General features: G+C 38.3%; 3 protein-coding genes across 4 annotated transcripts; 2 read left to right on the top strand and 1 right to left on the bottom strand.

The window, feature by feature from the left end:
* Nucleotides 1-157960: 157960 nt before the first annotated feature.
* Nucleotides 157961-396329, top strand: SPAG17 (sperm associated antigen 17). The gene is made up of 49 exons (XM_030824766.1): nucleotides 157961-158118; nucleotides 191799-191939; nucleotides 192539-192625; nucleotides 227693-227824; nucleotides 247328-247514; nucleotides 249448-249642; nucleotides 251382-251563; nucleotides 256220-256381; nucleotides 257535-257607; nucleotides 257819-257931; nucleotides 262578-262715; nucleotides 262802-262915; nucleotides 263514-263664; nucleotides 267930-268157; nucleotides 268253-268471; nucleotides 274937-274998; nucleotides 275575-275688; nucleotides 282623-282777; nucleotides 291528-291706; nucleotides 293330-293421; nucleotides 305371-305607; nucleotides 306566-306677; nucleotides 308597-308749; nucleotides 311140-311253; nucleotides 316236-316411; nucleotides 319682-319802; nucleotides 322605-322783; nucleotides 324547-324706; nucleotides 331776-331993; nucleotides 335769-335913; nucleotides 339948-340102; nucleotides 342550-342738; nucleotides 351417-351562; nucleotides 351660-351790; nucleotides 353564-353688; nucleotides 355437-355619; nucleotides 356532-356645; nucleotides 359262-359307; nucleotides 362018-362117; nucleotides 362341-362388; nucleotides 365439-365538; nucleotides 366309-366411; nucleotides 368815-368946; nucleotides 376669-376805; nucleotides 378181-378365; nucleotides 380107-380167; nucleotides 383436-383580; nucleotides 386248-386387; nucleotides 396141-396329. The coding sequence occupies exons 1-48, from the start codon at nucleotides 158032-158034 to the stop codon at nucleotides 386385-386387; spliced, it is 6666 nt and encodes a 2221-aa protein (XP_030680626.1). The 5' UTR covers nucleotides 157961-158031; the 3' UTR covers nucleotides 396141-396329.
* On the bottom strand, nucleotides 390165-420393 carry WDR3 (WD repeat domain 3). Of its 2 annotated transcripts, none has more exons than XM_003268054.3 (27): nucleotides 420345-420393; nucleotides 416636-416838; nucleotides 415442-415651; nucleotides 413211-413329; nucleotides 411541-411619; nucleotides 410521-410616; nucleotides 409181-409294; nucleotides 408898-408999; nucleotides 408283-408380; nucleotides 407594-407701; nucleotides 406512-406742; nucleotides 403972-404065; nucleotides 401653-401754; nucleotides 400317-400402; nucleotides 400022-400157; nucleotides 399263-399319; nucleotides 398096-398196; nucleotides 397769-397880; nucleotides 397515-397649; nucleotides 397182-397232; nucleotides 396640-396705; nucleotides 396091-396183; nucleotides 395574-395621; nucleotides 394845-394888; nucleotides 393008-393136; nucleotides 391221-391314; nucleotides 390165-390926 (listed from the first exon to the last, which is right to left on the bottom strand). In XM_003268054.3, the coding sequence occupies exons 2-27, from the start codon at nucleotides 416804-416806 to the stop codon at nucleotides 390771-390773; spliced, it is 2832 nt and encodes a 943-aa protein (XP_003268102.2). In that variant the 5' UTR covers nucleotides 416807-416838; nucleotides 420345-420393; the 3' UTR covers nucleotides 390165-390770. The 2 variants fall into 2 exon arrangements, with proteins under 2 accessions (XP_003268102.2, XP_030680628.1); XM_030824768.1 differs by lacking the exon at nucleotides 420345-420393 and adding an exon at nucleotides 420012-420091.
* A 54-nt stretch (nucleotides 420394-420447) lies between these two features.
* Nucleotides 420448-483711, top strand: GDAP2 (ganglioside induced differentiation associated protein 2). Its single transcript, XM_003268052.3, has 14 exons — nucleotides 420448-420679; nucleotides 429726-429963; nucleotides 431421-431560; nucleotides 437784-437937; nucleotides 438386-438474; nucleotides 443818-443894; nucleotides 451142-451301; nucleotides 453371-453527; nucleotides 464422-464498; nucleotides 465546-465622; nucleotides 468602-468741; nucleotides 470450-470504; nucleotides 474176-474319; nucleotides 481987-483711. The coding sequence occupies exons 2-14, from the start codon at nucleotides 429788-429790 to the stop codon at nucleotides 482032-482034; spliced, it is 1494 nt and encodes a 497-aa protein (XP_003268100.1). The 5' UTR covers nucleotides 420448-420679; nucleotides 429726-429787; the 3' UTR covers nucleotides 482035-483711.
* Nucleotides 483712-576716: the final 93005 nt, after the last annotated feature.

Below are 576716 nucleotides of genomic sequence, written 5' to 3' on the forward strand. Positions count from 1 at the left end.
ATGACAGATGTGTCATGAGAAAGAGAAGTAAACCTTTGTTGTTTTAAGTCATTGGGATTTTGGAGTTGTTACTGCAGCACAATCTAGCTTGTTCTTAATATACCTACCTATTTTGCAGATGTGAATCTAGAATAGATAAGAAAAAGAGGCAGAACTTCTGGGTTGGGTTCTTCTTGAAGTCTTAAGTGTACTTTCAGGCAAGAACACATGGTGGTCTGCTCACCCTCTTTGGCTCAGCAGTGAACTCAGAGAATTGTTGGCTATAAGAACGACAAAGTGGAAGGAGTGAGTTAGCAGGACTTATTGTTTCCTGGTGTCATTGTTTTGGTCTGATATCAAATAGCTACATGTGTGGGAGAGAAAGAAAGGACAGTACGTTGGATAGTACTAAACGTTGGATCCCACTAAATATGTTTTATTATGAGAAAAGCACTATCATCAATAGCATCAAAAACACTTGCTGAGGATTATGTAAAAGACAACAAAAGGATTTCAATTGTTTTGTGAAAAATGATTAATACTAAATGTTTAACTTTTATTTTAGGCTTGACGGTACACGTACAGGTGTGTTACATAGGTAAACTCATGTCGTGGGGGTTTGTTGTACAGATTATTTCATCACTCTGGTATCTTGCTTCTTGGAGATTCTTCTGTATGCATTTCTCCCTTATGTTTCTTTAGGATAAGGACAGAAATGAAATTACTAGATTATAAATTTTATAGATTTTGTATTTATGATATATGTAAACACATATATGTACTATGTGTTGCTAAATATATTGTATTTATACATGCATATGTGTACATACATTACATACATAAAATACAGATATTGCCTTCAGAATTGTACCAATTTATATTCTTACTATCAATGATCAAGAGTGACCATCTCCCAAATCCTAGAAAATTCAAAAAAATGTAAATCATTAAATCGTTTTGTAAACTTTGACCACATTATAGATGGGAAAACTTTTATTTTCTGTGCATTTCCCTGATCACTGTGAGGCTGAATATTGGATGTAGCGAGAAGTAAAAGGTGCCCTAGATGTAGGCCAGAGGTAACCTTGTGAGAAATAACCTCAGGAAAATTCAGCTTTCCTCACTGGTGAAGTTTGTAGGGATGCAATGGTCTGGTGCATGCTGAGACATCCTCTCTAAGGTAAAGTACAAATTACTACACCTTGCAGCTTCCACTACTAAAAAAGAGGCACAGGGTTTGGTGGTCCTCTTTCAACTTTGAAGGTAGCACATATCATAATTGGGAATAATGTTTTAGCCCATTTAGCAAGTGACTCAGAAGCATGTTAGTTTTGATTAGGGCCCAGAACAAGAAAGGGATCCATAGTGGGTTCCCTACAGCTTTGGCCATGTGACCCAGCAAGGCCAATAATACTGGAGGTATTGAAGGTGGTTAAGGTACTAGACATAGATGCTATGTGGAGCCTCCAGCAATTACTAGGGGATATTCAGGACAGGATTTTAGAATTCTAAAACAAATCCACATATTGTTCAACAGATAATTATCTGGCACTTGATTGACAGCTACAGGCTCTACTACAGACTGAGAGCCTGATCATTAAATAGCAGGTGACTATGTGACCAGAACATTTGACCATGACCTAGCTCTCTTTAGATCCACCAAGTTGTATGGTCAAGAGAGAGCAGCAGCAAGTTATCGTACAATGAAAATAGTACATCTAGTATTGAGCTTGAGAGGGTTGAGAAAGTACAAGTAAATTGCATGAACAAATAGTTTAAGACTTCCAAGACTTTATAAACTCCTCTCCCTCAACTGTGGTCTCATGGTAGTGGTGAGGCAGGCCTCTACAATCAGTAAAAAAAAAAAAGGTGGGGGGGCGGAATCTCAGGCCTGGCTCACAAGGCAGGTGGCATTATACCAGAAACGGACTGCTGCCACACTATAGCTGCACTCAGGGGAGTCTCTCAAAAACAGTGGTGAAGGGAAATTCCCCAGTGAGCAAAACTACAAGCTCTACACGTGGTTCAATTTGCATGGAAGAAGAAGTTGCCTGAAGTACAGCTATTTATGAATTCCTGAGCTGTGACAAGGGGCTTCAGTGGTTGGTTCAGAGTCTGGAAGGAGCAAGACTGAAAAATATGAGAAAAAGAATTTCAGGGAAAGAGTCATATGGTTGATGTGGTTGGGCTTATGGAAGAGGGCACAAGAAGTGCTGGATAGTAGTTTCCTGGGATATTAACCATAAATTTTGGAGGTTTGGAGAGAAAGAGGTTAAAGGGTGACTATCTACTCTCAGCAGCCTCTCTCACCAATAAGGCTTTTGGCACAGACCTGAACTTCCTTGTTAACTCAGGATTGACTGATTCAGAGGGGATGGGGCAGGCATCCTCTCAAAGCAATACTGGAGAGAGGCAAGAATAGATTGGATCTATTTCCTCAGTGCTCTGTTTTTGACCCTTTTCCCAAGGCTTCAGCCCCCAGAGCAATATCGCCAAGGATGTCTAACAATTTTTAAGTTAGTTTCTAATATCTATCTTCCTTTTGCCTTCTATAATTTCTATAGGGTTGATTTAGGGGCAATACGTAGAGCCTTTTCTAGTTCGCTGTCTTCCTGAATCACTGTTTTTAGCTCCTTCGATAATGAGATTGGGGTGAAACAAAGTGCATAGAAAAAAAAAATTAGAGCATGTTCAGAAAACAAAGGAAGCTGGGAGGGCTATGGGGGAAAAAGAATGCTGAAAGAAGAGAGGAAATATATACATAGTTCCTGGACTTTTCATATAGTTCTGGTTCAAGTTCAAGTCAGTGCCTGCTTTCATTGGAACAAATTAGGTCCAGTTTCCTGAACTCAGTCTTTATGGTCCTATGGATGACAAGTAATCACCGGATCATTTCTTCCACAACTGCTGGGACCTTACTTAATCTGGAAATCCTAGGCTAGATTCAGAAATGTGTGAAACAGTGGAGGAGGGGAGATTCCCTGCAGAATTTCAAGGTCTGAGATTTCCCAGAAGGCAGAGAATATGCCATTTTTATTATTCCCATGACTTGAAGCTGATATTTTCAGGTATTTTTTTGATATGTAGAGTCCTGGCTATTGTAATAAAATTAGATATTTCAAATATTTTGCTTTTCTTTTTATCCTTCCCTATATGTAGTCAAGGGAGGCTCACACCAGGCAAGTGTTTTGATTTCATTGTCAGTGTATAGGATTTCATTGTTGTCATTGCTGTGTTTATCACATTCCTTCTGGATATGGGCCATTAGCAGTCCACCAAAAAAATATAAATTCTGAAATGCAATGTACTTCAATGGGCTAGCTATCTTAGAAGCCTCTATCCCAATCCCAAAACACATGGGAAGCCTCTCCCATCTGGCCAGAACTAGCAGCTGAAATTTACCCCTAGGGCTTCAAAATCCTGTCAATCACAGCATCCTGCTGTGAACACCATGCAGCCATTCCTCTCACACAGACTCTCATGCCAGCAGAACAAGTAACCACATGGGCTCTGGTCCACACAGCTAAAGCCCATGACATTCCAGGAGATAGCAATGAATCAGTACACGTCACCACTACAGCATCACTGCTCTGCCCAGAGTCCTTCATCCCAGAGGGTCCCCAAATATTTTGCAAGCTGATACTTTGTCCAAGCTGTGCATAAGCCTCTTGCTTCATCCACCCCTGGAATCCATGCACAGCACCTCGGTGGTGGAATGCAGCAGCTGTTCTGCAGCCGCACCACAATCCCATGGATCTCAGTTTGGGACAGGAAACCGAGAGGAATACCATATCCAATTGAAAGGACAGGGAGGAATTTTAGGAGGTAAAATTCACTGAGCCAAACTTGGAGGCTGGCCAGGACACCTGGTTCACACCCTTCCTCTCCCCAGAAATCATGGGTCCTTGTGACCACCAACAGCCTGACTCTAAGCTCCACTGGCCCCTAGGCACCAAGCAATGTCCTCCTAAGACTAACTTTAAACTCTAAATAACATGAAGGAATAACAATAAAACACTATAGAAACTAAGGGCGTCTCACCTCACACCTGCTAAGCTTAGCTAATGTCACCTTAGGAGGAACGGAAACATCACTGAGGTTACAATGAAAGTGTGGAAAAAATGGCCAGGGTGGCTAGTCTTACTTCCTTTGTGACATAAGAGGGACATTCAAATCTGGGGAAGCATCTGATACTTGGAATTGAGGGTATGGGTCAAAGCCAGAAAGGTGGTACCCCACATGATGTCATCTTTGAAGACTCTGTTTAAGTGAAATATAAGTAATTCACTGAACGAATGATTTTTCCCAAAAGCAATGGGATCAGTCTTTATGGGTGGTCTGTTTGAAGACACACTCAATTAGACAACAATAAAAGCACTGTAACTAGTTCTAATCCTGCTACTGTAATAATATAATAATAATTACAACAATAATAATAAATGTTATTGAATACTCTTACCAGGCACTTCACATGAATTCTCATTTAGTCCTCCCAATATAAAATACACATTATCACTAACCCCATTTTAAACATAAAGAAACTGAAGCACAAAGAAGTTAAGTGACCTGTCCAGGATTACACAAAGAATAAGTGCCGCACCAGCACGTGACCCCAGACAGTCCAGCCACTACGCATGCAGTCACTCACTACACCCCTCCCCTCACCACCCTATAACTGATACAAAAAGAGCCAGGTGACATCACAGGAGTCATTACACCTTGTGGTCCTAGAGAGGCACCACATACAGAATAAAAAAATTAAGACCAATTTTAATTTGGAACAAACAGTCCCACTTATTCCTTCCATAAATATTTATTGAATGTCCACAAAGTACTGATGCTGTGCTAGAATTAATGGTGAATAGGATAGAAATGGTTCCAGGTTTCTTGGCTCTTGCAAGTTAGTGGACATCCAAAACACCCCCCTCAATTTTCAGCAACTTCTTTCTGAAAGCTTTTACAGCAAAAGTACCAAAATATCTAAAAAGCAATTTCTGGAGTGGAATTTTAAACTCTGTTTTGAATTGTCTACTTATTCACTTGAGAAAGATGAATTATTTATATCTCAGTTGATGCTCTTTATAACCTGCCTATATATGATATTTTAAAGAGCATCTTTGAGGAAAAGAACAAGTAACATATGAGAAAGTACTTGAAGAGAATTTACTGAGTGGGGTGGAAACATTATGATTTATATAGAATGCACATATTGACTTGGATTTTTTTTTACCTCTTTCAAATGGAACTTGCCTTTTGTGATGGATAATTTTATTTGTCAACTTGGCTAGACCATTGTACCCAGATATTTAGCCAGCATTATTCTAGATGTTTCAGTTTCTGTGAAAGCATTTTTTAGATGAGGTTTACATTGAACTCAGTAGACTTTGAGCAAAGCAGATTACCCTCCATAATGTGGATGGGTCTCATCTGATCAGTTGCATGCCTTAATAGAAAAAGACTGACCTCCCCTGAGGAAAAGGAATCTTTTCAGCAGACTGCCTTTAGACTCTTACTGCAAGATCATCTCTTCCCTGGATCTCCAACCTGCTGGGTTTTCAGATTTTCGACTTGCCAGCCTCCAAAATCACAGGAGTCAATTCCTTAAAATCTCTCTCTCTCTCTCCCCGTCTCTCTCTCTCTCCCCTCCACCACCCCCATTCAGCCCGCTGGTTCTGTTGGTCTGAAGAAGTCTGTCAGTCTGTCTAATACATCTTTCAAAGCCACTAACTGTTCCCCTCCCTTCCATCTCTCCCCTAAAAAGATTTTATGTGGAAATTTCAGGCATTGGAGAAGGCTGACCAAGAACACATCTTCAATTAGGAGACCTTACCAAATGACTCTTTGATTCAATTTAGTCTACTGCAGAATTTTTTCAGGTCAGCCTAGAAGTTCTCTGAGACTGAACAGAAGACAAAAGGAAGGGTAAGAAACAACTGAGGAACCAGAAGTTTAAGCAAAAAAAGTTTACCAAAAGTTTAAATGAGATATAAGTAATTCACTGATTTTTTTCTCAAAAGCAATGAGATCAGTCTTTATGGGTGATCTGTTTGAAGATACACTCAATTAGACAACAATAAAAGCACTGTAACTACTTCTAATATTGTTATTACTATAATAATAATAAAATAATTATAATAATAACAATAAACATTATTGAATACTCTACCAGACACTTCACATGAATTCTCACTTTATCCTCCCAATAACTATAAAATACGTGTTAACATTAGCCCCATTTTACACATAAAGAAAGGCGTGTAAAGAAAGGTTAATAATTGCAAGTCCAATTCCAAGGCAGCAAGAGTATCAAAGATAGGTCAAAATATGAGGAAGAGCTGGAAGGTTGGAACTGGAGTGTCAGGGGAACAGGCCAGATATCCACCCAGGATGCTAACTTTAAAGGCACCATGAGGTGAAGAAGCCTACAAGAATTGTCAAGTCCAGGTCAATGGCTGGCATTGCCGAGTGAAGTGGGAAGGCCCTAGTTTCTTGGTGCACAAAGACAAGACCATCTACTGGCACCTTGCTCCTATTATTTCTAGTCAGAGGATTCTATACCCCAGGGTTCCACTGAGTCATAACTAGCACTAGCATTTTAGTAGCTTGTGTGAATAATTGACTTTAAGAAAATAAGAATAAAAGCAAGATCATTTAAGAGCAGCTACAGTCATAGGCAAGAAGTGATGACTTGGAATTGGGCAAGTGTTTGAAATGGTGACAAGTAGATGGATTCAGGAAAGTAAAGCAGTCAGATTTGCTTTTGGATGAGAAATGGATTGTGAGGGGTGAAGTGGTATTAAGTAGGACTTCTGGTTTTGGTGACTGAGTACATAAATGTTGATGCCATTTATTGAGATGAGAGCATTGGGAGAGAAACGGGTTTGAGATAAAAAACCATGGATGCTATTTTGAAGACATCATGTTTGAAATGCCTATTAGAAGTAAAAATATCAAGTAGCAAACATATATTTGTCTGAGCTCAGGGAGGAGGTCAAGGCTAGAGTCTGAAGTTAGGAGTCCTTAGTTACAGTTGTCACTCAACATCATGGGGTTCTGCATGATGACTTAAGATAGTTCTTCTCAACCCTAGCTACATATTAAAATCCCCTGACAAGGTTTGAAGAACTAATATTGTGCTGGGGCCCATCCAAGGTCAAGAAATCAGCATTTTGATCTAAGGCATTGTTTTCATTATTTTTTGTTTGTTTAAGTTCTCCCCATGATTCTAGTAGGCAACCAGGGTTAAGAACCACTGAATAAGTATTGAAAAGAAAGGACATAGGTCCAAATATGTTTGGAGCAAAGAAGGAACCTATGTTAGAATAAGGGTAGAAGTTCTCAAGGAAAAAAATTGAAATTTTTCTTGTGATTGCTCAAAGACATAAACAAAAACTCGGAGAATATTTCAAAAATTGAATATTTTAGATTTGGAAAGTGCTTTCTTCCCAGGCTATCCTGCCAACTCCCCTATCTTCCCATGTTCATTACATGTTTCTCTCCAAGCTCTGTCCTCCACCACCTCCCATTCTTACTCCACTCCACAGACAGTCCCTGGCAAGGGCATCCACACTGTTTCAACTATGAAAGGCTGCTGGCTCTTTTCCAGATCTGAATCTCTAGGCCAGATTCTTCCTCCAGATCTCTGAAATCACATCTTCATCTGTGACAAGACTTTGCTGGCTGGCTGTCCTCTAGGCCCTCACACTTGGTAGATTGTATCTTTTTTTCTGAAAACCTCCTTTCCTCTCCTATGGCTCTGGAATCCAGATAGCCACCCAAGCCAGAAACCTTGGAATTGCGTTAGATCTCTCCCTCTCCCTTACCTGCCATGTCTAATCAATCCAAATGTGATGCTTTTCTTCCCTTAACTCTTCATCTTTTCTATTCCCTTTGTTTCACCCTTGAGTTCAGGTTCTCATCATTTCTCTCTTGCTTATCAATCTTGCTCTAGCCCTGTGCCCCTCTACTCCATCCTTGACAAGAATATCCCAAAATAAAAATCTGATGCCTTGATCAAAAATTTTCAGTCACATCTCAGTGTCTAAGAGACTACATCTAAATACCCAATAGCTTAAAAATTACATCAAAACTCCTTTATATAGCACCATTTTCCTGCTGTCTGGCCTCTGGCTGACTCTTATTTTTCCTGGTTTTATATCATTCCACCACCTACTTCAGACACACATTTTCAGTGTCAGACATAGTGAATTACTTGTGGTCCTCTGGCAATATCCTCTGCCCCTGCCACACCTCTGAAGCTTAGAAAGTAGTTTCCTCTGCCAGAATGGACCTTTCTACGTCTAGTCAGGCTCCATTCAGTCTTCATGATCAGCCCTGTGTGAAGCCTTCTGGGTTCCTGCAAGGCCTCCTTTTAACTTGCTATCACATATTTTATGGAGCTCTATCAAAATAATTACCATATATGTTGTATATTATTTCTTCTTTAAGAAGCTCTCCAAATTACATAAGCTTAAAACCTCACAAAACTGGGATCAATCCCTGGCAGCATCCATATTCTTTTCATCTTTGTACCCAAATCAGCTAGCATTGTATCTTGCACATGTTTAATACATGTTTGTTGGATGTTAAATAGTCAGTCTAAATATTTTATTTTATTGAAAGAGAGAATTCAGTGTAACCTAGTAAAATCATGGGATTTGGAACTAGAGAAATTTGAATTGGGGTGAAGGCTCTGTCACTTCCTAGCTATACAATTTTGAAAAGTTTTATTTGCCTTAATTGTACATAGGGCTAAAAATAGTACTTAACTCATAGAAATACTCTTAACAATACTCTTGGTATTTTGATTGAGACAACTTTAAAAGACTCAATAAATGTTAGAATTTATTTATATTGGAAAAGGATAACCAAATAACTAAATATTTTATATCAAATGTTTAGACTTATAGAATGGCCTTAAGGATTATAATATAATATTTCTAACTAAAAATAACAAATGCTTTTTTTCTGCTTGACTATATAGCAGGACTATGACTTTCTCTGTGTTTTCTCAGGATTAATACCAAAAGTAAAACTTTGCATACCATAAAAAATTAATAAGTACTCACTGATGATTTTGGTAAGGTTAGAAAATAATAGAAAACTGTGGATAAAAACCCCAATATATATAGGTTTATTCCACTATCAACCAATTCATAACTCCATGTCTTAAATGGATGATTGCATTTAGTAGCAGTTAGTATTTGTTCTGTCATAATTAACTGGACTTTTTACGTTCTACCACAACTAGTATTGGAGTGACATATTAATTCAAATAAATTGTTTTCTCTAAACCTAGCAGCTTAGCTTGCCTAATATGTGTGCAACTGTTTATTGGCTACCCAAGAGTCTAAAGACATCAAACTGCATGGAGTAACTGAGCAGACCAGAACCTCTAGCCATTGCTGGTTAAGGGTTACAAGTGTGCTCACATATTGATCCCTTCAGGCCTGCAGTTTAATCTAGGGTACCTTAAATTACCATTTTTTATATGTGCCTTGATATTAACAAGAGTTAAGAGGCACTTGTGTAGATGAAGGCCTAGTTTATCATGGGTTAATGGCTACGTTTTACATTTCTGTCTCATCCTCTTTCGCCCCTTAGAGTACCTGTATCCAGGCTGTGTGTCAGTGGTTGGTTTCATGAGTATCTTACTGTATTAGTCCATTCTCATGCTGCTAATAAAGACATACCTGAGACTCGGTAATTTATAAAGAAAAAGAGATTTAGTGGTCTCACAGTTCCACATGGATGGGGAGACCTCACAATCATGGTGGAAGGCAGAGGAGGAACAAAGGCAGGTCTTACATGGTGGCAGGAAAGAGAGAGTGTGCAGGGGAACTCCCCTTTATAAAACCATCAGATCTCGTGAGACTTATTCACTATCACGAGAACAGCATGGGAAAAACTCAACCCCATTGTTTAATTACCTCCCACCATCTCCCTTCTACAGCACGTGGGGATTATGGGAGCTACAATTCAAGATGAGATTTGGGTGGAGACACAGCCAAACTGTATCACTGACCTTCTTAGCTTCTGAACTAACCCTATTCTTCTGTATGTGGTGAACTCTGTCTAATGCATTCCAACTTTGAACTTCTAGATCCATTCTTGGCTGTCAAACCAGTTTCTCTTGAACACTGCATTTTGAAATATTGAGTTCTTGATAACCCCACCTCTAGTTAAATATTAACATTTACACAATTCAGACATTTAACATCTATATTTGTCTTGCAAGAATACAACTTGGGTCATGGTCAGTCCTTGAGAAAGAATCCAAGAAACGTCTTATTTATTCATTAATCATATCAGAAACCAGGACAAGGAATAATTTATTTTTAAAACTCACTCCATGTGCATTATTTTCATACATTCTCCACGTGTCCAGTAATTTATTCCACAAGCATATTTTTTACTACTGTCACATGTCAGGCACTGTGCAAGGCTTTTAGTGTATAAAAATGAATAACATTTAGTTCTTGCCCCCGAGAAGCATTTAAATTTTAAATAATCTTAGAATTATTGAAGATATAGGCATGTATACAAATAACCATATTGAAATGGGAAAATAGATACCTGAGTAACTAGTGCTAATTGTTTTCTTTAAGATTTTCATAAGCTAAGTGTGCATTTTTTAAAATGAGGTCACTGCTTCCATGTTCATTTCTATTTTCTACCTGTGATAATGCCAGCTGGGACAAAGGGGAACAGTGGAAGCATCCAGACTGGTCATATCCCTGGTAAAATCATCTCATCAACCCTACTGTCCCAATGGAAAGATTGTGCCATTCTCCAAAATCTTTGTATGATGGGTGTTTTCTTATCTTAGATCTTAATTGCTATCTCATTTGACATTCACTTCCCTCTCTCCCTTCCCTAACTCCAGCTTACTGAGTCAAACAGCTCTTGCTTTCATGCTTGATGTGCCCCATCATAGTACTTACCATGTAGAATTCAAGACCTATAGCCATGGATCAGGCAGAGGAGCAGGGTGGGAGTTTCTTTTAGAATTGGTTCCAAAGGTAGGATTTCTCACTTTTGCACCTGAAACTTTCATGCATTCATTTATTAAATGACCTGGATAAGTTATTCTTAGTACATCAATCCAGTTTTAACTCACTTTCAAATGACATCTCCAAAATTTCAAAGGCGCAGGAAGTCACATGGGTCTGCTGAGATAATTCACAATTTAAAATAAATGAAAAGATTGCACAAAGCCATGCTGCAAGTTTTGGGGGTTGTATCTAAACTAGGCATAGCAAGCTAGCACAAAATTATTGAAACATAATCCCTATTCCTTTGCGACAAATGCCAGTTTCTCTTCTGCAAAAGAAAAGTCAGCTGTCAAGTGCCCTAGCAGCATGAACATTCTTACTTCAGACAATTCTGGCAAAACAATACAAGTCAAAAAGGTGGAACTGATTTTAGACCATATTAACCGTATCAATGGAATTTTCTGCTCTTTGGAAAACATCATACCAAAAATATTTTAGATCCATCATCCAAGGGTGTAGGACACCCTAGTGTGTGGTGACTGTGATTCCATGGCCAGGTGTGTCTTGAAAATTTACGAGTTAGAAAAAAATAGAAAAGATGCAGAAGAGAAAACTCTACTCTTAAATGGTGGAAACAAATTCATTTTTTAAATCGAATCTCCACTCAGAATTCACAGACCAGGTTGACTAGGAAATCTGGTGAAATAAATCAGTCCACCAGTTTGCATGGTCAGACAAAAGAGAAAGGATGCTATTGCTCACACAGCAATGCCCACAGAACTCCAACTGGAGCCCACACGAAATCATCCAGTCAGGCAAATCTTGGCACAGTTACTATGTACAGTATTAGTCATTTATTTAACATTTAAAGAGATCCCACAAACTTCTATTCAGTGTTCTCAAGAGGAATCTGCATGAAGAAAACAGAATAAACAGGTAGAAAGCAGACAGTTTGATGCAGCAGGAAAAATGCTAGAATAAAGTTAGGGAGCAATACAGAAGAAACATACAAAGAAAAGGGCAACTAACTCTAGAGGCCCATGGAAAACCTTCAAGGAAAAACAAACATGAGTTTTCTAGGCAGATAAAAGAGCATGAAAAGCTTTGATATATGTGATGGTTAATACGGACTGTCAATTTGATTGGATTGAAGGATGCAAGATATTGATCCTGGGTGTGTCTGTGAGCGTGTTACCAAAGGAGACTAACAGTTGAGTCAGTGGGCTGGGAAAGGCAGACCCACCCTTAATCTGAGTGGACACCATCTATTTAGCTGCCAGAGTGGCTAGAATATAAAGCAGGCAGAAAAAAATGCAAAAAGACTGAACTGGCCTAGCCTCCCAGCCTATATCCTTCTCCTGTGCTGGATGCTTCCTGCCCTCAAACATCAGACTCCATATTCTTCAGTTTTGGGATTCAGACTGTGTCTCCTTGCTCCTCTGCTTGCAGATGGCCTATTGTGGGACCTTGTGCTCATGTGAGTTAATACTTAATAAACTCCCATATATATACATATATATCATATATATACCATATATATCATAGTTTATTAAGTGCTTATATATAGTATATTATATATATATATCTCCTATATAATATCTCCTATATATATATAATATACTATATATATACATATATATGTATATATCTCCTATTAGTTCTGTTTCTCTAGAAAACTCTGACTAATACAGTGTAAATTTCTACTTGCCTGTGGCATAGCAATGTTGGGAGATTCAACAGGAGATATTTAAATTGTAAGAAATCATTCACAGTCATCCATTTTTTACCTACAATAACTTAGATTCTGAGAATAAAGGCTCTAGTAAGCATGATATTGAATTTGGACTTTATCCTGTGGGAAATAGGGAGGAACCCAAGGTGTTTAAGTCAGAGTGACGTGTGGATTTTTAAAATAAGGTAACTCTGGAGGAAATACAGAGCAGGAACTACAGTAGGAAGAAGCCGATGCCAGGAAAATTGGTGTGGAAGCTGTACAAACAGTCCAGGCATGAAGTAGCCACAGCCTGAACAAAGGAGAGAAACAGGAACAAAGGCAGAGAGAGAGAGAGAGAGAGACAGAGACAGAGACAGAGAGAGAGTGAGTAGGGCCCATGTAAGAGTCCCTTCTTCGGCTCTGTTCTGTTTTACAGAAACTAACTTTCTTCTTTGGTCTCCATTGCTGACTAGCTTCCATATAAGTTTGACTTAGGAAAGGTGCTGGAGGAAAACAGGAGAGTGAGAGGATGGAGCAAGCCAGGGTTGTTCCATTGTCCTTCTAGCCTTAGGAGTGATAGTGGCTTCCTGCTTTTGCTAATATCCCTTTTTGTTTCTTAGTTCTTCCATAACCTACTTAAGTCAATTTCTTGAATAGTAATTACTTCTCCTCTGTTAGATACACCTGGTGGGGTGGTTATTTTCTTGACTGGACAATAGGAAAGTTAAGAGCATCAATGCAAAGTAGAATGTACGAAAATTAATGACCTTGGATATGGAGGTGAAGAAGAGGATGACGGTGAGAACAACTCAGATTTCAAAGAAATATGGGTAAGAAAAATAATAGAAGCAAATACTTACTGAAAGTTAGAGTGTTCCAGGAACCATTCTAAATGTTTTACATACAGTAACTCATTTAATTATCGCAACATCTATATGAGGTAGAAACTTAATATTATACAGTTTTACAGGTCAGAAAAACTAAGCCTAGAGAGTTTAAGTAACGTAACCACAGTCACAAATTAGTAAATGACAGCCTAGTGGTCAGTAACCTAGACTGAGGATGGAGAAGGATCAGACAATGAGCTCAGATCTGGACTTGTGGTGTACAAGGTTCTTTCTGAAATCCAGATGTTCTGTAGTTGGAAATATAGTCCATACCTTAAGAGACAGATTAAGGCTAGAGATATGGAGGTGTGACTCACTGTTATATAACTAAGTGTTGAAACTATAGAATGTCAGGTGGAAAAAGACCAAAAAAAAAGATTTAATACTTTGGCAGTGAATATTATTACATAAATGAGGCAGATGAATTGACCCATTCTCTCTAATGCAGAGGCTATGGACAAGATGACCACCAATAACATGCTTCACAAATTACCATGCTATGCTTTTATGATATAATCCCCAAATTTCCCTGTTGCATCACTAACTTGTCACCACTTAATAAATTAGATTGTGAGTTTCTTGGCAGCACTGACTGTATATATTTCAAACAGTCAATCAAACAACAAGTATTTACTGAGCTCTTGGTATTAGGTCCTGTAGGGGATTTAAGAGAAGCCCAAGATATTCTCTGTTCCCCAAAGTACTTAACACAGGCTGTCGAATATTCGGTACCTCTACTCTGTGACTTCACTTGCACTACATGCTGGGGCTCAGTACATACTCAGAGAATAAGTTTTTAATTCAAGACAAGAAGGTAGTGAAATTCTTACTCATTTTTAAAGCCTTTTTAAACAATAATTTAGGGCACTTTGAAGATGTCTATAATTTCCCATATCATCTTAAGGAACTTCTTTGTTGCTAAAGAATGTAAGTCACAAGATGAGATCATTCCTTTAACATTTATTGAACATTCCGTGCATTAAGACAATGGAATAAATCCTGAGGATACAAAATGCAGCAAAACTTAGTTTCTGCCCTACTGAGATCCCCTCAGAATGACACAGAATAAAAGCAATGATTGTAAAGCAATATATAATGTGCTACAATGGGGCTATTCACTGGCTGCTGCCAGAAGCTGCTTAAAAATGCACCTAACTCAGCCTGGAACTGGGTATCAGGACATGCTTACAAGATAAGGTGGGGCTAGAACTGATTCTTGGCAGACAAATCAGAGTGAACTGGAGAAGAGGGTGAGGACATTATAGAGGTAAGCATCCTCAACTGCATGGAGGTGTCAGAGCACATGACACATTCACAGGGGCCGTGTGTAAGTCAGAACAGCTGGAAAGAAAGGGCTGCGTTAGGATGTCACATAAGGGTGAGTCTGCAAAGTTACAGAGAGGTCAGAACTGAAGGGCCTTGTTAGTCATATGGAGAAGTTTAATTATATCCCCAGAGCAGTGAGAGGAACCACTGAAGGATTTTAATTAGGGGAATGAAACTATTATATTTACTTCTAGGTAAAATCATTTCACTGTTGATGGGTAAGGTATTTGCTACTGGTTGTGTGGGGTCGAGGGGAGTGGAATGTGGGACTGCTAGAGCATTTCGGAGGCAAGTTACCGAAATCCTGGTGAGAAATTACGAGGGTAATGTCTTTCTCAAGTCAGCCAAGAATCCTGTTCACAATGACCTTTGGTTTGGATGTGCAAACAGGAGGAATTTATTTTCCCTATCTTTCTTTTTTAATGATTATTATTTAATGTAGGTTATAACCCTTCCTGGAACCATTTGCTAAGACCCCCAGAAAGAGGCAGCCATTAAAATTAAGCTGAGTGAGACGGAAAGTGGGGCTGTAAAACCTCCACCACAGCCACCTGGAAACAGCAAACGTTAGGCTTGTGAGTCCTGGCAGGCTTCACGGGAAGGAATCATGAACTTTCAGTTAAAACAGAAGAGACCATGAACTGGATTCTTTTGACTTGAAGTTTTCTTTCTTGTCTTTTTATTTTGAAGTTTTAACCTTAAAGTGAGAGGAGTTACGAGACTATGGAAAGGGTCAACATTTGTCCTTCCTAATTCTGGGACAGATTGTATTCAGTAAAAGCGATTAGGAGTTGGGAAGAAATCTTCGAAGTCAATAATGTTAAAGTACGATTTTTGAAAAGGTAAAATCATGAATCTCAGGCAAACATGTTATGAACAAATGTCAAACATTTTATTTAACTTATTAATTGATGAGGGAACCAGTAAGATCTAAACACTGGTGCTAGGCTCATTTGAGAAACTGAGTGTGCAGAGGCTATTTAATAGACTGATGGGCTAGATACAAAACTGGTTAATGTGCAACAGGTCCATAAGCCTTTAGGTTATATGTTCTACCAGACAGGGGTTATCTACATCCTATTGAACAAAAATTTTTATGGTAACATTTCCTGCAAAAGAGTTGTAAGATCAGCTGGGTGCAGTGGCTCACGCCTGTAGTCCCAGCACTTTGGGAGGCCGAGGTGGGTGGACCATGAGGTCAGGAGTTTGAGACCAGCCTGGCCAATATGGTGAAACCCTGTCTCTACTAAAAATACAAAAATTAGCTGGGGGTGGTGGTGCTCACCTGTAATCACAGCTGCTTAGGAGGCTGCGGCAAAAGAATCACTTGAACCCGGGAAGCAGAGGTTGCAGTGAGCCAAGATTGTGCCACTGCACTCTAGCACTCTAGCCTGGGCGACAGAGCGATACTCCGTCTCAAAAAAAGAAAAAAAAAAAGAGTTGTAAAATAGAAAATCAGTAGAAAGTCACACCTAGCACTGCCCTGAAAAACACCCTGTAATTAGAGGCCTGTTTACAATTGTTGGACAATTTTACTGACAACAGACAGAGCTTTTGGTAAGAGTGGCACTTCACATCTAGCATGCAGAAAACCCAAAATTTTACCAACAAAGTCTTATTTTGGCACGAAAATATCATGCTGCGCTGATAGAAAAATTGATTAAACATATGAACTGACAAATCAAAAAGAAGAAACTGTTCACTGAAACAAGTAGTTTAAGACACTGAAACTGTTCACTCTCATAAGGAGTTTAAGAAAACCTTGTAAAAACAGTATCAATTTCCCCTTGCAAGTTAATAAAAACAAGCTTAGATGATGCTCTCCACCATTAACAAGACTGTGGGGTAAACAAACACTTCCACAATCAGCATATAAGAATATACACAGAGAGCAGCTTTCTGGACCTGGGGCTCATATTCCAGTCCTTCAGGCCCTTGTCCATTGTGTGTTTTACTATACAGACTTGCACAAGAGTAGAAAAATGGCAGGGATAGAACCCAAAGAACCTCCATCTACCCTAGAACCTGTAGCTTATGCTAGGACCACCATTGTGTTACTTCCAAGTCTAGTAGGGCAGAGAGGTCCCCAAAACATTCATATTCTGCTTCTAATTTAAAATATCATCCAGTCATACCACTCTGGGGAAACCACTGTTGAAAAAGACATAGAAGGGGGAAGTTTGCCATGTCTTGAAATCAGGAGGCTAGTGCCATTGCCTGGGTGCCCTTCATTCTTTGTTCTGTGACCTTTTGCCTTATTGTAGCCTCCTCCCCAATTCTGTCTCCCTTCTGTCCTCACCCTACCACACACACACACACACACACACACGTGCACACATGCACACACACACACATCACAGATCTGGTAAACTCATTCACACAGTGCTTCTTGATTTGTGTTATTACTTGCAAGGGTATTTCCATTTCAAAGGAAAATTTATATTTATCTCATATTTGGATGATATGTAACCCAGATCTCTGTTGATAGAATTCAAACCTTCTGTGGATAGAGAAGTAGAAAAAAAAATCAGACTGACGAAGGAGGTAAATTTCTGGAAACCAAGCACCTAAGTGATGTACTTCCACAAATACAGGGCACAGTGAAGAAATGCAAAGTTGTCTTCTTGTCTTTGGGAGTCTTTGCTCATAGGTACTGACAGATAATAATGTTTTCCTGACCAAATTGTGAAAAAAGTTATTGTCTCAGGAAAACACCATCCTTTAAGTGTAATGACCTAGAAATGAGCTTACTATTTTCCAATTATCATGTTGAGTATGGAGGATACCCAGTTGAATCCTTTGAACTTAGAATTCTAAGAAATTTAGAAATATTATAAGTAAACTAAAAATAATAATAATAAACATTAAAAGCAAACACTTATTAAGTGCTTACTATGTTCTGAATATTCTAAATAATTTTACATAAATTTCTAACACATTCCCAGCCTGGACCAAAGAACAACACTATGACACATATCTTATGACTATTTTCATTTTACAGAAAAGGAAACTAAAACACAGGGAACTTGCTCAAGTCACACAGCTGGTAAATGTCAACACAGTTTATCATTAAGAATAGGAATATATGTCTAGTTATATATAACATATATATAATATATATACACATACCCACACACACACACTCACACACAGTATATTTGAGCTACCAACACAGACATTCTGGAATTTTCTCTGGGATCTAAACTCAGAGGTCTCCTGGGTTCAGTATCATAGGTAGGAGGCATTAGGCTAAGGACTGGAAAAACAGTGATATAACAGAAAGCCCTGGACCCAAATGTTATTACTGTCACTGACAAGAACATGGCACTTCATTACAAAGCCCCACTGCCTTCCACCATACATTATGCCTTAGGCAACACACAGCCCAGATAGCACAACACAGCCTGGCAAAGCAGAGATGAGCCTGGAGGCTGAAAAGCGCTGGTAGGATGAGGAATTGCATGATCAAGGAGTGGGCCAAGAAAAAGAGCTGAGGTAATGAGTTTTATCCAACAGGTGGAGGGAGGTGTTGAAGTCTGGGTGGTGCAAAGAAATCCACAGAGAATAATGCTACACTAATGGTTACAGATAGACTCATAATTCAGACAGAAGCATTTCTCTTTCATTTGTCTTCTTCTCACTCAAATGGTTGGTGCAAATAATATTGCCATAGCTTTGTGTACTTTGTCTTCTCCTTGCCAACAACTGCAGCTTGGGGTGAGTACTTCTGGCTTCAGTGACAGTGCCCAGTGACTCTTTGCAAGAGCATGCATGGCATCACATCTGAGCTGCCTCCGCACCTCCAGAGCTCCTGGCATAGCTGAAGAGTGCAAATATCAACAGTCTACCCCCAGGCTCTCCAGAGGCAGCATCTGAAAACTGTGATCTGGCGGTTGGCAGGCCTCCCATGAGCATCCCAGGAGATTCCCCAGCTGTAAACCATGACCCTCTGACAAGTCGGATGACTGCCAGACTGTCTGGGAGTGGGGAGAAACAGATACCACTTACTCTTTCAAACTGGAAAGGGGGAAAGTCTGATTCATTGGTAGATAGGGTTTGCAAAGAGAGGACTGGTTATGGTGGTTGATGCTTTCTGGTGTTCTGTATTGTAAATGGATCTGTTTCTAGAATTAGGAATCACTTTAAGCAACGCAAGCACACGCGTGCATACACACACAAACACACAAATGTGGATTTCTACTGATTCCAAAGTCCAGAACTGTGGAAGAACAATTTGTACAAGGAGAGCATTGAAACTTGCTTCTCTTCCAGGAAGGAAGGAAGGAAAGCAGGAAGGAAGGAAGCAGGTAGGCAGGTAGGCGGGGAAATGGAAGGAAAAAAAGAAAGAAAAGAAACAATCTTTTCAGGAGCAGCTTGCTGCAAATTTTCAAGAAAACAGCTAGCTTAGCCTGTGAATGTTTTAATTCTTAAAAGTTTTGACAATGGAGGGAAAAGTAAAAGGAAGAGACAGAGAAATGTGGTAATTCTATGAATGTGTTTTAATTCCAATCAGGTTAAAAGAGATAGCATTACTTTCAGTATCTTTTAAAAATGCAGTTTAATTCCTATGATGATATTGTGCTTCTGTTTGCCTTATCCACCAAGCACTAAATGAAGTGAGAGATAATTAAGATACCAGAGAGAGTGTCTTGTTGAAGAACAACAACAAACTTCTGATCTGGATAGTAGAGTGGACCAAAGAAAGAGATTTTACATTCTTTATAAATCATCAAAAAAGAGCATCATCCATCCTAAATGATTTGGACATTTATTTGAATCATATTTTTCTCTCCAGATACACTCCAAGGTTTTTATTCTGCAATTACAAGTCTCCCATTTTCTGATTGTTTGTTTCTTCTCTGTAGCAAAACTCTGTACCTTCTAGTTTTTTTCTCTTGTCCACATCAAAACTGTTACTCTAAGTAGCGGAATAACCTCACATTTCACAACTACCATTTTACCCCTTACATAATTATATTCCTGAAGTTTTTATCCTCTGCATTTCCTGTGAACTTGCCAGAAAGGAGAAAGAAGTACGGGCTTTCTCTAGGCTTAGTATCCTATGAATTCACCTTTTTTTAAACAAAAAGAGAGGTGGGCATGGTGGCATGTGCCTATAGTTCCAGCTACTCAGGAGGCTGACGTGGGAGGATCTCTTGAGCCCAGGGGCTTGAAACCAGCCAAGGTATTGTTTCTTAAAAACAAGCAAAAAAAACAACATAAGAAACAACAAAGTGGCCACAGTGTTGTTTTGTTTTTCTACTGTTTGCTTCCCCTAAAGGAAGAGACCTTGGATTAAGCATGTAATACAAAGTCTGAAGCTATTCTGTAGTATACTTAAGAAATGCATCTAATGATAATGGTGAAGACTCCTAGATTATCAAATTAATAAAATTTAACACCACATTTCTTATCTACTAACATTAGCATTTAACCTCATGTTCAAAAATTAAATTTTTATAGTAAATGCCCTGTTTTACAGAGTTATTATAGAGCAAAGTGTTCTTAACCATGCTAGAAATATATTGCCTTACACAATTATGAATCACTAATTTTCAGGAAATTGCAATATAAGAAAATAATCTTAATATCACAACTGTATTAAAGTTTTTAATTTTTATTATTGTTATTGCAAAGGTAATTTGGAATCTTGTGGATCTCAAAGTGATTATTATGAGTTTTAGTTACCATCTGTGTGGCTAGTAGAGCACCATTTCATTAGTCAGAAGACCAGAGTTCTAGACCTATCTTGGCCAACAAGCAATATGATCTAAGTAAATCACTCCTCTGGGCCTTCCTTTCCTAAGCTGTAAAACAAGATTAGTAAGCTAGATAATCCTTAGGGCCACTGTGGCTCTAACAGTCTACATCTATGTTATCACATACCAGGAGAAGTTATGGTTTAATCTATTTCTAGCTAATACAATGCCATATTACCTATATTTTACTTGAATTCCAAAGATCATAACACATGTAATCACTTGAAAAATTAATCATTAACAACAGTGGTAAAAAAAAACTAGGTATTTGAAAGGCAGAATATTTTTTGAATCAAAGACTATGTCTACACAGTATCCAGACTTTGGTTTCGAAAAAAACAAATTAATACATTCTGTCCAATATCAACTATCTATTTTCCCAGTTGCAAATTGGATTCATGGGAATACACAGAAAACTGGGTTACAAGCATGCTATTGAGAGAAGCTGTTATGATCACTCATGGAGAGGTAGATCAGTTATGATGCTGAGCAAAAGACTGAAGCATGTTAAACCTGAAGAGGACCCTAGAGAGAAGCCCAGTCTTACCTTCAACAGATTCAATGACTAAAGTCTAAAAAGGTACAGTTTTATTTTATTTAATATTTAAATAATAAGCACCATTCTAGAGCTTTACAAATAGTGAATCATTCTTATATCCAACCTGTACAACAGATACTACTATTATCTCCATTGTACAGAAAGTTCAAGAAACTTGTCCAAGGTCACATAGCTAGTAAGTGGCCTAGCCGGGATTTGAACCCTGTACTAGAGATTAGCTTATAATCATGGGTACTACATTTTGATAGAGAGAAAATAAAGAGTCTGCAGTAAGCTTCCAACATCCTTCAATACAAAGAGGCTATGAAAATGCCATAGCCTTTTGGTGGCCATGACCTTTACCAGGGAGTGAAAAGCATATCAGCTGACTGACTGTGTGAATTGACTGTTATTAACCAAAACACAGAGTGGATAAGTAAAATGGGTACCATTATCTTCGAAACATTATGTATAAAAGAGAGTAACTAATTGAGATTATTGAAAAGATAAGTTTTGAAACAGGAAAAAAATAATGAGTCAGAAAGAATGGTTCTAGCAGGTTGGAAAGGGCAGTACAGACATTGCAGACATTGATATAATGTATCATAGAAACAGACTTTTTTTATTATTATACTTTAAGTTCTAGGGTACAGGTGCACAAAGTGCAGGTTTGTTACATATGTATCCATGTGCCATGCTGGTGTGCTGCACCCATTTACTTGTCATTTACATTAGGTATATCTCCTAATGCTATCCCTCCCCCCTCCCCCCACCCCACGACAGGCCCCAGTGTGTGATGTTCCCCTTCCTGTGTCCAAGTGTTCTCATTGTTCAATTCCCACTTATGAGTGAGAATATGCAGTGTTTGGTTTTCTGTCCTTGCAATAGTTTGCCGAGAATGATGGTTTCCAGCTTCATCCTTGTCCCTACAAAGGACGTGAACTCATCATTTGTTATGGCTGCATAGTATTCCATGGTATATATGTGCCACATTTTCTTAATCCAGTCTATCATTGATGGACATTTGAGTTGGTTCCAAGTCTTTGCTATTGTGAATGGTGTCACAATAAACATATGTGTGCATGTGTCTTTATAGCAGCATGATTTATAATCCTTTGAGTATATACCCAGTAATGGGATGGCTGGGTCAAATGGCATTTCTAGTTCTAGATCCCTGAGGAATCACCACACTGTCTTCCACAATGATAGAACTAGTTTACAGTCCCAGCAACAGTGTAAAAGTGTTCCTACTTCTCCACATCCTCTCCAGCACCTGTTGTTTCCTGACTTTTTAATGAGTGCCATTCTAACTGGTGTGAGATGGTATCTCATTGTGGTTTTGATTTACATTTCTCTGATGGCCAGTGATGATGAGTATTTTTTCATGTGTCTGTTGCCTGCATAAATGTCTTCTTTTGAGAAGTGTCTGTTCATATCCTCTGCCCACTTTTTGATGGGGTTGTTTGTTTTTTTCTTGTAAGTTGGTTTGAGTTCTTTGTAGATTCTGGATATTAGCCCTTTGTCAGATGAATAGATTGCAAAAATTTTCTCCCATTCTGTAGGTTGCCTGTTCACTCTGATGGTAGTTTCTTTTGCTGTGCAGAAGCTCTTTAGTTTAATTAGATCCCATTTCTCAATTTTGGCTTCTGTTGCCATTGCTTTTGGTGTTTTAGTCATGAAGTCCTTGCCCATGCCTATGTCCTGAATGGTATGGCCTAGGTTTTCTTCTAGGGTTTTTATGGTTTTATGTCTAACATTTAAGTCTTTAATCCATCTCGAATTAGTTTTTGTATAAAGTGTGAGGAAGGGATCCAGTTTCAGCTTTCTACATATGGCTAGCCAGTTTTCCCAGCACCATTTGTTAAATAGGGAATCCTTTCCCCATTTCTTGTTTTTATCAGGTTTGTCAAAGATCAGATGGTTGTAGATGTGTGGTATTATTTCTGAGGGCTCTGTTCTGTTCCATTGGTCTATATCTCTGTTTTGGTGTACCATGCTGTTTTGGTTACTGTAGCCTTGTAGTAGAGTTTGAAGTCAGGTAGCTTGATGTCTCCAGCTTTGTTCTTTTTGCCTAGGATGGACTTGGCAATGTGTGCTCTTTTTTGGTTCCATATGAACTTTAAAATAGTTTTTTCCAATTCTGTGAAGAAAGTCATTGGTAGCTTGATGGGGATGGCATTGAATCTATACATTACTTTGGGCAGTATGGCCATTTTCATGATATTGATTCTTCCTATCCATGATCATGGAATGTTCTTCCATTTGTTTGTGTCCTCTTTTATTTCTTTGAGCAGTGGTTTGTAGTTCTGCTTGAAGGTGTCCTTCACATCCCTTGTAAGTTGTATTCCTAGGTATTTTATTCTCTTTGAAGCAATTATGAATGGGAGTTCACTCATGATTTTGATCTCTGTTTGTCAAAACAGACTATTTTTTAATCGCAGACTTGGTCTGTACAAAAGCAGCACAGAGGGCCTGGCGCAGTGGCTTATACCTGTAATCCCAGCACTTTGGGAGGCCAAGGCAGGCAGATCACGAGTTCAGGAGATCGAGGCCATCCTGGCTAACACAGTGAAACCCCATCTCTACTAAAAATACAAAAAACTAGCCAGGCATACTGGCGGGCACCTGTAGTCCCAGCTACTCGGGAGGCTGAGGCAGGAGAATGGCATGAACCTGGGAGGCCAAACTTGCAGTGAGCCAAGATCACGCCACTGCACGCCAGCCTGGGCAACACAGCGAGACTCTGTCTTAAAAAAAAAAAAGAAAGAAAGAAAAAAGAAAAAAAAAAGAGCAACACAGAAAATAAAGGCAAAAGTGGCATAAGTTTACATTGGAAAGAGCATTGGATGAAAAAAGCACCACAGGGTAACTTCCAGCTCTGCCTCTTCTTGTAATGGTGGGTCCTTATACAAGTCACCTGAGCCCTCTGGACCTGTGTCTTCACAGCTGTATATTCTGAAGACAATGGTATTTATACTACTTCCATCAGAAGTTATTCTGAAGCTTTAGTCCTCATCTGCGAATTGGATCAGAAATAATTTACAAAATGTCTAGCACATTGACAGTTATTTGATCAATAAATTGTATGCAAATATGAGATAATGACAATCTTAAAATGGATGTTTTTCCCCAAGCTAAAACAGCTTCAAAATACCTAAAGATGTTGGATCATAGTAAAACAGCTATTACCTTCAGCCAGATTTACAGGATATTCTACCTTACCTAGCCTTTTCCTGACCTTTAAGGAGGGATAAAGCACAGGTGTAACTGCCAAGCTTCCATCTTTCCCATACCTACCTTCCTGTCTTCAGAATACTTCAGTGTTGCCTGGGCTATTATTGCTACCAGGAGTGGCCAAGTTTCCATGCTGCTCTGCTGCCTTGAAGAGCCAACTCATCCTTGATATTTCATTGCTCTAGGTTCTGGGCGGAGTCATGGTTTCCTTAGCATGGACCACAGCTGGGCTCTTCCCCAGGGTATCCTGAGCACACAAACTGCCCAGCTACATCTCTCCTTCACTCCACTCATTGTTTTACTACCTCTCCCTACATTCACTAGTGGAACTTTTTCCCAAATAATGTTAACAAACATTCCTTTCCTGGTTTTAGTTTGCATGCCACTACATGATAACCCTAATCATGTCAACATGATGTGAAAGGATCCTCTCCAATCACCCAGCCAAAGAAATATCTTCACCAGACCATTCTCTTCTTTCCCAACACTGATAAAGCCATTTGAATGCCAAAGCAAGTTCAAAACAAATAATCATATACTTTCACAGCTATATAATTCAAAGTGATTGCCCAAAGAGTCTGAATATGCGGCATATCAATTTAATTTAATAGCACATTTGTATAGTGTTTTACAATGAAAATAAACAGAATTTTTGAATGTATGATTTCATTCTAATAACATACAAATTAAAAAAAATAAGTATTTTTCACCCATTTTTACCTTTAAGAAATGTAGTGTCCATAAAAATTAAGTGATTTGTCCAGACTTCTCATCAGTCAGTCAGACTGAGATATTTTTAAAAAATCTTCTCCTATGTTGAATGCATAAAAGTTTCTCTCTCCCCAAATACAGCAAGGATAACTAAATACAGAGCCACGCTTGACAAATGAAAATACCGAGGAACCCAAAAGAATGAGAGAATTCCTTGGTTTTATTAAATCAAAGAAGTAAGTGATACTAATTCTGAGAGGCTTACCGGGAAGTTGGAGAGCTACAGTTTTAATGCCCACACAGAAGGAGAGTCCAAGAGGCTGTCCCAGACAAGACAGAGGGAGGAGGTGAGCAGCAAGGAAGTTAAGAATCTGCCTGGAGTTGTAAATGGAAAATGTATGAGAACTAGAAATTCAGTCTCATGTAGTATGAGGATGTGAGGTTCATGTACTCATATGGTTAGAGTTACAACTGGAAAATTAATTTGAAAACTAAAGTGAGTCCAGGGAACTCAAAGGGCTCCTACAGAATACCAAATACAGGAATATTCCTCCAACCCCAGACATAGAAAACTCCAAAAGAAAGTATTTTTTGCTGAAGATGATGTTGCAAGTACATTAATTGCAAATCTTATGATCAAATGAATCAACATTTGGAGTGACAGCACATATTTACTACAAGTGGGAAAATCCGCACACCAAGAACCAGAGATGATAGAATAATCTGAATTAAACTATAAGTGTGTCTAAAATGGTCACAGATATAAAGAAATGAATATAACATAAAATAGAAACAGGATAATTTTTTAAAGAAAGTAAAGGTAGATTTGAAAATTTAGTGAGTAGAATTCTAGAAATAATCATTGATATGAAAAGCTCAATATATGGCTAAAATAACAACTAGATACAACTGAAGATAGAATTAGCAAGTTAAAATGAAAAATGTAAGGGAATCACACAGAAATTCAACAAGAAAAGAATAACAGGATGGAAAATATAAAAGAGAAGTTAAGAGACAAAAAAGAAAGAAATGAAATTTGTTTTGTCCATCTGAATTCCAGAAGGAAAGATGAAAGAGAATAAAGAATGAACTTTGGAAAATACCATGGATATGATTTTCCAGAATTAAAGAAAAATGTGACTTCAATGAAAAAGCACACTTAGTTTGTAGCAGGATAAATAAAATTAAATCTACATTTAGACAGGCTGTAGTGAAAGTACAGAGCATTAAAAATCCGAAAAGCCATCAGAGAGAAGCAACAGGTTACTCTCAAGGGAATGGCAATTAGAATGGCAACGGAATTCTCATCAGCAACAACAGATACAGGTTTAAAGAAAAATAAGTATCTTTAAACGGCTGAGGGAAAATAACTGTCCATCTAGAATTCTATAAGCAGCTGAAACATTGTTAAAGAATGCAAACAAAAATTGCATTTTCAGACATAAAAGGACTGCATTTACTACCCCCAGTTCTTTGCTAAAAGGATTATAAAAGATTATACCTTACCAAAAGGAAATTTTAATCTAAAAGGAAAAAAAGAGTTGGAAAACAAGATGTGCAAGTAGCATAGAAATTGGTAAACAACTTATTAAATCTAAATACTTTGTATCTGTCAAAAAGTGGTAATGACCAAGGGGAATGGATTTAAACAAATGTGAAACTAAAATTTTAGGCCGCAATAATATGAAAGATGTACGCTGTCCTCAATCCTTATATTACTTAGGAATACATAAAGATATTGGTTACCTTTAAACTTTAATTCTGCATGTTAAAATGTAAAGTAATGAATGCACCACAGTGTATATATATGGTCCCTGACTTATGATAGTTTGACTTATGATTTTTCAACTGTACAATGGTGCAAAAGTTATATGCATTTAGTAGAAATGATACTTTAAGTACCTATATAACCATTCAATAAATTACATGAGATATTCAACACTTTTTTATAAAATAGGCTTTGTATTATATGATTTTGCCCAATTGTAGGCTAACATAAGTGTCCCAAGCACATTTAAGGTAGGCTAAGCTAAGCTTTGATGTTTGGTAGGTTGTATTAAATGCCTTTTTGACTTGATATTTTCAGTTTACAAGTCAATCCAATGTAACTCCATCCTAAGCATCTCCATATCCATTCTACTGTTTTTGCTTTTTTTTTTTTTTGAAACAGTATCTCGCTCTGTCACCCAGGCTGGAGTGCAGTGGTGTGGTCATGGCTCAGCTCACTGCAGCCTCAACCTTCCAGCCTCAAGCAATCCTCCCACCTCAGCCCCTTGAGTTGCTGGGACTACTAGGCATGCCACCACATCTGTCTAATTTTTGTATTTTTTTTTTTATGCAGACAGGGCTTCACCATGCTGCCCAGGATGGTCTCCAACTCCTAGGCTGAAGTGATCCACTTGCCTCGGTCTCCCAAAATGCTGAGATTACAGGCATGAGCTGCCACCCCCAGCTCCATTTTACTGTTGATAGACATTTAGGTTGCTTCCACTTTGGACTTACTATGAATAGTATTATATTGCTATAAACGTTTGTGTGCATGTCTTTGGGTGAACATATGACACTCTATGGCAATGGAAATGAATGCAATACAGCAACTCACAACAACATAAGTTAATCTTGGAAGAAGGAATATATACTTAAATAATTCTTTTTTTTTTTTTAATTTGAGACAAGGTTTCTGTCGCCCAGGCTGGAGTGCAGTGGTGCAATCTCAGCTCATTGTAACCTCCACCTTCCAGGCTCAAAGCAATCTATGATTCCACTTTTTTTAAGGTGCTAAAACTAGAAGTCATGATAGTGGTACCTTGGAGAGGAGGAACTGATAGGGAGGGGTACTGGGGACTTTATGGAGTATAAGTAATATTCTATTTTTTGACATGGATGGTGGTTACATGCCTGTATTTATTTTATGATAATTCATATAGCTGTACAAATCTAATGTACATTTTTCTGTATGTGTATTATATACATTTCAAAAGACTTTCTTTTTTAAAGTCTGTATGTGTATTATACACACTTCAAAAGACTTTGAAAGATGATGGTCACAAGTCTGTATTATTTTATGATAATTCATATAGCTGTATAACTCTGATGTACATTTTCCTGTATGTGTATTATACACACTTCAAAAGACTGTTTTTTAATGTGAGATTGTCATCAAAATAATGTAAATAAATTGTATAACTTTAAAACCTAGTAGAGGAAAAAGAAGAAAAAATGTGATTAAACAACAAAAGGTAGAAAAGAGGAAATAACATAGACTTTAAAAAGCAATACTATGGCACAAACAGTTCAAGCTCAAGAACTGCAGAAATGCAAACGGATTACATATCTACCAAGAGACAGAAAGTGGTGAAATTAGTTTTAAGAAACTAGCTAAATGCTGTTTATAAGGGACACAATTAAGATACAAAGAATACTTCAAAATGAAGAATGTTATGAGATATATATTAGTTATCTTTGCTGCTGTTAACAAATTACCACCAATTTCGTGGTTTAAACAAAACAAATGTATTATCTTCCTGGTGTGTAGGTTAGAAGTCCAAAATGGGTCGCACTGAGCTGAAATCAAGTCATTGGTCAGCAAGACTGCCTTCCTTTCTCAAGGCTCCTCACTTTTTCCAGCTTCTAAAGGGCCTCCCACATTCCTTGGCTTGTGATCTCCCTTCCCCATCATCAAAGACAGCAACGTGGGTTAAGTCCTTATCACATCACATAATCCTGAACTTACTTCTGTCATTACGTCTATTTCTCTGACTCTGTTCTTCTGCCTCCCTCTTCTACTTTTAAGGGTCCTTGTGAATACATACCCAGAATAATCTCCCTATTTTAAGGAGAAATCTTGATGCCATCTGCTACCTTGATTTCCCTTTGCCATATGCTATAACATATTCACAGGTCCTGGGGATTAGAATGTGGACATCTTTAGGAACTCATTGTTCTGCCTACCACAGATATATTGGGCAAATAGTTACCAAAGAAAGCTGGTACAGTAGTAGTAATACCTGGCAAAATTGTGTTAGTAAGGAAAGGGAGAAACTACAAAATGATAAAATCTACCAAGAAGATATACAATGTGATTGTCAATAAGAAGTAAAGCCAAAACTTGGACCTAGGTTTGTGTCTACTGGTCCAATGTTCCTACCAACAAAAACCTCTAAATAGCACAGACCAATAAAAACTTCTACTTGAAGCCCACTGTGCAAGTACTGGTAAATTTCTTGCCCAAAATGAAAATAATAATTATAACCTACACCATAGGGCTGTTGTAAAAAATACCTTAGGATTGAGACACACTGCATCTATCATATAAATGTTACATAAAAATAATGTTTCCTGTATCCTTACTAGGGTTGGGCAAATCCAGATGTATATTATACTTTTCACATATTTCAAAATATTTTCAAATGTTTTGGTTGGGGTTCAATGAAAACCTCAAGTACATTTTGCCAAGTGCTTTTTCCATTAATTATTCAATCCATTTGTATTTCAAGGGAAATTCAGTCCACATGTTTCTAATTCATTTAGCACTAACTCATCAAAATATTGTTTTTCTCAGTGCTATTTTCTGTCCAAAGGCTTTTTGAGCCTTCTCTTCCTATTTTTATTTCTTAGAAACAAAAAGATAAAGCTTGCCAAGGGCAAACCCTAGTAAACTACCACAAGGTTTACTAAACACTGCATCTAGAATTCATTGAGTTTGAAGAGACTTCTATCAATCCACCCTGGTCCATGTCACTTCCCTCAGCGACTCCCTGGCTTCCTTGCCTTTTCCTTTCCTTTGACCAAGTTCTGTTTTGCGGATATTGTCCCATTATAGATTTCAGGTTTTCTATCACCCAGCATCCACAGGCCTATAGACACCTTAATCCTCTTCCCAAATCCCTTCCCCTTAATAAAAACCATCCCAGGCTGGGGCCAGTGAAATAATCAATTTGTATTTCTTCCCAAAATATTCGCATGGGATCCATGGCCAGCCTTAAAAATAGATAACACTGTTTTTAAAAAATCTGATCTTTTTATGTGTGTACTTTGTATGTGTGTGTCTGTGTGAGAAAGAGAGAGAAAGAGAGAGAGAGAGAGAGATACCTTATGTGTGATTGATGTCTTAACTGTGCATAAAGGGCGCAGAAGTTGATGGTATCTTCATTCTGAATGCTCCAAAAACAGCACAAGCTGTACTTGTGGTTCCCACATCATTTATGGAGTATTCTTGCCAAAACGGTTTAACCTGAACTGAATCATAAGGAGATTGTGGAACATGCTACAAGATAACTTGTCTGAACTCTCCAAAAATGTCGATGTCGTGAATAACAAAAGCCATCAGGGAATTCTTCTAAATTAAAGGAAACTAAAAAGACAACATAGCTAATTGTAATATGTTATCCTTAATCGAATTCTGTATTTTAGAAAATAGTTATAAAAGGCATTCTTGAGACAATTGGAGAAATTTTAATATGTTACATTTCTTCAGTATAATAATGATACTGTGATTACATAGAAGTGGGTCATTTGCTTAGAAGGTAGAGTTTGAAATATTTAGGGGGGAAGTGTCATGCTGTCTACAACTTTAAAGTTGACTGTTTCACCACATAATGCCAAGTACAATATGCATAAATGTTAGTTATGTTAGTTACAAATAGTTTAGAAAATACATATATGTATACATGTATATACATTTGTATATTTATGAAGAGAGAGTAACTAAGTAAATATGAAAAAAAATGTTAACAGGTGGTAAATCCACATACACCTACTAGCACAAACATACACCCACACCCACAACTATACACACACATATACAAAGGAAATGTGGTTGTAGACGTCTAACAGCAAATTTGTAAAATTCATCTCAAATCAGAAGTCAATTTGCCTTTTAAAAAAATTGAAATATTTAGATTTTCGAGGTTGACTGATTCACCACCTAATGGTTACTTGTAATATGCATAAATGTTAGGGTTTTAAAATTTATTTTGATGATAATATTGCAAATGAATGTTGTTGCTGTATGTGCAAGTAGACATGATGAAACAGGTCATCTCAATGATTAATGGGGTGATGGGCTCCCAAAAGTTAAAGGACCACCTGAAAATATGCGTATATACATTTTTCCTGATAGAGTATACATAAAATTTACAAATGTACAAAGCAAACTAAGAAATGTTCAAACTGCTTTAAGTATCTAAATGGGTATTCTGTTTATTAAGAGAAATTTCAGAAAAACCTCTAATTTGTCATTGCTAATAATGCTTGTGGCACTTTATAGCAAGGAGTTCACAGAAGCTAATGGAAGCCCTTTAGTAAAATTGAAGCCCGTTCACCAGTTACACCCAATAGGTGTCAACATGTGTAGAAACTGCTTCTTGAGAGGCTCAACACATTGGTAAGATATTTAAATGACCACTTTAGGAGCCAGGAAAAAAGGAAAGGGAGATAGTGGGAAAGTTAGTCAGCCAAGAGGTTGAGCTTGTGCCTTTGAAAGATTGCAGCATGCAGCCCCCCAGAGTATGAAAGGAGAACTGACTGTGCCTTCTAATGAGAACACGGTGAACCTTTGCAATGTGACTTTTGTTTTGGAAGGGGATTTGGAACATCACTGGTTTATGTGACACAATGTACACCAGGTGGTCCTAGTTAGGTGAGGGGTTTTATGTAAAAATAATCCTTCTTTGGCTTTATTCAGTACAATAAAACCACTAAGACGTTTTCCCATATGAAGTATTTCTACAGGCACATTCAAAATGTTGATCCCCTTTTTTATGTGCATTTTTCATGACTCCTAAGACGTTTACCAGGTTGGGAAATCTGCAAAAACTGGTCCCTTGACAAAGTCATGGATGCTTTTTACCACAACAGGTTTGTTTTGTTTTCATCTGAGCCCAACGTACTTTCATAACATCTCTGACTATGGGCGTCACAAATAGGATGAAATATTATTATCCTAACCTTGCTACTGAAGGCAAGGGTCTCACAGTGACTCATAAAGGCTATCAAATTCTGAGTTATTATTGCACCTTCATATTGAAGAGAGCAGTCCAGAATTTGCCCATGCTGAACATTTTTGTAGCATAAATTTCTCCTAATGAAACCAGTAATGAACAGTTTTGTTCTACAAATATAAAATAATACAATATGTATTGTTCATATAGGTATATATGTGAATATATCTATGCCACAGTGTTTGAGATTTGGGTCAATCATCTGAGGTCCTGAGCATTTCTGAAGTGTTTATAGAATCTTCACTGAAAGATAAAAGAATAGTCAGGAGGGATTTACTTTTACACGCTGAGTAGAGTGAAAGTGATTCAGACCTAGATTTGAATTTTGAAGCTGTCATTATTATTATGTGACCTTGAGAAAAGTTATTCAGTCTCTTTGAGCTTTATCGGTTTCCCCCTCAGTAAAATGCCAAACACTGTGACCTCATTGTGTTTTTATGAGGACTAAGTGAGACATCTTTTGATTACTCTCATTTAATTAGATTACTCAATTAATTCTTTTCCCAACATCCTTCATAGCAGAGTTCACCTACATATCCTGGCCATTTAAAATAAAAATACATACTCTCTTTTCTATTTCAAGTGCCAATCATCCATATGAGTACATATGGGTATTTTAGGCACAGCAAAAAGAATGAAACTACAGCTTTTGTTCATGTCCTATACCACATTAGTAAAAGTGTCAGGAAACAGTACATATGATTAATGCTGCTGAAATGGGCAGGAAATTATTCAGGTGGATTCAATCAACCCAGCCAAACATATAGGTAGCTTATTAAAATTTAGACAAAAGTCTACAGGCACTTAATACATAACGATGACTCTAGATCTAAATTAAGAGCGCTCCCCACCCCCATACACCCCCAGCCCTTGCAATTCACTTCCTGGAAGCAGCCACTCTTCTTATAACTAGAGTTATTGACCTGCTTTTCAACTTTTTTTTCCTCGCTGAAAGAAAGACACGTGACCTGTCCTAAACCCTAACCCAAACCCGTTGCTGAAACACTGTGCCATTGAGCCGGCCCTTGAGGCTGTCTCTTACCATAGCAAAAGCAACATGAAATTGATGTGCTGCTTATTTTCAACTACACCTTCAGACCTGTGCACTCCTCCATGTGGATGAGAATTTTGAAGAAAAAGAGGCACAGTATAGATTTAATGGAAAAAGATAGTTATCCTGGAAAAAAAAAACATACTTTTCTGGATAAGGGTTCTTGCACTTAGCTCACTGGATGTGCCTTAGATATTTAAAGCAGTCATTTCAGATGCACAAAGTAAAGTGCTTTTCAAAGTTAAAGGTCTTGTGTTTACTATTACTGCAGCAGGAGGCAAGGGCTTTTCCCTTCCTGCTCCTTAGATCACTTCACCTAGTCTTAGGAGAGACAGGCCTCCTCCACTGGCCAGCCCCCAGCCTGAAATTCCCTTAATCATCACAAAAGGTTTCACTCCTTTTAAAATCAGTCAAGAAAGACAGCTTCACATGGCAGTAAAAGTCCAGTTCTATGATTTACCAGAAATAGGACCTTAATAATAATAAAATGACCTGTCTGTATAAAGTGCCTCCCATTCAAAGAACAACAAATACATTTGTGCTGTGTGGGTCATTTGAGAATGCAAGAAGACTAATGATTTTTAACTAGAAAATTAAATACAAAATTAATGGTTACAATGTTAATTGACACATGAGTTGTAGACTCTGAGTAACTGTGAGGGTTAGATATGATCAAGAGCTGTGGAAAATACAATAGATCAGGTTTTAGTTCCAGTTCTTGCATTCACAAACTAGGTGCTCTTGAGAAAGTTATTCAACCTCCCAAGGTCTCCACTTTTCTCATCTGTAAAAGGAGGGTATCAGCTTGGAGCAGCATATACTAAAGTGTGTTCCCGGGAGCATGCATTCTACAAATTTTGCTTCCCTACCCTTACTTCCACCCCCATAAACATAAACAATCTTTTGTGACATCCATTTGTTATACAAACTTATCTTGTAAACATCCAAAAGAGGTATTTATGTTCAACATTTTCTAAAATTATTGTCCTACAAAATCATTTTTTGAACCAGGAAGGCAACAAAGTATTTAGCTGGCAGCATATCTATATCTGTACTAGTGAGGCTTTTTAAATTTGCTTTATTATAGTATTATTTGGTTGCCAGATATACTGAAAACAGAAAATGGGCAGTTTCAGCCTACTGCATTAGTTATTTTCTCCTCAGTTAATAGCAATTTTGATTCCTCCAAGCTGCCACTTGGCTTTGGAAGGTCTTCCTGAGTCATTCACCAATTGTCTCCGTTAAAAATAGTACCCTGTCATGTGGGAGCGATCATGACCAACAGCAAGCATGACCTTATTTAACATTACACACGCAGCCCATGAGCTTCTTTCTCTTAGATATCTTTGAAAAGACCAGCAAAATCTAAAAATTAACCTGGGTAGTGCAGATATAAGCCATTTTCAAGTAAGGCAGGAAAAGGCTTTTCAAAAACAAAAAACACTCCTGACATAAGACCCTAGAAAATGGTGGGGGGCGGGGCAGGGGTAAGGTTGTAGAGGGAATTTTTTCTTGTTAATTTGGTTTTCTTGTTTTGTTTCATTTTGTCCTTAAACACTGAAATAATTTGTATAACAAAAAGCAAATGCCATTCTTTGATGGAATGATATGGTGGTGGTTTCTGAGGGATGAAGGAAGGGGGAGTGTACTCTGCTGGCATGCATCTCTAGATTCTTGCCGAAATTTTACCACTTGCTCATTGTGGCCATGACCCAATCACCTGCCTTAGTGTGTATGTGTGAGTGTGAGTGTATTTTAATTATTTTTAAATTTTAAAGTATAAAAGTACTACAAACTCAACTCACAAACTTCAGGAAAAAGAGGAAAGAATCACTCCTAATACCACTATCTAAACACAGGAATTATGTTTGTGCATGTCCCTCAAGTCTTTTAAAATATGCTTATTATTTACATGATTGTAATTCTAATGCATGTGAAATTTTCCATTTAACATTCCACTTACATTATATCTTATTTCATTTACGTTATGTCATAAGCTTTTTCCTAAGATGGTACCCAAACCTCACAGCTATCATTTTATAAGGGCTATCTAAAATTGCATCAATTTACATTCTTGGCTATTCCTTTATTGTGGGACTTTTCATCTGAATCAAGTTTATAAATTACTATGCAATTAACATATTTGTGCGGTTGCCTTTTGTATATTTTTGGGTAATTTTTAGGACATATTTATAGGCATGAAATCACTGGGTCAAATGAAATGAACTATTTAGGGATCTTGGTATAAAATACAAAATTGCCTTCCAAATTAGTTGGGTTATTTTAATTTTGCCACAGTGTTAATAGCCTTAGTTGTTAACATTTAATTTTTTTTTTTACTAACTTGAAAGTATCTTTGTTTTTACTTGCATTTCTTTGATTATTAACATGGGTATATTAACTCTGAAAAGCAGGTCCTCACCCTATCATTGTAAAAATGGAGTTCCCTGGTAATGCTTGCATTCTCCTTAACAGTATTTTAATAATTTGCAAGTCAGTAAACCCAGTGCTCTGACCCTCAGGCCAAAGTCAGGCCTCAAGTTACAGGGCAATCAATCAAGAGAAGCTCTAAGCTAGGCTTCCAGCCCTGCCCCCTGCCAGAACAGACTAAGAAATTGTTCTTTTCAAAGACTGCCCTGGGTTTGCAGCAAGGCACTATGCAGCTAATATTTTCCTAAAGTTTGATGTTTTTCTCTGCTCTTGTTATGACATTTTAGTTCTATGTACTAAATACTCATGAAAATCTATTTTGGGCCAAATAGTGTGATAGGCCCCGTAGAGTAAAAAATGAATAAGACATAGTCTTCCTCAACAAGATTAAAATCTAGTACAGTGGTTCTCAAATGTGGCTAAAAATAAATAGAATCATCTGGGGGAACTTTCAAAAAAGAACAATTTCCTGCATTCATCTCAGACCTGCCAAATCAGAAGCTTCAGTCTTCTGTATTTCTAACAAGCCACACTGAGGTACAGACAGGCTCAGGATCCAATGACCTAGAGTCTGCTTCTTGGTATTGTTCTCCAGACAGCAATTCTAAAGCAAAAATATAAGAAGGCAATTATCTGTGGGAGGATGTGTGAAGGGAAGAAGGGAAAAATCAGCTTAATCCTGGAGGAATGATTGATCCTAACAGAATAAAGAGCAATTGCACAATGCCTATTAACTGTTTCCTTTGGAAAAGACCCTTTCAAACCAAAGGTAATAATTATTATTCTGCTATAATAGAAAGAGTTGTAGACCTACCTTTTGCCTGGGCAGTTGAAATTATGTCTTTCTTTTCTTTTCTCCATTGATAATCCAGCCTCCTTGCCACTAGAGTAATCCTCCAAAGCTCAGATGGGAATCCCCATTGCCAACCCAATAAACCTTCACCTTCTTAACCTGACAATCTAGGTTCTTCATTAGCTCTTCCCAAACTACCTGTGTTTCTTACAAGGATAAACTCAGTTGTACTATTATTGGATAAGTTTTGCCTAGAGGGCAACCTGTGAGCCCTCCATTTCAGCCCCTCAGTCTAAGTCTCAATTTCTGAAGATATTCAGCACCCTCTCATCCCTCTGCACACCACTGATAAGGCCATCCTTGTCACCTTGAACGCCCTTTTCCCATATCTAGTCCAGCTCATACCTCACCTCCTTCCAAAGCTCTACATCATCCCACCAAGTACCTCTATACAAGCCCCTCCTTTTATTTTATCCACTATTGTTAGCTACCATTTGTTGAGTATTTATTCTGTTATGCACTCTACTAAAAGTTTTACACATACTAGTTCACAAACTTACCATGAATTAGGTATGCCCATTTTTCAGATAAGGGGAAATAAAATCCAGAGACATTAAATGCAGTATATAAGTTTAACCTGCTACTAAATGACAGAGCATAGACTCAAACCCAAATCTAGAAACAAAGCCTACACTATAATAATATTCCCTCTCTGCCATCCCAATCTCCTGGGACCTCCCATTGCTCTTTATTTATTCGAGAATCATCACATCCACCTTATGTTAGAGTTGTTTAAATGAATTGGGCTCCATTTATGCATAGCAGTCTCTCAAGGGCAGGGAACTGAACAGGTGGTTAATGCTTAATATTTTCTAGAATGCTTATGTTTTGCATTTCAGGAAGTTCTTAGTGAATATATGCAAAATGAATATAGTCATACTTCCACCAATAAAATTTTGCTGTGAAATACACTAATTAACTACTTTTCTCTCAAATCCATTATTATTTGTCTTGTTTATTACACTGACTCAGGGATTCTTAATATATTTGTCCTTAAAATACAACAAAGCCAAAAGGCACAGTCTGAGACCAGAGTCAGTTTAAAAGCAGTTATTACTCTTATCCCTCAACACCAGCATTATAAAAGGTCCCACTGGATTAGCACCTAAAATGTCATGCATTTAAATCACTTTAATATTTTTTCAAAGAGGCCTTGGCTATGATACCACATATTTTCTGATTAATAGAAAAAAAAATAAAAACCATATGTGAATAGTATCTACTATGAAATCTGAAATGAAATTTAACAAAATAAATTCTGTTCTCTCTTCCACAATTGAGGGCCCGTATCTCATCTTCCATGGGTCTAATGTGCCATTGAAGGTACAAGATTATAGAATCCCAGGGCATTAGAGTCATCTCATTGTCAAAGTGACCACTTACTGTGTGTTTTCCCAAACACAGTGGTTTGAAATGCTTTTAAATTGGGTAAACTGTGTTTCTGAACCTTAAATGTTACTTTGCCATTATAAGAAAATGTGAAAAAGGGTCTGCTTAAGAAAAAGAGAAAGAGAGAAAGAGAATGAGAGAGAGAGCCAGCTCTCAAAGGCCAAGAGAATGCCATCAAGACAAAGGTTTCTTACAAAGGGAATAGTGTTGAGGCCAAGAATGGGTTAACTCTGAGTCACTCTCCTCCCACCTCTTCTTCTTTCAGCCTGGCAGATACCATACAGCTGTTGAAAACTATCTGTCAACAAAACTATTACTGTCTTTCCTGGGATCAACACTATGTCCTGGACCCTCAAGGTCAGCAGAGCCGCCTTAGGAACAAGGGCAGGCGAAAAGCGGAACGCCCACAAGACCAGTGAAACCCAAGCAATGCTGGCAGGTGGAGGGCCTTCCCCAACTGCTGCAAACTCTAAAGGAAAAGGTAGGGCTCAAAGGGCAGAGGCTACCCAATAAAAGAAAGACATATTTCCCCACCCTAAACACTCTTTTCGGGAACAGCCCAAGTTCTTGGTTACCTTTTCTCCCTTCTCCCTTCTTGCTCCAGCTATTGCTTCCATTTACAGTTAGGAAAAAGAGTTGATGCTAGAAATAAATAACTCGAATAGTATAGTAAAAATATTGGCTAGTGGTTAAAAGGCAGTTACTCTGTGTTCTGTGCCATGTTAAGCCCTTCCTATAAATCATCTTCACGCATACACAAAACCACACACACAGACAAATGACAACAGCAAAAAATAAACCCATTGAGGTAGATTCGGTATTTTTACAGATGAGAAAACCAGTTTAAAGAGGTTAAGTAACTTGCCCGGGGTTTCGGAATTAATAGATTGTGGAGTTCGAATTTGGTTCAATTCGATAAAAGAATTGATCCAAAGTCCATGCATTTAATAAGTATATTTCTGCCTTTCCTTAATTCTCTTCCACTGTGGGAGCAGGGGATGTCCCAGAGAGGGTTTAACAAAGGAAACCCCAATCTCCCAGAATTTCTTGGGTAGCAATTTATGCCACCAGAAAGCTGTGATCCAGAGAGAACTCTCAAAGTCATAACATAACTACTGGTAAGATATAAATCATACAATCTTTCTAAAAGGCAATGTCTCAATAGTCATCAAAAATCCTGAATAATGTGATACCCCTTGACTCAGCAATTTATCTAAATAAAGTGAGGATATTCACAAAAGTTTAGGTAGAGTCATCCATTGATACTGTTTATATTAAAAATTAAGGGGGAAAATCCCACTGTTAAAAATCAAGGTACTGGCCAGGCATGATGTATCACATCTGTAATCCCAGCACTTTGGGAAGCCAAGGCAGTCGCATTGTTTGAGCTCAGGAGTTTGAGACCAGCCTGGGCAACATGGTGAAACCCCATCTCTACAAAACATTCAAAAATTAGCCCGGTGTTGTGGCATGTGACTGTGGTCCCAGCTACTTGGGAGGCTGAGGTAGGAGGATTGCTGGAGCCCAGGAGTTCAAGGCTGCAGTGAGCTTTGATCACACCAGTGCACTCCAGCCTGGCTGACAGAGTGAGACCCTGTCTGAAAAAAAAAAAAGAAAAAAATTAGGGAACTAGTCAAAGAATACATTGAAACGCAATACTGTAAACTCATTAAAAAACAAAGTTCTGGAAGAAAATAGATTGGCATGGAAATACATTTATAATAGATTGTGGTGATTAAAATAATTTATAAACAGCATATAAGTATGATTCTATTTAAATGTGTATGTGTATATATAATGTAGAATATATATATACATATTCTAAACAGCATAAGTATAGTTCTACATTTAAATAGAATCATACTTATATACTGTTTAGAATGTACATGCTACATTATACACTAAGCCAACAACAAATATGGGTGGGTCCAGAATTTATTATTATAGAATCAGAAAATCCCAGTTTTGGAAGATCTCTTTGAAGTGTTTTAGTCCAGGAGTGCCCATCCCAGCATCCGTGACAAATAATACCCAGCATCTGACCAACGGCTTCTACTGTCACAGAACTTATTAACACCTCCTTTGCCCAATTCCAATGAATGTTTATACAGCACATGTGGTTTACAAAATCTGTCTGTGCAGAACAGACCTATGTCAACATGCTTCAGTAGAAAAAGGAGGTGACAAATGTGATCCTAAGAAATGATTAGCTGCTAAGAAGCCATTTTCTTCCATAACTTTCTCTTCACAGGAAAAATGTGGTATAAATCCAACTTAGTAAAGCTAATAAACTAATTTGAGCTTCTCCAGTCACCAGCAATAACAGTTCCAACATTTATAACCACATTTGAATCTGTAACTGTTCTGATAACTGCCTCCAAAAGTCTTTATTTGTTTACATTAGTGATGCTTCTGGAAAATTCTTCCAGTAAAAACCAGGCCCCAACAAGAGAAAAAAAGAGCAAAAATAAGAAGCTTGCGTTATTGAAAACCAAGAGCTGAACTAGTTCTTCAGGGTATGTGAGAATGTTCTTGAATTTTTAAATTTGTGTTCTTGCTTTACATTCAGTGTATATCACCAAGCTCTGCAGCACAGCTCTAGCCAAAGTCCAACAGATTGTTCTGAAACTGGACATCTATGTCATAACAGAATTGTTTAATTTGGAGTGGCAAGGTAGGCATAGAATGAGTGTGTGTTGTGGGAGGGAAGGTGGCATTGGCTCATGTAATTCATTATTCATCCATCTTTTTATGTGCCAGGCATTCATCTAGTCACTAAGAAATAAGGCAGGTGACCAACATTTTCTCACTTCGGGCAGTTTCCAATCTGATATAAGTGCTATGATGGCTAATGAAGGATGGAATGATAACATCCAGGAAAAGAGAAGCAGGTATAGTATTTCAGGAAGAGGAAAATGTATCATCAAAGATCAGTAAACCAAAGTAATCATTGAATAGCCAGAAGAAATTCGGTGTTGCTGTGGAGAGAGAAGGTACCAGGTAAGCAAAGATCAGACCATGAAAATTCTTGCAGGCCCGGGTCGAAGTCTAAATTTATGCTCAGGGTAATGGGAAGTCACTGGTGAAACAGTGTAGCATCGTGGGAGTCCCAATTTTGGAATCAATTCCTGAGTTTGAAAACAATCTCTGCCCTTACTATCATCTTAAACCATATGAAATTGATAATATTAGGCCACTTCTTACAAAAATGGCAATCTTATATAGTTCAAACAAATAAAAAAAAAAAAAAGAAGAATCAATTCCCGTCTATGAAGTATTCAACTGAAGCCTGCTGAGGTCTCATTCATTACAGCAGGGAGTGGGAGAGCCCATCAAAAGTCCAGCCAAAAGGGCCAGGCAGGTCTGCTGACTCCTCTCAGAAAATGACACCTGCCTTTGCTGATGGCTCAGGGAGGCTATGTTTATGCCCGGGGAAGGCACTGATCTCAGCCTTCACTCAGTATCCTCAGAGCCCACCTTCCCTGCAGTGCCTGTGCCTGCTTCTCCTGTCCCTGTTTTGGGTCAGAAAATGTATAATTCTGCAGAGCCTGCTGCTTGTGTCATCCCCCAGCTATCTGATCCTGCTGGAGGAATTCCTGGCAAACAAGGCCCCATGCACACACAGGCCTCTCTTTTTCTTTCTCTTGCTCATTCACTTTTTTTTTTTTTTTTTTTGGCTCAGGAATCTGCCTTCTCTGGTAAGGCAGGGATGAGCTTTCTGAATTGTGTTTATTTGCTGGCGCTCTGGTGTGAAAGCACTCCCCGTCAACTGCATATTAATCTTGTCATCAGTCTGTATTTATTTTCCTCTGCCTCCATCCATTGGCCTAATTTATGACTTTCCCTTCCCTTACTTTGTATTGTCACAATGACAAGGAGAGCTCTGTTGTGGGTGCTTAGGCCTAGGACAGCCACAAGACCTGTCCTAATAAGATGAGAGGCAGAGTAATGCAAAATCCTGCAATTTGTGTTGCTGGGCTAAATTTAGACCAGGCCTTCCCTAGTTGATTGTGTGCCACTGAACCACATTTATTGATGTCCCATAACATGCTACACACTTTGCTTAGTGCTATCAGCAAATAAAGAACTAGGAAATCTGGCCCCATCTTCTAGTGGAGAAGGCATCTGGAACAACACAAACAACACAAGCAGAATGTGTATTTTAATCGCAGAACCACAGATATTAACACCACAGACTTGAGTTGTTTCGACAAAATGGGTCTAAGTTCCAGTTCTAACACTTTCCATGTGTGTGACTATTTTTGTGTCCATTTGTGAATAAACATGTTAATTATCCTTCTCTAAACCTCAGTTTCCCCATCTCCAAAATCAATGAAATAATATCGATGCCATAAAGCAGTTATGAGAATTACATGACAGAATGTAGTCTTAGCTCTTGTTTTAATGTGTTGCAAATACTAAGCACCCAATATATGTGATAATTATTATTTAAAAAGGAGAATGAGAAGAATAAAAAGAGAAAAGGAAGGAATTACTGCTATAATTAGGAAGTAGTTAATGTTGTTTTTGAAGCCCTGCCAATTAACCTTGAGCCTTATGTTAATATGGAGTTTTTTATATAACTAGAACCTTAACAACAAACTGTGTGTTTGAAATCTTGACAAAACCTCAAGTCGGGCAGCGTCATCCTGTCACTGCCCCTGGAATTAGACTGGGGCTCAGACATTTAGTGTGCCTAAATCCTTAAGTGCTGTCTTCAAGGACAATGTATCTTGAGCTGGGACTTCTTTATGACTCGTGGCTACAATGAGTCCTCACAAGCTAAGTCAGATTCCATGTCCGAATCAGTGCTGCTCTTAGTATCAAGGTCAACTCGTGGCTATTTTTCTAGTCATCTTCTGTGACAAAGGTCATAGTCACTGTGATGGTTAATACTGAGTGCCAACTTGATTGGATTGAAGGATACAAAGTATCGATCCTGGGTGTATCTGTGAGGGTGTTGCCAAAGGAGATTAACATTTGAGTCAGTGGACTGGGGAAGACAGACCCACCCTTAATCTGGTGGGCACAATCTAATCAGCTGCCGGGGAATATAAAGCATGCAGAAAACCGTGAAAAGGCCAGACTGACCTAGCCTCCCAGCCTACATCTTTCTCCCATGCTGGATGCTTCCTGCCCTCAAACAGCAGGCTCCAAGTTCTTCAGTTTTGAGACTCAGACTGGCTCTCCTTGCTCCTCAAGCTTGCAGACAGCATATTGTGGGACCTTGTGATCATGTAAGTTAATACTTAATAAACTCATACATATATATAATGAATATATATATAAAGAATATGTGTATATATGTATAAAGAATATATATATATATATGTATTCAGTTCTGTTCCTCTAGGGAACTCAAAGAATATATATATATATATCCTTTCAGTTCTGTTCCTCTAGGGAACTCTGACTAATACAGCCCTGAATTAGACTCAGCCCAACATGCTGTGAGTGCTTAGCTTGGATTGCAGAAAAAGGGGACCCCAGTGAGTTCCAGAAGAAAGCTTCTGCACACAGTGTCTCCCCGATGGGCCCTAAGCCGCTTTCCGAAGACCTGGTGTTCCATTCCTCCCAAGTGGCAATTTCAAACTGAGGTGTATGATTTCTCTGTGGAATTACCCTTTATCTGAATGTTTTTTTGAAATTCTAAGAGACCATAGGAATTTGAAAAGTCTCTGGATTCTGATAGTCCTTAATTTAAAATTTAAAAGCAATCTTGAAACTCACTCTGACACTCATGTACTAGGAGGACAGAGGGAATGAGACAGATGGCTAAACTATGCAAAGCTTGCCTATCTCTCTGGCCTTTCACAGAATATCCCTCTTGCTTTTCTCATGTTCCACCCTGACCTGGCTGATGCTAACTTATCCTTCAGGTCACAGCACAGATGTATTTTGGTCAAGGAAGACTTTGCTGACCCTTCATACCTGCCCACCTGAGTGCACTCCGCTTTCCCCACATCAGTGCATTTATCGCACTACATCTGAATTCCTTGTTTGTTTTCCCCGCCATGCTGTAAACTCAGTGATAGCCAGGACCCTGCTTGTCATTCATAGGCATTATTTGCTGCTGCTCCTTAGTGTGGGGTCTCGCTTTAGATGTATATTTATTGAAGAAAGGAATAAGGTGGGGAAAGGAGGCAGCATTATTGGATACATGGTGATCAGGCCTCAATGACAGCAAAGCATCAACTTCTTCAATTCTGGGCCTGTGATGCTGACACCAGAGTATGGTCCCTACATGTCAGAAAAGCACCAGAATCAAAGGGTCTGAGCATGGACTTCCCTGGACATGATTGAAGTGAGGAACTATTGCAGTTTGTTTGTCTGCATATTGTACTAATTTAGCACTAATCTCAGGTTGCTCCTAACTTGTATGCGAGTTTTTCTGTCATCCTGAGAAGTATCATTCTGATTTCTAGTCGAAATTTTACTCTTGAAAAGTATAATTATTTTTCAGTCCAGTTTCCACTCATGGCTAGGACTCGCTTTTGATAAAGACAATTAAGAGATAAGATATATGATTTTTTGGATGTTGATGGAAAAAAGCATTTGAGAAATAAGCAACACCCAAATTCAAAAGTAAATCGCTGTTCAAAAAAGATCTTTTAGTAACAGATCTGTCTCTCTTTCTCTGTCTCTCTCATATGCACAAAAACAACACACACACACACAGAGTGGCAAATTAGAAGCTGAAAGACTTCACAGGAAAAATAGAGACAGACATGTAGTTCCAAACTTACTAATTTTATGCCCCTAAGCAAGTAATTTGATCATACTGTTTCTCAATCCCATCATCTATAAAATTGGGATAATCATGCCTATCTGGTAAGATTGTTAAGAAGATTAAAAATAATATCTGTAAAGCACCTCACACACAGTAGGCACTCAATAAAAGGCAATGATGATGATGATGATGTCTGACACTCACAGGGAAGGAGTAGAGGGAACACTGAGTACCCTGGCAAAACAAACCCATTACAGCCTACAGGGAAATCCCAGGCTGGGACATGAGGTAAGTGAAAGCTCTGAATTCTTGAGATGGTAATGTGCAAACACCATGGAGACATCTGATTACATGACTTAGCATTGATTTGTGGAACTTGCAGACTGTCCAGAACTCGGGGGCCTTCTCCAGTCCTGGGCATAGCTGGCTGCGAGTGTTGGCAGAAGCCTCTGCACAGTGACACTTCAGAAGGCAAACTGGCCCTGGCTACTTCTTTGTAAGTAGTAATTCAGACATTCCCAAGGGGTTCGCAGCTCCAACCAAATACTTTAGTATACTCCATTTTGTCCATTTGTGTTTATAAAACTGGTGGCTTCCTAGCTGAGGATGTAGCAACACTTTCTCCTTCAAACCCTCAACCCTGTGAGTTGTTGGCCTGCAGAAGTCCTTTCCCACAAAGACAGACAGTCTCTGCCCTTTTCCTCCCCTCAGCTGAGATCCCTAGAGTTCTCAGATACGATCATTCTATGTCTGAGATCTTCTCTCTCAGTTTCTTATGACCTCCAGGAGTAACTCAGGCCCAGCTAATTTTTATCTATCCTACTGCATATTTTACCTGTATTAATATTGACAGAATTGAAATCAGACTATATGTACAAATTTCCATCCTGCTTTTTTCATTTAACATGTTAGTGACCATCTCGCATCTTTTAAAATTTTTGGTACGTGTTATTTTTAGGGCAGCATAATATCTCATCACACGAAGGATCAAAATCTACTCAACGTTCCTCCCCTATTGAATATCTAGGTTGCCACTCCTCCTCCTTTTCTCGCTAATATATTTAACAAAGTTTCTGCAGGGTCATGAAATACATGCAGATGTGTAAGCACCAAACAGGAGAGGATTTCTTAAGGAAGATAATGGAAAGTATTGAGTGCCCTGATTTTACCACCCTGTTATAAGAACTGGGGGTCATTTCATGAAGTAAAAGGACTCAAGTAATTAAAATAATTAAATAAGTCAAGTTAGTGTGAGTCAGTTGGTGTGATTTGCTCTCACCAGGGAAGTTCAAGTCAAGCACTGTACTAGAATTTAAAAACAATGGAGTCATTTAAAGACCATTCCTTGCATTCATCTCAGGTCAACAGAGGATAAAGACCAGAGTAATCAGGGCTGAGGTTTCAGAACATGATGTGATTACGATGGTGTTCACCCTGTCATGTAGAGCCTTCCCAGCTGGCATTGGGTGTTACGAAATTCCCTTCCTCGGGCATGTGGAACCTTCACCACATGAGAGATTGGTGGGGACATCTCTAAGGCCTGACCTGATACTGTGTTCTCTTAAAAGCATCATGGAGTTCAATGATCTCTTTTCCATCAAGAGAAGGAAAGCCTTTCCCAGCTGTGCCCCTGCTAAGGGCCACAAGGGACTTGATGGGGTAAAACACAAGGTCTGGTGTATGGTTTAGAAGAGGTTTGTGCCAAATTCCTTAAAACAAATTTGGAGTGATTCTAGCCCAGAACTCTCCTGCGAGGAGTAAAGGGAGACAATAAAAAAAATCAAGTCTGCTAATCCTACCTAGAACTGTCCAAGACTACTTTGGGCTGGGGACACACATGCTCAGCCTTCAGAGATGCACATGGGTGCATTTTGTTAATCCCCATCACTGCGTGTCAGGGATAACTGATCTATGACTAAAAATAGTGTAAGGACAGCAATACCAACCATTTGGGGCTGAACTGAGGACACAGTGGAAAACTTGACAGCAACACAGTAGAACCTTCCTGGCCCCAGGCCTCAGGCTCAAGGGCAAGAGTCTGGGTTCATCTGCTGGAGAGCGTGATTAACAGGCTCACCTTCCCACAGTGGGATCCAATGGCGATGATCTTCTAACACTACCGGGCACCTTCTGAGTGTAGGGTAAAGTGACAGGAAGTGGGCATGGCATGGTGTAAGACACAGTTCTTCTCTGGAAAAATCCTGCAACTGCGTGACACTTAAGAAGGATACAGAAAATAAAATAAAAACGATTCTGCTTCACTTCACTGATTTCAGCGTGAAACTTTGTCTCCACCACCTACATGAACAGGGAAGGAAATCCAGACTGTAAGAGCAGAGGTCCATGCCCATTCTTGGCCCTGGTACAATTCTTTGGGTGGGAGGGAGGGACCTTGGTCAGAAAGAAGCCTTAAGCTCACATTTGCCAATTTGTTCAGGTTAGTTACATGTACGTAGTGCCAAAATTTACTGGCAATGTTTTCTGTATAATTATAGCATCATTGAATCTCAGTGTTTTTCCACAATATAATTATGACATGTCTATTGATAAAGGTTGGATGTTTTCCCTCCAAGTCTCAAGATGAGATATAATCCCCAGTGTTGGAGGTGAGGCCTGATAGGAGGTGTTTGGATCATGGTGCAGATCCCTCATGAATGGTTTACTGCCATCCCCTTGGTGCTGCCCTTGTGATAGTGAGTGAGTTCTCGAGAGATCTAATTGTTTAAAAGTATGTGGTACCTCCTCTCCCACTCTCTATTGCCCCTGCTTCTGCCGTGTGAGATGCCTGCTCCCTCTTTGCCTTCCACCATGATTGTAAGCTTCCGAGGCCGCCTCAGAAGCTGAGCAGGTGCAAGCACCATGCTTCCTATAAAGCCTGCAGAACCGTGAGCCAATTAAACCTTTTTTCTTTATAAATTACCCAGTCTCGGGTGTTTCTTTATAGTAACACAAGAACATCCTAACACACCTACTATGTGCCAGATATGGTGCAAAGAACATTTTTAAAATTGCCTTAAACACTTGTTACAATGATCTTACCCAAACTGTATTTAATAAAAGAATAGTTCTTAGGAAAACTGCTAGGTATTCTCAAGAAAGAGCCTCATGCCATATTCCCTTAGAGTGGCAATTGGTGACCACAATACAAAGTCACATTGAGACATCCCTTATCCTCCTCAGAGTTCCAGACATAATTGATAGTGACAAAGGCACTCATTTTACTTCTCAGAATATAAAATCCTAAATGCTGTTGAACAAGGCATTCAATGGAGCTTTTACCTCCCTTGATGGTCTCAGGCTGCAGGCCTCATAGAGTTACATAATACCTTACTTAAACAAGTTCAAACTCAATTAAATAAAAAAAGTCATATTTCAATCATCAGTCAAACATTAGGGATTAATTGTAAAAAAGAGTATAGCTCCATTTTTTTTATTTGACTACTGACAGCTTTTAAGCGTCACCCTTACCTTTCCCCTGGTGTCTGTTATCTGGGCAAGCAGAAAAAAAAGCTTGGGTGCTTCCTCCTTTCAGCACTCCTGGGAAGTTCAAACTAGACAAGCCCCTACTTGGATGCAGGGACCCTTCTCTGGGCCCCACCCCATCACCCACCTATTTTACCTATGAGAGTTTACCTACAAAGGCACTTAAAACAGCTCCTAGCACATAGTACAGTAAGTGGTATATAGGCATCAGTCATCGTGATTATTGTGATTGCTGTCGTTGTTGATGGTTTTATTGTTAGAGAAAAGGACCGGCTATCCCCTGACTTGTGGCTTTCACTTCAACTTTGTGCCATTCCTGGAAAGCACACAACATGATTTACTTTTCCAACTTCTGCTTTTCCCTGAAGATTAATCCCTTATATTAGATATGGCTGGTTATTCAATCTTCTAGTGGACAATAAATTCTTAAATCCCTTGGGGGAAAAGGCCTAACTTCATGTCAGCCTCTCTGTGAAGCTTTTCCTAACTTTTCCACTTGGAGTTCATCACAAGCACCTCCTTCAATATGGTCCCATGACTCTGCTCTATCAGAACATTTGCCACTCTGTGCTGGAGTCTTTATGTACTGGTCTCTTGTCCCCACCAACCTGTGAGCTCCTTAGGGAAGGAACTATGCTGGTTTATCTCTGAATGCTTTTCCATTTTTTTCACTGTGGAGAAAAGCAAAGGGAACAAAGCAAAAATGTCACTTTTATGCATGCTGAAATTGAAAGTTTTGAGATCTCTCGCTCTCCTGTGTGTGTGTGTGTGTGTGTGTATTTCCTGATGAAAATATTCATCGAGCAATTAAATCAGGCTGGGGTTTGGAAACAGGTCAGGGCTAGAGATAAGGATTTAAGGGTCGTTTTTAGACATTGCTTTTAGAAATGTTAGGAGTAGAAAAGGTCACCGGTGATGAGATTTTAGAGAGAGAAGAGGAGGAGGAGAGGGTAAGAAAAGAAACCTAAGGAATCTGGAGTTTCCAAATGCTTGCCCCTTATCTCTACAGATAGAGCAAATTGCTCCTTCTGTGCATCTCTAACAGATTCAAGCCCTCTCTAAGCTCTGGGGCCAATTTTGACCTTACGGAAATTTAAGAAACTCTGAATCCTTTCTAACCATTCATTCATCTCTGCAGCTAATCCCAGATATGAACCAGTCCTGGGAAGTGTGTCTCTCTTGCCTTGTTCTCCAGGGTCTCATTATGTATGATAATCTCTCTAGAATCTTAATTCGACTTTGTCTTGGCCATGAGGTGCAAACTAGTCATGATAAGAGTGCAGGGTTGAGATAAGAGTGATTAAATGGGACGGGGTGGACTGGTGATCCAAAACAAAAATAAAATATGAACAGGATGCCAAAGCTTCATACATTAATCAAAAACAAAGGAATGAGTATGGAAAGCAATGGCTAATATTAGTTCCTGAGCTGTCACAACAAAAGGAACAGAGCACATATGTAAGCACGTGTGGGAGCTCCTAAAGTCAAGAGCCAGAAGAATTTGCCAGTATCAATAAAACGTGAGAAACAAGGCACTCATATACCCTGCTAGAGGAAATGGTATCAACCATCTTGGATAGAATTAGGAAATAAATTAGGAGATATATTATATACATATATATATACATATATATATATATATTTTTTTTTTTTTTTTTTTTTGAGACGGGTTCCCGCTCTGTCACCCAGGCTGGAGTGCAGTGGCATGATCTTGGCTCACTGCAGCCTTCACCTCCCGGGCTTATGTGATTCTCCCGCCTCAGCCTCCTGAGTAGCTGGGATTACAGGTACCACCACACCTGGCTGATTTTTGTATTTTTAGTAGAGATGGGGTTTCATCATGTTGGCCAGGCTGGTCTCAAACTCCTGACCTCAAGTAGTCTGCCTGCCTTGGCCTCCCAAAGTGTTGTGTTGGGATTAAAGGAATGAGCCTCTGTGCCCAGCCAGGAAATATATTTCAAAAGCCCTGAAGATGTATATCCTCCTTAATTTTGTTATTCCACATCTAACCACTTAATGCAAGAAAATAATCTTTAGCATGGATGTTAATTTATAGGAATGTTCACAGAAGATAGAATGGAGAAGAAAATGAAGTCAATTGCTAAATTATGTAAGAAGATAGATGGGCCACTAGATATTAAGGAGCTTGGAACATTCCTCCTGAACATATCCTCATACCTTTTTTCCTTGCCTCCTTTAAGTCTGCTCAAATATGTCGCCCTTTCAATGTGGCCTTCCCTAAACTCTCTCACCTCCCATCCCTCCACCCTATTCCTCTTTTCTATTTCGTTTTTCTCTATAGCACTTACAGAACACTTTCTATAGCACTTTCAAACACACTATAGAAACTAACTTATTTTGTCTCTCTGTCTGAATGATAATCTCTACAAGAAAAAGGCTTCTTGGTCTGTTTTGTTCACTGCTGAATTCCCAAAGCCTGTGAAAGTAAGGGCATACAGGGCATTTCCAAGGTTCTTTAGGGGGCAAATGTAGAAAAGAAAAGTCTGCCTTCTGGGAGGCATTTATGAGTACAGGCAGTCTCACAGTTTTGGAGGTGGGGAAGACGGGGAGGGGATGGGGTAAGAAAAGTTTGCCCACCAGTGGCTCTGTAAAAGGGATTGGGCCTTGTTTCTGCCTCAACAGCCAAACACACAAACAATAGCCATGTTTGCAAGGGTTTGGCAGATGAGTGGCTATTACCTGAGTAACCTGAGGTCAGGAGTTCGAACCATCCTAACCAACATGGTGAAACCCCATCTCTACTAAATACAAAGATTTTGCTAGTGTCTCCTGCCACACTTCTCCCCTCAATCTCCAGCTCTTTCACCTATAAGTCCCTCCTCCCAACTCTTTTCAGCTTTTGCTGCTTATTCCTCTATCTCACGGGTTTTGCACAGAACCAAGAGGCAGTCTCTCCACTGGTAAGTTTCCCAAATCATATGCACATGTAAATTATGATTCCAAGGCTAAAGTTTTGCTAAAATCTTGGTAAACAACTACTGGGTTTCTGTAGAACAAATTTCATCAACACGTGAAGGGAAATAATCCCCATGTAGGGGAAGCTTAGTTGGTTGATTACTCAGTCTTGTCTTTTATTCTTCCTATTTGGTTATGGAGGCAAGAATAGCTTGGAGGTAAGTGTTGGCAGCTTTGATAGAAACATAGGTCCATAGGGTCCAATTGCTCTTGGATGCCAAGAAAACTAAGGTGTTAACATCCCAGAAGGATCTAACAGAGCCCTGGTTAATCCATCTCATGCCGGCATCAGGTGAGTGAAATAACCAGACCTTAAACCATGTGTCAGCCATCTCACCAGTAAACTTAGATCAACCATTCAAGCACCCATGGCTTTGTGATTGTTCTTCACAGAATGCCTGTAAAGTAATGTAATTTACACTTCTGGGGTCAATTAAATCAGGCACACCACAACTGCAGTGACAGGTTAAGTTTCCAGGCTAGTGACATCAACGATATAACTCCCAAATTCAGTTTACCTATTGTGCTTCTAAAATATTAAAAGGCACAGAGGAGCCAAGATGGTCAGTTTGATGTGCAAATTGCCTGGACAAAAGTGGAATTTTACAGCTATGGATAATGTCATATTGTGTTTTCCTGTCATCAAAATTGGTCCCAGAGAACAGAACATCAGGATGTGTCAGTACTGTATGTAAGATGACTGCCAGCTGCCTAAAGTTTAAAAAGTAAGATGAAAAATTTTTCTAAGAATAGTGCTTTATACCTTCTTCAGGCTTTCCATCAGGAAAAATCTCAAAACATTTGACTAAGTTATTTATCTTTAATTCTGTTTTTGTACTAGAGTTCATCAAAAAAATGAAATGAACATTTATTAAGTATTTTCCTTGTACCAGTGTGGTGGCTGTTTGACAAATTTAACAGAATGCTAAAATGGAATTTGATGCTGAAAGACTATATTTGTCAGGATTCTCCAGAGCAACAGAACCCATACGATACACACACACACACACACACACGATGTAGTGTAAGGAATTGACTCTTGCAATTATGGAGGCTGAGAAATCCCACAATGTGCTGTCTGCAAGCTACAGACCCAGGAAAGCCAGTGGTGTAGCTTTGAGAACCAGAGGCCCAATAGTGTAAGTCTCAGTCAAGGGCGGGACAATACTGATGTCCTAGCTCAACAGTTGGAAAAAGAACAAATTCTCCTTTCCTCTGACTTTTTGTTTTATTTGGGCCCTCAAAGAATTAAATGATGCCCAGCATATTAAGAAGGGCCATCTGCTTTGCTTAGTCCACCAACTGAAATGCTGATCTCATCCAGAAACGTCCTTATAGACACACCCAGAAATAATGTTGAATCTGGGCATCCTGTCAAGCTGATTCAAAAAGTTAACCATTAGAAATATCAAGAAAAAAACTGATTCCACAAATTTGCACAACTTTCAAAGGAAATGATCAAAATCTCATACAGAACTCACTCATGCACTTGCATGAGGGACATAAAAAGTCAAGAGGCATATATTTGAAGAAAATGTATTTGGAGAGCGCTGTGCTATGTGTCTCCCATCCCACTCCTCCACAGGAGAGATAGGTGAAGGTACCACTTCCTAAGCCCAAATCTGAAGAGAAGGGTTTTTAAGAGACCAATATGAGATCTTAACAGAAGTCCTTGGAACTTAGGGGGATAGATATAATGGTTTGGTGTTTGAGCCACATCTGAGGCATATAAATAAAAAAAAAACTGGCTGAAGCTGAATAGAGGGCTCTAGCATGACAGTCGACTACAATCCTAGAGTCAAGAGGAAAGAATTGTGCATTTTCTGTGAACCAGATGATTGGAGAGGACTGCTTGGAGGGAACATTAGACCTCAATAGCAGGGAAGCTGGAGGTAGACTACTGGATACCTGGATATTATGCAAGAAGGCAAATAGTAATACATGCCAGACAAACTTTAGGTGAGAGAACCCTAGTGATAGCTGAGGGTGGGGTCATCAAAGAATTTCCAAAAGCATCCAGGTAAGGAAGAATCAGGTCCCCAGACTGTCAACTTGGGGCCACATCATCATTCCTAATCCTCTCACCTCTGCCTTCTTCCCTCTGCTCTAACCCTGGGGAAACCAGAAGCATTAGTTGGAGAAGAAGAAGGCTAGCTACATGAGGAAGGAGAAAAGCAGCCAATTGGACCTGCCTTCCGGAACTGACTGCATACTTCCTGCTCAAAGAGGACCTAGAAGCAGGAGGGTAGAAGCATCAAGTTTAAATAAAGTTCTACAATTTTAATTCCTGAATTGAAACTGTATTTGTGATTCTAAAGGATGTAGCATATGTACTACCTAAGAGTGATGAGAGAAGTAATGAGATCTGGAAGGCTGAATAATGGCCTCCCAAAGATGTCCACATCTTAATCCTTGGAACCTGTGAATATGTTACTTGAATGGCAAAAGAGACTTTGTAGATACAATGTAGTCAAGAATTTTGACTTGGAGAAATTATCCTGGATTAACAAGGATGGCCCAATATAATTGCTGGGGTCCTTATGAAAGTTATGTAGGAGGGTAACAGACACAAAAGGCAATGTGATTGCAGAATAAGAGGGACAGCAAGAGGTGGAAAGATGCTATGCTGCTGGATTTGAAGATGGAGGATGGGACCACAAGCCAAGGAATTTATGCAGCCTCTAGACTCTAGAAAAGGGAAAGAAAACAGATTTTCTCCTAGAACCTCCAAAAGGAACACACCCCTGCAGAACTATTTTAGGACTTCTGACCTCCAGAACTATAAGATAATACCTATGTGTTGTTTTAAGCCACCATATGTGTGGTAAGTTTTTAAAGCAGCAATAGTAAACTAATACATAGGATTTGCTCAAGTTTTCATGAAGATGCAAGGGAAAAGCCTCACTGACTAAAATTAAATGAACAGGAGGAAACAAAGGGAAAAAGGCTATTTTGTGATTTTGTATCTCACACATTAGTATTCACAATAACTTTGTGATTAGCTATTACAGTTTCTCATTTTAAAGTGGAGAAACTGAACATCACAAGTTAAGAAACTTGCCTAAGGTGACACAGTAGGCAAGTGAGACCAAAATAGGGAAAGAGCCTGCACTACTGGTGGTGCCCCAGCTGGTACAAGCACTCTCTCATCAACCTGGCTCCAAAGCCTATCCCTTTGTCATTGCACTATGCCATCTATTAGGTGTGTTATATCCCAGTAAACCCATTGTTAAGTTAAAAATATTCTAAGTCAAAACTGCATTTAATATACCTAAACTTCTGAACATCATATCTTAGCCTAGCCTACCTTAAATGTGCTCAAAACATTTATATTAGCCTACAGTTGGGCAAAAGCTTATAACACAAAGAATATTTTATAATACAATGTTAAATATTGCATGTAATTTATTGAATACTGCACTGAAAGTGAAAAACAGAATAGTAATATGGGTCCTCAAGTATAGTTTCTGTGAGTAACGCTTCTGCACCATTGTAAAGTTGAAAAATAGTCAAAGCATTGTTGAGTCTAGCACTGTCTGTTTATGTAATGCGGGTACAAGGAAACTCTGGAGAATGCTGGATACGCTCATGATCTTGATTGTAGTGATGGGTTGCTGGCTGTATACATGATCAAAACATTTCAAATTGAACATTTTAAATGTGTACATCTTATTATATGTCAATTATACCTCAATAAAGCTGAAATAGGAGAAAAAGATATATTCAAAGATATGTTCAACAATAGTCCTTCTGTCTCCTCCTTTCCCTGCCCTATGGTCTCTCCCTCAGCCACCCCATCTCTGGATTGACAGCCCAGTCTGAGCTGTGTACTGGCTCTCTTCCCAGTCTTTTCCCCGTAGGGGATCCCTTTCTTAGTAACTATCTCCCTTCAGCTACAGCAGCAGGGACCTTGCCAGAGACAAATTGAACATTCTTCAGCATGCTGCTATGAATACAAAATGAAAATCTATCATAAAATCTTCACAGAAGATGACGTTGTTTCAAAAGTTGTTACAAGGTACTACAAGCATCATAAATCATTTTGAAAAGACAAGTCAGGCTGGTGAATTAGCATTTCTTTGAATTAGCCATTTGGCAAACTGGTTTTCAGGGAATTGTCTTTTGGTAAATTAACTAGAGCTCCCTGGCATCAATATCCTTCTTTTACTGAGGGAAATAAATGGGCTAAAAAGAGTATTGATCTTACATGAATTACCATAAGAATCTGTATGACCCTCCTAGAAGACAGACTTTGCATTTGCAAAAGAATCAAATATGTTATTATTTGCAAGATTCTCTTGCCTGAAATTTATATTTTATTGATTTATAAGGTTTTTATCTTTAAAATTGTGGCTGGAGAGCCAGGTAAAGTACTAGAAGAATTCATAATTCAATGGAATGGTACTAGAGTTATCACCAGAGCTAACTGGTAAAGGCACCAACATGTATTTAGAATTGTGACTAGAGCTGATCGAGAAGATGAGAAGTGAAAATTCAAATATGCATTAAAGAAATAAATTCATTGAAAACACACTGAATGGTGGTTTTTATAATTCTATCCACCTCAATCGGGTGAAAAACTTTGAACATGCTTGCAGAAGAACTAGAGAGAAGGGTAAATTAAACATAGGGATAAAAGATGTGACATCTATCCCATCTAGGGATACACATTTAGAGTCTTTGTTGACATAGGAACCATAAAGTAGGCCCAACAGGCCATCAGCACCTCTGGCAGCATCATCTTACATGACGTAGTACTACAGAGGTTCTATGTACTGGTCTGCCTAAAAAATAACTGCAACTTGGCCTCATATATTTCCATTCAGTAACTGCAAATCTCCCAAGATGATAAAACATCCGAAAGTGTGTTATTGATCATCTGTGGCACCAACAGAATTATCCTAGATATTTAAAGCCCCATATCTCATATTCTTGTCTTGGATTCTTAACCTCTGCTTGAATGAGACCTCTGCTTGCTTAAGATAGAAAAAACATTCCTCGTCATAATGAAAGTGCCTTTCAATCCTGAGAAAGATTAGAATTTAATATACTAATGATGAAGTAAATCAACACATACTACAGTATTTTTAAATATTTTTAGGAATAATACTATATATGTTTGTTATTTAATGTCTTTAATGTCCAAGAAAGTCTGCCATATTAGTCAAACAAAAATCCAGTTACATGGTAAAGGAGTAGTGCCTTTCATAATAACTGTTCACACTGCTTTAGACAGTTTGCAAAAGGAAGAACAAGTCTTTTTTAACTTTTGATAGAATGGTAGATCAAAGACGGTTTGTGCTATGTTATTGCTTTATTCTTCTGCCAGGAGATTTTTCGGTCTCACACAGCTAACAGCATAGTAAACCTAATTGAAGAAATAGTGATAGATTGGAAAAATGTCATACAATTGTTATTGTCAATGGAACTATCAAGATGAGGCAAATTAAGAATCACAAGCATAATACATTTATTCACACCTTTCAACAGAGTGTTCAAAAGAAATTATAGCATAGCATAATATAGCAGAATCACAGGCTGACCCAGAAAAACAGAGAGCCACTATCATCAACCAATTGAGTTTATAAGCATCTTGTAATATAAACAATGTTTAGAGAAGATGAAATCATAGCCAGTTCAAGTTAAAAAACGGTTCCAACAATGACAACAACAAATAGCCTGCACCTCGTGATTTGTGGGTGGCAATAGTAGATAGTAGAACTTAGCAAAAACAATAATTGCTAAAAGAAAGTAGTTTACTGAAACCTGCTGCAAAGTAATCAACCGAAATGCCCTGAGCATTCAGTGTTTCTTTCATGAATCCTGCGGTAAGGAACCTCCTATTGCTCAATTGCATTGATGATTTTAACATTATGTGCCTGCAAAGAAAACAGGTAGAGAGGAAAAGGCAGAGGTAATTCAGTTATCTTGAAACCCAGTGATACAGCTTCATTGCTACATTTCTAGATCAAAAGAAAAAAAAGTCTCAAGCAATTGAGGAAAGCAGAAAGTGATTGCAAAAGTGTTAGAAATAAATTATAACTAAAATAATCATTTAAGTCTACTTCTGAAAATGTCCAGAAAGAATCTTTAAGTAGTGCACAAAGCTTCCATTTTATTGAAGTAGTGCACAAAGCTTTCCCTCTTATTGAGGGATTTCTTCAATAAGACTGTCATAATCATTGGCCAAATCTTCAAGTTTAGAAGATAAAGAAAAGTTACATTTTTATTTTAGTTACTATTATAGAGATAAAAAAATCTTTGTAACTTGATCCTGCCAAAAAAATAGTTTGCTTCTCCACTGATCTTAGTTAATAGTGGTTATCTCTATGGTGTCACAAATGAGTGGTATTTACCTTGGGAGTAATATAACAACTAACATCTCCAGAAACAAACGGTTTCTACATTATGATGTCAAACTTTTCAATTTAACTAGCAACATTTTTTTCTCGTCGTTTGGAATGTTGATACTTCAATCTTAGAGTAATTTAGACATAGCTATCACATTCATCTTGTGCATATATAAAAGGAAGATATAAAGAAAATACACTGTCACCTATGACTTTCTGAGTCCAACTCATCTAACTCACTTTTTGTCCATATTTTGCCAGACAATATCACCTTCTGTACCATGGAGAATACATATAACGCAGTATTTCTTAAAAGAATGCTCCGTGATGCCCTTCTATTTGGTCAGCAGGGAGTTTCTGACACATTGATGTTTGATGCTTCAAGAACAGTCCTGCTCCACCCATGAAATGATTACATCATTCATCCTTATCTTGTTGCTTTGAATTTTCTATAATCTTTTCTAAGGATTTGGAGACTTCCCCTGCTTCAGTTCAATTTCTTGGAGAATAATAGGCAATCCTTTTGCACATACCTTTCCAACAAATATCACTCTTCTTTCATCTTGTGAGTATGCACGAATGATATTTTAAATAATAAATTATACTTTTTGAAAATGTCTAGTTTATTCTTATTCCAAAGTCACATTTGACTTAGGCCTTGATTTTAGTCAGATATTAATTTTAACTCCTAGCCATTTGGCATTCTGTCAAAATGAATATTTGGTACAACTCTGCCTTTTATGAAACCTCTCTTTTGCCATCTCAGCTTTCATTCTCCCACACTCTTTTTTTAATTTCAAACAGAATATCACTAAGTTGAGATCTTCCCCTCTCTTGTGCTGCTCATAAGACCCAGGGGAGGCAGTCTCCACCCTCAGCTTCAAGGGCGGGCCTAATTGGTCTTAGAAAAATCCGATTCCCCTTGTTAGTGATTGATTCAGAAATTAATACATTACCTAAATCTAGCTAATGAGATGTGAGAAGGGATTTGCTGGAGGTTTGGGGAAATGCTTTTCTTCTGTCTAAAAGAAAGCCAAGGGCCAGGCACAATGGTGCACACCTGTAATGCCAGCACTTTGGGAGGCCAAGGTGGGTGGAACACCTGAGGTTGGGAGTTCGAGACCATCCTAACCAACATGGTGAAACCCCATCTCTACTAAATACCAAAAATTAGCCAGCCGTGGCGGTGTATGCCTGTAATCTCAACTACTTGGGAGGCTGAGGCAGGAGAATCGCTTGAACCTTGGAGGTGGAGTTTGCAGTGAGCCAAGATTGAGCCACTGCACTCCAGCCTGGGCAACAAGAGTGAAACTCTGTCAAAAAAAAAAAAAAAAAAAAAAGCCAAAGGAGGCCTTTCTCCCTCTGCAGCTAGATATAAAAAGGAAAGTAGCCCCAACTGCTACCAGCAGCCATCCCATTGCCATGAGAGAAACATGACTTAAAATGAAACTGACATGGCTAACAGCACAGCAAAAGAGAATGAACAGAACCATTGATGACAACATGAAGTCATTAGATGACCCAACTCCAAAGTCTGTCCTATCTTTGATCTTTCATTTATGTGAGCTAATCTGTTTCCTTAAACATTACACAGGTATTAAGATGCTTGTGGTTGAACCCATTCTAATTGATATAAACTCATTCTTTTTGGTTTATCAGAATGATACTTTAGGCTAAGTCCCTTCATTGATTTCTATACAATAAGGGATCTGAAATTATTAGCAAGGCAAATCAGAAATTTATCTGATGCTTTTTCTGATTTTAGCAAGATCAGATCTAGCAAGACATCTGGATTGCTGAATTCTGCCATCAATATTTTAACTTGGCTCTACCAATTAGATGATCTGATTCAATAAATAGCAAATTAGTCACTTAGGGTGATAGAGATAGGCCTGGTCTAAACATGCTTTGAATTTGAGAAGTTTACTTTATCTTCACCTCAATGAACCATTGTTTGCATTATGCTTCAAGTTGTTGTGACTTTGAGTCTAGTGATGTCTACATGTAGCTTAAATAGTTGTGTGAGGTGATGCTGACTTATCAACTTTCAAATCCAAAAACATTATATCTTTGTTTACAGTACATGCAAAGTCATCTTTTACTTTCTGATTAAATTTGAAGCTAACATATTTTTATGATTGAATGACTTCTTGGTTCTCTAGTTTCTTCTTCGATGATTTTTTTCTCTTTTCTAGCTCTTGCATGGAGCAAATATTTACTGATTTTCTGCTATGTGTCAGATATTCAGATTCAAAGATGAAGAAGATGATAAAGACCCACATCAGCCCTCAAAGCCTTATGGCCCAGAGCAAACCCAGAGATGCCACGAGAAAAGCACAGTGAAAAAGTGTAAGCCAGAGGCTGCAGAGAAGGAGGGGGCAAATTATCTCCCTGCACCCATGTATATATATTTTCTGTAAATCCTTTGACTTCTGCCATAATGTGTTTTTTAATTTGACCAAGAATTTATTTAAATATTGATTATCTTCCCACCCTTGACTGCTCCCTCACCATATCTATTGAACAGAGGACAGTTTCTTCTAGACAGTTTCAAAAATGGCACAAACACTTAATAAAGATTGCATTCCGTGCCTGTCTTGCTCTCTTGGGCCTTCTTCTGGAGCTTTGGGGTGGGGACTGGTAAGAGAGTAGAAAGTGGGCTAAGAACCCTTTGACTATGAATCTTTAATGTTTCTCAGACATAACTCATAGAAATGTACCTCTCTGCTTGGTGGACATGTCACACGCTTTTCCCTTTTTTCTTCTTTAAGATAAAAACTATGAGAAGACCATCCATCCTCTCCATTAATATAGGTAAATCCAGTGTGTAGTTTTCTTCTGCTCTATGTTCAACATTTCAATCACAGAAATAAAGGTACAGCATCTCACTTTCTGCTCTATCTAAAAGAGCATGAAAGTAAGTTACCCTTCCTATAAGTAAAATTTTGTTATTCTGACGATCATCATGGAGAAAAAAAGACTCTTATTTTAATGGGGACTATGTACCCTGACCTAGTAAAGGGCCTAGACTTCAAAATCCTTTGAGTGCTAACGTTAACTCTTTCTTACTTGCCCCTTTAAAGTGAGTCCTGTGCTTTAAAATGCTACTTCATTTGCTGTTATGTGTTCCTGTTCTTACTTGCAAAAATATTTCCTTAGTTGCCTTAACCAGGCATGAGCGGTGTTGGGGAGACAGTAATGTCAGTGTCCACCTCACTCAGTGGGATCCTTTCCTACTTTAGAAAGTCTTGGGATCAAGCATGAGCAAGCTTTGTAGTAGGAAAAAAGGAGCAACCATGGGTTGGAAATTGCCCTGGTGGGTACAGACGACCAGATGAAGAAGGGGCTCTGGATGCTGGAAAGTGCACCAATATAATTACTGACACCCCTGGAACTAAGGTTATCTTCTTAACTGAAAGCAAAGCATGAGTACCTCTAACTGCATACAAGAGGAGAGAAAAAATAATGCAGCTATCATTAATGAATTCCACACTATGTGACAAGCACAGTGCTAGTCTGTTTCACGTATTTATTAATCTTCAAGTGCTCCAAGGGCTCCAAAATGCCTCCTGGCTAGTGACTGGCAGAACTGGGAATCAATCCAGCACCATCTGACGCCAAACTTACCTTTAAATTATCCTTTCTAAAGCACACCTCTCTGTGTGTTTATCCTTTTCCTGAACCTCAGGCAGCCATGTTTATCCAGCCCCTGCAAGTGTAAAATTGATGACATAATCATGTGATGGTGTCTATGGGACTATTACAGGAGGATTAGGCTATTATCAACAAATCAGGGACTAGTATTGTTTTATCAGCATGGGAGTGTTTTCAATTAATTTGTAATTAAATAAAGGAAGCAATTTACTGGGTCTTGGAGGAGTCAGGGCTGTGGAAGGTTTATCTCATCAGTCTCAGCTGTGCATTCCTCCTGCACCGGCTCATTGTTTAGGTCACAGCAGTGATACATGATCTGACCTATAGAAGTAATTCAATAAAACATCAATATTTTTCTTCCTTTAACCCATGGTGCTATGACAACTTGAGAAATCTGCCTTGAATAGCCTCCACCATGAGTCTGTCAAGAGCTATACCTCTAGCCTTATTGCTCTCTCAGCTACTCCTGCCAAAGAACCTGGCCGTGTTAGGAACGACCAAACTCGTTTTGTCTAGGGTAGAAAACAAATAAGCTTCGTGGGTTCAGACTTGTTTTAAATGTCTTTGCACCTAAATTTCCTAGGCAGTTTTAGCCTCTTTACACCCAAGATCTGATGCAATTCCCTCTTAAATCATCTTGCAAAGTAGGCACTATAATCCCCATTGTATTGTATGAGCAAGTTTAGGTTAGTTGATGGCTAAGCCCGGGACAGTACCTAGTTCTGTAGCCCTCTCAGGGCCCAGGGCTTTTCCACCTATCGTGTTTGGTTCAGGCATACACAGACCATGAAAAGTGAAAATATGGCTGGTCCTCCCTAAGAACCAGAGGATATTGTCATCATTTCTTGGTGAACCCTTCTGTTATTTATACTATCTTAATCATTATCTAGTTATTCACAGGACTTGGCACAAATATTTCAGTAAATATATGCAAAATAATAATAATCACTATAATAATAACAATAGTGATGAGAACAACAAATGCAAATCTGACTGTTTGCTAGGTTCTAAGGACAATTCTAACTGCTTTACATATATTAACTCATTAAATCCTCGTAAAAGTTTTATAAGTTAGATGCATATTATTATACCTGCTTTACAGGTAAAGGACATAGTGACAAAGGAGTTAATCAATTTACCTAAGGTTACGCTCTTACTTGTGGTGAAATTGGGTCTCAAAACCAGGAAGATAAGAATTGTCTATGGTAGAGGTCTTCAAAATGAAACATTACTAAAAAGTATTAAAATGTATCATTATATTAACTATTTATGGTAAAGTTATTATATTTATTATTTATCTTTAAAATATCCACTCATAGTTAAAATACTGTTTGTATCGGTATCCTTGCTCAATCCGAATGTCTGGTAGTCACACTTAATATGCAAGAAGCTCTAAGGAAAGAATGCTAATCCCCCACACACACCTGAGTGGAGTGATGTACACCCTCACTGTACTGTCAGCTGACTCTAGTTTACTCGGAATTGGTTTAGTTGCATACACAAATTATAATATCTGCATTGATCTCAATCCATGCTCCTAAGGTGGACAAGTGGCCTTAAAAAAAAAAAAATGACTCCTCCAAGGAAACTTTGGTTTGAAGATAGTTCCCACAATGCAAACATAAGGAAACAAGAAGAAAATGGCAGAGTTGACACTTTTTCACTCCAGAGAGATAGCCACATTACAAAGCACATCTAATCATATCTAATATGCTATGGTTTATTTTTGGCACATATAGATTGCAAGAAATGATTGAATCTTTTTGCACAAGAAGATTCAGAAACAAACATGAATGACATTAATTTAGAAAATATATCATTTAATCTAAGTTAAAGTTCATGCTTCACAGAGTGCTATATAATTGTACTCTGCAAAACTTAACTTATTAAATCATAAGGCCACAGTCTTCTTAAAATAACAACAAACTTTTGAGGGAGATGCTGAGTTTCTTAAGCAGATTGGAACTTTCTGGTTTTCTTTGGTTGCCATTCCCCACAGTGGACAGTAAAAGTTTACAAACTTTTTTTTTTTGCAATTTCCACATTCGTCGTCATCTTTCTTGAGATACAAATTTACCTCTTAATATTTCATTAAACTTGCACTCCCATTTTTAACTTTCTGCTTCTCAAAAGGTTTACTGCAAAAAAAAAAAAAAAAAGAAAGTCTTGTGGAACTATAACATAGTTGGAGACTTACACCACACAAATAAAAGACAAAATCACTATAACAAAGAAACTTCAGACTGTTCTTCCTGTACTCTCTGACAAAGCTATTAGGTTATATTTTGTGCAGTTATTGCAGGGACACCTAACCAATGATTTTCCATGTTTCCACTTACTGTAAATGACTCTCTTTAATTGTCTAGTAGCTTTGAGCATCTCTTAAGTCATGGTATAGTCCATGGCATAACTAGCTGGTACACAAAGTGACTAGCAGCGCCAGTGGCAATGAAAACTTCTTCCCCCACCACCGGACCAAAGGTGACCTTAGCCACATGAGCCACTCATGTCCAAGAGTTCTGTGATTTATCAATAAGCAGCTCAAATGCTATCCTGGGAAAGGTGATTTTGGTTACATTGCACCAAGAAGGGTTAGGAAAAGAGAAACAGATTATTGCTAGCATCCTTCCAATTTTATCATATGTTAAAGTGAGAACTCTGTTTATTAATCAAGCTTCTCACGTACTACTAAATGAGACTAACTGTGGTATAATGTGGGAAGGCTGGGAGTGGTGGCTCACACCTGTAATCTCAGCACTTTGGGAGGCCGAGGCAGGGGGATCACAAGGTCAGAAGTTCGAGACCAGACTGGCCAATATGGTGAAACCCCATTCTACTAAACATACAAAAATTAGCTGGGCATGGGGCTCACTCCTGTAGTCCTAGCTGCTCCAAAGCCTGAGGCAGGAGAATCGCTTGAACCCAGGAGGCAGAGGTTGCAGTGAGCCGAGATCGTGCCACTGAACTCCAGCCTGGGTGACAGAGCAAGACTCTGCCTCGAAAAAAAAAAAAGTAGAGGTCTACCAAACCCACCTTAGCCTACTTTAATAAAATTATAATATGTCATTGAAAAAAAACAAATCTGGAATAAATGCTAAACCTGACAGGATGCCAGAACAACAGATGTCAACTGGGATTGTGCCAGGTAAACCAGGATATATAGTCACATTCTTTTTAAGGTCCCTTTCAAGACTCAGCGACTGCAATCCGATGATAACTAGGAGTCAAAAAACTACTCACCTCGCTGGAATTCTGAGATCAGATGTTGAGTCCCGAAATGACCTGAGTCTTCCCCATTAGTAGTCAACTTCCATCTATTCTTTCAAAACTTATTAGGCACCTGATTAGTAAGAGACACTACACTAGTTTCCTGACCTCAGAGAACTCACAGCACAACAGGGAAACTAGAAAAGAAAGCCAGCCGTTCAAGTTCAGCTCACTGTTTTGCTCCATCTTGGATCTCATCACCATTTTTTGGTTGGTTTGTTTTCTTTACATTTTAAAATTAGGTTCTTTATTATTGAGAAATTCAAATCAAAATCATAATGAGATACCATTTCACACTGGACAGAATGGCTGTTATTAAAAAGTCAAAAAATAACAGATGCTGGTGAGGTTATTGACATATATTAAAAGTTAAGCATAAAAGTATCATATTATGTCACAGATATCACAAATATATTTTCCAGTCTGACTTTGTATAGTCTTTGCTCAAAAAATTTGTTTTTCCTTTTATGTAATTGTTATTCTATTCTTTATATTTTTCCAACTTTTATTTTAGGTTGAGGGAGTACATGTGCAGGTTTGTTACATGGATAGATTTTGTGTTGCAGGGGTTTGGTAGCACAGATTATTTTGTCATACAGGTAGTAAGCATAGCACCCAATAGGTAGTTTTTTTATCCTCACTCTCCTCCCATTCTCCACCCTCAAGTAAGTGCTGGTGTCTATTGTTCCCTTATAGTGTCTATATGTACCCAGTGTTTTGCTCCCATTTGCAAATGGCAGCATGCTGTGTTTGGTTTTTTGTTCCTGTGTTAATTCATTTATGATAATGGCCTCCAGCTGTATCCAAATTGCTGCAAAGGACATGATTTCATTATGTTTTATGGGTGTATAGTATTCTGTTGTGTATATGTACCACATTTTATTTATTCAGTTGATGGGCATCTAGGTTGATTCTATGTCTTTGCTATCGTGAACAGTGCCGTGAAGAATATACATGTGCCTGTGTCTTTACAGCAAAACAATTTTTATTTCTTTGGGTATAAATGGGATTGCCATCAATTTTTGTTTTTGTTGCAATTGCTTTTGGAGTCTTGGTCATGAAACCTTTGCTGTGGCCTATGTCTGGAATGATATTTCCTCGGTTTTCTTCTGGAGTTTTTATAGTCTTAGGCTTTACATTTAAGTCTTTAATCCACTCTGAGTTGATTTTTGTATATGGTGAAACAAAGGGGTCCAGTTTCAATCCTCTGCATATGGTTAGGTAGTTATCCCCGCACCACTGATTGAATAGGGAGTCCTTTCCCTATTGCTTGTTATTGTTGACTTCATCAAAAAATGAGATGGTTGTGGGTGTGCAGCTTCATTTCTGACTTCTCTAACCTGTTACATTGGTCTATGTGTTTGTTTCTGTACTAGTACCATGCTGTTTTGGTTACCGTAGCCTTATATTATAGCTTGAAGTTGGGTAGTGTGATGCCTTTGGCTTTGATCTTTTTGCATGTATTGCTTTGGCCATTCAGGCTCTTTTTTGATTCCATATGAATTTTAGAATACATTTTTCTAATTCTGTGAAATATATTGTTGGTAGTTTGATAAGAATAATACTGAATGTGCAAATCACTTTGGGTAGTATGGCCATTTTAACACTATTGATTCTTCCTATGCATTAGCACAGAATGTTTTTCCACTTGTTTGTGTCATATCTGATTTCTTTCAGCAGTCATCCCCCGTTTTTAATAGGTTGTCCTACCCATACACATTTACCTGGCAGAGTCTTTGTCTGTCTCGTTACCTCTGATGTATGCAGAACCCAGAATAGTACCTGGTGTATGGTTAATTATTCAATAATATCAATTTAAGGAATGAATGAATGGAGTTCTGACAGAGATAAACCCAGGCGACTTGGAACAGGCATCTAACTGAGGTAGGAAGTCAAGGAAGTAATGCGTGAGCTGAACTTAAAGGGCAAGGAGGATTCAACAAGTTAGGAAGGGCAGGAAAGTGCTTTCCAGGCATTGAGGAATAACATGTGTAAATGCCTTGACACAGCAGACAGTGTATGCTTGGGGAACTGCAAGTTATTCTGAATGACTGGGAAATAGGGTGGAGGCATAGTAGGAAATGAAGCTATGGGCAGGACGAGGTAAAGCTTAGGAATCTGGATTGGTCTTAGTAATGAGGAAATAAGCCTACGGTCATAACACCCTGAAGGCGCTCAATATCATCTCATCTCGGAAGTTAAGTAGGGTTGGGACTGGTTAGTACTTGGATGGGAATAATGAGGAAATAAGAGCTGATTTGGGATACCACTCAGAGATGTAAGCTGGTTTTCTGAAGATATGAAGCTCCAATCATACCCCAAGTCTCCCTGGTCGTGCAGAACAATGATGCAATAAATACAGGAATCTAGAGTAAACTTAGCTATCAACTCTTGGAAGGAAAAGGAATAAGATCCATCCCAAGTTTAATGGTAGTGGACCTTTTATGGAAAGACCCACAGCCACATTTGTCTCAGTGCCGCGTGTTACATTTGGGTCAGGAATGGTGGAGGGCCTGCTTTCAGGCACTCAGCCTCTGTCTACAGAGAAGTAAATAGCTGAAGTAATTAAGTGACTAATTAAATTAAAGAGTGATGAAACTGATCTGAATTCTTCAGATTTTCTTTTCTCAGCATGTTCTTTGCCTAATTGCCTTGATTTTCCAGTGAATTGCCACCATTTATGGAAGAAACCTTGACAACTTGAGTACAACTAAGCAACGGGAATTTTTTGCAAGTTTGAGTGAAAGGTGCCTGGGGGAGGAAGAGACAGAGAGAAGGTGAAGAAAGCAGAAACAGGAATGTCTGTTCTTTTGACTGCACCTTTGTCTATACTATCTCAGAAATATCTCCAGCATTTTTTCCTAGTGTTATCTCTTGCTTAGAATAGCATGAGAGTTTCCTTGTTAGAATTTTTCTCTCCAGTGTCTAACCATTGCAATAGGGTTAGTTCTCAAAAAGCACAATCCCACTACTAATTGCATCCAGCTTCATCTCCCACCATCTCTTACTTTCACCCAACTCTCCGTGAGCCAGCCTGACCTAATTAGCATTCTCCAAACATACTCTGCACTTAAACACTTCCATATATTTGCTTTTACCACTCCCTCTCCCTGCAATATCCAAATTTTGCCCACTTCAGAATGTGGTTTAAATTCTTTGAAAGTTTCTCTGATCTTTTAGCTAAAGGGGACCCATTCCTCTTCTCGACTTCCATGGCAGCTTACCTATACTTTTTCTCAGCACTTAACACTTCACTTATATTCAGGCTGTGTATATAACAGGTTTATTTCACTTACCTTTCCTTAAAGTCTGTGCCTTACCCATGTTTGTATTTCTTAGACTTTTCTATCCCAGTGCCTGACTCATGTGGGAAGCCAATAAATGAATGAATGAGCCCAGGTGTCTGGAGACCTCCCTCTACCAAAGAGGTGTTTAAAGCTGATGGCATTTTTTAACAGAGATAGTCAAGCCACAGTGCATCTCTCCCCCAGCTGCTGGCTTATGTGGTACTAAAGTCCCCAGCTGCGCACAGCTGTGCCAGTTGGGGACCATCTGAGCATCTAGCTACATCTGCAAAATGAAAATACCCAGGCAGGGGTGGGGCTTGTCTTACTGATTACTATTTTTGCTTTAAATAGTTGCATCTCTGGGAAGTCTATCCACATTTCTCAGGCTTCTGGGTGGGCTTCTGAGCATTAGTACCACTTGTTAGCTACAGTCTGAAGAAGTGCTTTGGTCTTTTTTTTCTTTGTTCCCTCCGTAAGAGAAATCCTAAGTCTCTGGGCCAGTGAATTTTCTGGATTCTCTGCAGATAGTGGCTGGTGTCATGATGAGCATAGTGAGAACACTGTTATAGCGAAGGATTATTACTTAAACTGTGTCCTATTTTGAAAGAATTTTGTAAAAGTTACAAAAAAGGCATGTAGTACAAAGGGAGGTAAGTGAGACAATTAATGGAAAATAAAAATAAGTGTAGAACACTAAGGTGATTGATTAATATAGGAATGATTGATGTAAAACATGAAGGCCATAGGATCCTGTATATTTGCTGCAGGTAGACTGCAGATCTCACTCCAAGCTTCTTAGAAACCAAAAATAAAATAGGGAAAGAATTATATGATTGTCTATACCTTATCTCATAAACATTGTGATTATTAGAATAACAGTGCCCGTAAGATAAGAACAAATCAAGTGCTCAAGGGGAGCACCTCCTTCCCCGTACCCAAAGAAAATGTTATTTTGTGAAGTCACCTACATGATGCAGAAAACATTGTCCTAAGTAACACAGCATAAAAATGTGAAAAACACCACAGCTGAGTCCCTGGGCCAGACTGAAATCTAATGATAAGGAACTGCTGTAGAGATCAGTGGTTTTCTCCTGCTCCTTACAATTTCAGCCCAACAAACATTTTTAGAGCTGCTACTCAGTGTCAGCCAGGAGTAAAGGTTGCCAAGAGCCAGAGAACAGCAGAATATGCCAAAACCATCTGCATTTCCTCTTTTTTAGGAGGAATGGGTTTGTGGTAATCCAGTAACTCTCTTTCACTCTGATTCCTGGTGCTTCATGGGCCCTCTGACATGAAACCAGGTGATGTCCAGGGGACAAGACAAAGATAACTGTCCCACGTGTGGACAGAATCTGCATCTACCAAGGGTGGGCAGAACGGGGCAGTGTTTTATATAACAATAAAGTTATTATAGCTCTTAGGTTGTTCATGAACTGAGGAAGGGGGGTAATGGTACACAGATGAACCAGGTGCACACATCATTCTTAGAAAGCTCACAGTCTAGTAGGAACAGCAGAGAAATAGCCAAAGACACCAGTGTCATGTAGCTGTCGGAGGGGACCCCTTGGCTACACATGAGCTTTCCCACCACAGGTCTTTCAAACACTCACATGATGCTCCACACCCAAGGATCTCCTTCTTGTTAGCAAATCCCACTTCCCCAGCTCAAGGAGAATAAGAGAACAGAAAGTACAAAAGCTCTAGCAAGACCTTTAAGGCTGCAGTAGAGTGAGTGAGAAAGAATACTAAGAAATGAGGCCAGAGAGATTTCTGAGGCCAGGCCGCAGGGGCCTTGCAGGCAGTTGTAAAGAATTACACTCTGAATGACGTGGGAAGTCATTGGGAGATTTTGAACACAGCAAAAATATCTAGATTGTATTACTAAAGAATGCCTCTGGCTACTGTTTTAAGTATTCACTGTAGGGATGCAAGGGTAGAAGCAGGGAAGATAAGTAGGAGGTGATTTGGGATCATTTAAAGGAGATATGAGAGAGGTTAGAGTGGCAATGGTAAGGTGGAGTGAGAAGGTAGAGCACACAGGACTGGGGAAATGAAAATCACCAAAACTGGGCTTCAAGAAAATTCATCTGACAACAGGGGAAAGAAGAAAGAATGTGTTGATAATGGGAAGAAATTGGAAATCCTGAGAGACAGTATGTCTCAAAACTGGTCCATAAATCACCTATATTCAAATCACCTGCAGAGCTTAATATACAGATTTCTGGGTCTCCACCCAGAGCTACAGAATTAAAATAATGATGCAGGAATCTTGGTGAGGGTCTCACTGGGTATTCTTTTCCATGTCAAAGTTTGGTCACCTTTGAAGTCCTTAAAACTAAAAATCAGCACAGTGTTAATTGATTAAATTTCAAGTTCAAAGATAAAATTTTGTAACAGATGGATATCGAAGCTTTTTTCTTCTTCTTCTTCTCCAAAATAACATTTTTCCTAGTCAGTTTTGGTCACTATAACAAAATGCCACAGACTGGGTCACTTATAAACAATAAAAATTTATTTCTCACTGTTCTGGAGGCTGGGAAGTCCAAGATCAAGGTGTCAGCAGATTCAATGTCTTGTGAAAGTCCATTTCTCATAGATAGCTTCCTTCTCACTGTAACCTCACATGGTAGAAGGGGCTAGAGAGCAATCGGGCCTGTGAAAGAACTAATCCCATTTATGAGAGCTCCACCCTTATGATCTAATCACCTCCTAAAGGCCCTACCTCCTCATAACATCACCTAGTTAGTGGGGGGATGTTATAATTTTAACATGTGAATTTGGAGGAGATATAAACATGTAGTCTGTTGCAACACTACTTAATAGTAATTCTGGAAGTTTGGTATATATACTATGTGCTAGATACAGTCCTATATAATTTACCTAAGTACCAGGGAAAAATTGTGACAACCTCATCCCCACTTCCATCCCTCCTAAGACAAGTGGATGCTAAGAAGAGTCCTTTGCTTGCTGAGTGGAGTCATGGGTATTGAGCTACTGATTAGAGGCTGAGAGGGTGCAACAATGCTCTGCATAAGAAAAAGGGTAGAGAGAAATTCTGGGATGATCTGGGATGGAGCCAGATCCTCAGCAGAGCATGAGAGCCAGGGAAGAAAAGAAGACCTAAAGGCTGCCCCTGAGGAGAGCTGGAGAGGGAGGAAAGATGAAGTGGCAAGGACCCAGAGAGGAGCTCATGGGAATTAGCAGAGATCTTTAAACAGGATTATACAAAGCTTTAGGAACTAATTGTTCCTGTGAAATAAGTGCTCTTCCCCACCACCTCCTATCAAATTCTTATCAATATTACCTGTTAGATCTGTTTGAGGGATGCACTGATGTGCTTGGTTCTGCTGTGAGGTGATACAGGCCAAGAACAGAGGTTGCCCATTTACCTTCAGTTTGCACCCCACCCACTCATTCAAGCTAATCCAACTCCACGGAGGTTGCCAACTTCACCCACATGAGACTGTCCTGCTCACCTCCACGTTCCCGCCCATTGAGCCCCTTGTGGCATTCCCAGAGTCTGTGTGGTAACTTTATTTATTGCCTCAGTGTTTTCCAGGTTGAGAATCTGGAATTAGCATAACCTTTAACCCACAGCAGCTGCTGATTTATCACAAAATCTGTTAGAGTCTCTTCCAGATGTTGATGTTTCTGACATTAAGCCATTTAATTTAAAATTGGCTCAGCTGCAAAATTAGGTTAAAGATTTTTATAGTCACAGTCTAAGGCAGAAATTTTACCCTTTTTATAAACCCAAGGTGCGAGTGGTACAAAGCACAATTCAAAGATGATTAAATTCCGGACCACTCAATGTTACAGTGTATCTGGAACAAGGCTAAAGGGTGGGAGGCAAACGGATTGTTCTTGCCTGGGGAGTCACTACTGAGCTTCAAGGATGGCTGCCAGATCTGTAAAGAGACTGCAGGTGTGTGGTGGCTTCAAGGTAGCTTGGATGAAAAGGGGCAATCCCCCACACAAAGAAGGAGCATATACATTTTTTGTTCTCAACTCTATCCTGAACTCCTGGAATCACTGCTGGTGCTTAATTGCCTGCCAAATTAAACTTTCCATCGTTAGGTTGTCCTGGGTACCTGTCTGAGTCTCTAACCTACTTACTGTCATGTAAAAGTTCCGGAGCCCCCACCCATCCTGGAGCCCCGCCAGGAGAAGGGGAGTGGTAGTGGCTGTGGCTGTGGGGAGCAGTTAAGTGTGTTGGAAGGAGGCCTTACTCAAGTTTCATCAGAGAAGTGGGCATTTGAGGTAAGGATGATGAACATACAGATGAAGAAAAGACCAGGGTGGAAAGCATCTCAATCTGGCCCCCGAGTGCCCCTCTTGCCTTGATATTTCGCTGCCAGCATCCAGGCGGAATCAGAAGCTCAGGGGAGGTGAGCCCAGAGAAGGCAAAAGCCTCTTTGAATTTAGGGCTTTAAGAGAAACATGAGCAAAATGGAACACATTTGAGGACAGAGGTGTCTGGAAGAGAGAACTCTTGGCTGAAATTTCAAGAGAAGTGGTCTGTAAGGGGTAAACTGTGACAAATTTTTAAAAACATCAATATCAATACTTTTTACCAGTGTGAAAAGACAACGTGACTTGTTCTTTGAGTGACAGAAGATTTCAGGGTTCAACAAATGGCAGATACAGAAAGGTGAATTCTTAGGTAAATTACAAAAAAAAACCCCGTCTCTATCTCTGGAACTTCTAGAACTGCCTGGATAACCACTCAACAAATGTACCAGATGGGGAGCAGGCTGAGGCATTGGATGGGGATTTTCTTTAAAGGACCTTAGAGGTTCTTCAAATCTATGATCCTAGACTCAGGTCTACTCTTATAATGTTTCCTACCTTTTATGTGAAACTAAGCCTCTGGTTATCTGGTCATTTGATAAAAAAGTAAAACTCTTCACTCTAGAATATTAAGAATATGCAAAAGGTACCATATGGTTAGTGTTTTGAATCTTTCAGAATGACAATTAGTTCCTAAATGCAAAATATGTGTTTTTCATTTAATTATATTAGGGGACATGTTAGGCAAATTATGCAGACTGAAAGAATTGGATAGTGTGGATATTTTAAAATATTTGCCACAGCTCTTCTGCCAAGGAGGAGTCAGGTTTCTAATTCTTTTCCCTTTGAATGTTTTGCATCTGGATTTATTTATGCTGGGATAAATGCTCACTTCCTGACCCACAATTCCTCCTGGTAACAATGAAGCATCCACCCAGGACAAGCATCTTCACCTCAACTTTGGTCAAACTCATGACTCAAAGGTTCTTTTAATGCGAGGGTTGAATCTACAAGACTCTACCATTCTTATAGACTGCACACAGTCAGACTATGGGAACTATTTTTTTAATTAAAGCAGTGTGATGAAAGTGTTGATTGTAGGGGGAGTCACTCATTATCCAGAAGTATTATCTGCACTGCCAAACATCTGGATTTGGTGAAGAAACATCTAAGTGGTTCAAGTGAATTTTTCTTTTTCATTTGGATGTTTTGGTGTCATGTAGACTCAGCCTCAGTCAAGACTTGGAGGAAAAACCTGGCAGAAAAAAAACAGAATTACTTAATGCTAGCATAACAATCTTAAAAGAAGAAAGATGTTTCGTTTATGATTGCCATGATGCAGGAGACACTGGAAGAAAGCCATTCTTCTAAATAAGTCAGAGAGTAATAACCAGGTCACAGAAAATAATGAACTATAACCCTAGACTTCTTTCTCAATTCTGGCAAATGAGTGGTAAAGTGGTATCAATGGTGCAAAGTAGGATAAACTGTAAATCAGGTTAGCAGATATCTGGAAATCCTGAATGCATAAAGTTTAACCAAAAAAAAAATAGCTACAATCTTGAGCATAAATAAAACACATATGAAAGAAACCACTTACAGCCTTTCTGAAGACTAGCGAGGAATGGACGAAAGTCTCGGGAATTGGGCTAAAAATAAATACTATTAGACCAAGCCGGGAAAGGAGGAAAGTGATTCTGAACATTATCCTTCGTTAAAAAAAAAGAACTCTTTAACTGTTGAGAATGGATAATCCCCACACCCCTGTAGGCCTCTTAGAGGCTCAAGAAAAGGGATAGGACTAGGCATGTGCACTGTGGATGCATTTCCATCAGGATGAGACTCTTAAGGTTAGAAAATTCAATTGGTACTGCAGTTGTGCAGCTTTATCAAAGCAAGGAAATTTATAATATTATTCCCTTTTCATTCCTCCCCCATTCCTTGTCTTTCCATACCATCTGCAGGTTAACACAGCTCTCTGTGTAACCTCTCCACTCATGATCTGGAAGGCCGGGACCTTGGGTGCTGGTTACTCCCATACCCTGCCCTGCCAATTGCACATAACTTCTCGAGGCCTGTTTCTTCATCTTTAAAATGGGGATGTTAAATAATATTACTTTAATCATAGCATCCAGAAACAATAGTCTAGTATCCATAAGAATTAAGAAATTATTAAAGAAGCAACATTTGGAATATTTAAATGCATTTGCAAAGTGATATTTCTGACCAAGTGGCAAGGGCAACTCAGAATCTAAGCACCATCACTGAGGCCCAGCATTGGACTACAAGGTAATAGGTAAGGAGACATGAGGGAACATACTAGACCCAGAGTTCTTTAAAAAATATTAATGGGACGTGTAGATTATACCAAGCTAGAAGAAGCAGACCCCAGTGTGGGCAGGCAGTAAACACACGAATGATATTAAGAGATTATAGAAATATGGGTGGGAAAGAACGAAATGGAATTCAGCTTGGAAAAATGCAAAGTAATGTATTTGGGAGCAAACAACCAGAAACACATGAGTTTGCAGTGTTTTATGGCAACAGAATTAGCTGGAGACAGAATCATCCTGCCAGTCAATGGAAGATGGATGATCTCTGCACCCCTAGAGGAGGCCGCACTTGGAACTCTGAGTTCAAATCTTCCCCTTCAAAAGTAAGAAATGAGAAAGAAAAAATAAAAAAGAGGTCAGGAGAATGCCAAACTAATAATTAGGGAATTAAAGATGGTTGATTTAAGATGAGTTTTTAAATTTCACACAGGATGGGCTGGCAGGTATCAGGCTGTGACAAGAACACAGAGCATTGTAGATCAAGTTTAAAAACTGGTGTCAAATTGGGGAATATTAGAGAAGGGGGTGGTCTTAGAAACCTACTCCACCACCACCCCCACTCCATGTTACAAATGAAGCCAAGACTCAAAGAGTTCAGAAAAGGATGTCATTTATTAAAGTGATTTCTTAAACAATAGAACTGAATAGGAAACCTCAGGGCCTCTTGGTTATTGCACCCCTGGCCCAGTAATCTCTGAATGTGGCATCGCTTTGATGTGTTCTTGCCTTTGAACATGAATTTATTCTGCCCTTGTGCTGGTTCCTATCCCCCAGGGCCCTCTCCTTGGTCCTCTGTTTTCTAAAGATTACCCTCCCAGGTCCCACACCATCACCTATAACATGAACTCCTTCTTCACCACACAGGGAAGGTTCATGCACACAGCCTGGCTGCTGGTGAGGAAGCCCGTTTTAAACACGTCTCTCCTTCAATCAGAATTAGTTTTCCCTCCTGACTGTCCACTTAGGCCTTCTCCATTTCCACTAAAGCAGTGATCACACTGGGTTACAAATCTGTTCATGCTTCCACACCATGACATCTGAGGGGAGGGGCAGTGTCCCAGTCATCTTCACATCTCCAGCATTTAGCTCAAGGCCTGGCATAATAAAATGTCTTCTCATGGATGTTAAATAAATGAAATATTCTGTTTTCTTCCCATCACTCACTTGCAAACCTCTGTTTCAAGACAGATTTTGGGAGGCTATGTGTAGCGGTGGTGTTAAAACGTGACATTATTCACTACTTTCAGACACTTAACACCATCAGAGCAGAAGTCTTTTCCAGAAATCAAAGCTAATCAACCCATCATAATGTATTCACCCTCCCACCAGCACAACTGATTAGGCAATTCCATCATTTTGCTTTCTCGCAAATGTGTTTTATATTTCACAATATATTTCTCCACTAAAGGCAGATTCCATAGTGAAATAAATCGGAAACATTTGGTTAAACAGAAGTAACTTGCTTTTCTTTACTGTCCTGCGTATTATGGATCTCAAAGCTAGGGGTCACCCAATTTGATCTCAGAACCCTTTAATCATCTGTTAATATATTAGCTTCAGGGAGTCATGTTTTGTGGAAAACATTTGAAATATGTTGAGCTTTCTGGGCAGGTGACTATGTCACATGTTCTTGTAGTCGTATAAATAGCCAATGCTTACTGTGTGTCAGACCCTGATGCAATACTTTATGTGTATTAACTCATTTAATTCTCATAACCTTATAGGAACAGCTATTACTCTTACTTTATAGATGAAAAATCTGAGGTATAGGGAGGTGAAGAAATTTGCACACCATCGCAGAGCTAAAAGTGGCAGAAGCAGAATTTGATCCCAAAACTTTGGACTCTAGTGCCCAGTACTTTAAGCTAAAACCCCATTCCCTATAATTGTCATCCCAAGTTGACCCCTGGGTGCTGTGGAATGATTCCCAGCCCTTACGGCATGCAACCGATTTAAATATTTGAAATATTTCTGTGGCCTCTCTTCTCTGAATCTTCAACTACAATCTACAATCATTCCTCAAATGACAAAGTCTGAAATTCTTTTACCTTCTTGAATGATTGGCCTCTGACATATAGAATAGATTCTACGTCCTCAGTAATTTTAGGTCTCAGAAGTAATCCAGCCAGCCTGATGTGGTTTAACTAACACTAAGAACAGTAAATAATTGCTTCTCTCTAGAAACACATTAGGTGAGGGGAGTCTTATTTCTATGTTTGTCTCTTTGGGATATCCAAATTATAATACTGGCTCATGTTTAGCTAAATAGTAACTAAAACCCAAGGTCAGCAAAGCATGCATTTGAAAATATTTCACAAAAATTTTCACTTTTGTAAATGACAAAAACAATTAATGAGCAAAGACTGCCCCCAGTTAAATGTCCCCACTTAGGCAAATCTGCAAGTATCACATAGGCCTCACTCAGGACAATTCCTGTCTCCCATTTGCACAGTTACGACAGTCAGTAACCAGCTGGCAGATGTAACCAGCCCTTTCTGAAGGGAATCATGAGGATACCAGTTATGGCCTGGGAAATGGTTATGTAAGAGGAACTGCTTTTAATGAGGCTCCCACTGACTTAATATTATTAGAAGCAGTGTGGGAGAGAGGATGAAAGAAGGAAATTAATAATTTTTAAAATTATTAATTAAATTATACGGATACAAAGAAACGTGGGTACAGCCCAATGGACACTCAGAAACATAGCTCCCTCTCTTGTTCCACTAGAATCACTTAGTTCAGAAAAGCAGATTGTGAGTGGTCCATCACCTACGTAGAATGGTCAGCCCTCCACTTGAATGGGAATTTCCTCACTTGACAGATGGGGATTGAGTGTCTGTTGGCTAACATTTTTCCTCTAATTACTAATTATACCAGAGAAAGGGGCTTTATGAACAGAGTCCTGGAAATGTGAAATTTGATCAGTAGAGATTTGCAGTAAAGATGGAAGATTGATGTGTGACGTCAGACAGCTGGCCAGGAGGCGCATCGGGCAAGGAAGCTAGCAGCTGCTTATAGCGGATTTGAGAGGGTGGAGGGAGAATCCAGGAAGGGGGGATCAAAACTGGATCTTGGAGAGGAAAGATAAGGAGAACCATGTTAACAATTTTGCTTCCCCCTCTCCCCTTTGTGTCCTTTCAGATAAGAATACATTAATCCTCTGAGTTTGAGGCTATGTCCAGCAGGTGGCAAGGCCTATTCCTGCACAGGAGACAGCTGCTGGGACTGAGGGAAGATGCCAGAAAAAGGGAGCTTCAGGTGGGAATCCGCACAGAGCAATTAACCTTCACCCTGAAACACACCGGACTCCACTCCCACCACTCACAAAGGAGAGCACAACGCTGCAGGCCAAACACTCAAAGCATTTCCTAGGGCAAGGATGCTGAAAGGGTCATCCAGGGACCAGCTGCAGCAGAATCCCATGCTCTTCTGTTTGACAATGTGGGCTCCTGAACTCCAGCCCAGGCCTCCAGAGTCTGAATATCTGTATGTGGAACAGTCGCTGCTGCCAGTCACTTTCTCTTACATCATCCTATGTATTTTCTTCTTCACACCTAAACCATTATCTGAAATGATATCATTCATTTACTTGTTTTCTGCCTTCTCCATGTTAGTGTATGCTCCCAAGGAGCAGGAACCACCTGCTCAGAACAGTATCTAGCACAGAGGAGGAGCTTAATAAATAAATCAATGAATAGGTGAATTGAAGGGAAAGAGGGAGGAAGAGAGAAAGTTCAGAATGGCTTCCCTAATTAGTAACAAAGCTGAGCTGAGCCCAGTTCCTATGCCGTGGGGATCTTCAGGGAGTAGAAATCAGGGCAACAGCCAAGAGAAAAGGAGGTTGCTGCCCATCAGGCGTTAAAAACAACAACATAAAAGACTGAGGATTTTATATGAGTAATGAGCCCTTAATGTTTCCACATGCATCCACACACACCACAGACTCCTGCAGGGAAACATATCACCACAGCCAAACACAAAGACCCCACCGCAGCCAGGCAGTGTTCATGGACCAGCCGCTTGCACCTTTGTCTCCGGAAAGCCTTTAGTGCACACCTGTCATTATTCTGAAGTTGCCCCTAAGGCATCAATATGAGGCAAACATTGACCCCTTTAATTTTATTTCGTTTTTTAAAATATTTTTAATTTTAATTTTTCTTGGTACATAGTATGTATGTATAATTATGAGGTACGTGAGATGTTTTAATATGGGCATGCCATACCCAATAATCACATCACGGAGAATGGAGTATCTATCCCCTCAGCGTTTATCCTTTGTGTTACAAACAATCCAATTACACTCTTTTAGTTCTTTTAAGCCACCCCGAATTTTAGAACAACAGAAATTAAGGCACTAAAAGTAATGATAGTTTGCACAAAGACAGAAAGTGGGGAAAAGTCTAAAACCTGGCTTTCTTGCCTCATAAACCAACTGTCTCTTCCAACTTTACTGCTTCCTGCATTTTCTCTGATGCTTATTCTTGAAACAGCTACATGCTGTTTGAGGCTTATTTTTTGTAACTGGCAAGAAGGAGGGAGGATGTTAGCGTCGTACCATGCTCAGTAACACACATTAAACTTAATCTTCCTGTGACTTTTTTTCCTACTTTTATACAATAAGGTTGGTAATAATGATAATACTATCTAAGGAGATGACTAGAGCACTCACAAACACAAGCTAGTGCTCACAAATACAGTGTATTAAAATGTAGCACCTTTCTTATATATACATATAATGCTTTCTTATAGCCCTATTCTATTAAATCAGTTTTTCAAATCCCCACTCCCTTGTAATAAACATAGCCTTCTCCTGGCTTGAGTCTTCCATAAATGGGAAGCTCAAGGATCAAGGGCTCTAGGATCTGGCAGGGCTCTGAAGAGTCACACAAGCTAAGTCCTCCCCTCCACACTGTCCTGGACAAGGCAACAGAGGTCCAGAAACTTCACATGGCATGGCAAGCGACATGGCCAGTTTCTGTTTTTTGCATCCGGGACTTTCCATAGGAACCCTAGTGTTTGGCATAATAACTTGGAACACTGAGGCAGGACTTGGTGGCATACCTGATATTTGTCCTCTTCATTACTGACTGATTAGACACTAAATCCCTATAACCCCGAGGCTTTAGACATCTTTAGAAACGTCTGCATGTTCTTTTGTCACTACACATATTCCTTCCTTCATCCTTAGGGGAGCTATACCCATGTAGAAGCAGAGTCATGGTGGTTATGAACACAAGGGAGTTATAGGGGACCCTTACTGGGACGGATGTGGAGAGCTGAGTGGCTGAGTTTGTGCTTGCTCCTCCTAAGAAGCTGCGTAAGAAAGACCTCCCTCTTTAATGGGTGGGAGAAGGAAATTTGAAGCCTTGCTCCTGGGAAGGTGACACTCACTCCTCAGACGCTGCACTATCCTCTTCCACAGCAGCTCTGAGAGGCATCATTGTCACAGCTGTGTCAGCCCAGCATCAGCACAAACCAGGAGAGGATAAAGAAGCAGGCCATAAGCAGGCCCTCTCATTTGCCAAGGGAAGAAAACTGACAGGCATTCCCTGGTGCAGGACAAAGGAGGCATCAGAAAGCCACGCGCAGTGGCTCACTCCTGTAATCTCAGCAGTTTTGGAGGCTGAGGCAGGAGGATCACTTACACCCAGGAGTTCGAGACCAGCCTCAGCAAAACCCCATCTCTACAAAAAATAAAAATAAAAAAAAATTAGCCAGGAGTGGTGGCATATGCCTGCAATCCCAGCCCCTCAGGAGGCTAAGGTGAGAAGGATCCCTTGAGCCCAAGTTCAAGGTTGCAGTGAGTCATGATTGTGCCACTGCACTCCAGCCCAGGCAAAAGAGTGAGGCCCTAACTTAAAAAATAAAAAATAAAAAAATAAAAAAGTTATAAGTCTAATGTAGCACCATTTTTCCATTGAGCTGGAGAGCTTTGACAGTCATGGAGCTGGGCTACCAAGTTTGTTGTGTTTTATGTATCTGCTCTCAAAATATTTTTGAGAGCTAAGCAGGATTCAAAATTATTATCTTTTTTTGAGGATAGAACAGCTAGGAGTGTCTTTCCCCCTTCTCCACTCAGGAAATTCCTCTTCATTCCTTACAATTCAGCTCATTGTTAAGGACCTCTGGGATGCATTGTCAAATTCCCCTACACAATCTTCTGAAAGGAATGAGTCTTTTTCCTGTGTGCTCCCACAACACTTGGCATACTCCTCAGTGACAGTACTGTCCAGTGGGGTGCTAATTATTTGCTTTTCAAGGCTATTTCCTCCAACTGTGCTTCTCTCCAGAGCAGGGGTCCCGTTTCCTTTATCTTCATAGGCTCTTCCCCTCCTCACCCACCTACCTTTACCTCCCTACCTCCAAGTCTAGTTTTAAAGCCTGGCACATCAAAGGTACTGAAAGAACAGGAGAAAGAAATAAAAGAAGGAAATTTAAGTAGCTTACCCAAAGTCACACAGAAAGTCAGCATCAGAGTTCTGACATTTACTGCAGCACTCAATTCTAAACTAGGCTGTCATCAGGCTGATTTGATGGTTCACAAAGAGTGATATATTTTTAAGAATGATTTTACTACTAAAGAAATGAAGAACATACAGCCCGGGCCAGTAACTTTTTAAGTATGATTAGATGATGGCTTATGGGCTCCATCTAAGCTTTAAATCAGGATCATTTTCAGGTCTAATGGAAATTACATGGTGGCTTTGGCTTCACAGGGAAGGAACTTGGAGCTAATCAGCCTCGGGAATGCCACCATCTGAGATGCCAGGGCAAAAACAAAGAAATGCCATCGATTAAGAGTCTCTGTCAAGAACGCTCCAAGGCTGCAAGGCTGCTGAGATGAGATGGGACTGGAATCCTAGCCACAAGCTTAATTGCTTTGCAAGAAGCCACAGCTGTTGCTGCAGGGAAGAGCAGGCAAAATCCGGTTTTCTTACTTTCAACTTTCTGCTGACCTTGTCAGAGATTGTTTCTGAACTGCCTGATGCCCATGCCTATCTCGAATGGTATTTCTTCAGTGTCTCGTGTCTTGCCTTTGCTTTTCCTTCTATGCCCAGCACTTCATGTAGTGCCTGAAATATAATACTCACTCAAGAAATACCTGTTTGATTATTTAATTAAGCCACCAGAAGAAGAGTTTTAATACCAAATGACAGTTCCCTGTCACCCAAGAGCGGTACCCCTTTACTTTTTGAACCAAGATTGCTCTTAGTCCTTTCACTAGAATATAGGAACATGAAGAAAGGAGAAATAGCATTAAAAAATTGGAATTTTGTTCAGTCTATGACTCTGCATCAAAATTTTCCAGCCATATTCCATGACCAAATCAACTGTTTTTGAGACTTATTTCTTTTCCTCTTGCAAATGACAAGCAATCCTTGAATAACAAATGACTTGTTCCACATTTGTAAACTCTTCTGGCCTCTGAAATAGCTAAAATGACCTAAGGCCTAACAGAACAGTGGCATGTATGGACTTTACCAGAAGTTGGACCCGTGGGGAGGGTTATTGGCTTAAGTGGTGTTAAGCAGCCTATGATTGGAAAATGAAATGAAATAGAATCCCCTCATAGAATCAAGAATAGATAGGCCTCATCCTAAAATAAACAGGCCAAAGAAGCATGGGTGGCAATGGCCTAATCCTCAAACCTGTTCTTCCCCCTTTATTTCACTTAGGTTTCCAAACATTTGTTTCTGCCTTCTATCTGTAGCCTTAGATCCAAACATGTTTTAAGACTCTCTGCTCTTAACATTAAGCAATCTGCTGAACTCCTTTTAAAACTCAGTACAGTAGGAAAAAGCTCTGGTTCATAATGAAAATTTTTGGTGACTTTGGTTCTTCTTTGTTGTGAAAGGATTTCTACCACTTTATACATTGGAAATTGGGGTCATCTTTTCCTTGTGGATAAAAAAAATACACTTTTTATTATATTGCATAAATAATGTTTTTGCATTCACTTCACCAACAATACAAAAATATTTTCTCTCTCTCCTCTGGAGCAAAGAAAATGATTGGTTTCACCTGGGTCCTCTGAGCGCTGTGGGAACTCCAGTGGTTCCCAATGCTTTCCTGGACATGATACAGTGGAAACTTAAATAAAAGAAATATATTCCTCAGAAATATATTCTCCTATAAGTCTGCTACATAATAAAAATAATAAATAGCTTACATTAATATAGCACTTTATAGTTTACATCATTAATGTTTTAGCAATTGATCCACATCAATGGAGCTAACTATAAATCATATGGTGCAGATAGATTTTATGAATGACAAAATTTATGTTCTGTAAGCTTAAGCTACTTGCTAGAGATACACAACTAAGCTGAACAAAATTAAAATTCACATTTATTTTGGCCGGGCACAGTGGCTCATACCTCTAATCCCAACACTTTGGGAGGCCGAGGCAGGAGGATCACTTGAGACCAGGTGTTCAAGACAGCCTGGGCAACATAGGGAGACCCTGTATCTACAAAAACTTAAAAAATTAGCTAGGTGTGGTGGCATATACCTATGGTCTCAGCTACTTGGGAGGCTGAGGCAAGAGGATCACTTGAGCCCAGGAGGTTGAGGCTGCAGCGAGCTATGATAGTTCCACTGCACTCCAGCCTGGGTGACAGAGCGAGACCTCGTCTCTAACAACAACAACAAAATTTGTAATTCACATTTATTTTGTTATTCTGGGGATTGTTTCCCTGTTATTTTTCCAACTGTAATAAAGAAACTTAAGAGGATTCATGACGAAATAAGCACATGTTGCCATCAGTGTGTTCAAGGTGAGCAGGGAGTGGGAGGAAGAAAAAGGCTGTATTCCTGAGACAATAGCTCAGATGGTGGTATTGTGTCGCATCATCTGGCCTATTGGGGGCAGCAGTGTTTAGAGAGCAAAGTGGATACAGCAGGGCAGGGAAGATACAAAAGGACAGATATTTGCTCCCTGAAATGTTTGATAGTTAGACTTGGCCTCACAAGCAATGGGAAACCGATACTCAAAGCCCGTCTTTCATTGTGTCTCAAGTCTCTGAGCTCAACAATGTCAGGGCTCTGACTTTCTACATCTAGTTTGGGATATTGCTTCAATATTCGTTTACAGCTGCCACCTCCCTCTGACAGAGCATCACGGATGAAATGAAAAATGAAGACTCCAGCCATTTGTGGTTATTAAAGGCTGTGTAGTACCTTTTACAAGAACTGGGTGATTAACATTCACAATCTTGGCCTATTTCCAACACAGAGGAAAGGACTGTGCTTCCTCATTGCCTGCTTGCCCTGCAATTTCCACTGGGTCTATTGCACAGAATCACAGTGGAGGGATGTAGACCCTGGTAGACTGGTCAAGGTAGAGTTGTTGTGAAAAACCCATTCTTACCATGTTTTAATTTAGGACATCTGAGGACCACCTGGATGCAGGAAACCAAATTTACTCCTGCCTTCAAAGGAGGGGAGAATCAAGGCTTTAGGAATAATTTACTTCAATCAATTTCAACTTCACTTCCCTGGGCTGTTTTGTAGAACCAACACCTTTCTCCTCACTGTGAAAGACTCTGACCCTGGACAATAAGCAGATGCATTTTTCAGAACACCTGGCAATACCTACCTATAGAGGAGGCTTCACTCTAGGCTCTGAATGGCAGTTTTAAGGCTAAAATATTACACCCATATTTTACTTTCTTTAAAAATACATCCTCCTAGAATTCCTCTAAATAATAATAAATAGCTTGCCAAACAAACAGCCAGATGACTCTTAGATTATATCTGCAAGTGTAGAGAGAGGGAAAAGAGAAGGAGAAGCAAAAGAGAAATTGTGCCAAGCTTGGGACTCACTCAGATATCATGTGTTTTGAATTTCAAATCTCCTGGTATTTCAGTTTGCATATCCTTGGCAAAAAAAAAAAAATTGAATCACTCTTAGTATGACATATTAAATGCCTTACTGGACATCAAGCATTACTTATTGAGTGACCTGAGTTGAGTGTAAATGAGTCTGAAACAGTGCAAGGTTCAAACTATTCAAGGTTCACAAAGGGAAAACATTATATAGAACATGGGGGTGGGGAACTAAACATATTCCTAGGGATAAAGTAAACCCTTGGCTATAGTTAGTAAAGTGTTAACAGAAAAGCAGATGCAACCCTAACAGATTTGGACTTTGGAAAATAAATGTTCACTGGGAGAGATTTTAATCTGTTTCTTTAATAGAAAGACAATAATAAGAATTGATGGTTATTGGTCATGCAGTTAACTCCCTGGGCTTTTTAATAGCTAATATTTGTGAAATACATACAGAGTGCAAATTTCTCCTCTAATGATAAAGAAAGTTGTCAAGTCTATGTTAATTTTATTGCTATTAATATTATTTTTGAGAAGCAAGCAAATGATGTCGAATTTTCTCAGTAAGTGCTCTGGTTCCTTAGTAATTTTTTCCTTTTCATAAACTTCTGACTAAAATATCTCTTTGTGTCACTTGGCTGAGTTTTCACCAGGACCACAAAATGATGTCCACTTCAATAATTTTATTTTGGCCTTGCTCACTTTTACCTGTGCTACTTCCACCTCTTCCTACCAATGTCTATTTCTTTTTCCAGTTTGCTTTATTGCACATCTATTAAATACAAGCAACTATCTGCAAAATATTCCCCCTCATTATAGGTTCACAGTAAAACAAGCCCACAAAGAACTAAAAAGTAGCGTGGAAAACTTTGAACACCAAGAAGAGGCCTATGAGACATTATTTGATATTTTTCTTTTTCACTGTTGACTAAAAAAATATGTAAGCACCTTTGGTTGTTTCTTCAATGTCATTAGACTTAGCGTGTAAGGGTTTGCTCATAGAGAAGGTCCTGTGTTATTTTTATATTTCAGAATGATGTTTTTATCAAAGTTGGGCAGTGCCTTGGGGGCCATTCTTCCATGCAATGAAGTTCTCGACAGTAATTTTAATGTTCTTAACTACAATAAGATTGCAGGAAAAAAGTAATCATCTGAAATAAATACATCAAAATTCTTTTCATAAACAATTAAAATTTTCTTGTCTTTCATTCCTTCAACAATACACATTTTAAAACTGCAATCATAATGGGTCTCATGAAGACTGAGTAGAGGGAAGGAAGGAGAGAGGCAGAAGGAACAATTTTATACATGAAGTACATGGAAGATCTCTCTTCTAAGAAGACAGCTGAAAAGGAAAAACTTAAAGAAATGGGAGAAAAAGCCACAAAGATAATTAAACAAAGAGCATTTGAGGGAGGGGAAATGGCACCTGCAAAGGCCCTGTGGCAAGAATGTTTGTCACACATTGTAGGAACAGAGGGAGGCCCATGTAACAACAGCTGAGTGGGCGAGGGGAACATAGAAGACTAGAAGGTCAGAGAAGCCTTCAGGGACAGATTACACTGCACCATTAAGTCAGGATAAAGATTTTAGATTTTGAGTGAAATGGAATGCTATGTAAGGATTTGAGGAAGAAAGAAGTCACGCACGGACAAATTTTAAATATATCACGTTGGCTACAGAATTGATCATTAGGGAGCAAGGATCGAAACAGGACGAGCATCTAGAAAGATAGAACAAGTCCAAAGGATAGAGGACAACGACTTTGACCAGAAAAAATGCCATGAAGATGCTGAGGTGCAGCCAGAGTCTAGATACCTATGAAGGAAGGTTTGGGTTGGATGTGAGAAGTGCTTGAAAGAGAAAAGACAAGTATGGCTCCAAGGTTTTGCCCTGAGAAACTGAAGAAACATTTATGATAGGAGGAAAAATACAAAAGAAAAACAAGGGTGGAGGCCAATTCAAAGACCAAGAGTTCTATTTTGGGCAAGACAAATTGAAAATGTTTGTTGATATTTCAACAGAGAAATCTATATATAGTTCAGGGGATACATTTGTGAGTCTTCAGTGAAGAGATGGCTTTTAAAGCCATGACACTAGAATGAGACCACCTGAGAGTGACTGTAGTCAGGGAAGAAATCTAAGGACTGAGCCTCAGAAACCCCAACATAAAAGGAGATGCTGAAAATGAGAAGAAAAAAGCAAAAAAGAAAGAGTAACCAGAGAATAGAGTGACCAGAACCTAAAAAGGAGTTGCAAAAGCCAAGATAAGTATTTCAACAGAAACCAGGTCAAATATACTGACAAGTGAGGAAGATGAGGACTAAGAGGAGCCCACTTAATTTGGCAACGTGAGGTCACTGCTGAACTTGAAAAGGGCTGTTTTGATGCAGGGGTGGGCCTGCAAGCCATACTGGAGTTGGTTCCAAAGAGTCTGAGAGGGGAATAAAAGGAGCAACGAGGAGAGACTACTCAGTTTCCTGTGAAGGGGAGCAGAGCTGGGAGGTCAACATGAGGTCAAGGCAGCACATTTTTCTAATAATGGAGTACAGTATAGCTCATGTGTATGCTAATGTGAATAGTTCAGTAGTGAAGAAAAAATGATGATGTAGGGAAAAGGTGAAGGATTTGAGGAGAGATGCTGTATTATTTTGCTGGGCCTGCCATAACAAAGTGCCATAGACTGGATGTCTGAACAACAGAAATTTATGTAATCACAATTTTGGATGTTGGAAGTTCGAGATCAAAGGGCCAACAGGGTTCATGTCTTCTGAGATCTCTCTGCTTGGCTTGCAGATGTATGTCTCCTTCTGTGAGAAACAAATTCACCTGTCCAAACCCAAAGAATGGACTCAGAGACCCCGAGAGCAGTGAAAGTGAGACTTTTAATTACCATCTTGCAAGATCAGGTGTCTGATGGGCAGGCACACCCAGCACAGTTACAACAAGCAATTTATCCCCTAGTGCACACGTCCCTCCCCCAGTTCCTCATAGGCTGAGTACTATGGAGTTATAATCTTCCCAGATGACACCTATCAGTTGCTGGGTTGGGGCTTTAGGTGTTTTTTTGTTTGTTTGTTTAGGGTTGTCTTGCTGCATTTTGTTGCAGCCACAATGCATTGCAATCCTAGTCAGCTCAGGGGCTCTTTAAGTATTTGGCTTATGACCTAAGTATCTGGGCAGGTTGATAAGAACAGACAAAGTGAGCTATTTTGCAGGCTAGTAAGTTTTCATCTTAGACTAAACATTTTTGGTTCAGATGAGGGCAACTCAGGGGGTTGAGGCAGGGGGGGCCTGACAAGCAGGCATTGGCTATCCAAGCAGGTGCCTAGTATATCCTATTTTTTCTGTAGTTTGCTGATCTAAGCTGATTTAAGGCACTTTGTCTTGGAAATTGACTACTGTATGCATTATTTCCTTCACTTCTGTCTTCACATAGTCTTTTTTCTCTGCATGTCTGTGTCCTAATCTCCTTTTCTTATAAAGACACCAGTCATATTGGATTAGGAGCCACCCCAATGACCTCATTTAACTTTAATTACCTTTTTAAAAACCGTTTCTCCAAATATGATCATATTCTGAGGTACTGGAGGTTAGGACTTTAAGAATATGAGAGTAGATATATGTAGCTTCATAGGTTTGCTAGTGGGAACATGTATCTGAAGACAGTCTGATCAGTAGCTTAGAGGAAAATTGGAAGAGACATTAGAGGTTTCAGGAAAAAGAAATAAAAAGGTAAAATAGTCACCTGGGATGTGGTGAAGTGACTAATGAAAGGAAATGGAGTGGAATTACTGGGCAGCACTAGGGCTCACCGGAAGTTAGTGGTCACAACTTGAAGGTGAGGCCAATCCATAAGGGTGCGTGTGTGTGTGTATTCTTCCTCCAGTTATGTTCAGCTGCTTAGGAATGATATGAAGCAGGAAAAGACTTGGGTGGAAGTAGAGTTGGTTTGGTTGAAGCAGAGTTGGATTTTGCTAGATGAATGTGCTGGAAGGAGGGAGGGACAAGTGAGTCAAGTATATATACAAGGTCATAGTTATACCGATAAATCATGGCATCAAAATCAGGAGGAAAAGAGGTGAAGAAGGATAATCAGCAGTGAAAACAGAGTAGGAGAAACAGAGCACAGCTTCCTGTGGAGCAGAGGAACTGCTGGAGACAGAAAACTAGGGAGACTAGAGAGAATGGGTTAAAACAACAGGGCATGCTAGATGTGAAGAGAAGCGATTGAAATGAGGTCTGGAATAGCTGCAGTTATTGATCATGACAACTCGGCACTATAGAAGAATGAGTGGCTTAGTAAGAGTAGGGGAAATCAGAAACCAGATCATTCAGAGCATGCATTGCCCCTAAGGATTTGAAAATGTCATGAATTCTTAGGTGCATAGTTTTAAAAAGCGGCAAAAATATCCAAGATATAAAGGGGAGTGAGCTATAGATCTGTAGCTGACTCCAACAAGAAAGGGTAGCGTTCAGCAGAGCATGACAGCATGAGCTTGCAGCGGGCTGGGCAGGGAGAGCTGGTAAGAGGAAGAAAGGGAGAATGGTCTGGAGGTGCCAATGAAGACGAGTTAACAAAGAGTAAGGAGGACACCTCAGTCTGCATGGGTGGAAGATAGAAAACAGACACTGCCTGAGAACAATACAAGGAAAGTGTCCTCAGGGAAAGGCCAGATTTTGGTAAAGATAAGAAAGTGAAGGAGTTGAGAACTGGAAGTTTTTTGCTGAAGACAGTGAGTTTCAGAGGGTGCAGTGAATGTGTCTGGGAGGAGAACTTTGTAAACGGGTCAGTTTAGGGGAAGAGGATCTAGTGACAAGGAATGATATGAGAGCCTTGGGCCTCCAGTCTGGTTGAGGTACAGGGATATGGGGAGAGAAGACATAAATACTGGCAGTCCCTAATACTGAGATGGCAAGGGTTGTGTTTGGAGTGGAAGGTGGGCAGAGGGTAGTATGGAGGTTGCTACCTGGCTGCTCCCCTGACACAAATGACAACTAGGGAGAAGGGGGAGGCAGCAGCATGAGTTAGGTGTCAAGTGCCAAGTGCTGGAATGCAAAGATGTTGCTGCACTTAAGAGCCCAGAGAACCTATGGGAGAAGAAGAGGGAGGAGTCAGGGAATTGTTCAGTCCTGATCCCCATGGAATTACTGTACGTTCAACACAGTAACAGTGAGCTGCAGTCCTTCAGAGCATAGATAACAGGTCAAAACAGTGTTGACTCCATCTGTGTGCAGGTATGACTATAGAGTGGTGAGGCTTTTTTAAAATTTTTAATGTTTTATTTCAATAGGTTTTTGGAGAACAGGTAGTATTAGGTTATGTGAATAAGGTCTTTAGTGGTGATTTCTGATATTTTAGTGCACCCAACACCCTAGCAGGGCATACTGCACCCAATGTGTAGTATTTTATCCCTCACCACCCCCCAGGTTTTCTCCCTGAGTCCCCAAAGTCTGGTGCATCATTCTTATGCCTTTGTGTCCTCACAGCTTATCTCTCACATATGAGTGATAACATATGATGCTTGGTCTTCCATTCCTTAGTTACTTCACTTCGAATAATAGTCTCCAATTCCATCCAGGTTGCTGCAAATGCCATTACTTCATTCCTCTTTATGGCTGAGTGCATTCCATGATATATATGTTTGTGTGTGTGTGTGTGTGTATGTATACCATATTTTCTTAATCCACTCATTGATTGATAGGCATTTGGGCTGGTTCCATATTTTGCAATTGCAAATTGTGCTGCTATAAACATGTGTGTGCAAGGTATTTTTTTTTGTATAATGACTCTTTTCCTCTGGGTAGATACCTAGTAGCGAGATTTCTGTATCAAATGGTAGATATACTTTTAGTTCTTAAGGAACCTCCATACTGTTTCCCATAGTGGTTGGTCCTAGTTTACATTCCTACTAGCAGTGTAAAAGTGTTCCCTTTCACCACATTCATGCCAACATCTTTTTTTTTTTTTTTTGGCCATTCTTGCAGGAGTGAAGTGGTATCATATTGTGGTTTTGATTTGCATTTCCCTGATAATTAGTGATGTTCAGCATTTTCCCATATACTTGTTGGCCATTTGTATATCTTCTTTTGAGAATTGTCTATTTGTGTCCTTAGCCAACTTTTTTATGGGTTTTTTCTTCTCAGTTTGAGTTATTTGTAGATTCTGGCTATTAGTCCTTTGTTGGATGTGTAGACTGTGAAGATTTTCTCCCTCTCTGAGGGTTGTCTGTTAATCCTGCTGATTACTTATTCTGCTGTGCAAAAGCTATTTAGTTTAATTCAGTCCCATCCCATCTACTTATCTTTCTTTTTGTTGCATTTGCTTCTGGGTTCTTGGTCACAAAGTCTTTGTCTAAGCCAATGTCTACAAGGCTTTTTCCAATGTTATCATCTAGAATCTTTATGGTTTCAGATCTTAGATTTAAGTCTTTGATCTGTCTTGAGTGGATTTCTGTATAAGGTGAGAGATGAGGATCCAATTTCATTCTTTTACATGTGGCTTGACAATTGTCCCAGCACCACTTGTTGAATAGCATGTTCTTTTCTCATGTATGAGTCCATTCTCATGCTGCTATGAAGAAATATTCAAGACTTGGTAGTTTATAAAGGAAAGAGGCTTAATTGACTCACAGTTCTACATGGCTGGGGTGGCCTTGGGAAACCTACAATCATGGCAGGAGGCACCTCTTCACAGGACAGCAGGAGAGAGAATGAGTGCTAAACAAAGGGGGAAGCCCCTATGAAACCATCAGCACTCATGAGAACTCACTCACTATCATGAGAACAGCATGACAAAAAAAACCACCCACATGATTCAATTATTTCCACCTGGTCCTGCCCTTGACATGTGGGAATTATTACAATTCAAGGTGAGATTTACATGGGGACACAGAGCCAAACCATATCATTCTACCCCGACCTCTCTCAACTGTCACGTCCTCACATTTCAAAACATAATCATGCCCTTCCAACAGTCCCCCAAAATCTTAACTCATTCCAGCATTAACCCAAAAATCCAAGTCCAAAGTGTAATCTGAGACAAGGCAAGTCCCTTCTGGCTATAAACCTGTAAAATCAAAAGCAATTAACTACTTCCTAGATACAATGAGGGCACAGGCATTGGATAAATACACCTGTTTCAAGTGGGAGAAATTGGTCACATGCAAGTCCAAAATCTACTGGTGCAGTCAAGTCTTAAATCTCTGAAATGATCTTCTTTGACTCCATGGCTCACATCCAGGTCACACTGATGCAAGAGGTGGACTCCCATGGCCTTGGGTAGCTCTATCCCTGTGGCTTTACAGGGTACAGCCTCACTCCCAGCTGCTTTCATGGGCCAGTGTTGAGCATCTGCAGCTTTTCCAGGAGCACAGTGCAAACTGTCACTGGATCTACCATTCCTGGGTCTGGAGGATCATGGCCCTCTTATCACAGCTCCACAGTGCCCCAGTGGGGACTCTGTGGGGGGGGTCTGACCCCACATTTTCCTTCCACATTGTCCTAACTGAAGTTGTCCATAAGGGCTCCACTCCCGCAGGAAACTTCTGCTTGGACGTGCACGTGTTTCCATACATCCTCTGAAATCTAGTCAGAGGTTCCCAAACCTCAATTCTTGACTTCTGCATACCCACAGGTCCCACACCACGTGTAATCCACCAAGACTTGGAGCTTGCACCCTCGGAAGCAGCAGGCTGAGCTCTATGTTGACCCCTTTTAGCCACAGCTGGGATGCGTGGCACCAAGTTTTGAGACTGCACAAGGCAGCAAGGCCCTGAGCCCAGCCCATGAAACCATTTTTCCACCTAGGCCTCTGGACCTGTGATGGAAGGGGCTGCCATGAAGATCTCTGACATATCCTGGAGATATTTTCCCCATTGTCTTAGTGAATAACATTTGGCTTCTCATTACTGATGCAAATTTCCACAGCCAGCTTGAATTTCTTCTCAGAAAATGGGTTTTTCTTTTCTATTGCATTGTCAGGCTGCAAATTTTCTGAAATTTTATGCTCTACTTCTGTTTTAAGTTTCAATTCCAAACCATATCTTTATGTGTACATGGAACTGAATGATTTTGAGAGCACTGAAGTCACCTCTTGAATGCTTTGCAGCTTACAAATTTCTGCCAGATACCTTAAATCATCTCTCTAAAGTTCAAAGTTCCACAGACCTCTAGGGCAGGGGCAAAATGCCACCAGTCTCTTTGCTAAAGCATAGCAAGAATCACCTTTATTTCAGTTACCAAAAAGTTTCTCATCTCCATCTGAGACCACCTCAGCCTGGATGTCATTGTCCATATCGCTATGAGCATTTTGGTCAAAGCCATTCAACAAATCTCTAGGAAGTTCCAAACTTTCCCACATCTTTCTCTCTTCTTCTGAGCCCTACAAACTATTCAAACCTCTGCCTATTACCCAGTTCCAAACTTGCTTCCATATTTTCAGGTATCTTTACAGCAGTGCCCAACTGTCTACAGTACCAATTTGCTGTATCAGTTCATTCTCATGCTGCTGTGAAGAAATACCCAAGACTCAGTAATTTATAAAGAAAAGAGCTTTAATTAACTCACAGCTCTGCATGGCCTGGAGGCCTCTAGAAACATACAAACATGGTGGAAGGCACCTCCTCACAGGGCAGCAAGAAAGAGAATGAGTGGCAAGTGAAGGGCGAAGCCCCTTAAAACCATCAGATTCATGAGAACTCACTCATTATTATGAGAACAGTATGGAGGAAACTGCCCCATGATCAATTATCTCCTTCTGGTCAAGCCCTTGACAAGTGGAGATTATTAAAATTCACTGTGAGATTTAGATGAGGAAACAAAGCCAAAACATATCACCCCACGTTATGTGTTTTTTGCTTTGTTGAAAATCAGTTGGCTGTAAGTATTTGGCTTTATTTCTGGGTTCTCCATTCTGTTTCATTGGTCTATGTGTCTATTTTTATACCAGTACCATACTGTTTTGTTGACTATGGCCTTACAGTGTAGTTTGCAGTCAGGTGATGCTTTGTTTGTGAAGGCTGTTTTTGGTTTCATATGAATTTTTGGATTGTTTTTTCTAGTTCTGTGAAGAATGATGATGGTATTTTGATGGGAATTACATTGAATTTGCCAATTTCTTTTGGCAGTATGGTCATTTTTACAATATTGATTCACCCATCCATGAGTTTGGGATGTGTTTCCATTTGTTTGTGTCATCTGTGATTTCTTTTAGCAGTGTTTTTTGTAGTTTTCCTTGTAGAGGTCTTTCACATCCTTGGTTAGGTATATTCCTAAGTTGTTTTTTTTGTTTTTTTGTTTTTGTTTTTTACTTTTTTACTTTTGCAGCTGTTGAGAAAGGGGTTGAGTTCTTGATTTGATTCTCAGCTTGGTCACTGTTAGTGTATAGCAGAGCTACTGATTTGTGTATGTTAATTTTGTATCCTGAAACTTTGCTGAATTCATTTACCTGTTCTAGGAGCTTTTCGAATGAGTCTTTAGGATTTTCTAGGTATACAATCATATCATCAGCAAACAGTGAGAGTTTGATTTCCTCTTTACTGATTTGGAGGCACTTTATTCTTTCTCTTGTCTGATTGCTCTGGCTAGGATTTCCAGTACTATGTTGAATACAAGTGGTGATAGTGGGCATTCTTGTTGTGTTCCAGTTCTCAGCAGGAATGCTTTCAACTTTTCCCCATTCAGTATAATGTTGGCTGTGGATTTGTCATAGATGGCTTTCGTTACCTTAAGGTATTTCTCTTCTATTCTGATTTTGCTAAAGGTTTTAATCATAAAGCGATGGTGCATTCTGTCAAATACTTTTTCTGCGTGTATTGAGATGATAATGGGACTTTTGTTTTTAATTCTGTTTATGTGGTGTATCATATTTATTGACTTACATACATTAAACCATCCCTGTATCCTTGGTATGAAACCTACTTGATCATAGTGGACTACCTTTTTGATATGCTGTTGGATTTGGTTAGCTAGAACTTTGTTGAGAATTTTCACACCTATGTTCATCAAGGATATTGGTCTGTGATTTTCTTTTTTTATTATGTTCTTCCCTGGTTTTGGTATTAGGGTGATACTGGCTTCATAGGATGATTTAGGGAGGATTCCCTCTTTCTCCATCTTTTGAAATAGTGTCAATAGGATTGATAACAATTCTTCTTTGAATGTCTAAAAGAATTCAGCTTTGAATCTGTCTGTTCCTAGAGTTTTTTTGTTGTTGTCAATTTTTTATTGCCATTTCAATCTTGCTGCTTATTATTGGTCTGTTCAGAGATTCTATATCTTCCTGGTTTAATCTAGAAGGGTTGTATATTTCCAGGAATTCATCCATTTCCTCTACATTTTCTAGTTTATGCATGTAAAGGTGTTCATAGTAGACTTGAATAATCTTTTGTATTTCTCTGGTATCAGTTATAGTATCTCCCATTTCGTTTCTAATTGAGCTTATTTGGATCTTCTCTCTTCTTGGTTAAACTCACTAATGGTCCATCAATTTTATTTTTTCAAAGAACCAGCTTTTTTTTTCATTTATCTTTTGTATTTTTTTGTTTCAATTTCATTGAGTTCTGCTCTGATCTTTGTTATTTCTTTTCTTCTGCAGGGTGCGGATTTGAATTTGGATTGTTTCTGTTTCTCCAGTTCCATGATGCGTGACTTTAGATTGTCTATTTTTGCTCTTTCAGGCTTTTTGATGTGAGCATTTAAGGATATGAACTTTTCTGTTAGCGTTGCTTTTGCTGTATCCCAGAGGTTTTGATAGGTTGTGTCACTATTATCATTCAGTTCAAAGAATTTTTTAATTTCCATCTTAATTTCATTGTTAACCCAATGATCATTCAGAAGCAGATTATTTAATTTCCATGCAATTGCATGGTTTTGAGGGTTCCTTTTGGAGTTGATTTTCAATTTTATTCCACTGTGGTCTTAGCGAGTACTTGATATAATTTCAATTTTCTTAAATTTACTGAGACCTGTTTTGTGGCCTATCATATGGTCTATCTTGGAGAATGTTTCATGTGCTGATGAATAGAATGTATGTTCTGCAGTTATTGGGTAGAATGTTCTGTAAATATCTGTTAAGTCCATTTGTTGTGTAGCATAGTTTAAGTCCATTTTTTGTTGTTGTTGTTGTTGTTGACTTTCTGTCTTGACCTGTCTAGTGCCTCAGTGGAGTATTAAAGTCCCACACTATTATTGTGTAGCCATCTATCTTATTTCTTAGGTCTAGTAGTAATTGTTTTATGAATTTAGGAGCTCTGGTGTTAGGTGCATATATATTTATAATTGTGATATTTTCCTTTTGGCCTAGTCCTTTAATCATGATATAATGTCCCACTTTGTCTTTTTTAACTGTTGTTGCTTTAAAGTTTGTCTTGTCTAATGTAAGACTAGCTACTTCTGCTTGCTTTTGGTGTCCATTTGCATGGAATATATTTTTCCACCCCTTTACCTTAACTTTATGTGAGTCCTGTGTGTTAGGTGAGTCTCTTGAAGACAGGAGTAACTTGCTTTGTGAATTCTTATCCATTCTGCTATTCTGTAATTTTTAAGTGAAGCATTGAGGCTATTTACATTCAATGTTAGTATTGAGATGTGAGATACTATTCCATTCATCAAGTTACTTGTGGCCTGAATACCTTCTTTTTTTAATATTGTGATATTGCTATATAGGCACTGTGAGATTTATGCTTTAAGGAGGTTTTATTTTGGTGTATTTCAAGGATTTGTTTCAAGATTTAGAGCTTCTTTTAGCAGTTCTTGTAGTGCTGGCTTGGTAGTGGAGAATTCTCTGAGCATTTGTCTGGAAAAGACTGTATCTTTCCTTCATTATGAAGCTTAGTTTCACTGGGTACAAAATTCTTGGCTGACAATTGTTTTAAGGAGGATGAAGATAGGGCCCCAATCCCTTCTAGCTTGTAGGGTTTCTGCTGAGAAATCTGCGGTTAATCTGATAGGTTTTCCTTTATAGGTTACTTGATGCTTTTGTCTCACAGCTCTTAAGGTTCTTTGTCTTGATATTAGTTAACCTGATGACTATGTGCCTAGGGAATGATCTTTTTGTGCTAAATTTCCCAGGTGCTTTTTGAGCTTCTTCTATTTTGATATCTAGATCCCTAGCAAGGCCAGGGAAGTTTTCCTCAATTAGTCCCTCAAATATGTTTCCAAACTTAGATTTCTCTTCTTCCTTGGAAACACAAATTATTTTTAGGCTTGGATGGTTAACATAGTTTCCATACTTCTTGGAGGCTTTGTTTATTTTTTAAATTCTTTTTTTCTTTGTCCTCAATGGATTGGTTTAATTTGAAAGCCTTGTCTTTGAGCTCTGAGGTTCTTTCTTCTGCTTGTTTGATTCTATTGCTGAGACCTTCCAGTGTATTTTACATTTCTCTGTGTCCTTGATTTCCAGAAGTTGTGATTGTTTTTTGTTCATGCTATCTATTTCACTAAAAATTTTCCTTTCATGAACATTCTTCTGTATCATGGTTTTGACTCCTTTCTTGGACTTTACCTTTGTCTGGCATCTCCTTGATTAGTTTAATAATTGACCTTCTGAATTCTTCTTCTGGAAATTCAGAAATTTTGTCTTGGTTTTGATCCATTGCTGGTGTGCTGGTATGGTCTTTTGGGGGATATTAAAGCACCTCATTTTGTCATATTTCCAGAATTATTTTTCTGGTTCCTTCTCATTTGGGTAGACTATGTCAGAGGAAACATCTGGAATTCAAGGGCTGCTGTTCAGATTATTTTGTCCAATGGAGTGCTCCCTTGATATGTGTTCTCTCCCTTTCCCTAGGAATGGGGCTTCTTCAGAGCTGAACTGTAATGATTATTATTGCTCTTCTAGATCTAGCCACCCAGTGGAGCTAGCAGGCTCTGGGCTGGGTACCGAGGTGTGAGTGTCTGAAAAGAGTCCTGTGATGTGATCCATCTTCAGGTCTTTAAACCACGCATATTGGCATCTGCTCTGGTGGAGGTAGCAGGGGAGTGAAGTGAACTCTATGAGGGTCCTTGGTTGTGTTTTGTTTAGTGTGCTGGTTTTGTGTTGGTTGGCCTCCAGCAAGCAGGTGGCACTTTCAAGAGTACATCAGCTGTCATCATATAGGGAGGATGCAAACTTGCCCTAGAGACACCTGGTTAAGTATTCACATTTCTCAGGTGGTAGGCTGGGCCATAGAGCTCCCAAGAGTTTGACCTTTGTCTTGGCTACCAGGGTCAGTGGAGAAAGACCTCAGGTTGGGGCAGGGATAAGGGTGTCTGAGCTCAGCCTCTCCTTGGGCAGAGCTTGCTGTGGCTGCTGTGGGAGATGGGGGTGTGTTTCCCAGTCCAATGGAGTTCTATTCATTCTCAGGGGGATTATGGCTGCCTCTGATGAGTCATACAGGTCACCAGGGGAGATGAGGGAAGTCAGTAGTCACAGGCCTCACCCCACTCCCACACAGCCTACAGCCCTAAAGCCCAGTCTCACTCCCACCATGACCCTGCAACAGTGTGTACGGAGTTGGTTCCTTCCAGTGGGTTCATGGTCTCATTGGCTTCAAGAATGAAGCCACAGACCTTTGCAGTGAGTGTTACAGCTCTTAAAGGTGGCACGGACCCAAAGAGTGAGCAGCAGCAAGATTTATTGTGAAGAGCAAAAGAACAAAGCTTCCACAGCATGGAAGGGGATGCAAGCAGGTTGCCACTGCTGGCTGGGATGGCCTAATTTTATTCCCTATTTGTCTCCTCCCATGTTCTGATTCTGTCCTATCAGAATGCCCTTTTTACAATCCTCCCTGTGATTTGCCACTTTTAGGATCCTGCTAATTGGTGCGCTTTACAGAGCGCTGATTGGTACATTTTACAGCGTGCTGACTGGTGCATTTTACAGAGTGCTGATTGGTGCATTTTACAATCCTCTTGCTAGCTACTGATTGATGCATTTTTTACAGAGCACTGGTGCATTTTACAATTCTCTTGCTAGCTACAGAGTGCTGATTGGTGCGTTTTTACAGAGAAGTTCTCCAAGTCCCTACTTGACCCAGGAAGTCCAGCTGGCTTCACCTCTCAATCCCCCCTCTAAACAGGACACCCCAACTGTTATTGGGAATTGGGCAATGACTGCTGTAGTTACTTCCTGCTTGATAGGGGCACAGAAAGGGCCCTGCAGTTGTAGTGTCCTCCAGAGGGGATTGGGAGCAAACCAAGTGGCCCCCTGTGTTCTATTTTCCCATTGGAGAAAAAATGGTTTTGTATCTACTACTAGGAACCATTCAAGAGAGTAATTGAAAGAGGAGATGAGAAGGCATTCACTAGTGGTGGGGGCGTGCCTGCAGGGGGTCCAGAGGTCCAGTGGTGAATGGTGATACAGGGAGTATGTTTGCCATTACAAAACACAGGCTGTTTGTTAAGCAGGGAGGAAGTGATGATTTTTGGGGGCCCTGTGAAGCAGATGAGCCATCTGAATGGAGCTGTTTGGGAGACTCGGAAGTTACTATGATCAGCAGGGGCTGGAAGTTTTAGGGTGTAATTACACTGATGGGATAGTAGGTGTCCTAGGGGCAGGCCTGATAACAGGTTGCATTTGATGCATAAAGGGGCTTGGAAAGTTAAGATGGTATTCATGGATACAGGGCAGTGTATGGCTTTTTCATTGCTCATGTAATAGGTGATGTTGGCTAAATGCCAGTCCTCTCGGGGATAATGCCCTATTCTTTGTTCTCCCAGAGGGTCCTTATGGTGGACCAAGGGATTATTCCTTTGGCACACCTCACAGGCTTTGACTACTTGTGGGATGGTCCAGAGGAGATTTGGCCCTGTAAATAGGGATTCGGCCACTTGATGAGTGTTCTCAATATGCATATGAAAAGTTTAGTGGAGGGTTTTAAGTATTTTCCACTGGCTGGCTTTGGGTATGAGTACCTTTCCCTCTTCTGTCATTAACCACCCTGAGGGGAGAAAACTATGCCCCCACGAAAGTCCCCATTCTATTTCGGTCAGGGAGTACTAGGGCTTAATCTCTTAGAGAGGGTTGTTCCATACCAACGATCTTTCCATAGGTGTTTCTAATGGGAGGTTCCTCCTGGCAGCAATTTTGGCCTCAGTGTCTGCCTGACAGTTTCCTTCTGCCTTTTCTCCTTCACCCTTTCAATGGCTTCGACAGTGTAAGACTGACACCTCCTTGGGTTTTCACACTGCGTGCAACAACTCCATGATTTCCTTGTGGTATTTAATAGGGGTTCCCCCAGAGGTTAGGAACTCCCTTTCTTTCCATATTTCAGCTTGGACATGTAGGATTAGATAAGCATACTTGCTATCTGTATGCACATTTTTTTTTGTCCTTTCCCAGTTCTAAGGCTTGGGTAAGCACCACTAGTTCTGCTAACCGTGCACTGTCCCTGTGGGAAGAGGTTTACTTTCAACTACTGTTACATCACTAACTATGGCATAATCTGCCCTTCATATCCCGTTCTCCACAAATGAACTTCCATTGGTATGTAGGTTAAGGTCAGGATTAGCTAAGGGGACTTCTAAGAGATCCTCTCTGGAGGCATAAGTCTGGGCTACAATGTATTGGCAGTCATGCTCGATTCATTCCCCATCTTCCAGGAGAAAAGTGTCAGGGTTGAGGACTGCACATGTGCATATTTGAAGCACCAGTTCCTCAAGGAGTAGTGCCTGGTATCTAAGCAGGCAGTTGTCTGATAGCCATAAACTTCCTTTGGCACCTAGTATGCCATTTACATCATGAGTAGCCCAGATGGTGAGACCCTTTCCTTGTATTATTTTGATAGCCTCCGATACTGAGATGGCCACTGCTGCAACTACCCATAAACAGTGAGGCCAGCCTTTTTCTACTACATCAATTTCCTTACTTAGGTATGCCACTGGTTGTGGGGTTGTCCCATGAGTCTAAGTAAGGACTCCAAGAGGTATTCCTGCTGTCTCTGTGATGTATAAAGAGAAGTTTTGTCCTGTGGGAAGGCTTAAGTCTAGAGCTTGTACTAGGGCCTGCTAAGGTTTTGAAGGCTGTTTCTGCCTCTGGTTCCCATTCTACTAGATAAGTACTTGCCCTCTGGGTCTCCTTGATTATATAGTGGTCTGGCCATCTCACTGTATCTGGGTATCGATAGTTGGCAAAAGTTGGTGATTCCAAGGAACCCCCGCAACTGTTTTAATGTCTTAGGGTGAGGATAAGCCAGTATAGGCTGTATTTGTTCCTTACTGAGGGCCCTGGTTCCTCTGGCTAAGATTAGGCCTAGATATTTGACTTGTTGTAGGCAGAGATGGGCCTTCAATTTAGATGCCTGTACCCTTGATTAGCTAGAAAGTTCAAGAGATCTAGAGTAGCCTGCTGGCATGAGGTTTCCAAACTGGTAGCCAAAAGTAAATCATCCACATACTGAAGGATCAGAGTGTCTGGACTTGAGAATTGGCCTAGGTCTTTCTATTCCTAAACCCTTGAGGCAAGATCATCCATGTGAGTTGGACTGTGTGGTCTGTGGGATCCACAAAGGCAAAGAGAAACTGGGAGTCAAAGTGCAGGGAATGCAGAAGAAGGCATCCTTGAGGTCCAGAACAGTGCACCATTCTGCTTCCCCTGGTATTTGAGAGAGCAGGGTATAGGGGTTGGGTACAACTGGATATAGAGGAATTACTGCCTCATTGATGAGTCTAAGATCTTGCACTAGTCTCCACTGACCATTCGGTTTTTGCACTCCTAGAATTGGGGTGTTGCAGGGACTGCTGCATTTTCTTACTAAGCCTTGAGTTTTTAAATGTCTAGCAATATCCTGTAATCCTTTATGAGCTTCAGGCCTTAAGGGATATTGCCTTTGATAAGGAAAAGTGGCGGGGTCTTTTAGCCTGATTTGGACTGGGTAGGCATTTTTTGCCATTCCAAATTGTCCTTCCAATGCCCAGACTTCAGGGTTGATTCTCTCCTTAAGTAGGGAACAACAAGTGGGTAACTTGTTCCCCATATTCATATAGCTAATAGCTCCTGCTTTGGCTAATATGTCCCTCCAAAATAAGGCTGTTGGACTTTCAGGCATAACAAGAAAGGCACGTGAAAAGAGAAAAGTCTCCCAATTACAACTGAGGAGGTGGGAGAAATACCTGGTTACAGGCTGTTCCAGGATTCCTTGGATGGTAACAGACCTTGTGGACAGCCATCTGAGGCAGGAGATTAACACTGAGAAGGCCACACCAGTGTCCAGGAAAAGTCAATTTCCTGGCCCTCAATAGTTAAATGTACCCCGGGTTCAGTGAGGGCGACAGCATGAGCTGGCCTTTGCCTGGAGCACCCTCAGTCCTATTGTTGAATCATCTGGTTGGGGGCTTCTGGCCCAGAGAAACTTTGTCCTCTGGGGCAGTGTGCTTTCCAATGATTGCCTTGGCATAGTGGACATGGGCGAGGGGGTGGCTCGTTTTTCTTTGGATAATCTTTTTTAAGGTGTCCTTGCAAACCAGACTGATAATAAGCCCTACTGGGTTATTGGCCTGTCCTATTTTCTGTACTCTCTTAACCACCAAGGTTTGTTTGTCTGAGGGCCATGACTAAGGCTGCAACCTTTCTCTTATCACTTTTCCTTTTCGTCCTGTTCCTCTTGGTCCCTATTATAGAACACCGAGATTGCCAGGTTTAATAATGCCTCTAGATTTTGTTCAGGGCCCAGGGCTTGCTTTTGGAGCTTTCTGCTAATATCTGCAGCCTATTGGGTACTAAACTTATCTCTTAGGATCAATTGACCCTTGAGAGAGTCGGGTGACAGGGGAGTATATTTACTTAAGGCCTCCTGTAGCTGCTCAAGGAAGGTGGAAGGATTTTCTTCCTTTCCCTGAGTTATGGTGGACATTATTGAATAATTCATGGGCTTTTTCCTGATTCTCCTTAGTCCTTATAGAATACAGTTAGCAGATGTTTACAACTCCAGTCCCCATGATCTGAGTTGATGTCTCAGTGGGGATCCATACTGGGCATGGCTTGCTGACCAGTAGGGAATTTTTCCCTTTATTCAACTGTCATTCTATCATTTACTTGACTAAGATACCAGGTATCTCCAAACTCTCAGGCTGCAGCTAAAGCTGCATTCTTTTTGTTAAAGGCTTGGGTTTGATTTAACAATAGCATGACATCTCTCCAAGTGAGGTTGAAGGTTTGCCCTAGACCCTGTAGGACATCTATATACCTAGCAGGATGATCTGAAAACTTCCCCAGTCTACCTTGATCTGCTTTAAATCAGAGAGGGAGAAGGGGACATGTACCCGGGTTGGGCCAAATTCCGCCCCCCACCCCTACCCCACAGCTTGAAGGGGATATAACGGATAGCCCAGGGGTTTTGTGGTCCCTTGGAGATTTCTTTGCTCGTTTCCTTCTTGGTGGGGAAGATTAGAGGAGGATTATCATTAATAGGAAGGGGAACTGTAGGGAGGCTAAGATATGGAGGTAAGCTGAGAGGTCCTCCTGTGGGATGTAAATTGCAAGCTTTGCATAGTTGTGGATTATCCTTCAGTGAAAAGAAAGCTTGAACATAAGGTATTTCACTCCATTTGCCTTCCCTCTTACAGAAAAGGTCAAGCTGCAGGATAGTGTTATAATTTATACTTCCCTCAGGTGACCATTTTTCCCCATCAGAGAGAGAATATTGGGGCCAGGCCCTAGTGCAGAAAAAAATAAGCTGCTTCTTTTTCAGGATTTGTGGGTCATTGGTCTCAATGGCTTAGGATGCATTTCAAGGGTTAGCCTGTTGATGCCTGAGTGTTTCCCATCTGAAAGAAAAAAACACCCATGGTTTTTTGTTGTTGTTTTTTTCACTGCCCAAGAACCTGCAACGGTCCCTGGACCCTGCTGTTCAGAATAGTTGCACTCACCCAAGCAGCAGCAGAAACACTAGTTTTCCTCCTAGACCACAAAGAGGACTGAGGAAGGTCAGATTTATTGGCCCTTACCAATGCTTTCTAAAAAACCTGCACCCTTGCCTTTCCTCTTAGACCACAAAGAGGACCGAGAAAAATTGGATTTAGTGGCCCTTACCGATGCATTCTTGAAAACCTGTTAGAGTCCTAAACGTTTTCTCCTGTTAGTATTGGGACCTTACCCTTGTCCTATAAAGATGATATGCCTTAAAATGGAGTGGAGAGCCATACCTGAGGGAGGGAAGGGATCTCCAGGGTGGAAAGAGTGACACATTTTGTCCTCACTTCTCATCATATGAATAGGAAGGTGGTCTACCCCAATTTTGGAGTCTATAATTTCTGAGGCTCCACATATCCTAGCATTGGGAATAGCCTTTGTTAGGCCTGCTAGTCTGAGGAGGGATCCTAAAATTCCAGATAGTCCTCCCACTGACAAGGCTTTGGGCAAAAATTATGTCTTTCTGATTGGTGAGCCTGAGTGCCTAAAGAAGGGAACAGCATCAGGAAATTTATACTAGAAATCATTCTTATAGGAGAAACTAGAAAAGCACCAGAGACAGGGAGTGGCTTTTAGAAGCAGGACTAGCCTCAGAAAAGAGAAGCAGGAGGAAGTTTGTCTGACAGGCTTTAGGACCCAGGAGGCAAGGGTCAGGATAAATAGGATAGATGGACAAATCTTGTTTGAGAGACGTAACTTTGAGAGTTCTGCTCATGGCTGTAGGGCCAATCAACTTTTTGTCAGGACCCCATAGCTGAATGGCTTTCCTCTCAGTCTACCCTCAGCTCAGCCCGGAAGTATAGAAAAAGCAGAAGCTGGTTCCAGGCAAGCCAACGCTCCCAACTCTGAAGAGTTGGGAGTTGTTAGAGAGCCCTTTCCCAGAAAGCCTGACACCCCTGTCTTTAGTCCAGTGGCCATGCTAGTCACTTTAAACTGGCCGACAGGTGCCTGGTGGTTAGCCCCTGTATTCTAAGGAAAAAAAGGACAGAATAGCAAGTGAAAGGGGTCCAATGGTACTCACTGTGTGGCAATATCCTCGACAAGCCCCTAAGATATGTCCAGAGTTGGTTCCTTCCAGTGAGTTTGTGGTCTCGCTGACTTCAAGAATGAAGCCACAGACCTTCATTCTTCGCAGTGAATGTTACAGCTCTTAAAGGTGGCACAGACCCAAAGAGTGAGCAGCAGCAAAATTTATTGTGAAGAGTGAAAGAACAAAGCTTTCACAGCTTGGAAGGAGACCTGAGTGGATTTCCACTGCTGGCTTGGGTGGCCAGCTTTTATTCCCTATTTGTCCCCTCCGTGTTCCATTTCTGTCCTATCAGAGTGCCCTTTTATCAATCATCTCTGTGATTGGCTACTTTTGAGATCCTGCTGATTGGTGCATTTTGCAGAGCGCTGATTGTTGCATTTTACAGAGCACTGATTTGTGCATTTTACATTCCTCTTGCTAGCTACAGAGCACTGATTGGTGCATTTTTACAGAGCACTGATTGGTGCATTTTTATAACCCTCTTGTAAGACAGAAAAGTTCTCCAAGTCCTCACTAGACCCAGGAAGTCAAGCTGGCTTCTCTCAACAGCACTGAGTCTATTGACTGCAGCAGGTGACCAGGGCTGAGAACTTTCCCCAGACCTTGAGCCTCCCTCTTGAGAAAGCAAGCTGACTCAGTTTCTTGGTGTCTCAGGGAGCCTGCAGTGGTTATTTAGTTTCTTAAAAGAGTCTGTGGATTCTCTGGGCTTTCCTGATATATTCCTGTGGTAGGTCTTGGAGCAAAAGTTCATGATGTGAGTCTCCACACGTTGGTTGCTCTGTCCTTCGGAGCATGAACTGCAAGGTAGTACTGCTTCCTATCCTCCATCTTAATCCAGTGGGGATTATTTTTAATGTGGCTTATCAACTTTATTTATTGCCATTCTTTGATGTTCACATAAATATTATGATTGCCTGCCAGGAAATTATACCCAAAATAGGCTTATGGGCACTTAGAATAGTGCAGAGGAAAAAATTATAATTAATAGTACTGAGCTAAATGTAAGCTTCTATCCCTTTCCAACTGTGAGGCATAGATGTCCTAGTTGGGTTTTTTTATTTTTTAAAGATAACATTCAAATGTTTCTTCCTTTCTGCTGAATTACTTGAGTAGAACCACTTCAGCAACTTGTCTGTGCATGTGTGTGTGTGCATGTGTGTGTGTGTACATGTGTGTGTTCATGTGAAACATTCAACTAATGCTCAAGCAGCCCTTACATCTGCTTGGAACTTACAAATGAGAGCTTTCCTCTAGGATGCATCTCTCAGGGAAATAGGTGCAAGAGGAATACTGATATTTTAACCTTTGCATTACCTTAAATTTTCAGCAAAGCACAGTGTTACTTCCTTTTAGTGCTAATTTTGGAGTAGTTACTATTTGTCTTCCTTATATCCTGCTTGATATTTTCCTTCTACAGTTGGGAATTAGGGATTCCAAACACCAGGAGGAGAGGAAAAGCTTCTATTCTCCTCCAAAATTGTACTCGAGAACAGGCCTCTCTGAATGTAGCTAGATTCTGCAAACTTCCCTAGCATCCAACTTCTTCCCTCCAAAAAAAAGGAAAACAATAGTTATTTATTTATTTATTTATTATGTTTATTTATTTGAGACAGGGTCCTGCTCTGTCACCCAGGATGGAGTGCAATGGAGCAATCTCCAGTCACTGCAACCTCCACCTCCCTCTTGGGCTCAGGTGATCATCCCGCCTCAGCCCCCCAAGTAGCTGGGACTACAGGTGCACACCACCACATCTGGCTAATTTTTGTATTTTTTGTGGAGACTGGGTTTTGCCATGTTGCCAAGGCTGGTCTCGAATTCCTGGGCTCAAGGGATCCCTCAACCTTCCAAAGTACTGAGATTATTGGCATAAGCCACCGTGCCCAGCAATGCAGTTACTTAGATGCTTATTTTATGTTCTTGCATATCCTGCTAAAATATAAACTCACTGAGAGCAAAAGACACATATTAGTGTTTCGTAAGCATCCTCCGTTCCTCCACTACCCTCAGAATATGCTTAACAAATACGTTGGGAATTTAATCTGCATTAAAGTGCTGATCTGTCAATAAAGAATCCATCCTCATTCTTATCTCCTTGAAGAAAGGAAGGCAAATCTATACAGCAAAAAATGGATCAAACCAAGGGTCCTCACAAGACTTTGGCTCTTAGAGCTTCTAGAATCAGCTATTGAACAACTATCAACTTAAGTGGATAGCTGACGCATAAACAGTTAAGAGTACTGCAGGTATTCAAATATTCCCAATGCAGGTATTTGAATGATGTTGTTAATTGTCCCAAGTGTGCATTTTTAATAGCATATACTCATGCATATACAAACGCAATGAATGTACATAGTTTTTATTCCCTCAAACCCAGGGAAACAGATTACTGTGAATCTACTACTCTAATCTCTCACCTGTGGTCACTTGGTGGCCACAAACACCTGTTCTTCTCTAGGTCTCACTGAAAATATCTACAAGTGGTGGAACTGAGATTTACAGCTATCAACCTTGACAGTTTAGTCACCAACAAAAGCAGCTCCTCTGTGCCCCACACTCACTCCACCCCAGGCTGAGTCCATCAGAGATGCTGTGTATTTCATGCAAATTTCCATGACAGCAGCTCTATGTGGGCCACGCATAGTTTGCCTGAGCAAGGGACAGAAGGTCTATCCTCTTCCTCCCAACAAGCTGATCCTATTTCTCCTAACAACTGGTATGGGCCTGCCCCCTGGAGGTTTAAGAAAGCCTGTTCCCTTCAAGGCAGGCTAGAGGGTCTAACTAGAGTCATTTCAGATGTTGAAACTGGCAGAGATCATCTGACCACCTAATCCAACCTTTCATAAACGAGGATATCCAAGTTCAAACATAGGGAATCAACATGTGCAGATGCAATACTTTTCAAAGAGCCCACCGAGCAATGTGATCACCAGGAAACTAATTTACTGCAGCTTTTTAAAACTAGGGAAAGTGGCTTTACATTACCTACTTAAGATCCAGATTGTTCAGGGAGATCATTTCTTGATAGCATTTGTTGAACACCTACTATAGATAAGACCATGACCTTCAAATGTGTATATATGCTATGCCTAGAAAAGCCATTATGTTTGGATATCAGTGATTTTCTCTAGCTGGCAGGATAATAATTGATTTCTGTTTTCCCTGAGAGAATCAATAAAGAAAAAGAAAAGGAAAAGAAAGCACACTATTGGAATCCTAGGAGACAGATTCCAGTTCTTCTCAACTGGTGAGTTTGAAACCAACACAAGCATTAAAGAGAAAGGAAAAAAAAAAAGGCATTGGCCTGTAACTGGTGCATATAAGATTCTTGTGCTCCCCTATAGAGGGAAAAAATGATTTAAGATTTGTTATCATTTCTAAGCAACAACATGGTCTTGAACTCATTTTGAAATAGCTACAATTCTATTTTTTTAAGATGTAAGTTGCTGGACTTTATTGCACATTGACTTAAACTGAAAGTTGTCCAAATGCCTTTGAATAAGAGATTTAAAGATGAGGGCCATACCACTTTCAGAGGGAGCCTTTCTTTCTCAGTGGAACTAAGCGGTATTTCCAAAATATCTGGCTGGATCTTAAAAGTCATTCATGACAGGTGATAATTGATTACATATTGAGTTTTGCCAGAAACTCTAATGTCATTGGCATACAGAGACATAGCATTAACACAGTGCGTATGTGCAGAGGACCGGAACACAAATAGAAGGCTTCATAAATTAAATTTAATGTTTCGTAGCTCTTCTTTAACTAAACAAAGTAGGTGTGGAAATTATTTTAAGTTAAAATTTATTTCTGTGCAAAACAAAAATCAGTCTCTAAGTGTATATGGGAAATAAGGAAGCAGAATTTAAGGTCAAGTGTAACACTAATTGAATGTTAAAAGAAAGAAAATATGTTTTAATATTTAAAAGAGTCAAATATTGAAATTTCAAATAATTTCAAACATGGGCTACACATAAAATAATAATAATGACAATTATGACAATGACAATTACACACGCACATACCATTCAACAGAAAAATTGTCAGAGGGTGACTTTTAATTGGATAAATTGATCCATGCAATTCACCTGAAACTTAATATCATCATTTCTATTTTATTGAAAGGTCAAATTTCTCCCGTAATTGAGAAAACTTTCTGCTAATATGCCTAAAAAGAGAAGAATTTGGAGATAGATAAGGTAACTCAGTGAGTTAGAGTAAAACTAAACTCTCACATTTAAGACCACTGCAATTCATTTAAAACATCTTCAGTTGCATTCTACCTTTTAGAGCAGAAGTGACAAACCAACTGACCATGGGTCAAATTAGGCCCAAACTAGCTTATGAAGCCTATACAATAAATTTTGTTTTGTTTTGCTGTTGTAATTTTTGTTGTTCCTTTTTAAGACTTTTTCAACAGCCTTACAAAGACTATACACTTTATCAATTTATCCACAGGCTAACTATTGTCATATCCAGGCAAATTCACATATTTATAATAACTGGTTTCTATGTGCATTTTTGTTTGTTTCTATTTTGTTTTGTTTTGATGTCTGCTCCAGAGCAGTTTATTTCTTAAACTGCCAGCCCCCATTCATTTGAGGCTGTGAAATATATTCAGTGGTTCGGGGATCAGCATTGTTTTCCACAAACTAGAATAGAGTAGAAATTACCAGAGCATCAGAGGTATAAAGGTAAGCCTTATTTTCTTTTTTTTTTTTTATTATTATACTTTAGGTTTTAGGGTACATGTGCACAATGTGCAGGTTTGTTACATATGTATCCATGTGCCATGTTGATTTCCTGCACCCATTAACTCGTCATTTAGCATTAGGTATATCTCCTAATGCTGTCCCTCCCCCCTCCCCCAACCCCACAACAGTCCCCGGAGTGTGATGTTCCCCTTCCTGTGTCCATGAGTTCTCATTGTTCAATTCCCACCTATGAGTGAGAACATGCGGTGTTTGGTTTTTTATCCTTGCGATAGTTTACTGAGAATGATGTTTTCCAGTTTCATCCATGTCCCTACAAAGGACATGAACTCATCATTTTTTATGGCTGCATAGTATTCCATGGTGTATATGTGCCACATTTTCTTAATCCAGTCTATCGTTGTTGGACATTTGGGTTGGTTCCAACTCTTTGCTATTGTGAATAGTGCCGCAGTAAACATACGTGTGCATGTGTCTTTATAGCAGCATGATTTATAGTCCTTTGGGTATATACCCAGTAATGGGATGGCTGGGTCAAATGGTATTTCTAGTTCTAGATCCCTGAGGAATTGCCACACTGACTTCCACAATGGTTGAACTAGTTTACAGTCCCACCAACAGTGTAAAAGTGTTCCTATTTCTCCACATCCTCTCCAGCACCTGTTGTTTCCTGACTTTTTAATGATGGCCATTCTAACTGGTGTGAGATGGTATCTCACTGTGGTTTTGATTTGCATTTCTCTGATGGCCAGTGATGATGAGCATTTTTTCATGTGTTTTTTGGCTGCATAAATGTCTTCTTTTCAGAAGTGTCTGTTCATGTCCTTTGCCCACTTTTTAATGGGGTTGTTTGTTTTTTCTTGTAAATTTGTTTGAGTTCATTGTAGATTCTGGATATTAGCCCCTGTTCACTCTGATGGTAGTTTCTTTTGCTGTGCAGAAGCTCTTTAGTTTAATTAGATCCCATTTCTCAATTCTGGCTTTCGTTGCCATTGCTTTTGGTGTTTTAGACATGAAGTCCTTGCCCACGCCTATGTCCTGAATGGTATTGCCTAGGTTTTCTTGTAGGATTTTAATGGTTTTAGGTCTAACATTTAAGTCTTTAATCCATCTTGAATTAATTTTTGTATAAGGTGTAAGGAAGGGATCCAGTTTCAGCTTTCTACATATGGCTAGCCAGTTTTCCCAGCACTATTTATTAAATAGGGAATCCTTTCCCCATTTCTTGTTTTTGTCAGGTTTGTCAAAGATCAGATAGTTGTAGCTATGCGGCATCATTTCTGAGGGCTCTGTTCTGTTCCATTGATCTATGTCTCTGTTGTGGTACCAGTACCATGCTGTTTTGGTTACTGTAGCCTTGTAGTATAGTTTGAAGTCAGGTAGCGTGATGCCTCCAGCTTTGTTCTTTTGGCTTAGGATTGACTTGGTGATGTGGGCTCTCTTTTGGTTCCATATGAACTTTAAAGTAGTTTTTTCCAATTCCGTGAAGAAAGTCATTGGTAGCTTGATGGGGATGGCATTGAATCTATAAATTACCTTGGGCAGTGTGGCCATTTTCACGATATTGATTCTTCCAACCCATGAGCATGGAATGTTCTTCCATTTGTTTGTATCCTCTTTTATTTCATTGAGCAGTGGTTTGTAGTTCTCGAAGAGGTCCTTCACGTCCCTTGTAAGTTGTATTCCTAGGTATTTTATTCTCTTTGGAGCAATTGTGAATGGGAGTTCACTCATGATTTGGCTCTCTGTTTGTCTGTGATTGGTGTACAAGAATGCTTATGATTTTTGTACATTGATTTTGTATCCTGAGACTTTGCTGAAGTTGCTTATCAGCTTAAGGAGATTTTGGGCTGAGACAATGGGTTTTCTAGATATACAATCATGTCATCTGCAAACAGGGACAATTTGACTTCCTCTTTTACTAATTGAATACCCTTTATTTCCTTCTCCTGCCCGATTGCTCTGGCCAGAACTTCCAGCACTATGTTGAATAGGAGTGGTGAGAGAGGGCATCCCTGTCTTGTGCCAGTTTTCAGAGGGAATGCTTCCAGTTTTTGCCCATTCAGTATGATATTGGCTGTGGGTTTGTCATAGATAGCTCTTATTATTTTGAGATATGTCCCATCAATACCTAATTTATAGAGAGTTTTTAGCATGAAGGTTGTTGAATTTTGTCAAAGGCCTTTTCTGCATCTATTGAGATAATCATGTGGTTTTTGTTTTTGGTTCTGTTTATATGCTGGATTACATTTATTGATTTGCGTATGTTGAACCAGCCTTGCATCCCAGGGATGAAGCCCACTTGATTATGGTGGATAAGCTTTTTGATGTGCTGCTGGATTCGGTTTGCCAGTATTTTATTGAGGATTTTTGCATCAATGTTCATCAAGGATATTGGTCTGAAATTCTCTTTTTTGGTTATGTCTCTGCCAGGCTTTTGTATCAGGACGATGCTGGCTTCATAAAATGAGTTAGGGAGGATTCCCTCTTTTTCTATCAATTGGAATAGTTTCAGAAGGAATGGTACCAGTTCCTCCTTGTACCTCTGGTAGAATTCAGCTGTGAATCCATCAGGTCCTGGACTCTTTTTGGTTGGTAAGCTATTGATTATTGCCACAATTTCAGAAACTGTTATTGGTCTATTCAGAGATTCAACTTCTTCCTGGTTTAGTCTTGGGAGGGTGTATTTGTTGAGGAATTTATCCATTTCTTCTAGATTTTCTAGTTTATTTGCATAGAGGTGTTTGTAGTATTCTCTGATGGTAGATTGTATTTCTGTGGGATCGGTGGTGATATCCCCTTTTTCATTTTTTATTGCATCTGTTTGATTCTTCTCTCTTTTCTTCTTTATTAGTCTTGCTAGTGGTCTATCGATTTTGTTGATCTTCTCAAAAAACCAGCTCCTGGATTCATTAATTTTTTGAAGGATATTTTATGTCTCTATTTCCTACAGTTCTGCTCTGATTTTAGTTATTTCTAGCCTTCTGCTAGCTTTTGAATGTGTTTGCTCTTGCTTTTCTAGTTCTTTTAATTGTGATGTTAGGGTGTCAATTTTGGATCTTTCCTACTTTCTCTTGTGGGCGTTTAGTGCTATAAATTTCCCCCACACACTGCTTTGAATGTGTCCCAGAGATTCTGGTATGTTGTGTCTTTGTTCTCGTTGGTTTCAAAGAACATCTTTATTTCTGCCTTCATTTCATTATGTACCCAATAGTCATTCAGGAGCAGGTTGTTCAGTTTCCATGTAGTAGAGCGGTTTTGAGTGAGTTTCTTAATCCTGAGTTCTAGTTTGATTGCACTGTGGTCTGAGAGACAGTTTGTTATAATTTCTGTTCTTTTACATTTGCTGAGGAGAGCTTTACTTCCAACTATGTGGTCAATTTTGGAATAGGTGTGGTGTGGTGCTGAAAAAAATGTATATTCTGTTGATTTGGGGTGGAGAGTTCTGTAGATGTCTATTAGGTCCACTTTGTACAGAGCTGAGTTCAATTCCTGGATATCCTTGTTAACTTTCTGTCTCTTTGATCTGTCTAATATTGACAGTGGGGTGTTAAAATCTCCCATTATTATTGTGAGGGAGTTTAAGTCCCTTTGTAGGTCACTGAGGACTTGCTTTATGAATCTGGGTGCTCCTGTGTTGGGTGCATATATATTTAGGATAGTTAGCTCTTCTTGTTGAATTGATCCCTTTACCATTATGTAACGGCCTTCTTTGTCTCTTTTGATCTTTGTTGGTTCAAAGTCTATTTTATCAGAGACTAGGATTGCAACCCCTGCCTTTTTTTGTTTTCCATTTGCTTGATAGATCTTCCTCCATCCCTTTATTTTGAGTCTATGTGTGTCTCTGCATGTGAGATGGGTTTCCTGAATACAGCACACTGATGGGTCCTGACTCTTTATCCAGTTTGCCAGTCTGTGTCTTTTAATTGGAGCATTTAGCCCATTTACATTTAACGTTAATATTGTTATGTGTGAATCTGATCCTGTCATTATGTTAGTTGGTTATTTTGCTCGTTAGTTGATGCAGTTTCTTCCTAGCCTTGATGTTCTTTACAATTTGGCATGTTTTTGCAGGGGCTGGTACCGGTTGTTCCTTTCCATGTTTAGTGCTTCCTTCAGGAGCTCTTTTAGGGCAGGCCTGGTGGTGATAAAATCACTTAGCGTTTGCTTGTCTGTAAAGTATTTTATTTCTCCTTCACTTATGAAGCTTAGTTTGGCTGGATATGAAATTCTGGGTTGAAAATTCTTTTCTTTAAGAATGTTGAATATCGGCCCCCACTGTCTTCTGGCTTGTAGAGTTTCTGCCGAGAGATCAGTTGTTAGTCTGATGGGCTTCCCTTTGTGGGTAACCTGACCTTTCTCTCTGGCTGCCCTTAACATTTTTTCCTTCATTTCAACTTTGGTGAATCTGACAATTATGTGTCTTGGAGTTGCTCTTCTCGAGGAGTATCTTTGTGGCGTTCTCTGTGTTTCCTGAATCTGAATGTTGGCCTGCCTTGCTAGATTGGGGAAGTTCTCCTGGATAATATCTTGCAGAGTGTTTTCCAACTTGGTTCCATTCTCCTCATCATTTTCAGGTACACCAATCAGACATAGGTTTCGTCTTTTCACATAGTCCCAAATTTCTTGGAGGCTTTGTTCATTTCTTTTTATTCTTTTTTCTCTAAACTTCCCTTCTCGCTTCATTTCATTCATTTCATCTTCCATCAGCGATACTCTTTCTTCCAGTTGATCGCATCTGCTACTGAGGCTTCTGCAATCTTCGCGTAGTTCTCGAAACTTGGCTTTCAGCTCCATCAGCTCCTTTAAGCCCTTCTCTCCATTGGTTATTCTAGTTATCCTTTTGTCTAATTTTTTTTCAAAGTTTTTAACTTCTTTGCTATTGTTTTGAATTTCCTCCCATAGCTCGGAGTAGTTTGATCATCTGAAGCCTTCTTCTCTCAACTCATCAAAGTCATCCTCCATCCAGCTTTGTTCTGTTGCTGGTGAGGAACTGCATTCCTTTGGAGGAGGAGAGGTGCTCTGCTTTTTAGAGTTTCCAGTTTTTCTGCTCTGTTTTTTCCCCATCTTTGTGGTTTTATCTACTTTTTGTCTTTGATGATGGTGATGTACAGATGGGTTTTTGGTGTGGATGTCCTTTCTGCTTGTTAGTTTTCCTTCTACCAGACAGGACCCTCAGCTGCAGGTCTGTTGGAGTTTACTAGAGGTCCACACCAGACCCTGTTTGGCTGGGTGTCAGCAGCGGTGGCTGCAGAACAGCGGATTTTCATGAGACCACAAATTCAGCTGTCTGATAGTTCCTCTGGAAGTTTTGTCTCAGAGGAGTACCCAGCCGAGTGAAGTGTCAGTCTGTCCCTACTGGGGGGGTGCCTCCCAGTTAGGCTGCTCAGGGGTGAGGGACCCACTTTAGGAGGCAGTCTGTCCATTCTCAGATCTCCAGCTGCGTGCTGGGAGAACCACTACTCTCTTTAAAGCTGTCTGTCAGACAGGGACATTTAAGTCTGTGGAGGTTCCTGCTGAGTTTTTGTTTGTCTGTGCCCTGCCCCCAGAGGTGGAGCCTACAGAGGCAGGCAGGCCTCCTTGAGCTGTGGTGGGCTCCACCCAGTTCAAGCTTCCTGGCTGCTTTGTTTACCTAAGCAAGCCTGGGCAATGGCGGGCGCCCCTCCCCCAGCCTCACTGCCACCTTGCAGCTTTATCTCAGACTGCTGTGCTAGCAGTCAGCGAGACTCCATGGGCATAGGACCCTCCGAGCCAGGTGCAGGACACAATCTCCTAGTGTGCCTTTTTCCAGGCCTGTTGGAAAAGCACAGTATTAGGGTGGGACTGACCCTATATTCCAGGTGCCGTCTGTTACCACTTTCTTTGACTAGGAAAGGGAACTCCCTGACCCCTTGTGCTTCCCGAGTGAGGCAATGCCTCACCCTGCTTCGGCTCGCGCACAATGCGCTTCACCGACTGTCCTGCACCCACTGTTTGGCACTCCCTAGTGAGATGAAACCGGTACCTCAAACAGAAATGTAGAAATCACCCGTCTTCTGTGTCGCTCAGGCTGGGAGCTGTAGACTGGAGCTGTTCCTATTCGGCCATCTTGGCTCCACCCCCCAAGGTAAGCCTTATTTTCAAAAACTGTCACCTTGTGTGTGTGTATGTGTGTGTGTGTGTGTGTGCGTGTATGCATATGCACATAGATTATATATATAAGGGAAGATGCAATTCTTACACTGGGCAATAGTCCACAAAGCCTAGTAAACACCGTTCTAAAGAGTCTTAGAGGGATTAAGATATTCCTTAAGATTATATTCGGATTACGTTTAAAAAAAGAAAAGAAAAGAAAGAAATGCAAACTGAATGCTGACTCAAGTGAGCTCAGAAAGGTCTTAAAAGAGCTTTTTACTGTAAAGTCACTACTATTGCAGGATTTAAAATTTTTAAATCATTGCCATAGATCCAAAAACAGACAAGGAAAATGTTTACCTTTGTGACATATCAGCTCTCACTTAATGATTTATGGTAGCAAAGAAAACACATCTGGAACCTTGGAGACAAAAAAAAAGTCTTCAGATACGTCAAATATTTTAAGGTGGCAAAGGATAGTTGCTTGAGAGTTTGTAATAGTAAAACATTTTATAATAATTTAAAAAACTGATTATACCTTCCACAGATTATACATTCTACAAATTATATTATTCCACAAATATAGTACAGATTATATTCATTCCACAAACATTTATTTTCTACTATTACATAGGCCAAGAATTTTTCAAACTCTTCTGCCTTCAAGGAGCTTACATTTGTAAGGCTTAGGATACATTCTTAAAATATTTAATTGTCTACAAAATCCTTTAGCCTTTTCTCTTCTCCAATTTAAGTTCTACCCACTTTCTCTTTACCTTCCCTATCAATTCTCTCTTGGTCACCATGGCTGAAAGTGAAGAACTACTTCTCTTACTGCCTGCCTAGGCCACCCATTTAGCAGTTATTGCATGAGACTTTGTGGCACTTCTTCTATTGCTTTAATAAATAGCATTTAAATCTTGTTGATAAGCACAAAAATCTCTAAGTATTTGCAGTATTTTCCTTCCCTTCCGTTCTAAGGAGGATTCTTTGTTACACTGCTTGCCTGCTGAGTCCTAATGTGCTGAGCAGAGTAACAAGACGAGATGCAGAAATCAAAAAGGAGACAGAATGCTATAGACTAAGCTACATAAGAAAAAGCATTACTGTATTCTGACAATAAGAAGAAAAATTCCAAAAAGTGGGAGAAAGAAGTTGCAAAAGAGGGAGTGGTGATGAATTAATTAGGAAATCCAGTTTATCCAGAGTTTGGTTGAGATAAGTAAAGGAGTTTTTTGGAAGTTTTCTGAATATTAGGAAATTTCTCCTTTGCTACCTGTTCAAGAGACCTTCAGGGAAGGCTTTTTATTACATTTCAATACTTTTTACAGTCATATTTGTGGGGTTTTTAGCTACTGCACTGTGGCTGTGGGCACTCCAGATTTACTTGGGTTGTAACCATATTACTTAACACTTTTGAGAACTATGCTCAGCCTTCCCAGTTAGTTTGTGAAATTTGAAGAAGGTATTTTAGACTCTTTTTGCTGGCCCATGACACTCAACTTAGAGGATTCACACTTTTTTTCCTCTATGCTGAAGGTTCAGTGCATTTGAAGGTAATTCTCAGCCTACCCAGAGTTCAGGGTTTTGGCCTTTGACATCTGTAAAATCATCTGGAAAAAGACTGATCATACCTACATATTTGTTGCTTAACTTGCCTGTTAAGTATTTCAGAAAAAAGAATCTATAAAGTCAACAAAAATATAACAGAGAAATTACTTACAGCAGCCGGCACACTATCCTTTCCTACCTTGCAATATGTCAAAGAAAATTCATATATTTAGATTTATTATCAATAAATCTTGTTAGTATTCTGTCCCATTCTCTAAACTCAATCTTGAAGACCAACCTCTTATATAACATCAAACAGAATCATTCTTGGAACAAGTCCAATCCTCTGCTCTCTACATTAAAAAATGGCATGTCACATGATCCTTCTAACACTGCAGTCCCATGTAATAGCACAAAACGTGTCAGTCACCACATGTAACCTATGAGTTCAGGAACAATAATCTATCAAGTATGTGCAATGCTATGTGAGAAAATCTCAGAGAGATGCTCTTATCATCATATTTTAGGAAACCACTCTCTAGCAAACAGAACCAAAAACACTCGCTATTTTGTGTCTTAAATCCATCTTCTACTGAAGGACTTTACCAATATAAACATTAACTTATACTTTGTAATCATTTATTGTTATGATAATATTTATTGCTTTTAGGATCTCTTCTTAGATGAATTGACATCTCTAAACAACTAATTCCATTTCTTTAAGTTGTTTATATCGTTCAGGACTAGCCAGTTACCAGGATAATAACGGGCTTTTCTTTGATGTACCTCAATCTGCACATCTGCTTCAACTCCTCCACCAGATGTTCTTATTTATTTATATTCATTGCTTAAATTTTTGAGATAATTCTGCTCTGGGGAAAGACATATTAGTACAATAAACTATATTACACAGGATGTCAAAATAGCTAGTATAATCACCAGAATAATCATAACGATCTCAATCAACCAAAAGTGATATGATTCTAGAATATTCTTAAATGTGTATTTATAATAAATTCCTAAATCCTTTTTTAATTAATACATGAGGTGACAATAATATTGAAGTACCCATTGGCCCAATGCAAACAGCCTTTTAAAATTGTTTCAGCTGCTGCAAATTGTCCACTATAATCAGCCCAATTACATCTATCTGTGACCATTTAGTGCCTATAACTGTATCTGAATCACCTTTAAAATTATTTCCATAGCAAATAATTCCTAGTGTTGGTATATACTGAGCACTTACTCTATGTCAGGCACATGATGTACACATTACAAACATTTCGTTGAATCCTCTTAGCACCCTCTTGGTGCCAGTGCCATTATAACCCCCACTTTACAGATGAGGAAACTGAGGCTCCATGAGGTTACGTATCCAGTAAATGGCAAAGCAGGCATCAGGCCTAGGACCACCTGGCTCTCTCCTAATCTCTGTGTTTCTATTGAATACCACTTCAATATCAAGTAGAATAATTTCATCTATAAACCAGACACGCATTATTTGGTACAACTAATGAGAAAATAAATTCCTTGTAACACCTCCATGCATGAAGTTGCTTTGGTTTAATCGGTGAAATTTGAAGTAGAAGGAGGCCAGTTGAAGGAGTTCCCATGGACCCCTGTTTCTCAAGCTGGGGCACACACACTTGTGGACAAAGTGTATCCTCTTGGGACATACTTTTTCCTCAATGATAGGTAGTTTAAAATAACAATTTTTATTAAAACAAATACAGATATATTATGGAATGAGTCAAAGAATTTCTTGAATTTTTACATTAAAAGTGAGATTTCCAGAAGCTTCCTCTCTTGAGGAGAATTGCCCCAGCTTTCCTAGGAGGTAGTTATTTGCACTCTTCTGCATTCAGGGTATACTGACTGACAGCTGTAGGAGCAGGGGAGCCTTTAAAAAGTCGTAAGTAGGTTCTTGCGGGCATTCCATTCTGGTAAAGACTGACATGAAAGAAACAAGACCAGAGGCAGAGGAAAAGTTAGAAAGTCTGACAAAAGGGCAAAACACAGGTAAAGGACAAAAAGCAACACAGCTCTCTCTCTCTCTCTCACACACACACACACACACACACACACACACACACACACGGCCTGCAAAATGAAGATGTAAAAGATTTAAACGATGCATATCCAAATCTCACCTTACATCCGCCTTGCCCCCACCACCTACGCTGGCTCTTGCTTCCTCACATTAAGCATTGGCCATGTCAGTGTAGGCTTGGCCTGGTTTGCTCGTTCAGCCTGCCTTATAGGCAGAGCCCCTCCAGCAATTATCTCGGCCTAACATTTTCACACCCTGGGCATGTTTGCCGTGGTCTTTTGGCCACAGCCAATTATGTTTCTGGACAAGTCGTCAAGAAGTTTGCGATGTCTGCATAATGGTGCTCTCTATAGTCTAATAGGAACACATGTTTGGAGAAAGAGAGTTTCATAGGGGAAAGAAATGTTTTAATTTTTTCTCCTTTTCAGCTGAGGGTTGTTGTTTCAGGATGTGAGTGACTTCCATTGGTGAGAGAGATTTATTACTCACTTCCTGGAGAAGGCAATTTTCTCTCAAGTGTGAACATTTAGACAGGGGCATCCAAAAGAGTCACTAATTTTTGCCTTTGTAACTTAGAAAGAGAAATTTAAATGTGCCCAATTTCCCCCTCTCCTCAGGAATTAGCAGTGATGTGCTCTCCAAAGCCACAAGACAGACAGGGCCGCTGTGTTCCTTTCCTGTAGTGAGAGTACAGGGTCACCAGCTGCAGCAAACAGTCTCTGCAACCACAAAGTAACACAAATTCTTTAGTGACTCTTATAAATCCATTGCAGCAAAAGCACAATAACATAACTGCTTACACAGAAGAAAGCCTAGGTATGTCTAATACTACTTCCCTCCTTATCCTGTCCTCCAGCATATCCCAATGGTGGCTACAAAGCTTTGTTTTTGTATTTTGATGGTTTTACTGAAGAGTGGCAAGGAGCGTTCAATAGCCACTAAGCATTCTTTCTCACTATACCTTCCCTCCCTGGGAAGTTTCATCCATAGCCATTGCTTTCTTATCACTTACAGACAGATGATTGACAAATCCATGTTCATGTCTATATCCATCTCTCTGTGCTGAGCACCAACCCATACACCAGCCTCCTTAGCAGCCATCTCACCTCAGATATTCAGAATCTTCCAGTCACAGCCTGAGCTCATCGCCATCCTTCCCAACCCTTTTTATTCTGCTGTGTTCCATGTTTCAGTGATCAGCACCACTATCCTCTCATTTCCTCAATCCAGGAACCCTGAGCATCCTATTCCTCTCTCTCTTAACACCCAACTTGTTCAATTGGTCTTTATCCCAGGCAGCTCCAACTCTTAAACACTTCTAGGGGCCATTTGGTTTGCTTCTGTATCCCCACCACTACTCAACTGGTCTTTCTGCCTCCAGCCTCTTTTCCTGTCTAATTCCTTATCCCTGTCTCCACACTGCTACCAGAGGAATCTTCTTTTAAAAAGCAGATCTGGTCATACTACTTCCTTTATAAAGAAAATTCCCTGATGGGTATCCATTAACCTAAGAAGAAAGTTCAAACACCTTAACATATTTTATAAGACACTTCTGACCTGAGGTCCTGTTTACTTCCATCATTCACATCTACAACCTTAACTCTACTTCCAAATCCAGACATTATGAAATTATGTGCAATTTCCTGACGTTATGTCTCTTGTCCCCTAAGCCTTTGCACATACAGTTACAGAACAGTTTCTACCCTCTTGCTTGTGGCTAAACTCAAGCACACTTTCAGATTACGACACACTCAGGGCCTGAGGGAATAAGGTGAGTGCCTGCTTAAATTTTGTACCATAAGTGTCTCTCTTGCCACACCCTAGTTCTAGCCCTACATGTGCTTATCATCTTCTTCTTCCTTGATTTCTATTATTTTCTTTCCCATAAATGAGTTAGGTGCCCCTCCTATGTCCTCCATTTGTACCCACTCTTCACTCCTACTGTATGTAATATTTATTCTGCTGTGTTGTAATTGGATTTTTACTTGTTTGTCTTCCTCATAAGACAGTAAGTTCTTTGAAGTCAGAAACCTCATATTAACCATACTTATCACAGTACTTGATATCTAGTAGACAATGTGTAGTGCATAAATTAGTAAATGAATATACTTTTAGCCCTGTATGTCTGTATAATGGCATACCTGTACAATCAAAAACAGATTGACTTGAGAGAAACCCCATAAATCATTAGGTCAAACCCCTCATTTTACAAATGAAGAAACTGAGGTCAAGAAGGTCAGTTCACGGCTGTTTCTCAGAATTACATACGCTGGAAAGATATATCCTAGTATCTGATTTTTAGCAGATAGCAGTTGCCAGTGTAATGAAACATAAGCTCTTCACCAATGATATTTAATATTCAAGCCAAACAATGTAATATGTCAATCAAAATTATTTCATAACTCCATATGAAATGAAATAAATCAGGTTTTCATAACACATCTTTAAGTGCATATGTAAGCCTCCCTCACTACACACCCACCATATTTCACAGTTGAAACAACAGGGAAAATACCAGAAAGAGTAAGTAAAGGTGCAGCTAGAAAGAAGAATGTTTACTACTTTGTGATACTATGTAGGTAAGAGAGACCTTTCCCCCTACTTTGGGACATGAGGGTACAGATAACATTGGCCAATCTCTGAGTCACTACTCCTCTTTAAAATCTAGAGCCATGATTACTCTAAGAGTGTCGCTAACAGAAAAAGAGGATGAGGGCTGAGGCTTTTCATGTGTATGCAGTCAAAGCATGGAGTTCCTTATATATAGTACTTATTTTTGTATGTGAAAATATTAATGTAAGTATTATATTAAGGAGTTAAATCTTTCATATTTGGAACCCTCAAGCAAAGGCATAAATATCATTTAATGAGTAATGATTTATTAGTCTTTTAATTTTATATCAAACTCCCAACAAATCAAACTTGAATCTATTAGTTTTGTACTTATGAAGGAGGATAGTAATGACAATGTGGAAAGATACATGGAATTTTTTTTAATATAAAAGAATGCTGGAAAAGAGAAGAATGCTGAATTAAGTGCTTTCTACATTTACATGCCAGCAAGTCACAGCTGATAAACTTCCTTATCAGCTAATTCACTTGAAAATCTAAAAGGCACAGAAGTCTGCTAGATGTTGTTGACTAAGGTAAAAGATGTTTTGGCATCTCTATCCTGTGCAAAGATAACAGCTAGAAAAAAATAAACTCAGAAACATGATCAAAGCCAAATACAATAAACCCAAAGTTGGTATCATATTGAATGGGAAAAAAACTGAAAGCCTTCTCCTAAGGTCTGAAATAAAATAAGAATGCTCATTTTCACCACTTTTGTTTAACATAGTACTAGAAGTACTAGCCAGAGCAATTAGACAAGAGAAAGAAACAAAAAAGCATCCAATTTGGAAAGGAAAAAGTAAAATTATCTTTGTTTGCAGATGATATGATCCCATCATATCCTAGAAAAACCTAACAACTCCACCTGAAAACTGTCAAAACTGATAAATGTAGTAAAATTATGAGATGCAAAATACACATACAAAAATCAGTAGCATTTCTTTTTTTTTTTTTTTTTTTTGAGACAGAGTCTTGCTCTGTCACCCAGGCTGGAGTGCAGTGGCACGATCTCGGCTCACTGTAAGCTCTGCCTCCCAGGTTCATGCCATTCTCCTGCCTCAGCCTCCCGAGTAGCTGGGACTAAGGCACACGCCACCACACCTGACTAATTTTTTGTATTTTTAGTAGAGATGGGGTTTCACCACGTTAGCCAGGATAGTCTCGATCTCCTGACCTCGTGATCCACCCTCCTCGGCCTCCCAAAGTGCTGGGATTACAGGCATGAGCCACTGCACCTGGCCAACAATCAGTAGCATTTCTATATGCCAATATTGAACAATCTAAAAAAGAAACCAAGAAAGTAATGCCATTTACAATAGCTACAAATGAAATAAACTACCTAGGAGTAAACTTAACCTAAGAAGTCAAAGACTTCTATAATGAAAACTACAAAACATGGATGAAGGAAATTGAAGAGGACACAGAACAGTGGAATGACTTTCCATGTTCATGGATTGGGAGAATCAATATTGTTAAAATGCCCATACTACCTAAAGCAATCTAAAGATTCAATGCAATCCCTATCAAAATACCTATGACAGTTTTTCACAAAAATTGAAAAAAATAATTCTAAAATGTATGTGGAACCACAACAGACCTAGAATACTCAGAACAAAACTGGAGGCATCACATTACCTACATCTAAATTATACTACAAAGCTATAGCCACCAAAACAGCATGATACTGGTATAAAATCAGACACAGACCAATGGAACAGAAGATAAATTTTACAGTGAATTTATCTTCAATGAAGGCCCCAAAAACATACTTTGGGGAAAGGACAATCTCTTCAATAAATGGTGCTGGGAAAACTGGACAACCACATGCAGAAGAATGAAACTAGATTCCTGTCTCTTACCATATATAAAATATATAAAATAAAAATATATAAAAATAAATTCAAACATATATAAAACATATAAAATAAACATAAACAAACATATATAAAACATATATAAAACTCAAACATATATAAAAATAAACTCAAAATGGATTAAAGACTTAAATCTAAGACCTGAAACTATGAAACTACTATTAGAAAACATTGGGGAATTACTCCAGGACATTAGTTTGGGCAATGATTTCTTGAGTAAGACCTCAACAGCACAGGCAACCAAAGCAAAAATGGATAAATGGGATCATATCAAGCTAAAAGCTTCTGCACAGCAAAGAAAACAACAAAGTGAAGAGACAACCCACAGAATAAGAGAAAATATTTGCTAACAATTCAACTGGCAAATGACTAATAATGAGCTCAAACAACTTAATTTAAACAGAAAAATAATCTGATTTAAAATGGGTAAAAGATCTGAATAGATATTTCTCAAAAGAAGACATGCAAATGGCCAACAGGTGCATGGAAAAATGCTCATCACTAGTCATCAGACAAATGCAAATCAAAACTACGATGAGCTATCATCTCACTCCAGCTAAAATGGCTTTTTTTGAACTAAAGTCTTGCTATGTTGCCCAGGCTGGAGTGCAGTGGTGTGATAACAGCTCACTACAGCCAGAAACTACTGAGCTCAAACGATCCTCCCACTTCAGCCTCCTGAACAGCTAGGACTACAGGAGCATGCTACCATGCCCAGCTAATTAAAAAAAAAAAAATAGGAGTAGTGTCTCACTGTATTTCCCAGGCTGAATTCAGCTCCTAGCCTCGATAATCCTCCTGCCTCAGCATTGAGTATCTGGGAATAAAATGGCTTTTATCCAAAAGACAGGCAATAATAAATACTGGCAAGGAATTAGAGAAAGGAGAACCCTTGTACACTATTGGTGGGATTGTAAATTAGTACAGACACTATGCAGAACAGTATGGAGGTTCCGCAAAAATCTAAAAATAGAACTACTATATGATCCAGCAATCCCACTGCTGGGTATAATCCAAAAGAAAGAAAATCAATACATCAAACAGACATCTGCACTCTCATGTTTATTGAGCACTATTTCAATAGACAATATATGGAATCAACCTAAAGGTCCATCAATGGATGAGTGGATAAAGAAAACGGGGTACATACACATAATGGAATATTATTCAGCCATAAAAAAGAATGAAATCCTGTCATGTGCAACAACATGGATGGAACTAGAGGACATTATGTTAAGTAAATAAGGCACAGAAAGACCGATATTACACATTCTCACTCATACGTGGGAGCTAACAAAAACAATAAATAAACCCTTAGAAAGTAGAACAATGGTTACCAGAGGATGGGAAGGGCAGTGGAGAATAGGGGATACTGTGTGAATGGTAATTGCTATCATCTCACTTCAGCTAAAATGGCATTACATAGAAATACAAAAATATAGTTAAATAGAATGAATAAGATCTAGTGTTCTGTAGCACAAATAGGGTGACTATAGTTAACAATAATATGTTGTATGTTTTCTAAAATAACTAAAAGAGTGGAATTGGAATATTCCTAACACAAAGAAATAAATACTTGTGACGATGGATACCCCAATTACCTTGCTTTGATCATTATACATTATATGCCTATATCAAAACATTACGTATACTCCATAAATATATAGAATTATTATGTGTCAATAATAATTTTTAAAATATAAATTTTAAAAATGAGCTAAAAATTCTGATATTTAGGGTGTTCTGGCAAAGACATTATTTTGACTGCCTATTTCATGATTTGGAGAAAAACATACCTAGTAGGTTATCTCTCTACCAAATTTTTTCTCTGCAGAAATTGTGAAATAATTAAGAAACTTATGGAGTTCTTATTTACTAAGGGTCCTACTGTTTCATTTCCAACTGCCACCTTGACTCTCTCTGTAGAGACTTCAAATCAGTGATGTGCTGTTAAACTTTTTCTTCCTGTATCATAATTTTGCTGAGGCCTGGCTGTTTGGTTTTTATAAATAATTTTTTAATTTTATTTTTAATTGACAAATAATAATTGTATATGTTTAAAGAGTATGATGTGATGTTTTGATATGAGTATTTAACAACTACCTTGCCAGGAAAAACAAAAATGCCATGATTTATAACATTAGACAATTTCTGTGGTGTAAATACTTCTACCATGGCCAACGAGAAGTTATCAAGGTGATGTCATTAAATGTAGAGTTGGAAAAAAATGTGCACAATCCGGGGTAACAAGCCAGTACAAGGCAGCTCCATTCACCACACAACTGCCTCAAACCCCGGGGCTGCCAGATCCTAAAGAGAACCCTTAAGCGTAGCTCTCGCCAGAGCAGGTCTTCAGTCTTCCTTGCTTCGAGCCCAATTATCCCTGTATTAGTCATGACTAATTAGTCACAACTAGGTTATGCTGCATAACGAATTAGCCTTGAAATCTTAGTGATTTAAAATAACAAAGGTTTGTGTCTCATTTGTGATGAATATCCAGCATAGGTCCATGGGAGAAGGATACTCTGCTTATCAAAGTTACTCAGGTTTCCAGGCTGGTGGAGACTTTGCCATCTGGAAAGTGCTGGTGTCAGTGAAGGAGAGCCTGGAGATTCGCACATAGGCTTTTCACCAGTTCAGCTTATGTTTCATTGGTCAGAACTAGGCTCATGGCCCCACCTAAGTGCAAGGGATTTGGCAAATGCGAAAGAGCAGATGGAATGTTTGGTGAGTACCACTGTCTCTATTTCACCCACGATGACTTCAGCAGGCATCAGAACCTCTTGATAATTCAGGACATAACACATTCAGGGGAACCAGTAGGCTTAAAGGAAATAAAGGACCTCACTGTGAATGCCTCAGGAAAATCAGAAGCTCAGCAAGAATCTTCAAACACTCATTTTTTCACTCTTAATGGATATTAATGTGCTAAACCAATCATTCTTCTTTGACTGGAAAGGAAACTTACAGCTCAACAAAAATCCTAGGAAGGCTTTGCCCTGGTCCACTTTGCCATACTTGCAAGATGATGCAAGTCATCATGAATTTGCTTGTCTAAATAATAAAAACTAGCAATTTGAGGTTTTTGAGTCTAAAGCCCAGAGCCCCTTTGCAGGAGGATAGAACATTCCTGGGAGAAAAACTCCTCAGAGTCCCAGTCTCTTTCAGACAGGGAAAGTCTAAGGCTGGAGAGACTGTGGGGTCCCAGAGACTCTTTCCTAAAACCACAGCATTTCATTCCCATTCAACAGATGTGTATTTTGCATCCCCCTTGTGCAGTGTGTGTGTGGGGGGGAGGGTTGTGCTCCAGGAGTGCTCTGTGCATACACTCACTTGTTCTCGCTCCCTTGTGGGCATGTCAGTGCCTCTCCTCTCCCCAGGCTTGCATGGGCCCTCCACATGTTGCTCCTGATCTGCTGGTTTACTGTTCAAGTTCCAGCATGTATTCTTCACAGTGTGATATCCCACCCCAGGGTGTTCTTCTTCATGAAGCAGAGGGTTGAGTTACAAAAGCCTGCAGTTGCAAAAGGCTTCCTCTAGGCCATTTACAGATGGGAGAGCATCAGGTTCTTCAAACTCTTTCAGTTTTTCCTCTTCTCTGGGTTGATCAGACGTGGCAATATTTTAATTATCTCTATTCTGAAAGCAAATAGCTACAAGTCTAGAGCTAAAAAATACACCAAGGCAGGTATGAAAAAAAAATAGTGATTTCAATCTAAGTTCAGCCCTTAATTAATTATGGGCATGTGGACAAGCCTCTAGCATCTCCATTTCCTCATTTACACGTTGAAGGTTGTGTTACAGTGATAGTTTTCACACTTTCAGGAACGGATTTGCATAAGGGAAGAGAAGCAAGTGGGTAGGGCTTCAGGACCCCATTCTGATTTTCAACCCAAGCAGATAACTTTTTTACCATATTAGGCTTTAGAGTACATTTTTGTTTTGTTTTTAAAAATGGTATCATAGCTTCATAAAAGTTGTTCTTAAGAAAATGTATCTAATATTTTTTAAGTTTAAAAACCACTGGACTAATTCAACTGCCTGAGAGAGCTATAAAAAATAATGTGGACTTGTAGCACGTGTGTCCCAGGAGATAAGGCTCTATGGCTTATGTGGCACTCAGCTAAGACATGTCCCTCTCTCACATAAATGGTCATCCAGGCTCCCAGTTCTTCCACACTGTCCAGACTTCTATAATTGCAGGCTTCCAGTCAAGCCTCTTCATGTACACCCTGCCAGCATGTCACAAAGAAGCTCAGACTATGTAAGCAACATGAAGCTTAATGGGTAGTAGGACTTCCCTGAAATTAAGGTAAAAGACCACAGCCTGCACAGAGCGCATGTGGTTTGGAATATTTCCACTGGATATTAAATCATACAAGAATTTTCACTCATCTTCATCTTGGAGGCCACAACATGACTTTTCTCTAATGAATTCTTTATATTGGCAGCTCTTCTGTTTTCCTCCCTTCCTCCCCTGGCTCCTCACTTCCACCTCTACCCTCCTCCCCCCTTGCTGGGAGCAGCCCTCTCTTTTAGTCTCTGTGTGGGAACATATGGTAATACTTTCCCTTGATTTAAGCCTTGAATTTGGTCTACACCTGTGTAGACCTTCAAGTAATGGCTCAGCAGGCATCGCAGGAGGGTCATGCTCCAGAAGTGCTCTGTGCATACACTCACTTGCTCTCGCTCCCTTGTGGGCATGCCAGCACCTCTCTTTCTCTCCCCAGGCTTGCATGGGCCCTCCAGATGTTGCTCCCGATCTGCTGGTTTACTATTCAAGTTCCAGTGATGTATTCTTCACAGCGTGATACCCCACCCTAGTGTGTTGTTCATAAAGCAGAGGATTGACTTACAAAGGCCTGCAATTGCAAAAGGGAAACAAAAAGAGAAGGACTGAGAGAAAGATAAAAAATAATGGAAAGAATTTTTTTTTTTTGAGACAGAGTCTCACTCTGTCTCCCAGGCTGAAGTGCTGAAGTGCAATGGCATGATCTCGACTCACTGCAACCTCAGCCTCCCAGGTTCAAGCCATTCTCCTACCTCAGCCTCCCAAGTAGCTGGGAATATAGGCGCCCGCCACCATGCCCAGCTAATTTTTTTGCATTTTTAGTAGAGACGGAGTGTCACCATGTTGGCCATGCTGTCTCGAACTCCTGAACTCAAATGATCCACCTGCCTGGGCCTCCCAAAGTGCTGGGATTACAGGTGTGAGCCACTGCACCTGGCTGGAAAGAAATAATTTGTACTGGGGGAGTTTATCTACCACAAGCACTGTCCTGACTTAATCTTGTGAGGGCAACATGGTTTGCATCTCATAAGTGAAAAAACAAAGCTCAGAGAAGTCAAATGATATGTTCAAGGTCACAGAGCCAAGGAGTGGCAGAACCAAGATTTAACAAGAGACCTTCTTATTTCAAGCCAAACATTCATTCTTACTTTCTTACTTCCCAAGCAGTAGTTCTTTATTTTTGGAGCTATTCAGCATATAATAACTATAAACTCAGGTAGGGTTTATATGCTCTCATTTTTGCAATAGCACAGCAAGGTGGGTTTTAGTATAGTCAGCTTATAGATTTTACAGAAAAGGAGCTCATACAGGTTACCTGCCCAAGATCACACAGCCAAACACAGAAATGATCATGAAGCTTTCCTCCCCCATATCAGTCACTCTCCAGGATTTTCAGGTATCAACAGACCCCCATCGCATTCAATGCTTTCATACCAGTGAATCCTTACCTCAGCAAACCAGGCCCATCATGATCTGGTTTCTGTCCATCCTTCTTTCTGTTCCCCCATTTATACCAATCTTTCCCACCAGATGAAGCTCCTTGTGGTTCCTCAAACTACCGTATCACCCTAGTACATTATACGTGCTGTTTCCTCTTTCCATCTTTGTCTACCGCTAACTTCTACAATACTCATCCTATGGCCCATTTTGTCAGAAGCCACCCACCATGTGTCTTACCACCCACCATCTCATCACAAAGGCAGACTTCATTACCAGTCCTATTGCTCTTGCAGCACTCTATGAATATCTGTACCAAAGCACTGAAAACACCATTGTGTGATTGTCTGCTGAGTCAGCTATCACCACCACATGGCCCAATCCTCCTTGAAGGTATAGGACACATTTCATTTCACTTTGCATTCCCAAAGCCTACCATAATACCGAAACCAAAGGAGAACTTAGAACCTTTATTAAATGAATAAGCAAATGGGAAGGGAAGGGAAATAAAATAAGAAGGGTAAAAGGGTAGATGTTAAGGACTAAACTCAGGTCTGTCTGATTCTGAACTAGACAAGACTGCTACCATTCCATACCCAACCCAATGCTCCCCACTTTATCAAAGCTGTGACTCTTCTCATTCTCCCTTCTCTTTTTAAATTCTTTTTTTCTTTTCTTTTCTTTTTTTTTTTTTTTTTTTCATTTTGAGACATGGTCTTGCCCTGTCAGGCTGGAGTGCAGTGGCACAATCACAGCTCACTACAGCCTTGAACTCCTGGGTTCAAGCCATCCTCCCACCCCAGCCTGCTGAGTAGTGAAGTTGCAGTTGCACACCACCACACCCAGCTAATTTTGTTTGTTTTTTGTTGTTGTTGTTTTGTAGAGACAAAATCATTGCCCATGTTCTTCTCTTTCCACTCAGGTACCAAGGCCTCCATTCTTCTCTATGGCTGTCAAGACAGCACATGTGGATTTGCTCATCATCAACTAGCTCCCTTCTTGGATTTTCCAGAGTTTTCCATCTGACTTCTCTTTGCATTTTTCTGTTTGAATCCTGCTATCCAAGAGAGTTCATCTAATAAAAACAAAAATAAATTAGATTCTGATAATACTAAAGGACAATATCTTAACAATGTCCTCTCCAAATAAATATTTAGGGTTGAACAGGATTTTTAATTTAGAAAACAACCTAATATAACTTTTGGCACTTCAGATTAATTTATCTGTGGAGTATCTTCCTTGCAAAAAAAAAAGTTCTGTATTTTAATCTTTTAATAACAAACTGCACTTTTAAACCACTTTCACTATATTTTTCATATTATAAAATATTATGTATTTATTGTAGAAGACATACAGGTATAAATATACACAATGAAGAAAATTCTAATAAACCATAATCATACTATTCAGAGATAATCACTCTTATTTTAGTATTATCCCTTTTATGCATATATAATTACAGTCCTGCATCACTTAATGACAGGGATGCATTTGAGAAATGCATCAACTGAGCAATTTTGTTGTTGTGCACACATCACAGAGTGTAGTTACACAAACCTACTTGGTATAGCCTACTACACACCTATACTGTTATGGCATAGCCTATTGCTCCTAGGCTACAAACCTGTGTAGCATGTTACTATACTGAATGCTGTAGGCAATTGTAATACAATGGTAAGTATTTGTGTATCTAAACACGGAGAAGGTGTGAATTGCCCTATGATGTCGAGCTGGCCACATCACTAGGCGATAGAAATTTTTCCACTCCATTATAATCTCATGGAAATGCCACCATACATGCAGCCCACGGTTGACCAAATGTTATGTGTGTATGACTGTATTATAAGAATAGCTAATATCTACTCTAGGAATGCTGTGAGCCAGCACTGTTCTAGGCATGTTATGTGGATTATTTTAGCCGTCAGAACAATCTCATTAGATTGGCAAAATTATTATCTCCACTTAACATATGGAGAAACTGAGGCATAGAGAGGTGGCTTGCCCAAGGCTACATACATATTAAGTGGTAGAGCTGGTACTTGAACAGAGGCAACCTAGCTCCTGAGGATGTGCTTGTAGCCCATAAAATATACTGCCTCCCACACTGATATAAAGTTGAGATCAGACTGTGCAATCTGTTAGTAACTTGCTGATTTGTAGTTAATATACCTTGAAAAGTTTCCATGCAATTTAATATTCTTCTGAAGCATCATGTTAATGAGTGCCTAATCTTTCATCATTTTGATGTGCCATTATTAATTAAACAAGTTTCTATTGTTAAAAGCTTATTTTCCAACCTACTATAAACATACTGTGACCAACAACAGTATAACTAATTTTTTACGTACAACTTAGAATTGAAATTATTGGGTTAAAAGATAGGAACTTGACATCTACCCACCACTCACAGCCTCCAATGTAGCTCAAAAATAAGTAAATAAATAAATAAAATGAAATATCCCAGTAATCGACCACTACAGTTGCTAACTAGCACAGCCTGCACTCTGGGGCTTTTCTGCCAAGTTCTTCCCTATTCTTGGAGCTGGTCATAATAAATGGAGAAAAAAAAAAAAACATCCTAAGCCAGGCATGTGCTGTTGTCAAAGACTGTCCACATACTTCTCCTTGGACCAGTGCCACCACCTGCTGCTGGGGAACATGCCTCTCTCTGCCTTTCTCCTCTGTCAACACCACACCAGAATGAGTTATCATTTGCAGTTCAGCAGTTGGTATCACCAACATAGAGGCCCTTCCCATTTGGAATCCTTACCATTGGAATGACAGCAGGGAAGAGGAGGTGCAAAAAGTTGCTAGAGGAGAGGTGTGAGGGGTATCCCTCCAAGTCAACCTGTCCCATTAACCTACATAGCATATCCATGGAGGACTCAGAGGAGGGAAACAACAAAGGCAACTTTTAAAGAGACACTCCTTGGACAGTGGTGATCCTCATTTAGGACAAGGAGATCATGTAAAATGACCTCAGCGACAAAAAAAAAAAAAATAAGAGATAAACAGCACAGCATGTCTGAGTGTTAATTAAGATGGTGAGGATCTTAACTGGAGAGCCCTTCATGACCTAATTAAAATGAAGAAGAAAAAATATTAGAAAACAACGCATTATGAAAGAACACAGCAAATACTGATGAGGTGACTGGCATCCTGTGAGTTTTCTGTCAAACCACTTTGTCATAAATTTTAGAGCCTCCTCATCTGGGTGCCACACGTGGAATGATGAGTAATGCTCTGACACGTTTATTCAAGCATATTTTATTGAGTCTTTAAAACTAACCAATACTTACCAAGCACTTTATAAAACTCTGTTCATACACACTATCACGTCTTATCCTCCTAACAACTCTTTGGGGAAATTACTATTATTACTTAATTATTATTTATGAGTTACCTGAGACTAACGAAAGTTAAGTAGCTTACCCACAATCTCACAGCTAGAACTGGGATTTGAACATGGGCCTCTTGACTCCAAATCTTCCAACACTTACTATGTGCAAGACTCTGCCTAACAAGGCAGGCATCAAAGACCAGCGAGCCCTTAAAGAGATTGCATGAAAGTCCGTTGTGGGAGGAGACTGCCTTTTCTGTGCTTGGGACCAACACCTGCAGCAATCAACTGAACGAACAGTAAGCCCGGAGTTGTTCTGTGTGCCTGACACTGACCCAGGGACAGTGGAAACAAAAGAGAAAGAGATTGTAACAACTGGAGGATCCTTCCCTTAATCATTAAGATTACCCAATTAAGACATTGAAGCAATTACCGAAAACTGAAGTTGTTAGTGTTGGCTAATTAATGAACGTTTCGTAAAGGAGGCAAGGCTTGATGTAAGAACAAGAGAGAAGGGATCATTTCAATGATGGATCAGCATGAGCAAAGACCTGAAAATAATGACTAGCTGTGATGCTGCACGAGGGATGAGGAAGATGAAGAGCTATGATATGAAGAGCTATTATTCAAAGACAAATTTAACTGGAATACAGTGAATGTGTTAAAGAGAAGAAAAGAGGGATGGGGAGAATGGGACCAAATTATAGAAGGCCTAGAAAGGAAATGAATTCTATCCTTTCAACAAAGATTTGCTAGATTCCTTCCATATGCTAAACCCTGGGGATAAATAAATATGAATAGAGCATGGTATCTTCAGAAGTAAGGAGTAACAAAATGAAACTTTAACTCCAGATAACATATAATCTCATAACCAGTAGACAGAGCAGAAACAAGTAGGCAACAGAAATGTTACAGATCCACCCACAGTGGCAAGGTGATTTTGGGGGTATTCTCTATGGTAGGCTACAGGTAGTATTTTCAGAAAGAATTGAGTATGAAAGAGTTCTGGTATCAGTGAAAGGAACTAGCTTTATTTTTTTAATTTAATTTAATTTTATTTTATTTATTTTATTATACTTTAAGTTTTAGGGTACATGTGCCCAATGTGCAGGTTTGTTACGTATGTATACATGTGCCATGTTGGTGTGCTGCACCCATTAACTCGTCATTTAGCATTAGGTATATCTCCTAATGCTGTCCCTCCCCCCTCCCCAGACCCCACCACAGTCCCCGGAGTGTGATGTTCCCCTCCCTGTGTCCATGTGTTCTCATTGTTCAATTCCCACCTATAAGTGAGAACATGCGGTGTTTGGTTTTTTGTCCTTGTGATAGTTTACTGAGAATGATGATTTCCAGTTTCATCCATGTCCCTACAAAGGACATGAACTCATCATTTTTTATGGCTGCATAGTATTCCATGGTGTATATTGCCACATTTTCTTTTATTATTATTATTATACTTTAAGTTTTAGGGTAGATGTGCACAATGTGCAGGTCTGTTACATATGTATCCATGTGCCATGTTGGTGTGTTGCACCCATTAACTCGTCATTTAGCATTAGGTATGTCTCCTAATGCTGTCCCTCCCCCCTCCCCCCACCCCACAACAGTCCCTGGAGTGTGGTGTTCCCCTTCCTGTGTCCATGTGTTTTCATCGTTCAATTCCCACCTATAAGTGAGAACATGCGGTGTTTGGTTTTTTGTCCTTGAGATAGTTTACTGAGAATGATGGCTTCCAGTTACATCTGTGTCCCTACAAAGGACATGAACTCATCGATTTTTATGGCTGCATAGTATTCCATGGTGTATATTGCCACATTTTCTTAATCCAGTCTATCGTTGTTGGACATTTGAGTTGGTTCCAAGTCTTTGCTATACTGAATAGTGCCACAATAAACATACGTGTGCATGTGTCTTTATAACAGAATGATTTATAGTCCTTTGGGTATATACCCAGTAATGGGATGGCTGGGTCAAATGGTATTTCTAGTTCTAGATCCCTGAGGAATTGCCACACTGACTTCCACAATGGTTGAATTAGTTTATAGTCCCACCAACAGTGTAAAAGTGTTCCTATTTCTCCACGTCCTCTCCAGCGCCTGTTGTTTCCTGACTTTTTAATGATCACCATTCTAACTGGTATGAGATGGTATCTCATTGTGGTTTCGATTTGTATTTCTCTGATGGCCAGAGATGATGAGCATTTATTCATATGTTTTTTGGCTGCATAAATGTCTTCTTTTGAGAAGTGTCTGTTCATGTCCTTCACCCACTTTTTGATGGGGTTGTTTATTTTTTTCTTGTCAATTTGTTGGAGTTCATCGTAGATTCTGGATATTAGCCCTTTGTCAGATGAGTAGGTTGCGAAAATTTTCTCCCATTCTGTAGGTTGCCTGTTCACTCTGATGGTAGTTTCTTTTGCTGTGCAGAACCTCTTTAGTTTAAGTAGATCCCATTTGTCAATTTTGGCTTTTGTTGCCATTGCTTTTGGTGTTTTAGACATGAAGTCTTTGCATATGCCTATGTCCTGAATGGTAACGCCTAGGTTTTCTTCTAGGGTTTTTATGGTTTTAGGTCTAACATGTAAGTCTTTAATCCATCTTGAATTAATTTTTGTATAAGGTGTAAGGAAGGGATCCAGTTTCAGCTTTCTACATATGGCTGGCCAGTTTTCCCAGCATCATTTATTAAATAGCGAATCCTTTCCCCATTGCTTGTTTTTGTCAGGTTTGTCAAAGATCAGATAGTTGTAGATATGCGGCATTATTTCTGAGGGCTCTGTTCTGTTCCATTGATCTATATCTCTGTTTTGATACCAGTACCATGCTGTTTTGGTTACTGTAGCCTTGTAGTATAGTTTGAAGTCAGGTAGCCTGATGCCTCCAGCTTTGTTCTTTTGGCTTAGGATTGAGTTGGTGATGTGGGCTCTTTTTTGGTTCCATATGAACTTTAAAGTAGATTTTTCCAATTCTGTGAAGAAAGTCGTTGGTAGCTTGATGGGGATGGCATTGAATCTATAAATTACCTTGGGCAGTATGGCCATTTTCATGATATTGATTCTTCCAACCCATGAGCATGGAATGTTCTTCCATTTGTTTGTATCCTCTTTTATTTCATTAAGAAGTGGTTTGTAGTTCTCCTTGAAGAGGTCCTTCATGTCCCTTGTAAGTTGGATTCCTAGGTATTTTATTCTCTTTGAAGCAATTGCGAATGGGAGTTCACTCATGATTTGGCTCTCTGTTTGTCTGTTATTGGTGTATAAGAATGCTTGTGATTTTTGTACATTGATTTTGTATCCTGAGACTTTGCTGAAGTTGCTTATCAGCTTAAGGAGATTTTGGGCTGAGACAGTGGGGTTTTCTAGATATACAATCATGTCATCTGCAAACAGGGACAATTTGACTTCCTCTTTTCCTAATTGAATACCCTTTATTTCCTTCTCCTGCCTGATTGCCCTGGCCAGAACTTCCAACACTATGTTGAATAGGAGTGGTGAGAGAGGGCATCCCTGTCTTGTGCCAGTTTTCAAAGGGAATGCTTCCAGTTTTTGCCCATTCAGTATGATATTGGCTGTGGGGTTGTCATAGATAGCTCTTATTATTTTGAGATATGTCCCATCAATACCTAATTTGTTGAGAGTTTTTAGCATGAAGGATTGTTGAATTTTGTCAAAGGCCTTTTCTGCATCTATTGAGATAATCATGTGGTTTTTGTCTTTGGTTCTGTTTATATGCTGGATTACATTTATTGATTTGTGTGTGTTGAACCAGCCTTGCAACAGAGGGATGAAGCCCACTTGATCACGGTCGATAAGCTTTTTGATGTGCTGCTGGATTCGGTTTGCCAGTATTTTATTGAGAATTTTTGCATCAATGTTCCTCAAGGATATTGGTCTAAAATTCTCTTTTTTGGTTGTGTCTCTGCCCGGCTTTGGTATCAGGACGATGCTGGCCTCATAAAATGAGTTAGGGAGGATTCCCCCTTTTTCTATCGACTGGAATAGTTTCAGAAGGAATGGTACGAGTTCCTCCTTGTACCTCTGGTAGAATTCAGCTGTGAATCCATCAGGTCCTCGACTCTGTTTGGTTGGTAAGCTATTGATTATTGCCACAATTTCAGAGCCTGTTATTGGTCTATTCAGAGATTCAACTTCCTCTTGGTTTAGTCTTGGGAGGGTATATGTGTCGAGGAATTTATCCATGTCTTCTAGATTTTCTAGTTTATTTGCATAGAGATATTTGTAGTATTCTCTGATGGTAGTTTGTATTTCTGTGGGATCGGTGGTGATATGCCCTTTATCATTTTTTATTGTGTCTATTTGATTCTTCTCTCTTTTCTTCTTTATTAGTCTTGCTAGCGGTCTATCAATTTTGTTGATCCTTTAAAAAAACCAGCCCCTGGATTCATTAATTTTTTGAAGGGTTTTTTGTGTCTCTATTTCCTTCAGTTCTGCTCTGATTTTAGTTATTTCTTGCCTTCTGCTAGCTTTTGAATGTGTTTGCTCTTGCTTTTCTAGTTCTTTTAATTGTGATGTTAGGGTGTCAATGTTGGATCTTTCCTGCTTTCTCTTGTGGGCATTTAGTGCTATAAATTTCCCTCTACACACTGCTTTGAATGTGTCCCAGAGATTCTGGTATGTTGTGTCTTTGTTCTCATTGGTTTCAAAGAACATCTTTATTTCTGCCTTCATTTCATTATGTATCCAGTAGTCATTCAGGAGCAGGTTGTTCAGTTTCCATGTAGTTGAGCAGTTTTGAGTGAGTTTCTTAATCCTGAGTTCTAGTTTGATTGCACTGTGGTCTGAGAGACAGTTTGTTATAATTTCTTTTCTTTTACATTTGCCAAGGAGAGCTTTACTTCCAACTATGTGGTCAATTTTGGAATAGGTGTGGTGTGGTGCTGAAAAAAATGTATATTCTGTTGATTTGGGGTGAAGAGTTCTGTAGATGTCTATTAGGTCCGCTTGGTGCAGAGCTGAGTTCAATTCCTGGGTATCCTTGTTAACTTTCTGTCTCGTTGATCTGTCTAATGTTGACAGTGGGGTGTTAAAGTCTCCTATTATTATTGTGTGGGAGTCTAAGTCTCTTTGTAGGTTACTCAGGACTTGCTTTATGAATCTGGGTGCTCTTGTATTGGGTGCGTATATATTTAGGAGAGTTAGCTCTTTTTGTTGAATTGATCCCTTTACCATTATGTAATGGCCTTCTTTGTCTCTTTTGATCTTTGTTGGTTTAAAGTCTGTTTTCTCAGAGACTAGGATTGCAACTCCTGCCTTTTTTTGTTTTCCATTTGCTTGGTAGATCTTCCTCCATCCTTTTATCTTGAGCCTGTGTGTGTCTCTGCACATGAGATGGGTTTCCTGAATACAGCACACTGATGGATCTTGATTCTTTATCCAATTTGCCAGTATGTGTCTTTTAATTGGAGCATTTAGTCCATTTACATTTAAAGTTAATATCGTTATGTGTGAATTTGATCCTGTCATTATGATGTTAGCTGGTTATTTTGCTCATTAGTTGATGCAGTTTCTTCCTAGTCTCGATGGTCTTTACAATTTGGCATGATTTTGCAGTGGCTGGTACCAGTTTTTCCTTTCCATGTTTAGTGCTTCCAGGGCAGCCAGAGAGAAAGGTCGGGTTACCCACAAAGGAAAGCCCATCACACTAACAGCGGATCTCTCAGCAGAAACTCTACAAGCCAGAAGAGAGTGGGGGCCAATATTCAACATTCTTAAAGAAAATAATTTTCATAGCAGCATGATTTATAGTCCTTTGGGTATATACCCAGTAATAGGATGGCTGGGTCAAATGGTATTTCTAGTTCTAGATCCCTGAGGAATCACCACACTGACTTCCACAATGGTTGAACTAGTTTACAGTCCCAACAGTGTAAAAGTGTTCCTATTTCTCCACATCATCTCCAGCACCTGTTGTTTCCTGACGTTTTAATGATGGCCATTCTAACTGGTGTGAGATCGTATCTCACTGTGGTTTTGATTTGTATTTCTCTGATGGCCAGTGATGATGAGCATTTATTCATGTGTTTTTTGGCTGCATAAATGTCTTCTTTTGAGAAGTGTCTGTTCATGTCCGCCCACTTTTTGATGGGTTTGTTTGTTTTTTTCTTGCAAATTTGTTTGAGTTCATTGTGGATTCTGGATATTAGCCCTTTGTCAGATGAGTAGGTTGCAAAAATTTTCTCCCATTCTGTAGGTTGCCTGTTCACTCTGATGGTAGTTTCTTTTGCTGTGCAGAAGCTCTTTAGTTTAATTAGATCCCATTTGTCAATTTTGGCTTTTGTTGCCATTGCTTTTGGTGCTTTAGACATGAAGTCCTTGCCCACGTCTATGTCCTGAATGGTATTGCCTAGGTTTTCTTGTAGGATTTTAATGGTTTTAGGTCTAACATTTAAGTCTTTAATCCATCTCGAATTAATTTTTGTGTAAGGTGTAAGGGAGGGATCCAGTTTCAGCTTTCTACATATGGCTAGCCAGTTTTCCCAGCACCATTTATTAAATAGGGAATCCTTTCCCCATTTCTTGTTTTTGTCAGGTTTGTCAAAGATCAGATAGTTGTAGATATGCAGCATCATTTCTGAGGGCTCTGTTCTGTTCCATTGATCTATGTCTCTGTTGTGGTACCAGTACCATGCTGTTTTGGTTACTGTAGCCTTGTAGTATAGTTTGAAGTCAGGTAGCATGATGCCTCCAGCTTTGTTCTTTTGGCTTAGGATTGACTTGGTAATGCGGGTTCTTTTTTGGTTCCAGATGAACTTTAAAGTAGTTTTTTCCAGTTCTGTGAAGAAAGTCATTGGTAGCTTGATGGGGATGGCATTGAATCTATAAATTACCTTGGGCAGTATGGCTATAAATCATGCTGCTATAAAGACACATGCACACGTATGTTTATTGTGGCACTATGCACAATAGCAAAGACTTGGAACCAACCCAAATGTCCAACAATGATAGACTGGATTAAGAAAATGTGGCACATATACACCATGGAATACTATGCAGCCATAAAAAATGATGAGTTCGTGTCCTTTGTAGGGACATGGATGAAACTGGAAAACATCATTGTCAGTAAACTATCGCAAGGACAAAAAACTAAACACTGCGTGTTCTCACTCATAGGTGGGAATTGAACAATGAGAACTCATGGACACAGGAAGGGGAATATCACACTCGGGGGACTGTTGTGGGGTGGGGGGGAGGGGGGAGGGACAGCATTAGGAGATATACCTAATGCTAAATTACGTGTTAATGGGTGCAGCAAAACAACATGGCACATGGATACATATGTAACAAACCTGAACATTGTGCACATGTACCCTAAAACTTAAAGTGTAATAATAATAAAAAAAGTTCTAAAAAAAAAAAAAAGAAGTATCCTATTATTCCTAGTGAGATTTTACTAATAACCAGCACTGATTTCTATGAAATGTCATTACGGTATGATTTATCATCAAATTTTAAACTAGGTCAGTTGAAGTACTTACAGTTTTAAAAATAATTTATTAATCACCTATTGTTTTGCAATAGAGGAATAGTTCTGTTCCAATATTCTGGGCTATTATTTCATTTATTTTGGATTCAATTGGAAAGAATATGTAAAACATTTTTACTACATATTTAGAACAGTGATGGGTTTAAATTAGTATTTTCTAAAGTTATATGACCATAACAATAAACCTGTGAAAAAGTAAAAAAAAAAAAGAAAATAATTTTCAACCCAGAATTTCATATCCAGCCAAACTAAGCTTCATCAGTGAAGGAGAAATAAAATACTTTACAGACAAGAAAATGCTGAGAGATTTTGTCACCACCAGGCCTGCCCTAAAAGGAACTAGCTTTTACAGAAAGATTCCAGTATATGACAATATCAAAGAAGGCAGAATAAGGGGCAGGAGAAGCTGGAGGAGAAAGGATTCCAATATGAGAAGAACGTAGGACTGTATTGTTACCTAGATGCTGAACAGGCTAAGAACCCAGGAATGGGGAAGTAAGGTAAAAACCCAAATACTAGAATTAGGGCAAAGGAGCAGCTCTTGGAACCAAGGAACAAGGCAAAAGCCTGGTGACGGGAAGCTGGCTGCAAAGTCAGTCTAGTCCCAGAAGCATGACTGTCCACTGGACATGTGTCCCTGCCCAAATCTCATATTGAAATATAATCCCTGCCGGGCACAGTAGCTCACATCTGTAATTCCAGCAATTTGGGAGGCAGAAGCGGCTGGATCACTTGAGGTCAAGAGTTCGAGACCAGCCTGGGCAATGGCTTAGTAGAAACCTCATCTCTACTAAAAATACAAAAATCCCAGCTACTCGGGAGGCTGAGGCAGGAGAATCACAAGAAAAAGAAAGGAAAGAAAAGAAAGAAACCAGAGTTTGAAGGTTTCTTTCTCTGAATCAGAGAACAGTTTCACCCTATCCTCCCACTGATCAGCTTCTTTATTGTTATAACTTAGAAAGAAAGAAAGAGAAAGAAAAGCCCCCAGTCCCCAAAAGGTGAGTCCTGGTGGGAGCTGAATCATGGGGGAGGATTTCTCATGAGTGGTTTAGTACCATCACCTTGGTACAATTCTCATGATAGTGAGTGACTCCTCATGAGATCAGTTCATTTAAACATGTGTGATATCTCCCCCTTCACTCTCTTGCTCCTGCTCCCACCATCTGAGATGCCTGCCTCCACTTCAACTTCTTCCATGATTGCGAGCTTCCTGAGGCCTCCCCAGAAATAGATGCTAGCATTATGCTTCCTGCACAGCCTGAAGAACCATGAGACAATTAAAACTCTTTTCTCATAAATTACCCAGTCTCAGGTATTTATTTATAGCAGTGCAAGAATGAACTAACACAGCTTGGGTCAGAACTGAGTCTCTAGATGGAGTGTAGGCCTACTGGAAAGCCTAATAGAATTCCAGACCCAGAAGTCAAACCCATCATGGTGCATATTCCTAAAATTTTCCAAGAGGAGCTTCTGTAATCTGTCTTAACACTGGCGACTCAATGTTATATCTGGCCTGTCTTTATTTTAATGCATTCTTGATTCCAATCACACTGTACTCATCGCTGTACCCTACCCACATGCCAACTGACCAGCACACCCCGCCCCCCCTCCCCCCACACACACACATACCACGGTAATTTCCTCTTTGAAATTTTGCTTGGGCCAACTCTTTCACCCATGCAATGTTCTCTATCTTCATTCAAGTCTTTTCTAGCTGTTTTCTGAAACTACCAGAGTTTGAAGGTTTCTTTCTCTGAATCAGAGAACAGTTTCACCTTATGCTCCCACTGATCAGCTTCTTTGTCGTTATAACTTACAGAACATTTTATAAGCCTGAATGTTGCTTCCTCATTTTGGTTACTGTCATTTAGATTTAGTTTCTAGGGCAATTCCTTCTGAATTTCAATTTGGAAAATCTCCCAAGTTGAAATTCAGAAGGAATTGCCCTAGAAACTAAATCTAAATGACAGTAACAAACTGTCACATCCACAACAAAAAAACAAGATAGATCCCAGTGAGAAGCGAGAGATCAGGAGAGGAGATAGAGAAAGGGAGGTTTCTGACTAATATGGGAGATGAAGTAGAAGCATTAGTGGCTAGAATAAAATAAAACAGCCATGGAGATTTTATATGTGTGAGTTAGTGTTTATCAGAGACCCTCAGCACAACCTTATTACAAGTTACTGGTGAAATATATTTATAAGGGCAATGGAGAAGAGGGAGAAGGAGGAGGAGAGGGAGGAGGGAGAGGGGGAGGAGGAAGGAGAGGGGCAGGAGGAGGGAGGGAGAGGAGGAGGGAGAGGGGTAGGAGGAGGAGGAAGGGAAAGGAATAAAGAAGGGGAAATGAAAATGAAAACCTAATATTTACTGAATTTATATGTGCTAAGCACTGTAATAATGTTCCTTTTACCAAGGCTTCCTACAATCTGTTTTTGGCACTATGGGTAAATGGTGTTTTTAATAGTATATGTAAAAATATTTATTGAAGTGAGAATCAGTAATTTGGTCTTCTTTTTGATGAGTGTATCCCTGTGAAAACTTACAAAAAGAGTTTTCTCATTGTGCCTGCCAACCATAATCAGAATCATGATTTTAACCAAAATCATGGTGACAATATGCAATACATGGGGAGGGAGCGACTAACTCAATTTCAGAGCTGCAACATTCTGAATTGGATATTTCAGCTGAACTTAAGTCTTATGAATTTCTGCAAAGCAAAGTTTCAAACTCTATCTCAGCGTGAATCCCAATTAGCAAGAATTAAATTGTGTAAGTCCATGTCTTTTCAGATAAATACCTATCTTAAGGCTCTAATGAAAATGAAAAGAGTAAGTAAAATAAAAAATATATATTCACTTCATGTAAAGCTGGGAACATTCTGAATTTGAACTTAGGGGTTTGGAAAATATCTGTCCTTTCTCCTTTCCTGAGCTGCTAAATAGAATCTAATAACTATTCATATTACAGTTGTGATTTACAAGTATTTCGAAACAGATACTTTTACATCAGCATTTCAATGGACACTGGAAATGCAACTCATTAAGAAAAGTCAGGTATTTCTTGTTTAAGAAAATTTGACAGGAAGTTGAATAGAGTTCTTCAATTATTCCATAATATGCCTGGATATAAATGCAGAGGCAAAAGGCAATTATAAAGGGAATCTGAATCAAGACAAAATTAGATTCCCCTTAGCCAACCAAAGAAAATCCAAAAAGCTCCCAGACATTCCTCCACTAGGTTGCTGCAACTAGTCTTTCTGTTTTGAAAATCTAAGCCCTAGTACCTTCCTCCTCTTGCTTTTTGTACTTTTCTTTTCTGCTCTCTCCTACTTCAAAATGCTCAAGAAATGCAACACAGCGTCATTATACCTCTAGCAGCCCACTCCGTCTCTTTCTAACCACCCTCTTTCATATTTCTTAGTGGATTGTTCATTTCTCAAAGGCAACGTAGGGCCCAATACACCAGAAAAAAAAAGAATAAATCCAGGGCATAGTTCCACTCAGATCTGAATTTTTATATCTATGTTTTTCCCACAGTAAGTGACTTTGTACAGTTTGTTGCTTAGTAATGTGTGACCTTTGACTAAAGGATTTCCTCTGCCCTACATATGTGCTCAGTATCCCTCTCTCATGTGGTAGATAATGTCTTTGATGGCAATGGCATTTATTCCACGCTGAGATTTATTCAATCTCAGTCTCAGAAGATCCTTCTGTTGTATTTTGGCTTATGTGAGTTGTCTAATTTTTGAGAGGGAGGGGATTAGGGTTAAAGACCTTGGGTTCTTCCTAGGAATATTCCTATGGTTGAATTTTTTAGATATTTTACCACCTTATATAGGTTCCCTCCCTTATATCCAAATATTTCTATCATTGGACAGAATTAGTTCATTTTTAGGGTAGAGAAGCAAAGTATAAAAATCAATTTAAGGAAAAATAAATTCATGCAAACAGATTCACATTAAAATATACATACTTTCTTGGGTGTTATAAATACACATAAGGCTGCAAATATTGAAGCAAAATTATCAGACTTTCACCAATTGGTCAAAGGAATTCTTCAATGTGGGGATAATTAATTTAAAAGGAAGCAGTTACAATCTGTTTCATAGTTTTATTGTTTCATTTTTAAAGCTACCTTGTCAAGGATAGACAATTTGAAGAAAGATTATAAAATTTATGTTTCTGACAGCATGATACACTAAATACAATGAACAACCTTCTTCTTCCAAAATACTTTATGATTCTGAATAAAATAATTTTAAAAAATATATAATTGAGCTGACAAGTATAGAAGGGAATTCATCAAAGGCCAAAAGACAAAGTGAAAGCAGGAAACCAGAAAGATAACGAAGCATAAAAGTGACCATGAGCTTCCATTTTGGCAACCCTGAGAAAAGTGGAGGGACTAGAGACAATGGCCATAGCCACTACACATAGGCGATCTATAGCAGACTCCCACACAGAGCTGAGACCCAAAGGAGTATATATACCCTTAGTAAAATGAAAAACTGAAATGCATACATATATACATAAATCCCACTCCACAGACAATGACAGCAAAGAAATTTGCTTGTCCCAGCTCTGGAGCAGAGTGAAAAATAAATTTTTCCTGAAATTTCAAGCCCACCTTCACACAGGTTTGTAGTAAGTGATCCACAAAACTTCAAATCAAGAATTCGCATACACATATTTATGAGAGAAAGACACCTTCAATCCAGGCCTCAAATATTTCATTAATATTAACTTATAGAAAATAATAAAAAAATGCACAAGGAGACATCAGTCCTTGAATAAGAGTAGAAACAAAGAAGATATAATCAAACACACCTAATGCTTCTAATGGTAGAATTATCAATTAAGAATATAGAGTAAGTATGCTTAATATGTCAAAAGAAATAAAAGAGAGCAGTAAGTGGATCAAGGAATAAGATATTCTCTAAACAAAGTACCAGGTAGATTTGGAAAAAGTGAATCATATAGATGTACAAAAGCTGAAATTTTAAAAATAAATAAATAAAATACAACAAAATGTTAAACACCAGATTAGACATAAAGAATTCAAAGAACATCATTTAAAAAAACTATTCATAACACAATTAAATAGAAATCAAAATTAAAGAGATAACTGGGGGAAACTCACCCACGTTTGAAAACAAAATCAAAATGCTAATAATTCATGGGTCAAAAAATAAATTACAATGAAAATTAGAAATTGTAAAGCACTAAATAATAATAAATCCTCTATATATTAATGCTTGTGATATGAAGCTAAAGTAGCAATTAGAGGGAAACATGAGGGCTTACATGATTATATTACCAAATTTAAAAGGCTGAAATTAATGTGCTAAGAGTTCAACTTTATAAATTTGAGAACAGAATATAGAAGACAAAAGCAAGGAAATTAAAAAGGGCAAAACGTAATGAAACAGAAAACAAACATGCAATAGAGAAGATCAAAAAAGCCCAAAGTTGTTATTAGAAAGACTAGTAAAATTGACAAATTTCTAGAACATTTACTCAAGAAAAAAGAAGGAAGGCAAATATAATGACCTTCAGAGTGAAAGAGATATAATGACAGATTTTCAATGAACAGCAAAGAAAAGCATTAAAATCATTAAAGCATTAAAAGCATGAAAATCTTTTCAGTAAACAGAAAAGAAGAGCATTAAGATCAGAGGTACCGTACAGTTTTGCATCAATAGAGATTGTCTTTGTAAGAGAATAACACAGGGCCTCCAATTCCAGATAGCAGTAGGTGATGACAAATCCCATATAATTTACACGTGAGTGGCAATCATAAGATGCCACCCTAAACAAAGCACCTTGGTAATACCCTATGATTCTTTACATAATTCTATACTCAAAAATGAGATGTGAAAGAGCTTTCAAATGTGCAACACAAATGGGAGGTATACTACTGTTATTTAGCATCTAAGCCACTCTTCTGCTGGAGTGTTTTAATGAAAGGTGAAAACCCCACAGGGCAAAGAGCTGACGAAGGAGAAATGAGGGCAGAGAGGAAAACGAATGATCAATAGAAGGTAGTGCAGTCTTGGAATTGGGAGAATGGACTACGGTGGGAAAATGCAGAGAGATATGGAAATAGGCTATTGTGATTGATGTCATTCCTTGGTAGTACCAAAGAACTAAAGTAAAAATGTAACATGTAAACTGGATTCTAAGCTACATGAGAGTAGGGATAGTATCTGCCAGATTCTCTAATCCTCAGTGCTGAGCACAGGGCCTGGCATATAACAGACACTCAACAAAATTTGTTGAATGAATCAATAAGAGAATGAATGAATAGCTAATAAAATATTAGCAGGCCAGAAGGAATCATGTGGTACTGGATTAGAGTGGGAAATAGTGTGAACTCATGTTTACCTTAATATAGACAAAAATAGATAAAGAAGTAATTTTGTGTATATATATGTGTGTATACATGGGTTATTTCTTAAATCAGTCCACTGAGAGGGCCTAGAAACAAAAGATACTCCAGTAGCAATGAGCATGTTCAACCATTCTCCAGGAAAGAGAACAAGGGCTCCTTGGAAAATTGGCTGCTTCTAGGGCAGGGTCCGGTAATATGCAAGAGGAATGAGGCTGAAGCATCTGTAGTGCCAGAAAATAAAGAAAAATATCCAATAAAGGGGTATATTAAGGAGACACAGAGCCAATTAAAAGACCTCCCAAATATCAAAGCTAGGGCAACTGACTGAACAATAAAGTAAATAAATATTATACTACATTGGGAATAAAACCCAAAGGATAAACATTCATGAGTCATTACTGAGGTAAGCAAATGACTGAATAAACAAATTAATGAGGTAGAAAATTTCCCATACAGAAAAATTTCAAGTTATTTATGTATGAATACATACTACCCCCCAAAGGATGTTGGAGTGTAACTTCCCATACCTTAAGTGTGAGCTGCACGTAGTGACTTCCTTCCCAAAAACACAGTAAGGAAAGGTATGGGGAGGGGAGTAACTTTGTAGAGAAAAAGCCTAATAAACTACCTCAGCCAGGACATCAAGGTTAACATCATCAATGATAACTCATGTTAATAGCATGTACCCTTGACATGATGTGGTGAGAATGGCACTTCACATCTTTGGTCTTTTTCTCCAATCTTGTAACTCCAGGCTAAGCATGAGAAACACTTCACAAATTATCATACCACCTCAAAATTGTCAAAGTCATCAACAATAAAGTGAGAAATTGTCAGTCTGCAGGAGCCTAAGGAGACACGACATCTGAATGTAATGTAGTATCCTAGGTGGGCTCCTGGAACAGAAAAAGGACATTGGGTTAAAACTATTCGTTGGCATATTAATATTAGTTCATCGTTGCAACAAATATACCATACTTAATTTAAGATGTTACCAATAGGGGAAACTGGATGCCGATACATGCAAACCCTCTGCACTATCTTTGAAACTTTACTGTAAAACTGCAACTATTCTAAAACAAAACATTTATGTTTAAAATATTAGCTAACATTTATCAAAGGCATAGTATGCGCTATGAACTGTTCTAATCATTGATAGCTACGACTTTCACCTTCACAACAGTCCTACAATGCAAACATAATTATTCCCATTTCATTTTTAAAAACAAAACAAAAAAGTGAAGCAAAGAGGGGTTAAATAATTTGCTCAAGGTCATCAAACAGCCCACAAGGAGTGGTGCAGGGAATTGAACCCAGGAGAAAGAATGTTGTTCTCTTAGCACAAGATGCCCTCTGAAAGTGCCTCTCAGCTCTGTGATTGGATTCTCCAATTTTTAATTAGCCTCCTGTGTTGAAGAAAGAGTATATGACAAGTTGAACAGCTAATATCAGGAGGAGTTTTAGAAACTGTGATAACAAATAGCTTAATAGGGTTTCAAATGACTACCAGACTGAACGGGGAGGGAGAAGAGATTATGGGTATAAATGTGAGTAACTTAAGCTTTATAAAAACAATTTCCATAAAATGAGGAATTTACTTAGTGGGATAAAACTGGCAATGGTTATTACCCAAAAGTATAATAGCGGAAAATAGCCACACTCTAAAGGATTAAGACAGCTGGCTCAGGTGAAGTGCATACAGTTATGCAAAAATAATCATAAAAGTTTTAAAATGTGGATGATTGGCAAATTGTGTAACTTGATTTTGAACAAAAATAGAAGCCTAAAGATTATAACTAACCAGCTTTAAGAAAGAAAGAAAGAGAAAGAAAGAAAGAAAGAAAGAAAGAAAGAAAGAAAGAAAGAAGAAAGAAAAAGAAAGAAAGAAAGAAAGAAAGAAAGAAAGAAAGAAAGAAAGAAAAGAAGAAAGAAAGAAAGAAAGAAAGAAAGAAAGAAAGAAGAAAGAAGAAAGAAAGAAAGAAGAAAGAAAGAAAGAAAGAAAGAAAGAAAGAAAGAAAGAAAGAAAGAAAGAAAGAGAAAAGAAAGAAAGAAAGAACCAACCATGGGAGCATAAAGAAGTTACTGCTATTTACAAAACAAAAAGTAAAGCACAAAAATCAAAGCATAACAGAAAAAGAATGAAGTTTTGTTTTGTTTAATATAGTACAGAGTTGAAATATAAGAAAGAGCCAATAAAGCTGTTATTTGGGTGGGCAGAGTTAGAAACAGTTGGCTCCCATAAAGGAAATGGTAGAAGACCTGAATAGATTCAGAAGTGGAGCAAGACAGAGAAACCAGCCTACACCACCACCTTTAGAAGCATTATTTGCTCTGCTGATAGAATTGTGCATTGGCTGAAATTTTGTTTTTGAATGAGTCTTTTCTTAACGTTTTCCTTTGCTTCCTAGTGTCTGACTTCAAGTGCTTTCTTTTTTCTCATATTCTTTCCTTATATTCATTTTTGTCAACCAAATGGTAAAACCTTTGTTGGACGTTTTCTGAGAATGTGTATTTGAAAGTGGACAGAAATGCAGTATAGGGCCTTTTCCTCAGTATGACGTAATCCTTCCTCCCTTTTCAGACTGATGCATTCACAAAACATGCTTAAAGTAGATTTTAATAAGATGATTTCCTTATTATTACATTTTAAAACTTAAAAGATGCCTGTGTTGTGAAAATTTCTTTATACTGTGCATAGAAGCCAGTGCTCACTGATATCTTTAAAAAATCACAGGCTGGGCACGGTGGCTCACGCCTGTAATCCCAGCACTTTGGGACGCCAAGGCGGTTAGATCACAAGGTCAGGAGATCGAGACCATCCTGGCTAACACGGCGAAACCCTGTCTCTACTAAAAATACAAAAAAATTAGCCAGGTATGGTGGTGGGTGCCTGTAGTCCCAGCTACTTGGGAGGCTGAGGCAGGAGAATGGCGTGAACCCGGGAGGCAGAGCTTGCAGTGTGCTGGGATAGCGCCACTCCAGCCTGGGCAGCAGAGCAAGACTCTGTCTCAAAAAAAAAGGAAAAAAAATTACAAATATGAAAATGTATACAATAAAAACTGTGTATTGTAATATATACGATTTTTGCAGCTTACACGATTTAAGCAAAATTTTTATTTTTATATTTTAGGGATACATAATAGTTGCACATATTTCTAGAGAATGTGATATTTTGATACAAGCATACAATGTGTAACGATCAAATCAGGGTAATTGGGATATCTATTACCTCAAACACTTATCATTTCTTTCTGTTACAAATATTCCAGTTCCAGTCTTCTAGTAATTTTGAAATATAAAATAAATTAACTATAGTTGCCCTATTGTGCTACCAAACACTAGATTTTATTCCATCTAACTGTATTTTTGTACCCATTGACCAACGCCTCTTTATTCCCCACCGGTCCCTACTACCCTAATCAATCTCTGGTAACCATAATTCTACTCTCTATCTCCATGAGATCAATCTTTTAGCTCCCACATTTAAGTGAGAATATATAATATTGATCTTTCTGTGCCTAGCTTATTTTGCTTAATATAATGTCCTCCAGTTCCACCCATGTTGTTTCAAACAAGAGTTAATTCTTTTTTATAGCCAAATAATATTTCATTGTGTATATGTACCCCATTTTCTTTATCCACCAATCCATTGATGGACACAGGTTGATTCCATATGTTGACTATTGTGAATAGTGCTGCAATAAACATGGGCATGAATACATCTCTTTAATATACTGATTTCCTTTCTTTTGGATATATACCCAGCAGTGGGATTGCCAGATCATACAATAGTTCTGAGATTTTTGAGGAACCTCCATACCGTTCTCCATAGTGTCTGTACTACTTTACATTCTCACCAACAGTGTACAGGATTTCATCTTTCTTTACATCCTCACTGGCATCTGCTATTTTTTGTCATTTTGATAAAGCCGTTTTAACCGGGGTGAGATGATGTTTCACTGTGGCTTTGATTTGCATTTCTCTGATGTTTAGTGATGTGCAACGATTTTTCATATACCTGTTGACCATATGTATGCCTTCTTTTGAGAAACATCTATTCAGATCTTTTGCTCACGTTTTAATCCAATTATTTGACGTTTTAATTTGTTTTTGCTATTGAGTAGTTTGTGTTCTTTATATAGTCTACTAACAATCTCTTGTCATCTAATAGTTTGCAAATATTTTCTCTCATTCTGTGGGTTGTCTTTTCACTATTGACTGTTTCATTTGCTGTGCAGAAGCTTCTTAACTTGATAAGATCACATTTATCCATTTTTGCTTCTGTTGCCTGTGCTTTTGAGGTCCTACTCAAGAAATCTTTGCCTAGGCCAATGTTCCAAAGCATTTCTCCAATGTTTTATTCTAGTGGTTGTCCAGTTTTCCCAGCACCATTTATTGAAGAGACTGTCCTTTCTCCAGGGTATGTTTTTTCAGCCTTTGTTGAAAATAAGTTCACTGTAAATACATGGATTTATATCTGGGTTCTCTATTCTGTTTCATTGGTCTGTGTGTTTTTATGCCAGTACCATGTTGTTTTGATTACTATAACTTTGTAGTTTAGTTTGAAGTCAGGTAATGTAATATTAATACCTCTGTCTCTGTTCTTTTTGCTTGGGGTTGCTTTACAGCAATTCAGACTCTTTTGTGGTTTCATATAAATTTTAGGATTTTTTTTCTATTTCTGTGAAGAATGCCACATTAAGAAATCAAACATTGATAGGGATTGCACTGAATCTTTAGGTCACTTTGGGTAGTATGGACATTTTAACAATATTAATTCTTTTGGCCCATAAATCTACCACATATCAAACTATCAGAAATGTAATTTTTTAAAGAAATCACTCTTAAAGATCAGTTTGACCCAAGAACAGTAGGAAAAATTACCTGCATAGGAAATGCATTCAAGTGAATGTAGCTAAAGTAGAGTAGCTAACTACTGCTGACCTTTTCTTCCCTAAGTCCAGCAAGCATTTTTCAGTCTTTCTCACTTGACCTCTCAGTAGCATTTAACACTGCTGGACACTCCCTCATTTTAGAAATGCTCTCATCCTGTCCTTTGGCTCCAGTGACACACCTCTTTGGTCGCATATCTATTTTCTTCCTCACAACCACAGTCTCCTAAAGGTTCAGCTGTAGGTTCTGCACCCCTGTTCACTTGGTGGTCTCTCCAGGCAAACTCAACCTCATATGCTGATGATTCACCCATGTCTATCCCTGCTGTGAGCACCAGGCCCACATACCCAATTGCCTGAGACATCTAGATGTCTCAACGGTACACACACTGAACATGTCTAAAACCAAAATCATAATTTCCTCACCTACCACCCAACCCATCCAGAACCTTCTTTTTCTAGCATTCTCATCCCTCTAAATGGCAACACCAGTCAACTGGGAAATACAATTTTATTTAATCAGATAAACATTTTCTTACCAAGAGATGAATATAGTATAAAATACCAAGAAAGAACATTCTATAGTTATTAGGTAAGCAAATGATCTATGAGCTGGAAATATAGGAGGAAATGAAGTAATTGGGTCCTACGGAATGATAACCCCTTCTCAATAAGTGGGGCACTATGGTATCCTACAGCCTTTGGTTGGGGTTCCCTCCATAACAGGATATTACACAAAAATTGGAATCTAGCAAGGCAAAATTAATTCATGGAACTATGGATTGGCATACATGGTAACACAGAAAAAGGTGAGTAACACAGTTGCATTTAACATTTACAAGATCACAGTCAGAGACAAACTTCCTAGGAAGTCATTTGGAAATCTTCCTAGTGGTATTCTGCATTTTTTGAAGAAGGCTGAGGGTTAGGCTAGAAAAAGGAATGAGAAGTTGAAGACAGATGGGTAAGAAAAGTGATAGACACCACTCTTCACCTAAGCCTCATATACAGTGCTACCAGGTCCTCAAAGCCCCATTACCAATCATCTGTTCTCTCCAAAAGAATGTTCCATGATCTGGCGTAATATTACTTGGTGTAGTCTGTTAGATTGGAGTAGGTTTACCTCAACTGTAGTTTTTGGACCTTGTATACAGCAAAAAGAAAGTTATTATTTAACATAGCACACATTTATAAGTAACAGACATCTGATAAAACATTAAGAAATCAAACATTTAGGTAAGCATTTAGAGAAATAAATTACATGAGTTATGGATTTTGAAATGGTTCCCTAAGGATTCAGGGCAAATCCCTTCACTGAAGATATTAAAATTAGATTCAAAGAAGGACTTGAGAGAACACTAGAGTGAAAACTCCCACACTAATAAATATGAAACAGATGAATTTTAGCTTTGTCTATTTTTACTATGTACAGCTGTTATTTTTCTGATTCATTAAATGTAGATTTGGTATTCTAAACTCTCTCACTACAAATAACATAAAAATTAAATCAACAGCACTTAATTATGGTTCCAGACACTTACAGATATATGACAAGACATTCAAGGCCAAAACTATAAACTCCAAATACTGCTTTTACCATTGACAGAAACTGAGGGTTCTTAGGGAAGTTCTTCTCTGGAAAGTGATCTACTCCCAGGCTCCCCAGAATTCACACGGGATTACAAATTGCAAGCACTGCAGCTGATTTTAATTGCCACAGTGATGCATAGGGAGAGATGTGATATCTGGAGTAACTGGCTTCTAAACAATGAGGGGCTTTAAAGATTAAAGTCAACATTTTAAATAGCACTCAAAAATAAATAGGAAGCTAATGCCAACCATAGAATGCAGGTATAATATTCTCCATATGTTTTGGACCCTGTAGCTGAAAGACACCTAGCCCTCTGTATCCCACACAATAAAAACTCAAAGACAGGGCATTATAGCACTCTATTTTGAAGGTTAGAAATACAAAGATCATGGTGTGAACAAGACATATGTATACCGAGAGGTATTCTTGGATGTAGGATACCAACTGGAGAAATCAGTAGACATCTGTGAGGCTTTCTTAACCCAAGGCAAGCTGGTTGCTGCGGCTAAATGGATTTCGAATACCTGGAATCCTGGCCTAGAAGTGAATTGGTCCACAGTTCCTGCCGTTACCTGACAACAATGGAAGTACTGGATGCATCAATAGTTGGCTAAACCTTTCAAGTATGAAAAGTAATATGGCTGACTTCACACCTGAGTAAGAGTGAATTATAAGATCAAAGCATAATACTTGAAGAAATAACTTATTCAGTAATCATAGCCTAAAGAAATCATGCATCCCTGAAAGTGAACAGTCTTTGGTAAGCTAAACAAATCAAATGCAAACTCATACGGGAAAAACTAAATCAAACAAACCAGGAGTAATCCTGCCAATGTGAAAGAAAATTCTCCAAATAATATAGTTTTGTTTTAGCCAATGACATATGGGAAAATTTATGTAGTAAAGTATATGCTTATAAAGTTTCAACTTATATTTAGTGGGGGAAACAATTTATTATACCAAAAAAGCATAAATGTATGACAGATGGTAATGCTTTTTTTCTGTTCTTGGCAGGGTCCTTTTTTGGCTGAATGACTTTTGCTACTTCAAACTATGAACATTGTCATTCACACCTATTTTCTGAAATTAAACAGACCAATTCTATGATGAAACCCCTTATAAATTGGTTACTGTATAAAATCTTCCCATTTTGTATCATAAATTATCTAGAGTACCACTTTCCCTAGAATAATGGAAAAGGCCAAAACTGGGCAAAAAGCATTCTGTAATAAAACCTTTATTTTAAACTCCTTAAATCAATTTTGGAAAACCTTCTATATTTAAATGTTTTCTGGTAGGACTTTACCAAGGAAACGACTATAAAAGATTATATTAGAAATACACTCTTCCATTCTGAAATATTTATTTTTGCCTTTTAAAATGTTCAATTCCTGTAAATCATTTTCAAAATTATAAATGATGTATATGGATAGCTAGGTGATGGATCTAGTTGGTTTACCTTCTGAAAAATAGGAACATTTTTTCCTAAGATAGGTGATATAAGACTAGTTTGTTGTATTACTTAACTATGCAAACCATTTGTTTAAAGTAAGAAATTTATTTACTAGATAAAGAAGTGAAAGAATGTACTGTATATGCTGATGGAAAGCAAGGTAAAGGGTGAAATCAAGATCTCACTAGATGCAGGGGGTAGTGGGGAGGCAGGGATTAGATCTTCCTGCCTCTCACAGTGGCCAGCATTGTGTATTGCCTCCTTGAAAGTAACAAGGTTGTTCTCTCAGGCAGTTTCAGAAAGGCTGGCTGGTGTTAGATTTACTAACAGGTGATTCTCAGATGAAAATGATAAAAAATGTTAGGGTAGTTACAGTAACCCTGGCTGCTATAGCAAACCCCAGTACTTCAGCAGCTTTAAGAAAAACGTTTAATTCTCACCTACATAATAGTCCCAAGCAAATGCTTTTGGTGGGAGGAGCAGGATGATCTTCAGGGGAAGGGGAGATCTCTGTGTCACAGCAATCATTCAGAGATTCAAGGTTTTCAATGCCACCCCACTATCAAGCAAAAAGGGTATGAACAATGCTGGGAGACATTTTTCAAGGCCAGGCTTGGCTAGAACTCAGTCACATGTTCACATCTAAGAATAAGGAAGGCCAAAAAATGTCTGACTCCCATATTAGGAGAAAATAAAAGGAAATGTCTGATGAACAACTGGATAGTTTCTGTCACAACAAATATTACAAACATCTTATTGCGCCAATATTGTGGTTGGACAGCTGTCACTTGTTAAAAAATGGCTAGTGACACTATCTCTGCAATTTTTAAATAACACTTAATTTTACTTTTTTTCTGCTTATTCCATTTTTTCCCCTTATCTGCAACCTATTTTATTGATCATCTGCTAGTGATCTGGCAAAACTGATTGCAGGTAATGGTTTATTTTGAAGTGTGCATTCACATTCAAAAAGGAAGAATATTAGTAATGTAGCATGACATGCACAAACAGCTAAATTTTTTATAAAATATCCCGGAATGTCAACAAACTTTTTACTACCTTTTAAATAAAAAGGCAGGACTTTTTTTCCCCCAGTTTAAAACTACGAGAACTTGATCAAAATTTAGAGTGATCTAATTAATGATTAGGTAGATTTTTTTTTTTTTTTTTTTTGGTCTGAAAGAGACTCAACTTTATTTTCTAGCCATAATACAAAGAACATTTTCATCTTACAAATGCTGAAAAAATTTTGGTGAGGAACAAAATTTTGGAGAAAATGCTATGAAAATTAATAGCAGCCTCAGTGTTGTTATAGACTCTCAGGAAAATCCTTTTCTGGCAGATCTCTCTCTGGCATTACCATGCATCAGTTAGCTTATTCTCACGACAAAAGAGGGCTTCCATATGTAAATTATTTAGCCTATGGCTAGGCTGCCATAGGATCTATCTATTCCCTCCCAAGAAGATGAACTGTCTTTAATCCAGCAAGAAATAAAAACTCGTATTTTTCTGTAAAGTTTCTGTGAAAGACTGTTTCTAGAAATTGTTTTTCTTTAATACAATGGTCCCTTGGTATCCACAGCGAATTGGTTCCAGGACCCTTCACATTCTCCGATAGAAAAATGTCTGATATTCAAGTTCCTTAATGATGTGTCTGCAGTAGATTCCTGCCGGTGGGTTCATGGTCTCACTGACTTCAAGCATGAAGCCCAGACCTCCACGGTGTTATAGCTCTTAAAGATGGCGTGGACCCTGGCCGGGCGCAGTGGCTCACACCTGTAATCCCAGCACTTTGGGAGGCTGAAGCAAGAGGATCACGAGGTCAGGAGATGGAGACCATCCTGGCTAACACAGTGAAACCCCATCTCTACTAAAAATACAAAAATTAGATGGGCATGGTGGCGGATGCCTGTAGTCCCAGCTAGTCAGGAGGCTGAGGCAGGCGACTGGTGTGAACCCAGTCTGCCTCCACTGGGAGGCAGAGCTGGCAGCGAGCCAAGATCCACCATTGCATTCCAGTCTGGGCGACAGAGTGAGACTCCAACTCAAAAAAAAAAAAAGATGGCACAGACCCAAAGAGTGACTGGTAGCAACGATTTTTGTGAAGAGTGAAACAGCAAAAGCACAGAGCTTCCACAGCATTGAAGGGGACCCAACAGGTGCCCCTGCTGGCTGCTGGTGGACAGCTTTTATTCCCTTATTGTCCCCACCCAGGTTTTGTTTTTGTCCTATCAGAGTGCCCTTTTTTCAATCCTCACTACGATTGGCCACTTTTAGGATCCTGCTGATTGGTGCATTTTACAGAGTGCTGATTGGTGCATTTTACAGAGCGCTGATTGGTGTGTTTTACAGAGCGCTGATTGGTGCATTTTACAATCCTTTTGCTAGCTACAGAGCACTGATTGGTGCGTTTTTACAGAGCACTGATTGGTGCATTTTACAATCCCCTTGTTAGCTACAGAGCACTGATTGGTGCATTTTACAATCCTAGCTACAGAGCGCTGATTGGTGCATTTTACAATCCTGTTGTAGGACAGAAAAGTTCTCCAAGTCCCCACTCAACCCAGGAAGTCCAGCTGGCTTCACCGCTCAATAAAATGGCCTAGTATTTGCATATAACCTACGCACATCCTCTCCTACACTTTAAATCATATCTAGATTATTTATAATATCTAATATTATGTAAATGCTGTAAAATAGTTGTTATGCTGTATTTTTATTTGTATATTTATTTATGTTTTAATATTTTGGATCCACAGTTGGTTAAATCCAGGGATGAAGAACTGTGATGATGGGAGGGCTCACTGTATCTGTATTAAAGAATTAGGGTGGAAAAATAAACTTCCTTTCATGGTCCAACTTATGAATAAAAGTTGAAGCATCTTCATTAAAATTTCCCCCCAAATGAAAAAGGATGCTAGTGGCTGGATATCACTATCCTCTTTCCCTCAATTTATTCCTCAAAGAAATTAAAAGGGTTAGCAATTAAAAGATTTAGAACATCCCCCGTGGAAGGTCACCCATTCATCAGATTGTGCCCAGTGAAATTAAGCTTCTGGCTTGCATCACCTCACTCATCTGGGCCACTGGGATAACTGAAGCATCTCACCTCTAGGCAAAGTGCAGGGCTTTAATGGCTAGTTAAGCCCTGGTCAGTGCAGAATTTTATATGACTAATGAGACAGCAAGGCACCTTTGGTTGCGCTCTGCCCCAGGGTGTCCTCAAATTTGTCTCACTGCAATAAAAAACAAAAGTAAATCTAGCTCCAGAAGAGGGTATCCCTCATTTTGGCAGGCCTAAAACAGTAGTAGACAGCAGTGTAGCCGTTATGCACACTAGATCTGTGACTCAGATAATCCTGTGATCTAATCCTGGCACCATCAATCAAACACTGTGGGAATTGGGATAAGGTGGTTGTGAGAATTAAATGAAATAATCTTGTATATAGCATATAACCAGAGCTCAAGAAACAATGGTTTTTATTACTATCATTATTTTGGGAAACTTGTCCAACCAGGATATTTTAGATATTGATGAGTGCAGGGTGGGAAAAAAGGGGAAAAAAAAGTCTACTTACCAATCAATAAAAGGCAGTTTAAAGGACTGGAGCTGTTTGGGCAGATAAGTACATTAATCCCACCTACAATTAGATAAGGGATCACGTGGAAGGGTGATTGGAGTTGTTTAGTAAGGCCCCAGAGGCGGAGGCTGAACCAGTGCAGAGGGCAGAGGTCAAGGAGAGACAAATTTGGATTCATACAAGGAAGCATTTGGGGCAGATTAGAGCGGTTGGAAAAAAACGGCATGGGCTGCCTCCTGAAGGGGTCAGTATTCCAATCTTGGTTACTCAGGATCGGAAGAAATCTTGGTGGAGGAGTCCTGGATGGGACTCCAGAGATTTTGAGTTTCTAGGCAACGCCTCAGACTGTAGAAGAACGTAGCCCGACCTGCCGAGGCCAGCCTCGTCCTGCCCTCCTCCACTTCTGCAACTTTCCTGCTGAAAAGTCCTAAAATTTGACCGCGGGACTGGAAACCCCGCCCCCAGGCTGCCGCGAGCTCTGAAACTCTGTTGCTGTGGAGACGGAAGCGGTTGACCCAAGGATTCTGAACGGGGTTGGGGGAGGGGAGCCGACGTAGTTCAGGAACTGGGCGTGGCTTCGGTTACTGTGGTAGCGGGGACGCTTAGGCAGGGCCTGAGCCCAGTTTAGAGGCCAATGCTCCTCCCGTCCTTTGCATGGCACCCAAGAAGGAGAAAGGAGGGACTGTGAACACCAGTTCTAAGATATGGGAACCCTCGCTCATAGCTGCACAGTTCAATCAGGTGAGCCTTGAGCCCTTTAAGCCCTCCCTGCCCCGGGCAATGCCAGAGGCCCGGCCTTAAGGCTCGCCCTCTCATCCGTATCTCTCCGTGCCCTGATGGTTCCAGCACCCAGGGTCCCAGGGACAGGAAGTGCTTGATAAACGAATGGAACTTAAGGGAACACCCACCAGGTGAGTCAGTGTGATTTCAAAGGCCGGTGAGAACTGTGTGGTGGGGAAGAGAGGAGGTGTGGCTCTGACACCTCCAGAACCTTTTCAGTGAAGTCGTCCAGATGGCACTCCACAATTGTACTGGAATTCCTTTTATGGACTTTTTGTTTTCTCCTGAAACCTTCTAAAGGATGAGAATCGCATCAAATCATCTGTGGCCTGGCCCATAATAGGGCTTTAATAAATGCTGAGTGAAAACAGACACGGAGTGCCTAGAATTACACTGTATTTAGTACAAGGGAGCCTTGTATAGATAGGAAAAGATGATTTTTTAATGTAATGCCCTGATCCCACTATATTAAAGTTTTGACATATTTTGAAGGTGTAGGAGATCAGAGCAATGAGGGGTTGGCGGCCAGCTTACCCACAGGATGCCACAAAGGCACCAGGCAATCTACAAACCACCTACCACAGGACTTCAAAGTGCATGAGATCCCAGAATTCACTGGCTCCCCACCCAGCTTCAGTGAATGAGGAGCCCAATAGCTCTTGTCACCTGTGGCTGGAAATCCCCTTCTACATTAAGCTGTTTCCCAAGTTAGCATTTGGGAAGAGAAAAGTTGTTTCTGGAAATTCCAGCCCGCCATTGTGAACTACTTTGAAAAATGGGGAAAAAAATTTTTTTTTCATTTTATATATGTCTGTATGGTGCACTAGAGAGTTAGTACTTAAAGGGAAAATGGATCTAAAGTCTTGTGTTGCCCTCATGAGAAATTTTTACCTGTCTTTATTTTCTACTATAACTGTTTTTTTTCCTATTAACAGTAATTCTGTTTGATAAGGAAATTAGTCCTGACGAAGAATTTCGTGAAAGTAGTTATGATACTCCTGATGCTGATGTGATGTCATGGAATTTTGGGTCCTTTCTATAACTTTAGTAATGCCGGATGTCAGCTCAGTAATCCCCAGTTACATTCTCAAATTCTCAAAGATGTTTTTCAAAGCACTTTCTAAAAGCACCCTCTCTTTTGCTTTTATAAGTCAGCGCTAGCCAAAATAATTTTTTCTCCATTTTCTTTGAGATTGTGTAGGCCAAGTTTGGTCTTGGAGTGAACATTTCTGCTTGAATTATAAACTGCTGAACAACGGAGTTTGATGGAGGTGCTGACACTGCATTAGCTTTAGTGTTGCAAATATGAAGCTATAATTTTCCTAGTTGAATGGAAAACCTAAAGGCACTATTTGTCCTTATGGCTTGAAAACCTGAAATAATATTCAGCTTTCTTGATCCTACTCAAACAATATAACTTCAATAAATCTTATGTATTAATAGAAAGAATTTGAACTCAAAGTAATATGTAGTTTTAACTATAAAGAGTGAACTCAATTTTCTTCAGTTTGTTGGAATACACATTTTCTTATTGCAGGGAAAAGACAACTACCCTCCACCTCCTCTCACATTTTTCTCTGCTTGATTTCGTGTCTGATCTAAAAGAATAATTCCCAGATTAACCCAGCAGTTCAATGCCCAGAGGCATGCCCTAACCACCAATGAAACGGACTCTGAATTTAGGTTATAGATGACTGTGGGTGTGTGAATTTTGAGCACACATAGTGTGCTCTATTGTTTTAGTATCCAGAGAGTTTCTTTCCATATACTTGTTACTCATGTCCAAGTATGTGTGGTTGAGTGTGTGTGCTAGTGTGTGTGTTGTATTATGTGTGTGTGTTGGGGATGAGAGAGAAGGAAAGAATTCCTCCAGTCTTCCATAAACCAGTTTTTAGAAGTAACTCATGGGATAACCCAAATCAATAGTATTTTTGAACTCATGTTCATATTGGGTAGGCTTTAAAGAGAATAAACAAGTTCGCAATTTGGTTTTATTGAATTTACCTTGTATCACTGTCTCAGGTTATCCTTTCAGGCTGGAATAATTGTCAATTGTTTCATACATTTTAGTTGGTTTTAAAATATAAAATGATAGCAAATAATACAAAGCATTCTATCACTAAGCACTAAATGATTAAATAGAGACTAGAGGTTAGGAAGATGAATATGGGCTGGGATAGTCAGGAAATGATTTGTAAAATATTTGCCTTCGCCTGGGCTCTAAATAATGGGTGGAATTTGAACAGGTAGAATGAAGGAGCATGATTATTTTAAGTAGGGAGACTAATATGTGCACTAAGTAAATCTGACACATTTAGATTGGGAGAAAAAATGTACGTTAGACCACTTCTGGGTATACATTGCTCCTAAATTAATTCTGTCAAGGAAATGGTCATTTACTATCTTTGCTATCCATACACCAAAATATTTAACTTATTGATATGAGTGAAATTTCACATCTCAAATTATGTAAAAAGAAAATAGGTACATTGGCAATAAGATTATAAAAATATCCTTTTGTGTTAGTATGTATGTGACATAGACATTATATTTATGATCTCTAGCAGCATTAGAAAGTCAAAGATGCCTTGGTATCATAGAGATTAAAATCTTTCCATGCAATGGTCAAGGCAGGCTCTATTGGCCACAGTGATAGGAAGAAGTGTTAACCTTAGCACTCAGTACTATTTAAACAATATTAATTCCCCATCCTTCCCTCTCCTCACCCCCGGAAGCTGCCATTGTACTTTCCGTCTCTCCAAATTTGACTATTTTAGATACTTCATGTAAGTGGAATCATATAGTATTTGTCTTTTTGTGACTCTTATTTTACTTAACATAATGTCTTCAAGGTTCATTCATATTGTAGCATGTCTCAGAATTTCCTTCCTTTTTACATTTTATTTATTCATTCATTCATTGATGGGCACTTGGGTTGCTTTCACCTCTTGGCTGTGGGTGTGCTAAAATCTGTTGGAGTGCTAAAATCTGTTGGAGTCTCTGCTTTAAAATCATTTGGGTATGTGTACAGAAGTAGAATTTCTAGATCATATGATAATTCTGTATTTAATTTTGTTTTGAGACAGGGTCTATGTGGCCCAGGCTGATCTCAAACTCCTGGACTCAAGCAATCCTCCCACCTTGGGCTTTCAAAGTGCTAGGATTACAGCATTAAGCCACTGTGCCTGGATTTAATTTTTTGAGGAACTACCATATCATTTTGCACAGTGGCTACATCATTTTGCATTCCAACCAAAAATGTACAAGGATTTCCATTTCACCACATCTTTGCCAGCACTTTTTTAATTTTTTATTTATTTATTTTTTGGTGAGGTTTGTTTTTGTTCGTGTTTTGGTTTTGATTTTTTAATAATAGCTGTCCTAACAGATATGAGGTGATAGCTCACTGTGGTTTAGATGTTCATTTCTCTAATGATAAGTGATGTTGAGCATCTTTATTCTTTGTCTCTTGTAACAACTTTTGACTTAAAGTCTTTTTTTGTGTGTTATAGTTGCTTAACCTCCTGTGCTCGCTCTTGGTTACTATTAATATTTGCATGGAATATCTTTGTCTGTCCCTTACTTTCAACCTATGCATATCCTTAGAGCTAAAGTGAATCTCTGCAGACAGCATATACTTGAATTCTGAGTAGTTTTGTTTGTTGTTTTTTAATCCATTCTGCCAGTCTCTGTTTTATTATTGTAGGGTTTAATACATTCACATTTAAAGTAATTACTGGTATGAAAAGACTTACTTTTGCCATTTTATTATTTGTTTCCCATATGCCTTACAGATTTTTTGCGTCCTTTGTTACCTCCATTAGTGCCTTTATTTAGCTGATTTTTTTTTGTGACATGTTTAGAATGCCTTCTCATTTTCTTCTGTGTATATTCTATAGATATTTTCTTTGTGGTTACTATGGGAATTACATATATCATAAAATTATAATAGTCTGTCTTAAATTGATACCAACTTAATATCAATTGCTTATATAAATTCACTTTACAGCTTCACCTTCTGCATGACTTATGATGTCACAAATTACATCTTTATATACTATGTACCCATTAGCATAGATTTATAATTAATTTTATACATTTTTCTTTAACTCCTGTAGAAAATAAAGTGGATTTGCAAATCAGATTACAATAATACTTTTAAAAATACATTTGTCCATGCATTTTTTTACCAAAGAAATTTATATTTTTTATAGCTTTCAGTTACTATCTAGCATCCTTCATTTCAACTTGAAGGACTCTCTTTAAAATTTTTTTATCAATTTTATTTTTGTACTCATACATAATAGAGGTACACATTTTAGAGGTACATGTCATAATTTAATACAGTCATATAGTTTGAAAAGATCAAATGACTATAAGGATATTCATCACTTTAAATATTTGTCTTTTCTTTATACTAGAAACATTCCAATTATTCTCTTCTAGCTTTTTCGAAATATATGATAGATTATTGTAAATTATAGTCACTCTACTGATCTATTAAACACTAGGACTTATTTCTTCTATCAAACTCTATATTTGTATCCATTAAGCAAACTCTATGCCCTGGCTTCACTACTTTTCCCAGCCTCTGATAACTGTCATTCTACTCTTTATCTTCATGAGATCTACTTTTTTATTTCCTACATAAGAGGGAGAACATACAATATTCATCTTTCCCTTATTTCACTTAACATAATGAATGCCAGTTCCATCCTTGTTGCTATAAAGGACAAGATTTCATGTTGTATGGCTGAATAGTATTTCATTGTGTGTATATATACTGCATATATACAGTTTTCTTTATTGGTTCATCTGTTGATGGGAACTTAGATTGATTCCATATTTTGGCTATTGTGAATACTGCTGCAATAAGCATGGAAGTGCAAATCTTTCTTTGGTACATTGATATCATTTATTTTGGCTATATACCAAGTAGCGGAACTGCCGGATTATATGGTAGTTCTATCATTAGTTTTTTGAGGAATCTCCATACAGTTGTCTATAGTGTCTGTATTAATTTACACTCTCATCAGCAGTATACAAGAGTTCCCCTTTCTCCACATCCCTGCCAACACTCATTATTCCCTGTCTTTTTGATAAAAGCCATTTTAACTAGGGTGGGATGATATCTCATTGTAGTTTTGATTTGCATTTATCTATGATTAGCGATGTTGAGCATCTTTTCATACACCTTTTGGTCATTTGTACATCTTTTTTGAGAAATGTCTATTTGAATCCTTTGCCTATTTTTAAATCAGATTATTTGGGTTTTTTTTCCTATTTAGTTGTTTGAGCTCCTTAAATACCTGGTTATTAATCCCTCGTCAGATGGATAATTTGCAAATATTTTCTCCCACTGCATGAGTTGTCTTTTCATTTTGTTGATTGTTTTCTTTGCTGTGCAGAGCTTTTTAGCTTGATGTGATCCCACTTCTCTATTTTTGCTTTGGTTGCATATGCTTTTGAGGTCTTACACACAAAAAAATACTTGCCTAGACCAATGTCCTGAAACATTTCTCCAATGTTTTCTTCTAATAATTTCATAGTCTCAGGTATTAGATTTAAGTCTGCAATCCATTTTGATTTGATTTTTGTATATGGAGAGAGACAGGGGTCTAGTTTCATTCTTCTGCATATGGATATCCAGTTTTCCCAGCATTTATTTCCCATTTATTGAAGAGACTGTCCTTTTCTGTTGTAAGCTCTTGGCACTGTTGTTGAAAATGAGTTTACTACAAATTCGTGTATTTATATCTGAGTTCTCTATTCTGTTCCATTGGTCTATGTGTCCATTTTTATGCCAGTCCCATGCAGATTTGTTTACTATATTTTGAAATCAGGTAGTTTGATGCCTCTAGCTTTGCTCTTTTGCTTAAGAATCCTTTGGTTCTCCTGGGTTTTGTGTGGTTCCATATAAATTTTAGGATTTTTTTCTATTTCTGTGAAGACTGTCATTAGTATTTTAATAGGGATTGCATAACTGTAAATTATTTTGGATAGTATAGATATTTTTACAATATTAATTCTTCCAATCCATGAGCATGGGATATCTTTTCTTTTTGGTGTATATCCTCTTCAATCACTTACATCAGTGTTTTCTAGTTTTACTTGTATAGATCTTTCATTTCTTTGATAAAATTGATTCCTAGGCATTTTATCACTACTGCAAATGGGCTTGCTTTATTGATTTTTTTTTTCAGATTGTATGCTGCTGGTGAATATAAGTGCTACTGATTTCTGTATGTTGCTTTTGTATCCTGCAACTTTACTGAATATATCAGTTCTAACAGTCTCTTTGGTGAAGTCATTAGATTTTTCTAAGTATGAAATCATGTCTGTGAACAATGCTAATTTGACATATTTCTTTTCAATTTGGATGTCCTTCATCTCTATCTCTTGCCTAATTGTTCTGGCCAAGATTTCCAGCATTATATTAAATAAAAGTGGTAAAATTCAGCATCCTTTTCATTCTATTCCAGATCTTAGAGGAAAGGCTTTCCATTTCTTCCTGGTCAGTATGATTTTAGCTGAGGGTTTGGCCTTTATCATTTGAGGTATGTTTCTTCTATACCCAGTTTTTTATGGTTTTCATCCTAAAGAGATGTTAAACTTTGTCAAATGCTTTTTCATCATCTATTGAAATGATCATATGTGTTTTGTTCTTGGTTCAATTCATACAATGTATCATGTTTCTTGATTTACCTATGCTAAGCCTTCCTCGCATTCCTGACATAAGTTCCACTTGATAATGGTAAATTATCTTTTTAATATGTTGTTGAATTTGGTTTGCTAGTATTAGGTTGGTGCAAAAGTAATTGCAGTTTTGGCCATTTTAATGATATTTAGCACTTTATCAGTGATACTGACCTGTAGCCTTTTATGTTGTTTCTTTATGTGGTTTTGGTATCAAGGTAATGCTGGCATCACGGAGTAAATTTGGAAGTATTCTCTTTTTCTCAATTTTTTTGAAGAATTTGGGTAGAATTGGTAAGAGTTTCACTTTAAATGTTCAATAGAATTCAGCAATGAAGCTATCATGTCCTGGGGTTTTATTTGATGGGAAATTTTTTATTACAGCTTCAATCTTATTATTCATTATTGGTTTGTTAAAATTTTCTATTTATTCATGGTTCAATCTCAGTAAGTTGTATGTGTTAGGAATTTATCCATTTCTTCTAGGTTTTCCAATTGTTGTTCAGTTGTTCATAATAGTCTCTCATGATTCTTTGCATTTCTGTGGTCTTAGTTGTTATATCTCCTATTTTGTTCCCAAGTTTATTGACCTGGGTCCTCTCTCTTTTTTCTTAGTCTAGCTAAAGATTTGACAGTATGTTTATCTTTTCAAAAAAAATCAACTTGTTTTATTCCATTGATCTGTATTTTTTTAGCTTCATTTTCATTTATTTCTTCTCTGATGTTTGTTATTTTCCTTCCACTAATTTAAGGTTTGATTTGTTCTTGCTTTTCTAGTTCTTTGAGGCACATGACTGACATGGTTTGGATCTGAGTCCCTAACCAAATCTCACCTTGAATTGTAATCCCCATAATCCCCATATGTCAAGAGAGACCAGATGGAGATAATTGAATCATAGGGGTGGTTTTCCCCATGGTGTTCTTGTGATAGTGAGGGAATATCACAAGATCTTATAGTTTTATAAAAGGCTGTTCCCCTGCACTGGCTCATATGCTTTCCCACCTGCTGCCATGTAAGATGTGCCTTTGCTTCTCCTTCATCTTCCACCATGATTGTAAGTTTTCTGAGGCCTCCCCAGCAATAGAGAATTGTGAATCATTAAACCTCTTTTCTTTATAAATTACCCAGCCTTGAGTATTTCTTCATAGTGGTATGAGAATTGACTAGTATAATTATTAAGTTTTTTTATTTGAAGTCTTTCTACTTTATGGATACAAGTGTATTCCAATAAACTTTCCTCTTAATATTTATTTTGCTGTATTCCATAGATTTTAGTATGTTGTTTTTCCATTTTCATTTGTTTCAAGACATTTTTTAATGTTCTTAATTTTTTCATTGACCAATTTATCATTCAGAAGCAAGTTGTTTAATTTCCATGTGTTTTTGTAGTTTTTGAGGTTTCTCTTGTTATTGATTTCCAGTTTTATTCCTTTGTGGTCAGAAAAGATGCTCGATATGATTTCCACTCTTTTTAATTTGTTGAAATTTGTTTTGTGGCCTAAGATATGGTCTGTACTGGAAAGTGTTCTGTGTGCTGCTAAAAAGAATGTATATTCTGCAGTATTTGAGTGAAATGTTGTGTAAATATCAGGTAGGCTTCTTTGGTATAGTGTGTATTTTAACTCCAACTATTTTTGGTGATTTTTTGTCTGGATTATTTGTCCATTACTGACAGTGGGTCCTCTACAATCATTGTATCATAATCTATCTCTCCCTTTACAACTGTTAATGCTTGCTTTATGTACTTGGGAGCTCTGATGTTGGATACATATTTATAATGGCTATATTTTCTTGCTGAATTGACATCTTTATCATTATTTAGTGACCTTCTTTGTCTCTTTGTGCAGTCATGATTTGTAATTTATTTTACCTGATATAAGTATAGCTATTCTTGCTCTGTTTTTGGTTTCAGGTTGCATGAAATACCTCTTCACTTTCAGGGTATGTGTGTCTTTATAGGTGAGGTGGGTTTCTTGTAGGCAGCATAGAGTTGGGTCTTTTCTCTTTATTCATTGAGCCATTACAATTCTCTAATTGAATCAATTTACAGTCAGTGTTATTAAGGACTTACTACTGCCATTTGTTGCTTGTGTTCTCGTTTCATAATTCCTCTTCCTTTCTTCCTTTCTGTCTTCCTTTGTGATTAAGTGATTTTTCTCTGGTAGTATATTTTAATCTGTTTCTTTTTATTTTTACGAATCTATTATAGGTTTTTGCCTTGTGGCTACCATGAGGCTTACAAATTATTTTAAAGAGATGACCACTTAGCTTAGAAAAGTATAAAAACAAACAATTTAAAAAACCTTCACACTTTAACTCACCACCCATTTTGACTTTATGTTGTCTCAATTTGCATATTTTTAATATTGCCTATCTCTTACCAGGTTGCTATAGCTATTATTGTTTTTAATAGATTTGTCTTTTGGGCCTCATAGTCCAATTATTAGCTGATTGCACACCATAATTACAGCATTAGAGTATCCTGGGTTTGTTTGTGCACTTAATTTTACTAGTGGGTTTTATACCTTCAAATATTTTCTTTTTACACATTAGTTTTTTTTTCTTTCACATTAAAGAACTCCCTTTAGCTTTTCTTTTAAGATGAGTCTGGTGATGGTGCATTCTCTTAGCTTTTGTTTATTAGGGAAAGACTTTATTTCTCCTTTGTATTTGAAGTGTAGCTTTGCTGGATAAAATATACTTTGATGGCATTTTTTTTTTCTTTTTTTTGTACTTTGAAAATGTCACCCGAATCCCTCCTGGCCTATATAGTTCCCATTGAGAAGTTTGTTACCAGATGAATTAGAACTCTTAGATCTTATTTGCTTCTTTTTTTTTCTTGCTGCTTTTAGGATCATCTCTTTGTCCTTGACCTTTGAGAGTTTGATTATTCTATGCCTTGGGGTAGTCTTATTTGTGTTGCCTAATGCAATGAACTCCCTCAGCTTTTGGTTTTCTGGGAATGTCTTTATTTCCAGCCAGGCGTGGTGGCTCACGCCTGTGATCCCAGCACTTTGGGAGGCTGAAGTGGGTGAATCACCTGAGGTCAGGGGTTCAAGACCAGCCTGGGCAACATGGTGAAATGCCATTTCTACTAAAAATACAAAATTAGCTGGGCATGGTGGTGTGTGCCTGTAGTCCCAGCTATTTGGGAGGCCGAAGCAGGAGAATTGCTTGAACCTGGGAGGTGGAGGTTGCAGTGAGCCAAGATCGCGCCACTGCACTCCAGCCTGGGCAACAGAGTGAGGCTCTGTCTCAAAATAAATAAATAAATAAATAAATAAATAAATAAGAGTCCCCTTCCACCCAGACCTTCCTATCTATTCACATATCTGCTGCCAAGTGGCTATACAAAGTTTCAGATCTCATTATTTAAAGTGGCTTAAGGTAGCAGAGGCATGGCTACCTGGGAATGTCTTCATTTCTTCTTCATTTTTGAAGCACAGTTATGCTGAATGTAGGACTCTTAGTTGACAGTCTTTTTCTTTCAGCACTTTAAATATATCATCCCAGTGCCTTCTAGCCTGCAGGGTTTCTCCTGAAAAATTTGCTGATAATCTTATTGAGAATCCCTTATACATAATGAGTCACTTTTCCCTTGCTGCCTTCAAAATTCTCTCTGTCTTTAGCTTTTGATAATTTGATTATGTGTCTCTTTGGGTTTATCATACTTGGAGTTTGTTGAGCTTCTTGGATTTCTATATGCATGTCATTCCTCAAATTAGAGATGCTTTTAACCATTACCAATAAAAGTAATCTCTCTACCTCTTTCACTCTCTCTTATCTTTCTGGGATTTCCATATGCATCTACTGGTCTGCCTGGTGGTATCCCTTAAGTCTCTTTTGCTCTATATACTTTTCTTCATACTTTTTTCTTTTTGCTTATCAGTCTATAATTTCAAATGGTCTGTCTTCAGGTTCACTGATTATTTCCTCTGTCTCATCAAGTCTTCTTCTGAATCCCTCTAGTGAAATTTCCAGTTTAGTTATTGTATTTTTCAGCTCATGAATTTCTGTTTGGTTCCTTTTAATAATTTCTTTTTGTTGATATTCTCATTTTGTTCATAGGTCAGTTTCTGGATTCCTTTAATTCTTTAATTGCATTCTCCTTTAGGTGTTTGAACATATCTAAAACAGTTTTCTTTTTTTAATTTTGCCTTGTAAATCCAATGTGTATATTTCTTTAAGGACAGTTTCTGAAGATTTATTTTGTTGATTTCAATGAGGCCATGTGTTCCAATTTCTCTGTATGCCTCACTGAAAATTGGGCATTTGAAAAAATAGCCACTTCCAGGTTTTGAAGATTGGTATAAAAATTTTTCACTAATTAGTGGGATACGTCCTGAGCCTTAGCAACAGCCCAGGATAAAGGCTTAAAATCTTCCCAAGTCTTTTCTGGGCATGCATGCATTCTTCCTGGCTGTGTATGTGTACTTTTTTTTTTTTTTAGACAGGGTCTTGCTCTATCACCCAGGCTGCAGTGCAATTGCACGGTGTTGGCTCACTGCAGCCTTGACCTCCCAGGCTCAAGCAATCTTCCCAAGTCAGCCTCAAGTAGCTGGGACCACAGGTATATGCTACCACACCCAGCTAATTTTTGTATTGCTTTGTAGAAATGGGGTTTATTTTAATAAAAAAAAATGTTCTCCCACATATGACTGCTTTTAAATATGTCTTAATTTCCTAGAGTTTCACAACAGTTTCCTCTCAGGGCGTTAGATGTGTCGTTGTATTCCTCTGCCCATAATCTCGTTCCTCAGGCATCCATGAGTGTGCCATTGCCCTGAAGCTTTCGTGTACCGAAAAGCTTGCCACTGACCACAGCTTCTGCCAGCCTGAGATTTGAGCTGTCCTGCTGTTCCCTGTCTGAACTCCGAGTCAGATCAGACATAAAACAGTCCCTTGGGCTGCCCACTGAAAGCTTAGAACATTGCAAATAAGATATACTCTACTCCTCTGGCTCACAGACAGGAATCAGGAATTGGGCTGCTTTCTCCCATCCATGATACCACCACACCACCTCAGGGAGGACATGAACAAGGGAGAGTAAAAGTGCCACAAAATTTTCTGCTGTATTACATGTTGAATTTTCTTGATTGGTCATTCATTTGTTAGATCTTCGACTGATTTCATAACTCCTATACTGCTACGTTAGTCTTTACATTTTTTTTTTAATGCTGGGCAAAGAGGGACTGGAGCTTTCTAGCCTGCCATCTTGCTGATGTCACTCTGATCTAAGATACTTTTTAATAAATTCTGATTTTTTTTTCATTTTTTCCAAGCCTATCATATGGGAGGTGATGCTGGGAAGAGAGAGATGAGTAAAAGCTTTGTTCGTGGCAATTTATAAAAAATTTCCAGACGTGTTTAAATAGTATAGCCATTCCCTCTAGAAGCTTATGGATTGCACACAAAGCCTATCTCTGAATAATGCAAATGTTCAGAGATGGCTGAGCTATATATTTCAATTAGAACTCTGTGTTATGGTCAGAATTTCTGTGCCAACACAAGAAAAATAAATCACACAATTATTAATGTTAAGTGAAGCATGGTACCAGTAAAGAGAATATCTATAGACCAGACATAAATTTTTTCATTAAAATATGGGCCTTTTGTCCCCATATGTGTTCTTCAGAATACCAGGATTGCCTGGAAGCTTGTTTAGATTCTTTAGACATCTTATAGTAGGGTTTAGATTGGAGTTTTGTCAATTTTAATCATTAAATGCTTTTATATTTGCAGATTATCTGAAGCTGGTATTTTTTTCTTCCTAACATTTAAAGTCACATTTTTACTTTAATCTATACTTGTGAAACCAACTATTGGCATGACAGTTATTCCATTCCCTTACTGTGACACCACAGGAAACATTAAATGCACAGAAAAAAGTTTATGGCAACCCACGCACCTCTTAACCTAGCCAGACCCACTACTCCAGTATTCATTAATTTCATTCTGCAATGATGATTTCAGTTTCCTAATACTCAAGGGACTGAAAACTCCTATTATTATTTGCCTAATTTTTATCAAGAATTTACTTTATGATAAAGCTTTTAATTCTTCTTTAGTATAAATGTCTACATATTTTAAAATATTTGGAAACATCTACTATAATATATTGAGGTCCTGAGACTGCTAGGTCTTGCTTCCAATTTCTGTATTTTCATTCTCAGTGTAGGGTTGCCCTTTTTCAAATAAGAGATAATATTTGCATAATTATTACTTTTACAGGCTGAAAAACACAAAGTGATTCTACACATTATAGTGCTGTCCTTTACAATACTCACTCAGAGATGGAGACCCCCGGGTATCTAGGCTAATTTGATCCTTTTACAAAACTGACAATCTAGGAGTTTCAAGATCGGGTCCAAAGACATGTAGTGATTTCTCACATCAGAAACCAAATCTTATATTTTCTCACTATTCCATTCTTCCTCCTTAACAGTAAGTTGTGAGGATCATTACATTTTACGTGGACCTTGCAATTCAACACAAAATGTTAAATATTTGGTCTCTTATGTCACTCTCTACCATAGTGCTATGAAGTAGATATTATTAGAGTAGAAGAAGTTATTTAATAAATGTCTATTGAAAAATTTTCGATTAGTACTTAAACTTGATATTAAAGTGTCACTTAAAACCAATAAATAAGTGTGAAAAGAGTACTTATTTTACCTGAAACATCAGATTTCATCCTTAGTAAATCTTTTATCCTCTGACTTTCACATTTAGAGGACAGAAAGACCATAGCATTTTCTTGTTTATATTCAACTCTTAGGCTTCTTACTGAGAGCATCTAAATAGAACAGGTAGAGATATTTGAGTTTATAACTCCATACTCTTTTGTGAGACACATAAATTCTTGGTTAGGAAAAAGTTATTTTTCTAGCTCCAAAAAAGTACAGAAAATGGTCCTTCTGATACCTGAAAGCATGCCATATTCCCTGGTTGTGCCAGCCAAAACTCGTCTCATGTAGTGATTTATCACATCAGGAACCAAATCTTATATTTTTTCACTATTCCATTCTTCCTCCTTAACAGTAAGTTGTGACAATCATAACATTTTATGTGGACCTTGCAATTCAACTTATTGTACAACTCATTGACCACGATCTTTCCCCATATTCAGTCTGCCTCTAAGTCCTCTCGATTTTTTCTATAACATCTCACTTCTACCTCTTCCTTTTCATTCTCATGCCTTCATTATAGCCTAGACTCACATCATTTGATCCCTAGGTTTTTAAAAGAGCCCTTTACTTCTACTCATCTTGGAATTACCTATTTGTTTGTCAAACCATTTATCTTTCCTAAACACTGCACACACCATGTTAATTCCCAGTTTAAAAATTGAAAGTGACCATCTGTAATCCCTTTGAACAAAGTCTAATTAGCCTGCCTTCTTCTGCAATTTCTAGTCTAGCTCCAGACTAAAGCCACAAGATATCCCACAGGATAACCAAATTGAATTGTTACAGGCAAGATAGTTCCCTCACTGCTGTATAGGCACATAAAGGATGCAATGAGCTGCTGGAGAAAGTTCCACTCTGGGTAAGACAGACATTGATATTGAATCCTGATTGTCAGCCATGTAACAGGGTAACCTCAAGCATCTTTCTTACCTGCTCTGAGATTTATTCTCCTTTTGTCAGATAGAGACAATAATATCCATGTCAAAAGCTTGCTGTGAATATTAAATGATGTTTATTTCATTTCATAAATATTTCCATAAAACATGGCATCTAATACACCTTCAATAGACGACTTATCTCCCTCTTTTCTGCTCTCTCACTCAGTCTCCTTGCTTGACATGAACTTCTACCTTTCCACTCCTTGCTCATCCATCCAATCTTTGAGGCTCTCTTAAAGCATGTCTTGCAGCAAGCTTTCCTAGCAACCAACCCTAACCCACTGTTTTTCTTCCTTCACCTTGGTTTTAGGATCTCTCTTATAACTTAATACTTAGTTACAGAATGTCTTGAAGTAGTTGCTATGTATTTCACGTTTTTTAGAACACAAGTATTAATAGAACATGAGCTGCTAAAAATCACATCTTACTCTTCTTATATGTCCCCCAAAATAATTAGCATGGTTTTAGGCATGTAGTGTACACCCAAACTCTATACTGAATTAATTCACTGATTTACTTTGAAATATGAAGAAATGTATGTTATGGGAACCAGGACAGTTAGTTGAATTAGATGTTTTACAGAAAACATTTGTATTAAAAAGGCATCACAGCAGATACATAGGATGATTATGATTGTGTCCTGAGAAGAACTATGCAATGACCCATTTCACTTTTCAGAGATATTTCATCTGCCAACCAGAAGGCATTTAAGTTAAAGTTCTTTAGAACATTTAGTTTACAGCCTTTCCTTATTATACTTCTAGTTGAGGAATCACATTTTAATTTTTAATTTTTTTCTATTATTAAACATAGCTTAGTGACAATAGCTGAGTTGTGCTTAACTTAGAAAATAGTAATGGAAGTTCCTAGAGTTTTGAACAAAGCTTCTAATTCTTATAAAGGGCTGGAAAGTGGATTTGAGTTCAAGATAGGTATTATTGAAATGTTAATATCACAGTCCTCTTAAATAAGGAAAGTTATAAAATATATAAATACTAGGATGATCATAAACTGGGTCTAAGTAGGATTTGGGAAGGAAGAGTTCAGTTGAACTGAAGTGCATGAAACCCTTATAAATGTAGTTTATCAAAAAGGAAAATGCATTTTATTGGACAGAACCCTTGAGCAATTTTTGAGAGGCAGCAAAGAGTTTTTCAACTTTTTGATCTTAAACAGCAAGCTATTTCTTATGTTAATGTGTATTTAAGACTTACTGGAAATACTCATAATATGAGCTGAAGACTGATGTCTGGCAGCAAGCAGATTTCTGGAATTGAGTTGGCTTTTATGACTATATTTTCTGAAATATGCTTTCATTGATATTTACAAAACAAATTGCCAGTTCACACAAAGGTTGTTTTAATAAAAGCCAATGAAAACAACTGAGTTGCTAGGAAGAATGTTAAGAGGGAAATGGACTTTTCATAACCTCACATTATAATTTCTCTTTTTGGACAAAACTGTATTATTTGAATGAGTTTGGAACTGAAGGGAATTAGTATGTCAAAATATCCACCTAGATGTTATATGTAATCATTTTTATTGCAAGTGAAAAATATTAAATATAAGTAAAATATAAGTGTTGCCAATATGAGTTTGGCAACATCCTAGGAAAATGTTAGTTAAGAAATGGTGACTATTGACCATGTTTCAGCTCTAGCCATAGAAACCATCAGTAGCTCCCAGTTCCCACAGGATAAAATCCAAGGTGTTCTGCCCAGCTTTCACAGCTCTGCGTAATGTGGCCTTTCTCTGCCTATCTATCTTTATCTTCCTCTACTCCAGTCAAATGGCCCCCAGGTACATGCTGACTATACCCATGCAGTTTCCTGGCCTGAAGATTTCCCTGCCTCCATCTCACTCTTTCTCATTAAAATCCTCCCCTGTATCTTTGAGAAAGAAACTCGGTTCACACCATTATGGCCCTCACTGACATCCCTGCTTTCACTAAACTACTTAAATGATTGTTACCTTTGTTATCTCGTTTAGTGGTTGCCCAAGAATTTAAGTGTCATCTACTGTGTCTATATTCTCTTACAGAATATATGTTCCAGCACTGCTAATGCCTGGGACATAGCAAAAGTTTAGAATTTTGAATTCTCTCCTTGCTGGCTATAGCACCTGATAGTGATAAGCACATAGTGGTCTTTGAAAAATATCTACCGGATTAAATTCACTGATTATTTGTTACTGCCTTAGCCTCATGGCCTGTTTTCTTTTTTGAGCTCCAGAATCAGCCAACTCATTGGTCACGGTAACTGAAGTTGAATATCTCCAAATCTTAGTTACTGCACCTATAAATCAGGAGTGTTAGTCATACCTCTCTTACAGATATTGAAAACATTGCTGAAAAGAATTAAAGGCAACTAGATCGTAGTATCAAAGACCCAAACTCCAATTTTTCCCTTAAAGCCTATTCTTTGCAGAGTAGTCACCTTCTCATTGAATGATGTCACCACTCACCCAGACAGACACTAGGGCCCAAACCTTGCATTCATTCTTTTTTTTTCTCTTTTTATGTACCCATAATCAATTCCTCAATTCATTAATATAAGCCCATTCTTGTATTGCTATAAAGAAATGCCAGAGACTGGATAACTTGTAAAGAAAATAAGCTTAATTGGCTCACAGTTCTGCAGGCTGTAAAGGTAGCAGAGCAGCTTCTGCTTCTGGGGAGGCCTCAGGAAGCTTCCAATCATAACAGAAGGCAAAGGAGGAGCAAGCGTCTTATATGGCAGGAGCAGGGGCAAGAGAGTGAGGGGAGAGATGCCATGCCACACACTTTTAAATGACCACATGTCACGAGAACCCACTCACTATTGTGAGAATAGTACCCAGAGGATGGTACTAAACCATTCATGAAAAATCCACCCCCATGATGCAGTCACTTCCCACCAGGCCCCACCTCCAACACTGGAGATTACAACTGAGCTTGAGATTTGGGTGGGGACATAGAACCAAGCCATATTAATCAGTAAATCCTGGTGGCTCTACCCTTGGAATGTACCTAAAATCTCTACTCCTGTATCTAAAATCTATTCCAGTTAGTCATCATCCTCAAATTATTACTTCTGATGTTTAGCTTTACTTTTATTTTAATTATAATGCAATTCAATTTTTTGTGTGAATAGTTTTTAATACACATAGTATATAAATTTAAGATTAAATATTTAAAATGAAAACCCACAGTAAAGAGACTTCAAAATTTGGTTATTTTTCTTAATGTTTCTTTAAGTATCATAAATAGGTTAGTATTCTGAATTTCAGGAGATTAAAAGAAAAAATCAGTCACAACTGGAGGCATGTTCTGATATTGCACAAAAATCATTATAACATAAGTAAACAATTTGTATTTCTAAAATGAAAAACAACTTGAGTCAACTTAAAAATTGATTAATTTATTATTGCTAATGATATAAATGTTAGATGGAAATGAAGTTCAAAGTTTATGTTGTTAGGAGCTGAACAGCAAAACACTTTTAAAAAATTCAGAGAATTTGTTAAAGCTCATGTTTCTAATAAACAAATTTTGCAATCATTAATGAAAGAAAACTTAACATCATGTATCAGCTTTATGCATTAAAGTATTTGAAATAAAAATTTTATCAGTGTATCAATAAAGTAATTAAAAGACATTTTTGAACATATCATCAGAACTTTTAACATAAAGTGTTATGTAGTTAAACATAGGTGAGCATTGTCAGACATGAAATACTTAGTTGAGCCTCAAAAAGTAATATCTACACAGATGTACCATTGCAATGTATATTTATGGTCCTGACTTTGTCAAAGCATTTGTCTACTGAAATGAGAAAGCAAACTTTTTGGAAAATGTATAATACAGTGAAATTTTAATCACTGTTAATAAAGCTTTAAATATTTTATGTAAAAGTATTTTAATAATATTTAACATGCAAAATGTTAAGATGCTGAAGATGGTAAAAGTTTTTTGTTGATCTGATGAGGCTAGACAAAATAGCACCTGCAATAGCTCAAACAATATCATTGATTACCGAGAAAAATGGTTTCAATGATATGTATTTACACAAAAATTGTGCCAAGGTGGTGACATGCAGAAGGTCTGGAGGTTTAGCCTGCAATTTTAGAAAAAAATTAGACAAAATCACAAGGAAATAAATCTTCCAGCACTGAACCCTGTGCTTTTAAGTTTTACTGTGTAATTTATTTCATATCTTGTATACAAATAGTTAAATAAGATCCATCTACGGATGATTTCCAGGGATCCCCACTGTTAACATTTCTCTGTCCAGAGAAGTGCCCAGTTAACCTTACCTTTGTCTTTAAGCCAGTTTTCTAGCCATGACAAAACATTTCCTATACTTCCATGGTAACTCAATATTTTTCATACAGAAACTTGTGAAATGCTTTCTAAATGTTTGAGTGAATTCTGTTTCCTGGCTTTCCCTTGTCCTTACCCTTCACCATCATTATTCTTTGTGCTGTTCTTAGTGTGTTTTCTGTTAAATATGATTGTAATGTGCCGGTTTGGGTGGATAGACACTGTAACAGTTTCTCCAGCAGCATATATTGAATAGAAATAGAAAGAAAACCTCCACAATTATATAAACACCAAAGAAAAAGCATGTGATCCTAAAAATGTATATGACTTCATGTATGTATATAATATTTGAGTTTTCGTTAAACTAGTTTAAGGTTAGGAATATTAAGTTCAACCACCTCTGTCTTCACATCAAATATTTAGGATGCTGAGTAAAAAGAAAGATTTTGGCCGGGTGCGGTGGCTCACGCCTGTAATCCCAGCACTTTGGGAGGCTGAAGAGGGTGGATCACGAGGTCAGGAGATTGAGACCATCCTGGCTAACATGGTGAAACCCCGTCTCTACGAAAAATACAAAATATTAGCCAGGCGTGGTGGCGGGTGCCTGTAGTCCCAGCTACTCGGGAGGCTGAAGCAGGACAATGGCATGAACCTGGGAGGTGGAGCTTGCAGTGAGCCGAGATCACGCCACTGCAGTCCAGCCTGGGCGACAGAGCGAGACTCCGTCTCAAAAAAAAAGAAAGAAAGAAAGACTTTTTTAAAAATTTACACTTGTTACTGTAACTGTAAAGTCAAAGCATCCCCTAAAAAGCCTATTGTTTAACTTGCCATGCATATCTTATGAATTTGGCACCAACCTAAGAAAATATGTGAAAAATGGTTTATTATAGCCATATTTCAACTGTTGAAGTAGCATCACTGTCTGGGGTAAATACCCAAGGTTCTTTGCCTCATGCTAAGGAAATCAAGGACACAGACACACGTGGAGTGAGGTTAAGAGTGGAAGTTAAATTGGTAAAAGAAAGAGAAAGGAGAACAGCTCTCTCCTGCAAGAGAGAGGGGTGCCCGAGTGGGGCTTCTGGCTCCCTTGCCCAAGAAGTTTCGGCATCACTTGGGAACTTGTAAGAGATGAAAATCCTTAGGCCCCATCCTAGATTTACTGAATCAGAAACCCCAGGAGGACCGTGATCATTTGTGCTTTAACAAGTGTAAAACTGATCCACACTTGCATTCAAGACATGCTCTAAGGCCGTGATCACAGTGCAAGTATTGCATTACTTATGTAATACAGACACTAAGTTTTCATAGGCAGGCAGAGGACACTGTTGGGCTGAGACACTTAGGGAAATAGTCCCAGGTGAGGCAGGACTTTCACCTGGAAGGAGGGCATTCTGAATAAAAGGACCAGGCTGAGCAAGGCAGAGAGCTGAGAAAACACAGGACATGTTTGAAATACCACAGTTAACCACTAACAATAAAGTGTGCTTTACACAATGGTTAATTCCTCAGAACAACCAAAAAAATAATATTCCCATTTATGTGAGGAAATTCAGACTCAAGAATTTACACAGAGCAATTTGCCTGAGAGCAGTAAGAGTTTAGAAAAGTAATGAAGATATGGTGTTAGAAATATGTTAGGAAGAGAATGTAAAGGGCTTTGAATTCCACACTTCAGAGTTTGTGCTCTACATGAAGGAAGACACAGAATGATAAAGTTTATGTCTTAGAGAAATTAATAGATTGGAGATGAGAGTAGCTGGAAGCTTAAACAGACCCTATAGATGGTGTTTCCAATAGTTCAGATTCAAAGTGGTTATAGGTAGAACTAGGAGAATAGTGATGAGGATAAAAAGGAAGAGACAGATTCAAAAAACTCTTAGAAGAAGGCAACTGTGATTGCATATCTGAGAGAATAATGGGGGAGGATTTTAAGTTACGATGACTGGGAGAAATGGCCAACTTCAGACTGACAAATTTAGTAGAATGAACTTAGTTTTTATTGTTTGTGGTAGGGAGGTTTTTTGTTTGATTGTTTTGTTATGTTATTAGGGTTTGGAGAGATATGAAGAGCTCAGTTTTAGACATGCTGATTCTGAGATTACGGCAGAACATTAAAGTAGAAATGTTCATCAGGAAGTCAAAAATATGGACTATATAGCTCAGACTGCAAGGTTGGAGACGTAGACTTGGGAATTGTCAGAGCAGAGGCAATAGCTTGGGAGTAGTTATAATATCTATAGGTAGTATGTGCCAAGAGAACAGAATTCTGTGGGATACCTAAAAGGTCCTTGCTTATGGGACAGAAGAAGAGAAAGAGCCTGATGGTCAGAGAAGGAACAGCCAAAGGAGTAAAGACAGAATGAGAACAGGGTGGTGTCATAAGAGTCAAATTAGAGAGAAGGTCACAAAATGGCAATTCAAGTCTCCCACCTACAAACACCTTGGGAGAATAGGCAAGGCAACCGTATCTGGTAATGAGGACATCATCAGTGATCTTCCAGAATGCAATTTCAATAGGGTGTTTGGCGGTGGTGCTGGTGGTGAGGGAAGAAGTGTAGTGGGAGTGTGGGGATTAAGGACATTATGGCCTTTCAGGATGTGGGAGCTTTCGGTGTAGGTCACATGTTTGGGGGAGTTTGACTATGAAGTAAAAAGGTCATAAGGGAAAATGGTTAGTGGGGAGTCTGGGCTTAGGCGAAGATGGCTATGTATGTGTGAAGTAGGGATAGAGAGGAAAGAGGAGTGGATTGAAAACAAGGTGAGGCGAGAGAGAGATGGGAAAATTGAAGGAACACGGTTAGAGAAGGGGTTATTTGCTCTTTAAAAAAAAAAAAAAAAAGAGAGAAGAAGAAGGAATCAGAATGTCTTTTTCAGCCCAACAAAAAGGAGTAAGTTCTTGGGGCCAGTGAAGGATGTTTTCAGTTGGAAAATGTAAAAAGGAGAGGAAACCGCGGCAGGAAAACATTGCTCTTCTCAGGCAGTGGGAATGAGGTCACCATGTAGACAGACAGTGGACAAGCAGGACATGGACAAAGAATTCCTTCCACTAATTCTTCAGGTGACCTCTGCTTGTGAGGCTTTTCCTAGGACACGGGGAGAGATGGGTTCTAGGTCAATGCATATCACCTTGTATTATAAGTGTTTCTATATCTGTTTCCTCTACCAAACTGTTGGTCTTTTGAGAGCAGACACTTTTTTTCAGTACTTTTTTAAATGCAGAAAAGCACCAAAAGATAATGTGACAAGCACATTTGTACCCTCACAAAAAATTATTTTCTTTTTTGAAATAAACCTGTAAAAATAAAGCTGAAGAACACTTGTCCTCACCCCCATTCTATGTTCCACTTCTTTCTCTTTCTTCTCTGAAGCAAACACTAATATGAATGGAATACATATCCTCTTAGCCTATGTATCTATTTATCTATATTCATGAATAACATATAGTATTATTTATTGTATGATTTCACTAATAGTTAATATTTACTGTGTGAGTGCTTATGTTGCATGTGCTGCCCTAGAAATAAAGGATGTAAACATAAATCAGACAAGAGCAATTAAAAGAAATGAACTAAATCTGTATACCAACATGGATAGACATCAAAACATAATGTTGAAGGAAAAAAAAACAAATTGCAGAATTGGTTAATACAATATGAAACAATTTGGGCTCCATTTTATTCAACTTTTCACCCTTCATTTCTAGGGCAGCACATGCAACGTAGGTACCCACGTAGTAAATATTAATTGTTAGTAAATACATTTGGGCGAATAACATGATAATAGAAATGGACACTTTGTACAGTGCTTTATAGCTCTGAAATACTTTTACATGTAATCTCCTTTCACCTTTTTTGTGTATTTCTCTCCCCAGGCTGATGCTGTTTAAGGGAAGTGATTATGCCTTATGCCTATTCCCAATGCCATGCCCATTTCAATTTTTGTAACCCCTCAGTAAATACTAGCTGAATGAATGAAGGACTTTCTGCTCTAAGTATTATTATTATTTTGCTAAGGTCCAGGTTGTGAGTACTTAAATGTTTTTCCAAGGCCATGTGGTTGGAATCAGGACTAACAATCAAGTTTTCTGATACTAAATCCAGTGCTCTTTTTATTACACCATTGAAAGAGCTATTGTAAGGACTCTATTAGGGAATCAATATGAGAGGAATAATTATAATGAATTACTGCCCTAACGTATCCAATAAATAGACTCCATGTACCTGTGTAATTGGAGAAAATTAAGAACCATAACCAGATCTAGGGCTTGAAATTTATTCTAATCATTGACTGGGGATACTTTGTCACGTGGTCCTTAAAGGGGGTTTATATTATAAAGGAGATATGTGAATTATGAGGGTGTGTAGGATTACACAAGTGAGGGAATGAGTGGGAGGCAGTTTCACTCAAGTAGAACTGCTCTTGCTAAGGTCAGTGGTGACCTTCTAATTGCCTTTGACTACATACACCATTCCTCCCCTGGCTTTAGTGACACCTTCCCCCCAGTTCTCCTTCACCTGTCCTTCTTGTTTGCCTACTAAGAAACCTTTCCCTGGCCGGATGTGGTGGCTCACGCCTGTAATCCCAGCACTTTGGGAGGCCGAGGCAGGCAGATCACAAGGTCAGGAGATCGAGACCATCCTGGCTAACACGGTGAAACCCCGTCTCTACTAAAAATACAAAAAATTAGCTGGGTGGTGGTAGGTGCCTGTAGTCCCAGTTACCCAGGAGGCTGAGGCAGGAGAATGGCGTGAACCCGGGAGGCAGAGCTTGCAGTGAGCCGAGATCCTGCCACTGCACTCCAGCCTGGTCGACAGAGCGAGACTCCGTCTAAAAAAAAGGAAAAAGAAAGAAACCCTTCCCTTTAAAAAAAAAGTGATAATTGCATGAAACTCTAAAGAAAGTTACAAGCATTCTCAGAAGAAAGATCTCAGGAACTACTTCAGACACCTCCACCCTCCACAATTTTATCTTCCCTCCCACTAAGATTGATTGATCTTGATTAATACTTTTACCCTCCACTTGTCTGTTTGGGGTCTGACCTCATTTTCCTTACCCTATGACAGGTCTCCACTGCCTTTTACTTTCCTAAGACAATTGCTGTGTCCTGAGCAGCTGGAGAAATCAAGATTACTGCACAGCACCAGCTCTGGACCCTAACTCCCTCAATAAAACCCAGTCAGGGCCACTGATGTTAAATAGCCTTTACAAGAAATAGTCTCTAGAAATTTATTTCATGATACAAGCATTGTTTGCTCATTTTCACACTCCTATCTTAGTCATTTTGTGTATCCCTTAGTTTGTTACATCATATACATTTAGTCATACTAATGTAATAAATGCTCGTTGAGCTGAACCACTACTCATTTTTGTTGAATTGAGGTAGGGCGCAGATTCCCTGACACTCTTCTTGCTCAAGTTACAGTCTCATAGTTTTTCTAACACACCCCTAGGGAGTTATTGGAGAAATTCCCATCATTCCCTGCTAGCATAATACAAACTCAGCTCCCTAGAAGATCTGGCACTGCTCCCTGGATCCTCTTTCTTTAATTCTTCTTTCTCACCCTATCATTTGAAGACCATATTTGTAGACCTAAAAATCAGAACGCATGGTCAGACACGTCCTACTTTCAGATATTAGGGATATTATGAGATATGTAATTGGGCTGCCAAAATATTCCCATTGCTTGGACATTTTATTGAATTTGGGGAAGAATAAGATAGAGTTAGTGTAACCAGGACAATCTTGTGTTTGTGGAAGTAGCCCTGGATATGCTCCACTCAAGATGGATGTAGAAATTAAATTATATCCATGGCTTTGTAGTAAACAAGCGATAAATGAAGACGCTTGTATTCACTGTAAGAAAATAAGTTGTCCATGAGATTGAATTAACCAAGCAACAGCATGGATGGCTCATGAGAATGAGTATTGGTCAGTTATTTTGTTTCTTCTGGGTAGCCCTAGTGCCAAGACACAGCAAATCCATGAAACATACATAAAGCTTAATGTATAAATGACATTTACAATAGAGGAAGGAAGATAGAAAAACAAAGCAAAAGGGCTACAGCAGAGTAAGTAATGAGCTAACATTAAGTCTTGAAAATATATCTTATTTTTTAATGTGGAAGATAGTGATGCAACATTGAAGGAACTCAAGCAAGGTCAAAGAAGGTCTCGTGCTTGAGGAAGGAGTTGATGAAAGGTTGTAGCTTTTAATATATGATGATGAAAAGAGATCTCCTTTTGGGGGGGTGTGAGTCTCTGATTCCAGTTTTACATTTCTGGAGCAATTAGCAGGACTCCTCTTGGCTTTTCTTGGTCTCCTCTGTTAGAAGAATGTCTCTGATATGTAATATTTGTTTCAAAACCCAAAGAAGCTCGTTTCCTTTTGAGGTTTGCCTTACTTTTTATGTTCTGAAGTTCATTTTGAACCTCAGATTTTGCTCCAAGCCATAAAACTGGTTGGATTGTACTAACATAATGGAGCCGTAATTTTAGCCCACTGTTGGGGGTGGGGAGATAGTTAAGGTGTGTAGTGGCTCTGTGGTTTCTCTGTGGAGTAGAATTCCCTGCAAAGCTTTTCCATGTGGTGTTTTAATAGCTGTCTTAAAACTCTCTGATGCATGGAGCAAAACCGAATTAAGCTCATGTGCTAGATTGGTGGGATGGGCCAAGGACTCTGTGAAAAACGAAAGAAAAACAATCAAACAGCCTAAGCCAGAGGCTACACAGTACAAAGAAGATCCCCAGGACATATCTAAATTCAAAATTCAAAATTACTGCAGCAGTCACCTCTTTTAACCCATTTTTGTAGAACTTTCTACAGGAAATTAGAATATTTCCCTTGCATATATTAATATTTTACATTTACGTGGTGCTCAACAAATTTACAAAATGACCCTAAGTATATTCGTTCTTGGGTCCTGCAATAGTCTTTTGAAAGTTGTATTAATATATTCATAATTTTAAATGAGAAAACTGAGTCACAAAGATAAGCCCAAGGTCATTTGGCCAAGAAACCACAGCGGCAGAATTTGACACTACCCAAACCTCTCTGCATATCTACACCAGAACTTCAATAATTTTAATTAGTGATCACATTTAATATTTATGAAGACAAGGAAAACCAGCCAGACAGTGTATACATGCATAGTAAAGCTGTTTCTAGACTACTGTGTTTTCATCAGTGAATATAAGCCATGTACCGTGTTGTCTAAACATAAAAGGAATGCACTCTTTCTCTAATTCAAATTCTGGGTGATTCAGAGGCATGACTCCTTCCAAAACGCTGAGTGTGGCTGATAAAATGTCACATACTCAGTCAGCCCTCCCATGCTAAGCATGTGTAAAAATTCTCTTTAGTGTGTGGTTTTGGCTGCTAAGTTCAAGAAACATTTATTGAATGCTTCTATATGCCAGGCACATGGGTGAAGCAGGAAGTTGTCTAGGGGTCTGTTCTGGTATAATTCTAGGGGAACCTTTTCCACTGGACGAGTCCACAGCCTTAAATACCGCCATTAGCAGGGCATCTCTTTGAGTTAGTCCAGGAGTCACTGGGATTCTTTTTTGGAAATGCAGATATTAGAAGAAATACTTTAAAATAGTCCTAGCACTAAAGCCTCTGGGTGTGTGTATATGTATATCGATAATCAAATCAACTCTTAAGACTCTGAGCTGAATAGCAGGTAATATCTAGGAGAAGGAGCTAGTAGATTCTGGTAAGGTCTGTAACGGGCCCTGTGAAGCCAGAATATAGCGGAAACCTGTCTTATTGCACTAAGGCTCCCTATCAAAAATAAACTTCAATCTATTTCTTTTGTTTTTATTTTAAGAACTAGCCCTGCATGACATCCATGTTTTAGACCTTGATGCCCAAAATTGATCAGATTAATATTTACAGTTCAACCAGCAAACAACTGATTCATTTTCATATTTTTTAAGCCAAGTAAGCAGATCCACATCTCTAATGAAAAGTAGCCTGAGGCTGCTTTCTTCCCCTAGTCCTCTGTATGGCCACCTCAGAGGTCATCATCTTCATAGTCAGCCAGTGCCTGTCTTCTCATTTGACTCTAATTGATATTTGGTTTGTTTCTATGGTTGGTGATAGGTTCATGTCTCTGGCAGACTTGCACAGGGCACAAAATGACTTGAAGATTTCTCCTGCCACACTCACATTCTCTTCCATGGCTCTGAAAAAATTATTATGCATTCCTTTAGAATTTTAAACATAATATGTTCATGATTCTGGCCCTCTCTTCCAAGGACCCAAAATACTTCAGAAACATATCAGTTAACAAGTTTATTATTATCAAAGAGAAAATTATTGTACAAACTCTTGTTCAAACTTATATTTGCCTTTTTGTGATGCAACCATTGATATTCTGATTGATTTTTTTTCCTTGAGTCTCCCATAATTTCTGCACACATGAAACAGCTTGCATGGACTAACCATGTTTGGTCTAATGACTAACAAGAGCAGAAGCCCCCCAAAATAATATCCTTAAGGATGGCTAGGATTAATGCTAGGTGCTGTGCTGAGAAGGGCCTTCTATAGGTTTTCTCATTCAATCTTCACAACAATCCCAAAAGACAGGTACTGTCATTATCTTCATTTATGCATGAGGCACAGAGAAGTTAAGTAACTTGCCCAGGGACACACAGCTGGTTTACTGAGATTCGAATCTGGGCTCAGTGAATCGAGCCCAGGCTCCTAATTACTGTGCCACAATGACCCATGCTTCTTCAAGGGGCCACCACAGTATGAAGGCATCTAGTCACTTGTTGGCAGGGGGTGCTTAGGGATCTCCCAGGTCATTGGCCCCAGTGTGCAGATGCCTGAGTGGGGAAGTAGAGAAATGGTCAGGAGGAAAGGAGAGCCCTGGAGTGGTTTGCCCCTGCTCCTGTTAGTGGTCTCTACTTGCCTTGTCACCTGCTTTTCATAGAGCCCATTTTGAAGCATAATACTTAAAGCTAGGTCACACCTGAAGCAACATCAGCAGACTCTTAATTATAGATCCACATAGTGCATTGCTGCAGAGTGTGTCTTTGGAATGGGGGTGGGGTTTGTGTGCAATAGAGGGAGTAAATCTGCTTTGCCTTCCTTAATATTTTCTCAGAGACAGCTTTGGTCTTCCCAATGAAAATCATAACTAAGTCAGTCTTAGACATGCAGCTCTTCCTGGGATGGAAGCTGTGATATGCTGGTAAATGTTTAGTAACCTTCTCCAAGTGGACATCTCTGATTTGTAGTGTTTGCCATCGCCTTAGTTTGAATACTCCTACTGTAGCATATTTCAAATTATTAAGGCAATCTCACTGAAGAGAGTTGGGAAGAGCCATGAGCAATCGGCTTCAGCACATCCCTAAACAGAGGTCAAAAGATTAGGGCGAATCAAGCAGTAGTTGCTGCAGGAGGCAGATGTCAGGTTATAGCCCTCTCCCAGATTATGGACCATGACAGCACACACTGTGTGCTGCTTCAGTCTGCCTCCCTTCTCTCCCCGCCCCACCCTGATATTCTTCCACCATAAATCAAACTCATAAGAATTTCTAAGGCACCCTGAAAAGAAAAAAGAAACCACAGAATTTGTAGCCTATAGGTAGTAGGTTGAGAAGGGAAGAGGGAGCAGGCCATCAATATGCCTTCTGATAGGAGATGGGAGAAAGCAGGAAGGAGAGAGAGGGGAGGAATGGTTTTATAGGCAATGCAGGTTTGGATGTGAGTCTTTGGCTTTTTTCTCCTATCTGGAGGAGCATCCTCCTTCCCCTAGCATCTGCTTGCATGTCTAAGTCACTCCTGGGAAATATGTCTAAGCAGAGGAATGGCTTCAAGGCCCAATTCCCAAACCATTGCTACTGACCCCTGGTATGGACCATGTTAGATCAGATATAGTGTATTCTCTTCCTAAAGGACTCCAGGGCCATGGACTGAATACCCTGCAGTTTCCTGACATGCTACATTCCAGCACTTTTTGATTCGAGGGTCAAAACCATCTCAGGATCCAAATGTACTCCCTGTTGCTTTAAAGTATCAGCCAACAGATATTTATGTATAGAGCCCTGCTCCGTTTCCCATTCACTGCCAGGCACCACAAAGTGCAAAAGCATAGAAAACGTCATTTCTGACCTATTGAGTTTACAGTCTAGATGAGAAAACATGACAGCCATATACGTGGTCCAATTCCTAAATAAGGATTACTTTAACAGTATAATCTAATTAAGTGAAATTATAGCACTTATAATAAATTGTGAGAGATATATAATTAGAGTCTATCATAATAACTACTTGTTTAGTAAAGACAATAAAGAGATTAGTGCATAGCACGGTCGTTAATAGTATTCTTGTTTATTATGTAACAACGTATGCCCATTTTTAACATATATTTTCAACCTATTTTACAGTTAGAGTCACACAAATATGATTGTAGCAGCCAGTTCTATGTAATAAAAATATTTCTTCTGCTGGCTAAAAGCCCATACCAACACTCCTTGCTGATGGAGATCCAAGACTTTTTTGAAGGAAAAACCTGGTATGAGAAAGACATTCACAAAACCTTGTCCATTTTGCAGTAAATCTACTTAACAAAAAGGTTATCATCTCAGCAGAGTATTGACATAAAGTACAGGTTTGTATATCTGTACAGTGTTAACTAGCTCTTAATAAAACCAGACATTTTGAATGTTGCATTGATTTTACCTGGGGCATTTGTACGTCTTCTCATAATAAGGGCGCTGACCACTACTGGTTCATAGGGCTTATCAGGCCCTGTTCAATTCTGGGTATAGGACTGTGAGACTCTCATCTCTAGTCCTTCAGGGATGTAGGTGCCCTATCACACTGGCAAAGGCAGCAGAAGAGGGCTTGCCAGTCCTGCCCTTGTCTTTCCTTAAATCAGCAGATTACTGGTGCTAATAGAGGGAAGCAATTACAATCCAATTGTCCAAAAGCTACTTTTCACTTGTTTTTGAAAAGGCTTTTGCAATTGTTTAAGAATATGAAATGCCTAAGTAAAATTTAGAGAATTTGCAATATATGAAAGAAAAACAGTCGTAAATTTACCCTGTGTCTCTGGGACAGTAGGCTTATGTGAGACAGCCAGTTTCTCTGCATTTACATGAATACTTTCCTGCCTTAGGAGACTACTATGTAAGTGTCTGGGTTAAGAAGCCCTCCTGCTAGGCCTCAAATTAGGTGAGACTGGTAAAGTAAATAAAAGGAAATGGATTGTGTCCATACATGACTTCATTCCATCCTTTGGATGGCTTTATCAATCACTAGGAGGGGCGAGACTCAGCAATGATCACGTACAATACATGCCTCCAGGTCATAGACAGCTGACTTGATTTCCTAAGCAGCCGACTTGATTTCCTAAGGTGCTTTCGTTGTGACAGACCCAGACCCTCTTCCTTCACCATTGGATATATCCAGTATAGCTTTTCTGAAATTATTAATATTTTCTTTCTCTCAGCTCTTGCTACTAATTACACCCAAACTTCTTAAACTACCTTAAACTTAAACTTCTTAAGATAGTTTAAGAAGTTTGGGTGTAATTAGTAGCTTCTGGTGAATTGGGTTGCACCCATTATACTTTCATTTGCCCACAATGGTCAACCCTTGTTTTCGCCATACTAAATTTTTTTCTGTCCTGTGAACTTAAATTTAAGGACTTCATTTAACTGCATGTTGGGATAGGATACGGGTAGAGGGGTGTTTTTGATTGTATTTTGCCAAATCTAATCTGTGTCTGATTTTTTTCAAGTTTTTTTTTTCTAAAAATGTCGCCAGTTGGTGGAAGTTTGGAATCTCTGGTTACCCTGAAATACTAAGAGAAACACTCAGAAATTGTATTTGTAGAGAATTGCTTATTTAACTATGCTGTCCAATTAGACATGGGGAAATGACTTGTTCTTCATTAGTTGAATATTGCACATTTGCTAGCATCTCACTGCCCCCTGCTGCAGCTCACAATGAGTGCATCCTTCTCTGTAGGCATTCTCAGTTTGTGTTATTATTGTCTGACTTGCTCAGGTTCTGGCCATGTGATTAGACACTAAACCATAACTCTGACAAAGTTATGAGTCCTTTTTTGCCACATAGATGCAATTTTAAAGCACACATTTAGTGGGCAAGAGAGCATAGATGGGAAACTGGGACAGAGCTAGACTCTTAAGACCCCTTGAAATGGGGAGACGTGGCCTGGAACCCAGCTCTCCTAGAGAGCTCTAAACAAATCTGAACCTGCTCTCGCCTGGGCAGACTGTCTGAGAGTGACTTCAGGGACCCACAAGTTTTGGTCCAGTGCCATGGCTTGGAGGAACAATTTTATGTTAAGATGGCTCCTGGAGCAAAGGAAGGAACAAGAGCTTTGCACTTGAGAGAAAGAAACTTGGGAAATTTCTTTAACCTCTCTGATCCTTTGTAAAATTATCATTTTTAAAAAAGTAATCATATGATGTTTTAAGGATTTAATGCCTAATCTCTTTTTTTCTTTTTTCTTTTTCTTTCTTTCTTTTTTATTTTTTTGAGACAGAGTCTCGCTCTGTCACCCAGGCTGGAGTGCAGTGGTGCGATCTCGGCTCACTGCACTGCCTCCTGGGTTCATGCCATTCTCCTGCCTCAGCCTCCCAAGTAGCTGGGACTACAGGCGCCCTCCACCACGCCCGGCTAATTTTTTGTATTTTTTAGTAGAGATGGGGTTTCACCATGTTAGCCAGAATGGTCTCGATCTTCTGACCTCGTGATCTGCCCGCCTCAGCCTCCCAAAGTGCTGGGATTACAGGCATGAGCCACCATGCCCAGCCTGCCTAATCTATTTTTGAAGGCCTATACACATGTATACATTTGAGATAAATATTTCTCTGATAGTTTTATTATAGTGAAATAGTCTATTAGGTGCAATTTAAGGATTATGGAAAGACATTCTGAGCCCAAAGACTCATTCCCAAAACTGTTCTGAAATGATCACAAAGTTGTAAGCCATGTCTGTGGTCTCCATGAGGTTCTGCCAAAATGACCTTGAACAAGTCATTTAACTTTTTTGGACCTTTGTTTTTCCATCTATAAGATAATAGTGAACCTATCTTGTAGGGTAACTTAGGGATTCAATGAGATAACATATGCCTGACACATGGCAGATTCACAATAATTGTTAGTTCCCTCTTGCCCCTCCTCTCTTCTTTTTTTTCTGGTCTAAAATGGTCAACACCTGCCTTGACACCAAATACTAATAAATAGATGGGTAATGGACTACAATACCCTCTTTCTCAGTTGCCCCCCAAAGAGCAGAAAGACAGCCTTTTCTTGTCACCATTATCTTTCAAATATTGGCAAGGAAACTTGCAGTGGACAGCGGGATAAGGGGGTAAAGGTGGTTATTAAAATCTTCAGTTTTGGAAGGTGTAGCCACCAGGAACTTCAAGGTATTGCCTGTCCCGTAACTGTGTGTACTTTATTGTGAAATGAAAGAGATTTTTTCCCTTTAATGATGACTACAGTTGCAGCTTTGACTGAGGAAGTAGACAAGAGAAAAAAGGCATCTAATTCAGGAAAGGTCATTACACATTATACATATCATATCTACTTTTAAAAGTCAAAATGTTTAAAAAATAAATGGTCAGTCTTCCCCTGGTGAATTTAGAGACAAAAGAATGTTTTCAACTCATTGTAAAAGAGGAAACCACATAAAGTCACGCCTACCTGCATGCATGCATGCACACACACGCTTTGCAAGTAAAATATACATTTTTATGCTTTTACATGTGTTTTTTGTTTCGGTGGTAGCCTTGAGAATTGGATGAGTCTTGTTAGGTCGTTAGTAGACTTCCATGGAACTAAATAAGACGGATTTAAGGACAATTGCTCTTTGATGGTAAGAAAGAATTTATACTAAAGTATTTTCTCCCACCTATACCCTAGTTTTGTCATCAACCTGATTATAAACTGGGCAGAAACCAGAGGAACCACATAAAATGATGCATTTTATTAAATTTGTGTGACCTTTTCAAATCTTAGACACTGTTTTGGTATCCACCAGGAGACCATTTTACTATATTTGAATCAGACCTCTAGAGAGGAGCTAGAGAGTTGCTTAGATATTTCCCTGCCCAACCTCTTTATTTTATGAAGGGGGAAACGAAGCCCCAGAGAGGTCACATGACTAGAGTGCCCTCCCTTATTATTCCCTCTCTTTTCTGATGTCTTTATCGTGTTTGTTTGTTTCATCTCTCCCTAAAATTGTTAGTGTTCAAAAGCAGGAATACTGATTTGCGTGATTAGCTCTTTCCTCAGCACTTCACATTGGGTAATGTGAGGTAATCCAGTGAGCACCGCTCTTAATCTCTCAACAGAAATTACAATTACAATAAACAAAGAGAAAAAAGTACTGCATGTAATTCTTTAGTAACTATTTTTTTTTAATTATCTGATGCGAAATTTCATGTCCAAGTGTAATATTTTTGCCCATTTCTTGGGAGTGGAAAGGACTCACTTGTGAATTAGCAATAAGATTCTTGTGTGACATTAAGAGAAAAAGATGTGGTTCAGTTCTCATTTGGCAGCTCATCCAATATGACCCAACATTTTACAGTTTTTTTTCAGCTGCTTTTATATTCCTACCACTATTTAGAGTCTTGGGATATACCAGGGAACAAAATAAAGTTTCCTGTTTTTTGAGACTACATCTTAATGTATATTTGTGACATAGGAATGAACAATTGCTTTCCAACACCAGATTATTCTTGGACAACATTCTAGTGAAAATGTCATTTTAAAAAATTGTCTTCCTCAAAATAAAAGGACTAGTTTCTCCAGAAAATTGTTTTTTGGTCAAGTTGCATGAAATTTGGCACAATACTGCCGCCTTGCGGCTACTTCAATCAGAAAACCACATACATTACAAGGTCACCTCTGTCTTTCAAGTAAGATTTACAAGAAAATTATTCTGTTTCTCAGTGGAAATATTTGACACAAAATGACCTATTCAGGAATATTTAAAATATAATTCTGTCTGATTTTTAATAGAACGATTGGCAGGCCTCCATTGCTTTTGTGGTTGGGAACCAGATTGAAGATGATCTTCTAATCCAAGCCCTTACCGTGGCTGTCCAGGTCCCTCAGCGTAAACTCTTCAGTATGGTATCGTGGCAAGACATTCTCCAGCAGGTACCTGTCCCTTCCTACCTCAAAGCCACCTGAAGACTTTTTTACTTAAAATAATAGAATAGAATTATAAAATAAACTATCATATTCTTGGGCTGTTTTATAAATTTTGATGGATTATTTTAAGTCACTATTTAGCCAGAATAAATTTGAGTTGTTCAACCTGGAAGAATTTATTTTTGTTTATTAATTTTGTTAATTCAATATTCATTTATTTGACAAAGATTTCTGAGGTCATACCAGGCACCATGCTAGGTTCTGTGACAAAATATTTAATTCAAGTTAAATAATTATAAAAGACTAGACTATTTAAGATTCCAGGGAGGTACATGACTAATTGGAAAATGAAGGCTACAGAGAATCATAGCTGTCAGAGGTCAGAGGATAGCAATAATATAGAAAAGATCTGCCAGATGGCACATACCCATACAATTACTGACAGCTTACAAAGTAATTATAAATATTTTCCCTAATTCATGGGTACTTCTTTCTTGCTAAGTTCCCCAACCCTTCAGATCACCTAGATATTTGAAAGTTACATATATCTAAGTATTCTTCAAATAAGGCTTTTTTCATCATAAGTAAATTTAATTTTCTTACAGATTAATGAAGTAAATACACTCGTTGGATCTGCTTCATCTAAAAAGGCAAAAAAACCTGTAGGCGGTAATGCTCCTTTATTTTATGAGGTAAGTGAAAGTGTTTATAGAAGAGATTTTTGTGTTTTTAGAAAAAAGAATTGAAGTAATAATTTGATAGCCATTTTTAAATTTCATTCTTTGAAAATAAATGCCTGCTCCTCACTGGAGATATTTGTTCCTGATGGTGAACACACACAAAAAAATCTGCCTCCTTTTAAAATTTTAAAATTTCAAAATTTCCCTTTACAAATAAAATTTCCTAGATGGTTTATACCATCACTGCATCTAATTGAAATAATTGAAAAATATAAATCAGAAACTTCTATACACACAAAGTATTGGGTCATACTTTCTCATGATAATTGCTGAGTATGTGACAGCATTAAGGAGAGTCATATGATCAGTATATTACGAAGTGTTAGTTTCTCGAAAAAACAATGTAAAAATGTGCCAGAAAGTCTTTCTTGTATAAGACAGAGGTACAGCTGGAATGATTTTCCATCAGTTTGTGAACTTGGTGCACGGTTTATATCCCACTTTAATCGATATGAAAATAATGATACTCTTCGGATTAATGGTCTGTTCCATTTCCAACAGCTGCTTAGTATAAAGTCTGGCTTGGCTGACCCAGTGGGCTTGTGCAAAGGACGTAGGACTCATTCTCCGTATGAGGGGATTTCCTCTCACCCTGCCTTGTTAATATCTAACTTACAGCTTTCAAGAAACTATAAAAATCCAGTGATTAATTAGAATATCACTTAAAATTTGTCAGGCACTGTTTTATGGCGCAGCCGACCTAAAACATAAAGAGTTTTGAATCTTTCTAAGACGAGCTTGTTTGCACTTTATTTCAGTGATGACTAATAAAGTTTTTATGTGTCTCAGGTCTTGGGTGATTACCTACGGTCTATTTAGTATTGCTTGAGTACTATCTGAACAAGTTTCATTGGATTTATTCACAATAGACAGTGCTGTGAATTTTATAGCATTAACTCTTGCTACACTGCGCTCACCATCATGCCAAAGTTATCTGTGCTTTTGCAGTCAAATAATATACTTTGTCTCTTTTTTATAATGTTCCGAATGTGTGTGCTCCACTTGAAACATTATGTGATACGTGGATTTAAAATACTGGAATTTTTCTTCTGAGTGGCTATAGAAATCCACATCCAATTCACAGGCCTGGGATCAATTAACCCCCCAAAAGATTCTTTCTTCTTCACAGATACTCAGTAAAAATCAGAAATGATAGCAGGCTAGTTTTGATGTCTAGTCTGGACAGGCATTCTGACTTGGATGTGGGATAGCACAAGATTACAAACCCAGAGTTAAGTTAGAAAGCCATTCCTCTCCAATATGTGCTGCGATTCTTGGTTGCATATTCTTCACTCAGGGGAGGTCCATTTCACATCTGGCTCTACCACATTCTTCCAGTGGAGCATTTGGGCAATAAGCCTCCCACACTTGCTCACATACACTCTTCTGAATGGTTCCAGAAGAAAAGAGAAGGTGGGTGGAGTGCCATGGAGACTGAACCTGAGGTGCACCAGACATTCATTAATGCCAGTCGCTGAAGCAAAACTAATAAAGACCATAAAACAAATTCAGGCTCCTTGTCAGCATCAGCCAAGGACGGGTTGCACATCTGGAGAAGAGGGGAATATTTCCCATCTCAGTCCCTTCACACTTAGGACCTGCTCAAGCACTCTGCTACCTGGTACCTCATCCCAAGTGAATTGAAAAGTCACTGGCAACGCCTGCAGAGCTGCATGGTAGTTGTGAGTGGTAGCCATGGAATAGGCCCAGAAAGTCTCTTGGGACTTCTGGACCTTTGAGACATGTGGACAGTGTGCTCATGAATCTGTTTAGAATCTTGCATGGTTGTAGCAACTAGTGAGAGGTGAAGCTGGCTAGGCTTCTGGGTGGATGGGGACTTGGAGAACTTTTCCGTCTAGCTAGAGGATTGTAAATGCACCAATCAGTGCTCTGTGTCTAGCTAGAGGATTGTAAATGCATCAAACAGCATTCTGTAAAAATGGACCAATCAGCACTCTGTAGAATGGACCAATCAGCACTCTGTAAAATGGACCAATCAGTGCTCTGTAAAGTGGACCAATCAGCAGGATGTGAGCAGGGCCAAATAAGGGAATAAAAGCTGGCCACCTATCCTAACACCTCGCAACTGACTGCTGTACCCTTACTGGCTGTGGAAGCTTTGTTTTTTTCACTCTTCATGACAAATCTTGCTATTGATCACTGTTTGGATCTGCACCAACTTTAAGATCTGTAACACCACGAGGTCGGTGGCTTCATTCTTTGAAGTCAGTGAGACCAAGAACCCACTGGAAGGAACCAACTCCGGACACACTAGGACACTTGATAGAGGTAAACTCCTGAGGAGCAAAAGTCTTGCTACATCCCATTTCTCAAAGGAAACTGCACTGTGGGAGAAGAGATAAGAGATAATCTAACAAATTCCTTATGTTACATGGTAACTTATTAGAAACCTGCATTTTGGAGATAAGGAACTCACAATATAACAGCCATGCACTTAAACACCTGTATTTACTTCTGCTTATAGGGTACTCTCGTTAGCCTTAAATCAGAGCCTAGTTATTCTTATTTTAAACACAATTTTAACCAATTGGGCTTTCTGGTTTCCTAGCCTGTGGTTGATTGGAAGCAGCAAACTAAAGTGAGACTTCTCTGTAGTGTACTTCATCCATGAGTAGTAAAATAGTGTCAGAGCCACATTACATATTTCCAATAATGACTCGAAATGTCTGGGCTAGCAAAGACCACATTCCTAAGTGATTTGCTCAAGTTTTCATTTGGATGGCTTGGTGTTGTGTACACACAGCCTCATTATGAGATTGTGTAATTTCCCCTGAAACCTTAGAATTTCATCTAGCCATGGCATTGTATATAGGAGAGTCTTTATTTATAAACCATAGTACTTTGAAAAACTGCTTAGATTTGTGCTAATGTAATTCTGTAGAGACGTAGCTGCAGCTCATTTGTTCATTCACATTCTCTTTTTGGAAACCTTGTTTTGCTCTAGTAGGAACTACTTCAAGAACTCATGTGGGAATGAGAACAGAATATTCTTCTTTGTGTATATTCTCAGGAGTGTTGGCTACTGCTTTATTATTATCATCATCATTATTATTTAATAATGAGGATGAGGATGACCCCATGCACTGGCATATAAGCACCATTTCTCACATGTGAATCCTATTTGGGGATATGGACACATTTGAAAATATACACTTATTGCTTGCATTATATAGTAGCCGGTTTTACCAAATATTAACAAACATACTCGTTAAAGCACTACTGCCAGGCACTATCAGACAATGAAGAGAGAGGAAGGAGTATTAATATTATAAAGACTCTAACCTCAAGAAGCAAAGACTGTAACCTCAAGAAGCTTAAGAACAAGCTAGAGGGAAAAAAAAGAACAAAATATATATGGACGTAAGCCTGGCACATGGTAGGCATTCAATAATAGTTGCTGAATAAGTGAATAACACAATGCAGGAAATAGTGAAGTTCTTGAGAGATAGGTAAAGTGTATAAGAATTCAAAAGAAGATGAGATTATCATTAGCTGGGGTAGTTGGCAGGGAGGGGTAAGACCCAGAGACATTTTTGTGGAAACATTGCCATTTGAAAGGAAAGGACCTGATAATTTTGATCTTTTACATATGTTACATCAGGTAGCCCACATCACAATTCTAAAAGGAAATATAAAATCCCCATTGTACGCACGGGGAAATGGAGGCATAGAGAAGGTAGGAAGTCTGCTCACTAGCAAAATGAAGAATTTGGATTTAACCAAAGGTAAACCTGTAGCACCAAGTTTTTCTACTTTTATCAACAACCAAGTAATCTTTCACTGGTCTACCCCTTGGATGGGTAGATCTTGACTTTCAAATGTGGAAGAGGGCATTCTAAGAAAAGGGAATAGCTCAAGCAAAGCCATAGGAATGGGAGAAGACCGAATTAATGTGTACTAAATTTGTAGTTATATGGTATAATATATGCAAAATAGGAAAGATGAATTCTGTACATATTTTAATTGCAACTTTAAAATCCTAAAGATGGAAATCTATGAGGAAACATTTCAAACACTGGAAAAAGTACATGCTTTAGATTAATGCCTGAACTTAAGTATACTTGCTACCTATGCACAGATAATTTTCTGTGTATGTATGCTTTATGGCTCACATAGAAAATCTGACCTGTTCATTTACAGGTATAGTCAGTCCTGACCAAAATTAAAAAGGAAAATATCAGTAGTCATTCAAAACCAACTGAAATGTTCTCGATGAGAGAGTTCTATGTGTACCATAAATGCAAAGATTCTCCCAGTTGTGACTAAATCTGATACACAGTAAGTGAACTTTATGGGATAAATGTGCAAATTTTAGGTTTGACATTATCACTTTGGTAAATCAGAAAGAAAAAGCTGCTAGTTGATAGGGGTTTACTTATGCAATTTATCTGAAATCAGAACCAACCATCCTAAAAGTTTTTAAATTCCACTTCATGTTTCTTTTCATTTCATGATGGTGATCACCATGCTTACCAACCAGGAAATGAGCCTTCATCCACACAAATGGGCCGTGATTTATGTGCCTGTGACTTATTTATAAAAGACGCATTAGGTCATCACAAAATTTAAAAAAAAAAAATGAAAAGCTTACTGAAACAAAAATTGTCTATAAAGAATAAAAGTTCTTATGCTCTAGTTGATGACTCACTTATTTCAAAACAATTTTCCAAGTTTCTGTACAATAAAGAACTTGAACTATACTAAACATTATGTGATATGGTGCAATTTTATAAATGCAAATAATTATTAATTTTCTTTTTTACTCCTGTCAGTAAAAAAGATTCTCATATTTTTAAGAAAATAATTTTTAAAATTACTTTTTAACAAATATATCTTAAAATATTTCTATGGGCCTTTCTATTGCAACCGGGAGACCATCAAATGTGGAAAGATTTTTCTGATATTAGATTTAAAAATAAGGGACCAAATGCAGTTTGATAAAATGTAGGATGCAAATTAGATCTTCAGATCTAATGCATTTCACCATACTTTAAGCATCAGATTAGTATGCCCAGATGTAATAGTTCCATTTTTTGACTTCTGTTTCCTGGATGTATAGATATTTTTCTCAGGTCTTTTCCAACATATATTTATTAGTAATTGACAAGTGAGAACACAGGCTTAATTATAATCTATTTTGCCACTCTTTTTCAGATTCCTGATATGAAACTCATTTTTTAAACAGTGCCTTGAATTAATAGTCAATTCAATAGAATTGTAAGCCCTTATATTGGGGGTGGCCCTTGTCAGAATGAAAAATGGAAAATTCATGCTTCAGAGATAGGTACAAATAATATGTGAAAACATTTAAGAGGTTTGAAGTTATTAAAATGGCAGCTCTACTGGGAACAGAGAGAGCAGTATGTCATGGAAGAAACGAAAAGGGAGACAGGAAGCATTCTCTGGCCTTTTCAATCCTGCGCTTTAAAACAAAACAAAAAAATTCTGGAAGATTTGGAAGCTAGCCAACCTAATGCCGTTATTTCATAGAGCTTAGGGACACACCAGGAAATTACAGGCCAGTTAGTTTAACTTCACTTGTAGGGAAAGTATTAAAAACTGCTGCAGGAGATCAAGTAAAAGGATGCTTAGAAAAGCACAGCTTGATTAAGGCAAGCCTAGCCAACGTGATTTTCGGAAAGGGAAGGTCATGTCTTAGGAACTTGTTGAAATTCTTTGAAGCTATTATGGCCAGTACAGTCTTCAAAGAATACAGCAAGACTCAGAATCTGCGGATCTTTCCGTTCCACATCAGTCCTTCAGGGATGCCTACAGAACGTGGCCCACATCAGGGCCTCGGCACTCCATGTTTAGAAACCACTATCAAAATAGCAGAAATAACCCCTGATGGAACATTTTTTAAAGCTGGAACCAATTAATACAACCTGATATTTATAAATGTAAAATAATGAGACTTGGAACAAAATTTAGGAGTATCAAGCTGTAACAAAGAAGTGCTACGTTGGGACTATAAAAACAATCTAGGAGTTTTTGTGCCAAAATATGGGTTTTGGAGGCATTTCTTACCCGAAGAAGGAAAGAAGAGGAGAAATAGTAATGCTAGAAACAGTTACAAAGGGCTATGAAGAGTTGCAAATGAATGACTTTTGTCAAGATGGGGAAAAGAGCAGTCAGATGAGTTAACAGCCCTGGGCCCCCACATTTCTGGAGGGCGCCAAAGCAGCCCAGCAGAGAAAGTCAAGTTCAAGCTAGTCACTGAGGGGCAGAAGGTCAGGGCTCCATTGCTTTAGGAATGGGCTCCCAGGGTGTGAGTATGTTTGCCTCCCAGATCAGAAACCTGGAGTTCTATTTTCAAAGAAAAGCAGAACTCAAGGCATTCAAAAAGAATTCAAATCATGCCCCAGCTCTCTTCCACCCTGGGGGACAGGCAGCTGGCCAAGCCCTTGTGGCAAATAGCAGGCCAGGAGAGGGGAGGTAGACACTGGGGAGGTGTGGTGGTGACGCAGTGGAGTCTGGGATCCAGCAGCAGGAAGCCCATGCCACACAAGGACTGGGTTGCTGGCTAGGACCTGCAGGCAGTGGGCAAGGCAGGAATCTCATCAGGAATTCCAGGACAGACCTCAGTGGAGAGCCAGCCACAAGAATAAAGTGAGGTTTAGCTAATGAAGAGAAGTCATCACAGCTTCTCCTCCAGGTCTGGGCTGGGGTGGTTTCTGAAACCTCTTAACACCCTATACTCTACAGACACCAGGATTGGAGGGGTGCTGGGGAAGGAATCAAGAAGACTGTATCGTTCTATTTCTGTATTTAAAACTGTGAAAAATCAGTAATTACATATGGTGATAATAAAAGTTACCACTTATTGAACACATGTATTCCAAGTCTTGTGTGCTGGGTAGTTCATATATATCAACTAACCTAATCTTTTTTTTTGGCTTACGTTTTTCTTTTTATGGGGAACAGGAGCGCGCTATGTTGCCCGGGTAAGTCTCGAACTCCTGGGGCTCGAGCTATCCTCCCACCTCTGCCAGCCCAATTACTGGGATTATAGGTGTAAACCACTGCACCTGGCTAACTTAACCATCTTAACAACCTTTCAGATACTTATGAATGATGAAATTTGAATCAGACTGGTTAGGTAACTTACTGACTCAGAAGTCTGTTTTTTCTACTTGCATCACACACAAGCTGAGAATAAATAGTTTAAATTCTCGAAGTGACTGTTGTGGTTTAATATGTCTTCAATATAAGCTACTGCTAGTTAATTAGAATTAAGCTTTAAATCTCTCAGTAGTTCTATGATATGTTTATTACTTTTCCTTCTACTCAGGCAAAAACAATGAAGGTATATCTGCAGATGATGCAGAGACCAAATAATTTCAGTTGGAGCTTTTAAGCCACTTCAATGAGTGGCTTTTGCCCACATGTTTGGGTCAACAGGGTTTTTTAATTCTTATGGTTAAGGTTTATATGGTTAAGTGACCATGTCTTTTCTTTGGATGATGAAAGAAGGAAAGATGGAAAATAAGAGGGAAGTTAATACATATTCAGCAGAGATCAAAGTGTGGAGAGACCTGTCTAAAATCTCACTAATTAAAACTAATTAGTGAGAGCTAAATTCATCTCCAGAGTACCTACCGCTAGTTTGGTGAGTGACATACCTAGTGGTTAAAAGTATGGAACCAAACCAGACTGCCTGGGATCATGTCCTGGTTCCACTGCTTACTAGCTGTGTAATCTTGCACGAGTTACATATAACCCTGCTGTACCTCCATTTTCTCTTTGTAAAATCCTCGTAAATGATAGTATCTCTCTTATAAAGCTGTAGTAGTGATTACATGGGATAGTAAATATAAAATACTTATTACCTGGCACAGACTTAAGTGTCCATAAAGTTAAGCTATTAGTATTACTATTATTCTTAAAATTTCTATTCTCAGCAATATTCAACATCAGAACATGAAAATACTAGAAACCCATTTATGAGCAGGCTTTAAATTTTTTTTATTATGGTAAAAATATGTAACATAAAATTGCCATTTTAACCATGTCTAAGTGTATAATTCAGTAGTGTTAAACATATTCACTTTGTTATGCAACCAACATTCACAACGTTTCATCTTGCAAAACTGAAGCTCTATATCTATTAAATGACAACTCCTGATTTCTCCTGCACCCCAGCCCCTGATGACCACTGTTCTATTTTCTGTTTCTATGAATTTGATGACTCTGGATACCTCATATAAATGGAATCATATAGTATTTGTTTTGTTGTGCCTGGTTTAGCATAATGTCTTCAAGGTTTATTCATGTTGTACCATGTGTCAGAACTTCCTTCTTTATTAAAGCTGAATAATATTCCGTTGTATGTATATACCACATTTATCTTATCCATTTATCCATTAGTGGACACGTGGGTTGCTTCCACCTCTTAGCTCTGCTATGAACATGGGTGTTCACATTGTGAGGAGGTTTTTCTCTAAGTGGAGTATGATTACTGAAAGTTAAGTGGACATTTAATTAAGCAAGTAAGGGAAGAAAAGAAGTTAATCAGTGGTCAAAGGGTATTTGCACTGTCCCATTATAGTAGTCCTCATGGCCGTGATGGAGACTAATATACATTCTTGTTCTTTGTTATGTCATGTAAGGGGTCAATATGACTGAACACCCTAAGAAACAGCAGTAGTAACCATTTCTAAAATAAATAATTTTAAAAATAAAATTTTATATTTATGTAAAAAGATGATTTTCACACCGCTTAAATCTTCATGTGAACTGGGCAGAACAGCTAAAATTAATCTCCATAGTGCAAATGAAGAAACGGAAGCCCAAAAGCTTAAATGATTTGTTCACAGTCACCAATGGAATCAGTGTCAGTTCTTCTAATAGTCCAGAGCTTGCTCTACACCTAGCAGAAGGCAGTTCTCATTCATTAAAAAGTTCTTGCTCATTTATTTACCACAAGAAAATTGTATATAATGGATAAAAATTTGTTGTATTACGTATACATTTATTTTAATGTGCATTAAAAAATAAAATTAGAGTAACTTGCAACTCCCCCAACACTGTGCTTGGGACAGAGCTACCTTATTTTTTTAAAACTTGATTTACAGTCAGCTTAGAGAAAATGATTAGGTTTATAGTACAGGTGGTACATAGCTTTGGCTAAATCATCAAATGATATTCAATGACTAAGGTTTAGGAAATGTTTCATTTTCATGCATTCCATAAATATTCAAAGGTCTATTATGTACAAAATCTATGATTGGATTGACCTTGGTGAACAAAATAGTTTTAAATGCCTGGCCTCATATAATTTACATTTGAATGAGGTAGATGGGCATTAAACAAAACTCAAACAAGCAAACAAATATATACACAATTTTGAGTTAGGTTCATTGCTTTAAATCAGAGAGAATTATTGAGGAAAACACTGTAGGCTGAGTGTTTGGAGTGAATGAAAGGAAAAGAAGATCCAACTGAAAAGAGCAAGGGAAAATATTTAGGCAGAGGGTGCAAAAACCCTAAGGCAGGAATAAAGAAGGCCCGGGTGCCTGTAGCACTGACAGTGGGAGACAGGAGAAGCCCAAAGAGGCCACATCTGCTGGCTGGTGAGTCCTTGTTAAAAAGGAATTTGCAGTTTTGCTTCATAGGAAATAGAAAGCCATTAAGGCTTTAAAGAGGAGAGTGACACAATTAAGTTCTTTTAAAAAATATTTTCTGGCTGCCAAGTGAAGAATAAATTAAGATGAAGGCAGGCAAACATGGAAATGAGGAGACCAGTTAGGAGGCTACTGGGGGTATCCAGGTGGCAATGGGGAGAGCACACAGATTCAAGGAGAATATTTAGAAGGAAGAATTTGGCAGATCGGTGCCCTTGTGAGATGTGAGGGGTGAAGAAGAAGCTATCAAGAGTGAATCCCATAGTTCTGGCTTGAGAAACTGAATAAAAATATCCTTTTTTTCTTTTTTTGTGTTTTATAGTTTCATTCCTTTTTATTGTAAATTGACATTTATGATTGAATACATTTATGGGGTAAAAAAGTGGTGTTATAATTTATGAATACAATGTGGAATAATTAAATCAAGCTAGTTAACATATCCATTACCTCAAACATTTAACATTTTTTGTGGTAAGAACATTTGAAATTTAACAATTTTGAAATGTACAATTCTCTATTATTAACTATAGTCACTACACCGTGCAAATTCAAAAAAAGAAAAAATGTATTTTTCCTTTTAAACTGAGATTTTCTACCTTTTGACTATTGTCTTAGTCTGTATTCTGTTGCTTATAACAATACCTGAAATTGGGTAATTTATAAAGAAAAGGAATTTATTTTTTATAGTTAAGGAGGCTGAGAAGTCTCAGGTCAAGGGCACCCATCTGGTGGGAGCCTTCTTCCTGGTGCGACTCCACGCGGAGTCCTGAGGTAGCACAGGAAATCACATGGCAAGGGGGTGAATATGCTAATATGACATCTCAGATCCCTCCTCCTCTTTTTATAAAGCTACTAGTTCCCCTCCTGTGATCATCTATTAATCTATTAACCCATTAATCCATGAATGCAAAGCCCTATCCGGTCACTTCTTAAAGGTCCCACCTATCGTACTGCCACAATGGGGATTAAGTTTCAGCATGAGTTTTGGAGGAGACATTCAAACAATAGCAACCATCATCTTTCCATTCCTCCCACCCCCCAGTCTCTGTAACCACCATTCTGCTTTCTGCTTCTATGAGTTTGATTGTTTCAGATTCCACATGTGAGTGCATGCAATATTTGTCTTTATATGCCCAACTCATTTCACTTAGCATAATGTTTTCTGATTCCATCACAAATGAGAGTTTCCTTCTTTTTTAAGGCTGAATAGTATTCCATTGAATGTATATACCATATTTCTTTATCTATCCATCTGCTGATGAATGCTTAGATTGATTCCATACCTTGGCTATTGTGAATAGTACTACAATGAACATGGAGATGCAGACATCTCTTTAACAAGTTGATTTCAAATCTTTTGGGTAAATACCCAGAAGTGAGATTGCTGGATCATATGGTAATTCTATTTATAGTTTTTTGAGGACCCCCCATAGTGTTTTCCATAATGGCTGTCGTAACTTATATTCTTGCCAATAATGTACAAGGGTTCCCTTTTCTCCACATCCTGGCTGACACTTGTTATCTTTCATCTTTTCAAAAAAAAAGTTATCTGACAGGTGTGAGATGATATCACATTATGGTTTTAATTTGCATTTCCCTAATAATTGGCAATGTTGAGCATTGTTCATATATCTGTTGTCTATTTGCATGTCTTCTTTTGAGAAATGTCTATCCACCCCAGGTCTCTTGCCCATTTTTTTAAATTTTTTTCTTGTCCGTTTTTTAATTGACTTTTTTGTTTTCTTGTTATTGAGTTGTCTGGGCCTTTTATATATTTTGGATAGTAACCCGTATCAAATATATGGCTTACAAATATTAAAAATACCTTCTATTACAGAGAAAATTGAAGGAAGTCTAAATTTGGGGGAAGTCTGAAAGTATAGTTTGAGATAGTTTAAGTCATATGTCTGAGGGGTATCTAAGAAGAGATATCAGGAAGAAAGATATTTTTAGTGTATTTTTCATTTTTTGTATCCTTATGTGCCTAACTCAGTGCTGATACATAGTAAGTATTGTAGAAGCGTTTGTTGTCTGAAAGAATTAACTTACTCAGAACTAATAACAAAATACTGTTAAAGACTATAAGAAGTAAATAATGAGCCATTTTAATGGTAGTAATTCAGTAGTAATTGCTGGTGCTTTCATGGGTACCAGCAATTTTGGTCCTTTCCATTTTCCCTTTATTGGTTCCATATTTTCTACGATGGTTTGTATATGTGGGTGGCATCCCAGTGGTTCACAAAGAAATTTGGTTGGTTTCAACTAGTATGTGTGTATATGTGTGGTTTGTGATGTAAATAATTTTTTTTACTATAAATATAGGTCAACATTTTTGAAAAAACACTGCCTTAGAAACCTTGAAACCTATTCTCTTATTACATTTCCTCTCTCAGCCTCTCACTTAATCCTGGGCTAAATGATACAGTGTTCACTCATCCCCAGTCTTTCCTCACCCAGCAGACATTTGCTGGGTTTCTATTATCTGCTGGGTAATGGGCACAAGATTGAGTTAGACATGGTCTCTGCCCTCAAGAGCGCATAGTCACTAATTTTGCAAACAACGTATTTGTTTTCTATTATTTTGTGACATTTTATCATAAGAAGCCAGATATAAAAGCTGTATATTTAAGCCCTGGTTGTAATTGAGTCTGTTCTTCATTGAGCTCTGTGGCTGACCTCACTTATTGTTCACAACTTCCATCCAAAAGGGTCATGGTGCCCAGACAGAGTATATTGGAAAGAAGAAGGAGGGAGAGACAGAACACTTACCCAAATAGTCAAAGATGCAACAAAAATACAGAAGGCCTTGTTTCCTTAGAGGGGGAGAAAGTATAGTCGCAATTGAAATATGGTAACAATTTTCATGCTTCTACATGTTTTTAATGTGACCTCTATTTCTGAAATTCTTTCTCCTCCATCTTCGGCTGCAAGAAAAGGAAGAAGAAATACCAAAGTAAACATGGGTATAGGCTGGGAGGATTGACTATTGTATAGAAATTCATTTATATATTGAAAAGGTACTGTGCATATTATAGGCACTCAATATTAATTTGAATGAATGGATTTCAGATATATTTATACATTAAAATAATTTACTCTTCTATTTCACAAACATGATTGGCCAAAAAAATCACCCTGCAAGTTAATTAAAATATGATTTCTATATTGCTTCAATAAATACTTTAAAAATAATTACAGATTTAGTAGTTTGAAACACAGGAAACAAATCCTACACAAACTCCTACCCAGAAAAACTGAAATTATTCAATAAATGCCTTCCTTTAAAAGTTTATATTTTAACTTCATACATATTTGGATCACAGTGCTCATACCATTTGAAATCTGCAGAACTCTAATGGTGAGCTAGGCCAGCAGGACACCCTGCATAGTACCTGGTACCCATGAAAGCTTATCATTGTCCTCATGAGCCTTTATCAGAAATTCATATGGAAAGACAGATTCTATCTGGGCTTACTCATTCATCAGGCAATCCTTAGTTAGAGATTATCCTCATTATCAAATGAATCACCGAATTATTTTCATTATTTTGAATTATTATTCTTTCATTTATCCCTGGAGTTGCAGAGAAGCCAGAACAGTCTAATCACATGTCACATAGTCACAGGCCACCACTGCCAGACCTACATCTTTTGTGAAGAGCTACTCTTGTTGCATGCTCAAAGATCCATTTTAGGAATATCATTGAGGGAAAAAAAAGATACAGGCTCTATCTGGATTTAATGCAAAGGCCTAATATATTACATTTCATAACTAATGAGATTTTGAGGAATGACAGCAAATTTCTGATTTGCTCTTTCCCCCAGTTAAATGTCTGCTTTGAGTTATGCAGAAAGAATTCTTCTTCCTGCCAACTTGTTTCAATTCCCCATGCAAAAGCATCCACAGAACATTGTCAGGGCTTTCCTATGGAGGTTCATTTCGTGATTCCTCCATCATTAAACACACACACACACACACACACACTTTACCCACTTCTTTAAAACAAGCAAAGGAAAATGCATTGGTGAGGTTTGTATGTGGTGCTTTCCCTTTCTGAAAGCAGAGACAAGTATTAGTCATCAGATGGGGAAAAGAGTTTCTCGGTTTCACCCTGGGCCAGCATCCTGTTTTATGCATGCAGGCCCGCCCTGTGTGTAGGTGGAGCAGGCAGTTGCCGTGTGATGTGATTTAAGAGGTGCTGGAAGTTCTGCCTGTCCAAAAATAGCCCCCACACCCGCCTGTTGAATTCAGGCACAGTGTCGATAAAACCATGGTTTAAATGAAATGAAACTGCATTTTTAGAATGTTAACCCATTATATTCATTATCCTTTCAGTATGCATTTATTTATCAGAGATAAAAGCTGGATCCTGAGGGGATGTACATACGTACGGGGAGAGTGAGGAAGGGGTTAGCAAGGTCTAAGGCTTAGAGTAATGATGCAAGTCACTGGAAGCAATTTCTGCATACCACGAGTGCATTTGTTAAAATTAAACTTCTTCCATATTCATTCAGATGGTCCATCAGTCTTTTTTGAATCAATATTTTCTGGAACATGACATTTTCCCAAACAGACAGTGCTCTTTGCTGGAACCCCTAAAAAGAATTTAAGAATGATAAATAACACACATTTGGAAGATGGTTTTCAGAGTCCAAAATACTTTCACAGTATGTCAGATTTTGATCCCACCAACAACCTTGTGTGGCAGATTTAAGGCTTACTATGCTCATGTAGAAAATGAGGAAAGAGCCTCAAAGAGGTTAAGTGACTTGCCCAGTGCCTGCAGTTACTAATGACAGTGCCTCGCAGTGGAACGCAGTCATTCTGATTCCAAATCCAAAGTTTGCTCTCTTCCTTCAAGCTCTTCAGGACACAATCCCTGCAGTCAAGGAGCTGACAATTAACTTTAACCTGCTTAAAGCTATCTATCTAAACTAAAGAGCGAGACCTGGAAGCTTTCTCTAGTAGTAGTAGTAGTATTAAGAAAGTGTTTCCCATTGTCTTGAAATTTCCAATTGCACTGTGCCAAAGACTGCTCACACATATTTGGCCTCAGAAATTTGGGTGAGGTTTTACTAGTTTACTCATAGCATTCCCCATGCAGAAAACATCTCACATTTAGAATACTGACCACTTTTCACAAACTTGTCAAATACAACAGTAAACCAAGTCAGGGAAAATAAAAATGTGAATGGTCAGAAATTAACAAGATATTCTCCAGAAACACTTAGAACCTAGGGGTAATTTTGAGAGTGGGGTTAGGACCTGATCAGGCATTATGAAGTGACTGCAAAGTCTAGGATTTCTTTATCAAAACAGATCTGCTTTGCTCCATAATTGAACACACCACACCACACACCACACCACACACAGACACACACACACACACACACACACACATTGCTTGAGCTGATAAACCACAGTTTTGTAGTATCTCCAGCTCATTCCTCCTTTGGTTCTGGCACAGTAAGTTCATAGCACTTCCCACGACACCAGACACTTTTTTCTAAACTGGTGAACTAGCACTGCTTGCTTTCCTGGCCTTTCAGCAAGCCTGGTTTGGTGAGAGGAGGGCTGGCTGGATGTCCGCCACCACCTGCTGATCACAGGGGTCCCTTTTATAATACAAAGCACAACCCACACAGCATTTGCAAAGATCTGGGTAATTTGTTTGCTAATTCTTTTATTCAGCACATATTTTATTGGTTGCCTTCCATGTGCCAATCACAAAGTTAATTCCAGCCCTCAAACAGCTTCCAGTCTTGTGAAAAACAGATGGGGAAATGAACAGTTGTATCACATTTTAAAAGGTGCAATGAGTACACTGAGCAATGCTTAAATCTTTCTAAAGTTTTGAGAGTGAGATTTTACGAAAATGGCTTGAAAGCTGAATGATGAAGTCATGTAGGAGGAGAGGAATTCTAGGCAAAGGAATCAGGCCATGCAAAGTCAGGCAGACAGACAGCAAGGTATGACCAAGGAACTCTAGATGGTATCTCTGATGTGTATAAGGAGGGAAATTGGAAGGAGTAGCCAGGAGTTAGTCTGGACAGGTGGCTCAAGGCCAAGTCATAAAGGGCCCTAGTATGCCTTGCTAAGGAGTGTATGGTTTATCCTTTAGGTATGGGGGCCATTGAGGAATTCTGAGCAGGGGAGTAATACGATAGGCAAAGATGTTAGAACCACAGTACGGGAATAATTCCATGAGAAGTTGGAGGGGTGGCGCTGTTAAAAGCAGTTCATTGCTGGATGCATTTAAATTGTACATATATTTTATTAGCTGTTTTATTATTATAGCAATGCATGTTAACTGCAGAAAATTTGGAAAATAGAAGGCATACCTCATATATTAGGTAGGTACTTAAGTAAGGAAAATATTCCACTACTCAGAGATGTATACTTCTTGTTATAAAATAAGAATTATATTATATATGCTCTACATCATATCATTACCACATACTATGATGTTAGCATTTTTCTAAATCCGTATTCAGTGTATGTATAATAAAAAGCATGTTTTTCTATTCACTAATTTATTTAACCACTCCCCCTTTTGCTAAGTTTAGACTGTTTACCAATAGCAATGACCCTGATTGTTTCCTTATGAAAATTTCATAAAGTAGAATTACTGGGTCAAAGCATATAATTCTTTTTAAAGCTCTTGACATATCTTGCCAAAGTGCATTCAAGACAATTTGTATGAATTTATAGTCCTTCTGATAGTTCCAATTTAACCATGCCCTCTTCAACCTTTTATTTTTATTCTAGTCAATTTGATAAGCAAAAATTGTAAGGTTGAACATTTAATCATATTTTGATTGGCTGTGTTTTGTGAATATGGAATTCTTTACAGTGAAATGATTATGTAATTTTGTTTTCAGACTCCTTGAGATAATGGGAGGGACTCTGTATTGTCAAAATTCAGGGTAGGGAATATTTGTTTTAAGTAATTTCATAACAGATATTAGGTGCTGTGAATAATACAAAAAGGATAAGCCATCGTCCGGGCCCTGCACAAGCTCACAGAATCCTTTAGAAGAAGGACATGCAGGCAAAACTTCTAACAAAGGCTCAGCTGCAGGAGGTGCCTCAAGGGAAATATGAACAAGGGCTGTGGCAATGGGAGCAGGGAGAGTGATCCCAGATGAGGAAGTCTGAGGGGGTTGATGCAGGAACCTCTTTGGCATGAGACCATCTAATTTCCAACCTCTTCTTGCCTCCTTGTACCAGTGGCATGCCTCAAAAATCACCTAAAGAGTTTGTTTAAAATGCCAATTCCAGATCTTAGCCACCATGATGGGGATTAGGAGTATCTCCAGGAGAATCCAGGAACATACCTTCTGAAAAAGCACCTAGGTACTTCTGAGCCTGCCCTTGGAGAAGGGCAGCCACACTTATGTCCACTTGCTGCTCACAGTGCCAGAAGGGGATTGCCCTCCTCAGCGATGAACTCTCTCTCCATCTGCACTCTGGGCCCCCTTGTGACCCACCCAGAACTGGACTATGGCACTGCTTATCAATCTCCATTGCCCATCATGCATTCATTCAGTCTTTCCTTCATTTTTGAGCACTTGTGCTGGCCACTGTACTAGTTGCTGGAGGATATCCATGCCTTCAGGATATTCACATTCTCCAATCTGTTGGAGCTCTGCCCAACTCACAGTGGTCTGCAAAGGGTTAGAAAATGTTCATGCTGGCTGGGCATGGTGGCTCATGCCTGTAATCACGGCACTTTGGGAGGCTGAGGTGGGCAGATCACAAGGGCAAGAGATCGAGACCATCCTAGCCAACATAGTGAAACCCTATCTCTACTAAAAATGCAAAAAATAGCTGGGTGTGGTGGCACACGCCTGTAGTCCCAGCTACTCAGGAGGCTGAGGCAGGATAATTGCTTGAACCCGGGAGGCAGAGGTTGCAGTGAGCTGAGATTGCACCACTGCACTCCAGCCTGGCGACAGAGCAAGATTCTATCTAAAAGAAAAGAAAAGAAAAGAAAATGTTCATGCTTTGCCTATTTCCCTGCTTTGCAAGGCAAGGATGGCACTGCCTGCATGCCCAGAGGTACCTAATGTCTTTGTCTTACAGCGTCTGTCTAAATTAGAATACTTCTGCTAAACATGCATGCTTCCAGTACTAGGTGTAGTTTACCATTACACAAAGCTAGAGGGCTAAGGTACATAGTGGAAGCTCTGAAATACACAAAGATTTTGAAGTTTGCCATGGGTTACCAAAATATCTAATAAAGCCTGGGCTTTTGCTCATATGAAGATAAATAAAATGCCTAAATTCATAAAGAGATTATATATCTGATCGTGTCACTCTTGGTTACCTCCCTGCAGTATCAACCTCATCCCCCAGCCCAACCCGGCACCTGCAACCACTTTCCATTTTCCTGAATATGCTACTTTCTCTGGTCTCAGTCCTTCTTCCTGGGTCACTGCCCTCCTGTCGTCACTCTTCCCCAGTCTCATACCACCTGACCTCAGTCATAGCCACCCCCACTGATCCTTCACGCCTCAACTCAGGAGTGACACCTGCAGGGAGCCTTTGCTGACTCTCCCAGTGTGGAGAAGGCACCCTCTGGGGCCACCACAGCATCCTCGCTTACCTCCACTGCTGGGCACAGCATGGAATACTGTCCTGCATGCTCCATGTGCCTTGTAGATGATCTCCCCAACTCCACGAAAAGCTCACTATGGGCAGGGCCAGCTTCTTTTTTCTTTGAATATCCAGCATTGGGAATGTAATGGGTGCTCTGTAAAAGTTTGATAAATTAATGGCAAGGTGAATCCTCAAAATGTGGGCCAAGTTAATCCATAACCAAGAATGGCTCCATCTCAACACTTCATGAAAAGAGGACATCACCAGGTTGCACCACAGGAACAGTCCAGCTATAGAACAAACCTCTGAGTAAGGATGAACAACATCAACAGTGCACCCTTCAGGGGACCGCAGTTACCTCAGATTTGATCCAGGCCAACCAGAAAATCCAAGCATGGGGGACTCACAATAGGAAAAGCTCTAGGTAGTGGTGAAATTTGCAATTAAACAGCTTAAAACATAGTACACAATGGCCATCTGATTTCATTCAAAAATTATCTAATCATCTACTATGCTCCAGGCTTTGAATTTACATCAACGAAAAATGGTAGACAAAAGCCAATATCCTGGCAGGACTTACTTTTTAACTGGGGAGAGGAAATAATGGAAGAGATAAATAAAGTATATATTATGTTAGATGGTAGTAAGAACTACAGAGCAAAAGGGCGGAAAGGGTGAGAAGTAGAAGAGTTACTAATCTGAGTAGCCAGGGGAGCAAAACTGGATGGTGACACTTGAATAAAAATCTGAAGGAGGGGATGGAGCTATGCAGTCATCTGGGGAAGAGCCTCCCGAGCAGGGGAAATTGCAAAAGCAAAGGCTCTGAGGCACATTTGGTGAACATCAAGAAGGGAGTGGAGCTGAAATGGAATGATAGAAAATGAAAGCAACAAGAGATGTGGCCAGACCATGTAGGAACTAATCTGAAGCCACAAAAAGAATTTTGAAAGGAACCTCAACCAGGCAGTATGAGTGCTGGGTTCAGAGTCTAATCCTAAGGAAACAATATCCTAAAGAAGTGTCTAAACTGTGATCTGGCTCACACCTCACAGCTCATTGTGGTTTCAGTCCATGGTAGGAGTCCACTAGAGAAAAGACTAGTCAGTTCCAGAAGTTAGAAAAAGGTACACAAAAGAGAAGCTGACATCACATTGGCTGGAAGAGCAGATTCTAAAAAACATGGTGCTGTATCTAAAGACTAGTACCATTATTTAACCCTGATGTTCTTGGGAAAGAATCTTGGTCTCTGAACTCCATGAAATAATGTTTGTAGTGTGGTGTCTAGCATAGAGTATGCACTCAATAATCCACATTATACTAAAATATTTATCATTAGGTTACTGGATCGTGAATAAGAGATGAATAACCATGTTGGACATGGCCTCCTGGTGGGGGAATTAATGTCTTTGTTGCTTCTGATAAGATTGCCTCAGAAACTGGGGTGAACACGAGGCTCTGGGAAGGTCATCAGTGGATGAACTGGAAGGACTGGGGAAAGTGGGGTTGGGGATGGAGTTAACTAATGCCATTCTACCACAGTCTCGAGATGGCTCCCCTTGAACTTGCTGTCTCAGGGTAGCCAGCTGTCCTGGGTGCCAGGGACTATCCCAGTTTTAGCATTGAAAGTTCAATCCCCGGAAAACCCTACAATTGGTCACCCCAGTGTCAATATGTAAATGACCTTTGCATAATTCTTAAACTCAAAAGTACTTAGGAATCCCTAGAAAGCTTATTAAAATGTCATACTGCTAGGCCCAGATCAATTCAAGAGATTGATTTGATGGTTGTGGGGTAGATCCCAAGTAACCCATATCTTTAACTAGGTTCCCAGGGGTTCTGGGGTAGGTGGCACACAGCATACACTGGAGGAAAACTGTCCTATGGGAGACTATAGAGCATCCATCTGCTCATTAAGGGCTTTCCCAGTAGTCAGCCAGGAGACATATCCTGTATGCCTCCTATAGCTAACTATGGAGTCAAAGAGATTAAGGGAGAGGACAAGGAAATTCAAGGAATAAGCCCTTTTATAAGCAGATTTCATTCAGATTAATACTTAGAAATTAACAACAGCCTAGAACATCATCCAAATCAAGCTGGAGAAACACTACAACTTTTTGATAATTGTGGAGAAACCAAGAACTTAGGGTAAATGAAGACAGGGCTGATACACTGAATACATTCTTTTTCTAGCAGGACATTAGCAGAAATCCCACTCCAGGACTCCAGGCTGTCCTCTGAAAGGGGCAGCTTAGTAAGTCTAAATGGAAGAAGAAGAGGAGGAGGAAGAGGAGGAGGAGGAGGAAGAGGGAAGAAGAAGAAAAGAAGAGGAAGAAGAAGAAGGAAAGAAAAGAGAAAGAAGGAAAGGAAGGAAGGAAGAAAAAGAAAGAGAAAGAAAAAAGAAAGAGAAAGAAAGAAAAAAGAAAGAAAGAAAGAAAGAAAGAAAGAAAGAAAGAAAGAAAAGAAAGAAAAAGAAAGAAGAAAGAGAAAGAAGAGGAAGAGGAAGAAGGTGGAGAAAGAAGAAGGAAGAGAAGGAGGACGGGCAGCGGGAGGAGGAGGAGGAGAAAGAAATTAAGGCAATATAAATGCATAACTGAGAGTTAGCAAGGGACTCAAGGGTGAAACTGACAACATGTGGGCTAACTACATTATTATGAAAGGCCACATAAGAAACCAGGTACAAAACAATGGTTCTCAAATCTAGAATCAGAATCATCTGAGGTCTTGTTAAAAGAAAATACTGCTGGCCCTACCCCTAGAGTTTCAGATTCAGCAGGTCTGCGTTGGAGCCCAAGAGTTACATTTCTAACAAATTGTCAGGTGATACTGATGCTGCTAGTCTGGGAAACACATCTTAGTATTGTCTGGTTAACTTTTAAAATTCTATTAATTAGAAGGCATAAATCTCTCCATATCAATATCAATTTGTTCATCTTCTAAGTTAACAACAACAAAAATTAAAGTTGGCTTAAACAATTAGGAAATGTACTTGCATGCAGACGTAGAAGTCTAGGCAGGCTTCAAGGTCAGCTTAGTTCAGGGGCTCCAGCCCACTTCCCTGCAGTGCTCTTACCTCTTCCTTCATATATGTAGGAGCTTAAGCTTCCCGAAGAAGGTAAAGTGGCTGCAGCAATCTCATGCCTTAAGACTCTTCCCAGAGCTTTGTCATGACCAAGGAAACCAGATCAAGCAGCCCCAGAAAACCATGCCTCATTCTACTGGCCTGAACAAAATCACGTGCACCTCTTGAACCAATCATGGACAAGGGGGGTTAGGATTATTTTCAGTGTGAATGGGCCCACCCATGGAGCTGTGTTTCCCCTGAGTCACATGAGCTGAAAGAGAGGACAATGCCTGAAAAAAAGTCAGATTCTCCTATGAAGTAAGGGGACATGATGGATGAGCAATCAGCAACCTCTAGTCTGAGAAGTGGAACATGGTATCCAAACCAAAGGCTAAATGAACACATCTAGTGCTCCAGTGTTGGGGTGCAGGAAGTTCAGGGACCAGTCATGTTCAGATAGCTAAGCAAGCAGCATGAGTCAGTCAGTAACTAGTAAGGTCTCAATCACTAATCTTAGACTGAAAGCAGAATTTTTAGGAAAATGATTTAATATTTAAAGAGAAGGAAGGTGGAAAATGGAGGTGGCTGCCAGCCTGAGTCATTTCTACAAAGCAGGGAAATACTGAAAGCCTTTCCTCTAAGAACTGGAACAAGACAAGAATGCCCACTCTCACCACTTCTATTCAACGTAGTACTGGAAGTCCTAGCCACAGCAATCAAGTAAAAGAAAGAAATAAAGGGTATCAAAATTGGAAAATGGGAAACCAAGTTGTCCCTCTTTGCAGTCGACATGATTTTATATATAGAAAAACCTAAAGACTTCACAAAAAACTTTTGGAACTAATAAACAAATTTGGTAAAGGTGGGTATAAAATCAACACACAAAAATTAGCTTTTCTATACACCAATAACAAACTAGCTGAAAAATCAAAAAAGCAATCCCATTTACAATAGCTGCACAAAAATAAAGTAAAATGCCTAGGAATCTTTTTTTTTTATTATTTTTGAAATGGAATCTTGCTGTGTCACCAGGCTGGAGTGCAGTGGTGCGGTCTCGGCTCACTGCAACCTCCGCCTCCGGAGTTCAAGCGATTCTCCTGCGTCAGCCTCCCAAGTAGCTTAGACTACAGGCACACGCCACCATGCCCAGCTAATTTTTGTATTTTTGGTAGAGACAGGGTTTCACCATGTTGGCCAGGATTGTCGCAATCTCTTGACCTCGTGATCCGCCCACCTTGGCCTCCCAAAGTGCTAGGATTATAGGCATGAGCCACCATGCCCAGCCACCTAGGAATCAATTTAGCCAAGAAGATGAACTATCATTACAATGGATACTACAAAACACTGTGAAAGGAACTGTAGAAGACACACAAAAAAGAAAAGATATCCTTTGTTCATGGATTGGAAGAATTAATCTTGTCAAAATGACCATACTACCCAAAGCAGTCTACATATTCAATGCAATCTCTACCAAAATACAAACAACATTCTTCAGAATGAGATAGTTTAGATATTTGTCCCTACCCAAATATCCTGTTGAAATATAACCCCCACTGTTGGAGGCAGGGCCTGGTGGGAGGTGTTTGGATCATGGGGTTGGATTCCTCATGAATGGCTTGGGCTATCCCCTTAGAGATAAGTGAGCTCTTGCTCTGAGTTCACATGAGATTGGGTGGTTTAAAAGTGTGTGGCACCTCCCCCAAATCCCATCTTGCTCCTGCTTTCACCATGTGAAGTGTCTACTCCCACACTTGACTGTGAGTTTCCTGAGGCCTCCCTAGAAGCTGAGCAGATGCCAGCACCCTACTTCCTGTACAGCCTACAGAACTGTGAGTCAATTAAACCTCTTCTCTTTATGAATAATCCAGCCTCAAGTATTTCTTTAGAGCAATGCAAGAAAGGCCTAATACACAGAAATAGAAAAAAAAATCCTAAAATTAATATGGAATCACAAAAGACCCCAAATTCTCTAAAGCAATACTAAGCAAAAAGAACAAAGTGGAGGCTTCATACTACCTGACTTCAAAATGTATCCCAAAGCTACTGTCACCAAAATAGCATGGTACTGGTATTAAAAGAGATACACAGACCAATGGAACAGAATAGAGAACCCAGAAATAAATCCATAGTTACAGTCAACTGATTTTTGACAAAAGTGCCAAGAACATATACAATAGGGAAAGGAAACTTCTTCAATAAATGGTGCTGGGAAACGGGATATCCATGTGCAGAAGAATGAAGCTAGACCTCTTTCTCTCACCATACACAAAAACCAACTCAAAATGGATTAAAGACTTAAATGTAAGATCTAAAACTATAAAACTAGTAGAAGAAAACATTGGAGAAATACTTTAGGACATTGATATAAGCAAAGATTTTTATGCGTAACACTTCAAAAGCACAGGCAAAAATAAAGTAAAAATAGATAAATGGGATTACATCAAACATCAAAGAAGCTTCTGCACAACGAAGGAAACAATCAACAGAGTGAAGAGACAACCTATAGAATGGGAGACAATATTTGCAAATTATTCATCTGACAAAGGACTAATATTCAGAATATGTAAGGAACTCAAAAACTTAACAGCAAGAAAATCTAATTAACAAATGGATAAAGGAGGCCGGGTGTGGTGGCTCACACCTGTAATCCCAGCACTTTGGGAGGCTGAGACAGGCGGATCACGAGGTCAGGATATCGAGACCATCCTGGCTAACACGGTGAAACCCTGTCTCTACTAAAAAAAAAAAAAAATACAAAAAAATTAGCTGGGTGTAGTGGTGGGCACCTGTAGTCCCAGCTACTCGGGAGACTGAAGCAGGAGAATGGCATGAACCCAGGAGGCAGAGCTTGCAGTGAGCTGAGATCACACCACTGCACTCCAGCCTGGGCAACAGAGCGAGACTCTGTCTCAAAAAAAAAAAAAAAAAGGATAAAGGATCTGAGTAGACATTTGTCAAAAGGGAACATGTAAATGGCCAACAGCTAGATGAAAAATGTTCAACATCACTAATCAGGGAAATACAAATCAAAACCATAATGAGATATGATTTCACCCATTAGAATGGCTATTATCAAAAAAACAAAAAGTAACAGATGCTGGTGAGGATGCTAAGAAAAAGGAACTCATACACTATTGGTGGGAAAGATTATTAGTACAGCAATTATGAAAAACAGTATGGAGATTTCTCAAAAAAACTAAAAATAGAACTACTATATGATCCACCATTCCCCTATTAGGTATTTATCCAAAGGAAAACAAACCAGTATATCAAAGAAATATCTGTACCCTCCTGTTTACTGCAGCACTATTCACAGTAGCCAAGATATGGAATCAATCTGTGTCTGTCAACAGATGAATGGATAAAGAAAATGTGTTATATATACAAAATAGGATAGCATTCTGCCATAATAAAGAATGAAATCCTGTCATTTACAAAAACATGGATGAGCCTGAACAATCTAATGCTAAGTGAAATAAGTCAGGCACAGACAGACAAATACCACATGTTCTTACTCATATGTGGAGCTAAAAGTGAGCTCATAGATGTAAAGAGTTGAGTTGCAATTATTACAGTCAGGGAAGGGGAGGAAAAAGGGGAAGAAAGGGAGAGGTTGGTTCATGGATACAAAATTACCACTAGATAGGAGGAATAAATTCTAGTGTTCTATAGCACTGTAGGTGAATATAGTTTAATAACTTGTATGTAGTTCAAATAGCTAAAAAAGAAGATTTTGAATTGTTCCTAACACAAAGAAATGATAAGTGTTTGAGATGATAGATATGCTAATTACCCTGATTTGATCATTACACACTCTACACATGTGTAAAAATATGACTTTGTATCCTGTAAATATTTACCATTATTATATGTCAAATATATATATATATATGAATACAATAAAAAATAATACAAATTTTTTAAAAAATTGATATGTGCTCAGGCCAGGAGACGAGCAATAGCTGGAGCTATCAGGACTGAGGGTCCTGAGTCACAGGTCCCCACTAGGTCTCAGGAAAAAAGAAACAGCTCAGCTATTTAGAGTTGAGGCATCAGGTAGGAGCAAAACTAGTAAGGGTAGCAAGAGTATTTAAACATAAAAACCTGGGCTAAAAGGCTCTCAGGCTCTTGCAGCTAAGATGGGGATTGGCCATGGAGACTGGGGAGGGACTAGGACACATCCATGCCCAGGAGAAGAGGGACTGTGACCCAAGATGGGAGTCCAGTAGCTCCAGCTAAGGGGTGAAAAGGCCCACTGTGAAGCCACACAATATGTTGATTAGAAACAGGATTCTGGAACCAGATAGCCTGGGTTCAAATCTCATCTCTACTAATTACCGGCTGTGTGATCACCAAGCCTCAATTTCTGTATCTAATAAAATAGGTGATAGGAATACTCACCTCAAAGTGTAGGTGAAGATTAAATGGATTGGAATACGTGAAGTGCCTGGAACAGTCCTTGTCCAGCACAGGGTGTGTGCTACATAACCATTTGTGTGTTACACAGTCTGAGCACCTACTACTACTTGAAATGCACTCCTAAAACTTTGTAATTGCAGCTATAAACAATCAAAAACATTTATCTTCAAGCCAAACAACGAAAAGCTCTAGAGATGCCATTCTTATGTTTATTTAAGGAGTGAATATACTGTTTGTCTATATATGTATCAGATTCTGTGAGGGGATTTAAAAAGATGAATCTGAAAGGATTTAACCTTCCAAGCTAGTAGAGGAGACAAACCCTGTGCACAAATAATTTCAATACAAGAGACAGCTAAATCCCTTAGGAAACATACAAAAAAAGTGGTAGTGTTGTTCAGAGGGGAAGGTCACTACAACTGCAAGGACCAAGAATGACTTCAGAGGGGTGGGAGCATCTTAGACTAAGGAAAAGATCTTAGTCTAAAAACCAAAACAAAACATTGCCGTGATAGTAGAATCGTTTGTTGCTAATACACACCTAAAGAAAAGCCCTTAACTTTGTATGTCATTCTTCCATATGTTATCACATTCAGCTTCATGTGCCTTTATACATTTTGCAAGTATACAAAAACAAAAACACTCCTTAATAAAAAGGAAGCTTTGCTTTTTCCTTCTTTGAAGAGTAATTCCAGCAAACATTTCTAAAATAGTCCTGTGCTTTTTGACATGCACATATTGGTTGTTCAAAATGTACATCTCCCTTAGGAAATTCATTACATTTTAAATTATACATGTCTGTTAAAGCATAGATCTGTTCTACCTTCCATGTATTTGTTATTGCTGCTTCTGAAACTTCCTTACAGCCCCAAAGAGGTCTTAATCCCTGTCAAATGTTATTATGTTACCAACTTTTATGTAGTCTTGAAAGGGGTTGTTTATTTAGTTTCAGTGACTCCTTGTTAGTGCCAAATATTATTTCATTTCAGCACAGATGTAAGGGGTCCAATGACTGGAATTATTTTACAGCCCTGACATTGTCGAGAGATGGATACCAGTTTAATTATGGACAGCTGAAAATGATCTAGGAGTCACCTGCTACAGATATTTATCATCATTATGAATTTCTCACCAAGCTGTGGTCTGAGCACTTTCATAACGTTCCATTTGCGTTAGACAGACAGTATGATCTATATGGAACCTATATCTTCAGTCACCTTTAAATTTATGTATAGACAGTTTAATATTGCTTGATTATTTTCTTTTCCTCTTCTCAAAGTGAGAAAATGTTTCAGTCATTCCTGTTCTTTTTCTTTTCTTTTTTTCTGTTTTTCTCCATAGCCCCCTCTCACTGCTACCCTTATCCTTTCAGCTGTTTTTCCAATTATGCCTCATTGGAAATTACTCATTACTTAAAGAATGTGAATTGGATAGACTAGACACATACAGGATCAAGTAATGCAATAACTACAATGTAATTGGCCCTAAATAAATGCAGAAAGAATGAAGGAAGGAAGGGAGCAGAGGGAACAGGAAAGGAGGCTGTAAAATTACAGAACACTATTCATGGAATTCCTCCATCTCACATTTGAGAAGAAATTAACAGCATATTTTTTCCTCTACATCCTCCCGTTATACACTGCACCATAACAAAATACATTTTTACACCTTTTCTTTTTGTCTCTGCTTCTCTCTAAACAGATCTCAATTTGTCCTTTTCAGATTGGACAAAGGGTTAAATAAAAGGGGTAGCCAGGTTATGGCCAGCTGATAATAAATTCAGGTCACTGTCTCACTGCCCAGTTGCTCCTCATTCCATTCCATTCTCTGCTCTCACAACTTGGGCTGTGGGATCTTCAAGAATCCCAACTCTGTCCTGGATGTATGAATAACCGTAAGTACTGACTTTAGTGAACATTTATCATGCATATGTCAATCACCATGCAAAGTATTTACATGGGTTATCTCATTTAATTCTGGGTACAGAATTATGAAGTCAGCACTACTCATATTCTCTTTCTGTAGTTCTTTCTGTTCTCAGTTGGGACAATTTTGCCCCCAAGGGAACATTTGGCAATGTCTGCAGATCCCTTTGATTGTCACAGCTCGGTGGAATACAGGGATTCGCTAAATATCCTGCAACGCACAGAAAAACCTCCTATGGTAATTACCTGGCTCAAAATGTCAATAGTTCCACCATTGTAGATGTTAAAAAGGATGAGGTTTAAAAGGGTTAAGTAACTTGCCTGAGGCTCTGCAGCAATATGTGGGAAGACTGGAATGCAAATAGAGCCTGTAATTTTGCATTAAGTTGCACATACGTAGTTATGGCTTCCGCAACTGATTAATCATATCTTGTACCAAAGGAGCTAAAGTTCCCCACTGGCATCTTATGTGAGAACATCTCAATACAAGTGGCCCTTTTCAATCATTTGCAAATTATCTGCTCTTCCATCATTTTCATCAAATATGCAGAATCGGGCCCATCTAAACAGCCTTTCACGCTAAACAGAAAATTCTGTAAACACACACACACACACACACACACACACACACACACACACACACACATTGGGGCAATAGTTTCTCTGACTTTCTAATGATATAAGCAAATATAACAAGATGTAAGATAAAAGCAGAATGCATATCATGCTACCTAAGCAACAAACTTTAAAGATAGAATATATGGCAACATAGCTTACTATGGTGAATAAATTGCATGCATTTAATATGACATATTTAATAATAAACATAGCCCTTTGTATGCTGCAGGAGAATCAGATAGAAATGGTAGTCATCAGTATTCTTTTTAAAATGCCAATAAAAAATACTCATAATCTTTTTCTCTTTTTATCAGTTCTTCAATATGTGCAAATCGGTTTTGACAGTGTTTTTAGATATTGAGTATATTTTAATAATCTGAATAAACCTCAAAGGCAGCTGTGCAAACACACACATTTTGTGCACACATGGGCATGCACTCATGTACACCAGCGATCCCCAACCTTTTTGGCACCAGGGGCTGGTTTTGTGGAAGACAATTTTTTCACAGAGTGGGGAGCAGGATGATTTCATGATGAAACTGTTCCACTTCAGATCATCAGACATTAGATTCTCATAAGGAGCACACAACTAGATCCCTCACACACAGTTCACAATAGGGTCCACTTTCCTATGAGAATCTAATATCACCACTGATCTGACAGGAGGCAGAGCTCGGGCGGTAATGCTCCCTCACCTGCCACTCACCTCCTGCCATGTGGCCCGGTTCCTAACAGGCCGTGGACAGATTAGGAACTGGTCCTAACCAGGAGATGGGACCCCCCGATACGTATCACTAAAGTCACACACCACATGCCCACACACATATACAGGCACACATAGATAGGTCCCAGATCTTTCTTGCCAGAGCAGATTTCTTTCGCCTTTACTCCTCTCCCACAATACAGAGTTGCTGCCTCCCCTTTGTTCGGCACCAGCCCTCCACACACCCTCTCTGATGCTTATCCTCCTCTGACCCTGGCTGCAGGGGAAGTTCCACTTTCCCTTCAGAGCCTTTCCCCTGAATAACCTAGTCCTGGAGTATAACAGCAACTCCAGGCAGGGAAACCCAGGGGTGCTGCTGTCACCCCTGGCCTACAAGCACCACAAATGCCAAAGCTGTGTTTACCCAGAGCCAGACAGGCATTTCAAATTTCCAGATTACCTCTTACCCCTAAATTCTAAACTGCCACACCTGTTACTTATGGCTCGAAATTACTTCATCAGTCACTAGTTCCTTTCATTCTATAATAAATAAAAATCTCAAAATATAGCTAAACCACTGGTAGAAATAAACTTTATTCAGAGTGAGCTACCAAGTTAAATATTTTCTATTTTCATGGCAGGAAGGATTTAGAAAGCAAAAAGGTATCTGGTAGCTAGAAGTGGGAGGGGTGTAACAGAGGGATTTTAAAAGGTAACAGAAAGGAGTCAGAAGCAAATTCTGTATTCTTCCTATTCTTGCCCCATACCAGCCCTGTTTATCTAAATCCAAACAAAGACAAGTTTCTTGTGTGGCCACAAGCAATACCTTAGCTTGCAAGCCATAGATTTTCCTTACTCCTCACCTTTAGCACTGTGTAAATCTGAGTATGCCATTGTTATTCAATACATGTATGTAAGCATCTCCTGCATTAATAAAATTTGCCAAGGATGGTGCTGAAAAGGTATCATTCCTTTCAGTTTGGGCATAAAATAAGAGGGATAGAGTGATGGGATGATTAAATGAATATTATTTTAAATGAAATACTATATTTCACTTTTCCCTATCATATAGACCTTCTCTGACCAAAACAATAGCCACTAGCCACTTGTGGCTATTTACACTTTGATTTTAATTTTAATCAATTAAAAACAAAATTAAAAATTTGTTTTTTTTTAATCTCACTAGCAATATTAAAGTACTCAATAGTCACATGTGGTTTAGTGGCTACCATATTGTACACTACAGATAAAGAATATTTTCATCATCCCAGGAAAACTATTAGCACTAATATCAACAAATAAAAGTTGGAGAATACTCATTGTTTACATGGGAAGTGGGGGAATGGACCCTTTCATACAGTTTTGGTGGGAACAAAAATGCTACTAACAAAAACACACATGCACCTCATAGAAAAGAAGGAAAACTGAAATTGTTTAAATGTCTATCAATGGGGAACTAGTTAAATTAATGAGCAAACACCCACACAGTAGAAGACTATGCTATTTATTAAAAACCATAAACATAAGCAAAACATATCAGCACAGAAATCTGTCCTGGATGTGTTTTTATGTAAAAACACAAACCACAAAGCTCTTAATATGAGTAGTATAATCCCATTTGTGTTTGAATATACATATATGTGTATATACTTTTTACTGTGGCAAAGAACTATTATACTCTTACTTTAAGTAAATTTAATCAATCATATATTAGAGAAATGAGCTACCCAAAAGAATGTGTGCTGAAAGCCTGTTTGCCCAGCCTTGTGCTAGCCTAAATTGAGTCAAGCTCTAGCTTATGAATTCTGTTTCTGTTTGCTGAGGTCTTCATATATCCAAAGCAATCCTAAGTCATTCACCTCCCCAAAATAGGTTAAATATGAAGTCATATTTTGTGAATTTTTACAGTTACTGCAATAAACACCATGGGCCTCCAAGAAAGTCCCTGAAGCCAAAGGATTCTTTTAGTCGGAAACTGGTGGATATTTGGAGCTCCTGGAGGGAAAGTGCTCTCCCAGGCCATCTCTCTTCTACTACCCCTCTTCTCTCTGCTTCACACAACCACAGCTTGCCCTTTCCTCTGCCACCTCACTCCCATAACCTGTTCCAGGCAAGAGAAATCCAGATCCAAATCTTTACACAACCTCAGAATTCACTCGAGATTGAATATGCAGCAGGTTAAGCAATGATTCAAGCTGCTTCATATGACTTCTTGTAAACACACAAGGGAAATCATACAGCAGGCTTCATGGGAGTCCATTCTCTGTCTCTCTCTCTCTATCTCTCTGTCTTATATATGCACATATATGCATATATGTATAAATGTGCATATGTATATATGTATGCACACACACATACATGCATGCATACATTTGGTTTCCGTGAGAGCGCCTAGGGCAATTCTAAGCATTGGGCTTGTGCTTACTAACGTAGGGAGGTTCTAGAGAGAGGAGGAATGCTTAGAAGGAGAGAGGACACTAGTGTCTGTAGGTGGACCTGATCCTCAGGCAAGGAAATAATTTTGCTCATTTGGTATATTTTTGTTGGATCAAATCATTAGATAGTAAATATGATGTAATTCTTTGAGCCAGGTCAGTGATAAAGGAAATATTTTTACTTCTTAGTGTGTACCGAATTACAAGCTCCCTAACAGAAAAAGAGCATCTAGACCCCTTAAATATCTTCACACAATAAAACATAAACATGGCTTCTGCCTCAGCTGCACTCTTTGAAGCTTAATTTCCTCATTCACCAATCATTCCTGGAACCGAGTGACCTTTGGTCATTCAGCGTAGAGCTTCTCTCCGGTCCTGGCAGGCCTCTCTGCCTGGAGAGCTGACCTGAAGAGGTCAGGAGACACAGGCCTTGCCTGGCAACAGTTTTCTCCATTTTAATAAGTCTCATTTGCCCATAAGACTCATGCTTTTTTGAGTTCCTGATTCACGCCAAGCACATTTACTTGGCATTTTGGATTAAAGAGCACTAAGGTTTTAACCCGTACAGGACTGTTTTTCTGACTAGTTTTGGAAGCTTAGATTTTTGCCTAATTACTCCCCAAGCACTGCCAGCTTGCTGCTCACATGTTCTCTTATGTCTCTCATCCCCCCAATACCTATAGCCCTGGCTAGCTTACCCCCCAGTGCACACACATATGCACAGGTATGCACACTTATTTTGACATAGATGATGGGCAAATAATCTTTACAGTGCTAGAATGTTGAATATTTGATTATTCTTTTAATTAATACAACTAAGGCCAGGGAGGAGAAACCTTTGGAGATGTTATGTGAAAAGGTACATTTCCTTTAAATTCTGTCTCTTTAATTTTTTCTTCCCTCAAAAACTTGTCCTTCAAACAGAGATTCCCGAAAGATTTGTTTTTCATCTGAGACCAAACTACTGGCTACATGGCTACTGATTGGGTAGAATTGTTAATTATGGGGCATCAGAAGAAAGAATTTTGAAAGGAAATTAATTTGTAAACATTTTTCTTTTTCCGCCTCTTTTGGGAATGACCCACATACCATGAAAATGTTGTCTCAGATTTTGAGTTCAGCATAGACTTTCATTTTCATTAATTATTCCAATAATTCACAGTATCATTCCCTTTGGGAGATGCACAGAAAGAAAGTGGCATTTAGAGAGTCAAGCCTTTTCAAAGCAACCCTGGGGGAGGCCAAGTATGCCCGGCCTCTGCCATTCCTAGTGGTGCCAGGGGCAGGCTGTGCCTTTATGCAGGATGTGGCACATCGAGTCTGCCTCCATGTGGGCCGCCCCGGGGCAGTTCGGGAGGAGGACACCGCCCAGGGCACTCCTTAAGGCTGCCTGTCCACCACTGCTGTCTCTCTCTGTGTCTGTATGTCATGAGAGCATGTGTGCCTGGCAAACTGGAGAAGCCCCTCATCTCCTGTCTCCCCATGTCAGGGCAGGACCTCACTGTTACTTTGATGCTGTAACGGATTTTTGTTTGAAACTAGCACTCCACAGATAGTTTTAGACAAACCAGTAATAACTATTATGGCCTGCAAAATACTTTTCTCTCAGGATGTTTTGTTATGCTTTGAATACATTTTAATACAGTGAGGTAACATTCACAGACTCCTAGAGAAATCACCTCCAGAGACATCCCATCCATTGCCATGACGCCAGGCAGGCTTCACTCAAACCCCCCAGACACAGGTGAATATCCTGTTTTCACAGGTCATCAGGAAAAGAGACTCCACAACCACTCTGGGGTAACCCTTTTCAGTGTTGACTTCCCTTCAGTGCTGTCATTATCTTTGTATTAGAGGGAAACACTAGCCTGCCATGACCTTCAAAAACCCACATTTGAATGTTTTGAATCAGATGTCACAGAGCCTGTCAGCACAGTATTTAGCTGGCATTGAAAAAATGCAAACCAAATATTGACATCTACTCTTGGGGTTGGACCCAGTCAGACAGCTTTCACTTTACAGTAAACGCCTGACCTCCGCCCCCTTAGGATCCCCTTCCACGTGGGATCTGGTCATCATTAAATGGTGAGGTTCTGCAGGTGTACTGCTATGTCTTTCTGCTCCCAGAAATCACAGCCATCATGTCTCTTTCCCTAAATTGTGTTAGGAGGAGCACAACTGCCATAAAAAGCAAAGCACTGTATTTCCTAGAGTCCTCACAAGGATTTCTGACATGCAAAGATTTCTGACACTTGGTTAGTTCCTTTGGTTTTTAGAAAAGGTAGCTTTAAAGGAATCCTTTCTCTGGCTTTCCCCTTCTGTGATGCAATGCGGGAAACCCCAACGTGGTCTCTATGAGGTTCAGTTACATTTTGGCACATGGTAATCCATAGAGCCTTTTGCAGTTAGAGGAAAATAGGTACCTCCCTTTCTTCCGGCTATTTCCCTTGGCGAAGTAACAAGTCAAAAGGAACTGGACTGGTCAGGAAAGTCCTGACCAAGAGCTCAGACAAGACACAGCTCCATGAGATGCAGTGTGCGCAGTCATTGTCTGAGACCAAGGGCCTGAAATTGACACCATATGTGCCCCAGGAGTGATTACTCCAAGGGGGTAGAAAAGCAACATGTCAGAACATTTTAGTAACACCTAATTCATCCCAAGGTTATAAATAAATATGATGCTTGCTTAAAACAAAAGTCAAAAAATACTTCAACTAGATTACTTCTGTGACAGTGCTTCAGGAAGAGGTGAACTTTATTAGGGAGACAACATGAATAAAGAGAAACACATAACAAGTTTTTATGGTATATTTTACGTGATTTTATTTTTTTTGCAGTAAATAAAGTGGTTATAGGGCTCCAAGGAAAAGGGCCCAGATGTTAGAGCGTTGTGTGAAATTTAGGGGAAACAAGCTGTAAAAAACACAGTCATAAAACAGGCTGTCAGTGCCACACATCTGGACAATACAGCTGTATGTTCCTAGTGGCTGTCGTCACCCAAAGAAAACTCAATAACCTTATTTCACCCCAATTAGGCTGCATACCAACATGATCAACATTAAGTTGCAGGGGGGAGCAACATTCATATGGCGCCTTTGTGTCAAATAGCTTTTATCTTTCATTTGAATTTAGTCACAAAGAAATAAAAGACTGCTAACATAGTCATTTCCACTATTATAAAACCCTATTTAATTTGTAATGTCCTAATAAGTCAAAGTTTGACATGTTGGACTACTGGCTATGCCAAACAACAATAGACTTTGTGTAGCATGAATCACCCTATCAGTCATCCTAAAATGGAGCCCAGCCTATCTTTTCTCTACCCTTTTCCTGGAGTCTGAGTCTAACACCATCGTGGGAAGCACTCTGCCTTACTGGAAAAAGAAGTCGATATTCAGACAATCCAATTTATTTAAAGCAGAAGGTAAATGCCCCTCTCTGTAGCATTGAGGCATTTTTTTCCCTAACTTTTTTTTTTCAGCCAGCAGTGAAGTATCTTTCCAGTATGACAAATAATATAAAATATAAAATTTCCTTTCATATTTTCATCACTGACAGACTGTGCCAAAGGTTATAAAACATCACTTTTTCTAATAATTGTGTTTCTGTATAGGTGTTAATGGCAGCAAAAGCAATTATGGATAGTGGAGAGAAATTAACCTTACCACTGATAGGGAAACTCTTGAAATTTCAACTTCTTCAGATTAAATTTAAGGACCAACAGCGACGGGAAAATGAAAAGAAGGTACTGTACGATCTGGTGGGTTTTCTAAAAAGGGCAAGTGGTGAATGAAATGGAGCCAGGTTTCTCCAGGGGCACTTCCTCTCTTCTTAAGCCTACCATTAAGTGTTACCTGGCAAATTTGGCTGTCACCTCAACTTCTTAGGGAAAGGCTGTCCAAAGATCTGGAGGAATTATGATAAACCCATTAAAAATAGGTTCCCTAAAATATGAAAGTAACAATATTCAAAACATGTGCCCAGGATTGTTTCTATGGCAGTATATTTATATAATAAAGTTGTAGCCAAGAAGAGACCCAAGGAAGAGACAGGGAGTCGGGAAAACTAAATATGAAAAGGACAGCTGGGGGGAACCCTCACAGTTTGGGTCTAACTATTTAAGATCGTTTATATGATACTCTATAGAAGTGCCTTTTAAAATAATAGGCATATCTGCACCTTCATAATAATCTGAATATTTCAGCAGCAATCCATCACTTCTACTCCTATATTGCACATCTGATAATTTCTTCATACCTGGATTTTTCATTTAATTTGCTTATAGAAATCAATCTGTGTGCTTTCCAAAGACTCATATTTACATATGAAAAATATTTTAAAATGCTGTTAGCAAACTGCTACCAGGTTCACATCCATGTGCTATCATTATAACCCAAAATAAGATGTTTTTCTTATTTTCCAAATCATGCTGAATTATGTTTGGAAAGCCCAATGCTTCAGTATGTACATATGTAGTGTTTGTGTGTGCATGTGTATGTATGAAATGGATTTGCATATGAAGTCATTTCTTTATGCCTTAAGTGGAAAAGGCAAAATCAATTCACGGAAGAAAAAAGAGAAAAGTGAAAGTGTTCCAATAGTGCCTTCTTCACCTTTGCAAGACCCCCAAAATCTAGGTTTCCTATTTGAATTGGCCCCCCAACAAGGTAATTGTAGAAAAAAATAATAATACCACCTTCTATTCTCAATATAGGGCTTTATGTTTTTTAGAGATATTTCCCATATAGCATCTTATTAGTGTGGTACATATTGTGCCTAGAAAAATTCTATTCATATTAACACAATTGATAGTACAGTTTTCCATCTAGTGAAACTCTTTCCATTGTGTTGGGGGAGTTGTACCTTAAGAAATACTCAGGGTAATTAAGACTTGGCAGAAGAAAAATTGGAAAATTTGAAACTAGTATAGAAACATCTCTTGCCTGTTTAAATTCCAATGCCATATGGGAATCTGAATTATAAAAAGTAGACTGTAATTCTTGCAAAAATTTCTGCACTTTCTGTTTGCTTTGCCCTTTCCCACAGCAGTTAGAAATAGTGTGCTAAAGTGCGTCAATTTACTCGTTTACCACTTATTATGTCACTAATTGTTTATTACAGGAGTAGACTGTAGATTTCAGTTAACAAATTTTAAGTAAAAACAAATAAAATATCCTAGTAGCTTGGAAAACGTTTTTAAAGCTTGCAACAACATAAAAATATTTTTGCACCATTATTTTACTCAGCGTTTCTTTGAAATGTGAACTGTAATAATACAATTAAGAGGTTCTAAATGTATGGAAATAATCTTTATCTGTTGAAAATTTGAGAGTTCTGGGTAACTGGGGCATGAACCTTAGAGTTTTTATTTTCTTTTAAGTATTAGATACAGTGAGAGAACTTTTGAGCAATTAAGAGCCAATGATTACATAATCTAATATGACATCTCCATTATTTTGGGTTCCCAAAGCACCAGCCCCAAATCTCTGAGTCACAACCATATGAATAAGTGCTAAATAAATTGATGAAAACTCATTGGAATGGAATACAATTGGGAAAATACTCTTGGTAAAGGGGAGATGAAGGCAGTTGTTTGGGGGATGATATCATTGATGTTCATTTCAACAACACTGCCTAAGAGGTCAGTTGAAACAATCAAGGTTAATGCTTGTCAGCCAAGGAGTTTGGCAATAAACAAAACAAGCAGAAAGTATGTAAAGCTGACACCATGCTGTGGATTAGAATATGAAAAAAACAAAAGAGGACTTTACCTAATCTTTTCATCTTTCCTGAACTGACAGTGAGATTCCAAAATTTCTACAAGGTTAGTGACTGACTCCTCAACTTTTTAACATCAACATATCTATGTAGATGGTGTCTTTCAAATGTTAATTAATTGCTTACATCTGTACAACCCAAAGAGTGTTTTGTATCCTCTATGTTTAATTTTTGAAATTGTATTTTTAAGAATCAGTGCTTGAAAAATATCCATAATAAAAATTATAGAAAATCTTGGGTGAAAGTGAGGGCAAAAATAAGTAATATAACTAGGTACCTGTTCTAATGTTTTAATGTATCACTACATATTTGATAGTGTTTTAATCAATCAAAACTTTTGAAAAAAGATAAATAATATAGTTTTAATTGCCAAATACAGTGAAGAAATATCATTATTTTCAACTCCACTACTTTTAATAACGTTTTAATCTGGGCTATGGTTAACATTGCTTTTGCTTTCTGCTTTGCAAGAAAGCTTGCCGGGTAATTCATATTATAAGAAATACGAAGAAAGATATTTCTAAAATGAGCAGTTTTAAAGCCTTCAGCATGTAAATTTCTGGGATACAAATGCCAGCCTCTAATTGCAAATAACTTAAATCTATCTGAAAACATTTATTTATTTGAAAATACCTTGGTGATGAACTCCAAATATAAATATCATGAAGAAAATGTACTGTATTTCCATAAATATATTTTAGTATTTTAGAACTTCTGAATATGACTTTCTCACACAATAATTCTAAATTAGTTCGATTTTATTATATCTTAAAACTTAAATAAAAGTGTTTTGTTTAGAAATATATTTTCTTACATCCTTATCACAACATTTGCTTTTGCATTTTTATTTCTATCTGTTATTAATTTATTAATTCAACAAACATTTACTGAAACAAACATTTACAAAAGCAATGTAATGAACACATATATTCTCATCATGTTCCTTATAATTTTAAGATAAATTGTTTGGTTTCCATTCTGATCCATTTTAATTTAGTCATTATCTGAATATTATATATCTACTCACATTTTTGTTTCTTTTTAACTTCAACTTTTGTATTATATATTAATTATGAACACATTTAACAATTTTGAACCCAAATATTTTCATTATATTGAGAATTCAACTAAAAGAAAACACTTGATAATAAAAAAATGAAAAAAAAGCTACGATACAAAAAGTCATTAACTATTTAAATAATTGGCCAAATAAAATCTAGTCTTAAGTTCCTTTGTATTGAGTTCAGAATGTTTGTACAGGTTTTGGGAGAAGATCCAAATATATTCCAACTGTGCTTTTAATTTATGAATTCAAATAAGTCGTCCATATTTCCTTAGACGTTTTTAGAAAGCATATCTTTTCTATAAAAGAATAGTTCATTCTTTTGCTCGTTCATATGCATAGTACAAATTGCCTTATTTCCTGATGTACTATAATTGAAGAGAAGGAAGATAGGTGGTAAAGAACTAGGGTAACTTTTTGTAACACTGGTAAACTATTCTTAAAACAATTCAAAATTAAAAGTGCCTACATTTGATAATACATCATGATGAAGCAACAAGCAACCCAGAGCCTCCTCCAAAAGAGAGACAAAGAGAAATAGAGTAGTTTTCACAGACACCTTCCAGCTTCCTCCAGTCCAAACTCCGAAACACTGGAAACCAGCCAAGGTAATGCCATTTGTGTGTGTGTGTGTGTGTGTGTGTGTTGTTTTAAAAGAAAAGCCATAGGGACATACCAGGAAATTACAGGCTGCTTAGTTTTGATTCAGTTGTGGTTAAAATCTTCAGAAACTATTTTAAGAAATCAAACAGAGAAAGAGCAGGAACTCAGTTTAGAAGGACTCATGTGGTTTCAGGAAAGGAATGACTTGCCTCACTAACTGGATGGAATTCTTTGAGGGTGGATTATCAAAATGAGGATCCCACTAAAATGGATGTTGAATCTAAGGAGCTTCAAAAGCCAACAATTCAGGAGAATAACAAATGACCCCCCCAGCTGGCTTATCCATAAAATAGAGTAGTCCTTTCCTAATTGGCTTGCTTTTAATTAATGAAAACTTTTTACAGACTTCAAGAAGAATGCAAAGAAACACATCTTTAACATACAGTAGTACTTTAAAATATGGAAGAGCTATGATTACAGCAGCTAATAATTATAGTTAGCTATCATTATTGACTATTTGGCACAGAACTAAGCCCTTTGCACACATTATATCATTTAATCTTTTAAATGAGTTTATGAAGTACAGAGTATTATTCCGAGTTTGCAGATGGGGAAACTGAGGGTATGAAAAGTTAAGGAATTTTCCCAAGGCCAAACAGCTACTCTCAGTGGAAGAGCTGGGATTCAAATCCAGAACTGTCAGACTCCAAAGACCATGCTCTTAACCCCCATACATATCCTTCTTAGTGTGTCTCAGTAATTATGAAATGGCACTCTTGGCTCACAATCACTAGAGTGCCTGCCCAGAGACATTTCCCTGTAGGACCAATGGCTGTGCTCAGTGATCTACTCACAACCATCTGGTTCCATTAATTACATTGCATTTAACATCCTCCGGTTAAATAGGGGGACAGCGGTCAAGGGAAGGAACAAAACTCACCAAGGAGGAATGCCCTGAGCTAACCAGCCACTGATTCCAAAGGAAATCCTGACTTTATTTGCAGTCCTGCGCCCCACCCAGAAATGGCTCAGTCTCTGGGGGAATCTCTTAGAACTGGACATCCAGAGATTATTCCTAATGTCCTTCTGCATGGTAAGGTAGGATAGCATTGGCTGATCTAGTACTAAAGTCTTTCATAGACTACATAGAAAATACAGAGAAAGAAAAGCAAAACATTCGCAATGGGTAACCCTATTGTAATTAATGTTAAGGTTTTGGCATTTTTCTTTCTATTTTTTTCTGGGATTTGCTTCTTTACACAGCTGTAATCATTGTAAAAATGCACCCCTTTTTCAGTTAAGATAAATTATAATTTCTACTCATTATCACAATGTCCACTCTATCATTATTACTGGTTTTGTGATATTTTATTGACTATCATAATTTTCTTAACCATTTCTCTATCATTGAGCATTTAAGTTATTTCAATTCCTTTTCATAATAAACCATGTACTTTGCAGTATAGAATTCTCCATATTTTGGATAATTTTCTTAGCATGGATTTATTGAATTGGATTAATGTTTAAAAATGTTCCCATAACCTTGTATATTCAAAGTGAGCCCTATGGCCATTTAGACCTAGTTCTCCATTTAAAAAAGAAAAAATGGCTCCTGGTCAAATGAGCATGGAAATCACTGTGTATTAGATACAACTCTTGAAGATATTTAAGAACATAATAGCTAATTAAAGATGAAGGAGTTTTGTGAAAACCACTCTATTTAATATTGTTTAACCTACTCTCTCTCAAATTTATGTGATCTTATACCTTTGTTTAGCCTATCTCTTGTCCCCTAGAATAGATTGTTTATGAGATAGGGTGATATCTTGAAAGAGAACTAGAGGAACACTCAGAAAACCCAGTTTCTCATAAACTACATAATAGAGTGAATTAGTTACAAACTCTGTGAGTATGTTTTCTTATCTATATCCTCAACAATACTATTCTGAGGATCTTATTATAAATTTTATATGAAACATAGTTATACATGAATATGTATATGCATTATTATTATTATTATTATTATTTTGAGACAGAGTTTCACTCTGTTGCCCAGGCTGGAGTACAGTGGCACGATCTCGGATCACTGCAACCTCTGCCTCCCAGGTTCAAGTGATTCTCCTGCCTCAGACTCCCGAGTGGCTGGAATTACAGGCACGTGCGCCACCACACCCAGCTAACTTTTTTTTTTTTTTTTTTTTTTTTTTTAGTAAAGATGGGATATCACCATGTTGGCCAAGCTGGTCTCAAACTCCTGACCTCAAGTGATCCACCCACCTCGGCCTCCCAAAGTTCTGGAATTGCAGGTGTGAGCTACCACGCCCAGCCTGCATTAGGCAGGAGAATTGCTTGAATCCGGGAGGCAGAGGTTGCAGTGAGCTGACATCGTGCCACTGCACTCCAGCCTGGCAACAGAACAAGACTCCGTCTCAAAAAAAAAAAAAAAAAAAAAAAGAATAAGATGAAGGATGAAGTATAGCTATTTATCATCAGTTTCACTGACATTTACCATTTACCTTCCTTTCATTGTAAGGAATTAGGAGAATGAATACTTATTAATTATATTTGAATTTTGACATCAAGAAGTCATTTAGAAATAAAATATGATCTAAAATATTTTGAAGCATCCAGTAACTAGGTTGCCCTATTATAGAGAAGGAGAATTTTTTATTTTTCCCTTTAAAAAGTGAGACTAACTTAAGATTAAGTGTTCTAGGTAGGTGTCACTTTATATTCAACTGAATATGTGAAATGCCAACACTTTTTTTGGTTATTGCTGAGACAAGAATCTCGCATCTGCTATGTAACTTAACCAGTTAAGAAATCTCTGTGCCTATCCAAAGCCTTCTCACAGTAGGAGGCATCTAGATGCTTTCTGCACATACTGCATTAAAAAAAAAAAAGTAATCTGTGGCAAACTTGACTCTTCCTTCATATGCTGGGGAACATGTGTTCCCCAAACATGGTGGAGAGAGGGACTTTTTGGATGTGCACCTCCTAAAATTTGTCTTGAATTGACAAGAGTTCCCTCTGAATTTTTAAAGTTGTGAGCGAATGACCATAGTACGGGAACATGCATGCCATGTTATCCAGAAGCAAGAAAGGCCAGAGAAAGAGTTTGTATGAACTAACTTGAGTTTATAACTTACGGGGTCAGCTTTGCTGAATGCACCTGATCTGGTTAACTCCATTCCCACTCCCAGATTTCAAGACATAAACCCATAGGTGAGAAGGGTTTACTCAGAATGTGAGAAAAAGGAAATGAAAGATAGGAAATGATTTTCCTATGATTGGGGCTTGGTACAAAAGGATGTTTCACTTTGAAACCAAGGTAGAATTCTAGGGGCCAGCCAGTCAATCACTCTCCAGAATTAAAGGGACAAAGAGACTGTCCTGGTTCAACTTCAGTATGAAGGATGGGAGGAGTGAGGGATAGACTGAACCCAGGAGAGGAATAAGTAGACCACCATTATGGTCAGCCATGGCAGGAGAGGCATGGGTAGGGTAAAGAACATGTTCAAAGATCCACCAAAGACATCTCGACCTGGATACAGAACCCAGGAAGACCTAGGTACTTCCATTCGCTTTTATTGTCTACATATATTTTCTCTGCACCAGAGAATCTTTTCTTTACCCAGGAAATTCTTTACATAGTAATACATATTCTACCAATTGAAGATATATCACTGTTAAATGGAAAAATGCAGGACACCAAGTTATATAGAGCGAACAATAACAGTTATGTAAAAATGGTGCAGAAAGTTAATTTGAAAGAATGCATTACACATCTTCTTCACTCATCTTCCCCAAGTGGTAGAATTATGGTGGCTTTTGTAAGCTCTTTATATTTTTTTCCAAATTTTTAGTAATAATTTTTATAAGAAAAATTTATTTACAGAAGTAAATCAGGATTTATAAGGGTCCTCTTTAAAAATACCTTTAGCTGGGCATAGTGGCATGCAGCTGTTGTCCCAGCTACTCGGGAGGCTGAGGTAGGAGGATTTCTTGAGCCCAGGAGTTTGAGTCCAGTCTGGGCCACAGAGTGAGACTCATCTATAAAAACTTTAAACATTTTTAATACTTTCGCAAAGGTGGGGGAGGTAACTATTGATAATTTTAATGTTAATGGAAATTAGTTTAAAATATACTGTTCTCCAGTCTCCCAAGTTTGACCTTGCTAGAGGAATGCAAAGGCAAAAGGAATGGGAGAGAAAGGAGAAGTGAGCAGAGAGAGAAAGGGAAGTGAGCAGGACAAATGGCTGAGGTGGGTGGAGTGCTCTGGAGAAAGAAAAGGGCATGGAGCAAGTGTGATTCAGCCCCTGGGAAGACAGAGTAGAGGGGGGCAGACAGGTATGGAGAAATCAGGAGAGCGTCAAAGACTGAGACAAGAGTATCATGGAAATAAAATGAGTTTAGGGTTTGAAGTCAGACCAGCACTCTCTACCACAGTTGTGTGTCTTAGGACAAACTGTATTAATTTATACAATGAGAATAAAATTACCCATCTTACAGGTTGCCTTGTGAGATCAAATTAAAGATGATGATGTCTGGAAACTATACTCTGCTACTAGAATTTACCACTTCCTTTGAATGTTTGGTTGTAGTCCGCCCTCCTTTCTGCAGAATCACAGAATCCCAAGAACCAAATAGAAGAAAGGGCCAGAGAGTTCCTGAGCTTCTAGAACTCCAGTCTTTGCTAAAGTGGCTTCAAAGGGATGAGACTTATGTGGCTGCACAGGCTCTCACCCCCTACCTAGGAGAACCTGGAGAGCAAGAGGGCCTCTTACTGTCTAACCCATGATAGGGAGGGGTATCTGTGAAATGATGAAATGAATGAATGAATGCATAAATGAATTAATGTTTATTCTTCCAGGTAAACTTTAAAATAATTTAACCTAAAATGGTTTCATCTTTTTAGATCAAAAGATCACCCTGAGATTTTATTTAAAATTGCAGTTGTAAAAGTTTCTGGTATGTTTTGATGGCCATGTTGGAACTTCTCTGTAGAAAGGCCAGCTGTCTACCAACATGCTGCACAGGGTGTTGCAAATTAGTAAATTTGCTATGATTCAAAGCTTGGCTGTTAGAAAGCCCTGCATGAGTCTTACCAGTGCTTCCAGGCCAACTGCACTCAGGGGCACTGACTTGTGCCTTACAAACCCATTAAAAGAGAGCATGGGTGACTGGCCTGGCTTTGCCACATATTAGCTTTGAGCTTGAACAACTACTTGCCCTCACTAAGACTCAGTTTTCACCTCCGTAAAATGAAGATGATGCTCTACCTATTGTAGTTATGTGAAGACTTGACAAGATAGAATAGTTCGACTATAGTAAGAATGTAATAAATAGAAATGTAATATTGATAATAAGGATGATAATAATAGTGACAATAACAGCCATGATTAGAATAGCCACTTGCTAATTTACTACAGTAAATATTACTGTCAGTTTTATGGGACAGACCCATCAGCGTTAACTGAAAGTTTTCTCCCTGTAGACAAATTGTACATAGGAAGGCAAACTGTCAGAAAGTTATGTAGTACCTCAAGTCTTAACTAGGGGAGTTAGTTTAAAGGTTTACAGTCCTGATGGCCTGATGCATCCCCCTGACCACATGGCTGTAACTCCCAGGTTACCCAGACCCTCCTATCTGTCTATCAGGAAATCTTTGCCCTGGACAATTTGGAATTAACACTGGTATTCTCTGCCTCTCTGATTTCTCTGATTCTTCTTTTTTTTCTTTTTTTTTTTTTTTTGGTGTTTTTTATTACTGAGTAATGCTCTCCTTCTTTTTTTAATTTTATTATTATTATACTTTAAGTTTTAGGGTACATGTGCACAATGTGCAGGTTTGTTACATATGTATCCATGTGCCATGTTGGTGTGCTGCACCCATTAACTCGTCATTTAGCATTAGGTATATCTCCTAATGCTATCCCTCCCCCCTCCCCCCACCCCACAACAGTCCCCGGAGTGTGATGTTCCCCTTCCTGTGTCCATGTGTTCTCGTCGTTCAGTTCCCACCTATGAGTGAGAACATGCGGTGTTTAGTTTTTTGTCCTTGCCATAGTTTGCTGAGAATGATGATTTCCAGCTTCATCCATGTCCCTACAAAGGACATGAACTCATCATTTTTTATGGCTGCATAGTATTCCATGGTGTATATGTGTCACATTTTCTTAATCCAGTCTATCGTTGTTGGACATTTGGGTTGGTTCCAAGTCTTTGCTATTGTGAATAGTGCTGCAATAAACATACGTGTGCATGGGTCTTTATAGCAGCATGATTTATAGTCCTTTTGGTATATACCCAGTAATGGGATGGCTGGGTCAAATGGTATTTCTAGTTCTAGATCCCTGAGGAATCGCCACACTGACTTCCACAATGGTTGAACTACATTACAGTCCCACCAACAGTGTAAAAGTGTTCCTATTTCTCTGCATCCTCTCCAGCACCTGTTGTTTCCTGACTTTCTAATGATCGCCATTCTAACTGGTGTGAGATTGTATCTCATTGTGGTTTTGATTTGCATTTCTCTGATGGTCAGTGATGATGAGCATTTTTTCATGTGTTTTTTGGCTGCATAAATGTCTTCTTCTGAGAAGTGTCTGTTCATGTCCTTCGCCCACTTTTTGATGGGGTCATTTGTTTTTTTCTTGTAAATTAGTTGGAGTTCATTGTAGATTCTGGATATTAGCCCTCTGTCAGATGAGTAGGTTGCAAAAATTTTCTCCCATTTTGTAGGTTGCCTGTTCACTCTGATGGTAGTTTCTTTTGCTGTGCAGAACCTCTTTAGTTTAATTAGATCCCATTTGTCAATTTTGGCTTTTGTTGCCATTGCTTTTGGTGTTTTAGACATGAAGTCCTTGCCCATGCCTATGTCCTGAATGGTAATGCCTAGGTTTTCTTCTAGGGTTTTTATGGTTTTAGGTCTAACATGTAAGTCTTTAATCCATCTTGAATTAATTTTTGTATAAGGTGTAAGGAAGGGATCCAGTTTCAGCTTTCTACATATGGCTGGTCAGTTTTCCCAACACCATTTATTAAATAGGGAATCCTTTCTCCATTGCTTGTTTTTGTCAGGTTTGTCAAAGATCAGATAGTTGTAGATATGCGGCATTATTACTGAGGGCTCTGTTCTGTTCCATTGATCTATATGTCTGTTTTGGTACCAGTACCATGCTGTTTTGGTTACTGTAGCCTTGTAGTATAGTTTGAAGTCAGGTAGTGTGATGCCTCCAGCTTTGTTCTTTTGGCTTAGGATTGACTTGGTGATGCGGGCTCTTTTTTGGTTCCATATGAACTTTAAAGTAGTTTTTTCCAATTCTGTGAAGAAAGTTATTGGTAGCTTGATGGGGTTGGCATTGAATCTATAAATTACCTTGGGCAGTATGGCCATTTTCACAATGTTGATTCTTCCAACCCATGAGCATGGAATGTTCTTCCATTTGTTTGTATCCTCTTTTATTTCATTGAGCAGTGGTTTGTAGTTCTCCTTGAAGAGGTCCTTCATGTCCCTTGTAAGTTGGATTCCTAGGTATTTTATTCTCTTTGAAGCAATTGTGAATGGGAGTTCACTCACGATTTGGCTCTCTGTCTGTTATTGTTGTATAAGAATGCTTTTGATTTTGTACATTGATTTTGTATCCTGAGACTTTGCTGAAGTTGCTTATCAGCTTAAAGAGATTTTGGGCTGAGACAATGGGGTTTTCTAGATATACGATCATGTCATCTGCAATCAGGGACTATTTGACTTCCTCTTTTCCTAATTGAATACCCTTTATTTCCTTCTCCTGCCTGATTGCCCTGGCCAGAACTTCCAACACTATGTTGAATAAGAGTGGTGAGAGACGGCACCCCTATCTTGTGTCAGTTTTCAAAGGGAATGTTTCCAGTTTTATTGGCTGTGGGTTTTTCATAGATAGCTCTTATTATTTTGAGATACGTCTCATCAATACCTAATTTATTGAGAGCTTTTAGCATGAAGTGTTGTTGAATTTTGTCAAAGGCCTTTTCTGCATCTATTGAGACAGTCATGTGGTTTTTGTCCTTGGTTCTGTTTATATGCTGGATTACATTTATTGATTTGCGTATGTTGAACCAGCCTTGCATCCCAGGGATGAAGCCCACTTGATCATGGTGGATAAGCTTTTTGATGTGCTGCTGGATTCAGTTTGCCAGTATTTTATTGAGGATTTTTGCATCAATATTCATCAAGGATATTGGTCTAAAATTCTGTTTTTTGGTTGTGTCTCTGCCCGGCTTTGGTATGAGGATGATGCTGGCCTCACAAAACGAGTTAGGGAGGATTCCCTCTTTTTCTATTGATTGGAATAGTTTCAGAAGGAATGGTACCAGTTCCTCCTTGTACCTCTGGTAGAATTCAGCTGTGAATCCATCTGGTCCTGGACTCTTTTTGGTTGGTAAGCTATTGATTATTTCCACAATTTCAGAGCCTGTTATTGGTCTATTCAGAGATTCAACTTCTTCTTGGTTTAGTCTTGGGAGGGTGTATGTGTCAAGGAATTTATCCATTTCTTCTAGATTTTCTAGTTTATTTGCATAGAGATATTTGTAATATTCTCTGATGGTAGTTTGTATTTCTGCGGGATTGGTGGTGATATCTCCTTTATCATTTTTTATTGCACCTATTTGATTCTTCTCTCTTTTCTTCTTTATTAGTCTTGCTAGCGGTCTATCAATTTTGTTCATCTTTTCAAAAAGTCAGCTCCTGGATTCATTAATTTTTTGAAGGGTTTTTTGTGTCTCTATTTCCTTCAGTTCTGCTCTGATTTTAGTTATTTCTTGCCTTTTGCTGGCTTTTGAATGTGTTTGCTCTTGCTTTTCTAGTTCTTTTAATTGTGATGTTAGGGTGTTGATTTTGGATCTGCCCTGCTGTCTCTTGTGGGCATTTAGTTCTATAAATTTCCCTCTACACACTGCTTTGAACGTGTCCCAGAGATTCTGGTATGTTGTGTTTTTGTTCGTTATGTACGCAGTAGTCATTCAGGAGCAGGTGTTCAGTTTCCATGTAGTTGAGTGGTTTTGAGTGAGTTTCTTAATCCTGAGTTCTAGTTTGATTGCATTGTGGTCTGAGAGACAGTTTGTTATAATTTCTGTTCTTTTACATTTGCTGAGGAGAGCTTTACTTCCAACTATGTGGTCAATTTTGGAATAGGTGTGGTGTGGTGCTGAAAAAAATGTATATTCTGTTGATTTGGGGTGGAGAGTTCTGTAGATGTCTATTAGATCCACTTGGTGCAGAGCTGAGTTCAATTCCTGGGTATCCTTGTTAACTTTCTGTCTCGTTGATCTTTCTAATGTGGACAGTGGGTTGTTAAAATCTCCCATTATTATTGTGTGGGAGTCTAAGTCTCTTTGTAGGTCACTCAGGACTTGCTTTATGAATCTGGATGCTCCTGTGTTGGGTGCATATATATTTAGGATAGTTAGCTCTTCTTGTTGAATTGATCCCTTTACCATTATGTAATGGCCTTCTTTGTCTCTTTTGATCTTTGTTGGTTTAAAGTCTGTCTTATCAGAGACTAGGATTGCAACCCCTGCCTTTTTTTGTTTTCCATTTGCTTGGTAGATCTTCCTCCATCCTTTTATTTTGAGCCTATGTGTGTCTCTGCACGTGAGATGGGTTTCCTGAATACAGCACACTGATGGGTCTTGACTCTTTATCCAATTTGCCAGTCTGTGTCTTTTAATTGGAGCATTTAGTCCATTTAGATTTAAAGTTAATATCGTTATGTGTGAATTTGATCCTGTCATTATGATGCTAGTTGGTTATTTTGCTTGTTAGTTGACGCAGTTTCTTCCTAGCCTCGACGATCTTTACAATTTGGCATGATTTTGCAGTGGCTGGTACCAGTTGTTCCTTTCCATGTTTAGTGCTTCCTTCAGGAGCTCTTTTAGGGCAGGCCTGGTGGTGACAAAATCTCTCAGCATTTGCTTGTCTGTAAAGGATTTTATTTCTCCTTCACTTATGAAGTTTCATTTGGCTGGATATGAAATTCTGGGTTGAAAATTCTTTTCTTTAAGAATGTTGAATATTGGCCCCCACTCTCTTCTGGCTTATAGAGTTTCTGTGGAGAGATCCGCTGTTAGTCTTATGGGCTTACCTTTGTGGGTAACCCAACCTTTCTCTCTGGCTGTAACTCATAACATTTTTTCCTTCATTTCAACTTTGGTGAATCTGACAATTATGTGTCTTGGAGTTGCTCTTCTCGAGGAGTATCTTTGTGGTGTTCTCTGTATTTCCTGAATCTGAATGTTGGCCTGCCTTGCTAGATTGGGGAAGTTCTCCTGGATAATATCTTGCAGAGTGTTTTCCAACTTGGTTCCATTCTCCCCGTCACTTTCAGGTACACCAATCAGACGTAGATTTGGTCTTTTCACATAGTCCCATATTTATTGGAGGCTTTGTTTGTTTCTTTTTATTCTTTTTTCTCTAAACTTCCCTTCTCGCTTCATTTCATTCATTTCATCTTCCATCACTGATACCCTTTCTTCCAGTCGATCGCATCAGCTCCTGAGGCTTCTGCATTCTTCACATAGTTCTCGAGCCTTGGCTTTCAGCTCCATCAGCTCCTTTAAGCACTTCTCTGTATTGGTTATTCTAGTTATACATTTGTCTAATTTTTTTGAAGTTTTTAACTTCTTTGCCATTGGTTTGAATTTCCTCCTGTAGCTCGGAGTGGTTTGATCATCTGCAGCCTTCTTCTCTCAACTTGTCAAAGTCATTCTCCGTCCAGCTTTGTTCCATTGCTGGTGAGGAGCTGCATTCCTTTGGAGGAGGAGAGGTGCTCTGCTTTTTAGAGTTCCCAGTTTTTCTGCTCTGTTTTTTCCCCATCTTTGTGGTTTTATCTACTTTTGGTCTTTGATGATGGTGATGTACAGATGGGTTTTTGGTGTGGATGTCCTTTCTGCTTGTTAGTTTTCCTTCTAACAGACAGGACCTCAGCTGCAGGTCTGTTGGAGTTTGCTAGAGGTCCACTCCAGACCCTCTTTGCCTGGGTGTGAGCAGCGGTGGCTGCAGAACAGCGGATTTTCGTGAACCATGAATGCTGCTGCCTGATCGTTCCCCTGGAAGTTTTGTCTCAGAGGAGTACCTGGCCGCATGAGGTGTCAGTCTGCCCCTACTGGGGGGGTGCCTCCCAGTTAGGCTGTTCTGGGGTCAGGGACCCACTTGAGAAGGCAGTCTGCCCTTTCTCAGATCTCCAGCTGCGTGCTGGGAGAACCACTACTCTCTTCAAAGCTGTCAGACAGGGACATTTAAGTCTGCAGAGGTTACTGCTGTCTTTTTGTTTGTCTGTGCCCTGCCCCCAGAGGTGGAGCCTACAGAGGCAGGCAGGCCTCCTTGAGCTGTGGTGGGCTCCACCCAGTTCAAGCTTCCCAGCTGCTTTTTTTACCTAAGCATGCCTGGGCAATGGCAGGCACCCCTCCCCCAGCCTCGCTGCCACCTTGCAGTTTGATCTCAGACTGCTGTGCTAGCCATCAGTGAGACTCCGTGGGCATAGGACCCTCCGAGCCAGGTGCGGGATATAATCTCCTGGTGTGCCGTTTTTTAAGCCCGTCGGAAAAGCGCAGTATTAGGGTGGGAGTGACCCGATTTTCCAGGTGCCGTCTGTCACCTCTTTCTTTGACTAGGAAAAGGAACTCCCTGACCCCTTGCACTTCCCAAGTGAGGCAATGCCTCGCCCTGCTTTGGCTCGTGCACGGTGCACTGCACCCACTGTCCTGCGCCCACTGACTGGCACTCCCTAGTGAGACGAACCCAGTACCTCAGATGGAAATGCAGAAATCACCCGTCTTCTGCATTGCTCACACTGGGAGCTGTAGACCGGAGTTGTTCCTATTCGGCCATCCTCTTCTTACTGGACTCTTATTTCTTTAATGATCATTTCCTCCACTCCACCTCAGCCATTGCCTCCCTTGAACCTTGTCATCGCTGAAGCCCTCATCACCTCCAAAGTCTTGAGATCTCGTGTTCTCTAACCTTGGAAATTTCCTATCCTTATCTCTTACTCTTAATCTAATATCCTCCTACATAATTTCTTCAACCACATTATAAATCCCAGTCCATAGATCCCAACACTTTCTATTCATTGTCCTCTTCTGCTATTTGTTTGGCTTAGGTTCCATGATCCAATCAGTATTATCGTTTCTCTGCTCACTCTTGATTCCCCTTGCTTTTCTCTCCTTCCATCACAATCATTTTACAAAACCCCTCCCAGGATGAACTCAGTGATCCATCATTTTCATTTCTATTCCTGAGCAGCTAAACATAAATGGAGGAATTCACACAATTAAACAGACTGATTTCATTTAAAATTAACAATCTCAACATTTTCAATAAGTTCTCACCACTGGCAGAGTCCTACCATATTACCTCAGTAAGCTTGCTCCCCCACTCTCTGACATAAGATAACTCTTACGTCATCTTCCCTATTCAAACCTCCTGCCTCTTTCCTGCCTTTTCTCTGTTGATGACTTTGCCTCATGCTTCACTTGAAAAAATGGAAACATTTTCTCAACACCATCAAGATGTCTGTTTCTGGCACCCAGCCTCTTCCTGTTGTTCTTAGTTATGAAACTAAGAAATTCCCTCTCCTTCTATCAAGGTCCAGTCATTGGCACATTCTTTTGTTCTTATCCCATGTTGACTTCTGGAGAACTTTAGTTTCCTCAGCCCCATATCTTCACTGTCTCCTTCTCTACTGGATCATTCCATCAGCCTGCAAGCATAACATCTCTTGACTTTACATATATGCATACCTTGACCTCATACCCCCTTGCATCCACTCACCCACTGAACAACTCAGAGCTCTGGTTCTGCTTTACAACCAAACTTCCAGAAACAGTTGTCCATAAAGTGGTTTCTCTATTGACACTGCCCTCCTATTTTCCACCTCCACACTCCACCATAATTGCTCTTCTTACTGTTACCTACAACTGCCAATTCTTGGCTTTTTGCCCTTTTTGATTTCTTAGTTCTCTAGCTTCACACTATATATTTTTCCCTACCTTTTTAGCCACTTCGCTATCTCTTTCTGCTGGCATCTCTCCCTGTACCCATTGGTAAGCATTGGAGTCTCTAGCATGATCTCGGACTCAATTCTCATATTTCTCAAGAACCTTCACCCATGGTGATTCATCTCTTCCCATGCAATTAACTACTATTTGTATGTTATGCACACCTGCATCTGTAACTCTAGCCAAATTTCTCTTCTAGGGAGAGAATGTGTGTATTGAACTACGTTTTTGACCTCTCAAGAGGCATCTCAAAGTTGACATAACACTGTTAATATTCTGTCCACCTTAAGTAAAAACCATTTTTCACCCAGTCTTCTCTATCTCTGTAAGTGACACCATCAACCACCCAGTTGCTCAAACTAAAATCCACAGCATTATCTTAATATACCACCTTATTCAGTCTCATATCTAATCTTTCAACCCATGAGGTTTCAATATCCAAGATACATCTCAAATCTATCTATTTTTCTTCACTCTGCCAACACTTTAATCTGAGTCACTATTGGGTTTTATCTGGACTATTGTGAGAGTTTCCTTACTAGTCTTCTGATTTCCAATCTGGCAAAATCATAGAGCTCCTCTACTTAAAACCCTTTAAAATCTTCCCATTGCATTTTAATGAAGACATAAACTTGTTATCTCTACCTCCAAAGCCCTGGATGGCCTGGCCCATGCCCTGCCTCACACACCTCATCATGGGCTACTCTGCACCTCCACTGCTAATTTCCCTGCTGGGCTCATCTCCTTTCAGTTATTGGAACATGCGCAGCCTCTTATGTCTTAGGACCTTCACAAACACACACACACACACACGCGCATGCACACACACACACACACAACATTTTCCCTGCTTCTCATGTGTATGACTCTTGCCTTTGAGGTCTTTGCTCAAATGTCACTTCCACAGAGAGTCCTTCATCACCTACTTATGAAAGTGTTCTCAATTGTGTTTCTATAACTACACTGGGTTTTATTCTTCATAGTAGTCATGAAAATTTATAGTTACATTTTTATCTGTTTGTATTTCTTTTTCTCTTTCTTTCCCCATAGGCTGTGAGCTCAAGGGGCAGAGCTGAGCCCCATTTTGGGCACCAATTTATACCTGGTGCAGAGAGAAATGCTAGGACCATTTCACTCCTCTGTACCTTACCTCTGCTCTCATTGCTGCCTCTACCCAGTGTTGTGAGTGATACCTGCAGCCTTTACTGATGTTTCCCTCTGCTGCTGAGGAAGGCTGGGACAGAAATTGAAGCTCATAAAAATATTCACTGAATGAATGAATGAATAGATGAATACCAGCGTCCCATACATTTTCAGAACTTCCGTTCTCATTGAAATTCTATTGTTAACATTACCACATTTGTGTCACTGGGAATCGACTAAGGGAGATGTGTGTAAAGTCTGGCAAGCTTGACTTTGGCAATGCCCTCTTTTCCTTCCAAACCCCTTTTTCCATCTGGCATGGAGCAGTTTCCCTGGACCTCCACTTCCACTCCAGGGATATATTTTCTTCTTTGCCCCTAGCTCTTCTAAGGAGTTAATTTTACCACTTACATATGCTCTAGCCAGTTGGATTTCTCTTAACTTTCTAGAAATGGGTGAGGCCATTTCATAGTCTGTACCTGCCTCCACCCCAAGCTGTGAGTGACACTTGAAGCCCCTGCTGATGATGTCCCCTTCTGCTGAGGAGCAGGTACAGAGGATGGCAGTTTCATCACCACTAGAGCCATAGGTGCTAGAAGCCATGGGCACCTCTGGGTGCCAAAGCTAAACTGGGCTCTCCGGAGCCCTTAACATCCAGAAGCCACATGGAGTAGGGTAGGGGAAGTGCTCCTCTCCCCTTCTGCGTTACATTCTGTTAGCTAGATGTCAAAGCAACATATCTTCTCAGTACTGCCACAACATTTCAGTGAGTACAACTAATTTGTATTAATAAACACATGAACTGAAAGTGTAATTACATTATGAAGTACTGCACAACATTTTTGGCAACTGTTTGGAAAGAAAGAAAAGCGGGGTGTCGGGGCGGAATTAATGTTTACATGGTACATGCCAATCTAAGCATGGCCCAGAGCATCATGGAAGGAATTCGTGTTGCCAACTGATGTTTTATTCTGACCCCATCTTTGAAGGAATCAAATAGCAACCATTGGTTATGTCTGCACATTCTTCAGTAGGATTATAATAAAAATACTTATTTAATGCTAAGTTCCCCAAAGAATCTTTAATCTTTATTTAAAAATTGATCAATACATTACTTGTACTATGAAATGCTTTATCAAGGAGATTTTAGCAAAACATCTCTTTTCCTTTTTATTTTTAATTCTTGTTTTGTTTTGTTTTTAATAACCAAACCCACCTCTCTCTTAGACTCAGACAGAGGCTCCCCAGGGCTAGACTAGAAGATAAACCTAAATTCCTGACACCATTATATACTCAGAATTATCTTCCCGCCCTGCCTTCAAACCACTGGGGTGGCTTCTTAGGCCACACTTGGCTCTCCTGTAGGACTGATTCTCTTCCAGAAGTGTCTGTGTAACCAGCTTTCTGGCACCCACTCCTCCAGTCCTCATGCATAAATATGCCCTGTCACAACTTAGTCTCAAGCTGGAATCTCCACTATGCTGACTTATATAATGAATACCTAAAAAATAAAGAGTATATAAGTGATTGAATAAGATGAAGAATTAATTCACCTGGCAGTAGAAAAGCCATTGCTTGCTCACTGTTTGATTTGGAGAAAAAAGTGTTCTGTCATTCCAGGTAATAGAAGACAAACTTAAGTTAGAAAAGGATAAAGGGAAAGCAAAATCTCCCAAGGAGAAAAAGGCTCCAAGTGCCAAGCCTGCCAAAGGAAAGGGAAAGGATCAGCCTGAGGCCAACGCACCAGTGAAAAAGACCACCCAGTTAAAGCGGAGAGGAGAAGATGACAATACCAATCGTTACATTGGTCAGTAAGGTGCTGCTGCTGGTGATGCCTTTCATGAGTGAAACACAGTGGTAATAAAATCAGACCAGTTAATTTGGTGACTCACATAGAGTGCATAGTTTCCTGACCCCAATTCCCCCACAATCATTTTGCCCTAGAGACACTAGAATTTTCCTGCCTCACAACCTGTGAGGCAATTGGAGCAGTCATCCCAATAACTAGCTTAGTCTTTCCCAGCCTTTTCTCTCATTAGAAACATAAATCACTTACTCCCATGGCACTCTGAGAGAAAAAGATTTCTATTTGCAATTCATGTGTGTCGGTAAGCAAATTTTTCTTGAGACAGGGTCTTCCTCTGTCACCCAGGCTAGAGTGCAGTGGCACAATCATGACTTATACTACAGCTTCAAAATCCCAGGCTCAAGCCATCCTTTCACCTCAGCCTCCCCAGTAGCTGGGACTATAGGCACATGACCATGCCCAACTTATTTACTTATTAATTTATTTCATAGAGACAGGATCTCTCTATGTTGCCAAGAGTGGCCTTGAACACCTGGCCTCAAGTGACTCTCCCTCCTCAGCCTCCCAAAGTGCTGAGATTACAGGCATGAGCCACTACACCTGGCTCTCTTAAACAAATATTTATTAAGCATGTGTCTTGCTAGGCGCATTTACACAGTGCACATAAAGGCTGAGATAACCAGTTGACTGTGCCACCAAGGAGCTTAACTATCTTGTTGGGCACATACAGGAAATTCAGACATAATTATAAAGCAAAATAAAAAGTGATTATGGTCACGAGTGAAACACAGTGGTAATAAAATCAGATCAGTTAATTTGGTGACTCACATAGAGCACATGGTTTCCTGACCCCAACTCCCCCACAATCATTTTGCCCTAGATAGACACTAGAATTTTTCTTTCATTTTAGTTTCTTAATATAAAAATGATTCATCCTAGGCAGCTGTAAGTAATTCATTCCTGCCTTCCCTTGAATGCAAATGAGCTACTTGTTGTTATCTGCATATTTAAATGAGATAGCAGAGGGCTTTCCCATCCTTTACCAGTTGACTCCCCTCATGCATCTCTGCTCTAAATCCAGTAGACTTGGAAGAAGTGTTATTATGAAGTCCATGGGCAATATCAACATTGATTAGTTTAGTGATAGAAGAAAAGTCATTACTTAAAAATGAAAAGTTGTGCCTCTGTTGCACTATTTATATATTGATCTTAATGGGCTTTTGTGAAATGTAGTGCTTTTTTGTACCATGTGCTATCAGTATTAAAGTATAACAATTATTCTTACCCTGCAGAATGTCACATTCTAAAATAAACTCATGTCTTAATATTAATAAAATAGTATAACCAGGGCCAAATAAAGGAGAAAAATGTTAGGAAAGTGCACACTATGTATTTTAAATTTTTAATGCAATAAATACATAGTTGCTACATAATCCATACTCGGGATTCACACCCATTGACATAAGTGCATACAATACTTTTTAAGGAGCATGTCCATATTCATTATTTCCCTCTCCTGTAAACACCTCTAGTTATAAAATACCACAAAGCTGTAGTTATTTGTAATTCAGGAGTAAAGCCAGATGTTGCTCAAAAGAGATTAGAACCCAAAAAAGTTACAGGCTAAACTCTTAACAAAAACCCAAGCACACATTTTCTATGACCACAAGCTCCATATAGGTTTGTCCTTCTATTACGCCTATGTCGCATTTGCAAAAGTGATTTAATATTTTGTAAAATAGTCACAGCCTTCTTACTGGAAGGACAATAATGAAAAACAGTCAACATGACTGCATTCCAGCCAACTGGATCATTTTTGGCAAGCCAGAGGGATTATAAATGCATGCATGATGTATATAGCCATTGAACTGGCCGAGTGCAACCTGCTCTCTTTTACAATGATGGCTGCTCTTCTTTATGGTATTTTGAACAGACGATGAGCCAGATGATGGTGCCCAACATTACATTATAGTTGTGGGCTTCAACAATCCTCAGCTATTAGCAATTATGGCTGAACTTGGCATTCCTATAACCAGCGTGATTAAAATATCTTCAGAGAATTATGAACCTCTGCAGACACACCTGGCAGCAGTTAACCAGCAGCAGGAAGTTCTTCTTCAGCCAGCAGGTATGCAGTCTGCTACACAACTTGCTGAGTTCTTCAATATTACCCACTGTCCTTAAAGTACAAATATAATTTTCTGTCCAAAACATAGTCTTACAATTCGTACATTATTAAATCTTTTCAAGACTTTGATTTGCTATTTACTCTGCTTGCACCAGCCAGGTGTTGTAAATTTTGCAAATTAAAATCATCCCCTGTATTTATATCCCTGTGTAGCCACAGAAAACAGACTGCAGGTTAGAAGACTTGGTTATCCAACTACCTTTTCTGGAGCATTTGATCTATAAGTTTTACCTAAAGGATGTGCTGGATGAATCACTGTTAATAATCTGTTCTTGCAGAAGTCATAGTCACCACGTAGCCCAAGGGAGGTCACAGCCTTAGATTCTTGCCCTGTTCTGCTATTGGCTTATTATGAGAAATCACTGGGGTGCTATCTTCCTAGCCTTAGACTAGCAAGTTGTGGGATGAAGTTCCAATCATGCTATCATTTAGCCATTTTGAGCCTTGAGGTCTTCATCTAAGAAGATTATCTTAGATGACTTCTGTGGAAGGGGAGCAAAAAGCCACTGTATACTTTAGGAAATAGAACTACAATTTGGTGTAAGATTGTGTTACTGGATGCCCAAGTTTTTTCTGCCATGTGCTGTTGCTTTTATTGTTATTTATTAATAATATCATTTGCACAGTGTTTTGTTTCTTACTCAGCCACATCCTAATTTTTATAACACTACATTTTTAAATTGCTGCTCTATAAAGTTAGAAATAGCTACCCTTGATAATACTAATAGATCTCATATATTGGGCACATGTCTTGGGACTAGGCTCAATGCTAAGGGCATTAAGTACATTGATTCATGTGGTTTTCACAACAAGCCTAGGAAGTATGTTTTATTGTTTCTATTTTACAAAAATGGACTCTCAGTCTAGAGGCAGCTATTAAGTTAAAAAGTTGAGGTTCAAACCTAGGCTATTCTTGATTATCTCAAAGGATAGTTATAATACTAAATGGTTTATTATTGAAGTGAGAAAATGCTGCATAAGCTCCAAACACAGTCTCTCTGTAAAAATATTTAATATATAAAAATAAAATAATAAAAAATAGACTTTATAATAGAATAATGAGATCTTAGTAGTAGAAACTACTATTTAATTATAGATGTAATAAGCATAAATATTTCAGGCAAATTTTTAAGCATAATTTTATGAAAATCTGTCATTATTTTACAGTAAAAGTACAAATACCCAGAGAAGCCTCTTGCTATTTAATGTGACCAAAAGGTAACTGAAACATACAACATTGATCCGCTCTGTTTTCAGCAATATAAGAAGGAGAACCAGATAAACTGTATTTGTAATCAGTTATGTAGCAGACACGAAGTTGATTTAAAAAGTGATTTGGCAGAAAAACTGGTCTTATGTAGATTGTCATCTAAGAGTGATGGAAATCTTGAACATATTTAGCTCCCAAAATGTGTGACCTAGTCATAATCTTTCTGGGCCTCAACTATAAAATGAAGGCATGAGATAAGTTCATATTTAAAATGAATCTCAGGAGTAAAGTTTTCTGATTTCATAATTGTATACTCCGACTTCAAAAATGTATCAAAATTACATTCCTTTATTTACATTTTCTGGTACTGTACAGATATCTTGCAATGTATATGACTCACCATGTCCACTTAAAGTGGGAAAACATTTAACACTCTCATTTTGTAATATAAACGTGTTGCTATTATTAGATCTAGAAGCAGAAAAATTGAAGAAAGAAAATGCCATAAAAGAGCTTAAAACTTTCTGGAAGTACTTGGAACCAGTCCTGAATAATGAGAAACCTGAAACAAATCTCTTTGATGTTGCTCGACTTGAATACATGGTCAAAGCAGCTGATTTTCCTTCTGACTGGTCAGATGGCGAGATAATGGTTAGTACACACATTACTGAGAGTGCATGGTTTTAACATGTGACACAATGGTTCTATTTGCCTATTTATTCATGACATAGATAGTTACTGAGTGCCGATTACAAGGCATTGAGCTAGGCTCTTTTATCTTCAGCATAATGATAATATTGAATGCTCAGTGATGGTTATAGTCTGATTCATTAGCTTTTAATATGTGAATTAACAACAAATAATAAGATGTAGTAGATGAGGATCAAAAGGATGGTGATTCTTTTATTTGGTGACACATGGCTTTGTTTTAAAACTCAACAATGTTCTAGACAATAATTAGAATCTTCGTATGTATTAATTTTAAAATAGTAAATTTTATAGTTTGTTGAATTACATGTCTGACTTTTTATGTTTCAGTTCATACATTGCTTTTCTAAGCCCTTGCTTTTATTCCCATTTTTTTTTTTTTTTTTTTTGAGACGGTCTTGCTCTGTCGCCCAGGCTGGAGTGCAGTGGTGTGATCTCACTGCAACCTCCACCTCCTGGGTTCAAGTGATTCTCCTGCCTCAGCCTCCCATGTAGCTGGGACTACAGGCACGTGCCACCATGCCCAGCTAATTTTTGTATTTTTAGTAGAGATGGGGTTTCACCATGTTGGCCAGGCTGGTCTGGAACTCCTGACCTCAGGTGATCCACCCGCCTTGGCCTCCCGAAGTGCTAGGATTACAGGCGTGAGCCACCATGGCTGGCCCCATAATCTTATTTTTAATATATTTGGCCAAGAAGGTCTATCCTAATTGGATGACTTGACTTTGGCCCTGTAGTTATCAGGCATTTCCCAAGAGTGGGGTTTACTGGCCCCTGCTATTGAGGAGTTTGCAGAGAGGCAAGACTAAAACCGTGAAACAGAGAAGCAGTGGTCAAGGACCCACATATCTGGTGCTCGGTTATGTGAAACACACTCTAAGTTTCCTACTAATTCAGACAAAGAAAAAAATGGAATGGTTGGAAAAGTAGTGAATGACAGATGCATGAGGGCTTTTTAACGAAACGGAAGGTCAAATGACTACTTATTGAAGATGTTGTGGAAAATATTCAGGCGTCCCTCTGCTACAGAAAATCTCTCAGGTCTCTTTCTAGTTGACCCCTTATCCCAACTAACAGGGGCCTGGGAGTGTTGAATACCCACAGGACGATATATTTCAGCGTTAAGGGAGCTGAAATGAAAGCAAAGTCCTAGGGAAGGACCCTATCAAGTGAGTGCTCTGAAAAAGGCTTGGCAAAGTGGAGTGTGGAGGGTGGATGGGTGTCTGCACACTGACTGTGGGTAGCTGACAAGAAAAAAAATAAAAGCCGACTGTCTAAAAGAAGAATGATATCAAAGCCTGGTACTGTTTCTACAGCCGAGGGTAGGCTATGGGGCATGAACACTTCTGAGTGTCCCTGGTTCTATTACCTTGAGATGGATATGCACTTAATGAAGTAAGTGAAAGTGCTGAGGAGGGTGGCCAGACTTGAACCCCGAAGGATGGACAGGACTTGAATAAGTAGTAATGGAGAGATCAGTTTGAGTTATAAGACTCTCAACACAAGGCATTAGATGTCACTATGTAGAAAGACCACACTTAAGTCTGATATCCTGGTGAATCTCAGCCTTGTTCTCTGCATGGAAAACGAAGCTGAATGTAGAAAAGCTGTGATAGAAGGCAGAGCTAGTTCTGGGAAAGACTGGAGACTCCAAACTCCCTTTGTCCTTGCCCCTCCTCATCCCTTCATCTAGATGTGCTCGGCTTTCCTGCTTTGTCTTCCACTCTCCTGCCTCCTAAATCTGACCTCAGAGAAGGAACCACTGTCCTCTGTCCTTTACTATTTCACGTTGCCTTGGGTCAGTGTGTTTCCCTATCCTGGAGATATTGGCATTCCAAGTAACATATGAACATTCCACCCTATTTTCTTGAAACTCTAGATTATACTAAAAAAAGTGACATATTTTGGGGGAAGAGGCTATTTCCCTGGGATCCTGAAATCCCACCTCAAATCCAGCTTCTTACTCTCTCTTCCACAGACCAGCTGCTCTCCCAAGCATGCAAAATCTCTGGTTAATAAAACCCACATCCACAAATTTAAATTTTGGAGAAACACTGCTCTTCTCATTTGGGCCAAGGCCTGGCTACACACCCTATCAAGAACTTGTGTACATTTTTTGTTCAACAAAGCACAGGAGATCCCAGCCTTATAATCCCTGAACCATAATTCATTCAGAGGAGGCTGCTTCTAAGTCAGCCTCAAGCCAAGTACCTTTTGCTCCATCTCTAGCTAGCGCTGTCTACTGTGTGTCTTCTTTACTTTCCAGGCACAGGCTGAATAAAGCTGAAATGCAGAGTCTAAAATCGTGTACAGTCCATTGCATCGTCAGAACATAGATGTGAACACTATGATATACACTGGCAACTTCAAAGGACTGAGCACCATTTCTAGCACTCTGCTTCTCACTGCAATGTCTACATTTTAATCACTTCCTTTTAAAGAAAGTGATAGTGGCTATATTTTACTTTTAAAAATACAGAATGGAATAGTTTAAATGGCAATTAAAGTTCAGAAAAATTATTTTATGTGGAAAAATATTACCAGTCTAGTTATGGTAGAACATTCCTGACTTCAGAAGTGGAACATTAATGTAAAGGGTCTCTAGTTGGGCCATGAAGGTAACTGTCAACAATGAAAACATGCAGGTCTCTATAGAGCCAATTAGGGCTGTGTTGCCCAGCTTCCCAGACTGATCTATTAGTCAATTTGCAGGTATTTACTGAATATCATCTTATACCAGGGCTATGGTCTGGGTCCAACTGCAGTAATCTTTTAAAGCCCATGCATGCCTCTCTAAGATATTGTTTGTGAGTGAAGCACTCAGCATTGAGGATGATGGGGAGGGAAAGTCTTGAAAATGGTTCGGTCATTAAATTGGATTCTAGAAGAAAAGGCCATTGAATTTAATAGGTAAGATCACAGTTCATTTTAAACAAGATCATTTAATAAGCATAAAAATGATAAATCTACCCCTAGTAGAAGCAGATCAAATGCATAGTGTCACACTTTAAGCTATATCTGTAAATTGATAATGGCTTCAAAGCCAAGATAGGACTCATCCAATGAACCCTCTTCCCCTTTGATTGGCGGAAAGCATTTGCAACCTTTCCAACCTTTGGCTGCAAACAAGCAGGCTGTATTTCTATTGAACCAAGGTAACAAAAGCTTTACATCAAATAAATGCCCTTCAACGCATGATAACTGTCCCTAGAAGACATCGGCAACATTTCAAGTTAAGACCCCTGGTTGCTGAAATAATTTGGTGTCCTTAGCATGTGATTTGCTGTTTCATTTTAAAATGAATTAACTAGGTTAAGCTAAGGGATCATTGGGCAAAAGCTTTACTATTTCCTAGAAATAAAAACAAAAACATATTTCTTTTTTTTTTTTTTTTTTTGAGACGGAGTCTTGCTCTGTTGCCCAGGCTGGAGTGCAGTGGCACGATCTCGGCTCACTGCAAGCTCCGCCTCCCGGGTTCACGCCATTCTCCTGCCTCAGCCTCTCCGAGTAGCTGGGACTACAGGCGCCCGCCACCACGCCCGGCTAATTTTTTGTATTTTTAGTAGAGACGGGGTTTCACCGTGGTCTCGATCTCCTGACCTCGTGATCCGCCCACCTTGGCCTCCCAAAGTGCTGGGATTACAAGCGTGAGCCACCGCGCCCGGCCTACAAAAACATATTTCTATGCCAGTATTTGGGCAAGCAATACCAGACTGAAGCTTGACTGAAGAAGCCTTGGCCTTAGTGGGAATGGGAAGCCAGCCAGCAACCAGGTGCACCATAGTGATTGGCAGAGCTGTGCACGTCACTGGACTTCGGCATACAAGGAACCATCTCATACCACCTTACTTCTTGAGCTCAGACATAGGATGAGCCTATTTCATTCTTCTTTGCTTCCAGGCAGACAGACCCAGCCATCACAATGCTTTCCTACTTCTGGAAACAAAAGCCCAAGTAATAGAGGTATCTGAGCTACAATTTGCTTGCCAGCTCATAAAACTTGTGGGTATTATAGAAGCAATAGTCTATCAGGATTTCTTAGTGTTTTGCTCTAGAGATAGAACAGGTGAAAGGAAAGAAGTGGAGCTTGGAGGAAAAGAAGAAATACTAATTGCCCACATACTTGTGTAGATGCAACATACTTGGGTAGATGATCCACAAAGCAGAGTCAGTGTTTCCATTGTGCTCCTTGCATAGCCAGGTAAGAAATCATCTATAGCTTGTCACTGGCTGAGGATATTAAAGTTACCTAACGTGTTTAGGAATTGAGATACTAAGAATACAGGCCACACTGCTGAAACTCATGACTCAGTTATATTTCTTTTAGTTGAAGCATTAATTAGGCTCTTAAAACATTAGGCAGCCCTATGGCCCTCCAAAGGAAACAGTCCACATTGTGGTAAACAAAGAAGAAGAAGAAGAAAGGTTCAGGAATGTAAATGGGGTCACCATGGCTGGGATTCAGTGGTTTGGGGATTTAAGGGTTTGCTTTCCTGTATAAAGTTGATGGGCGTAACTGTTAAGAGAGATATATACCATATATCTGATTCCAACAGTATAAAACTGGTAACCAGTTGCCATTAAATCTCTCACTTGTAGCTGAAATTGGGCACTTATATTTTTGAAAATATTGCCTGCTTGATGTATGACATCCTGGATTGGAAAAGGCAGCACCAGCACTATTTGGAAAGCATGCAGCTTATTCATGTCCCACAAGTGGTTAATGAGAAACCTGTATTAGAAGCCATGCCAACTTTGGAGGTAAGCATGGGCTCAATGTCTTTAGTGGGATGAACGATTCACTGAACAACTTTATTTTCATATTTATAAGGCATATGAAGAAAAAGTTACATAAATACTTACATTAAGGTCATACTGCCTACTGGCATAAAAGATAGCTACGTGATGGGGGCTTTGCGAAGCTCCTCAACTACCAGACATTTACAAAGGCAAGGATGGAACCCTCTTGTCAGCACTCGGTACAATGAATAACATCTGTGACAGGAAGGACATTGACAAAGTAATTACAACATTTATTTAGCACCTGGCTATGTGCTAGAGCTGTGCAAGATGCTGGCAATACAATAATGAAAACTCATTCCCTGTCCTCCTCATTGAGGTTAACTTTTAAAGAGGATGGCAGTCAAGTCAACAATGATTTCAACATAGCATGATGAATGCTGAGAGCAGTCATCTCAGCTTGCAGTAGAAGAAATAAATCTGGTCACCTGATCTAAAGAGGAGTAGAGCAAAGAGAGGGAAGTCAGGAAAACTGAACCAGGATTAGCGATGTGGGGAAAGATGAATATGAAGTGCCTAATGGAAAGCATGATAGGGGAAAGGGACAGAATGATATTCTCAAGACAGGGGCAAAGATGTACAAAGATATGGAGGTCAAAGAAAAGCAGTATTATGGCACAAGCCAGGAGCACAGGGTAGTTCAGTGATCCCAGGCTGCATGTGCAAAGTGAAGAACAACAACAGAAACTAAACCTGGAGAGGCAGGAGCCAGGTCATGAATCTCCTTTGGTGCTAAGTTGAGAGTCTGGTTTATATCATGTGGGCAATGGAGAACTGCTGAAGGATTGGGAGAGGGAGAATGGGATGACTCTGAGTCACCCAGGGGAAAAAAGAAAAACCTGTTGGATGCTCAGTGCCCCATCACCCCATCACTTTCTCCACAATTGCTCAGTGGGTTCTGGTAGGAAAAACTTGGTAATATCTATACTATTACCTTCTTTCCTTCATCAAGAAAAACTCTTTTCCTTTGGTTCTAATATTAGCAGATGATTTTGTGGTGTGAACATAATTATACAACCTCAGAATCCTGTTGGATCTCATCATACCAGCATTCGATGAGGGTATCTCTCAGCTGGGTATCTCAGTTGTTTCTTTTTAATTATTCTTTTTCTAGGCTCCACAGCCTGCTGTACCAGCTCCTGGAAAGAAGAAAGCACAGTATGAAGAACCGCAAGCTCCACCACCAGGCATGTATGAAATCGGCTGCTGGAGGATCAACACCACAAGCTGGCACTTTAAGAGATAATGACTGCCCTCCATATTACTTTCAGCCTCCCTTCACCTACAGCTCCTGCATTTATTAGTGCAAAGTCATAGTCTGAAATTATGCATGAAATTTTGATGGAAATAATGGAGAACACATCTTAACTGGGCAATGGTATTTTCTATATTTTACAGTGACTTCAGTCATCACAACTGAAGTAGACATGAGATATTACAATGATTTGCTGAATCTGATTCCAGAGGAATTCATTTCTGTGCCCCTGATAATGCATTGTATGCTGGAACAGGTGGGGATACTCTGAGCCTTTTTCTCAGGTTGTATACTTGAGTAAGTCGTTTCATCTTTCCTGGCTTCCATTTTTTTTACACTATTTTAAAATTATACTCATAATACCTAAGTGCATTCTCCTTTATAAAGATTAGAATAGTTCAGATGAAACTAAAGTCTGCTTAAATCTTCAGCTTCAATTCTCTTTTCTTTTGCTATGCTCTGGAGCCATTTATGTAACATTCCCTGAAGTTTTGGTAGAACATATCCTCAATACTCTGTGTCTGGTGTCATTTTAATGGAAGAGGAAAAGGAAGAGAACATGGACAAGTGGGTGGGGTGGTTAATAGTCTTTATCTTTAAAATTTCTTTCATGCTTGTAGATTTAACTAGATTTTTGTATTTCTGAGGCCAATTTTTGTCATCAGCTTTTTTCTTAATGAATATGTCTTAATAAGTATTTTACTGGAGTTTTAAGTCTGATATAATGTGCTTTACACTATTCACTTAAATATGTTTTAAAATTTCCTCTGTATCTGGTCATGTACCTTTCCTCATGACTGATGTTATTTATTGGTGCCTTCCTTTTCTTGATCATGATTGTTAAGGGTGTAGCTATTGTATTGGTCTTTTCAAAGAACCAGGATTTGGTTTCATTGATCAACACCTTTTTACTTTTTATTTTATTAATCTCTTCATTAATTTCTTCATCTATTTATTTATATATTTGTTATTTATCTAATTATTTTTAAGACAGGTTCTCTCTCTGTCCCCTAGGCTGGAGTGCAGTAGCACAATCATAGTTCACAATCTCAAACTCATGGGCTCAGTGTTCCTCCCACTTCAGCCTCCTGAGTATCTAGAACTATAGGCATGCACCACCATGCCCAGCAAATTTAAAATATTTTTTTTTGTAGAGACAAGGCCTTGCTATGTTGCCCAGTATGGTCTTTAACTCGTGGCTCCAAGCCAGCCTCCCACCTAAGCCTCCCAAAGCACTGGGATTATAATCATGAACCACTGTGTCTGGCTCATCTCTGTCATTTCCATCTTTCTACTTTATTTGGATTTATTTTGTATTTCATTTTAATTGAAGGCTTACTTCATTTATTTTTAGCCTTTTTGCTTTATTTAAGGCTATACATTTCTTTTCAAGTGTTTCTTTGTTTGCATCCTGATGCTTTCAGTGTATTCAATTCTAAATCTTTTATTTATTTACATGTTTAACCCATGAATTATTTTGATTTCCATTATTTACTGATTATTTCTAATTTTTTTTTACATTATAATCAGTAGGCATTTTCTGCAAGTTAGCAAATTAAAATTTCCTGAGGCTTCCTGTGTGACCTGATGTAACATGGTCATTGTGAATGTTCTATGTGTATCTGAAAGAGTTTGTTATTCATACTTAGTAGCACGTATGTAGCACTTATAGGCACCAGGCACTGTTCTAAATGCTTTCAATATGTTAACTCATGTAATCTTCAGAACAATCCTATGAAGCAGGAACTGTTTTTATCCCCCATTGTATTAGTCCATTTTCACACTGCTGTAAAGATACTACCCCAGACTGGGTAATTTATAAACAAAGGAGGTTTAATTGACTCACAGTTCCGCATGGCTGGAGAGACCTCAGGAAACTTACAGTCATAGTAGAAGGGAAAGCAGACACCTTCTTCACAAGACAGCAGGAAAAACTACCACTTTTAAAACCATCAGGTCTCATGAGAATTCCATCATTATCATAAGAACAGCATGCGGGAAACCACCCCCCTGCTCCAATCACCTCCCTCCCTCGACACGTGGGGATTACGATTTGAGATGAGATTTAGGTGGAGATACAGAGCCAAACCATATCACCCATCTTACAGATAAGAAAACTGAGGCACAAAACGTTTCTCAAGTTTGTTCAAGTGGTAAGTAGCAGAAATGACTTAAAACCTAGTGAATCTGCACAGAAAAGTATTTGGATGCGATTTCTGCATTGTCGTCTTCCTTTTAATGTTGCTGTTAAGAAGTCTGATGTCAATCTGATACTTTTTTCTTTGCAGATAATCTTTACTTTTCTTTCTAGCAGCTGTTAGGGTTTTCTCTTTGTAATTGATAACACAAGACTATGTCTAGGTATGATTTTATCATACTTGTCATTATGGTGTAAGGGAATTATCATCTGATTTCCAGTCACATTCTGTGTGAAATAAAAATTCCTTATACTGGCCCATAAATGCCCTAAAAATAGGGTTCTGAGATGTACCTGTCATCTCACCTCCTGCCCACCACACACACACACACACACACGTCATCTACGTAGGCCTTCTGGTTTTTCCTCAGATATGTTGCTTAATTCTATCTTAACCTTTTACTCTACCTTCTCTACCTAGAAAGTTTTCTCTCTTTCTGGAGGGTCTCCAGTAGAAGTGTCAATCCTTAGAGGGCCTTCTCTGACCACCTGATCTAAAGAACCCTCTCCCCACACAACACACAGCACTCTCTACCACATCACCTTGTTTTATTTTCTTATCAACAGCTTTTCTTTTTGCAATATATTGATCAGCTCTTTTTTTCTTACCTTCTCCGTCCTCCTACTAGAACATAAACTCCACCCAAGTAGTAACAATGTAGTCTTGTTCGTTGCTGTGTGCTCAGCACACAATAACCACACCTAACCCATAGTAGACACCAAATACATATTTGTTAAATTCAGAAGATTCTAAGAAAGTCTTCTATCTTCAAATATCGTTTTTCCTATCGATTTACCTTAATTATTATTGAATGGATGTTGGAACTTCAGGGTTTTCCTCTTTGTCTTTTAAGTTTTCTTTCAATTTTATCCCTTTGGGAATTCCAGCTTAACTTCCTACTAATGCTTTCTTCAGGGAGTCCAGTCTGCTATTGAAGTTTTGTTTTGCCAGTAATGTTTTTAATTTGTAAATTCTCTAATTTTTTTTTACAATTGCCTATTCTTGTTTTTAGTTCATGGATGTGACACATTTTTTCTGTTAATACATAAAAGGTTAATTTTAAAGTCCTTTTCAGACTCTATCATCTCTGTTACCTCCCATATACATTTTTCTGGTTTTTGATTGTCTTAGTTTTCTAACCAATTAGATAACCACACTAATATTTGCCTTTAATTGCTCCATGAGGTTTTTAGAAGATCAACAGTTTTACTATATCAATAAATGCATAAAAGTACAAAAGCCCTATACAGGGCATTTATGCATATCAATAAATGCATAAAAGTACAAAAGCCCTATACAGCTTGCAGTATCATTATTTTATTTATCTTATCCTTTCTTGTTTTATTCTACTAAACTTAAAGCAACAAACATTTATTAACCATCTACTATGTTCCAGGTACCAAAGAAGACAGTTAATGAGCTCAGTGCCTAACAAATAGAAGTCAACCAGTAGATCCATGTTGAATGAACGAAGGCTTAATAATAATAAGGGGATGAAAAAACTGAAATATAGGAGTGATGGGATGACACTTTATAGGATGGGATGTTAGAACTGAACATTTCAGAGAAGAAACAGATTCGAGTGATCTTTTATGATTGAAGTGGGTCAAAGAAATGATCAGAGGATAGAAAGTGGAAACAGTGAGTGACTCTTCTGACAGTAGGGCATTTCCACAAGGTAAAGAATAGGATGAAATTTTGTTATTCTAGAGCAATGGTTCTCAACAGGTGGTGATTTTGTTCCCAGAGGACATTTGGCTATGTCTGGAGATATTTTTGGTTGTCACAACTGGAAGGGTGCTACTTGCATCAAATGGGTAGACGCCAGGGACATTGCTAAACATCCTGTAGTGCACAGGACAGCCCCCCACAAGAAGTAATTATCTAGGCCAAAATGTCATTAATGCCAAGGCTGAGGAAACTTGCAGAGGGATAGGAAATCATAGAGGATGATTATAGGATAGAGGGTAAAGGGAAAAGCTGTAAATTAGGTGCCTAACTTGATTATGTTTCAACCTCTTTTACTTGTTTACCATGTAAAATTGAACAAGGCACTTAATCTTTCTAGACCTCACTTTCCCCACATAAAGGAGACACTATTACATTTACTGATCTCATAATCTAGTAACTTTTGTATTTTTGAAGAAAGAATGAGGATTGGGCCTGAACCCCAGTTTCTTCCACTCAATATCCTTGAGCTTTGGCCAGTCACCCTAGTTTTCTCCTCTATACAATGGAAAATAATATCTGTCCCCACAAGATTGCTGTGAGGCTTAAATGATCACATGTGAAGATGTGTTACATAGTACCTGGCTTGTGATAGGCAATAAATATTTAATGAACCCAAAGTTATATGAGCACTCTTTCCGCTGCTTTAAGATAGAGTAAATATTAAGAAAAGTTATTATTCTATTTGACTAGAATCTTCATGAAATATTTTTATCAAAAACTTATTGTTACCATTTTCATGTTGTCCATTTTAATAGAAATATTAAATTTATATCTACCTTAATGCATGGATTGCAAACACTTTTCCTTCTATTTGGTGATCACTGATAGTTTCCTGCCATTTTGTGTCATCAGTGGTACTTGGGTCGTAGAAATGGACTGGTTCTTACTAAGCAGTGGGAATGCAGCAATGAGCAGTGAGTATCACTAAAGAGCGGACCCTTACACCAATTCCTCTCATTGTTGATTTCAACAGGTTGTTGCAAATGAAGAAGATCTCGTCCCACCCAGTCTGCGGGAGCCATCCCCCAGAGCAGACGGGCTAGACCACAGAATCGCAGCTCACCTTGTGTCCCTTCTGCCCTCACTCTGTCTCTCAGAGAGGGAGAAAAAGGTCAGATAGCCTGAGATAACAGAGTCTTCATGCTTTGGAAAAGTATAGATCCTCTCTTTAAATCAATATTGTTTCAATTTGCATAGAATCTTCATGACATATTTTTATCTGAAGAAGAAAGTGAAAGCAAAGCAGTGCCCAAAGGCCCCCTCCTACTGAACTATCATGATGCACACGCCCACAAGAAGTACGCACTACAGGTAATAATAATCAGGTTAGCCCAAGGAAAACCGATGTGGGAAAGTGTGTTTATAACTATTCAGTTGAAAGAAGCTAATTGGATAACTTCATCAACACTAATTAAAATGTAATGTACAAAATAGATACTTGCATACAAAGTAGGACCTGGAAAATGGACCTGGATACAGGGAAAAATGATGTCAGCCAAGGAAATTTGCCTGATTATTGAGGTCTAATTAACAATTCAATTAATTGTTACCACCACTAAATTTTCATTAAAACCTTATAATTATTTGCTTCAAATATCTGCTGCTATGAAAAAATAGTAGAAGCCAGAAAAAGATCTCAAAAAAGAGAGATGAATATATATGAGACTTTGGCAGTTTGTCACTGTGAATGAAGAATCAGTCATTTTTGTGCACCAGGAACTCCTGGCAACATAGGAACTAGCTTTTTGACCTTCAGCAAAATCCCAAAAGTTTGTCTTTCCCAATTACCGTTGATTTCCCCTGTTCCCAAATAATGAGAGTGAAGGTATCATGTTTAGCCTTCTCCATATGCATAAGGCACTTAACAGCTTACTTTAATGTCTTCTGTCATGTTGCTCTTTTTCATCAGGACCAAAAGAATTTTGATCCAGTTCAAATTGAGCAGGAGATGGAGTCCAAGTTGCCACTGTGGGAATTCCTTCAATTCCCTCTACCCCCACCATGGAACAACACTAAACGTCTAGCTACAATTCATGAGCTTATGCACTTTTGTACAAGTGGTAAGTCCATTGCTTTGTCTTAGCTTAAACTCAATTTAATTAATGGTCATATATGCCTCTTAAAATTACACGCTTATTTACAAAAAGTATTTTCATTATTGAAAGACCTTTCAGAGGCTAAGGTGGGTATTTTGATTGACTACAACTTTCTTGTTTGAATAATGTCATTAGCAATGTTATCATAGCTATAATGCATAACACTCTTCAACTTGATACACTGGGGTTTTTTTCCCATTGTGTTTTCTTAACCACAATAATTCCTTTTTTTCCTCGTTTTCCCCCATCTCTGTCCCAAATACTCCCATTGACATCATTGGAGATGATGTGGTAATCCCATCCTACTTACAGAGAAGTAAAGGGCTGTGTGTGTGTGTGTGTGTGTGTGCGTACACACGCACGCATGCACGCATATAATTTCCAGGACAATGCTGTCCTTCTGTCTTCTGCCTGACCACTGCGCTCTTTTATCATCATTGCAAATCATGTAAAAATTACAGTAACATTGCAGAGACATCATCTGGAAAGAGGGAAGAGCAACCTGGACTATGCAACTTTGCCCCAATTCAGAGATACCTGTCTTTGAATTTTCATCTTATATCCTCTTGTTGCAGCCACCCACAATCAATAAAACACAGGTTCCAGAAGAATTTTTCTTCTGTCTCTTTCCATTCTGTCCATTCACAGTTCTTTCTTTTTTTAATTAGAGAAGAATAAAAAGAAGAGGATCCAGATAATCTGAATTTGGCAGGAATGTTCACCAGGGTAAAACTAATGTGAGCACTACCGTGGACCATCTCTGCACATGAGGACAGGAAAGAACTAAGAAAGAGAGCGACTTGGGAGACAGATGTAGATATCTTGTAACCTGTGCTACTAGAAGCTCATATTTAGTCCTATCTTGAGAGAAAATTCTGAGCACACTATTTATAACCAGAAATTAAATTTGTATCTAGAAAGATGAATCATAGAACCATAAAATTTCCTAAGTGAAAGAAACCTTGGAATTAATCTAGTCAAAATCTATTTTCAGATAAGAAAGCTGAGATTCTAGCAGGGTTAAATTATTTGTTTTAGGATTATAACAATGGTGGGAAAAAAAAGAAAACATTCTGGTCTCTGGATACCCAGTAGAACAGAATTTCCTTACATTACTGAGCAGGAGACAGGAAGAAAGCCACCGCAGAAGTCTGATGGTGCAATCTGCAATTTTAAGCAACTGCTCTGCACCTAGGGATACACAGATGAGTAGAGAGCCCACCGTCAGCATGTTGCTGAGCAGGAGTTGACTCAAGCTAACAGCTTCTCACAGCAGGAAGAGCCATTTTATGCTCTTTGAAGACAGTGGGAAGAGGGGTCATTAAGATATAATATCTAGAATCATGTCTCATCTGAGTTCACTGGGATTTTGTGATATAGGCAGTCATTTCCCAAAGTAAATTCTCATTCCCACTTAAGGGAATATGTAGATACTACCTATAAGAAATGACATTAACTTCCACAGACATCTTTACTTGACAAGGAAGCATTTGACCTAGAAAAGAAAAGAGCATGTGCATATTCTTCCTTACCATTTCCTTTGTAAGCCTAACCAAACTAAAAAATATTTTTATCTAGATTTCTTTTTTCACTTTTAAGTAGGCTTAGTAATAGAAAAAGCCAGGAACTTCTGAGTCCTACCATTGACTCATGGACATGTGGGGTACAGCCTCGAGGGCCTGGTATGTCATTTCTGTTGTGTACATAACTACCCCCTTCCTGAGTAGGGGGTGAACTTCTGTCCTTTTTCTGTGTCCTGCCACCCTCCACTTCTCCTTCTGGCTTGAGACGTGACTCCATTCTCCCTTCAGCTCAGCTCTCTACACAGCACAGGATTTTTGTTCCTGCTGTCACCATTGAAACCTCACACATATGCTGCTTACATGCCCCATCCTGGACCCTTGGTGCTCCTCCCCTCCTCCTCTTTTCCCTTTTGCCACATCATACTTAACAAGTCCAAAACCAAGCTCTTGATTCCTCATCCCTAAATTTGTCCCTTCACCATCTCCCTTATTTCAATGAATGACAACTGCTTTCTGTTGAAAACCTTGGAATCATCCCTGCTGTCTCTGTTTTTGTTTTTGTTTTTTTGAGACAGAGTCTCACTCTGTCGCCAGGCTGGAGTGCAGTGGTGTGATCTCAGCTCACTACAACCTCCACCTCCTGAGTTCAAGCGATTCTCCCACCTCAGCTTCCTAAGTAGCTGGGATTACAGGCGCATGCCATCATGCCCAGCTAATTTTTGTATTTTTAGTAGAGATGGGCTTTCACCATGTTGGTCAGGCTGGTCTCGAACTCCTGACCTCGTGATCCACCCACCTCGGTTTCCCAAAGTGCTGGGATTATAGGAGTGATTCACTGCGCCCCGCCGCTGTCTCTGTTTTCTCACACTCTGCAATCAATCCTACCATACTCCTTACTACCATCCCAGCCCAGTCCCCCACCACCCCTCACTTGGACTATTCCAATAGCTTTCCAGCTGGTCTACAGGTTTTCAATTTTTTACCAACAGTCTTTTCTCTACACAACCACCTGAAAGGCCCCTCTAAAATGTTGGTTGGATCATGTGCCTTTGTGACTGAAAACTCTAGCAGTCACTCAGAATAAATCCTAAAGTGGGCCAGGTGCCTGGCTCATGACTGTAATTCCAGCACTCTGGGAGGCTGAGGCAGGTGGATCGCTTGAGCTCAGGAGTTTGAGACCAGCCTGGCCGACATGGCAAAACCCATCTCTACAAAAAATACAAAATTAGCTGGGTGTGGTGGCACATGCCTGCAGACCCAGCTACTTGGGAAGCTGAGGTGGAAGAATCACCTGCACTCCAGCCTGGTGAACCTGTCTCAAAAAACAAAACAAAACAAAAAACAACAATAAGAACCTAAACTGTCTGCCACCTACTTTTTGAGCCATCACCTATCAAGCTGTCATGTTCCATTCTCCTCCATCTACACTGGCCTCACTGTGATTCCTTGAACAAGTCAATCACACCCCGCCTCAGGATCGTTGCACTTGCTGTTTTCCCTTTCCTCAGTCACTTTCCCCCAGATATCCATACAGCTTGCTCCTCTATTTCCTTCACATTTTTGCTTAATTGTTCAGAGGACTTTTCCATGACTGCTTTATATAAACTAGAAGCCCCTCCCCGACTATTATCACTTTTTGTCCCTTCAGCTGGCTTTATTCTTTTTGCTATCTCTTTTATCTCTTACACTTATCTGTTTCCAACGACTAGAATGGATATTCCATGAGAGCAGGGAGCTCACTATTTTGTTCACCATTGTGTTCCCAGCTTTCATTATAGTTAGTGACGCCTAATAGGGGCTCAAAAAATATTTGAGAAATGAACAAATGAGCAAACTCTCCTTCATTCTGTAACTCTTTTACCTCTTCCTTGTCTCTCTTCTGAATCTCCCTGCTTTTTCCCAAATGACCTGCTGCTTTTCTCATCTTTGCTGGAGAGAAAATGGAGGTTACTTCTGAATTATTGATCTGCATCATTTCATTTTTTTCTGATTGAATTCCATGTTTATTTGTTAATTCTACTTCTCCTTCCTCTACCTTGGAACTTCTAAAGTGTAAGAACCAAATCTTGATTCTTTCAAATCCCAGGCACCTATGACAAAGCCTAATACATAGAAAATAATAACCAATGAAAGAGTGAGCAAGTGAATAAACGCTGTAAAAAGGTAAATACACAATTATAAAGCCTGCTGAAAGCTGATAAACTTTGAAGTGCAATTATGGAAAATACTGCAGCAGTTTATGTGCACAGGAGGAAGCCTTTCCTGAGCCCAAATCAACAGAAAAACTTAGTCAATATAACAGCCTATATTAAGCATAAGTAAATAATTTCTCTGTTTGAAATTACAACAGGAGAAAAGGGTGCTTTCAGTCAAAAATAATAAGTTGTGTAAGCATATTCAACCAACATGGTACCCTCTCAAGTCCATGCACATGAATCTGGACACCTAATATTGATTAAGCTATGAAGCAGTTTGGGAGCATTGTAATTTGCTAAATTGTATCTTTACTGTGCTGTTTGCTTATCCTCAGGTACTTTTGATATTTGCTGCAGACTGGGGAGCCAATGTTTAAAATCAGCTCAACAGCCATTGTGGCGTGACTCTCTTGTCTTTCTGGTAGACAGATTCCCTGGTTGTCCCTCTGTCAACCCTGTACCGTGTGCTAATAAGAACATTTCCAGCAGCACTGGTTCTGCTTTCTTACAGATGTCTTGAGCTGGAATGAAGTAGAACAAGCCTTCAAGGTGTTTACTTTTGAGAGCCTGAAGCTCTCTGAGGTTGATGAAAAAGGGCAACTAAAGCCTTCTGGGATGATGTGTGAGTCAGATTCTGAAATGTTCAACATACCATGGGACAACCCTGCCAGATTTGCTAAACAGATAAGGCGGCAATATGTCACGAAAATGAACACTCAAGAGGCCAAGCAGAAAGCAGGTACACTGCATGGAGGGAACGGAAAGCATTCTTGTATTTTATGATTGTCAATTTTTCTCATATTGTATCTCATGGATGTTTCTTACACTGAATAGATATTAAAATCAAAGACAGAACAATATTTGTGGATCAGAATTTGTCAATGTCTGTGCAAGATAATGAGAGCAACCGAGAACCTTCAGATCCTAGTCAGTGTGATGCTAACAATATGAAGCATTCTGACTTGAATAATCCCAAACTCTCAGTCCCTGATAATAGACAGCTGTTAGAGCAGGAGCGCATCATGAAGACTCAGCCCCAACATGAGTCTCTGGGTAAGTTAAAGTGTGTGTGTGTGTGTGTGTGTGTAAGACACTATTATAGTACACATAAATCAAAAAATGTTTAAGATGCATTATTTGAATTTAAGTTATTTGGTTAATTAAACTTTCTTACTGAGTATTGTTGTTCCATAAGTTCTCTTTATTTCAACCTTTGTTTTTAAAAAATCTTAATTCCTCTTAGTCCACACTTACCTTAGTAAATTTAGCACAGTGAACATCATTAAAGCTTTCATCATTAGTGTTACACAGTTATTGTGATTGTGTGCTAAAATTATAAACATTCATCTGCAAACCAGAATGAAATGTCCAGTACAGAGCTTGGTATAAAATCAATGCTCAATGAACATCATTTCCCCTTCTCTCCCACTTATGGCTCAGGCCATTACTCTCATTGTAGACTAGCATTAAAAACAGTGCTATATTAGTGCTATATTAGGAGGTGCAAAAGAAGGATATTGGACTAAATTTATACTGAGCCACTTTACACATCACTGTCAGATTAATCTGTGTAAAATATAGCTATTTTGTTTCTCTACTTACAGCTTTCAAAGGCTTCCTACTATCTGCAAAATAGAACGCAATTTCTTGGCCTACTTCTCCAGTAGAATCAAATTACTTTTCCCAAAATCTTTTTCCATCTTTTTGCTGTTGCTCACACACTCTGTACTCTAGCCCAACAGAATTAGGCCTATTTACTCTGCACAGACTGCTCTTTTCAATCTCTGTGGTACCTTTCCCTCACAATATATCCTCCATCCTGAGTTCTCTTTTTGACTATGATTAGGATTCAGTGGCACCTCCATGAAGTCTTATTGGATGTGTCCATATGGAAATGCCTCTCTTAGCATTCCAGGATCATAATTAAGCTACACTTCTGGTGAAGTGCTGTGGCTCACTCCTATAAACCCAGCACTTTGAGAGGCCAAGGCAGGAGGATTGCTTGAGGCCAGGAGTTCAAGACCAGTCTGGGCAACATATCAAGACCTCACCTCTATAAAGAAAAATAAAAAAATAAATCTACACTCTCTTTATGGCATTAGTTATTTTCTTTCAATTTTATAATTATGTATACGCCTATATTAAGGCCTCCATTATCCATAGCGTCTTAGTGATTATGTTTATTTTAACATCTTAAACAACACCTAAATTTAACACCTAGGTCAAACATTAAACAACACCAAATTTAACATATTAAACAACACCAAATTTAACACCTAGGTCAAGGAAAAAATTACAATAGAAATTGGGAAATATTTCAAACCAAATGATAATGAAAAAACTGAGTATCAAAACTATAGAATGCAGCTCATGCAAGAGGTACTCCAAAAGAAGTTTATAGCTTTAAATAAATATTTTTCAAAAAGAAGCTAAAGATTAATTAACTAAACATCAACCCCAAGTTAGATAAAGACAAACAAAATAAATCAAAATAAAGAAGAACGCAAACAACAAAAATATTAAATCAACGAAATAGAAAACATACATGAAAATTATGTCAATGAAATAGAAAACAGAAACATAGGAAGAACAAAAATGCAAAAACTTGGTTCTTTGAATAGACTAACAATATTGATAAATCTTTTATATAAGGTTAATCATAAAAACCCATGAATAACTCTATCGGGAATAAAACTATATCAGGAATAAAAATCATATAAGGAATAAAGAAACAGCGACTTCCTTCAGATTCTACAGAAATTTAAAAGATTGCAAGATAATATAAACAACTTTGACTAAATGTGAAAATAAAATGGGCTGTTACTAGAAAAGAATAACTTACCAATAATGACCCAAGAAGAAATAGAAGGCCTGAGTAGTCTTATATCCAATTAATTATATCAGTAATCAAAAATCTTCCCAAATAGAGCACACTTAGCCTGAATGATCTCATTGGTAACTGATACCAAACACTAAAAAAGAAATAATTCTAATGTTAACAAAAATTATTCCAGAAAATAGAAAAGTAGCATATCCTCCTCTATTCATTTTATGAAGCTAGCATAAACTTTATAAGAATACTGACAAGGATAGTGGTACAACTGAAAGTTAAACTAATTCATTAAATTAAACTCATTCATGAACATAGATGCAAAAATTCTAAATAAAACATATGAAAACTGATCTAACATATACTAAATGATAATAATATATCACAAACAGGTTGCATTTATAACAAGGATAGTAGGAAAATATATACATTGTAAAATCAATATAACATCAATTAACACATTAGTGAGAAAAGTCATATAATCTCAATAGAGCAGAAATAGCATGTGTAATTCTTTAGCAATTTATGAAACAAATCTTATTAAACTAGCAAGAGAAGAAACATTACTCAATTATATAAATTTTATTTTTCATATTACTACAACAAACCTTATATATCAAGGTGAAAAGTTGAACTAATTCCCTTTGAGATCAGGAGAATGTCCACTATAAACACTTGTATTCAATATTGCATCAGAGGTGTATGCCAACAAGCAAGACTTTTTCTCTTTTAGATAAAAGCATAAGGTTTGAAAAGGAAGAAATAAAACCATCATTATTTGTAAATACTGTGTATGTAGAAAACTCAAAACAATACACAAAAAAATTAGAATTAATATGAAAGTTTAATAAGGAGGCTGTGCTTGTTAAATGATACACATAAGATGTCTGGAGTGCTGAGACTTTACTGTTATAATTATTCATTGTATTAAACATTTGTGTTTCATGCACTTTTCTTTGTGTGTTATATTTCATAATTTTAAAAACATTTAAAAAATAAATGGTTATGGGCCAAAATTGGATAAAAAAAGAAAAAATAAATTTTAAGAAATTGATAACATGAGAGAATAAGTGTTAAGTTAGTATTGACTAATGGTCATCTTACCCTTTTCATTAATCTAGAGGTGGGTCGAAAAGGAAGTAATCAATGGAATAGGATTGGTAGAGGAGGCAATTGGGGTGAATGGACGAGGGAAGAAAATAACATTTATTTAATATTGCTGTGCTATATCTCAAGTACATTAACTAATACTTACATAAACATCAGCCTATGACAAAGATACTATTATCCCAATTCTACAGATGAGGAAACCAAGACTTAGAAAGGTTAAATAATTTGTTCAACTACATACAAGTAGGAAGTCAGGATTTGAACAGAGGGCTAACTTCAAACCAGTGCTTCCTCCACTGTCATGCAGCTTCCTGAGTTCCAGAAATTCCTGGTGATGCAGCTAATGATTTAGCCATGCTCCTAGTCTCATTCATGCTGATTTTGTTGCCTTTGGGTTTTCCTTCCTTCTAACTAGGGTAGATTCCCTATTTCTTTGTCCTAAGTACCCTTACCTATTAGCCTACCTCTCAAAAAATGTAAGCCAATGAGTTAACCTGAGTTCTTATGGCAATAGTGTATCCTATGGGACTACAAATGAATGACAGGGAAGTCACTCTGGGTTAATATAGAGTCAGAATAAGCCAGGAGAGGTGTAAGGCCCAAGGTGTTTTCTTTGTTTTACTTTTTTTCTTTAAAGCAGCTGGATAGTTTTCCTTAGGCAACTTTTGCCACCTGGTGGTCAAACTACATAAATTGGTGTGCTGGATTCTGGAAGAAAGTAGATTATTATATGAATAGTAACTTCCTAAATTCTCAGGGTTGAAAATGCTATAGTGGACAGTGTATCCTAGAGGCCACGCAATCTGGAGGGTGGATCTCAGGGCCATAAGTGTTTCTCCGTGGTGCATTTTGACCTACTTCCAGGAGCCATTCCATTTGAAAGGGGGAGGGCATCTGGGCTTGGTGTCACATTGTAGCTGTTGTGAGTATGGGACTTTGTTGTTGTTGATGTTGTTGATTTTACATTTCTTTCCCTAACTCTGAATCATACTTACTTCAAAGCCGCCAACTTTAATTCTCTTTAAACAAGGCAAAAATTATTCATGTATTTCCTGCACAAGCATTTTAGCATCAAATACATATAAAAGCCTTTTCCTGGACATAAAGGGCCGAATATTTGTGCTTTTTTTAACCAAATACTGGATTTCCATCTGAGACTATTTTTGAACTTGACAGGGCCTAGTGGATATTTATGAAAAACCTGAGAGTTGATAACCGCGAGTCTATAGGTTTAGATGTGCCCTTTATGCTTGTTGGGTGTTTTTTTAATAAAGTAACTGCTTTGCAGAGGGATCTTGTTATCTCTAAAGTAAAACAGATTAGGAAAGCTGTTTTTCAAAGGGATGAGAAAGCATCCATTTCCAGATGTGTCAAAAACTACTGAATCACACTGTCAAAGGATTATGTGGTTGAAAGCAAAAATCAGAAAAAGAAAAAGAAATGATTCTTACTCTACTATTAAATAAATAATTCAGATTACTTTTAGAATGTTCTTTCCTTTGACAAACTAACTGATGCATAATTTTTAGAACATATTTTCTAAACTGGAGACTTTTTCTGCTGGATCCTTAAACATAGGAGGGAATATCAAATCTCCCGGAAATCTGGCAGACCACAGAATAGAATAATTTTTATCCACAGATTTCATATCAATTGCTTCAAGGACACATGGGACATCATGGTCTATTTAGAGTTATAGTTGGCCTGAGTTTTCTCTTCAGTGGATGTATTTATATAAACGCTGAACTGAATTGGCTGTATGGTTTTCCCCTAAATCAAAATGGAACATTCATGCTGTCACCTTCACCAGCCCAAGGCAAGATGGAACTAGTAGCAAAAATGTAAGTAGCTGTGCTCCTGAAAGAAAGAAAAACACTTGCCTGTCCTTCATAGGCACAATCAGCTTCTCCCTCTAGAAGCCCAAATGTAGTACTCTTTGCCACAGAATAAAAAGTTGTCTTATGCTTGCCACAGGATAAGGCTTTGCTGTAGGTTTTTTCCCACATTTCTAATTTCTCTATATGGCTCTAGGTTCATTTCCACATTTAATATATGATGTAGATTCCTCTCATTCAATCAAAAGGAAATATTTACTGAGTTCCTGCCAGGTGCTGGGTGCTCAGAGTACAGTTAAAAATAATAATAATAATAATAAGATGAAGTTTCTATTCTCCAGGAATTTACATATGAGGTGGAGAGACAGACCAGAAACAAGTAAGTAGCATTAGGCATAGATACATGCTATGATAAAAAAAAACAAACAAAACAGAGGATGAGACAGAAGACTCTTGAGAAGGTGATACTCAAGCAATATGAATGAAGTCAGGGTCTGAAAAAGGTGAACAGATAAGGGCAAAGCATGCCAGAGAGAAAGCAAGTGCAAGACCCTCAAGACACAGCAAGCAGGCCAGTGTATCTGGAGTAGAATGAGCAAGGGAGAGTCAAAGAGTTGTGCTTAAAGAGTTAGGCCAGAGCCATTTCCTATACAACTTTGTCAGACATAATCTTCATTTAGTCTAAGAGTGATAAGAAGTCAGGGCTGTTCAGTTGTTCAGCAGCATCAAAGTATATTCCCAAAAACTCCACCTCCCACACACACATACTCTATTTCTGTGATCAAATTTGCAAAATGCTATATACATTATCCATTTCTCGATTAGAGATTCACAATAACAAGAGCAAATTACAAATTCTAAGACACTCATAGTGAGATGTTCGTTGATCTATGTTAAACGTATTTATTATGGAACTCTTTCTTCTGGTGATGCAGAAATCAACAATATGAATGTGTTCCTTCCCTGTTCATTCACATGGCTGTTTGCTTCATAGCCAAGGATGATATCACTGTCCCAATCATCATATAAGTATACTCTGTTGTTACTAGGAAAGCTAGTGTGCATGACTCATATTGGTCCATAGTATGCATTACTCCTATTGGTCCATGGAGTCCAGGTACCGCTTCATTTATTTATTTAACTTTTGTTAAGCTTCATTTGTAAATTAGCAGATGCTCATTAAATCATTTTTAAATTAATAAATGATTAATGAATGGAAGGGAAGCTCTGCAGAATGGTGAAAGCATATCATTTTCCAATAGGAAGTGCATTTATCTGCCAGTGCCTCTTAGCATGCATGGCCTGCCCCCACCCTAGTCTGTCATCCACAAGATAAGATCCATGGAAATTTAAAAAGGCTTTGTGATAGTCACCAGCACAAGAAGACAAATCATGTGTACTAAGAAGTTGATTTAATCAGTAAATATTTACAACTTTTAAAGGTAAAGGTATATTGTTAGAAGTGAATGATACAGTCTGAAAGCAGAATATCTGGTATGATTTAAGATATATCACACAAGAAGCTAGGTTCTTTTCAAAGAGCTTAATATAATTTTTTTAGGTAGGCACAGATTTAGGATTATGGACACAAACACCTTTCTGGAGGCACAAAACATGCCTTTCAGGCATTGCCTTTTCAGCACAGAAACATAGATCATATGGGCAACAAAAAAGCACAGCATTAACCAGCAGGGCAAGAACAAAGCCAGAACGCAACTGGATGTTGGTGTCTTTGATTTGCAGAGCAGACCACAAACAATGAGATCAAAGATGATGCTGTCACAAAGGCTGATTCTCATGAAAAGGTAAGGAATTATTTTTCTAAAAATGTAGATGACAAGATAATCTGAGAAAAATCATGTTTCTTACTTGGAGTAAGAAACACTGAAAAAGAAAAAAGAAGATACTTAGAAGGAGAATACTGAGGCTAGAAAAGAGGAATTATCCGGACATCCCCAGAGCAGCTCCAATTGGAGAGAAAGGAGTTAATTTTGCTAGGCGGCTTGCGCATAACTTCCCAGCTTCTTGCTCCTCTCTAGACAGTGTGGCTTGGCAACCTCACAAACACCTGCTCACCATACAGCCACGTAGAGCTAACGTTGTCTTGAAGAGAGTTCAGAAAACCCGCCTGTAATTGCTAACAGGACTCAGAAGAGTATAACCTAACAATAAAAATATTTAGATTATGTTGCGCATAAAAAAAAAGTCAAAGGCATACTCTTTTTGGCAGCAGTTCTCCTAAAATGTTGCCATATGGATTTATACATATGCAGATTTCCCCAATTAGATGGAGTACATACTGGTTAGTTGACGGAGCCCAAGAGGGCTCCATTTGGACTTAAACAAATTAAAGCTGAAATTGTGTTCCTATGATATTTTAGAAACCCAAGAAGATGATGGTGGAAGCAGATTTAGAGGACATAAAGAAAACACAGCAGCGCAGTCTAATGGACTGGAGTTTTACTGAACATTTTAAACCGAAAGTACTGCTTCAGGTATTTATGGACTGCGATTCTCTAGGAGACTGTCAGATAGGTCTGGAGAGTCTGCTGTGATTTAGAACAGTTCACCTCCAGGTCATTCTCTCAGATCTAGTTCAGATCAATATTCTCCTTTACTTCAGCTATAAAATAAATTTACTCCCAGCTTGAGCTATGCATTCCCAGCGACTCTCTAAAATAGTTCAAAATATACTTTATGAAAGAATGCTTTTATAAAATATTTTAAGAAAAAAAGAAATATACAAGACTGCGCATATATATATTTTTTTGCTGCTGCATTTTCTAAAAAAGAAGTAAGGTTTTATTGGGAAAAAAACTATTTTTTTCCATATTGTTTATCTATTCTACTCAATTTCACCACATTTCACAATATTTTCTGTTTTGATTAACAGTTCAATGGAATCTGTGGTAGCTAACATTCATTGAGCACTTACCATGTGCCAGGCACTGGTTAATATGTATTATTAGCTCATTTAATCCTCACAATAACCCTATGAAGTAGAAACTATGTAAGTAGTAAGAAACTGAGGCACCCTGACCAGTAGTGACTTTTGTCCAAGGTAACATGGCAGCTAAATGAGAAGCAAGATATAAACACAGGAAATCTGGCCCTGGAACCTGTACTCTTAACCACTCTGCAAAATAACAAGTAATCCCAAACCTAAATCCTTTTGTTGTGTTTAGCTTTTACACAAAAACCTGTCCTCTTTTGGTTTTGTCTTTTTAATTTGATTTTTATTTTTATCAAAGTTTTACAACATGTTTTTTAAGCCAGAAAGTTCTACAAAGTCTTATTATGAAAAATAGCAGCCTCCTTCCCCCATCCCCACCCCACTCCACCAAGCCTCAGTTCTCAGAGGCAAAAATCTTCAGCACATTTGCCCCTTTCTTTTATTACTTTACTCGGTGATCTCTAAATAGCAAGTATATTTTGTTTAGTTTTAGTTTTGTGACATCATTACCAATTGATTCTCTCTTGAGAACACAGCTTTGCCCACCCCCATCCAACACACATGTGCATGTACAGGTACAGGCTCACCCACCCCCACATTCACACTAGCACTTCTCCATTCTCTGATACTGTTAACAATATCATAATTTTTGGTTAGATCAGTATTCAAAACTCACTTTATTTCAGTTATGTAAGTGCTATTCACAGCTGAACTGTGTAGTATTCTATAATTATATTTCCTTTATCGGTACCATTTTTATTTTCTCTGCAGTTAATAATTGCCTCTTTTTCTATTTGTTTAGTTTACTATGTATTTATTATTAACTTATCCCCAAATTCTCTACTACTAAGTCTCTCAATACATTCAAACATAACAGATATTCTATTAGTTTTATTGTATTAGTGATGTCTCTCCCATGTTCCCTAAACTTGCTGCACAGCTGTGGTCCTGGGCCTCCCTTTACCATCATCCGGGCCACACCCGTTCCCTTCCTTTCCACTTAGATGCCTGTTTCCTTCATCCCATGTGTTCCCTCTCCGGTTACTCTCTTTTTTGTAGAGGATTATCTCTCCCAATAGCTTCCTTAATTAAGAGAGATGGGACGTAAATTTTTGAGGCATTTAATATTTGAAAACAGTTTAATTCTATCTTTATATTGACTGACAGTTGGGCTTTATAGTAAATGCTAAATTAAAAAGCATTTTTTCTCAATACTTTAAAGACATTCTTTGACAGTGTGACAGTGTTCTGACTTCCCAGATTGTCCTTAGAAAAATAAATAAATACAATTCTGATTCCTAATCAGTTGTTTGAGTATGTTGTGATCCTCTCTCTGGAAGATTTTAAGATCTTCTCTGTTCCAATGCTCTTGATTTCCTGTTGATATGCCTTAGTGTGGTTCTGTTTCTATGCATTGTTCTGGCAAGCCAGTGCAATCCAGAAATTCCTGTATTTATATTTTGGGAAATTTTCTATAATCATGTCTTTGATTATCTCTCCTCTCCATTTTCTCTGTCCTTTTTTTTTTCTGGAAATCTTATTACTCTGATGTTGGACCTCCTAGACTGAACCTGCAATTTCCCTTCCTTTTTTCTTTTAGTTTCCATCAATTTATCTTTTGGCTTTGCTCAATTTCCATTCAGTTCTTATATTGAGCCTTTTATTCCTGTTATTATCATTCTGATTTCCTGAAGTTATAATTCCAAATTACCTTTTTAAAGGATCATTTCACTTTTTTTTTTTTTTTTTTGAGATGATGTCTCGCTGTGTCGCCCAGCCTGGAGTGGCATGATCTTGGCTCACTGCAACCTCCGCCTTCCAGGTTCAAGTGATTCTCCTGCCTCAACCTCCCAAGTAGCTGGGATTACAGGCACTTGCCACCACACCTGGCTGATGTTTGTATTTATAGTAGAGATGGGGTTTCACCATGTTGGCCAGGCTGATCTTGAACTCCTGACCTCAGGTGACCCACCCACCTTGGCCTCCCAAAGTGCCGGCATTACAGATGTGAGCCACTGCATTTCTGATATAATCCTTCTCTTATCTCTATGAGGATATTAAAGTCCTCTTAAGTTGTCTTCTCCCTGAATTATCTCTTTTTCCTCCAAGTTTCTTTTCTTGTTTTTTGTCTTTTTTGTTTGGTTTTCATTTTTCATGTTGGAGGGTAATATATAATATTGTCCTCTTTGCTCATATTAATAATGAAACAATAAAAATATGATAGGAAGTGCTATATGAGGTGGAGTGGGGGGTTGTCAATAACTGAGTTCATTGTTGGGTGATTTGACTGGGCGATTTCCATAGGAGACTCACCATTGTTGGTATGTTAGGTCTGTTTTCTTGGGCCATTTAAATTCTCCATGAAAAAAAAGTCTAATTTTCTGCCTGAAAGACATAAGCCTTCCTGTCAGTGTTTTGAGAGCTGGATAATGGAGTAAGGGTATTAAGCTTCTGACATTTATTATCTAGATCTGCATTATCCAATATGGTAGCCGCTAGTCACATGTAACATCTGAATACTTGAAATGAATCTAGTCCAAATTGAGATGTGCAATAACTGTGCTATACACTATATAAGTGCTATTACACACTCAATTTTCAAGACTTTAAAAAGGTGGCATTGATTACTTTTGCATTGTTTATATGTTGAAATGATAAGAATTTTTATCTATCAGGTTAAATAAAATATATCATTAACATTTATTTTACTTGTTTCTTTTTACTTTTTAAAATGTGGCTACTATAAAATTTAGAATTGCACATGTGGCTCACATTTGTGGCTCACTTTATATTTCTATTGAACAGTGCTGATTTAGGCTTTTACACAATTCCCTTTTTTTCTGGAATGTACTTCTCTGTCAGTGTGTCTTGGGTCCACTGTTCTTAGAACCCATTCGTCTACCATCTGTAGTTACCCTCCCCCTCTGCTGGAGTGGGAGATAGGCAATAGCCCAGTTGCTCAGAATTTTAATGGGATCCAGGGGCCTAACTGCTTCTTAAAAAGATTTTAAACTAATCTTCCTATTTTCAGTGCCACTTTCACCCCACTTGCAGAGGTGACTAGTATTTCCATATTCTGAGACTTTTGATATTTCTGCACACAAATGGGGTTGCCTCTGGTCTCTCCTAAAATTAATCTTAGGACTTGGCTTTCTGTATTCTGCTAAGTCATTTAGCATTTATCCTTCTGCTTTCCAGCTTCTAAAATTCTGGTGCCTTTGTCTCCTCTCCTTCAACAAGTTGAAGTTGGCTTCCAACTTTATGATATTAAAAAAAAAACAAAATTTTACTGTTCTTTTAATGAGGCGTTAGAGAGTGCAAATGTTCAATCTTCTCTCTGTAACTGAAAGTTTATTTCAGACTTTATTCTATTTCAGTTTTTCTCTGTCCTTACCGCTCCATGAAGCTGCACTTTTCAAGGTAATCAATAATCTTTGTCTTGCCAAATCTAATGGACACTTACCTTTCTTCATCTTCCCTGACATTTTAACAGCATTGCAGAGCTTATCCCTTCCCACATGAAAAACTCTGCACTCTTGGTTTCCTCAGTGCTGTGTTTGGAATTTTGTTGACTTCTCCTCCTTTACCCAGCATCTAATATGGAAGTGCCTCAAGGCTTTGGAGCCTCCAGGAAGCCCTAGGGCATCTTCTTGCTTCTGTAAACACCCTTCTTTGATGATCTCATCTGTTATATACTATCTAATGCTGACAGATGCCCATATCTTTTAAATTATCTCTCTCTAGAGATTCACATTATTATACCTTACTCAAAATTCTACCTGAATTTCTGATCAAATTTAGTATCCATCTCAAATTTAGTATCCTATATGACACTCATATTTTTCCCACCTAAGCATTTCTTCCCTTGTCCATCTCAGAAAAGGTCACCATCATTCAAGTGCTCAAGCAAAAAGCCAGAATCACCCTTTGTTCCAACCTTTCCTTTGTCCTCGATACCTAATCCATCATCAATGTTTAAGGGGTACACCTCCAAATATATCTTCAAGCTCTTCTGCACCACAGCTATCACTACTTTTTTTTTTTTTTTTTTTTTTTTTTTTTTGAGACGGAGTCTCTATCGCTCAGGCTGGAGTGCAGTGGCATGCTCTCGGCTCACTGCAACCTCCATCTCCCGGGTTCAAGCAATTATCCTGCCTCAGCCTCCTGAGTAGCTGGGACTACAGGCGCGTGCCACCATGTCCGGCTAATTTTTGTGTTTTTAGCAGAGACAGGGTTTCACCATGTTGGTGAGGATGGTCTCAATCTCCTGACCTCGTGATCCACCCTCCTTGGCCTCTCAAAGTGCTGGGATTACAGGCGTGAGCCACCACACCTGGCCTACTTTTATATGACTACCACCCTCTAATTCCACCACAATATCCCTCCTGATTACCTGCTTCCACTCTTGCCCTGCTCTAATCCATTCTCTATGTATCAGATATTCCATTAATTTCATCTTTTTGGACACACCTCTTTCAACTCCAAAATAATCTATAAAGCCACAGGTCTGTAGTCCCAACTATTCAGGAGGCTGAGACAGGAGGATCACTTGAGGCTAGGCTTTAGGGGCTAACCTGGGCAACATAGCAAGGTCCCATCTCTAACAACAACAAAAAAGTCTTCATCATATTTTAGAGGAAAATCTTATCTATTTTGTTTATTTTTGTTTTCCTAGTACCTGCACAGTACCTGCCACATAATAGGTACTCATTTTTAATGAAAAACTTAACTAAATAACTAACGTAACCAATAATATTAATGCAGAATAAAAGACAAGCACCAATTAGTAAAAAAGGGGAAAATAAGATATGAAAACTTTACATATTGATTGAGAGCAGCTATAGTTCTGAGAAACTTAGTGCTGTATTTTTATCACCCCCAAAGCAAATATGAAAACCCAAAGATTTCAAAGCTCTTATTATCTAAAAGAAAGAAGGATATATATTCATCATAAACGCAATGGTTTTCTGGGCTTATAGTGTGAGCAGAATTTGCTTTTCAAAAAAACATCAGTAAGTACTAGATGATACCCTACATAGCAATATTTTAAAATGCAAAGATATTCACCACATGTATGTTTCTTATGTTGGCTCTGAGGAAACAGATGTAAAAGTGCCACTCCATAAAGACACTCATTCAGGGAACTAAACTGGGGAAGCAAATGTATTGTTTTGATTACTCTACCAATGTAGAATTGAAAGCAAAATTAAAGCAGCCCTTTTCTAACATAATATATCATTCCATGCCTTCAGATCATGCAAACAATAGAAAACAAAAAGCTGCCTCAGCAAATTGATATTGAAAACAAAAACAAAAGCCCACAGCTGTCTAATTTATTTTTCCTATTGACAATTTCCTTATTGTTGATTGGCAAAGGAAACAGGGTAAGCAGCTGCCCACTGTGACTCTCTACTGGTGGCTACCACTGCAGTGCATGCTGAGGATGGTATGTTTTAGAAAGGGCCAGAGTTGGAAGGCAGGTAGAAATGGTGTGTGTCAGAAAGACCACTCACTTCACTTCATCTAACACAGCATGGTATAGTGGAGAGAATGCAAAATGGTAAAATTTAGAGTTGGAAAACACGGATGAGCCCTGGCACCATAACACGCAGTGTTCTTGGACAAGTCCCTTATTCTCTCTTAGCCCCAATTTATGCTGAAAAAATGAGAATTCTAATATTTTGATATGGGAAAAATAATCATACCTACTGTTTTAGTCCGCTTGGGCTGCCATGCCAAAATGCCATGCCTGAGTAGCGTAAACAACAGAAATTTTCTCACAGTTCTGGAAGCTGCAAGTCTGAGGTCTGGGTGCTGGCATGTTGAGTTTTGTTGAGGGCTCCCTTCCTGGCTTGTGCCTTTGCATTGTGTCCTCACATGGCAGAGAGAGTAAGAGGGAGTGGGGATGGAGAAGGGAAAGAGGGAGGGAAAGTTCTCTGCTGCCTCTTCTTATAACGGCACTAATCCTATCTTGAGGGCCCTAGTCTCATGACCCCATCAAACCTAATTACCTTCCCAAAGTGCCATCTCCAAATACCATCACACTAGCAGTTAAGGCTTCAACATATAAATAGGGATGGTGAACACAATTTAATTCATAGCATCTATTTATCTGGAGTTTTTAATGATGATAAAATTAGATGATCTATATCAAGGCATGGAAAATGCTAGATAAATGACTGCTGTGCTTAATTATTACCTACCAGCCTTAATGAAGAACACTTGTAGCAAATGCCTCTCTGCCTGATACCTAGTATTTGTTTTTCTAAAGTGTTGCTGAAATGCTTCCCAAGCTATCTACCATTTATGCTCTCACCTTCTAGCAGCTAGGAAAGAAACCTCTGGGAATTTCAACTTGACTAACAATGTAGAGGTGAATGTAGGAAGAAAAAGGGAGTAGAGAAATGCCCTAGTAGGAGACCCTTCTCTTGGGGAAAATAAAAAAGATTCTACAATGCAATTATTTTGATTTTCAGGTCCTTCAAGAAGCGCATAAGCAATATAGGTGTGTTGATTCTTACTACCACACCCAAGACAACTCTTTACTTTTAGTCTTTCACAATCCAATGAATAGACAACGTTTGCATTGTGAATATTGGAACATTGCTCTTCACTCCAATGTTGGATTCAGGTAACAAATTTAGAAAGTTTAGTTAATTAGTTAGTTGGGTTTAGTTAGCTTGCCAGTTACTTAGTTACTTAGGTGTTAGTTCCTTAGCCTAAGCTAGGGGGTTCAGCTCAATGAAAACATTTGTGTAGTACTATAGATTCAATTCAGCTCACTAAATTGAATGTCAGCATGTGCTGGGCACTGTATGGGCATTGGAGCTATACCACTAAAGAAAACGGGTATCATTCTTGCCCTCGTGGAATCTAGTGAGGATGTTGTTAAATTATATTTGATTCATTTAGATTCCAGTAACTGTCTCCAAAAGATTTCAAGTAGGAACTATAAAACATGACATTCTGCATGTTGGTTTTTTTTAACTCTATTTTATCTGAGGAAGATTCAAAAATAGGTCAGCTGAGTGACATATCAACAGAGCAGTCAGGTTTCCAGCAAACTGAGAGCCTAGGGGTCAGTGATTTTTTCTTTCCAGCTCCTTAGTTATTCCCTTTTTCTCTTAGAACTTGGTTCTCTCTTCTCATTAAGTATGATGACATTTCATTGTTATTTCAATACTGATTAATGTATTTTCAGTATTATTTGTATAGCTTTTTTTTAGTTTTAAAGAATACAGATTTACAGAATGGACTTACATAATAATTGGGGGAATATACATTATGTATGTGGTCACACACACATTTTAAAGTCATCTTAGGTATTTGGTAGGTATACTAATATAACACCTTGAACAGTTAAGCTGTGTTTTTCTTTGTTCTGTTTTTCATTAACAATAATTACACATTTTATTCCTTTGCCTTATTTCTTGGCTAGGATCTCCAATTTAATTTTGAGGAGAAATCCTTGTCTTATTCCAGATTTTAAAGGCAATGTTTCAAATATTCAACAATTAAATGGTTTTTTTTTGCTCTAGGATTTATATAAATATTCCTTATTAAGTTAAAAAAACTATTTCTAGTTTGCTATGAGTTCTCATAGATGGTCATTAAGTCATATCAATAAAATGATTTTTCTGAATCAATTTAAGTGCTTATATTTTTTTTCTTTAATCTATGAAAGTGCTAATTTCATTAACAGATATTCTAGTGTTGAACCAAACTTGCATTCCTGTAGTAAGCCAAAGTTGTCCATTATGTTATCTTCTTTATAATTGCCACATTTGCTTTGCTAATATATTGTTTAGAATAGTTACATGTGTTTTCATGGGCAAGATTCAGCTATAATTTGTCCTTGCTTTAAATATTCCTATTTGATTTTAGTATTGAGATTATGTTAACCTCATAAATTAACTGGAGAATGTTCTCCCTTTTTATTTCTATTTTTTCATTTTCTGAAATAGTTTGTGGAAAATTAAGATATATGTTCCTTTGGCATTTGGTAGAGCTTGCAGATAAAAACATATGGCCCAGGGAAGATGTTTGATTACTGACACAACTTCCATCATGGTTATTAGACTCTTCATGTTTTCTATTTAATTTTAATTAGGTTTATAATTTATGTTTTTCCAGATGTTTGACCATTACACCTGTTTTCAAAAGTATTGACATAAAGTTGATTAAAATATTCTTTTACCTTTTAAACCTGTGTTACATGTGTCTATATTCTTTTTCGTTCTGAACATTTTTAATCTGTGATTTCTCTATATTTTTCTGGATCAAACTTGCCAAAGGTTTGCCAGTCTTACTAATATTTTTAAGAAATCCGTTCTTGCTTTCTGACTCTTTCTCTTTTTATCTCATTTAATTTTGCCAGAATCTTATTTCTCCTCCTTAATTTCCTTGGATTATTCTGATGTTCTTTAACTTCTTAAATTAAAATCTTATCTTGTGATTTCAAGTTGTTTTTTGTTAGTTTTGGTTGGCTTTTTCCTTATTAGCATTTAAGGCCAAATCCCTCCCTAAATACCACCTTAGCAACACTTCAAAGTATCTGACTGACAGTATTTTTATTATCTTTCATTTCTAATTTCCATTATCCTTTCTTACTTGACCCATTAATTACACAGAAATGTGAGTTTTCATTTTAAACACTTGGCTATATGTTACATTTTTGTTAACAGTTTATAGTTTAAAGATATAGTGGAGATGTAACATATTCTATGGAATACTGAGGCTATGAAATTCATTAATACTTGCTCTGTTGTTTAATAAGTAGTCAGTTTTTTAAATGCTCAAGATTTGTATGACAGGAAGGAATATCCTCTAATTTCAGACTGTAGGGATGTATTTTTTAAATCTTCCACAATCTTTTGGGTTTTTGAGGACTTGGTCAAAAATTCCATTAATTAATGGGAAAAAACCTTTTTAAAAAAACCACAATATTATGGTGAATGTGTCAGTTTTTCATTATAATTATATCAGTTTTTGGCTTCATGCATATTGAGGTTATATTATTAAACAAATACAGTATTAGAATTGTTATATCTTCCTGATGAACCTTTTATCCTTATGCGTGTTCCTCTTTATTTCTAAGACTACTATTTGATTTCAGGTTTATTTTGTCTGATAACAATGTTGATATGTTTGACATTAATATATCTATATGGATTTTATCAGATATATTTTATCTGACATTGATAAGTTATACAAACCTTTTTCTTTAATATTATATCTAGCATATCCTTTTCCGCCTTGTAAAATATGTGTAGCTGGGATTTTTTAAAAAATTTAGTCTGACAATATTTTCCTCTTAGTTGAGAATTTAGTACATATTTTTAGATTGATTTCAACCACCTAATTTTGTCCTTTTATTTTCTCTTTTTCAGTTTCTTTACTTTGAGTTCCATTTTGTTTATTCTCACTAGTGACAGTTATATGCTATGTTGTTTGATTCATTCTTTAGAAACTGTGATAAGTATTTTTTAGCTTTATTGAGGTATAAATTGATATACATAAAATTGTATACATTTAATTTACACATCTTGAGAGGTTGAACATATGCATATACCCATGATACCATCACCACAACCAAGGTACTAAACATACCCATTATGTTAAAAAAATGTCCTCATGTTCATTTGTGTTGTGGTTTTTTAAAAACATTGAACACATGATCCGTTCTTTTAACATATCTTCAAGTGCACAATACCATATTATTAATGATAGTTGAAAAACAATTCCACACACCCATACCAGCCACTGTAAACCACCATTATATTCTCTGCTTCTATGAATTTGACTATTTTAGATAACCTATATAAGTGGAATCAGTCGGTATTTGTCATTCAGTGACTGGCTTATTTAACTCAGCATAATATCCTCTAGGTTTATACATGTCACAAATGGCAGGATTTCCTTCCTTTTTAAGGCTGAATGCTATTCCATCATATATACCACATATTTAAAATCTATCACCAGATACTTAGGTTGTTTTTTTAACTTGGCTACTGTGGAAAACATTGCAATGAAGATGGGGGTCCAGATAATTCTTCAAAATGCTGATTTCAATTTTTTTTGTATATATACTCAAAAGAGGGATTGCTGGATCATATAGTTGTTCTATTTTTAATTTTTGAGAAACTTCTATGCTATTTTCCATAGTGGCTGCACCTTTCTACATTCCCACCAACCATATATAAGGGTTCCAATTTCTCCACATCCTTTCCAATGCTTAGTATCTTTGGTTTTATTTTGTTTTGTTTATAATAACCATCCCAGTATAAGTGAAATGATATCTAATTGTCATTTTGATCTGCATGTCCTTGATGATTAGTGTTGAACACCTTTTTATATACCAAATCTAGCCAGTAAAGACTGGAGGAGGGAACTGCTTCTTAAATTGCAAAGACAACAAGAGAAAACTTCAAGGAACATGGCGAATTCAGGAAATATAAATGTGACCAAAGGAACACATGTATAACACAACTGAGAATACTGTACCCAGCAAATGTAGCCTTCAGAAATGAAGGAGAGATAGTCTTTCCCAAACAAAAGCTGAGGGAGTTCATCACCACCAGACCTGCCCTTCAAATACTCAAAGGGAGTTGTCAAGTTGAAATGAAAAACACTAAATAGCAATGGAAAACTTACAAAAGCATAAAACTTACAGTCAAAGGCAAGTATATAGTCAAATTCAGGATACTCTAATACTGTAATGGTGGTTCATAAATCGCATTTAACACTAGCATAAAATTTAAAAGAAAAATGTATTAAAATAACTAGTTGTGATGATTCATTAATGGATACACATTACAAAAATATGTAAATAGTGATGTCAATAACATAAAATGTTGGGAGGGGAGAGTTGCAGCTACGTGGGAGTCTTAGGCTGGAGGATCATTTGAGCCTAGGATTGAGTCCAGCCTGGGTAAGATATCAAGACCATATCTCTAAAAAATGGAAAAAGAAAAAAAAACTTTTACAAATGTATGTTTTGTGTAAAATCAAAGGCAAGTTTTATCAGCTTAAAATGGACTGTTATATATGTAAGATGTTTTATGTAACCACAAAGCAAAAATCTGTAATAAACACATGAGAGATAAAGAGAAAGGAATGAAACAATAACACTACAAAAAAATCAGCCAGTCAGAAAGGAAGACAGCAAAAGAGTAAGAAAGAAACAAAAGAACCATAAAACAAAATTGAAAATTATTCAACGTAATCAAGTGGAATTTATAACTGGAATGCAGGAATGGTTCAATATATACAAATCAATAAATGTTATATACTACATTACAGAATGAGGGTAAAAGAGGAAACAATGAACTAAATGGCAATAGTTTATTAATAATTACTTTAAATGGATTAAATTCTCCAATTCAGAGTGGATGAATGGATAACAAAACAATATCCAACTATACGCTGCCTGCAAGAGACTCACTTTAGATTTAAAGGCACAAATAAGGTGAAGGTGAGGAGAGAGAAAAAGATATTCCATGCAAATAATAACCAAAAGAGATCAAGGTTGTCTACACTTATATCATATGAAATAGGCTTTAAGTCAAAAATTGTTACAAAAGGTAAAGAAAGACATATAATGACTACATCATTATAAAATGACAAGATCAGTTCTCCAAGGAGATGGACCAATTGTAAATATGTATGTACACAACACTGAACAGCAAAGTAACATAAAGCAAATATTAACGGAACTAAAGGAGAAGTAAATAGTAATACAATAGCGCTAGGATTGGATTCCTAATTTTAAGTGTTCTTACCCCACAAAAAATGATAAGTATGCAAGATAGTATGTATGTTAATCAGTTCAATTTAGCCATTCTGCAGTGTATACATATTTCAAAACCACATGTTGTACATGATATTTACCATTTTTATTTAAAAATAAATTAAAATTCAAAAAATGGATTACTGTCTTAAAGTATACACAAAAATCAACTCAAAATTGGTTAAAGATTTAAATATAATTCCTTCACATTACTTCACAGGGAAAATCATTTTGAGCTTATGGCTTCCTAGGGGCTAGATGACATGGCCAAGGAGAGAAATGGTAATATGAAGAGATCAATGATCAATTGTCTGTAACTTTTTCAATTCTTCTAAAAGTAATCCTCTATTTAGATTTGTTAATTCTTCAATCAATTTGAGTAATTTCTGTTTTTCTAGGGAATCATGCGTGACATCTAGATTTTCCAGTCTTTTGGCATAAAATTAAACAGAGTATTCTCAAGATTAATGTCTGTTTATGAGAAGGATGTGTTCATATCTTTTTATGATTATGGATTTATCTACTCCCCTTTCTCTTATTTTGACGTGTAGCATGTGTGTGCAAATTTATTTTTGAATCCTTCTTAATTGAGGATTTTTATCAATCTGATAAAATGTCCCTCTGTTCCCTTTAATACTTTCTACCTTGTATTTAATAATGTTTGATATTAATATTTTTAGATAGTCTTTCTTTATATAAGAATTTATTGGTATAACTTTCCCAATCATTTTATATGTCAGGTAGGTATTGTATTTCACTAGGTTAGTGTAAAGTTGACTACTGGGGTTAAACTAAGAAGAGGATTACTTTTCTCCTGTAGCAAGAAATCTGGACTTGGGCAGTGCCTCAGAGCTAGTACAACCACTTGTAAAAGTCATCAAAGACCTAGGCTTCTGGCTTCTTAGTCTGCCATCTGCCATACTTCTATCTTTCTGCATAATTTCGTTTGTATGTACATCTCTTTTAAATAGCACTTTGAGGCCAGCCCAGTGGCTCATGCCTGTATTCCCAGCATTTTGGGAAGCTAAGGCAGGAGGCTCGCTTGAGAACAGGAGTTTGAAACCAGCCTGGGCAACATGGCAAAACCTGTCTCTACAAAAAATACAAAAATTAGCTGGGTCTGGTGGTGTGCACCTGTGATCCCCGGTGCAGACTTGGGAGTCTGAGCTGGGAGAATTGCTAAACCCTAGGAGTTTGAGGCACCTGTGAGCCATGATTGTACCACTGCACTCCAGCCTGGGTGACAGAGCAAGACCTTGTCAAAAATAAATAAATAAATAGCAGCTTGCATTTTTTTAGTTACTCTGATAGCCTATGTCTTTTAAAGGATTTTCATAATAATTAAAAATAAAGTTAAGTATTTTAAATGCTAAAGAATTTAATCCATTCACTTTTACTTTTATTGATAATGCATTTGGTTTTATTCTTACCATTTAATTTTATAAATAAATTTCTATGTAGTATTAATCTATTTTCCTTTGTTTGAATATTCTAAGTTTATTCTGAGTGTGATTTTTAAAAAGTTATAAACATTCTGTTCATATTCTGCTAGAGGTTATACTTACCCTTTTAAATAGCATTGAAATATTTTTATCTCATATCTGGAGTTAATGAGTATTCACATTATTTTACAAAAAAATTTTTTTTAATTTAACATAATTCCATTTACCCCCAACAAATCCCTACTTCTCATTTTGAAATTGTCTAGAACTATTGTTTCTCATTGTAAAGTAATAGTTTTTAATCACAAAGAAGTAGCATAGTTACATTTAATTGTAAATCGTACTGCTTTTTTTCTTGACCTTTTAACTTATATCCAATGTTGTCTTATTTCTCTGATTTATTTTTTTAATGCAACTGGAATACATTTGTGAGTAAATATTTCAGAAAGTACCTATGTGTGATAAGCTTTCTGAATCATTGCATGCTTAATATTTATTTTGTTCTTTCATTTGAAGACTAATTGAGCTGTATATATAAGTCTATGTTTCCTTGGTGTAGGTTACTTGTAAGTATTCTGATTTTTATTTGACATGCAGGCTCATTAAAAAGATCTGAGCAGAGGAAAGACATGATCTGACTTAAGAGTTACAAGGATCACCCTAGTTGCTATGTTGAGAATATACTTTGGGGGCCCAGGGTAGGAGCAGGGAAACCAGTTGGAGGCTATTGCAGAAATCCTAGCAAGAGATGCTAATGGCTTAGACCAGGGCAATAGCAGTAAAGGTGGTGAGAAGTCAGCAGATTTTGAATATATTATAAATACATGTCTTTTAAAATTATTTCTAAATAATTTAACAAAATAATTTAGATTTCCTGACAGATTGGAAGAATATAAGAAAATAAGAAGCCAGGCATGGTGGCGGGCACCTGTAATCCCAGCTACTCGGGAGGCTGAAGCAGGAGAATTGCTTGAACCCGGGAGGCGGAGGTTGCAGTGAACCAAGTGATTGCGCCACTGCACTCCGGCCTGGGTGACAGAGTGAGACTCAGTCTCAAAAAAAAAAAAAAAAAGAGAAAGAAAGAAAATAGAAAATAAGAGTAATCAAGGAGAACATCAGGGTATTTGACCTGTTTAACTGGAAGTGTAGACTTGCCATCAACTAAAAATGCCAGAGAATTTGGATGCTGCAGGTTAGAGTAGATCAAGAGTTCATTTGGGGACATGTTGAGTTTGAGATATCCATTACCTTCTAAATGAAGATGTTGGGTACCCCCATAATTCATAGTTTACATTTATAGTTTATTTATCCAAAAAGGATGAAGAATGAAAGAAAACTATTAAACAACCTGCGTATATAAGCCATCTAGCTTTATTTTTTCAAAACCTTAAGCCTCACTTCCACATAATTTGACAATAACTAATTTTTATTGTCAAATCTAAATCTTATAACTAATGTCTTCAGAAACAACTCTCTTTGGACGTTCATATAAGTGTATATAACATTTAATTTAAATAATTACACTAGTCAGTATAAGTGACATGAATGAATTTGGGAACAAATATGACTGTTGGTAAGCAACAAATTGTCAATGAAAGCATAAATGCACAAGCAGTTAGAGAATAGTATTTAAGATGTGCATATTCATAGGGTCAGTGAGTTTCATAGCAAAGCTATAGTGATTTAGTTAATCCAGTGAGTATTAATTGGCCTCAATTTTAAAAGTTCCTAATGTGCTATAAAATCGCCCAAAAAAGAGATTGCATTATATTACTCTCCAACTAACAGTGGTGAAAGTGATCATCTCTTCAAACTGTCATTAACTCTTGGTGTTATTAAACTTATTAATCCTTCACTTCAGTGGAAAGATCTTATTTCTTTTTTTATTTCTTAAACCCAAAGCCTAGTGAGTCAGATGAAAGATCTCATTTTTGAATTTACATGTCTGTAACTGTTGATGAAGGGCATTCTTCATTCTTCATATGTTCACTGGCTATTTGTATTTGACTATTTTGTACAAAATACATCTAGGATATATTCAAACTCATTATAGTTGTGACATGAGCGAAAAGTTTATTTGCACAGTCAATATCTTTAGTATTTATTGACTTTCATAGTAACTCAACTGACGTCTGCTATTGTTTTGTTTAGGAATTATTTGGAACTTGTTGCAAAATCTATTCAAGATTGGATTACAAAAGAAGAAGCTATATATCAGGAATCTAAAATGAATGAGGAAATCATCAGGACCAGAGCTGAGCTGGAATTGAAATCTGCTAATGCCAAACTTACTTCTGCTAGCAAAATTTTTTCCCTTAAAAATTCTAAAAGTAAGTAACCAGTTCAACTTATACATAGAATAAAATTCAAGAACATTCTTCTCTCTCTTAATTTAATCAAGACTGTGATTATTTTCAACATTAAAAAGAATTACCCAAAAAAGCTCCTGTGACTCTTCACTTTCTCTAGTAAATAGAGTAGCTGCATTCCAAATATGGGATTGTACCTGAGTGCAATAATAGAATATTTTTTATAGTGACCCCACTTCTTGTCAAATCTGGAAGATTCCATCTGTTGTGCAGATCAAATTTACATGTTAGAGAAATGCCAAATGCCTTTATTGGTAGGATTGGTAAATTAAGCTAAGATTTGTTGACAATATAAGAGGTAAATTCAGAGTTAGTAGATGTCTATTTGAACAATTATAGATACCAAAATTGAGATTAAAACAAGATATTTCTTAGAACAGCAAACAGAAGGGTCCCAAGACTAACTAGGTGTAGGAATCTAAAGATAATGGGAAAGAGATTTTTGGAGGCCTCTGGCAGGGACTTGACAGGATATTGGATCAATATATACCTTTGTTGTTGATGATGTTGTTGTGGTGGTTATGTTGTGTTATTGTGGCCTTGAGGCTGTGGGCAGAAGGGGAAGATGGTGACAAAGAGAGTAAAACAGACTTTTAGAAAGATACTTGATAAAGAAAAGAAGTGAAAGAATGAGATAATTCATCTAGAAAATAATCATGTTTCATTAAGTTTGTGCAAAGAAAACGGACTCCTTGTTAATAATATTCATTTATTATAGCCAAAGTGAGAGGGATTTCTCATAAAGAAGCAACGCTACATAATTTCCAAAATTTTGGCAACCTCTATCAATTACCAAAGGAGTTTGTACATGGCATGATTTTAAAGTAAACCATATAAAAGCAAGTTAATGATGAACCTTTTACCGTATCGACCAAAATGGTTGTATAATCTATCAATTCTGGGTCCTGATGGGGACCCAGAAGGAGAGCATTAAGTACCTAAAAAAAAAAAAAAGGAAAGAAAAAAGAAATAGATAGGACTATATTTAAAAAAAAAAAATGGGTAGGGCTGCCCTCTAACACTCATGTCTAGAGCCACACCTCCCTATTAGTAAGAAAAAAATGTGAGTTTACTGCCTTTTCTTTATAATTCTACTGAAAAGACCAAAAACCTGTGAAAATCTAGATAATGGTTAATTTGGGATTGGATGCACCTGATAGATATTGTATTCGATTTCAGGTCTCTCAAGTACAGAAAAGTATAAGTCTTCAAAACAGAATGACTACAATGGCAAAAGAAGGGCTTCAATATGGATGGAAATGTTAGATTTATTGTTAAAGTGGTAAACTAGGATTATTAGGTGAAAGCTTTAGAGAGAGAGAGACTGCAGTTCAATAAAAGCTGCAACGTATCAACACACTGATAATGGAATGCATTGTCCCCAGAAACTTGAGTTCCCCATCACTGATGTGGCTCAGTCCCATTTCAGATGTTCATTCTAGAGATGGCAAGAAAAAAATCAGAGATAAATAAATGAGAAGTTGAACTTGAAAGCCTTTGAGATCTCATCTAACCCAGAGATTTGATCCTTCTATGATATCTTATTTAAGAGTTACTAAGAAGTTTAATTTTGTCTGATTATAGGTAACAAAGGAATCAGCAAAACAGAGATACCAGATCAAGAAAAAGAAAAAGAGAAGGAAAAGATTCCTTTCATTTTAGAAGGCTCTCTCAAGGTAATTCAGCTTACATAAAGTTTAAAAAACAGGCAAAACTAAAGTATTACAGAAAAGGATAGTGGTTGCCTTTGGGGCAGTGGGAGTGGATCGTGATTGGGAAGAAGCATGAGGATGGCTTCCTGGAAGCTGGAGACCATCTCTTTTTGACCTGCTGGTATTTACAGAAGTGTTTGATTTGTGCTATTTCTGCGTTTTTGTGTATATGCTATAGCTTATTTTTAAAAAGTTTTTTAAAAACGCTGTCATTTTTTTTCCCATTATGGTTTCAGGGCTTTTATATTATTGATTCTACCGGGTTGATTCCACTTTGAGATATACATACATGTTTTTATGCATTCTCTTAGAATATTTTTATAGATTTACTTTTTATATTCAGATATCTATCTGAAATGTATTTTTATATAGTATAATGTAAAGGTCTTACTTTTTCTTTGTCCAGATAGGCTATTTTACTAGTACTTTTTAATTACATATAACATTAATTCTCCCCACTGAATTTGGGTGTTGATTAAATCACATATTAGGCACCCATTTATTCTTTGAATTCAATTTTGAATGTTGTATTCTGTTTCAGTCACCTAGTTAATTATTCCTATGCATGTACCATACTATTTTAATTATGATAGCTTTGTTGTAAGCTTTAATATTGGGTAAGCAAGCGCCAACTTCCCAACCCCCATGAGCATGCAATAAACATTTAAACAAAGTTGATTAATTTTGGTGAGCCTCCGGTTTCTGGATATTAATAGTACAGAAAATTACATGCCATACCATCAACTTTATTGTTAATTACTGCCAAACTTTATTAATTTTTAAACTGTCTATTTGTTTTGAGACTAATATTTGTTAGTTTTCCTCTTCTGTTGATATATTGAATTATAGAGATTGATTTAACAACACAAGTTGCATTTGCATTTCTATAAAAAACTCATCCATTGTTTCCTTAAGTTTAGTTTTCATCCCACATAACTACATATATCATAATCGCCTAAGAGTGCCTGGTGGGAGGAGGGTCTTAGTAAAATTCACATTCCTTTACTCCATCCTAACTGCATCTTTGAGAGTAGAACCTAGTAATTTTAATTTTAATAATCTCCTGGGAACATCTTTATGTACATAATAGATAAAAATTACAGTACTATATGTTCATGGCATATTATTATTTCCATAAAAAACTGCATTTGATTTGATAGTATTTTATTTGGAATTTTTATATCCATGGTGAATGAAATTGGTCTATAGACTTTTGTGTTGTTATTAACAAGCATTGGTATTAAGGTTATGTTGGCTTTTAAAAACTTATTTTTTTTACTTATTTTTTAACTGAGAAAAAATGGTATCTATTTCTGGTGTGCAATATAATGTTTTGAATTATGTACATATTATAAAATGGCTAAATCAAGCTGATTAACATATGCATTACCTCACATAGTTATTATTTTTATGTGGCAAGAATACTTAAAATCTAATTTCTTAGCAATTTTCAAGTATACATTTCATCGTTATTAACTATAGACATCATGTTGTACAATAGATCTCTGGAATTTGTTCCTCCTGTCTAATTGAAATTTCACATTCTTTGACCAACATCTTCCCGATCCCCTTTCCTGCAGCCCCTGGTAACCACCATTCTACTCTCTGTTTTTGTGAGTTCAACTCTTTTAGATTCCACATATAAGTGCAATCATGTGCTATTTGTGTTTCTGTCCCTGGCTTATTTCACTTAATATAATGTCCCCCAGGCTCATCCATGTTGCCACAAATAACAGAATTTTCTTCTTTCTAAAGAAGAAATGTATATATATACATATATATACACACACTATTATATATTATAATAGTTTATATATTATAATAGTATATATTTTATAGTTTATATAATAGTATTATGTTATATTATATTATACTATATAATAATATATAAACCATATTATATATTGTAATTATACTATATATTATAACTATACATACTATTATATAATACTATTATATATTGTGTATTTTGTGTATATATACATACTCAATACATAATGTAGTATGTACATAATGTAATATACGTATACATAGTATTACAGAATATATACATAAAATAGTATTCCATTGTGTGTGTGTGTGTGTGTATCTCACATTTTCTTTATTCATTTATCTGTTGATGGATGCTTAGTTGATTCCATATCTAGACTATTGTAAATAATGCTGAAATAAACGTGAGCATGCAGATACCTTCTCAAGATGCTGATTTCAAATCCTTTAGATGTATACCCAGTAGTGGGATTGCTGGATCATATGGTAGTTCTAATTCTAATTTTTGAGGAGCCGCCATACTGCTTTCAATAGTGGCTGTAGTAATTTATATTCCCATCATCAGTATACCATGGTTCTCTTTTCTCCACATCCTCCCCAACATTTATTATCTTGTCTTTTTTCTCACAGCCATTCTATCTGGTGTGAAATGGTATCTCATCATGAGTTTAATTTGCATTTCCCTGCTGATTAGTTATGCCGGGCATTTTTTTTCATGAACCTGTGGGACATTTGTAAGCCTTCTTTTGAGAAATGTCTGCTCGGGTCCTTTGCTCATTTTTTAATTGGGTTATTTGTTTTCTTGCTACTGAGTTGAGTTCCTTAGGTATATTTTTAGATATTAACTCCTTATCAGTTGCAGGTTTTCAAATATTATGTCCTATTCCATAGGTTATTTCTTCACTTTGTTGATTTTTTTCTTTATTGTGCAGAAGGTTTTAGTCTAATGTGATGCCATTTGTCTATTTTTGTTTTTGTTGCCTGTGCTTTTGAGGTCATATTCAAAACATCATTGCCCAGAACAATGTGATGGAGATTTCTCTTGTGTTTTCTTCTAGTAAGTAGTTTCATAATTTCAGGACGTACATTTAAGTCTTTAATCCATTTTGTGTTGTTTTTGTGCATGCACATTAGGTAACAGTCTAATTTCATTCTTCTGCATGTGGATATCCAGTTTTCCCAGCACCATTTATTGAAAAACTTGGTCTTCCTCAATTTTGTGTTCTTGGCATCTATGCTGAATATGAATTGACTGTACATGTGTGGATTTATTTATGGGCCCTCTATTGTATTCCATTGATCTCTGTGTTTATGCCAGTATCATGGTGTCTTGATTACCATAGCTTTATAGCTAACCATTTTGAAATCAGGTAGTGTGATACTGTTACCAGTGGCGAATCCATATGGGTCTGCGGCAACCTCAATTCTTGCCTCCTCAGAAGAAAGAATTCAACTGAGGGGCATAAGGCAGAAGGAGAGTCTGAGGCAAGTTTTAGAGCAGAAGTGAAAGTTTATTAAAAAGCTTTAGAGCAAGAATGAAAGGAAATAAAGTACACTTGGAAGAAGGCCAAGCAGGTAACTTGAGAGATCAAGTGCACAGTTTGACCTTTTGACTTGGTGTTTTAAATGTTGGCATACTTCCAGGGTCTTGCATCACTTCTCCCATGATTCTTCCCTTGGGGTGGGCTGTCCACATGTGCAGTGGCCTGCTAGCACTTGGGAGGGGAGCATGCACAGTATGGTTTCTAGAGTTGTACACGTGCTCATTTGAGGCGTTCTTCCCTTACCAGTCTAGCATTCCTAGAGAAAGGTCATATACCAGTTAAACTCCACTATTTTGCCTCTTAATGCACATGTTTGAGCCCACTCACCCAACTCCTGAGGTCTCGCTGGGAAGCTGCTGATCACCAGTTTCAGGTGTTTTCCATCTATTGGGAGACGCCTCCTTCCCTGGCACCAGCTGTGACCACTTATTATTTTAGAGAGACAGTTAACAACTGCCTGGCCATCACCTGATGGTCATCTGGCATTCCTGCTGTGTGTGACGGGGGACAGCCCTCATCTGCCCTGCTCATGCCTGACTAGCTACCTACTGTAACAATACCTCTAGTTTTTTTTATTTTTGCTCAAGGTTGTGTTGGCAATTAGGAGTCTTTGGTGATTCCCTACAAATTTTAGGATTTTTTCTATTTATGTGAAAAGATGACATTGGAATTTTGATAGGGATTGTATTGAATCTGTAGATCACTTTGGGTAGCATGGACATTTTTATTGTGTTGAGATACATTTCCTCTTTATCTACTTTTTTGAGAGTTTTTATTATGAAAGGATATTTGAGTTTGTCATATGTTTTTTCCACATCTATTGTGATGATCATATGATTTTTATCTTTCATTCTGTAATATGGCATATCACATTTATTGACTTGAATATGTTGAATCATCTTTGCATCCCAGGAATAAATCACACTTAATCATGAGGAATGAGCCTTTCAAATGTGCTGTTGAATTCAGTTTACTAGAATTTTTTGGAGGATTTTTGCATCTAACATCACCAGGAAAAATGGCCTGTCATTTTATTTTCTTGTAATGTCCTTGTCTAGCTTTGGTATCAGGGTAATGTTGGCCTCATAAAATGAGTTTGGAAGTATTCTCTTCCCTTTGATTTTTTTCATAGGGTGAGAAGAATTTGTATTAGTTATTTAAACGTTTGAGAGAATTCATTAGTAAAGACATCAGGTCCTAGGCTTTTCATGATGGGAGACATTTTATTACTGATTCAGTCTCTTAGTTGTTATTTGTATGTTCAGTTTTATATTTCTTCATGACTCAGTCTTGGTAAGTTGTATGCTTCTAGGAATTTATCCATTCCTTCTAGGTTATCAATTTGCTGGTGTGTAATTATTCATAATACTCTCTGTGATCCTTTGTATTTTATTTTTTGTTTTAATTTTTTTTAGATGGAGTCTCGCTCTGTTGCCCAGGCTGGAGTGCAGTGGTGCAATCCCGGCTCACTGCAACCTCTGCCTCCTGGGTTTAAGCGATTCTTCTGCCTCAGCCTCCCGAGTAGCTGGGACTACAGGCATACACCACCATGCCTGGCTAATTTTTGTATTTTTAATAGACAGGGGGTTTCACCATATTGGCTAGGCTGGTCTTGAACTCCTGACCTTGTGATCTGCCCACCTTGGCCTCCCAAAGTGCTGGGATTATAGGCGTGAGCCACTGCACCTGCTGATCCTTTGTATTTCTGTGGTACCATTTGTAATGTCTCCTCTTTTATTTCCAATTTTATTTATTTGAGTCATCTCTCTTTTTTTTAGTTTAGCTAAAAGTTTGTTCATCATGTTTATCTTTTTGAAAAACAAATTTAGTTTCATTAATTCTTTAACAAAAAGTTGAATTGTTTTATTTATCTTTTCTGGCTCTGAAGGCTTCAGCCTGAAGCCTGGGTCTGCTGAGGTGGGCCTGGAGTTTGGGTCTACTCTGACAAGCCTGGATCCTGAATCCGCAGCAGCCAGCCTGTCACTAGAGTCCACTGGGGTAAATCTGTTGACTGGGTTAATGGAGGTGGGCCTGGAGTCTGTCTGGGTCCTTGAGTGCTGACCTGACACTGAAGCAGACCTTGAGCCTCAGTCTGCAGGAACTGGCCAGAGACTTGGATGGGCCTACAAATAGGTCCACAAGGATGGGCATGGAGCCTGAGTCCATGGAGGCAAGCCTGGGTCCACTGGAGCCTGGGGCTTTTGGCACCAGCCTGGAGCATGGGGCTGACTTGGTGCTGAGCCATAAGGACAGGCCGGGGTCCTAGAACCATGTGGCCAGCCTGCACCTGACTCTGCAGGGGTGGCCCGAGAGCTGAGGTTCACAGGAACCAGCCCAATGCTCGGGTCTATTAGGATGGGCCTGGAACCTCAGTCTGCTAGAGCAGGCCTGGACCTTGTGTCTGCTGGAACATGAGGCCTCAGGGGCTGGTCTGAAACCTGGTGCCACATGGGTTGATCTAGCACTGTGGAGTCTGTGTCCACAGGGGCCAGCCTGGAGGCTGGGTCTATGGATATTGACAGGTGCCAGGGGTTCCTGGAGGATAGGTTTTGCACTTGCCAGCCTGGAGCCTGGGGCTGCAGAGGTTTGCCTGGTATTAAGGCAGAGTGGGTCCTGAGTCAGCAGTGGCCAGTCTGGAGCTGGAGAGCATGGGTGCTGGCCTGGCAACGAGGAGGGCCTGGAAGCTGGATCTGCATGAGCCAGGCTGAAGTCTGGGATCTGAGAACTGTCCTAGCACCAGGAAGGACCTAGAGGTTGAGTCTGCTGGGGCAGGCCTGAAGCCTGGGGTCATGGGGAGCCAGCTTGGTGCTAGAGGCAGCCTGGAGTATGGGACCACTGAGGTGGGCCTGGCAGTGAGGTGGGCCTAGAGCCTGAGTCTGCAGGGACTGGCCTGGCATTGGGGCAGGCGTGGAGGGGTGATCTGCAGATACCAGCGTGTGTCTTCTTCATTCCAAGCTACATTAAGATGCTATACTCTCTCACCTGGTTTTCCTGGCTCTTGTGAAGCTATTTTCATGTGTGGGTAGTTGTTAAAATCTGTGTTTCTGTGAGGGATGAGTTCTGGAAAGTCCTATTCCACCATCTTGCTGATGTCACTCTGTGTTGACTTTAAAAAGAATTGAGGAAGTGCAGGTGTAGACAAGATCAACGTTGAAAAAAATCACTGCATTCCTATTCACCAGCAATAACCAATTAGAAAACGTAACAAATAATAAATTTTATTCACAAAAGCAACAAAAACTATATTTTAAGTGTGTTTCTTGTAAACAAGGACTATAAACTAGATTTTAAAAAATCTTGTCTGATGAACACTGATGTTTAGCAGGAGAGCAGACTCCATTTATATCCATTCTGATTAATGACATGTTTGGGATTTCTTCAACTAACCTATTTTATGTATTCTCTATGAGCCTTTCTTTTCCTCCTTTCTTGCTTTCTTTGTATTGAGTTTATTTTCCTCTTTTCATTTTGCAATCAGTTTGATAATAGGAAACATTAATTTTCACTCTAAATAAGTGAAATGTTATTCCCCCCACACACAAAAAAAGAATTCTGTTTTTCTTGTTACTAAAAATTGTACTCAATTATTTGTCAATAAAATAATTCTATAAATTTCTTTTCTCTCTCATTGCATAAGTACCTACATGGATGTCCTTGATTTTGCCTCTTGGCCCTAAAATATTGACTCTCTGGCCCTTTATAGGAAAAGTTTAATATGTATGCACCTTTTTTTTTTCTCCTAGTGATTGCTCTAGAAATTTAACTTGTTATATCATTTCAATTTAACTTAATTTCAGTATAATTTAATAAAATCTGAACTTAATAAAATATTTTTTCTTTCAGAACAATACCAAGAACTATTAAAATGATTTAAACTGATGCTTAAGTTTCATCTTGATTTTTTTGTGTTTCTACAAATTAAACATTATCATTGTAATTGTTTCATTTATTTATTTATTTATATTTTATTTTTTGTTTTAGGAACAGGTTCTTGCTCTGTCACCCAGGCTGGAGTGCAGTGGCATGATTATAGCTCACTGCAGCCTCAAATTCCTGGGCTCAAATGATCCTCCTGCCTCAGCCTGCCAAGTAGCTAGGACTATAGCAGTGTGCCACCATGCCCAGCTAAGTTTTTAACTTTTTGTAGAGATGGAGTCTCACTATGTTGCTCAGGCTGGTCTTGAACTCCTGAGCTCAAGCAAACCTCCTCCAGGGCCTCTCAGAGTGCTAGTATTTTTTTTTTTTTTTTTTTTTTTTTTTTTTTTTTTTTTTTTTGAGACGGAGTCTCGCTCTGTCGCCCAGGCTGGAGTGCAGTGGCGCAATCTCGGCTCACTGCAAACTCCGCCTCCCGGGTTCACGCCATTCTCCTGCCTCAGCCTCTCCGAGTAGCTGGGACTACAGGCGCCCGCCACCATGCCCGGCTAAATTTTTGTATTTTTAGTTGAGACGGCGTTTCACCGTGGTCTCGATCTCCTGACCTCGTGATCCGCCCGCCTCGGCCTCCCAAAGTGCTGGGATTACAAGCGTGAGCCACCGCGCCCGGCCATAGAGTGCTAGTATTACAGGTGTGAGCCACCATGCCTGGACTCATTGTAATTGTTTTATATAGTCCATGTTGTTTTAGCTTTATTTCCATACTTACCATTTGTTTTCTTGGGCATTCCTTCTTTATGTTCCGGGAGTATTTGCTCTAGAAGTTCTTTTACTGGCGGTTTGTTGCTATGAACTGTTTTACTCACAATACTTCTGACAGTAAATTTGTGGATATTTTTTCCCCACACCAAATGAATCTGCAACTTTCCAGACACCAACTGGGTGTCTTACAATTAAATTCCATTCTGACACTAACTACCCAGAGTTAGCACAGACCTCATAGATTAACTCACTCCCACAAGACTGCTTCCTCTTCAGATGCCAATCACAAGTATTGGGTGCCCAGGGTACGCACACTTCTGTCTGATTTGGCTACTCATTTGGAGGTTTCCACAATCACCTCCTTGGGTTCGATAACTAGCTAGAAAGCTTATGTCTCATAAGACTCAGGAAAACACTGTACTTACTATTCTGGTTTATTACAAAAAGATATTATAAAGGGTACAAATGAACAGCCAGATAAAGTAGTACATGCAGCAAGGTCCAGAAGAGTCCCAAGCACAGGAGCTTCTGTCCCCATGGAAGTGGAGTGTGTCATTCTCCCAGAGCGTGGATGCATTCACCAACTTAGTTCAGAAGCTCTCCAAACCCTGTCGTTTAGAGGTTTTTATGGTAGTTTCATCATGTGGGCATGATAGATTATTAACTCAATCTCTGGCTCCTCCTCCCACCTGAGGGGTTTGGGGATGAGGCTGAAAGTCCCAAACTTCTAATCAAGGTTTGGTCTTTCTGGACAGCCCACATCCTATCCTGAAGAACATGACAAGAGTTGCCTCATTAGAGCAAAAGATGCTCCTATCACTTATGAAATGCCAAGGGACTTAGGGGCTCTGTGCCAGGAGCCAGGAATGATGACCAAATATCTGTCTCTTATTATACCCCAATATCACAGTTGCTATTAAACTCAGTTTTTACTTATCTGGAAAAATGACTTTATTTTGCCCTTACTCATTAAACATAGTTTTCATTTATAAAATTCTTGGTTGGCTTTTTAATTTCCTCTTATCACTCTTGTGTTAGTCTTTTCTTACATTTTTATAAAGAACTACCTAAGACTTGGTAATTTATTAAGAAAAGATATAATTGGCTCACGGTTCTGCAGGCTGTACAGGAAACATGGCTGGAGAGGCCTCAGGAAACTTATAATCCTGGCTGAAGGGGAAGGGGAGGCAGGCACATCCTCCATGACTGGAGCAGGAGGAAGAGAATGAAGGAGGAGATGCTGCACACTTTTAAACAACCAGATCTCCTGAGAACTCACTCACTATCATAAGAACAGCAAGGGGAAAATCTGCCCCTGTGATCCAATCACCTCCCACCAGGCTCCTCCTCCAACACTGGGGTTTACAATTCCACATGAGATTTGAGCAGGAGCACAAATCCAAACTACATAACCTCTGAAGATATTTTTCCACATTTTCCTTGCTGACACATTGTGGCTGTTAACAAGTTGATTGTCCATCTAATTTGTCATTCTTTTATAGACAGTTTATCTTTTTTTTTTTTTTTGGAGACAAGAGTCTTGCTCTGTTGCCCAGGCTGGAGTGCAGTGGTGTGATCTCGGCTCACTGCAACTTCTGTCTCCCGGGTTCAAGTGATTCTCCTGCCTCAGCCTCCTGAGTAGCTGGGATTACAGGCACCCGCCACCACACCCAGCTAATTTTTGTATTTTTAGTAGAGATGGGGTTTCACCATGTTGGCCAGGCTGGTCTCAAACTCCTGACCTTGTGATCCACCCGCCTTGGCCTCCCAAAGTGGACAGTTTATCTTTTCTCTCTAGCTGCTTTGAAAACGTTCAGTGGTGTGCTGGTAAATGCTTAAGCAGTAGCTCTCTAGGAAAACAAAAGTATACATACATGTACATAAGTTATTAATGTTTCTGATATAGAGTATATATAGTACAAAATTTACATATAATAATAAAGCATATAATATTATTTGTGTAAATTCCATATAGCTACCCATAAATTCCAGATAGCATTTTGATTTCTACAAATTGATTTTTGCTAAATTGTTGTATCCTTAGCCAACCTATGATTATAATTTATAAACACATGTAGTTCTAATATGAATGTTGATATTTTTATTTATGTTAACAAGTAAGACAAAAGTGAAACAAAGAAAGGATATGTCTCACTCATTTGTCAATAATATTAGCAACTTTTTTGCTGAATCAAGTAATAGTTTTTTAATACTGGAAGAATATTTCCTCAACTTTCTGTGCTAGTAACAATATAACAGCTAGTCTGCATTATTAACATGATCTCCATCGCTTCCTTAAATCTAGATAATAAACGATCAATCAGTCCTGACTTGTAGCATTTGCTGATATTTCTAGTGTAAGTACCCCTACAATAGCTGATTTCAAGCTACCATGTGTCAACAATGAGGGTGGCAGTGCTATGCAGTAGCACACCATTATATAATGTTGTCATGATACTATTACAATTGACATAAATAAACTCCAGAGCATAGACAATAGTGAAATGTCACAAAATACTTACATTGTGGTAAGTTTTGAGTCTTTATTGACTGTTTTTAATATTTTGCTTAATTGCAAATTTACGTAATTTTTAGATGATGGTCATGGTTAACAGTTGGCTCACAAAATTTCTAAAAATTTAGCAACAAACTCTTTTAAGTTAATATGAGCTAGGTCCAATACACCAATGTTATTTCCTGTCTTTGATTTATTGGTCTTCCTTAATGTTAGGATGAACGTCTTCAGCTCTCGGAGTGTCTCAGGTATTATCTGTTCCAATACTGCCTTTTCAAAAATTCAATTCCATTTTCAAGAAGTCTTTCAAACTCACCTTGCCATTTTTGATAATCCTCTTTCTTACTTATGCTTTTCATACTTCTTTTTATTTATTTGAGCATGTTTTAAAATTTACCTTATATTCCCTATTTGGCAATTACAATATCTATAGTCTTTGTAGATATGATTTCACAGTTTGTTTCTTACTCAGAGTGGTTTATTTCTGCATGTTTTGTGATTTTCATTTGTGAGCTTATATCAAATCATAATGTTAACGGTGGAGGGGTTCAGGTTCTTGGAGTCTTGAACAGAGAACTGAACAAAATGCATAAACAAAGCAAGGAAGGAGTGAAGGCATTTATTGAAAATGAAAGTACACACCACAGTGTGGGAGTAGTTCCAGGCATAGGAGCTCAAAGGCCCCGTTACAAAATTTTTGAGAATTTAAATACCCACTAGAGGATTCCATTGGTTACTTGGGGTACGCTCTATGTAAGTGGAGAGAATGAAGTAAAGTTACAAAGTTGTTTACTTGGCCTATACCCTAGGAGAGGATATTTCCTGTCACAGCTGAAGTGTGAATCAGCCTTATGTTCCCTGCCTCTAGACCCTATTTTCCTACCTCAATAACTGTTTTAAAATAAAATGTTAAGGTAATCTGTATTTTGGCCACAAGTCTATGTGAGGACAGGCTTGTGGTTAGGAGTGCTTAGGGGAGACTTATCCTCCATCATTTTACCTATTTTATCCATCAGTTTTGAATTATTTTGCCCCAGGAATGTTTCTCTGAACATCTAGTCTTCCACATTGCTAATAAACTATCTTTAGGACCTAAATTAAAGATCAGACTCATGTGGAGCATAGGAGACTGGGAGACCAGTTAAGAGGCTGCTACAATGGTCCAGGCTAAAGATAATGAAGACTTGAACCAAGGAAATTGCAAAATAAAGCATGAGAGAAGAAGCTGAAGTGAGGAGAGATCTCAAAGGGGGAATTGACAGGATTTAGTAGACAGAAGTTGAGTGAGAAAGAGAATCAAGGATGACGTCAAGGTGTCTAGTTCAGTATTTTGATTTGTCAGAGATACACTAACAAAAATCATGTTAAATATTCCCCAAAATAAACCTGAATGGAACCTATGTTTAATTCATTTCAAAATTCTGTTAAATTTCTTAAATGTATTTACAGGCATGGAAAGAAGAGCAAGATCGATTAGCAGAAGAGGAGCGCTTAGGGGAAGAAAAGAAAGCAGAGAAGAGTAAAGAAGCCGGTAAAAAGAAAGGCAAGGATAACGCAGAGAAAGAAGATAGTAGGTCTTTGAAGAAAAAATCACCTTACAAGGAGAAATCTAAAGAAGAACAAATAAAGATCCAAAATGTAACAGAAGAGTCCCCCCACCAACCACAACCTGAGATAACTTACCCGGTAAACTCCAGTTTTGTAAAACTTAGTCTCTTTGGGCTATTCCTAATTGTTTTGGGAAAATATGGCCATTGTAAGATTCTTTTGTTTTCACTACCCCACAGTAAGCCTAGGGTTTCTTCTGGTATCAATGAGCTCAAACCTGTATTCCACCCCTGATGTCTAGAACCTTGTTTCTAACCAATCATCAAGATGAAAACACTCTCAGGCCAGTATTTATTTGAGTGCCACGAACCCAGCTAAGGTCAATAAAGATAGAAATGTGACACAAAAGCATTCTTATAGATATATGTAAATAAGTGAACACAAAAGTTGGCTTTATCTGTCTCAGATGATGAGACTTGCTGACTACATTTTGTTGTCTCTTTGTGGGCAATCATGTTTCTGGCTTGTATGCTTTTGTAAAACCTTCCCTTTGCCAGTTCTCTCTTAGCTAGCTGTTGAGGAAAACCTGATGGGAAAAAAATGGAAAGAAATCTAACAGCCCCTGTGCTTTGTAGCTACTCCTCTAAACCAGTTGTCCTCAAGTTTTAGCATGCATTAAATCCCCTGGACCTCTGTTAGCAACACTTGGTAAAAAATGTCTTCTACATATGACCTCCTAAAGTGGAGTGTCCACTCTCTCCAGCATCAGTTCACTTTAAACAGAAAATTAACAACCAGTGAATGGGAACCTGATTTCTTCTTGAACTGCCTTGACAATAGTATGATGATTCAGTTTTTATTAGGTTATGAGAATGTGCCAATGAGCAGTGTTTAACATAATAGATCTTAATTCTGCCTGTTATAACACCATAGATGTTTCTAAAAATAATATGAACACTGGCCTCTGAGTCTGCAAAGTGGCAGACATACCACTTAGCAGAAATTAAGCTTTTGGCAACTTTAGTTGGCTAACACTGGTAAGTTGATTTTTGTCTATTGCAGCTTCACACTCAAAGCATGATATTTTCTCTTCTAGTTTCACGGATACAATATGGGAAATATACCCACTCAAATCTCAGGGTCAAGTTACTACCTGTATCCTTCTGATGGCGGGCAGATTGAAGTGGAAAAGACAATGTTTGAAAAAGGTACATTTTGAAAGCAACTGGTTAATGATTGGAAAGATAATAATGCATTTCAGATAACCAGGGGCCCTCTACTCCTGAGTTTGATAGGCGAGAGTGTTATTCTGTCCCCCACAATACATTTAGGTGCCACAGTGGCATTTTCAGACTTCACACTTTTTTCTATTATAATTGACTCTACAAGGCATACGCCAGTCAAGAGTTTAGCTGGTACATGCTAATATGACCATTCCAGTTGTTAAAATATTAAAATACTTCCATACAATTGGTAAATAGTAATAGTAACTGCAATAAGCAATTAATTAATAATATTCATTATAGCACACCTTGTTATCCCAGAAGCCAAGTGCATTCTGTGAGTTTACTGCATTTTTCTGGTGTAGCACTGGAGCACAGAGCTTGGGGCCTGCTTCCAATATCCATCTATTGTAGCTCTTACTAAGACTTGTATATGCATACAATGCATATAAGTTTCAGGTGATTCATAGTAAATTCAGTATTTTCTCCCAGTCCTGTCAATTTTGAGGGACGATAGCTCAGTCTAAACTGAAAGGAAATAGCCATTTTTTTTTAACAAAAAGAAGAAAAATGAGTCCAAACACTAAAAAAGAGAATGGGTTTTTTTTTTTTTTTATACTTTAGGTTTTAGGGTACATGTGCACAATGTGCAGGTTTGTTACATATGTATCCATGTGCCATGTTGATTTCCTGCACCCATTAACTCGTCATTTAGCATTAGGTATATCTCCTAATGCTGTCCCTCCCCCCTCCCCCCACCCCACAACAGTCCCCAGAATATGATGTTCCCCTTCCTGTGTCCATGAGTTCTCATTTTTCAATTCCCACCTATGAGTGAGAACATGCGGTGTTTGGTTTTTTGTCCTTGCGATAGTTTACTGAGAATTATGTTTTCCAGTTTCATCCATGTCTCTACAAAGGACACGAACTCATCATTTTTTATGGCTGCATAGTATTCCATGGTGTGTATGTGCCACATTTTCTTAATCCAGTCTATCATTGTTGGACATTTGGGTTGGTTCCAACTCTTTGCTATTGTGAATAGTGCCGCAGTAAACATACGTGTGCATGTGTCTTTATAGCAGCATGATTTATAGTCCTTTGGGTATATACCCAGTAATGGGATGGCTGGGTCAAATGGTATTTCTAGTTCTAGATCCCTGAGGAATCGCCACAGTGACTTCCACAATGGTTGAACTAGTTTAAAAAAAAAAAAAAAGAGAATGGGTTGTTGGAAAAATTTTTATTAACGACCACAATAATAATAGCTACTATAACTAACCCATAATTTTTATAAGTTGCAAAACCATTTCACATTAATTATATAATTTGATGAATTATAACATTGATTATAGGTATACATTGCCTCAGCCAGTTCATTTTCTCTTCTGAAATTGGGTTTGAAATGTGACTACAAGGCCTGCAAATACCTCCTTGGTCTACCTACCATTCATGCCTAGACTTCCACCATTACTTTATTTCCTTAGGCATTCTTTTATAGAGGTGTTGACATCTCTAGGCATTTCCTCTCCCTGGTTTATATTCTATGCTGCCTTTTTATTTTTGTTTCAGGGATATCTATTCAGGTTGGTTCTATAGGTAAATTGTGTATCGCAGGGCTTTGGTGTGCATATTATTTCATCACCTAGGTAATAAACAGAGTACTCGGTAGGTAGTTTTTAGTCCTCACCCTCCTCCCACCCTCAAGTAGCCCTGGTGTCTATTGTTCTCTTCTTTGTGTTCATGTGTTCTCAATGTTTAGCTGCCATTCCTAAGTGAGAACATGCAGTGTTTGATTTTCTGTTCCTGTGTTAGTTTCTGTGCAGCATCGTGTAATCATCTTATCGAGGAGCTTAATGTGGCATCCTAATCAGCCCATCTTCTATTCTATGGTTCCTCCTCAGGCCCGACTTTTATCAAAGTGAGAGTGATAAAGGATAAGCACAATTTTATAATTCATTTAAACGACCCTAAGGAAATTGTGAAAAAGGAAGAGAAAGGAGATGATTATTTAGAAGAGGAAGAAGAAGGAGATGAGGAACAAAGTCTTGAAACAGGTAAGCAGTTGTTTAGTGGTTTCTTTCTTCTGACTAATTCTCCTGTCTCTGTCCACTCCACTCCATTAAATGGCTCATTGCACGTTCTTTTTCTCAAGTTTCTACCAATACACTCTCTTATTAATAGTGCATGAAGATGCCTATTTTCCTGAACTGAACCCTAATGGACATTAAGTGTTATCTTTTTTCTTTACCAGATTTTATTTTTTATAGCAGTTTTAGGTTCCTGACGAAATTGAACAAAAGTTACAGAGATTTCTCAATACCTTCTTCCCGTACACATGCACAGCCTCCTCCACTAACAACATGCCTCACCCAGAGTGGTACATTTGTCACAGTCGATGAACCTACATTAACATATCATTATCACCCAGAGTCTAAAGTTACATTACCCTTGGTGTTGTGCATTCTAAGGGTTTGAACAAATGTATAATGGCATGTGTCTACCGTTATAGTATCATACAGAGTGGTTTCACTGCCCTAAGTATCTGTGCTCTGTCTATTCATCTCTCCCTCCTTCCTAACCCCTGATAATCACTGATCTTTTTACTTTGTCCATACTTTTGCTTTCTCCATAATAGCATGTAGTTGGAATTATACACTATGTAGCCTTTTCAGATTGACTTTTTTCATTTAGTAATATGCATTTAAGTTTCCTGCATGTCTTTTCATGGCTTGATAGTTTATTTCTTTTGAACACTAAATGATATTACATTGTCTAGATATACCACAATTTTATTTTCCCACCCACCTACCGAAGGACATCTTGGTTGCCTCCAGCTTTTGGCAATTGTGAATAAAGGTGCTACGAACATTCGTATACAGGTTTGTGTGTGGCCATAAGTTTTCAGCTCCCTTGGGTAAACACCAAGGAGTGTGACTTTTGGATTATAGGGTAAGAGTAAGTTCATGTTGGAAGAATCCACCAAACTGTCTTCCAAATTGGCTGTAACATTATGCATTCCCACCAGCAATGAATGAAAGTTCTTGTTGCTCTATATCCTCACCATTATTTGCTGTTTTAGATTTTCTCCATTCTATAAGGTGTCTAGTGGTATCTTGTTTTAATCTGCATTTTCCAGATAACAAATAATATTGAACATCTTTTCATATGCTTATTTGCCATTTATATATCTTCCTTGGTGAAGTGTCTGTTGAAGTTTCTTGCCCATTTTTTAAACAGGTTTTTATTTTCTGGTTATTGAGCTTTAAGAATTCTTCATACATTTTGAGTAATAGTCCTTTAACGGATATGTCTTTTGCAGATATTTTCTCCAACTCTGTGGCTTCTCTTTTCATTCTCTTAAAGCATTACCTTTTGTTCCATGGTTCATTTGAATTTCCCAGTCTAAAAATTATCTTTGCATGAGTTACATTATTTTAAATCAATATTGCCCCATCTTTATTATCTGATAATAGAGGAAATGGTGAACTGAAAATAAAACAAGTCAGAAAATTCACAAATTCTTTACATATACCTTCAGATGTGTGTTTTCTATACATGATAGCAAAGAAATGGAATCAACCTAGTTGCTCATTAGTGGTGGACTGGATAAAGAAAATGTGGTACATACACACTATGGAATGTTATGCAGCCACGAAAAACTAAAACATATACTTTGCAGCACATGGATGCAGCGGAGGCCATTATCCTAAACGAACTAATGCAGGAACAGAAAACCAAATGCTGCATTTTCTCACTAATAAGTAGATCTAAACACTGAGTACACATGGGCATAAAGATGGGAATGACAGACAGTGGGGCCTATTTAAGAGGGGAGGTTGGGAGGAGGGTAAGGATCAAAAAACTACCTATCAGGTACTATGCTCACTAACTAGGTGATGAAATTGTTTGTACATCAAACCCCAGTGGCATGCAGTTTACCCATGTAACAAACCTGCACATGTACCCCCTAAACCTAAAAATTGAGAAAAGAAAAAAAAGTACCTTAACAATTTTGGTTTAAAATTATGTTTGACTAAATTGTTTAAATTTTTAAATGTTTTAAAATGTAAAAAAGTTTAAATGTGGGAATTTAAGAAAATGTTTTAAAATGTGGGGAAACTGAAACTGAACTGATGGTTTTAATTTTAAAAGCCATGTGGATGACCTACCAGATGAATAATCTGCTTATGGCTATGCCATCAACCCATTGATTTCCTCACTTCACTTTAACCTAAGGTCCTTAAAACAAGAGTTTCATGTTCTTATCTTCGTAATTCCACCCTACCTCTAACAACCCTGAGTGCATGGTCAAGCTAAACCAATTATTTTTTAAGTTGACTGTGTTAGACCAGTTATGAACTCCATTCCCTGCCTTCCCACTGAGTCTTAGTTATATTTATTTTGAATTAAATGAAAATGTTCTTGATTTGATTTTGTATTTTAGAAGTATCAGATGCAAAGAATAAAGCTTTCAGCAAGTTTGGATCTTTTTCTGCCACCTTAGAAAATGGAATCTGCCTCTCAATAAGTTACTATGGATCAAATGGAATGGCACCAGGTGAAATGAACACAACAGAAAGGATAAGTGTGCCCCACAGCCAAGGGTCCCTGCCACTGCCCATTCTCAGTCTGCTCACTTGTCAATAACGTGTTGTGATTTAATGCTCCTCATAGTTTTTCCTGCAGGATGGTAATAGAAGAGGTGTGTGTGTGTGTGTGTGTGTGTGTGTGTGTGTGTGTCTATATGTGTGTGTATACAAGTATATATATATAATCTTTTATACATAGATACGTACAAAATAAAAATGTTTTGACATTTTATATAATCACTTATACATATAAGATTACTTGTGTGATATATATACATGTATGTATACATGTATATACACTCATATATACCAGTTATCCTTCTTAACTACCCCATAAAAATGAGCCTTTTAGTTGGGTGTAAAAGAAAGCATAAATTGATAAGGAATCCTCTTGGTTTTCTTTGTGAATCCTGTTATTATAGAACTGTTCAGTGTGCTTCAGGACATTAGCCTTAAAGGAGCTATCAAGTGGACATATTGAAAGATTTCTGTACCCCACTTCCTTCTTTCTTTCTTTCTTCTTTCTTTCTTTCCTTCTTCCTTCCTTCCTTTCTTTCTCTTTCTTTCTTTCTTTCTTTCTTTCTTTCTTTCTTTCTTTCTTTCTTTCTTTCTTTCTTTCTTTCTTTCTTTCTGAGACAGGATCTTGCTCTGTCACTTAGGCTGGAGTGCAGTGGCACAATCATGCCTCACAGCAGCCTCAAACTCCTGAGCTCAAGCAATCCTCCCATCTCAGCCTCCTGAGTAATTGGGACTACAGGTGCATGCCACCACACCTGGCTAATTATTTTTGGTAGAGATGAAGTCTTACTATGTTTCCCAAGCTGGTCTTAAACTCTTGTGCTCAAGTGATCCTCCCACCTTGGCCTCCCAAAGTGCTGGGATTACAAACATGAACCACTGCACCTGGCCTTCTACCCCATTTTCAATAAAGTAATTATCCAACTGGAAGCTGTTTCTTTACAAACCACAAAATAGGATGTCACTTTACCAAGAACCAGTTAGGAAATCTGTGGCTTCCCATGCATTTTAGAGGGATCTACCACAACATATTTTCTTAAAGTATTATAAAATCAAAGGGTAAATTCTGTGGTGCATAAACTTGAAACTTTATGTTAGAGTAGATCATGGTGATCCAATTACCTGTCTTTCTATATAGTTTCTTTTTTGCAGAGATAAATTTTCAATGGATGATTATAATCTTATTTCTTACCTTGTGTCAAATATCCTAGAACTCTACTGAGTTCGAGAGCCCATTGGATTTCTTAGCATTTTTGCTTTATTGGAGATTTTGTGTTTTAATTTTGCCTTTGCCTTTGATTTGTTGTTAAATCAGCAACTGGAGAAGTCATTTGATGCCTAACAAATTACATATTAAAATCCGTTATCACTACCCAGTCACTAAAAATTCCTACCTCTTCTTAATATAGGTTGTCATTATTTTGGCTTAAGATATTTATACCTACTATCAATTTTGTTGCTCCTATTCCTGAGTGATTTTCTTAATCTTGATTTAGCCCTTAAATTAATATGTAATAATTCCATTTTAAACAGATGTTCCTAATTTCAAGTTATAAATATGGCATTTGAAAATGTTTATAGTGTAGATAATAAGTAATATTTTACATCCTATATGTTTTTTTAAAAAGTTGAAGGTAAAAATCTTTGTAAAAATTCTATGCATATATATATACACACACACATTTCCTAAGGATTCATATATAACTGATATTTAAGAACTTTATCTGCTAATGGCTTAACAAGTTTCCATTCCAGTTCTCCCCCTTTAATTGGGTAGACACAGCTAAACATAATTTAGTATCCTTTTGGACAAAGAACGAGTAGACAGTACAGCTATGCAATAGTCAAAAATATAAAGAAACCCAATCTCATCTTTGGACACTACTTTGTACCTTCTTGCTAAGAGGAATAGGTCATTCTTGCTTCTTACTGCCTTTCAGGGCACCTAGTGAATATACCTAAAATTAAGAATCTTAATCTTAATCTTAATCTTAATCAGGCCCCAACTTATGTTTTACCTTCTTTACCCAAACCCTGGATGACAATGAACCTGATCTATTTTCCCATAGAGAAGTATACCTTCCTACCCTATTATTTCTGCGCCTTTCAGTTCCTTGAATAAACTATGCTGTCTCTTACATCTGCCCATTTTCTCATGCTGTACCACTACTCAGAATACTTTCTCCTGACATGTGCACCACTACTTTCAACAATTAAACTTCCTCCCATCCTGCAAGCCACAGCATAGAGGTGTTACTTGCTCTGAGAAATGCTTCCCAGAGTAAGTGGCAGTAGTATGCGAACTGGATCTTTGGAGGTGAGTGAGAATTGCCCAGGCAAAAAATGGAAGGAAAGGAATTCTAGATACCAGGAATAGCGTGTGTAAAAGTCCAGTAGTGTAAAAGCATAGAAAGGCTTTTCCATTTATGGGAAGGTGAAGTGTTCAGTATAGCCACAATAGACTGTACAAAGACATTTTGCAGTAGATACCCTTCTTCTGGGTTCCTAAGGCACTCGGTATTTCCTCTATCACAGACTGAACACACAGCATTGTACCTGAGGGGTTCTAATCTGAACTACCCACTAAATTATACGCTCCTTATCTGTCTCATCCATCATTGGCTATCCATTTCACAGTACATAGTAGTAGGTACACAATAAATATTTACTGAATATTAGTAAATGGATGGGGATGAGAGGGGGGAATTTCCAGATGCCTGAAACGGAACACCATTCACTTGTTTATATACTGTACCTTCTATGGGTCAAGCAACTTGCTGGCACTGAGCCACTAAGATGAATTAAATCATGGTACATCTACACAAAGAACTCACTGTCTAATGAACAAGGAAAACATATAAATAGAGCAATAATAACTGTCTTAGTGCTAGAAATTATACATAAACAGAGTACTGGGAACAGTCAGCACATACTTCAGAGAAATTGTAGCATTTCAGATGGGACTTTAGAGCTGAGTGGAAACTATCCAGGCACAGAAATGAGCAAAGGGAATTCCAGAACTTAAGAACCATGTTAATAAACACACAATTGTGTCAAAACATGGCATCTTCACAGAAAGGTGAAAAGTTCAGTGTGGCTGCAGTGGAGGGAGGTGAAGACCAGATTGTGAAGAATGTTACATGCTCTACATAAGCAGTGAGTGGCAGAGGACTTTAAGTAAGGGAGGTGACATGATCATATTTTACTTTAGGAGCATAATTTTAATGGTAGTTTGGAGAGTACACTGAAGTGGTGGTATTGGAAGTGCTATGGTATCAGTTAGCAAACTGCTGCAGAAGACCCAGCAAGCAATTATGGGACCCTGAAATAAGATAATGGGAATAGATAGAAGAGGCATAATTTGGGAGGAAGATCTTAGGCCTTGATGACTGGTTGGATGTGTAGGATGAGTCAAAAAGAGTAAATGCAAATGATCTCAATGTCTAACTTGGGGAACAGAGTGCATAATTGCTCATGGTATTAACTGAAATTAAGAATGTAGGAGGCTTAATCTGCTTTGGAGAAGAGAGACTTAATTGAGTTTGAATTGTCTGTAGCACCACAACCAGGAGATGCCTTAAAAAAGTGAGAAATATAGGTCTGGAAGTGAGAAGGAAGGTCATGCCTTGAGATGTTAATTTTGGAGTCATTAGCATGTAGATGACAATTGAAGCCCCAGTGGTAAATGAGATCATCCAGATCTAATATATATAAGAGAGTTGCTCAGCCCTAGCTGTGCATCACAGTCACATGTAGTGTTTCACAAATACAAGTGCCTGGGCCTCATCTCCAATGAGTCTGATTCAGTAGGCCAAGGTGGGGCCTGAGCATGTTGTTTTTCTAATTTCATGAGTAATTATTACAGGCAAGCAGGATTGAGAACATAATAAACCCTGCAACCTAAAAACATTTAGGGGATTGGCCGAGCATGGTGGCTCATGTCTGTAATCCCAGCACTTTGGAGGCCGAGGCGGGCAGATCACTTGAGGTCAGGAGTTCGAGACCAGCTTGGTCAACATGGTGAAACCCCGTGTCTATTCAAAATACAAAAAAATTAGCCAGGCACGGTGGCAGGTGCCTGTAATCCCAGCTACTCGAGAGGCCGAGGCACAAGAACTGCTTGAACCTGGGAGGAGGTTGCAGTGAGCCGAGGTTGCACCACTGCACTCCAGCCTGGGTGACAGAGTGACACTCTGTCTCAAAATAATAATAATAATAATAATAATAAATAAAAACATTTAGGGGACTGACAAAAGAGTAAGTAGAGGAGATTGAGAAAAAAAAATTGACTATAGAGGTAAAAGATTCAGAGAATGTTTTTCTGGAACCCAGAGGAAAATAAAATTCATGACACACAGGATGCTTTAGAGCTCCCCACATAATTACTCCTAGCATGAGCTCTCCTTAATCCTTTAAAACCCAGCAAGTTTATCACATACAAGTTTCTTTTCTGGATTTTCTTGTTCGTACCATTTATTCTATTTATATTTAGTAGTCTTTATGTTTGGTTATTTACACAGATCTTATTTAGACTATTTTGACTCTATAAGGACTTTTGCACATTTTTTTCATTATTTTCTGCTGCTCTAAACATTTTATACATAAGAGCCTCTCAAATATTTCTCAAATAAATTTAGATATAGTTTAATGCCCTATCATTAAGGAGTTTACAAGGTAGATGGGAAGGCAAGAACATGAGAAATAATGATTCAGTGAAGCATATCCAAGTAATAAATACCTCAAATTTTCTAACTACAATCCTGATTTGCAAACCAACTTCATTACTCCTGAAATCTATCCAACTGATAAATCATATTTAGGGAGGTAAAAATTGTTGTCAACTTGTGTAAATTTTTGAGTTGTAAATGTTATTTCACAAGGATATCAAATATGAATGTTGAATCAACTTCATTTTTACTTTTTCTGTTTATAGAAGATAAGGATCCTGATTTAGAAACAATATTGAATATCCCTTCAGCACTCACTCCAACAGTGGTTCCTGTTATAGTGACCGTTCCTCAAAGCAAAGCTAAAGGGAAAACAAAAGGCAAAGAAAAACCCAAAGAATCCCTTAAAGAGGAAGAGCACCCAAAACAAGAAGAGATAAAGGTAAATGAACCTTGCCATAGATTCCCAAACTCTGTTTCTGCTTCAGTGTTAAGTTTTTTAAAACCATGACTTATGTCAATAGTGTTATTATAGTGCATACGTTTTATTGTGCAGATACATTAACATCCCTTGTAGTCTCAACTTTGAATAGACAAGAAGGATTTGTACACAAAAGTTGGGTTACCACTCCAGGAGACATATTGTCATACATAAGTTGTGTCAGGTCATTCATTCTAAGTTTGGAAAAACTTAGTTCAACCTTTTATCCACTCTTATTTCTTGGGTTTTCTTTGCTTTTGGTTGGTCAAGTTTCTGCCATTCCTTATTTTTAATACTTTGTTTAGCTCCACTGTGATAAATAACAATTAGAAGAAAAATATATTTAACCAAACAATGGAATCAGTTTTATTTGGTCAAGTTGGTCTTAGATATTGATGTGCTAAGAATCTAACAAGACTAACAGCCCACTTCTGATTAAAGAGTAGTCCACCTATTACCCCTAGCCCTTCATCATAGTAAACACACACACATGTGCACACACACACACACTTTGACTCTAAACAAAGATCTAATAAAACAAAGATCAAAAGATGGTTCTGCTTTTCCACTGTTGGTGGGAGTGTACATTAGTTCAACCATTGTGGAAAATAGTGTTGCAATTCCTCAAGGATCTAGAACCAGAAATACCATTTGATCCAGCAATCTCATTACTGAGTATATACCCAAAGGATTATAAATCATTCTACTGTAAAGACACATGCACACATATGTTTACTGTAGCACTATTTACAATAGCAAAGACTTGGAACCAACACAAATGCCCATCAATGATAAACTGAATAAAGAAAATGTGGTATACATACACCATGGAATACTATGCAGCCATAGAAAAGAATGAGTTCATGTCCTTTGCAGGGACATGGATGAAGCTGGAAACCATCATTCTCAGCAAACTAACACAGGAACAGAAAACCAAACACCACATTTTCTCACTCGTAAGTGGGAGTTGAACAATGAGAACACATGGACGCAGGGTGGGGAATATCACACACTGGGGCCTGTCAGGGGGTCAAGGGCAAGGAGCAAGAGAGCATTAGGGCAAATACCTAATGCATGCAGGGCTTAAAACATAGATATCAGGTTGATAGGTGCAGCAAACCACCATGGTACATATATACCTATGTAACAAACCTGAACATTCTGCACATGTGTCCCAGAACTTAAAGTAAAATAAATTTTTTTTTTTTTAGAGAGGGTTCTGAAAGACCGGCAACAAGGAAACTATTGGTTAAGTCTTGACTATTGGTACTTACTACTAAAAAAGTACAGTGTACAAATAATCAACTACTAGAAGATAAAATGTTTAAAAATACCCAAGAACCTGGGTTTCAGACTCTGGCCTTGTAGAAGTTACAAGGTTTAAATATGACATTGCCTCTGTACCATATTTACATAGTTATACTAGGTAAAATTTCTCATGCCAGGCCCCTTGACTCTTGTTAAGTAAAAATGTTCAAGTGTTAAAACAGAATAACTCCAGGTAATTCATTTAAAATTAATTTGGCCAAAGGCATCTTGCTAGCAAACCAATTTGTTCACTTAATTTTTAAAAAATAAATGTTAATGGAAGGGTGAGGATAATACTAGTTTTATGTGTGATGACAGATTTGACATGGCAGGTTTGCATCTTTGAGCAGTTTTGTTCATTTTACAGAATTTCATAAGTATTTTTCTCTTTTTGCTTTGTGTTTTAAATTTATTTTTAGCCAATTATTTATATATTTTTCCTCTATTAGTGACAAAGAAAAGGCAAAACAACTTAAATGCTCAACAATAGAAGACTAGTTAGAAAAAAAAATATCCACCAATTGGGTATCAGTGGAGTGATTTTGGTGGCTAACAAAAGAGAACCAATTGGAAAAATTGAAATGATCATCATTAGGGATTGTTTGAAAGTTACCAAGTAAATTTCATTCTTAAGTACATATAACCAAACAAGGGATTTAGGCATAGCTGACATAAAATTAATTAGGATTTTAAAGTAAACACACCCAAACCCTCATTAATGTATAAATAACTTCATAATTGTCTTTTATTTTTATTTTATTACTTTCATTTGCTACAAAAGCAGTATGTGCTCATTATAGAAAACAAAGGACAGATATCCTGATAGCTAATATCTCTAGCATCCAAATTGTAAGAATACACCAAAAAATGTGTTGGAGATGTTGGTCTCTCACACACTTTTTATGTATTAGTTTGGACTGCTATAAAAAAATACCTTAGACTAGGTGATTTATAAACAATCAAAATTTATTGCTCACAGTTCAAGAGGCTGTGAAGTCCAATATCAAGATATTAGCAGATTTGATGTCTGGTGAGAGCCTGTTTCTCTTATTTTATTTTATTTTACTTTATTTTATTTAAGATGGAGTTCTTGCTCTGTCACTCAGGCTGGAGTACAGTAGTGTGGGCTCAAACTCCTGGGCCCAAGCAGTCATGCCACCTCAGCATCCCAAGTAGCTGGGACCACAGGCATGCACCACCATGCCTGGCCAATTCTTTTAATTTTTAAAGAGATTGGGTCTCACTGTGTTACCCTGGCTGGTCTCTAACTCCTTGCCTCAGGTGATCTTCCCAACTCACTCTTTTGAGTAGCTGAAATTGCAACCACAAACCACCAGGCTCAGCTATTCCTCATACAGATGGTGCCTTCAATGTGTCCTCACATGGCAGAAGAGGAAGAGGCAAAGGTGTTCCCATCAACCTCTTCTTTAAAAGCACTAATCCCATTCATGAGGGTAGAGCCCTCAGGACTTAATCACTTTCTAAACCATCTCACCTTTTAATACTGTCACACTGGGTATTAGGTTCCAACATACGAGTTTGGGTGGGGGACACCAACATTCAGATGCCAGCACTGCCCTTATGCCTACATATCCAAACAGAGGCATCTTTCAAGGCCTACTTCAAGCCCCAATTATTCCACAAATCCTTTCCCAATTGTTCTTATTAACTTTCACTATATCTCTATTTTCTGAGAAAAGATGTGCCAACCATTGTTACTGCCATTTGTCTCACTTGTCTATGTGCCAGTCTGCAAGTAGAATATAAATTCCAAAACCACAGAGACTCCTGCATCCTTGCAGGGTCCACCTAGCTCTGTGCAAGTCATATCCTGAGCACTCAGCACATCCTTGCTTAGTCAAAATAAATAATAGCTCATTAAGAAAATGACAGCCCATTATTCACACGCTGAATTATTTACAGGAAGAAGAAGTAGAACCAGAACCTGTTTTACAGGAGACTTTTGATGTTCCCACCTTCCAAAGCCTAAATGTGTCTTGCCCCAGTGGGCTCTTGTTGACTTTCATTGGGCAAGAATCTACAGGTGAGTGCTATATGGGGTAGGGTGGGGAAGCAGGAAGCAAAATGTCACATAGAAAACAGGAAATTGTGTATTTTCATGCCAGTTAAACATACATCTTGTTGATAATAAACACTAGACTGTTTTAACATTTTTAGCATTTACTATGGCCAGGCACTATCTAAGTACTTAGTATACATGTCAAAAATACAAATATTATGATCTAAATACTAACTACTCCATTTTACAAAATAAGGAAATTGAAGCTTCAGGAGGTTCAGTTACTTGCCCAAGGTCACTCAACTCCCAAGTGGCAGAGCTGAAATGCCATTCTCAGCCCAGTGATGACAAAGCCAGTGCTCTTAAAAACTTGTGTGTATCCCTATGTTCTTGCCTCTACAGACGGTCATGGGTGCAGCATGTTGCTGGTCTGACCAAAACAAATGACACTGGACACAAAGTACATAGAGATAGATGTAGATTAAATAGGTTAAGGAAACCAAGTCTTCATTTTCATGTATCCATAGATAACTTTATAGTGTTGATTCTGTACATGGCTCCCAACTTCTTCAGCTAAATAAATAAGTACAAGTAAGATTTCTTTAATTAACCTGATAAGGCATGTGCATTTGTAACTGAATTTGAATATCACTTAAATAGAAACTCACTGTTGCAGTAGAAGTAGAAGATGCAACAAAGCAGGCACTGAACTGGGAGTTGAGTTCTAAAGCTGACCCTGACACCAACGAATGATGTGGCCCTTTTAAGTTACTTAGGGCCACATCGTGTTTTCTCATCTGACAAATATTATATAACATCAGTAATTCTTTACAGTTTCACAACTTAATATCCTCTTTTATATAACTCCCTTATGTATACCGCATTTGAAAAGTGTATCTATCAAAGAAAAAGGCTAGGCTTATTTAAAAATAATTTAATGTTTTATTTACTTCCCAGCTCCCTCCCCCACAAAAAAACCAGAAACTAAATGTTGAAGTTAAATTTCGCTTCTCTTTAGGCATTCTGGATTATTAAAAATAGCCCATGGACCCTGTTCCCTTCCCAAAGATCCCTAGTGGTCCAGGTTTGCCTACCGTGCTGCATGGTCACTGAGTGTCTTCCAGTCGAAGAGCTATGAGTGTACTCAAAGAGATGTTGCTTTCAAATTCAAGGATATATTTCTTTGACTGTTTGATCCTGTTATCAAACCCCAGCTTAATACCCCTTTCATCTGTCTTTTCTATTAGTTTCATTATCTATCCTAATATTTTCCTCCTTATGTTAGGGTAGACAATGTAGTTAATAATAGCTCATCTGTTTAAAATCTTCCATATACTATGAAAATCCTAATTCAAGTCTCAACATAACAACATAAATACCAAAGTAGCAGTATCTTCATAGGGTCAGTCTTGGACATTAGGGAAAGACAGTTATTGTGGCATAAGAGGAAAGAGCCTAGACTTGAATCCTTTCCTGAGTGACCTTTTATTTTTGGTTGTTAGTGGTGGTTGCTTTTATAATATAAGAAAATGATCAAATCTTACTTCTCTTATTTACTGGCTGTGTGTCCTTAGTGCTGGATGGTCACTAAGTGTCTTCCAAAGTTATAACTTGGTAAGTTAATAACTTCTCCAAGCCTCTATTTCTTCATCTGAAAACCCTGGAAAATTAAAGTGCCTATTTTAAAGGATTGTGAAGGGAGACTCAATAAAAGATGCATATATAAAACATTTAACATATAGAAATATATCAATAAATGTTTATTGGTTTATCATTATTATTAGTACTTCTGTGATTTAAGGGATGCCATGATTTTCCCACTAGCCTGATATATAGTTCTTAAAATGCTATCATTATGTGTTAATTCCTTTGTGTTAAGGCTTTTTGGCCCCAGTAAACCAAATTATAAATTAAGAGGAATTTATTCAGTTAGCCAAGCCTGATTAGGTACAGAATTTCTCCATAATAGTGCTTGCTTTTGAAGGAGCTTATTAGGTGCTTTTCTCCTTGATTGCCGGCTAACAGCAGAATGCTAGATAAATCTGGATTTGATCAGAGATGAGGGGATTATTTTAATGTTAACTTTGAAAGATGACAGATGACTTAGGAAAGGCAAGCCTGACGGGGTGACTTCCCCTTGGCCTATGGGCAACCAGGAAACATCAGGGCAGCGTGTGTATCCAGAGTGGAAAGTTTAGTCAAAAGTGAGAGATGAGCACCAGTGGGCAGGAAGAGGAAACACCTCATTCAGCAAAACTCGGCTTCCTTCATAATTTTGTCCTAATTTGTCCTGGATTTTATTAGAGAGAGTGGCTTACACATGGAGAAGGTACCTACTAGGTGTTGTAGATGACCTAATTTACTACCTTTGAATATAACAAGGTCATCAAAGAACCAGTGTCATAACATGGAAACTGCCCTATTACATGCAGACAAAAGAAAATAATTAAGCACCAGGCATGGTGTCTCACACCTGTAATCACAGCACTTTGGAAGGCTGAGGTGGGAGGATTGCTTGAGGCCAGGAGTTTGAGACCAGCGTAGCCAACATAATGAGACCCTGTGTCCACAAAAAATAGAAAAACTTAACAGGGTGTTGTGGTGCAAGCCTGTAGTCCCAGCTGCTCAGAAAGCTTGAATCCAGGAGTTTGAGGCTGCAGTGAGCTATGATTGCACCATTGCACTCCAGCCTGGATGACAAAGCAAGACCTTGTCTCTATTTTTAAAACAAAGAAAAGAAAAGAAAAAGAAAATAATTAAGCAAGAAGATAAAATCCAGCCCTGCAGCATTGTCCAGTTCACAAGAAGGCTTTATTCTTTTTTTAGGTCAATATGCTATAGATGAGGAACCCAGCTGGGACATCATGGTCCGTCAGAGCTACCCCCAGAGGGTGAAGCACTATGAGTTCTATAAAACGGTGATGCCACCTGCAGAGCAGGAGGCTTCAAGAGTTATCACCAGTCAAGGCACTGTTGTCAAATATATGTTGGATGGATCCACACAGGTAAAAGAATGTGTTAGAGAAATTGTTCTTCCCTGTTCCAAAGTAAAAGACAAGTTATGGGTAAGGAACTGTTCTATAGTGGGGAAAAGGAACAACTCACTTGAAAAAGGAATGACACCTTAAAATGATAAATAATATATTTAGAATTAAAAAACACTATATGCAGAGCAGGATACGAATAAACTTTTCATTTCTCTGCATGATATAAGATTGCAAACTGAACAGTTTTTTCCTTTTCTCCCTCTCAACCTACCTTAAACTAATTTTCAAAATTTAAATAATGAATTCATAATGGTACTGGAGAACAACAAAGCATGTCATCAATAATCAGAAGATTTGGAGAATTTCTTTTAAAATGCAGATCAGATGAGATCAAACTGATGGAGAAATATGCACAAAGTTAAAACATACACAAGAGGAAAACATGCAGCAAAATTAAACATCAAAATGGGAGTTCTACAACAAACATTTTGCATATGGAGCTCTGAGCTCAGAAAATGAGGGTAGTTCCCCAGGTAACTCACTGTCACCCAGAGGATGGGAACGAGAAACCTTAAAAATCAGAAGCCATATGCCCTGCTCTTTCCTTTCCCAGTGATCACAAAACAGGAGCTCCTGTGAGTAGACGCTACACCACCAAGAAGTAAAAGGGATTCTCAATGAGAAAGATGCCCATGCACTCAAGAGTCATAAATCTTGGAAAGAAAGCAATCCCATAAAAGTAAAGTACATAATTCAATATCTAAAAGAAATAGCACCTGAAATTATATACTTTAAAAAATTAAAAATGGGTAAAAGGGATATAGCCAGACTTGAGAGGTTAACAGTTCATAAAATAACAACTTTTTAAAAAGTAGCTAAGGAAAAATATCAAGAGTTCTTAGAAATTAGAAATAACTGTGAACGATCAAAAATGGGAGGGGGTAGATTATGAGGGCAAGAAAAGCTGAGAGATATGGAAAAAGGGTCCATATAATATAATTTCCAGAAGAAGAAAATAGTAAGAATGAAGGGAGAAAAGAATCAAAGACATAACATAAGAAATTTTCACAGAGCTTAAAAAAAATACTTCAGATTAAATAGGGCAACTGAATGACAATAAGAACTGATATTAATTAACTTTAAAAGATTATCTAAATATGCCATCATGTAATTTTAGGACTGCACAGATAGACAATCCCAAAAGTTTCCCGAAGAAAACAAGTTATCTATACAAGAATAAAAACCAGGTAGACATTTGACTTCTCATCAGCAACACTGACATTGGTCATTGTCACGTTCGTTGGGAGTGTCTAGGTACTGATATCAGGTAGACATATCTGTGGTACCTAGAGACACTGTACATACTAGATAGATATTAATAGAAACTATAAATTTAAATATGTGATAAAATTTTAAATACAGTCGTTAGAAAAATTGAAATAGAGTGTATAATTTCCCAATCACAAAGGGGAAAGGTGAAGAATGGAAAAAATAAAACTCAATCCAAGAAACGATGGAAATAAAAAGAAAAGAAGAGAAACAAAATAAAAGGTAAATAGAAAATATAAAATAATATTATTATGGTGGTAACTAGGCTATTGTCTGTGAACTCCAAATCTACCTTTCTATGATCTACTTTGTGCTGCTGGGTCTGGAGGTCTGCAAACAGCATTTCTTCTGTGGATCATTTTGAACCTGTTTCCATTTGACACACAGTGTTTATTGTTAAACAACCTCTCCCTTGCTTCTGAGAATGCTGAAAACTTTTGTTCTTTCTTCAGATTCTCTTTGCAGATGGTGCTGTGAGCAGGAGTCCCAATTCAGGTCTTATTTGTCCTCCTTCTGAAATGCCAGCAACCCCTCACAGTGGAGACTTGATGGACTCTATTTCTCAGCAGAAATCAGAAACGATACCATCTGAGATTACCAACACAAAGAAAGGTAACAATTGAAGCCTCTCAGTTTATAATGGATTTAGAAAAGTCTTCAAGGGCTTAATAAGTGTTCAATATTATTATTAGTATAATACTTGTAACCTTTTCTATGAATATATTCATATATATTCTTATACATATATACATATAAATGAATCCTTGCTATCACAGAATTACGTACTGTTTCATGAACTGTTTTTCTCTTAGTAATAAATAATTAACAGTTTCATATGTTGTTACACATTCTTACATATCAGGTGTAATGCCTAAGCTGCTGTTTTAGGGTTGATTGGGCAGTTGATGATGTCAAGATTGTAAGTAGGCATCTCTGTGATTCTCTTGAACTTTTCCTCATAATTGCAAGAAGGTATATCAACACCAGGCATGAGGTCCTCATTCAGCAACTTCCAAGAAAAGAGGGCAAATGCAAGAGCTTTCTTCAAGTGTCTCTGTTCATCAGGAAGGAAAAGGAGTTCCAGAACTCCACCTCTCACCCCAGTAGACCTGTCTTTATGTCATTGACTAGACCTGGCTGGGGACCAAGGTTAGAAAAACAAGTTTTTGGCCTCTTTCTCAGGAGACAGCACTGCTAGCAGGGAAAAAAGAAGGTAAACAATACTTGGATAAGCAATGAACAGTGTCTGCCATAATCTGAATTGCAAGACTGCTGTCCTGAGAAGTGTTTTCAATGCATACCCCTACCACTATCACATGAAAATGTCTACTTCCTCATACCCTCACCAATGCCAGATATTATCATTCTTTTAATCTTATTCAACATGATAATCAATGCATCTTATTATGTTGATTTGCATTTCTTTAATTACTGGTGAGGTTAAACATCTAAAGATGTTTCCTGTTTTCATTTTGTGAATTTCCTATTCACATCTTTTCTTGGTTTACCATTGTGATGGTCATCATTTTCATATTAATTTGTAAGATATATTTTTATATAGGAGGTGTATATTTGTGTAACAGGAAAAAAAATCTGATATTTCAAATATTAAATCAGCTAATCCTCTGTGAGGCACATATTTTAATAATCCCCAATTTACAAATGAGAAAATTGAGGGAGAGAGGTTAAGTAATTTCCTTGAGGTCTCTTAGCTAGCAAGGGTAGAGCTGAGATTTGAGTCTGGGTCCCTAACCCCTAAATTACACTGCCTCTCCTGCCTTATAAACTTTTCTCAATTTCTCATATGCCTTTAATAATCTAGATTTAAATCTAGAAACCTAGATTTAATCCTTTTTTGTCAATTTCTCACATCTCACCACAATACCCCGAAATATTATATAGAAGCAACTAGATTACTTTTTAATTACCCAATATTTAGTAAAACAGATTTTCCTTCAGTAGTAGCAGAAGGTTTCTGGTTAGAGAAGTATCCAGATAGCTTTCCAAACTTCTCGGCTCAAGGGTTCCCTCTTTTGTTGATACAGAGGACTTGATATAAGACTAGTCTGTGTAGCCACTTTTCTAAGAGCCTACCCTGGTTCTAGAGGACTTCTGCTTCTAGCACAGTGTCCCCGAGATTCCTTCACATCCCTTCCATCCAAGATGATGCACTCACTTTTTAAATTAATAGACTATTTTTAGAGCAGTTTTAGGTTTACAGAAAAATTGAGTGGAAAGTACGCAGAGTTCCCATTTACTCTGCTCACAGTTTCCCCAATTATTAACATCTTGCTTTAGTGTTGTATATTTGTTACAACTGATGAACCAATCTTACATTATTATTAACTAAAGCCAATAGTTCACATTAGGGTTCACTCTTGGTGTTGTACATTCTATGTCTCATGTATCATACAGAATACTTTTGCCACCCTAAAAATCCCTCTTCACCTATTCACCTTTCTTATTCCACCCATCCTGAACCACACACACCCTACCCCACCAAACTCCTGGGAGCCACTGACCTTTTTATTGTCTGTATAGCTGTACCTTTTCCAGCATGTCATATGATTAGAATCATACCTTATGTAGCCTTTCTAGACCAGGTTCTTTCACTTAGTAATATGCATTTAAGATTCCTCTCTTTTTATGGCTTGATAGCTCATTTTATCACAGTTTAATTGATATTAATTTAATTGATATTACATCAATTAAATGAAATATTATAGACAATATTTTATCAAAAAACTTTTTAAGTTATAAAACCACAAAGCAACTCTTCCTGCTGAGATTCAGCCATTTTTCTTGAATTGTTCCTCAGACTGTTACAATTCTTTGGTTGATTTTCAAAGTTCTGAAAAAGTTTATTTTAGACTATGTGGGCCATATGGTCACTGTCACAACTACTCAACTATGCCATTGGCGCATAAAAACAGCCCTGGGCAATATGTTATTAAATAAACCTGTGTTCTAATAAAACTTTATGTACACTAAATATACTAAATTTGAATTTTATATAATTTTCATGTTATAAATTATTACTATTCTTTTGATTCTATTAGCTATTTAGAAATGTAAAAAGAACTACTACTTTACCGACTGTACAAAACAGACAGCAGGCCTTATTTGTCCATAGTCCACAATTTGCCAACCCCTATTCTATATTTTTACAGATTTTTTAAATCTGCTACATCAATTTACTTAGCAAAAGGATGTTTAAATCTCCTGAAAAGATAGAATAGTCTCTTTGGTGCTGTGTTCCTTATAATTTAATCATTATTTTTTTATTTGTGAAATAAATACATCTTTTTTATAGTTTTGTCATTTTTGTTTATATATTTTAAGGATATGATGATAGATATTTATACATTTAGAATTATTGTATCTTCATTAATTTAACCTTTCATCATTATGCAATGACTTTCCTTCTTTTTTTTTTCCTTTTTCTTGAGACACCTTGTCACTCTGTGGCCCAGGCTGGAGTGCCAATGGCGCGATCTCAGCTCACTGCAACCTCCACTTCCCACGTTCAAGCAATTCTCATGCCTCAGCCTCCCAAGAGACTGGGATTACAGGCACGTGCCATCACAGCTGGCTAATTTTTGTTTTGTTTTGTTTTGTATTTTTAGTAGAGACAGGGTTTCACCATGTTGGCCAGGCTGGTCTTGAACTCCTGACCTAAAGTGATCTGCTTGCCTTGGCCCCCCAGAGTGCTGGGAGCCGCTGCGCCTGGCCTTCAATGACTCTTTATTCTAGGATTCTTTTTACCCTGATGTCTATTTTGCTTATTTTATTATAGCTACGCCAGCCACTATTTAATACCTTACTAGTGTAACTTTTTCCACACTTATATTTCACCTTCTGTGGTTTATGTTTAAATGTGTCTCTTGTAAGCAGCAAATAGGTGAATATGTTAATAATTCAATTTGAAAATGTTTGTCTTTAGGGGTTTCAGTCCATTTATTGTATATCAGATAATTTCTAAAAATGTCTTTATATTGTCCTCATTCTTGAAGTATAATTTTACTAGGTATATAATTCTAGCTTATAGATATTTTCTCTCAATACATTGAAAATATCCTTTATACTCTCTTGCTTCCAATGTTGCTGTTGAAAAGTTGGCTATCACTTAAGTTGTTGTTGCTTTGAGGATAATCTAACTGCCTTTAAAATATTCCCTGTGATTTTTTATTACAATTTCAATATAATTTGACTAGGTATGGATTTCTTTTTATTTATCAAACTGGGAATACATTGAGCTTCTTGAATCTGTAAATTTGTATTTTTCATTGATTCTAGAGATTTCTCAATAATTATCTCTTCAAATATTGTTTGTGATCCATTTCTTTTTTCTTTTCTTCTTCTGGAATTCCAATTAAACATATTTAAGAGGGCTTGAACTTTTATTTTATTTTTTTACTTCTATTGCTTTGGTTCTCTGAGCTTCATTCTAAACAATTACTTTAGGTCTTTCAGTTCTCTTTTAAGCTGTGTTTTGTCTCCTGCTAAACCTGCATGTTAATTTTTTAAATTTCAGTTATTACATTTTTTAATATCTAACATTTCTTTGTTTCATTTTATAATCTGTCTTCTCTTTAGTCATATTTTTGGCCCCTTTTTATTTCTGGAATTACATAAAGTATGCATTTTAGATTCTGTTTCTAATCACTTCAATATCTAAAGTATTGTACATCTAATTCCATTTTCTGTTGCTTCTTCCGGCTCTCACTTGAATTGCCTTGTTTCATTGTGTCTTGGTACTTTTTGACTATGAGATGATAATTTTTCCTTATTGCTTTAATTCTAAATTATTGGGCTGGTATAAAAGTGCATCTTTTTTTTTTTGAGACATGGTCTCACTCTGTCACCCAGGCTGGAATGTGGTGGCATGATCACAGCTCACTGCAGCCTAACCTCCTGGGCTCAAGCAATCCTCCCATCTCAGCCTCTAAAGTAGCTGGGACTTATCTTTAGATGTTTTAATCCTTTTATTATATACCAAATATTTTCTTAAAATGTCTTTATGTTGTCTTCATTCTTGAAAGATAATTTCATTAGGTATAGAATTCTAGCTTACAGATATTTTCTCTCAGTACATTGACAATATCCTTTATATTCTTTTGCTTCCAATGTTGCTGTTGAAAAGTTGGCTTGCACCACCACGCAACAGGCATGCACCACCATGCCCAGCTATTTTTTTTTTTTTTTGTAGCAATGAAGTGTCACTATGTTGGCCAGGCTAGTCTCAAACTCTTGGGCTCAAGCAATCCTCCTGCCTTGGCCTCCCAAAATGCTAAGATTATAGGTGTGAGCCACTGTGCCTGGCCAATAGTGCATTTCTTTATAAAGGACTTAGGCTTCAGAAAGGACTTTAGCAGTTGATAGGGAAACACAGTCTTGGATCACCTTAAATTATTAATTTAAGGAATTTCTGGGGGTGCCACTCAAGTGGTGTGAATTTTCACTTCAAACCTATATAAGGATCTACTTGTGGTTATACAACCTCTTAAGTACTTTCTTGTCTTCTCTGCTCAGCACCAAGTTTGAACACAGGCAAGCTTTCTGACAGTTCTGGAGTGGGGTGGGAAAAGACACAAATGATTCCTGTTAATAATTCACACTTAGTCTGAGAGTGTAGTCATTTGAGGGCCTCATATCAAACCTTCCATCCAGATTGTGCAGGTTCTGGCATTCATTTCTGCCTAAGTCCCACAGTGCTAGGAAAACAAATACTCAGAATCACGCAGTTTGACAAAAACCCACTGGACAAAATCCAACTTCAGGGCTATTTTACCTCTTTGGCTTCCTACTTTTACTTAGTCCATGGATCGTGCTGGTCTTACTTATAGTTGCCAGCTCAGAAACACTTTCAAGAAGATTGATTTAAAGATGTTTTCTAGCAGTTATGGTTCTTTTCAGTGGAATTACTGGTATCTAGTCTGTGATGTTGCTGAAAATGGAACTCCAACCCTGCTTGTTTCCTTCCTCTTACCTTTGACTGATCCTTGGCCAGTTTGCTCTGTTGACCCATATACTTAATGGAAGACAATAGTTGATTAAGATTTCAGGATCTGCATGTGGTTCTTTCTCTTATCTTTTCACCACCATCCTCATCCTTTCATATCCAAATTTGTTCCCCAATATACATTTGTATCAAAATTGTACTTGTTTATCTCTTCTGCCAACTTGAATTTCTAATACTTTAAAACCTTCTAACTGTTCTTCCTGCTTTTATTAGTATTGATTTTGCATCTTCCTGCCAAAAGCATGTAACTAATCTTCCAAATACCTCACTTTCTCTCTCATAACACTTTAGTTATTAAAATCACCTGGAGGAAAAATTCCAAGGTCTCTAACATACTGCTGAAGTCCCCTCAGTTGAATCAGTGCCTGCCTCTTCTGTCCCTTCTCTCAACCAAAATCTGCTTGAAATGGATCATCTGGTCACATTGGTCTGCTAGTAGTTGTCTGTGTATACCATGCTATTCTTTACCCCATTGTATTTCTTATGTTCCTTATGTTGGAATGCCCTTTCCATAGCTCACCTTTTTTGATTAGAAAAAGTAATAAGAACAGGAGGGGAGGGAAATAGGAGAAAAAGGGAGAATGTAGAAAAAAAGATAATTCCTAAAGTATTTCCTACTATTTCTAGAGGAATTATTCTGAAAACGATACCATTTTCTCTCTCTACCAATATTCTAGGAGTATAAATATGTCCAAATTAAATTTTAGGGCAATGAAAAGGCTCAACCTGATTTATCTGTCTTTGGTTCTTCCCATTAGTTGAGTCCCTATTAGCTAGGCCGAGATGCATGCCCTGCTGCACATTTCATGGTTTGAATCTGAAGAATCTTCCAAGAGTTAACATTCCTTTACTATCATTACTTGCAATTTGTTTCTGGGTCTGAGTTTACCTCATCACTGAAATGTGATAACACTGTCAAGTCTCATCTACAGATTACTCATTATTATTCATGGAAATGGAGTACATCTACCCTGATAGAGCAATTGAAATATTGGTCAAGGATTTCCATGAGGGTGTCTTCAGTTCTCTCCCGCTGTTCCAAATGAGTGGGAGGTAGAGGATGGAAATGAAAATGTATCAGACAATTGTTGATGTACTCATTAAACTGCACAAATTCCTCTCCCCAGGGATATGCCTGGCTGGTGAGGTTTCCCAGATCCAGGGTGGAAGAAAGATGTTTCCTGTTATTACTGACAAAAGGGCAAAATCAGGGGAATCAAGAGTTAAAAATTTAGTAACTGTTATAGTCCAATATGTCAAAAGGAGGCTGAAAGTTTGACAGATAAGTGAGAGCAAAGGTAGGCTTTAAAAACCAGAATATAAAACCCAAAATCTGGGACCCAGGGAGAAGTACGCAAGACCCAAAAGAGTACAGAAGTTGACCAGAATATTTTTTGTGCCCTAGACAGTGAGCTGTGTAAACGTGTATGTCTGGGGAAAAGTGGTGGGAATTTAGCCACGGTTTAAGTGCAAAAATTAAGCTATTCATAACCTGATACTTTTCCCTATTGAGAAATAATATAATTGATGAATACCACTTAGAATTGTCTATGCCACAGTATCTGAGGTAGTTTGCACTGTGTCAAAACATAATGAATGATGTATATAATTGGTATTATAGTTATATTACTGTTGTTTGATTTTACTTGAACTTCACAGGAAAAAGTCACAAAAATCAGTCATCAATGGCCCATAAGGGTGAAATCCATGACCCTCCTCCAGAGGCAGTTCAGACTGTAACTCCTGTGGAGGTTCACATAGGCACTTGGTTTACAACTACACCTGAAGGAAATCGGATTGGCACCAAAGGATTAGAAAGAATAGCAGACTTGGCCCCATTGTTATCCTTTCAGGCCACAGATCCTGTCAATGGAACGGTATGACAAACTATTGTTTATTGCAAAATTTTCTAAGTCATTAGAATTCTGAAACAACACCCAAAAGAGTGCCTAGCTGATAATATTTTTTCAATAAATGTCTGTTGAGTAGTGGATGGATAGATGTGTGGATGGATGGATGAATGGATTCATTTTCCAAAATCTAAAAACATCTTGTGGTGTATTTGCCAAATGGAGAGTATCATTAGGGACTATTTTTGTGTTTTGTGGGCACAACCACGTCAGAACAAAATGCTAATTTTTGAGGTGAGTGGCAGTTCATGAGTTTTCTATGCCACTTTGAAGATATGTGATTAATTATGTCATCCTGTGTTTCCTTATGCTGAATATATGTGTGTGAATGTCTTATCTTCTGGAAGTGAGAAGCTTCTGGAAGTGAGTGTCTCATTACTACTTATTTGTGCCCACTTGCAGTTTGTGAGAGAAGTTTGTTCATGATCCTTTGATTTTGAAAAACTTAGGGTATATTGAAAGAAATAAGACACACATTAAATAACTCAAGAATCCAAAACTGTAGAGAAACTTTACAAAAACTTTATTTGTAGCATAAGAATACATGACAAATTAGTGGTACAGAACATAATGGTTCTGTTTATGATATGAAAGCAAAACTGCTGGAATGAACAATAGCACTTTTTGTGTACCAGGATTTTTTTTTTTTTTTTTTTTGAGACGGAGTTTTGGTCTTGCCTCCCACGCTGGAGTGCAATGGTATGATCTCGGCTCACCGCAACCTCCACCTCCCGGTTCAAGCAATTCTCCTGCTTCAGCCTCCTGCGTAGCTGGGATTACAGGCACCTGCCACCACGCCTGGCTAATTTTTGTATTTTTAGTAGAGGCAGGGTTTCACCATGTTGGCCAGGCTAGCCTCCAACTCCTGACTTCAGGTGATCGGCCCGCCTCAGCCTCCTAAAGTGCTGGAATTACAAGCATGAGCCACCACACCCGGCCCTCTATGTACCAGGATTTCTTTGGGGGCTTTTACACACATTATCTCATTCAGCCCTCACACCAAATGTATATTACACAATGAGGAAATTGAGCCTTAGGAAGTTAAGTAATGTGGTCAAGAGTACATGTTCAGAAAGTGCTGAAGCCAGGATTAGAGCCAGCTGATTGTGACCAAAAACTGAGCTCTTTCCACTCCTTAGCTATTCCTCTAACATCTTATGTGGAGATTTGCAGTACCCTCTGAATCTAAACAAAATGAAGAAGTTCCTAAGTGCCTTAACTCTGGTGTCTGAACTTCCTACCCTTGTATAAAACCATGTGCTGCTGTAAAAAGCAAAATGCCTGCCTGCTATTAAGATGGATTACATTATCTAACCAAATATGTTTTCCTCTTCAGCCTACTTCTGAAATAATTTTGTAATCTCTTACTTTGTTTGCTAGTTGCCTTTTTTTGTAAGACTCAAAGTACACATGATCTCAGAAAGGTTTTTTGTTCGTTTCCTGAGGTTTTTTAATGTTTGTTTTAGTTCCTTCAAATAGCTCACTTTAATTTGGCCCCTGAGGTAGATTATTTGACTTAATATGCAAGTTTGATTAACATTTCTTTGTTAACTTTTAATTTCCCTCATTCATCTCTATCACCATTTTGGAAGCATGAACCAACATCCAAGAACCTAGATTCCAGCATGAATTAAACACCAAATGCCCAACAGAATAAGAGCAATAATAGTGATATTTACTGAGCACTCACTGTGTACTAGGCCCTGTTCTCTGCATTTTCCATATACTAACTCACTCAATTCTCACAACAAACTACTATTGTTTCCTTTTTATAGATGAGGCAACTAAGCTACAGAGAGTTTAAGTAATTTGCCCAAGGTCACACAGCAAATGGTAGAGCCAGAATGTAGACCCCAACACTGTGTCCCAGATCTCAAGAAACTGGCATGATCATATGAAACAAAATTGAAAATGGGTGTGTATTTTCACAACCCCTGACGTGAAGTATTACATTCTAAAGGAGTGAGCACTGCCCTTGGGGTGAGGCACACCTGTGTTTCAAGCCCTAGCCATAGTCCTTACCAGACGTATAACTTTTGGCAAGTTTCTTATCTGGTTTCTTATTCATAAACTGGAGATAATAGTCATTACCTGTTGAGAAGATTAGTACCAGACATGGCACTATCAGGCATTCAGAAATATCCTTGTTACTGTGTTATTGCCACCACTAAGAATGATTATCCTATTCTATGGTGACCAGAAAATGTCACTGTTTATGTGACGTTATGAAATGTTTGAATAATTCTAAATCATAATATGTAAATATCTCTACTAGATAAAAAACCACTATCAATAATTACTAACATGATGGCCAAGTGTGACGCACTTTACCAGCATCATCTCATTTAACCCACATAACATTTCCAAGAAGATACTACTGTTGGCTCCATTTTGTGGATGAGTAAACTGGACAACAAACAGGTTAAGCAACATCCCTAAGTCTACCCAGCCATTTATGGAGTCGGAATTCAAACTCGGCTTAACCCCAGAGCTCATGCTCTCAACCACCACATTACCCAGCAGTATTTCTTAGTATACATTCCTGGCTGAAAGTGCCAATGATAAGAACCTAAAATAATGATCGGCATTCATTTCTCTCTTAAATAGTGATTGCCGCCTACCATAAAGAGCTAAGAAGGTGATAATCACCTGCTCCCAATAGCCATAGACTTTGGAGTCAGAAAACAACTAGCAAACTCACTCTCATGTTCCTTAGAGTTAGAACATGTTCTAACTAGCAAACTCACTCTATGTTCCTTAGAGTTAGAACATGTTCTAACTAGCAAACTCACTGTATGTTCCTTAGAGTTAGAACATGTTGTAACTAGCAAACTCACTCTATGTTCCTTAGAGTTAGAACATGTTCTAACTAGCAAACTCACTCTATGTTCCTTAGAGTTAGAACAGGGTAAGTTTAGAAAATGCCCAATGACTGAAATATGCATTATGCAATTTACAGTACTGCAGTTGTAGGTTGAGCTTTCCAGAAGCAAACGCTGAGGTGAAGTCCAAAGTGCAAGATTTTAATAGAGACATATATGTGAAAGGAGGAGGGAGAAAGCAGTAATGGGCAGAGGTAAAAGCTGAACTATGAGGCAAACACAGCAGAGCCATGGTCAACCAGGTGCAGAGCTCAGGAGCAGCAACCCACGCACACCGTTTCTCATACGCCTCAAGCTCACAGGCATGCAGCAGCACTGAGCATCAAATACATGCACAGGTCAACTTGACACAGAGAGGCTACAGCCTCTGTCCCCCACCAATCTTCAAGTACTGCCCTGATGACATTAGCCCGACAATTGCAGGCCATCTTGCAGTTCACCCCATCTGGGGAAGTTCTGCAGAGCAGGGGTTTCACAGTGCACAAGGCAGTCACAATATGCCGCATTTATCATTACTCCGTAGTTTCCAAGGAAACGGCCTGTGGTCATTTTCCCAGACAGATCTGGGTTAACCCAGTCCAGATGTTAAGTGTTTCCTCAAACATGCCCTGATACTTACTTGCTGCTTGACTTTCAGCAAGCTTCTCAACTTCTCTAAGCCTAAATTTCCTCATCTATAAAATGAGGTTACCTGCCAAGATTGTTATGAAGGTTAGATCAGGTAGATAAGATAAAACTTTTGCCTATAAATAAATAACTAGGACTTTGATGGTGCCATCTTTGTATTCAATGGATAAAAATAAGTACACTTGGGATTAACCATGTGGCCAAATGATTATGTCCTTCCTTTTCATGTTCAGGTTATGACAACTCGAGAAGACAAAGTTGTCATAGTTGAAAGGAAGGATGGTACTCGGATAGTGGATCATGCTGATGGTACCAGAATCACAACCTTTTATCAAGTTTATGAAGATCAAATTATTCTGCCAGGTGATCAAGAAACAAGTATGTTTTATTTTCTGAGTTACATGACAATATTTTATAACTCTTTAGCATAAGTTAGAATCCTCACTGACTGCTGAACATACACATAAGAAAAATAATTTTTTGGTAAAGTTAGCCAATCAGAGAAAACCTATGCAGTCCAAAGCAGGGTCTATAAGGATTTAGTATTATTATTATTATTATCATCATTACTTATTTTGCTGTTTGCTTTATAAAATTTAATTTTATTCTTTTAATTGACAAATATTGTGTATATATATAGAATAAATAATATGATGTGTTGAAATATGTATACATTGCAAAATGACTCAATCAAGCTAATTAGCATATGCATTACCCTCAGATACTTATTTTTAGTTGTGAGAAAACTTAAAATCTACTTTCTTAGAAATTTTTTTTAACCAGCAGCACCCAGCAGGCAAAAGTTTCTCCAACACACTCCTCATTATGTGTGTGTGTGTGTGTGTCTGTGTGTGTGCATCTGTGTGTGTGTGTGTGTGTGTGTTATTTATGTATTCATTTATTTAAAACTTTTAAGTTAAGGGGTACATGTGCAGGTTTGTATTATAGGTAAATTCATGTAACAGGGTTTGCTGTACAGATTATTTTGTCACCCAGGTATTAAACCTAGTACCCATTAGTTATTTTTTCTGATCCTCTCCTTCCTCCTACCTTCCAGTAGGCCCCAGTATCTGTTGTTCCCCTCTATAGGTCCATGTGTTTTCATCATTTGGCTCCCACTTATAAGTAAGATGAAGCAGTATTTGGTTTTCTCTTCCTGTGTTAGTTTGCTAAGGGTAATGGCCTCCAGCTCCATGCATTTTCCAGCAAAGGATGTGATCATGTTCGTTTTTATGGCTGCATAGTATTCCATGGTGTATATGTATGCCATTTTCTTACTCCAGTCTATCATTGATGGGCATTTAGGTTGATTCCATATCTTTGCTATTGTGAACAGTGCTACAGTGAATATATGTGTGTATGTGTCCCTACGGTAAAATGATTTATATTCCTTTAGGTATATACCCAGTAATGGGATTGCTGGGTCGAATAGTACTTCTGTATTCAGGTCTTTGAAGAATCACCACACTGTCTTCCACAGTGGTTGAACTAATTTAAATTCCCACCAGCAGTGTATAAGCGTTCCTTTTTTGCTGCAACCTGGGCAGCATCTGTTACTTTTTGGCCTTTTAATATTTGCCATTCTGACTGATGTGAGAGTGTATCTCATTGTGGTTTTGATTTGCATTTATCTAATGTTCAGTGATGTTGAGCTTTTCTTCATGTGTTTTTTGGCCACGTTTATGTCTTCTTTTGAAAACTGTTCGTGTCTTTTGCCTACTTTTTAATGGAGTTGTTTGGTTTTTTGCTTGTTAATTTGTTTAAGTTCCTTATGGATGCTGGATGTTAGCGTGGATGCACCTTTGTCAGATGCATAGTTTGTATATATTTTCTCCCATTCTGTAGGTTTTCAGTTTAGTCTGTTGATAGTTTCTTTTGCTGTGCAGAAGTTCTTTGTTTTAATGAGATCTCACTTGTCAATTTTTGCTTTTGTTGCAATTGCTTTTGGTATCTTTGTCATGAAATCTTTGCCTGTTCCTATGTCTAGAATGGTATTGCCTAGGTTGTCTTTCAGGGTTTTTATAATTTTGGGTTTTACATTTTATTCTTTAATTCATCTTTAGATAATTATTCTATATGGTGTAAGGAAGGGGTGCAGTTTCAATCTTCTGTATATGGCCAGCCATTTATCTCAGTACCATTTATTGAATAGGGAGTCCTTTCATCGTTGCTTGTTTTTGTTGATTTGTTTAAGATCAGATGACTGTAGGTGTGTGGCTTTATTTCTGGGCTCTCTATTCTGTTCCATTGGTCTATGTGTCTGTTTTGCTGTTTTGGTACCAGTACCATGCCATTTTGGTTATTGTAGTCCTGTAGTATAGTTTGAAGTTGAGTAGCATGGTTGCTTCCAGCTTTGTTCTGTGTACTTATCATTTTTAGTTGTGAGAATACTTAAAATCTACTCTCTTAGAAATTTTCAAAATACAATATGTTATTTACTATAGTCACCATGTTATACGGTGTATCTGTTTAATTTATTCCTCTTATATAACTGAAATTTTATATCCTTTGACCAACATCTCCCCAACTCCTTACCCTGTTGGCTGGTAACTACCATTCTACTCTCTACTTGTATGAGTTCAACTTCTGTAGAGTCTGCATATAAGTGTGCTATTTGTCTTTCTGTACCTGGATTATTTTACTTAAAATAATGTCCTCCAGGTTTATCCATATTGTTGCAAATGACAGATTTCTTTTTTTTAACACTGAATAGTATTCTATTGCCTATATTTACTACATTTTCTTTATTTATTCATCCATTGATGAACATGTAGACTGATTCCAAATCTTGGTTTTTGTGAATAATGCTGCAATGAATATGAGGATGCATTAGGACCTTTTATTATGATCATTATCTCAACAGAGATGGGAGTGATAACAGCTCTAGTTAGCTGATGGATAGTAATGGTCTTTGATTGGTGGCAACTAAAACCTAATAACCATGATTCATCTGTCCTAGATACTAGCTTTCAGATGTTTCCTTTGATCCTGAAGGCATCTAATTTGCATAAATAGGTGACCTCAGATAGGTCTTCAGTCTGAGTATGTCTTTCGTCAGAAAGGTGGTATCAGAAAAAAGGAAACTGTAGCTGCTAATTAACTGGAACCTGCTTAAAGACTGTAAAAGCCTTCCACTCTTCCGAACCTGAATTTAAGAAATATTTTTAATGAGAAGTTATTCCGTGAGTTCCCTTTCCTTAATGTCAATGTTTTTTATTGGGTATATTTAAGATGTACAACATGATATTTTGATATCCATATACATAGTGGACTAAGTCAAGCAAATTAATATATCTCTTACCTCATATAGTTTGTGTGAGTGTGTGTGTGTGTGTGTGTGTGTGTGTGTGTGTGTGTGTATCATGAGCACCTAAAGTCTACATTCTTGGAAAATTGTCATTATACAATACAATGTTATTGACTATAGTTTTTATGCTATACATTACATTCTTATATTTATTCATCTTACATAATTGTATAATTGTAACTTTATATGCTTTGACCTACATGTCCCCACCCCACCCACAAAATCACGCATATCATATTATGATGCACTAACTTTATTTCTGCTTATAGAGAGTGGGACACTCATACACATATGTACAAGGAAATAAGTATAGAGGAGTGACTTGCAGCATTGAGTATAATATTGAAATATTGGGAAAATATAAATGTCCATCAATGGCAGAATAGAAAAATAAAATGTGGTAAATTCCTACAAAATAATACTATAAGGTTGTTAAAGGGAGTCATACACACACAAATAAATATATCTGTGCACACATATATGTATAGATAGATGGATGGATACATATAGATCAAGATGGTTAGAGGTCTCAAAACTGTATTAAATGAAAAAAGCAGGTGTAGAATGATAGTACAGTAATTACATAAATACATAGAGTAACATATAGCTTACATACATTTAAAGCACACACATTTATATTATTCGTGATATATATGTACATAAAAGTGTAAAAATGAATTTCAAGATAGAAATAAGCCCAGATACAAGGAGAAACTTCAATTTCGTCAGTAATTTTTATTTTACATATGTATTAAAAAGTATAAATTTTAATTGATGAATATCTGAGTGCTTAAATTATATTTTATGCTTTTCAATTTTTAAATTTGAAAAATCAGATGTTCTCTACTCCTACAAATAAATAGTGAGAATAAGACAGCATACTAAATTAAGAAGATTTTTTCTGGAAGAATTATTTTGAATTGACAAGAACAGCAGGCCACACTCCAACCCTGTGGAGTTCTCAGTACTTGCTCTAGACTTTACAATTGTGTTTTTTCCATGGGGAATCCAGACAGCCAGGAAACAGCAGCAAAATCAATAGGCTGAGGTCTGTTTTGCAATGTCTACATCCTATCAGATCTGCTTACCTTGCATTTGCTTGTAGCCGAGGGTCCTCGGACTGTCACCAGGCAGGTGAAGTGTATGCGGGTAGAAAGCTCACGCTATGCCACTGTTATCGCCAACTGTGAGGACAGTAGCTGCTGTGCCATCTTTGGAGATGGAACAACTATTATTGCAAAGCCACAGGGAACATACCAGGTAAGTCTACGAGGAAAACGAGAAGTGCCAAAGATGAGTGTCTATTCAGCTGAGAAAACCCACTCCTCTGGGGCAGTAAAAATGCCTGCAATGTACACTGCTGTTGCTTTCCTTTCTCTTAGAATACTAACATCTTAGAATATACTTCTCAAACTCTTATTTACTCATCCCTTTTTACATCCTATGCCAGAAAAACATTGCCCTGCTTGTTTTGCAAAACTTTGGTAGTTTTGGACCAAGATTATAAACCAAAATGTGTTTGTTGAGGATTTCTTATATGCTAGGTACTGTGGGTGTCAGAAACACTTAGATGATTTGGCTTGTGCCTAACAGACCAGCTTCACCTCCTGCCACCTTGACCCTCATTCTCATTCTCCATCCTTCCCACCTCCAGTCAGTCCTCACTACTCTACTCAAAGTCCTAGCAGGACAAAACAGAGCACATGGTGTGTGTGGTCCCGGGAGGGCAGTTCTCCTAGCTAAAGCAAAGCTCTGTCCTCGGAAGGCCAAGGAAGAGCAGTTAGCACCTTTCCCTACCTTTCTGCATTTCCCCTTTAAACACAACCATCCAGTGTCAGCATGCAGTTCCTTTAGCCTTAAAAGGACTTGCCTTCAGCTTTTCACTTGCTGGAGAAAGGACATTAGAGCAAAGATATTGCAAACAATGTCACTAGATACTAAGAGCTAAAAGCTAGAAGATGACGGACAAAGATCTCACTGACAAGCATTTGTTACTGTGAAAGTTGCTGAAGTCAGTTTATCCCTCTCATCTCTTCTCAGAATGTTACCCTTCCACCTCTTCATCCAGTGTAGATTATTATGGGGCAAGGAAGGTGCTGGAAGTGAGAGATGGAAGGAAACATAGATATAAATTTTCATGTTTTTGATTAGGCAATAGTTTCTTAGATACGATGCCAAACATACAAGCTTTACCAAAATCAAAAAAAAAGTTTGTGATTCAAAGGACAGCACCAAGAACATGAAAAGATAAACTACAGAATAGAAGATGTTATTTGAAAATCATATAACTGATAATGGTCTCATGTACAGAGTACCCTACAACTTAGAACTCTCACAACTCAACAATAAAAAGACTAATAACCCACTTTAAAATGAGCAAAGGATTTGAATTTCTCCAAAGAATATATGCAAATGGCAAATAAGCCAAGAAAAGATGCTCAACATCATTAGTAGTGAGGGAGCTGCAGCGCAAACTGCAATGAGATAGCACTTCACAACGACTAGAAAACTGTAATCAAAAAGACAGATAATCGCAAGTGTTAGCAAAGGTATGGAGAAATTGGAACCCTTATAAATTGCTGATAGTATAAGTCACTTCAGAAAGTGGTTAGTCACTTGGAAAATGGTATAGTCACTTTGGAAAACAACTTGGCACTTCCTCAAAAGGTGAACTTAGTTGTCATATGACCCAGCAATTCCACTCCTAGATATATGTCCAAGAGAAAACATACATTTGCACAAAAACTGGTACACAATATTTACAGCAACATTTCTAATAATAGCAAAACTGAAAACAACCCAAATGATGCCAACTCATAAGTGAATAAAGAAAATCTGATATAGCCATACAATGGAGTATTACTTATCCATAAAATGGAAGAAAGTACTGTGTGCTACAAAATGAGTGAACCTTGAAAACATTATGCTAACTGAAAGAAGCCAGACACAAAAGGCCACAGAGTACATGCTTCCATTTAAATGAAGTATCTAGAATAGGTATATCTATAGACAGTAGATTAGTGGTTGCCAGGGCCTAAGGCCTAGCGATCCAGAAAGATTTCTAACAGGATCAGCGTTTCTTTGGAGGATGATAAAAGTGTTGTGGAATTAGTGATAATGGCTTCACACATTTTTGAATATACTAAAACCCACGGAATTATACACTTTTAAAGGGTAAATCTATGATATGTAAATTATATTTCAGAAAAAGATCTGTTTGAACCAGAACTCATTACATGAAGTCTATTACTTAAGGACTGTGTCAGCCACCAGAGAGAGGAGAGATGAGTTTCTAAGAGCACTTATCCCACAGTTTTATACCCTTTCAGAGATGCTTCTTATCCAAGATCACAAACAACCCCAAACATTTAGAATAGGACAAATAGGGCCAAACATGTATGTAACCTCAGCTAAAATATATTAAATATTGGAAATAAGGGGGCATGAGACAATTACTTAGAAGAGATATTAAAGTGAGCAGATAAGATATGAGAATACAGGAGAAATGATATCGTAACTATTCAGTTTGCCTCTTTATCAAGTAGCCCTTTCCAAACCTTAAGTCCTCTCTTGGTTAATGTTTTCCTCCTGCAAACACAGTTTGTGACTAGGATCTATGGATATTCTTTTTCCTAAAATGATTTTCCAAGTCCCACATATTGAACAAGAAAATTTTAATAATTTTTCTCCTTCTGTTACTCTTTCAGGTGTTACCTCCAAACACAGGCTGTCTTTATATTGACAAGGATTGTTCAGCTATGTACTGCCATGAATCAAACAGTAATATATACTATCCTTTTCAAAAGTGTGAGCAGCTGAGAGCTGGCAGGTACATCATGAGGCATACTTCGGAGGTTATCTGTGAGGTTCTAGATCCTGAGGGAAACACTTTTCAGGTAAAGTGCACCTTTGGTATGGAGAGATAGCCTGTGGCTTTGCTTTTGAGATATTTCACACTACAAAGCTTCCATGTAGATTTTTACCTTAGTTGCCTTGGGATTAATTATCCACTTACTGCCAATACTTTGGGCAAGCAGTAATGAATGTCAATACATTTCCTTTGATTCTTAAGTATACTTTAATGGAGAATGTCAAGCCGAATAATTGGTGGGATAGAAATGTTAAGGCTAAATAAAAAATTAGAACAGAAAGGAAGAAACAGTAGCAGACATCTGAAAATAATGCCAACATGAAGAATGATGTGGCAATGGTCCTTATCCAAGTTGAAGTCAGAGCAAACACAAGACAGCAGGCAATTTTCTTTGAGTAGTCACAGAGTAAGATGGTAAGAAGGACACAGTAAGGTTGAAAGTGGGAAAGTGGACCAACATCCAAGCTGAGTGCCAAATCAAGAGCACAATCCTGCAGATGGCCAAACAGGAGCAGCTCCAATCTGTAGCTCCCAGCATGATTGATGCAGAAGATGGGAGATTTCTGCATTTCCAACTGAAGTATCTGGTTCATCTCACTGGGACCGGTTGGACAGTAGGTGCAGCCCACGGAGGGCAAGATGAAGCAGGGCAGGGCATCGCCTTACCCAGGAAGTACAAGGTGTCGGGGGATTTCCCGTTCCTAGCCAAGGGAAGCCATGACAGACTGTACCTGGAAAAACAGGACATTCCTGCCCAAATACTGTGCTTTTCCAATGGTCCTAGCAACCGACAGACAAGGAGATTCTCTCCCATGCCTGGCTTGGTGGGTCTCATGCCCATGGAGCCTTGCTGACTGCTAGCACAGCAGCCTGAGATCGAACTGCGAGGCAGCAGCCTGGCTGGGGGAGGGGCATCCACCATTACTGAGGCTTGAGTAGATTAACAAAGCAGCCAGGAAGCTTGAACTGGGCAAAGCCCACCGCAGCTCAGCAAGGCCTACTGCCTCTAGACTCCATCTCTGTGGGCAGGGCTTAGCTGAACAAAAGGCAGCAGACAACTTCTGCAGACTTAAACATCCTTGTCTGACAGCTCTGAAGAGAGCAGTGGTTCTCCCAAAATGGCACTTGAACTCTGAGAATGGACAGATTGCCTCCTCAAGTGGGTCCCTGACCCCTGTGTAGCCTAACTGGGAGACACCTCCCAGTAGGGGCCAACAGACACCTCAAATAGGCAGGTGCCCCTGTGGGACGAAGCTTCCAGAGGAAGGATCAGGCAGCAATATTTGCTGTTCTGCAATATTTGTTGTTCTGCAGCCTCCACTGGTGATACCTAGGCAAACAGGGTCTGGAGTGGACCTCCAGCATACTCCAACAGACCTGCAGTTGAGGGACCTGACTTTTAGAAGGAAAACTAACAAACAGAAAAGAATAGTATCAGCATCAACAAAAAGGACATCTACACCAAAACCCCATCTGTAGGTCACCAACATAAAAGACCAAAGGTAAATAAAACCACAAAGATGGGGAGAAACCAGAGCAGAAAAGCTGAAAATTCTAAAAATCAGAGTGCTTCTCTTCCAAAGGATTGCAGCTCCTCGCCAGCAACAGAACAAAGCTGGATGGAGACAGACTTTGACGAGTTGACAGAAGTAAGCTTCAGAAGGTCGGTAATAACAAACTTCTCTGAGCTAAAGGAACATGTTCAAACCCATCGCAAGGAAGCTAAAAACCTTGAAAAAAGCTTAGATGAATGGCTAACTAGAATAAACAGTGTAGAGAAGACATTAAATGACCTCATGGAGCTAAAAACCATGGCACGAGAACTTCATGACACATGCACAAGCTTCAATAGCTGATTTGATCAAGTGGAAGAAAGGGTATAAGTGATTGAAATCAAATTAATGAAATAAAGCGAGAAAAGAAATTTAGAGTAAAAAGAAACAAAGCCTCCAAGAAATATGGGAATATGTGAAAAGATGAAATCTATGTTTGATTGGTGGACCTGAAAGTGACGGAGAGAATGGAACCAAGTTGTAAAACACTCTTCAGGATATTATCCAGGAGAACTTTCCCAATCTAGCAAGGCAGGCCAACATTCAAATTCAGGAAATACAGAGAACATCACAAAGATTCTCCTCGAGAAAAGTATCCCCAAGACACATAGTGTCAAATTCACCAGGGATGAAATGAAGTAAAAAATGTTAATGGCAGCCAGAGAGATAGGTCGAGTTACCACAAAGGGAAGCCCATTAGACTAACAGCAGATCTCTCAGCAGAAACCCTGCAAGCCACAAGAGAGTGGGGGCCAATATTCAACATTTTGAAAGAAAAGAATTTTCAACCCAGAATTTCATATCCAGCCAAACTAAGCTTCATAAGTGAAGGAGAAATAAAATCCTTTACAGACAAGCAAATGCTGAGAGATTTTGTCACCACCAGGCCTGCCTTACAAGAGCACCCAAAGGAAGCACTAAACATGGAAAGAAACAACTGGTACCAGCTACTACAAAAACATGCCAAATTGTAAAGACCATCTATGCTATGAAGAAACTGCATCAATTAATGGGCAAAATAACCAGCTAACATCATAATGACAGGATCAAATTCACACATAACAATATTAACCTTAAATGTAAATGGGCTAAATGCCCCAATTAAAAGACATAGACTGGCAAATTGGATAAAGAGTCAAGACCTGACATCAGTGTGCTGTATTCGGGAGACCCACCTCATGTGCAAAGACACACATAGGCTCAAAATAAAGGGATGGAGGAAGATCTACCAAGCAAATGGAAAGAGAAAAAAAAGCAGGGGTTGCAGTCATAGTCTCTGATAAAACAGACTTTAAACCAACAAAGATCAAAAGAGACAAAGAAGGCCATCACATAATTGTAAAGGGATCAATTCAACAAGAAGAACTAACTATTCTAAATATATATGCACCCAATACAGGAGCAACCAGATTCATAAAGCAAGTCCTTAGAGACCTACAAAGAGACTTAGACTCCCACACAATAATATTGGGAGACTTTAACACCTCACTGTCAATATTAGACAGATCAACGAGACAGAAGATTGACAGGGATATCCAGGACTTGAACTCAGCTCTGCACCAGGCAGAACTAATAGACATCTACAGAACTCTCCACCCCAGATCAACAGAATATACGTTCTTCTCAGCACCACATCACACTTATTCTAAAATTGACCACATAATTGGAAGTAAAGCACTCCTCAGCAAATGTAAAAGAACAGAAATCACAACAAACTGTCTCTCAGACCACAGTGCAATCAAATTAGAGCTCAGGATTAAGAAACTCACTCAAAACCACACAACTACATGGAAACTTAACAACTTGTTCCTGAATGACTATGGGGTAAATAGCAAAATGAAGGCAGAAATAAAGATGTTCTTTGAAACCAATGAGAACAAAGACACAACGTACCAGAATACCTGGGACACATTTAAAGCAGTGTGTAGAGGGAAATTTGTAGCACTAAATGCCCATAAGAGAAAGCAGGAAATATCTAAAATCAGCACCCTAACATCACAATTAAAACAACTAGAGAAGCAAGAGCAAACAAATTCAAAAGCTAGCAGAAGACAAGAAATAACTAAGATCAGAGCAGAACTGAAAGAGATAGTGACACAAAAAACCCTTCAAAAAATCAATGAATTGCCAGGAGCTGGTTTTTTGAAAAGATCAGCAAAATTTTGATAGACCACTAGCAAGACTAATAAAGAAGAAAAGAGAGAAGAATCAAGTAGATGCAATAAAAAATGATAAAAGAGATATCACCACCGATCCCACAGAAATACAAACTACCATCAGAGAATACTATAAACACCTCTATGCAAATAAACTAGAAAATCTATAAGAAATGGCTAAATTCCTGGACACATACACCCTCCCAAGCCTAAACCAGGAAGAATTTGAATCTCTGAATAGACCAGTAACAGGCTCTGAAATTGAGGCAATAATTAATAGCCTACCAGCCAAAAAAAGTCCAGGACCAGACAAATTCACAGCCGAATTCTACCACAGGTACAAAGAGGAGCTGGTACCATTCCTTCTGAAACTATTCCAATCAATAGAAAAAGAGGGAATCCTCCCTAACTCATTTTAAGAGGCCAACATCATCCTGACACCAAAGCCTGGCAGAGACACAACAAAAAACGAGAATTTTAGATCAATATCCCTGATGAACATCAACGCGAAAATCCTCAATAAAATACTGGCAAACCGAATCCAGCCACACATCAAAACCTTATCCACCATGTTCAGATTGGCTTCATCCCCAGGATGCAAGGCTGGTTCAACATATGCAAATCATTAAACATAATCCATCACATGAACAGAACCAACAACAAAAACCACATGATTATCTCAATAGATGCAGAAAAGGCCTTCGAAAAAATTCAACAGCACTTCTTGCTAAAAACTCTCAATAAACTAGGTATTGATGGAACGTATATCAAAATCGTAAGAGCTATTTATGACAAACCCACAGCCAATATCATACTGAATGGGCAAAAACTGGAAGCATTCCCTTTGAAAACCAGCACAAGACAAGGATGCCCGCTCTCACCACTCCTATTCAACATAGTGTTGGAAGTTCTGGCCAGGGCAATCAAGCAAGAGAAGGAAATAAAGGGTATTCAGTTAGGAAAAGAGGAAGTCAAATTGTCCCTGTTTGCAGACGACATGATTGTATATTTAGAAAACCCCATCGTCTCAGCCCAAAATCTCCTCAAGCTGATAAGCAACTTCAGCAAACCTCAGGATACAAAATAAATGTGCAAAAATCACAAGCATTCCTATACATCAATAACAGACAGAGAGCCAACTCATGAGTGAACTCTCATTCACAATTGCTACAAAGAGAATAAAATACCTAGGAATCCAACTTACAAGGGATGTGAAGGACCTCTTAAAGGAGAACTACAAACCACTGCTCAGTGAAATAAAAGAGGACACAAACAAATGGAAGAACATTCCATGCTCATGGATAGGAAGAATCAATATTGTGAAAATGGCCATACTGCCCAAGGTAATTTATACATTCATTGCCATCCCCATCAAGCTACCAATGACTTTCTTCACAGAATTGGAAAAAAACTACTTTAAAGTTCATATGGAACCAAGAAAGAGCCCGCATTGCCAAGTCAATCCTAAGCCAAAAGAACAAAGCTGGAGGCACCATGCTACCTGACTTCAAACTATACTACAAGGCTTCAGTAACCAAAACAGCATGGTACTGGTACCAAAACAGAGATATAGACCAATGGAACAGAACAGAGGCCTCAGAAATAACACCACACATCTACAACCATCTGTTCTTTGACAAGCCTGTCAAAAACAAGAAATGGGGAAAGGATTCCCTATTTAATAAATGGTGCTGGGAAAACTGGCTAGCCATATGCAGAAAGCTGAAACTGGATCCCTTCCTTACACCTTATACAAAAATTAATTCAAGATGGATTAAAGACTCACATGTTAGACCTAAAACCATAAAAACCCTAGAAGAGAACCTAGGCAATACCATTCAGGACATAGGCATGAGAAAGCACTTCATGACTAAAACACCAAAAGCAATGGCAACAAAAGCCAAAATAGACAAATGAGATCTAATTAAACTAAAGAGCCTCTGTACAGCAAAAGAAACTACCATCAGAGTGAACAGGCAACCTACAGAATGGGAAAAAAATTTTGCAATCTACCCATCTGACAAAGGGCTAATCTACAAAGAATCTACAAAGAACTTAAACAAATTTACAAGAAAAAAACAACCCCATCAAAAAGTGGGCAAAGGATATGAAAAGACACTTCTCAAAAGAAGACATTTATGCAGCCAACAGACACATGAAAAAATGTTCATCATCATGGTCGTCAGAGAAATACAAATCACAACCACAATGAGATACCATCACACGCCAGTTAGAATGGCAATCATTAAAAAGTCAGGAAACAACAGGTGCTGGAGAGGATGTGGAGGAATAGGAACGCTTTTACACTGTTGGCGGAAGTGTAAATTACCTCAACCATTGTGGAAGACAGTGTGGTGATTCCTCAGGGACCTAGAACCAGAAATACCATTTGACCCAGCAATCCCATTACTTGGTATATACCCAAAGGATTCTAAATCATGCTGCTATAAAGACACATGCACATGTATGTTTACTGCTGCACTAATAACAATAGCAAAGACTTGGAACCAACCCAAATGTCCATCAATGATAGACTGGATTAAAAAAATGTGGCACATATACACCATGGAATACTATGCATCCATAAAAAAGGATGAGTTCATGTCTTTGCATGGACATGGAAGCTGGAAACCATCATTCTCAGCAAACTGTCACAAGGACAGAAAACCAAACACCACATGTTCTCACTCATAGATGGGAATTGAACGATGAGAACACTTGGACACAGGGTGGGGAACATCACACATGGTTGCCTGTCAGAGGGTGGGAGGCTGGGGGATGGATAGCATTAGGAGAAATACCTAATGTAAATGATGGGTTGATGAGTGCAGCAAACCAACATGGCACATGTATACCTATGTATCAAACCTGCATGTTGTGTACATGTACCCTAGAACTTAAAGTATAATAATAATAATAATAAAAGAACACAATCCTATTCACAATAGCCACCAAAAAATAAAATACCTAAGAATACAGCTAACCAGGGAGGTGAAAGTTCTCTACACTAAGAATTACAAAACATTGATAAGAGAAATCAGAGATGACACAACCAAATGGGAAAACATTCCATGATCATGGATAGGAAGAATCAATAGTGTTAAAATGGCCATACTGCCCAAAGCAATTTACAGATTCAAGGCTATTTCTATCACAGTACCAATGACATTCTTCACAGAATTAGAAAAAGCTATTCTAAAATTCACATGGAACCAAAAAAAAGAGCCCAAATAGCCAAAGCAATCCTAAGCAAAAGGAACAAAGGTTGAGGCATCACATTACCCAACTTCAGCTGTACTACAGGGCTACAATAACCAAAATAGCATGATACCAGTACTAAAACAGACACACAGACCAATGGAACCAAATAAAGAGCCCAGATATAAAGTTGCACACCTACAATCATCTGATCTTCAACAAAACCAACAAAACAAGCAATGAGGAAAGGACTCCCTAGTCAATAAATGGTACTGGGATAAATGGATAGCTATATGCAGAAGGTTGAAACTAGACCCCTTCCTTAAACCATATACAACAATTGTCTCAAGATGTATTAAAGACTTAAATGTAAAACCTAAACTACAAAAACCCTTGAAGAAAACCCAGAAAATACCATTCTGGTCACAGACTCTGGCAAAGATATCATGGCAAAGACACCAAAAGCAATTGCAACAAAAGCAAAAACTGACAAATGGGACCTAATTAAACTAAAAAGCTTCTGTACAGCAAAAGAAACTATCAACAGACTAAACAGACAACCTACAGAATGTGAGAAAATATTTGCTTCTTTGTCTTTCAACACCAAGACTATCCCCTCACCTCTAGGTCAGGAATTGGCAAACGATGGCCACTTGTTTATCTATAGCCCATGAACTAAAAAGAGTTTCATATATGCTTCAATTGTTTTTGAAAAAACAAAAGAAGAAGACACAATAAAATTATAGGAAATACAAATTTCAATGTCGTTTTATAAAGTTTTATTGGAACACAGTCATGCTCATTTGTTTACATACTGTCTATGGCTGCTTTGCAGAATAATGGCAGAGTTGAGTAGTTGGTAACAGAGAATGTATGGCCTGCAAACTCAAACTCTAAAATATTTACTATCGTGCCTGTGACAAAAAAGATTTGCGAACCATTGCTCTAGGCATTTATCTTTTTTTTTTTTTTTTACTTCTCATTCAACAGTGAAATTTTGTCTATCAGCTAGTAGGTATGAAGTTATTTTTTAGATTTGGAGTTATACAACAGAATTCCTAACTTTGTTTTGATATGTAGATAAGCCCTGATCCAGCTTATTTTTTCTTTGCTAAGTAACTGAAACTCTTCACAGCATGAGTTCAAACTGACAAATTTCAATTTACAACAAATTGAAGTAGAAACTTAAAGCTCAAAACCTTCTAGGCCAAGCATTTTTCTGGGCATTGATACTCCTCTTGGGCACCCCCTTCAGTGGTCTTGCAGCATGAATCACACCCCTTCCTGGAGAGACCCATGCCATATTTAGACAGTAATAAAGGACTAGAACATTTTTTCTCATATTCATAGTAAATCTGTTTCCCTATGTATTCTACCCATGAGCCACAACTCTGTGTTTGAAATCCCAGATTATAAGCCTCTTCCATGCAAATGTCCTTCCAAATAATTCAAGACAACTATTGCATGAGTACCCATTCCTCCATGTTTAAATTCCCAATTCCTTGAACTTATCTTCACAGTATGAGGTTTGGAGTAGCTTCCCCATCCTATTCACTTCATTCTGAATATGTTTCAGGCTGTGTTCCTGTTCTAGGTGTTATTTATAAGTAGAGTTATGCTGCTAGGTTTTTACTTTTATTATGCAGTCTCTACTTAGTAAACAATACCTTGCAAATAAACATCTCCAATTTTCTGAGTAAACCCACCAAATCACCTGTTTTCTCAAATTGGATCAGCAGAAGTATAAGCATTATGACTTTCTTTTCTTTTAGTTGCTTACATACTTTATCCCTTAGGTCATGGTTGATGGTAGCATATCAACTATATTACCTGAAAAAAAACTGGAAGATGATTTAAATGAAAAAACTGAGGGCTATGATAGTCTGTCCTCTATGCACCTTGAAAAGAATCATCAGCAAATCTATGGTGAACATGTCCCCAGGTAAAATAATAATACTATAATTTTACTTTTAATTCTAAGTTCAAGGAGCATTTTAACTGAATACTTGAAGTTATTATAATTTTATTTCTTCAAATAGGTTTTTTGTTATGTATGCTGATGGATCAGGAATGGAACTTCTTCGAGACAGTGACGTAGAAGAATATCTATCTTTGGCATATAAAGAATCAAATACTGTTGTTCTCCAAGAGCCAGTGCAGGAACAGCCAGGTAGAGGACCCATACTGTCTGGAATGCATGGTGTCTCTTCGCCAATTCTCATCCTCCTTACTATCCAGTCTATCTTCACGTCATCTTACTTTTTCTGCTTTGCTCACTTTTCTGCTCTACTTTGGAAAGTAGAGCAGAAATAAGTTGACATGAATAAGTCATGTCAACTTATTTATATAGCTACTTGAATTTAGGTGTATATCAAGATATATCTGAGCACCAATCTGCGTGTTAGGTATGTACCAAAGTTCTGATTTATGAGTTCATTTCATCTTGGTAAGAAAAAACAAAGAACAGTGAGATATCTCTTGTAAATTCATTTTTTTGTCATTTTGAAGATGTTGCTTTGATGAAATTGATAGGTGAGTTATAATGCCAACCTGAAATACCTGATAAGTTATATAATCTATATTCATTGGGTACTTATGTTGTTTTCATCAACTTCAAAGAAATTGGTGTGTTGCCAGAGGTTAGAGATACATATCACATTGAGAACCATCCAATATATGTAATATGTGTATTTAAATATAGATATAAGTCTACATATTATCTGCATACAGAACCTATGTGCTGTGCCTAGGTTTATATGTTTGTGTGTGTGTGTGTGTTATTTCATCTTTTCTCTGTGTTTTGGGATACATTTTGTGTGCATTTATAAATATGCCTGCATTTCTGTGCCCTTATAACTTTTAGTGTATCAATGCACATGTGCATGAAATTAATACACCTTGCTCTTTGTGAATATGGAACATGGGGGACTCTGACTGACCGTCAGTCAGTGTGGTGCATGTATGGAACTGTGGGAGAATAAGAATTCATCTCACATTGGTTTGTTAGTCATTTATCTAGCCTCTACTTGGCAAACCACCATGTACTAAACACTGGCTGGGTGTTAGGAATACAATGGTAAACTAAAACAGGCATGGACCCTGTTTCAGTGAAGCTTTTAGGTTACTGGGAGAGATAGATGTTAATTATAAAGTCACACAACTGTATGATTATAACTTGGGATAAGGTCTATGAGGGAGAAGAACATAGCTCTATGAGAGAATCTAACACAAGAAACTGACATAGTCAAGAAGACTTCCCTGAAGACACCTGAGTCAAGAGCTAGTGGGTAGGTAATGGTTAATTAAGGTAAGAGAGAGAGCTTTCTTGGAAAAGAAAACATAAAGGAGAAAGCATAAAGCATTGGAAAACACGGGTTGGGGGAAAGGCCAAAGTAGCTGAAGCACAGAGGGGAAGAACAGTACAAGTTGAGGTAGGGGCAAAAGAATGTTAAGGACCATATTTTATCTCATGAGTGATGTGAAGGCAAAAAAGAGTTTTCATCATGGACTAACATAATCAGTCACCCTGACTGCAAGGGAAGGTTCATTCACAGAGTATATATAGGTGGCAAAGCCAGTTGTTGCTGTAGTCTAGAGCAGGATCTTTTTGAGGCACATAAAGTAGGGTTCACAGAGAGGGAAAAAGATGGACTCAACAAGTTTATTGGGAGAACTGACAGAACTTGTATGTGATTGGTGAGGGACAGTGAGGTGTCAATGAATACTTCCAGGTCATCTAAATCCAGTCTCTAGGTGTCACAGTGACTAAAAGCTTCATTCTTCTTATTTGATTGTAAGGTTCCTAAGTATAGTCATTGTGTCTCATTAGTCTTTCATGTCTAAGTCTGTTCAAAAAGAGCTTGTTGAATTTAGTCAATGCATTTTCATTTTCTCTGAGTACTTTTGATGGGTAATGGTCTTCTGACAACTTTCTCTGAACCAGGCACCCTGACCATCACAGTCCTTCGCCCTTTCCATGAAGCATCACCGTGGCTAATAAAAAAGGAAGATACAATTGTCCCTCCTAATCTCCAGTCAAGGTCATGGGAAACATTTCCCTCAGTTGAGGTATATAATTTCTTCTAAAAAGTCATTATATTAGCGTATACATCCATCCAAGGGCAGTGGACCAGAGTCTTAGGTCTCCTCCCATATATTCATATATTTTCATTCTTATGTCAATTGTTAATGTGCTCAAGGAGTTTTATATTTGAAGATTCTAACATTTGTAGATGGGGCAACAACATTTTAGAGGAATACTCCTGGCTAGCTCATTTCAGTTTCATTTCTTTTAACCTGTATTGCAGGCTTGAACATCTTCCTATAATATGCAAACATGCTTTCTGAGTAAACCAGGTTACACCTCTGTCATGGAATTACCGATATTATGTCATACAGAAATCTGTCCTTCTATCATTTCTTATTTGTTAATTTTAACACACAATTTTGTGCCTTTTACTCTCCCTTTTTTCTTCATATATTAAAAATGCACAAACTGACCATCTAAGAATAATATGAAGGATTATATGCATATTTGCAATTGCAGTGTTAGAAAGTAAACATTGTAATTATGTCAGTTAAGAGAAGCTCCAGCTAAATTTTTTTTAAAAAAATAAAATATCTTGGGTAAGAATCAATGAAGTCCTGCATCTTGCGTAATTTACCATTTCATTTTACAAGCAATTTATGTCACATGTCCAACATATTGTCAGGTGTTAAATAATTAAATCAGTGAAGCTATTGATAGTATGATCAGAGATTGATAGTAGTGTTAATTGAGATAATGTTTTTGATTGTCATCATTTTTGCCGTCCTACACTAAACCTTGTAATAGCAAACGCAGATGATGAATATTTAAGATTACAATAACCTCCTAGCCCTGTGGTTAAATTAGGTGGCTGTAGTCAACACGGTAAGATGAAGGTGACTTGAATTCTGGTCCTGATTCTACCCCTTATTAATGTGGGATCTTGGACAAGTCACACTGGGTCTCCATTTCCTTCTCTGAAAATTAGGAGGTCACACCAAATGGCACACTAAGGCTATATCCAAATTGTAAGTACTACATGATGACAAAGGGTATGCCACATCTAATATTACTGAAGGAAGTTTATTCTCATCCTCCGAAATGCTTATGCTCTGACCTGGTAGGAGTGGCACAGGCCTGCAAAGCCCCTAAGTGGCTGTCACTGGCCAGGCCTTTTGAAATGAAGCACATCCAGCACACCTGAGGACATAGTAGGGCAGCAAAGCACACCATTCCTGAAAATCCATCACAAGTATAACATATAGTGTGAGTTTACTCTAAGGTAGATTTTTCTGCCCCAGAGATCCTCAGACTCTGGAGGCATGCTTAATCTAGATTAAGCTCAAAGATGGCCCAGATCTATGGAATTATTTCTCTCACAAAGAATCTTTTTAGGTCAAAATGAACACAGAACCAGAAAGTGAAAGACTGCTCAGTTCCAAATGTCTTCAGCTATTTGTGGGTACTAAGAAATAGCCACATCCATTTGTCATAAGCTAGACTGCTATTACATTGCTTAGGACTCTTCTACATCCTACCCAGGACACCATGCAACAGAATTTTAAAATATCCAGTATCTTGGTAACATAAATAAAAAGGAAAGCATGCCCAGTTGTTATCGATTTTCCTTATATTTGCAGAACTTTTTGAGGTTAAGGATTTTTTTTTTCACCACTGTGTCCCTAAAAAGTTATTATGATATCTACATAATAAATGAACAGTTAAAAAAATTTGAATATGAAAACATTCTGATTTCTTTGGTGGTTTTATTGCTTTGTTTCGTTAACAGAAAAAAACTCCAGGACCTCCGTTTGGCACTCAGATTTGGAAAGGCCTTTGCATTGAGTCCAAACAGCTAGTGAGTGCCCCGGGTGCCATACTCAAGAGCCCCAGTGTGCTACAGATGCGACAATTCATTCAGCATGAGGTCATAAAGAATGAGGTGAAACTGAGGCTGCAGGTTTCCCTTAAGGTAATGGAATCTAGGTAACCTGACCCAAAAGAATCAAAAACAGCAATCATTGCTCTTGGTTTCCTAAGAAACCTGAAATTATGTAATTCTACCAATATTTATCTAGTGCAACACATGGATGTCAGTCTTTCAGAGTAGAGGGTTGAGAGGTAGAAAATATTTAATGGTTCCCATGAGGTGTAGAAATTATTAAGAAGCCCCAAAGACGTTGAAAAAGTAAGAATTTTTTGTAAGTGATTACTATATAGAGCCCTCCATCTTTGTCACTGTATAGAAAACGTAGTGACCACTGGAAAAAGACAGAACCACATATTAATATATTTGTCCATGAAGGAAAAGGCTTTGGAAGCAGTCTAAGAATTTGTAAATATATAGTTGATTGTATGATCATGTCTATAACATCTCAAGCTTGTTAACTCCCTCAGTACAGGGATTATATGTGTTTTATTTATGGTTATATACCTAGCACCTGGCACAGAGCAGGGTATTATTAGTTATGGAAATGGATCAAATACACATGAAAAAAATAAAGTACGTTTCTCTTGGAAGCAAAGACATGAACTAGGCAAATTCCATTTACAGATAAAATAAAAAAAACTATAGCTGAAAGGATCGTACACATCATCTAACCCAACTCTGTCCATTTTATTGATGAGGACACTTGAAGGCACAGTTAGAAACAGGCAGTTCTATCCTGTGGCCCTTAAAGCTTTGCTTTTGCACTTTTCAGGTTTTTCCTATTAACGTATTAAGAAAAAGTATTTTCAGATTGTTTGACTAGTAAACAGTTAATGAGCATTGTAAGCCTATATATTCTTCATTTTTTGTAATATTTCAAGTTGATGACCATTTTTGTATCTCGCTCTTCCTAATTCGTAGTTTTTGTCTATCTATTTTATTCTGCTGATTTAGGATTACATAAACCATATTCTAAAGAAAGAAGATGAGCTGCAGGAAATGATGGTTAAAGATTCCAGAACTGAGGAGGAGAGAGAAAATGCTGCTGATCTCCTCAAGCTGGTTATGGTGAGAAAATGCCTTGTATACCTGTGTTCTTACTATTGTTTCAATATTAAATGTTTTAAGACAAGATATAGTAAGAAATAGCTGCTTCTGCCACTTCCATGAAGCATTTGCTCCCTCCTCATAATTTTCAATTTTTGTGGAAATCCATTTCTCTATATATTGCATTTTCCAAATACATTTTAGGCTCTTCCTTCACAAATAATTCTGAAGGCCCTTAAATAAAACTTTTTATTGTGTTCAAAAGAAATTGATATTTACTGAAATGCTGAATGAACTAATGAATGAAATAGGAAAGAAGAAGAAAAAGGAATTTTTACAACTTAAAATCATTTCCATTTTTAGACATTTGTTAAGTAGAAGGAATGACCTACAAAAATTAATTTTTATTTTATTTTATTGTTATTATACTTTAAGTTTTCGGGTAAATGTGCACAACGTGCAGGTTTGTTACATACGTATACATGTGCCATGTTGGTGTGCTGCACCCATTAACTCTTCATTTAGAATTAGGTATATCTCCTAATGCTATCCCTCCCCCCTCCCCCCACCCCACAACAGTCCCCGGAGTGTGATATTCCCCTTCCTGTGTCCATGTGTTCTCATTGTTCAGTTCCCATCTATGAGTGACAACATGCGGTGCTTGGTTTTTTGTCCTTGCCATAGTTTGCTGAGAATGATGGTTTCCAGTTTCATCCATGTCCCTACAAAGGACATGAACTCATCATTTTTTATGGCTCCATAGTATTCCATGGTGTATATGTGCCACATTTTCTTAATCCAGTCTATCGGTGTTGGACATTTAGGTTGGTTCCAAGTCTTTGCTATTGCGAATAGTGCCACAATAAACATACGTGTGCATGTGTCTTTATAGCAGCATGATTTATAGTCCTTTGGGTATATACCCAGAAATGGGATGGCTGGGTCAAATGGTATTTCTAGTTCTAGATCCCTGAGGAATCGCCACACTGACTTCCACAATGGTTGAACTAGTTTACAGTCCCACCAACAGTGTAAAAGTGTTCCTATTTCTCCACGTCCTCTCCAGCACCTGTTGTTTCCTGACTTTTTAATGATGGCCATTCTAACTGGTGTGAGATGGTATCTCATTGAGGTTTTGATTTGCATTTCTCTGATGGTCAGTGATGATGAGCATTTTTTCATGTGTCTTTTGGCTGCATAAATGTCTTCTTTTGAGAAGTGTCTGTTCATGTCCTTCGCCCACTTTTTGATGGGGTTGTTTGTTTTTTTCTTGTAAATTTGTTTGAGTTCATTGTAGATTCTGGATATTAGCCCTTTGTCAGATGAGTAGATTGCAAAAATTTTCTCCCATTCTGTAGGTTGCCTGTTCACTCTGATGGTAGTTTCTTTTGCTGTGCAGAAGCTCTTTAGTTTAATTAGATCCCATTTGTCAATTTTGGCTTTTGTGGCCATTGCTTTTGGTGTTTTAGACATGAAGTCCTTGCCCATGCCTATGTCCTGAATGGTATTGCCTAGGATTTCTTGTAGGGTTTTTATGGTTTTAGGTCTAACATGTAAGTCTTTAATCCATCTTGAATTAATTTTTGTATAAGGTGTAAGGAAGGGATCCAGTTTCAGCTTTCTACATATGGCTAGCCAGTTTTCCCAACACCATTTATTAAATGGGGAATCCTTTCTCCATTGCTTGTTTTTGTCAGGTTTGTCAAAGATCAGATAGTTGTAGATATGCGGCATTATTTCTGAGGGCTCTGTTCTGTTCCATTGGTCTATATGTCTGTTTTGGTACCAGTACCATGCTGTTTTGGTTACTGTAGCCTTGTAGTATTGTTTGAAGTCAGGTAGCGAGATGCCTCCAGCTTTGTTCTTTTGGCTTAGGATTGACTTGGCAATGCGGGCTCTTTTTTGGTTCCATATGAACTTTAAAGTAGTTTTTTCCAATTCTGTGAAGGAAGTCATTGGTAGCTTGATGGGGATGGCATTGAATCTATAAATTACCTTGGACAGTGTGGCCATTTTCACAATATTGATTATTCCTATCCGTGAGCATGGAATGTTCTTCCATTTGTTTGTATCCTCTTTTATTTCACTGAGCAGTGGTTTGTAGTTCTCCTTGAAGAGGTCCTTCACATCCCTTGTAAGTTGGATTCCTAGATATTTTATTCTCTTTGAAGCAATTGTGAATGGGAGTTCATTCATGATTTGGCTCTCTGTTTGTCTGTGATTGGTGTATAAGAATGCTTGTGATTTTTGTACATTGATTTTGTATGCTGAGACTTTGCTGAAGTTGCTTATCAGCTTGAGGAGATTTTGGGCTGAGATGATGGAGTTTTCTAGATATACAATCATGTCATCTGCAAACAGAGACAATTTGACTTCCTCTTTTCCTAATTGAATACCCTTTATTTCCTTCTCCTGCCTGATTGCCCTGGCCAGAACTTCCAACACTATGTTGAATAGGAGTGGTGAGAGAGAGCGTCCCTGTCTTGTGCCCGTTTTCAAAGGCAGTATCAGCATTTTAAAACTAATTCATTTTATAGTAGTTTTTACAAAAGATCTACTTGAGAAAATGTTTCTAAACAAAGTAAGTCTTGTAAGTAATATAATCATCACCGTTAAGTAATTCTATCTTCATTTCAGTCTTTCCCTAAAATGGAGGAAACTACAAAAAGTCATGTTACTGAAGGTAAGTTGCATTTAATATTCTTCTGCAATATATTTACAAATTTCAAAGGAATCATCTTAAATACACTTACCAGTCATTCTCTTACCTGATAACAAGACACCATGTACATATCTCCATTCTTGTATCGGCCATGTTGTGTTGTGGTGGTTTATTTTTGTAAATCATTCTACCTGTATTGTTCTGCCTGAGCTTTGAGATCCTAGAAAACCATGATTTTCTCTCATTCATCTTTAACTTTCATCCATTAAGTGAAAAATGTTGATATTTGACTTTTATGCTAGCCTCAACTATAATGAAGATATAGGAAGGAAACAGTCAACCAAGCAACAGCCCGCCCTCCCACACACAGAATTTTTGAGCAACTACACTGTTATCACCAAAACCTTGCACTGTTTTACACTGTATGTAGTGCAAGTAGTTTACTCTTAGATCTCATTCAGAGAATATTCATTTGGAGGTATATACACACAGCCCTAACAAATGTGGTTAGATGGTTTCATAGCTCACAGCAAACAAGCAGTAGAGAATTTGGTGGGTTTTTGTTTTGTTTTGTTTTGTTTTGTTTTGTTTTGTTTTGTTTTGTTTTTTGGCCATATGACAAAGATCATAAACTGGCAGCCATGCACTTCATTCAGCCCACAGATAGGTTCTGAGTATCCTCCACAGTTTGGGCTTGTACAGTTGTTTTTATTGTTGTTGTTGTTGTTGTTTATCCAGATTTTTCTCCTCTTGAAATCTCACATGATTACATAGTAAATTTGGCTGAAGACAATTGACAGCTGCTTCTTTAGAATCACCATCACAGGAGTCCATCACAACCCCCTATGTCTCCCTGTCCCTATATTCTGTGGTCACCCTTTTACCCTGGGCAACTCCTGTAGTAGGGTGGCCAGATTTAGTGAATAAAAATAAAGAAGGCCTAGTTAAATTTTAGATGAATGACACATAATTTTTTTTAGTATAAGTACACTATAGTTTGGATGTTTGACCCCTTTAAATAGCATGTTGAAATTTGATCCCCAGGCCTGGCCTGGTGGCTCTTGCCTGTAATCCTAGCATTTTGGGAGGCCAAAGTGGGTGGTTCTCTTGAGTCCAGGAGTTGGAGACCCACCTGGGCAACATGGTGAAACCCCATCTCTACAGAAAATACAAAAAAAAAAAATTAATCAGTTGTGGTGGTGCATGCCTGTGGTCCCAACTACTCTGGAGACTGAGGTGGGAGGATAGCTTTTGCCTTGTAGGTGATGGTTGCAATGAGCAGAGATCATGCCACTGCACTCCAGCCTGGGCAACAGAGCAAGATCCTGTCTCAAAAAAGAAAAGAAAAGAAAAGAAATTTGATCCCCAATGTTGGAGGTAGGGCCTAGTGGGAGGTGTTTGGGTCATGGGGGTGGATCCCTTATGAATGTCTTGGTACCTTCTGTCCTCTTGGTGGTGAGTGAATTCCCACTCTGTTAGTTGCCGTGAGAGCTGGTTGGTAAAAAGAGTCTGGCATCTCCACTCTCTCTGTTTCTTCCTTTTTCATTATGTGGTCTCTATACATGCCAGCTCCCCTTCCTCCGCTGCCATGAGTGAAAGTAGCCTAAGGCCCTCACCAGAAGCAGATGCCCACACCATGCTTCTTGTACAGCCTGCAGAATTGTGAGCCAAAGAAACCTCTTTTCTTTATGAATTACACAGCCTCAGGTATTATTTTATAGCAACACAAAGCAGGTTGAGACATAGTATGTCCCCAGAAGCCTGGGATATACTTATAATAAAAAGTTGTTTGTTTATTTGAAATTCAAATTTAACCAGGGTCCCTATACTTTATCTGGCAACCCTACCCTGTAGCTTTTGAATTTTTAACCTCTGGGACAAGGGAACAGGCACAACAAAGGAAAACACACAGGTTTTCCAAAAGTGAAATACAAACTCACATATTTTTTTAAACAAACAGTTCCAGGAAATAAACAGCTGTTGCATACTTATAGCTGTCCCTGACATATTAATTAAAATGATCCTAAATCAATATTCTCCCATAGTATTTCCTAAAACACTCATCTATGAGAAGACTCCACCAAAAATGAGTTTCATATTAAAATAAGTTTGGATAATGCTTCATATTGTCTTATTTTCTTAGAGAGTCACAATGTACATTCATTAATTAAAGATGCGGAAAAGTAGTGAAACCTATTTAACCTTGTATAAATCAGTGTTTCCCAAACTCATATAACCATGAAACATGAAAATCTTCTCCTTTTTTTAATCTCCCATTGACATCCCACCGAGATCATGTTTTGTGAATAAACTGAGAATCGCTGCCTAAATTGTTGAACAACCATTGTCTTATATTCATGTTCTTAGATTCAGGAAGCAGGAAAATATTCAGAAAAACAATTTCAATATTATGGTTAATTTGTTTTAAGGTTTACTGTTTCAGATATGAGGAAATTCAGTTAACTCAAATACCATTTCCCCTAATAATATGGAATAAATGAGATATCACTGCATTTTACATTTTGACTATAAGTTGTGTGTTTTCTAGTAGGATATTTCATAAAAGTAGTCAGTTTTCTGTTGTATTACAGCTTGGTCATGTAAGTCCTAGTAACACTTGATAGATTAAATATAGGCTCTAAACAGGCATCTCAAATGAGTACTTGTGTACCGATTGTGTGTTGCCCTATAAAGAAGTGGGGATAAAAGTTAAATACATCTATGTTTAAAGTTGCAGCTCACCTAACTGATTTATTCAAGCAATCTTTGGCTACACCTCCAAAATGCCCACCAGACACATTTGGTAAAGATTTCTTTGAGAAGAAATGGAGGTAAGCTAATCCAATAATGTGTTCTAATTAGTATTAGGTATGCAGTGATTGATGAAATGGAATATGCAGGTGCTATAACTTTTGGTGACTATATCAATGAATTCACAGCCCTTCATCTCTCTTACTATTAACAATTCATCATATAGTGGTGAGGGTTTTTGGTGTTGTTTTTAAGCTGAAATCATTGCCCCTTTTCACCATACTTTCCTTTCCTTTCACATAGACACACAGCATCCTCAAAACGCTGGAAAGAAAAGATAGACAAAACGAGGTAATTATACCCCAAAATGCACATAAGCACCTGAAAGGGCCCAGAGTAATAGACTCTGAGAATGGGATAGGCCAAAATGTCCTGCCAGGCACCCAGATGTTATTTGACTCTCTTCTGCAACATGTCTACCAAGTGGTCATTCAGCTCTGTGTGATGACATCACTGTCTCTTGAGGAAACCCATTTGACCATTAGATAGATCCTCTTCCTCTCCTAAGCAAGAAAGCTCTCTAGGCCCTCACTGTGCCTTTTGGCGATTCTAATATACTAATAAATATTCTGGAACTTAATGCAGAACACAGTCATAAACTTTCAAGGTTCTTATAATTCACAGGAGGAATGTGCTCTAAGCATTATATGGTTTGGTTTCCTTTTAGTCCTAGCTGGGGATTTCAACTCCAGCTGTCTTGTCAAAGAGAAAAGAAGCCAGATATATTTGTTGAGTATGTGGCAGTACATATGATACTATCTATTGTACACATTTGCATGGCTCCTCTTCAGGATAACTTCAGGATTAATATGTTTCTTCATAAAAATGTCAGGGTTGTCTTGTGAAATGTGTTAGGGGAGTGCTGAGATAAGACTTTAAGCCTCATGGATCACCTCCCCTATACAAGGTCAAACTAGAAGGGATATACTGTCTGCAGGGAGGATAGCTTAAGTTTTGCATGACATGACAGTCTTTATAAGGAAATGAAGACCCAAATAAATGGCTAAACCTGAGTGTCTTTATGCTAGGTTTGATGAAGAATGGACACTCATGGAGAAATATGTTAGGGCAAAAAAGCACAATCTAGCGGTAATAAGTGGGGGGCTATAGCAAGGTCTGTTGCTCAGATTCCTCTCTGTGCATCTGTGTCTTCAGAGATAAGGATGCTCCTTTCCTGTGTGTATTGCAAGGGCACCTCTCATGAGAGAGTCTTATGAGCTGCTTTAGGGGAAGGTCAGAAAATCCTTTCTAGGTTTTATGTCCTGCTTCAGGGAAGAAGGGCAGAGGGAAGGTGAGAGTAAACTTCCTGCTTCTGCCATTTTCTCAAATTCCTTCAGCTGAAAATATTCAGTGTGTCAAGCTGCCATATTTTAAGGTAGTGTGCCCTGAAACACATTATTATCAGAATATCCCTAAAAGCTTCTCCAAGAGACAGTGATTGCCTGAGAGGAAGGAGATTGAGAGATGGGGGATAGGATGAGATGGAGACTTCATTATTACGTACTCTTGAGTGTTCTTTAAACTGTGTACATATGCTTGTATTATCTACACAAATTTTTAAAATTTTGAAACATTAACAATTTCAAGTTTTAACTTATAGGTATATAATGGCAAGCCAGTGAAAGTTTTTTGGAGAAGAGTGAAACATATAATTAGATGAGTGTCACAGAAAGACAAGTGTTGGCAATGTGGAAGATGAACTGGGTCAAGGAAAGAAAAAGTTTCAAGGAAGTAGAAGCTGGTCGGCAAATGTCAGATGCTATAGAAAAATCAGAAATGGGAATGAAAAAAGGAATTTGGGTTTATCAGTTACAAGGTTGATTAGTTTCTTTTGTGAGGATAATTTTAAAAGAGTGGTGGGCAGCAGCCAGACTGCCATAGATCGATGAGTGAATGCAGTGAGGCAGTAGAGATAAGAAACTTTTAATGGGAAGTGAAAGTTGTTTAAGTAAGGTTATAGTTTGGTCATGCCTGTCTGATATTTCCAGACAGGTCAACTAGTATAAGAGCACTGGTCACAGATCCAGTCAGTTACAATTTGATTCCTTACAGAATGTATGATGCTGGCTGGTTGTTTCACTTCAGTAACATTTACTTCAGGAGTTCAGTTTGCTCATCAATAAACTGAGGCTAATTGGACTGCCAAATATCTAAGGTCTCTTTTAGCTCTCACACTAGGGAACTGACGGCTGACTAGCATGTGCAGTTGTCAAGATCATGGGTTTGGAGGCAAGCAACCTGGGTTTTAATTTAGATTCCACCCTTTATTGGTAATGTGATTTGGAATAAGTTACTTAACCTCTCTATGCTTTGGTTTTTCAACTCATAAAATGAGTATAAAAATAGTAACTCACAGGGTTATTGTAAGATTAAATGTAAAATATTTTGCAAAACTTAGGGTTTTAGTGCAATAAGCATTTAAAAATGAAAACTATTTCAGGGAGGATTGAGTTCAGCTACATTTAACAGAAAACCACCAAATCAGTGCTTGTATTAAAAGGGGCTTATTTTCCTAACGTGAAAAAAGTCAGAGGTGGGCAGTTCATGGTAGGAAGCACCACAACATCATCAGGAATTCAGATTCCTTCTTTTCATCTGTTCCATCATTCTTAGTACATCATCTCCATTCTCAAGCTTACTTCATAGTTGCAAAATGGTTGCTGCAGCCCCAGCCATTACATTCATATTTCAGGAAGTAGGGAAAGACATGAGGCAAGGACAAGGAAAAGTCTCCCAGTTGAGTCAGCCCTCTTTAAAAGCTCCTGGACTCTTACTCAATGACTTCAGTTTACATCTCATTGGCTTTTCCTATAATGTCTCCCCAACATAGGGGTTCTGTTATTGGAAAGCAGTACTATCCTGATTGCTTTTCTTTAACTCTATAAACACTGACCACATTATTCACAAATCATGCCTCAAGTTTTTGTTTTTGGTTTGTTTAGGTTTTTTTGTTACTACTGCTACTGAAATTATGAAAACCAGTAGACGCTAGCTGTCATTTAAAGCTCAGAGCATTGAAAAACCTCAAAAAGTTTAACCATTACAGGGCTATGTGGTTTTTAGTCTTTTGAGATCAGCTACAAAATCAAACTAACACCTGGTATCATTATTTCTTATCTTACATGAGAGTCTGATTTTTGAAGCAGGAAATGCGACTGATTCTAAAAGAAGAGCAAATGAACCAAAAGAAGTTGACAAAAAATATCTAACAAATTAATTCTTATCAGTTTTATTGTTAGTGATTGCATTCATTTTTGTGGGATTTAGAGCTAAAGCACAAACAAATAACACTTTAAAATGTTCTATGTCTTCTTTTGCATCATTATGGAAACATCAACCAGGAAGGAAATTGAGACAACACAGAATTATCTAATGGATATTAAGAATCGCATAATACCACCCTTTTTTAAATCTGAATTGAGCCAGTTATATCAGTCTCAGGTAATTGAATATAATGAACAATAATTTAATAAAAGTTTTTATAAATTTGATATATTGCTTATGTTATTATGTGATCTATCTTTCCTGATGCTATTTAATTCTTTCCTGCATCGACCTGGCTGACTAACCTGTACCCTTCAAATCCATATTCTCTCAAGCATGTAATAAGGAAGACTAATTTCAGGTCTTGCACCTAAGTAGACGTTCTCTGCAATGTATTACTATCACTCCCCCATCCTGCCTTTCAGTCTCACTATTAATTAACCTCTCCCATCTATGTTAAGCCTTTTTAGGCAGAATCTTTCCTATCATTGATTGTCCTCTGATAACCTATTTTGAAATTTTTATTCAGTTAACATTTCCTCATCCATCAGCTGCTAAGACAGCACTAAGAGATTGTGAGTTCTTGGAAGCTCAGGGAGGGAATACGCTCTTCTCCTGTTCTATTTCAGCCTACCTGTAGGACCACAGCCCCGACCTTCCCCTCACTGGCCAAAAGTTCATTAAAACCCTGAAGCAAAGCGAATATTTTCATGTGTTTAGAACGCCCTGCATTTATATGAAAATTTCAGAAGAAATTACGGGAAATTATGACTAGTTAACAAAAGCTAGAATTGGGTTAATCAGTCTCTTGTAGAATTTTAGTTTGTAAACTTTATTTTCAGGGCATTAAAAATATGTTTTCATTATTGCTTGTTAATTTAACATATTTGTGACAGCTGAATTTCAGCCATGTATAAGTCTAAAATAAGTTTTTTTTTTCCTTTCAGTATAATCATCTGGACAGTCTTTCCAAAAAACTGCCTTCTTTTACAAATAAAAATGAAGATGCAAACGCAACAGCTGTTCAAGATACATCTGATCTTAAGCTAGGTAATACATTAGCATAGCACATATTCCTATTAAATGTCCGTAACTGAATAATACCTAACAGTGGCCTCTTAGGACATAACCAGTGATAGCTGATGACATAGTCTACAGTGACCTGCATATGACAGATCTGGCTGAGTCATATGAGAAAACTAATATGTGAATAACATTTAGTTTTCTTCCTGTATGCTTAAAATTGCCCTAAATGCATTTAGGAGACTGGACTAATTTAAAAAGCAAGGGAGTAATGAAAGTTCACTGGGGAACAAGACATTCATAAGTTCTCAAAATATCAACCCACATATTACTTACAAATTATAAGGAGGAAAATGTATCTTTACAATGGAGACATTCAGCATTTTCTACCTTAAGTCATCAAACTCCTACCAACAATGACACAACCTAGCAGTAAGTGAGTTCTCATGTAATGCAAAACAAAGTGCGTAGATCCTTGATATGGTTAAACTTTGTCCCCACCCAAATCTCATCTTGAATTCCCACGTGTTGTGGGATGTACCTGGTGGGAGGTAATTGAATCATGGGGGCAGGTCTTTCCCGTGCTGTTCTCATGTTAGTGAATAAGTCTCATGAGATCTGATGGGTTTATAAGGGGCAGTTCCCCTGCACAAGTTTGCTCTCTATTTTCCTGCTGCCATTTATGTAAGACATGACTTGCTTCTCCTTGCCTTCCACCATGATTGTGAGGCCTCCCCAGCTATGTGGAACTGTGAGTCCACTAAACCTTTTTCCTGTAGACATACCCAGTCTTGGATGTGTCTTTATAAGCAGTGTGAAAACCGATTAATACAATCCTATAGAGAATTCTTGCCAAAAATCCTTAAACAGAATCTAATCAAGAGGAAACAGAGACAAATGTCTACCAAAATGCAGACATTCTATAAGATGACCAGCCCAGCCTCTCCAAAAATCAATGTCATTAAAACAAAAAAGGTGGGATGATTGTTCTAAACTAAAACAGACTAAAGTGATATAAAAACTGAATGTGAAACCTAAGCTTTGATTGCGATGCTTGATTGAGGAAAAAACAGCTATAAAAGATATTTTGGAGAAACTGCACAAGTTTGATTAGGAGACTATGTAAGAGAGGACATTGTTAAATTACTGTTAATTTCTTGGGTATGATGATGTTGCTGTTAATATGTAGGAGAATGTCTTCATTCTCAGGAGCTGCATGCTGAAGAATTTAGGGATGAAATAAAATTTAGTGTTTCTCTCTAGTAAACTGAGTAGTTAAAATACCCAGATAGGGAGCCGGGCGCGGCAGCTCACGCCTGTAATCCCAGCATTTAGGAGGCCAAGGCTGGTGGATCATGAGGTCAGGAGATCGAGACCATCCTGGCTAACACGGTGAAACCCTGTCTCTACTAAAAATACAAAAAATTAGCCGGGCATGGTGGCAGGTGCCTGTAGTCCCAACTACTAGGGAGGCTGAGGGAGACAATGGCGTGGACCCGGGAGGTGGAGCCTGCAGCCAGCTGACATTGCGCCACTGCCCTCCAGCCTAGGTGACTGAGCAAGACTCCGTCTCAAAAAAAAAAAAAAAAAAATACCCAGATAGAGGAATTTTCTACTGTACAATACGATACTTGAAGTTCTGCTGTCTATAATGAACACAGCCAATACAAATATCTAATTATGACAGAGTTGGTAAACCAAAGATTAAGGCTGGAACAATGACTTATAAATGTGATGGGGAGAAATCAGGGATCAGAAATTGGTGGCTGTTAGGCTGCCTCTCAGACCTCCTGCAGCCTGGACAGTCAGCACTAACCAAGCACTGCTTATTCTCCTCTTGAAATGGAGTGAGACTGCGGAAGTCTTTTCGCACAGTACTTGAGGCAGCCAGGACTATTCAACCAGGGTTGGCACACACACGAATTGAAATGTATTTGCCTCCTCAATCCTAGATAGATTTCCTTAAAATATGTTTCCTATTGTACCTATTTCTTAAAGAGATACGTTTAACAAAGAGCTACGTTTTCACAGTAATGAATGAATTTAAGTTTGGAAATTTTTTAAAAAAGATCACATCTCAGTTGCCATTACCAGGTAAAAGTAGAAACAAATTACTTGGTTTCTTCTAAATAACACAACAAGGTGACAACTCTACTATTTGGTCATAATACCCATAAAGAACCAGCTAGCTCCTAGGGAGTACAAACTTTGCAAATACTTTCCTGTTTGTTAATGGCAAACATTATATCATATTTTAAGAATTCCTGCCTCTTAATAGCTTTCTTATATTTACTCTTTCTAAAGAGAGTGGGAGAAAAGGTACCTTGTTCATTGTAAAACACCTTGTTCAATGTTTGTTCATGCAAACATTATAGTCATTATATCATTGTACAAAATATCACTTTATAAGGTTCATTTCTGGTTTTCTAGATTTCAAGCCACATAAGGTTTCAGAACAGAAATCCTCAAGTGTACCTAGTCTTCCAAAACCAGAGATTTCTGCAGATAAGAAGGATTTCACTGCTCAGAACCAAATCGAAAATTTAACAAAATCTCCTGAAGGTATGGCAGTCTTTTTTATCTTATTGCTTCTTGAAACTGAACATTACATCTTTTTGGCAGATGGGAGATGGCACTAGGAGACGTGGTTGAGAGTTACAGAAAAAAATCGAGAGGGTCATGGATCCTGGAGCTATGCAGCTTTGCAAAGGCGTCTTAGCACATCAAAATATCTCAAATAACATTTTTGAGAATGATTGCAATTTCCAGATTGAAGGAAAGAAATACGAAGAAATACTTTCTTGATGTTATTTTATTTTTACTTAATTTTATCCCTTTTAGTTCTCTGAGAACTTGTATGATTTATTGAGGATCAGACGACACCTGATTGCTTTTCTTGAGTAGCCAGAAATTTGATACTTAGAATTACGTGTTATCTCAGTACTTTCTTGGTCCTGCAGGTGCTAGAAGAAAAACAGAAGATGTAGTCTATCTTACATAGCACATAATCTTATTGGACTAGCAGAAATTAAAATATAGAATGATACAGGATAATATCTAGTTACAGTGGAGTCACATTATGCCGATTTCACTAAGATAATTCAACTAAATGTAGTTGGTCACAAAAGAGAGATAGAGAGAGTAATTTGCATTGTGTAGATAATTTTGCCACCACTTGGTTCCTGTGGTCATGTTCCATGCTGAATGTGAGATGGGAATCTACTGATGGGTTTTGGTTATCTCTTATAGAGCAAGTATTTTGCCACATTTAAGTGTGAATTAAAAGATTTACCTGGCCAGGCACTGTGGCTCATGCCTGTAATCCCAGAACTTTGGGAGGCTGAGGCGGGCAGATCACTTGAGGTCAGGAGTGCAAGACCAGACTGGCCAATATGGTGAATCCCTGTATCTACTAATAATACAAAAATTAGCTGGGCATGGTGGCCCTTGCCTGTAATGCTAGCTACTGAGGAGCCTGAGGCAGGGGAATCGCTTGAACCTGGGAGGCAGAGGTTGCAGTGAGCTGAGATCATGCCACTGCACTCCAGCCTAGGCAACAGAGCGAGACTCTGTCCCCCCAAAAAAAAAGAAAAAGAAAAAGGAAAGAAGAAAGAAAAAAAAGATTTACCCCATACAAGACTTTTGCATTTCTGACTTAAACTTCTCTCCTACAAGTTTTATTCATTCAATGGATAATTACTCAATGCCTACTGTTTGCTAGGCATTGTTCTATGCATTGATATACAACAGTGATGAGGCCACAGTCTGATGGAGCTAGACCCCTCCCATATCTGAGGGAGCTAGACCCCTCCCATATTATGGGCAAACCTAGACAATATGTAAACAAATAAATAAGTCAGATAAATTCAGGTCATAATAAATATTATGACATAATAAAAACAGTACAATGTATGGAGAGTGACTTGGGAGAGGGGCAACATTCCATTAGGAGATTAGAAGGCCTCTCTGTGAAAAAATAGTTGAGTTGAGACGAGTATAAGAAGGAGTCAGCCCTGCAAAGATTAGGAGAGAGGAATAGTTCATGTAGTGAGAATAGCAAGTATGAAGCTCCTGAGGCGAAGAAACATTAAGGAGGCATGTAGCTAGAACAAAATGAGCAGAGGAAAAGGTAGAAGAAGATGAGGTCAGAAAGAGGGGCAGAATTAGATCATGTAGTACTTCTCAGCGCAGTTTTATTCAAACATCAGTGGAAGGTTTTGAGCAGGGTAGTTACATGGCTAATTTTTATTTTAAAAAGATCACTCTGTGAGGATAACAACTCATGGCAAGGAAAGGGAGGAGTGAGAAAAAGAGCAAGCAAGGAAGAAGCAACTGAAGTGGCACATGTGAGAGTTGCTGAAGACCTGGGCTGTGGTGGGCGAAGAGGGAATGGTGAGAAGGAAATTAATAGGAACTATATCATTAGGGTGGAGCCAATAGAATTTGCTGCTCAAGAGGATGCAGGAGTGAGACAAAAAGAGGAATCAAGGATGATTCTTAGGTTAAACCGATTGTGAGGCTGAGAATTTGTAGTTTTGATGAGTTCGCAAGTGGTGCTGATGTTGCTGATATAGGTTTATGCCTTGAGAATGGCTATCCTGAGGCAAACTCTAGAAGGTAAAAGTCAGGCAGAGGAAGAGCCAGTAAAGGCCATTAGGAAGAAGCCAGTAGGCCAGGCGCAGTGGCTCATGCCTGTAATCCCAGCACTTTAGGAGGCTGAGGCGGGTGGATCACCTGAGGTCAGGAGTTCGAGACCAGCCTGGCTAACATGGTGAAACCCCATTTCCACTAAAAATACAAAAAATTAGCTAGGCTTGGTGGCACGCACTTGTAATCCCAGCTACTCGGGAGGCTGAGGCAGGAGAATCGCTTGAACCTGGGAGGTAGAGGTTGCAGTGAGCCAAGATCACGCCATTGCACTCCAGCTTGGGCAACAAGAGCAAAACTCCATCTCAAAAAAAAAAAAAAAGAAGAAGAAGAAGCCAGTAAGGTAGGAGAAAAACAGGAGTGTGAAATCACTGAGTATTTGGAGTCTATCAAATGCCCCTGAAAGGTCAAGCAAGGTGAGAAAGGAAGATGGGGTTGAACAAGATGGAGATCACTGGTGAACTTAACAAGGGCAGTTTCAGAGCATGGAGGGGATTGAAGCCTAAGTGAAGTGGGTAATAGATAGAATGGTGGCAGCACAAGAGTACACAGCTTTACCCTAGAGTTTTGCTTAAAAGACTAGAGAAATGGGATTGCATATAAAAGAGGAATATGTAGTCAAGGAAGAGATATTTTTCTAAAGATTAGGCATACTGGAGCTTATTGATTTGCAAATGATGATAATTCCATACCAGAGAGAACTTGATGATGCCAAAGAAAGAGGCACCTAAGGTGCAAGACCACAAGGTCCTAAAGAAGATGGAAGAACATGGCATCTGGGGAAAACCTTGAGTGACAGAATTAACCTTAGATATGGTTAGTAGGTTAATAGGGTCACCTTCTCCATAGTGACAGGAAAGGAGAGAGAGAGTAGGGATACATTTGCAGGCAGGTTGACAGGTTCGGTGTGGGGAAGATGGATGAGGGAATTCCTGTCTGATTGCAAAGGAGTGGATATCATGATAGAGCATCAAATCTATTCCAGATAAGCAGGAAAGCAAAACAAGAAGGGAGGGACTACTTGTGTAAGGTGATAGTGTTGGTGAGAGACCTCAGTGAGGTCAAATAATTGCCTGCTGGATATGACAGAATAATAAGCTAGAAGAATAGGAGGTGGTAATCCAGAAAGGGTACTGGAAACAGATTTTGAAAATGGTAAAATGATCAGGGTTGGCAAGGTAAAAAATGTGGCCATGAGACTTTGTGAGGTGGAAAAGATGAAGAAACGATGTGATCAAGAATCAGATAGGACAGGGTGTTGGATGGATCATCCAGGTGATGTCATCAGGAAAGATAAAGTGGGAGACCCTCTCAGGTGTTAAAATCACCAGTGAACAAAAGGAATGATTGAGAGTGGTCAGTAAATGACAACCACTTGGAGAAGTAGTAACTAATACAGTCTGATGGCACAAGCTTCGAAGAAACAAAGCTTTGAAGGAGGAAAAATAAATTGTTTGAAACACCTACTGCACCCCCAGGTACCGAGGTACTTGAGATAAGGGACAATAATATGACTCCACTGTAAATGGAAAATTAAGTTTTGATATAAAAAGTTTAAAGAAATTCAGAGTGGAAGGAATTAACGCAAAGCAGTGGAGAAAGCTTTATGGGAGGAATGGTCTTGAAAAATAAACAGAATTTCATAGATTTTAAGATTTAAGAGGTGAATCACCTACAACAACCCTCATTTTACCTAAGGAAACTGAAACCTGGAGAAGTCAAGTGACATCTAAAAATCATACAGCAAATTTGTGACTGAGCTAGGGCCAGAATGAATTTCAAGACTCCTAATTCTCTATATTATATTACACTACATTCCTGATATAGGGAAGAGAAAAGAATATTTATTTTATTAATTTTTTTTTGAGAGGGAGTCTTGCTCTGTCGCCCAGGCTAGAGTGCAGTGGCACAATCTTGACTCACTGCAACCTCCACCTCCCGGGTTCAAGCGATTCTCCTGCCTCAGCGTCCTGAGTAGCTGGGATTACAGGGGCCCACCATCATGCCCGGCTAATTTTTTTTTTTCTTGCATTTTTAGTAGAGACGGGGTTTCACTATGTTGGCCAGTCTGGTCTCGAACTCCTGACCTCAGGTGATCCACCCGCCTTGGCCTCCCAAAGTGCTGGGATTACAGGCGTGAATCTCCGCACCCGGCCTGAATATTTTATTTAAAATAAAATGAATAAAATGAATATGTTCAAAAGCTTGAAGGGAGAAATGAACAGGAAATCAGTGTAAGTAAATAAGAGAGTTTTTATTTGGTAATAATACAAGATGATGTCCAGAAAATACAATAGAGTCAGCTAGAGAAGGTGTGGACTTGCAAAATAAAACATGGGTTCAGTGCTGACTGTGGTAATACTGCACGGAAACGCCACCAAATCCTGTGGTGGCTTAAAACAAGCAGTCTGAGGGCCTGTGGATGTCCATGGCAGCTCTGCCCCAGACTGGTACAAACCAGGGCAGTTTACCCTGGGAAAGTTAGTTGTTAACCATTCACCAGCACACCTCTGGCTGCAGGTAATGTTCAGGTGTATTCCAAGAATGCCACACTGTAGGAGCCAAGGAGCCACCATGTCAGGCAAGCCGTCCTCACAGCAGAAGGTCAAAGCTCAAGAGAGTCCAGCAGAAGCACATGCTGCTCCTCACAGCCTCTGCTCAGCCTGGCACACACTGCCATCCACAGGCACATTTGTTGGTGAAAGCAAGTGCCATAGCCAAGCTCAAAGTCAATGGAGCAGAGAAATATATTCCACCTACAGGGAAGCCATCCTCAAAGGGGAAGTAAATAATTGTGAAGAAACAATCCAGCCTTCCTCAGCGTGGTAACAAGGAACCACTACTGGTTCTTCAGTCGGCTCAGGTACAGCAGTAATATTCAGATGAATGCACTAGTTGGATTGTACCAGTTCTTAAAATACTAAAGGACCTCTGTGTCAGCTGGTAATCAGCCACTGCTCCAAGACCCTCAAGGACTCCCTCACCCATTATCCTGATCCCTGGAGGGCAGACTCAGTGGAATAATCATCTGCATGTTTTATTGGAGGCAGTCTAGTATAGAGCAGAGCTAAGAGTACGGGCTCTACCTGGGTTCACATCTGGGCTCCTTGTGTAATAGCTATGTGACACTGGGCACATTATTTAAACCATTTATCTCTTCCTATTGCTCTTCTATAAAGGGGAAATAATGCTATATACATCACAGGGCTGTGAGAATTAAATTAGTTAATGTATGTAAAATGCTTAGCACAGTGTCCAGCTCATGATAAACTCCATACCATATTTACTATTAATAATTATAGTATGAGCAACAAATTAGTACTTATTAGACTGATACGTGCATGCACACAAAGCAGTAGTACACATACGGCAAGGATATGAACAAAAACTATACCAAGCTACTGGAATGGCTGCCTATGCACAGAATAGTGATCAAAGGGAATAAATACATAAAAACACTGATCACTGAGTTCCATTCCCAGATATTCTGATTCTGTTTTGGTCAGGAAGAGGGCTTTACTGGCATGTGGACTGGAAATCTCTATTCTTCCAAAAGCAGCCCAGCAGATGATGATTCACAAATGGGCTTGGGACACGCTAAGTAGTAAAAGGAGCATGTTCCTTGTGGTTCCAACACACTTAGGTCCACATTCCAGCCCTGACCCACATTGTAGTTTGTTGGACAAGTTATTTAATCCTCTGATCCTCTGTTTCCCCTTTGGTTAAAAAAAAAAAAAAAAAGACAGAGAGAGAGAGAGACACTGCTACTATATTAGTTAGGACTTCTCAGTTTACAGCCATGAGAACTAAAACTCAAATTCACTTGAACAACAACAAAAAAGGAAATTTATTGGTGACCAAAAGCAAACCACAGAATAGTGGCTGTGTGGCTGTGGTGCTAGCCCAGGGGCATTTGGCTTCAGGTACTCTGGCTTTCCAGGAGAGTATTTGTGTCTGAATGCCTGTTTCTCTCCACATCCCCCCTGCCTCCACCGTGATCCATCCCTACTTGTTCCTGTTTGGCTTTATCCTCTCCTACAAAGGACAGGCTATTTCCATGTGGCAGAGATCATGGCCATAAAGGCCTAAGATTCTGATTCTTCCAGATCCATAACCTAGTGTGCAAGATGGGGTTATCGCTGTCCGCTTCAGCGGAAATATCCAGGGAAGGGCCCTCATTGACTGGGCTTTGCTCCTCATGGTTGGGACTACGGATGTCCTGGCACCAGATGTGTGTGGCAGGAGTTTGCATAGAGATGGAGGATGGGAAGAATGCTGAGCAGTCCAAGATTATCACTGCCAAAGCCCCCTCATTCAGGTGTAAAAACGTGTGTGGCACTCACCTGCAGATCGTGGACACTCAAATATTAGTCCCCTTCCTTTTCCTCTCTTCCTGATTGGAATGCAGGAAAGGATTTTTAACTACCATGATCTAAAATACCATTCTTATTTCCACCTCCTGGATCTGTGGAACAAAGACACACAGCTACTGCTGCATGGATTTCCCACACTTGCTCATTCCCTCATGTAACTGAGGAAAAGAACAAGTCACCGAATTTAGTGATCTGAAGATTTAATTTTCTGGCTTAATTTATCTATACTTACTAAACCACTTTATAAAACTATGAATATAGTAGCAGAATCAAAGAAATTCTTGGGATTTTGTTTTTTTTACTCATTAGTTTTAAGAAATCTTTCAGAGTTAATGTTGTATTGTATTATATAATGTTGATCTAATGGAACTTTGAAGATCTGGGTATAATTCAGTTCATCCTAGGCAGGCCACTTGACTTCTTAGAATCTTATTTTTCTCATTTATTAAAAAATAGATGCTAATAGCATCTGTACTGCCCACCTTATAGGGTTGTTGTGAGGATCAGTATTGTGTCATGTATGTAAAATCACTTTGTAAAATGAAAAGGCATAAAATGAGAATTAACAGAAGACTTTTCTCCTTTTAAATAAGCTCTTTACACTAAAAATAGAAATACAATTTGACCCAGCAATCCCATTACTAGATATACACCCACAGAAAAAGAAATTGTTCTATCAAAAAGACACACACACTTACGTGTTCACTGCAGTAATGTTCACGATAGCAAAGACATGGAATCAACCTAGGTGCCCATCAATGATGGACTGGATTTTTAAAATGTAGTACGTGTACACCATGAAATACTATGCAGCCATAAAAAAGAGTGGAATCATATTCTTTGCACCAACATGGATGCAGCTGTAAGCCATTATTCTAAGCAGATTAATAACAGAAAACCCAAAATCACATGTTCTCACTTGAGTAGGAGCTAAATCTTGGATACTCATGGGTATAAAGAGGGGAACAAGAGATGCCGGGAACTCTGAAAGGAGGGAGGAAGGGAGGAGGCAGGCTGAAAAATGTCCTGTTGCATACTGTGTTCACTATTTGGGCAGCATGATCATGCATTATACCCTTGTAACAAACCTGCAGTAAATCTAAAAGAAAAATTGAAATTAAATTAAAAATAAATAAATAAGCTCTTTGAAAAGCAAAGAAGAAAAGTTTCCAAGTTGGTTTATGTTCTTATACACTCTGATATTACTTCAAATGTCTTTGAATAAAGTGTCCATGTGACATAATTTAAGCTTTCTCTCTAACAGAACCAGAATCTTATGAGCCCATGAAAATTCCAACCCAGTCCTTGCTGCAGGATGTTGTGGGACAAGCAAGAAAAGGAAAAGTGAAGTTGCCTCATTATTTGCTGAGTTCCAAGCCTAAGTCTCAACCTCTTGCAAAGGTAAAACAAACATGGGAACAAATTCCCCACAGCCAATCAGCATTTGATGTAATTCTTTATTTTTTATTTTTTTCAATCCTGCTCCTTTTGTAGATTTTATGTAATTCTGATTCATTGAAGTTATTAGTTACCAGCCACTGTGTATGCTATGACTGTATCCACCATCTCACCATGAAGCTCTTTAAACCTACATCTCACACATGCAAACTCAGACGGTGCTTTGATGGAGCTGGCTCATACAGGCTGCTGGGAGAAATTTTATGAGCCAGTCATCAAACCACTGATAGCTTGAAATCAGCCATGCTGGGAGTACTTGCACCACAAAATTGATAAACACTAGAAATCAGAATTGTTTTCAGAGAGCCAGTTTACCAGCATACTACTACTGGCTAAAGGAATCATTGGCCACCGTTGCCATGACTCTTAGGATAAAATCCAAATGACTTAGCATGAGGATAAGGCCCCATTTGCTTCTTCACCCTCACCCTGAGTCAAACTCACTATAATTCAGCCATTGTAGATTTCTCTTCATTCTTTAAAAATACCAAGCTCCTTTCTTCCTCAGAGCCTCTAAGATTAAGATTCCACCTAGTTCTGTTGGGAAACCTTCTGGAGCCCACCAGTTTTGATAATTATCTTTTTTTTTCTTCCATGGCATACTGTGTTCATCTCCATCACAAAATTTATTGTGATATACATATATATATATATAACTGACAATATATAAATTACAGTACGTCTCAAATTTTAATGTGCATATGAATTACCTCGGGATCTTGTTAAAATACAGATTCTGACTCACTAGGTCTGGTGTAGGGCATGAGATTCTGCAGTTCTAACAAACTCTGAGATGATGTCAGCGCTGCTGATGTGAGGAATAATAAGGGCACAGACCAATGTTTCTCAAAGTGTGGTTGCCTGACCAGCAGCATTGCCAACACTAAGAACTTGTTATAAATACAAATTCTTGGGCCCTGCCCCCGACCAACAGAATGAAAAACTCTGGGGGTAAAGTCAGCAATCTGTGTATTTATGTGTCCTCCAGGAGATTCTGATGGAAGCTAACGTTTGATGACCACTGGCACAGATGAAAGAGCACAGACTAGAATCAGGCAAACTCAAGTCTGAATCTTTGCTATGCCACTTACCACTTGAACAATTATCTGTCTGTCAGTTCTCTGAACTTGACTTCCTTATCCTTAAAACAAAGCCTAAAATACGTCCTCACAGGACTGTTGTAAGGATGACATGAGACTGTAAACATTCATTTCCTCCAGCAACCCAACAGTTATTTTCCTCTGGTGACAGGGACTTTTTTTTTTAATCTTGGGAACTCAAAATAGAACCATTTTATTAATTTTTCCTTAATGCAAAGGTGCAAGATTCTGTTGGAGGAAAAGTGAACACATCCTCTGTTGCATCTGCTGCCATTAATAACGCAAAGTCATCCCTTTTTGGGTTCCATCTTCTCCCATCATCAGTGAAGTTTGGAGTGCTTAAGGAAGGACATACCTATGCCGCAGTTGTAAAGCTCAAGAATGTTGGAGTGGACTTCTGCAGGTGAGGCCAAGAGACCAAAGTTTTGCTCAGGTTACCTTTCCCTACCCTGTGACTTGTCTTCGGTCACCTCCATCAGTAAATGTTTATTGAACCGAACTGTAATTACTCCTTGAATCTTCACATTATTCAGTCATTTACACACTAATTCATTCATTCATTCATCAACAAATCAGTGAGTGTTTATCGGATTCCAATTATATGGTGGATACTTCCTTGCCCTCCTATTCATCATTATTCATACTTTGGTAAAAGCAACTCACATCCTGATCCCTACTAGTGGAAAAAAAGGGGGAGGTTGTACAAGTATTACAGCAACTAATGTACAATAATTGACAGTCTTTTTCTCAAATCCACTAACTATAATAATACTAGCTGATGTTTGTTTGCACATTATGATCTGAAAGGCGCTTTTAATTACATTGTTTCTGCATAATGGAGGGAAAGACCTTAGAGACTACTATAAAAGGAGAAACTGTGTAACTTGTTGTAACATCTTGTCAGCTAACAGAGGCCAGACTTCAGATCTCCTGAGACCCACCATATACTTTGCTTTACTAATACTTTGTTTTGTGTGAAATTTCAAACCTTTCCATTGGATCAGTAAACCATATACCTCTACCAAACCATTTCCAATGACAAAATGTCCACTATTGTATCTTGAATTAAACATAAGCATGTGTATTACTTCCATTAAAATGGAAAATATGTTTATTTCAGTTGCAGTCATTTTCAGAGTTGAGTGGTAAATCCTTCAAGAATGTTGGTGATTCTGGATTGATGATTGGAAATCAGATAAAACAAAATGATAGAAGCATCCAGTTTGAAAGATCCCTGTCCCATTTCAGTTATTTCAGTTGAGGCAAATCCCCAGCTTCAGGAATAACCTTTGCTTCCTGAGAAACAATCTGATGTGGAACTCAGGCCACCAAATCACACATGATTGTTTTTTAGGTTGTTGCCAACAAAGTGGGTGGGGAGAAATAGACAGTCAACCTCAAACTAATAAAACTCATTCGTGCGGGGCCTGTCACTCCAGTATAAAATTTTAGTTTTGGAGATTTCACTCCTCAGCTTGTTAATTCAGCCACGATAGAGCAGACAGCAAGGTTGATGGAGGAAGAAGCAGTGTTGGGGTCAGAGTGGAGGTAGGCTTTCCTTGGCATTTTAATTTACTCCAGGTCTTTAACCTTCAAGCAGAACCCACAAACCACAGGAAGGGAGAGAGATCAATAAGCACCATCTGTGAGCTTGGAGCTTTTCAAGTTCTTCGACATTTTCTGAGCCTTTCTGTTTCTCTTCTCCTCAAACATGCAAACCCCATACCAAGAGAGAGCAAGGCTGGCTCCCATGCTCCACTGCCTTCCAAAAGAGCCTTTATTCTTCAACTTAATGACCTGGCTGCCAGCATTTGCGTTCATGCTGGCAGCTACGCTGAAATGCACACACCAGCCAAACAGTCCCACTGCCCAAGCCTGGGCTGCTCGTCAGCAACCAGTAACGAAGGGTTGAAACTCAGGTTGGAGCCCGTTTTATGCTGATGAAAACTGTTGGAAAGGCAGTTGTGAAATGGGCCCCAGATTCTTCTCCCAATTGAATATTAAAGGTGTTTTTCTAATGGTATGGACCCCCGGCTCCTGTGTAGCAAATATTAACACCTTCCTTATTTTATAACATCCCAGCTTATTCATTGCTCATGTGTTTCATTATGGCATAAATTTATTTTCATCTTTTTGCCTTGTAGGTTTAAAGTAAAGCAGCCCCCACCCAGCACAGGACTGAAAGTGACTTACAAACCGGGACCTGTAAGTCCTATATGTCATCTGTTGTGTGTGCTTGTGTGCATGCAAGTGACTATGTATAGGTTTCCAGTGAAGTGGGCTTTGAAACCATTCTGCCCATTCTGTTTAAACTATGTATAAGTCTAACGTTTTTAATATCATAAGCAAAAGATTTCCGGTAGTGATACAGTATGTGGCTTGATGGCATTCATTCCATGTAGTAACCATGAGACCAATCCTATGCATAAACAGAGTTAAACTGCCAGCTATGGAAACAATTCTGAAGCTCATCTCACTTGTCCCAATATTACAGTTATGTACCATTGTATAAAAACTACCTTTTCAAAAAGTAAATCCTTATGCAAAGTAAAAAATAATTATTCCATTCTTTGTATTTTACATCAATCTGGTTTGCTCTCTTGGTATTTGTCAGAGAATATTATTTAATGCCATACTAAGAAATCGTATTTTTATTTATTTATTTATTTATTTATTTATTTTGAGACAGAGTCTCACTCTGTCACCCAGGCTAGAGTGTAATGGCATGATCTCAGCTCACTGCAACTTCTGCCTTCTGGGTGCAAGCACTTCTCCTTCCTCAGCCTCCTGAGTAGCTGGGATTACAGACGCATGCCACCACGCCCGGCTAATTTTTGTATTTTTAGTAGAGACAGGGTTTCACCATGCTAGTTGGCTGGTCTCGAACTCTTGACCTCGTTATCTACCTGCCTTGGCCTCTCAAAGTGCTGGGATTACATGCATGAGCCGCTGTGCCCAACCAAGAAATCGTATTTATTAAACTCATCAATTGCCTCATTTCTCCAAAGATCTCTGAAAATACAAAATACAAAATGTCAACCTGTCCTGACTTTATCTGATACATCCTCCAAAATGGCATGTTTAGTAAAAAATATGCATATTCTCACTTTAAATTATAATTTCAGAAATATAGGATGATGTAAACGTAAGTTCATCTTAAATAAAGTCACATTTGTAAGTCTTTATCAGTGCAACATCTGGCTGCTTTAACACCCCTTTTACTTCATACTTCACTCAGCAAATTTTGAGTTCCTCCCATATGCCATTTAAAGTGACCAGGGCACAGAGGATGTTAAAAATGAATAAGACACATAAGAAGCTTACAGAGCCAGGCACATAGTGGGTACTCAAGAGAGGTGTGATTGAATGACAGAATGAAGTGAGTTAGTCTGGCAGATGCATGACCCATTCATCACAGATGCGAAGAGTGCATAGAACAGTGTACAAAAGTATCCAGTCCTGTTAACAAGCACCCAATGCTCCCTGAGTCTGAAGCTCTTAAAGCAGCCCCAGTTATAGGTTCACACAGAAGGGTTCGTTTGGTATAGTGCAAAGTCAGTTGGCTTCTTGTCACGACTATGCCATCAAGCAGTTCGGTTAATGCTCTGAGCCTTGTTTTCCTCATCTGTAAAGTTCAGACCAGATTATTTCTTAGCCCCCTTCTAGCTGTAATATGCTCTACAGAAAACAGTATTATACAGGCTGAAACTCCAAACAGAAACATTTTGGGATTATATCCACTAATTCACGAGTACTCTCCTGAAGTAATTCATCACTGTACTGTGTCAAGATTTCAGAACCTTCACGACGAAAAGCAAAAGACAAAAATCAAAACAAGCCCTTCTTCCACTGTTCTGGGAAGTTAGCAAATCTCATTTTAATTTAAAGTAGGGATTATGCCAAAAGCCAGAATGGCTGTTGGATCAACTTTTATAGGTACTAAAAACCCAGCATGTAGTCTTTGAAGCTCACTCGATACTATAAGGTTTTTTTAGTTTTTTTTTTTTTAAGTTTTTGATAGTAGGTTTTGGCTCTGGCAAAAAAATATAATCTGTAGACTTCCCCATACATAAATCTAACCACTGTTCAGCTCGGTTAGTTGCTAACACTAAATGAATCTGCTCAAAGCCTGGGCAAACCTGTATGATGGCAGTATTCCAGCTCTCTTCATGCTGAATTTCATCATTACCCAGCCCTGCTCCAACTGGTGGACTTGGAGGAGAAGGGTCTGCTGCTGGATATCCTCCAGTATGCATATGCTCACAAGTACATTGCTGAAAAAACTGTGAAACATTTTTCAATTCTACTATTTATAAAACTATATTGAAGAAAACATTCCATTTGTATCTAATTGCTTTTCATGTGGTAGTTTCAGATTTATTTTTTTTCAGATAACTGTTCCCAAGTCTGCTTTTTAACTCACCTCCTGGAGAGGCAACTTAGAAACATAAAGAGCTCTCTCTTTGCTGGCTAGTGTTCCTTGTTCTTTTCAAAGAACAAGGCAAGACGCCTATGCCTTGCTGTGTTCCTTCTTCCTTCTGTATCAGGTTTCTTCTTTGTTGGTACAATCCTCTTCCATGGGTTTTCAGAACTAAGCAGTTGGGCATTTAAACTAATTTTGTCTCCCTCTACTGGCTTCATTATTTTATGCATCCTGCATTACGAATACCCTAAAGTCAACGTTTGTCCAACCCATGGCCCAGGACAGCTTTGAATGCAGCCCAACACAAATTCCTAAACTTTCTTAAAACATGATAAGATTGTTTTGCTATTTTTTTTTAAGCTCATCACCTGTTGTCATTGTTTGTATATTTTGTGTGTGGCCCAAGACAATACTTCTTCTTCTGATGTGGCCCAGGGAAGCCAAAATATTGGACACCCCTGCAAGGAACAGGGTAGGAAAGTTATGGTAGTCACCAAGTCTGTTAGATGAATTTTTTTTTTTTTTTTTTTTAGATGGAGTTTTGCTCTGTCACCAGACTGGAGTGCAGTGGTGCGATCTCGGCTCACTACAACCTCTGCCTCCTGGGTTCAAGCAATTCTCCTGCCTCAGCCTCCTGATTTATATTTATATTAGATTAAATTTATCTTTATCTGCAGTAGCTGCTATTGCAGATTTCACTACTGAAAGTCACTACCGACATTCAAAAACTAGCACAATTAGGAGTATTGCAAAATTTTGCCTTCAGTTCCACTTCCAATAACCTGGCATTTAGCTTCCTTATGCTTTTTCCTAAATAGCACCTGGTTTGCCCCTTCAACAGTTTACCCTGGCTCCCCTTTACTTAATGGAATTCTACCTTCATTATGAAGTAGTTCAGCTAATGCTTATAATAACTACCATTTATTAGTGCCAAATTCATACATGAAGAAACCAAAGGTAAGAGAGTTTAAGTAACTTGCTCAAATTCATATTAAAAGCAAGGTTTGAACTCAGAGTTGTCTGGTCCTAAAGCTACCTTGTGTCTTATAGGTGGCAGCTGGTTTGCAGACAGAACTGAATATAGAGTTATTTGCCATGGCTGCTGGAGAGGATGGGGCCAAGGGATTAGCACACATCTCTCACAATATCGAGATTATGACAGAGCATGAGGTTCTGTTCCTACCCGTGGAAGCAAATATCCTTTAAAGTTCAACTTGAGTAATCATATATAGTGCAGAAATTTCCTCCACGAGTGAGGAAAACATGGAAGTCAAAATGCATCTCTACTTTATCAATTCTATCTTCGAAATCAGAGTTAAATTTATTAAGACAAAGAGCATCTTCATTCATCTTTGAAAGCACCTAGCCAAATCTAAAAAAGTACCTGACACATAGTGTATGTGCAGTAACTTCAGGTTGAATAAATGTAAATGTTATTGGCTATCTATGGGATATCAGACAGAATAATAAAACAGCAAGTCTCCATCACAAAAAATTATAATTTTATGGAAGGATAGGAGATACCTTATTATAAAGGTTGGGTATTCACTGAATTATGCATGCATTCCTCCTTATCAGTGTCTCCAGCCACACAGATATTAGATAGGTATCAAGAACCTATTACCTCCAAGGTACTGTATAAAATAGTTTATCATATATAAAAATGGATAATTGGACTCTGTCTTAAAAGGTATTATATAATCTAGTAGCAGAAATAAAGTCTTCACATTTTATTTCTATTTTGTACTTTCTCCAGTGGCATGAATTGTGTGCTGCTTGTGTTACAGTTCTCTATTTGATTTTTGAGCTGGATCTTATAGAATGTGAAAATTTGATTGACGGGAACTTTAAGTACAAAGAATGAACAAAACCATGGCAACAGGAAAGCTCCAGGTGTTTGGGATGATTGGCAAGGAGTTCAACTTGCCAAGAGCTTGAGTATTAGGAATATAGTGGGAAAGTAGGTTGGAGTCAAGTTATGAAAGATCTTAAATCCTTGGCTTGGATTTTATTATTTAAGCAGCAGTGAACCACTGCAGATTCCTGACCCTGTGGGTGATATGATCAGCATATCTTTATTAAGATGAATCCAGTGTTATTGTGCAGGACATGTCAAAGGGGAACAATTGGATGTGTAAAAGAACCATTAGAAGTCTACCTGAATAGGCCATGTGTGAGGACAGGAACTGGGAGTGGGGAAACAGTCAACATAAAGAGGGACATGAATGAAAGACATGGTGGGGGAAGGAAACTGCAAAATCTGAGGTAGAAGCCATTGATGGATAGAAGAAAGAGGACATCGAGTTCAACTTCAAAGTTTTGGGCTGAGGTAATGAATCATGGATATGTAATCTTAGATCTCAACTGAGAAGTCAGAATTGGAGATATAATAATTTTAAGCATCGTTTACACAGAGGTGATGGCTGAACGTATGGGCAAGGAGCAGAAATCTGGAGTCGGTTTAGGGAGCAGGAGGAAGAGGAGCCAGTGGAGACAGAAGCAGCAATTAGAAAATGATGAAATACTTCAGAAGCCTTGGGAAGAATTTCAAGGAAAAGATGGACACAATTGACGGATGCTATTGAGATGTCAAAGAAAATTCAGATTTAAAGTGTTAAATTTGGTTGGGATAAAAACTAAATTGCAAAAGGTAAAGAATGACTGTATTAAGAAAGCAAAAACATTAGTTATGGATATTCTTTCAAGAAAATTTATTAAAAGAAAGAGCAAGAGAATATGATACCTCAAGGATGCAACAGAATATAGGAAGGATTTTCAGTTTAATGTAGACCTACATGTTTTGTAGGTTGAAGAGAGTGGAGCAGAAGAGATATATTAAAAATATGAATGAGTAGAAGTGACTGAAACTGCAATATCCAAAACAGGGCAAAAGAATAATAAAAAATGGAGCTGAAGGGTTAGTCTTGGCAAGGGAGAAGCTGAAGATAGCTGATGATTCAGATATTCCAAGGTGAAGGAGAAAGTTCAAGGAACTTGTGTCAGATAGCACTGATGTCAATAAATGAAGTTTAGTTCATTTGATCATTTATGCTTTCAAAGATGCCGAAATGCCTGCCTTTATGTAGCTTACATTCCAGTGGGAGGACGGACAATACACAAAGTAAGTAAACCATAAACAATGATGGCAGTAAGTACAATGGAGCAAAATATAAAATAGGAAAGGAAAGTCCTCACTGGGAAACTCTCTGTCCCTTCCTCTCACCTTCTTCCCCTCCCTTTTTCTTTCCCTTTTTTTGAGTAATGATGACAGGGTTTTTCCATTGTGATAGAAGGAAACTAGCCAAAGAACTAGTTTTTTCCTCTGGGAACTAAATCAAGTGCCCTTACCCTCTCCACACAGGTTATTAGATGCAAATACCTGAGTCACTGCTGCTGATCGTACCAATGAAATCATTTGTATTTATAATAAATTTTCTATTTCCCTGCTTATAGAGAGAACCTGTCAGACACAGATAAAGGGCAAAAAATCTTATCAGATCTTTTATCTACTTACTGCCAATGTCAACAATGATCTGTCCCTCTCCCCACCAAAAAAAAAAAAAAGCATGAAATCTGATGTAGATATGGTTTGGGGCTTGACCATGCTGATGGCTCCTTACAGAAAGCCAGTCACAGTTAGGAGAGAAACGTACACTAGGGAGAACAGAAGACATTCTAGACATTGGCATATCCATCCTCTAACCCCCAAGCCTGAGCACGCAGAATTTGCGTTGGATAGACGGGTACCTAAAATTGAACTAATGTTGCCAGAGAAGAAATTCTATGACTCTAAAATGTTATTTGGGTTTATATATGCAAATCATTTAGTCATGAAAAGCACAGCCCTTAACAAGTATTTTACCAGTTTTAACAAGCAGCAATTATGATAAGCGACCAAAAGACTTTCCCCAGGGAAAAGAAAATCCAATGGTCCAGAGAACTTCTACAATTTATTCCTCCACACTTGGAGTCTTCATGTCTCGTAAAGTTTCTCCACATTAGGTACGGTAAGTAATAAATGGGAATTCGATTGTCAAGCATTCAAATTTGAGGTATTAGACCCCAGGTTTCTTCCCCTCTTCTTATAGTCAGAAACTCATAAGCCACCTAGCCTGAATGAATGAAAATATTTGTTTAGGCCGGGCCTGGTGGCTCACGCCTGTAATCCCAGCACTTTGGGAGGCCGAGGTGGGTGGATCACGAGGTCAGGAGATCAAGACCATCCTGGCTAACTTGGTGAAACCCCGTCTCTACTAAAAAAATAGAAAAAATTAGCCGAGTGTGGTGGCAGGTGCCTGTAGTCCCAGCTACTCTGGAGGCTGAGGCAGGAGAATGGCGTGAACCTGGGAGGCGGAGCTTGCAGTGAGCCAAGATCGTGCCACTGCACTCCAGCCTGGGCGACAGAGCGAGACTGTCTCAAAAAAAAAAAAAAAAAAAAAAAAAGAAAAAATATTTGTAGTTACTCCTTTATATATATTATAAAATGTAATCCTCATGCAACGTAGAATTCAGTGCTTTATAACCTAATCTTGGAAGAGACATCCCATTATATTTGCTGTATTCTGTTCACTAGAAGAGAGTCACTAGGTCCAACCCCATACTCAACGGGAAGGGATACACAAGGGCAACAGTGCCAGGCCCTATGTAAGGGTTGGGCTCAGTGACTGTTACACAATGTATACTGTGTTCTAAAAACATACCAGGGCTGCCTGGATCCCAAAAACCTCAGAAATAAAGAGAAAGCACGTGAATATATGGTGATACTACCTTTAAGAACCTTAGCCCCATCACAAACTTAGGATCTTAAATTGTGAGGAATGTGGGTGGATTGCAGATGGTAACTGTAAGCCCATGTGGTTTCTTCGTTAAGCTTCTGCTCACAACCTCCCTCTCTTTCTGAAGACTAATCTGGCCTGAAAAGGCTGCATTGAGCAGGCTCATCATTTATACCTAAGTGAATAGTGTCCTATATATAGTCCTGTACCTACCAACAGATACCATTGCTTTCCTGGGCACTGTCCTAGATCTCTGCTGGAGATTTGCTAGATATCTTTAGAATGAGATATAATTTATGACATTGCCATTGAGAAACAATTTAATACCAAATATACAAAGTACCTAGCTTCCAGCCAGTGAATTTCAAAATTGTTAAGCATATTTTCTCTAAGTGGATGGATATATACATTTTTTTAAAATAAGCCTAAATGTTTTACTCCCAATACATCATTCAAGAGCCTTTTTTTTTCCAATGGAGTCTCACTCTGTTGCCCAGACTGGAGTGCAGTGGGCAATCTCAGCTCACTGCAATCTCAAAAGGCTTTTCTTTATGGTACTACAGAATTTAGTGCAGTGGCGCAATCTCAGCTCACTGCAATCTCAAAAGGCTTTTCTTTATGGTGCTACAGAATTTCTATAGGTTACTTCACAATATGCAAGAGATATTAGTCATTAAATGGTTTTTATATTAAGGATTATATACAGCCAATGGCTAAGGAAATGAATACTGACTTAACGACTAGAAATTTGCCTGGCTTAAAATTTACTTTATAATGCACCTATTGACCTTAAACTTTTAAAGAGTTTCAAGTATTTTGACCAAAAGTTGTTAACTTGGCCAGGTTCCGTACACGTCACTTTATCATAAAAGTTCCCCTTCTCTTTGATTAGTATAACACTTAGCAGACAGAAACATCTTTACATTCCCTAGCACTATCAGGCTTTTGAATTATAAATGGTGGCAAAGCTATGGGAAAACAGCAACTTTTAACATAAGAGTAATTATTAATGACATATACATCTAGAATGCCCTCCTGGAACTTGTTTTGGTTTGGAAAGCATCAAAAATGTTACTAGAAAGTGACATTTATGTTCTGATGAGCAACTCTAAGAAGGATATTGATTCAACTTCTGTCCTTATAAAAAATTAAATTATTTTTCAAGAATTAACTCCTCTACCTGGTGGCAGGAATAGCTGCCTAAACAACACTGACCCCTTGGAAAGCACCTACAATGCATTATCCTGCCTGCCTATTCTCTTGCCTTTCATAGTTATGCCTTCAAAAACTCTATGCCAAAATTCACTTATTTATTCTGCCCAACAAATAACACCACTGCATTCCTTACTTCACTTCAGTGATTGTGTTATGCTCAAGAACATTAAGACTTATGGTTTGGGACACAAATCGCCAAGCCACAAGAACTGCATCTCTGAGCCTGGGAAGAAAATGGTGGCCCCACAACACAGTAACTTGGTTGAAATGACCAAATTCATAGACAGAAACCGTAGTTTTAAGTCTTTGGGATTAACAACAACAAAAAAGATAAAAAGCAAAACTGACTCAAGAAGATACAGAACATCTAAACAGGCCTATAACAAGGAGTATGATTTAGTCATTTATAAACTTCCCCAAAAGAAAAGCCCAGACCCAGAGGTATCTGTCAATATCTTTTCCTAGAACATTCCCCAAATCCTTACCATGAAGACATACAGTAGACAATCCATTGAACAACATGGGTTTGAACCACGTGGCTCCACTTTTATACAGATTTTTTTTTACTATTATTATTTTGGAGATGGAGTCTCACTGTGTTTCCCAGGCTGGAGTGCTGGTGGCACGGTCTTGGCTAACTGCAATCTCCACCTGCCGGGTTCAAGCAATTCTCCTGCCTCAGCCTCCTGAGTAGCTGGGATTACAAGCACCTGCCACCACGCCTGGCTAGTTTTTTGTATTTTTAATGGAGATGAGGTTTCACCATGTTGGCCAGGCTGGTCTGGAACTCCTGACCTCGTGATCCGCCCGCCTCAGCCTCCCACAGTGGTGGGATTACAGGCGTGAGCCACTGCACCCAGCCCAGATATTTTCAATAAATATATTGGAAAAATTTTTGGAGATTTGAAACAATGAGAAAAGTTTTAGATGAAAAAAATTAGGAAAAAAGTAGTTATATCATGAATGCATAAAATATATGTAGATACTAGACTATTTTATCATTTACTGCCATAGAATACATGCAAATCTATTATTTTATCAAAATTAACACACACAAATACAGATCATACATGGTGCAATTCACAGTTTTGAGAGAAACATAAAATAATGTAAAGGTGCAGTATTCAATCATAGCTGCATAAAATGAACTGTAATACACAGTTATGTTACTGAAATAATTTCACAGCCACCTCCTGTTGCTATTGCAGTGAGTTCAAGTGTTGTGGGTATGCACTTAAAATGCTGTGTGACACTAATCACCTGTGCATGAACAATTCATCGCCCCAGTAAACTGCATATCTCAGTGCTCCCAAAAAGCAGAGAAAAGTGATGACATTACAAGAAAAAGCTGATGCTTGATAAGTACCACAGATTGAGTTCTGCAGCTGTGGTTGCCTGCCACTCCAGACAGACAATTCATTTTATAAACAGATGACATACACTTACAGTATTGATAAACACAGTAAATATATTTTCTCTTCCTTATGATTTTCTAAGTAACATTTTCTTTTCTCTAGCTTACTTTAAGAATACAGTATACAATATATATAATACATCAGTCAGGCTCCCAGTCAATAACAGGCTACTAGTACTTAAGACTTTGGGGAATCAAAAGTTATATGCAGATTTTTGACTGTGCGGGGCGGGGGGTGGGGGGTGGTCAGCGCCCCTACCACCTGCATTGTTCAAGTGTCAACTGTATATGTACGTACACACACACACACACACACACACACACGAGTGTATTAATTCCTCAGAAGCCCAGCCAGGCATCTTAGCTTGGCTACTCTTTAATTAGAAACAACTATTTTATTCAGAAAAGTATAAACAGCAATTAGAATCTTCTTATACACAGACATAACTTGCAGAAGGTTAAGTCTGAGGAGGCTGTTCTGGGTAATTTTTACAGTCCTTTTTAGCTCGGAGGGTCCATGATACTGCATTTTTATGGCCAGAGGGCAATCAATTATGCACCTGGTTGTCTCAATAGGCAGTAAAACCTAATATAAATAAATGATAAATCATCTGCCATAAAAAAATATGAAAAACTTTTGAAATGTTAATTTCAACTCCAATGAAACAAATACCTAATTAAAACAATTATTTATTCCCTGCTAGAATACAAAGGGAACAACAAGCTTGAGCTGCAAGGCTCAAGCTTTGAGAGCACAGAAAGATTTTTAAACTAATCATGAATTTTAAGTCCAAGAAATGGAGCCAGCCCATAATCTCATGTTGGAATTCCCCCAGGCAAAGCTGAAAACCACATCCTGATATCATCTGCAATGTGATCTTCTGTTATTTGGTATTTTTAAGATGACGCCAACTCTTCTGTGCTTAGTTTAGGAGTCCTTTTAAGGAAAAAGTTAAAAAAAAAAAATACCACATTTCAGTTCTAAGTCAATGTTAGAATCAACTTCTCCCTCTTTTTCCTCTTCCTCTTCTTCTCTTCCAAGTGGCTAGTAGCATCAGCAAAAAACATAACTTCACTTTTTGCCTCGCATTCCCTCTTGAGATAATCAAGACCAGCCATATTGAAGCCGATAACATCCTGGAGTGCAATACAAGAAATATTAAAAAATTTTCTCCCACTTCAGTTCATTATAGCAGCGTATGAGAGTTAGGGGAACCAAAGCTTCAGGTGTTGTTACTTATCTTTCCCTCATTAAGAACTTTTCTTGTTTTTTCTGTTTTCTTCTATTCCTACTAATTCCAACAAAAACTATCTCAAATATGGATTTATCGGTGGTGGGTATTGCTAAAGACAAAGCACAGCATACTATACTACTTCTAAATCACATTAGGAATTTGCCTCATTATGTTATCTCTATACAAAGACACTTACCCGGACTTGGCTGACTTTTGAAATAGTTGTTTCCCTTAATTTTTCTATCACTGGCACAAGCATTTGATTGCTAGTGATCTGTCCAAAGTGAATCCTGATAGAAAAACAAAACACAGCCATGTTGCAGAGAGGTTCTAGCCCTACCTAACCCTTCTAGAAACAGTAAACAGACACAATATCAAAGCAACAACAAAACGTACATTATAGAAATGTTTCAAGCAAAAAAATAAATAAATAAATAAAAGCCAAAGAAGTTTCTTTCTCTACCATTCAGTTCAATTTGATGACAACTTAAAAAATACTGTCCTAAACCTTATGACACATTCAACTCATTTGCAAAGACTCTTTTTCCAGCCCAGCAACCTGCCAGTGGCTACAGATTTTGACAGTGGTACTTTATGGAAAACTCAAAGACAGAATGAGCCTTCTAAGAAATGCTAACTCAACAAAGATGCATTAACACTTCTAATAAAGCCACAGCAAAAAAGAGACATTCATGAGATTCAAACTCTGACCCTAGGGTACCAAGATATCCTTGATGACCCCGCCATACCTGTCAGGTAGTACCCATCCATAACCCTCTGATACGCTATAAGTATTCACAGTGTTACTCGTAGAACCAGCAACCCTAATTCAATAGCACATATGCCATAGCAGTAAAAGAAATTATTAGTAATATGGTTAAATATGAACTTATGTCTTTACAAGTTGCCCCAAATTATGAATATGGCAACAGAACATATTATTCTTCTTCTCTTGCTACTATCCTGGATAAAGTATAAGAAACGGAGGGTTAAAAATCATAAAAACAGGCCAATTCACCAAATACCTATTTGGTCAGTTCACTAAATATACCTGTTTAACTATTTGGCATTGGCTAACCAGTTTTTGTCTTCATAACAGTATTTGAAGGAATGTTCAATTTGTCTCCATCCCTGTTCTCTGCTGTAACCGCTTGAGAATGAGGGTGAGAGATGAGAAGAATATCAAGCCTTTGTACATATATTCTTCTCAACTACCTATTAACAGAATTCTCCATATTTAAGAATATAGCCTTATGAACATATTTGCTTTATGTTCCTTAGTTTACCTCTATATATGCCCCTACATTTCCATTTGCACCTGTAGAGACCAAGAGAAATAAACTGACTTCCTTAAAATGTTGGTAGAAGGACAAAGCAAAACCTGTTAGCTTACACTAAACACTTTAAAACAGGAATGTTCACCCTTTTGGCTCCCCTGGGCCACACATAAAATACACTAATGATAGCTGATGAACAACAACAACAAAGAAATCACACACAAAAAAAATGTTTTAATAAAGTTTACAAATTTGTGTTGGGCCACATTCAAAGCCATACTGGGCCACATGTGGCCCACGGGCCACAGGCTGGACAAGGTTGGCTTAAAAGAAACAACAAATGAGGCAAATTGGCCAATCATAATTGGCTTTTGGCAAACTGACTAGAACCAGAGCTATCTTAGATTGTAACGTGGAGACCTATGACTGAGTAAGCATTCCTGAGCAATGTATTACCATGACTTCTTAAAGAGGTGGGTCATCATGATCCTTGTTTTAAAGGCAAGACTGATTGCTTGGGCTGGTAGCAAACTTCTGGGCTCAAGCAATCCACCCACCTCAGCCTCCCAAAGTGCTGGGATTATGGGTGTGAGCCACCGAGTTCGGCATACTATTTCTTAATCCCAAAGTGCTGACAGCTTCAGTTAAGGTACTACTGAAGCAGTTCTGCTGAACAGACACGGTATTCTTTGAAAAAGGATGTTACCTGAGGAGGAAGAAGAGGCACCGGCATATAAGTTCAACATCAGAACCCAGCTGAATGAATTCGTTAAAGAGTTTAAGAATGTCTGGGACATAAGAGAAAGGCAGCACAAGTAGAGATTCTTCCAGCTCACTGAAAAAGAAAAAATAAATATAAAAATGCCACATTTGTTAACATTGTTAACATGGTCAATTTTTAAATCTTTCCCTTTATTATTTTTTCTACTGATTTTATACTTGAATACATTTTGCCTAGAGTTAAATATTCATCTATAAGCTAGATGACTCTCTTTGTTTTTTGTATTTAATATCTTAATCTATTTGGAATGCATTTTGGTCAATGGCATGATGGGAAAATCTAACTTTTTTTCCCTCCAGATAAACAATATCTCCAAAGCCTTTTGTTGAATATTCCATCTTCATATGATATTCTTTTACCATATATTGAGTCCATTAGAATCTATTATGATGACTGATCCTGACATGATGATTGATCCTGACACCAATGCTACACTATTTTAATTTTGCTAATTTTGTAGCCTTTTAATGTGGGAAAATAGTTCCCTCTAGAACTAGCTCAAGTATTATTATTTCATCAGTTTCAATTTAAAATCTTAAGAGGATATCAAATGGGATTACAAACCTATTAATTAGGAAAAGTTAAATCTTTAAAACACAGAATCTTCCCATCTTGAAATGTATTGTAACCTCTACATTAATCAATTTTCTTTTACCTTCCTGTAGTGAAGTTTCATCTTTATCCTAAGACAGGTGTTGTTTCTTGTAAGGAATATATATGTAGATATTGTGGTTCATTATGAAAATGATAGCCTTCAGTAGTTCAAACTCACAAGTAAAATCAAGGAAAATCAAAATAATATAACAATTATTGCAAAAATGTATGACAAAGAAAATACAGTATGGTGCCCAGGCTGGTCTCAAACTTCTGGTCTTAAGTGTCCCAAAATGTTGGGATTGCAGACATGAGCCACTGTGCCCAGCAAGAATTCTTTAAAAACCAGTAAAATAATACTTAAGAGCAAAAACAGGTAACTAAAAATTCACAAGAAAAAATACAAATGGTCAACAAATATGCTGAAATTTTAACTTCATTAATAGTCAAAAGAAATGAAAATAATAAAATATTACCTTTTGGCTCTCACACTGGCAACAAATTTTTTAAAGCCTGCTAAAAATCAGTATAATCACCCTGGAAAGTAATTTGGCAATATAAAACTTTAAAAGCTCATGCCTACTGGTCAGTTATTAGGCTGCTAGGACTATTAAGAAAAATAATCAACAATGATGACAAAGATATATGTGTAAACATATTCAGTGAAGCCACTGAAAATAGCCAAAAAGGAGAAAGAAATGCAATATCCAGTAATTATTCATACAATGGAATAATTCTGAATCCAATGATTTTTTTTTTTGAAGAATATGAACAACAAACAAATGTTCAGGAAACATGTGAAAAAGAACACATATAAAACTTCATATAATATTCCAATTGTGTATGTACATAGAAAAGAAGCCAAAATATAAAAAAAATTAACAGTTGGTGCTTCTAATTGAATTATATATTATTTCATTGTCTACAACATAAATCACTCCCCTTTATTTGTCCTTAAAAGCATCTCTCTTCATACTTTAGAAGGAACTTCCTAGTTCTAGCATTTCAAAAAGAACATTATAAATTAATTTCCATCAAAACTTTGATATAGTTAAACCTATAAGAAAGATAACCATCAATTATAATTCCTATTTATTTCCCATTCAGATAAGCACTTCATAAATGTTTGCTGACAGATTACAAAAATTGTGTGCAAGGACTCACTCACCTTGACTTGATCCCTTTAAAAATCTCTAATACATAAGCTGAAGGCTATAAAGGAAGGATTAATACCATTAGTGATACTCTTGGTTGGTTTCTACTAAAGTTCTCTAATTTCTGTCTCCTATAAAACAGGAACCCCTCCTTCTTACTTCAGAAAAAGTATTCTAAAATGGCAAGATCTGCATGAGTTTAGAGTCAGCCAGATCGGGGTTCACAATCGAACTCTGCCCCTTACCAACTATGCTACAAGTCAAGCCAGATTCCTTATCTATAAGGGGAAGATACCCTGACTCACAAAATTACTGTGATGAGACATGCAATAAAATACTAATTAAAGATTACTAGATAAACATACATTCTCCCATCACTCTTCCCCTCTCTCTTCTTTATCTCATCAGACTGATTTCTGTCAACTTTCCCTCTGAAGGCTGATTCAAAAGTTAATTTAGATTAACAGAATCTTCAGAGGGCTTTGGACACTGAACATAAACAGGCACTAGAAAACAGAAGAATGCCAGTCCAGTCCAACCAAAAAGGCTGGCTTGGGAAGTTACGCTAAAGTGGTCCTTTTGAAATACAAAATATCCTAGAGAATGCCAAGATTCAAAAGAGACTTTTAAAGACAAAGTATTCCCAATAATCCATCCCAAAATCATAATGCCTCTACTTCCTTTCTTGTCCTTGTAAGTAACCTTTTAATAACCAAGGGGAAACCGTTGGACATTTTACTCACTGAGATACTGCCATAAGCCATTAGGATGGGGTTGCTGGGAAGTGGAACCTATGAAGAAATTATTAAATCAAGTCATTAAAAAAACTGAGACTTAGGTAGCATAGACAGAGTGGTAACTGTATTTTATAATTTTGAAAAGGGAAAAAAGAGACCCTAAAAAACTGACAGAGTGTAAAAGAATTATCAAGCCTATTAGTTTCTATAGTACTCATGAATGAGCTTGGACAATGTATTTTATCTAGAAATCTGAAATGGTTACCCTGCCTCCCAAACCAAAGTAGGAACGTGAGTTTCTACTCAAGACAATAATCACCTGAATCTGTGATTTCCTTTCCTTCGCTTTCATTAAGACAAGTTCCCTTCTTCCCACAGTTCCTCAATTTCTTCTAATATAGTGAGTTGGAAAGATTCTACTCCATTTATTGCATATCCTGATCTTAATAAATCCCAAAACAATGGTTTTTCTCCTTGGGAATTCCCTTTATTGATACTGTAACTTACTGTACTCTCTTATTACCTCTTTCCCTGCAGCTTTACAAATGGCTTTGTGTTCCTTCATTTTTGCAGTTTCTTCTCGGTACAACTCAATAGCCTCCATAATCCTCTCAGCCTACAGAGGACAAGAAAGGAAAGAAATCATCACAACACACTCCATCATCCCAGGACACTGAAACTGGAAGAACTGACTAGAAATTTGCCAAATGAAATAGCTTCAATCCGTTTAATAAAGACATGCCAATGTAGTGCCAAAAAGCATTTAAAGACATTTTTGGTTTTCTTATTTTTCAATGTACAGGGAGGAGACTAAGTGTCATGGACTCAGGTGGGAATGATATCTAGATACCCTGAATAGGGCAGGTCCCAGGAACACCTGAAAGGAGCACATATTGATCAAAGAGATTCAGGACTATTCCCATCTTTGGTTACAAGAGAAGAAAACAGGTTATAATCCCCATCTTTAAATCTCATCAACTTTTTGCCCAAAAAATGGCTTTCTGAATAAAACTTTTACTAAAAAGTTGGGATCTTATTAGAAATCGAGATACCACATTCTATATCAACTTACTGCTTTCACTGTTTCAATAGTTTTCTTTCCAGTAAAGTAACTGTCGCCTTGAGTCTCTCCTGGAACCTGCCAGAAACAAAGAAATCCTTGAACAACACTGTTGACCGGAGTTAAAGAGCTGATAAATTAATCTTACATCTATATAAGAACAGCTATTATTATTTTATGAAAATACTAACAGTGTATCAGCTATCAGTAACAGAACTTAGCATATGTATTATTGTAAGAATATCTTGCAAATGTTTAAAAAGAGAATATCCAAATTTTCTAATTTTTATTTTTGCTCTACAGTGAATAAAATAATTCCCTAAAGCCTCAATTGCCAGAATAATTATTCAATAGCAAATTTGGTCAATCACTTGAACCACAAAATTAGGATATACAGTTGAAGAGAAAGAATTACAAAGACTCTTTACCAGCTGGTGATACCTTCAACTTCTAGCCTCAATTTTAATTCTATTAGAAATTCTGGACATTAGAGTCAATTTCAATAATATAACTATATATAGGGCATAATCTCAAGGTCCCCAAAATTTACTTACTGCTGGTTGGTCTTCTTTGGCCACACTCTCCTCATATTCTGCTTCTCTTTCCTACCATGAGATAGATATACATTAATTTGAGAGAGAAAAACATGGTCTCTATATGAAGAGAAATGAGGAAGCGAGAAGCTGCATCTTTGACAACATAATCCCCTAATGGCATCTTTATCTCTGCCTAGCTTCTGAAATGGGTGACAATGGTCTTGAACAGATCTCCTGAAGGTTCTTGGACTTGCAATGAATCAGGTGTAACTGCACTAGACAGAAAACTTCAACTAGGACAGCCTGTCAGATACCTACTGGCATATTTGTAACCAAGCCTAAAGTTCTTACCATCTCCCTTTCTTCCTCAAGAATAAGAGGCTCCCTTGTTCTCTCCCAAAGTCTCAGAGATTTGTCATGGGACGATGATACAACATAGTCTCCACTGGGGCTTACAGCCAAACACCATATTTCTTGGTGATGCCCCTGGAGGAGAAAAAAAAAATAAAGAATACCTCATTCATAGACCACTACTTAGTGGGTAATGTAAATATTCTTAAAAGTATTTCTTAAGTACCAAGCAAGCAAAGAAGGCATGTGGTTACCTCCAGAGTCTGTATGTGTTCAAATTTGTCTGCATCCCACTGTTTAATCTTATGATCTTTTCCGGCAGTGAAGAAGAGGTGAGACTTGGGTACAAACTGTAGGTACATCACACTGAAAAGTGACGGAAATATTAAAATATCATCAAATTCCAGGTTAGTAAAAAGAGTTTGACACACATAAATAGCTTTTGACTAGCTAGTTCTAGGATGTCTGACTATATTTTAGAACTTATATCACTGCCTGAGAACACTGAAAAATAGACACAGATGCTCAAGGAAAGTGATACAGGTGACTCAAAGGGAGGCATTTGAAAAGACTATACATACCTGTCATCATGTGCAAAGAGAGACTTGTGGCAGTCCCCAAAGTCCAAACCCCAGATTTTCACATTCCTATCAGCGGAGCCAGTTGCTATGAGTGCTCCATCCTATGAGAAATAAAAGTAAAACATTACCTTGATTTTTGAATTCTGTATATGAATAAAAAGCTAATGAGAATATTTAACCCATTTCTTTCAAACACATTAAAATAAAGCCAAAAAACTGATTTCATCTCTACTAAAAACACTGAATTCTTTGCTCTTACCTACAGAGGAACTTAAAAAGCTTGTTAATTAAAAGCATGAACTCTGTGGCTTAAATACTTTCGTACTGTACACAGGGCAGTGCTGTGCCTTGATGTAGGGTTATCTATTTACTTTGTTAGATAGGAAAAAGATTTTCTAATCTCTGGCATGGGATTTGGAAAGAAAGTGGGAGAGAGAAGCAGAAGAGAAGCTGAGAAAGACTCTACTAGAATGTTTATGTAGCCCACATTCCCTATCACTATTTCACTATTTCTCTTATCTTTCCTATTTCAATGCCTGATCCAAATGATTGTCAACATAAAAAAAAAAAAAATACATTTAACATTGTAACTTAACTTTGTTAGTGCACTGATCACAGACAGCTATGAGGTCAACTCCTTTCACACAGAATAGACTTTTTATTTTTTTTTTTGAGACGGAGTCTCGCTCTGCAGAATACATTGCCACACCTAATCAAAACTAGATATTGGGAAATAAATGATTTTGGTCAAGAGACCAAAAGTCTACATAGTGTAAAATACCGTAACTATCCAAATATAAATCTGAGTTCCTCAGCAGCATTATCTTTCAGAACAAAAAGGAATGCCTTTTTAAAGTCTTTCATATTTAATGTATTCTACCAATTATAGTATTTTAAACAATAAAGTACTATTTGGGAGAGCTACAAGAGGGATAGAGATAATATTTATAAGGATTGATTGAGATAATATTTGCAAAATTATTCTGAAAACATTAAAGTAATATATATAAGATACAATACATATTAATTTGAGACTGTTTTTGGAGAAAGATATATAACAGAATGATGATAAAAACAAATAATCTAAAAAGACATCAAGCCAGAATTAAGAAAGTATCTGCTGTAGAAAAGACAACATATTACTGAGACACTATTTAAACTACTTACATAAGAGATGTCCATGCATATAACAGGCAGTTTGTGTCCATACAGTGACAGAAAAAACTAAACATTAAAAAAACATAATTAATGTCTGTCTATAAAATATGGGTATAATTTATTACATGTAGGTCTAAAATATAACTTTAAACACATTTTTAAATTGCTTTATATCTGTATTTTCAAAGACAACCCACAAAAGACAGCTTGGCAGGAGTACCTGTGTCCACTACACAGACCCTTCATGTGCTTGCCAAGAATACTGCAGTATAGTGGAGGCAAGGAGGCCCCCAGAAGCTTACTGCCTCAGTCAGATCTCTGGATCTCTTCACTGAAAACATTCCAGCGCATTTGTTTCACAAAAAAATTCCCAGGCCCAACCTGGTCTTATCAACTCTCCGGGTATAGGGCTCAGTAATCTATATTTTTAAAAGCAACCTAGATGCTCCTAATATATAGCCAAGTGTGAAATCACTGCCCAGGACACCTAGCAATGCTCTTATAACTACTTAGTATGACGGAATTTTCTGTCCACAAGATTTTTTGAACATATGAAATATAACTTGCTTTAAACAAAATTCATGAACCATAGAATTATTTTAAAATGCTAGCTTCCCTAGTATACTTACATTGCTTTGATTCACACACACATTTTTAGAAATGTACTATCGCTGGGCACAGTCAAGGCCACTTCTTTATAGCCTCAACCCAAATTCTTAAGGTCAGTCAGTCAGAAAGGGAAAATATCCCCAGGCATAACCACTATACCTTTAAAGTATCAACATAGAAAATTTTCACAGTACAGTCCAGCAAAGACACAGCCAATAGCTTTTGATTGGGAGAGTAACTGACACACAGAACATCTTCATCCAGTTGCAACGTTCGGGTTTGCTTCACAGAAAGTCTAGCACCACAAAAAACATCAAGAAAAATATAAATGAGTATACAAATTCAGACAAATCTTAACTCTTTAGAGCACAACAAATGATATAATATGTTGAAAGGCCATTCAATAGCTCCCCATTTTCACTCCAAAAAATGGACACAAAAAATGTCTACTCACCTCTTTTGGGTACTATTTTCATCTTTCACTAACTCAAAATCCCAGAATTTGACAGATTTATCTGCACCACCTGTCACAAAGCCACGCTGAAAATCAAATGAAATTTCAATTAAAAACTATTTTAGCATAAAAACTTTGCTATGAAGATACATTTTAAAAGTCTAAGAGAGTATTTTTATTTAATGTCATAGGATAAAAATTAAGAAAAATGTGGTTCTCCCTAGCTCCTTTCACTGCTCTTTTGGGTCTGCTGCCACAAACCTTATGTGAAAATTCCTACCATCGACTAACATAGGCAGAAATCATAACTAATGAAAAGTTCTAGTGATACTATTATCTAGCATCAAGAAGAAACAAAATCTCTCAGTAAACTAGTTTGAAAAATATATATAGAATGGATAATCTAGGTTTGTTTAAAGTATTCACCTCAGAAGGATATAAATTTAGTCCTGCAATGTCCCTGCTTAAAATATTTTTGAAGCTGTTTTCCATTACCAAGAAAATTAGTCTCATTACATGGTAGTGTTAGTGTAAAGTACATAGAACACTGGATCTCAAGTGTCTGTACTGCCACCTCATAGATTTATAACACAGGAAACAACCTTTCCGTAATCCCTAGTTTTGTTGAAAAAAAGACCACACAGTTTATGGAAAAGATAGGACACTCTACAAATGCAAGATTTATTACTATTTTAGACTCACAGCTGTTTTGTTTGGACCCCAAGTGCTATTAAACACTCTAAACTTCAGAGATTTTTTCCAAAACTAAGATCTACTTTCAATGGATGAAAATTGTCTACCACTGAGAATATTTAAATAAATGGGCCAAAATTTCTTAAGGTGTTGTCAAAAAAATATCTCAAGATTTTCTAAGCAACAGCACCATTACTAGAATAAGCATACTTTTGCCAGGAACTGCTCTGAAGGTGAGCACATATTTATTGACTTGTAAGGGCTGACATACTTGCTAAAACTACTAAGCTTATACAGTCATAGATGTTTGGGAAAAAAGGGGGAGCAGCAAAGTCTATTCAGTTCTCTGCATCGTGTTGCCCAAGAGAATATTCCCCTTAAGAAGTATTACAAAACATTGGCAAAAAAAATCATGAGGGTAAGCAATTTGATGTCATGTTGCTGATAAGCAAAAGTAGCCAAACAAGATTTCATTTCATAATGACAGCTGGTCATTGATAAGAAGGCATCATATACGAACACTAAAGATTAGACCAAAAAAAAAAAAAAAAAAAAAAACTCAGGCTTTCTTTAAAGAAAACCTGAGAGAAATCAGGGTAGTCAGAGGGCTGAAGTCCAGGGCTTTAAAATCTGGTTTAGTTACCTGATCTGGAGAGAGGGACATGGACCATAAAGCTCCATCATGTGCGTCTATTGTCTCCAGCAGATTCCCTGAAGCCAAGTCATAAAGCTGCAGCTTCCCTGTCTGGGAAGACACAAAATGAGCATAGCTCCAGTGAACATACCTACAACCTCCATGATTCATGCCTGCACAATTTAGAAAAGACTTCATAACCAAGCTGCAAAAATGTGATCCATTGCTTAGGAAATGGATCCCACATTCCATGTTCTGTATTTCCTATCTGATTAAATACTATTAAATGCCCTACTGATGTGCTGAGTTAACCTTGGCAGGGCTGCCATACTGTACAAGTATGGAAGAATACCATCATGCAGTACTGGACGCATTACCTTCATTGGTTACAAAACTTCAAAAGGAAAATATCATGACCATAGGCAAATCAGAATAAACACAATAGCAAATGCAAACCTAAAAGCCTTTAAAGTTTAGCCAATCCTTTAAGTGAATGATCCTTTACAGTTATTGGCTTAACCAACTCTTTTCCATCTGCTTTTAGTTTCCTCCTCTGCAATACATTGACAATAAGAAATGGGATCTACCTACAACACTAAGGAAGGCAGTGAATTTTAAAAAAAATCATAATGGCATAGAAAGCAATCACTCTAAAATTCCTATTTAGAGGTATGTATATGCCATAGTCACGGTGTCAGCATGTAACACACACAGAGGCAAAGCCTGCTTTACGATGAGCTTCTGCACAATGTGGTACAGACAGCATAAGCTAGAAGACTTGAGTACCAGGTCTGCTTTGTGCCCATTGGTAAATTCATCTCCATGAACCTAGTTTTTCATCTGTAAAATGAAATTTATATCACCAATGTTTCAAAGACGTTGTCAGGATTAAATGAGATAATGTACATTAACTGCCTAGCACAGCCAGTAAGCCAGAGATTGCATTTTAGTCACATGGGTAGTCTTAAGCAATTAAAAAACTACTTTCCCAACAGCAAATCAGAGATGGACATTTGTTGAACGAATGAGTGAAAAAGGAAGGAAAGTTTTGAGATGTGAATACTGTTTCCTGGCATTGTTCCTAAAATCTCTCCAGCCTATATTTTTTTGTTGAGCAAGAAATATACATTGTGATCCATACATGTGTAATAAAACTCATGTACATATGGCTTTGTTTTATGGGAATAATAATGACAAATACTTGCAAAGCACTTTTCAAAACACTCCATAGACCTTGTTCCATTTTATTCTCACTACTGGTACAATCATTACTGCTATGTCTGCTACTAGCTCTATTATCTATTAGTTATTCGCTGCAGGCTAGTTTCTCTGCTAACAGTTTTGCATACTTCATCTCTGTGAAATGGGTCAGTAACATCATTTTCCACGAGAACACCAAGACTAACAGGGTTAAGGTCACATAGCTAGTAAGTGCCAGAGGCTGGTACCAGTCCATCTGGTACGAAAGCTGCTGCCAAAAAGCAAATGTCGTCATCTCATAATATAAAGAAACAAACTATAAGCAGTTATGTGACTTGCTCCAAATTACTCATTTTTTTTTTTTTTTTTTGAGATGGAGTCTTGGTCTGTCGCCCAGGCTGGAGTGCAGTGGTATGATCTCGGCTCACTGCAAGCTCCGCCTCCCGGGTTCACACCATTCTCCTGCCTCAGCCTCCAGAGTAGCTGGGACTACAGGCGCCTGTCACCACACCCGGCTAATTTTTTGTATTTTTAGTAGAGACAGGGTTTCACCATGTTAGCCAGGATGGTCTTGATCTCCTGACCTCGTGATCTGCCCGCCTCGGCCTCCCAAAGTGCTGGGATTACAGGTGTGAGCCATTGTGCCCAGCCCAAATTACCCATTTCTAAAGGGCAGAAACTAAATCCAAATCCATGTCTGCTTATTTCCACATGGTTGTCTCCCAATCTGACCAGCACCTAGGAACGAGGACTTGATCAGCTTGTCTTTACTGAATGCTTCTGTCTGCCAAGCATATTAGGTACTTAATATATTTAATTATTACCCTTAATATATTTTATCATTAATTAAAACACAATTACATATGCACTCATAAAAAGACACATGAAAGGATGATCACCAAAATGTTAATGGTAGTTATCTCAGGGTTGTGATTTTAATTTTCTTCTTCATAATTTTTAAAAAATAAAGTAAAACTTCAGTAAACAAAATATGTAATAAACTAACATCCTCCCAGATTACTCAGCTCCAGTACATTTCCAATATGCTAAAAAGAAGAACCAGATTTCTTAACTTTATGAATTTTGCATAGAAAAGATCCAGATAGCCCAGAAAAAGTCTCCATTTACCTTTGTTCCTATGATCACCTGTCTATCACCAGGTACAAAGAATGAGCAAAGTGCATATTCACAGGTCATTGTGCGAATACACTGCAGTGTAGACCTATGAGAAAGAAAACATAAAGAACTCATGTTAAGAGAATCTGCATCCCCATTTTAGAGGTCAGTGTGTAGGTTTCAACGCACTTACTCAGATCAATATAAAAGTCTTAAAAACCCTTGACTCACACACAATTATAGTCATGGGAGAAAATACTAAAAAGCACCAAACTTTGTTTACTTTATAAGGCCTCCAAATCCTAAGGAACAGAAATCATACAAAAGCAGAGCAGAAAAGTGTCTGCTGGGCTCCACGGAGTCCAATCTGCCATTACCAAGAAGTGAGTGAGTCTGAAGGATTACAAGTCAAATTAGTACATCATTACATATCCCTACATTTTTTATAGGACCACAAACATTCATTAATTAATCAAATATATATCAAATGTCCACTTAACAAACATTTACTGAATGCCCACCAGGTACTGTTCTAGGTGCTGGAGATACAACAGTGGATGAAACAGCAGAGGTTCCTAATCTCATAAAGGTTAATATTCTTTGGGAATAATAAATATGTAAATACTTGGTATGTCAGATGATAGGCACTATAGATAAACATAATGCTGGGAGAAGAGGATGAAGAGTGCAAGAAGTAGGGTAAGAATGATAGGACTGTCATCTGATAAGACACAGAAAAAGCTTATGGATAAATGGGGAAGATGGATTCAGGCAGAAAGAACAGGGAGCACAACAGCCATAAGAAAGGCATATTCTTGTTCTGTTGAAGGAATAGCAAGAAGGCCAGTGTGGCTCTAGTGGAGCACAAAAGAAGAGTAGTAAGAGATAAGGTGTGTAAGGTAGGTAGAGTGAGATGGAACTACTGGAAGTGATCTGACTCCCACTATAAAAAGATTACACTGGCTACTGTGTTGAGAACAGACTACAGAGGAGCAAGCAAGAAAGCAGGGACACCAGTCAGGGGGCTATTACAATAACCCAGATGAGAGATGACAGTGGTTTGAATGGGGTAGTGGCAGTGCAGGTGGTAAGATGAGGCTGGATTTGGGATCAGTTTTGAAGGTAGAGCTGATAGGATTTGTTAATAGATTGGATGAATATGGGATATGAAAATCAACAATGGGCTGGGTGCGGTAGCTCATGACTGTAATCCCAGCACTTTGGGAGACCGAGATGGGTGGATCACTTGAGGTCAGGAGTTTGAGGCCAACATGGTAAAACTCTGTCTTTACTAAAAATACAAAAATTAGCCAAGCGTGGTGGCACACGCCTGTAATCCCAGCTACTCGGGAGGCTGACACAGGAAAACCACTTGAACCCAGGAGGTGGAGGTTGCAGTGAGGCGAGATCACATCAGTGCACTCCAGCCTAGGCGACAGAGCAAGACTCTGTCTCAAAATAAATAAATAAATAAAAGAAAATCAAAAATGGCTACAAGGTTTAGACTACAACAACTGGTAGCAAGTAATCATTTAAGATAGGGAAGTCTGAAGGAATAGCAGGTGGGAAGATTTTTGGAGACATGAACATCGTAAGTTTGGTTTGGGACACATAAAAGTTTGAAATGCTTAATTAGACATCCAAGTGGTGACACAAAGTATTTGTACATATGAATTTGATGTTTAGGGAGGAGGTTAAAGCTGGATATAAATTTATGTGTCATCACACAGAGAAAGCTACATGACAGGAGATGACATAAAGTGAGTTTAGATAAACAAAAGGTCCAAAGACTCTGCCCTAAAGTACTCTAACACTTAGATGTCATAAAGATAAGAAAGATGGAGCGAAGACTGAGAATAAACAGACAGCAAGGGAAGGGGAAATAATGAAAGTCAAAGAGTGTGTCAAAGACAGAAAGTTATCAATTCAAGGGCAGAGCATAAAATAAAGCTTTTAGCTCAATGGTTTTGGAAACAAGATCACTGATGACAATGACTGTTTTGGTGAAACTGTTGGGACAAAAGCTTGATGGGAGACAGATGAAGACAGAATGGAGAAAACGAATCAGAGAATGGGGTAGTAACCGGAGAGCAATGCAGGGGTGAGAGAGGGTTATTATTTCCTTTAAGGTGGGAGATATGATCATTAGCTTCACAGTTTTGGAGGTATTTGATTTGACAACAGAAGCAAGGTATAAAACAGTCATCTAGGAAAGTAAAAGAAGGGTGAGAAATTAGGGTACAATTACTGGGCAGCAATAACAGCCTGCTTTTTATTAAGTTTAAAGAGTAGGTAGGATGGTTGTGTGTTTTTCTCTAGCCAAGTACAGTTACAAGCTCTAACATGGAATAAGCTTGCCTTTTTTTTTTTGCACCATATTTTAAAAGGCAACTTTTTCTTCTCTAAGCTCCACAGGCTAATGGCCCAAATGCACTAAAGATAATTGTATTTAGGGCCTTAAGAAGTTAATAACTAACCCTTAAGAGTACCAAAAAAATTAAAAGTAAAGAAATACTACTAACTACAGCTATATAAAACATCATTTCACGAACCTGTTCCATATTTTAACGGAATCAGCTGCAGCTGAAAGAACAGCAATATTGTCTGAGCTGAATGACAAAGTCCGCACATCACTGCGATGTCCCCCAATGGTGATTCTGCTTGTCCTGACAGGCTGAGAAGTAGGCAAGGATGGATTCAGTGAATACAATTCCACCAGGTTGTTCTGCAGCAGGAAGACAGCCTTTAATTCTCCTTGAGGTGAATGAATCAAGTCAAAGGATCTGCATAAGAAAATAATCATAAATGTTCTAGCTACCATCTTAGCTCACAAGGTTTCCTTTTCCCAGGAAAAGGCTTTACAATGTCCTCTATCTATATGAAGTTTGAATAACTATGAACAATTTTTCAAATAAGAGTGCCCTGAGGCTGGTTGCGGTGGCTCACGCCTGTAATCCCAGCACTTTGGGAGGCCGAGGCGGGTGGATCACTTGAGGTCAGAGGTTTGAGACCAGCCTGGCCAACGTGGCGAAACCCCGTCTCCATTAAAAATACAAAAATTAGCTGAGTGTGGTGGCACAAGCCTGTAATCCCAGCTACCGTGGAGGGTGAGGCAGGAGAATCGCTTGAACCTGAGAGACGGAGGTTGCACTGAGCCGAGATCATGCCACCGCACTCCAGCCTGGGCAACACAGCAAGACTCCATCTCAGAAAAAAAAAAAAAAAAAAAAGTCCTCCAAGTATTGAGTAGGAGCTAAGTAGGCTTTTAAGTAAAAAAAAAAAAAAAAAAACTAGGCTCAGATCCTGGTTCTGATACATACTTTGGTTTTGTGTATGTATTCTTTATAAGTGACCTTATATCCTTTCTGAACGTGGGACGCACTTTTCTTTTTCTTAAATCAGCCGCAGGAAAAGATAGTAAATGACTAGTTAAAAGGGTACTATAATAATCCAAATACGAGACAAAAAGTGGGCCCATGATTAGGACAACAGGAGCAGAGTGTGACACAGATGTCTCATGACCACCGTCTCCAAATATATAATTCATACAGACAGCTTACAAATAGCATGAAAAAGCCAATAATACTTGGTAGCTTACTATTTCTATAACTTCAGATAATTTATTTTTACTCACTTGATTTTGGCAGAAGTTTTGATATTAGTCACCCGCTGGATTTCATCTTGCAGACTCATTTCAACATTAACTTCAGGATCTTCCTCCTCTCCTTTGCAAGAATGTAATCTAGAGGGAAGAAAAAAAGTATATCATGCTCTTATTTTTCTAGAAGCAGCTTTGCTCTTGAGTTCAAATTCTGGCCCCTCGACCAACAAACTGTGATTCTGGAAAAGTCACTTAACCACATAGGATTACCATAATTAAACAACGTAGTATAAGTGGAAATGCTTTGTACACTACAATGTCATAAAGTATTATTTCACTTAATAGGTACCCTTAAGAAATGGATTCTGAATGCAATAGCCCATAAAATTTCTTGTAACAAGGTCCTTGTAATTCCAACTATTCCACTGAAATGTCTCTGGTTATTTTTCTAATTTCAGAACTTTTTAGAAAACTCATTAACCTGCACTTAACAATCCAACCATGTTAAATAAACCAGAATAGGTCTCAAAAGATTTACCAAATCAGATGATTTTCTGTCTCTCTGAGACTTGACGAATTTGGGTTATCGGTACCTCACAAGTTCTTCTTTAACTTTTAATGGTAATTGGTAAGAGAGTAAATATGAAAGAAGCCAGTCTTTTCAGTAACATGGGGCCTACCCAGGATACTTCATTATTAATATAAGTATTAAGAAAACATACTTTGCTTTCTTTCTAGCTTTCTTCATCTTCTTATCCATTTTCTTCTGAATTTCCTCTTTGGAAAGGATACAAAACAATTCTAGCACAGAATCAGTTCCCTAGAAAGGCAAAAGGTTAATGTGAGTCAAGGAGAAGTAATTTGTAATTTATCTAATTCTCAATTAAAAGTAAACAACAATATTTATTTTTCTTCCCTTAGTAGTTGTATTACCTTGGACAACTTAATCTCTCTGGGTTTGCTATCTCATCTGTAAAATGAGGATACCACCTTCTACTTGTAGCATTGCTCTGAAGGCTAAACAAGAAGTTAAATGCTCTTAAATTGCTTAGAAAAGCAAGCATTTAATAAATGGTTGCTAATAATAATATTGGTGCAAAAGTAATGGCGATTATTACTTTTTAAATGGCAAAAACCACAATTACTTTTCCACCAACATAACAGTAATATTTTTGTTGTTATGCTAATAAAGCTAGAGATTATAGGTCCATACAGTACCAGATAATGAAATATTAACATGCGTCAAGAAAAAGTCATGTTTAAATTGAATATGAAAGAATGAGCGTTTGGAAGGAACAGCCTAGTCCTTGTTATTTTCTCCTAAGTATGGTACTCACATGGCAAGCAAGAATCCTGCCTGTCTTGTCGACTGCAAGGTTTACAACTCTGTCTCTTCCTTCCCGCATTATGGAACCACCTTTTCTGCATGAAAGGATTCGCTACAGAAGAAGCAAGAGCAGATGAAGGTTAGATGTAAGTTCCGCTGCTTTTGAAAAAAATATAATTCTAATAAGTGCAAGTGACAAAAATATTCCCTGAAGTGATGATTCCCTAAAAATCTGCAATTCTTACTTTCCCACTATTAGACACAATTAAACTTAAGAAACGAAAATGAATTACATCCTTGGGGGCTTCATCCGTCTCAAAGGCACCATCCTCTGCCTCAAGAGTATCTTGTATTCCAGGAGAAGATCCTTTGATTTTCTTGGGGTCTGGTTCTTCCGGGTCTTCAATCTGTTTTATAAAAATGAGAAAATAAAAGCTGAAATAGTATGTTCCAGGAGGCATTTTGTTGTTGTTGTTGGAGACAGTCTTACTCTGTCCCCCAGGCTGGAGTGCAATGGCATGATCACATCTCACTGCAGCCTTTATCTCCTGGGCTCAAGCCATCCTCCTACCTCAGCCTCCCAAATAGCTGAAACCACAGGCATGCACCACTGCGCCTGACTAATTTTTAAATTTTTTGTAGAGACAGGTTCTTGCCATATTGCCCAGGCTGGTCTCAAACTTGTGTGTGGATTCAAGTGGTCTTCCTGTCTCAGTCTCCCAAAGTACTGGGATTATAGGCATGAACCACTGTGCCTGGCCCAGGAGATAACTCTTAATCCTGAAGACTTAGAAATCTTTCTTAGAGCCAGTAATAGCTTCTAATCAGTGATCTCGCTTATCAAACCTCTTCAGTAGCAGGGCAGGTATCAGAACTTATTAAAAACTGACTACATAATATACAAACAAAATATTACTCATTATACCATCTCCAAAACCTTTCTATAGCATAAGGACTACTGTTTAGTGACAATGGTGAAAAAATAATGACCCCACTCTTCACTAACTTCAAAATTTTCTCTGTATTTAGGTGAAAGGCTGACCATATTATAGAACGAAAAATTCAAATTGGCATTAGGAATTGCAAAAGCATGGCAAGACAGGTTGATAACATTTTCTCCTTAAATAAAGAAAAGATAACCCCTACCCTACTAATGTAACTCCCATCGAAATGGCTGCTGGACACAGCACATACCGAAATTCAGCTAAACCTGAGGTCTGCAAGCTTTTCTTCTACGTAAATTCTTTCAATGTCTAAGAAAAAGTTATAGATCTTTTCAGAATATACATATTTATAAACATAAAATTCTACATATATGTTTGAGGGGAAAGGTTCACAGATATTCTGAAGGCCATCCATGGACACCCAAAGGTCCAAGAATATCTGATTGAGAGTGCCACAAACTAAAACATTAGTATTACCAGAAGCTGTAAGCCTAAAGCTAACCTGAGCTCAAATAAATGAGGATAATGAGCACATAAGGAAGAAAAGCTTTTTTAGGTGTTGCAGGTTATTGGTGTGATAGAACTCCTTCTAATATGACGTGAAGTGCTCAATAATTACATCTGATTCTAAATCCAAGGTGCTTATGAAACTTCTAAACATATTGCCCATGATTTTAAGAAGTAATTACCTCTTGCAGGTAAGCTATGTCCCATACCCTCAGTTCACTGTCTGAGGCCCCAGTGATGAGTCGCTTTTCTTCTGACACCAGAACCAACCCCCATACCTATAGAATATAAAAAGATTTGAGTAATGTGATTTTCAAGAGATTCCAGGTAGCATAATATGACGTTCCAAAAGTCTAAGTTACACCGTAGTGAAATGTCTTTAGCACTTTAAAGGCAAAGAAAAGGCATATCAACAACCCTTTCAAAATGCACTAAGAGAAATCTCACTTTTACGGAGAAAAAAATGGCCTGCGGTGAAATTGTTACTTTTGTGATACTAGGAGTTTGTCTCTAACCTCCTATAATCAAATTAAGATAATGGTTGTTCAGCATAAATCTTAACTAGAATCCACTCAAATGATGATTTTAAGTCTTCTATTTCTTTGCTTTTAGCAGTGCCTAGCAAATAAAAGGTACCCCACTAATGTCCATTGCATAACTTTCAGCTTCAAGTATCCAGGAATTAAATAATGAAAATAATACTGTTGCAAATCAACACAAAGAATTTAATCTTCTTGTCATTAATTCTAGGTATTACCTTCCTGAATGCCTGATATGAATAAAGCATGAATATATGCAAAGACATATAAAAAACAGTCCCTGAACTCAACTGAATAGATCTGTGTTCAAGTAACTATTATAACAGCTACCATGTGCTGCTTACCTGTCAGTAAGCTAGGTGCTGCACATATAATATCATTAAACTTCCCTACATTCATAAAAGTAGACACTTATTCTTTAGAAATGATGAAACTCAGGAATTAAAAACCACGCAAGGCCAATTTTTACTACATGTCAGAGCAGCAGTATCTGCTCCAATGGCTGGCATTGCTTCCATCAAACCAGCCTCACTGTCCCTCAAGATGGCATATGATAATTACTGTGTGCAGTAAAAACAAAGAGCCATGAAAGGGGAAGAGAAGAAACCACCTTTTCCCTTTTGCCTTCCCATTATTTCCCTGGGCCCATGACCCTACACATACCTCAGTCCGGTGGCCAACCATTGTTTTAAAGCAGTGCTGAGTATCAAGGTCCCACCATTTCACCATGGTATCTTTCCCACTAAAAGAAGAAACAGGAAAAAAAATATATACCTTGTTTAGGAAAACTCATTCAATGAATAGGGAGATCCAAAACTCACTGTTGCTTTAAAAGGAACATACACTTCAATAATGTCCAAAGCTCTGATTCCCTCTGATCTTACTTTTGAAAAGCAAAGAATCCTAACTTTCCTTGTAGTTATTCCTGTGCAGAAAATAAAATGTTCCACCTATAAGCACAAGAATGAGTTTAGATGCAGAGTACCAAAGAATACAGAATTTGATCTATCATGCCTTCCTCCTATCATTTCCATCATCATAGCATTGGCATTCCCTCGGATAATCTACCATGGAAACATCTTAGACCTCTCCCACTCCCTTGTCTTCCTATCCAGTTAGTCTCTTGTCCTCAAAATGCCTCCTCTGTGAAGTTTCTAAGTATTGACTCCTTGTAGTCCATTTCTGTACACTAACCTGAACTTAAGTCCTACTACCTAGATTATTTTAACAGCTTCTCATTTGGTCTCTTTGTCCATTGCTGTTCTCTCATCCCATCCAATGTGCAATTGTCAGATAACCTTAATTTTTAATATTTGCACTAGCTCAATGTTCCCTGTAGAATCAAAATCAGGCTCTTTGGCAACATTCTCAAAATTTCCCATTTATTTGTTCTTAACCCCCTAAATATAACCTCTCCCAGCCAATGGCCTCTACTACTCCTGCTCAAACACCTCTTCCCTACCTCCTCACTACATAAATCTAATATAATCCTCCTTCATGAGCAAACTGGAAAAAAACACCCCTCAAAAACCTGATTTACAAAGTCCATCCCATATAACCCCACCTTACAGTGTTATTTCTTTTCCTTTATATTCCCTAAGCTGTAATATATATATTTTTTATTAGAACTATAGAATCATTCTCTCATAGAACCTGTGTTATCTGAACAAGACACTATTTACCTGTATCCTATCCCACAAAAACAAATCCACCATTGGTAAAGCATTTAGTGCTCACAGCTTTTTCGAGTCATTACTATGGTCCCTCTAATTAATGCCTGGCAAACCTTGGTATCCCAGCTTTTACTAGGTGGCCATTCTTTAGGAATATTCACTATTATATTAGGTTGAACAATATAAAATTGTTGATATTTGATGATTTTTTATGTACACAAATAAAAATTTCAAATGGTTCATCCTAATAGGTGTTCAGAAGGCCTATGAAGTACAGTACATCTCTCCTCAAAAGGCAAGCCGAATTTAACACCTGGTATTCATATCTTCCCTCTGCTCCATATTCTGATTCCTGGCTTTCTAGAGATCTAGAAGATAGAAAAAGCTCATTCTATAATGAGTTTCAAAAGGCTAAGAAACACGGAAAAACTGATATCAAGAGAAAAGAATGACAAATTAGAAAAATGATTTTAAAAATAATATAACTTTGGATAGCTCTACGATACTACTTAGAAGAAATGGAAAGAAGGAAAGCAGGAGAACAGGAGAGAAAACTAATGCATAAGCATGAGCACACTGCTCATGAGAGAAATGAGTGAGGAATAAAGCAAATTCTCTCTTCCTAGAAAATAACTGGAAATTAAACCATTATTTCTTTACCTAGTAACTAGCAGGTTCTTTTCTCGTAGAAACAATGCTTGTGTGATGGCATCCTTGTGCCCCTTTAGACGGTACAGACCACTTTCATTGATCACATCCCATACAATAATATCTGTGTCCTAAAGGGATCAAATAATACAGATAAAAATAATTTTCTTTACCATATATGGCCCAACTTGACAAACAATGAGACTTAATTATTAAAAAGGCAATACACAGTCCTTACAGAAAATTTGGAAAGCATGGGGAAAGTACAGGGGAATAAACACCAGCCTTATTCCCACCATCCAGAAATAATCCCCAGATATTGTTATTGCTCTAGTCTTTATGTATAATCCAGGTTATTTTCCTATTAGAAAACTAAAATCATGCCATTCATATCATTTTACAACCTTTTCTTTATTCATTAAATATTATTTCCATTTCTTCCATGTTATTCCAGAGTGTTCACATTTTTAATGCTCAGGTAATAATTCTAAAGCAATAGCATAACTTATTTAAAAATTTTTCTGTTTTAGACATTTAGGTAGTTTCCAACTTTCTGCTGTTATAAATATGCAGAAGTGAACATTCTTATATACAAATTTTTGTATGTATCTCTGATTATAAAAAACTAAAATGAAAAGCTCTTGGGTTATATGATTGTTTATTTTTAAAGTTTTGGATTCATACCATCAAAATGATCTCCAGGTTGGGTAAATCTATAGAACCAGCAGGGATATGTATGACAAGGCCTGTTCCCCATTCATTTAACTCTATTATTAGTTTTCTCAAAAACTACTATGAATCTCATAAGTAAAAAATGTTCAGTCTTAATATTTAATTTACATTTATGAATACAAATGAGAAATATTTTACATGCTTTATGGTGATTATTGGCCATACTATCTCTTTTGAATTGCCAATTCATGTCTTTCTTTTGTCTATCATTCTTAGGGTGTCATCTCTTATTTGACTGTAAGTTATTAACAGATGAATGATACTAATCCTTTCTTTTTATATTGAAAATATTAAATATTTTAACTTTTTCAGTGTCCTCTGACTTGTTTTTAATGTACAAATGTTTCAAGTATTCCAATCTACCAACAGTTTCCTTTTTTAATTTATTTCTTTGCTAATACATTTAAAGTCCTTTTCTACTTTGCTATCGGATATTTACTTACATATTTTCTAGTTTACTTTAAAATGCTATTTTTTAATAGTTAAGTCTTTAATCTTTGTTTCATTTTGGTATACAGCATGAGGTAAAGCTTTAATTTAAAAATTTCCCCCAAATAGCCAATTGTCTAAGGACTGTTTTATAAGTAACCCATCATTTTTCTACTTATTAAAAACGTCATCTTTAAAATATACTAAGTAAGAATGTAATCATGGATGTGTTTCTGAGATTTCCATTTGGTTGCAATAATCTATTTTGCATTGATACTTGCATTGAAGTACCAGTATGATACTTGCATTGAAGTATCAATATGATACTTCTTAAATTATGGGTTTATATGACATTTTAATATCTAAAACTCCTGTTTTATTATTCTTTTCTTCCCAAATTTTGGTGTTTCCAATTCCTTTGCTTTTCCGTATTAGGTCATGTTCTAAGTAACAACTAAAACCTTTAAGATATCTATTTAAATATATCTGTATCTATATAAACGTATGTCTAAACATAGCTTTAGCTATATAAATCAATTAGAAAACACTACCATCTTTTCAATACCTTGTCTTCCCATTCAAGAACATGGATTATATCTCTATAAAAGTCTTCTATCCATTCTTCAGTAAAGTTTCATGGTATTTTTATGTCTGTTACTTAATCTGCTATGAATGGAATCTTTTATATTTTCTAACTCATGACTTTTGAGATATAGGAAATTCTACTGATTTTACAGAAGTCAATGGCAAATAATTATTATTTTGTCTCTTCTTTTCCGGTCTTTGTTTTCTTTCCTTATTTTACTGTTTTGTGTAGCACTTCCACAATAAGAGTTATCATGGCTCTCTTCATCTTATTCCTACGCTTGAGGCTTTTATCACAGAATATGACAAAATGAACAAAAGGAAACAAAATGAACCTCCCAATTCACACCCATCCTCCTTACTCTATTTCTACCATTATACTACTTTGTATATTGACAGCCCATTGTTTTACCTGACAATTTTTGTCAACAACTTGCTTCAGCATAAGCCTTACATTCCTTTAATAGATCAAAGCCTAGGCTGATTCAAAGGCTTACCTTGGACCCAGATGCCAGTCTGCCTCCTAGCTGATCATACTTCAAAGTAGTGATAGCTGCTTTGTGACCATTGAAGGTCACATTTCCTTCCCCACTCAGGAGACTGAAGATTCGGATCGACCCATCCTCATACCCAACAGCTAAGTGTAGCCCATCTGGGGAGGGGCATAAGCAAGTAACTTCTTGTTTAAGCCCCTGAAGGATAAGAATCTGAAATCATAAAAATTAAAAACAATGTAGAAGAGTTAAGCATGAACTCAAGGGAAAAGCATAGGAATACTCAGGCACAGTAAAATTACGAGCACTAATAATTCCAAATTACTCTTATGAATAAAAATGAAACTCCACAATCAATTTCAAGTTTTTTAATATGGAAATTAGTATTTGTACTAGGCAATGAAATATTTAAGAAAAGGCTTAATTATTTTCTCCAAAGCCCTACGTTGTTGTAATACATATAAAAACTCCCTAGGTAATAAAATAAATTTAATCCCTTTAATCTAAGTCTTAACCCTAGAACAACACTACGTGATTTTCAATAAAGGGTTATAAATTCCTTTAACTGAGACCCATTTTATAAGAAAACAATCTGCATGGCAAAGGGGTACTACAGTGGTTTTAGCCACAAAGGACTCTTGGTGGCAACAAGAATCAAAGTAGTAACTTGGGAATCACAAAATGAATGGACAATATCAAAATGCCTATATTTGGTTTGGCAAAAGTGGTAGGCTTAGGGAATTCAGTCACACAAAGTATCAAAGTCTACTTTAACAACACTTGGGCATTATCCATATTAGAAAACGATTCTGCCAACATAGACTCACCTTCCTTTTACATGCCTAATATTTTATAACCAGCTATAAGCATAAGTCGAGCTTGAAAAATAGAATTGGTAGAGAAAAAATACATCAGGAATAAATAATTACTACAAATAATGACCTGTAAATATTCCAGCAAATAGACATCTAAGAAATAAGCTTCTATTTCATTGTGGTTTTCAGAATTTAGTGGAGAAGAACACAAAGGAACTTGATGCTTGGCTAGCTAGACCTAAAGGAAAAAGATTTCTCTTCTAAGGGCACACACACACACAAAAAAACCTCATGATAAATAAATCAGAGCTCCCCCAGTTCTACTACCTCTCCATCCTCAAGTACCAATAAATCAGTATCAAACTGGTCATTTTAGGCTCACCTTCTCTCCTTTCCTTAAGTCCCAGATGAAAACGTGTTCACAAGCTGGTACTGCCACATAACGTCCTTTCTCACCACGAAGTGTCACAAAGACAATATTACCTTTTTGGCTGCCGATAACACCAAAGACCGCACTAGCAACATAGCGTAGGTACTGCTTGGTGAGCCCCATGTTATGATGTCTGATACCACAGGTGAGGCAATCTGTGCATATAAACAAAGAAAACTCAGCTCCTTGGGTGCCTTGGTTCTACTAGGTTAGTAAACACCAACTGTTTTTTGTTTTTGAGACAGTCTCACTCTGTCGCCCAGGCTGGAGTGCAGTGGCGGGATCCTGGCTTACAACAGACTCCGCCTCCTAGGTTCAAGCGATTCTCCTGCCTCAGCCTCCCAAGTAGCTGGGACTACAGGCATGTGCCACTATACCCGGCTAATTTTTGTATTTTTTATTTTTTATTTTTTTAGTAGAGATGGGGTTTCACCATATTGGCCAGGCTCGTCTCGAATGCCTGACCTCAAGTGATCCATCCGCCTTGGCCTCCCAAAGTGCTGGAATTACAGGTGTGAGCCACTGTGCCAGAACACCACCAACTGTTTATCATGTCATTAAAAGCATGTAACTTGTGACTTCTTAATCTTTATTTACTCTGAATGAATCATTGACCTAAAATACCTGGACATCTTCATTTTTTATTCACTGTTGACTCAATATAATCCCTCATTCCTCAAGTTCCAAATTAGTCACATTGTCATGCCCACCTCATGCATATCTGACATTATAGGCTCAATACAGCTAAACTAATTTACTTCTGCCCATTCAACCAGCATCAAAGCTTTTACACACAGATTGGCAGTCTGAGACTGAACAAATTTTTCAGTGAATATCTATTGAAAACCTACCAATTAGACAGGCACCATTCTAGACACTGGAAATACACTATTAATAAGGCAAAATCCCTAACCTCATGGTACTTACCTTCTCATACAGTGGTTCTCTAACTCAAGTATACATCCAAATCACCTGGAGGGCTTATGAAACCATTGCTAGAAAACACCATCTCATCTCTTCTCCCAGCACTTGTTTCTGATTTTGTAAGTCTGAGGTAGGGCCTAGAATTTTTCATTTCCAACAAGTTTCCAAGTGATGCTGCTATTGCAGTTCTTGGACCACACTTTGAGAACTACTAGTCCATGAAAGTCTGTCCTTCATTTCAGAATCAGAAAAGCCACTTACCCTTGGCATAGAAAATGGTTGAGCAACTTGGCACACTATTTTTGGAAAGATGCCATAATTTCTGCACTTTTATTAAATTCACTGAAAATCCATAATCCACTGGTTATTTATAAAAGGGACAAGAGGCGAATGAAGGAGATAACAAATCAGTCCCATCTGTTATTTACATGGAAGAGTAAAAAGTATCCCCAAAAAACACCCATGCAACTTAAAACATACAAAAATAAAGAAGTTACAGTCTTTTATGAGGAGCTGTTTCTTTTTGCTATTGTTTTTTGTTTCTTTGGTTGGTTGGTTTAACTCTACAGGGTCTTTCTAATTATCAAATGCTGTTTTAGTCTAACAAAAAAAAAATTCAATCTCAACTCTCTGATAATATTTTCTGATAATAATCACTTACTGGCCTCATTGCTTCTCTCACAGGAACAAACATAAAGCCAATTTAAAATCAATGAAAGATAAAGTCAACATGATGATAATGCTCTTAGCCTAGGCCATTTGAGTAATTCTTTCACAAGTCCTCTTATTCCTCCAGATTCTGTAGTTGTTCCTTATGTTTGTCTGTCTTTGGCCATCTACCACCTCCTTCTATAGTATTTTCCTTGGAGAATTCATATAGCATGCCTAGGTCCAGGGACTCCCATCTGTCTATTTCCAGTCCTGTCCACCTACATGAATACTAATTATAGAGTTTCCAATATTTACTGAACATCTCCACTTGAATACCTTATAGTTTCACATTTAACATGTCTATAACCAAGCCTACCTTACTTCTGGTACCCCTCTCTTTTTTTCTGACACTAAGACACAATTTTCCCAGCTCTTCAGGCTCAAAACCATTTAATAACCTTTGAATCATAATAAAAAATATTATTATAGCAGCCAAGACTTAGAGAGTGCTTACGCTATAGTAACTGATAACATTATGCAATTGTTTAATTACATACAGCAATTAATGAAACGAGCTAACATATGCAAAGCACTTAGAAACGCCTCTAGCACATTGTAAATATAAGCATAAAAAAATTATCCATAAGGACCTGGTGTGGTGGCTCATGCCTGTAATCCCAGCACTTTGGGAGGCCAAGGCCTGGGAGTCAAGAGTTTCAGACCAACATAGGCAACATAACAAGACCCTATCTCTACGAAACATTTTTTAAAAAATTAACTAGGCATGGTGACGCACTCGGGGAGGCTGAGGCAGAAAGATCACTTGAAGTCCAGAAGTTCGAGGCTGCAATGAGCTATGATCACACCACTGCACTCCAGCCTGGGTGACAGTGAGACTCTGTCTCTAAAAATGAATAAACAAATTCTCCACAATAACACTACAAGGGAAGTCACTCTTCCTATCTCTATTTTACAGCCAAGGAACTCAGACCCAGAGATGGTAAATTGCTAACCCAAAGTTATTTAGCAGCTAATTGCCAAAGCCAGATCCCAATCCAGCCAGTCTAACTCCAAAATTTCTGCTTTTAACCACTATGCTAAACTGCTTCTCTTTGCCTCTTTCTCTTTAGTCAACTCCACCTGACTGTTACTCTGAAACAGGATCCCTTTCTCTCCAGCACTTTCAGTTCCAGCTCTTTAACACTGGGTTACTGCACTGATTTTCCACCTAGCACCTCCGCCTCCATGTTTTTCACTCTTTTCATTTAAACGTCATACTACTACCGACTAATCTTTTCAAATGAGCTTTCCCTATCCTAAAGCCTTGAAAAGGCTAAATCGTTTGCCAGTTTCCAAAAACTCATCCTATCTAACCTCCGTATTTCTCGAATAAACCTTGCTGTCAGGCTGGCTAGTTTCCTTCCTCGTCCTGCGACCTTGTATTCTTCATATTATTCGTTTTACTTAGAATAACATGCATGTTCTCCTCTACTTATTTTAACCAATGTTATCTTCTGAGGCCCACTTCCTTTCGAGTAAGCCCAATTCTCGCAGCCTTTTTTCATCGCCTCGATATTTAAACTACCTCCCATACAACTTGCACTGTTCACTTTGTTCCACGTACACAGCTTTCGCCTCCTGACAGTTCACGACCAAACCTTCTTCCGAGACCCCATCATCTCCGCTTCCTAACCTACAGCCCCCAAAACGATGTTTCCATGATGCACTGAAGGCCTGGACCGTGATAACAGACCTGCCACACATTCCTAAACGAGTCTTCGGTCAGGAGAGGGTGACGGAGGGTTCCACACACCGAACACACGGTCAGATCATCCTCAGGCAAGCCCGTACATACGCATGGTCAGGCAGCTCTGCTCAGCACCCGCAACCGCGCCGAGTAGCTGAGGGGCTTCCAAGTACTGCTGTAGGGACGCCCGCAGTCACCTGAGTTCCCCCAGCCCTAGCAACCGGCCTTAAACACGCCCGTCTCGGCTGCTGCTGACATCACGAACGCCTCAGCCAGAATCTGCAAAATCGGAGCCGCAGATAAGGCTCTCCGCCCCAACCGCGTACCTCCAGGACTCACCTCAGCCTCCACGAGGCTCCCAGCCGATTGGACCCGCCCACAAGACCTGCCCCTTCCGGGTCCGTTCCGGAAGCCTCTTCCGCCAGAGGTTCCCTTTGCCTTCTAGGAGGAAATGACGGAGAAAGGCGGGCGCTGATTGGTGAGCTCTGGCCGGGAGCGGAAGCCGGTGTTTCGCAGCCCGGAGCATTTGCAGCTGGTCACTCCAGTCTCTTGGGACTTTGACTAGCCTTACCCGGCGCGCTCCTGCTGAGGGTCGCCGGAGATGTCGCTCGGCCGCCTTCTACCAGGAGCCTGATCCGTGCCACCTGCCGCCCGGATGGGACCACCAGAGTGCTGTAAGAGGCGGGGCTGAGGCCGGGAGGGAAGGCGGGGCGGAGAGGGCCGGGGGCGCGGCCCGAGGCGCCCGGGACTCGGCCCTGGTCAGGATTGCAGGCTGAGGGTTAGTTCTGTCACTTCTCTGGAAGAATGAGCCTGGCGCCACTTCCTCGCCTGTTGGTTAGGTTCTCTCCCGAGGCGTTATCAGGGACGCCGTCTCTACGAGAAGTGAAAAGGTGGGCAGTCGGCGGGCACTAGGGACAGTGGTGCTGTAGCCAAGGAGGCGGGCGCCCTAGGGTGCAGGTGAAATGGGGCAGGCGGGAGCTCTTGCTGGTTGTAGCCCCAAAGACAAGTCCATGTTGCCGCTCCTGTGGACTAGACATCCTACGAACCGAGAGCACCTCGGCTGAGGGGTGGGTAGACGCTGAGCCCAGGATGGTGCGTTGTCTAGGTTCCCGCAATCCCTGGAGTGACACTGGCCTGGCTTTGTGTTTCCGCTCTCTGGCCGCTTGAGGGGGAAGTGACCAAGGCTGACTCCTCCTTGTTTGCTCACTGAGACTTAAGTGCTCTGTCACCAAGTGGGAATTAGCTTTTCTCTCTTGCATTTCTGCTACTTTTATTCTTGAGCTGCATAGAAGTGTTTAGAAATGAGTTCTGATATCTAGAGCTGTGCAAAATTAAAGCTAACATAGCTGTACAAAAGAAGATCCTGCCAGCGCTTCTTGAATAAGGTATCTGCAGCCAGCCTAGAAATTAGACTTTTGTCTACATTATCTGATTTTCTTTAGAGTTTCTTGAGCTTAATGCATGTTCAGCTAATCTTCCATATTCAAGAAAATTGCAATAGCAAAGAGTGCGTATGATGGGGCTGTGGACAGCTGTAGCAGTATAGGAGCTTTGAAACAAGATTGCTGTGTATTGGATAAATGAGAAGGGAAGAAATTGTGGCCACAAACTATTATTTTAATAATTTTGGTGGGAAAGGGAGCATTTGAGTGGGTATGTATGGTTAATATCCCTGACAGGTGCGGTGCATTATATTATTATGGGGGGAAGTGTGTGCTTCAATGGAAAACTACATAGTTGAGATTCTATCTTAACACCCCTTGGATTAACTAATTCTAAAAAAGCTATTTTTCAGTTATGTCAACTAGGTAAGTGACATCAGTGCTAAATAATTTTTGTCAAGACATGCGAATTCTCTCTCTTAGAGGTTCAGTGGAAGTTTTGCCTCCTTTTACACATTTATTTCAATATTCCTGCTGTAAGGTGTCAAATTCTGGGATTTTCTTCATCTTCTCTGCCTGGTTCCCTTTTGAGTTAAATAAAATCTTGAACACGGGTTTGGTTTTATATTTGAAGGAGTCATGATTTTACCTTTTCTTTAAAAACTATCTTAATATTATTAAATATTATGGGATGGGACAACCACAGATGGAAAAAATGATTTTAATAAGAGTTGGTATCAGAGCAACTGTGAGTGGTAAGGTAATACATCTTACAAAATTCCTTATACAGTGTTTCAAGGATGTAACTCTACTTCCTTAAGTTTCAAAATGCCTAATATATCAATATTTACAATTAAAACATAGTGCAGTTCATTTAATATGAAGGGGTACTACTAATTCACTGTTAGGATATGTTCTTTGGGTGCTTTTGAATTATGATGTTTAATTTGACCCAAGCCATTGACAAGCTTAGGAATGTTCTTGTTATACTGTATTTATTGTTGACATATTTGACTTCAGTTAGTCTTCCAATCTGAGAATCTTTTTTAAAAAATGTCTTTCTGATGGCATAAAATGATTCTTAAGTATGGTGTTGGATGGTGGCATAAAATGATTCTGAAGTATGGTATGCACACGTATCCTAATGTACTCTGAACTGTTAAATATTGAAATACAAAGTCATAAAGAATGGTAAACCTGGTAATTAATGGCAGTCAAGTGCATGCACCAGCTCTCTTTGTACTGTTGTTATCCAGGCTGGTCTGATCAATGTAAGCATTTTGAAAGACAGGTAAACAGGTTAAAAGTTACCATTTTTCTCTCTTAAATGATATCATTTTCTTTCTATCCAGACAAAAAGGTTTTTTTGAGATGGTGATCCAAGGTATTATGCCCAATTTTGCCCAGTTTTGAACAATAAAATCTTATCTCTCTAGCCAATCCGATTATACATATTAAGCAGTATTTAAAGGACTTCTCAAACTAAAAGATGACAGGATTTGAGGAAAAAAAAAAAAAACAAGTTACAGTGTAATGAGAGCTGTTTACACTGTACCATTTGAATTATAAAGGATACATAGTGGATTATCTTTGTCTTTAGGTCCTCTTCACTAAAGTACTGAAGATCATATGGCTATGGAAATAGATCTGAATCATTATGGAATTTTCTGTTTGTCCCATGTAGACTTTTTGATCCTTGGAAATTAATGTCTTGCTTCAAGAGCCTTTTTTTTTTTTAACTAGGGCTTAGTGTTTCTTTATGAACTTATTAAAAATACAGAGCTGATCACCTGATTTTCAGTGGACAGTCTTGCTCTTCTTTAATGTTAGCAAAAATTCTGGCTGTGGCTATAGATTACTGGGTATAGGAGCCTTCTCCTCCTCCCTTTGTCACTTGAGCAATCTGTTTGCATTCTATCACTGAGATTCTAATTCAAATTTCTTTACAAATCTGCTTGTATGAGCTCATATACAAACGTTTTGGGGAGTGAAAGGATCTGTATCTTTCATGTGATTCTCAAAGGGGCCTGTGACCTTGAGAATGTTAAAAACCACTGTTCTCTCAGGGATCAGGTTTTCCTGCCTAGCTTGGGTTTGTGGCTCCATTTACCGTATGTATTACTAAGGTGTATGTGTGTTTAGGGGAGGGGAGACTCAAACCTCTTTTTGGTGAGAAACATCAATTTCTGTTTAGAGATGGAGTTGAAAAAGAATTCAACCTCTGTTAAATACTATGACACTTCATAAAATGCCATTAAATTTTGTCCTACAATAAGAGCTATGAGCATTACTTATACTTATTTAACATCCAATATCTTGTGGGTCACAATTACTTAAAAGCTGGGAAAAGGATCCAACAAACTCTACTGACCAGCTATGATCAGGGATATAGGAAAACTACCAGGTTATAATGTCAAAGAAGATAATAGAGTTTTGAGGAGGATATGATCAGTAATAAATATGGATTAAATTGGATTAATTCTTGGATTTGACATTTGGGAAGTTATTGTTGACCTTGATAGAGCAGTTTTAGTATAGCTGTAGAGCGGAAGCAAAACTGCAGTAGGTTGAGCAAATGTACGAAGAGGAAGTAGAGCTACAAAACAAATTACTCTTAAAAAGTCAAGTGGTAAAAAAAGAGGAGTCTAATATTCTGAAGAAGAAATGAAGTAGAAGAAATAAAGGAGGAAAACCTTTTTGAGAACAGGAGGATTGAGAGGAAGGAAAAAGCCAAGATGTAATTGTAAAAGGAGAATTTATGTTGTAACACTCTCTTAAGAGGAGAAATGGTCAAATGAAGGAAATTGCTTAAATTAAGGTGATTTGGCAGGCTTAAAAGTGTGGAATATACCCTCAAATCATCACTTGGAAGTTGGAAACAGTGAATGATTTTGAATTGGAGGGAAGTTAAGGTAATTGTTCTCCTATGCAGTTTTGACACCAGTTAACTCATTTAATGCTCACAATAATCTTAGGAGAATTACCCTTATTTTAGAAATAAAAAAACTGGTTTAGAGTCAAAGATAACACAACATCAGATGATGGTCCTGGATCCAAACTCAGACCCTATGATAACAGAGTCCAAATTCTCACATTGAACCATAAATACTGTCTCTGCCTCACTGTGTAATTGTGTGTGGAAATATTTACTTTAAAATACTAAAGAAACTGGATTCAAAATTGTACCAGTATGATTTTACCTATCACAGAAAAAGGTAGTAACTACATCAAAAGTTGAGGAATTTTTTCTTCCCCCTTAATTTTGATTTCTTTTCTTTTCCTTCTTTTCGTTTCTTTTCTTTTTTGAGATAGGGTTTTGCTCTGTCACCCATGCTGGAGGCAGTGGTGCAATCTTGGCTCACTGCAACCTCTGCCTCCTGGGCTCAAGCAGTCCTCCTGCCTCAGCCACCTGAGTAGCTGGGACTACAGACTCATGCCACCACACCTGGCTAATTTTTTGTATTCTTATAGAAATGGGGTCTCACTATGTTGCCTAAGCTGGTCTTGAACTCCTGGGTTCAAGTGATCTCCCCATCTCAGCCTCCCAAAATGCTGGGATTATAGGTGTGAGCCACCGCATCCAACCAATTTGGTATTTTTCAAATGTTCTGTAAGCATGTATTACTTAGAGTCAGAAAGAAAAGTTATCTTAAAAAAGCAATTTTGTCCTGAAAATTGGCATTCAAGTTTACAAACTGAAAACTGTGTTTGTGTTTAATGGATTTGTTTTTAGATTATAGTTAAGAACTTTCAGTATGAGTCATTGTCATAAAAAATCTGCAGGTAATTTTTTGAAATTATGAACTTTTGTCAAATGTCATTCCATTGAGCATGAGGCAATTTAACCGTGATAGATGAGTATAGTCTTCATTTGTCCTCTGTTCAGCTTGTCTATTTCAAGTCTGAATACTTACGAACAGATCAACAAAACTTGTGGAAAGACCAATTTGATGGACTAAACACCAACTTTTAGGTAAAATTAATTTCTTTATTTCAAAGTAATTTCAAAGGCGTATTTAGTATGAGAAGACTATTTGTATGAGAAGAATAGTCTTCTCATACAAATTTATCATTGGGTAACCTACAAGGCCTTTCTGAAATTGTTATATAAATGATCACATTTCCTGTCCCACAGTGTTGATTTAGGAATTAGCATATTTCACTAGATCCATGTTTGGTTCCAATTAGCATCCCATGTCTCTCAGCAGGAAACATCACGGAATGTATTGTGGAAGGGCATGCTTGTTTTCCTTGACAACAAACATGAAAACCATACTGAAAAGCTTCTCAGAAAACTTCATGAGATTATGTCCTTTGCAGCAACATAGATGGAGCTGGAGGCCATTATCCTAAGCAAACTAATGCAGGAACAGAAAACCACCTACCTATGGTCTCACTTATAAGTGGGAGCTACTCAATGAGAACATATGGACACAAAGAAGGGAACAACAGACACTGGGACCTACTTGAAGGTGAAAGGTGGGAAGAGGGAAACGATCAAAAAACTACCCATCAGGTATTATGCTTATTACCAGGGAGATGTAATAATCCGTACACCAGACCCCTGTGACATGCAATTTACCTACATAACTAACCTGCACATGTACCTCTGAACCTAAAAATTAAAAAAGAGAAAGAACTAAGAGAAAAGAAGAGAGAATCTGAAATTATGTGCCTCCTGATGAAAGATACACCATCTCATATAATTTTGCCAGAACTGACTACTAACAAGAAATTTTCAAATAACAGAGAAACTTATTGGACTGTGCATGAATATGCAAGCAACAATATCCAGACTGTGGGACACTACAGTTTCAGCAGATAAATTTTACAGAAAAGGCAAGGTTGGATGGGGAACTTGTAGATTAAAAGAGATTTAAGATATACATTAAAATGTCTTAAATGGCTAATATTAAACTATGTTTTCTAGGGATGCACACTTAGGTGAAAAGGCTATATGAGTATATAAGAAAAATATTAAAAGTTCTGATAGTAGTTACTTTGGGGGACAGGAAGGGGTTGAGATCATGGCAGATCACGTGGAGGTACTTCTGGGTGCCTGCACAGTTCTATCTCCTGACTTTGGTGGTGGTTCTAGGGGTGTTCCCTTCATAATAGCTCATTAAACTGCACATTTATTTGGGGGGGAGAAAATTCACATGCCGACTTTCTTTCCCTGATCATCTGTCTGCCCTTATTTATTTCATGTTACCAACAACCTCCAACTTACCAAACCTGTTAATCAGTTCTTAGTGTTGCAGGAAGTCAGGGACCCCAGACAGAGAGACTGGCTGAAGCCATGGCAGGAGAACATAAATTGTGAGGATTTCATGGACATTTATTAGTTTTCCAAATTAATACTTTTATAATTTTTTACGCCTGTCTTTACTGCAGTCTCTGAACATAAATTGTGAAGATTTCATGGACATTTATCACTTCCCCAATCAATACTCTTGTGATTTCCTATGCCTGTCTTTACTTTAATCTCTTAATCCTGTCATCTTCGTAAGCTGAGGATGTATGTCGCCTCAGGACCCTGTGATGATTGAGTTAACTGCACAAATTGTTTGTAGAGCATGTGTGTTTAAACAATATGAAATCTGGGCACCTTGAAAAAAGAACAGGATAACAGCGATGTTCAGGGAACAAGGGAGATAACCTTAAAGTCTGGCTGCCTGTGGGCCTGGCAGGACAGAGCCATATTTCTCTTATTACCGAAAATGGATAAGAGAAGTATCGCTGAATTCTTTCCCCAGTAAGGAATATTAATAATTAACAGCCCTGGAAAAAGAATGCATTCCCGGGGGAGGCCTCTGAAATGTCCACCCTGGGAGTGTTTGCCTTATGCAGATGTAGATAGGGATGAAATATGCCCTAGTCTCCTGCAGGGCCCCCAGGCTTGCTAGGATTAGGAAATTCCAGCCTGGCGAATTCTAGTCAGACCGGTTCTCTGCTCTTGACAATGCATGCACAGCGGGACATGGAAGTTCATTAGTGATTCTAGTTTCACCCTGACCTTTGCCTTGTGATCTTTTGTTGCCCTTGAAGCATGTAATCTCTGTGACACACACCCTATTCGTACAATCCCTCCCCTTTTGAAAATTGCTAATAAAAACTTGCTGGTTTTGCGGCTTGGGGGGCATCATGGAACCTGCCAACACATGATGTCTCTCCTGGACACCCAGCTTTAAAACTTCTCTCTTTTGTACCCTTTCCCTTTATTTCTCAGACTGGCTGACACTTAGGGAAATAGAAAAGAACCTACATGAAATAACATTGAATTATTGGGGGCATGTTCCCCTGGTATTAGTCCTGTTACTTAACCTTTCAGTATCATTTAACTGGTACCTCTCAAGTATTGCTTGAAATGTTTTCTTCACTTGGCTTTTAGGCTACCATGCTTCCCTGGTTTACCTTCCTTTCCTAGCATTCCTTCTCTCTCTCACTTTCTGACTTGTCCTCTTTCCAACCTCTAAGTTTTGTCATAGGACTCAGTCCTTGGATCTGTTTTCTCTATTTGCATTTATTCTCTAGGCTATCTTGTCCAGTTTCCATAGCTTTAAATACCATCCATATGCTGAGAATTCCAAATTTATATCTTTAGCCCCATCTTCTGTGAGCTCTAGCCTCATATAACCAATTTGCATGTTTGACATAAACACTTGGTCATAGAATGAGCATCTCAAACTTAGCACACCCAAAAAGACATAAGAAAAAAAAATCCATTGGTTATCACTCTACCCTACAACCTACTCCAATTTTTCCCTTCTCTGTAAATAGCATAACATTTACTCAATTGTGTAAGCAAGTAATCCAGAAGTTATCTTTGGTTCTGCTCTTTCTCCCTACTGTCTATATTCTTAAGTAAGTCTTGTTGACACCACCTTCAAAATACATTCCAAATCTAACATTTCTCATCACTACCATCTCACCTAAATTATTGCAGTCATTTTCTATTGATCTCTGCACCTACTCTTGCCCCTTCTCAGTTTCATTGTAGCTACAGTATTCTTTTCAAATATTATTTATATTTAATCATTACCATGCTCAAGATCCTCTAATAGCATCCGTCATATTTAGAATAAGATCTAAACTTCTTACCATAGTTTACAAACCGTATCCTCTGGCCTTTCCCCCTCTTACCAACCTCATCACCTACCACTCATTACCTAGCTTATTCTGCTTTTCCTAAACTGGCCTCCTTGCTCCTCCTGTAATATACCAAGATCCTTCCTGCCTATTTGGCCTTTGCACTTCCCATTTCCTTTGCCTGAAACATCTCCCAGAGCTTCATGTGGTTGCTGTCTCATTGTATCTTTCTACTGAGATGTTACCTATTCTGTCGTAATGCTTATTTCTCTAGTCATTCTGTTAGATACCTGCTTGTTTCTTTATCATTTATCATCTTCTGTCTTCTCCATGGAAGCATATGATCCTGAAGGGCAGGGACTTGCTCTTATTCACCAGTGTGTGCCCAGTGCCTAGAATAGTATCTAACACATAATAGATGCTTGCAAATTTTTTTTTTTTAAACGGAGTTTTGCTCTCGTTGCCCAGGCTGGAGTGCAGTGACGCAATACAAAGATTTATTTGATGAATGAATATACCATTTTACTGAAATAGATGTTTGACTCATAGGCAAATTGATTCTCCTTTTCTCTAGCAACAAAAAATTTCCCATTACTTCTCTCTAGTACTTGACACTGTGTGTCTTCCAACACCCTCCTCTTCTAATGTTGGTATTTCAGTACCACCAGCCACCTACCATATCACTGTCTCACACACCATATCCTATAAATTGTCAACTCCTATTCATCCTTCCTTTGTATTTTGCTTCTTAAATGTTTGCCTCCTTCCGTATCTCCTTTCCTAGTTGAAACCTTTATCATCTCTTACTACTTGATTGCAGTAACCTCCCAGCTTTTCATTTTGTCTTAGTACATCCTCCACATTATCATCAGACTTTAAATTATACATATGGTTTATCTTTGTGTCTCTTGCAGCATCTATCACTTTTTGTTTTTTTCAATAGTAGGCACTCAGTGAATGTTGAATGAATAGTCCTGTTTCTGGAAAGTAGAATTGGTGGGCCTGTGATTATTTTAATGGCTGTAATTCTTTGAAAAGAATTTATGCTTAAATAATCACTCTTTAATCCTGTTTTAGAAATGCTATAGCAATTCTTTGTTGTCCATTGTTTTTAATGGACTTTTTAAGTGACTATAATCACACAATATACTATTGGGATATTTCACAGTGGAATTTTGTTTACTGCTTTAATAGAATTCAAGTAATATCTGTGCTTCTCTATTAAAATGATTCTTTCTTTTCTCTTAAGCTAAAGTCTCCAGTGAATATTGAATTGCTGAGGATTTTGGGAAAAGACAAAGTTCCCATTCCATGGATCCCTTAGGTGCACCTTCCCAATTTGTGGATGTGGATACACTACCAAGCTGGGGTGACTCATGCCAAGATGAATTAAATTCCTCTGATACTACAGCTGAAATATTTCAGGAAGACACTGTTCGATCACCTTTTCTTTATAATAAGGACGTCAATGGAAAAGTGGTTCTTTGGTAATTTTTTGATTACATCATATCATGAGGAGATAACACTTTCTCATAATTTATTCTAACCTCTTTTTTAAAGCCCTACCATTGTTGAAATATAGCTTTGCATATACATATATGACTTTACTGAGGTATAATTGACATTTAATAAGCTACATATTTAAAGTATACAATATAAGTTTTGACTTTTGTTAATACATCCTTGAAGCCATTACCACAGTCAAGATAGTGAATATACTTGTCACCTCCAAAAGTTTTTTTTTCTGTTCCTTTGTAATTCCTCCTTCCTGCCCTTCCCTGCCTCCCCATCCCCAAGCAACCACTGATCTTCTTGTCACCATAGGTTAGTTGGCATTATCTAGGGTTTTATTTAAATTGAATTGTGTGCTTTTTGGTCTGTTTTCAGCAGAATGATTTAAGTTCATCTGTGTTGTGTGTATCAGTAGTAGTTCATTGCTTTAAAAAACTGCTTTATTGAGATATAATTCATATACAATATAATTCATCAATTCAAATTGCACAATCTAGTGATTTTTAATATATTCATAGAGCTGCATAACCCACACCACAGTCAATTTTAGAACATTTTCATCCGCCCAAAGCCCCATTAGCAGTCACTTCCCATTTTTCCTTAATCCCTCTACGCCGCCACTAATCTACTTTCTTGTCTCTATAGATTTGCCAATTCTGAACATTTCGTATAAATGGAATGAATACAATAAAATTTGTGTTTCTTTGTGACTTAGCATAATGTTTTCAAGGTTTGTCCATATTATATGCAAATCAATACTTTATTCTGTTTTTTTGTTTGTTTGTTTGTTTGAGACAGAGTCTTGCTCTGTTGCCCAGGCTGGAGTGCAGTGGCGTGATCTCGGCTCACTGCAAGCTCCGCCTCCCAGGTTCACGCCATTCTCCTGCCTCAGCCTCCTGAGTAGCTGGGACTACAGGCGCCTGCCACCATGCCCAGCAAATTTTTTGTATTTTTTGTAAAGACAGGGTTTCACCATGTCAGCTAGGATGGTCTTGATTTCCTGACCTCATGATCCATCTGCCTCAGCCTCCCAAAGTGCTGGGATTACAGGCATGAGCCACCATGCCCGGCCAGTACTTTATTCTTTATTAGGATTGAATAATATTCCATTGTATGGATATATCATATTTATCAGTTCGTTAGTTGATGGATATTTGGATTGTTTCCACTCTCTGGCTATAATAAATAATGCTGCTATTTCTAAACATGATGGTTTTGTGAGTTTCAGGGTTATAACAATTGCATTAAAGATCTAAGATGCCAGATTAATTGTTTTTTAAGTCAGAAATTTCTTTTCTACTATTGCTTAGCTTGTGAGCTAGCAAAACCAACATTTTGAAAAAGACAAGGATAAAATGTTTTGAAATAATTAGAAACTAGGTTTCTTTTCTTCTTTTTCCTCACACTTGTTCGTTCTTTATTGTTTCTTCAGGAAAGGAGATGTGGCATTACTGAACTGTACAGCCATTGTGAATACCAGCAATGAAAGTCTCACAGATAAGAATCCTGTGTCAGAAAGTATCTTCATGCTTGCAGGGCCTGATTTGAAGGAAGATCTCCAGAAACTTAAAGGTGAGTGAATTTTCTTTTATATATTATTACTTAGGAAACATTCATTTTGATGTCCTCTACCTTAAAGAGGCATGTTTTGTGGGAAAATTATGTAGATGTAGCTGTTTTTCTTTTGTTAAAACTAAATAAAAACTGCTTTTGAGAGCTCCATTTTAACAAAATTTATTACATTTTGAAATGTGTTAAAAACTGAGTCCTGAGAATTTACTACCAGTAAAACTTCTTTGTCCTGTCCTGAATTTTAAATGACAATCACTGTAGCTATGTCTTTGGTAGCATTTTCTTGGCTGCATATTTTCTTGCACAAAACATGTAAGAAAAGCTTTGTGAGATGACTATCCTCCTGAACTGAAAAACTGTTAAATTACCTAGCTTGCAGCCCTTTGTTATTTGAGCCCAAATGAAATACTGTGAAATTCAATCTTCTCATTGTATAAAAACTATTTATGAAATACAGCAATGTTTCTTAAAATGTAAACAGCAAAGTTAACCTGTATGAAATCTTGCTTTCCTTCCCTTCTATCATTTAACACTGACAACTGGTTTCTAACCTAATAAAAATATTAGAACTTGAACAGGAATACTGATAAGTGCTGGCTCTATGAAAGAAGGGATAGAATGGGAAGAATTGCATTTTTTGATCCAGAAACTGAATTTTGACTGTAAGGACAGAGTGGGGGAAATGGCTGTAACTGAACTGCAAAACAAGATACCATGAAGAACATGTGGAAACTAGAAGATAATACTGAGAAGTTCTTTGCTAAAAGGAACAGCGAAGCTGGTCTGGAAAAATTACTAATGGCGTGTGTGTATGCTTACATACACCTTAGAGCTAGACTTATGGATAATAAAGAAAATAAGAAAATTTAACAGAAATATACAAGTAAAACCTCAATGTTAAACTGTGTGTTTGAGCATCTCCAAGCTGAGATTCATGTTATAACTCTGCTCTTTACTAACTGTGTGACTTAAGACCGGTTACTTCACCTCTGAGTCTGAGCTTCCTCATCTCTAAAATGGGGATGGTAATAGTAGTTCCTACCTCAGTTCCTGACATATAGCAAGAGCTTAATAAATATTTGGAGATGGAAAAAACTAATATCTTGAAGACTAAATTAAATAATGGACATTAGGTGCTAAGCACATCCTAAGTGTTCAACAAGTATTAGTTATTAGATGTTAGTTATTAGGCCCCAGTTGTGTGTTTAATGAATCAGTGCCAACCTTTAGGTTATTACTAAAGGGCTGCATACTTAATCCTATCCCCTTTTTACATTTTTATTAATGACTTAATAAAAACAAGCATGACTTTCCAAATTTGTAGATGATAGAAAGCTGAAAAGAGTAACAGGAGATACTGGATGATAGACTAAAGATTTTCATGTGACTGAAAGTATAAGCCAAGAAATGAAAACATTAATGGAGATGAATATTAAAGTTTTGCAGTAAGTTTAAAATGATGGGGAAACATCATTTGTTTAACACTTTCTTTCTCAGTAAAATGGCATTATTTTCCATTCGATTTTTCTTTTTCTTTCTTTTTTTTTTTTTTTTTTCCTGAGGCAGAGTCTTGCTCTGTCACCCAGGCTAGAGTGCAGTGGTGTGATCTTGGCTCACCGCAACCTCGGCCTCCCAGGTTCAAGTGATTCTTCTGCCTCAGCTTCCCAAGTAGCTGGGACTACAGGTGTGTGCCACCATACCTGGCTGATTTTTGTATTTTTAGTGGAGATGGGGTTTCACCATGCTGGCCAGGCTGGTCTTGAACTCCTGACCTCAAGTGATCTGCCTGCCTCGGCCTCCCAAAGTGCTGGGATTACAGGCGTAAGCCACCATGCCCAGCCTCCCATTCCATTTTTCATTCAAGGAACCTTAGGATTAACACTTCCCTTTTTCTTATCCCTCACATAAAGTCTATCGTCATGCCCTAAATTAATCTTAAATCTATTTCTGTCTGTCACCATTGTCTCCAGCAACTAGCATATGCAACCATCATTCCTTCCCTAGACTACAGCCATATCCTCTCTCCCAGCTGGTCTCCTTACATCCATTCTTTGTTTCTTAAATCCATTGTCCACACACAACCAGTAAGTGTAAACCCCTTCTTACTGTTTCTTTACTTCAAACTATTTAGTGGCCTCTCATTAAACTTAAATTCTAAACTTCTTAAACTGATCCCCATGTCCTTGCAAGATCTCACTCACTTTTCTCCAGGCTTATCCCATGCCCCCTTTTCCCTTCCTTACCATGCTTGAGCCAAACTGATCTCTTCTCACTACCTTGTCATCCAAGCTCCTTTCCAGTTTTGCACTTGATGTTCTTTCTCTCAGTTGTCAACCCTTATTCTTAAGTCTTGGCTTATATCTCTTCCTCAAAGCACTATTTCTTTTTACTTCAGAATAGATCAGACCACCCATAGTATGTGCTGCCAGCCTGCAGTACTTCTCTCTTGTTTGCTTATCACAATTGTAATCTTGTAAATTGTCTTGTGATAACTGTATCCCCATTAAACTGTAAACTCCATATGGACAAGAACTGTATGTCTTTTATTACTACAGTAAGTTGGGGTACACCTAACAGAAAATTACTAACATTGTGGAAACCACATTATTTAAAGAGCTAGGATTAGCATAGAGAAGAGAATATTTGGGGGAAACAGTACTTATTCTCAAATACTTGAAAAAGGGTCATATTGAAGAGGGAGAATGATAATCATGGTGTGTTCCTAGAATCCTTGATAAGAAAATACATAAAACCATATGTCAATTCAGTTAGCATCAATACTAAAATTAGAATAGGCAGGGTTGGCTTATTGTACCCAAATTTCCCCCCTGAAAAAAATCAGTCTTATATTCACTTTGTGAATTTAGAAATTTTATGAAACTAAACCTATGTGAGGTTTGTTGTTTGAACCTGTATGTGGGTGTGGATGTATACATACATTCTTATATCTTTTGATACCAAAATAAAATTATGTGTATGCTATTCTCGAAATAAGGTAATCATGTACATATTCTGCAATTTGCCTTCTTCAGCAAATGAATTCCACCTTTTAATTTTAGAAATTACATCTACTCCCCAGACCATATTTAAAATTTCCAGCTGATCCAAAAATGTCCTTTGCAGCAGCTATTTTATCCAAACCAGTATCCAATCCAGGACCAGACATTGCACTTTTTGTTATGTTTATTAATTTGTCTCTGTGTGTGTGGTATTTTGTAATCCAGCACAGTCCCCTGTCTATGATACTGACTTGTTGACTGAACAAGGCCAATTGTTTTTCACAGTATTCCTCCTTCTAGATTTGTCTGATTTACTTGAGGTGCCATTTAGTTTGTATTTCCTATAAACTTGACATTATGTCTAATGGAGTCAAGTTTTGCCTAAAATATTTCATAGGTGGTGATGTGTTGTCTACTTAATGTTGTATCATGTTAGACCTGTTAGTGGACTGTTACTCATATTAAGATGGCTCTCTTAATTGGAGTGAAGATAACAGTCTGATCCTTACGTTCCATTTTTTTCTTGCCAAGGACCCTCCTAGAACCCTCCATCCTCCCTTTCCTCTCTAGACTGTTCTCTATGCCTGCTGCACAGTTACTGTTCTGGAACTTTTTTTTAACATCATCCTGGGAAATCCTTTTTTCCATTTGATGCATTGGATCTCTCATTTTTGTGAGTAAATCTTCCAGGAGATTTTAAAGAAGGATGCAATAGGGTAAAACTACTGAGATTTTACTTCCACCTTCATACTTAATTGGTAATTTGCTTAGAAATAGAATTCTAGTTTGGAAATCATTTTCTAGAAATTTGAAGACACTACTCCTTTGTTTTCTACTTTGATTAGTGCTGTTGAGAAGTCTCGTGCTATTCTTATCCCTGATTGTTTGTATGTTACTGGTTTCTTTCTGGAAAGCTTCTGATCTCATCTTTGTTTCTTAGTGCTCTTAAATTTTACAGGGATGTGCCTTTATATGGTTTGGGTGTTTTATGGGCTCTTTGAATCTAGAAACTCATGTCTTTCCATCCTGGGAAATTTTTTTGTTTTATTTCATTAATAATTTCCTTCCTTCTGTATTCTCTATTCTCTCTGAAGAAATCCTATTAGATGTTGTATTTTCTTGTTTAATTCTTCAGTTTTCTCATCTGTTATCTCTTATTTTCAATTTATTTTTGTTTTATTTTCTGGATTCCTTCAAGTTTAGTTTTAACCCTTCTATTGAACTTTTCATTTCTGCTGTCATATTTTTCTCTTTGGCTATAGCAGTTACATAAGTGCCATTTCCTGTTCTCTGAGTAGTTTTTTGTTTGTTTGTTTGTTTGTTTTTTTTGAGACCGAGTCTCGCTCTGTCGCCCAGGCTGGAGTTTAGTGGCGCGATCTCTGCTCACTGCAGGCTCCACCCCCCGGGGTTCACGCCATTCTCCTGCCTCAGCCTCCCGAGTAGCTGGGACTACAGGCGCCCGCCACCTCGCCCGGCTAATTTTTTGTATTTTTCGTAGAGACGGGGTTTCACCGTGTTAGCCAGGATGGTCTTGATCTCCTGACCTCCTGATCCGCCCGCCTCGGCCTCCCAAAGTGCTGGGATTACAGGCTTGAGCCACCGCGCCCGGCCTGAATAGTTGGTTTTTATGACATTCTGATTTTAAGTTTTTTTTCCCCTGTGTTGTCTGTTTCTTGAGCATGTGTTTAGTCTCCCCTTTTAGTTTTTGTTAGAGGCTTTTCTCACTTTCTGGTGATCCTTAAGTGTTAGCTGGATTTAAGATGGAAGAACTGAAAAGTTCATGGGAAACTTTGTACACAGGGGTGTCTAAGTCATTTCAGGCTGCTATAACAAAGTATCCTAGGCCGAATGGCTTAGGAAGAACAGAAATTTCTGGAGACTGAAATCCAAGATCAGGGTGCCGGCATGGTCAAGTTCTGCTAAGGGCTGTCTTCCTGGCTGCACACTGCTAAGTTTTCATTGTATTTTCACGTGGCAGAGAGAGGGAGCAGACTCTCTGGAGACTCTTACCAGGATTCAAATCTCATTCATGAAGGCTTTACCCTCATGAGCCTATCTAATTCTAATTACCTCCCAAAGACCCAACCTCCTAATACCATCACATTAGGGGGTAGGGTTTAACATATGAATTTTGAGGGAACCCAAGCATTCAGTTAATAACAGTGGGCAAAGGTTATTGCCTGGTGGGTCTTGAAGTATATGACAGAATGGGACTCCTGCCTGTTATTTTATTGGGGAACTTTCCCCAGTTATCTGTAGGTCCTTTAAGTTTGGGCCTCTCAATTTCTTGGAAAGGAATCCTCCAGGAGTGTAAGCCTAGATGTCTGTTTTGAAAGCCATTTAGGGGCAGAGGGCTAGACCTTTCACTGTTAAGTATAACACTTTAACTAAATCCCCTCTTTTCAGCTGTGCCTGGGGTTCTGGAATCCAGAAACTCTCTAGTTGAGCATCTCCAGAGAATAAACTTCTTTCCTGCTGCTCTGGTGGTAAAAAAAAAAAAAATCATCACCTTACTGTGCTGGCTGGGGGAGGGGTTGTTGCAGATTTGACTGTTTTTATACAAACTTTTAACTGGGCCTCTTTTTAGCGCCACATCCCACTTCACAGCATAGCCTTTACAAGTACTTAGGGCTCCCGTTTCTGAGCCTTCTTAGCATTCTCTAGTAATAATAACAATAATTTCTTATGCATGTATGCACTTTGCATATAGTAACTCGTTTAATCCTGTGAAGTAAGTACTACTAGTATCCTTCTTAAATAGGAAATTGAGTTGTAACAAGGCCAAGCCCCTGCACAGAGTGTCTTGACAGGAACGTGGTAGACTCAGGATTTGAATCAAAGCAGTCTGTCTTGTATCCAACACTGCTTTTCAGTATAGATCAACTTGCTTCATATTAGTTATCTCATTTCTGCATGCAATTAGGTTTCTCTGCTCTGTTGAGTCAGTTACTAGTCAGTTGACATTCTACCTTCCAAAATTTAGATGATGCTTATCTGCTTCATGGTCTTTCTCATTCTCTTTATCTGTCTCTGTGCTTATACCTATTGTATTGCTTCACTGTCATTTTGGGAACAGAAGTAACAGAGATAAATGCTTGTGTTCAGTCTATTTTTAACCGAAATTTCTCAAAGTTCTCAATACTTTCTCTGTTTCATGCTTTCATTTGTTTTTGTTTCTGTTTTCCTAACACATCCAAACTTATGTGTGTTTCCATTGTTTCCAGGGTGCCGAACAGGTGAAGCAAAATTGACAAAAGGATTCAATCTAGCTGCCCGGTTCATCATTCACACAGTGGGACCTAAATATAAGAGCCGCTATCGCACAGCAGCTGAGAGTTCCCTTTATAGCTGCTACAGAAATGTACTTCAACTAGCAAAGTATGGTCTACTCATTTTCTGGACATAGCATATCATACATTGTTAAAGGCTCCAGTTTTTAAAGATAAAGGCCCCAGTTTTTAAAGATTAAAAACCTAGCAGTGGAAGTCAAATTTTGAGGGACTTAGGTGATTTAGGAGGACCCTGACAATAGAATTATCTTTTCAAACTTAGCAAGATAAATGGGATAGATTTGAGTGACTTGAGAATTTAACCTTTTCCCATTTTTTATTCAGTTTTTATGTGAGATATATGTCCTCCAAAGAGTGCAATTAAATTGTATATGAATAGAATTATTGAGTAGTACAGTTGGGTTAGCTATTATAGTAGATTTGTTGAAGAGGGAGGAAAGGAGAAGTTGAGCTAGATTTTGAAATTAGTTATGTATTGTTGTGTATGTATTACAGATGTTTCTACTGCAATTTTTGTGTTTTCCCTTTGGTTGCAGAGAGCAGTCAATGTCTTCTGTTGGCTTCTGTGTCATCAATTCTGCAAAACGTGGTTATCCTTTAGAGGATGCAACACACATAGCACTTCGTAAGTAGTATCAGAGATGCTGTACATGAATTGAATCTTAAAAATTTTTTAAATTCTGGGCATGGTGGCTTTTACCTGTAATTCCAGCGACTTGGGAGGCTGAGGCAGGAGGATCCCTCGAGGCCAGAAGTTTAAGGCTGCAGTGAGCTGTGATGGCACCTATGAATAGCCACTGCACTCCAGCCTGAGCAACATACAGTGAGACCTCATCTCAAAAAAAAAAGTTTGTTTTTTTTAATCATTAAATAATTATAGCCAAAGAATATTCATTGATTAAGTGATTGTGCCTCCCTGGAGGGAAGTTTTTATTGGCAAGTTGCAGAGCTCTCAATTTACTTTTTCAGGTTGGCATTTTTATCCATTTGAATAGGGGGTCAGAAGACTTGCCTATTAATTTTTTTAATTTAACAGAATTTAATTGAGCAAAGAGCGAGTCTTGAATTGGACAGCCCCCAAAACCAGAATAGGTTCAGAGCAGCTAGCCTCTTGAGTTTGAAAGTGATGCTAAGTTAGAAAGTATGGCTAATGCAATGAGTAGTTAAATCAGAATTTAGAATAATCTTAACAGTCTGCAACAAATGCAGTCAGATTTCATAATATCATATTTGTATAACACTTGGCAGTTTAAATAGCCACATTCACACATGCTATTTGAATGTAAAATTCTGCATTTAGGTTTTCAAAAGACTGGGCTCAGTCAATATGAGCAAAATGTCTGTATGTGACATAAAAATATGTCATTCAGCTAAAGAGAGTCCATGATCTCACTGTATATATGCAGATTTAGACCACATCTTGAGTTTTATATATATTTCTGTGTGTCATATTGCATGAGACACTGACAAACAGGAGGACAAACAGTTTGAAACAGTAGTGGTGTTTCTCCTAAAGAAGAGCATGCTTTTAGCACATGTGATGTCCATCTTCAAATATCTGAAGGAATCTCATTTGAACTTATTCTGTGCTACATTTTTCAAGCAGCAGTTCTTTGGGGTATTGTCATAAACTACAATGAGCATCTGGTGAAAGAACACTATGGACCCTTTGTCAAGAAAAATGTGCATAAATACAGAATTTACAGGTTATTTCAGGAAGTTTACAGATCCTCATCAGGATTGTAGATAAGAACTCCAACTGTACAAGGCAAGGTCTAAGACCAAGTTATAAGGAAAATGTTGGTCCCATTTGAAGTAGTACTAACTGTAACAGAAAAGTATTTTAGCGAACTTCTTGTCACTAGGAACATTCATACAGAGGTTACAGGACCATCTGTTGCAGCTATTATAGAAAACACTTCTCATTTCAGAGACAAACTATACTAAATGACCTTTAAGACCCCCTGTTATCTCTAGAATTTAAAGTTGAAGAGCTGAAAGCCTTATATCCACAAATACCAAAAAGATATTTGAATGTATAAATTATTATTATGTAGCCTGGAATTAAGGGTATCTGTTCAGTCTTAGTCTTATTTAATTATAACCTATTTTAAAAAATCAATATTCTAACTGCTCAAGGATTTTATAGTAAATTTGTATATTTTATAATTAAGTTTATATACATTATATTAGACTGAGCTTGAGGCGCAGGAATCTTATCTTTTTATCTTGAATGCTTGACATATGGTACTTGCTCAAGAAATATGTATTTTTAAAAGGGACAAGTAAATTCCACTTACTTTACTTAACAACCCTGTGTTTTAGGTAGTATGGTGTCCGTTGTACAAATAAAGGGTCTCAGAAATTCCTCCTGTTGTGAGGATTATGCAGACTTGGAGCATATATCCAGACCTTCTGACTCCCAAGTCTAGTAACCTGTCTGTTATACTAGATGATTGATTATACTTGAGTTGGAACTGCCTCAGTGGAAGACTACTATGTTATTACATGCCTCTCTTCTAAATGGTACCTAACCAAAGCAAAATTCCTGCCTTGATATAATTGCACCTGACAAGGCTTTTGGCTGGTCTCTGCATTCTGATTTTACTTAGTCCTTGTCGTATCATCTCATAGCTTCTTTTATGTATCTATTTTTTATTAAGGTAATCATAAGGATTTTCTATTTTAAAGAGGTAGCATTATTTTGTAGAAAAGATTCTGAATAGGGAGTTAAGAAGACTGGTTTTTAGTTCTAATTCTACCAGTCAAACTCTAGCTCTGTGGCCCCAGAGAAATCACTTGATACAGTACTATAAGAGAGGTCAACTTTGAGAGTAACAGCAGATAAAGATCGATAATGGGTATAAGGGACTTTGATGAAGCAGTTTCTAGAAATATAATTAGCAAAAAGGAAATGTACAACTCTTAAAAAGTGGGCACATTTGACTTATTAGGCCTTAAATCTAGTGGCAAAACTGTAGCATCTCATTCAAACACATACACAGAAGATGATGCCTTTTGCTTGAATACTTTATCAAGCATTTGGAAAACAAATGTCTTGTACACTTTGTAACATATATGGGCCAAGAAGAAATCTAATGATATAACTCTAAGTCCTCAGTATCAAAAGCTTTCTTATTAAACTGTTATCAAAATTTATTTCATTTGAAGCCTAAGTAATATGTTTTTGATAGATATATTAAGACAATGCTTTTTTTTCTTAGTTCATGTGCAGTTTGTTTTTCTCCAGAAAAAGCCGAAAGAAGTATCTGCATTGAAATAAATTTATCAGGTTATTTATTCATCCAACAAAAATTTAAGTGACTACTATGTGCTGTATACAAAGTAATACAGTGGTGAGAAATAAGAGAAGGTGTTTGTTCTTGTGGTGTTTCCAGATGGGGAATTATAATGTCCTAGATGTCATTCTTACAAATTATAGGGTATTCGCTAGGTGTTTAAGCACAGAACATTGTGATTGGTTGCAGAGTATAGTGCACAGATGAAACTTTGAAAGGAAGAGCGTGGCCTGGCCTTTAGTACAAAAACCTTAGAGTCATGACATTAGTCTTCTTCACTGCTTTTGCAGAGTTAATTTTCTAAATGAGTTCCACTGAGAGAATTCAATTTGGTTGCTATTTGGTATTGTATTTTATCTTCCAAAGGAAATAATATAATTATATTCTGGGAAACTATTATGCATGAACATTACAACTTGATGTCAGATAAATAGGAAACAAAATCTTTATGTATTTTTTTTTTTTTAGATAGTCATACACTGTCATCCAGACTGCAATGCAGTGGGGCAAACACAGCTCAATGCAGCCTCAACCTCCTGGGCTCAAGTGATCCTCCCTTGTTAGCCCCCCAGGTAGCTAGGACTACAGGCATGCACCACCATACCTAGCTAATTTTTAAAAAAAAATTTGGTAAACACAGGGTCTCGCTATGTTGCCCAAACTAGTCTTGAACTCAGGCTCAAGTAATCGTCTTGCCCTCACCTCCCAAAGTGCTGGGATTGTAGCCATGAGCCCCCATATCCTGCTGAAAATCTTTTTTTGAAAGTTCATTTTTGAAAAAGCATTAAAACAGAATAGAGGAAAAAATAAAAAGTAAATTTGTTATCTAACAGGCGGAGAGTTACGAGTGTTTGTTTAGTCCTTTAACAAATGGGTTTGCTCTGTTAGGTTCTTCAGATACAATGTTGAACAAAGCAGGCAATATGTAACTGAGCCATAAATTGTTAATTCAGTTACTAGTTACTTTTGAATGATTGCATATCACATCCGTAAGGTGTGCTAGGCCCCAAATTAAAGTAATATTAATATAAAATATACTTGGTCTTCAAAAAGCTTAGTCTAGCTATAAAATGTGAGAAATTCTCAAAAGATTCTAGGAGGGGCACAAAGAAGGGTGGAGATGGCTCTTGGCTGGGTCTTAAAAAATCAGTAAGAGTTCACCAAAAGAAGAGAATGGTGGATGAGTGGTACTCTAGTCAAAGGTAGGCATGCAAGCAGAGGCAGGGCATCATAAAAGTAAGTGGTATGTTTTGAATACAGCAAAGTAGATTTGGCTAAAGCATAAGATGTGGGAGGAATAATTGAAAATAGGACTAAGGAGCTGAGTGGGGGAAAGTGGATAGTTGGGGTTGGAGTATAGAGAGTCATGCTAGGGTTTTTGAATCTTAACCTGTAAGTAGCGCAGGGCATCACCGGTGTTTATTAAAAAGGGTAACATCAGAAGATAACTCAGGCAACAGTGAGTACGTAGACTTGGGGAAAAAAGACTCAAGGAGAGCAGTTAAGAGCTTATTACCAAAGTCTGTGTGAGCCTTGAGAACCTGAAAGCAGCCAAAAGAAAGGAATAAATGTTAGAAATATTAGCAATAGAATTAAAAGTCATGGGAACTATTTGAAAATGCAGTATGAAGGAAGAGGTAAAGGAGGCATCAAAGGCAATTCAGGATTCTAGCTTGGATGATTGGTTGGATGTTGATATGTAACCAAAATAAGGAATGTAGGTAAAAAGGACCAGGTTTGTTCAGAAAAAGATGGCGGTCAGGGTTTGGACCTGTTGGGGTCAGGTTTGGCTACATTGAATTTGAGGTCTCTGTGAATTATCTAAGCAGATATACCTAATAGGCATCAGGTAATTCAGGTCTTTTCCTCAGAAAAAAGAATATAAAGATTTGGGAGCCATCAGCATTTGAGGTAATACCTATCCAGCACATCAGTGAGCTAAGGAAAATGAGTATATCAAAAAAAAATAAAAAATATTGAAGGCAGAACCCTGGAGGACAACATTTTTAAAAGGTAAGGGCATGTGTGTTAAGGACTAAAGCTAGGGAGAGATCCAATGAGTTAAGAACTGAAGAAAAGGCCAGTAGGTCTTGTTATTAGAAGTTGATAAAGAAGAATTAGGATAACATAGAAATTAAGAAAAAAATAATTGAGCTTTGGTTTTGTGGAGTTTTGTCAGGGGCTGAAGGGCTGGGTAGGATATCTAATACTGTAACTGAATGAATGGAAAGACACTTGTGCTAGATCAGTCTGGCCCAAGAGAGAGGCCCCAGGGAATAAGAAGAATATACTGGATAAGAGAGAATTGTATGGAGTCAGCATCTTCTATGGCCAGTCACTGTTCTTGGCATTGGAAATAGAGCAATAAATACAATAAAGCGTCTTCTTTATGGAGCTTTCATTCTAGTGAATGAGGCGGAGAGGGCAGGGAGGATAACAATACACAAGTAACTTCATAAAATGTCTATCACAGTTGCTGTGGAGGAAAGCAAATCAGAGTTTTTATACAAGTAGTCTGGGCAGGCTTTACCGATAGGGTATTACTAAGCAGAGTCCTGAATGAAGTGAGAAGTGATCCATTACAAAAATAAAACATTGAAGAGCTTGATTTTTCTTTATGTATAAGTAATTTTTTATTTCTCGAGTAATCTTTCTATTCTTTTCCTTAGGCACTGTAAGGAGATTCCTAGAGATACATGGGGAAACCATTGAAAAAGTAGTATTTGCTGTCTCTGATCTTGAAGAGGTATTTTGCTAACTGTTACATTATTTAAATCTTATTTCTACCTTTAAGCAGTTGCCTTTGGCTTATCACTATATATTTACTGTGTTTCCAGCAGACAAATCCTAATGATCTATGTATGTATTTGACAGTGGGTCTTATAGTCATTCATTGAAAAAGACTATATTGGAAACTAAAAATAAGTCAAGAAGGAGCATTTTGTTCGTATTTTTTATAACTGTTGTTGCTGTAAGTGAAATCGTACAAAGTGGAGTTGTTCTGCTTGGCCCCTGTGTTAGCTCTCAAAGCAACACCTTCTAAGCACTGAGTGTTTGGGGAGCATAACTGGAAAACTACTATGCCAGAAAGGCTTTGGTGTCTACCTGACCAGGTGACAGCCTCGTCTAGTGGCTGGCACTGTGAGGTTTATATGTTTTGTTATATGTAGTTAGATTTAATATATTTCAATTTAATTTCAAACCATTTTAGAAAATCAGTTTATTCTTATCTCATTACACTTTATTTTAGAGTGTAATATTTCCAAGTTTTGTGTTATTGAGCAAGTTAACCTCTCTGCTTCAGTAAAATAGAAATACTGATAGTACCTCTATCAGGTTTTTCTTGATAATAAAATAAGCTAATACATTCGTATTAGCTATCTATTAGTGATCTATTCAAGGCATATGTAGCTACATATATAACATATATATGTACTTTTGAATTTGCTGAAAAAAGGCACATTTACTTTATCTCTTGTTTCATCTGGTTTATTTATACATAGAATCTTCCAGTGATCTTTTACTGAGTGTTAGCATGTAACAGGTTTGCTATATTAGGTCCTGGGAATACACCAGTGAAAAAATCATGGTTGTTTCCTCAAGGAACCTTTATCCTTTTGTAGAAATAGATAATTCAGATAAATTCAGATGATTGTGATAAGTGCATTAATGGAGGTATGAGAAGGATAGGACATAACTTTAGCCTGGCACGGGGTTAGGAAATGCTTCCCATAGGAAGTGATACATAAGTTGAAATAATTGTAAAAGGTACGTAAGATTTGCCAAGGGAGAGAGGGAAGTGACAGCAGTCATACAAGCCTGAGCAAAGGCATAGAAATAAGATAGCATCGAGTGTTTAGTATTGCTGTTGCATAAAATGTGAGGCTGAGAATGGCAAAAATGAAAGCTAGATAGGGATAAGATCATTCAAGGCCTTGTGTCACATCCTGTAAAATTTAGACTTTATTAATTATGCAATGGGAAACAGAAGAGCTTTACGCAAACAAATGATGTCATCTAATTTCTGTTTTAGCTGTGTGGAGGATGATTTGGAAAGAGAAAGACTAATGGCAAGAAGAGATAACAGGTGGTTGCAGTACTCCACATGAGAAATGATCAGGCCTGAACAAGGGTACTGGTAGTGTTAAAATTTTAAACATTTAGTAAATAAGTTCAACTGGAGTTGGTGGTTGATTAAATACATACGGGAAAAGGAGTTAAGCATGACTTAAAGGTTTTTGGCTTGAGTGACTAAATAATGATGCCACCATTGAGATAGCAAATAGAAAGTGGGAAAAGTTTTGGAGATGGGATGAAGACAAATTATTTTCTGAACACGTTGAGTCTTAGAGGATCAGTGGATCATCAGGGCAGAGGCTCAGCGAACCATTGTGCTTATCAGTTTGAAGCTGAGGAGTGAAGTCTAGGTTAAAGATTTGTCCATTTTCATAGGATAGGATACAAATGAGATATGGCTCTTGCTCTCAGGGAGTTGGCAGACTAATGCTGAGACAGCCAGGTAAACAAAGATCACCCTACAGTGTGCCAAATGCTCTGCTAAGGTATGCACCACAGTGCCGTGGCAACTTACCATGACACCTGACCCAGATTTAGAGGAACAGAGAATAAAAGTCTTTGCCCTCAGTATACCTGGGAAAATAATCAACATTTACCATCTTTTTCTCAAAAGTCATTTCTGAATAATTTATAGAAGAGTAAAGGGATAGTGAAAAACAAGTTTATTAGACATTTTAGTAAGAATTTAAACATAAAAAACCTCTTTGAATCAAGTAAATACTGTTGCACAAACATAAAATATGAAAGAATACTGTCACACATCCTCTTAGTAAAATGAGATTGTCCAGGTTCCTATCACAAAATAGTACGTGATTAAGTTCTTCCTGTTGAATGACTGAATGAGAATACCATATTTCCTTTTTGTCCTTAGAAAAACACAATGGCTCATGCCTGTAATCCCAGCACTTTGGGAGGCTGAGGCAGGTGGATCACCTGAGGTCAGGAGTTCAAGACCTGCCTGGCCAACATGGCAAAACCCCGTCTCTGCTAAAAACTAAAAAAAGTTAGCTGAATGTGGTGATGGGTGCCTGTAATCCCAGCTACTAGGGAGGCTGAGACATGAGAATCACGTGAACCCAGGAAGCAGAAGTTGCAGTGAGCTGAGATTATGCCCCTGACTTTAGTCTGTCTCAAAAAAAAAAAAAGAAAAAGAAAAAGAAAAAAAGTCATAAACTCATAGATTATTGAATTTGAGAAAGATAACCTAGAATATTGTTGTCTGAAGACTCAGAGTCTGAGATTTTACCTTATACAGCAAATCTTATGATCATCACTAGAGGGCTGCTATCTGTCTCCTTACATTCATCTTTGATTTATTTAATGATTCCAAAATGTTTTCTTCATTTGTCTCCTCTTTACTATTATGGACTGCAAATGAAAAATTCTGAATTCTCAACTCTGTCCAGTAAAGTTAAAAATATACTACCTGCCAGAAAACTATAGAGCAATATGTCTTATGAATAGAGATGCAAAAATTATCAAACCAAATCCAGCAACATACAAAAGAATTGTATACTACCCCAAAGAAGGACTTATGTCAGGAATGCAAGGTTAATTCAACATACAAGAATCTGAATCAATGTAATATATCATACTAATAGAATAAAGGATAAAAACCACAGGACCATCTCAATAGATGTAGAAAAGAACACTGAAAAAATGTAACACTCTTTCTTGATAAAAACAGTCAACAAACTAGGAATAAAAGAGAACTGCTTCAACCTGAAAAAGGGCATCTATGGGAAACCCATAGCTAACATACTTAATGGTAAAATACTGAAAGCTTTCTGCCTATGATCAGAAAGAAGACAAAGATTTTTGCTCTTGCCAGTTCTATTCAACATTTTACTAGAGTTTCTAGCCAAGACATTTGGCTAAGAAAAAGAGATTAAAAGCACCCGAATTGAAAAGAACGAAGTAAAAGTATCTTTATTTGCAGACGGCATGAACTTATCAAAAATCCTAAAGAATCCATGCCAAAAAAAATACAAACAAGCACTGTTAGAACTAATAGAGTTCCAGTGGGGTTACAGGACATAAGATCAATATGCAAAAATAAACTGTATTTCTACACACTAACAATGACCAATCCAGAAACAAAAATTAAGAAAACAGTTCTACTTAGAGTAACATCAAAAAAAGAATCAAATATTTAGAACTATACTTAACAAAAGAACGGTAAGATTTGTACGTTTAAAACTATAAGACCTCTTTGAAAGAAAATTTTAAAAACACAAATAAATGGAAAGACATCTATGTTCACAGATTAAAAGGCTTAATGTTGTTAAGATGACAGTACTGACCATACTCCCTACATTATATTACAGACTTAACATAATCCCTATCAAAATCCCAACTCATTTTTTGCAGAAATTATCAAGTTGATCCTAAATTTCACATGGATATGCAAGAGACCCAGAATAATCAAAACCATTTTGGAAAAAAAGAACAACATTGGAAGATTCACACTTACCAATTTCAAAACTTACTACAAAGCTGTAGTAATCAAGACTGTGGTACTGGCATAAGGATAAACGTATAGGTCAATGGAATGGAATTTCTGATAGTGGTTTCAAGACAATTTAATGAGGGAAAAGAATCGTCTTTTCAACAAATAGTATTGGGACTACTGGATATCCACATGCCAAAGAACAAAGTTGTATTCCTACCTTATAGCAGATACAAAAATTAGCTCAAAAGGAATCCAGGACCTCAATGTAAGAGCTAAAGTTATAAAACTTTTAGAAGAAAGTATAGGTATAAATCCTCTTGATTGTGGATTAGGCAGTGGTTTATTAGATATGGCACCAAAAGCACAGAGAGCCAAAATGAAAGTAGATAAATTAGGCACTTTTATAATTCAACAAAAGACAAATAAGCAAACTAAAAAGTGAACAAAAGTTTTGAACAGACATGTTTCATGCCTAGGTCTTAATTTGCAAAGGTGACTGAGTGATGAGACAAAGAGGTCTATGGCAAGAAACACTGTTTAAAAGAAAGAAAGAAGAGTTTAATGTTTTTCATAGTTCTGCTAGAAAAGAGAGGCATGGGTGCTACGCAGGGCCACGGGAGGAACACTAGATTTCAGTCAGGAGGCAGAAGCAGGAGTGTGAGGAAATCCTGAGCCAGAGCCTTTATTGCGTTTTCCTTGGGAAAGGCAAGGCAGGGCAGGACTTACAGTTTAGGACTGGCTAGTTTGAATAATTCCAGCAGACTCTGGGCTATAGGAGTAATCTCTAGATTCCTGATACCTGGCCCTGGATGATTTAGACCAGGAGAAATATTTGCATGGTGTGTAAGAGTTAGATATGGAAATGATTAGGACTGTAGATTTGGGATTGATTGGTTGGCATATGCAAGATGTGCTGTTTACTATTTTTAGGAATTAATTATCCCTTACAGGGACAGTCTTCCCAGGCCAGAAAGCTTTAAGATGTGAAAACATGATAAAATAGAAAAAAAAAATTAAACAATTAACATACATTTATTTGAAGAAGATATACAGATAGCCAGTAAACACTGAAAAGGTGCTCCACACCATTAACCATTAGAGAAATACAAGTCAAAACCACTATGGATACCACTTCACACCCACTAACATGGCTATAATTACGAAGGGAGACAATAACAAGTGTTGGTGAGGATGTGGAGAAATTGGAACCCTCGTAGATAGTTAATTGGAATGTAAAAATGGCGCAGCTACTTTGGAAAACAGTCTGGTAGTTAATGAAAAAGTTAAACATAGAGTTACCCTGTAATGCAGCAGGTGTATACAGAAGAGAATTGAAAACATATGTCCACACAAAAACTTGTACACAGATATCTGTAGTAGCATTATTTATAATTGCCAAAAAGTAGAAACAACTGAAATGTCATCAGCTGATGAATTGATAAAAGAAAAATGTGGTTTGTGTATGCGTGCATGCATGTGTGTTGGAATATTATTCAGCCATAAAAAAGGAATGAAGTACTGATACATGCTACAACATGGGTGAACCTTGAAAACATCATGCTAAATGAAAGAAACCAGACACAAAATGCCACATACTGTATTCCATTTTTATTTTTATTTATTTATTTATTTATTTTTTGAGACAGAGTCTCGCCCTGTCACCCAGGCTGGAGTGCAGTGGCACGATCTCGGCTCACTACAACCTCCAAATCCGAGGTTCAAGCCATTCTCCTGCCTCAGCCTCCCAAGTAGCTGGGACTATAGATGCCCGCCACCACACCTGGCTAATTTTTTGTATTTTTAGTAGAGGCAGGGTTTCACTGTGTTAGCCAGGATGGTCTTGATCTCCTGACTTCATGATCTGCCCACCTCGGCCTCCCAAAGTGCTGGGATTACCGGCGTGAGCCACCGTGCCCGGCCTTTTTTTTTTTTTGAGATGGAGTCTCACTCTGTCATCAGGCTAGAATGCAGTGGCGCAATCTCGGCTCACTGCAACCTCCACCTCCCGGGTTCAAGTGATTCCCTTGCCTCAGCCTCCCGAGTAGCTGGGACTACAGGCACGTGCTACCATGCCCGACTAATTTTTTATATTTTAGTAGAGACGGAGTTTCACCATGTTGGTCAGGTTGGTATCAATCTCCTGACCTCGTGATCCCCCCACCTCGGCCTCCTAGAATGCTGGGATTATAGGCATGAGCCACCATGCCTGGCCCTGTATTCCATTTTTATGAAATGTCCAAAAATAGGCAAATTCATAGTGACAGAAAGAAGATTAGTAATTGCCAGGTGTCGGAGAGGGAGGAATGGTGAATGATTGCTGATGGGTTTTAGAGTGATGAAAATGTTCTGGAATTAAATAGTGGTGGTGATTGTACCCCCTTTGTGAATACTGTCTATGAAAAACCACTGAAACTGGGTATGGTGGTGTACACCTGTAATCCCAGTTACTTGGGAAGTTGAGGGGGGAAAAATGCTTGAGTCCAGGAGTTTAAGAACAGCCTGGGCAGCATAGCAACACCTCATCTCAAAAAAGAAAACAAAAACAAACACTGAATTTTATACTTTAAAAGGGTGAATTTTATGGTATGTGAATTCTGTTTTTTTTTTAAAGATTGTGTCTCAGTTTTTTTATAAAGGCTATAAAGATGGTGTCTCCAATCTTATATATCTGTTTAAAAGATGATGCAATACTATGGGCAACACAATATGAAAATGAAAGAAAATGATTTCTTGAATGATTTCATTGTCCTAGGTGATTCCATAATTTTTTTCTTATTATTTTATTTCAGTCTTTTTTAGTATAGTTTGTAACAATTGATGAGTAATTCTAGGTAATGAGAAAACAATTCCTAGGAAGATGAAAACGCAAAATGCTTCAAGATATAGGACAAATAAGAGCACTACATGCCTTTAATGTATTGCAGATTTATTAGTCCAGTGGACCAATCGATATGGGAATTACAAGATAAGATGAGTTTTATTCTGTTTTTTTTTTTAAGTAAAATTCATCTTTTTTCTTTGAAAAAACTTTTAAGAAAGAATAAACATCATGAAAGAGAAATCCTTCACAAACAACTCAGAAGCTAAACCGGGTTGAATGGACCCTGATGGCATGCTGAGGGTTAAGGAAGTAGCTAGCATCTGAGCCAAATCTTGAGAGACTGGTATCATTAGGAAGTGAAGGTACAGATGGGGACAGGAGTGGCAGGACTTATGCATTCCCGGTTCAGTGACCTGCAATTGTTAGGATGGGCATCACATTTAACTTGGCTAGATAACAATATCCTTATCTTTAACACAAAAGCTGATTGAGGGTTCCAGACAGTATCTAGTCTGAACTCAGAAGTGGTAAAGTCTTTATTGATGGAGGTTGTCTTCACAGTGTTATGAACAGCACTAAGTACTGCTGAGGTCTTCTTTGTTTTGTCCTATTTTTCACAGAATGTCTTGCTTTTCTGACACAGGCTACTTACCAAAAGCTGCTACCTCTGTACTTTCCAAGGTCATTAAAAGAGGAGAATCGATCATTGCCCTACCTACCTGCAGATATTGGAAATGCAGAAGGGGAGCCTGTGGTACCTGAACGACAGATTAGAATAAGCGAGAAACCTGGTGCTCCAGAAGGTGAGTTCTAGAGCTCTAACTTTTTAAATCTCCCTCTTAGGGCCAAAAATAGGCACCAATCACCAAAGAAGTAAGAAATTCAGCTTGACCTTTGGAAAGCTCTGTATTACCGTGATACTACTATCAAGACCAGTTTAGAAGTTTTCAAGTTCTATTCTTGAAATTAAAAATAAAAGTATAGATAGATATATGTCAAGTCTGTGTTAGACAGTGGGGATTAAGAGGTGGCTATAGACAACATTCTCACCCTAATGGAGGTTATAGTTTCATGCAGAACACTGTTGAGATAGTAAAGTATGTTATTGTCTAACATTTTAAACAGCTTTCAGTATCCTCTAAAAATCATACTTAACATTAAATACTAAGACAAGAATATTATAACCATTCATTTTGTTTCTTGGGTTATATACTGTTATAGGTAGAGTATGTTAGGATGGGGGCCTTCTGAATCTGCTCTGTGTGACATCTTGTAGTGATGTTCATGTGTACATGTTTAAGGTCTTAAGTCCCTTCTGTGGAGATATGCCTCACAAGCTTCAGTGCTGGGACTGAGTCTTGAAATCCAGCAGTTTAGGGAATTACTGTGAAATTCCTAGAGTGAACATTTCTTTTAAAAATGAGCACCAAGCCAAAATCTGTAGGAAGAAACTCAAGATTTTATCACAAGTACATAGACTTTAATCAAGTGGAGGGAATTATAAGTGGTCTAACATCAGAAAATGTGAAATATCTGGAAACCAAGCTTTGCTGAAGGAGTAGTCATGCACTTTGGGTGAGCCTCCAGTATAGTATATCCTTGAAATAATGCAAAGAGTTGTTTTGAAATCCTCATGTCTGTGACTACCATAGAATTTTTCTTTCATAAAATGCGTTTAGTGTGATAATGAGTGGTGAACAGCAAAACCACTTTGAGTGCTGGACAGTAGATAAGACTAATTCATTTGCTAAAAGATTCTCTTCTGTCCACCATTCCCAGAGTGTTTTATTTGCATTCGTATCTCAGAAAATACTTTTTGTGATAGATGTAGGCCTTAGCATTCTTAAATATTTTCAAGTAGAATGTTAAATCGTATCTCAGAAAATACTTTTGTGTTATAGATATAGGCCGTAGTGTTCTTAAATATTTTCAAGCAGAATGTTAAATCTGTTAGAATATATATAACCAAGCTTTACTTGAGGGGTGTTTTTAATGAAAGCAGGCCCTTCCAATCTATTGGCCTGTCAGTTTGAGGAGCAGTGAAGTGGACGTGGGGAAACTCCAGCTGATTGTCCACCAGGTTGGAATTCAAGTGCTGGCGTTGCCTTGGGAATTTCCCCATGGTACAAGGTTTGTTTTGTTTTGTTTTGTTTTTGCTTAACAGATCTACCAAGACAGTGAATACCACACTAAGAGATAATCTGTTCCCAAGAGACTGATTTCTACTAATCCAACTCACAGTGGTTGTATGGACAGATTAGAAAATTAATTTATTAATTTGTAGTGAAAACTATAACTCTTATGGACCGAAATAGCTAGGTTGGTATGACAGTGTAGAAAACCAGGATGCTAAGTTATAACTGAAATATTTCTTAAGGAATGCGGATCATACTCTGTGATTCTGGTGCATCCATGTTGGGATGTTACCTGATAGAAGAGCTGAGGTTTATGCAATCAAATGCTTCCTCCTTCAACAGTGCTATATAAACCTTCCCAAATGCTTGTTTTTTATACTTCTTTTTTGTCAGATGCTGTGCAATGAGCCATCTTTAAACCTAGATACAATCTAATTACTTCTGTCTTTTTGTGTGTGACCGCATTCTACTCTTTTCTTCCTAGGGTTACACCCAGGTCACCCTGATTGGATTTCACATATTGCTAAAACCTTTGTCACACATGGACAGGCAGTTTCTTTCATTATTTCAGCTTTACAAATGCCTAAATCTGATTACAGTTTCATTCTCAAAAATAACCTTGACCCCAGTTTTTTGAGTTACCTCACTGTCGTCCTTACTGCAGCATTCACAATCTGTTTCATTTACTGTCTAGTTTGAGCATAAGCTCTCTATTGATAGTAGCATTTTTATTACAGATAACCAAGAAGAGGAGGATGAAGGCTTGGGAGTTGATCTTTCTTTCATTGGCTCTCATGCTTTTGCTCGAATGGAAGGAGATATCGACAAGCAAAGAAAACTGATCCTTCAGGGACAATTATCAGAGGCAGCTCTGCAGAAGCAGCATCAAAGAAAGTAAGACAACCCTTCAGGACTGTTAGATACATAAGGACATCAGAAGCAAGAAAGGGACCTTGCATCTGATGCATGAACTACGTGTATACATAATGCATTCCAACTTATTTTTCATGACAATCAGTGAGGAAGATATCATCCTCATTTTGGAGGTGCAAAAACTCAAAGTTAAGAAAGTTATCAGTGGCCACAGTTAATATGTGGTGAAACCAGTGTTCAGATACATGTCTGATTTCAGAGCTCCTACCCTGTCTACTACAATAGTAATGCCTCCATGCGAGGTTTATATTCTAAAAGGAGAAATTAGGAAAAGGGAAAGGCAGTTATAAAGCTTTTACTTAGCTCTACTATGTTTATAATTAAAGCATAATCCACAGTTGAATTAAATTTAAAAGAGCTTTATTTCTCCCTGACTTATTCCAAGGACCTTACAAGACATCCAAACCACTCCATTTCTTCCATATGTCTTCTAAAGCAATTTTGAAGAAATCCTTTTAAAAGCATAGAAGCAGCTTTGTACTTTTGGGTAAGCTTTCCCAAAGATCAAGTCTTTGTAAAGCTAGCTGCTTTTCAAAAAAGTCTAAAGAAAATTAAAATAAACAAACTATAAATGTCTACTATCCATTACCTTATAGGGTTGATTGAGGGTTAGCACCTCATAGGGTTTTTGTGAGCATTAAATGGGGTAATGTAATGAGCTTTAGCACAGAACCTGGTACTTGTCAAGCTCTTAAAATTGTTCACTGCTGTACTGAGCAAATCATGGCTTGTTTTATCTTTGAGCTTTGGTACTTGCCATTCCTTTTGAATGGGCTACTTTCATCCTTAAATTTCTATCCAGATTTCAAAAGCAATTGCCTCTGGAGACCTACCTCCCAAGTCTGGAACAGATGCCACCTCCTGTATGCTTTTTTCATACCCTGTACTCACCCAAAGCATAGCATAGCATTTTTCACGCTGTATTGTAATGATGTCTGCATGCTATCTGTCTCCACTGTTAAAGTGGGAGTTGGACTACATGATCTCTGTAGTCCCTTACAGAACTAGTATTTTGTGTCTCCTCAATCCCAGGTCTTCCTTTATTCTGATTTTAATTTAAAAAACAAAAGCATATGAGCCACTAGGGGGCACCAAGGAACAGCTTTTCCAAGTGTGGCAGTCACAGTCGGATGATACTTTCAGTGGTTTCTAAACTTGTCCATATGTGTAAGACTCATCTAATGGACATTTTTCATTATATACGGTGCCTGGGCTCCTCACATTACTGGGATCTGGGACTTCTTTAGTATTGAGTCTCCTTTGCACTCTTTAAAAATTGTTGAGGACCCCAGAGAGCTTTTGTTTTTATGGGTTATATCTATCAATATTTATCACATGAGAAATTATTTATTTTAAAATAACTTTTTTAATTTAATGAGAAAGATAGCAGTGTTTTTTTTTTAGTCTTGCAAATTGTTTAGTGTTTGACTTAATGGAAGACAGCCAGATTGTCCTATCAGCATTCAAACTGCTGCAATAAGTTGTTTTGACTAATGTATATGAAGAAAACCTGACCTCACTGAGGTTTTAATTGGAAAATGGAGGAGTATTTTAACAGCGTTTTAAAATAATTGGGATATTCTTCTTTGATACTATACCAGAATTTGATAAATAGTAGTGTTCTAAAATATAGTTGTAATGCAGAATCTCAAACTGTATCCATTAATTTTTTGAATTCTATTATATTAAAATGTGTTGTTCTGTACTTTGGACAGATTTTATAATAGGAATGTATAGCAGGACTTTATAACACGATACGTTAGCTTTTTGGAAAGTATTGATTCATTGAATTATTCAGAGCTCCAAATATTGACACATTTCATTACACACTATCAAAAAATTATATTTGTTAGTATCGATTGTATAGTATCACCAATCTCATCAGAAAAGTATTTAATATTAGGAACTGTCAAGCTTCTGATGACAATAAAAATGTTTCAAATATATATATATATTTAAAGCTCAAGTTTTATCATTGGCAACAAATACTGTTGATTATTTTTCTTGAAATGTCAGGGTCACTTTATTCATTTTTGGGAAAACACCTGCCACATATTCATGTTGAATAACTATAGTTTGCCAGTCATTCTTTGAAGTAAAAATGGTGTCGCATGAAAAAAAGCAACTAGTCCAGCTCACAACTCAATCACATAGTGCTTTTCTTCAAGGCAACCTCACACTTCAATATGCAGAAGTACTTTATGTGTTCTTCCCATTTTGTCTTCCATTAATTTAAAAAGATGGGTTCTCAAGGACTGATTTAATAAAATTAATAATCTTTACTTCTCCATCGAAGACATTCTTAAATGCAGCTGGCCTTTTTTGTTTATTGGTGCAACTGCCTTGATTTGTGGTAAGGCTATTACCAGCTGTTTTTACCCATCAGTTGCTTTTGTACTATCAGTGTAAATGTCTATGCAGTGAAAAATGCAAATAATGTTATTACAAAAATAGTTTTAAACTTACAGCCTCCTAAAGGCATGTCAGGATCTCTTTAAGAGTCTACAGACTCCACTTTGTGAATCACTGGTCTGTGGTCTCTCACCAGTACTTTATAGTTAGAAGGAATTTTGGTGATCATTTGTTAATAGTTTTCCAAAGTAGGGTCCACAGTCTATCAGCATTAGAATCACTAAGAGTGCTTGTTAAAAATCTGTGCCCCACACCAAACTTCCTGTATCAAACTTCCTGTCCTCCATGGAAAGGACTCAGAAATCTTCTTTCTAAAGTTTCTTAGATGATTCTTTTGTGCCCTAAATCACTGACCTAGTGTTACTCCATTACGTTACATGAAGGAAATTGATCCCACAGAGTGGCTTGCCCACAGTTACGGCTACTTAAGGAAGACCCTTCAATGTAGCCTCTGTAGCATATCTCCCTTCTCTACTCACCTTCAACCCACTTACACAAGCCAACTTCGGAGCAGTTGGAAAAGGACTGGAGACTTTTTATGTTCACATACAAAGAACTACATGATTATCACCTTTCTCAAATCAGTCAACCTGTTCTTTTCTGTCCATTTTCTCTTTCTCTCCCTCTCTCTCTCGCTCACACACACACACACAAATACACACAAACGTACACACTACATACGTAACTCATTTCTCCATGAAATGGTACAGATATCTGGAAGTTTTAAGTTTGTCTTTGGGCTGGTTGCTGGTTTGCTGTTGTTGTTGTTGCTGTTATTTTTCTAAGTGAGTTGATTAGTTTTACTTAGTAACTTAGTTTAAGCCAGTATTAGAATAAATTTATATTCACTGATCCCACACTTTCTGGAAAGGAGTCCTATAGCATGTAAAGCATTATCCTTTGTATTGGTAGAGGGCCTTGATCTTGAGAGTCATACGTGTAACATAGTTGACTTTTTCCATTTTGTTTAGGAAACAATGAACACTTATTCTACAAGATAATATTCTAGTTGCAAGTACACAGAGATAAAGTACTCCTCATCTTCTGGAAATCCATGAATGAGCCACACTACCTTGAGATCTCAGAAGTATTGAGGCAAAAGTTCAGAACTGCAGTCAGGTTGTGTGCACATACAGTCAACACACAGTTGCAGGCTTGGAGAAGAGCATAGCCTGTGGCTCCCAAAGCTGTTTGCTTAAGTAAGGAGCTATGTCTGACCAAAAGATTTTTCTGATTTCCCATTTATGTGCCCAGTGCCTGTGATGATTGAAGATGAGGTCTTCTCTTATATCTGTAAAGCAGACTACTTCAGAGTGATGTTAAAAACTTTAGACAAAATAAACTTAATGGAGTTTATTTGAGCAAAGAAGTATTCATGAATCAGATAGCACTCAAAACCAGAAGCAGTTCAGAGAACTTCACTATAGCAGAATGAGCAGCAGACTTTTATAGGCTGATTGCAGAAGCAAAGTAGAGAAATTACTTGATTGGCTACAGCTAGGCATTTGCCTTATTTGGGTATGATCCAGCTAGTTTGCCATTTGTGATTGGCTGAAACTCAGTTTAGTTGCTTTTTGTTTGTTTCTAAAATTAATCAGTTACAAGGGATTCCTCTAAGTTAAGTGTTGATGTGGTTGTATAAGGGTTCCTGGTACAGAAACAACCCTAAGCTAATTGGCCTCCTGCTATTTTGTTTTAACAGTGATAACCAATTCTCAAAAGTATGGTCCAGGGAGGAACCTAATACTCTATTTTCTTCTGAAAAGTATGATCCAGGGAACCTGATAAACTATTTTTATAATGTGGCCAGGCATGGTGGCTCATGCCTGTAATTCCAGCACATTGGGAGGCCAAGGGGGGTAGATTGCTTGAGTCCAGGAGTTCATGAAACCCTGTCTCTTAAAAAAAAAAAAAAGAAAGAAAAGAAAAAAATTGGCCAGACATGGTGGCGCATGCCTCTGTTCCCAACTACACAGGAGGCTGAGGAGCCCAGGAGGTGGTGGAGGTTGCAGTGAGCTGTGATCACACCACTGCACTCCTGCCTGGGTGAAAGAGAGAGACCCTGTCTCAAAAAAGAAAAAAAAAAAAAAAAGTTATTGAGACTTATTTTTCTTTTTCATTCACATTCTCTCTCAGTGTTCAGTGGAGTTTTCTGGAGGCCACTCACTATGTGATATTACAGTAATTTAAATGCAGACGCACATATGAGAATCTAGCAGAAATTAAAGAGATTTGCAAGTTAAAAAATACAACTCTTTTCTCTAAATGCAGCTTTTTAAAAAAAGTTATGTTCACAAAATAGGTTTTTCATCGTTTTTAAATTAATGAATATTTTTTTAATTTCTCTGTTTTTATTTCTAATGAGAACTGGTAAATATAAATGACACAAACAAAAGATGTTTAAAGTCCTCAATAATTTATAAAAACATAAAAATGTCTATGTTTTATATAGATATATTTTGGTCCTGAGACCAAAAAGTTTTAGAATTGATGGCTGTTTGTTGAGGAGTTTATGATATAACTAAGCTATGTCATCTGTTTGCATGCTCAGCCGTATTTGAGATTGTAGGTTGTAGTTTTTAAAATTTCTTTCTCTTGATATTTCTAAATCGGGCTTTTATTTTCACATATTGAGTCTGGCTTCTGTTGATTATGTTAATTAGGTTGGACAAATGTAAAAGTAAGTAGGTTTTTAGTTAGTAAATATCTTTTCAAAAGCCTTCAGTTCTTCCATCAGTAATGAAACTAAAGGTCACATGGATTGGCAAGAGTTTTATGTCACTTCTTTCGTAGCACTGCCTTGCCACCTCGGTATCTCTTCAAAATAATTGTTTTTAACATGAAAAATTAGACGTGCTTTCTAATCCAGGTCTGTCATCCAGTTGTGATTCTGATTTGGGTGTATCATAAGGTAGACACTGGTTTACTTACCCAAATTAGGAAGCAACCTAGATACACTTTTTCAAAAATACTGCTTTTGAAACTCTTCAAGTTATTTTACAGGAAGATTTCCTTTCCTTTTTTATTAGTATTACTTGACTGGCTTAAGATTCAATTGCCTGTGACTCTTATGTCATTTTTCTCAACAAAATCATTATCTTTTTCATTATTAAATACTTATTAGGCTTTTACTAATGTGCCAAATATTGTGCTGGATACTACTGGTAATAAAGTGACAAGCAAGACAGATACAGCACCTGCCTGCATGGAGCTTAGGGTCTTGCAGAGGAGAAAAATGTTAAACTAATTAATATATGAATAATTGTTTAAATTACTGTACAGGGTCAATAAGAGGATACAACAAAGATCTTAACTAAATCTAGGATGGGTCAATTGTATAAGGTCTGGGAAAGCATCTGTTAATTCCAAAGACAGAATTTTCCCTGGGCTATGATTATACACAGATGGGTTAGTTATTAGTCTTTTAAGAGTGATATAGTTTAAATTGTTTTTGTCATTCAGCTGCTGGCTGTACAGGTGGATGGTAATTTATTAACTGGAAGAAACTGGTTTATATTAGCTTTGTGAGAACAGTGTCCAACCTCAGTTGGTTGCAACCCATTGAGAAACTAATTAGTATTTCTGCCTTTAGAGTACTCTAGTGGCTATTTTTTTCTGCCATTTTGACATATTTTATACGATTATTCATGATTATTATATTTACCCATAAAATAATAGAAGTTTGTTTATTTGGAATAAGAAAATACTCTATATAGGATGTTTAGGAAATATCCTGTAGGAAACCCAGAAACTATTTTGAGTTCATATTTTCCTTTTAGCTTTGTTCTGATTTTTGGATTGGAACAAAAGATTGCATGTCTTCATTTAAACAAAACAAAACTCTATAGCAAAAAGTGAGGTGCTGTTTATAAGAAATGTAATAGAAAACATGAAATATTCTTTGAATAATGAAGTTTAGAAAAAAGGAGGGTACTGTCTATTGAGTGAGAAGAGTAACAATCTTTTGCTTTTACTCTTTCTTCCCAACTGGTGATTTTTTTAAAATTATGACTAAATAATCAGGCTTACACAATCTATAGTGGTAATGACAGAGACTTAATTAGAGCAAAGAAGAAACCTGATGAAGATTGCAATCATGAGTTGTTGCATGGTCCTTAGAAACCAGAACAGGACCAGTGTCTCCGCAGTGATTCTAACCTTTTAAAAATCACAAACCCTTTAAGAATCTGATGTAAACTATAAACTTTTCCCCACAAATATGTTCATAGAGATTTTGTCAACCAAAATCTATCTTTAGATCTCAAGTTGTTAATCACCAATCAAGGTTTAAAACATTTTAGAGTTTATACTAATTCTGTGTTCACACTATGGACAAATCAACTTTAGATAGATTAAGGACTTCAATTTTTAAAAATTTTGAAACCTGTGGAAGAAGTTAAGCTAGTATCCTTCAAACCTTAGAGAAAGGGAAGATTTTTTTAAAGACATGAAAAGCATTGACCACCAAAGAAAAAATAGTTTTGACTATATTAAAATAAAGAACTTTAGAAAGGAGAGCCAAGCTTAAACAAAGTGAAAAGCAAGTTATGGAATGGGGGCAGATATTCACAAAACACACAACAAATGATCAGCATCAAGAATGTGTAAAGAACTACAACTTGGTGAGAAGCAATCAAATAACCCAATAAAAAATGGAAAAATGATAGGAACAGGCATCTCATAGAAAGAATCAAGTCAACATGAGCAGAATCTCAACCTCATTACTGACTAGAGAAATGCTTTACCATTTCTAACCTATCCAACTGGCAAACACTAAAACATCTAATAGTAGCAAGTGTTGACGAGGACAGGGATTCACAGAATCTCATATGCTTCTAATAGAAGTATAATTTGGTGCAATGCTTTGGAAAAGAGGTTTGTCCTTATCTCCTAAAATTAAACATTCCCTGTAACCTAGCACTTTCACTCATTGGTACCTACTCAAGAGAAATCATGCACATGTATACCAGGAGACATGCAAAACAAGTTGATTGTAGCCCTCTTCACGATAGCAAAACCCTGGAAACAGCTCAAGTGCCCATCAGTGAGAGAGTGAATGAAAAAAATCTATAGTTTTTATCTAGTATGAATACATGATATATACAAATTAAGTATGTCATATCCAAAATTCTTGGGACCAGAAGTGTTTCAGATTTCTGGTTTGTTTGGATTTTGAAATATGTGTATTGTACTTACCAGTTGAACATCCCAAATCCCAAAAATCCAAAATGTTCCAGTGAGCATTTTTGTTTTAATTGTTATGTTGGCACTCAGAAAGTTTTGGATTTTGGAGCATTTCAGATTTTGTATTTTTGGATTTGGGATGCTCAACCTGTGATTGTCCAAATCAATCAACAACATTGAAATTCAGTGATATGGATGAATGTTAGCAATATGATAAGTCAAAAATGTAAGACCCAAGAGATTACATACAGCATGATAAGCTTTTTTAAATAGTTACAAACAAAAAACAATGTCTTACATTGACTACATGTAGATGAATTTAAAACAATATAAAAAGGAAAGCAATAAATGATTAACCTGGAATTTCAGATAACGGTGGGAAGTAGCACATGGTTAGATGAAGGTTATTGCGTAAGTGCTAATTTTTGTTGTAGTGGTAGATTTTAGGGTACTTATTACTTCATTAAAGATAAATAATTATATAACTAGTCTTCTAAGTGGACCATGCATGTACCAGTTATGTGAGTGTTTTCAATTAAAGATGATGTATTCCATTTTGTACACCTGAGTTCCAGTTAAAAAAATTTTTTTCAGAATTCGTTGAATATAGATATAGATATAGAGATTGAGTGTCAGGAACTACCCTAGGCATTGGCTAGAAATACAGAGACAAATATGACATATTCTCTATCTGGTGGTCTAATGTGATAGAAATAGCCATTTCAATAAGTGTGTAAAGTCTTGCACTGAACATGGTAGAAGTCTTCTGAGATACAAAGAAGGGAGCATTTGTTTCTATGACATATCTAGAATTTGCCTCCACTCTACTTCTCACCCCACCTCCTTCCCCACTACCAGTCCTCTTCTCAGCATACATATTTGATTGATAGAGTATTTAGACTTCTGGTTACCTGTCTTGTTCTTATTACAAAGTTAATTTTCTTCGTACTGTAATATGTTTGCCTCACATATGCAACTTTAAACTCAAGAGCCTTTTTTAACTCATCTCAGGCCCCAAAATACCTTACATAATACTCATGTTTACTACTTCATTTAGCGAAGAATTTAGTACCTACTATGATGCAAACACTGCATTTATTCAATAAATCTTTGAAAAATGGGCCAATGGATACATGAACAGAGTATAGAAGTTAATAGGTATTAATTGAATTCCTGTTATATGCTTTGTGCTAGGACCTGTGGTGCCCATATGATGTAATATATATTTTGCTGTTTAGTCTCATTATAAACAGTTAGAAAGGATATAATAGAATGATTTAAAAAACATGATAAACTCTATACTTTTATTCTTCACTGCCACATTTTTGATGTCATAATTTACATTTTTATATTATTTTTGTTTCTTAACAAATTATTGTTGCTATTATTTTTAATAGTTTTGTCTTTTAACCTTCATACTAAAGATATAAGATAGTATGTTAAGTGAAATAAGCACAGAAAAACAAATACAGCATGATCTCACTTATATGTGGAACCTAAAAATCTGAACTCAGAAAAACAGAGAATAAAGTGGTTATCAGGTGCTGGTGGTATTGGGGTGGGATTTGGGGAGATGTTGGTCAAAGAATACAAAATTTCAGTTAGATGAGAGGAATAAGAGATTTATTATACAATATGGTGACTGTAGTTAATAAGAATGTGTTGTATACCCAAAAATTGATAAAAGAATACATTTTAACTGTTCTTACCAAAAAAAAATGATAAATATGTGAGGTAATGGATATGTTAATTAGCTTGATTCAGCCATTTTACAATGTATCCGTATATCAAAACATTACATACATTATTTGTCAAAGAAAATAATTTTTTAAGTAAAGAAATAGAACTTTGATTTAATGTAAATAGGAAATGACTATGAAAATATGAAATAGTGCATATGATTTAGGGAGAACTACAATAAACATAGGCATTTTCTTGACTTTGAAATTATATTTTGAAACAAAATTAAAAGCTACTGTCTTTGACTTTTCAATTTGCATATATTGGTAAATCACAAATTTGAGACGGCAGTCTATAGAACTAATGCAGTACCACTATGTTTTTCACAACCAGTAACAATATCTGTGAAACTAACAGGCATGTCACTTGTTGATTTCAGTCTGTATGTGATAGACTTCCCATTAAATATTTTTAGTTGTGCAGTTGTACTTTAGAGCTGAAAGATGTCCCTCCCATATGAACACCATTTTGCAGGTGAGGAAACTGAATTCCATAAAGGTAAATGACTTTAGTAAGTTTGCACCGAAAGCCGTAGGATTAGAAGCCAAATCTCCCCTCTCCTAGTTAAGCTTTTTGTTGTTGTTGTTGTTACTGGATATTGCCATATGTGATCTAGACACTTCAGAGTTGCTTTTCATACATTTAGGTGTCTTGAAAGCGTTTTCACAATCAAGTAAGTGGCACTTTTAATTTCAAGAAATTAGTATGATATAGTAGAAAAAGCATCAACTTTCCGGAAATCTAGAGACCTGAGTGCAACTTCAAATTCAACTCTACTATTTAATAGGCTGGGAAGTCTGAGATGAACTTGACCATTAATCTTTTGTATGTCATTTCCATCTGCAAGATCTTTAATGTCTCTTCCAGCTTTAACATCCTCTTAGCCAAAGCCAAACTGCAGTCCATATGATCTGGTCTGTGGGATATCACTACAACTAGTTTGATTAACTGATGATTAAATATTCCAGGACTTCCCAGATAAATTTACCCAACTCCTTTGTGATCCCACATAACATGTACAGCACTTGCCTGTTTTTCACCTGAAAAGTGAACTTCTTGAGGGAGGCAACCATGTCCTTTCATGGGAGTATTCTCAGTAACTACCGTAGAGTAAGCACTCAAATCCTTGTTGAGTGAGTGAGCATCTGTTTTAGAACTCTGCCATTGCTTTAGACTTTCTCTACGCATGTTTTTAGTAAAGGAAAACAATAGTATTTTAAAACAAGGTTAGTTTGAATACTTGGTATCTTAGCCATTTACCTGTACAATCTTCATTTGATTGTAAGGATTTTTAAAATAATGAACACCTTCCTTTCTCAATAATTCATTTGTGTTTATTTTATCAATAACATGTAGTAGAGATTCTACATGGCTTAATGCTTCTTTAACTCCTTCCCTATTATAATGAAATATATACTTGAAAATTTTTAGGGTCAGGGAAAGGTATTAAAAATTGGTCCCATTTGTAAATTTAATTTCCAAAGGTTTATTATAATGATTATATCATTTATTTCCCTAGTTATAATCGCTGGTTATGTCAAGCAAGATCTGAGGATCTGTCTGATATTGCTTCTCTAAAAGCCTTATACCAAACAGGTGAGCTTAAATATATGGTAACTTACTCTTTCACTAATTAAGAGCCCTACCAAGCATGCTATTTGAGAATTCATTTTTCTCTGATTTCATTTATTGTATCTATGAACAAAATGGTTTTGTACTAATGAAGATAGTTTTGCCTGTCATCAAGATCTTAAAAATAACATCCCAATCTATAAAATTTTCAACTTATAGTTCTGCATTGGCCAACTTTATTTCATGCTAGTGTCCCTTTTCTTTGAAAAAACGTTTCTGCTTTTAAAAGTACCATATACTTGCTACTACAAAATTCAAACCTTACATAAATATGTGATGGAGAGAGTGAAAGTTCCCAGATTCCCACTGTTTCTGCATTGTATTTCTTTTACAGACAGTACTTTTTAGTAATTTTCAGATTTGAGTGCTATTTAGTTTTTCCTGGATCAAAGTTGTAGTGAGCGTAAGCAAAAAGCTGTTTATAAAAGTTTTTGGGGGCTGGGCATGGTGGCTCATATCTGTAATCACAGCACTTTAGGAGGTGGAGACAGGAGGATCATTTGAGACTAGGAGTTCAATACCAGACTGGGCAACATGGTGAGACCCCATCTCTACAAAATAATGAAACAATTAGCCAGGTGTGGTGGTGCATGCCTGTAGTCCCAGCTGCTTTGGAGGCTGAGATGGGAGGATTGCTTGAGCCCAGGAGTTGGAGACGGAGGCTGCAGTAAGCTATGATCACACCACTGTACTCCAGCCTGGGAAAAAAGCAAGATCCTGTCTCTAGAAAATAATAAAATATTTTAAAAGATCTTTGGCTGTTCTTGATTTAAACTCTTTAGGAGATCTTCTCTTAAAAAGGCAGTGATTAAAACCCTCATGAAGCTTTAAAAACAAGATGTTGTTATCTGCAGAGTAGAAAAAAAATTGGAAGATGAAATTCGAGCAATTTATACTTCCTTGTTTTCAATCTTTTAAATGCACGTAGAATATTTTATAAAGTCAGAGCCCAAGACAAGTAATATTCTTGGAATGAAGTTTCTGGGTGCTGATGACATTTCCTGTTTATAGGTGTTGATAACTGTGGTCGAACAGTGATGGTGGTAGTTGGAAGAAACATTCCCGTAACATTAATAGATATGGACAAGGTAAGCCATAAAAAGGCTCTGTTTTACAAATAATGTTGATTGAAAAAATAAGTAGTATATGAATTTGGAATCAAGGCCTACAATATGAATCAAGGCTGAATTGTGTATTACTGACAGAGGAGCAGACCTGGTTTATGAATGGACAGGTATCATTTCAGTTCGATATAGGGGTTTGATTTTTCTCTGTCCAAGAAATAAAAAATACTGGAATACAGTAATATGATCTCCAAAACCACAGCTGCTTTGTTTTGGATATGATGTAACTAGTAAGTGGTTGGAATCATGCTGTATTATAATTGTGTAATCAGATTCTTTTTTGAAAAAAGAAAAATTAATATTTGAGTATCTATTAGAAGAGAAAAAAAACAGAAATGTAGTTTACCCAAGATAGCATAATTCTATAATCCCTTCATTTGGAGGCAAAGAACAGAAATAGATGATTCATAAAACAAAAATGATTATAACTGGTAGATAAAAATAAGAAAATATTCAATGTGATTAGTAGTCCAAAAAAGGTGAATTAAAATGAGATGCCTTGACTCTTAAATAATTATTGTCATCAAAGATGAAACTATAAAAGTGATCACATCCATTGATCCATTAATTCCATTTCTGAAAACTTATACTAACGAAATAACCCAAAGTGTGGAAGTAGCTATAGGCCCTGACACTATTCAAATCAAAATACTCATAGAAGGGACAATTGAACCCACAAGGTAAATATGTAGAGAATCCTAGAACATCGGTTTTGTTAGGAACTGACGTCAAAGGATGATAACTTTAACTGATCAGTAATTATCAACCATAGTAGAAAAACCGTATACTTAAAAATGCAAAATTACACAGAATTTAAGATAAACCAGTTGGACAAAAGCTGATAATTACTTCTGGCTAAGTCCTCAGACTCTTAGTCACTGTTGTTTGGGTAAAAAAAACTGTGAAAGCACTGAACCTGGCATATTATTCACAGGGTCATTTGTAGCAAAAATTTAAAACTTAAATCCCTCACAGATAATTGTGGTACATTCAAATAGGATATTCTGTGACCCTTATAAATTATGGTTGTAGAGGCAAGTACTGTAGAGAAATGTTTAGAATATAATTTAATAGGAGAAACAGTGATACATTAATTTGTATCTGCATTGACCTTCATTGGGTTTTTTGTTTGCTTGTTTTTCAGCACAAAAACAAGGAAAATATCTCAAGGAAAGGGATTTCATGGTTTGGGGGAGAATTTGTCTTTCACATTTTTTTGTCATACATAGTGATATATAGTTATATAGTGAAAGAAATTTAAGAAGTTGAATTTGAAGCCAAAAAGGAGTATCCTAATTGCCCTGGGGTGGGGGGTGGAGAATGGACAGAAAGAGGATGAAGCAGCAATCTGGTAAGAGGATAAAAAAGAATAATAAAGAATAATAAAAATATGCACACAGCCAGGTTTGGTAGCTCATGCCTATAATCCCAGCACTTTGGGAGGCTGAGGCAGGCAGATCGCTTGAGTCCATGAGTTCAAGACCAGCCTGGGCAACATAGCGAAATCCTATCTCCTATCTATTTTGTACGAAAAATACAAAAATTAGCCAGGCATGGTGGCACATGCCTGTAGTCCCAGCTACTTGGGAGGCTGAGGCAGGAGGATCATTTGAGCCCGGGATGCAGAGGTTATAAGATCTCCGAAACCAAGATCATGCCATTGCACTCCAGCCTGGGTGACAGAGAGCGACCCTGTCTCGAACAAACAAAACACACACACACACAGACACACACACAGACACAGACACACACACATACACACACAAAGGGAATAAACTGATGAAAATTATACCATTAGTAAGTTTCTGTTTGTAATCATTTATGTTCTTAATAATCAGTGTGACATTCATTTTCATAATCAATAATGTGATTAATACCAATAAAACCATAAATCCTTGCATTTGATTTTGGTGTGTGCTTGCGTGGGGTTCTGGATATTCATGATGTATCATTTCCTGTAAAATATTGAGATAGATGATGGTAATAATAATTTTTACCAAAGCAGGTAATGAATGGAAAGATACTGTGTTTTCTTAATGCCCTTCTCTGTCTGCTCTGGTAGCAGTTGGATCCTAGTCCATGTTAATCCAACCATGTTAATGTCAAGGACTCACCTGAAGAGGAATTGGAAAACAGTTTGTTTTATAGTAATCCTTCAGTTGTTACCTCTTAAGCTTTTTCTATGTGATTGTTTACAGCTAAACCACTGGGTCATACTGGCCCTGCCTATATTGTATCTCTGTTTTGTTTTTAGTGTTTCTCTTAAATTCATCATTTTTGTAATGGAATATTTCTGCAACCGATCTGGGTCACATTAAATTTGAATCTTTCAGAGCTCTAGAAATGCTTCCCAATCTATTGCCATCTACTGATTAAACCTGCTGTCAATGTCCTCCTTCAGATCAGCACTAAAGATCTAAAAAAATTAGCTCTCAACGTGAATCATGTGAGGCACTACTCTTTTTATAGTAATTCTTGGTTATGTGCAGGCCATGAGTCTATTTCTGAGTAGAGACTGCAAAGACTTAGATTGAATTCAAGTGGAAACTTCAAAAATGATTAAAAGTATAGAAATTCTACTTCTAATGATTTTGATATCATTATCCTAGAGAGAGAAAACCTGATAGTTGATCCAAGAACTTTTTCCAGTATATGAAGAATTCTTTTAGAAGATAGAGACTGATTGTTCTCCTCTGTCGCTTAGAATAAGACAGAAAGGAATTGTACTGTAGCACTTATGAGAATTATTAAACACTGGGATGATTCACTTTCCTGGAGCTCTTTTTAAAGAGAATGGATATTCATCACTCTGAGTTATCCATTTATGATGACTAGGGCATAGAGTAGGTTAATTTTCTGTTTTGTTTTGTTTTTTTCTTGGTCTCTGTGAAGTAGACTACTGTTCAAAATGATCTTCACCTTTATTCCCCTTTTTTCTTTTAGGCTCTCTTATATTTCATTCATGTAATGGATCACATTGCTGTGAAGGAGTATGTATTAGTGTATTTTCACACTCTGACCAGCGAATACAATCACCTGGACTCTGACTTCCTGAAGAAACTCTACGATGTTGTTGATGTCAAGTTAGTTATTTTTGCAAATTATGAAGGGGAAATAGTTTCTTTCTTTTCTAATATTAAGCAGTGGCAAACATTGCTTTATATTCTGTGAAAGGATATTTCATGTAACAAAGACTTTTATCATACCTAGATTAGATATTTCAATATAGGAGACCCTCCCTAACTGAAACTTATTTTGCATTAAATTCATATGTAAACTTTTTACATTACCAATCTTTATGTATAAAATAACAAAAATACTACCTTCTATTTATATGATGTATTATACTTATCAAAATACATTTATAAACATTATTTACTTTGATCCTTTAACCCAGGAGTTGGTTAGGAGAGATATTATCTGTGTTTGAAAGATGGAAGATACTGACATTCTGCAAGGTGAAGTATGTGCCCAAAGTCTCACAACAGTAAATGCAGAATTTGGACTTGAACCCAGGTTACTGACTTGGAGCTAGAAAATTATTTTCATTAAAGCATATTTCCCTTGAAATGATAATGGAAATTTTAACCAGAAAATATATGATACCCCACTATAGCAAAGATGAAATATAGTGTTTTACATTTTTTCTTTTTAATATTTTTTTCTGAATAAAAAGTGGCACTCAACCTGCCTGTTAGCTGTTTTGTTATTTGTAGCATCACAATGTCTGTGTGGATTGCATTGAAAAGCTCATTTTACAGTTAGGGTACAAAGAAGGCAAGTTACCATAAATTTCCAGCTATCCTACTCCTCCCATCTTATTTAGGAATATTAAAGCTTTCATTACCCAATAGACACCTTTTTAGCTTACTCTGAATGTGGGTTGTATATATGTAGTTCTGCTTCTACCACTAACCAGTTCTTTAACGTGGAACAGGCCTCAACTGTGAAATAGTTTGTACTATTTCTCTGAAGTCCTTTCCAATTAACCTCACATGACCCAATGTTGATTATTGAACTGTTGAAAAAATCTCAGGCACACGTAGAGAGGCCAGATGGAATAGTGGATAGGAGAACAAATCTGGAGCGGTATTGCCTGGGTTCAGTTCCTGGCTCTGCCACTTGATGGCTGGGTGACTTTGAGAGGGCAAAAATAGCTGCAGTAATAGTACTGAGCTCATAGAATTGTTTTGAGAATTTAAGTAGAAGGCCTCTACAATTTCCGGGACACAGCAAATTCTGTTAGTTGTAGTATGACCATTGAAACTTTTAGTTTAAAATTTTCCTATAATTTGAAGTGGTTTAGCTGCTGTTTAACTCTGATCCCAGAGATTCTAGCATCATATTAAAAAATGACATACAATAAATTTGTTTGTTAAATACAAATTTACTTAACTTTATCCTACCCATAGCAGCTGACAGAAGCACTTAATATCTCCTATAAAACAGATACTTTAAAAAATGAAATGTTTTCTGAATTGTTTTTGACATTCACCTAAAATTCGATCTGTAAATTATAGCTACCTTTATTTTTCTCTGAATATATTTATATACTCAGGCAAATAGTTAATAGTCTATAATAGTAATTGGTTTTAGGCATGAACTTATACTGATTTTTTTTTTCAATTTTTTTTAATTTTATTATACTTTAAGTTTTAGGGTACATGTGCACAACGTGCAGGTTTGTTACATATGTATCCATGTGCCATGTTGGTGTGCTGCACCCATTAACTCGTCATTTAGCATTAGGTATGTCTCCTAATGCTTTTTGTCATTTTATTTTTGGATCAGGTACAAGAGGAATTTGAAGGCTGTTTATTTTGTTCACCCCACATTTCGTTCAAAGGTACAGTATTTTTCTCTTTAGCTAAATGTAGAGTTTATGTGTACTACATGCCCAGAGTATTAAGACAATAGCTCAGCAACTTAATTGTTGCTGTCACCATTGTGACTGCTAATTTCCTTGTTTCTAAGTGATCTTGAGTTGTGGTTATGATGTTTTGGTTGTATGTGACTCCAGCGCCTTTGTGGGCAACCCTTATAAGCCGTTAGCCCATCAGTCTCTGCCTATTTTCGTGCCCTTTGTTCATCTGGGCCTTGTTTATGCTGTTGTTACAGAATACACTTCCCTCCTCTGCCCATGGCTACCTCCTGCTTGACCTTCAAGTCTCAGCTGTAGTTTCTATAGAAATCCTTCCCTGACCAATCCTGCAGCTAGTAGCTGTTCTTGCATTCTAACCCCTTAAGATTCTGTAGTCTTATATCATTGTTATGTTTTTATTTTAATTGCATGTTTTATTTTCTTCCTTATACATGAGCCAGCAAGATCCATGAGGGCTAGAATATAACAGTCTTGCTCACAATTATATTCCCACTACCTAAGCCTACATCTTGACTTCATCAAGACATCTAGTCTCTTGGTCTCTTTACTCTTTCTGAAAATATCATCTTGCCTTTATTTTCTTCTCTATCAAGCTAAAAACTGACATTTTATCACTTCATCCACTCTTGTCAATGGCTAAATTAACCTATGACCTGTTACCCTTTCATCACACCTGCCCATCAAAACCTAAACTTGAAATAATTCATTGTCCTGCTTTCTTCACTCAAAGAAACCATCAGTAAGGAGCTCTTTATCTTTACCTTCCCACTCCAAACCTACTTGCTAACTGTTCTTATCATTGACTCCTTTTTCTCTGTCACAAAAATGTATTCCATCTTAATGAACACATTTCATTAATGTCCTTCTTAGTGAAGGACAGTCCCTCTCCCTGTGCTGTGAATCCCATAGTAATGACATTAGCTTAAGTTTTCTGAGCACTTGCTATCTGCCAGTTCCTCCCGTGAATTATCTTGCTTAAGCTTTGCAGTATACCTGTGAAATAGGTGGCTGTAGTTGTCCCACTATACAGGTAAGGGAATTGATGCTTAGAGAGATTAAGGAACCAAGATAACCAACAGTTAGTATCAAAGGCTGGATTTGAATCTAGGCATTTTAATCCCAGACTGTAAACGACAGAGTGTATTTCCATTTCCTTAAGAAGCTCTCTTCAACAGTTAGCGTCTTTCTCCTCTCCTGCTTTGCTGGATCCAAATTATCTATCAACTTTTAAAAATGCTGAGATCTGTTTTTCTCTCCTCCACTTTACAACCAAAATTGTTTAGTATAATCTTTGTTCTATGCTCACCATCTCCATTTCTCATGTACCTTTCAAATTACTCCAGTGTAGTTATCCTGCTGTGCCAGCTGAAGCTTTTCACACCAAAATCATCCGTAATTTCTGGGTCACTAAATCTAATAGACACTTTTCTCTCTCTCTGTTACCTGCATTCCCTACAGCCTTAAACACAGTTGATCACTTCTCCTTGACACACTTTGTCTTGGCTTCTTTGAAACTTACCTTGCCTGGTTTCTCTCCTACTTCTAGCTGCTGCTTCTGAGTCTCATTTGTCAGCCTCTCTCTCTCTTCTCAACTCTTTTTAAAGACAGGGTCTCAGTCTCTCACCCACCTGGAGTGCAGTGGTGTGATTATAGGTCTCTGTAACCTGGAACACCTGGCCTCCAGGAGTCCTCCCACCTTAGCCTCTAGAGTAGCTAGGACTGCAGACGTGCACCATCATGTCTGGCTAAATTTTTTTATTTTGTATTTTTATAGAGATGGGGTCTTGCTCTGTTGCCAAAGCTGGTCTCAAACTTTTGGCCTCAAGTAATCCTCCCATTTTGGCCTCCCAAAGTGCTGAGATTACTGGCATGAGCCACTGCACCTGGCTTCCTGCGTGCATTCTTTGAGTGTTAGTGTTCCCGTGTTTCTCCACCCTCATCTTTAATTCTATACCTTTTTTATTCCCATTTCTTCAGTGACCCTCCAAAATATGTGCAATCTTCAAACATATATCTGGGGAGGCAATAAAGCCTAATGTTTAGAACCATGGTTTCAAGATTCAGATTACCTGGGTTCTAATCCCAGCTCTACCAGTTACCAATTTATCATCTCAGGCAAGTAGTATAACTTCTGTATGCTTTAATTTTATCCCCTATAAAATGGGAATAATAATAGTACCTATCTTTTAGCGTTATTGAAAGATGAAATGAGTTAATACATGTAAAATACTGAAAACATTACCTGACATATAATAAGTGCTCAGTAAATGTAAGCTATCATCATCATTGTCATTATCATCATCATGATCATCATCATTATCATTCTTAGGCTTTAGACCTTGGTATTGAACTACTGGTTAGATATCTCTACTTAGGTGTCTTATAGGACCCTGAAGTTCAGCATTTTTAAACAGAACTCCTCATGTACTCCTGTTTCACCTATTCCCGAACTGCTGTTTGTGTTCTTTGTGTTAGCAAATGGGACTACTGCCTACCCAAGTGCCTAAGCCAGAAACCAGAGAGGCATTCTGGAGCACTTTCTCTACCTCATCTCCTAGCACATTGCATCAGTTCTGTGTGTTTACGATTGCTCAAATTTATGTCTGTGTCTTTATTCCCACTGCCTCTACATTAGTTCATCCCACTATCAGCTTTTACTTGAAATGACACAGCAGCCTCCTAATTAATTTTCATGTTGTCCTGCCTCCAATATTGCACTGCTCCAAGAACCTTCAGGCATGCCTTGTGAACAATTTTCTGATAATGTAATTATAAGAAGCCTGCAATATTTACTATAATGGTCCTTTTCAAAAAAGTTTGCTATTTCCTGCATACGTTACCTTCTTCTGTAAGTAAAATGGGGATAGCAACAATATCATACCTGCCTCATAGGACTATTGTATAGTATGTTGATAAACATGGACTAATTTGTGATTGCCAATTTAGATAGATAAACAGTAATTTTTAAATTCAAGCCGTTACCTAGTTTATGTCGGTATTGTTTGGTATCAAGAATTTTTTATCCTTTTTTTGGGAACCAACAAATTTTGCAGACTAGCTTTTAGAGAGGGATTGCATGTTGACAAGTGAAATGAGCAAAGATGGCACCACATCTACAAGTGATTCACTTCGATGGACTTCGAGAAAGAAACCATGCCAAGCGTCAACTAAAAATATATAAACCCCAAATATTGGCACAAATTTTCTTTTCAGTCTCATTTGAAAAATTCACAGTGTGAGATTTGGAGATATTAACCATTTTCAGAAGACTGGAACACCAATTATTCTACCAAATAATGCAACGGTTTTGACTACAACCCACAGTAAGAAGCATGTAGTACAGCACTAACACACTACACACATGGGAACTTACATACATGTAATGGAAACAAAAGCTTCATGAAACAAAACTCATTCTTATAGTCTCTAGTCAGTGTTATCCTCGTTTCTTCTTTTTAATGTTATTAATAATCAACTAAACTGATGATTGCATAACTCAGATTGCACTTTGAAAAGCACTAGTTATTTTAAGACTTTGAAATACAGTTTTTATCTACTATAAATTTTCCAAATTGTGTTTATGTTTCTAACTATGGTAACTAGCTTAAAATTATTTTTTCTCTTCTATTAATCAGGTGTCAACATGGTTTTTTACCACCTTTTCTGTCTCAGGACTGAAGGACAAAATCCACCATGTGGACAGCCTCCACCAGCTGTTTTCTGCCATATCACCAGAACAGATCGACTTTCCTCCTTTTGTCCTTGAATATGATGCCAGGGTAAGAAGTACCAGAAGTTCTCCCTCACCTGGTATGGTATATTAACCGTTCTATAGAGCAGCACTTATGAGCACAACATCCTGTCATTACCGGATATTAATGTAAATTAGTGAGTCTTAATAAACTTGGTAATATCATTTAACATACTTTCCCTATGATAACTTTAGGAAAAAGATCTGTCCCAAGAGAGGCATTTTCCCCAGATAAACGTTTCAGTGGGAGATCTCTCTGCTGTGAGTTCAGAACCAATTTTCGTTTGTATTGTAAGTTTTCGACCATATTTAAAACAGATACCTCTGCCTAATTTTCTTAAGATTGAATGGCTTTCCATCTACACAGAGCTAGAAGAATTTATTGGTGATCACTTTTAGAATTAATTGCAAATCATATGGCCTATCTCAGTAGTCTTTACCCTGCTAAAAATTTCATTTTCTAAAAGTTTGTATAATATTTTTAAGAGCATCATCTGATAATATTATTGTTATTATTTATAGATGCGCTTATGGATCTGTTACATAAGCACTAGTCAAAGGACTACTCGTGAATTTCATCAATTTATTCTGTTGTGTTTATTCATGATATCACCTTAGTAATTTTTGGAAAAAAAAAAAAGTAACACACTTGGCCAAAAGCTCATCAAGCTCATTGTTTAACTGTTGCTGATTGCACATCTTTATATCGTATGAACCAGGGGATATATTTGCAAGTTATATTAAGTTTGAAATGAATTATTCTTCCCTAATTATTGTGCAGTGTTTATACAGCAAAGTAAAAATTCTCCAACACAATTGCTCTCTAACATTTCTCTAACTTTAGCTATAATTTGTTTTCCCTTATGTGCAAAGTGTATAATGTGATCTAATGGCTAATAAAATTTCATATTTGGCTGTTATACAGAGAGGATTTATAATTGGAGCAGCTGGATCATAGATACAAAAATTGTTGAATATAGGAAAGAGAAAAGAGTACATTAGTTTGTATTTACTGCAGATTGCTGGAGTAGAAAATGATCTTAGTGTTTTTCCTTTGAAGTCTACATCACTCATCTTAATGCTTAAAAAAATGGATAGCAGAAAATGTGAAAGGCACTAAGAAACATTTTTATACTCAAAATTTTGAATGACAATTCATAGCTAGTATCTGGATTTATCATTTATTTTCTGGGATACAAATATGTAAGTTGGGTGTTTGATTAGGAAACCTAAAGGACTGTATTTTAAGCCAAAGCATTTTCTATATACTTAAGGGCCTATAAAACAGGCTTTCATTAAATATTAAGTATAGCTCCACCACACTCAAGCTTGGTTTTGTTTTTTGTTTTGTTTGGTTGTATATTTTAGCTGTTTTATTTTTGTATAAATACAAGCATAATGTAATTAATCAAAATTAAGTAGACTAACTTATAATCTAACACTTGGCTTATTGGATCATCTCTTTGTACCTATGCTAGAGCTTTCTAAAATTGAGATGTTAGATCAAAGAGAGGCATAAAAATGGGGAAGAAACAAAAGAGGGTTTCTTAGTCCATTTCTTTGTTGCTATAAGGGAATACCTGAGGCTAAGTATAAAGAACAGATTTATTTGGTTCATGGTTCTGCAGGCTGTATGAGAAGCAGGGCACCAGCATCTGCTTCTGGTGAGGGACTCAGGCTGCTTCCACTCACGGCAGAAGGGGAAGGGAAACCAGTGTGTGCAGGGATCTCATGGTGGGAAGGGAAGTAAGAGAGAGGGAAGGGAGGTGCCAGGCTCTTTTTAACAACCAGCTTTCACAGGAACTAATAGAACAAGGACTTACTTATTACCACAAGGACAGCACCAAGCCATTTATGAGAGATCCGCCCCACCCCATGACTCAAACACCTCGCATTACACCCCACCTCCAACACTGGGGCTCAGGTTTTAACATGAGGTTTAGAGGGTCAAATATCCAAAATGTAGCATTTTGCCCCTAGCTACCCAAACCTCATGTTCTTCCCACATGCAAAATATAATCATTCCATCCCAGCAGTCCCCAAAAGTCTTACCTTGTTCCAGCACCAACTCAGAAATCCAAAGTCTCATCTGGAGACTCAAGGCAAGTTCCTCAGAGCTGTAAATCTGTAAAATCAAAATCAAATTATGGCCAGGCACGGTGGCTCAAGCCTGTAATCCTAGCACTTTGGGAGGCCGAGGTGGGCGGATCACGACGTCAGGAGTTTGAGACCATCCTGGCCAACATAGTGAAACCCTGTCTCTACTAAAAATACAAAAAAATTAGCAGGGCGTGGTGGCGGGCGCCTGTAGTCCCAGCTACTCGGGAGGCTGAGGCAGGAGAATGGCGTGAACCTGGGAGGCAGAGCTTGCAGTGAGCTGAGATGGTGCCACTGCACTCCAGCCTGGAGGACAGAGCCAGACTCTGTCTCCAAAAAAAAAAAAAATCAAATTATTTGCTTCCAAGAGATAATGGTTGTACAGGCACTGGGTAAACATTCCCATTCCAAAAGGGAGGAATAAGAGGAACAGGCCAAAAGAAAGGGGTAACTGACCCCTTGTAAGTCCAAAACCTATCAGGGCAGACACTAAATCTTAAATCTCCAAAATAATCTCCTTTGGCTTTATGTTCTGCATACTGGGCACACTGGTACAAAGGGTGGGCTCCCAAGGCCTTGGGCACCCCCACTCCCATGGCTTTGCTGGTTACCACCCACATGGCTTGCTCTCACAGGTTGAAGCTGAATGCCAGAGGTTTTTCCAGGCTGATTCTGGGTCTGGACGGGAGCAACCCAACCCCACAGCTCCACTAAGCAGTGCCCCAGTGAGGACTGCCTGGAGGTGCTCCACCACTGGAGCGGACTTCTGTCTGGGAACCCAGGCCTTCTGATGTATCCTCTGAAATCTAGTTCCAACCTGCCAAGCCTCCACCACTCTTGCATGCTGCATGCCTGCAGACTTAACACCACATGGAAGCCACCAAAGCTTATAGTTTGCACCCTCCAGAGCTGTTGCCTGAGCAGTACCTGGGACCCTTTGAGCCATCGCTGGAACCAGAGGGGCTGGGATGCAGACAGCAGCATCCTGAAGTGTTAAAGCCTTGTCCCTCCCAAACTATTCTGTCTTCCTAGTCCTCTGGGCCTGTGATGCAAGGAGCTACCTCAAAGATTTATCCTTGCTAATCTCTCTAGCAAGTGGTTGCTCCACAGCACCCCTAGATTCCTCTCTTGAAAATGTTCTTTCCTTCTCTACCACATGCCTAGGCTGAGTTTCTAAAATTCTGTGTTCTGTGTCCTTTTTAATTATAAATTCCAACTTTATGTCATTTCTTTGCTCTCATATCTGATTATAAGCTGTTAAAAGCAGCCACACCACTTCTTGAATGCTTTACTGCTTAGAATTTTTTTCCAGCAGATACCATAGGGTACCAGTATTGTTTGGCCTTCCATAAAACCCCAGGGGATGGACACAGTGCAGCCAAGTTCTTTGCTAGGGTGTAACAAGGATGACCTTTGCTCTAATTCCTAAGTTCCCCATTTCCATCTGAGACCTTATCAGCATGGCCTTTACTGTCTGTATTTCTATCAGCATTTTGGTCACAACCACTTAACCAATCTCTAAGAAGTTTCAAACTTTCCCTAAGTCTTTCTGTTGTCTTCTGATCCTTGCAGACTCTTCCAGCCTCTGCCCATTATCCAGTTCCAAAGCTGCTTCCACATTTTCGGGTCTCTTTATAGCAACACCCCACCCCTCAGTACCAATTTTCTGCCTTCATCCATTTTTATGTTGCCATAAAGGAATACCTGAGGCTGGGTAATTTATGAAGAAAAGAGGTTTATTTGGCTCACATTTCTGCAGGCTGTACAAGAAGCATCACACCAGCATCTACTTCAGGTGAGGGACTCAGGCTGCTTCTACTCATGGTCGAAGGGTAAGGGGAGCTGGTGGGTGTAGAGATCACATGGCAAAAGAGGAAGCAAGAGAGAGAAGGAAGGGGCATGCCAGGCCCTTTTTAACAACAAGCTTTCATAGGAACTAATAGAGTGAGAACTTATTACCACAAGGACACACCAAGACATTTATGAGGGATCTGCCCCATGACCCAAACACCTCCCACTAGGCCCTACCTCCAGCATGGTGATCAAATATCAACATGAGGTTTCGAAGGTCAGATATTCAAACTATAGCAGAAGATATCAGGAGATGATGTGGAAGGGGCAGGCAGAGAGCACATCGCTGGATACAGTAACTTTACATATTAGTGCTACAGGTCTTTGGCTTTGTAGTCAGTGAAGAGTGTTCTGCAAGGGAGAATTGCCATTACATTGCTGTTTAGACAATGACTATAGAAACAGCATAGAGAATGACTAGAGAAGGAAGGGTAAGTCCATGGGGGAAAAGATGAGGTCTATTAGTAAAGGCTGGCAGAGAAATGAGACTATATTGTTAGGGCAGTGCTAGTGATAATGGCAGGGATTTGAAGATTTTAGAGATATTTAGAAATAGACATTTTAGGAAATAAAATTCACAGCATTTGGTGACTGAGTAGCCACTAAGGATGAAGCAGAAAGTAAGTTTCTGCTTTGGGAGACTTGGTGGATGTGTTGCTACCACCACAGAGAAGCAATTTGGAGGAAAAGGATTGACCAGTTAGGGGGAAAGGACAGGTACTGTGTTCAGTTTGTGACACAGTAGGTTTGAGGTGCCCCATCAGTCATTGAAATGGAAATACCATAGGTAGCTGCATGTTACCTTGTAAGGAAACATTTTCCTTTGTTAGGAAGAATTAAAAGTATGATCAGAGAAAAGAAATGAGTATAGAGTTGGTTAATTTCATTATCATGTTCAAATTGTGCCTTGCATATAGAAGGTTCTTTATTTGGTTAAGGAGTAAAGTGGTTAGTATCTGTTTAAATAGTGGGCTTCTATTTTTCTGGGATTTATGTGACTTGGAATAGCAACATAAATTTTATAGGATTAAAAGGGACCTTTGAAGGTAATCAGAAGCTATTTTTTAATCTATCTAGGTAACAATGATACTGAGACCATTTCAGAAAGAGAGTTAGTTGGCATTCTTAAAAACACAGAGCAGAGAATATACAGTTTTTCCTGGCAACAATTCTTTAAATTTCTATGATTGTTTCCAGAAATAGAAAAAATATTTGATTGCTCAGCAGTCTCTTGCCCAGTGTGAAATTAATAATGGAAATTCTATTTCATGGCATTAAGTATTGAACTTGCTCTTCTTAGTTTGTCATAATTTAATTTAGATGTGAAAAACTTAGAAAAAATTGGTAATAGAATAGAGAACTCTTAAAGACAGATAGTGAACTTTTCAGATGAAACTCAGAATAGATTCATCTCTTCAGGGCATGTTTCTGTAAGTATAGCTTCCATGCATGTTGAAGATAAAGGATTTGGTTAGTGAAACATTTTTATAGGGATTTCTTTTTTATATAAAATTATTTTATTTAGTTTTTTAAGTTCTGAGGTACATGTGTAGGATGTGCAGGTTTGTTACATAGGTAAACATGTGCCATGGTGGTTTGCTGTACCTATCGACTCACCACCTAGGTATTAAGCCCAGCATGCATTAGCTTATTCCCCTAATGCTCTCCCCCCACCCTCCCCCAACAGGCCCCAGTAAGTGTTCCCCTCCCTGTGTCCATGTGTTCTCATTGTTCAGCTCCTACTTGTAAGTGAGAACATGTGATGTTTGGGTTTCTGTTCCTGCCTTAGTTTGCTGAGAATAATGGCTTCCAGCTTCATCCGTGTCTCTGCAAAGGACATGATCTCATTCCTTTTTATGGCTGCATAGTATTCCATGGCATATATGTACCATATTTTCTTTATCTAGTCTATCATTGATGGGCATTTGGGTTGATTCCATGTCTTTGCTATTGGGAATAGTGCTGCAGTAAACATACATGTGCATGTATCTTTATAATAGAATGATTTATATTCCTTTGAGTATATACCCAGTAATGGGATTGCTGGGTCAAATGGTATTTCTGGTTCTAAATCTTTGAGGAATCACCACACTGTCTTCCACAATGGTTGGACTAATTTACATTCCCACCAACAGTGTGAAAGCGTTCCTATTTCTCCGTACCATCACCAGCATTTGTTGTTTCTTGACTTTTTAGTAATCGCCATTCTGACTGGCATACGATAGTATCTCATCGTGGTTTTGATTTGCATTTCTCTAATGATCAGTGATGTTGAGCTGTTTTTTTAATATGTTTGCTAGCCATATATATGTCTTTTTTTGAGAAGTGTCTGTTCATATCCTTTGCCTGCTTTTTAATGGGGTTTTTTTCTTATAAATTTGTATGAGTTCCTTGTAGATTCTGGATATTAGCCCTTTGTCAGATAGATAGATTGCAAAAATTTTCTCCCATTCTGTAGGTTGTCTGTTCAACTCTGATGATAATTTCGTTTGCTGTGCAGAAGCTCTTTAGTTAGATCCAGTTTTTCAATTTTAAAAAAAGGTTTTATTAAGGTTTTTCAAGTTTTTAGAAATGTAGCCTATCCTAGGATTTGTTTCTACCTATTTTTTTTTTAATTTTGTTTGATACATGGTTAGGTTTATAATCAAAAGGTAAGTTTTCCTAGATGTCTTGTTTTCCTGCTTATGGCCCAAGATCAATTCTTGCTCCAAAGCATTTGTGCTGAAGAATGGCAGAGTACCTGATTTATTTAGTCTCAAACAATTTCACTGCCTACTATGTTCAAGACCCGGTAGGTTTAATGCTCTATAGTAGCTATAATGTAAATGTATCATGAAGAAATGCTATTTTCTTCTACTTATTCTTCATTTCAAACTATTGTCTTATACTAGCGCTAAGCATTATCTGTTTGTGATTTGCTGAAAAACAAATTCTTTGTCAAAGAAATACTTTCCTTAAAAATGAGAAAGCAATCTTAAGTCTCATAAATCTAATTGAGGATCCTTCTATCATAAACGTAACTGTCTTGATTTTTACTGAGATTAGCCAAAATAAGGGCCAAAAAATTCTCCCTTGCACTAATTTGTTACCCTTACATTGACATTAAAGGTTTGGTATTTAATTCTCCATCTTGATCTTGAACTAAATTTCCTGAGAACTGTAATTGTTACAAGCCTTGCCACTCAGGCATGTCATGAAGACTCACTTCTGCCAAAATAGTTATAGCTATTAAATTCCTCTGTGATAACTTTTTTGTTTTCCTAACTCTAAATTAAGATTTGGCACACAGACAACACAGTCTATCAAAAAAGAATCTGGATGTTAGATTTAAATAGATTTGAATTTAAATTCAGTCTATGCTGGTTACCAACTAGGTAACTTTAGGCAAATTATGCAATCTGTGTGATCCTCAGTTTCTTCTTCTGTAAGACGAGGATGTTACCTACTTCATGGCATTACGTGAAGATTTAAAGGGATGACTTTAAAAGCGCCTATAAATTGTCTGGCACATAAAATATTCAATAAGTGGTATTATTCTTAAAAAATATTATGATCCTATTGCCTTTGTCTGTCTTATACTCTGAGTGATACTAGTTGAACTACTTAATGGCTGGGGGCCTGCTTAGTGCCAGACATGTGTTAGACATTTTATATCACTACCTCAATGACTGTAAATCCCTTTTTTTCACATTTCCAGTTAAATTGGTTCTGTTACTTAAATGTTCTTCTCCTTTTTTCTTTCCACAGGAAAATGGGCCTTACTATACATCATATCCCCCATCACCAGATTTGTGACCTGCCATCTTTCAGTGCTTCTTGGTTCCCAGGATGCCACTTCTTCCACGAATAGCTACCTGTTGAAGTGATATTCATTGTTGCTGTACAGATCCAGAGAGCCTTTTGTCCCCACCTCTCTGGTATTTTTTTATTGACTGTATATTTTCTGGCACATAAGCAATCTAAAAATGGTAGGCCATTCTGAACTGCACACATTTTAAATTTGTATATTTATATCAAATGGAAATGTTCATTTTTAGATTGTTAATAGAAATTGGGGAGCAACTTTTGAGTATCTTTAGTTTCCTGAAGGACACCGAATTCTCCATTAGATAAACCACCAAGACTGTTCACGTCATCTCTCTAACATCGCACGCTTCCTTTGTGTACTTAAGTGATTCTCGAAATATACAGAACCAATGTATGCTAACCAGATGCATTGTTTGCTTCAGATCCATGGTGTTAATACCATGTACATTTTATAAAGATAATTCGGCTGTGTTAAAAGAGAATTATCTGAGTCCAAGAATGTGGAAATGTATCTGACAAAAAACATCAAAATCATTAGCAAAATATAGGACTTAGAATGTTAGTGTACAAGTTAAGACTAAAGTTTAAGGACTAAGGTTCCTTGGATTATATGATTTGTTCAGATTGCCACAGTTCTGATCTCAACAGTGTGGGGGGAAACAAAAAGACTGTATCTTCAGCCTTTTTCCTATAATCATGGGTAATTTGGTCTTATTCTAAAGGACCGCACATATTAGTACTCTTAACAGCATCTTCCAAGACTCCAACAGTGAGCATTTAGAGAGTGTGTTGTCTTCCAGAGTCATGAATGATTTTGTTTAGCTATCAGGTCTACTACCTCTAAGGACATTTCATAGCAGCATCTCTTGAGTTGCCTGCATCAGTGTGGAGGAAGTGTGTCACAGTGAACAAATCCAGGGAGCTGATAATTGGCAAAAGACCACTTTTACCACTCAAGCTCTATTTGTGCCTTAGCTTGCTTATGAGTAAAAATTAGAATTATGCTGCCTACCTCACAGAGGTATCATGAAGATAGCATTTAGAAAGGGCTTTGTTGTGGTGGGGTATCTTCAGTTAGTTTTTAAATGGGAATAAATATATATGAGGGAATGCTACACAGCACTCCTCTTGTCCTTGATACCATTTGAGTGATTTTTCTTTTTGTGTGGCAAGACCTGTTAGTGTAAAATTCCAACCCTTATGACCTCCTTCCTCTTTCATCCAGAATCTCTTCTGGCCTGCTCATCCCCTGATGCTGTACTTCAATGAGAGGCATCTGTTGGCCATTTTAAACATTTCTTCTTGAATTAAGGTCAAACCATTATTATTTCCATCTGGGTAGCTTCGTACTTTTTTTGATTCCTACAGCCACCTCCCATGGCCCCATCTTCCTTACCCCATCATGTATATTGGCAGTTTAGAGAAAAAAAAAAAGCAGAACCTTTCTGTTCTATCATGTGCTCCAGATCAGTGCTTCCAAGGGTCCCATTCTTTTCTGCCCAAACTAATTCTTCATTGGAGATCAAAGAAACATATTCTCTTCATTTATGATAGGGAAATGCCCCTATAGTTGCATTAAATTCATCCTGTATTTTCCCATATAAACAAGAAGGGACTTTACATTTTTTAGATAAAGGTTCTTATCTTTTGCATGTATTGAACACATTTTCTTTGTGTCAGACCTCAAAATTACTTGATCCTTATATATACATCTATGTTAAGATTTTCTCTTATGTCCCCTAGGTCATCACATCCAGGCAGCCAGTCAGATGTCAGATGTTAAGCTTTCTCCCAAATAGTACTTTTTTTTTTTAACCCCTTGGGCCCTGTACCTTAAAAGTCTGAAACTTTAACTTCATCTTCTACAGTCAATTGTGAGATCATATTTGAGGTATCTTCTTCACAAGGAGCAGCTATGAAAGTCTGCCAACTTTTCCTTGTTAAAGGGGAACTTGGCTACCTCAAGAATCTGGCCCAAACCATTTTCTGTATAGATAATAGAGGCTGTAAGCTACTTTGCCAATTTGAAAGGAAGCAAATTTATATATATACAATTTCTTACAGGCAATAATTTTGAAAGGATGTTCCTTTGCTATATTCATACCAGTATATTAATGTTTAGTAACACAAGCAGGATTCTACATATGCTGAGATTTTAATGCAATTGATGTCCTAGGGTATAAAGGTGGTACAGAACTATATAGATATCAACTGTGTTTTATAATTCAATGATGACTAAAGAAAGATAAGGACCACTCTTCTCACTGAAACTAAATTTGATGTGGGACCAAGTTCATGCTTTTATAGATGTCTAAAGTGTTATAGAATGAAGTTGCTTCAAAGTACCAAATCCTAGAGGAGAAACATAATGACATTGATATTGAAATGATTAAGCAACATTTGGTATGCCAATCTGCCTTTGTGAAAAGGTTTAGCCTGAATATTACATGCCATTTTCAAGGATATATTAGAGGATAAAGGGGATACTGGATGGAGATGACCACCAGCATCTGATGTTAATTCAAAGCACCATCAAGTCTTTAATTTAATTAAACTTTGATCATGCCAAATGCTAATTGAATTGTTGAAGATACAAATTATTAAATATTAATTTATTAATCATGCAAGGCAGAATATGATTTTTAAAACAAGTACACTTCTTGCTTCCACATGTATTTGGGTTCTTAATTCATCTATATCCAAGTTTCTTGATAGTGAAAATTACCTCTTAAAAAAAAGTTCAGCCTTTATTAGACTCGGTGAGGGCAAATGATACATATTTTAAAGATGTTTTCTCCTTTAATGTATATTATATTTCATTGGCAGATGTTTTATATTTCCTTTTTCTTTTTCTTTTTTTTGGAGACAGTCTTGCTCTGTCACCCAAGCTGGAGTGCAATGGTGCGATCTCAGCCTACTGCAGCCTCCGCCTCCCAGGTTTAAGTGGTTCTCCTGCCTCAGCCTCCCTAGTAGCTGGGACTACAGGTGCCTGCCACCATGCCTGGCTAATTTTTTGGGTTTTTTTTTTGTTTTTTTTGTTTTTTCAGTAGAGACAGGGTTTCACCATGTTGGCCAGACTGGTCTCAAACTCCTGACCTCAAGTGATCCGCCTGCCTCGGCCTCCGAAAGTGTTGGGCTTACCAGTATGAGCCACCGTGCCCATCCTGTATTTCCTTTTTCAAAGGAATACATCTGCAGTATTTTGAGAGTAATTAGAAGAGGATTTTTTGAGTATTTTTGGTAGGAAAAATAGATGTAGTTTTTTTACTAGATTTCTGAAATTGAAAAGAAAATATCACTTCTTTTTAAAGAGGGATAAGTGTAGTCACTCTAGTAGAAAAACATGGCTTGCCTATTTCCTCTTCTTTTCTGTTTGCTTGGATATTGTAATGAATTCAAACTGTAGGTTTAGTCTTGTCTTTATAACAGTTAATGGAGAAGTGATAAAATTAAGTATTCAGCATAAACTAAAGATCACTCTTTGTATTTCCCTGATACATTGACTGTATGTATGTATATAGAGTTTAAATTGCTTAATATATGCACAGAAATGATTAGAATTTGAAGTACTATATAGAGGAGAGTTACATGGTTCTAGTGGCAGTGGATTGATTGTATTAAGGACCAAAAGAACTACAAGATAATATAAAAACACCTTGAAAACTGGAGTTAGTTAGGTTTCTTTTTCTTTTTTTTTTTTTAAGGGCCTTACTATACTTTTTTTTTTTTTTTTTTTGGTCACCCAGGCTGGAGTGCAATGGCGCGATCTCAGCTCACTGTAATCTCTGTCGCCTGGGTTCAAGAGATTCTCCTGTCTCAGCCTCCCCAGTAAGTGAAATTACAGGCATGCACCACCATGCCTGGCTAATTTTTGTATTTTTAGTAGAGACGGGGTTTCACCATGTTGGCCAGGCTGCTCTTGAATTCCTGACCTCAAGTGATCTGCCCACCTCGGCCTCCCAAAGTGCCAGATTACAGGCATAAGCCACCGTGCCTGGCCAGGTTTCTAATTATAGTTTTCTTAAGTTGTAATCATCATAATTAACGTGCACTAGAGTGTTTTAACTGTGCTGGCACTAATGCTTCTTGGCATATAATTAACTCTTGTTTTGCAATTGCCTGAGACCATCAAGAATGAAGGAGGGCTTTACCTTACCTTAGTCATTTTGGGTGAATACCATAAACTGGGTGGCATAACAAAACACATTTATTTCTCACAGTTGGAGGCTGAGAAACCCCAAGATCAAAGTGCCATCCAGCGCAATTCCTGATGAGGGCCCCCTTCTGGTTTGCAGATGATCTGCTTCTTGCTGTATTCTCACTTGGCAGAGAGAGAGAGAGAGACATCGTTACTTTCCTGTCTCTTCTTATAAGGGCACTAATCTCATTCGTGAGGACTCCACCCTTATGACATGATTACCACCCAGAGTCCCCACCTCCAAATGCCATCACTTTGTATGGTAGGGCTTCAACATATGAATTTGCAGGCGAGGAGGAGAACATAAGCATTCAGTTCATAACATACCTATAATCTAGGTCATATCATAAACCCAGAGATGATAAGGATTGCCTAGTAGGCCTAACCATATATACATATACATGCATGCACACACACATATATGCATAATCTGCCTTGCTTTACATTCTTTGAGTCTGACTTCTGTGGTCCATATGTAAAGAACATAGAGCAATAAATAACCTAGTTTCAAGCTTTGAGTCTTACTGAACTAGTCCTTAAACAGATGGTATCAAGATCATTTTAGTTATTAGTGACTCTCTTGTATATTAATTATTTTTTACACTTTTAAGAACAGCATGTTTGAATCTTTTCAAGTATAGTATGTCTTAAATGTATAGGACCACTGAGTTCAGGAAGAAAAGCAAAGGTATTCTCTAGGTGAATTACACTAAAAAAATCACAACTGGAGAATGTGATCTAATACTTATGTTGAACAGTAAAGCTAATACATTTTATATACACAGTCACACCTTTTTTTTGTAATGTGTTTGGTTAACGTAAGCACACAGTCATCACAGACTGAGACAGGACTTTGTTAGACCAGATCTTGTAAGCTAAATATTTAAGAGCTTAACATATATAAATGATTTTAATTGCTATTGGGCGAAGGAAACCTAAAAATGCTTAAATTGACAGGTCTTACAATTTGCTTACTGAAAATTCAGAAAGCTTTTATGGAAACTTTGTATTTTAAAATATTTTTTGCTCATTCTGAATTAGAAGTTAGATCCCTTTTAAAGAGGGTCTCACTCTATACAAATATAGCCTATGAAGAACCAATAGTGAAATAATAGTGTTTATATTGAACCCCAGGATGGGACATTTTTTGACCATTTACATCAGGTCTTTCTCTAATTACCAAAGTTAACCTGAAGAGTAGTTAAAAACTCAGTGAATTTTGGTCAACATTCTCTGTGGAGACCTGGACTAGTGCTTCCCAAACTTTCATGTGCATGTATCAAATCAGCTGAGGATATTATTAAATGGAGATTCCGATTCAGTAGTTCTGGGGTGGCCTCTGGGATTATCAGTTTCTAACAAGCTCTTAGATGTTATCAATTCTCCTGGTCCCCAGACCATAGTTAGAGTAAGAGTATAGACTGCATTTAGCTTCCAGATTTTCTCTTGCAAGGAAAGGAGACAGAACTATCATTGTAATTCTTCCTGTGGTCCAGGCACTCTAACGTTCATCGTCTCTTCTAATGCTCTTACAAATCCTGTGAGGTTGGTGATAATAGAAGTTACCTACTGAAGATGACATTCACAAGCAGGACCGACCGTGTAGACCAGTTTTCTCAAACTAGGTATAAATGCTTCATGTTTATATGTCTTGCCCAAGTATAAAACCAAAACAAGTTTATGGGTTAACACAAGCAAAACTATAAAACTAATAAAATTTAAAATAGTATTAAATAGTGATGTTTTGACAAAATGAAATCATCACTTGTAATGTGATTATGGTACTGAGTGCTACAGTACAGGCTCTTTTCAGCTCAACAGGCATGTACTACCATATGCTATGTGATGACCCAATTCACCCTGTTTTTTTCTATTCAGACTATTACTTTAATTTGTGCAGCACTTAGTGATGTTATTTGGTCCTCATCTAGCCTGAATCCATCATTCCCCTATTAAAACAGCCTCTGTTCTCCATAAGCCTTCTACCACTAATGTAGAACTGGGCCTTAACAGGGAAGTCAATACAAATACAAACCTAAGCACTGAGATGGTTCTGCCAATATTTGGTTTTAATACAATTATCCAAATAATTCAGAACATGAATATTATTTTAAAATGTTTCATCAACATGAATAATGCATAATTCTCATAGTAAGTTCATGGGCACTTTCCTACACCCAACACATACATACTCCACAAGGATTTCTCATGGACCCCAGTTTAAGAAGCAACAATTTAGTGGTCAGTAGCGTTGGCGCTTTGGCTTCTGACACACTCAGACCTTGGGCCTGTTTCTCAACTTTTTCTGAACCTCAGTGTTTTCATGTATTCAACAGGGATAATAGTAATTGAATAATTAGGAGGAACAAATGCAATAATGTACATAAAGCATGCATGGTAGTGTTTATAAATAGCAGCCACCACTGCTTTGATTAGAAATAACAGCTAACATTTGAGGATTTACTGTGTGCCTTGAACGCTGCTGAGCTCTTTATATATATTACATATTGAGTAGTAGAATCAGGATTCAAATCCAGATCTGACTCCAAAGCTCATGCTTTTATAAAACATAATTTAAATATACAATATCAATGTAAATTGCTTATTTAGAAAGTTTCTTATATTTTCTCAAAAATATTTATTATCAAATTAGTGATTCTGTAGAGGGGTAAATAGCTACATTTCCTTTTAAAAATTGTATGATGTGCTGATTTCAAATTGATGTGAAATATAGATTTCATTTAAAGACAGTCATGCCAGATTGTGCTACAGTAAAGGAATATTCAGACCATTGGTCTCAACTTAGCATTATTATTCTCTTGCATATTTATGATCAGTAACTAATAACATGAGATTCTCCCTGAATTGCAGTATAGTTTTTTTTGCAGAAAAAGCATTCCCCCCATCAGTATTATTCCATGTCAGTTTTGTGAAATAGTGTGCAAACATCCTAACGTTCATATGTAAAACATCTTTCAAAACTTTAGTTTCTAGTCAGTCTTCTGTCTTTCCTTAGTTTTCTAAGGTAAACGCTGTAATTCTGTAAAAATGAAGAAACATACTGTAGGCTGGATTTTTGTTTGTTTTGCTTCATCTCTGTTTGGATAATGGGAGGAAATACTAGTAGAGAGTTGCAAAAGAAACCACTCCAGTAATTATTTATTAATGAAGATGGTAGTTATCAAATTTAAAAATTTTCTCTACTTACTAAAACATAAATTTGCACAAATTATTAAAGTAGTGGAGACATGAAATATGAGGCTGTTATTGAATTTTGTTAATTAAGATTATTTTTAAAATATGTCCCTTTGTCCCATCCTAGATAACAACACAATAATAATAATCTATGTTGTGGAAATTATTGATTCTTTTCCATTGCAGCCTCTTTTCTACATTTCCAGAGTCTTCAAGTTTAGTGAATGAATTTCTCTCCGTATGTGCGGGTTATCAAGATAGAACATACGTTTTCTGTTTTCATCACTGCCTCAACATATCATACCATAAGAAAATTGCTTGACTGGGCACAGTGACTCACGCCTGTAATCTCAGCATTGTGGGAGGCCGAGGGGGGTGGATCACCTGAGGTCAGGAGTTTGAGACCAGCCTGGCCAACATGGTGAAAGCCCATCTCTACAAAAATTAGCTAGGCATGGTGGTGCACACCTGTGGTCCCAGCTACTGAGGAGGCTGAGGCAGGAAAATCGCTTGAACCCGGGAGGCAGAGGTTGCAGTAGCCAAGATCGTGCCACTGCACTCCAGCCTGGGTGACAGAGTGAGACTCTGTCTCCAAACAAAAAAAGAAAAAGAAAAGTGCTCTGGCACTGGCATAACATTTATAGATACAGCCCAGTCTTCCTAATTTTCTTCATTTCAGCAGTGTTATTTGACTTGAGTTATAAGCCTAGTTCAGTTAAAGTTATGGTCCTCTTTCTCTTATTGAATACAAATAAGACCTCTTTATATAACTTTTCCTTTACTACTTGAACGGGATGGCCTCTAGTCTTTTGCTTCTTTAAAATCCAAACTTACTGTTTGTTAGTAGGTTTATAAAGCATTTGACTATTTATGTTTTCTAGTTTAAATGTGTCTGGTATTTACATTTTGAAATACTTAATATAAATTATAAAATGTATTTTTTGAAATAGGGAGTTATGTTATCAATTTTAGTTCTAAAAGTAAATTAGGTGTTAAAATTTATTATGAAAGGGGATACTGGTTCTCAGACAGTTCAGAATCACTGAAACCTCTTATTTTACAAATGAAGAAATGGAGGCTCAGGCAGGTTAAAGCAGATTGGACTAACGCCAAATCATGTAGATTCTAGGTACTGTCAGGGTGACATTGCCGCTGATAGCTTAAGCTGTTTGGTTGATAACTACATTTGCACAGCTGTCAGACTTTAACATTCCCTCTTATGTCCTCTAAAGAAGGGGGATTTTAAAAAATTCATTATTTATTTTTTGTTTACATGACACTTGCTTAGCCAAGTTCCAGGGGAAGACCAGAGTTCAGGAACTAGCAGCAGAGGTTAGCAATCATCATTCTGGGATTGTGAAAATATTTTGAGGTGGGTTTACTGTTAAATTTAAATATTTGGGATTTTTTTTCTTTACACAAATGCCCATTTACTGTCTCATCCCTTAAATAGAAATTCCTCCTTTCAGCAAAGTTAAACAGGAGAGCAGCATTTAGAATCACCTCTTGGGCAACCAAGTAACACTAAGAAAATGTTTATCTGAATATGATGAACTTACACCACCTAGAAAATTGCACAGACTTGGGCAGTGATACCGTATCAAGTGCCAAAAGTGTGCCAAGATAAGCTTCATAATAAAATTATGGAGGCTCTCACAAGAGAAACTGAATTCTTACCTATGAGCTCATTTTTCTGACATTAATTTGATAGCATGGAAATTCTAGCTTGTTCCTGCCTGAAATGGGCAAGATCACAATACAGAGAAAATCTATACTTCCACCCATTCAGCAAATCATTACTAAGGATCTATATGTTGAAGTAATGCTAGCTGCTGTAACAAACAATCTGAAAATGCATAATGGCTTAACCACAATAGAAATGTATTTTTCACATAAAGCCTAAACAGACGTTCCTGATGAGCAAGTAGCTCTTCTCCAAGTCCTGATTCAGAGACCTAAGTATCTTCAATATTGGGGGCCCGCCAGCTTCAACATGTGGCTCCAAAGGATTCGTGCTTTTCTGCTTCAAGCTGGCAGATGGGAAAACAGCATGGAGAACCTGCCCACAAAGTTTTTATATGTCAGACCTGGAGGTGGCACATACCACCTCTGTTCAAATGCCATTGTGTAGAACTCAGTCACTTGGCTACACTTAAGTGCAAGTTTAGGAGGCTAGGAAATGTAGTCTGTAGGCCCAGGATGAAGAGAGCAAGAGTTTGGTGCTAGCTTTCTGCAATAAACTTTTGGGCTGTCTGCTAGGTACTGGAAACATAAAATTATAAAAGAGATATTCCAGCTAAGTGGAAATAAATTGCAACATAGTGAAAGAAATGCCTCACTACAGATATATCAAATGTCATTTCACAGAGTAAGTCAAATGACACATGATCACAGTTTTGCCTCAAACAAAATCCCATGGCATAACTTGGGACACTGAACTGAAGCTCTTAGTTTCTTGAATCCCTATCACCATATGTGCACATACAGGCTAATAGCTTGTAAGTATTCTGTGTTCCATTTCAGATAACCACAGTAAAGTGAATAGTGCAATAAAGCAAGTCACCAGAATTGTTTAATTTCCCAGTGCATATAAAAGTTATGTTTACACTATAGGTTATTAAGTGTGCAATAGTACTATGTTTTTTAAAAGCCAATGTACATACCTTAATTTAAAAATTCTTTATTGTGAAAAAATGCTAACGATCATCTGAGCCTTCAGCAAGTCGTAATCTTTGCTGGTGGAGGGTCCTGCCTTGATGTTGATGGCTGCTGACTGCTCAAGGTGGTGGCTACTAAAGGTTGGAGTGACTGTGGCAATTTCTTAAAATAAAACAGCAATGCAGTTTTCCACATCCATTGACTGTTCCTTTCACAAACGATTTATGTGTAGCATGCAATGCTGTCCTATAGCATTTTACTCAGAGTAGAACTTCTTTCAAAATTGGAATCAGTCCTCTGAAACCCTGCCAGTGCTTTATCAACTAAGTTTGTGAAATCTTCTAAATCCTTGTTGTCATTCCAGCAATGTTCACAGCACCTTCAATATATTCTATCTCAAGAAACTGCTTTGTTTGCTCATCCATAAGAAGCAGCTCCTTATGCATTAAAGTTTTCTCTTGAGATTGCAGCAATTCAGTCACATCTTCAGGCTTCACTTCTAATTCAAGTTCTCTTGCTATTTCAACTACGTTTGCAGTTACTTTTTCCATGGAAGTCTTGAACTCCTCAAAGTCATCCATAAGGGTTGGAATCTACTCCCAAACTCCTATTAATATTGATACGTTGACCTCCTCATGAATCACAAATGTTCTCAATGGCATGTAGAATGGTGAGTCTTTCACAGAAGGCTTTCAATTGACTTTGTCCAGATCCATCAGAGGAATTACTATCTGTTGCAGCTATTGCCTTACAAAAAATGCATTTGGTAAGTAATAAGACTTGAAAGTTGAATTCACTCCTTGATTCATGGGCTGCAGAATGGATGTTATATAACAGGCATGAAAATTTCATCTTGTAAATCTCCATTAGAGACTTTGGGTGACCAGGTGCGTTACCAATGAGCAGTAATATTTTTAAAGAACTCTTCTAAGAGGTAGATCTCAACAATGGCTTAAAATATTCGTAAACCAGCCAGTCGCGGTGGCTCACACCCGTAATCTCAGCACTTTTGGAGGCTGGGGCAGGTGGACCATGTGGTCTGGAGTTCAAGACCAGCCTAGCCAACATGGTGAAACCCTGTCTCTACTGAAAATACAAAAATTATCCAGGCGTGGTGTCACACGCCTGTAGTCCCAGCTACTCTGGAGGCTGAGGCAGGAGAATTGCTTGAACCTGGGAGGCAGAGGTTGCAGTGAGCCGAGATTGCACCACTGTACTTCAGCCTGGGCAAGAAAGTGAGACTCTGTCTCAAAAAATAATATTCAGTAAACCATGCTGTAAACAGGCTGTCATCTGGGCTTTGTTGTTCCAGTTATAGAGCACAGGTAGAGTAGATTTAGCCTAATTCTTAAGGGCCATAGAATTTCTGGAATGGCAAATGAGCATTGGCTTCAACTAAAGTCACCAGCTGCATTAGCCCCTAATAAGAGAGTCAGACTTTCCTTTGAAGCCAGGTATTAACTTATCTCTAGCTATGAAAGTCCTAGAGGCATCTTCTTCCAATAGAAGTATATATTCTCTAATTTGAAAATCTGTAGAGATGATCATCTGTTGATGAAGGTAGTTACACTACCTTCATCAGTTAGCTAGATCTTCTGGATAACTTGCTGCAGCTTCTACATCAATACTTGCTGCTTCACCTTGCACTTTTATGTTATGGAGGTGGCTTCTTTTCTTAAACCTCATGAACCAACCTCTGCAAGTGTCAGACTTTTCTTCTGCAGCTTTCTCACTTCTCTCAGCCTTCATAGAATTGAAGAGAGTTAGGGTCTTGCTGTAGATTAAGCTTTGGCTTAAGGGAATGTTATAGCTGGTTTAATCTTATATTCAGACCACTAAAACTTTGTCCCTATTTACTGATAGGGACACACATTTCATCTCATTTTGTGCTCACTGGAGTGTACTTTTAATTTTCTTCAATAACTTTTTTCCTGCATTCACAACTTAGCTGTTTGGAGCAAGAAATCTAGCTTTCAGCCTGTCTAGGCTTTTGACATACCTTTTTCCCTAAGCTTAATCATTTCTAGCTTTTGATTTAAAGTGACAAATATATGACTCCTCCTTTCAAATGAATACTTAGAGGGCATTGTAAGGCTATTAATTGGCCTAATTTCAGTATTGCTGTGTCTCAGGGAATAGGGAAGCCCAGAGAGGGCAAGACACAGTGGAACAGCCGGTCAGTGGAGCAGTCAGAACACACAACATTCATTGATTAGGTTTTCCATCTTATATGGGTGCAGGTTGTGGCCCCAAAATGATTGCAATAGCAACATCAAAGATCACCATATTAGTATAATAATAATGAAAAAAATTGAAATAGTCTTGCAATATTGACACATCAGTATTGCAATGTCTTGCAAAATGTGACACACAGACATGAATTGAGCACGTGCTGTTGGAAAAATGGCACTGATAGACGTGCTTGGTGCAGGGTTGCCACAAACCTTAAATTAAAAAAAAAAATTATGTTTTCCAAGCACGATAAAGCAAAGCACAATAAGATTATATATGCCAATATTCTAAAACAAACAGGATGGAGGAGCATCTAGACATTCTTTACTGAATCTTGTAATAATCTTACTACTCAAAGGAAGGTCCGTGGATCAAGAACATTGACATGTTAGGAATATAGACTGTCAGCCCCCACCCCAGCATTACAGAATCCGGATTCCATTTTATCAAGATGCCCCAGGCAATTTACATCCACATCAAGGTTTAAGAGTCCTTGTAATCCTGGCTCTGGCATTTACTAGCAGTGTGATGTTAGATTGCATAATCTCTGTCTCCACTTTGTCAGCTGTAAAATAGAGGGTGGAGTGCAGGAAGACAGGGTGCATGTAATTGGATATTGGGATATCTCTAGAGATAAGGTACACAAATGTGAAATAACACCTCTTGCTTAGTAAGCATTGGTTATTTTCACATGCTAAGTACTTTCAAAAACAACTGTAAGGGGATACAGCTTTCAAATTCTCTTAAGTATTTGAACTCATCCTCTTTAAACCCTTACCCTTATTTATGTCATATTAAGGGTTTTTAGCCTATTGAAATGTTGGGGAGGGTTTTTATTCATATGGTTTAGTCTTTGTTCCTTAGAGATGAGTAAGCACAGGAAAAATAAGCATTTCCAAAATCAGCAAATAGTGTTTGTCCTAATAAGCCCTAATATAGACAAACGGCCATAACTTCAATCAATGAATTATCAAGTTATAAACTTAAAAATGTACACAGAAACAATCTACTAATTTGTCGAACCTTGAAGGACACTGACTGCTTAATGGACTTTAGTCATAATATATTGTAACCCTAGATTAACTGAAATGGGTGAAATGGGTATGTATATATAGAATAAGTTTGTGCAAAGAGAAAACCTGGTTTTCAACTTCTTTGAAAACATGTTTTAGTATAATCTTTGTGCATCGTTTAGTAAGTGTAATATATTCTATTAAGTTTCATGTTTGTCTTATGTGATGATTTGGAAAGCACATCCAGGTCTTTCAGTGTCTCGGGCTCATCCTTCTCATACTGTTTCACTTCATCCTGTGTGGTCAGTGTAGAAGGTTATCAGAGCAGAATCTGTACTGCCCTAAGAACACAGTCTGGGACTTCCAGAGCATCTTTAAAGTACGTTCCTAGTATCAGCTTATTTGGCTTTTGCCTCTTTTTCTAAAAGTAAATTATAATGTTAAAATTCCAGTTTAATTAAGGTATGTTTACTGATGTTATGGGATGGCTTACTTTAGGCTCATCAAATTCTGTAAAACTGGAAAAGAAATTGAAAGGCCTTAATTCTTACAGCTTTTACAGAAATGAGCAAATCTAGCACCATTTACATTTGAGTTCAAATAGGAATAAGGTACTAACTTTAACCTCAATTGTTGAATTATACCATTGATTTGTTGGATCATGGATCAGTGGGAACTTTTCAGATTAAGAGGGAACTCTTTTCTGTTCCCATCTATGTCAAAACTTGTATATATTCCTATGCATTCAGACCCTGCTTCTCAATTCATAGAGAAATGAACTTAAAGTTTGGAAAGGAAGCATGAGCATGCTTCACAGTTGTTTTCTTTGTAAAGCACTTAGTACAAGGCCAGAACTAAGAGGTGCTCAATGCTTTCTTATTAAATGTATCTTATTGGTATGGAAAAAGGTGTCCTAGCAAACCTATTAAAAGAAAAAAAACCTATTTATTTATTTATGTATTTTGTAGAGTCTGGGTCTCGCTATGTTGCCTGGGCTAGTCTCGAACTGCTGGCCTCAAGCGATCCTTCTGCCTAAGGTTCCCAAAATGCTGGGATTACAGCATGAGCCACCACAGCTGGGCAGCAAACCTAATTTTGAGCCTAACATAACACCTGTGGAAGTTAAGCAGGAAAGAATTAAGAATCTGCCCCCCCTCCCCCCGCCTTTTTTTTTTTTTTTTTTTTTTGAGGCAGGGTCTCACTTTGTTACCCAGGCCGGAGTGCAGTGACGTGATCATGGCTCACTGCAGCTTCCACCTCCCGGGCTGAAGTGATCCTCCCACCCCAGCCTCCTGAGTAGCTGGGACTACAGGCATGCATCACCACACCTGGCTAACTTTCTTATTTTGTAGAGACAGAGTCTTGCTATGTTGCCCAGGCTGGCCTCAAACTCCTGGGCTCAAGTGATCCTCCTGCCTCCACCTACCTCCCCAAGTGTTGGGATTCTAGGCATGAGCCATTGCATCTGGCTCATGGGGTTTTTTATTTGTTTTGTTCTTATGTTTATAATCATTTATTTTATTATGACATGTACCAAAATCAAACTATAATATCATAATCCTGTACGATATTTTCTTTTGATGTAAAGACTCATATGACATATGCCTATTTCTGTTCTAATCTTATAGAGTGTATTCTTTTTTGGTATATTTATTTTTATTTTCTTTCTTCTTTTTTAGCAGCTTTATTGAGATATAATTTACATATTATAAATATCATCCATTTAAAGTGTACAGTCCAATCATTTGTAATACACTCCAAGAGTTGTATAACCATCACCACAATCTACTTTTAGAACAGTTTCAACATCCTGAAAAACTCCATACCCATTTGCAGATTCCTTATTCCCCCTGTCCTCCATGCTTCCACCCATGTCTGGGTTTTACTGCAGTGTGTGCTCCCTCTTAGACACTTCTTCATGATGTGTCTCATAAGTATTTGTTGAATGAATTAACAAATTAACACATGGGGGTACATGTGATATTTTGATACATGTAGGGCATTGTATCCACACAGAACACTAGCTATGAGTGGTAGCTAAGGTTAGTTGAAAGGGCAGTGGAATAGGTGTCAAAAGACTTGATTCAATCCTAACTGTGATTCTTACCAGCAGTGTTGGGCCAGGTTCAGCGTCACTTGCCCCTTCCAAGTCTGTTTTCACATCTATAAAATGGAGATATCAACATCTGCTTCACAGGGTAGTTGTGAGAATCAGTTGAGAAGATCTGATCACAGTACTTGGCAACAGTGCCTGGCACACACTAGGAAGGTAATTATTGTTTGTTTGGCAATGGAAGATAAACTCCTAGGTTTGTGACCAGGGGAAATATCTGCTACCAGATTAGAGATTAAGGAAATCTTGTAGCAGGTATTTTCCCTGGTGGGGGTTCAAAGTAATGTCATAGCACGTTTCAGTGCTTCAGTCTCTCTAATTTCCTTTTTCAAAGAAGAGAATTCTAGAATAAAAATTACAACTACTGTGCTTACCTTTCCTCGCAACTGCTGCTCTACTATTTCTACATAATAGCTGTTTCTTCTCCACATGCTAATGTTGATTATTCCTGTAAAACACACACTTTCTTATAGGCAAACACCATCCATCAACTATGAAGAACTGACCTAGGATGGATTACCAGCTCCTCATCCCAACCTCAGCAGTATTTGTCACTCCTTTCCTTTACTGTGGGTGCACAAACCATCTCCAGGAGGAGAAGCTGTCTAACAAGCACTGACAGCCTGGGAATGATTGCTAGGCCTTCTTTCAGGGGCTAAGGAACATATTTAATTGTCTTTGCAATTCTTATAGCTGCCGTCTCCCTCTGCCCCCAGAGTTGGCTTAGCAGATTTGCTATGCATGTTGTGCATCTTAAGAAAATATCTCCTATGCAATCGTAATGAAATAGTAGCTATCATTTATAGTATGCCAGGCATTGTAAAATATATATTTTTTGCATTGTAATGCATATATAATATAGTATCTAGGCATTATAATATACCTATGTATGTGTGTGTATGTATATATGTGTGTGTATGTATGTATATATGTGTGTGTATGTATGTGTATATATATATATATACATACATACACACACATACTAGTTTATTGAGGCTCCTATGTGACCTAATATATGGCCATTTTTGATTGGTACATAATAGTTGCACATATTGTGGGGGTACATGTGATATATTGATACAGGTAGGACATTGTAAATATATTAAGTCTTTACAATAACCTGGCAATTATATTGAATATTGTCAATGAAAAAAATCTCTCAAGTTAGGTATTTTTCTCATTTTACAGAAGGAAAAAAGTATCTTAGAGAAGGAAAAAAGTATCTTAGAGAAGTAATGAAACTAGCTGTAAGGTAACATCAGGGAATAGATTTTGGAAAGGCAGAGATTAGGTAAGCCTACCTATACAAAGCTTCTCACTGTTGGGCTATCCATTATGTGACATTGGTCTGGTAGATAGAAGTATAGGCTTCAATTAAAATTGCAGCCCAGCTATTTACTAGCTTTGCGGCCTCTGATATATTTCCCAACCTTGTTGAATTTCACTTCTCTCAGATGTAAAAAGTACTTGCTTCTTAAGAGTTGTGAAGCTCAAATGACTTAATACTTCTAAAATGCTCATAAATATTTATTGTCTCATTTAAATATTCCAATTGCTGTGATCAAAATGTTTCACTCTGCACACTTATCAGATACACTTGATTTTTTAATTTTAAGGTATATTCATTACTCATTTAGAAGATGTATATTTGGTGTGTCTATCCTACAAGAGAAAATTACATTTTAAATCAGGGTTGGCATACTTTTTTAGTAAAGGGCCAGATAGTAAATACTTTAGGCTTTGCAGGCCATGTGGTCTCTTGTCACAACTACTCAAATATGCTGTTGTAGCATGAAAACCATTATAGAACAGTACATTAACAAATGGGTGTGCAATGTTCCAGTAAGACTTTATTTATGGAGACTGGAACTTACATTTCTAATAATTTTCAAGTTTAAGCAAAATACTATTTTTCTGTGTTCAACCACTTAAAAATGTAGAAACCACACTTAACTTGAGGGCCATATAAAAACAAGCAGTGTGTCATAGTTTGCCAATCTCTGTTTTAAATAATTCAATGGTTCTTTAAAGCTGATGAATCCAGCAGAGCCCTAATTATGGAAAAGCATTGTGGAAGAGAGAAATCAAGAGCCAGCCAATCTATCAGCTAGTTAGCCCAGAGCACAGCTATATTAATCACTCCCTTGCCTAACACAATTCATGCAACTCCTTTGAGCTTAACCTTTTCATCTTTAAAAATGGAGTAATGATATATCTCCAACCCATACACCTACTTTTTCCTGGTGAAGGGAGTTTAATAATAATTAAATAATAAATTACTGAATTTTTATCCCTGTGCTAGATATTTGAGTCATTTAAGTTCTAATCTTTTTATTCCTACTTTATAGAGGAAGAAATGGAAGTTCAGGGAGCCAAAAAAAAAAAAAAACCTGTTTCAGGTTGTCACACCAGCGTCTAAGCCCAAGTGCGTTTGACTCAAACTCTCATAAACTCTTCCAACCTCCTTAGTAGAATGGAAATTCCATGAGAGCGGAGACCACACTGGACTTGCTCTGCACTACCCCAGTGCTTAGACTAGTACCTGGCATATAATAGGCACTGAATAAATACTTGTTGAATAAATACTTGTTGAATAAATGAATGAATTTATGCCAGTGGTTCTTAATCTTAGGTTAGGGAAGGCTTTGAGAAAATCTTAAAGTTGTGGATCATCCTTCCAGATAAATCATATCTCAGACTATTGAAAGAAGATGCTATTCACCACACTCTGAATAACATTGATTAGAATTCATAGGCATGGAAACGGGATTTTTAGATGTCTTGTTTCTTTCTTTTTCCTGTGTTCATGTTGAGGGCATTACATAGGCCTAAAATGTTTTTTTTCTCTCTACAGAGAGAAAGCTCATAGCTCTTGGGCATACTTTTTAAATCTCTTCAGTCTCTTAAATGTCACCTTCTCAAAAACTAATACATAAAAATGACTTTTGTTGGATCCAAACTACTTCAAAATGAAAAGTGAGAAGCCTATTAAGCCTAATATGCAATTTTTTGTCTTCAGAAATAGAGCTGTTAGGGAAATATCCACCCTTCATTGCCTAAAGGCCAACCAAGTCTGAAGCTAGTACATTGCTCAGAACAGACCTGCTGCTTCTGCTTCTTGTCATGACTTACAGCTTTATTTTCTACTCAATGAGAGGAAGTTATCAGTATTCAGATGTTACTAAGTTCAGGTGGTACTGGTTTATATTCGTTCTCCTATAAAGCATCTGTTGTTTTCGTACCCTTATCATTTACTTCAGGGCCTTGAGATCATGACGCAGTCCAGGTAAATAAGATTAAGGGTGTTTTGTTTTCACAGAATGGTACAAAAACAAAATCTATGGTTTAGAAAAAATTAAAGTACTGCTCTCACCTACTCCCCCTTTCCAACTTTATTTTACTGTATTCCCCTAAAAAGTTCCATTGTAAAACCTAAGTATTTTCTTTCACTGTCCCTGGGTGAGTCATTCTATTCACATTTTGGTCTTGCCATGCCATTATTTTCTCCATGACACTTATTACCAGGCTCCTATTCAGCCACATCAATTGTTAAAAATACTGAAATACTTCCTTCCATATAAGCTGATAAATAGCTGCTGTCCTGAGCCAAGTACCCTTTGCTACCTGTCCCCCTTCCTCCAGATTCCATGGGTCTTCCCACAATCAAACAAGCAAAGTTAATACCTCATGTCCTTCCAGGTCGCCACTCCAAAACTATGGCCAACATCTCTTCTGATTGGTCAGTGCCAGTGCCATGCCAGTTTAGATATCATGCCTATTTATCACCATATATATATGTGAATGACTAGAGGCATAGACTTATCTGTTTTGTTCATTGCATTATCCCCAATGTCTCCTTGAACAGTTTCTGACATATAGTGGGCTCTCAAATAATTATTGAAAGAATAAATGAAATGTGCTTTTGCATATGGTACCAAAAAAGATCTAAGACAAGAGAACCACTTGATCAATCAGGATTTGGAAACTACTGGATGAGTCATAAGAGCAAGGAGGTCATACAAGTTAAGTTAGAATGCCTTTTTGGGGACAGCCAAATGGTCTTTCCTTCAGTTTGGAGCCTTGATTCACAGCATTAACCCTTAATACTTTTGTTTTTTCCAGGCAAGGGAAATATAAGTGAGTATTGGGTTTCAAGTCCAAAATTGCCTCACTAATGACCAGATACTAGGCCAGGAGATAGTTGGCTTACACTTTAAGCCTACAAGGCATGGAGGCCTATGGTAAGGCTGTGAGGTGATGATGAGGCAATCTTTCCAAGGAGTTTGTGCAGCCTTCTGTGATTGTGGAGATTCAATCACCCAGAATAACTATAATGAACCATTAAGCCTGACTGGCCAGAGCTGTTCCTGTCCTTCCTGACAGCTGGGCCTCTGCACACGCACAGGAGAAAGAATGAGCACCAATGGGTGCTTAATATTTACTTGTGGAGCTACCCACAGGTAAAGCTCACCTACACAAACCTGGGCACCATCATCAGCATGTCTCCTTTCCTAGGCTAGGAAACAAAGAAGAAACACATGCATTTCACCTCACCTTGGCAGAATCCAAAGAATTTAGTGTGGCATGTTATTAAAAAGTTCTCTGATACTTCCTGTCTTTTCTTAATAGCCACCTGTGACTGTCCCTGAACTTCTTCTGAACATATTTCTAGCCCATTCTACCCCTTCTTTATTTTACTCGTTGATGTATAACCTATTTGTTCTAAATATGCCTTTTTAAATGTTCTAGTAGCACCTGCTAAACATGGCATTTTACATTTTGGTGATCATTTAGTTCCATGATCATTTTCCTAATGTCTCCTTCTTTATGTAACCATCCAAAGATGAAAATAGCTCTTAATCAGGCCCCATTTTCTTGGGGAACTGCTGAGCATGTGGATGGTCACCACAAACTATTTTTTGGATACGTTTCTACTCTTAATTGCACCAAAGAGTTTCTGTTTTGTCTTTGTCAGGACAGCAAAATAACTCAGGTAGAACAAGGTGATGCTCTGCCCTCTTGTTCTGGCTCTCTCAACAAGTTTCTTTTGCATGGTCTATTTAGTGCCTTGATTTTTGGTTGTCGCTTTTGTTTCTTTTTTGCTCCTTTTTTGGTAATTTTGCTGTTTAATATGGTCCCAAGTGTAGTGCTGAAGTGCTGTCTGGTCTTCCTAAGTGCTTTGATGTGCTTTTACAGAGAAAATACATGTGTTAGATAAGCTTTGTTTAGGCATAAGTTTAGTACTGTTGAGTTCAGTGTTAATGAATCAACAATATTTGTTAAATAAGATGTCTTTAAACAGAAACACACATAAAACAATATTATGTATTAACCAGTTGATGAAAATGTTGTGACCAGAGGCTCACAGGAACCTCACTCTCTATTTCCCCTAGGAGCAGTGTTTCAGTATTCACTAATTCAGTATTTATGATGACTTTATAAAACATTACTGCAAATAATGAGAATCAATTATAGCTGTCAGTAACTGAACCCACACTACTGTGTCCAACTAAAGAGCAGGTTTGCTAAAAAATCCTTGTTAAGCAGCTACTATGCACTACACTCTAGGGATACAGGTCTTGCACAAGATGGTCATAGTCCTTAGCTTTATGCATCTTATAGCCTGATGGTGATGTTAAATTTTTAAAATACCTCACAAATATCTGCACTAAAATGTAATCAGCCACCTGAAAGCCCCTCTTCACTTGGTCCTCCATCCAATGAGAATCTTGATAGGCAACATATTAATATATCTTTCCCCACTCATAAGAGAGGTCTCGAAAAAGCCTACTCCAGGTATTGCAGAAAGGTTATTTTGAATGTTAACTGATCACAGCTGTTTGCATCACTGCTGAAAATGACTATCACAACATCCTGTATTGAGCAGAAAAAAGGTACTGAAATCTTATAGTAACAGCTTAAATGCCTTGTATTTGTCTAATTCTGTATGGCTTCCCTATGTTTGATATTTCAATGTTTGGAAGCAGATGGAGTCATTGGTCCACATACAGCATGGTGATATAGACTTTCTGCTTAATCAAGTCTCCACCATGATTCTAGACTCTCTTGCTGTGCATTTAACTGCCTTTCCTATGATTCTGAAAATCATCCTTGTCCAGAACTTCCCATATTGTACTCTGTAATCCTGTGTGAACATCTGCCCTTTGAATTTGTTTTGGGACCACATTCTCATCCTCAGAAGGGGAGCCACCAACTTCCTACTTGTATTTATGATGATTCCTTCTCTGCTCACCCCTCCCCATTCCAACACTCAAGAGGCTAATGTATGATTTATGAAAGCCTTGTTTTCTTTTAGATCCTCTCCCTTTCATCATGCTGGTTTGTATCACTCAGCTGCTTGTGTGATCCAAGTTGGTGTGGGACCCCTCTGGGTCACTGGAGACCAGTGACCTTCTTGTGAACATAGCAACTAATTTCAGTTGTCACTCTGACAATTGCTCTAGGTTCAGGTTTCACAGTACAGAATCTTAGCAGCTGTATTTCTGCTACTGCAACCATTTCTGTATCTATTTACTACTTGGACAATCCTTGTAGTCATTAGATTTGCCAGTCTTCTCCAAATCTGCAAATAGATTCTTGAGTTATGCTACAAAATATTTTCTTTGAATTGCTACAGTAATAAGAGGAGTTTTATTAATCCTCTAGATGGGTTTTGGTGAAGACAGCAACTTCCCACCAAGATGGCAAACTTCAGTAGGGCAAAGTATGCAGTGTCTGTCTCAAACACTATCTGGTACTGAGCAGAATACTGGCATTTAATATGTGTTTGTTTGTTTTTTTTTTTTCGCTAGCTGATGGGGCTAAGTGCCACCTTGGATTCTCACATTTATTGAAAGCCCTGCTTACTTCTTGTATGATATATAAATATGTAATACTTTATTACATTACTTTTTTAATGGCTTATTCATTGCCACTATATATGTGAGTGGTATTTAACTGTTTCACACCCATTTTTATGTTTTGTTTGACTTTATACAGTATATAATATTGAAAGTTATCAATTTTCTTATGAAAAGCCATGTATTATAAAGCCATCTCTTACAATTATGTGATGAAGGTAGGAAGAAGAGAAAGCAAGAAAATCAATGTCTTTCCCTTGTCTAAATATTTAAATATAAGGGGAGGAGTTAATATGAGTTCTTGTATTGAGTGAGTTATTTGTAAAGAAGATTGAAAGGGTGGATATGTTTTCACTAAGAATTCATTATTTGGTGAATGAAAGAGTGTCTGTCCCATTTTAGAAAGAATGCCTTAATATTGTGCTGTGTTTTAGGGCTTGAAGATTTTTTCTTCTACTACCACCACTTCTTGGTTTGCTTGTTTATAGCACTTACCTTGATTGAGTCTTTCAAAAAGAATACATGCTCTTAAATCAGAAGACCCTAGCTTCTCAGGATTTTTTTTTTAATGTGGCCTTTATCTCTGTTCTTTGTTCTCTTCTTATCCCCTCAAAATATAGCTGCAGGTAAATTGTAAGCTATGAAGCACTATATCCAACTAGCTAAGTATCATTGTCATCATCATTATCACATCCTTTGTAAATCAAGACCAACCCCATAACCCTAGATATTTTAAGAAATTACCAGAATTATATCTTTGGGAAATGGCCTCTGTCAGCCCAAATCTAATATAATAAATGCAAGCACTTTGCCCAGGTAAATTCCTGAAAAGAACACAGTGCCACAGAAACAGTTCAGAAAGTCCTGTGAGTCTTGGTCAATGATTATCTCCTGTCGCAGAGTTAACATGGTTTGGCAACTGACCCGGAGGTGGGAGAGCAAGAAAAGAAGTGACAAAAGCATCAAGATTCCTCAAGTAGATACATCATGAAATGAGTTGGAGTAGACTCAGATATTGTGTTCAGAATAGAAGCCAGGAGATTTGACTATCTCTATACCAGATTATTTCTGTCTTATTTGAAGAATCTTATTTTGCTATGAAGTGTTGAAAACAAACATTCCTGCAGAGAGCTGTTAGTCCTGACCTTTGCTGAGTGCATAATATTCTGGGTGAACTATGAACAGAAATATTATACTGTACTTTCTTGTCTTATAGTTAGAAAAGTTTTCAAATAAAAATTTTGCACATGTGGTATGACTGTTGCAAGTGAGCATTTGAGGAGACTAGAACTTTATTGCATTTGAGGCTATTCCAGGGAGATTACGTGGTAATCACTGTACATAGGATGCCTTTGTTTGGTCAAAATTCTAGTGAGGTGTGACCTTGCAAAGATTTTTCCAGAGTATTTCTGGAGGATGCTGAACTTGAGTGAATTGTTAACATGTCCAAAAGTATTCCTGTGGTCACTCCTGAATTGGATTTTTAACTATGTTAGCTCCAGATGTGAAGAAAGTATATAATAATAGAAAATGACTGTTCTCCATCTTTTACACAGAAAATTTTATTAATAAAAATTTCCTCAGGCCATCCCACTACATGGTTCCCAAAGCACTTTCTCCTGAGTAAACCAATAGGCTCTGACTCTTTCTCAACCTCTTATGATAAAAACTGTTTTGATGTACTGTTGGATTCAGTTTGCCAGTATTTTGTTGAGGATTTTTACATCGATGTTCATAAAGGATATTGGCCTGAAGTTTTCTTCTTTTGTTGTGTCTCTGCCAGGTTTTAATATCAGGACGATGCTGGCCTCGTAGAATGAGTTAGGGAGGAGTCCCTCCTCCTCAATTTTTTGGAGTAGTTTCAGCAGGAATGGTACCAGCTCTTCTGATTGTACATCTGATAGAATTCAGCTGTGAATCTATCTGATTCTGGGCTTTTTATGTTTAGTAAGCTATTTATTACTGACTCAGTTTCAGAGCTCGTTACTGGTCTGTTCAAGATTTAATTTCTCCCTGGTTCAGTCTTGGGAGGGTGTATGTGTCCAGGAATTTATCCATTTCTTCTAGATTTTCTAGTTTATGTGCATAAAGGTGTTCATAATATACTCTGATGGCTATTTGTATTTCTGTAGGGTCAGTGGTAATATCCCCCTTGTTGTTTCTGACTGTGTTTATTTGAATCTTCTCTCTTTTCTTCTTTATTAACCTAGCTAGTGATCTGTTTTATTAATTTTTTTCAGAAAACTAGCTCCTGGATTTGTTGATCTTTTGAATGGTTTTTCATGCCTCAATCTCCTTCATTTCAGCTCTGATTTTGCTTATTTATTGTCTTTTGCTAGCTTTGGGATTGGTTTACTCTTGGTTCTCTAGTTCTTTTAGTTGTGATGTTAGGTTATTAAATTGAGATCTTTCTAACTTTTTTGATGTGGGCATTTAGTGCCATAAATTTCCCTCCTAACACTGCCTTCGCTGTGTTCCAGAGATTCTGGTATGTTATATCTTCGTTCTCCTTAGTTTCATAGGACTTATTGGTTTCTTTCTTTTTGAATGGAGTTTCACCCCTGTGGCCCAGGCTGGAGTGCAGTGGTACAATCTCAGCTCCCTGCAACCTCCATCTCCAGAGTTCAAGTGATTCTTTTGCCTCAGCCTCCTGAGTAGCTGGGATTACAGGCACCCACCACCACACCCGGCTAGTTTTTGTATTTGTAGTAGACAGGGTTTCACCATGTTGGCCGGGCTGGTCTCAAACTCCTGAGCTGAGGTGATCCACCCACCTTGGCCTCCCAAAGTGTGGGGATTACAGGCGTGAGCCACCACACCCAGCCAGTACTTCTTGATTTCTGCCTTAATTTCATTATTTACCCAAAAGTTATTCAGAAGCAGGTTATTCAGTGTCCATGTACTTGTATGGTTTTGAGTGAAGTTGCGTTGTCTTGATTTCTAATTTGATTGTGCTGTCATCCAAGAGATTGTTTGTAATGATTTCATTTCTTTTGCATTTGCTGAGGAGTGTTTTACTGCTGATTATGTGATCAATTTTCAAATATACGCCATGCGGCAACAAGAAGAATGTACATTCTGTTTCTTGGGGATGGAGAGTTTGGTAGATGTCTGTCAGGTCCATTTGATCCAGTGCTGAGTTTGGGTCCTGAATATCTTTGTTAATTTTCTGTCTCGATTATCTGTCTAATATTGTCAGTGGGTGTTAGACTCCTACACAATAATAGTGGGAGACTTTATGTCTCTTTGAAGGTCTCTAAGAACTTGCTTTATGAATCTGGATGCTCTTGTGTTGCGTGCATTTATATTTAGGATAGTTAGATATTCTTGTTGAATTGAACCGTTACCATTATCTAATGTGCTTCCTTGTCTTTTTTTAATCTCTTCTGGTTTAAAGACTATGTCTGAAACTAGAATTGCAACACCTGCTTTTTCTGTTTTCCATTTGCTTGGTAGATTTTTCTTCATCCCTTTATTTTGAGCCTATATATGTCATTGCATGTGAGGTGGGATGCTTGAAGACAGCATACCAATGGGTCTTGCTTCTTTATCCAGTTTGCTACTCTGTGTCTCTTAATTGAGGCATTTAAATCATTTACATTCAAGGTTAGTATTAACATGTATGGATTTGATCGTGTCATCATGCTGTTAGCTGGTTATTTTGCAGACTTGTTTATATGGTTGCTTTGTAGTGTCACTGGTCTTTGTACTTCGGTGTGTTTATGTAGTGCCTGGTAATGGTCTTTCCTTTCCATATTTAGTGCTTCTTTCAGAAGCTTTTATAAGACAGGTCAGGTGGTAACAAATTTCCTAAGTATTTGTTTGTCTGAAAAGTATCTTATTTCTCCTTCACTTATGAAGCTTAGTTTGGCTGGATATGAAATTATGGTTTGGAATTTCTTTTCTATAAGTATATTGAATATTGGCCCCCAATCTGTTCTGGCTTGTAGGGTTTCTGCTGACAGGTCTGCTGTTAGTCTGATGAGCATCCCTTTGTAGGTGACATGACCTTTCTCTCTACCTGCCTTTAATATTTTTTCTCTCATTTCGACCTTGGAGAATCTGATAATTATGTGTCTTGGGGATGATCTTGCAAAGTAACTTCTGGGGTTCTCTGCATTTCCTGAATTTGAATGTTGGCCTTTCTAGCTAGGTTAGGGAAGTTCTAATGGTTGATATCATGAAAAATGTTTTCCAAGTCAGTTCAATTCTCCCCATCTCTTTCAGGAACACCAGTGAGTCATAGATTTGGTCTCTTTATATAATCTCATATTTCTCAGAGGTGTTGTTCATTGATTTTCATTCTTTTTTCTCCATTCTTCTCTGAATCTCTTATTTCAGAAAGCCGGTCTTCGAGCTCTGCAGATTCTTTCCTCGCTTGGTCTATTCTGCTATTAATACTATGATTCCATTATGAAATTCTTGTAGAGTGTTTTTAAGCTCTATCAGGTTGGTTACATTATTTTCTATACTGGCTATTTTGTCTGTTAGTTCCTGCATTGTTGTATTATGATTTTTAGCTTCCTTAGATTGGATTTTAACGTACTCCTGTAGCTCAGTGATCTTTGTTCCTATCCATATTCTGAATTTTATTTCTGTTATTTCAGCCATCTCAGCCTGGTTCAGCACCCTTGCTGGAGAGGTGATATCATTTGAAAGAAAGAAGGCACTCTGGTTTTTTGAGTTGTCAGTGTTCTTGCACTAATTCTTTCTTATTTTTGTGGGCTTATCTTACTTTGGTCTTTGAGGTTGCTGACCTTTGGATGGGTTGATTTTATTTGAATGGGTATCCTATTTGATGACCTTGATTGTCATCAAATTGTGATTGTGATATAAGGTGGATTCAGCTGACTGGCTTCATTTCTGGAAGATTTTAGGGGATCAGTGCTTAGCTCCCACCACCTGGCCTGTGTGCTCTAACTCTGGGGAACTTGTACTGGGGCCTTGACTTTGTTCTCTGGCTCCTTAAGGTTAAAAATCCACTGTGCTGGAGGTGGCCAAGGTGCTCCCAGACTGCTGGTCACTACACTTCAGTGGGTGGTGTCATCTAAAGCATTTTATAGTGCAGTGACAGCAGGATCCATCCTCATTCACACAGGTCAGCAGCAATGGTAGCAGCAGCAGGGTGCCTGCCTCCCTGTGGTCATTCACCACAGTGGTAGAGGTAATGCAGCTGTTGGGGAAGATGGCCAGAGGGGCCCCTGCTGGTGACGGCATGCATGGTCACGTTGGAGGTGGTGTTGACTCAGGAGCAGGACACTAGTGGGCACAGGTCTAGGTGCCTTCTTTGTGCTCTGCAAGCAGGAGTGGTTGCTCAGGGTGGGGGAGGATCTACTGTTCTCTGCACAGTTTTAGCACAAGGGTGGGGCACTGGAAGGGGTGGGGCTGGCTGGCTCTGTGCCCACCAAGCCTCCATCTGCAATGGCGGTCAGCAGAATGAGGTGAGGCAGACTGCACTCTCATGTGCTAGCAGGGCAATGAAAGCAAAACCCACTCATGCAAACACACGCCAGCAAAACGATTTGGGGAATTGCCATGGGCCCTGGCGGGGAAGCCGCAGTATGGGAAGGGAGCATGTGGGCTGGTATGTGGCAGTAGGAGCCACCCTGTTGGAGCTCTCTGCCAGTCAGGTATGGTCTGCCACCACAAAAACCATGGTGTGGGCCCCCAGGGCACCTGAGACTATCCTGTAAGCAGGTGTGGCCAGGCTGGGGCCCCAGGAGAGGCCACCAGACCAAGGGTTGCTCAGGTCACACTGGCCCCATCTGATGGGCAAGATTGCCCTGCAGAATTCAGGACCGATAGTTCCCCTAGGGCTAAAGTCTCCTATAGGAACAAGTCAAGCCTAATGGGATAGCTGTCCCTGACTGTGCTCTGCTACAGACACTCCACACCAAACCCTCCAGGCTCCACTGCAGCTGGCTGTCCCTACCACTTCTCTAAGCAGCTCTCTCTGCCAATTCAAGTGTCCATGGTGGTTGAGAGGTCTCTTCCTGCCAAGGTTCCAGAGGCCCATGGTGATAGTGGGTTGCTCCTTGTCAGTTCAACTCATTCGTTCCCCCAAAGCCACTGGGAATCAGGAACAAGTCCAAGTATGCTGTATCCCCATGTAGGGTTTCCAGCTTTCTCCCCTTTCAGCCCAGCTTCTGTGTCTTCCCTTCATTCACAGCGTCTTCCCTCTGAAGATCTGTTAGGAGCACGCTAGTCGTCTCAGTCCCTTGGTGGGAATGATTCCACCTGTCTGTGTCTAGTTGGCCATCTTGCCCTCCCCTTCTGCTTTCCTTTATTTTACCTGAAAACAAAACTGAATTTAACCCAAAGCTTCTTCATCTCTTTGAATTTATACTGTTCCTTTGAGTATCCTTTAAGTCCCATCATAAGCACCACCCTCCATAAAGCTTTGCCCAGTTCTTCTAACCTCATTGATCTGCCTCTGCTGCTCTACTCTGAACTTGATCCCTATTTTTAGGCCCTCATCCTTAACCTTGTAGAAGAGTCACTTGTGTTCCTGTCTTGGGTCTCCCTGTGTTTCCACAGGCAGAAAACTGCATGCCTTATCCATTCCTCCACTCCCTATGGTGCTTAGCTTGGCATCTTCCTAACACAGGCTAGATGGGCTCTGTCTCTTGCCACATATGCACATTGTGAAGCAATATGTCATAGATGTCAGATGTTAACCATGGAAGGGACCTCAGAGATTAACTAGTATCATCTCTTCATTTTAACATGAGAAAACTGAGATTTGCAAAGGCCAGCCACCCAAGGTCATTGGTGAGATGGTGGCAGAGCTAGGTCACCTGACTCCCTGTAAATTACCACCTTCTAAAATGTGGAGGGAAATATGATGTCAGGGGAGAGTATTTTGTGGTCATGAAATAGTATGGATTGCCTATATCCTGATGGAAATAATAGAGCAGAGGGGAAAATTGATGATGCAATGATTGTAAGAGGGAAGTTATCAAGTAGGTAAAAGGGGGTAAAATCCAGTACACAAATAGAGGACTTAGAAACTAGCCTTGACAATTTACCTATAGTGACAGGATGGGATACTGAGTGTGTGGGTATAGATGTAGGTAGACTGGTAGATATCAAGAGCATGTGGAAGTTTCCTTCTGAACTTTTCTATTTTTCTATTGAATAAGAAGTATGGTTTACAGATAAAAATGGTTTATGGGTAAAAATAAGGAGGAGGCAGAAGACATTGTAGGTTTGAAGAGAGAAGAGATAAAAGTTTTTCTAGGAGAGTGGGAAAGGGAATTGATGAGGGAATCATAGTATGATTTCAGGCAGCTGTGACCATTAAGGTTTGTGGTCAAACAATGGTTTTCAGTGGAGATGCTGTCAGTGTTTCAGGCAGGCATCTTCCTTGGCATTTAGCATCGCTGGCCCTTGGTAGTACCCCTCAATCATTGTGCTGATCAAAATGTTCTCTGCCCCATTTCCAAACACTGCCCAGGGAACTGAACCTTTCCTGGTTGAGGACCACAGAGAGACCAATCACAAAGTTGCATAGTTTTCTTCAGTCACATTCAGATGTTGGTAGGGACTATGCAAAATCTGGGTTTATGAGTGTTAGGGTTAGACAGAAAAGGACAGTGAAAAGAGAGAGTCAAAGGAATTGAAAGTGTATGTAATGCAGTAATTATAACAGATTTTATGAACAACAAAATACCTCTGCTGGCCTGAGGCAACTCAGGACACCACAGTGGGAAGGGAATCCCTGGCTACCATTGATGAACATTTGGACATGGGTCCAATTTTGGGCTATTATTAATAAAGCTTATATGAATATTTTTATACATATCTTTGAGTGGACATATGCATTTATTTCTCTTAGGAATATACACAGAGAAATAGAGTTCTCTTGGGATTTGCTTGATCAAAGGGAATACATATCTTTAGCTTTATTTAAAATTGCTGTATATTTCCTTAAAAATTACACATACACATACTATGACTTAGCCATTCCATTTCTGGTGTTTACCCAAGAGAAAATAAAGCATATGTCTGCACACACAAAGACTTGCAAATTAATATTCATAGCAGCTTTATTTGTAACAGCAAAGAACCAGAAACAACCCAAATGTTCACCAGCAGGTGAATGGATAAACAAATTGATGTGTAGCCATACGACAGAATAACATTCAATAAAAAACAAAGCAAACAAAACAACTACTGATACACACAACATGGGTGAATCTCAGAATAATTGTTTTGGGTAAAGAAGCTAGACACAAAGAGTACATACTATGTGATTTCATATATATAAAATTCTAGACAATACAAGCTAATTCATAGTGCTAGAAAGCAGATCATTGGTTGCCTGGGTGTAGTGAGGACTGATTAGAGAGAAAGGGAAGAATTGCAAAAGGCATGAGGAAACTTCTGGGAATGTGGACATGTTCATTTTTTTTGGCATGGTAATAGATTCATGGGTATATACATATGTTAAAATAAAAATGTATCAAATTGTACACATTAAGAATGTGCAATTGGGCTGGGCATGGTGGCTCATGCCTGTAATCCCAGCACTTTGGGAGGCAGAGACAGGTGGGTCACGAGGTCAGGAGATCGAGACCATTCTGGCTAACACGGTGAAACCCCATTTCTACTAAAAATACAAAAAAAAAAAAAAAAATTAGCCAGGCATGGTGGTGGGCGCCTGTAGTCCCAGCTACTCAGGAGGCTGAGGCAGGAGAATGGCATGAACCTGGGAGATGGAGCTTGCAGTGAGCCAAGATTGTGCCACTGCACTCCAGCCTGGGTGACAGAGTGAGACTCTGTCCCAAAAAAAGAAAAAAAAAAAAAAGAAAGAATTTGCAATTGATTGTATATGAATTATACTGAAAGCTGTGAAAAAATTTTAAAAAATGACTGAAGTTTTCCAAAGTGGTTGAACTATTTTAAATTCCTATCAGCATTGTGTGAGAATTCTAGTTGTCTACCACATCTTTACCAAAAATTGATCTTAATTAGTGCCTTTAATTTAACCATTTGGTGGTAGTGTAGTGGTGTCGCATTGTGGTTTTCATTTGTATTTTTCTGATGTCTAATGATATAAACTTCCTTTTTCATATGCTTATGAGTCATTTGAAAACACTCTTTTGTTATGTGTCTATTTCCAGTATTTCTCCCTTTTTACTGAATTCCTTAAATCTGTAGTTCTGACTACAAGTCCCTTGTCATATGTATTACATATCTTCCAAAAATCTCACAGTCTATGGCTTGCCATTTCACTCTGTTGTCTTTTGTTGAATAGTTCTTAATGAAATCCAATTTATTACGCTTTTCTCTTTAGCACTTTATATATCTTGTTTAAAATGTTTTAACCTATCTAAAATACTGAAGATTTTTTTTTCTAGAATTTTATTGCTTTAGTTCTCATATGTAAGCTATCACAATTTTTATTTTGGTATGATGTGAAGTAGAGGATTAATGCTTCTTTTTATTTTAACGGATTCTGATTGACCCAATACTGTTCAGTGAGAAGACTGGCTTCTCTTGCACTCAGTTGCAATGGCACCCTTGTCACAAATCAAGTGACCAAATGAAAACCATTTCTTATGCTTCATTTGTAATTTTTCTTCAGGTTTTATATCAAGAATGTGCTGATCTCGTAAAATAAGTAGAGATCAGAGGGTCTTCTTTATATGCTCTGAAACATCTGTACTTTAGAAATTATATATTCTTTACAATTTTGAAATATTTAACCCTTAGTTCTACATAGGGGATAAGGTAAAAAACAATGAAATACTTAACCTTAAAGCTGTTTTTATCCAGTCAGCCTCCAATCAAGGAAACAGAAACCACTCGAGTATTTAAAAAAGAAGGTGATATGGTTAGGCTTTGTGTCCCCACGCCAATTCTCATCTTGAATTGTAATCCCCATAATCCCCATGTGCCAAGGGAGAGACCAGGTGGAGGTAATTGAATCATGGGGACGGTTCCCCCATGCTGTTCTCATGACAGTGAGTGAGTTCTCATGAGATCTGATGGTTTAATAAGGGGCTCTTCCCCCTTCGCTTGACACTTCTCCTTCCTGCTCTCTTGTGAAGAAAGTGCCTTGCTTCTACTTCATCTTCTGCCATGATTGTTAAGTTTCCTGAGGTCTCCCCAGCCATGCAGAACTGTGAGTCAATTAAACCTCTTTCTTTTATAAACTACTCAGTCTTGAACAGCTTTTTTATAGCAATATGAAAACGGACTAATACAGAAGGAATTTAATTCAGGGAATTAATTATACACATGATGGAAGGAGCTGAAAAGCCAACCAAATGGAATTTGCAATAGCAGATGCCCTCCCACTTCTAACCAGGAGGGAACAAAAGGAGGAGGTGATATCACTGCAGTTAAGAGGTTGAAGTCATCAGGTGGAAGCTGGAACCACGTTGATGTGACTAGAAGAAGCTGAAAATAAGAAAAGAGGTGACCAGTGTGGGAGATTTTACCAGAGGCAGAGTAGAATGGGACAAAAACAAACAAAAACCCAAAAACCTGGCTTATCCCCTCCCCTAGTGTCCAGCCTCTTGCTGTTACCTCCCAATTCCTGAATCTACCAGAAGCCAGCTGACATAGGAGCCTCGGAAGCATGCCCTGCAAGGGCCAGCCTCAGGAAGACAATGCCTAGAAGGGGAAGGTTACAGAGTGATCAAGGGGCAGAAGGCCCAGGACTAGTACCATATCTGACCCAGACCCTTTCTCTGGAGTTAGTAATTAGTTTTTCTTCTAATTCTTGAGTCAGTTTTGGTTATCTCTATTTTCCAAGAAAATCATCTATTTTACTGAGGTTTTTAAATTAGTGTAAAGTTATATTTTATCATATAAAATCTCTGTTTATAGTTAATTTCTTTTTCTTATTCTAATTTTGTATATGCATAAGCTTAAACATTTTTCTGCATTTGTGACAATTGCCTAGGGACAGGCAATTTTATTTAACATGTTCCTCTGACCCTTGTCCATTCTTTGATTAATAAATAGATCTAGAAGCTGATCCAATTCAGGATCAGTTATTTTGGCATAAGTCCTTCACAGGCAGTATGTACTTTCATCAGGGGCCATGTAAACATAAATGTCCTTTTTGATGTTAATAGCTATTATTGACTATTGCCTAGATACATTAGGAGTTGCAAATGCTGAAAAACTAATTGTATCATTCGTTCTTTGTTTATCAACTGGAACAATTCTTTAAAGAGAAGCTATCCCTCATCAGTATTTGGTCACTCTTAACTGTCTCTTGACTTTCATTTTTACCCTTTTATTTTTACTTTTCCTTTATACCTGACTTCCTTTACCAAAATAGTAATCTTTTCTCTAAAGGTACAGACCCCAGAATTTTTGCAGGGATGCTTATGTAATTTTTAATTTAATTTTTTTTGGTAAACAATACAACATTCAAAAGGTTTAAAAGGGCGTAGCATAAAAAGTAATCATTTTCCCCCTACCTCCAGCCACTCAGTTCTCTCTCTGGAGGCAACCACTGTTACAAATTTCTTATGGTAGTTTCCAGAGATATCAAAACTATATATTCAAATGATAAAGTAAATGGGTTAAAATGACAATAATGAGTGAATCTGGGTAACAGGTATTTAAGTGTTCTTTATATTGTTTTATTTGTACAACTTTTGTAAGTTTTAAAGTATTTCTAAGTAAACAGTAATATGCACATTAAATAATATGTATGTGTGTATATATATATGTATATATATACTTTCTATATACTTTCTGTCTAGTAACTCAAATGATACTAACTGTACACACCGTCCTGCCCCTTGCTTTTCTCGTTAAACAATATTATCTTGAAGATCTGTCCATTAGAGCATATAGAGATGGCCTCATTCTTTTTAAAGATTGCTATCATTGCATATATGGGAATATGATAGATCATAATTTATGTTAAAAATAGACATTTAAGTTGTTTTAAATCTGTGGCTACTACAAACAGTGCTGCAGTGAATGCCTGCATACACAGGTCATTTCTCATGTGTGGGAGTGTGTCTGTAGAATCAATACCTAGAAGCTCAACTGCCACATCAAAGAAAGGGTATGTGAACTTTTAAGTTTAATAGTAATCACCAAATTAACCTCTCTAGGGAATGTTCTAAGCCAGCTGACACAGGAGCCTAGGAAGCACACCTTCCAAGGGCCAGCCTCTGGAAGATAATTTTTTTTTTTTTTTTTTTTTTTGAGACAGTGTCTCACTCTGTCGCCCAGGCTGGAGTGCAGTGGTGCGATTTCAGCTCACTGCAGCCTCTGCTTCCCGGGTTCAAGCAATTCTCCTGCCGCAGTCTCCCAATTAGTGGGGATTACAGGTGCCTGCCACCAAGCAAGGCCAATTTTTGTATTTTTAGTAAAGATGGGGTTTCACCATGTTAGCCAGGCTGGTCTCAAACTGCTGGCCTCAAGTGATCCACCTGCCTTGGCCTCCCAAAGCGCTGGGATTACAGGCTTGAGACACTGCGCCCAGCCTTGGAGGATAATTTTTTAAAGTGCTGGCTTCCTCAAACTCTGAGCTACACAATTTTAGAACTCTTTGATCATTTCCAATCTGATAGTTGAAAACATCAAATTTCTTTGTAGTTGTAATTTTTTACATGCTGTTTTGTTTAAGAGTTGTCATCTTTTCTGTGAACTGCCTGCTTATATTCTTCACCCTCTCTGTTGCACTACTAGCATTTTTTTTTTTTTTTTTTTTTTGGTGGAGTCTCACTCCGTCGCCCAGGTTGGAGTGCAGTGGCACGATCTCTGCTCGCTGCAAGCTCTACTGGCTTTTTTATAGATGATTTGTAGGAGGCCTTTATATATTAAAGTTAGCCTCTTGTCTGATGTATTATAACATTTTTTAGCTGGAAATAACCCTACAATAATCTAGTTCAGCACTATCATGTTCCAAGCTTTAAAATTGACTTAAGGCTGTTAAATGACTTACAAATGTTAGAACATAGCCCAGAATTTTTGACTTTTAGTTTAATAATTTTTGCAATGTACCATGCCAGCTCTCAAGCAGAAAGAACCAATACCCATCCTCTCAAAATGTGTAAGCATTGAGATTTCAAGATTTTGCCCCTCAGTGTGCCCATTTATCCTTGCCAATCCGCTTAGGGACACAGCTCCCAACTTAATGTATACTTTCTGGATTCACCAGACATCAGTCTTAATCAAATGTCTTACACCCCATGAACAAAACAACTTCTTGACTTTTCCTATAATTTCTCATTCTTGAGTCAGTTCTTCAACCTGGACTTACTGAGCTCCTGTTAAATGAAGATTCCTGCATTGGGCTTGATAAGAAGATACAAAAGAAATGGAAAATTCATTCCCTGCCTTACTGAACAGTCCATTTGAGAAAACAAAGCAAACACCAAATTTATTTGAAAATGAGCTCATAATTACTTGCTAATGCTCAAGGCAAACAAATCAAACAAGTGATTAAATGGGTTTGTATTAATCAGAAAAGGATTCCAGCAAGTTTTTAGTGTAGATTTAGAAAGAAGCAATGTATATGGATTATAACAATATCAGCTAACACATTCGGTACTGTCAAGTCCTCCCAGACATCATCTCTTTTAATCTGAATGTTGGTATTTTTTTCTTTTCCTCATTTCACACATGAATAAACTGTAGAATAACAGACTAAATGACTTGTTCAGACAGCCTGGAAAGGGCCCAGGGCTTCTCTTTCCAGGACGTCTGGTCTATCCACTATGCCATGCTGCTTCAGTTTGGCAAAGAAATAGACAGAAATGGGGCTGGGGTTTGGGTGGAATGAATTAGTAGAGAGTCAGATTTGACTTCCATTAAGAAACCCTTTAGTAAAGTGAGAAGACTATAATTTTGGATTCAGACTAGATTTGATTATGTCTTGCTACTTATAAATTGTGACCTTGGCAGGTTACTTATCGTCTGAATCTCAATTTTCTCAAATGCAAAACACAGTTAATAATATCTACTCTTTAGAGTTATCTGACATATAGTAGGTGTCTGATAAATGGTAGCTATCTTAACAAATAGTGGGCTAGAATGAGAAATAGATTGCTTTTTTTTCTTTCATATGTTGTTGATTGACTTGGTTGCTGCAAAAAGAGTAAGGGACAAAAGTCACACAAACCCCAAAAAGGTTTAGAGTACTAGGGAAAAGCACCATGATTATTTCCTCAAACTCTTAACTTCTCTTCTACCCCACTGTCCTAGCAGGAAGGTTTTTATAGGTGTAAGGAAGAACTTCCAGAGAAGAGTTGAGAAACTCTTGCTGTCAAAAGGCCAGATTGCTCAGGATTCAGTCGTACTTAGTATAGCAAATGAGATGAAGTGCATACAAAGTGCACTGCAGTTGTTAAAGGAAGTTCTGGACTTGATGAGAGAGTGGGCTCAATGTAGCCGCTGCCACTTTCCAGCTGTGTATTCTTAAACAAATAAGCTCATGGCCTTGCTCCAGGGACACCTGCAAAGTGGGCTAGTAATTCCTACCTCATGGGATTTCCAATGATCAAATTAGATAATTCAGTGAACAAACACTTACAGGATACTCACTGTGATGGTTAATTTTATGTCAACTTGGAGAGTGTTTTTGGCTGAGATTAACGTTTAAATCAGTGAACTCTGAGGAAACAGATTGCCCTCCAGGTGTAGGTGAGTCTCAGCCAATCAGCAGACTGCCATCGGCTCTCCGGGTCTCTGCCTCCTGTTCACTCTCCTGGGACTCCAGCATGCTGCAGATTTTTGACTTGCCATCCTCCATAACTGCATGAACCAATTCCTATCATATTTCTTTCCATATGCTCAGCCCTCCTCCATATCTATGGGTTTCACATCTGTGAATTCAACCATGGATCAAAAATTTTTGAAAAAAAGTGCATCTATACTGAACATGTAGAGACTTTTGGTCATTATTTTCTAAATAATACAGTATAACAACTATTTACATAGCATTTCCATTGTATTAGGTATTACAAGTAATGCCATATCTAGAGGTGACTTAAAGTATATGGGAGAATATGTATAGGTTATATGCAAATACTATGCCATGTTATGTCAGGGACTTGAATAGCTGCAGATTTTCATTTCTGAGGGAGGTTCTAGAACCAAACCCCCATGGATACCGAGGGATGACTATATATATGTGTGTGTGCGTGTGTGTGTGTATATATATGTGTGTGTATATATGTGTATATGTGTACACACACACACATACACGGTGGAGGCTATACTCCTGTTGGTTCTGTTTCTCTGAAGAACCTTCACTAATACACTTACTATGAGTCAGGCACTGTTCTAGGCCCTGGGGATGCACTGAAAGGGCCAGACAAGGTCTTTCAGGGAACAGATATTTTTGTGGAGAGGGAGTCAAACAATAAATAAGCAAATAAGGCAATATCAGGTAGTGATATGAATAAAATGAGGTACTAATAGGGAGTGGGGAAGCTTCTTTGGATTGAGTGGGCTTGGATGAAGCATATTAAAGACAGGGAATTGTAACGGTTTTTAGGAACAAGCTCAACAGCTTGCAGCTTGAGCGCCTGCAGCTTCTCCAGGTACAAGGTGCTTGAACAGAGGAAGACAGTGAGCCTGGGAACAGCGCAAGTGAGAGAAAGTGTGATAGGAGATGAGGGAGGTAATGTTGCAAGGGCTGCATCAGATAGGCCTACTATTCTTGTGTTAAAGAATTTACATTTGTATTCTAAGTGCAATTGAAACCACTGAAGGATTTGGGGTCATGCTGTCTTCTCTTTGTCTCTCTGAGATAGATAGACAGATATTGTGTTAAGTTGTTCCTGCATTATTATAAAGAACTACCTGAGACTGGGTAATTTGTAAAGAAAAGAAGTTTAATTCATTTAACTTTCTTTTAATTAAACTTCTTTTAATCATGCTGGCTCATGGTTCTACAAGCTGAACAAGCATGGGATCAGCATCTGCTCAGCTTCTGGGGAGACCCTCAGGGACTTTTACTCATGGCAGAAGGCGAAGCAGGAGTTTGTATGCCACATGGTGAAAACAAGAGGAAGGGGGAGGTGCCACAAACTTTTAAACAACCAGATCTTGCGAGTACTCACTATTGTGAGGACAGCACCAAACCATGAGGGATGTACCCCCATGATCCAGTCACCTCCCACCAGGCATTACCATTCAGGACATAGGCATGGGCAAGGACTTCATGTCTAAAACACCAAAAGCAATGGCAACAAAAGCCAAAATTGACAAATGGGATCTAATTAAACTAAAGAGCTTCTGCACAGCAAAAGAAACTACCATCAGAGTGAACAGGCAACCTACAGAATGGGAGAAAATTTCTGCAATCTACTCATCTGACAAAGGGCTAATATCCAGAATCTACAATGAACTCCAACAAATTTACAAGAAAAAAAACAAACAACCCCATCAAAAAGTGGGCAAAGGATGTGAACAGACACTTCTCACAAGAAGACATTTATGCAGCCAAAAGACACATGAAAAAATGCTCATCATCACTGGCCATCAGATAAATGCAAATCAAAACCACAATGAGATACCATCTCACACCAGTTAGAATGGCAATCATTAAAAAAAGTCAGGCAACAACAGGTGCTGGAGAGGATGTGGAGAAATAGGAACACTTTTACACTGTTGGTGGGACTGTAAACTAGTTCAACCATTGTGGAAGTCAGTGTGGTGATTCTTCAGGGATCTAGAACTAGAAATACCATTTGACCCAGCCATCCCATTATTGGGTATATACCCAAAGGATTATAAATCATGCTGCTATAAAGACACATGCAGACGTGTGTTCATTGTGGCACTATTCACAATAGCAAAGACTTGGAACCAACCTAAATGTCCAACAATGATAGACTGGATTAAGAAATTGTGGCACATATACACCATGGAATACTATGCAGCCATAAAAAATGATGAGTTCATGTCCTTTGTAGGGACATGGATGAAGCTGGAAACCATCATTCTCAGCAAACTATCGCAAGGACAAAAAAACCAAATACCACATGTTCTCACTCATAGGTGGGAATTGAACATATGGACACAGGAAGGGGAACATCACACACCGGGGCCTGTTGTGGGGTCAGGGGAGGGGGGAGGGATAGCATTTGGAGATATACCTAATGCTAAATGACAAGTTACTGGGTACAGCACACCAACATGGCACATGTATACATATGTAACTAACCTGCACGTTGTACACATGTACCCTAAAACTTAAAGTATAATAAAAAAAAAAAAAGAAAATCTTTCTAACAAGTAGTCACTCCACAACCTGCTTGGATTCTTCCCCTATAAAAGCCTTTTCTTTCTTTGCTATGGGCTAGGCTGCAAATTTTCCAAATTTTTATGCTCTGCTTCTCTTTTAAATATCAATTCCAACTTTAGGTCATTTCTTTGCTCCTGCATCTGAGTTAGACTGTTAAAAGCAGCCACATCACGTCTTGAATGCTTTGCTGCTTAGAGGTTTCTTCCACCAGATACCCTAAATCATTACTCTTAAGTTCAAATTTCCACAGATCCCCAGGGCATGAACACAGTACAGCTGAGTTCTTTGCTAAAGCATGACAAAGGTGACTTTTGCTCCAGTTCTCAATAAGTTCTTCATTTCCATCTGAGACCTTGTCAGCCTGGACTTCACTGTCCATATCACTATCAGCAATTTGGTCACAACCATTTAACCAGTCTCAAAGATGTCCCAAACTTTCCCTCATCTTCCTGTCTTCTTTTGAACCTCTTCCCATTGCCCAATTCCAAAGGTGCTTCCACATTATCAGTTATCTTTATAGCAAGACCCCACTCCTGGTACAAATTTTCTGTCTTAGCCTGTTCTTACATTGCTATAAAGAAATACCTGTGGCTGGGCATGGTGGCTCACGCCTGAAATCCCAGCACTTTGGGAGGCCAAGGCAGGCGGTCACCTGAGGTCAGGAGTTTGAGACCAGTTTGGCCAATGTGGTGAAACCTCATCTCTACTAAAAATACAAAAAGTAGCTGGGCATGGTGGCACATGCCCGTAATCCCAGCTACTCAGGAGGCTGAGGCAGGAGAATCACTTGAACCCAGAAGGTGGAGGTTGCAGTGAGTTGAGATCATGCCACTGCACTCCAGCCTGGGTGACAGAGTGAGACGCCATCCCAAAACAGACAAAAAATAAAGAAATACCTGAGACTGGTAGAAGGCAAAATGAACTCTAAGTAAAAAGAGAAAAACAACCAACCCCTGAGACTAGGTAATGTATAAAGAAAAGAGGTTTCATTTGGCTTACGGTTCCACTTTATAGGAAGCATGGTGCTGGTTTCTGCTCAGCTTCTGGGGAGGCTTCAGGGAGCTTTTACTCATGGCAGAAGGCAAAGTGGAAGCCCACACATTACATAACAAAAGCAGAAGCAAGGGGCAGGGAGGAAGTGACATACACTTTTAAACAATCAAATCTCACAAGTACTCACTATTGTGAGGACAGCACCAATGCATGAGGGATCTGCCCCCATGATCCAATTACCTCCCACTAGGCCCCGCTTCCAACATTGGAGATTATATTTCAACATGTAATTTAGACTATAAGTAGGACAAATAACTAAACCATATCAGACATAGATATCTTAAATTGAAGTGGAATTTACATAACATAAAATTAACCATTTTGAAGTAAACATTTTCAGTGACATTTAGTGCATTCATAATGTTGTGCAACTGCCACTGATTTATATTTTGAAAACATCCTTCTGGTTGCTATGTGGAAAAGGGATAGTGGGGTGGTCCTATGGTCTGAATGTCTGTGTCCTCCCAAAGTTCATATGAAAATCTTAATGTCCAATGTGATGGTGTTAGGATGGAGAGACTTTGGGAGGTGATTAGGTCAGGAACCCTAATTAATGGAATTTGTGCCGTTATAAAAGAGGCTCCAGAGGACTGCCTTCCTCTCTCATTTTTTATTCCTTTTTTAATAAAGATGAGGTGTCATCATATTACCCAGGCTGGTCTGGACCTTCTGGGTTCAAGTGATCCTCCCACATCAGCATCCCAAAGTGCTGGGATTGCAGGTGTGAGCCACCATGTCCAGCTTGCCTTGTTCTTTCACCATGTAAGGACACAGACAGAAGGCGCTCTCTGTGAACCAGGAAATGGGGCACTGTTTCTGCTGGCATCTTAATCTTGGACTTCCCAGCCTTCAGAACTGTAAGAAACAAATTTCTGCTATTTAGAAGCCACCCAGTATATGGTGTTTTGTTATAGTAGCCTGAGTGGACTAAGACAGTGGAGGAGCCAAGGAACAAGAGAAGAAACATGTCTGGAGTCCAGCACTGTGTCCAGGCAAGAGATTATGGTAGCTAGAGTATAGCAGAAAGGTTGAAGAGAAATGGACAGATCTATAGGGCATATTTTTTAGGAAGAGTCAACAAGGCTTTCTAACAGACTCAATGGACCATGTAAGAAAAATATGATATATATGAAAGTACTCTGTAAACTTCATACACTTGAAATGTTGGCATCATTATGAAGAACAGGGATTCATGATCATTAAAGAGAAAGAGCTTGACTGGATGGTCTCTCAAGATCCCTCTGAGTCCTGAAATCCTCTGATGCTTTAAAGATGGGTAAACTCCCTTTGGTACAAAGGGGAAGAATTATTTAAAGATTTTCTTGATCCCATGCAGTGTCCAAGTGCTTTCAGAGGACAGTCCAGGGCATCATCCAACCACGCACTCAGTGATAACAGGCAAAGCCTGCCTTCCTCCAGCCAGCAGGGCTACGTCATGGCCTGGAGGCGAGCATGGGAACTGGCAGGCCTGGGCTCAGTATCCCAGACACTACACTCCTAAGAGGGAAGTGCCCTGACGCCTGGGCTCTCAGACCTCAGTGATGTCCAGTAAAAACACACTGGGTGGTGAGGCCTGGGGCCAGAGAAGGGAAAGTGCTTCCAGCAGTGCAGCCCTGTGTGGATGACTTTTGCTGGCAGTGAGCATGCCTTAAAGGCTATAGCACAGCTCCCAGAGTCCCCAGGGGCTGGAGGCTGCAATCTTTCACACAAGTGAGGCTCATATCAGACCCTGTCGGCATCCAGATTATGTTCAGGTGGCAAGGGTCTTCAAGAAAGACACTCTCCAAAAGACACTTTTTCCCCTCCCTCCTTTCTTCTGCTTTGAAGAGTTTGCCGTTAGTCAAAATCTATGTGGTTTATAATCTTCACAACCTCCTCTGGAAAAAGTGACCTCTTTTTCATATAAGATTTAGCTTTAGATAGTTAGGTTTCAACTGGGCTGGGAAAACTTTTCTTAACAGAGAGTTTCTCACTAAGCAAATAAAGAAGCTGAATTAACTATTTAAAGTTCCTGAGTAATAATACCGCTGCTATTATAACTTGTGAAATGGTCCTTCTTCCATCAGAGAGAACAAACAGCTCTTAGATACCACCAGAACTGTGGTTTTCAAAGTGTGGACCCCAGACTAACAGCACTGCCATCTGCGTCTCCTGGCACCTGTTAGAGATACAAATTCTAGGCCAGCATTCCTGACCTACTGAATGATAAACTCTGAAGGTGGGGCCCAGAAATCTGTGTTTTAAAATGCCTTTAAAGAGGTTTTCATATACACTCAAGTTTGAGAACCACTGCGTTAGAGAAATAGAGAAATGTGGAGCCACAGAAAGTCTGAGTAGAGGAATAAGGTATGCACCTGATCACATGATGGATGGAGAAAGGAAGGCCAAGAGAGAGAAGGTGACTTGTCCTAGAAGACACAGAGGACAGGTCACCTTTTGGTCTCTCTGGGTTCTCCCTCCCTTCCCAAAGGAAGACTCAGATTTTTCTTTTGAATTGTATTTTTCCCAGACGTTTTAGCTGTTCACTTGCCCATTAACTTTTAACAATTTACTCCATGTGTTTACATAAATCTGGTCATTTTATAGTGTAGAAAGTATATGACACTGAAATGCTCAAAAGACCTCAAAGAGAATGTAGCTTAGGTTGGGTTCCCTGAAAGCAGACTTGGTGACAGAGACTAGCATGCAGAAGGTTTATTGGGTATGTTTCCAGAGATGCACTTACAAGGATAGGTGGGGGAGATATTGACCCTTCATATGTTGTAACTGAGGCCTTACCAATGCTACAGGGAGTGCTGGAGCTGAGATGAGCCTTCAGAATTGTCTCCTACTAAAGCCAAGGGGCCCAACCATTGTATTTCTGCATCAGGCAGTCATTGGCTATTGAGCCATCCCTGGGAGGGGCCTAGTCTGGAGCCAGATAGTTCTCTGCCAAGGTCATTGCCTAGGAAGGGACACAGCTGTGAGCCATCAGCAGCTGGAGGCTGGTGCCTCAGCCCTGAAGTGGGGATCTGGACAGAATATGAAAGTATTGTCCACAGAAGGCATTCCAGATTTGGGATGGTGGGGGCAGGGTCAGAAAAATTCACCTGCTGAAAGTAGAGACAGAAAACCCCAAGACACGATATCAAAAGAATCTGATCCTAAGAGAAAATGTGTTGCTCATAAGACTAGAATATTTATCTTCTCTGCTAAATGCTCCAAAATCTAGTAAAGAAGATGATGGTATGTGCAGAGCTTTCCAACAGATCTGTCAGGGCCAACTGATGAGCAACAATGAGTCACAGATGTGTGGGGATTTTTACTTCCTGTAGATCTCAGGGTGACAGAACAGGATCTAGGATGGCTAGAGTCCTTCTGTCAATTCATACAAATATTGTTGCATGAGTGCATTATTTATAAAAAGTTAGAAAGCCCTAGCTTATAAAAGAAGTTTTCATCTACCCAATTGTGCCCTATTATATCTGGCATCACAGATGGTCTGCATGAATACTCTCTAAACTGGTGGGTGTCCTCAAGCACTGTGCCAGGGTGAGAGCCCTCAAATTCTGAGAACCAGTACTTTTTATTCAGAAACATCTCCAGAGTGCAGAAAGGCAGTGAATCCAGCTACTCTAGAATGATGAAATAGCCTTATAAACAAGAACACTCTTGAAACTTTGCTCTGCTTTTGTCCACATCAAGAAAATCTGCTTTATATTTCAGCATCCCAAGTAAGATTATTTATCCTCAGGAGCACTCTCAGAAAAGGTTGGGCACTTATCATCCTACCTGATACCCTCATTGATAAGTCTGTATTCATTTGTCAATCAGGCTCTTACTTAGAGAATCAGCTCCCCATAGCCTGCTTATCTCTGAGGAACTTACGGAATTAAGTTCCCAACCCAGCAAACCTGAGGGCCAACTCCTGGCTCATGGTGACTTTAGGCAATTTACTTTCCCGGCAGCATCATTTAATGAGTTCCCTAAAGGAAACATCTCACACAGAAGGGACTAGCCATGGGGAGACCACTGTTTTGCCACTGGGTACCTGAAAACTTCATCTGTCCAGATCTAGGCAGGATAAAAAGGAGTTTGGAGTCAGACATCTGGTCAATGAGGCTTTTGCTGGCTCCCTGTGAGAATAGCTGAATCCCTGTGGCACCGACGCTTAGGTAGCACGGTCTGCAATCACTGGTCCTGGGGACAGACTAAGGGAAATGCTGAAAGCATACTCAGAGGGTCAGTTCAGATGGGAAAAGTAATTTTCCTAAGGTTGTAGGGGACAAAGGCTGCTTCCCACAGAGCCTGCATCAGGGGTTTGGAACCGGCCAGGGCAACTGGCCAGGTATTTCAAGCCTGTTGCAAGACCATCTGGGGAGACTGGATGGAGTTGGGATTTTGTTCCTGCACCCCATCTTCCCATTCTATCTCATCATTTTGTAGGGAAGAAACACTAGGTCTTCCCTGTGTGGTTGTGAGCTTTGACCCAAACCCTTGAGCTACCTGGCCCCAGAGCTGTCCCAGGATTAGATCTTAGGTGTATTTCAAACTGTTTTTATCTTCCCACTGGGCTATGGGAAACATGGCCCTCTTGATTTACTTTCTGAGGAGAAAACTGAGAAGTAGTAGTGGGCTGAATACCTAGCATCTCTACCAGAGGTTGTCACTTAGTGGCAGGAGAATTCCCCATGTACCTAACGTGCATACAACAGTTTCATTCTGTAACACTAGAGAAAGGTGTGCTGGCCTCCTCTCATGTGATACCATGGGGTTTTCTCTGACAGAGCAGCTCTGGGAAGGTCTGATCAATGTTTTACCTGCCCTGCTGGACCAAGGCCACTGAACTCTGGGAAAAAGAAGTGGAAAGGGGAGAGAGCCAGATCTAACTATTGAAATTTAGCCTGAGTGCCTGTCTCCAAGGGAGGATTCTACTGGGACTGTTCAGCCAAGTTCAGGGAGAGAGGTGTTGTCCCTATCTGGAGTCAGCCAGAGCCCACTCCCTAGTGCCTTGGAGCAGCCAACTGAACTCTGGCATTTGCTTCTCACTGTGCTTTTATACTTTGCCAATCGGCTCCACCCTAGTCCTGCTGGGAGACAGAGCAGCCACTGCCAAAGACTTTGTCTTTCTTAACCACAGTCCCCATAGCATCCAAGGACCTCTGGCTCTTAGGTCCCAAAAAATCCCTGGCCTCCCTGGGACAATGCTATCACTGACTTTGACACTGACATCACCACAAGTTGTTGCTCTCAGTTAAGGCAAAACTAGCTTCTATAACAATCTTCCAACTCTCAGTAGCATAAACAGAGTAGATTTGTTTCTTGCTCATGTTAATCCCAATCAGGTACTCAATGGGTTGCCTCTCATGTGGTAATTTGTGGACCATGGGCCCAACCTCCTCCTGGTTGGAGGCTTAGCTATTTTCTTGGTCTTGGAGTCCTTTGCCTTTAGCTAGAAGACAAGAAGAGAGAAGGTAGAGGAGACATACCGACTTCTTAATCAGTTTGGTCTGGAAGTGACACTCATCATTTCTGCTTACCTCCCTGTGATGGGGACTGGTCTACTTAGTCCATGTGGCTCTACCCAGGCACAAGGGGAATTAAAGAGTGTAGCTCCTGGCCAGAGTGCCCTCTGCAAGACCTTCTCATTATGAGAATGGAGCACAGACCTCAGAGCACAGAGAAGGGATGCCTGGCAGTGGCAAACCAAAGAAACTGAGGAAATGGGATACATTACTGGGTGTGAGTGTGAGAAAAGACATGGAACTATAAGGAAGCTAGAGTTACAAAAGCTCCAAGAGAAGGGACAAAGATGAGGAGAACCACCTAAGTTGGAGTTCTGGAAGAAAGAGAAAAGGTTTGAGCAGCTGCTGTAAGATGTGAGACTTTAGAAAGAGACTACATACAATTATTGCTAAGTGTTGTATGGTATGATTTCTCCCCTGTCAAGCTCCAGTGAAGGTTTTGGGGTATAGAAGGACAGAGGACAACCTAGGGTTATTGAATTTAAATAGTTTAAAATCAATAGCTATTTTAAAATTAGATAGTGGTGGTGGTTGAACAACTTTGTGAATATACTAAAAACTACTAAATTATACATTTTAAAGGATGAATTTTATGGTATGTGGATTATATATGACTAAAAAATGATATGAGAAAATGATAGCTACCATTTCTGGACACTTCTTTTGTGCCAGGTACTTTACACATTTTGATAATCTCAAATTCTCAGTTTAACTTGAAAGGTAGGTATGAATGTCTCTGTTTTATAGGTGAAGAAACAGATTCACTGAGGTTAAATGGCCCAATGTCACACAAGTGGTAGAACCAGAATTCACACCCAACTCTGCCTGGCTCTGAAGCTGGCTGGCATTCTCTCCACTGCCCCTTGTGGCTCCCCAACAATAATCACTGACTGTATTGAGCACCAGATACTGAGCACTTTGACTATAAAACTCAAATTCCCTCGGCAGTCCTGAGAAGTTAGCAATATTCTTGACTTATAAATGAGGTTACCAAGGCTTGGAATAGTCAATAATTGCCACAAACTCAGCTACTAAGTGGCAATGCCAGTAGCTGGTTTCAAATCCTTTCTGATTTCAAAGCCCTTCAACATGCTTTCTTTTGGGAGTCCATCAGCACTCCTCTATTTACAGTGGCAAACACTTCTATCTTCTTAACAAACAAACCTTGCTTTTCACTGCCTGATTCAATTCAGCTCACTTTATGGAGCGCTTTTTAAGTGATAAGTATTAGGCTACGATGGCTAGTCATTGCTTCTTCACTAGTCGAGGTCCATCTCCTTTTTCAAAGTTGGATTCAAAGGTCCTTTATGAAGTTTTTTCTACCCGGCTGTGTTCACATTTATTCCTTAAACAGGAAGATGATTGATTTGATTACCTATGCTACTCAAAGTGTAGTTTTTGAGTGCAAAACTATATTTGATTATACCTATGCTACTCAAAGTGTAGTCTGAGATGGTTGTTGTCAGTTCATGCAAGATAAGTAAAGAAATTGAGTGTAAGTATTTAGAAACTATCATAGCAATTTAATATTGCTATAACATCCAACTGCATAATCAGCGGGCTCATATATTGTCTTTTTCATTTCATTTTTCTAGTAATTTATTTTTATTGTATTTTACAAAAGAATCAGTCTGCCACAGATTGGAAATTCTTTTAAAAAACAATCCTGTACCACAAATAATTTGAGAAGCACTGACCTACAAATGGCAAATACAGGCCAAGTCTGGCCCACCACTTAATTTTGCAAATAAAATGTGATTAAAACACAGTCACAGCCACTTATTTACATATGGTATATGATTGCTTCCATGCTATAATGGCAGCATTGAGTAGTTGTGACAGAGACCACATAGCCCACAAAGTCTAAAATATTTATTTCCTGGACCTTTAAGGAAAAGATTTGCTGACATCTGATCTAGACCACTTGTTCTCAATCATGACTACACTTTAGGAATTCCTGGGAGACATTTCAAAAATATCGATGACTGGGTTCTGTTCCCAGGGATTCTGATTTCATTGGTTTATGGTGCAGCAAGTGCAGGTCATTTTAATGTGCAGCAAAGTTTTAAACCACTGATTTAGATCAGTAACTTTCAACTTTGGCCTGGAATCAGAATCACTGAGGATGCCAGGGATTCACTCTCAACCTACTGTATCAGAATTCTGGGAAGCGGGACCCAGGCATGCTTGAATGTGTTTTTGTTAAGTAAATCCTCCGCAGGTAATTGAGATGTTTAATAGGGATTGAGAGCCACTGGTCTCAACCCAAGAGCAATGATTTTTAAAACTGTTACATATATCTAAATTACATGAAGAGGGTGCTAAGAATACAGACTACCAAGCCCCACCTCGAGTGAGTCTAATTCAGCAGGTCTCAGACAGATGTGACCCAGGAATGTGTATTTTTAGCAAGCTGTAAGAAACATGGCTGTGCTGCAGCCAAGCAGGCATAGGCTGAGGTAAACATCCTGCGTGACTCAGCAGGATTGGAGTGCAGGCGCACATTCCCATGCCTTATATAATCACAGCTATCTAAACATAACATAGAGAAGCTCATGACCTGCCTCTCAGCCACTATTGTTTGTAAGGTGTATAAATGTAACACTGACACTGAGAAAGAGCTGCTAAATAAAGCCATGTCTCATCTACCTGCTGTCTCTTGAGTGTTCTTCCAGCTCCCTGCCCCCTATCCACCCACTCCCCTCAGACCTCAGCTGGGGCTCGAACCTGACAATTGGCATAGCTGGCAGGATGAGATGAGTGGGTCTTCATTCCCTGAGGCTTCCAGGTCAGCTCTGTGGCCACAGCACGGGCTGTGGTACCCAGTGGCAGAGGTGCTGCTTGGATGGGCCCCAGTGGAAACATAGGAGGCAGTGGACTGGTCTCCCATGAGTGTGGAGAAGGCACTGGAGCAGCTGGAAGCACACAGCTCCAAGAAGGAATGCACTTTTGCCAGCAGAGTCGATGGGCATTTCTGACTGCACTGCGTGAAGTATATACTCAATCCTTGCGGGACGCAGGACTGGGTAAGGGATCTTCAGACACAAGCTAAGTGCCTGGGGGCCCAAATGCACAGCTTGTAGTACAGCCTAAGGATGAAGGATTTCCAGGCTCAAGCAGGGTGCTTAGAGGCCCAGATAAACAGCCTGGAACAGGAGTTAGCAACAGCTGTTAGTGTGACCTTGAGCCCATCCTCCCAGCCAGACACTCTCATTGGGTCTGATGCTGAGGAGGAGGAGGCTCTTCTGCTGCTGGCTTGTGTTCTCCATCAGAAGGTAGAACACAAGCAGCCAATGGAACCCCAGGGGCGAGCCCAGGGAATCCCACAGTGGTGGAACACACCTCTTATAGTGCTTATATCCCCACTGAGTTGTGGGAGTTAGGTAAACAGCACCGGCAGCCCCTCCCTGCCTGGTTACTCCATCTTTGGGACAAAGGAGCTGACAACATTCCCTGCTCCGCCTCTGAGATAGAGAAGCTGGCTTCTATCACAACTCACCCCTCCCTTCATCAGTGGCTGCAGCTGTGCCAATGGTCAGCACAGGGACAAGATGGCCACACTTTAATTGAGTGGCTACTGGGAGCCACATGGACTGTTTGGAATGATGCCAAAGAAATACCAGAAACTGTGAGTAAATGGCAATCATATACTGATTTGGTGCAGATACTCTAGGAGATGGGTATGCAGCAGGCTGTGTTTGATCTGAATACCTGGGGGCCAGATGATAAATGCTTTGCCTCCCACATGAGGGATCTTGTGCTGGGCTCAGCATCCCCGAACTCTTTTGGCTCTCTGGCCTCTGTTCTCACCCTATATGTGGGGCACCGTATACATGAAGTGACTACTGCTATGGCAGCCCTTGGGGAGGCAGAAGGCCATTGGCAGGACGAGGGAGGCCATGCCATAAAGAAGGGGAAGGTGCCCCCTCCACAGGTAACTACCCAGGAGATAACAAGGGGCCCAGTGGGTGACCCACAAGCCAATGTGGTTTGATTTACTTTCAGCTAGGGTTGCTCAAGAGATAATTGACAGGCAACCCAGTGAAATGCTGTTGGCTCTGTGGAGGCAATTTTCCCCAGAGCAACAATTCTGGAAAATGCCCAAGAAGGGGCAAAACAGTTGTTCGACCTAATCCTGTCTAGACACTGCAGCTCAAGGACTGTTTGCAGACAGGCGAAGATATGGAACCTTTCTTGTTTGATTAGGGAACTGGCCGAGATGCCTGGCTTTGTGGGGGTCGGGGAGTGGATGACCAGAGGCCACATGTGGAGCTGGCAATCCACTGCTCCACAACTAATGTACAGCGGGTCTTTGCACTGGTAGATACTGGTGCAGACTGCAGTCTAGTTTTTGGGAACCTGGGTAAGTTTCTGGGCAAAACTGTATTCATTGACAGTTATGGGGGCCAATCAGTAAAGGTGAAACCTGTCTCTGCATCTTGGCATTGGCCGCTTGGATCCCCACCTATATGCTGTGTATGTCTCTCCTATACGTGAATATTTTCTGGGGGTGGACATTTTGCATGGTCTGGATTTACACATCACGGCCAAAGAATTCAGACTCCAAATTTGTATAGTAAAGCTGGTACTGCATGGACATACACATCACCAGTCCCAAGCTCTGCCACAACCCTGACGGGTTACCTCCACTCATCAATACCATTTGCCAGGGGGGCATACAGAGATAACTAAGACTACTGAGAAGTTAGAGGAGGCGTAAATAGTGCGTAGCACCAATAGCCCCTACAATTCTCTGGTATGGCCAGTCAGAAAGCCTGTTGGAACTCGACAGATGACAGTGGATGATAGGGAAGTGAATAAGGTGACACCTCCTCTGCATGCAGCTGTACCCTCCATCATGGATTTGACGGACGACTTAACAATGGAACTAGGACAGTACCACATTGTGGTGGACTTAGCTAATGCATTCTTCTTCATTGACATTGCTCCAGAGAGCCAGGAATAGTTTGCCTTCACATGAGAAGAATGACAATGGACTTTTACCATGCTGCCACAGGGCTATGTGCATAGCCCCGCCATTTGTCATGGTCTTGTTGCCAGGGAATTAGCTGCCTGGAAATGTCCAAAATGGGTCCTCCTGTTTCATTACATTGACGATATTATGTTAACCTCTGATTCTCTTGCAGATTGTAAAAGTGGCAGTGCCCCTCTTGTGGCAATGTTTGGCAGCATGTTGTTGGGCCGTCAACAAATCCAAGGTCCAATGGCCTGGATTGTCTGCTAAATTCTTAGGAGTTACTTGGTTGAGTAAGACAAAGGCCATACCAGAGGCCATCATTGATAAAATCCAGGCATACCCCCGACCCACCACGATGAAGCAGCTGCAGACTTTTGTAGGCCTCTTGGAGTATTGGTGGCCATTTGTGCCCCATTTGGCTCAAATGATAAAACCATTGTATGGGTTATCAAAAAACGGGGCTACCTGGGATTGGGATAATGAAGCCGAAACAGCCTTTCTGGCCACCAAGTGGGCCATTCAGCAAACACAGGCCTTACAAGTAATTGATCATGATGTACATGTAACCACAGATGGTTTTGGCTGGGTCCTATGGCAGTGCACGGAGTGCTTTAGAATGCCATTAGGTTTTTGGTCCCAGCTGTGGAAGGGAGCTGAGCTCCAGTACTCATTAATACAGAAGTAATTAGCTGCTGCATATGCTGCTCTTCAGGCTTATGAGACTGTGACGGGTTGGGTTACAGTCATCGTGCAGATGACTTACCCAATAGTCAGGTGGGTACATTCCTGAGTAATGACCTCCCAGACTGGGACAGCACAGACAACCACTTTAGCGAAGCGGGGTGCCTACTTGGAACAGCAGAGTATGCTGACTACAACTCCCTTAGCAGCAGAGTTACAAGAAGTCTTGGGGCCTATAGTCCTAATGGAAGATAAGGCCATGGGGCCTGAAGCACCCCTAGACCCTGAGCCATCACTGTTAAAGAAAGGGTATCCTCCCGTTCCTGATGGGGCATGGTATACAGATGGGTCCAGCCAGGGTGCTACTGCTGCCTGGACTGCTGTGGCAATCCAACCTACACTGACATCATATAGTTTGATACTGGGTGTGGACAAAGCAGCCAATGGGCTGAACTCAGAGTGGTGAGGATGGTGATTCCCAGAGAGGAGTCACCTATGATACTTTGCACCAATAGCTGGGGAGTCTATTGAGGTTTAACTTTATGGTTGACTACCTGAAAGTTACAGAATTGGCTTGTAGACCATCAGCCCATTTGGGACCAAACTATGTGGCAAGACCTCTGAGAAATAGGTCATCAGAAAGATGTAACTATCTATCATGTGTCAGGCCATATGTCTTTGGTCACCCCGGTAATGATGAGGCAGATGCCTTGGCCAAGGTCAGGTGGTTAGAGTTGGCACCTACATGAGATGTAGCCTTGTGGCTACACAGGAAACTGTACAAGCGGGGGTTAACTGATGCAACAGTTCAATAGGTGCTGGCATCTATCTTTGCCCTCACAGGACATTTTGGAGGCCTGCTAGAAGTGCCCAGCATGTGCTCAGGCATACCCGAGACAGAGACAACTGCCCAATGTGACACAACAAGTGACAGTAGGGAAGATGCCCTTGACCAGATGGCAAATAGATTACGCTGAGCCACTGCCAAAATTGCAGGGCTACACATATGCACTGATGGCTGCAGACATAGCCACCGGCTTGTTGTTCATCTACCTTGCAGGTTGGCCGACCAGCAACACAGCATTCGAGCCCTGCAACACTTAGGTGCATTATATGGCCTTCCTCTGGCCATTGAAAGTGATAGGGGAACACATTTTACTGGACATCAAGTATGACAGTGAGCACAGCAGATGGACATACAATGGGAGTTCCATGTTCCTTATACCCCACAAGCCGCTGGCATGATCGAGCAATATAACAGACTCCTGAAGAACAGGTTATGTTTGCATGTTACTTCCCCATCTTTGGGGGCTCGAGTTCCAGGTTGGACCTGGCGCTTCAAATCTTGAATAAGTGGCCAGAGAAAGGCAGCCCAGTCCTGGTGGAGGCACTGTTACACCAGCCCGCTGCCCCCATCCTGCCAGAGATACCAAGAATGACCTCCTGCGACCAGGTATGGGAACAAATGGTAATCTGTTGTTCCCTGCTCTGGTGTCCCTGAGGGGAAGGGAACAGAAAACCTGGTGTTGGCCATGGACCCTCCAAGCCCTCCATTACAGATGACTGGCTATTGTAGCCCCCTTGGGGGAGGGCATGCAGTATGACTTACATGTGGCTCCTTGGGTATTTAATGTGTGGCCTTCATGATTGACCATTGGTAGGGGAAAAGTAGGGAAGGTACCCTCCTCTGGGGAACATATGTACTGTCTATGTGGCCTATTATGATCTCCCCTGTGACTTTAGCACAGCTACAAGACCCAAAAGAACCATGGGGAGCTGAGAAGGTGTGGTATCATCAGCCAGGGCAGAAGCCCTTGATGGTTGCATTGTTATCCAGAGATAAAAAGTTGGCCTATATTTTGCCTGAGTGATGTGATTTACCGCTATAGGTACCTGTTCCTGCTTTGTCATTTCAGCCGTAAGTTGGCATGCTCCAACAGCATCATGGACTGGACCCACACCTACACCAAGGTGACCAATGTCTCCAACTGTTGGATCTGCACCGCCCTTCCAGCAGCAGCTGCAGACAGCTTGCCCTGGCATGTGCATCCAGCTTCTGTGCAGAACCAGACATGACTAAAGACTTGGGGTCCCACGGACAATGGGTGGGATGCAACACGGAGGCTTTGGATAGGGGGCATCGCAAAACCCGTGGCAAGCTTGCCCCCTGCCTGACTTATAATGTCCATGAGGGCTGGCTAATGGAAGAACACATGGTGCCCCCATTGCAGGTATCACGATGTATAGAGCAACACTGGGGTAAAGTCATTATGGGATGGCTGCTGGCTGAGGCCTGTGCAAATGTAACACATGCCACACACCTTGCCAAGACCAGGCCCCCATGGACTTTGTAGCCCCTGGGAGTTTATGGGTCTGTGAGAACGCAGGATGGCCATATCATGCCAGCCAACTGGACTGGATGTTGTACCTGGGAGTGACCTTATATGCCTGCCACTGTGCTCCCACATTGCCTAGTTGCCCGCATAACTGGGAGGTGCTGCGTTTCCGCTTTTTGTGAGTGTGGCGGGTCCCCTGGTGGTTCTATCCCTTAGCAATAACTATCCCTGGGGCAAGTGTCATCACTGTAGAAATGCAGGTTACAGCCTTTGCAGAGCACGCAGCTTGGGCCCTAAATTACACCTGAATTGCCCTCCTTTTCCTAACCGATGAAGTTAATCAGATCAGGAAAGTGGTACTGAAAAACCGGATGGCCTTAGACATAGTTACAGCTGCCTGAGGTAGCATCTGTGCCCTTGTAGGGACACAATGTTGTACATTCATCCCTGACAACTACCAGAACATAATGACAGCTTTACAAGTGGTGTCACGGGAGATTAAGGTGATTGAGAGCCTTACTGACGACCCCCTGCAGAGATAGTGTGTATCTCTGAGCTCTGGTCTAAGTTGGGCTCTCATAACCATAGATAGCATAGCAGGAATATTAGTAGGAGGTTGTTGCTGTCTGTATTGTTGTGGCCTATAAGTCCACGGTGCTTCCCTGTGTGCTCAGGTCCCCATTAAGAGGATCCCCTCGGCCTAGGGGGTGGAGCATAGGGAACATGGCTGCACTGCAGCCAAGCAGTCATAGGCCGAGGTAAACATCCTGCACGGCTCAGCAGGATTAGAGCACAGGTGCACATTCTCATGCCTTATATAATCACAGCTATGTAGATATAACTTAGAGATGCTCATGACCTGGCTCTCAGCCACTACTGCTTGTGAGGTGTATAAATGTAACACTGACACTGTGAAAGAGCTGCTGAATAAAGGCACGTCTCATCTACCTGCTGTCTCACGAGAGTTCTTCCAGCTTCCTGCCCCCAGTCCACCCATTCCCCTCAGACCTCAGCTGGGGCTTGATCCTGACACAAACCCTGACAAAGTCTTCTGGAGCAGAGGGCAACCTTGGCCCACACTTTGAAAAACACTGCCCTAGTGCAATAGCACTTGGTTTCTGTCCAGGCTCCAACAGAATGACTTAGATTCAGTGACTCATATTTTTCCCTTTGTAAAATGAAGAGAAGGTCTCTCCTGAGCTTCACCTTTTGAGGCCTGTCCAAGTTCTGAATATGTTAACACATGTGAAAGTGAAGAGTAATGCGTATAGAGAAGCATATGTATGCTCCCTGAAATATAAATAGCTGATAATGTACCTTGTTCTATCTCCAAACAGATTTACATTTATTCCAAAGAATTCTCCAGGGGTAGATTTTGTGCAGCTAGAATGGGCTCAGAGGAGGAAGTCTGGGGTTTGTATGGGACTTTTTCTGCATCCTTTCATTCATGTCCATGTAATAATAATAGGAAGGAGAAGAAAAAGAAACTTACTATCCTAAGCCACTCACACAGATGATTTCCATTTAATTCTTCTATTAGTCCTCTAAATTAGATATTATTAGTCTGCTCACTTTAAAGAGGAGGCAGATACAGATCAGAGGAGTTCAGTAATTTGCCCAAAGTCATTGACAGCTAGAATGTGCCAGGGCAGGAATTTAGGGCCCAAGTCATCAGACTCTAGAGCACACCTACTTAAACACACTGCCATTCTCGACTGTGTCTGTGTAAAAACCACCTTAACCAGTGTCTTAGTCCATTTGGGTTACAATAACAAAATACCTTAGACTGAGTAGCTTATAAACAATGTAAAGTTATTTCTCACTGTTCTGGGGACTGGAAAGTACAAGATCAAGGTGCTGGCAGGTTCAGTGTCCGATAAGGCCTCATTTTTTGGTTCCTTATCATTGTATCCTTACATGGTGGGAGGGGCAAGGCAGTTCTCTGAAGTCTCTAAAGACACCAACTGCATTTAGCAGGAATATGCCCTCATGATCTAATCACATTCCAAAGGCCCCGCCTCCTAGTATCATCACATTGGTGATTAGGTTTTCAACATGAATTTTGGGGGGACACCAATATTTAGACCATAGCAACCAGAAAAGGGAAGAGAAAGATTTCTGAAAACAATTCAGCCACCTATATGCTTCCTTCTGGTGCAGTATTTGCTCAGAATTCCTAACTGTGGAGCTACATGCCCTAGGTAATCCTCTACCTGAAGTCCTTATATAGGCATGATGTAGGCTCTGGATGATACAAACACACTTGGAAGGACTTTCTTTGCCATTCAGTGGTTGCCATTTCTGAAGTCATCCCACGGCCTGACCATTCATTATTTGGGAGCTATCAGCAGCAAACAGAACAGAATTCTCAGCATAGGAAGAGAAGCAGAAGCATAGGAGAGAAACAATCACTGAGTATTTCCTCCCACCCTACCAGGAGAACATGACAAGCCTGGGGACTCAATATTTCTAAAGATTAACTCTACAACAGTGGAGAGTGAGGGCAGTGCTGTGAAGAGGATCTGCCCTGTGATACCTCTAAGCACACCATCTATTTGATATAGTGCAGTTGAAAGTAAATCTGCTTTAGTGAGTTTTGGGGTGATACAAGAAATGAGGCAACATAAATAATGGACCAGGTCTTTAATCTGTAAGGTCATGGACCATTTGAGGGTTGGTCCAGTTGCAGCTGCTAGAGGCTTTGTCCAGGAGCTGCTGGGAGTAGACATCTTTGTCACAAATAAATTTTTTTGTTTGTTTTGTTTTTTACAGTTTCTGACCCAGGGAAAGGGGGCTGGCTAAAGCAGAGGTCCCCACCCACTAGCCTGTCCTACTCCTACCTCCCCTACTTCTCCTCAATTCCCTCCTCTGCCCCAATCCCTCAGATCCAGGGAACTCGGAGTCCCTTTTCTTACCATACATTTTAACTTTCCTTCCCCCCCTTCCCCTCACTACCCTGATCAGTCCCTCCTCTCTGCTTCCTGCAGCAGAGTAGCCTTGACAGCAGCAGTCAGGGTATGGCTGTTGACCTGCTGCTGACCTACTGCCTTCCAGGTCAACCATCCTCAACATAGTTCACCAGAGGAGCCCAGAACACTCTGGTAACCTGCTGTAATATGGAAGTACCTTCCAGTAAAGACAGCCTTTTGTTGATCTAACTCAGGGCTCAGCAAACTATGGCCCTGTAAACTTTTATTGAAACACAGTCACATCCATTCATTTACATAGTGTCTATGGCTGCTTTTCTGCTACAAGCCAGAGTTGAGTAGCTGTGATAGAAACCTCCTGGCCTGCAAAAAGCATAAAATATTCACTCTCCAGCTATTTACAGAAAAAGTTTTTTGGCTGTCACCCAGACCAGGCTGCCATAGTTCTGGTATGCAGAAGTTGTTCTTGGGTGTTTTCTTCAGAAGTTTCTTGAGCCTTTGAAAGACAATTGTGAGGGCCATACAAAGGAAAAAAACAGTAAAAAAAGGAGACATGACTGCTATCTTGCACCCACAAAGCAGATCAGTCACCCCCATAGTGAAGAGGGTATTCCTGCTTCAAGAGAGAGGGCAAGGGGTGGAGCACTTATCTGCTGGTTGAAGGAGGGCAATAATTCCCTATAAAAAGCCCTTTAATTTTCTCACCACTCAGCTCAGCGAGAGCTTCTTGGTGATACAGGAACAGAAACAAAAGTGTAATGGAAGCTGACCAGGAATCCATTAATACAACTCTCTGTAGCTTTTCTCTAAAGGGGAACATATTGGTAAAATGCAAGTTTCCTGCAGCCCTTTGCTGATCAAACCCAGGATAGAGTTCATGGCTTCCACCCGCTCTGCATCCTTTTCAACTAACAATAAAACTACTTGAGTCATGAGTAGTCAACCTCTCCACCCACAAATAATTGGCCATATAATGTTAGGATCATTTTAATTTGAGGATTAATTAATTAATTTGATGATTATTAATTAATAATATTATTAATAATAACATAATAATGATGCAATATCTACTATTACTAGTCTGTCACATATTGAGACATAATATATTACTTACACTGCCAAGAATTATGTGTTTTACCTCATGTATGGCAACTTGACAGACTCAAAACAGTGCCAGATTCTGCCCATTTCTTCTTTACTTCAACCTCGTGCCCCACCCACTACCACCACCACCGTGACTATCCCCATGGTTGGCTGGACGCTGCCCCGTACCTGGCAACAGAACACAGATTAACTGGGGCTCCTATTGGTCTTGCTCTGGAAACATCTCTGAGGCGCTGTAGTACTCAGATGTCTCAAGGGTCCCCTCCCAGTGCTCTGTGGAGGCCAGATCATAACTTAAAACATGTTCTTCATCATTGCTCTGGAAGTTGCCTCTGAACTACTACAGCACTCTGCATATTCATTCTAATATCACGATGGTCTCTGAGCCATCATGGGGCTCCAGTCTCTTTCTCATCCTTGACCTGGATGAAAACTGTTGGTCTTGGAGTCCCAGGGAGAAGGCTTACTGCTCCTCTTTGATGACATACTATCTTTAGAACATGTCTGCTACTATTGCTGAGGCTCCTCAGATAATCCCAGGATGCCATTCATTTATTTAATTATTCAAAGAGCATGTTGAGCAGCTCCTATGCAGACAGAGTGAACAAGACAGAGTCTTGACTTTAGAGGAGGCTTCAGGCTAGGTAGGAGAGAGACAAAAATAACACATAACATAGTCATAGAGCCCAGGATGCTGTGGGAACTTGGATTTGGAAGTGATGGTTTAGGAAAACCTCCTGGAGAAGTAACATCAAAATGAATTTTAAAAGACAAGTAGGAGCCAGGAAAAAAGATCTAGGACAGGGAAGGAGTTGTAGGCAGAGGAGCTACATATACACTGGCCTAGAGGCTTAAGAGAGAGTTACGGGGTTGGAACAAAGTATGCCTCTGTCTTTTTTGACTTGTGGCACATGCAGATGTACCTATGGTGCCCAAGACTTCAGGCCCTACCAGAAGCCTAGCAGCCCAGGTGATAGCTGCCCTCCATGAGAACTCAGACTCTGCCTGGGAAGGTACATTCCTGGTGTTGCATCACTGTGGAATCATACTTTTCTCTTCCTAACGCTCCTGACATAGGCTATGGGTCCACCTAACCCTGGCCTGACTTGACCTTCTATTAGCTGAGAGATATTTTTCTATATCATGCTAATGTTTAAGGTTATGTCCTTAAGGTAAAAAAAGAAGCCTCAAAATTCCCGTCTGTCACCTTTCTAGATGCTCTGTGGTGTCTTGGCAAATTAGACCACCATCTCACTGTATGGAACGGCAATGATCCAGTTCCTCCAGCACCATGTCTGGACCCTTGGTAATGTTCACTAGACTCTATTGGGCCCTACACTATTCTTACATAATTATGATTAACAACTGGTTGAAAACTGTGACTTTTACTTGTCCTCACATTGATTGAACTAAGAGAGGCATGAAGAAGATTGAGGGCCCTGCCCCAATTCTCAGAAAGAGAAAACATCTAAAACAGTTAATTTGTGGTTTGTGCTTGGCTTTATGACCTTCGTGAGGTTTGTTCAACTGATGCCAGCAACATCTGGAACTGAAAGCATGACTGGTCATATTGCAATAAAAAGAGGCTTACTTGGCTAGGTTTCCCTGCAGGAAGAACTCCAGGAGGGAGAGCAGCAGAGAGGGTGCAAGGCCACCAGAGGCAGCGAGCGGGCAGAAGGCATGTGGTTTCTGCCTAAGAAGAGAGCAGCCATTTGATCTGGTTAAGGCAGGACCCAGGAGATAGAGAACCACCACCCAAAAGCAGGTGCTTTACAAGGTTCTGGGCTTTAACCTAGCCAGTCCCTCTCCTCTTGCAGCCCCTTCACCTTTCACTTCTAGGCTTTAGAACTCTCCCCAAATATCCCTCAGCAATAGTCTACCCACACTCTAAGCCAGGCTGCTGACCCTAAACTGACTCCCCCAGTCTTCTCTGATCAAAATATTTCTGTGGGCAGAGAAAAAATGCAAGAAAGGGTTATGTTAAAGTTTTAAGACAATAGGGTAAGGGTGACTTTTCCTGTCATAAAAATTCTTTTACAGTTATTATGATCATATTTTGTTAATAAAAGTAATATTGTTTTTATTTTGTTCTCTTTCTTTCCAGATTTTTAAGTCCACTATGTTGCCAATCTTTAATAGATTTGGTCAGTGTTATGTGCTAATTTCTTAAAGCCCACCTCTCCCAGAAAGAACTGTGCTTTTAAGGTGAATTTCTGGAAACAACTGATGTACAAATAATGTATTTCTAATATCAGCTTAGTAGCGTGGCTGAGTTTTTGTAAGGATTATGTGTAGAATCCCTGAACCTTAACAGCTGGTAAAAATCTTGCATTCATTTAGTAAAACCTTCCACCCAGTGGTGAAATTCTCTCTGCAACACCCAGAACTACTTGATCCCTTCCAGTTAAGGGAACTCTTTCCATGGGAAGCAGTCTACTAAGCCTTTGGATGGTTTTGAATGTTAAAAAGTTCTTTTCACTGAAAGAAAATCTACTTTCCTGAAGATTCCTTTTACTGAACCATGTTAGGCTCTGAGGAGCAACTCTAAATAAGTCTAATCCTTATTATGGTAGTAGGTCGCCAGCTATTTGCTTTTACCAACAGTGCTGCTTGAATGTTCTTGTCCTTGCCTCCTAGTGCACAAAAGCAAGAGTATCCATAACTAGATGTGGAATTGATAGACCACAGGATAAACAAATGTTCGTCTAATAAGAATAACCAAATTGTTTTTCAAAATGCTTGTATTATTCTCTACTCCTACAGTGTGATTTGTATTTTCTCTTTCTTTGTAGTATCTTTGGATGAAGAGAAGTTTTTAATGTTAATCTTTTATTTTATAGTGTGTTTTGTCTTAAGACATTCTTTCTTATCCCAAGGTCAGAAAGACATTCTCCACATTTCACTTCGCATTTTTAAAGTTTCATCTTTTATGTTTTATTTTATAATACATCTAGAATTGATTTTATGTATGGAGAATTCTAGGGAACCAACTTAATATTTTTCTATATAAATAATCTATTGTCCCAGCACCATTCGTTGAACAGTTCTTTCTTCCCCCAAAAAGTTTGTGGCATCATCTATATCATTTATCAAAATTCCATATATGTGTAGGCTTTTTTCTGGATTCTCTATTTTTATCTAGTAATCTATTTGTCTATTTCTATAGCTTTATAAGTCTTAACAATTGATAAGGCAAAGATCCCAATGTACTCCCTCTTTCATGTCTCTTTGCTCTTACGTGTACGTTTTAGAATCAGCCTGTTGAGTTCCAAACCTGTTGGAAGTGTGATTGAAGCTGCATGAATCAATCAACTTAGAGATACTTAACGTATTTATGACAATGAATCCTTCTGTTTATAAACTAAACAAGCTCTCCATTTAGGTTTCCTTTCTTCCTAATTTTAAAAATTTCTTAACTACAACTCTTGTACATCTTTTGTTATATTTATTCTTAAGTACCTTATTTTTTATTGCTCTTACAAATTATTTCCTTTCTAAAAATCCTTTTGTTTCTTGCTGGCACATAGACATATAAATTTACCTTTTATTTTGCTTTTGAAGTCAGTCACCTTGCTAAATTCTATTATTTCTATTGTTTGGGATTTTCAGTGTAAACAAATCTATTATCTGAAATTATCAATTTTGCTTTCTTTTCTATTCTTATGCTTCTATTTGCTTTTTGTTGTCTTATCATGCAACTAGAATCTTTAGTACAACGTTGAATAGAAGCCATAATGGTGGACATCCTTGTCTTCTTTCTAATGCTTCTGGCATCCCTCATTAACAATAATATTTGATGTAAATTTTTGCTAGATAGTCTTTATTAGGATAAGAATATTTTCTTTTATTCATATAATTTATTAAGAATCATGGAATGGGTGTGGAATTCTGGAAAAAAATCTCTTTTTTAAAAAAAAAGTTCACTGAGATATAATTTACAAAAATTTAAGTTCACATTTTAGATGTACCGTTCAATAAATTTTCACAAATATATGCAGCTAGATACCACCACTACAATCAACACATAGATCATTTCCATCACCCCAAAAATGTCTTCATGCCTCTTTGCAGTCAATCCCCTTGTATTCTATTTTTTAATGAAAGATTTAGTTCGTTAATATTTTATTGAGAATTTTTGTGTGTACATTCATTAGTGGTTTTGTCCTGTAGTTTTACTTCTTGTGCTGTATTTCTCTGATTTTGGTATTGACATTATTCTGGCCACATAAAATACATTGGGGAATATTCCTTCTCCTTATATTTTGTAGAAGAGCTTCTATAAAATGGGAATGATCTGTCCCTTGAAAATTTGGTAGAATTCACCTATACAACCATAGGCTATGTTGCTTTCTTTATGAGAAAAGTTTTAAATACTGCTTCAACTTACTGTATAAGGATAGAACAATTCAGGCTTTCTATTTCTTCTAGACTCAGTTTTAAAGTTCTAGGAATTTATCCATTTTATATCTCTGTTTTCAAATTTATTGGCATAAAGTTGTTCATAATAGCTTTTCTTTCTAATCACTGCTATATGTAATTATATTTAATATTGTTTAATTATGCATTTTCTTTTTATTCCTTATCAATATTGACAGACATTAAGCAATTTTATTAACCTTTTCAAAGATTTAAGTTGTGGCTTTCTTGATTCTCTTGAGTGTATCTTTGTTTTCTATTTCGTTGATTTCTACTCTTATCTTCATTATCTCTTTCCTTTCTTTGAGTGTATTCTCTTGTTCTGTTTCTCATTTCTTAAGCTCATTACATTTAAGCCTTCTTCTTTACCAAAATAAACATTTAAGATTATAAATTACTCTCCAAGTTCTGTTTTAGCTGCATGTCATGTTTTGATATGTATTATTTTCATTATTATGCTGATCTGAGTAATTAAATATGCAATACAATTTGTTCTTTGACCCACAATTTGTTTAGAAGAGTGTTTTAAAATGTTCAAATGTATGAGGATTTTTCATCATTTTGTTATTGACTTTCACCAAATTGCACTCTTGTCAGAGAATGTGGTCTTTATGTACCAAGTTTTACATTTGTTGCAGCTTGCTTAACAAGATTATGATCAACTTTTGTGAATGTTGAGAAGGTAATTCTCCAATTTGAGGGAACAGAGTTCTATGTGTGATCTACATATTAGATCGAGATTATTTACTCAAATCATCTACATTACTATGTTCTTTTGGCATGTGTAACCTATAATATTTCAAAGAGATGTGTTAAAACATACTTTGATGAAAAATATGTCAATTCCTTCTTTAAATTGTATCAGTGTTTGTTGTATATATTGTTTTATATGCTTCCTTTGTTTTAGCATCAGTCTAAGCTCAATATTTTGAGATAAGTGCAGCTATTGTCATTTGTCCTCAAGGCAACCCCACACCACCTGGCTGCCAAAGCACTATAGTTCATATTCTCTCTTTCTCTTTCTCTCTCTCTCTGTCAATGAATGAAGGGCCATAGAAGATTCTTTCCTGACAGATCAGCAATATCTCTAAATACGCATTCTATTCAGGATCTTGTTATTCTGAGATAAAAGGGTATCTTGGAATACTAGTAGTCATAATTCCAGAAGTAAAAATAACTTAAATGGCTTCTTAACCATTTCAACCCTGTTATTTAGAGCATTTTCTTAAGGAAAAATTGAGATTAAAAAAAATGGGTGATCTGTTGTGTTTGCTTGTAACAATGCTGACTGAATATGTTGCAAATTTGGGTTACTTGGGCATTTGTGTGGCCCATAGTACCATGCACTAATTATCCCCCAGTTGAGCTCCTCTCAAATTACCAAAACAGCTCTGTGTCAGCTCTTCTCTTTCCTACATCACCCCAGGCTCCTTTCTCTCAGATCAAAGTCTCATCATCTGCTTTATAAGTAACAATTTTCCTTTCATTCTTTTCCCAATTTTTTTCCTGTCTCGTGGGAAGATGTATTCTTTCTCTTTTCCAATGCAAACTCTTTCATTGTGATCTTGATATCACCCATTCCTGTTTTCTCCAGCCTATGCCTTCTTAGTTATTCCCTCTTTAATCTCTCTCTCTCTCTCTCTCTCTCTGTCTCTCTCGTTTTGCTGTTTTGCCCAGGCTGTGGTCAATGGCGCGATCTCGGCTCTCTGCAACCTCCGCCTCCTAGGTTCAAGTGATTCCTGTGCCTCGCCTCCAGAGTAACTTGGATTACAGATGTGTGCCACCATGCCCAGCTGATTTTTATATTTTTAGTAGAGATGGGGTTTTGCCATGTTGGCCAGGCTGGTCTCTAACTCCTGGCCTCAAGTGATCCACCCGCCTCAGCCTCCCAAAGTGCTGGGATTACAGGCATGAGCTATCACTTCTCTCTTTCTAATATTTTCTTCCCCTCAGTTTACAAACATTCTCATGTATGTTAATTTTATAACTATCCAACTTTGACCTCCCCTTGCTCCTTCACATAGAGGGCTAGTAATGGATTTTAATTTGTATTAGACTCTGGGTGCTTTGACATTCCTTCCTGGTTTCCTTAAACTTGCCTACCTTCAACTTACACATCTTGGGAAGCAGCCCATTCATTAATATTTCTTTAATTTGAACATCTAAGTAAAAGTCAGCCTTCTGCTAAGACATTGATATAATTTGGATATTTGTCCCTTCAAGTCTCATGTTGAAATTTGATCCCCAGTATTGAAGGTGGGGCCTGGTGAGATGTTTTTGGGTCATTCATCCCTCATGAATGGCTTGGTGCCCTCCTTGTGGTAATGAGTGAGTTCTTGCTCTATTCGTTTCCTCGATATCTGGCTGTCAAAAAGAGTCTGCCCCTTCTCTCTCTTGCTCCTTCTCTTACCATGAGACATACCATCTCCACTTCCCCTTCTTCCATGAGTGGAAGCTTCCTGGGGCCCTCACCAGAAGCAGATGCTGGCACCGTGCTTCTTGTACAGTCTCCAGAAATGTCAGCCAAATAAGCCTCTTTTCTTTCAAAATTACCTAGCCTCAGGTATTCTTTTATAGCAATGTGAAATGGATTGAGACAGACTCTATCTGACACAATAGTCAGGGACCTTTGATGAGTTACTTAACCACTATGACCTCCAACTTAACTTGTAAAATGTGCATGTATATAATCTTATACAATTCTTGTGAGGTTTAAGTGAAAAGAGACAAGTAAAACCAGCTCAGTAAATTTTAGTGATGATGATTATGTCTTAAAATCTACATTTTACCTACTCTTTCAGAGGTCACTATTCACCAAATCCATTAGCTTGTATACTTACAGAAGCAATTTAGGAAGATCTTGAAAACATATAGTTAAGAAAAAATGAGGACTCAAACTCAGGAAATTAGAATGATTAGTGTTAAGTACTTCAGAGGTAACCCCATGAGTCCAGTTACACCCAGATAGCATAGGCAACCCAGGTGGATCGGCACTGTAGCCTTTTATGACTATGCAGAAAAAACGGGCTCATCCCTGCTGACCTCACATGGGCCACCTGGAGTTGATTTTTGTTTTATTTTATTTAAATTTAAAAAAATAGTTTTATTGAGGTACAACTGACATATAATAAAGTGTACATATATATTGTATGATTTTGTAAGTTAAAAAATTTCTTAAGTGTGGTAAAATGCACCTAACATAAAATTTACCATCTTAACAATTTTAAGTGTGTAGTTCAATATTGTTAAGTGTATTTAAATTGCTGTACAACCAATCTCCAGAAAAATTTCATCTTACAAAACTAAAACTCTATACCCACCATACAGCAGCTCCTCATTTCCCCCTCCCCCACACGCTGGCAACCTCCATTCTACTCTCTATTTCTACAAATTTGACTATTCTGTATAACCCATATAAGGGGAGTTATGCAGTATTTGTTTTTTTGTGATTAGCTCATTTCACTTAGTGTAATGTCTTCAAAGATCATCTATGTCGTAGCATATGCCAGAATTTTTTTCCTTATTAAAGCTGAAAAATATTTCATCGTGTGTACACACCACATTTTGTTTATTAATTTATCTTGATGGACACTTGGGTACTTGGGTTGTTTCTTCTTTCTTTCTTCCTTCCTTCCTTTCTCTCTTTCTTTCTTTCTTTCCTTCTTTCTTCTTTCCTTTCTTTCTTTCTCTTTCTTCTCTTTCTTTCTTTCTCTTTCTTCTCTTTCTTTCTTTTTTTTTGAGACAGGGTCTCACTCTGTTGCCCAGGTTGGAGTGCAGTGGTGCAAACACAGCTCACTACAGCCTTGACCTTCTGGGCTCAAGCAATCCTCCCACCTCAGCCTCCTGAGCATCTGGGACTACAGGCCTGTGCCACCACCTCTGGCTAATTTTTGTATTTTTGGTAGAGACAGGGTTTCGCCATGTTGCCCAGGCTGGTCTCGAACTCCTGAGCTCAGGTGATCCAACCACCTTGGCTTCCCAAAGTGCTGGGATTACAGGCATGAGCCACCGTGCCCAGCCTTGTTTCTACTTCTGAAGAGGTTTGAGTAAGGACGTATTTGCTCTATACCTTAGGCCAGCCTGACCTTTGTCAATAAGACATATCACATATCATCCAATGGGCCCTTTATATGAATTGACCAAAACATTGTGGTCATCTCCTGTTTCCTACTTACTGTGTCACTGCTTAGGCTTCTGTGTGTGCCAGTTTTCAAAATCTTGAACTCTCTTGTTGGATGAATCTCACTGTCTTCAGCCTGATAGTGCTGGCTTCAAAAGACCTCTCTTAGATCATTCTTACCCTAACTCTTGTTCTTCCACACTGTTTTTGTTAGTCTGACAACAGCTTAAGACTGGTGGATGCCTCTCTGAGTAGGCCTTTCTGGGTCAAATTAATTCCCCTTTTCACTGAGACTTGGCAAGCCCTGCGATACAGTTAGAATAAGGAATCCTATTGCTTTCTAGCCAAAGTGATACATGTCTTAGTAGATTTCTTTTAATTAATAGTGACTGGGGATGTTTTTATGTCTCTGGATGAATCCTTCCCATCCAGAGTAATTATTATTCACTTGAGAAAGCAAACTAAAATTTTATGTTGCTCATAAATGTTTGAAAAGAAGCCACTTCATATTCCAGGAGAGGAAATCACAGGCTTGCCATGTGGATGGTCTATTTGAGGGCTCTTGGCTTTGAGATAAACATCTATCCAGTTTAGCCTCTGTGTGAGGAGCAGCATTTGATGCCACTAGGTGAGAGTATGCACAAGCTCATCCCTGCAGAACTCTGCCAGCTACTCCTTTCTGCACTGGTGGGCCTTATTAGTGTCACATGATCATTTCAAATAGGCCAAGTGGCTTTTGATTTCTAAGTCCCCTGCTTCTCTGTGGCTTATGCTATTCTACAAGAATCTAAATTCTATGATAATACAAGCTTATATAACACTACCAAACACGAGAGCACATTTTGTATTTCACTGGTCTAAGTTTGAGTACCTAGTAATTTTGAATTACATGACTAATCAACCAGTTGTCCTGCTGTGAACCTATCCCTTGCAGCCCTGAATGTGGGTGGAGGACAAGGGTTTCCCCTCGGGTAGAGATGGTACACAGATGTCCTGGAGGAAGCGAGGATTTTTCATAAATAGAGGGAAACAAAAGGAAGAATTGTACACATCTCCTCAAGAGGGCTCAGCTGAACAGGAAGGTCTGGAAATGCCTGAATCTACCCTCACTAAGAGGCAGGAGAGCAAAGAGAATGAAACGTTACTGCAAGATCTATGAAGGACTTGATTTATAAAAAGCTCAGAACTTATTTAATTGGGGCCAAGACCTCAACTCAAGAGGGATCTGACATACAAAGAATGTAGTGAGGCTGCCTTGCCCACCACTGCAGCTGGCTTGGATGTCACAGGCAAAATACTCACATTTCTAAGGACATCAAAATTGCCTATACATATACCATCTTAATATAATTTCCAATATTTGTAGAGTGAACCATAGTCTTCCTCACTGCTTAATCATTTGATTTTCATTCTCTGACCTCAGAAGAGGGTCGTTTTCTTTTTCCTCTTACAAAGGATCTATTGATAAACTGGTTCCAGCCTTGTCTGTTCCATTCTTGGGTAAGTATGTCTTAATCCCTCAGTCTCTGATTTGACAAGAATATTAGGACACAAAAGGAAAAACAAACAAATAAAAAAATTCTACCTAGAAGACATGCTGAATAGTAACAGAGAATGAGGTAGAATGTTACCCCTTCATGACCCAAGAACTGATGAAATTTAAATATTATCATAAACTTACTGCCTCTGAAATACCTATGCATAATAGATACTTGGAGAAGGTCACAGGCCTGGTTTTGTAAAGCAGTAGTGAGAATACATTTAGGGTCATACTCCAAGGCATAGTTCTGGTTGAAAGAGTTCATTGAAATATAGATTTAAGTCTATGCCCGAGAGACCTGATTTATTCAGCTCTAAAGTTCTAAGGCCATTATCTTGACCCATTAGCATATCTTTATGTAGGCTATTTGATTAAAACATGAAATTAAATGATCAGAATGTATTTTTCCAGTAGCACCACCCAAAACTTGTATTAACTGATGAGCTCTGATTTTTATCATTTGATTTAGTTAACTCCACAAGTTTGAACTCACCTCTATGGAACAAAGGCCATAATCTATCATACTTTTTTAAAATGGACAATCTTCTACTGTAGATTATTAGCTTTTCTGGTATTTCAGCTAAGCTTCATGCACATTTACTCTAACACATTATAGGTCTTGGTGTATCAATCTGATATTTTACAAGAGGAGCAGAATCTGCTAAGAATACAGGCATACGTCATTTTATTGCACTTCACTTTATTGTATCTGCAGATATTATGGTTTGTTGGTTTTTTTTTTTTTTTTTTTTTAAGGCAGAGTCCCACTCTGTTGCCTAGGCTGGAGTGCAGTGGCACAATATCGGCTCACTGCAAGCTCCTCCTCCCAGGTTCAAGTGATTCTCCCACCTTAGCCTTTCCAGTAGCTGGGATTACAGGCACACCACCACAACCAGCTAATTTTTGTATTTTTAGTAGAAACAGGGTTTTTCTATGTTGGCCAGGCTAGTATCAACTCCTGACCTCAAGTGATCCACCCACCTTGGCCTCCTAAAGTGCTGAGACTACAGGCATGAGTCACTGCACCTGGCTGGTTTTTTTTTTTTTTTTTTTTTTTTTTTTTTTTTAACAAATTGAAAGTTTGTAGCAACTTTGTGTTGAGCAAGTCTATCGGTATCATTTTTTCAAAAGGTTGTGCTCATTTTGTGTCTTTGTGTCACACTTTGGTAATTCTTGCAATATTTAAAACTTTTTTCATTGTTATTATATCTGTTATGGCGACCTGTGATCAGTGATCTTTGAAGTTACTTTGTCATTGTTTGGGGTGCCACGAACTGCACCCATATAAAATGGCAAACTTAATGGATAAATGTTGTGTGTGTTCTGACTGCTCCACTGACCAGCTGCTTCCCCATCTCTCTCCCTTTCTTCAGGCCTCACTATTCCCTCAGACACAGCAATATTGAAATTAGGCTAGTTAATAACTCAACAATGGCCTCTAAGTGCTCAAGTGAAAGGAAGAGTCATACATCTCTTATTTTAAATCAATCAAAAGCTAGAAATGATTAAGCTTAGGGAGAAAAGCATGTCAAAAGCTGAGATGGGCCAAAAGCTAGACTTCTTGCCCAATGGCAAACAGTTAGCCAAGTTGTAAATGCCCATGAGTTCTTGAAGAGAATTAAAAGTGCTACTCCAGGGAACACACGAATGATAAGAAAGTGAAACAGCCTTACTGCTGATATTGAAAACGTTTTGATGGTCTGGATAGAAGATCAAACCAACGTCAACATTCCCTTAAGCCAAAGCTTAATCCAGAGAAAGACCCTAACTCTCTTCAATACTATGAAGCCTGAGAGAAGTGAGAAAGCTGCAGAAGAAAAGTTTGAAGCCAGTAGAGGTTGGTTCATGAGGTTTAAGGAAAGAAGCCACCTCCATAACATAAAAGTACAAGGTAAAGCAGTAAGTGCTGATGTAGAAACTGCAGTAAGCAATCCAGAAGATCTAGTTAAGATAAATAATGAAGGTGGCTACACTAAACAACAAATTATCAGTGTAGACAATACAGCCTTCGACTAGAAGAGGATGCCATCTAGGACTTTCATAGCTAGAGGGAAGTCAATGCCTTAAAATCTTCAAAGGACAGACTGACTCTTATTAGTGGCTAATGCAGCTGGTGACTTTAAGTTGAAGCCATCGCTCATTTACCATTCTGAAAATCCTATGGCCTTTGAGAATTATGCTAAATCTACCCTGCTGGCTATATAAATGGAAGAACAAAGCCTGGATGATAGTGCATCTGTTTATAGCATGGTTTACTGAATATTTTAAGCCCACTGTTGAGACCTGCTGCTCAGAAAAAAAGATTCTTTTAAAAATATTACTGCTTATTGGTAATGAACCTGTTAACCAGGATCTCTAATGGAGATGTACAAGGGGATGAATGTTGTTTTCATGCTGGCTAACACAATATCCATTCTTCAGTCCATGGATCAAGGAGTAATTTTGACTTTTGAGTCTTACTATTTATGAAATGCATTTTATAAGGCTATAGCTGCCAAACATAGTGATTCCTCTGATGAATCTGGGTAAAGTCCATTGAAAACCTTCTGGAAAGAATTCACCATTCTAGATGCCAAAAAGAACATTTATGATTCATGAGAAGATGTCAAAATATCAACATTAACAGGAGTTTGGAAGTGGATTCCAATCCTCATGGATGACTTTGAGGGGTTCAAGACTTCAGTGGAGAAATTTACTGCAGATGTGATAGAAATAGCAAAAGAACTTGAATTAGAAGTGGAGACTGAAGATGTGACTGAATTGCTGCAATCTCATGACAAAACTTTAATGCATAAGAAGCTGCTTCTTATGGATGAGCAAAGAAAGTGGTTTTTCAGTGGAATCTATGGGTGAAGATGCTGTGAACATTGTTGAAATGACAAGGATTTAAAATATTACACAAACTTAGTTGGTAAAGCAGTAGCAGGGTTTGAAAGGATGGACTCTAATTGTAAAAGAAGTTCTACTATGGGCAAAATGCTATCAGACAGCATTGCATGCTACAGAGAAATCTTTCATGAAAGAAAGTCAACTGTTGGGGCAAACTTTATTATGGTCTTATTTTTTTAAATTACCTCAGCCACTCCAACCTTCAGCAACCACCACCCTGATCAGTCAGCAGCCATCAACATCAACACAAGACCTTCCACCAGCAAAAAGATTACAAGATTACAACTAGCTGAAGTCTCTGATGATTGTTAGCATTTTTTTGCAATAAAATATTTTTAAAATTACATTGTACATTGGTTTTTTCAACATAAGGCTATCGTATACTTAATAGAATACAGTATAGTAAAAACATAACTTTTATATACACTGGGAAACAAAAAAATTGTATGACTCCTCGTGTTATTGCAATATACATTTTATTGCTATAGTCTGGAATGGAACCTGCAATATCTCTAAGTTATGCCTGGAATATAAGGCCACTATCTACTATTGCCTTGAACACTCCAATAATTCTAATCTCCACACAGCAGCCAGAGTTCATTTTTCTGATACTCGAGTCTGATAGTGTCATTCCTCTTCTTAAGACCATTCAATGTTTTCTACTGTCCTTGGGATAAAATCCAAACTCCTTAATAGAATACTTTCAAGGTCAGGCATTCTTTCCATCCAGATGAATTAGGCTAACAGCAGAAACTGTATTAATGGCTCCTCCTAGACAATGGACCAGCAGCAAGGTCCCCAAAAGTCCAAGTTAGGAGAGAAAGAGGAGTGGAGTTGAGTCAGGGCATAATCCAAATAGCATGTATGTTACACCAAACAGTAAGAGCCTGGTTAATAACCAGGCCTCAGGTTCGCATTATGTAGTCCCTGCTGTCTCCACTGTCCTTCAGCCGGACTAGGTATTTCCTGTATCTTCTCTGCTAAGGCTGTAACCTCACAAGTAGATTTTATCTTTCACTGGCTTATTTCCTTCTAAGATCCAGCCATGCCAGTAGGGATCTAATTAGGATTGACTCAAACACGAGAAAATCAGACTTAGTAATTGCAAATACTCTTCCGACTAGGTCTCAACCCATATAAAATTATTTCTTGCTGCATATACCAAAACTTCTTCATTTTCTGATGTGGTCAAAATGACTTTTAAAGCATTTTTCCTGTTTTCCTTAGGCTAGAGTGAGTTATGTTTCTGTCAATTACAACCACAGTCCTGACAAACTGCAATTATTCAAGGCACCTATAGGATGACTTAGATGTAGGTTGTCTGCCATAGAGAGTTAACAGATATGTGTTCTGTTTTATACTGGCCTCTGCAGACAATTGGACCATTTATCTAACTTTTGCAGAACATAAGAACTATTTTAAAATTAAGGTCATTGTTTTGAGCAGTTGGTCTCCAAGTGTTAATTGGTCATCCTATAAGCAGCATGTCATTTACATGATAACAAAGAGAAGTGCAATTTAATCAATCACTTAAGCACACAATTTGCTGTTTTATCCTGATGACTTCACTGTAAAGCTATGTTGTTCCCAACTAGTCCTCCCATTAGAGTGTTTTTGGGTTTATTCTGCATTCTTCTGGGCCAGCTCTGTAGGAGCAGCTAACTATTCCTGCCCATGGAAGTCTTATTTTTATTTGCATTTAAAAAATTACCTTCTGGCTAGGCACAGTGGCTCATGCCTGTGATCTCAGCACTTTGGGAGGCTGAGGCAGGCGGACCACCTGATGGGATTTCGAGACCAGTCTGACTAACATGGAGAAACCCCATCTCTACTAAAAATACAAAATTAGCTGGGCGTGGTGGCGCATGCCTGTAATCCCAGCTACTCGGGAGGCTGAGGCAGGAGAATCGCTTGAACCTGGGAGGCAGAGGTTGTGGTGAGCTGAGATAGTGCCATTGCACTCCAGCCTGGGCAACAAGAGTGAAACTACGTCTCAAAAAAAAAAAAAAATGACCTTCTAAGGCAGTGGTTCCCAAATTTTAGCCAGCATCAGAATCACCTGGAGGGCTTAGTAAACCACAGGATTCTGGGCTCTACACCTGATATTCGGATTAAGTAGGTCTGGAGTGGGAGCCAGATAATTTTCATTACTTATATGTTTCAGGTGATGGGATGCTGCTTGTCTGCTATCACAGACTACCCACACTAAAATAGACCCTCACTGGACACAATTTGTCTTCTCTTTGGCTCTTCATAAAAGCCTTACTGGGAGAGGTAATCTACCTGGAGGACACAATCAGCTATTCAGCATATCCACTTTTCTAGACTAGGGGTTCCAAACTCAAATGCATGCAGGGGCCAGGGAGATAACCCAAAGGAGGACAGGGCAGTGGATGGGGAGATAGAAAAGGAATGTGCACATTTATATGCATATGCTGTGGAAATGGTGAGTACTATGGAAAACTGGAGAGTGTGGGTCCCACCTAAAGGAATGTCATTCTATAGCATGGTGGTTTAGATCACAGACCCCTGAGGAGGTTTCACTGCTTACTAGTAATGTGCAATGTGACCATGTGACAAGTTTAGGCAGGTTTTCTAACCTGTCCATGCCTCAGTTTCTTCACCTACCTTATAGGATTCTTAGGAAGATTAACGTAACTAAATAATTTAGAAGACAAGATATTAATACTATATTAGTAATAATATCAAAGGCTTTTGTAATACTGACTACTATATTCACATGGCACTAGTTGAAGCGCAGTATACTTGCTAATTTATTTAATCTTTACAACAACCTATGACATAAGCACAATGAGTCACATTTTACTGATGAGTAAACGGAGGAACAGAACAGTTAACAAGTTCCCACAGCTAGTAAGGGGTGGAGTTGGAGGGCAGCTAGACAGGCCGGCCCCAGGGTCCTGCTTTCACCGCCACACACTGGCACAGAAGCATTGCTGTTGCTCTGTAAAGGAGCAGCAGCCACTGAATCTTGGCCAGTTGCTGCTGCCATGTGGAATATGAGTTCAGTTTTAAGTGCCTATTTCTTTGTTTTCTTTTAAGAGAGGCTAGAAATCTCAATTTGTGTGTGTATGAAATATCTTGTTGTTTTAGTGTGGCTTAATTTTTCAAATCACTTGTGGGGAGAGGGCTCAAAAGAAAACATCTTTGGACCACTTTAGGTCTACAGGCCACAAGCTTACAAGCTCTGCCTCCACCCTGGAGGTGTGGAGGGTCATGTAGTAGCCAGTTATTCAGCTGGACGTGGCTAGGGCAGAGCAGTCCTTCTGTAATGCTGGATGTTGTGCCTTCCTAGCAAGTCAGTTCATTTCATAACACTTGGTAACATGTTTGTCCTTCAGCAGCCTCTGCTTTGAGCCCGTGGCCTTGCAGCCCTTCTCTTTCTTTCCTGTCATGTTTTCTCACACCCAGACCATAGAAATGTTTCACTTGTCTAGGTTGCACCTAATTCTTCTCTACTGAAATATTGATTCCTCCGTCCTTAGGATGGATAATGATTACAATTTCTAAATTAACAATAGAGTAATGTCAGTAGATAATATTGCCATTAAACTAATCATTTGTCACTTCTTAAAAATTCCTTGATTCGGATCTTTTTTTAATGTAAAATAAGCACCTCCTTAAATTTCCAGTATTTGAGACGTGAAATTTTTTATAACATGATTACTTAATGCAAGGAATACCTGAAGAGCGAGACCACAAAACCAGATGAATCCTTCTTCCAGCAGAAGAGCCATAACCATGGCTTGAATTATAGCCCACATAACTGGCCTGTCCAATCGGAAATACTAAGGTTAGATATGTGTCATGACGACATATCATTTGTTTCCTAAAATAAATAGAGGCTATTTGTTCCAGCTGGATCTTATTAGTGGCTTTTCTATTTTGTGCTTGGTCAGCCCCCAGGCCAACCTCCCAGGCTGAGCCGCTGATAAGGCCAAGGAAGGCTTTCCCATGCACCAACCCTGCTGGGACAATTGATCATGACCACAGAGCACTAGTCAGCCTGGTGGTGAGAGTGAAGCAGTCGTCTCACAGAGTGGTATGAACAAGCTATAGCACCTGACCTGGAATCAGATTCCGAAGCAAGTTTCTCAATATATGGTCAATTAAACAACTTTTTAAAAAGTTTATATGATTAGAAATGTGCATTTTTATTCATAAATTTGCCTTACTACTGCATGGAGAATTATTGCCACATTCAGCAGTTGCATTTCTGTCTTTGAAATATTTGCTTTTCTGAGGGTGGTATGTTTGAAGACATCAGCTAAAATACTCCCTGTGGAAGAACACTTAAGACATTTATAACTTGCACTTTGGTTTAACTCCTCAGAGCCAAATCGAATCTCATATAGAAGAGTTTAAAGACATTTAATGTTGTGGAGCGGTTCACTGTAGCTGAGAGAAAAGAAGACAGAAGAGAAGCAAGAAGACTAGAGAACGGGAGAGGGAAGTTGCTGCTATGAGCTTAGAAAGGCCTAGAAATATAGAAGAACTGGGTGAAAATTCTAGCCACTGCTGACTTTTATTTCACTTGTATGTGGCAATTACTAGGTTCTAGGTGCCTTACCATAGAAAATATAATTATAGGTCATTAACTTTTATAATTGACTGTGATGTAGCTGAATTTAATACAAAAGCTTGGCACAAACCCATCAAGTATTGAGTCCCTTTCTGGATGAGGACACATAGAGAAGTTCAATTTAGAATGAAGACTCTAAAATTTCCTAAAGAAAACCTGCCATCTTCCTGTGGGAACCGTAATCTAGGTCTCATCCTCAGCTTTGCAAGGTCCCTAACCCAAGCTTTTTAGCTCACATGGAAATGACGGGGCTCAGGGGGACTGATTATATCAAACAACTCACGAGAAACTAGCTCGCAATATATATAGTCTCTGAGAAAATGTGAATATCCATGTTGGCTGGTCAGCACCATCTCTCCTCTGTTTGAAAGTCTATATGGAAAGCCAAATTATTATCAGGTTACTTCATGAGCAAGGAATTTAGCTAGGAGTGAGCTGAGCTCTTAATGCATCTCCATTGCCCCAGGAGACTGAGTGCTGGAGATGCAACAACAGACAGTTTTTGTCTCCTCTTTCTCTAGATTCTGTGCTTTCTCTCGACTCTTTCAGTAACCATTCTTACCTCAGATTGGTAAACGCCACTTATAGGGCAACAACTTTCTTCCACATTGCTATGCCTTTATTAGATTTCTAGGCTCTGCTTTACATATTTAATTTGGGAGATAACTAGTCCCTAGGGAACTTCTAAAGTTATTATTCCAGTATAAGGCATTTATTTTCCTTGTTTGCCCTTGTGAGAAGGAAAACTGGTTCCCCACTGCTCAAGTTTTAATGCAGAGGGATTTCCATTAGGGTCATACTCCTGCCTTTTCCCCTAAGGAGGAGAATGGACTTATCTCATAGATGAATTTGAGAAATGGTCTTGAGTGTGGGTGATTCTGCCTCTTCTAAGACCTCTCTTCACATCTACAGCGTGGCAAAAACTTAACACTGTGATGCACTCTTCAGCTGTGTAACAGAGCCTTGTCCCTACAAAGCAAGGCCTCTGTCAGTGACCAGGTGCATAAATCTGTCTCATCCAGAGGGAGAAAGGGGTGTAATTATTAGAGCCATCTGTGGCCACCCTACTATAGCTTCCCATGGTGGCTATAAGGAATGTGCCAGCAAGCACACAGCACCAGATGGATGGACTTTTGAGCGCTCCATTTACCCTTCGATTCCTGAAGCGCTGGAGGCCCTTGTTAGCACTCAAGCTGCAGACAGAACTCTACTGTTGTTTTCTTATCATTTCGTTTTTGTTGAACAATGACAGAACACATTGACTTGAGCAGGGACCAACTTATATTGGATGAATAATTGTTTTATTATTATTTAACTTTTTCCTGTACTCATCTTGTCACCTTTATAACATCCAGACCCTAAGAAACACTAAAGCTATTTCCAGAATCCTAAAGATGGTTAATTCCATCTTGATGCTTTTGGTCCCCTCTTTTACTTTTTTCCTCATTCCAGTTGCTGACCACATGTATCTCTCTTGGGCCCTGATATGGTTTGGTTTTGCATCCCTGCCCAAATCTCATGTTAAATTGCAATCCCCAATGTTGGAGGAGGGTCCTAGTAGGAGGTGATTGGATCATGGGGGCAGATTTCCCCTTTGCTATTTTTGTGATAGTGAGCGAGTACTCAAGAGATTTGGTTGTTTAAAAGTGTGTGGCACCACCCCCACCTTCCCCCTGCTCCGTCCATGTAAGATGTGCCCCCTTCCCCTTTGCCTTCAGCCACGATTGTAAGTTTCCTGAGGCCTCCCCAGCCATGCTTCCTGTACAGCCTGTGGAACTGTGAGCCAATTAAATCACTTCTCTTGGTAAATTACCCAGTTTCCGGTATTTCTTTATACTAGTGTGAAAATGGACTAATACAGGAGCTCTATTCTCCATTTATGCTCAGCTTCGTTCTTCTTACTCCTTCTTTTTGGGCTTCCTGCCATTATGGCCTCCATTCTTATGGCAGGAATTCTTTCCATTACACTCTTTCAGCACTTTGTTTCATCATTTTAAACCTCTTCTTGACACTCCTCTAATAGTTCTCTGTCCTACTCCCAACCCCTCAACAATCTTTAGGGAGGGGCTCATCCTCCCACCTCCAGGGCTCCCAGAGCTGTGAACCAGAACTGGCATTTTCCCACCTCCAGACAAGCCCTTCTAACCCAGTGTTCCTCCAAACCTGATTCAAAGTCCACCTAAAGCTCATGATTATCTTGTCTTTCCATTCAGACTCTGCACCTTTAAGCCAAGCAGACCACATCTTCACCACTAGATCTTTCTTCTAATGCCTTCATCCCTTATTATTTTGAATTCCTGTATAGTTCTTTGTCTTTTCTAGATGAAGCTAATCTTGTAGAAAAAAATGAAATTTACTATTCCCAGAACTGAGCAATTCTTAGATTTGGTAGTTTTGCCAAATTTACACACAAAGGAAACAAACTATGATATAAACACGTGGTACCCTTAATGAAATATCTTATGCTCCTAATGAAGTAAAAAATGCAATATAAAATTTTAGCGTCTCAGAAAATGGTGCTGAAAAAACTGGTTATCTACACACAAAAGAATGAAGTTGAACCCTTACCTTACATCATATTCAAAAGTTACGTCCAAATATGTCAAAGACCTAAATGTCAGAACTAAAATTATAAAACTCTTAGAAGAAAACATATGGAAAAACTTTTGTGACATTGGATTTGGCAATGATTTCTGGGATGTAACATCAAAAGCACAGGCAACAAAACAAAACAAAAAAAAAGATAAATTGAACTTCATCAAAATTAACAGCTTCTGTACACTAACAGATACTACCAACAGAGTGAGAAGGGAACTCAGAGAATAGAAGAAAATATTTGTAAATCATATATCTGATAAGGGATAAATATCCAAAATATATAAAGAACTCCTCTACCACTACAACAACAAATAACAAAAAACCAAATTAAAAGATGGGCAAAGGACTTTGTATTAGTGGGGTTCTCCAGAGAAATAGAAACAGTAAGATATACATAGATGTATAGAAAGAGGTTTATTATTATTAGCTCATATAGTTGTGGAAGCTGAGAAATCCCATATTCCCAGTTCCAGTCTATACCTGAAGGCCTGAGACCCAGGGAAGCCGCTGCTGGAGTCCCAGTAGGAATGCAAAGTCCCCAAAACCAGGAGCACCATTGTCTGAGGACAGGAGAAGATGGATGTACCAGCTCAAGAAGAGAGAGCAAATTCACCCTTCCTCCACCTTTTTGTTCTATTCAGGCCCTCAAGACATTGGATGATATTCACCCACATTGGTGAGGGTGATCTTCCTTACTCAGTCTACAAATTCAAATGCTAATATCTTCTGGAAACACCCTCACAGACACATCCAGAAATGATGTGTTACCAGATATCTGGGCCATCCTTTAGCTCAGTCAAGTTAACATATAAAATTAACCATCACAGACTTGAATAGATATTTCTCTAAAGAAGATACACTAATGACCAAATAGCACATGAAAAGATGCTCAACATCTCTAGTCATTAAGGAAATGCTAATCAAAACCACCATAAGCTACCACTTCACACTCATTAGGATGGATGGCTATTATGTAAAAAAAATAAAATAACAAGTGTTGGTGAGGATGTGGAGAACTCGAAACCCTTGTTCATTGCTGGTATGTATGGAATATAAAAATGGTGTGGCTATGTGGAAAATAGTATGGTGGTTTCTCAAAAAATTAAACATAGAATTACCATATAATCTGGCAACTCCACTTGTGGGTATATACCCAAAAGAATTGAAAGCAGGGACTCAAAAACAAAAACACCGATGTTTACAACACCATTATTCACAATAGCCAAAAGGTGGAAGAAAGCCAAGTGTTAACTGATGAATAAATAGATAAATAAAAGGTGAGATACACATACAATTCAATATTATTCAGCCTTTAAAAAGGCGGAAATTCTGGAACATGCTACAACATGGATTACCTTGAAGGCAGCATGCCAAGTGAAATAAGCCAGACACAAAAAGACAAATATTGTATAACTCCACCTATGAGGTACTTAGAATAGTCGAATTCAGAGACAGAAAGTATAATGGTGGTTTCCAGGGGCTGATTGGAGGGGAGAATAAAGAGTTACTATTTAATGGGTGCAAAGTTTCAGTTTTGCAAAGTAAAAGGAATTCTGGAGATGGACGGTGGTATGGTTTCACAGCAATGTAACAAACGCCACTGAACTGTGCATTTAAAAATGGTTCAAATGGTAACTTTTATGTTATGTGTATTTTATCACAATAAAAATAGTCTGCAGGGAATCAATTCATTTCCATATATGGAAAACAATTTTATTGAGCAGTTACTGAAATAACGATGTGATGTCTATATTTCAGTCCCTCACTCTACACTCTGCCCTCATGGAGCTTATATTTCAGTAGTGAGAGATAGACAATAAATAAGATAAATAAGTAAAATACACAATACATTAGATGATGAGTAATGAGGAGGAAAGGAAAACGGGGAAGTACAATGGGGAATATTGTATGTGCATGTGTGTGCACATATGTATGTTAAAATTTTAGATAGGGTGGCCAGAGAAGCCTTCACTGCAATAAAAAAAAATGAGCAAAGCCTTGAAGGAGGTGAGGAAGCAAGTCCCATGAATATCTGAGGAAGGGACATGTTCTAGGCAAAGCGAACATGTGAAGGCCCTCAGACAGAAGCATGCCTGGTATATTTGAAGAATGCAAAGAAGCTAATGTGGTTGAAGCAGATTGAATGAGTGAAAGATTAATAGGAAATAAGACCAGAGGGGTAAGGAGTTGGTGGGAAGGGGTGTGAAGATCATGTACAGTCAGTTAGGTCAATGTAAAAATTTTGGAGGACTTCTCCAGCCAGACAAGAAACAGATAGAATTTTATGCATTGTATGCAAGTAATCAGTGTGGCATATTTTAGAGTTGCAAGCTATTCAGCAGAGCTGGAGTCCAGTGCTGGCTGGGAGCAGAATCACTGGGGAAACAGTAAAAGAGAAGGCTGGAAAGGAAGGCAGAAGCCAGGTAATGAAGGGGCCTGTAAGTCATACAAGGACTGTATACTTTCTTCTATGGGTCCCTGAGGTCAAGTAGTTTTGTTTGTTTGTTTGTTTAAGGAGTCTTGCTCTGTTGCCCAGGCTGGAGTTCAGTGGCATGATCTCAGCTCACTGCAACCTCCGCTTCCTGAGTTCAAGCGATTCTCCCGACTCAGCCTCCTGGGTAGCTGGGATACAGGCACCCACCACCACGCCTGGCTAATTTTTTTTTGTATTTTTAGTAGAGATGGGATTTCACCATGTTAGCCAGGATAGTCTCAATCTCCTGACTTCGTGATCCACCTGCCTCAGCCTCCCAGAGTGCTGGGATTACAGGTGTGAGCCACCGTGCCCAGCCCCCAAGTAGCATTTTTTGAAAAGTATTCTGATGGTTGTGGGGAGAATAGCATGGAGAGAGAAAAGCCTTCAGACAGAGAAACCAATTAGGAGATTATTAGAAGTGAAAATAAATCAGTAGAAGGGAATGAAGAGAAGGGATATATTTGGGAAACATTTGGAAAATGTTGATCAGACTCTGTTGAATTTGTGAGATGATGAAGAGGGCGAGTTTTAAGAAGATTCAAGGGAGGATATGGCTAGCTGAACTAAGCAGATGGTGATATTCACCAAAATAGGAGGGGAAATAGAGAAGTTGCTTTGGAAGAGCAGAAAATATGAGTTCAGTTTGGGACGTGTATAATTTGAAGTACCAGTGAGAATCCCAATGGACATAATCAGTGGTTACCTGGAAATCTGGATCTGATATCTGAGAAAGCAAATGGGTCTAGAGATATGAGTTTGAGGAGCAGAATATAACAAATAATCTGTGCACGTGTGAGAGTGAGATTGTATAGAGTAACAGTGAAAAGAAAGAAAAGAAATAGGTAAGGGTTATTGGAGGGAGAAAAGCCTGCAAAGGTGAGACTGGCAAGAAGTGGTCACAGAGTGTTTGTCCTAGAAGCCAAGAGAGAAGAGAATTTCAACTAGGAGGGAGCGGGTAACAATATCTAAGAGCATTAGGAAGTCAAATAAAATAAGGATTTCGAAGTGCCCTCTGAAGTTGGTGAGCAAGTGATCTGTGTCTGTAAGAGTGGTTTCAGTCTAGTAACAAGATAGAAGATGAATTAGCTATATATGGCAAAGGTGAATCTTCCCCAGCTTCTTTGGGGCTTATTCTTCTAATCTCTTTCCCATTGTTAATTTGGCTAAAAGAAACTTTCGAAGACATTGTATCCAGTCTTCTTTAGTCTGTAGTTCATTTATTGTCATTTTTGACAATGCTTATTTATTGTTTTTGCCTTGGATGTTTCTTCATGGTTATATTTCAACAGGAAGTTGACAAGAGACACATCAGGCTGTAAACTCTATTCCCATGTCCCCCTCACATTATAGTCAGCATCTTGGAAGTATTCTTCTTTTTCCTACTCAGCCTTCAACCCATGTCATCTTCTGCTCACTCCTGGCAAACAACCTGGCAGTAAGGAAAGAGATAAGCAAAGACTGAATCGTCGTTTGACACACTTAGTAACTAGAAAAAATATGCTGTGAACTAAACCACGCATTCTATAAAATCTTTCCAACAGCAAACTGCATCTGACACTAGCCCAAAACTAAGAGAGTGGGAGCTAGAGGAGATCTCCCTTCAGTTCTGCAGACCTTACTAGATGAATTACTGCTAAGCAGCGCAAACTGAACTGGGCATGAAGAACATCAACCTCAATTTCGGGTTTAAATTTGAAAGAGGGAAGCTTTAGGCTACCAAGAAGACAGTGAGGAAAACAAAATATGTGCTATGAAAAATTACTGTATCATAAGGAAAAATAGAGCATAGTCCCAAAAGCTCAGAGGAAGATCATTTTTCTCAAGAAAAAAAAAAAAAATCCTAAAAGTCCTCCAAAAGACAAAAGAAGATGTGGCTTCTATGAACTAAAAGCCAGAAACCCAAAGGAAAAACAGGCTAAATGAAGGAGGAGACTGGAAAAGAGTTGGTTAAAATAAAAAATAGATGTAAGAAAATTAAAAATGCAACAGCAGAGATTTACTTATTGTTAGGATGAAGATGGTTGTATCACTACTGCTGTAACTAGAGAAAAATACCAGCTATATGAAAAAAAAATCATACATTATTGAAAGCCACTGAAGAGCTGTGGATGCAAAGAAGTACAAATAAATTTCAGAGAGAAATAGGGCTTTCCTAGATGAGCAGATGTGGCAGCTGCTATCATCCCTGAGGGCATTACCTCTACCTGGGGGCACAGGTGGGCTAAGCAGTGAACTACCATTGGTGAAGATACTTGGTTAGGTCAAGGACAAGCTGAGCTCTTGTCAGTGCACGTGGGCTGGCATGGTAGCTTGGAATCTGGTGGAGTCCCAAACACACAGCTAGGTCTTGTTACCCACCAAGTTTTCCTCATCGGACTTCTGTTGAGTGAGCAGTGATGAGGCTGGTCCAGAAATGAAATACAGGAAAGATTTCATAGTTTTGTGATACTTATATCTCAAAGCCCTGACATTTAAAATAAGAGGTGAACTAAAGGGTGAAGTTTAACCACAACCCAATCTATCAATCCTTGACTAGATAGAAGAGGTAAGCCTTACATACCACCCACCTGAAAGAGGAAAGGGAAAGGATTTTCTCGGGGTAAATATCTAATTCTGCCTCTACTGTTCTCATATTTATAACTTCTGCCATGCTGCCATGCAATAAAAAAGTCACCAGGCAAGCAAAGAATCAGGAGATGTGACATACAATCAAGAGAATAAGTCAAATAAACCAGATGCACAAATGACCTAGATGTTGGAATTATTAGGTATGGACATTAAAATAACTTTTACAAGTATATTTAAAACAAAGAGCAAGAGATACACAAAATGAATGAAAAAATGGTGGATTGATTGAGATAAATAGAAATCCCAAAAAGAAACAAATGAAAATTGTAAAACTGAGACATACCATGTCTGAAATGAAGAATTCATTTGCTGGGAAAAGCAGGAAAAGGATTTAGTGAAACCAAAGACAGGTCATTGTAAATCATCCGAACTAAAAAGGACAGAGAAAAAAGTATAAAGTCACAGTAAGAGAAAGGAGAAAGAAAAAGACAGATTCAGAGACAGAAACAGAGAACAATAAGAAGGCAGAAGAAATATTTGAAGAGAAAATAGCGGAGAATTTCCCAAAATTGATAAAACTCATCAACACCCAGATATGAAAAAGCTTAGTAGAACTTTTTTTTTTTTTTTTTTTTTTTTTTTTGAGACAGAGTCTCGCTCTGTCGCCCAGGCTGGAGTGCAGTGGCGCAATCTCGGCTCACTGCAAGCTCCGCCTCCCGGGTTCATGCCATTCTCCTGCCTCAGCCTCTCCGAGTAGCTGGGACTACAGGCGCCCGCCACCACGCCCGGCTAATTTTTTGTATTTTTAGTAGAGACGGGGTTTCACCGTGGTCTCGATCTCCTGACCTCGTGATCCGCCCGCCTCGGCCTCCCAAAGTGCTGGGATTACAAGCGTGAGCCAGAACTTTAAGTAGCATAAATACAAATAAGTCTATACCTAAAACACTGCATAGTCAAACATCTGCAATCAAAAGTTAAAAAAAAATTATTAAAAACAGCCGGAAAACACACACACACACACACACACACACGCACACACACACACACACACACAGGCTCAGATAGGCTCTATTGGTGAATGCTATAAAACAGTGAAGGGAAAAATCATACCAATTCTATGAAAACTCTTCCAGAAAATAGAAAAGGAAGGCATACCTCCCAACTCATGTTATAAGGCCAGCATTACCCTGGTACAAAACCAATAAAATATAAGAAAACTACATACAAAAATCCCTCAATCTCTCATAAACACAGATAGAAAATTCTTAACAAAATTTTAGCAACAACATATAAAATGATAATACAACATGAACAGGTGGGATTTATCCCAGGATTGCAGGGTTGGCATAGCATTTAAAAAGTCAATCAACGCAATTTACTATATTAACAGACTAAAATTCATACATTTATCTCAACAGATATGAAATATGGATTTGAAAAAATTTAAGACACATCTATGATAAAAACTCTAGCAAACTAGAAATAAAAGGGAACTTTCTCCTCCTAATAAGGGGTATCTACAGTATCATACAGCAAAACATCATACTTAATGGTGAAAGATTAAATGCTTCTCTCCTGAATTCAGGACAAAGATTAAAATGTCCACTCTTGGCCAGGTGTGGTAGCTCACACCTGTAATCCCAGCACTTTGGGAGGCTGAGATGGGCAGATCACTCGAGGCCAGGGGTTTGAGACTATCCTGGCCAACATGGCAAAACTCTGTCTTTACTAAAAATACAAAAATTAGCCCGGTGTGGTGGCATGCACCTGTAATCCCAGCTTCTTGGGAGACTGAGACACAAGAATCACTTGAACGTGGGAGGCGGAGGTGGCAGTGAGCTCAGATCACACCACTGCACTCCAGCCTGAGTAACAGACCAATGCTCTTTCTCAAAAAACAGTCCACTTTTACTTCTTCTCTTCAACATTATAGTGGAAGTGCTAGCCAGTTTTATAAGAAAAAGAATTAAAAAGCATAGAGTTGGAAAGAAAGATGTAAAGCTATCTTTCTTCACAAATTACATGATTATCCATGTTTAAAATCCTAAAGAATCTACAGAAAAAAAGTTACTGGAACTATAAGTGAGTTTAGCAAGTTTGCAGGATACAAGGTTAATTTACAAAAATTAGTTTTATTTCCATATACTATTGACAAAGATCAGAAATTGAGATAAAATGCTATTTATAATAGCATCAAAATATGAAATACTTAGAAATAAATTTGACAAAAGATGTGCAGATCTGTACACTTAAAACTATGAATCATTGCTGAGCAAAATTAAAGACATAAATAAATGAAGAGATACACAATTGACTCGATATTATGATGTCAATTCTCTTCAAACTGATCTATAAAATTCAACACCATCACAAACAAAATTCTAACAGGACTAGTAGAAATTGACAAACTGATTAAAAATTGATATGCAACATTTTTCTCCTTCACACCCTCACCCCTAACTCGGATCACAAGTTTTGTTGTTGTTTTTAGTTTTTCCTTTCATTTTCATTTTCACCTCTGTAGACTAGGAATACTGCATCATAATACCCTCTTTCACTAGACAGCATTTGGCCTCCTTTCTTCCTTCGAGCCATAATCGTTGTTGCAAAGAAACACGATTATGTATGATTGAAAATGACAAAGACATAGTTTATTAGCTTCAAAATACGTTCACTATGAAAAAGAATGTATGAAAACATAGAATGGGCTGACTTGAAAGGGATGGATTTCTTAGTCTCTGGACTATCTTCATTCAACCCTTATTCACCGAACACCTACCATGAACCAGACAACCACACACTGGGAATATAGCAATAAATAAGTCAGATATGGTCTCCATTCTCATGAGTCCTGAGATCTATTAATAGCATGTCCAGGATACTGGGATTTCCACACAGAGTAGAGATTTGAACTAGGTGACCCCAGAGTTCTCTTCTGAAGCTCTATATACGTATGATTCCAGAAAAACAAAAACACAAACAAACAAAACACCTTTGTCTTCTAATAAGACAAACACTCCTTTTGTGCCCTGTCTGGAACTTGACACTGGTAGACTGAGTGCAGAAGGAAAAAGAATCCCAACACCTACAAAATCCCCCCTCCAGCTTAAAGCAAAAGAATTTGCCTATCTCCCTCTTTAATCAAATCCATCTTGCCCATGAGACCTCTTGTGGGCCTCTGCCAGCGGGAAATGTCAAACACATGCTCTCTCTCAGGCCATGCTTACTCTCAGGAAAGCGTGGAAGACACTATGTCAGAAAATGCAAACCCATTTCCAGGAAAGTTCACCTTTTGGCATTTTGGGAAGCATGGCTCTAGATGCTGCTTTAGAGACTCTCTGCTTCAGGAAAGTGAGGCAGCTGTGAGCCAACCCAAACTAGAGTGAGCAGATGGCCTGGCATTCTGGAAACATTCTAGGAATATTACTCCAAGAACTACCACAAAAATGAGAGATAGTTCCAGGAAAACAAGGAATTGTTCCTAGACTGATGGCTTAGCCACACTAGGCCAGCAAAGAGGCTTCTGTCCCCAGGAGCAGACTTGCTGGAGTCAGGGTAGAGGAGGCAGCTGGCTCTCCTTGCAAACTAATCAGTTTGATTCTCCTCGCCTTATTGGACATGATCCCCTTGGCTCCTTCCCAAAGACACTCCTTGGTCTGTGGGCCAATGTCCTGTCCCAGCTCCAATATCAGACTCGGGAGCAAGCTGGAAGTATTTCAGAAAAGGGCGTGAATGGATGGCAAATTATCATACCATTAACAGTTTTGCCCAAAGTGCTCCATATCTTTGTTCATGCATTTTCTTCTTCCTGGGATGTTTTCTGTCTTCTCTCCTGTTGAATCCCTATTTTTCGTACCACAGTTATCTCCAGTGCTACTTCTTCCATGAAACTTTCCTGGATTCCTTCAGCTCCAAATAATCTCTTCTCATAGCATTCTAAATTCTTCTATAGCAAATATTATACCTCTTATTATAGCAATTTGTACACACCTTACCCTTTTTTCCCCCTTAACTTTTAAAAAAATTAGATCCCCAAGTACTGGGAATCCTATCTTCATCTTCTTTATATCTCATTTAGCCCCTAAAGCCCTTGTGTTTTCTTCCAACCACGCTGCCTTTGCACATGGTAGGATGAACAAAAACTTTGGGGAATGGAGATGAGAAAACAATCCTCACAGCAATCAGGGGTAAAAATTAGAACCTTCCCACTCCTGCAAATAACAAGATCAGGTCTCTTCTACAGTCTCTCTGAGGTCTATGAGGGCCTCTCTGTCCCAACATCTGAAAAATTAGGAAACTCAACTCGTACCAAGTAATGCCTAATTCATCCCGAATTGTTGGGCAATAAGCAGCTCTACCTAACTGAATTTTCCAGATCACTGGAGCTTACCTATTAGAATCTAAAAAAAAATTTTAAGTGATTTACAAAACACACTTTTCTAAAAGCACTTGAAATATCTCTGGAAAATTCCAAAAGACATTGGTTATATTTGTATCCATGGAGGATAACTGGGAGATTAGGGAATCAGGGTGGGAAGGAAATGGATTTCTCACTATGTATTTGTGAATTTTGGATCATGCTCATCAATTATGTGTTAATTTAAAATTAATGACACACTTCCTTACTTCCTTAAATACAGTTGCTAAACCTAACTTTCCTTTCTGAATCAAGGTCATTATTATAAATATTATTGTCTTGATACTAAATAGCGTGATTCCAACAAAGGATATTAAAATAATGTAGAGTTATTTGCTTCTACTCTAAATAGCTCCCAATCTGCTAAGCCTCCAGAGGCTTTGGGTTTTGTTTACTTTTTAGGTTTTCTCTCTCTTCCCTGGCAGCTATCACTTTTTGTGGTTATTAGAGTGACTGCTAATAGCAACCACCACCCTACTTCTGATTTGCTTCTTTTGTTCTGATGTAACTTGAAAGTCAAGTGATTTCAGATGATAAATAAGATACATTAAATAGAGACGAGAAGAAGAGAATTCTAGGAGTTTGGTTTTTTGTTTGTTTGTTTTTAAATGCTACCAGCTATGTGGGCTAGAGCAGATTGGGCTGAATATGCCCCCAGATTTATCCTCTGGCTCAAAATCACACGGTCCTTGTGCTAGGCAGGCCTGATAAACACCAAAGTAGTTACCTGGTTACCAGAGTGCCGCTAGAGGCAATGGCTTAGAAAACTAAAGATAACCCTCACTCTACTCTCCGTGGAGGGCACAAGGAAACTACTGAGATTGCATCAGGAACTCAGACAATGTGGAAGACTGATGTCGTGTGATATGTGGACTTCATGACACATGATGTCTTTTTTGATCTCTCTATGGCTTTTCTGCTTATTTCTATTTTTGGGGAGTGGTGGCAGGGATTTTGGGGTGTTTTTGTTTGTTTTTTATTATATTCTAGATATCTGAGTGACTACATAAACGTCTTCTAGATAACTAGAGTTACTATTAATATCATCATTAAAATTATCCTTTTTCTTTTTATCTGAGTGAGGTTAAAAAATTACAAAAAAAAGCAACCTGGCTAATTAACTGGGGACATGGATTTAAGCAAAAACACCTCCAGATTTAGGTTAAGCAGTACCTTTGTTATGCTCAGATCTGCCACCAAGAAGGTGGGGCCTTGAGCATTACCACCCTGGGAGACAGTATAAAGCATTTGAAAAATGATTGGAGAATTTAAAAGAGAGTTGAAAATCAAGGTTAGAGAGGAACAAGATGCCATAAATATGGTGTTAATGTTCAAAAAGGAAAGCAAAAGAAAGCTAATTGTGGAACTTACTCGCTAGTAAATTAGATAGTCACAGCAATAAAACAGATGTTAACAGTGAAAATCCATCGCCATCTGGAAAGGGTAACGTCACAGAGGATTTATGGAAAGAAGTGAGTTCAAGCAACTCGACAGAAGAGAAAAACAGAGCGAGGCCAGGTTTTTAGTAAATGGTTTGGAACTTGGGTAAAAAATTTTGCTCACCCTGCCATGCCATTTCTCCTCTAAGGCCAGCTCAAATTGCCTTGGATGAGAATGTGGTCACATGGACTCAACAACTGGCTGGGAAGATCATAAATAAAGAATAATGATATACATACCCAGAAACAGCTCCAGTGAGTGGAGTGGGGGGAGGGGACTAAGTGCACTTCCCCAGAGAGCGGGGTCAGGTCTGGTTTCATTTAACATCTTTGCTAATGATTTGAAAGCAGGAACAAACAAATGTCAAGAAAATGCACAAAGCACATCAACTAGAGACAAGGCACACATCAACTAGGAATGTTACCCAACAGGACTGAGGCAGTTATGAAAGGGAGCTGGAAATAACCCAGGTCAAAGCAGCCTAGGAGAATAATCTGCCATGGTTTGAATGTTCCTCCCAAAACTCATGTTGAAATTTAATTGCTGTTGTGACAGTATTAAGAGGTGGGACTTTTAAGAAATGATGAGGTCATGGGGGCTTTTCCTTCTTGAATGGGTTTATGCCATTATTGTGGGAGTGGGTTTTTTATTCCAGGCATTCGGCCACCTTTTGCTCTGTCTTGCGCGCACACCTCCTCATCATGTGATGCCTTCCACCATGTTATGATGCAGCAAGAAGGTCCTCACCAAATGCAGTCCCTCAATCTGGGACTTCAGCCTCCAGAACCATGAGCCAAATAAATCTCTTTTCTTTATAAATTGTCTAGTCTGAGGTATTCTGTTATGACAACAGCAAGTGAACTAAGACACAATATTAAATTAAAAAACAGTCACTCTTCAAGGTTGTGTGGAGAAGGGGTGATAGCTGGAGGGGAGGAGTAGGAAATAAGGGTGGCCAAGAGCTGCCCCAGGGACAAATAATGTTTAATAGCATAGCATGGTAATGAGGAAGTCCAACAGAACAGAAGCCCGGTTTTGTAAGTATGTGGTTGTGGTTCAATAAATGTAAAATGATAACTGTCCCATTTATTCAGGGTCAGAGGGAGAAGAAAAAAGGGTAGGAGTGTTCAGATTGGATTTTAGACATTTAACCTGAACATTCAGACCAAAGGGTGTGCATCTGTCCACTCCTGTGTCAGACTTCTAGAATGTTTGAAGTCCCATCACCTAGCACAGTACCTAACACATAGCAGGTGCTCAGTGATTGTGAGAGAAATGCAGGAAGTATTATCTGTGATCATCGAGTGATAATGGAATGAGCGTTGCAGCCAAGGGTTCTTGCATCCTTGAGATTTGGGGGTCTCTGCGATTAAAAGAAAAAGAGCCAGGAGCCACTAGGTGTTTAAGCAAATAGTGACAACCGCCCCAGCTTCTGCTCTGGGGCCCTACCTGCTCCATCTCTGCCTGTGAAAATGGAATTGTGGTGTGTCCGCCACCCCTCTGGTTCTGCCACCCGTGCTCCTGGCCTTGCCTAAGTGACTAGTCACCTATGATCAAACATTACTGTCTTGTTTTCTGTACCTGCCCCACAATATTCTGGCTCTATCCAGGACCCCGCTTGGATTCATGAATGGTCTCTTTATTTTCCCTAACTCTGAGGTGGCAGCTCAGAGGAGAGGCCCAAGCCTCTTGTCCCACTATCAACAAATGCAACACCACTGAATCCCCCTGTACCTCAAAATCCACTGTGCCTCTAGACCATCTAGAGTAGGGCTTCTTTTTTTTTTTTTTTTTTTTTTTTTTTTGAGACGGAGTCTCGCTCTGTCGCCCAGGCTGGAGTGCAGTGGCGCAATCTCGGCTCACTGCATGCTCCGCCTCCCAGGTTCCCGCCATTCTCCTGCCTCAGCCTCTCCGAATAGCTGGGACTACAGGCGCCCGCCACCAAGCCCGGCTAATTTTTTTTTGTATTTTTTAGTAGAGACGGGGTTTCACCGTGGTCTTGATCTCCTGACCTCGTGATCCGCCCGCCTCGGCCTCCCAAAGTGCTGGGATTACAAGCGTGAGCCACCGCGCCCGGCCGAGTAGGGCTTCTTAAACTTTAAAGTGCATAAAATCTCCTGGGCAGGGAGACTCTGAATTTCTAACAAATTCCCAGGTAATGCCAGTGTTTTCTGTTATAATACATTTGTTTGCATTTTCTAGAATTGTATGTAAATGGAATCATATAGTATGCACGATTTTATTTGCCTGGCTTCTCTTACTCAGCATAATTATTTTAAATCCATCCATATTTTTGCATACATCAATAGTTCATGCTTTTTTTTGTTGCTGAGTAGTATACAATTTGTTCCCCCATTCACCTGTTAATGGAGATTTTAGTTGTTTCTAGTTTTTGACTGTTACACATAATGCTGTTATACATTTGTGTGTAAGTTTTTTATAGCTATATGTTTTGATTTCTCTTGGGTAAATACCTAGGAGTAGAAAGGCTAGAAGTTCTGTAGGCATCTATTTAAATCTTTAAGAAACTGACAAAATGTTTTCCAAAGTGTACCATTTTACATTCCAACCAGAAATATACGAAAGTTCCAATTCCTCCACATTTTCATTGACACTTGATATGGCCAGACTTGTAAACTTTAGCCATTCTAATAGAAGAGTAATTATCTCTTATTGTGGTTTTAATTGCATTTCTCTAATGATTAATGATATTAAGCATATTTTCATATACTTATATGCCATCTGAATATCTTCTTCAATAAAGTGTCTGCTCAACTCTTCCACCCATTTTTTTATTTTTTTTTCTTGTTATTACTGAGTTTTCAGAGAGCTTCATTACATCCTGGATCAAGTGTTTTCTCAGATATAAGATTTACAGATATTTTCTCCCACTTGATGATTATCTTCTCACTCTCTTGAAAGTGTCTTTTAAAAAGTAAATTTTTAATTTTAATGAAGCCCAATTAATCAATTATTTCTTTTCTTTTAGCATTCTATCTAAGAAATCTTTGCCTAACTTAAGATCACAAAGACTTTCTCTTATGTTTTCTTAATTTTTGTACACAGTATTAGGTATTAATGTTCTTTTTTTGGCATATAGATATCCAACTATTCCAACATCATCTGTTGAAAAGACTGTCCTTTCTCTACTGAATCCTTTTCTATCTTTGTTGAAACTCAATTGATGATATGCATGTGAGTCTATTTCTGCACTCTTTATTCTTTTCACTGATCTATCTTGACATCAATATCATACTATTTTGATTACTATAACTTTTTTTTTTTTTTGAGGAAGAGTCTCGCTCTGTTGCCCACGCTGGAGTGCAATGGCGCAATCTCAGCTCACTACAACCTCTGCCCCCAGGGCTCTTGTGATTCACCTACCTCAGCCTTCCGAGTAGCTGGGAGGACAGGTGCCTGCCACCAGGCCTGGCTAATTTTTTTGTATTTTTAGTAGAGATGGGGTTTTGCCCTGTTGGCCAGGCTGGTCTCGAACTCCTGACCTCAGGTGATCCACCCTCCTCGGCCTCCCAAAGTGCTAGGATTACAGGCGTGAGGCAGCATGCCCAGCCTGATTACTATAACTTTATATTAAGTCTGCAAATCCGGCAGTGTTAATCCTCCAACTGTGTCCTTCTTTCTCGAAGATGTTTTTAGCTATTCCAGATGTTGTGAATTTCTGAATAAATTTTAGAAGCATCTTATCAATTACTACCAAAAAAGGCCTGCTGGGATTTTGATTGGGCTTTCTTTGATTCTATAGATTAATTTAGGGAAAATTGACATTTTAAGAATATTTCATCTTCTGATCCATAAACAGTATCTCTCTGCATTTATTTAGATCTTCTTAATTTCTCTCAGCAATGATGATTAGGTATGGCAGATGCAGGCTATAAATCACAAGTTGGAGGTTCATTCAAAAATACACACACACACACATATTTTTAAATTTAATTTAATTTTAAGTTCTGGAATGCACGTGCAGGATGTATAGGTTTGTTACACAGGTAAATGTGTGCCATGGTGGTTTGCTGCACCTATCAACCCATCACCTAGTAATTAAGCCCTGCATGCATTAGCTATTTATCTGATGCTCTCTCCCTCCGCCTTCCCCCACAGGCAGGCCCCAGTGTGTGTTGTTCTCCTCCCTATGTCCATGTGTTCTCATTGTTTGGCTCCCACTTATAAGTGAGAAGATGCAGCATTTGGTTTTCTGTTCCTGTGTTAGTTTGCTAAGGATAATGGCTTCCAACTCCATCCATGGCCCTGAAAAGGAAAATATAAACATACATTTTGAAAACATAGTGTTGATTGAAAAAAGTACAAGATGATGAGATGTATGGCACAATAACATTATAAAAATTTAAGATGAACATATAACCCTTAAAATTATATTTTTCACAAATATTTAAAGACAGGAAAAAGTACATTAGAATGAATGACTTGGTGGTATGGAAAGGGAGGGAATGGAAGTCAGAATCTGGGATGAAGGAAAAACAAAAAGGGACCTTGTAGGAACATGAAAATAATGCACCAAGAAGTGAGTATGGTTAACAACCTTCTATAAACCTGTAAACCAAAAGTATTAATAATATTGTATACTATGTAGTGTTTTTGTTGACCCTACTGGATATTATACATAGACAATCATGTCATCTGCAAATAAAGACAGTTTTGTTTCTTCCTTTCCCATCTGAGTGTCCTTTATTTCCTTGTCTTGCCTTATTGCACTGACTGGAACCTCTAGCACAATATTGAATAAAAGCAATGAAAACAGGCAATCTTTACCTTGTTCCTGGTCTTAAAGGGAAAGCATTAAGTCTTCCACTATTGAGTCTGATGTTAGCCATTGGCTTACATAGATGTTCTCTGTCAGGTTAGGGAAGTTCTTTGTTGTTTTTGAGACTTTTTATCAGAAATAGGTGTTAGATTTTATCAGATGTTTCTTCTTCATCTGTTGAGATAATATTTTATTGGATTTTCTTTGTTAGTCTTTAGTAAGATAAATTACACTGATTGATTTTCAAATGTTAAATCAAACCCTGCATTCTAAGGATAAACACTACTTGGTTATGTTGTATTATTCTTTCAATGTATTGTTGGATTCACTTTGCTAAAAAAATTGTTAAAAATTTTTCCATTCCTGTTCATGATGTATATCGGTCTATAGCGGTTTTCTTCTTGAAATATCTTTGTCCGGTTGAGGTATCAAAGTAATGCCAGGCTTATAGAGTCATTTGGAAAGTATTCCTTTTACTTCAACTTTCTGGGAGAGTTTGCATGGAATTGATATTACTTCTTCATTATACATTTGATAGAATCCCCTCAGAAGTCATTTCGGCATTGAGTTTTCTTTGTGGGAAGGTTTTCAACCATAACTTCAATTTCTTCAATAGATATGGGACTATTCAATACCAATTTCTTCTTGAATAATTTTTGGTCATTTGTGTCTTTCAAGAAATTTGTTCATTTCATCTAAGTTGTCAAATTTATTGGCATAAAGTTGTTTAAAATA

This window comes from Nomascus leucogenys, chromosome 12, assembly GCF_006542625.1.
Source record: "Nomascus leucogenys isolate Asia chromosome 12, Asia_NLE_v1, whole genome shotgun sequence".
Taxonomy (NCBI): Eukaryota; Metazoa; Chordata; class Mammalia; order Primates; family Hylobatidae; genus Nomascus; species Nomascus leucogenys.

Coding starts and splice junctions, on each gene's coding strand:
- SPAG17 (XM_030824766.1), top strand. CDS start 158,032: ATGGCACCCAAGAAGGAGAAAGGAGGGACTGTGAACACCAGTTCTAAG. Junction 192,626..227,692: donor ATGCTCCTTTATTTTATGAG/GTAAGTGAAAGT, acceptor GTTTCTGTATAG/GTGTTAATGGCAGCAAAAGC. Junction 378,366..380,106: donor GTTGGAGTGGACTTCTGCAG/GTGAGGCCAAGA, acceptor TTTGCCTTGTAG/GTTTAAAGTAAAGCAGCCCC.
- WDR3 (XM_003268054.3), bottom strand. CDS start 416,806: ATGGGGCTCACCAAGCAGTACCTACGCTATGTTGCTAGTGCGGTCTTT. Junction 409,000..409,180: donor CGGATGAAGCCCCCAAGGAT/GTAATTCATTTT, acceptor CTTCTTCTGTAG/CGAATCCTTTCATGCAGAAA. Junction 400,403..401,652: donor TGTCCCTCTCTCCAGATCAG/GTAACTAAACCA, acceptor TTTGATTTTCAG/CGTGGCTTTGTGACAGGTGG.
- GDAP2 (XM_003268052.3), top strand. CDS start 429,788: ATGGATCCCTTAGGTGCACCTTCCCAATTTGTGGATGTGGATACACTA. Junction 438,475..443,817: donor TGCAACACACATAGCACTTC/GTAAGTAGTATC, acceptor TCTTTTCCTTAG/GCACTGTAAGGAGATTCCTA. Junction 468,742..470,449: donor TACGATGTTGTTGATGTCAA/GTTAGTTATTTT, acceptor TTTTTGGATCAG/GTACAAGAGGAATTTGAAGG.